At 39.7% G+C, this 564,253-nt stretch overlaps 13 protein-coding genes and 2 long non-coding RNA genes across 27 annotated transcripts; 7 read left to right on the forward strand and 8 right to left on the reverse strand.

Moving 5' to 3' along the window:
* Positions 1-3,024: 3,024 nt before the first annotated feature.
* Positions 3,025-45,720, forward strand: si:ch211-106h4.9 (rab effector MyRIP). 5 transcript variants are annotated; one of them, XM_037787921.1, is made up of 18 exons: positions 3,032-3,147; positions 3,408-3,703; positions 7,771-7,943; positions 19,429-19,650; positions 22,068-22,204; positions 28,434-28,514; positions 30,024-30,121; positions 32,277-32,357; positions 33,100-33,246; positions 33,732-33,852; positions 34,191-34,654; positions 35,529-37,439; positions 38,980-39,036; positions 39,722-39,907; positions 42,170-42,331; positions 43,587-43,688; positions 43,852-43,912; positions 44,433-45,720. In XM_037787921.1, exons 3-18 carry the CDS (start codon positions 7,834-7,836, stop codon positions 44,450-44,452), a joined length of 3,960 nt encoding a protein of 1,319 aa, XP_037643849.1. In that variant the 5' UTR covers positions 3,032-3,147; positions 3,408-3,703; positions 7,771-7,833; the 3' UTR covers positions 44,453-45,720. The 5 variants fall into 5 exon arrangements, with proteins under 5 accessions (XP_037643850.1, XP_037643849.1, XP_037643847.1 ...); XM_037787919.1 differs by having other exon boundaries at positions 3,036-3,147; positions 3,653-3,703; XM_037787920.1 differs by having other exon boundaries at positions 3,044-3,147; positions 3,405-3,703.
* Positions 45,721-47,111: 1,391 nt separating this feature from the next.
* On the reverse strand, positions 47,112-61,760 carry si:ch211-106h4.6 (plexin domain-containing protein 2). Of its 3 annotated transcripts, none has more exons than XM_037786380.1 (14): positions 61,371-61,760; positions 57,566-57,753; positions 56,053-56,196; positions 55,032-55,101; positions 53,975-54,097; positions 53,740-53,858; positions 53,566-53,665; positions 53,341-53,436; positions 52,707-52,788; positions 50,960-51,020; positions 50,626-50,848; positions 49,540-49,575; positions 49,050-49,204; positions 47,112-47,566 (listed from the first exon to the last, which is right to left on the reverse strand). In XM_037786380.1, exons 1-14 carry the CDS (start codon positions 61,465-61,467, stop codon positions 47,354-47,356), a joined length of 1,707 nt encoding a protein of 568 aa, XP_037642308.1. In that variant the 5' UTR covers positions 61,468-61,760; the 3' UTR covers positions 47,112-47,353. The 3 variants fall into 3 exon arrangements, with proteins under 3 accessions (XP_037642308.1, XP_037642307.1, XP_037642309.1); XM_037786379.1 differs by having other exon boundaries at positions 49,050-49,207; positions 61,371-61,759; XM_037786381.1 differs by lacking the exon at positions 61,371-61,760 and adding an exon at positions 59,635-60,161 and having other exon boundaries at positions 49,050-49,207.
* A 2,777-nt stretch (positions 61,761-64,537) lies between these two features.
* Positions 64,538-68,759, reverse strand: LOC119498942 (peptidyl-prolyl cis-trans isomerase Fkbp12-like). Its single transcript, XM_037788062.1, has 4 exons — positions 68,597-68,759; positions 68,469-68,516; positions 66,116-66,228; positions 64,538-65,495 (listed from the first exon to the last, which is right to left on the reverse strand). Exons 1-4 carry the CDS (start codon positions 68,631-68,633, stop codon positions 65,364-65,366), a joined length of 330 nt encoding a protein of 109 aa, XP_037643990.1. The 5' UTR covers positions 68,634-68,759; the 3' UTR covers positions 64,538-65,363.
* A 3,379-nt stretch (positions 68,760-72,138) lies between these two features.
* Positions 72,139-112,375, reverse strand: si:ch211-106h4.4 (MAM and LDL-receptor class A domain-containing protein 1). Its single transcript, XM_037788232.1, has 50 exons — positions 112,137-112,375; positions 111,110-111,238; positions 110,850-110,949; positions 110,561-110,726; positions 108,553-108,757; positions 108,144-108,275; positions 107,408-107,532; positions 106,811-107,048; positions 106,146-106,408; positions 104,168-104,258; positions 103,566-103,718; positions 102,625-102,750; positions 101,670-101,803; positions 101,402-101,573; positions 101,009-101,128; positions 99,929-100,083; positions 99,750-99,845; positions 99,093-99,183; positions 98,880-98,999; positions 98,024-98,126; positions 97,787-97,937; positions 97,427-97,646; positions 95,875-95,998; positions 94,623-94,752; positions 94,459-94,537; positions 93,450-93,605; positions 91,688-91,813; positions 91,370-91,585; positions 91,150-91,269; positions 90,141-90,302; positions 89,901-89,992; positions 88,465-88,632; positions 87,517-87,714; positions 87,288-87,396; positions 86,375-86,497; positions 86,111-86,210; positions 85,758-85,917; positions 84,492-84,606; positions 84,204-84,347; positions 82,440-82,627; positions 81,932-82,097; positions 79,875-80,093; positions 78,678-78,856; positions 77,816-78,053; positions 76,633-76,792; positions 76,435-76,549; positions 74,670-74,790; positions 72,923-73,019; positions 72,741-72,816; positions 72,139-72,651 (listed from the first exon to the last, which is right to left on the reverse strand). Exons 1-50 carry the CDS (start codon positions 112,342-112,344, stop codon positions 72,550-72,552), a joined length of 7,281 nt encoding a protein of 2,426 aa, XP_037644160.1. The 5' UTR covers positions 112,345-112,375; the 3' UTR covers positions 72,139-72,549.
* A 4,619-nt stretch (positions 112,376-116,994) lies between these two features.
* Positions 116,995-140,607, forward strand: mrc1b (mannose receptor, C type 1b). Of its 2 annotated transcripts, none has more exons than XM_037786928.1 (31): positions 116,995-117,172; positions 117,749-118,105; positions 118,376-118,546; positions 118,756-118,911; positions 120,347-120,457; positions 122,059-122,196; positions 122,297-122,473; positions 123,338-123,492; positions 124,025-124,138; positions 124,338-124,453; positions 124,555-124,703; positions 124,799-124,998; positions 126,763-126,878; positions 127,527-127,599; positions 127,694-127,847; positions 129,613-129,651; positions 130,403-130,566; positions 130,669-130,730; positions 131,326-131,426; positions 131,556-131,698; positions 132,205-132,310; positions 132,648-132,775; positions 132,870-132,914; positions 133,139-133,241; positions 133,485-133,717; positions 134,011-134,176; positions 135,695-135,859; positions 135,968-136,084; positions 137,610-137,765; positions 139,685-139,714; positions 139,916-140,607. In XM_037786928.1, exons 1-31 carry the CDS (start codon positions 117,076-117,078, stop codon positions 140,167-140,169), a joined length of 4,296 nt encoding a protein of 1,431 aa, XP_037642856.1. In that variant the 5' UTR covers positions 116,995-117,075; the 3' UTR covers positions 140,170-140,607. The 2 variants fall into 2 exon arrangements, with proteins under 2 accessions (XP_037642856.1, XP_037642855.1); XM_037786927.1 differs by having other exon boundaries at positions 116,996-117,172; positions 127,524-127,599.
* Positions 140,608-147,562: 6,955 nt separating this feature from the next.
* LOC119498246 (macrophage mannose receptor 1-like) lies at positions 147,563-180,982 on the forward strand. Its single transcript, XM_037786926.1, has 32 exons — positions 147,563-147,689; positions 148,068-148,424; positions 149,803-149,973; positions 151,687-151,842; positions 152,112-152,234; positions 154,066-154,203; positions 154,787-154,966; positions 155,735-155,889; positions 157,326-157,439; positions 158,445-158,560; positions 158,747-158,895; positions 158,986-159,185; positions 162,176-162,294; positions 162,742-162,814; positions 162,936-163,089; positions 165,320-165,358; positions 167,129-167,292; positions 167,414-167,475; positions 167,821-167,921; positions 169,342-169,484; positions 170,337-170,442; positions 171,076-171,203; positions 171,365-171,397; positions 172,082-172,123; positions 172,861-172,963; positions 174,516-174,745; positions 174,974-175,139; positions 176,702-176,869; positions 176,959-177,075; positions 178,018-178,176; positions 180,208-180,243; positions 180,346-180,982. The coding sequence occupies exons 1-32, from the start codon at positions 147,626-147,628 to the stop codon at positions 180,597-180,599; spliced, it is 4,320 nt and encodes a 1,439-aa protein (XP_037642854.1). The 5' UTR covers positions 147,563-147,625; the 3' UTR covers positions 180,600-180,982.
* A 7,981-nt stretch (positions 180,983-188,963) lies between these two features.
* On the reverse strand, positions 188,964-241,407 carry cacnb2b (calcium channel, voltage-dependent, beta 2b). 3 transcript variants are annotated; one of them, XM_037786929.1, is made up of 14 exons: positions 240,720-240,767; positions 210,774-210,839; positions 204,942-205,064; positions 204,716-204,855; positions 201,860-201,915; positions 201,733-201,758; positions 201,028-201,108; positions 200,785-200,843; positions 200,569-200,678; positions 198,728-198,736; positions 196,525-196,676; positions 196,282-196,377; positions 194,130-194,303; positions 188,964-191,865 (listed from the first exon to the last, which is right to left on the reverse strand). In XM_037786929.1, exons 1-14 carry the CDS (start codon positions 240,765-240,767, stop codon positions 191,107-191,109), a joined length of 1,899 nt encoding a protein of 632 aa, XP_037642857.1. In that variant the 3' UTR covers positions 188,964-191,106. The 3 variants fall into 3 exon arrangements, with proteins under 3 accessions (XP_037642857.1, XP_037642860.1, XP_037642859.1); XM_037786932.1 differs by lacking the exon at positions 240,720-240,767 and adding an exon at positions 228,327-229,311; XM_037786931.1 differs by lacking the exon at positions 198,728-198,736 and having other exon boundaries at positions 240,720-241,407.
* A 6,856-nt stretch (positions 241,408-248,263) lies between these two features.
* si:dkey-32m20.1 (transmembrane protein 236) lies at positions 248,264-253,331 on the reverse strand. Its single transcript, XM_037787958.1, has 4 exons — positions 252,960-253,331; positions 251,715-251,787; positions 250,812-250,935; positions 248,264-249,315 (listed from the first exon to the last, which is right to left on the reverse strand). The coding sequence occupies exons 1-4, from the start codon at positions 253,211-253,213 to the stop codon at positions 248,675-248,677; spliced, it is 1,092 nt and encodes a 363-aa protein (XP_037643886.1). The 5' UTR covers positions 253,214-253,331; the 3' UTR covers positions 248,264-248,674.
* A 267-nt stretch (positions 253,332-253,598) lies between these two features.
* Positions 253,599-257,672, reverse strand: LOC119499253. Its single transcript, XR_005209356.1, has 2 exons — positions 256,717-257,672; positions 253,599-253,765 (listed from the first exon to the last, which is right to left on the reverse strand). It is a non-coding gene; the product is annotated as an uncharacterized LOC119499253 (long non-coding RNA).
* Positions 257,673-257,737: 65 nt separating this feature from the next.
* Positions 257,738-317,825, reverse strand: LOC119499050 (collectin-12-like). The gene is given in 24 exon segments (XM_037788233.1): positions 257,738-258,975; positions 260,678-260,799; positions 261,884-262,037; positions 262,174-262,228; positions 262,387-262,474; positions 262,699-262,787; positions 264,902-264,996; positions 265,743-265,938; positions 266,222-266,248; positions 266,251-266,311; positions 267,435-267,581; positions 267,708-267,803; positions 268,571-268,646; positions 269,115-269,199; positions 272,315-272,419; positions 277,983-278,125; positions 279,123-279,232; positions 279,364-279,506; positions 279,615-280,247; positions 281,104-282,147; positions 282,293-282,379; positions 287,776-287,898; positions 313,095-313,145; positions 317,686-317,825. Coding segments are annotated over 24 exon segments (3,933 nt in total). The 5' UTR covers positions 317,693-317,825; the 3' UTR covers positions 257,738-258,779.
* On the forward strand, positions 289,553-294,972 carry LOC119499254. Its single transcript, XR_005209357.1, has 3 exons — positions 289,553-289,562; positions 289,849-289,852; positions 294,880-294,972. It is a non-coding gene; the product is annotated as an uncharacterized LOC119499254 (long non-coding RNA).
* Positions 317,826-317,893: 68 nt separating the features above from the next.
* On the reverse strand, positions 317,894-365,070 carry yes1 (YES proto-oncogene 1, Src family tyrosine kinase). Of its 3 annotated transcripts, XM_037788521.1 has the most exons (13): positions 364,709-365,070; positions 364,254-364,304; positions 350,780-351,070; positions 348,885-348,984; positions 347,211-347,309; positions 345,722-345,825; positions 344,383-344,532; positions 342,166-342,321; positions 339,111-339,290; positions 337,336-337,412; positions 335,524-335,677; positions 334,109-334,240; positions 329,844-331,738 (listed from the first exon to the last, which is right to left on the reverse strand). In XM_037788521.1, exons 3-13 carry the CDS (start codon positions 351,060-351,062, stop codon positions 331,530-331,532), a joined length of 1,644 nt encoding a protein of 547 aa, XP_037644449.1. In that variant the 5' UTR covers positions 351,063-351,070; positions 364,254-364,304; positions 364,709-365,070; the 3' UTR covers positions 329,844-331,529. The 3 variants fall into 3 exon arrangements, with proteins under 3 accessions (XP_037644450.1, XP_037644449.1, XP_037644448.1); XM_037788522.1 differs by lacking the exons at positions 329,844-331,738; positions 364,254-364,304 and adding an exon at positions 317,894-318,107 and having other exon boundaries at positions 334,162-334,240; XM_037788520.1 differs by lacking the exon at positions 364,254-364,304.
* clul1 (clusterin-like 1 (retinal)) lies at positions 322,984-329,713 on the forward strand. Its single transcript, XM_037788523.1, has 9 exons — positions 322,984-323,087; positions 325,122-325,266; positions 325,562-325,710; positions 325,793-325,963; positions 327,208-327,649; positions 328,417-328,539; positions 328,627-328,841; positions 329,055-329,233; positions 329,472-329,713. Exons 2-9 carry the CDS (start codon positions 325,164-325,166, stop codon positions 329,488-329,490), a joined length of 1,401 nt encoding a protein of 466 aa, XP_037644451.1. The 5' UTR covers positions 322,984-323,087; positions 325,122-325,163; the 3' UTR covers positions 329,491-329,713.
* Positions 365,071-371,855: 6,785 nt separating the features above from the next.
* On the forward strand, positions 371,856-377,795 carry adcyap1b (adenylate cyclase activating polypeptide 1b). Of its 2 annotated transcripts, XM_037788528.1 has the most exons (5): positions 371,856-372,203; positions 372,601-372,705; positions 373,653-373,790; positions 374,146-374,250; positions 374,756-377,795. In XM_037788528.1, the coding sequence occupies exons 2-5, from the start codon at positions 372,602-372,604 to the stop codon at positions 374,937-374,939; spliced, it is 531 nt and encodes a 176-aa protein (XP_037644456.1). In that variant the 5' UTR covers positions 371,856-372,203; position 372,601; the 3' UTR covers positions 374,940-377,795. The 2 variants fall into 2 exon arrangements, with proteins under 2 accessions (XP_037644456.1, XP_037644457.1); XM_037788529.1 differs by lacking the exon at positions 374,146-374,250 and having other exon boundaries at positions 371,857-372,203.
* A 160,341-nt stretch (positions 377,796-538,136) lies between these two features.
* emilin2a (elastin microfibril interfacer 2a) lies at positions 538,137-561,334 on the forward strand. Its single transcript, XM_037788080.1, has 9 exons — positions 538,137-538,443; positions 539,583-539,708; positions 542,629-542,819; positions 543,646-545,601; positions 555,752-556,096; positions 558,194-558,247; positions 559,472-559,531; positions 559,708-559,848; positions 560,639-561,334. The coding sequence occupies exons 1-9, from the start codon at positions 538,259-538,261 to the stop codon at positions 560,971-560,973; spliced, it is 3,393 nt and encodes a 1,130-aa protein (XP_037644008.1). The 5' UTR covers positions 538,137-538,258; the 3' UTR covers positions 560,974-561,334.
* Positions 561,335-564,253: the final 2,919 nt, after the last annotated feature.

The raw sequence follows: 564,253 nt of genomic DNA on the forward strand, positions 1-564,253 counted from the left end.
CAATTCAGAATTCCTAAAATGCAGCATTCAGACAGAGGGTAAGTACAGGCATATTTAGGCAGACAGTATGAGGAAAAAATAGTTTTTTTTTTAACATTACAACATTACAACATGAGTATGAAGTGTGAACCTGAAAATTAGTATAATATGGGACCTTTAAAAATAATTCCTTACAGTTTTTCATGCAGCCTGTTTCCTAGAAATTATGTTTAAACTAGGGCTGTCAATCAATTAAAATATTTAATTAATCATGGACAATCATGTGATTAATCACAAATTAATCACATTTTTTATCTGTTCAAAATGTACCTTAAAGGGAGATTTGTCAAGTATTTAATACTCTTATCAACATGGGAGTGGGCAAATATGCTGCTTTATGCAAATATATGTACATATTTATTATTGGAAATCAATTAACAACACAAAACAATGACAAATATTGTGCAGAAACCCTCACAGGTACTGCATTTAACATAAATATATGCTCAAATCATAACATGGCAAACAGCTGTCAGTGTGTCAGTGTGCTGACTTGACTATGACTTGCCCAAAACTGCATGTGATTAGTATAAATTGGGCATGTCTGTAAAGGGGAGACTCGTGGGTACCCATAGAACCCATTTTCATTCACATATCTTGAGGTCAGAGGTCAAGGGACCCCTTTGAAAATTGGCATGCCAATTGTTCTTGCCAAAATTTAGCATAACTTCGTAGCGTTATTTAGCCTCCTTCGCAACAAGCTAGTATGACATGGTTGGTGCCAATGGATTCCTTAAGTTTTTCTAGTTTTATATGATACCAGTATCTTCACTCTAGCTTTAAGCCTTAATCCACTACAACCTCCGAAAGATCGATTGCGTTAATGTGTTATTATTGCGTTAACGTTGACAGCCCTAGTTTAAACACAACATTTTTGCAACAATAAATAGTTTTGAAAGAAACCATAATGTCGGCCAGATGACGTTGTCTGATCTTGTAATATCTGCTCGTAGTGACTACAGGATTAGGTAAATAAGTGTAGTGCTCCATTTCCTCAAAAATCCATGCAGCGATTACATTTGTCAGTACGTTTGCATTTCATTGGATACACTGTATGTATAAGATATTTACATTGTAATTTGCAGGCTGTAATCTAAAAGCATTCTGTAGATTTCTCTCAGCAACATTTAAACCTAATTGTGAGAAGACACAATCAAGAACCTTGTGACAATACGAGAAGCTTTCTACAGTCAGTGGGTCTTCTTACCAGATCAGGAGGTTGAGGATCTGTCAGTGCCAGAGCGGCTGCATCAGTAGAAGTGAAGGCTGTGATGAGCAGGAAAACCTGCAGACACAACAGGACCAGCAGCACACTTTTGTCCATGATGAACTGAAGAGTTTGATACAGCTCTCGAACACTCTTTATATACTCACTGCCAACCAACTACTTTCATGTGGAGAAAGGGAAAGCAGTTAAGAGGGTGTGTGCAGAGGGAAAATAACCCATCCACACGCACACAATTTAAAATGATTTATTTAACCACAAGACTAATTAAACCAAATGACTAACTTCTGGTATGTTTAACTGATATATCTGTTTCCTTCCCCTGCAGTCCCTCCCTGGACATTTCCTGATCATATCAATGAAAATATGCCAGCATGCAGGTTTGTAGAGAAATTACGTTACATAATTACATAACGTGCTTGAAGTCACATAAACTTCATGGTATTCTACAACAATATTATATTACAAATATTTGACAATGTTTTGCACAGAAGTGTTTATGCAGTTTCTCCAAAGACCACTGAGACCTCCTTTGCTTTGTTTTCCTGATTAACAAAACTCATTTGGGGCTTAAAAAGGGGAAAGTAGTATGTAGTTAACTCCTGGATGGTAAATTCATTTCTCAAGTTCTTAGTTGCTGCTATCTAGTTTAAAACGAGTCATTCACTAAATCTGGTTGCACCATTAAAACTTAAAGGGACTGCTTGTAACTTCTTACATGTATAAATCTATCGGGTCGGTGTCCCATGCGCGCTCGCGTGTGGCTGCGCTGTTCAGACTCAGACTCCAACACAAACTACACGGAAGCACCAAAACCGCAAAGTTCTGAGACCGTAGACCGTAGCTTTGGTCTCCAGGGCCGGAGTCTCTGCTGCACTCTGCTCGCTGCTTGCCTTCACTCACACGCTGCGAGCGTTCTTGCTCCACCTTACGTTCATGCGCGCACACTACACACTGCAGAAGAGTTAGTTTAGCTCTGAGAATATCTAGTGAATGTACAGTGGACGTTTGTGCAGAAATAACTGCTGCAGCTCCTCCAGACCAACAGAGGTTTTCCGTGTCTTCTGAAGTGACGAGGCTCCGCAGCGAGAAACGTTATCGTCTCCGGCCGGGTCCTGTTGTCTCCCTCCGGCTGCGGTTGGAGACGATAACGTTTCTCACTGCGGAGCCCTGGAGACTGAAGCAGGAAAAGCCAACACTAGGATCAGCATTGATTCATGGAGAGACCTTCGTCTGGTCAGCTAACATTACTGCCAAGCAGGTGAAATATAGAGTGATATTGTGGTTTTTATTGTGTGTTTTGAGCGATGCTCGTTCATGTCTATGTAGAGGGAGCAAAGCGCGAGCCCGACGCTGACTTTGGTTGACTAACGACCACAAGTGTCGCTGTTAACAAGCATTTCTGAAAGTTACAAATAGTCCCTTTAATGTATTGTCAGTGATATAGGTCAGCAAGTAAATGTATGTACTTGATCCCATTTAAGGGTCAACCATAGACCTTTGCATGGCCCCCCCTGGCCTTGGGCCCATGGACACCTGTACCCTTTGCCCCCCCCTCCCTGACAGCGGGCCTGATGTACTGGTATGAAGGCCTATCTGATAATAAAAATAATTTTAGTTTTTTTTAATATACATTCCACCAAATTTACATTACTAACATCCTGTCATTTTCAGACTGTAATTCTCCACCTGTCCACTAGTCAGCCTCAGTATGTCACCTCGCCTCACCCACCTGCACCCCTGCTCCTCATTAAACAATCAGACTCCTCCATCAGTCCACCTCTATAGGCCACACTCACTCACTATCTATCTGTCGCTCTGCAGCAATTATCCTGTTCCATAAAACAAGACATGTTTTTTTTTCCCCCTCAACATCTCGACCTGTGAGTCTACTTGTGTTACTTTTACAGTTATTTATGGAAGTTATTGTGATACAGTGACAGCTAGAAATCAACATGTGGGTCTTAAATTGACCTAGTTATGACGCAGTGCGCACCTAAAACAAACCAAGAAATTCAGCAAAAGATAAATCCTCCTGCTTCAGAATCCGTGTTGAAGTGGTATATAGGCTAATCCTTTTCCTCTCACTTGTTTACACAAACTTTCATCACTTCCATGTCGCCTGATTCCTTGTTCCCAGCAGAGAAACACTGGAAGTAGGCTAGACCAGACCCCCGGATCAGGCTTTGTCCTGATTCTCTCTCTGGAACCGGATTAGACCTGAAACTTCTCCTGAAACCAAAGAACCAGGAACAGTTTTATTAAAAGAGCGTCTGGAAAACACCTTATACGACTTTGTATTTTAATATTTCTGGCGACAGCTCACACAAGAGGAGTTAACTAATAGTTTTGGGGTTTTTCTTCCTCCATGGTGTGGTGGTGCTGAAGGTGTACCGGTGGTCAGTTTCACTCAGACAGGACAACACACTCAGATAATAGGTGAGTTTTCTTGAATTTTGCAACTCTTTTAGAGCAAGATACGAAATAAAATGCGCAAAAACCTTCTTTTATAATGATATATACTGTTTATTGTCAGCAGCCTGCACCAAAATCATTATTATCACTAGAATATTTGCCCATAAGTTATGTGTGTGTGTGCCTTCAATTCTGGTATTTACTCCAGTTTGGATACTTTGATATTTGTTTAACATCCCAGTATATAGTCCATTAGTGATGGGAATTCAGGCTCTTTTTAGTGAGCCAGATCATTTGGCTCAGCTCACCAAGAAGAGCCGGCTCTTTCGGCTCCCAAACGGCTCTTCGTTTCACTACTTCTGCCTTTTATAATTAAGCCAAATTTAGCACTGTTTTGACCTATGATTAGTATGTGTGCACATATATCACTTAAATTATTCAATATAATTATACTAAACCTTATAATTTCCAGAATACCATAACTTTACATGCTGCTTCGTTTCCGATCGTCACTCATCTTTTCCGCTATTAGCGCACCGCCCTACTCTCTCTCTTTCTCTCCTCCTCTCCCTCCTGCTCTGTACCTGTAGACCCCGTGGAGAAGAGCGTTTTATCATTCTGCCTTGAATTTAGTAAAGAAAAATGAAAAAAAAAGGCTCTCGGATGGGAGCCCGCTCTTATTGCTCACTTAAAAGAGCCAGCTCTTTGAACCGGCTCGTTCGCGATGACACATCACTATAGTCCATAAATCCTAATGCATAAAAAATATTTATGGTCATGATATTAAGATAAACAGTATTGCTTGTGTTGGCAGTTTGATGCATCTTAGACAGCTGAGCTCCACATCCACAGGGATTCACTGCAGACTCCCTGATCTGCTGTCATGTTGGCTTCACTCATATAAATGTTTTCCTCAACTTTATGCCTGACAGAAAGAGATTTCCTCCTCAGGAATGCAGAAAAACCCTCAAATCCTGCTCGGTGTTAATACCCCTGATTTACTTGTGTAAGTGGCTTGTAGGCGTTTTAAAGTGCTTATGGACTCAGTTCTGTACTCTATAATATTAACCAGGAGGGTGTAGGATGTGTGTATGAGCTGCAAGGCTAAATGCATATAGGCCTATTACTACAGTTAAAGTGTTCATGTCACAGATGTGTTTAGTTTAATTCACTGTCATACAGTAGACAACCGTTTCGAGCTTTTCATATATAAAAAACATTATCATTTAATGTTTAATTATTCAACAAAATATCTCCATACAAAGGCAGTGAAATACTTTTTTTTTGAGAAGCTCTAAATTGACGCGTGGGGTTTAAATTTCCTGTTAAGAGAAAGTCAGTTGCCAGTTTATTAGGGTACACCTAGCTCAGGGGTCAGCAACCTGCGGCTCTGGAGCCACATGTGGCTCTTTAGCTCCTCTCCAGTGGCTCCCTGTGGATTTTTAAAAGAAATAGTGGAAATGAATAACTGTTCTTTTGTTTACATTTTCAATTTTATTTTTCATTGTTGTAGGTCTACGGTACGACGATTAAGGCCACATTGAGGAAAAATAAATAAATCTGAGATTTCGAGAATAAAGTCATAATATTACGAGAATAAAGTCATAGTATTATGAGAATAAAGTCATAATACTATAAAGTAGTAATTTTACGTGTCATTTTCTTTTTTTTCTCGTAAACTTCTGACTTTATTCTCGTAAACTTCTGACTTTGTTCTCGTAATATGAGTTTATTCTCGTAACATTACGACTTTATTCTCGTTTATTCTGTAAATCTCAGATGTTTTTTCCCCTCAATGTGGCCCTAATACTCCGTAATACATTTGCACTTTGGCCCTCACTGCATTAGACTTATATACTATATACTTGGACTATAAACTGTGTTACCTTCATCACAATGCTCAAATGTTTTGCGGCTCTAGACAGATTTTTTTTGTTGTTGTCTAAAATGGCTCTCTTGATAGTAAAGGTTGCTGACCCCTGCTCTAGCTCAAACAAATGCAGTCTAATACAACAATAAAATCTACCTTCATGTAGTTGATCATGTTCATTTTTTGTTGAAACTGTTTCAGAGAAGCATTGAATCCACTTTATGATCACTTTGGAGGTTGCAGTTTGATGCTGTTGAACTGTATTGCATAATATGGACAGGTGTTCCTATTCTATTTTTTGTCCACCCCTTGTTGGCTAAACAACAGAAACATCTCTCTTTATAATGCAAATTGTTTGTTTGTAATTTATTCATGTATTTATTAATTTGTGAGTTATTGCATGACTGTTGTATTCGACTGCATTAGTTTTAGTTCGATGTACCTAATAAACTGACTAGTGTATACAGTAAATGCAATTAGAGTTTTAGAGTAAAGCTTTAATGTTCCAGAGGGACAATTTGATTTACAGACAACAGTCAATAATAATAAATACAGAAAAACACAGCAGTAAATAGAGAAAACAGCAAACAGAAGAAGAAACCAGTTACATAAAAATAGACCTAGTCTTTGTCTTAAATATAACTTTAAGCCAGACTTGCTAACCTGTTACATAAAGCTTCCCTATGAATGACTAATGTAAGACTGACTTAGATAGCCTGTCGCGCAATGCATTATGGGTGAAATAGGACACTTCACAAGAGAAAAAATAACAGAAAAGATAAACAGCATAAATGTAATGGGTAAACAGTTGAAATAGTTAGCTAAGAGTGATGGATCAATAGTTGAAATAGTAAAAGAAATGGATCAACAGTCGAAATATTTAGCTAATAGTTGCCACAGCAACAAAACTGTCACCTCAGGCTCAGCCTGTGGGAGAGGTGGCTAACTTTCCTACCTCAAATTTACAGACTAGTCTAACTTGACGGTCTAAGGCCAAGACTAGTCTTTAAGTTAAGTTTATGCATCTGGCCCCTTGACATTCACAGGAAACTGTTAACCTTTCCTTGACATTCACAGCTGGTAACAGGTCAAGTCACATTTTGTTTAAACAGCCAATAACTGATGGGATCAAATATACTAATATGCGTGTTGGTTCCACTTCTAAGCAGATGTAAATCTCCATCCTGGTGGAAGAAATTTAAATTAATGAGTTTATTTATGTAACATTTTATCCATCTGATGTCTCCTCAGGTCACTGCATCGGGTACCAGTTTCTCACAGAATCAAAATGATATTGCTTGTCCATAAATCACTGAGCGGTTTAGGTCCAAGATACTTATCAGATCTCCGGACCCTGTATGAACCTTGCAGACCTCTCTGGTCGTCTGGTTCTGGATTACTGGCTGTTCCTGTTCCCAGAGTCAAAAACTAAACATTGTGAAGCTGCTCAAATGTGGAACAAATTGCCAGAAGAGCTAACACTTGAGAAAATGCTGATTACTTTCAAATCCAAGTTAAAAACCTACTTGTTCACCATTACTTTTAATTAATTTTCTTTTAAATCAAACTTAGTTATTGTTTTTTACTCTGTGTGTTTTGCATGCTTGCTTTTTTTTTTTTATCATTTGTTTCTTGTGTAATCTGTAAATCATTTTGAGTATGAAATGTGCTATATAAATACATTTTCCTTCCCTTAAAGTGCTTTACAAACCTCATAAAACATATGAGTACATACATCATGTACTTATACTGCTCAGCATGTTATAACATGAACAGTGGTGGAAGAAATACTCAGATCTTTTACTTACTTTTTTTGCTTACTGCATTCATAATTTTGATTTATGCATATGTACATAACTTTAATATTGATCAATAGTCTTATATTCATCCATAATAATAATCTTAATTTATTTGTTGATCGTATTTTGTATTATTAATCTTTCAATCTATAAATCCGCAAAGTAGCTAAAGGTATTAAATGCATGTAGTGGAGTAAAAAGTACTGTATTTCCCTGTGACTTGTGTTGGAGTAGAAGTAGAAAATAGCAGAAATGTACCTCAACATTTAACTTCACTACAGATCTCGAGTAAATGTACTTTTCACCACTGATTATTAACATCATTCTGTGCACTTGTCTACTTATAACCCATTTCACTGTAATTTTCTGCTCTGATTAGTTTTTTGTTTTTTTCCCTTGATGTATATTTTTATCTTCTTTAGATGATATCAACGAGCTGATTGATTGGTCAGAGGGGTTGAGTGACAGCTAGAGGTGCGTCAGCGATGGGCAGGAAGTTAGATCTGTCGGGGCTGTCGGAGAACGAGGCGGAGCATGTGCTGCAGGTGGTGCAGAGGGACATGAGGCTACGCAAGACGGAGGAGCACCGCCTCAGGTTAGTTCTGACCTCCATGGTGACTTTTAACACATAAAACGGCAAGTGTATATTTACAACTTAGGATAAGTGGCGGAGGATCTTTTACTTAAGTAGCAATACCCCAGTGTAGAAATACTCTGTTACAAGTAAAAGTCCTGCATTCAAACTTTTACTTAAAGGACCAGTGTGTAACAATTAGGGGGATCTATTGGCAGAAATGGAATATAATATTAATGTTTTCTTAGGTGTATAATCATTTGAAAATAAGAAGCATTGTGTTTTTGTTAACTTAGAATGAGCTGTTTATATCTACATAGGGAGAGGGTCCTCTTCACGGAGTCCGCCATGTTGCACCGCCATGTTTCAATAGTGTCCCAGAATGGACAAACCAAACACTGTTAACTTTTCCTGCTTAGACCAGAGTCGATAATGTTACTCTCTCCCGTTACCAACGCTCTCTTTCTCCATTGCTTCACCACTCACTTCCCACGTACACACACACACTCTACACACTCTACTCTTACAACAACTGACTCTGGAGGGGGCCATTTGCGTTTTCACATCGGCCGTCGTAGCAATCCTACACGCCTGCCACACGGGAGAAGTTGTAATCTGGAACCTCACTGCTAGACACCGCCAGATCCTACACACTGTTCCTTTAATTAAGAGTACAAAAGTAGTTGTAGTATTAGCATCAAAATATACTTTAAGTACCAAAAGTAAAAATACTCATTATGCAGAAGGGCTCATTTCAGAATAATATATATTATTGGATTAAAAATCATACTTAAGTACAATACTTGAGTAAATGTACATTACATAGTCCCATTTCACCGCTCCTTATAGATACTACATAAGAGCTTTACATATAATCAAGACAGTCTAACAAAGACATTGTTAATAGTTGATTTTGTTTGATGTGGCTCTAATCAAGATTTCAAATGAACGATGGATTAAATGACTATTTATAATGTGAGAGGAGTTGCTTGTAGTTAAAAAAATAGAGAATTTAGCGTCTCTCAGCTCATTGTTTTGGTTTTACGTCCCACAACTTTAATGTCTCGGTGTTGTATTCAGCCACAGCAGCAGAGAAAAAGCTCTAAAAACCTACAGTACATTACCTGCTCAGCACCAAACTACAGACAGATAAAGTTAAAAACTCGCTGGTGAACAAAGTGAAGCATTTAGCAACTAAAGAGCTGGATGTTCACTCTCTTGTAGCCCTGCTATTGGTCAAATCCTGAGGGAAATATCTGCTTCTTTAGCTGCTAAATGCTCCACTAAGTTCACCAGCTTGTCTCTGTGTGTGTCTGTTCTGCTGTTTGGTGCTAAGCAGGTAGTGTAGGTTTTTAGAGCTTTTTTGATGAAAGCAGCTGCCTGCTGCGGCTGAAAACGTCACTATGAGAGTGGTGAGATGAGCCAAAACGGTAAACTTTGGAGATGACAGCTAAACAGTGAGCTGAAACTCGCTGTAAAGCTGAGAGGAGCTACAGATTCAGGTGATAATTCTCTTTAAGTTAATCACTAAGAGCGATCCCTTTCACATTGTCATTTGACACATTGTTATAAAAATATTGATTACAGACACAGTTTATCTATTATCACAGGACGTTTTAAACTAACTTTGTTTTTGTGAGTCAAGAGATAAATGAAAGCCAAATAATAACAGAGTAAAATGGAAGCATTGCAGTATAATATATTGTAAAAGCAGTATACATTCACATTGTGTGGGTCTCAGTGTGCATTTGAGGGATTTTCAGACCTCTGTGGGTGTTTCCCATCCTGCCTGTCTGCACCGGACAGGAAGTGATCGCCCTTTCCTGTTGTGCTCAGACTGGTTTCTTCAAAACCTTCAGAGCACATGACAGATAGATGATGGAACACAAAGTCAGAATAATATGCTAATTGGGTGGGTTTGAACTGAGCCTCTGGTTTATATCGACCTGAGAGAGAGAGAGAGGTACATAATAATGGGTAATGATTTGTCTGCTTGTCAGAGGTAAAGAATAACATGGTTATGTAATTTCCTGTTGACTCTGTTACTTGCTCCTCGTGCTTTATTCCCTCACATTACATTGTTCCTCTGCGTACCGAAAAGGCTTTCAGACTTCAGGGAACCCAATCAAACGATAACAAATTGGACCACTCATGCAAGATAAACTTAATGGCTGTAATTTCCTTAAGATTTCCAACAGAGGAATGTGGAATTTGTACTGAATTCTGGCCTACGTGACGATCGCTTGGAGTGCAAGTTCATGTAAGGTGACATTTGTTATAGTTACAGATGCTCTCAGCAGTGCTAATAAACTCTAGTTTAGTAGTTCTGTGGAGTTTCAGACCTGTAGTAGTCCCATAGAGCTGTTTTTCTATGAGTGGGTCGTCGTTTTGTTTAAAATCTGCTTTGTGAATGTTTCATGAGGAAGGAAATGCAATGAAATGAAGCGACTTTGTTTGACCTCGAGCATTTTACTGTTGCAGCTGGTCCAGGTCGAGCTAAATCCACTTCAGGTACTGTTAGGTAGATTTGTCCAGTGGTGCTTCCTAAAGGTCACAAGATAAATTTGGATATTTTGGATAATTTTACCTCTTTGGGCCTTGAATAATTATTTCAAAAGCAGAAAGGAAAAATGTCTCTCTGGTGGAACGGCTAACAACTCATAGACATCTGAATTGTCTCAAACAGGAATTGCTTATTTTTAAGGACCAGAAGCCGAAATAAGGTTGGGAACCACTGATTGATTAGTGTTTGCATTTTATGAGCTCTGTTAAAGGGACTATTTGTAACTTTCAGAAATGCTTGTTAACAGCGGCACCTTAAGTTAAGTTAAGTCAACCGAAAGTCAGCGTCGGGCGACACACGTCAGCTAAAATCACAATATCACTCTACATTTCAGCTGCTTAGCAGTAATTTTAGCTGACCAGACGAAGGTCTCTCCATGAATCACTGCTGATCCTAGTGTTGGCTTTTCCTGCTTTAGCAAAAGCGGGTCGGTGCCGGAGCTGAAGCAGGAAGAGAAACGTTATCGCCTCCCGACTGCACCCGGAGGGAGACACCGGCACCCGGTCGTAGATGATAACGTTTCTCGCTGCGGAGCCCCGTCACTTCACAAGACACGGAAAACCTCTGTTGGTCTGGAGGAGCGGCAGCATTTATTTCTGCACAAATGTCCACCGTACATTCACTAGATATTCTCAGAGCTAAACTAACTCTTCTGCAGTGTGTAGTGTGCGCGCGTTCACGTCTAGAGGTGGAGCGAGACAGCGAGAACGCGCGCGCTGTGTTAGTGAAGACAAGCAGGCAGCGGAGCAGAGACAGCAGCCACACGCGAGCGCGCATGTGTCCCGACCCAATACATTTATACGCTTAAAAAGTTAGTAAAAGTTCGTTTAAGGTCTGTTTTTTTTATTTTTTTAATGTGAAATCTTGAACTACACTTGTAAAATATAGTGGAGTAAAAAGTACAATATTTGCTTCTGAAATGTAGTGTAGTAAAGGTACCTCATTGTACTTAAAGGGATGACGGCATTAAAAAAAATGTTTGAACCATGTCCGGCTTCAATATTTACTTGCTGATGCATTTCTTAAAGGGACTGTTTGTAAGAATCAGAAATGCTTCTTAACAGCGACACCTGTGGCCGTGAAATCAACGAAAGTCAGCGTCGGGCTCGTGCCTGCTCGCTCTAAATATACCTGAACGAGCATCGCTCAAAACAGTGAGGCGACACACATCAGCTAAAACCACAATATCACTCTATATTTCAGCTGCTTGGCAGTAATGTTAGCTGACCAGACGAAAGTCTCTCCATGAACATGATTTAGATCTGATCTTAGTGTTGGCTTTTACTGCCTCAGCGCAGGCTGATGCAGCGGGGCTCTGCAGCGTGTCTCCCTGCTCTCTCCGCCCGCAGCCGGAGAGAGCAGGGAGACACCGACACCCGGTCGGTAACGAGACGATAACGTTACTAGCTGAGGAGCTCCGTCACTTCACAAGACACGGGAAACCTCTGTTGGTCTGGAGGAGCTGCAGCAGTTATTTCTGCAAAAACGTCCAAATTCACTCGATATTCTCGGAGCTAAACTAACTCTTCTGCAGTGTGGAGTGAGCGCGCGTTCACGTCTAGAGGTGGAGCGAGCTGAGAACGCACGCGCTCTCTGAGTGAAGGCAGGCAGGCAGAGGAGGAAAGGCAGCGGCCACACACGAACGCGCATATGCGAGCGCGCATGTGTGGCGACCCGCTACATTTATACGCTTAAAAAGTTACAAATAGTCCCTTTAAGTACAATATTTTAGTTACTCTCCTCCGCTGTGTAAATTTAACTCTAGATGAGTTAGGGTAACTCTTGTAACTGGAAGGTTTGACGGTGTGACCCAAAGTGATTAAGTGGTGAGCTTTCTGCTTTCTCTCACTTCAAGTGTGGTGAACAATTAAGATGCTTACTTACAGCTAATCTTGTTGTTGTACCAGATATGACTAGACTTGTGCTGATATGTCAAACGCATTCACAATGGATCCCCTCTTCATCAAAAGTACATTGACAAAGTCACGTAGCATTTTCAGATCTCTAAGAAGTAAATCCCTCATGTCATGCTGGTTGTGCACTGCTTCCTCTAGTCGTTAAGTGGGCTCTGACTTCATGCATCCTGCTTTTCAATTTCTTTCTGACACCCTCTGAGATGAAATCCCGCAGTCTGTCTGAATGTCAAACAGAGACGAGTGATTGATGGGAGTTTAGGATTAGACGGGAATACAGATGAGTGATGAATGCAGTGTTCAGTTGTACTTTTCTTGTGGTTGCGGTTGCACAAGAGCGGGCCTTCCGTCTTCTTCTTCTCATGCAGAGAGAAACTGTCACTGTTGACTCAGCTCATCTGGCCTGATGTTGCATCACTGGACACAATCTTGTAAAGCTGTCCGTGGAAGATTACTGAAATATCACGCTCCCAGTTGTAACTGCACTGATATAATGCTAGATAAAGTTTGACCTGCGTTGTTCTCTAGGTTGTTGCAACAGTATAGCTACTGTAGATAATGGTACTCTCTTCAGAGAAAAGAAGAAATAGTTTAGGATGAGATTCATCTACCAGCCAACAGGGGGAGTGTTGAGCAGGGAAAAGGCTCAGCAGTGAACATGAAACAATGATTTTATGTGGGTTATTATTATAACCAACAACAATATTAATCACACCTTCTTAGTGTGTGTACTTATTTGTTATAATCTGTATTCACAGTGTCAAGTACAATTCAAATAATCCTTTGTAATCCTGTTTAAAATCGTGAAGAAAGAACAATGATTAGCTCTTATAATCTCTGAAATAAGGCAACGCTTGTAGTAACACTTATAGGAATGGATATGCATGTATTTTACATAGATTTCACTTGCACACACATGTTGTGTCCAGTTTCTGATAAACTAACTGTGAGATACTCACAGTTACCAGTTTATTAGGTACACTGAGTTAAAACTAATGCAGTCTATTGCAACGGCCCTGCAATAAATCCTACCTTCATTAAGGTTATGATGTTCAGTTTTTTTGTTGAAACTGTTTCCGAGAAGTGTTGATTCAACTTTATGGTCATTTTTCAAGGATGTAATTTGTGTTACTGCTGAACTGTATTGTGTTAGAGAGGTGTTTTTGTATTTTGTCCGCCCTGTTTATATCAGTCAGAGCAGACTGAATTTAAGAATACATGCATGTGTATAATGCAATACAAAATAGAATATGGTGCTGGTCTTTATCCTAATCAGAAAAACGTTATTTTGAAGCACGACTCACAAACATACAGCAAAAACATACTTTTAGCATTAAAACATTTCTATTCTTCCTCTTTACTTTATTTGACTATTTTTGTGTTTTTAATTGTTCGCTTTTATGTTCTGCCTCCTTGAGTGTCCTTATTTAATTTTTTTGTGTCTTACTAGTGCAATGCCCGTTCGTGGCGTGGCCGTTCAGAGCGTGTGCCCGTTAGCCTTTTCCGGTTTTGCTGCTCGCAGCGTTGTCGGGGGCTCGTGCCCGTTTGGAGTGCGTGGCTGTTCGGACCAGGCCGATTGCTGGGCCCCAAGGAAGTGCCTTTTGCAGCATTGTCGAGAAACGCTCATCGCTCGTTGATTCTAGGGAAGTGAAGAAGAGTTCGGTTGTAATGTTAGTATATCAGCAGCAAGCAAGTGAACTGCAGTCAATAAGCCGCGGTCTGCCCGCTGCAGACGACGTGCTGACCTGTCTGCAGAGCCGTGAAGCCTCACCCCCGCTGCTGCACAGAGCGCAGGTCACTTGTTTATTAATATTGAATGTGTCGCATGCCCATATTGCACCAAATTTGACAAGGCACTCCATGGGATCCCTAGCAATACACCCGCCAAGTGTGAAGTAGATCGGAACGGCAGTTCTCGAGATATGTGATGGACATACAGAAAGACAGACAGATTCCTCGCTTTATAGTTAGATGTGACAATATATATACTATACTCAGTATAACACAATGTAACAGCACCACAATATACAGAATCAATACATCTTTAAAACAGTTTCAACAAAAACTGAACATGATTTTAACCTTCATGAAGGTAGGATTTATTGTTGTATTAGACTGCATTAGTTTCAGCGAGGTGTACCTAATAAACTGGTAATTGATTGTATAAGCTTTATGGTAATCCTGAAAACAATTTGTTCGATTCAAGAAATATAGACTAGATTTAGCAGCATACTGGCTGTGTTGTGAGTATGAATTGGTTGTGATATTGATGCGGCACACACGTCAGACTGTGTTTATTATGTGAAATCTTTCAGCAGAATGACAAGTTCTCAGGAAAAAGCCACTAGAGTCAGTTTACTGCCACTACACTTGATGATTTGGGGATTGTTGGCATATGTTTCTCTGCAGCGCCACCCGCCCACACACAGCATACACAGCACAAACACACACACACACACACACACACACACGCAGAGCCTTAACGTGGATGTTAATCCTGGCTGACTGAGAGAGGAAGTGAAGTTGTGTTCAGTGTTACAGGAAGGTGAAAGCATCAGTGAAATACAGAAAATGAATGATGAGACACAAAGAGATGTGCTTTAATGTGTTTCCTGAATCCTTTGCAGGTATCTATCTAGATATTACACACAATTAATATACTGAGTACTCTATGGAAGTTCAAAATGACCAATGTTAAATACAGTAGGGCTGCAACTAACGATTATTTTCCTTGTCAATTACTCTGTCAATTGTTTTTTCGATTAATCGATTAGTTGTTGGGTCTATAAAATGGTAAAAAAACGGTGTTTCCCAAAACCCATGATGACGTCCTCAAATGTCTTGTTTTATCCACAACTCAAAGATATTCAGTTTATTGTCATAGAGGAGTAAAGAAACCAGATAATATTCACATTTAAGAAGCTGGAATCAGAGATATTTTTTTTAATTACTTAGTTAATCGATTATCAAAATATTTGGCGATTAATTTAATAGCTAATCGTTAAAAATGAATAATTTAATCGTTGCAGTTCTAAAATAAAGTAAATAAGCATACAAGTAAGCCTATACTTATTTGTATTCAAATAAGTATATGAATAAAAACAGCATCATAGACCAACCTCATTATTATCATTTTTATTTTCACAATGAGGTTTATTAGATTTTATTAAATCATTTTTAGCACTTTTTTTCAGCACTCCAATCCAACCAATAATGAAATAATAATTTTAATGAAAATTAAATTATATAAAAATGGATTGGTTCTGCATTTTATTCATATTTATTAAACATATTTATTTGAGATTTTACACATAATCCAATTGTTATCAAATGTAATACTTTTTAAAACTTATATTACATGTTAGTGAATCTGTGCGTCATATTTCTGATGCAATATTCAAATGAATCCTTCAAAGACCTGGAGAAAAAACTTTTACAAGGATTAACACCTAATTGTATTAAAGATGTATTTGTAATAGGATTCAACTGATCAACAAAACAAAATACAAAGGGTGGATGTCTGGCCAAAATAAATTTTAGCCACTAATCATTGAAATAAACAATCTAATTCCATCTTGCTTATCTTCTGCAAGTGATTTCTTTCATTAAAAGAAAGTTATTGTTTAGACTCAAATAACTATATTTACCATTAGCAATCAAGACGTGACGTGTGCACATTAAACCTCAAGCTTCCCTGTTTCTACTGCTCAAAAGCAGCACAGCAGGTATATTTTCTTACATTATGTATAATAAACAACATGACTAATCTTCTTCATTAGTAGACATCACGTCATCTTATCGCCAAGAAACAGACTTTTTGTGAGGATTATTGCAGCTGACGGAGCTCAAGTCTCTCCTTGTTTGTTCTCGTTTTATGTCTGAGGCTAGAAAGCTGCTTTAGATGAGGTTGTGTGAGGACAGAGCAGCACTACAGATACTGTACAGGTGAGAGCTGCTCTACATATACAGATACTGTGTAGGTGAGAGCTGCTCTACATATACAGATACTGTACAGAGCTGCTCTACATATACAGATACTGTGTAGGTGAGAGCTGCTCTACATATACAGATACTGTACAGAGCTGCTCTACATATAAAGAAACTGTACAGAGCTGCTCTACATATACAGATACTGTACAGAGAGCTGCTCTACATATACAGATACTGTGTAGGTGAGAGCTGCTCTACATATACAGATACTGTACAGAGAGAACTGCTCTACATATATAGATACTGTACAGAGAGAGCTGCTCTACATATACAGATACTGTGTAGGTGAGAGCTGCTCTACATATACAGATACTGTGTAGGTGAGAGCTGCTCTACATATACAGATACTGTACAGAGAGTTGCTCTACATATGCAGATACTGTGTAGGTGAGAGCTGCTCTACATATACAGATACTGTACAGAGAGAACTGCTCTACATATATAGATACTGTACAGAGAGAGCTGCTCTACATATACAGATACTGGACAGAGCGAGTTGCTCTACATATACAGATACTGGACAGAGAGGGCTGCTCTACATATACAGATACTGGACAGAGAGGACTGCTCTACATATACAGATACTGGACAGAGCGAGTTGCTCTACATATACTGTATGTTTCATGTCTCTGAAGTATTCAGATGATGAATGACTGTTGTTGTTTCTTTTTAGCTGCAGTTTGTCCTGCTGAGGTGTGTTTACACGTGTGAGGGATACTGTGTTCATGTATATTTGTGCACGTTACTCTACTATCTTACATCTTGCTGTGTGAGTCATTTGCTGTGACTTTGTGTGAGAGTTATTTATACCATCCAGTGAGCTTCAGTAATGGAGTGGGCTGCTGTAGTAAGAGGGGAGCCGTCTCTCTGTCAGACGGGCATTTCAGAGACACTGTTAAATATTTATAGTTAAAGAAAATGTGACCTAAAGGTCAGTGCCAATGTTCAAGAAATGTGGCTTTCAAAAAGGACTCCTAAGTCACATCTTATAAGGCCGTCCTCGATTAAAGAAAGTCTTAGAACCGAACATTGATCCGTTATGCCCTTGATGCGGAGGTCAGCCAACGGAATTAATGCACATATCCTGGCTGTGTCCAAAACTTTACACCTTCTGGATAAGTATTTTAAAAAGCTTATAGTGAGATGTTTGTAACCCAATTTGACCCTGACCCAGTCTGTGCACGCATTGGTTCAACATCAAAGGAATCTTGCGGTCTCTTACCAAATAAAGCCAACGTATTAATAGCTTTCACTACACTCCTTGCAAGATGTTTGATCCTTTTAAAAATGGAAGCAACACGCTCCTCAGTCCTTTTCTCACTGGGTCAAAGAGGTCAATATATTTCTTAAAGCTAGAAAAAATTAAATACACACTCAAATGGTCCTCTAAAACCTTTGTCAGGATATGGAAGCCCTTTTAGTCCGTGAGCCAGTAGGGTTGGTCGGTACCATCTGAGGGGAATAATTGATTTTTGGCAAGGTATACTGTACATCCCTAGAGTTAGAAAATATGTTATAGCATTGCATCAATGGTAACCTTAAGTGTGCTGTCATTCATTTTATAACACTACCCTAAGATAAACATTTCTGAGAAGTGGCCAATATGTAGTACAACATATATGCACTGAATGGTTAATTCGTCTGTACTTGGATTTTTACGACTCTCTACAAGAACCCCTCGATAAAGAGTCCCATTACAGTAATGAGCATTCTCCCCTCTCCTTCCTCCCTCTTCTTTTATTTTATTTATTCCCTTTTTGCTTGAGTGATTAATACAATTATTTGATTATCTTATGTTTTTCCCTCCTTCACCTGAATATATTCTGTAATCTGTAATCCTTAAAAATTAGGATTTCAATTTGTCAACATGTTTGATGAAGTGTTTCTTTGTAGTTAGGGGTTGAGTCGGTGACTTGATATTGAAGTCAAATATACATGTTTTGTATCTTTTCTCTCATAGGATAAAAACTTTGAAAATCAATAAAATATATTTACAAAAAACATTTCCAGATTCACCCTTTTGAGATTATCAGATGTGTATTACAGCCGCTTTTATGTATTTTCTTTTTTTTTTTATCGCTGGTTTCTTTTTTTCTCTCCATGTACAATTCTGTCTATTTATCAAGCTATTTTTTTTCCATAAACCACATATACACAGCAATTCACTTTAAAATAACCAGTGAATACAGTCTAAAAATGAAATTCCTCATTCCCCTTTACGAATGAGGAATTTAATTTTTGCTTTTCATTTTGAATTTGAATAATTTAAATCTGAAATGAAACAAACTATTAAACTCACGGTGGCTCTTGTTTCTCTGCCTCAGTCCTCGTGTTGTCAGACTCCATCAGTCTCCTGCAGTAATAATCATGCACCTATAAATGATTCAGTAATGGCTGGTGCTCCCGCAGTCCTGATATGAAAATAATGGATTTTTTTGTGACTCTTTCCATCTTGCGCTAATAACACCAGTTTCCATTTGTCTCTCGTCTGCCTCCATCCGTCTTGTTTTCCTGCTGTAATGTCTTATTCCGTCGTCTTTAGCCCGTCTGATATGTTTGCATCTGTTTGACATATTGTGTTCAGCATATCCTCCTTCTTTAACCTTTACATGAGCAAAGCAGACAACGTTTAAATGAATGTGAAATAAATAAATGCTCTGTTTAAATATTCAATCAAGAAATTTATGAATGAGAATTCAATTATAATGTACATTAAGGGAGATATTGCTGCATTTTTCAATCATTTACCTTTTTAAATGATGTTTAGAAAATGATTAATAACCGACTTTGTGAAAGCACTTTAATTTCTGCTTCATTTTCATTAAAGGGAGGCTGAGGATCATTGTGACTGGCTGTCCTCATTGGGATAATCAACTTATTTGACCCAGTAAACTCACAGAGTGGAACTATATCATATTGTTTTTTCCATAATTTTTTTATAACTCTTTTCTCTGTCACACATTCCTGGTGTCACTATATTCCTCTCTCTAACCATCCCCTCTCTCTCCCCTCCTCCTCCTCCTCCTCTTCCTTCCCACAGTGAACTGAAGCAGGAGCTGGATGAGGAGGGCAGTCGCTGCCTCCTGCTGTCACGGCAGAGTTGCTTCAACCAGCGCTGCTGCATCCGCTGCTGCTCGCCCTTCACCTTCCTGCTCAACCCCAAGCGCCAGTGCCACGACTGCCACTACAACGTCTGCAAGGCCTGCCGGGTCTACAACAAGCGGGACAAAACCTGGCTCTGCTCCGCCTGCCAGAAGAGCAGGTAAGGTCGGGCGGTGGTGGCGGTAGTAGTGATTCTGATGGTGTGTGTGTGTGTGTCAAGTTAAGGATGAGAGGCTGACAGTGACGTCAAAGGTTATTAAGGTCTTACTCTGCTGCTGGAGAGATGGATTTAGCACTTATTACTCCCAGCATAGTCACTAGGATACAGAACAGTATAAAGTGTTCCACTGGCTGAAATATTCAGTTTAACACAACATGACAGAGAGAAAGAGACTCACTAGACTATGGTGTTGGAAGATGTGAAGCAACTAAACGTGTATGTACCAAGGCAATTTTCTCCTTTTTTTTTTGTTATTAGAATGGTTTGTTTTTGTGTTGCATTTGTTAAATCCAGCTTCTCTGTTTCATATTACAGAGAGACTTTGATGCACCAGTCAGAGGTTGAGATTTAAAATGTTTCGCTGGGCGATAATTCACTATTATAATTTATCGTCTTTCAATGGAATCGTGTCGTGATTCAATTACATATCGAGATATACACACTTATGTCGTCTAAATTGATAACAAGCACATACTAACGTAAATTTCTCAAAATCTGATCAAACTCTGTTAAATCAAACCATTGTCTTAATCTGATAACTCTGTATTTGTGTGCATGCATGTAAACATAGTCAGTGTATAGCTGCGAGCATAGATAAAAGCACATAGACACAGACAGTTAGTGAAACAATGACATAACCACTACTCCAGATTATGACAGCATGTTTGATTGTCTAGTGACAGCTGTTTTTATAGATAAGGAGAAAGAGTGGAGAGATGTGATGTTCCCTAGTCCTGTGGGTCTATGGTATTTTACAATCCCCTCTGGTACTAGCTCTGGTTGATGAGTTTTGATTTTGGAAAATTTGATGAAATTCACTAAGCAAAAATTTTGTTTAATGAATTCATTGAATTGAGGGGGGGGCCAGACCATGAACAATTTTATACACAAGTAAAATATCTGCAAATCTGATCATGTTTTCCCTGTTTAAAGTATTCATATTTAGTTAAACTTTTGCAATGATAATATGGATTTGACTTTTTATCCAATGTTTTCAAAGCCTTTAGTGAGTATTTACAGCAGCAGGAATATGTATGGCAGACTGACTCAGAATAAACTAAAGTGCCCATGTTCGTGGTAACGAGGTCACATGTTGACCAGTGCAAAAGTGTGGCTCATTGATGTATTTTAATAGTTTTTGGACAACAATGGCGCTCTATAGCGCACAAATAAGCTAAATGAGGGTTTGGCTACTCAGACAATACTTGTTAGTAAGTTAAATTCATTGTCGCTTTCGTGGGATTTGTTTTACAATAAGAAACATTTATAATAACGCCATTGATCCTTTTAAAAACTACAATAAATGCACTATACAATACTGTGCATTATAAATATTGTATACTGTCAGTCCATTCAGTTGTAGATTATGGGTGGCTGCAGACATCCCAGCAGGAATGATAGTAAACCCTGAGAGTCATCACAATAACACCTACGGTATGGGCAATTAAAACTTTCAAATTCACCCGTGACCACTGAACCTCAAAACACTTAAAATTCATAGTTTAGTACTTAAAAAAAAAATCACTTCTTTGGAAATGTCTAGAGCTGAATAATAATTTCTTAGAGAAAATGCCATAATATTGTTTAATTCCAGTTCAGCTGTCCTCTTAATGATGGAGGCGTCGTCTTTTTTTTTTTTATAATTGGACAGATTTGACAGGAGAGCTGATAGTTAAACCTCACTGACGGTTTTCTCCACTCGTCCGTATGAGGAGACACGACCGCAGACTCCAGGAGTTACCTAAAGGTGGTTCACACTTGGAGACTTTCTGTCACCTCCTGTCCACACACTCACTCAGCTCCCTTCACACTGCAACTCAACCGCACAGTGAACAGATGGTAACTCATTAAACATGCTGACATGAATATCTCTGCAACACCCTACAGCTGTCATTCCTAAACATTCAATTACATCCCAGTTCATTTTAATCTTAAACATTGAAACTTGAAGGTGAGACATACATCAAACGCTTTTTACACAAAAGGCTCTTTTTGTAGGACCCCGGACTTAAGATTTGACCATGGTACATTGGACGGCTTTTTATACCCCCGTGACAACGTAGTCGGGGGTATATTGCGCTCCGCGTGTCCATCCTTCCGTCTGTTTGCGTGTCACACTTTCTTTCCGGAGCAGAACTCTGAAACTATTTAACTTAGGAACTTCAAATTTGGTGTGATGGTTGACAGTGTGGTCCAGTTGTGCCTTTTCACAACTAGAAAACTAACACCTGTTAAGTTAAATTCATTCAGTGTTCTGTATCGTCATGTAGATTTATCAAAAAATTCGCCGAAGGATCAGAATGAGGTACATGTTGATTATGTTTTAAACTGCAGGTCTGTTTGTATTTTTCTCTCAGGTTGTTGACGACACAGTCTCTGGAGTGGTTCTACACTAATCTGAAGACTCGCTTCAAGAGGTTCGGCAGCGCCAAAGTGCTGAAGACTCTTTACAGGAAGCACCTGGCGGAGCACAGCGTGCTTTCAGAGCTTACTGGTAAACCACTCTGTTTATTAGTGTTGTGGATAAAACCTGTTTCTGTTAACTCTGGTGATATGACTTAACGTGTCTTATGTGACACATTTTGGGAAGAAATGACATCTGAAAGGGTTTTGAAATCCTGAATATGACTGAATCTCTTTCTACAAGGTAAATCCCATATTGAAAGCTATAAAACAGATTACTGTAGAGAGAATCTTCGATCGGAGTATATTTCTGCTGACCGAATGTTTACTTTGTGGTCATTAGGTTGCCCTAGTTAGAGCACCTAACGTTATATATTTCACAATAGTTAGTTAATTTAAGTTCATGTATTCTGTGGGACCACCGCAGCCCCTAGAAAGTGTCTACTAATGTTGTTAACTTAACTGACGTTACTTGTTTCACCATGTCAGACTAACGTTTGGCAGCTGAGAGCTGCTCAGGTTCTAGAAAGTAGAAAATTGTACACTTCTTTGGACTTGCATTCAAACGTTGGCGTATTGTAGGGAGATGCCTTCGCCGTAATGGGGACTTGTTTACTTCTGATAATTCCCCGGATTCATGTATAGAAGTACAGACATTAAGAGAAATATGAAATGCACAGAAATATATAATTTTCACTTCTGACTGCTTTCTATATCTCTAAGAAGTATAGAACAGAAAGTTACGACGAGAGTGAAACAGGATTAAGCTATTGCTTGGCTTTCATCTCACATAACTTCAGCAGATTACTGTGGGGGTTTCTGGACAATATGTGTCACTGTTTTGTGTTGTTAATTGATTTCCAATAATTAATATATTCATATATTTGCATAAAGCAAGGATATTTGCCCACTCCCATGTTGATAAGAGTATTAAATACTTCTCCCTTTAAGGTATATTTTGAAGAGATAAAAAAAAGTTGCGATTAATCGTGATGAACTATGAACAATCGTGATTAAATATTTGTATTGATTGACTGCCCTATTTAACAATATAATTATTTCCTCAAGGATTGCTTACTAGGTTTCTTTGCCTGGAACTGTGTAGCACAAACACAGGCGGGTTAGGAGGAGCTTTGCTGGAGCCAGCGATGCTGAAAATATAAATATATGTATATATTTATATGTACTACACAGTGCTTTGAATAAGACCGTTCACCCAGCAGCATATGCTCCAGCATGTACGGGACAGAGCGGTACAGGCGGAGGAGTGCATCTCTGGGCCATTACTTCAGTCTCTGATCTGATTGAACAGACAAGGGATTTCAGAGAATTACGAGTGTTTTGTGGAGGAGAGGTCGCTGGCTGCGGATGATTCAGAGCTGTGACCCCTGTGGGAGGAGGACTGATGTGGGCTGGCATCAGGCCACCGCTCAGCGTCTCGTTCTGCTTTACTGTTTTCATTCTCCGCTCACAGGCACACACTGTAACATGCATTTTAATTTGTTTATGACTTGCCCGTACTGGAAATCCAGCCGTGTTTATTCAGCTGCCAAATCTGCATCTGCATAGTCTGACTCATGGAAAGCTCTGCTGATGTTACTTTGCATAAGAAACAATGTGAGCTGCATGAATGGCATCAGAATGAATAGAGCTGACATTTGGGAACTAATAGCTGTGGGTAGAGGCATCATCATGTGTGAGATTTGTGTCGCAGTGAAACATTTCCCCCTCAAGACACACTGCCACAGCCCGGCAACACTGCTCCGAGACATCCCCCCTCTAAAGAGTAAAGCTAAATAACAAAGTGACCCTGAGGAAGAACACACACACACACAGACATAATACACATTATGTAATGCTTATTTTACATACAGTGTAGAAGTACAGATCTTAAAAGGAATATAGAAAGCAGTCACAAGTGAAATGGATGCAAATCATAAGTACAAAACCATAAATACATTTTGTTAGATATTAATAAAAACTCTGTTAACTTGTTCTTTTACCATTTTCTTCTTTTTTTTTGTATTTAGACAAAATTAACTTACATCAACAGCACAGAGAGATGGAGAAAAAAACAAGAATAACGCCAAATTCACATCAATTAAAATTAATGTATGTACCATATTTCATGACAGTCCATCCAACAGAGGCTGAAATATTTTGCCTGAAACCACAAATGTGAACCTCGTGGTGTTGGCGGAGGAAAAGTCAGAGGATCACCAAAGTCAGTGGGTTTAATTGTCCTGGGAGCATTAATGTCTGTAACACACTGTGCCACAAACTCTACTCTACTCTGACTCACACTCTATATTTCTTTTATATTACAAAGATTGACTATTTGGAGTGTGTTTTAGGGTGGACATTACGTCCTTTAACATCACATGTTGTCATGCTCTTGATGATCTCTGTGAGGTTACATTTATATTTTTTATAACAGTGAAATAATAATTTTAGAGTTGCTTCTGCTACAGTAGGACTCACAATTTTCATTTTTCTTGAGGATCTTTGGTAAGAATTTAAATGTCATACTGTATCAAGAATGACTTATTGTGAATTTATGATACAGATCACATTAGTATTATGTTTCTATGTATAAACATAATACAGTGACATAAGTATGGAGCTGTCAGTTCACCTCCATGGGAGTCTCATGGTGCCTTTAGGGTTACTGTGACCTTAGCTGCTCATTGGTCATGAGTCTGTTTTATGTCCCTGTGCTGCAGCCAAATCTGTCCGGACTTATTAGATGTTATAAAACAGACGTCCGCACACACACGCAAACATATATACCAAGGGTCATAGAACCAAAGTCCATGCTGCAGCCCCTAAAATTCACCGTTATGTCTTAATTTACAGGATATCTCACATCAGTGAACTTGTGCTTGCCTGTAAGGTTTTTAGCAATGAAAGAGTAGAGTGCTCTCTGCATTTTTAAAATAATCTACAATTCACATCACTTGGTCTAAGTCCTCCCTTTGCCCCTTAAAATGATTGGAAGTGACCCTTTGTACTCTACTGTACCTTTGAACCAGCGCCACAGAGCAGGTCGCCTGGTAATACCCCGCGCGAGGCAGCTCTAATGCACTTATATAACCACAAATGGCTGCATTGTTGCATGAATATTTACACAGCGTGAAAAGAGCTCAGGGCTCAGAGTTGGAAGGAGAAACTATCTGAAGTGAGAATGAACTCTCTAAATCACTTTCTAAAATCAAGTCATGTAAATATCAAACCTTTATATTTTAAAGGCAGAGATCCTGTATATAGTCACAGCACAAGTATACCGATCAGCCATGACATTATGACCAACTGCCTAATATTGAGTAGGTCCCCCTTTTTGCCGCCAAAACAACCCTGACCCGTTGAGATATGGACTCCACCAGACATCTGAAGGTATGCTGTGGTATCTGGCACGAAGCCGTCAGTAGCAGATCCTTTAAGTCCTGTATAAGTTGCGAGGTGGGGCCTCCGTGTATCGGACTTGTTTGTCCAGCACATCCCACAGATGCTCGATTGGATTGAGATCTGGAGAATTTGGAGGCCGAGTCAACACCTCGACCTCTTTGCCATCCACATGATGAAAGAATGATGATGAAAGAAAACGTGATTCATCAGACCGGGCCACCTTCTTCCATTGCTCCGTGGTCCAGTTCCGATGCTCATGTGCCCATTGTAGACGCTTTTGGCGGTGGACACGGGTCAGCATGGGCACCCTGACTGGTCTGCGGCTACGCAGACCAATACACAACAAACTGTGATGCACTGTGTGTTCGGACACCTTTCCATCGGAACCAGCATTAACTTTTTCAGCAATTTGAGCTACAGTAGCTCTTCTGTTGGATCAGACAACACGGGCCAGCCTTCGCTCCCCATGTGCATCAATGAGCTTCGGGTCTGACCCTGTCGCCTTTGTCAAGAAAAGAAATTAAATCAAAAATGAAGTAAACAAAATTATTGAATGGCTGTCAGATCAGTAGATCCTCTAAAGCCGGGCTCAGACTAAAGGAGTTTTGGGCTGATTTAAACCCAATTCACCTCTCCCGACAATCGGAGGAGAAATCTGGTCTGGGACCTTTGTTGGTACCGATGTTCAGCCCAGATTATCTGGTAATATGAGCGGTTTATAGATCCAGAATTAAACCTCCCAAACTGTTTGGTCTCATCGGGGTCGCCCCAAATAATTTCAAGCATGTTTGATATTTAGGAGTCAAAATCTGGAGGATTACTTCAATACTTTCCGAGCGGGACCACAATAGCCAATGAGAGAGACGAGCCGGAGCAGCTGATGGTGTTACCAAGCAACGATAACATTCTAGCCATTGAGGCTAACACCTCTTCCTAACTGGACCATGGATGTATAAACAGAACTGGATACAGCGTTGTAGGCTAGCTCTCGTTCATTCCTATGGGCACATCCATTGGGCCCATAGAGCAGGCGCAGTAGCGTTTTCTTTAACTCCCTGTGCCAGCCCTCGGTCCAGCCTCGATCTGGGGCTGATTCACATGAAGTTTTACCACCGTTTGGCCACTGCAAACATTTGCTTCAAAGCCCGGCGCTCTTCCTGGGGGCTTGAACTGGACACGATGCAAACGAGTGAACATCAGATTGTTTCAGTTTTTCCCAGTGAAGATGTTCTCTGCTCTGTGCATCAGAGAACAGGCAAAATGATGTGTTGCTTGTTTGAAAATCTGCTCGCCCTGGCTCTATTTATGCAAAGTTTCATGCATCTCAAACCTATTTTCACAAAATCGACGCTGACAGTAACTGACTGTTAAACAATATCGTGCTCTCTATGTAATAGAGAGTGAAATCACTCGTAGTTTTTTTTTTCACGCTCCATTCGCTAGAGTCGCTCGATTGCTGTATGTTAAGAAGAGGTGTGACGTTAGCTATAGCATACTACTGTTGGCAGATATTAAAACTGAAAAAATTAATATCACCTCCAGTTCTCGCTGAAGAATAAACAACCCGTATTGACCGTGTCTTCCAAACCATTTTCTCATCCAGGCTCATTTAACCTTCTGCTTTAGTTTTTTCTCACGTCAAAGGCTGTAGTCTGAGCCCGGCTTAAGAGTGAATCTAACTTTATCTTAATTGCAAAATCTACGTTAGATCTCTTATCCAGTGTGTGTAGGTGGGTTGTGTTTCATCCTTCCTTAAGAAGGATCAGTTGTCTAGCAATCTGAGACGCAGAGGCAATAACATTTAATTTATATTTTGGAAGATTAGTTTCTTTATACTTTACTTTATATGCTCACATATAGTATCTGCTAACTTCTTTTTAGTACAGCGAAGGCGATGGAGAGTCACATCCCATGTATCTCCGTCCAGATCTATATAATAATAGATATCTTGCAGTGATTGAGGGAAAACTTGACAACAAATGAAACAATACTCTCATGAGGAAAAAAAATCTCATTAGGGATAATTCATTTCAGATGTCTGCATGAATAGCAAATGCAAAATAATTATCACCATTGCTATGACATTTTCTATTATTAGAGACAATATACTGTTAATAGTTGATGCACCATACACACTTTAAAAGTGAACGACCCTCTCAGGACCGCCTGGAGGGAATTTCTTCAAATTCAAACCTCCACTTGAACTCAAGGATGAACTGATTAGAATTTGATGGTCAAGGTCACTGTCACCTCACAAAACATGTTTTTGGAAATAACTCGAGAATTCATATACTAATTATGACAATTTCACAGAAATGTCTATTGAGATTAAATAAATCAAGTGATGACATTTTGGACAGACATGGATGGAAACTGCAACTTGACTGGTTGGTGGAGGCATACAACTGCGAGGCGGTAATTCTAGTTGCTTAATGCCCCAAATGATCAAATGAAAACTAGGGCTGTCAATCAATTAAAATATTTAATCGCGATTAATCACATGATTGTCCATAGTTAATCGCGATTAATCGCAAATTAATCACAAATTTTCTATCTGTTCAAAATGTACCTTAAAGTGAGATTTGTGAAGTGTTTAATACTCTTATCAGCATGGGGTTGGGCAAATATGCTTGCATTATGCAAATGTATGTGTATATTTATTATTGGAAATCAAATAATTATTTATAAATTTATAAATCGTTATTTATCCTCCTCCATGAAAAGCTAGCATGACATGGTTGGTACCAATGGATTGCTTATGGTTTCTAGTATAATATGATACCAGTGTCTTCACTCTAGCTTTAAAACAGGCCTGTTATTATTGTGTTACCTTTGATAGCCCTAAAAAGAGTTTCTGTCTTTCCATGTACATGTCAACGTGTGTGTGTCTGTGTGTCTGTCTGTGTGTGTCGCAGAGAGCAGCGCCTACGAGGAGAGTATCTGCAACGAGGGCAGCTTCTGTGGGAGTGACTCAACCTTCTACAGACAAACTCAAGGTGCAGATATGATTTCACTGATCCTTATTTACACCTATTTATGTGAAGCATTTTGTAAATTCTTTTTTGGATTAATACAATTTTACACAGTTTTTGATTCCTGTGTCAAGACATCTTCTGGTAATACAAATGCAAAACCAGAAGAAGAACTTCAGTTATAACACTATATAGGCCTGCACGCCTACATATTTTCAGTTAACATATGTTTATGTGCAGCATTTCTAATTAATTGTGCACTGAATAGCAGAAGAAAGAAAATAAATGATTATGTATGATTATGTAAACAAAGCACGGAGAAACTCTGATTACAACGAACACAGAAGGAGAGCGACTTCATTCTCTGCTCAGGTAGACATTACTTCTCTATAACTTTACATAGCAAATAGCTGTTTGCTGCTATATTAATACTCTGGATATCATATGGAGAACCTTTAAGAATCGGCATCATATAATCACAATATCAACAGATATATTAAAGCAAAACTTTGACGTTTTGGGGAAATATCAGCTGTCTTGCCGAGAGTTACATCAGGAGATTGATACCACTGTTATCTGTATGGTAAATATGAAGCTACAGCTTCAACTTCGAGGCCCTTTCCATTTTGTTTTTGTAGTGATTAAACAAGATGCGTGTTAATTACTGAGCATTAGAGGTGCTGGCAGGTGAATTTTGTTATGTTGAAAAGAGCCAGGCTGGCTGTTTCCCCCTGTTTGCAGTTTTTGTGCTAAGCTAACCAGCTGCTGGATCCATCTTCATATTGAATGGGCAGATTTGAGAGTGGCACTGAACTTCTTGCGTGACTCTCTGCAAGAAAAAAGTGAATAAGACTATTTGCCAAAAACGGGTCTGTTAAAATTAGAGGCCCCCTCTACATGACAGGGCCTCAAGATTGAGGTCAAAGAAAGGTAAAAATTCAGCAGTCGTCATAAGACTCTTTCCATGTCAGTTTATATAAAATCATTTCAGTGAAACTGTCATCTTTAGGCCCCCGGGGCAGCTGCCTCGTAACAGCGAGTGCTTAATTCAATCTCCATAAGAAAGTCGACGCAACTGCTCCTCTGTGGCCACATTATCCACTTCAAGGTCATTTTGGGGTCATTCATTGTAATCCTCTCATGAATCCATAAACTCATATTTGTTCCCAGCTGCCATGAATCTAATGCTTTACAGCAGATGAAACAGCGGAGAAATGTTTTCAGTCTGTTCTGCTCTCTTGTTTGTCGTCTCGCTATGTCCTCACTTCTCCTCACTCTCGCAGTTCGCTGCACTAACATGATAAGTGACCGCAAACATGATTGAAAAGCTGCACTGGCCTTGAAGTCACATCCCTGTTTGTAGTTCCTCTATAACACAAAGGAGGAAGTGAAAACAGATTAATAACAAACGATGTGAAAACAGAATTCAACTGAAAATGATGCACTTAACTCCCTCCTGTGTTTTTGCTTTGATTTCAATTGTATTTTAAGGATCATTCAGGTAACAAGTGATCATTGTTTGTTTGTGTTCAGAGCACAGCGTGGCAGAGACGATCACTGTGGCCTTGCGGGTGGCAGAGGAGGCCATAGACGAGGCCATCTCCAAGGCTGAGTTTGACACTGCCAGTCAGGTTATTTATGTTCACATCTTATAAATAGTCATGTATTGTTGGATTGCTTACATGCCTCTGTGCATACTAGTGTCTTGCACTTTCAGTTCCAAAAACTGCTGTTTAATTTGTTTTCTTTGACATTAATTCACAACCGTTCACTATAATGACCTTTTTCTGTAAATGATTTTCAGACAGTGATGTATTGTAGATGCTGCAGTTTGTTATTGTTTATTGGTCTGCAATCCACATACTTTGATAAGTGTCCTCTGCAGTCCTTTCATCACGTTCCTCCTTAATCTGACTTCTCTGCTTTTTCTCTTTTGAGCCAGAGTTTAAATCAGATTATGGAAAACCATCAGGATTATGCTGCAATCCAAATGACAGTTTAATACCTCAGTATAAGACAACGTCAGGGTCATTGTTAGGCCAACAAAAATGGAACTGGACATATTGAACATAAAGAAGTTACTTTTACTTCACAATTTAAGATCACTGTTAATAACAAACTCTACTGATAAGGAAAATAATTAATTTAATTCAATTTAAAGTGCCTTTTAGTTTATCAACCTGAAAAGAGACACTTGATATGACAAACTTTCTACAAATCATTGATTTTGTTGACGATCAGGCTTACCTCATCTCCTTAGATGTAGAAGGTTTGTGCACTAACATCCCACATGAGGGAGGCTTTGACACATGGATGGGTCACTGAACAGGCTTGATGGGCACAAGTGGTCAAGCGGCTCCTAGGCAACAGCATCTGTTTAAACAGACTTTCTTATTGGAAAGTCACAGAGCTCCGCTAAAAGTAGGGATGTCCTGATTGTGTTATATTTGTGTATTTCATTGAAATACAGTAAAATTATTATTCAAGCGATTTAAATCAGAAGAGCAGAATAACCTGCATCTAAAATATTTAGCATATTGTGCTCAAGTATTTAATATAATATAGGAGTGTATATGAATATAGGAGTGTCAGTGTGGATCTGCTCTGTCAGGAAGTTTTGGACCGAAGTATGACAGACTCGCTTCATCTCCAGTTTGAAGGAAATACTAATGTTTAGCTGCAGTTTTTCAACCAACAGAAGCATCTGAGACAACAAGAGACGGCCAATAGAGTGCTCCTGGGATGACGTTTTTTTGTAGGCCAACCAGGAAGTTAGCATCGCCCGGGTTCCCTAGACAAAAAGCCACTTGGATTTTTCCATTGGGTTTTGGATTATGGCAGAAAATAAGCTCCGTGGCAAACAAACGTTTATGATACCTACATGTGTTGTTCAGCAAGATAATCTCCAATGAACACCACTTTTATGATTTTTGAAGTATAAATGCAATCGCCAGAATTAAAAAGCTAACGTTAGGCTATAAACAAACTACAAACAAACTACACCATGGTCCGTGACTTCAACATCACCACCACTAAACTAAAGGTGGACTAGTGTTCGGTGTGATGACGCTTAGTAGTTTCATTTAGCCGTGCCATTTTTAAGACACTTAAAAGCTTCAAAATTCACGAGTTGGGTATTTACTGACGTATTTTATGTCGTAGAACAAAACTTTAAAATCTCTTAAGTTTGTGTTAACCACAGACCTTATTTCAGGCATCTAACCAAAAAAATACCCCCAAAACACACTGACTTCGAGACGAGGGAACCGGAAGTGCAAAAATGCTAACTCATTTCTGGGTTTTGGGACTCATTCCTGAAAGAGACACAAGCCGCCACAAAGAGACACTCGATTAATACAAAGAGGCAGTAAACAACTACAAAGGATGCGACCACTATCGCATTTAATCTCTGAGTATTTGTTCATATCACATAATGTTTTGCAATGGGGCTACAGAAGCGTAATGCATGTCTTCTACTGGGTGTCCACAACTTCAATAAATCCTTTAAATATTTATAACTCCAGAACTATCTGTAAGATAAATCCCAATGTACATTTCTGGCTCTGCAGCCATTTTCTAAAAAAGTACTAATACTACTATGCTAGAAAATATTTACTTCTCACTAATCTGTTAAAGTATCCCAAAGCTTTTGAACGGAATACAGCAAATATATATATATATATAGCATGTTAGAAGCATGTATGTTAGAAGAGTAATCAGCTTATAGTGTGTATTTGTGTGTGCGTGGGGCTAATGAGCTTTCTTATTTGTGCGTTTGTTCACCAGGAGAAGCAGAATGAGGCTCGTTATCTGCGGGAGCACAGAGGAGAGCTCATTGAGGAACTGTCCAAAACTATTGTGCAAAAAGTAAGAAAGAAAATATAGTTTTTTATTTCTGAGCTGCAAACACTCACTTTGTATAGTAACAGATAATAACGCTCCAAACATCAATCTAAATTCTGGTGATAATTACCATGCCTAAAAACTGGCATGGTAATTATCAAAGGGGTCCCTTGACCTCTGACCTTAAGATATCTGAATGAGTATGGGTTCTATGGGTACCCACGAGTCTCCCCTTTACGGACATGCCCACTTTATGATAATCACATGCAGTTTAGGGCAAGTCATAGTCAAGTCAGCACGCTGACACACTGACAGCTGTTGTTGCCTGTTGGACTTGAGTTTGCCATGTTATGATTTGAGCATATTGTTTTATGGTAAATGCAGTACCTGTGAGGGTTTCTGGACACTATTTGTCATTGTTTTGTGTTGCTAATTGATTTCCAATAATAAATATATACATATGTTGGTAAGAGTATTAAATATTTGACAAATCTTCCTTTAAGGTACATTTTGAACAGATAAAAATAATTTGTGATTAATCACGGACAATCATGTGATTAATCGCGATTTAATATTTGAATCGATTGACAGACCTAGTGAAAAGCCATTGTGTAATACTCAAATGTAAGTCAGCTGTTTTGCTACTACATTTGTACCTCCTGCACATAATAAAACAAAACCATTAGAACCAGCTGATTTTGTGTTTTATATTTGTACAGAGCCATCTGCAATACTAATCGTCTTCTTCATCGTCTCTGTATCTTAGATTATTAGTAGGAGGAAGACTTTGTATGAGATCAGGACAGATTATGACCAGGATTGGCCACTTGAACACAACACTGACCTTCATCGTCATCATCAGTCCGACTATGATCAAGCCTCCAGCTCCCTGAAGCACCAACCAGATTTTTGGGTAAAAAAAAGCCACACTCACTGTTTTACCGTACATTAAATGTACAGGGTCCATGTAAAAAAACAGTGGGGAAAAGTTAATTTACTCAAGTACTGTACTTGTATGTATTATTAAAGATTAAACCAGGGGGTTGCCAACCTTTTTGGCTTGAGACCTTTTACAAAAAAACTGTCTGAGTTCAGATTGTCTGAGTTGTTAGCAAAAAAAAGAAATCCCCTCTAAATTTCTCTAAGATAGTTTGATTTTAAATGAAGGATCTTTACTTGTAGTTTACTTTGCTTAGTACTTTTACATCATGGGGTTGTGAGAAAAAAGGATGATATGTTGTGTTTATCTACATGTGTTTTTTGCACCATAAATCTTCTCATCATGTGCTGACCTCTGCTGGTTAAACTGGTCATAATGCTCTTTACCTTACTGCAGATATCCAGTGTGACTGTGAGATGACAATCAATCATTTTTATTTGCCATCTGTCTCCTCTCAGATGTCACACACTGGCTTGTCATTGTTGGACAATGACCTTCCAGGTCTGATACAGGACTCCTCTCTAAAGAAAGACGGAGGCGGGTCAGCCTGGAAGAGTGTAGACCGGCTGGACAACGCTGGTAAGATCTTGTTGCTCTTTAACTTTTTAAACCCGCCGGTCATCGTTCTTTTAGTTGGTTACATTTGCTCATTCACAGTGTTCAATTTACTATCAACAAAGACAAGTTAACTTGATCGATCATCAAAGTAATCAGATAAATTTGAAAAATTTCTAGTCAATGTCAGCTAATATCTACTTTCTCCACTGTGTTTGTTTTTGTTTGTTTATGTTGCTGCATGTGTGGTTTTACTTTGTGTGGTTTGCTTGTTTGGCGTATGGCCTCTGCTTGTCTGCATGATATCTGTGTGTGTGTGTGTGTGTGTGTGTGTGTGCTCACATGCGGGGGGGTGTCCTCAGTGCTGAAGAGCCCAGATGGGAACTGGATCGCCCTGCAGAGTGCCCAGCTGTCTCGTCCTAGCCTGCTGACCAGGAGGAAGAGCCTGGTCTTCAGTGTCTTGGAGAAGGAGTCTGAAGTGGTGTCCGCCTATGAAGGCATGAACTCTGACAACGAAACCAAACCCAAGCCCGACGCCCACGATGGGATCCCGTCCCCGCTGACGAGCAGCACAGACAATCTGTTTTCAGACTCTGAGGGGAACTGGAAGTCAAATAAATCCCTGCTGGCTGTTTTTAAGAGGAAGGTGCCTGCGGAGATCGGGCTACCTTCACCATCCTGCAGGACCAGCATCATCGATGTGAACTTTAATGTGGGAGGAGCCGGAGAGGAAGAGGAGAGCAAGGTGGCTGCCAAGCCAGATGTGAGAAAAGTCAGGAGATCACGGAAGAAAAGGAGGAGTAAAAAAGAGTTGTCATCTTCTGTGGTAAGAAATAAAAACTACAGTACAAACTTATGACATGAAATGAGATGGGAAGATCTTTGATTCATAGCAGAAAATAATTAAATTAAAATAATGATGTAGCCAAGTAAGCTTTACATAAACATATGAAACTGCCAATTCTGGTACTTTAACTCGTTAAATTTCTTTAAATGTCATGAATTTAAACTCTGGATTACAGCAGCAGTAGAGCTGTTTAAATATGAATGCAGAACAGCACTTGTATATCAAAATATGAAAAAAAATAATATCAAAATACGAAAAAGATCAACATTTGATAATCAAATGATTGTTACAGTTGATTACTCAAGCAAAAAAGGCAAATACAGTATTCTCTGGTTTGAGCTTCTCAAATGTGAAGATGTGCTTTTTATGTGATTTTAAATTTAATATTTGGGGGTTTTAGGAGGTTGATTGGACCAAACCTAAATCTAATAATTAAAAAAAGTGTAATAAATGAGATTAGAAGATTAATCGGAAATGAAAATAATCATTAGATAGTAACCTATATTCCATATATACTAATTATAAAAATATCTGCTGTCTTGTCTCTCCTAATTGTTATTAATGGGGTTGGACAAAATATTAGAAACACCTCTCAGTATATCATAATACAGTTCAAAGGCACCACAAACTACAGCCTCAAAAATGACCATAAAGTTTAATCAACACCTCATTCAACAAACTACATTCAAGCTGGAACAAATTGCTACATTTCCTCACATAAATGTAAAATGTAAGATGCTCAAATGCAAAGTTTATAAACATTAGGGAGAAAATACTGCTTTATTCACCACAAAAAGTTTATTCTCAAATATATTTATCTCTATCTATAATGTATTATTTCTTAAATTTACAGGATTACAGCGAGAAAGACAACCATTCCCAAAATCCGTCTGATGCTACGACCCCTGACACTTTGACCTCCGGAGGCACGACCCCTGAACCTTTTCAACTTGAGAGTGACATCACAGGTCATGTAGCCAATCAGATGGAACAGGAGGTCACATTAAATCTACAACAGCTAGAAGAAGTTGATGGAGAAGCGAGAGATGCCGGTGATAATGGACGGAGGGAGGAAAAGAGACGAGGGACCGAGGGCAGAGATGAAGAAGTTGAGAGTCGGTGGAGGATGGAGATCGACTTGGATGAAGGAAGAACGGATGAAGATGAGGAAGTGGATGAAGAGATGAAATACAGATTATACAGGCTCATCGCACAGTCAAGGCTCACGTACCTTTCGACTGATGATGACTTGGACAAAGATGGCCAGAGTGAAGAAGAATGGGAGGGAGACAGGGATGAAGATACGGAGGAGGAAAAGACAGACGGACTCACTTCTAAACTCTGTCGGCTGGAAAAACAGGTCAGGGCTAACATGTTCTCCTCCACAGAGGATGAGCTGGACAGAGTTGGTCTGACCGATGAAGAGAAGACAGGAGAGGATGAGGAGGAGGAGCTGGCGGTGAAAGTGTGCAGATTAGCTAATCAAGCCAACGCCACCCAATATTCATCCACGGAGGATGAGTTGGACCGAGCAGGCAGAGGTGAAGAGGGGGAGGAAGCGATAGACGAAGGGAAGTTGTGGAAACGGCAGGAGGATAAAGAAACCCGGGCATCTCAACTGTGCGATTTGGCCAGTTTAGTTCGTGGTTCTCAGTTTTCTTCCACTGAGGATGAGCTGGATAGAGTTGGAGTGAATGAGGTGGAGGTGGAACAGGAAATAAATGAAGGAGGAATTGAGAGGGAGGAAGCAATGGGAAAGAATCCGGAGAGGAGAGAATCATTTGGAGATTTGGACGTGGAAATGTTTGATTTAAGGGATGAAATTGAGGAAAGAAAGACAAAAGTTGTCCAGGATAAAACAGAGGTAAAGGAAAAGAAAGAATCCACGGAGGAGATAGTAACAGACGAGGATAAAAGGATGGTAAAGGGGCACATGTGTGAAGAAAAAGTAGAACTTTTGAAAGAGGCTAAAAAAGAAAAAGAGACAGAGGCAAGACAAGAGATAATATCCTTACATGAGCCAAAAGTCCAACGAGGATATCAGCCAGAGGCGAAGTGGCCTAACAAAGAGGAAGGAGAAGAGAGACAGGAAGAGGGAAAGATTAGAGAAAGCGAAGAGAGTCAGGATATTGCAGCAGACAGCGATGAGGAAAATGCAGAGTTTGACAGAGTAATCAGCGGCATGTTGATGATGACTTTGGAGGACATGCAGGTAGAGACATTGAGGGATGAAGCTGCGAAAAATGGGAGCAAAAATAGAGAGGCAGAGGAAGTAGAGACCGATGTAACAACTGGAGGATTCAAGGACAACGCGGTCGATGCTCAAAGCAAAAATGCATCAAAGGACACAGGAAGTGCAAAAGAGTTTCAAAGTCGAGGCGATAACGTGATGCCAGAGTCGGCTGTGAGAGAAAGACCAGGAGAAAATGCAAGAGACATTTCCAGAAAAGAGGAGAGTGGAGATGCTACAGGCGGAGATGAAAAAGAGCGGCAGGAAAAAGATACAGATGCACAAGTAAAAAAATTTGACATCGAAGAGACCAAACTGACGTGTAAAAGAATAGAAAAGGATGACGACGAACAAGAAGAAAGAAAAGTGACGACTGAGTGGAAAATGATGGAGACACAGGGAGGTGCTGCAGAGGGAGATTGTGAAAGAAATGAAAGACTTGAAGAAACCAAAGAAGAAAATACAGCTGACACGGAGCAGAACAGCACGTCTTCTCTTCAGGAAGGTTTACTGTCACCTGAAGACATTCAAAATGTAAGAACTATGTTTTTTTATCTCACTCTGTATAGTGATACATAATACATGCAACATTACTGTCGGTGGCCAACACTCCCTGCCGGAGTAACAAAAATCAGATGTAGTTTCAAAAGCCTGTATTCTCCACTAACAGCATATTGGGATTTTAACATTAAAGTGAGGCTGTGTCATTTTTGAAAGCAAAATAACAGATTGTTCCTTTTAACAAATGAAAAGTTGAATTCATCAGCAATAAAACACACCGTTGAGGTTGATGCTACAGCCTTACTTCCGCTGGCCTCTCTGAAAGCAGAGCAGTGCCTATTCTCATTGAAATGTTAAACTATTTTTTTTCCATTCCAATTCATTCAACTCTAAATTTATCAATTGGCATCTGCTAAATGATTTTGGTTTTAGTGCATCATTCTCTACCGTGCTACACTCTTTCACTTTTTTCAACAACAACACAAATATAATAATTAGGGCTGTCAAGGTTAATGCGATAAAAACGCCTTACTACAAATTAATTTTAACGCCACTAATTTCTTTAACGCAACTTGCGACTTTTAGGTTGTAGCGGGTTCAGTTTTAAAGCTAGAGTGAAGGAACTGGCATCATATGAAACTAGAAATCCATTGGTACCATGTCATACTAGCTTGTCGCGAAGGAGGTTAAATAACGCTCCTAACTTGCGCTAAATTTTTGTGGGGAAAAACTGGCATGGCGATTTTCAAAGGGGTCCCTTGACCTCTGACCTCCAGATATGTGAATGAAAATGGGTTCTATGGGTACCCACAAGTCTCCCCTTTACAGACATGCCCACTTTATGATAATCACATGCAGTTTGGGGCAAGTCATAGTCAAGTCATAGTCAAGTCAGCACACTGACATGCTGACAGCTGTTGTTGCCTGTTGGGCTGCAGTTTGCCCTGTTATGATTTGAGCATATTTTTTATGCTAAATGCAGTACCTGTGAGGGTTTCTGGATAATATTTGTCATAGCTTTCTGTTTGTAATTGATTTCCAATAATAAGTATAGACATACATTTTCATAAAGCAGCATATTTGCCCACTCCCATGTTGATAAGAGTATTAAATACTTGACAAATCTCCCTTTAAGATACATTTTGAGCAGATACTAAATGTGCAGTTAATCTTGATTATTCATGGACAATCATGCGATTAATCACGATTCAATATTTTCATAGATTGACAGCCCTAATAATATTTAAAAAAAATAACTCATACTCCATACCTTTAGGTTATAAATGTGGCATGAATACCATAAATACCTCCAACATGCAAATGTTTGCATCTGACGACCAGTTGAGAGAACTGAGAATAGATTATGTTCTGCTTTTCAGAGGGGCTGAGCAAATCTATAGGTCTGAAATGAACTATTAAAGATAGGCTCACTTTAAAGAAAACCTCACATCTGAGTAACACTCCGTCTAAGCTTCTTCTATGCAATGTAACAAACTACTAATCAACTCTGCTTGATGCTGTTTTTTGTCTGTCCTGTGTTTTCTTCTTCTGTGCTCCTCTCTGTGTGCTGTAGGGTAGTGACATGGAGCTTTACAAAACAATACAGTTTATATCAACTCTGCTGGAGCAGGTGAGACCTTGTTTTGCTTTAGGAAGACAGCATGTGGTGATCATTGTAGATTAAGAAGCAGGTGTACTTCATTTGCACTTTTTCACTCACATTTTCTTCTCTCAGTCTCATTTCTTCATGCGTGCATCTAATTTCATAACTTTACCTTCCAATGCTGGTCACATCAGGCCCATGTTGGCCACCTATGTATTATCCAATCATGTCATTCACTGTGGATATGATAGAAGTCCCTCCCCCACAGAAGTGTGAAAATGATTTCTTTTGTTTGGACATCATTTAAAGCAAAGTATCTGAGTTTACCCCTTTTTTGACACTTAGTTTATTAGAAGATATTAAAAAAAAATAATAATAATTACACATTACAGCAACATCATTGTCATGCAGCAAGACATCCACAACATCCACATCACAATCATTATATATTATGGATTATGGACAGCAGCTTTATGCAGCTCTACAAAATTTGCATATAATTATCCATAATTCGCAAAGCAGACAGCAGAAGTAAGGTAAACAACCAGCCACACTCCTTATTCCAACACATTTTGAGGGTACAAAGTTTAAGCCTAATTGTTCTGGTTTTTTTTTTGGTTTTTTTTAACATAAAACAGTTCAGGTTAAATGTATTTCTTATTGTACTGCAAAATATTACAGAGATATCCGTCCGCCTGTCTGTGTGTTGTAGAGGTACTCGGCGGTGTCTCTGCGCAGCATCACCACTGAGGTCCTGAAGGTGCTGAACGCCACTGAAGAGCTGCTGCTGCTGCAGGGGGCAGAGGGAGGAGACGGCCCCCGACTCTCCAACACTTCGCTGCCCCCAAACACAGACCCCAAGAAACTAGATCAACAGTTCTGTAGACTGGAGGAGAACGTAAGTTCAGCTTTTTATTATTTATATTTATTTATGTATAAATGCTGATTAGATTTTAGCTGATGATGTTTTCAGTGTGCAGTAACATTATACTACAGACCAGTTTTTACATTTTAACAGTAGTGGAATGTAACCAAGTGCGTTTGTTCAAGAATGTTGTCTTGACTTTTTTTGTTTTTCCTACTTACTATACTATGACTTTTTTTCGACATATTATGCTATGACTTATTTTTCCAAATACAATACTATGTTTTTGTTTTTGTTTTTATAACATACTATACTATGAGTTTAAAAAAAAATTTGACTTACTATATTATGATTTTTTTTCGACATGCTATGACTGGGTTTTTTTCGGACCTATGACTTTTTTTTAAACATAATATACAATGACTTTTTTTCAACATACTATACTAGGACTTTTTTTTCATATTTCGACATATTATACTATGACTTTTTTAATTTTCCCACGTACTATACTATGACTTTTTTTCATATTTCGACATATTATACTATGACTTTTTTAATTTTCCCACGTACTATACTATGACTTTTTTTTATTTTTCAACATACTATACTTTGACTTTTTTATTTTTTAGACATCCTGTGTTATCTTTTTTTCGACATACTGTTACTGTACTATGACTTTTTTTATTATACGAAATACTATACTATGATTTTTTTTCCAACATACTATAATATGACTTTTTTATTTTTTGAACATACATACATACATAGTATATAGACTATATAGTATGTGGAAGAAATAAAAAATGTCATAGTATAGTATGTCGAAAAAATAAGTCATAACATAGTATGTTGAAAAAATGTCATAGCATAGAATGTCGAAAAAAGTTATGGGATAGTATTTTGAAAAAATTGAAAAAGTCATAGTATAGTGTGTCGAAAAAATACAAAGTCATATTGTAGTATGTCAAAAAAAGTCATATGTCGAAAAAGTCATAGTATAGGACCTCAAATCAATGTATAGTATGTCAAATGCAGAAAACAATTAGAAAGTCATAGTATAGTATGTTGAAAGAATGTGAAGAGTCGTAGTATAGCATGTCAAAATATGAAAAAAGTCATACTCTAGTGTATCGAAACATGATGAAAAAGTCATAGTATAGTATGTCCAAAAAAAATAAAAAAGTAATAGTATAGTATGTCCAAAAGAACAAAAGTCATCTTAGAGTATGTTGAAAAAGTCATAGTTTATATAGTATGTTGGAAAAATAAAAAATCATAGTATAGTATGTCGAAAAAATAAAAAATCATAGTATAGTATGTTTAAAAAAAGTCATAGTATAGTATGTAGACATTTTTTTTTTAAATCATAGTATATTACGTTGAAAAAAAGTCACAGTATAGTATGTCAAAAAAATAAAAAAAGTCACAGTATAGTTTGTTGAAAAAAAAATCATAGTATAGTACGTCGAAAAAAAAATCATAGTATAGTACGTCGAAAAAAAGTCGTAGTATAGTATGCAGAAAAGATTTTAAAAGTCATAGTATAGTATGTCGAAAAATGTGAAGAGTCGTAGTATAGCATGTCAAAATATGAAAAAAGTCATAGTATAGTATTGAAAAAAAGTTGTGAAGAAAGTCATAGTATAGTATTGAAAAAATATGTGGAAAACGCCATAGCTATTTCATAAGAAAGTCGTACAGTATGCCCAAAACTATTTATATCATTAAAACATGTCACAAAAAAAATGTCATAAGCTGTGACTCACTGGTGGCATGGCAAATAGTGGTGCCTCGAGACTGTCGTGGGAATTACGCTCTGTCATCAATGCTAGTGCTGTTAGCTAAAGTTAGACATTTCGGTGGACAACTCAGCAGTTCAATGTGGAAGTGAGATGGCAAAGATATTTCTTTATTTGTGTGCTTTTCCTGTGTGGCCCTAAATTATATGCTGGCTCCTGAAATTGGCGGTCATCAAAACTTTGAGAACCATTATGGTAATTTACGGATTCCATAATAAACTACACAGAATCCCACTATGCACCTACAATGTGATTTAAATTCCTGCAAACGTTAGCAAACAACCTCTTTGGACAAATATACATATTGAAAACAAGCTACAAAACCTGATACCTCGGAAAATGAAGTTTAACAATTTTGAATATTTTTTAAGGGCCTTAATTGTTGCTAAATTGATTGATCAACTTTAGATGAGTTAGATAATTGCAATTAGTCCTGTTTTCAATTTAAATGACCATGTTTTGAAGTTAATGTTGTGTTGAACTGGACATGCTGCAGGTTTACATGACAGCTGGAGAGGTGTACGGTCTGGAGGCAGAGCTGAGTGACCTGGAGACGTGCGCTAGGGGCATTTGCAGCAATACGTCCGACATGGAGCTGTCCTTCCTGGAGGAGCAGGTAGCATCAGCAGCTGCTAAGGTTCAACAGTCTGAGCTACAGGTGGGTTGAAGAACAATGCCCATTTTCAAATTTCATACATGTTATTCCTACAGTCTAAGACGGTCCAAAAAGTAACTTGAACTTGAACAACTCTGTCCCAAAAACTAGAGTGCTAAAACTCAAACTTGTGATATCATAGTGTATAAAGTGTGGCGCTGCTCCAAAGACAATGAATGGGGAGAGATGTTCTAGATGACACTGAGAGCACCCAGGGGAGTTCTAAGTATATTGAAACATTTTCTGTTTCACAAATGACAACACTATAATAGAATAAAGCTCATTTAGGTATAAAAAAGACAACAAACAATCTGTGGGTCCATAAAATCAGTCTCCTATTCATTGTCTATGGAGCAGCTCCAGACTTTATACCCTATGACATCACAAGTTTGAGACATACTTTCTCTGGTTTCTGGCTTTGAGAGAGAGTAGCTCATGATCACAAATATTGATTGAACTTTCCTAGGCCATGGAAATAACATATTCGAATTAGGGCTGTCAAAGTTAATGCATTAACGCAAATTTGTTTTAACGCCTCTAATTTCTTTAATGCATTAACGCAACTTGCGATTTTTAGGTTGTAGCGGGCAAAGTCTTAAAGCTAGAGTGAAGATACTGGCATCATATGGAACTAGAAAACCTAGAGAATCCATTGGTACCAGCCATGTCATACAAGCTTGTTGCAAAGGAGGCTAAATAACGTATTTACACTAAATTTTGGCGAGGATAAACTGTCATGGCCATTTTTAAAGGGGTCCCTTGACCTCTGACCTCAAGATATGTGAATGAAAATGGGTTCTATGGGTACCCAAGAGTCTCCCCTTTACAGACATGCCCACTTTATGATAATCACATGCAGTTTGGGGAAAGTCATAGACAAGTCAGCACACTGACACACTGACAGCTGTTTTGGGCTTGAGTCTGCCATATTATGATTTGAGCATATTTTTTATGCTATAAGCAGTACCTGTGAGGGTTTCTGGCAATATTTCTCATACATTTTGAACAGATAAACAATGTGCGATTAATCGCTGTTAAATATTTTAATTGATTGACAGCCCTAGTTTGAATTCTTAATTTAGGTGGTGTTCCCCTTTAAGAAAGTGTCTCCTGTTTTTTATTAGTAATTAGAATACTTTGTGATGAGTTTATAAAAACACAGATTGGCCTGCAAGTACAGTGACAACTACAGTATAACATCAGTCTGATCTTAATCAAACATGTACTGTGTTACTTGTTTGTGTCGTTTCTGTTCCAGGTTTGTGACATCTCGGCCAGAATTGCTGCTTTGAAGAGTGCCGGCCTCAATGTGGAGACACAACAGTCACGCTTCACTAAGACCAAGACCATTCCCTTTATGGTACCTGTTTGCATTAATATACATTAGATAGATGGATGGATGGATGGATAGATAGATAGATCTAGATAGATAGATAGATAGATAAATCATCAGTGTAACTACCACAACATTATGTGAAACACCTTGTGCAAGAATAATAAAAAAACTTCACGTCTTCTTGCAGCCCTTCACTGTGGACTCATCAAGACAGCGGAGGAGGCGATTACCTGCACCACCAGTGAAAGGTAAGAAACAGTGTGATAATTGTCTTAGTATACTATTACTAGTTACTACAAGATAGTATAAACAAAAATCAACAAACATGAAATGATGCAATTCCAGCATAAAACAAACTTAACTGTTAAAGTGTAATATGTTATACTGTTTAATACTAACAGGAAATCAAACTGGGAGTCTACAATTAAACTTCACTAAATGTTCTTTCAAAAGGATGCAACAGCTATTTATTTTAGTTTGCATACTGTTTTTGAATGTACTTCATACTCATAACCTGCATAGATTTAATATGTAGCATTATTTCGATTTGACTGGGTAATCTTTGAACAAATACTATGAGTTGTTTGTCAAGTAAACGGCAGTTACCGCCACAAATTGCTGATATTTATGAAATATCCACCTATTCAATAGGAAGTTTGACTTTTATTTTTTATTATAGTACCTATAATATAGTAAATCACTATGTATATGGATTACAAATAAATGTGTAATTTTCTTTTCTCCATTTTGTTTGATTCTCTCTCTCAGAAGACAAGGAGGAAATCTAAATTATCGAGCCAGGACCTTTGCCTCCAACACAGCAGTGCCTTGACCTAGTCACCCTGCAGCCGACAGACCAGTCCCATTCAGATACCATTTGCCTTAATTTTATTTTTAGACTAAACATGCCTCAAATAATACGGGACACTAATACTGTGTGTCACTGCAGGAAACTGTTGATTCTCGTGTCATCTTATCAAAATCTACAGTAGATAACTTTATGAACTACTTTATTAACAGTTTTAAAAATGTATCAGCATTGATCAATCTGGTGAAGAGAAGGAGCAGGTTAAACCCTCAGTTAACTAGAAAATAACCAACGTTTGAGTTTTTTAGATTTCCAAAGAGTGAAATGATTACATTATTGTATTACAGCATGTGAAAAAAAATCCTATTTTTTAAATTATAATACTTTTTATAGACTTCATTTGAACATCATTAGTTGTCCATTTAACTTGCAGACGAATAAAGCTATACAAATACTGTACAGTGACTAAAAGACACTAAAACCTGCAATTTACAGTTTTACCGTTACCATATTATAAATATACAGATTACACATACGTGGGAAAAATTATAGCATGTCAGAAAAATATGAGACTACTGTATCATGTCTAAATAAATATAGACCTGTATTTTTCAGTTTTTGTAAAGTTGCAGTGTACATTTTGTACAACAAACCAATCAGCAAATATATTGTTTTCTGTCTTTATTAAGTAAAAATATGTTATGCACCGAGGTAAAACTGTGCACCCTGTTTGCTCCTCAGATGAAGGTGGAATTTAGTCTGTATTTTTGAGATGAGGATATGACACCTAAATATGACATTCCTCTTTGTGAAGGTGGTGTGGGAACACCACATAACAGCCGTCTTTGAGAGGAATGGTCTCAAAACAAACATTCAGCAGTGACACCTCCAGGGTTGGAAATTAACTTTTTTTCCGCCTGCCACTGTGGTGGATTCCTAAATCCACTGGCTACCGATTGCCATGGTTTTTTTTTTGCTGGTGAGTGAAGAAAATCGAGCAGCCACTTGCATATTTTACCAGCATTTAGCTGGTGGCTGGTGATAATTTCCAACCCTGGACCCCTCTCGCTCTTTGTGATGCTGCATTAACAAACGAGTGACCTGAGCAAAGTAAATAGCAGTTTTTAGCTTTTTTACATTAGGTATGCTTCATCAAGCTAAACTGTAAATATAATATTCTGTAGTTACATTTTCCTCACAGAGGTTTGGCGTTTTCCTCTCTGAACACTCAAATTCTGTCCTTAAAATGAACTTGAGCAGCAGCTGAATGGAAAATAAAAAGTCCTTCACATAGAGAGGTGATGTCCCGCCCCTTCCTGTTGACCCCATGGGACCTTATTTTGGAAGAAAAATGTACGGTAGTCAACGGCGAGAGACAAATATTTTTTTGATCCCGTTTGAATTGCACCATGAATCACACATGTGTTTGTCAATTTAAAACAGAATTTTGCAAGTCAAGACAGTCACAGTATCATTTAGTTTTGTGTGAAACCGCTCAGTGAACCACATCTCTCGTCTCGCACAACATACGTCACCAACACTAGCTAGCTAACTTAGCTATGTTCCACGCACAAATGTAACGTTATCTTAGCTGATGTGTTTTATCCAGCGACTCCTGAGGCCTGTACTACGAAGCGAGTTCAACACACCCGTGGTATCTTCCCGTTAACTGGCTTCACTAACCCTAACAACCGCGATCTCGCTAAGCGGTCCTATGACGGTGGTTATCAGCGGTAAGTCAACCCAGGGTTTCCCCATCTGCCTATGAGCGTGTTCGCATAAAAGCTGCGCTGTTTGCAGCATGTGACCAATCACAAATATGGACAAGTCTGCTGTCAGCAGAGCGGCATATTTTACAAAGGATGAGCAAACTATATTAGACAAATACTAAGAAGTTGAACACATAAGCCAGACTAAAAGTGGTAAGTAACACAGGTGAAGCTGACAAATGCAGGAAGGACAGCTGGCAAAAGAAAAAACTGTGGACATGTGAATTAACACTGACTTCTAATCATCCAGAGCATGGGTAGATCGGACTATAATTACTTTGTATGTTTGGTTAAATTAATATAATGTTTATAGAGTAGAATAGAAGAATTTAACTTTATACAGCTGCATCCCCGATGTGTGAAACAGACTTGTTAGCAAATAAGAAATAAATATAATTATATATCATAAAGCGGTAAGCAGGCTTACTTTCATATGCCTGCATTTGTCAGTTTAAACTGTGTTGCTTTTAGTCTGGATTATGACTAATTTGTTTGTCTTTGTGTAATATTATCATACGATCTGCGCACCGAGCTCTGATTGGTCAGTAGGTGGTGCTTTTATACGAGTTGATTACAAACAGAACCTGCTCCGGGATAAGTTACCATGGCGATCAACCCCGGTAAGAAGTGAACCACAGTCGTAGGACTGAAAACACAGGGTTAACCCTGAAGTTAGCTCGCTAACCCCAAATCCTGCTTCATAGTACAGGCCTCTGGTCTTTTTATCAGCCGGGAAGCGAAAGAACAAGCGAGACCCGTTGCTGGTGTGAGTACATCCCAATACGAAATACACAGGCATCGTAGCTCCAGAGAGAGAGAGAGACATCACTTACATGACTTTTGGGTGTGTAGTCTTTCTAATTACATATTTTCAGTCTTATATTTCAACAGTTTTACAACTACCTGTGACTGTCTTGACTTGCAAAATTCAAACGTGTGTGATTCATGGCGCAATTCAAACGGGATCAAAAAATATTTGTCTCTCGCCATTGACTACCGTTCACCTTTTCTACGAAATGTGGTCCCATGGTGGTCCACCAGAAAGGGTGGGACTTCGCCTCTCTATAGAGATCCAGCTCTGTCCCAACGCCTTCTGGGAAACGTAGTTCTGGTCAGCTCTCTGAGACTAGGAAGCGCTCCCTCTGATCAGGAACTATGAATCCTTCTTTCTGGTCACTCTCTCTGCTGTCTGACATGACAAAAGACTGTTTGGGGTCGATGACCACCGTGTTGTCCTTGTCCTGACCAGGAGCCTCCACCTCAGCATAAGAAGGGTGACCGGAGCCCCGCCTGAACTTCATGATTGGCCAGCGGGTCGGCCGCCGCTGAGGGGGGAAAAAAAGGACAGAAAATTAAAACACAAGTGGGATTGTTCAAAGAAAATTTGAGAGATCAGGATTTCAGCTTCTATTTAGAGAGCTGTTTATGGGAGAAAAGCAAGCAATTTTGAAGCTGAGAGAAGATGGAAAATCAATCAGAGCCATTGCACAAACATCGGTAATAGCCAGTACAACCATTTGGAATGTCCTGAAGAAGAAAGAAACCACTGGTGTACTGAGCAACAGACGTCAAACCGGTAGACCAAGGAAAACATCAGCAGTTGATGACAGAAACATTGTGAGAGCTTAAAGAAAAACCCTAAAACAACTGTCAGTGACATCACCAACAACCTCCAGAGGGCAGGAGTGAAGGTATCACAGAACACTTCGGGAACAAAAGTACAGAGGCTACACCAGAAGATGCAAACCACTCATTAGCAATAAGAATAGGAAGGCCAGATTGGAATTTGCTGAAAAGTACAGAGATGAGGCTCAAAAGTTGTGGGACAAACTTTTATGGACTGATGAGGCAAAGATTAACCTTTACCAAAGTGATGGAAAGGTAATGTGTGGAGAAAGAAAGGATCTGCTTATGATCCCAAACACACAAGCTCATCTGTGAGACACGGTGGAGGTAATGTCATGGCTTGGGCTTGCATGGCTGGAAAAAAGCATCAGACAAGAAGAATGCAAAAGTTTGGGGATGTCAATGGGTCGCAGGCTTGATGCAGTTATTGCAAGTAAAGGAATTGCAACTAAATGTTAAGTATTATTCACTTTAATCTATTTTAAGTCTATCTGTTCCTATACTTTGGCTCACCTAAAAATTTGGTGTTCCATTACAAACAATGCTATCTTCTAAGTTGTGTAACAGATCTAGATGTAAATACCTGGAAATAAAAGCTGAAATCCTGATCTCTTGTCTCCTATTCATCTTTTGATGTCAAACCCAAATATTTTCAGTGTACAGCAAACATTAAGGAATTGGCCTCGCTGTTCCAATGGTTTTGGAGGGGACTGTATACATAAAAGTACACAGCACATATTACTTTTACGCATTTTAAGATGTATGTTTCCGCTCTGCTAAATAATTTAATTCCACTGTTGGGGATGAATCTATATTAAATTGATGTCCCTAACCTCTCCAACTTCTCTAATAAAATGAATGGGATAGTTTTGAAGTGGGTATGAGGTATCTATCTACAGTAGATGGCGGTCAGCACACCCCCAGTTTGGAGAAAGAGACAGGAGTACCTGCACGGAAGCAACGCAATGTACTGCTGTGAAAGGGGGCAGCAGCAGCAAAATGTATTTTAGCCACCGTCATCTACTGTAGGTAATACACTGACTATGGATAAGTACCTCATACAACCCCACTTCAAAACAACTGAACTATCCCTTTAAATTGCATAGGGAAATCCAAATTAAAAACACAAGGAGTGCTTTGGGAAGTCGTTCTATCAGGAGAGTGGATTATAGTGTCACTGACCTCCATGAAGAAGAGGCTGGCACTGGATGTGGGGTGGTTGTACATGTAAACAGACATAAGGACGGCTGCTCCCATGATGACCATCACCATGACGATGCCCGCCAGCAGACCAGTCTGCGGCCGCTCATCAATCTCTCCTGTGGTCTCCTGGTCTCCTGCTGTAAAGAGGTGGTGTTGAGACTCTCAGTGATGCTATTCATATTTATAGACTTAAAGCCACTATGTGTAGAATTTACATTCCCTCCTCAGATACAACTAGGGGACCCTCGAGATAATTAGGCTAAAAAACACACATTCATGCAGATATTTCCATTTGTTTGACTTCTGCCATCAGAATAATTAACACTGTAATCACAAACATTTTACACATAGTGGCTTTAACTATCAGATCAAATGCAATTAGGCAAGTTTTGACAAAAATTGACTGCTGAAATATCATGTACCAATAATAAAAATCAGACACACAGTAGGTTAACATGAATTGACTTACGTGCTTCATTGATGTGCAAAGAGATGTTTGTGTCATCTAGAGAAAGAAAGAAAAACATGATATACTATTTTAAATGTGTTTTGCTTTTTTAAATCAATGTTTAAGAATTGTTGGAAAAAAACACTATTTCAAGTGATTGACCATGTCCAATTTTACTTTAATAGAGAAGCTTTTTGAGTTACTATCGGAGTAGTTTTTAAAGCAGATCCTGTAACTAACGTACATTTTTACTGATCTACTGTTGTGTACTTGACTACAAGTGAAATCTCATAAAGTGCTAATCTTGTTGGTTCCCCATGGGCATCACAAATTGGAGCAGTGTGGGGCCATTTGCAGTGAACAGTCAGTCACCTAAAAAATGTGCAATTTATAATGTAATTCCCTTTTTTTCCTCTTCAAGTTATCCAATTCAAACTTTCTCCTCTTTGCCTTTTGAAGTTAATAATATTAAAAACATCCGAAAACGTTCAAAAAGACATTTCAAGATTAACTTTGGGACTTTAGCGGTCCCTTATATTTTTTATAAAAATCAAGTACTTTCCGTCTACCTAAGCAGAATACCAGTAAAGTAACAGTGCTTCTGTTTGAGTAGGATGTTGTATTATTTCAGCTTACAAACAATAGCCACCACAACCAAAAATAACAGCCCTCCTATATTCTGACTCAACCAGAGTGACACACATACATTGAGTCATCCTTCAGCAGCTGAGGACACTATGCAGTATTTAACATGGCGCTGTATACACTCAGCTAGGAGCTAACAGAGGGCTGGGAAATAGCTGACCACTTGACCCTCACACTGTCAGACTTTACACAAAACACTGGGCGTGGATACCGTGCAACAAACAAGTATTATTCATGAGATGGTAAAGACACCTGCCTTGCCCTGAGCTGTAATCTGTCCTAAATTACTTTTAACATTAACGACTAAAACTGAAATTCATTGACGTTAAGCTATCAAGCAAGATGATTCTATAAAAGGTAGTGGGACGACATTAAAAGTCTTATAATATATACTGCTGTTTTAGAATCAAACATACACGTCTTGTTTACTACAGATGATTTGAAAGCATCTTGCCAGCTTACCTTCTGCAGGTTTGCTGGTTGGAGGCTGTGGAGTGGATATTATTCTTGTGCTGCTGTGTGTTGAGGGGTTGGTGACGGTGGACGTCTTGCTGAGGGGGGTGGAGGTCGTGCTGGAGGTCCTCTGCTGCATTGTGGTCGCTGTAACAGGAGTGGTCGTACGTGTGAGATGGCGAGATGTGGTGTTTGTGACGTCTGTCATGCGGAGACACCGGGGATCTCTCCTCTGGAAAAACAAACATCAGTAAACTCTTGTGCAGACAGACGCAAGAGGTGCTATGTTGTGACTGAGTTCTAACTTTCTCAAGTTTACTGAAATGCAAAAAATAAAGAGAACCTCATCCGGGCAGCCGAGGTCGACCCAGTCCTGCCGGTTACGATCGAAGCCACTGGAGCATCTGAGAAAGACAGTAAATACTGTTAATGTGTACTTGTGAACTGTGTTGACAAAGCGTTTTAGGGACAAGTCTCAATTTTACATAACCAAATGTTATTTAACACTTTTGCATCCAGCAGATGATTTTTTTTATACTTATTGTTAATTTGTAAATTGGTTTCGTCTTAAAAAGGGATATTTCAGAGTTTTATCAAGTGTATCTTGATACAATACTCATCTTCCCCACATTGAAAAGCTGTAATTGTTTCTCCTCTGTCCACACTGGCTGCAAAGAGATCCTTTCCCAAAACGATTTCAGTGTAGGTGACAGAACCCAGAGTCCTCATTCTGAGCAAAAATGCATTCAGCAAAGCTAAAATGAGGCTTCTGAGTTAATCCCCCCCCCCCCCTACACAGGGAAATCAATTTAGGAAGGGATCTCTTTGCAGCCAGTACTGACAGGAGGAACAGTTACAACGACCAGTAACTCTCAAATCTTCAAAAAAATGTGAGCCCATTCTTTAATGTGTAAACCATTTTCTGTAAAAATCCAGTAAAATCCATTATATAGTATGTTACTTTTAGGGCGCTTTCACAAGTCAACATTTAAACCCTTTTTAATCAAACTCTGATGCGGTTCGTTTGGGCAGTTGTGAACGCAGCAATCGAACTCTGGTGCGGACCAAAACATCCGGTCCGAAACCGCTTGCAAGAGGTGGTCTTGGACCGTTTCCAAGTAAACCAAAACACAGACGGTCTGTGCGGGCATTTGTTGAGAAGGACACAGGTACACGACAGGTTAACATGAGTGGGAGAGGACAGAAGCCTGATGTTTGCTTGACATCTGGGCCAAAGAAAACATACAGAATATGATGAAGTCCACAAAAATAGTGACGTTTATGTCATTGAAGATAAACTGGAGGAGAAGGGATTTGTGCTAGTAGATTAGTGCAGAGTCGAAGTGAAAACACTTTGACAGCAATATTTCAAAGTCCGAGATTCCCTGCATAGGAGTGGCAGCTCTCGAGATGAAAGAGATAAATACGCTCCATCTTACACGCCCCTCAGCAAATTATTTTTTTTATTTGATCCGCTTTGATTTGAACACTGTGAAACCGAACCAGACTAAATAGAAAACAAACCAAAAGTATCAATTTAACTCTGATTCGGACTAGCCAAACGGACTATGGCTTGTGAAAGCGCCCTAAGATACAGTATGTTTTGATTAAATCATGTGATCTAAACAGATAGTACAACTGAAATCATCTTACACAGCACAATAATCTGTACTGTTCCCCCAAAAGTCTATTCATGTAATTTTGTATGCCATTGGTTACCAAATTTTTGTGTCTTATTTAAAAAAAAAAAACCACTACGATTCTTGAAAACTGTGTAATTGCAACCAAACTTAGATATGAGCACACATTAACACTGTGTATTTCTGAAAACAACAAGTCACTTTAAGGAGGCACTACAACAAAATCATAAATTTTAAAATCCAGTGGTTGAGTCTGACTCATCTGGAATTTTGCAAAAAGATTTAGTATTTTTCATATAATGTCTGCCATCAGCTAAGGTTGTTTCTCTCTTTGTATTTTAATGCAGCTCTGAATTCAGATGAAGGCTAAACATTCCTGACGTTTCATTTCATTAAAATAAATTTAGTGGGAATGTGCAGTCTTGAGATTCTGTGTGCTTTCCAGTTTACCTTTGTAGCCGACTGCACCAGCTGCAGTTAAAGCCAATCTGAGAAGTGACACATGGACCGCAGCTGGAGAACTGGAGACAGGCTGAGAATAAAGAAAACAGTGAAGAGTGAGGAGGAAGAGATGGCTTTCACTTCTGTGATTTGAACTTTAATGCAATTTTTACAGTTCATCCTGCAGCGTAGAGCTAACATGCAACTGCTGCTGATCACAAGCTATTCTTTTTTTAAGATACAAAAGAGTAAAAACTGAACAATTCAAGTGTAAAATACATTAGTGTAAAATAAATGTGATTGGTAATATTAATTCAAAAACATATATACACTGACAGAGAGCATTATACTGAATAATAAGTACTTTTACTTTTGATACTTTAAGTATATTTTGCGGATAATACTTATATATTTTTACTTAAGTAAGGTTTTGAATGCAGAACGTTTACTTGTAGTGGAGTATTTTCACAGTGTGGTATTAGTACTTTCACTTAAGTAAAGGATCTGAATAATTCTTCCACCACTGCAGATTAGGTTACTGATGATCCAAATATACAGAACATAGATGAGAATCTGTGTGTAAACTGTGTTTTGCCATTTTAGCAACACATATCTTTGTGTACTTTAATCAGGATTAACTTACTCGGGAGAGGCAGCATCTCCACAGCTGTAGAATTGGAGATTTTGGACTTGAGGATGTCGACTTTGTGATACTCATAAATGGTTCTCCTCCAGACATCTGGAGCATGTCAGAAAGGATATGATGTTGTTAATTACAAATGAGATCCAGTGTTTTGTTTCATAAGTTGGCTGGTAAAAAAAATATGGTAAGGAAATGTATTATTTCAACACCAAATGTGTCACTCACTGGGGATCTGCTCTATCTCATGAAGAACCACAAAAGCATCCGACAAGCCCACTTTGACAGGATGATTCTCGGTGCTGATGTCGTTGATGTCTAAAGGAATCTATGGAAGAAAAGCTTAATAATTAAACAAATTTCACATTAACGGAAGAACATGAAGAAGGGAAGAAATGTCACCTCTTTGTATGCAAAGACGATCCGTCCGTCACTGTGAAGAACGGCCTGGAAGGTGAAAGTTCCTATACTGATGTTGTCCTGGAGGTGGATCCGGTTCCACTGAACCACCAGTGCCGTGCCTGCACGGTAGACATACATAAACATTCACATACATTTAGTATAAATAGTCTAGAGCACACCCACAAACAAAAAGCCACAATTGATGACAGCTGAGTGAAAGGATGGTCTCTCTTACCGTTATCAAAGTAAAACACAGTAGAGTTTTTGGACAGACTTGGGTCAAGATTCGCCATTAGAGGGGCGATGTACTGAGTGGCTGTGAGCATTCGGTGGATTATATCTCCAGTGTAAATGAAACCTGTGAGAGGAACAAACGCAGAGGTTACCATCAATCATGTGTTTGCAATGTAGGGAGACATTCACAATATTCATTTCAATCATTTATGAGATATGAGACAAAAGGCACCTCCCTCCGACCTACTAGAACTCACACACACAAACTGCGTTACTCACAGTAACGTCATGTTTTCTGTTGTATTTTTGCAGGTTGATCTAGTTCTTAAATTTCTGTTGTTTGAAAAGAGATTCTTAAAGGTGCTAAATGTGAGATTGTGAGCATTTCTATTGCCTCTGCACGTCTCTCAATATGGCGACAGCTGAGCCGGCGGCTCGTAGTTAACGTTGCTAACAGTGAAAACAAAGGCAACACTGCTGGCAGAACTAACATTGTTAACCTGGGGGGGAACAGGAGGGTGGGTACAACACTTCTGCAACGGCGCCGTCGGTCAGGACGGCGTTATGAGCTGTAACTTCCGTATGAGAGCAGTGCAGCATTCATTCTCTGCTCAGGTAGACATTACTCCTCTATAGCTTTACATAGCAAATAGTTTTTTGCTGATATATTAATGCTCTGGATATTGTATACAGCACCTTCAACTTAAGCATTTTGTTAGGGATGGAGATTTTTGCTGGAGATGGAGAAGTTTTATAGAAATAGATCCACACCATAGAAAATACTAAAGTTATAGTCTCTTAAAGCAGCGCTATTCTGCTGTCAAATATATTTAAATAGTGTTATGCACTTAGATTTTGGCCTACTGTTACCCAGGTATGCACTGTGCAGTTGTACTATGAAGGGAAAAAGTGAACAAAAGTATAATAAATTCATATAATGTAGCTCTAGTTGTAGCTCAAATTAAGATGATATCATAAACTACTTTGAATACAGATTGGGCCTCATAACTCTGAGCTCTCAACTTCTAAAGAAAAGACTTTTGAAGTTAAAGACTTACCTCCAGTTGCCACTGTGATTTCTTTTAGTATATGTCCGTAGAAAGGGAAGTCAAAGGAAAGATTCACTCTCTGGAAATGAAGAAAGGAAAAGTGTAATGTCAACTGTAAGTTAAAGATGGTCAGCAACCACTTTCATATACACCGACAACTAGATATGCATCAAATGCAATTCTTTTGGCCGATTCCGATTTTCACGTTCTTTCTTTCTTTCTAAGACCTATTATTTACAGCATACACAAACATTTTTGTAACTTTACTTTTATGGAAAACTGAAATTCAATTGTATGTTCATAATGAAACATTGGCTATTAACTAATTTACATTTTCTCCAAAACTGCACCAAGTTACAGTAACTTCTCTCACTCAAACAAATCTCAAAATTAAAAGGTACAGTGTGTAGGATTTGGTGAAATCTAGTGGTGTGGTTGTAGACTGCAACCAACTGAGTACCCCTCCGCTCACTCCTCTCTTTCTAAGACTGTGATAACGTGAACCGTCGAGGGGCAAAACTGTGGCAACGCCGTTCGCCTCACTGAGAGGCCATCCTTACCATAATAACACTACTTTAGGAGCAACGGAAGTCAGACGGTGGCTGGCGGTACCATGGTTTTGCACACGTTACACGTTGAAATGTTACACACTGTTCCTTTAAAGTGCTCCAGGTTAATAGACAAATAAAATACAACTTAAAATGAATCACAGTATATCTCACATTTGCAACCTTTATGTCTTTTTCACTCACACTGAAGAACTTCCACACCGACGACATGATGTGTGTGTTCTAATCTGGTGCTTGTGTTCTCAATTCAATACATTCATAAAGTGAACTGTTATAAGCTGATCAACACTTCGTTAATATAATGTCTAAATAACTTGAATATCAAAATTTTGAATATTTTTAATGTATTTTTTTCATTCAGGAAAGTCAAAGTAAATATGCAAACAAAAAATAGATTGCCCACTGAACTTCTTCTACATGAGATATTTCATTTGGATAAAACACGCAGACTGATGTCATACCTCGGCTTGTCTGTGGGTGCTGGACAGGAAGCCGCAGACCTTCCACTCATCCCCTTCCATCTCGTCGATGTTCACCCACAGCTCTTTACTGGCAGCGTCTCCAGAACCGTAGATTTTAGATATATAGTAGGCGTGATCAAAGTCCTGTCCAAAAAATGCAGGGATTGAAATGCGTTAAAACACACAATAAATCAGTATTAGGGACAGAATATGTGAAGTGGAACTAAATTTGAATTAATGGGGTTCATGTGGGAATAATAAAAAGTGTACTTTCATGCTGGTGAGGCTATCATGTTTTAGCTTAGCACAATTTTTTTAAATTTTTTCGGACAGATTACTGACAGGTATGAAAAGTAAAACAGATAATGCTCATCAAGCAAACATGATGAGCACCAAAGTAAAAAATAACACTGAATTTGTCTAATTTCCATAATATTATTTCTGGTTCCAAAGAGGGGAAACGCTATACCAAAAATTTATTAAATTCAAATTCAAGTCATGTAATATTGTCCAAATCCCTTTTACTCCCAGGAAACTAAATTCTAGTTGTTAATTCATAACGTTCATCAATATCAGAACCGCTTTAAAGGGCGGGTCTATCTGCGTTCTGTTGCGTTTTTGAAAAATGGAAACACCCACTCAGCCGTTGCGAAAAGCAGTGGCGTAGGCTACTAAACTAAGCTAATCGCAGCTAATCAATAAAGTCATGAATAATGTGATTGCTAGCAACAGCTGAGTCAAAGTTAGCTGTGTTAAGTTTGGAAATAACTGAAGTGGTTTCTTCTGATTTTTTTAAGTGGGGTTGTATACTCCTGTATTATGGAAGGTAAAATTACTGCATTTGTGAATGTAGTCTGGTGGCTTTGAAGAAAGTGATATAACGGCGAGGTCATTTTATCTCGCAGAACACAGGAGTTGCTGGTCTATCGCTGCATCGATCGGTTTCTTTGTGTTATTGTGTGACCTTTGGATCCACACAGTAGTTTTTAGAAGGGCTGGGAAAATATCATTTTGACACTAAAACATAAATACTTTAACAAAAAGTTGAATGTTTGAATTTTAATACATAAGGAACACCACTGGGAAGAGACATAATATGTTAAAATAATAATAATAATAATAATAATAATAATAATAATAATAATGGACCCTCCCTTTAAACAATGTTCACCCATATTGTCATATAAGACCGAGACTTCTCACCTCAATAGTTTTTGAAGGTTTTGCCCTGTTTTATTTTCCAAAAGATAAATATGTTTTGCAAAATAAAGTTACATTAAAAAGTCTGGTCTTTGTGAAAGTTAAACATTATATGCAGAGAATTTTATAGCGGAAAGCTTCAGCGAGAATCTCGCCCACTTTCAAACAACTGTTACCTAAATGTCCCGAACTACCGTCCTATTAAAAGACTAAAGGGAGACGTCCCTGCAAAGTCATTTTCAGTTATGACTTTAGTTCCTAAGTTTTCCTTCATCTGCTGAACCTCTTTTCGGTGTAAATACAGTAACTTTACCACGATCTGTGTAGAATTGTCGTGTCCCTCCTCCATCAGCAGGTCTGGATCGGATTCCTCTGGTTGGTGCTGGTCTCTGTAGTGGCCCCTCTTATCTGGACTCCTCTCCCTGGGCTTGTTGTTCCCTGCGACGACGTACGACCTTCCCTCTGGAGGAAACAGCCCCTGTGTGTCAGTACGGTACACTCCTGAGGAATCAAACAGACGGACATAAGTTACTGTTTTGATAATTTCGTTTGCTTACTGTGTCTTTTCTTTGAGTACCATCATTATATTACTAACAATAATATCAAAATGTCTGAAATTTGAGCTGATGCCGACAAACATCCACATTTTAGAGCACTTTTAGGAGGCTACAAATGTATTTAAGAACAAAAGTAATTAAGATCAAAACAAGATTATTTTGTTCTGTCACAACTTTAACAGTTTATGCCTGTAAATAGCCAAATACTGTCATAAAAATAAAATAATAGTGCTAAAACAATTGGTTGATTAGTTGATCAACATAAAATTAATGTACAGCATTTAATATAAAAATAATTGATTGATTACTAACATTGTTTAAATATGCAAATGATGCATTCTCTTATTAAATATGTGCTAATTTGAAAACATTTCCAGAACAGAAATCTGAACATTGGATAAAGCCAGGTTCGAGATTCTTGTTTCATTTTGTTTTACACATTAAAGTCAAAGGTTTTTACAGAGGGAATATTGGTTCTCTCTTTGCATCACTCCATAAATCAGAAAATACTGTCAACAGCCATAAATAAATCAATTTTCACCATGTTTTTAGGAATAAAATGTTCAATAAATCAGGCTATGAATGATATATGAACAAACCTGTTTGTTAAAACCATCAGAATATAGATAGGAATGTACCTGGAAAGTTTGGTGTTTGTAAATGCTACTGAAGTGGAGCTTTCTGGCTCAGAGTTGGAGAGAAAACGGCCTTTAAAGATATTTACTCTAAAATTACATAATTTTGCAAGACACTACTGAATAGGGTAAAAAAACCAACTCGAAAATAGATATCACCATGAAATTTCCCTAGTTGATTACTTACATTAGGACATTGTTTTTTGTATTACAAGTTTTTTTTAATTTTATGTTTAAATATGCAAATGAGGCTAAATTTGGTGAATTTAGAGGAGAAATCTACAGACACAAAAAGACAATGTGTAGTAAAATAAAAGCCTGAAATGTGTATTTTGGATGTTTTCTTTCCACTAGTCTGAAAGAAGACATGTTATGGAAGCAAAATAAGCCAAAATCTCAAAATTGATCAGTGCATGAAAAACAATGTTTGTGCCTGGGGTGTGAAAATGTAATATCTTTAACAAAAGACCAAACAAGTTATTTGAAGACGTCACCTTGAAACGAAATCTTGATTTTTTTCCCATAGTTTTCTGGCATTTTATAAGCTCAAAAACCCCTTAACAAGCAAAACATCATTCAAACTAGAGCTGTAACTAAAGATTATTTTCATAATCAATTAATCTATAAATCTATATCTATCCACAAAACATCAGTCAAAAGTGAAAAATGGCGATCACAATAACACTTGAGCACAATGTGAGGTCTTCAAATGTCTTGTTTTTGTCCGACCAGCAGTTAAAAAACCAAACATTCACTTTACTATACTGTAAGACCAAGGAAAGCAGCACATTTTCACATTTGAGAACTTGAAACCATTAAATGTTTGGCATTTTTGCTTGAAAAAAGAACTCAAACGATAAATCGATCAAAATAGTTGCCAATTAATTTTCTTTTGCCTAATTTAATTTTTGCAGCTCTAATTCAAACACATGAACTTAAATTTTTCAGTTCCAGATTTGAGTTCACAAAGACACCAGATATATGTCAAGCTACATTTTTGGGGAAGTCTGTATAAAAGGCAAATGTCTTCACTTCGTATAAACATCTTGTAGCTTCAATGAAGATTTTGGAAAAAACACTGGCACACAACATATAATACTGTGTAGAATATTCAGACTATTGCAACAACCTTAGGGGGAAAATAAATAAGGGAAACTGTATGTTAAGGGCACGTTAGATGTGGAGAATACCTCAACATCTCAAACATCAGTAAACAAACTCCTGCATCTTCCTCCCACATGCAACAGGGACATAAACAATTCCCCAGCGTGGGCCATGTGGCAAACCATCAGTCCCGTCAGTCTGCCCCTTCTTCCAGTGACAACAGTGCGTCCTCATTTTTCTTTTCACAGCAGAGTGAAAGCATGCTTCACATTCTTCACACCAGCAGGTCCAGGACCAGGCATGTGAGGCCGGACAGCCGTGGGTGTTGTGTCTATATTTCTATCACATGGTGGCCCTGTGGCTGCAGAGGCCTCCTCCTATAACCCTCCACCAGTCTGATGTGGGCAGCGTACTGATGCTATCTGTAGTAGTACCAGGAGCAGTGTTATTGGTGATAAAAGTAGTAACTGTAGAAATAAGCTCAGCCAGTGATGTTGCAGCATAGTCCACGGTTTCCTTTTCACTCAAAATAAACAAAAGGTTCCACAGAAAACCCACAAATCCTGACACAAACAAGGTAAAAACCCTGACTGTTGCTGCTTCAGAAACACACCTGAGCCTGATTACACCTTAGTTAGACTAAAATCAAGATTCTCCACCTAGTGGTCGGAGGTGTTAACACAAATAAACACAGGTAAATCATATTTACACAGGTAAATAACACTGTAACGTTACATAAAACTGAAAAAGGCTCCTACAATTACAGGACTTTAAAATGAATGATTTATTTCCCCTGGTATTTGAGGTTAAAGAGAGTATTATGAGTCATTTAAATGATACCACTTAGCATCCCAATGTGGTCTAAATGTGTCCAAGATTTGTCATTCAGCCAAGCACAAAACACAAGGGGAGACTCTGAATAAGCCTACTATTATTTTTTTTATTTTAAGTGATTTATTATTAAAGGGGAAAAAAAAAAACATTTTGAGAGCTTGGAGTTCAATCATACTTTCAGACTTTCCCCTGTAGCTTTTACTTTTTTTTAAGGATCTGAATACTTCCTCCACCATTGATTTATTGATTGATAATATATTAAAACGCTTGTAAAATGTAATACTTTTCAACAGCAGTGGAATGTAACTAAGTATATTTACTTAAATCTTATACTTTTACTCTATACTCCATTTTAAAAGTAAATATTGCACTTTTTACTGTCCTACTTTTATTTGACAGCTTTAGTTACCTTGCATATTCAGATTATTAATAGAAAACCCCAAAAAATCAATACATTATGATGAATTAGCAGTACATAAAGTACTTCAAATTAGCTCTACTTTTACCAGCTACAACATTAAAGTGATGTATACATGCTAATTATAATTCAATAATATAATGTGTATTATTCTGAAATGGGCCATTCTGCAGATCAAAATATCTGCACACATTTCTGTAATTGATTTGCATATTCAATCCGAAGATATATTGGTATTGAAATAGAACAAATCATATGTTTCAAACCAATAATACATTAGACCTATGCATAAAATGTGATAATTATATATATAAAATTATAAATATATATATAATTATATATAAATATATAATTATATATATATATATATATATAATTATAAATACATATATATCTAAATATATATATATATATTTAAAAAAAATCAATAACATAGAATGGTGCAGTACCAAAATCAGAGGAAGTAACTTATATAAAAAATACAGAAATATTACCCAACCTGAAGTGATTAGCTTTTACTATTATTTGTTGTATTAGCAGGTTCAACAATAGACACATTTTATAACTTACCATAAGCAGATTTGAGCTTCATGAAGCTGATCTGTAACTGGAAAACAATAACCAGTCCTGTAATGAGATTAACTGTCTTGGTCAGTGTCGTCGCCATCCTTCCTCTCAGTGCGTAACGCGCATTGTAGAAGCGCAAAGAAGGATGATTTGGCGCAATATGAGTTTGCGCCTGTGACAAGGATGTGTAAGTTACTGGTGAAGTTAAAAAAGTAACGCACTCGTCTAATTAAAAAGACAAAGAAAAGGAGACGACGCAAGTTTTACTATTAATGTCGCCTGACGTGAAGTTTGTGGTCACGTTGATGTCCATGTTAAACTCTCAGGTTGTCCGCAGACCATCTTGTGCGTCACTTCTCTCAGGAATGAGACGCAGCTCCGTGATGAGCGCCTGGACCAAAACGGTGCCTTCAAGTGCTGTCGTAATTGTCACAATTAAGAGACCAAGGAACTATTTGTAGTACTAATAACCAGTGGCGGCGGGCCAATAGAGGGCGCTAGGGCGCCGCTCTCCCTGAGTCACACACAAAAAAAAACATTACTACTACTACTACTACTACTACTAATAACAATTATATAAATTGTCAATATTTGTGTTTTAAATATGGAATGCACCCAGTAATGTGTGTACTTTGATTATAATGTGTAATTTGATTGTAATGTGATTATATTTTGTATTAATAATCTGAATCTGTAAAGTAACTAAAGTTGTCAGATAAATGTTGTGGAGTAAAAAGTCTAATATTTCCCTCTGAGATGTAGTTGAGTAAAAGTAGAAAGTAGCAGAACATGGAAATACTCAAGTAAAGTAGAAGTACCTCAACATTGTATTTAAGTACTTAGTTACATTTCACCACTGAGTACATTTTATACTGTTGTCTTTTTTTAAAAGCATTATTAACTCTTCCTGTTGGAATAAAATAATTAATTATTTAACTGCAAAGTAGTAATGTGTTTTTGATACCTTCACTTTTTTTGCATTAAATCATACCGGGATGTTTGCTGAAATTGATTGGATGTGGCACAGCCCTACCTAGAAACATTTCCACCAGCCGCCGCTGCTAATAACACACTATATTACAAGTAAATGTGCTGCATTGAAATTGCCACTTAAGTAAACGTATGTAACTATGAAGAGGAAAATTTACTTGAAGTATCCATTATGCAGAAAAATGGCTTCTGTGATTATTATATTTTCATTAGATAATTATTACTAATGCATTAATATAAAAGCAGGATTTTACTGGTGTAATTGGTTGATGTTGAGCCATTTTTTAAAACTATTTTGCATAGGACTGCAACTCCACTCATGGATTAATCTGATGAATGTTTTCTCAATTAATCGAAAGATTGTGAAGATTACAAGGGGCAAGTGAAGGCAGCACAGGTTATGTCCCTCATGTAATTCTAGCATTTCCCCACTAGGTGGCCACAAATCACAACACACCTATAAAAACCGAATATTAAATATGATGATTTGAGTATATTGTGGCAAATAAGTACAGTGTCAGTACAGACAAACAAACTTAATACATAATAAAAAACATCATAAAAACTTAAACATGATAAAATATTTAGTAATCAGGAAGAAAAACCCTGTAAATGTTAACTCTGCTCAGTTAATATTTAGATATATAAACCCTCCACTTAATTGACAACTACTATGACAACAGTCATTCAAATATCTGTTTATCTATGATTATAATTTATGGATATTTATATAGTATATAAGTATACAGTATATAAAGTATTTAAAATTAGCTCCATTTTACCAGCTACAACATTAAGGTGATGTACACATGCTAATTATAATTCAATAATCTATATTATTCTGAAATGGGCCATTCTGCATGAGTACTTTTACTGTTGGTACTTTAAGTATATTTTAATGCTAATACTTTTGAACTTTTACTTAAGTCAGACTTTGAACGCAGGACTTTTACTTGTAACAAAGTATATTTGCACTTTAGTTTTGCTACTGAAGTAAAAAGTCTTAATACTTCTTCCACCACTGCTAGTCAACACCAGTATTGTACAGTACTTCTACTTCTGTAATATTCAAGTAAGAGCACTGTTTGGTTTCAATCTCAAGAGAAGCAGTGATAAAGACGGTATTGTACCCGCCAGTTATCATGTTTTATTATTAAATTGGTGCAGACGGCTGCGGTGTATTTAATAAAATCCACCTAAACCCAGAGCAGAATCCAATTTGCCAACAATATTGTTTACATGAACACATTACTAAAGCCTGACATGGCAATCCCTCCAAGGCAAATATTGAAAGGTGTCTGCTGATCATGGGACACTTGGCTACATTTCAAATTGCATACTTTTTCTTTTAGTAAATACTGCAGCTGCCCTTACAAAGAACATACTGCTGTACAGTTGGGACATACTACACCGTCATAACATTATGCCTGGAACTTTGACCCTCTTGCTCAAATCTGCTGCACAGAGGATTGAGGCTCAGAATAGCCAGAAAAGCATGCTGGCAGATGTAGGACATCCTGGTATTTTTGGCATACGGCATTTGACATATTGGAACATGACTAAATGGTTTGGTAGTATGGGTATTGGAATGCAGTTTGATACATCTGAACTTCCCAGTGAAACAGAAATTCAGAGCGTCTTTAGCGTCTGTACGGTGTCATATTCCCCACTGAAACGGAATAATTGAGCAGTGTACAGTTACAAGAGGGATTTAAATCATATCCTTTGCATTTGATTGGACCGCTAAAAAGCGTGCAGGCTTAAAATGTTGCGCAATACGGAGCGTCCATCCTTGTCGCTAAAAGTTGCAGACTGATTGAGGACATAAGCACACATTTTGTTGTACAGGAAGAAAAGATGATTGGATTTTAATATAAAAAATATAAAGATGTTTTTTTTTTGGTTTCATATATTAAGTAGGTGGACAATATGACCAGGTGATTAAAAAGGGTTAAAAAGGCATTTTTCATTTCATCTCAACTTGAAACTCAATGGCTTACTAATCTGTAGCACTGCCTGGAAAGAAAGATTTGGGTATTCTAAAGATAACTAAACTTCAAATCGAACAGGATTTGTGTCTGGAGAGAATTGTTCACAAGTTAAAAATATGCAAGTAGCTGTTTATCACAATTATTTGTTCAAAGTCTAAATCACATCAATGACAATGAATGACACATTAATATTGTGTAATTTGTTTTTAATGCAAGAATGCAATACGGGAAAGACCATTTCTAATGGATGACACAATCAAGAAGTAAAGCATTGTAGAGAAAACATGTTAAGCATGATGACATAACACAAAGACTCTTGAGGCCTTTAAGTTGTTATGATAAAAAGACCCAAGAGTATAGTATAAGGGTCAGGATTCAAAATCTAATAGGATAAAGGGCAACACAAGTAGGGATGGAAATTAAATCATACAGCGTTATTGTTTGTAAGCGTTTCTTTACATTGCGTTAAAAGTTTTAAGCTGTCAACTCAATGCATCGAATGAAGAGATACATTAATGCAAGAAAAAAACAAATAAGCTCTTCATTAAAAGGTGTTTCATGTGCATTTTGTGACATTAATAATAATATCTGCACTACTTTTGAGACACTTGAATAACCAGGTATGAACAAATAAGATGTTTTTGTGCAGATTTAGTGCCACTGGTTCAGATTAGGCACACAAAAAATAAAGGAAGAACAGCACACTAGTCTGTCCAATTACTTCATTATGTATCTAATGTGCCAATTCAAAGATTTATCAGACAAATGTAATAATGAAGGCCACATGAATTCTGGAAGAAATAAGAATATTTCCCAAAATGTTGTACTATTTCTTTGTTTTCTTTATCTGATCTTAGCACCAACAACTACCGCTGGCATTAGTCTAATTTGTCTCAATCATACCAAGATACCAGAATTCTTTCTACAATGATTTATTCATGTTTATAAATGCTAATGACAGCACCTTTAATTAAAAGTTATTTGTGTCAAATGTTGGTGGAATGAGGAGCAACTTTCATGTACAAATTTTCAGCAGCTCCACTTCGAAGATGAGAGTGGAATCTCCTGGGATGACAGGTGGGAATCCTCTAGAGCCGTACGCGTAGTCTGGCGAACAGGTCAACCTAGACTTCTCGCCAAGACTCATCTGTGGAGGATGTGAAGAGCAAGTTACATACAACATGTAATAATATGGTTTGATATTGAATTGCTGAGGCTTTTTTTTAGCATCTCTGTTAAAGAGCTACTCCAGTGATTTAGTAATGCACTTCCATAAAGTTGGGGGACTCACAAGGGTTGTATCAAACAATAACTGCTAATATCAATATGTTGGAGTCTGAGATATCCTAACTTTTAATCCCTAGTATGGGTCAAGCCCCAAAAACACAGGATCCTACAGTTTACATGACTGTCTTGACTCCATGTTTGTCTAACTCTTTCTCTTGGCGAACGGTCCCAAAGAAGACTCTGCACACTGATCTGCGTGCTCTGAATGTGTTTGTGAATGACGTATTATATCTGGTTACTAGAGGTGAAGCTAGTCAGCTGTCTGCAGATATCAGGCTGATGTCAAGAAAGCACAAACAGTAGGAGCAGAAAGGGGGGAATTATTAAAAGCCCTGATTTGTCCCAGCTTGTGAAAAAAAGATTTGAATTTTTCATGATACTGCCCAGCCCTATTTCACAGGTCCAATCGTAACCCCCAAGATTAGTCATCTTGATGTGTAAAACCGGTACAGAGCCCCTTGTTGAAACTCCTCTCCTTACCTTGGCTACACCCTCATCCCACGCTTTGATGACTTCACCTTTACCAAGACAGAACTTAAAGGGATCTCCTCGGTCCCTGGAGGAGTCAAACTGTTTTCCATTTGTCAGCGTGCCTGTTCAACAACAATGAAAAAAACTTGTTGGCACTCACACTAAGGTTACATAATTTCTCCAGAGATGTTAAGACTTGTCTAAGGTGTTTTTGTAGGACTTTAAAGACAGTGTGATTGAGTATTAAACACATCAGCCAGTGCACACAATGATTGATAATGTATTAAAAAAGATTGTAAAATTGAATACTTTAACAGCACTGGAATGTAACTAAGTACATTTACTCAAGTACTGTACTTAAGTACAATTATGAGGTACTTCTTTACATTTCATGTTACTTTATACTTTTACTCTACTCCATTTTGAAAACAAATATTGTACTTTTTATTGCACTACCTTTATTTGACAGCTTTAGTTACTAGTTACTTTGCATATTCAGATTATTAATAGAAAACCAAAAAAAAATAAATCACTAATACATTATGATGTCATAGCAGTATATAAAGTACTTCAAATTAGCTCCAATTTACCAGCTACAAGAAACTGGCTATCTTAACATAGCATAGCAATAAGACTAGGAATAAGGGGAGACAGACTAGCCAGGCGACATACTCTTCTGTTTCTGTATGGATTGAACTAAACCAGATATCTTGTCTTAACTTTTCCCTTGGAGGGCCAAAACTGGAACTCAATAGTGGACCACGGGCCAAAATTAAACACCTATTGTATTGTATTATTAAGATGCAAAATGGTACAAGGATCCCAAGTTCCCTTAACTGAATATGTTTTACATAGTTAGCCCCTTAACCCTCCTGTTGTCTTCCCGTCGACCATGCAACTTTTGTCTTTTGTCTGGTTTGACTGTTTTTAAAGCATACATTATAAATTATCACCCAATTCTGTATTACACCTTTTTGGCCAACTTCATTCCAACTCATTACCACAAGTTTTACACTTTTTTGAGAATTCATGGTCAATAAACCTAATTTATATGAAATTAAACCTCATTTTTTTTGGAAAAAATGCAGAAATTATGAATTATTTGGACTAGACTCAAAATTGGAGGAATAATGTTGATGGATTATCACAGACCGGTATATGTCAAAGTTTAGTCAGAATATTACAAAAAATGTTTAATGACAGTGTGACACATTGCACATGAACACCACAGGGGCTATAATTTTGGATAAAGTACCCATACTGCAACAAAAGTAGTGGTTATTATTATTATTATTTTTTCGCAAAGACCATATAAGGGAACCATCCATGTAATTTCGGGGCAATTAGGTAAAAGAAATCCATATTTATGATATAATGAAGTTTGAAAACGGGTTGACCCGAAGACAACAGGAGGGTTAAAACCCGCCTGCTGAATACAATTTGGCTCATTTATGCATTTCCAAGACAGTTTAGGGACCCCAGTATATAGAAATATTAAAATACACTCCATCCATCCATCCATCTTCAACCGCTTATCCGGGATCGGGTCGCGGGGGCAACAGCTCCAGCAGGGGACCCCAAACTTTCCTTTCCCGGGCCACATTAACCAGCTCTGACTGGGGGATCCCGAGGCGTTCCCAGGCCAGAGTAGAGATATAATCTCTCCACCTAGTCCTGGGTCTTCCCCGTGGTCTCCTCCCAGCTGGTCGTGCCTGGAACACCTCCCAAGGGAGGCGCCCAGGAGGCATCCGTGCTAGATGCCCGAACCACCTCAACTGGCTCCTTTCGACGCAAAGGAGCCAGGACTCTACTCCGAGTCCCTCACGGATGACTGAGCTTCTTACCCTATCTCTGAGGGAGACGCCAGCCACCCTCCTGAGGAAACCCATTTCGGCCGCTTGCACCCGCCCATTCAAAGAACTGCATGTGATTATCATAAAGTGTGCATGTGTGTAAAGGGGAGACTCGTGGGTACCCATAGAATACCCATTTACATTCACATATCTTGAGGTCAGAGGTCAAGGGACACCTTGACAAATGGCCATGCCAGTTTTTCCTCGCCAAAATGACATGATTGGTATAATGGAGTCCTGAGGTTTTCTAGTTTCATATGATGCCACTATCTAACCATAAAGCCGAGCCTGGTACGGCCTTCAAAAGACAGAACAGTCGATTGGGTCTTTTAATAAAAAAAAAGAATTCGCTAACATCTGGCGGGCCAATTTTGGCCCGCGCGCCACACTTTGGCCCGCCCTGAACTAGACTAACTAGACTAATTAGGCTAACTAGACTAGACATGTTGGCCCCTGTTCCCAGCCCTGATGCTAACATGCTAAGCTAACATAGTATAATGCCATCTTACCGACGTAGTGGACGTTAACGTACTGGCCCTTCTTCGGGTAAGTCGTCCCTGAAAGGTGAACAAACAGCAGGTTAACACGGCTATCTGTATTAAAACGCCTCGAGTGCCGGGATTAGAACAGTATTTACCGTCTCCTGGGTTAATGATCTCGACGTCTACTCCCATTGTTCTTGTTCTTCTCTCAGACTAGTCTTCTTCCCTCTCTCTTCACTTCCTGCTGCACGACCGCACCACAGCGCGCTTCCTCTTCTGCTCCTCTTCTTCTCTGGGTTTCGACACGGCGGATCACAAACAGCTTGAAGGTGCATTGCGCCACCTGCTGTACTGGAGTGTGGAGCAGTAGGTTGGCAGGAAAAAAAACAAAAAACAAAAAACAAAACAAAACAAAATAAAATAAAAATTAATAATTATTAATAATAATAACAATAATAATAATATTAATTAAATTCTCTCCATTATTCCTATTGCCCTTACCCTCCTATTATTTATTTATTTAAAAAGGATCCCCATTAGCTGATACCAATGGCACCAGCTAGTCTTCCTGGGGTCCGAAATCATGTACATTAATTTATCACATACATACTATATACAACATCACATTTGTGTTACACTAATAACACTCAAATTTTCAAACATATATAAATTTCAAATTTCAAATTCATACACAAATCTTCCACAATTTTTTTTTTTTTTTTTAGCCTCAAGGCCCATCATCAGGGAAAAAGGAACAAAGAAAACAAAGAAAACCATACATGACCAACACTGGACTATCGATCAGCTGTTTAAGTAATGTATTCGTAGATGGTATTTGAATGTGGATTTGTTAGAGGATTGACGGATGTGAAGAGGGCAGCTATTCCAGTGAGTGATGGCGCGGTAAATGACCGTCTTTTTTAAGGCACTAGATTTTGGGTGAGGTAACATGATTTGGCCATCACCTGCTGTTCTAGTGAAATGACTGTGAACGTCCCTGCATCTGGTAATTTGACTGTATAAAAACTTATCTTTGGGGTCAATTTGACCCCATTCAATGTTTAACGTCTCTAAATAAATGATTGACATCATTTTTTTTGCTTCATATTTAATGACTTTTCCTAATTTAATGGGGACAACTGGGTAAACATAAAATTAAAATGATGATATGTTTTCAATGTCCTGTACACATGCTGTTCGCATCGGTGTTCTTTGGGGTCAATTTGACCCCAGGCTGTTTTAGCTGTATAAAACATATAAGAAATATCAACATTTTACACACATTTGTTTTGGATGATATTGAGGTCACTATAACATGCAACTTTACAATCTTCAAAAAGCTTTAGGGCACTAACCTAACATAACCATAACTGTAGTAGTGCGAGAACCACTGATAGTTCACAGGACATGGGGGAGGGGAAACATCATTCTCGCGAGAACTTTGATATTTCCCCACGCTTTGGGGGCGGCAAAATATGGTTCCCGTGAAGATATTGATTTTATTTAAAGGGCTATTTAGGTAGTCAACAAACAAACATAAAGTACCTGACACATAAACTTGGGTAACAATTTTAATTATAATCATTTTCTGGAGGTTTAAATTGCTGGGGTTAAATTGACCCCAAGGATAAAAGATGTTAGTAAATTTGAAGGTAACAGGAGGGTTAAGTAATTAATTAGAAGATTGTGTACTTTCTTAGATGTCTTTCTTAGCAGATTCCCCATCGTAATATTTCCATAATTTACTCCTGATATCAATTCCCTTCTTTCTTCGTCACATTTGTTGCTCTATAAGAACATGTTTGACAGTTTCTGGTTTATTACAGTGCGTGCATAGTCCAGTTGGGTGCTTGCCTATTCTATGGAGTGTTTGGTTTAATCCTGTATGTCCTATTCTCAGACGGGTAATGACTATCTTTTCCCTTGGGCTCCCGCTCCGTATTCCACCAGCTCCTACATGTGTCTGAATACTGTACAGATGTCTCCCTGTGTCACTTAAGTCCCAGTATTCTTGGCAGGTTTTGTGCATGTAGTCCTTAATGATGGTTTTAACCTCTGCTTTACTTAACGGTATTTGTATGTCAATTAAGTGTCGTTTTAATGATTGTTTGGCCAATATATCTGCATTCTACCTCAGGGGTCAGCAACCTTTACTATCATTTTAGGCAAAAAAAATAGATAAATAAAATCTGTCTGGAGCCGCAAAACATTTGAGCATTATGATGAAGGTAACACAGTTTTAATTGTTTTTTATTTGTTTGTTTGTTTCATTGACACAACAAACATTAATCACTTCTTTACTGTTTTATTCTATTTCCATGCATGTTCTTTTTAAATATCTATATATTGTAATTTGCTTAATGAATTGTATATATGTATATATATGTTTTTGTTTTTTATTTTGTTCTTTTTTATTTTTATTTATTATTGAATTGACGCTTTGGCAATATTGTTCACCTCACAGTCAGGCCAATAAAGCAAATTGAATTGAATTGAATTGAATACAGTGTGATTGAGTATTAAACACAGTGTACACAGTGAGGCAGGATATTAATAAAGCTACACACAGAACACAGTTATCTTAACTTAGCATAGCAAAAGACTAGGAATAAGGGGAAACTGGCTAGCTTAAATTTACGAGAAAAAAAGTCGTAATATTACGAGAATAAAGTCATAACTTTACAAGAAAAAAGTCGTAATATTACGAAAATAAAGTAATAATACTACGAGAAAAAACTTCGTAATATTACGAGAATAAAGTCATAACTTTTCGAGAAAAAAAGTCGTAATATTACGAAAATAAAGTAATAATATTACAAGAAAATATCGTAATATAACAAGAATAAAGTCACAACTACTAGAAAAAAAGTCGTAATATGAGAATAAAGTCATAACTTTATGAGAAGAAAAGAAAATAACACGTAAAATTACTACTTTATAATAATAGGACTTAATTCTCGTAATTTGACTTTATTCTCGAAATCTCAGATTAATTTTTTTTCCTCAATGTGGCCCTAATACTCCGTCGTACCGTCGTATATTATTTAAAATAAAGTCTATTGAAAAAATACTTTTTCCCATTACATTGGGAAAGAGACGTCTGTAACTAAGCAGAAAATCTTCACCACTATCAGCGCATAAAAGAGTTTTAACTTGACCGTAACTGTGTACGTATAGTAAAGAGAAGAGAAAGAGCCCCATTACATCTGCACATCTTTACATATTTGTATTTCTGTGATAACCCGTTGTGCAGAGTCACCATTGGTCATTTACTGTGAACAAGTACTGTACATTTTGATTGTTGCAATTTAGATAAAGCTGTAAATATGCAACTCACGAACAAACATGTATCAATAAACTGTTACAAAACGAAGATGTGTAACTAGTTTCAGCAGAAAAGAACAACTTTACAATGTACAGTTTCTTAAAACAACAACACTAAAAGCAAAATAGTTTACTCAAAATTTGTCAACTGTTCATTAAACACGTAATGGATAATGTACAGCGAGCCAGTCATTGTTGTGAAATAAACCCCAGACAGGGTCTCTCATCGCCCTGAAGGGGTTTATTTCACAACAGTGACCCACTAGCTGTACATTATCCCGCTTGTTACACAGCTACTTAGTTAAGAAATCAATAATTTGACACAAAAATGGTCCTCCAGAGTCCGACATCAGAACGGTCTGTTATACATAGCAACAGTCTGCTATAAAGAAATAACAGACCGTAGAACGCCGGGATTGACCAATCAGAACTATTCAGAGTATTCAACAAAGCAGTGTAATAACACAAGTTACTACATGGTCTCAATTTAATTTAATTTTATAAAAATGACTTTACATTTTCAATGTCCACTAATCCTCAGTAAAGAGGTTTGTAGGTATAAGCAATAAGTATGTTCATGTAATTAATAATCCAGTTGTTATTATTATAACTAAAGGGTCACTGATACTTTCTCATTTAACTGCTGTTATATCCTTTGATACATTTTTCTCAGCAAAATGCCACACTAACATCAATATTTCATCTTCTAAATAACAGTTTTAATAGAGATCAAATATCTCCAAAGACACAGGCAGAAGAGCTATTAATTAATTATTAATCTGGACTAAGCATCAGATGAAGCCACTGTAGCTTCAGTTACATGTGGCGACGGATTATACAGATTGTTGAAGAAGGAAAAGTCAGATTCAGTTCCATGTTGTGTGCCCTGGGAGGAAACAATTATATATATTTGTTATTATCTTTGCTCTGTGAAGGCTGGACAAGATGTTTTGTTAATAAATCCTGCTTACTTACATCTATTTTGCAGTCAAAGAGGTCAAACGTAGCATTCTGGCTAACTGCGTCGTTATTCACAAGCACCGAGTGATTCCTGAGACACACAAGCAGAAATGTCAGCCGACAACAGAAATCAGCATTCTTCAGTGTTCTTATAAACATTATGTAAATTATTGATGTGTTTATAAACAGCTGTGTACATTGTACTACACTTCCTGTTCAGCATAAAGAGGAAGATGGAGATGATGACTCCAGCCAGCAGAGTCAGACCAACAGCTAGACCTGCGGACAACATGTCTGCAGACACAGAGAAACATGATGAGAACTCAACTCCTGTCTGACACTTTGTACACTATACACTTCCCACTGGCACTGAGGCTTAAAAAGCCCTTAATGTTGAGCCTTTGCATGAGAAATCAACTGATGAGGTTGTGCCAATATTAATGTTTCTTGAATAAGGCTAGTGATATTCTATAATTTTCTTATTGTCTACATGAGAAGACCAAAACGAACAATGAATATATCCCACTATCAAGTGTTGTCTGTGTAGTCAAAGCCCAATACAGCTTATTCTAATGTGCAATAGAGCTCCATTGTTGTCCAAAAACGATTAAAAACATATAAATGAGCTGCTGCATTGTTGCACTTGGTGTGTCGATCCGACATACACCGTCCTGCTGCTGTAAATAATTAGTGCGCGTATTAATCCGCAGCTCAAAATAGTCATATTGGTATTGTTATATATGCACTATTTACTCCTCTTTGCCTAATCAGGAAATTACTGAGCATTTTTTTTATAACATACGACTGTTCATTTGTGACTAATTTTACAGATCTAAAGGCAGAATGAGTGGGATTTGTCGGTTGCGGTTTGTAAACACAATATTCAAAGTTGGCCCATCCTCCCCGGCTCAACAACACCAGAAGCACACGGCCACTGACCGCAATTCATACCAGATCCATCAGTGCGGCGAAAACACAAGTTACGTTCTCTCATAGCTGGGATGTACAGCTCTGGATCTCCAGTTACGTGATTAGCCACCGCACGTTACTTTACGTCGGGTTGCGTTTCTCCAAAAGTTGATTCTGTTTTTCTACTTTTCTGCCACAAGCCTCTGTGTTTCTTTGGCCCTCCCTGCGGCAGCCGAAACCAAACGCGCTACCCTCATTCAAAAGGAATGGGAGGACTTATGTTTTCGCTACACCTTGCGTGAATACAGTCTTAGGCTTAGGTTGCTCGCCAACCGCAGATTCACTCTTGTTTTGGAAAGAGTTTTGTACGCTTTGCATTTCGCCTCGCTATATTTGCGTTTTTTCGGCACTGTGTCCACCATTTTTGTAGCTTCCTCTTAGATACATGATTACTTTTTTTTTTAATAAGAAAATATAGGCGGAGGGCAACGTCTCTGCAGAAACAGACAGCACCACACACTTCTAGTGGGTCATAAGTGATGATTGAAAGGGATTATTTTTGTATCAGTCTATACATTGCTTTTTAGGAAAATCCTACTCATTCTGCCTTTAATGTTTTCAGTGGGAATGAATGGGTGTGGAGCTGATGGCCAGAGACAGGGAGGGAAAGTCTGAAAGCACTGAAAGATGGACAAACACATTTTTGGATTTGGCCTCTTCATGGGATTTGTTGACAGTTAGAAAAAATTAAATAACACTAGGCTTATCCAATAATGCAGACAAAAATCTTTCTAGAAAATGCTGCTGGATGGGTAAACTTAGTGATAAAGTGAGGAGTTAAACCCACATCAGTGTCAAATAATTGTTACAACTAGTTGTTAAAACTAATATCTTGATGGGGTTAATGATTTCTTTATAATTCGTATTTTGTCAGATAAATTGTCAATCAGTTCATAAGTAAAACATGCAGCAGAACATGATTCTTTCTTTCTTTTGTCTGCTCAGCTGAAGTAGCTCAAGAGGGTTTCAAGTTACCATTATTATCATCAAGAGGGTCAATGGGAGGCTCTGAGTAGCAGCTGCCAGGGAGGATGGTGATATCATCCAGAGCAACGTCGCCACCTGGATTCATCCCCCGCTGATACTCAAACACAAACTGAGACAAAAAAAAGAGTTCAAATTCAGCACATCAGAAAAATTCAGAATACACAGGAGTAAACACTGCTGATATTGGTTAATGTGTTAATACAAGTTATTAATGTATAAAAGTGACAGACACTTGCTCTAAATTGACTACATGTAGCGGTCGTATTTTATCAGTAAGGTACAGAATGTTAAAGCTTATTTTTCTTTGAATAAGTTTCATTCTCCTTCACGCTATTTAAACACGGGTAACATTAGGCCGATAGATAGTCAGCTGCAGCTGGAATCAGTGCCTGTCTGAGGGCTCTTTCAGTGTCACCATACCGTAGCTAGCGCTGCTGCAGTAACGTTATTGATCTCCGAAAGAGGAAACAAAGCTTATTTTTTCTTTTAAATGCTGACATTTGTCAAGTTTGTTATATAGTAGTTCATTAGAGTGGAAATCCATTTAGTAAACCAGCTTAGCTTGGTTGACTGATTCACTTCCACTTTAAGTAAAAGTACACAAGTATTATCAGCAAAATGCGCTTAAAGTATCAAAGTAAAAGACCTTGTTTCGCCCCTGTGACTGATGCATGATTCTGTCTGACATAATTAGATTGTTAATACTGATGTGTCAATGTGTAAACAGTAGTAGCTAGCTTGTTCAGTTCAGTGGTTCCCAAGCTAGGGTTCGGGCCCCTCAAAAGGGTCCCAAGATAAGATGTTGAATAATTTGACCTCTTTCAGCCTTGAACCATTTTTTGAATAAAACTATGTGAGAGGATTAGAGAGAAAATGTCAATAACTCATAGAAATCTGAAATGTGACAAGAGGCCCCAACTAGATACTGTTATTTTGTAGGGATGTGCATTTCAAGCAAAATTACTATTTGATAATTATTGGGAACTAGTCGATCATTTTCCGCAGCAGCTGCTCCATGTTAAGAGAGACACAGTGGGGGAAAACGGTATGTAGGGTCGGAAAGACTAGCCAAGACGGTTTTGGTGAGTTTTTTTCGGTTTCTGTCTAGTTTGAATTAAGTTTGTTTTTTGATGTTCCGCTGCTTGAACAGCTGATCTACCAGCTGAAACTACGAGGGGCACGGCGACGGAAAAGAGCCGAACTGAATGTGCCACATACGTTTTACTGGTATTAACGCTACCAGCAGGCAGAGCCTGCAACGGTTAAACAAGGGAAATATATATTTTTGAAGACATGACAAAAGTTGCATAAATTATTTTATTTATAATTGAATAACTATTTCAACATTTTTTAAATCATGACCAATCCCTATTATTATTTGTAAAGGGCCACAAGCCCGCTGATTCAATCTTTAATACTGGGTTGTATTTTATAAACATGTGTGTTTTTTATGTAAAATCTTTATCTGGAAAGTAACTAGTAACTAAAGCTAAGTGCAGTGGAGTTAAAAGTACAATATTTCCCTCTGAAATGTAGTGGAGTAGAAGTATAATGTAGCATAAAATGCAAATACTGAGTATTATAATATAAAAGTATAGCAAAATTACAGTACAGTACTTGTGTAAATGTAATTAGTTACTTTCCACCACTGGCAAATACCACAAGGTCAAACTAAAAAAACAAAACCCCTGAGTTTTTCCTCCTAACACCATCTGCATTCATTCTGATGAAACAATCAGAAGCTCATTATTACCCAGAATGCTTCTTGATGTTTAACAGACACACTGGCTTCCTGCCACTTGTCTCCCTTGTTTCCTGTCTCAATCCACTTCAGAGCCCCTTCTTCTGTGCCACCAGTATGCATTTTTCTATGAGACAGCACAAGTTTAAATTGTTACAATCAGAGTTCATGCTTAATGTTGCTACTCTTCAGACATTAACGGCTAGTTACCTGTCATTTATGTAAACTTTCAGAGTCCCAACGTGGTTGCCATACATGTGGTACCAGAATGTCAGACAGTGACCTCTAGTGGACGGCTGGAACACGTCACTGATCAGGAAGGACATGTCTCCCCACTCGCCCACTGAGCTGTCCACATACAGATAGTAACCTGGTGGAAACATAAGATGATATAGTCAACATCACTTCAAACTAAACAAATATGTACAGCTATACTGTACTAAAGCTACAGTCTTGTCCATTTCTGATTTTCTTACTGACTATAAATCCAGTCAGACTTGGTGGTGGTGGTTTAAATGGTACCTATCATACAGTAAGACACAGATCTGGTGAGGGCGCTATTTGTTGCTTTGACACCTCTGTCACAATGTTGTCCACTTATAAAAGCAAACTGAAAACTACTTCTGCAGGCTTGTGATAATATACTTTAGTTATGTCTGTGTCTCTGGTCTGTGTCCGTAGTCTGCATGTGTGCTTTTTTTTTACTGTATGTACATGCATTTTAAGTGCTACATGAACAAATTGCTTTTCTGTAGATACCTTCTCATACAGGAAGTGAGGGGTTAAAGCTGCTACTATCAATAATCATACAATCTTTAATGCATCATTTTTTTAATATGCACATATCATCTGTCACTGTCAATATAAAACCTACATGCTGTACATAATCATCCAGTCCATGTATATCCCTTCAGTGTTTATTTCTTTGCTCCATTTGCATTGTCTACAACTTCCAGAACACTTCACTTGTATATAGACATTTTATTTTATTATTGAATTCTTATTTAATTGTTGATCATTGGTGCTTTATATTTATATTTATATAATATTTATATACACATACATTTATATTAAGGCTGTCAAAGTAAACGCTATACGTTAAAGCAAATTCCTTTCAACGCCACTAATTTCTTTAACGCAATAACACAACTTGCGATTTTTAGGTTGTAAAGTAGCTTTAAAAGCTACAGTGAAGATACTGGTATATAAAACTAGAAAATTTAGGGAATCCATTGGTACCAACCATGTCATACTATCTTGTTGTGAAAGGGGTAAAATAACACTCTAAACTTATGATGTACAATTTAATCAGTGGCATGAAGTTTCTGTAAGTTTCCATGAATTGGATTTGATCACACTCACATCCATCCTGTTCAAATGTACGTATCCTTACCGTGTGTGGAGTTGGTGGTGTGGTCAACACTGGGTCCGGTGTTGGGGTTTGGGGAGGCTCCTCTGCCGCGGAGCCAGTCCCCCTGGTCGACTCCTCCTCCCAGGTTGCTCCAGCTACATATGCTGCTCTCAAAGTCACAATGTCCAGGAGGAGGACACTGAGCGTCTGTCAGCTGTACATCATCAAAGGCCATGTCTCCCTCCTGGCTGGGGCCAGCCTTCACACCTTCCACCATGATCTGAAACATAGAGTGTAACCATGAAAACTGCCTACATACTACTTACAGTTGAATAAAAATGTCTCTAAGCAAATTCATAGAAAAAACTTTTTTACAGTTGGTAACTGAGTGCCAATGTATAGGGACAAACCTTTCCACAGTTCTCAACCTAAACATCTCTTATCTTCGACATGTACGGGGTTACAAAGGACGCTCGTCAAATCACATTACGCTGATAATGATGTTTTCCCGCCGGAACAGCTCCCTGATGAGGGCTTGACGGAGAATATGAGTTCCCTTCCCCCTCCCAACGTCTCCCTTTGCACGTAAATATCAATATATAGTTTAAAATCAATATTGTAGAGGTCAGATCACATCAAAAATTTAAATACCATAGTGTGAAAATATTCCATTACAAGTAAAAGTCCTGTATTCAAAATATTACTTTATTATCGGATAAAGTTTTAATTATTATGAGGAAAAAGTATCAAGTAAAAGTAATATATATAGTATATATATAGTATATATATATACTATATATATACTTAAGTAAAGTACACATGGCTCAAAATTGAGTGAATGCCCCCAAAATGACTCTTAACTGTATTATTACCAGACTGTTGTGGGCAGATCTTTGTGACTCACCCTGTAAGGCTGCACCCGGGGCAGAAGTGACGCCTGAGCGAACCTCCACAGCCGGCCCTGGTCTCCAGTCTGAGAGAAAACCAGAGCTTGCTCCCCTTCTTCACTCTGCTGGTAAACGTTCAGGGTCCCCATTCCTTTGCCATACATGTGGTACCACAGCTGCACACAAGCTCCTTTACCTGAAGGGCCAGAGGAAGGAAAACCAGATCAGATGACACACACACCTTTTACCCCTGTAAACGTTTGACAGCTTAGATGTGCACATATTTGTGTTTTATTGTAGAGAAAAGCAGTGGTGGAATGTAACTTTAGTACATTTACTCGAGTAGAAATTTGAAGTACTTGTACTTTACTTGAGTATTTCCATTTTATGCTACTTTATACTTCTACTCAACTACATCTCAGAATATTGTACTTTTTCCACTGTGTTTATTGGACAGATGGAGTTACTTTACAAATTTTACATAGAAAACATATGAAAGCTTCTAAACATGATGCTTTGTTTAAGATTTAACAAACAGTATATACAATTGAAGCTGAAATGATTAGTTGATTAAACCTGCAGTAGGCAGAACGTTTTGGCATCGTTGGGCAAAAACTTCTTAATAACCTTTCAGCATATTGTAATTAAAGTGGTCTGAGAGAAAACTAGACTTCTGCACCTCCTCATGGCTCTGTTTTCCGGCTTTAAAAAATCTATCCCATGACGGGAGACTTTGGCCAATCACAGGTCAATTCAGAGAGAGAGCGTTCCTATTGGCTGTGCTCCAGCTGCTGGGCGGTGCTTGGTATTTCCTCAACTGATCTCAACATGGCTGCCGGGTCACAAACTCTGACCACTGAAGAAAAACATCGGCAAAAACTTTAATGAAATTAATGAATACACTGTAAATGAAATAAACCAAAAGGTCAGTTTGTTGTTGGCAGTGAGAGGAGATCATATACATCCTAGGGTTCAACCCTACAATCACAACGCATTCAAATGTCGGATGTCTTCATTATGAAGACATTCAACTGAATGTTTTGGTCCTGTCTCGATGTGACTCAGAATGTAGAGGCGTAGATTAAACAGATATACCCAAAAAAAGTGGCCGCTGAGAGCTTATTCTCAATTTAATTGTACTATCTTGTGGGAAAACAAGAGAAGAACCAAATCATAATGTTGATTTTAGCTTGTATGTCTTGTCACTGTCTCACCTGCAGGGTACAGTGGTGAAGACATTTTAGCCTTCTGGTCGGCGCGGTCGGCAGCAGAGGAGGGCAGGTAATAGTAATGTCCTGTGGGTGTGTTGGTGGTGTGGTCGCTGTCTGGCCCAGTGTTGGGGTTGTGGGTGGAGCCCGACTGTCGGACCCAGTCAAAGTCATCGGTGGTCTGCTGCTGCCAGTTACAGCTTCCCTCCTCGAAGTCACACACATCTACAGGGTAATGTTTGGGAAGCATTATAAAATCATTCATATCATTGTCATTCATTATATGCATACATTGTGCAAAGAATAAAAACGGCAACTCAAAGTTTAGCACTCAGTATTGCTCAAACACTGTGTATGGGACTCAGTCTAAGTGGGATGCTAAACAAGGACTAAACAAGAGGTTACTGGCAGTGCTTAAAAAAATCTCTCTTTCATTTGTGACTTTGTTTTCCTGTTTTCTTTGCGGACCCTGAAAGCCCTCGATGCATAAATATTTGTGATTTAAAAGGTCTTTGACTTATGATTCCTAATCCATGTTTAGATGTATACTTTGTATGTTAATATTTGGGTTGTCATTCGGTTGAATACATTCTGCGACCTCACCACTAGGTGGTGCCAGATCCTACACACTGCACCTTTAATAGTTTTTGGACAACAATGGAGCTCAGTGGCACAGAGAAATAAAGCATATCAGGTTTTCAATACACAGACAATACTTGTTAAGAGGATCAATGAATTGTTTGTTTTGGACTTTTTATGGGATTGTTGACAAAAGGAAGAATCTAGAATATATCCAGACTTATCCGTTAAATGTAGGACAAACTGTATCAAGACATCCCTATCGCCCAAGATTAGATCACATATATGTGCCGACAAAAACAAAATGAACGAGAGGTAAGGAAGAAAAGTGGGCAACATTATTAACACCTATTTCTCCCCACATTATGAAGCCTATTAAAGCAACTAAAGGAGGAAGATATGGTTGAGTGAATGTGAGTCACTGGGGAGAGACAATGTTTTTTTACAACGTGTCTTGACTGCCTCTTTTCTAGTTATTCTACTCAGTCTTTTACTTGCAAAATGGTTACATACTAAATCACTTTAAAATAAACAACTCAGTAGAAAATTAGCCTAGTCAACTGAACTAACATATTAAAGGTGCAGTGTGTAGGATCTGTGCAAAGCTTGTAGGCAACCCAATCTCATGGGAAGGCGTATAAATAGAGCGACATTACAAGGACATTCCGCAAGTCCTGAGGACGCATTTTAAGCTTTTTGCATGCCACGCAACAAAAACTACGGTAACGTCTGCAGTTAGGTTTAGGCAACAAAACCACTTAGTTAGGTTTGGGTAAAATGTCATTGTTGGGTTTAAAATAAGTATGTAAGCTAAGTAAAATACGTACGAAAACACGTCACAAACGTCACTAAAAATCACGTGACAAACGTCACTAATGTAACTTACAAAACAAAACACCAGTCTCGAACACAGGTGTCCTGGTTGAGAGTCCTGTGTTTTGTTGAATCCATCCACCTCCCCACTCGCTCGCCATTAGCGATCTTTCTCGCTTCTTATTCTACGTCACTAGCTCTGAGCAATGCATATTCACGCAGATGCATTTACATCGCAGTCAGTACAGACTTCATGGCGTACAAATGACACGCCAAACGCAAGAAAGGCGTTCTTATTGCACGCTAAATTGCCTTGCGCATTAGCGTGTCATTCCTACGCCTTTTCATGCAAACGGGCTGGTGTAGGAGAACTACGATGGCCGACACGAAAACATGAAAATTCTAATGGCACTATCTAGAGCGAGTGTTTGGTTTGATTGTCCATTCTGGGCTACTGTAGAAACATGGCGGCCGGCTCTGTGAAGAGGACCCGCTCTGTATGTAGATATAAACGGCTCATTCTAAGGTAACGAAAACACAATGATTCTTATTTTCAGGGGATAATACACTAAAGAAAACATAATTATTAATATGATAGATCCCCCTAAATGTTACACATTGTTCCTTTAAATGTTTTTTTCTGTGATTTTCTTCAGCTTCAGTCTTATTACCAGTGGCAGGACATGGTCCACTGATGAGGGAGATGTCATCGATGGCTATGTCTCCGGCCTCTCCCCCCACTGAAGCCTCCAGAATCACTTGGTGGACTTTCTGCGAGGTCACATGGCTCTGCACCAGCAGCCACTCGTCCCCTTGATTTCCTGATTTTTGCCACACCTACAGGAAAGACAGGAGGCTGATTCACTCGTCACAATGAGGATGTGAGGAGGTTTTTGCAACACCGTGGTATGCACTGAAACTGTGCAGCTTGCACTCTATATACAATGCATTAATGTTATTGTGCAATCAGCATTTCACAACTGTGTGAAAAGTATAATAACAGAGAGAATACCCAGTGGGAGCAATCACAAATATTTCTCAATCAACCACACAGCTGTTTTTCTTAAATTGTAGTAAAGGGAAGTAAAAAAAAGTGTCCTTCACTGACCTCTGTTATCTCTATGCTCGTTAAAACATACAGCAAACCAAGAAAACTACTAATTTCATGCATGTTTTTACCAATGTTTTCTTCAAGGGACCTGCAGTTTGTAGAAGCACCCTCAAGGAGCCAGCGGTAGCTCCGAACATGTGGTACCAAAATGTGAAACAGTATCCTTTTTCACCAGCAGGCGGCACCAACAAAGACTTCAGTTGGGCCGTATTTCCCTTCACACTTGGTCTGGAACTCTTGATGTAAAGGTATTTCCCTGTGGAACAACATAAACAGGAGTTCTAAACCTTTCTGGCTTTTGACAACTTAACACAAAGAAATGCATACTTGCAAAGAATGATTTTCATTTGAACACAAAAGAAAAGATTAGAGAAAAGGCTTAAAAAAAGTAGAATTTGGGTGGTAGAATTATATTTTTTTCCTGTTTCTAACCCTGGTAATCATCTTATGACCCCTTAGATTCATCTTGTGACCATTTGGGGAGCCCCTGCCCTCAGGTTGGGAACCACCTTATCATTAATAATTTAAAGGGAGACATTTAATTAACTCCCACTCACAAATAAAAAGTTGAATTCATAAGAAATAGGGCTGTCAAAGTTAATGTGATAATAACGCATTAACGCAAATTCGTTTTAACCACTAATTTCATTAACGCAACTTGCAGTTTTTAGGTTGTAGTGGGCTCAGTTTTAGTGAAGATACTGGCATCATATGAAATTAGAAATCCAAAGAAATCCATTGGTACCAACTATGGCATACTAGCTTTGTCGCAAAGGAGGCTAAATAACGCTCCAAACTTGCACTAAATTTTGGCGAGGAAAAACTGTCATGGACATTTTCAAAAGGGTGCTTTGACCTCTGACCTCAAGATATGTGAATGAAAACGGCAGGCTCAGTTTTAAATCGTTAGAGTGAAGATACTGGCATCATATGAAACTAAAAAAATCGAAGGGATACATTCGTACCAACCATTTCATACTAGATTGTTGCGAAGGAGGTTAAATAACGCTCCAAACCTACGCTCGATTTTGGTGAGGAAAAACTGGCATGGCCATATTCAAAGGGGTCCCTTGACCTCAAGATAGCCTATCTGAATGAAAACGGGTTCTATGGGTACCCACGAGTCTCCCCTTTACAGACATGCCCACTTTATGATAATCACACGCAGTTTGGGGAAAGTCACAGTCAAGTCAGCACACTGACACACTGACAGCTGTTGTTGCCTGTTGGGCTTGAGTTTGCCATGTAATGATTTGAGCATATTTTTTATGCTAAATGCAGTACCTGTGAGGGTTTCTGGACAATATTTGTCATTGTTTTGTGTTGTTAATTGATTTCCAGTAATAAATATATACATACATTTGCAAAAAGCAGCATATTTGCCCACTCCCATGTTGATAAGAGTGTTAAAATTTTGATAAATCTCCTTTAATGTTCATTTTGAACATATAAAAAAATGTGTGATTCATTTGCGATTAATCATGATTAAATATTGTAATCGATTTACAGCCTTAATAAGAAATAAAATGTTCCACTGTTAAATACGCTCAGGGGGTTTTACTGCCAACTCCTTACTTGGTCTGCGACGACCAGTACGTTTGTGTAACTAACGTTATTGAGTCAGTTTTCTGCCTTTTTGACTCCACTCTTCTTGTGTCATTTTCCAGTAATGGTCGCTTGAGGCCACAGTGAAAGTTACAAAAGTTTGCTTTAAAGAAAAAAACAATTCTCAACACAGGCAATAATGTGCTTTCTGTGCTAAATGTAATTCATAAGAGCACAACACTATTTAGTTAACTGCTTGTCTAAAGATGGTCTGGAATAAAAGTGACCTTTGCCGGTAGTGTGGTCTCCTGCAGGTCCGGTGTTGGGGGTCTCAGTGGGACCAGACCTGCTGAGCCAGTCCAACTCATCTTCAGCACCCTGAACCCAAACACACAGACCATATTCAAACGAACAGCCGCAGGCAGACAGAGCTGAGGAGGGAAACATCATTTAAAAATTAGCCAACTTTCTTCCCCAATGCTCTCTCATGTAGACTTTTAAAAAAGTTATGAAGCACACCACTACTCCTCATGTCCAATAAATTCACATGTAATGTTGATGGAAACCGCATTCACCTGGTGGTTTGTAGGACTTTTCACAATTTATAAAAGAGATGTCATCCACAGCAACAATGTGATCTCCAGCAATAGTGTCCGTCTGAGTCACTTTATTCATGCTGCTGAACCAAACCTGAGAATAGAAATGATTACATTCATGCTTTTGATGAATTAGTTTCCCCAACGACAAAGGAAACATTGCATTGCACTTCAAACGCCCTGCACATGGACATATTTTAGAAAATGCAACGCAGTTTCCAACATTTACACACCATCCTCACCCACATGCACACCCTAAACCATTGACACTACTGATATTCACATTCCATACTCCTTTTCTGTTTTGTTATGTACTTTATTTACCTATTTTTTCTTAATAAAATGCTTTGTTTAACCTTTGAAAATTAAGCATCTCGCTCATTACCATGGCCTTATGAGCCAGGCTGTGACAGTAATATATTAAAAATACTGTACATTTGGATGTACATTCAATGGCAAGTTTATTAGGTACACCTAGCTAAAACTAATGCTGTCTAATATAACAATCCTGCAATAAATACTTTTTTACAGAAGTGTTGGATCAACTTTATGGTCACTGCGGAGGCTGCAGTTTGCTCTTGAATTGCATTGCGTTACACTGAGTGGTGTTTCTAATATTCAGTCTATCCTTACTGATATAAATGAGGTTGGCAAAATAAGACGAACACTTCTCAGTATGACACGGTATAATTCAACAGAACTATCACTGTAGCGGCCAAAATGATCATAAAGCTGAATCAACACCTCTCTAACGTGACGGTCCCTCCCCTTCCGGTGGACCCCCGTGAAACCTTATTTTGGAAAAAATAATTTGTTCACTGAGCGGTTTCATACAAAACTAAATGATACTACGACACTCTGCGACTTTCTTGACTTGCAAAATTCTGTTTTAAATTGACAAACATTATATGTGTGAATCAAGGTGCAATTCAAACGGGATGAAAAAAATATTTGTCTCTCGTCGTTGACTTCCGTACATATTTTTTCCGAAATAAGGTCCCATGGGGTCCACCGCCACCGGACCCTTTGCCTCACTATTGAATTGGATTGAGATGTGGTGATAGTGAAGGTCATATCCTAATTAAATGATTCACATCATTTTCGTAGTCATCAAACCATGCATTGACCCCTCATGCCCTGTATGGAAGCCTCTTCATTCATTTAATAGTTTTTCTTTAATATCTCACTCGTCATTAGGATTCAAACTTAACGGCTCAACTGTTCAGTGGATACACAAGCACGTACCTTATACGGCTGCTGGTGCAGGCCTAGAGGAAGATGCTCTGCCGTCCAATGGGAGACAGTGTTGTGACTGCGTGACCACAGGATTGCTTCACTCCCCTCAGCTTGCTGCATAAGCACTCTGAGTGACCCAGCACTCTCTGCACTGATGTGGAAGTGAAACCTGCGTTTAGGAAACAAGGAAGGAAGAAGGGGAGAGTGTTGGATTGGGAAGAGAGTTGCGTGGTAGAAAGACGCGGGCAGTTTGGAGTATTGAGCAATTCATACTTTAAAATATTCAACTCTGTATCAAAACAAATGTTTAACAGACATTAGGGATGATAATGAGAGAGATTAATGTTGTGTTTATCATTTACAGTATCTGGCAGTAGAGGGATGAAGGGGCGAGTGGGGGACTCTGGAGTCGGGCTTCACTCTGTGTGGACCCCTGACTGAAATTCACCCTCATGTAGTAGCCTGAGAACGAGGGAAAACATCCTGAGTTGACTCTTAAACATGCTGACTCTAGTTATGATGACTTCCAGGCCATGTCATCTGACATGTTATCCCGTGTATTCTGGCCCAGTGGGTCCATTAAAACAAATAAACGATTCAATCAGTCAGTAAACCACTAAAATCACCTGTGTCTGTAGTGTGATCAATAGGCGGCTCGGTGTTGTTACTGGCTTTCTGTCTCTGCCACCGACTCTGTCCATCACTGGTGTCAGTCCATCGGCACTGGTCACTCTCAAATGTGCACCGACCTGAAAGTTTAAGGCAATGCGTGAGTAATACAGCTGGAAAAAAGGGAGGTGAATATTAGTTCATGAATCATGTTTATACAATTTTTTTTTTTTTTTAAATGTACTTTTTGTGCCATTTTGTGCAACAGAGAAAAAGAAAAGTCTTTTGCTAATATGAAGTAAGTATTACATTTAAATAAATTGGTCTTGTGGTAGAGTAGGTAGACCTTACTGTGAGTAAACCAGGACAATTATTTTTCTTTAAATGGGTCGTGTCTAGAAGGGAACCAGCAAATAGGGGGAAACTCTTGCGAGATAGTTAAGGTTAGGCATTTAGATAATTTATTGTAGAAGTATTAAATATTTATTTTTTCCTTTACCTCAGTGTAATATAATATATCGTGATGGATTTACTGATATATGAGATGATGAATTCGCCAAAAAATAACATGTTTGATATTTAGAAGCATGTTATTAGAAGTCTGGTTTTCGATTATAGTTTTTATGTACTTAATCAAATTGAATGAATTGTTTGTGGATGTTTTTATCAAGCTGGTGTTTTGGATGAACTACACCTACGCCATCAAAGACCTTGTTTGCCTATTGGTGTGCTTTATGTATAAATATGGGTGTGGTTTCAACTTTTTCAAACATTTTGACTTGACGAAGATCCAAGCAGGATCAAAACGTGGAGTAGTGTGCAGGTGCTAATGAATCTACCTGAGGAAAAATGTAATTGTTATTGTAAGTCATTGTGTGCTGCTGACAAAATGGAAGAAGCATTTTTCAGTCAATGCAACAAGCAGCTCACCGCAGCCATCTTCGTCCTCCCCCTGGGGGCAGTCCGGATGATAATCACACTGTAAAGCTGCCAGAATACACACTTCTCCAGCTGACCGCCAACAGAAAAACTCGTGATCCTGCAACACCAAAGAAAGAGAACAGCAGCTCTGGATTATTTTCACATGTTTTATGGGTTACTTTATTGTTTCACAGAATTTATTTTGGCAGGCATGAGCTTATTATGTCTAGTAGTTTACCTGACAGGGGAGGGTTGGTGCAGTTGAGGCTGAGGGTGTGGCTGGAGAAGTGGGTGTGTTAGAGGATGTGGGTGGGGCAGAGGTCGGATCAGGCAGTTTGCTGTTGTCAGGGTCAAATAGACACTCCCCTGAGAAAGAGATGTCGTCCAGAGCAACCAGCCCTCTGCGACCATCACCTCGCTCATATCTGAAGACAAACTGAGAAGGAGACAATCATAAAAAAATACATTCATACAAAAGCTAAAACTGTTTTGTATAACTATCAAAGCCATTGATAATGATTAGGAATCTCCTCAACCAAAGAAATTCTTAGTCGACTAACACTCATACATTTGTCGACAAAATCGTAATAATTAGTTGATTTAATCAACACAGATCTGTAAAACTGAGTTTCTCCACAAAGAATCACACAAAAGCACCACTTTAAATCTTGTCTTTAACAGAGATGTGCTCAGACATTTCTTGGAAATAAGTCATTCAGCATGAAAAAAGCATAAAAAATAACTTATCGACTAATGAAATCTTAGTGGACTAAGACCAAAACGACAGATTATTCGACTTTTCGGGGCAGCCCTCATATGGATGTATTTAAACATGCATTAATTGCTTATTTTGGCCAATTGGGGACATTTGTTAGCAAACAGTTGATTATTTACTAGGGCTGTCAATCGATTAAAATATTTTATCGCAATTAATGATGATGATGATGATTGTCAATGATTAATCACAGTTCATCGCAAATTAACTACACATTTTGTATCAGTTCAAAATGTACCTTAAAGGGAGATTTGTCAAGTATTTAATACTCTTACCAACATGGGAGTGGACAAATATGCTGCTTTATGCAAATACATGTATATATTTATTATTGGAGATCAATTAACAACACAAAACACAGAACTGAAGCTCTCATCTGTCATGTAATGAACTGTCTGTGTCCTCACTGACCTTGCTATTGACTGAGGAGGAGAACGTGACCTCTGCTCTCTGCCAGCTGTAGCTCTGTGAGTTTTCCCTGACCCATAACACGCCGTCGTCACTACCAGACCATAGCGTCCTGGACTGGGCCGTCAGTGTGGCTGAAGCATCATCCAGGCTGAAGTAGAAGAATCTCACCTACATGGATACAATAAGAGTCATCACAGTGAAGGGTTGTACAGAAAAGAAGGTCATGATGTGCTTTAAAAACAAGAATGAATTGATTGCTTTTATCTTTATAAGCTGAACAGTCTTATGAACTGTGATCAACCTGCACGGGTGGTTAATGATGTACTGTAGATCAGAGATTAGCAAGAGATAGATAATAAAAGCAGCTACACACACACACACACACAGCAAGGTCCTAATGTTATCTACCCAGAAGCATTTAGAAGTTTTTATTTGTGCTGTGTCAGATAAGTAAAGAAAAAAAAAAAAAAAAATACAGAGATTGAGACATTGTTTTAATAACTTTGGTGATCCTTTAACTTTTCATTTAGCACCATTATCAGGCTTAAAAGTTGAAATCCAATTCTTCGGTTTATGACCAAAAACCTGTAAAACCTATGACAATCCCCTCAGCCTCAGCTGTACTTTGTGTTTAGTGTAGTGAGTAATCTCTGGGCCTGAAAAGTGAAGCAAATGCGGAAGTGCCTTAAACCTGCATTCTTTCTAATAGCCAGCAGGGGGCGACTCCTCTGGTTGCAAAAAGAAGTCTGATTGTATAGAAGTCTATGAGAAAATGAGCCTACTACTCACTTGATTTATTACCTCAGTAAACATTGTAAACATGAGTTTATGGTCTCAATCGCTAGTTTCAAGTCTTCTTCAATACAGCATGATGTTCATTTAGTAAATTATGGTCCCATTTAGAGACCATAGACCATAAAGCAGGGGATGCTTTAGGGCGTGGCTACCTTTTGATTGACAGGTCGCTACCACAACGTTGTCCGGTCTGGGAGTTGTCCGTGCTTTCATATTACAACTTTAACCCTTTCACATTGTGTTTTCAGTTAATGAAAGTTAATTCTAACCTTTTCGGTCACTTAAAAATGTCTTATTCAGCGTTCGGTTGTACTTAGCTCAACCCTCTCGAATCACTCCTGGTTGCGAAAAACCAAGATGGCGACGGCTAAAATGCAAAACTCGAGGCTTCAAAATGGCAGTCCACAAACCAATGGGGGACGTCACGGTGACTACGTCCACTTCTTATACAGTATATGGTTTAGTGGTAATTAGCAAATGTTAGCATTCTTAGTTAGACTTGCTACTAAATTGCTTCTATGAAGTTTATTACTACATCTATATACATTTTTGTCATTCTGTCAGGATGTCACCCACATTCAGTCATCTCTTTCGTAAGAGGACTTGAATGTTATATGCTACATGCACCTGTGTATACTCACAATGCAGTTGGAGCTGGGTAGTAAAGTTTTGGAGAGAATCTCTGACGTCTGGCCCTTCTCAGCCAGGTGAGTGCCAGGGATGACATAGTGACCTGTACAATGAAATTAAACAATACAATGAAAAGCTCAAGTATAGCTGATTACAGAGGAAACTGAATTAAAGGACATTAATCATCTAGCGAGTTATTCAGAGAATCATGAGGATTATCTCAATGCCAAGCAGCTCAGGGAGTCTAATACCTGCAGCGGAGTTCTGGGTGTGATCTCTGGGAGGCCCGTGATTGGGCCAGACTTCCTGTCCTTTGTGATGCGTCCACTCAGCTCCAGCTGTGTCCACATCACTTCCCGCCCAGAAACACAGGCCTTGTTCAAAGCTGCAGCGCTCCACAACACCTTGTTGCTCTGCATTGTTATTGTCATCAGGTAAAAAGGGAGCGAGAGGTAGACTAGTTATAAATTGCTACTCAAGAACATCAACCTGTGAATGTATAGGGCTGCAAGTAATGGATTAATTGATTACTTGGTCGCTCTGTAAAACATCAGAAAACAGTGGAAAATGCCAATCGCAATTTCCCAGAGCCCAAGATACCGTCTTTAATTGTCTTGTTATGTCCGACCTACAGTCCAAAACCTAAAGATGTTCAATTTACTCTAATGTAACACAAGTAAAAGCAGCTAATTATCACACTTGAGAAGCTGGAACCAATAGATGTTTGTCATTTTTTGCTTGACAAATTACTAAAATGATTATACAAACTTCCAAGCTTCCAATTGATTTTCTGTCCATCGACTAATTGACTAATTGTTGCAGCTCTATGAATGTGTAATACATTTCAAAAAAGTCACACAAACTTGCACAACATAAATTCAGATCACATACTATTCGATTTTTACTGACTGAAATCATACAAATGATACTAAAAATTAAAAAAGTTTTTCTCATAAATTTATGACCTTAATCTCAGAGAATTTGCAACTTTAATCTCGTAAATTTTCGAGTTTTTTCTCCTAATATTAGGACCTCCCCTCCTTTTTTTGTCCTACAATGGTCGTATTAATGCTTATTAGTCTAAATATTAATTTATCTTACTCAATATCAAAATGTACTTCACCTTTTAAATCTTTTAATGGAATGTTCAGGACAATGGGAAGTACACAGGGAGTGCCTGTATGACTGTTTGTGTATGAATTTACCAGTGCATTCAGTATTTCGAACATATTTATCCCTTCAACATGTGTGATATCTCACCACAGTTATTCTCATCGGACCTGTCCCCACAGTCATCGCTGAAGTCACACACTCGGTTGTGCTCCACACACACACTGTTGTTGCACATGAACATATTCTCTGGACACGAGGGTTGAGGCTCTGAGAAGAAAACAAAAATGTTTCATGAGCTTGAAAAAAGATGAATGAAAAGATGGCCAGCAGAAATTAATTGAGTGTTCAGGTAGAGCAGGTAGCCTACCAGGAAGGGTGCAGTTGGTGAAATCTATGTCATCAATGGCGATGTGTCCAGGCCACATGAAGGTCCTAGAGGCTTCAAACAGGATGGTGAAGTCCTGAGGGATTCGACCAACTGTTACCTCACCGTGATGCCACAAATCGTCATGGTTACCAGAGAGCCACCACAGTGCGGTGGTCCTGGAGTCCTCCTTTAGCAGCACATTCAGCTCTTCTGCGTCTGTAACAATGTACAGAGTTAAAGACTGCATGAAGACTCACATATGAAGAGAGCAAGAACATGTGATTTTAATGTCGGCGCACATACACTTGCACAACCTACCCCCTCCATACATGTTGTAGTAGAAGTGTAGTGTGCAGGTGGCGCTGGCTTGTTTCATGATGGGACTTTGCACGGCAGCAGGGCTCATTTGATCTCCGCGGTCAGGCTCCACAGCCATGTACCAGCCTGGAATAAACAGATAAGAACCCAAAGCATTACCCTTTATTCTGTCTATACACAGTCAGCAGTGTAAAGCTATGGCAGTAGAAATAGTGAAGCAATTTGACAGAGTGGAAAAGCGGTGGCAGGAGGTTGTAGTACGATGGTGGAGAATTGATTATGTGACCCGCCAGATGGTTTGTTACACAGAACCATCTGAGAAGCCGTTTGGAAACTGTTTTGAAAAAGGCAAGGTGCTATACTTGATAAAAACACTCGGCAGGTGATTGGATGAACCATCCGTCAATCAAACTCTTGCAGAAGCCAGTCAGGACAAGAGCGAAAACATCTTTTCCATCGAGAAAAGCCTCCAGTGCCGTTCTTGGCTCTTCTTTTAATGAAAAAATACTCTCCAGTTCTGATATAAATGATGCTACTGCAGCTACGCTAACCTCTCCAGGTGCCGCCATTGTTGTTTAGAAGTCGCCTCTCCGTGTTGCCGCGTCTCACACACACACCTAAGCCACGCCCTTAGCTGCCAGTAGCTCCTCACAGGACGCTGATTGGTCCGTGATCTGGCTTGCCGGACACAAACTCATTACTTGAAGCGTGACAAGATGGATTTTCTGATCTTGTGACATCACGAAAATTCAGCTGCTGTGCAAGGTAAGAATTGGGGAGTGACTGGAGGATTGTCTTTCACAGTTTTTCAGCTTAACATAATAACTAAGGGATCATTGTTGTGAAATAAACCCTGACAGGGTGATGCGGCATCCTGACGCAAAGCGGAGGGGTCTTGCATCGCCCTGTACATTATCCCGCTTATTACACGGCTACTTACTTAAGAAATCAATAATTTGACACAAAAACAGTCCACTAGAATCCGAAATCAGTACTGCATCCATAGCAACGGTCTGTTATACATAGCAACGGTCTGCTATGAAGAAATAACAGACCGTAAAATGCCAAATCGGGTATTCAACAAAGTCGTGTAATAAACCTCCTTAATTTTCAGTGCTTAGTATGCAATGCAGGCAGTGACAAGATGTTTTTGATGCTGTTTTTCTTGTTCTGTGGGACTGATTATGTATTTTTGCCAGGGAGGCATTGATTTCCCCTTTTTGATACCAGTTTCAGAGGTTGACCAAACAGCACATTTCAGTAATAAATCTCAAAAGTATAGATTGCATGTTCAAGGAATCCAAGCCTGAACAAAACAAGGATGTGGATGTAGAAACTGTGGTTAAAACTACAACCAACACTGCTACCATACATAGAAAAAAGGGGAAACATATTCAGCTTATTCAGCATATATTCAGCTTCCTTTACCCATGGAACAAACTTGTAACTATTATACCCAGAACATCTTTTTATGATCAAAAATGTATGGTCAAAAACGGCTAAAAGATGTTGCTGCTTCCGTCTTTGGAGTTTGTAACTACAGGGTATGAAGGGTAAGGGTTCATAATTCTATGAATGGAAGGCCAGACTTGTGCACAGATTATGTTTGCTTGTGAATTGATTTGATTCCAGTGGAGCATCAACAATTATTTTGGTAACCTCTTTGCCTTTCATTGCCGTTACTGGTCTCAAGACTTGATCCAGATGCGGATAACCTAAAGGCAGTATAAGAGGGGTTAGTGTAGTGGGTGTGTGGCCTTACCCAGTTCAGTGCCCTCTGTATTGTCCACAGAGGGTCCAGTGCTCCCAGTACCATTCCTTCCTCTCATCCACTGACATGGGCCAACACTGATGTCCTCCCAGCCACATGTGCCATTTTCAAATGAGCAACCCACAAATTCCAAACTTGTTTCATTTACTATAAAAAAAAGAAAACAGTTTCATTTATTGTTTTCATTTATTTGGCATCAAACTAGGGCTGTCAAAGTTAATACAATAATAACGTGTTAGCACAAATTTGTTTTAACGGCAGTCATTTCTTTAACACATTAACGAAACTTTTAGGTACGTTTTAAAGCTAGAGTGAAGATACTGACACCATATGACACTAGTAAACCTAAGAAATCCTTTGGTACCAACCACGTCATACGCTTGTCAACAAGGAGGTTAAATAAAGCTCCAAACTTACGCTAAATTTTTGCGAGGAAAAACTGGCATGGTCATTTTCAAAGGGGTCCCTTGACCTCTAACCTCGAGATATGTGATTGAAAATGGGTTCTATGGGTACCCACGAGTCTCCCCTTTACAGACATGCCCACTTTATGATAATCACATGCAGCTTTGGGGCAAGTCATAGTCAAGTCAGCACACTGACACACTGACAGCTGTTGTTGCCTGTTGGGCTGCAGTTTACCATGATATGATTTGAGCATATTTTTTATGCTAAATGCAGTACCTGTGAGGGTTTCTGGACAATATTTGTCATTGTTCTGTGTTGGTAATTGATTTTGTATTAAATATGTACATGCATTTGCATAAAGAAGCATATTTGCCCACTACCATGTTGATAAGAGTATCAAATACATGACAACTCTCCCTTCAAGGTACATTTTGAACAGATAAAAAATGTGTGATTAATTTGCGATCAATCACAATTAACTATGAACAATCATGCGATTAATCACGCTTAAATACTTAAATCGATTGACAGCCCTACATCAAACATATTTCAGTAATAAATAAACTATAAAAATAAAAAACAATATCAGTACCTTGACAATGGCCTGGTGTGACACTGATGTCATCGATGGCAATAAATCCTCTGCTGTTAGACTCTGCTTCAATCAGCAGCTGAGCATGTTGAGGGAATCAGTGAATATCATCCATTCTTTCTCTTATTATTATTATTTCTACCACTGAGCCTCTTTTGGATTACCTGGAAAGGTTTGCTCGTCTCTACAGACTGAGAGAAGCTGGTCCAGCGGCGTCTGCTGCTGTTACTGCTGAACATCAGATCCTCCTCCGATAGCCCTGAACGCATGAAGACCTTCAACGTCCCAGAGTCACTGAAACAACAGACAAATGTCATGTTTTTATGTGATATGAGAACAGCTTCAGTCAACTTAGTTTAACCAAAAGGTGTTTATTTAGTGCCTTTGCAAAATACTTTGTAGTTCTATCAGTACTAAAAAAGAGAAATCCTGGAAATTATTGTAAACATAGACGCTAATTTATAACAGTTTTTCTCTTAACATTCTCTTAACTGTAAATGCAATAGTCACAACTGTTTGATGGGACATCACATCTCTATTGCATGTCTGCAAAAGGTAGTAACTCACCCAAACCACTTCATTCATGCTTCAAAATCTAGTTATTGTGTCAGTAAATGGCCCCAAAATGAAAAGATGTTTTGTCATCATGTGAATCTTCCGTTTGGTGAACGACCCGCTTTACCTCTCAGCCACAGCCGCCCCATATGTATAAACAAGTAGCAATGAGGAGGAAATATTAAAAAGCCTCTATCATAGTGGCAAAATCATTAACAAGCCAACATGTTTCTACGACTGTAGTTCTCCAAGAATAAATGCCCTTGCGAAGACCTACAGTGGTCGAAACCTGTTGGCTTTTTTAATGATTTATCCACTCTAATAAAGGCTTTTTAATATTTCCTTCCTCGTTGCTACTTGTTCTAATATTTTGGAGAGCCTGGATTGCCTTCATGTGGACAATTGTACTCACTCTTTTGCACACGTGCCAAAACGCAACATTTCTTTGAATATAATTGAAATCTGTCGTGAACAACAAACTAACTGTTCAGAGATTTGAACTTATTGTTTTGAAAAGAATAATTCTCATTCAAGAATTGAGCCAATGCCAATGAAAAAACTGAACTTTTCCTTGTTTCATTTGAGCTACTTTGCCTTAATATATTCTACATGGATCGTATTTTCAGGTTGTTGAAGAGTTGACAACTCACACACAGATCTGTGTAAAGAGTAAACTCTGCCACAGAGTATTCTTAGTCTTGCACAAAGTGGAGGAGGCAGGTGATTCATGTCTAAATGACATTTGTGCACACTTTATGAGGAAGTCAAAGAGGAAACTAAACAGGATACAGTGCATCCTACGCATTGTTGCATACTGTATGGTGTGAAAAGGCTGGTGGTTTGTCATTTTCTTTTGCTGACCTGCTGTCCATATGGTACCATAAGGTGAGACAGGAGGTGGTGTCTCTCAGTTGGATCCATTCTGACAACACCTGTGCTACGCTGCTGTGGTTCTGGTGCAGTGATGAGCTCAACAAGAACCAACCTGAATGCAAAAATATGAATAAAAGTAACATAAGAATAGAGCAAAAACTGATTTTTTTTTTCAATCATTACTTGATTATTGCATCGTCATTGATCAATCTTTTAAATGTGTAAACTCGATGCACACGTCTTATTTTCAGTGCAAACTATCAGCCGTGAATGCTTCTCAGTGCTGCTAATTTTGGCTGTTTCAACTATTCAAACTGTGAGTGCAGCAGGATCATTGTTAGTTAGAGAAAGATGATAATTTCTAATGATTTCGAAGCCTTCTCAGTTTCAAGTTTCTTTTGTAGAACCGACATTAGGAAATTGCTTGTAGGGCAGGGAGGAGGTAATGTCAGCAACAGGACATAAGTCAGGGGTAAAAAGAGAAGTCAATAAGTAACAGAAAACAGCAGCTGCAGTGGCTCATATTAATCATAGATTGCAACAGTTATTGCCAGATATTGAGCGAATTAGTCAGCTAACTTTATGTTTAATCATTTCCTGAGGCTTGTGACATTTTCAAATGCTGCTACATTTACTCCTGAGATATTGTTAATTTGATATAAAGACTTTTGCGTTAGTTAGCTTGTCTTGAAAGTAGGGCTGTCGAGGTTAATGCAATAATAACGTTTTAAAGCAAATTTGTTTTAACACCGGCCACAAATTTCCACAAACCGCATTTACGCAACCGATCTTCTGAAGGTTGTAGCGGGCTATTTTAAAGCTAGAGTGGAGATACTGGTATTATGTGAAACTACAAAACCTAAGGAATCCATTGGTACCATGTCATACTAGCTTGTCAAAAAGGAGGTTAAATAATGCTCCAAACTTGCACTAAATTTTGGTGAGGAAAAACTGGCATGGCCATTTTCAAAGGAGTACCTTGACCTCTGACCTCGAAATATGTGAATGGGTTCTATGGGTACCCACGAGTCTCCCCTTTACAGACATGCCCACTTTATGATAATCACATGCAGTTTTGGGGAAAGTCATAGTCAAGTCAGCACACTGACACACTGACAGCTGTTGTTGCCTGTTGGGCTGCAGTTTGCCATGTTATGATTTCAGCATATATATTTTTATGCTAAATGCAGTACCTGTGAGGGTTTCTGGACAATATTTGTCATTGTTTTGTGTTGTTAATTTATTTACGATAATAAATATATACATATATTCGCATAAAGCAGCATATTTACCCACTCCCATGTTCATAAGACAAATCTCCGTTTAAGGTACATTTAGAACTGATAAAAAAAGTGTGATTAATCGCAATGATTAAATATTTTAATTGATTGACAGTCCTACTTGAAAGATCATTTTACTGGGGCTCAGTAATATATACTGGGAATATTCTCCTTTATTAGTGGGATCTCTGGGTGGAGATGCGATTTCTACTTCAGTTGCATGTTTATTTTATTATATTGAGGTACATTAAAGGTCGTACCATCTGGGGTCTGAGTGGTGTGGTCTGTCGGTGGACCCTGGAAGCCTCCACTAGCCAGCACCCAGTCATGTCCATGCTCTTTGGGGATGTTGACCCAGGTGCACTCTCCGGAGTCAAAGTCACAGCTGCCTGGAGGACTGCAAGCCCCGTCCCTCACAGAAATATCATCTAACTTCACTGTAGAGTTGGTGCCTGGCAGATGGGCTGCCTTAAACACCACCTGGTGAGAGGCATGAACTGTTTTAGGAGGCAGACTTACAGGAATGAGTAAACAAATTAAATACAGTTTAATGTCTCACTGTGAAAGAGTTTGATTGGCAGATAGTCAGAGGAAAGGGATCACTGTAAAAACCAGCTTACGTGGAAGTTTGCTGGGGAGGACACAGTGACCTCTGCCACCTCCCAGCCTGAAGAGGGCACTCCAGATCGCTGCCAAAGTGTATCACCCGGCTCCCCGCTCCGCAGCACATGCACGCCAAGGATGTTAGAAGGCCCTGCGGGTATCCAGTACCTTAACAAATACAGTAGATATAAAAACATTAACATCTGCATTAGACAACAGAGTATAAATGCGTGTGATGGCAGCACTGGACTCACCAGAAGCGTACACATATCTCTTTAGATGAGGTGAACTCAGGTGTGAGCAGCTGAGCTTCTTCAGTCTGTGTAGAGTTTGAGGTCATCACAGTCATGTAGAAACCTACAACAAAGAGAGAGTTAGAGCTGTTTCAAACCAAACATCCAGTTACAGCATGACGGATGTTTTAGATAGTTAAGCTTACTGTAGATTCTGCTTTAACTGAGATATTTGCATTCATTGCGCTTCACCAGAGTCTTCCACAAACTGCTAATTTTACAGCTGTGAGTACTAATAGCCACGTTCATTGTTGACGTTCATAATGATCATTTTGGGGGAGTGGCTTTGCAGGGAGACCTGAACGGACGGACTGTCAGTATTGCCGACTAGCCGACTTTCTCTCTAGATTTAGGGACTTTTGGAGCTAGTGCTGCTAGCTACTTCTATTGGAAAAGAGTTGGCAACACTGGACTGAGTTTTCCGATTGGATTATTTTTAAAATCTAGCGTTGAGCGTTTCTCAAGATTACCGACCCTAGTTTTTAGGTTTTAGCATACACTGCATACTCTAAAACAGTGGTTTTCGAAAAAAAGCAGATCATCCAAAGAGTAATATTCCCTTTCCAGATTGTTTCACTAAAATCATTTTTAGAGACCTGAGGAGGTAAAACTGTCAGGCATTACACAATACAAAAAGTTATAAAACCCCTCATATTTTTTACTGTAACCAAACTTGTGGGGTTATTGTGGGTTGGGAACTACTGCTCAAACACATAACTTCTGACTTACTATTGATTCACTTCACTTTATAACCTTCATCTAGTTGTGGTGCGACCACGACCGCTCTTTTAATCACATCATCTCACATTCTACTCACCATTTTCCGTTCCATAGGTGTGATCCACCTGATGTTTTGTGCCTCTTATGCGAACCCAGTGACCTTTATGATCGACGGCGTTCTGAAAGCCGCACCAGCTGGAATCAAACCCACACGCATCTAAAATGATGTAAAAAAGGGCAAAGTTGTAATAATCTCTGTATGTTTTCACTTCCTGTGAACATCAAGCGATGGTGACCTGTGTTTACGTACTCTGATAACTGCAGGCCCCCTCCCTCACAGTAATGTCATCAATGGCAATGAATCCTTGACTGTTGGTGTTTCTACGGCCAGCGAACATCACCTGTGGACGGACAGCATTTTAATACAAAAAAGACAATGTGTGGGTTTTTATATTAAATGTAAAAGTGTTGGTGTGTCCATATTTGTGTTTCTGTAAAACTGCTTCTTGTTTCTGTATTCTGTCTTGGTGAAACTAATGGGGATCATAATAAATAAGATGAAATAAATGATCTGCATGTGCAGATTTGAGCCCTACCGATAAATCGGCCGATTTATTGCATATATATTGGTATCATCATACATCAATTCATAAGTAACAAGAAATTGCAGTGCAGAAATGCCAAAGTTATGTTTGAGATAGTTTAAAAACAGTGCTGCCATTACACTGTTTGTCGGGAGAGAACTAACCAGTGTATTATTCAACCGTAGAAGGTCCTGCTTAGTATACATAGTCTAACAATTCATTGAAAAACAAATCTAAAGTTTCCTTATGTTTGTTTATGTTATGTGTTCATGTCGATATATCGTTATCTGATTTTTTAAACTCTCAAATATTGACATCAGCCCTTAAAACATCCAGCATTGGTTGGTCTTTAGTGCGAACATGAATATGTGGTTGAGTTATACCCGTGTTGTATTGTTGATGCTGACGGTTACTTGTGCGTTAATCCACCCTGGATTCTGGGTCCCTTGGCGAGTCCAGACTAACAGTTCTGAGGATTTCTAGAACAAAACAGGTCATTATAGCTCAGAAGGAATGACGTCTGTAACAGAAGGTTTGAAGTAGTACTAACTAGGATACATACGGTCTGAACCAGCAGGTCCAGGCTGGACACTGAAGGCCCGAGCATGGAGTACCAGAATCCAACACAGATATGTGATGTAAGATCTGTGACGGGAACAGAGACGACTGCTTTCTCACCGTCCTTAGATCCAGATCCATTCAACAGTAAGAAGACACCTTGGAGGACAAAGAAAACACAGAGAGGGCTGTGAGGCAAGACACTGAATACAGCACAGCACTAGGTCAGAGTTGTTTTAATAATTAACAAGGCAGTGCTGCCATTCGACCCATGACTTATTTAATAAACACACACTGAGATCTATAGTATGTGCCAAATCAGAGAGAACAGCCTTGCAGTTGCAGTTTACATCCATGTCTGTCCAAAATGTCATCACTTCATCCTCTTAGACCTTTGTGTGAAATTGTCATAATTAGCACATGAATTTCTTGAGTTATGGCAAAGATGCTCCTTAACAAAGGTGACGCATTATAAGCTGCGAAATGATATACATTTCCTGTCTCCTAAGTGGGCGCGGTCATGGCGTGTTCGCCCTCCTCCCCATCTCCCCACCTCGTTTGGAAGTGTTGTGAAAATAAAAAGTGATAATGTATCAGGCTGCAAATAACTTGAATATTGTTTTGATTTCAATATGAATCATTTTCGTCTATAAAATGTTAGAAAATTGTGAACCAAAGGATGGGTCTGAGAAATGATGTCTTCATATCACTTGTATTGTCTACAAACTGTCAAAAACACCAAGATATTCAATTTGCAATGATATAAAACAGAGAAAAACAAAAAATGATATCCTGACATTTGAGGAGATGGAATCAGCATGTTTTTTTCCCCCTATTTTTCCTTGAAAAATGACTGAAACAGTTAATCAGTTAATTAATGTTGATTAATGTTCTGGTGATGTTTTCTGTATCTACAGTAACAATGTATTTACCTTTGACAAAAACACTGCGTACATACAGTACAATGGTCACACAGACTTCTTTTCAGGTCAGGTTCCTTACTAGGCCTCTATTCTAAGTTTATTTCCAGTGTTAATTAAATACTCTGAGTGTTGGTGCTTATGTTATTGTCAATAGTCAATACCTTGATTATTTCCATCAGTATGATCATACTGAGGTCCATCCCAGGGCTGGTCCACTTGAAGTCCACTACTGAGAGTCCAGTTCAAGTCATCACTGACCTCCTGGACCCAACTACAGAGACCTGTTTTACAAGATAGTGTGTTAATTGTTAAAAATACTAAGTAATGGGAAAAATAGAATATTTATTTCAAAGTATGCAAACACAAAAAAATTGAGAAATAAAGCTCACATTAACAGATACAGTGTTAAGTTATTTATGGAGTCTGAATTAGGCAACTGTAACTAAAACTGCTCACAACTTCCATTTGTTTATTCAGTTATTGAGTGACTTAAATGTTGACCGTGATACTTTATGATACAACGATATGAGACGATTCACGCCCTCCAGAGTCACCTTGTTCAAAAGTGCAGTCCATGGCGGAGACAGGAGCGGTGGTGGTAGTGGTGGCGGGGTTTGGAGTGGTGGTTGGGATGATGTCATCACAAAACCTGCCTCTGATGATGTGGACGTCGTCAAGAGCAAAGCTTCCGCAAGTTGAGCCGGAACAATTGGCTTGTAAAATCATCTGTGAAGAAGGACGATTCAGAAATGTGCAGTGGTTTATTCTTTTTCTCAATAAACTTTATCAGGATCTATTATGAAATGATTCATTTCGCCTTGCCTGGTGAGGCCCTGATGCATTGTAATCCACCCTGTCTTGGATCCACGTTTTATTCGTAAATCCATTTGTAGTCCACACAGGACGCAGTCCAGCAGTCTCATTTACAAACACCGTCAGTGTTATGGACGAGGGGCCTGGAAGCACCAATGTTCATCATCAAAATACCAAAATATATGTTTATTGAGAATATTTCTTCCTCTCGATTATTCAATAAGACACAAAGCTGAGGATTAATAATCTATGTTGGACAATTAGATCTGTAATGAGGCCTTCACATCAGAGCACCATTACAAAACCAGAAGCCCTCTCAGTGATAAGACCTCTTACTGGTATTTACAACATTTTGTTTGTAGGCCCTGTTTGCATGTGTATATGTACTGTGCTGTGTGTAATATATAGTATGTGCTGTAGTAAAGTTAATAGCAATAGAGCTCTGCTGGTTCTCACACCCCAGTAAGCATTAAACCCTTAACATACAACTCCCTCCTTTTTGTCTCTTTTAGTAGCTTTGAGGTTGGGAAAATAATTTCATTCCACACTGTCTGAAAGTACTATACGTATGATGTTTACACCGAGTTAAATATGCAAACTTAAGATTGTAACTATTTAATTATTGGAATATTAGGATATACTGTATTTTGAGCAGTTTTCTCTTTTAGGGTTTTAAAATACATTTCCTGTATGTATTTTTAATCAACTCCATATGTCATATTTATTGCTTATCTAGACACTCCTGTAAAATAGTTTCATTTGGAGATTTGCAAGTTGAAACGTCAAGACATCTAAGTTAAACCAAAATGTGGTTGAAAAAGAGAACATTGTTGTGTCTAGGTTATAGTTTTAAAGGCATTTACAGTAAATTACCAAATATAACTTTAGTTATAGTTATTAACAATGGTGACCTTAAAATTACCAAATCAATGCTTACTGAAACAGCAGAAAAGGCTGTACTCACCAGTCGGTGACCACCCTTGGGCGTAGTGCCAGATCTCCAGGCATGCTCGGTCTACTGCCGCCATCGTCTCACTCTCCAGTCGTGCTATTTCTTTTCTGTTAGAGGGCTCAAAGAATGCAAAGTGGCCTGTAGAGAGAAAAAATAACATAAAATATCCAGGATAATAATGTGAGAAAAAAAATATGGTGCACCTCTGTAAACGTAGTTCTCAAGCTGTGGGTGGAGATACTCAGATGGGGGGCTGTATATTATAATGAGACAGCCAGTTCTCCTTCCTAGAGCGTGAAATAACGATGCTTTGTCACGGCTGTTGGTGTTTGATACGGTCGCAGAGGGCACCCTTTGCGCCGGTATGTGACGCACCGAGCTTTCTATCAACTACAATGGAAACCCATCCGCGCCAACAGGAAACGCACATGGAAAGTGCTGTGGTGAAGTAGTTTAAAGAGCGAAAGAGACACACAGGGCGGGCAGGAGGGAGGGAAGGTGGAACAAACACAGGGCTTTCATCCAGGAGACCGTTGTTTGTGTTATGTGCGTTATGCTTCACTTTCACTTTACAATCAGCTGTTGGTTTGTGTCCCGTGTTCACAACTCAAGTCACATTTTCACTGTAAAAACGTAGTCATTTTAAGCCAACCATGATGTTTTTTCCTAAACCTAACTAAGTGGTTTTGTTGCCTGATCCTAAACAAGTGTTTTTGTTTAATTCATAAATTCAGCCCACAATAAACTGACTGGATTGTCTTATTTATGTTTGTGGGTTGGTAGGCACTCCAAATGTATGAGCACAAACACTGAAGAAGTGAGTTTTTCAAGATATGTTCCCTGTTCCCTCTGTCTCGAGCACAGGATCCCTGTTGCGCTCCCTGTTTGAATGCAAACTGCCACACTCGTTATGATGCAGGTAGTTAAAGTGTGTAATGTGTGTGGTGACTTACCCAGAGCAGAATTTGTGGAGTGATCACTTGTTGGAATAAGACTACCTGGGGACTGGGGCTGGCTCTCACCTGAGAGCCAGTCCCAGTCCAATCCGAACTCTGCTGGAGGATTGTTCACCCAACCACAGAGGTCCATTTCAAAGTCACAAAATCCTGCAAGGAATAACGCAGATAGACATAAAGTATGCAACCACAAATACAATTAGAACAGGGGTTTTCAAAGTCTTTGATTGCGGGATTCCCTCAGACAAAGCTTGGATAAAGGTGCACCCTCACCCCTCCATAGTTTACTTACTTAGTTTCACTCATTTCCTGGATGCCTGCTGTATTTGATCATGTTTATGTTATTTGATCCCATAGACACTGAGCCAATATAGCCTAATTGCTGTTTGATTTAACTTCACACTACACCAGATACATCAAAAAAGTCTGTCCGAAGGCATTCATTTGTTTTAGACTCTGGGAAAGTGGGAAAAAAGTAAAATGCCCACATACTACTGCGTCTCTTTTGAACAACCCCCACCAAACACATACAGTATACACAAATTTTCATCCATTTTATTTTTCAACTTTAAATTTCAAAGTTTACAGCAGTCACTAACCTGGCGGGGGACAGGCGTCATTCAGGACAGTGAGGTCGTCAATGGCGATATCTCTCCTCGGTCCATCCCCAACCACCGCCTCAAAAATCACCTGTCACTCAGAATGACAAATTGATTTGAACTTATAAGACAACCTGTGTTATTTCCATATAACTTTGTCTTTTACATACATACTGTATGACTGGTGACATGCAGACTTATCTCAAACTACTGAGTGAAAAAGCTGAGCTGAAGGTCATAATCCAAACATAGTATATATACTTAAAGAATCAATACAAGAAACAATACTCACATACTATTATAAACGTTAAAAGAGTTATTAAGCGTCAGTCCTCCTGTCCATACTGGCAACAAATAGAGATCCCTTTCTAAAGCGATTTCAATGTTGTTATTTTTCCAGCGTTATTGTCTTTTTAGTACCAAATGTCCTCTTAGTGTTTCCTTGCTGGGCAGAGGAATAGATACAAAGAGACTGTAATTTTGAAAGATTTGATTTAGTCTAACTCAGACTGCTGAATGCTGAAGCCTCATATTAAATTCAGCTGAACTTCACCACGTATTTTTACACAGAATGATGACTGGATTTTGTCCCCCATCACTTACATTGAAGCTGCTTTAAGAAAGGAGCTCTTTGCGGTCAGTATGGACAGGAGGAACAATTAAAGCGACCAACAGTACTGTCAATGTGCATATGGGCATATGTGTGTTGTTTTAAGACTTGAAAGAATGCAAACTTATGCTTTAATGTCATTGTAATTACACGTTATTGATTTGATGGAGCTACATCTAACAGTGTTGTGCAGTATATCACTGCATGAAATTAACTGGAAAAATATTATGTTCAAGTAAAAACTCCATATTCATGTGTGTGTGTTTACTTGTAAAATTAGAAGAAAGAATCAGAAATTGGTTGAAACAGCGACACTTGTGGCCGTTAAGTCAACGAAAGTCAGTGTCCTGTTGCTCGCTCCGCCCGTGTGCACGCGCTAACTGTATGTGAGCGAGCATCCGTCAAAACAGTGAGGCGACACACGTCAGCTAACACTACAATATCACTCTATATTTCAGCTGCTTGGCAGTAATGTTAGCTGACCAGACGAAGGTCTCTCCATGAATCACTGCTGATCTTAGTGTTGGCTTTTCCTGCCCTCCCGACCGCGGCTGGAGGGAACAGGGGAGACACCGGCACCCAGTCGGAGACGATAACGTAACTCGTTGCCGAGACCCGTCACTTTACAAGACACGGGAAACCTCTGTTGGTCTGGAGGAGCTGCAGCAGTTATTTCTGCACAAACGTCCACTGTACATTCACTAGATAAACTAACTCTTCTGCAGTGTATAGTGTGCGCGCATGCACGTGAGGTGGAGCGAGCTGAGTGAAAGCAAAGCAGGCAGGCAGAGGAGCAGAGTTCAGTAGAGACTTCGTCCCTGGAGACCAAAGCTACGGTCTCCCCCGATCCTCCGACCGCGGCCAACACGGTTTAACAGACGCTCTTCACTAGATATAACTTTGCGGTTTTGTTGCTTCCGTGTAGTTTGTGTTGGAGTCTGAGTCTGAACAGCGGAGCCACATGCGAGCGCGCATGGATCACTGACCCGGATTGATTTATACGTGTAAGAAGTTACAAACAGTCCCTTTAAGTATGCAAACTTTATTACCTTCGCCAAGGCCAAAGGCCTTGTCTGTCTGTCTGTCTGTTAGCAGGATTACTCCAAAGGTTCCTGATATTACAGAGACATGGCCATAGATTCTAACTAGCACAAACTTCAGATAAAGGCTCAATGACTCAGGCAGACTAGACTAACATATTCAACTGAACAACCCGTCTGCCCCTGCACTCTCTCTGCTACTAAGAGGAGAGGGGGATGCCACGTTAACAAGGGGCATGGATTTTGGTGATTTTGCTTACAAGGGGGATGGCATCCCCACTCATCCCCCCCTCAAATCGCCCACTGCTAATAACTAACTAGCTGGTACCTGATACGGGGTGTTGGGACTGAGAAGTGTCACCCTTCCGTGCCTCCAGTGCTTCCCCTGATCTCCGATTCTGGTCCAGAGCTGGATTCTCTTGTTGTCAGGCGTTTGACGGTAAACACCGAGTTCCCCCGCTCCACTTCCCTCCATGTAGTACCAGAATGTCAGGCATTCCCCGTCAGCAGCGGTGGGCTCCATCTCTGCAGTCATCACTGCACCTCTAGACGCCACAGGGTGCCTCCACAACTGGGCACTCAGGTAATAACCTACACAATGAGGCAGAGTTGTGCAAATGCTGATCTGTATTTGAGAGTGCGTGTGTAAGTTTGTGTATATGTTGCTTTATATAGTAGCATGGGATCACACAAAGTTGTCTGCAATGACTGAATTGATCATTTATTGCAAACAAACAAACAAGATGCATCATCTGTCTTGAAAATTGGCCTTTCAAATTGTTTACACATTACCTGAAGGCCACCGTAGTTCTCCAACATGCTTGGAAAGTGAGGGGTGAGCGGAGGGGTACTCAGTTGGTTGCAATCTGCGACCACACCACTAGATCCTACATACTGGTGCTTTAATTGTATCCCCTTTCCAGGTTTAAAATGAACTTGTGTATTATAGTGCCTCATTAGCCAGCTGAGTCTGTATCTCAAGGAGTTGCAAACCTTGCTCCGTCCCCAGAGTGTGATCTGCAGTGGGGCCTGAAGAGTTGGCTGGTTGGGACGTCCCCGTGATCCGGCTCCAGCTGAAGTTTGCAGACGGTTGCGGCAGCAGACCACAGAGGGAACCTTGGAAGGTGCACTCTCTCTCAGGCGGACAAGAGCCAGTCTCACTGCTGGACACCATTATGTTATCAATGGCTATGCTGCCCTGCTTACCACCCACCACAGCTTCTATAATGAACTGGAGAACAACACAAATTAATTGAAGAGTGGGTTTCAAGATAACAAAGAGTTTAACTTTGTCATGAAACATATATATTTAGGATTTTAAAATGACTATGGAGGTCAATGAGAAACAAAACCAAATTTATGGAAAGTGCATTAAAGCTAACCCGTTATTAGACATCAATAAGAATAGACAGAAAATGGTAACATTAGACGTAAGAAACGGTAAGAAAGAGGCTTGTGTTTGATAATAGGAACATTAAGTCACAAATGCTCTTTATGATACAGCTCTTCACAGGAAATAAAATGTCTAATCATTCCAAATAATCCTCTAAAGACCAGAGGAATACACACAAAAACGAGCAATAAAAATACCTGTATTGGTTTGTCACTGTCGAAGGTAAGATCTGCAAATCTCCATTTGTTTCCCTGGGTGCCACTCCTCATCCATACAACCGTCTCCGCTTCACCAGAATGCTTTGTAATAAACCTCAATGAACCTGATAATAATAAAATATCACTTGTGTATTATAGAGCAAAAGCTAAAGGTGGTTAGAATTAAAGCTTCAGTAGGCAACACATTTTTGGCATCATTGGGCAAAAATTCCATAATTACTTTTCAGCATATTGTAATTCAAGTGTTCTGAGAGATAACTAGACTTCTGCACCTCCTCATAGCTCGGTATTTCGGTACAGCTTGGTATTTCCTCAAAAGATCTCAACATGGCTGTCGGGTCACAAACTTTCTCATTTTACAGCTAAACCATGCAATACTAGATGATTGTAATTACAGTAACAGAATATTGATTCATATTTGATCAGCGCTCCCTAGTTTGACCATTTGGCCGGAGTTCGCAAGTGATTGACTTGTGGCTCTCATAGACGGAAGCTGGACGGCAGACTCCAGCTCGGCTCTGGCTGGTTGTTTTCCTCCAGTCTGTTTTTATAACAATAACTTTTATTACTTATATTCGCTCCAATCTCGCCTACTTCAGCTTTAATCTGAATTGTATGGATCTGAGAAGTAGTTTTTTCTGTGTATGCCTCTGGATTTAATTTGATTTAATTTGTCATCTAATTAATTAATAAGCTTGGAAGTATCGCTACATACCAATGCTGTTGCCAAATATGTGGTAGGAGAAGCTCACACATATGACGTGACCTGCAGGTCGAGGGAAGCTGATGAGTCGGGCTGCTGATGAGATATTCAGGTTCTGTGAAGCAGTTATGAGCATGTAGTAGCCTGTGGAGGAAGAAAAATAAGAGAGCAAAAATCTTGTATTTTTTCTAAATCATCAAGTACTCAGTTTGCTCACAATTTCAATCATCTATATGAAATAAAAAATATTTTTTAGAACATGCAGATGTACGAAAAGCAGACGTTTTCTATCCGATGTCATAGTTTCATTCATTTTATGGAATGTTGTGTACTTAAATGTAATGTTGTAATTATTAGCTGTCATTTATTTGGCACACTCTTTGTCTTTATTTTGTTTATATTATATGGGGTATGGACTCACCCTCCCCAGTTAGGCCTTTATTACTCCTTTTCCACAAATGGCTGGCAGTGTGGTCGTGGTACCATGAACAGGTGTCCTTTTCAAAATCACATGAGAGTTGGTCTGATCCTGCGGGGACATCTCCCTCTCCACAGTTCTCAAAGATGATATCATCCAACATGACGTCCATAGCTTCCATATATGGAGGGCTGAATGAAAACAGCAGCTGAAGAAAGAGATGTGTTTTATTCTACATTTATACTGAAACTCAATATTCAAAATGATTTAGGAAGAAGCAGATTACTGTAACAAGATGAAATTTGTTTTCCCCCAGGGCCCTTACTGACCACCCAATGCCCTCCACTCCCTGTGTATTGTGTTATGTGCCCTGTTGCCTTTAACACACATTAAGTACAAAGAACCCAACAGATTTTACGTACATGGCAGCTTCATTTTGCCTCAAAACCCTGGAAGTCAACAAGTACATCTGACTTCTGAGTATAACCTGGCCCGGGTTCGCTGTGTGTCTGTTTGGCAACTAGGGGTGCTAATTTAAAAAAAAAAAATGTAACCGATAAGCGACCCTCATTACCCGATTATTAACCATTAACCGACAAGATTAGTGCGTCGCATGCAGTGATGCGCCAGCTGAAGTGTATGAGCACAACAGACAACAAGTCCCCAGTTCACCTGTCCGGGAGCGTTACTGTAGCAGCCACGATGCTGCGTGTAGTGTCGAGGACACATGCAGCCACTTTCCCAGTAAAAGTCTCCACTGCATCATTTAGTTAGTTTCGCAGGTTGTCAGCTGTGTGTCTGCCCGGCATAGCGATAGCGAGTGTCTGACAAACCGTGTGTGTGTTTGTGCTACGTTAATCGGTTAAAATTCTTAATGTCGATTAACGGTTAATTATTAACATACCTAATGGCAACACAAATCTATTGAGGAATCTGTACCAGGTAAACATAATGCCAAGTAAAATAATTAAACCTAAAGGTGCTTTTTTGATTGAAGTTAGTTCTTATAAAAGAACAGGAGACAGAGCAGATAAAAATGCAATAAAAAGTAGAGGTACAACAAAGAATAAGAAATTAAAAATAAGGAGAGCTACACCGTGAATCTAAATTAAATTGAAGCAACATACAGATTAGGGCTAATGAAAATCACGATTATTTTGATCAATATTGAAAATACAATTATTTATCACAATTATTCATAGATTCTAGGGACAAAATATTTTTATTGCAATTTCATATTTAAATAAACAGAGCGCTGCTTTCACATCAATGTTGTGCTACATTCCAACACTCAAAAACTCTAAATGTTATTCTTTTACTTTGTTATGGTCATCTACTAGTGGTTATTTGCGTAATAACACAAAATTCAAATGATTAAGAAATAAATGATTGTATTTCTATTCAAATATTTGCTTTGATTAAAAAAATCTTGAAATTAGTATTTTTTTCATAATATATTATAACCTGCTTAGAGGTAGTGTTAAGAAGTTAAACAGGTCATAATTCCCTCTCTATTGTCTATTTTATATTGCTGTGAAAACATCTCCTTCAAACAACTGGGTTTATTCAAGTTTCTCACCAAAAACTACATTTTACACGATTACATTTGAACGCATCTTGATAACGTTATAATTTAACCATCGCCAAATATTATATTATTATAATCACATTCTGAGTAGAGCTTGAACACACCATAATGTATCTCAATGGAACCGTTAACGGAGCTGTGTAGCTCCGTGCTGACGAGCAGACGAGCTGCTCACTGTGAACTCTCTGAGCAGCATCGTGGGAATGAATTACAATATAATAAGTGTCTGATTAAGTTAGTTGTTCCAAATGTTTTAAGATTTAAGAACCTAACTTCTTCTAAGTCAGGGGTTTTCAAAGTCTTTGGGCGCAGCGTGATGTCATGTGCGCTGAACCCAGCGGAGAGCACAGTGCAAACCATGTCCTGTGTGAAAGGCCTGTATGTCTGTGAACAGCCTAAAAGCCAACAGGACATTTCACTAACCTTGTATCCTCCTGGCTGATTACCGATGAAAGCTGTGTCATTCTCCCAACCGTCTGTCTTACTTTCAATCTCTAGCAACTCTTCCTCAGCGGTACCTCTGAACATTATTAGCTTAAGGGAGACTGATGATGATGATGTTGAATTATCGTAAATATGGTACCAGAAGCTGAAACAAATTGACAGTCAAATCACAAAAACAGGCCACAGCTAGCACAGGATAAATGGAAAATTCAAGAAAAATTGAAATAATTGATATGCATTGTCAGTCTAATTGTCTAATTTTTAGTACCTGATCTGGCATCCCAGAGCTGCCAGATTCTCAACAGAATACTCCAACTTAGCCTTGTAGAAACCCCCGCCTCGTTTGACATCTAGATGCATGACATGTCCTGTATCCAGCAGACAAACATCCAACAACAAGATTACCATAAATTTCGCAATCTAATCAAACATTTTTATTACAGATTTAAAATGCCACCATATCTGTTTAAAATTAATTATCAACAAAGTAATGACACAAATGAAGCATGGCAGAAGGTTAATATTTACCAAACGGACTTCCTGAGGTATGGTCCAGTCCAGGTATTGAGGTAATGTTTGCCATCTGCCGTTTCCAGTGGTAGGAGGTATCACTGGCGTCGTTCCAACCACAGGAGTGATGCTCAAAGTCACATGACCCTTAACAAGCAGGTGGGCAACAAAGTAAAACAAAATTAGATTTTGTGAAAATAACCTGAAAACGTTCGTTTCTGTTTTATTATACTATTTGCTATTGTATTTTCATTTTGTTTTTCTATATCTAAAGGGGACCTATTATGCTTTTGTGCTTTTTCCCTTTCCTTTAGTGGGTTATATAGTTTTTTTGTGCATATAAAAGGTCTGCAAAGCTACAAAGCCCAAAGTCCACGCCAAAGAAAGTTACTCTCCCCACAGAAACACTGCTCCTGAACTGACTGAAACGCCTTGCTTGAAGACTTGCCTTTTCTTCCGTAACATGGTGATGTCACAAAGTTCAATTCAGTTCAATTCAATTTATTTGTACATAGCGTCAAATCCTAACAGAAGTTATCTCAAGACGCTTTTCATATACAGCCGGTCTAGACTGTAATCTACAAGTAAAAGTAACACACTTTGCATAATACCTGCCTAGCGGCTAGTTTGGCATGCCCTCAAGCAAAGTTAGTCAGAGCGGAGCTGGAGCTGGAGCAGAGTCCGAAGAGTTTGGTTCGGTTGACCAATCACAACAGAGTGGGCCAACTGACCAATCAGAGGAGCAACTGGCAGACTGGGTTTTTTTTTTTGTGGGGGGGGGGGGGGGTCTCAGACAGAAATGAGTTTCAGACAGAGGGTGAAAAATAAAGTGTGTTTTGAACATTACATGTTTTCGTAAAAACCCAAAATACAAGTATGCACCTGAAAATGAGAATAATAAGTCCTCTTTAAAAGCCAAATACCTTCACAAATACTGCATTCTAAATAAAAATTTGTTAAAGGTCTGATATCCTTTGGAGACATTTAGTCAGAAAAAGTTCAATTAGGCTTGATTTTAAAAACTTTTGTCGAACTGTCAACATACCACAAAGCTCCTCGTCTGAGCCATCTTTACAGTCCTTCTTAAAATCACAGACGAGTCCAGCAGGAAGACATCCTCCAGATGTACAGTTGAACCCCCCGTCAGGACAAGAGGACACGATGACCAACAATACTGTAAAGAGATTTTTATTACAAAGAGATAACAAGAAAAGAATCGGAGGGGGAAATGCAAAGTCAAACACCACAGACATTGAACAAGTTGTCACTCTGTAGTTAATACGAGTGACAACCTCTGCTGACTTCTCCCTCGTCTTTACACCCCTTATTTAACCAGCATGCACATGAAATAATGTACACTCCATTAAAAATAATATTTAGCTATGAAGACCCTTACCTGACAGCAGAACAAATACTTGCTTCATGTCTGGAGAAACATGACACATGGCAAGAAAATCCAAAGAAAAGGAAAGATCCTTAAAGCCTGATCACTATCCTAGCTAACCCTCTGATTAACAGTTAGTGTCTGTATTACTGGAGTACAACTTTTATTACAACAATTGAGCTTCAGGCTGTGAGTCCTTATCGGTAAACCCTTAAAGCTTAAAGTCCAGAGTGTTCTCAGTAATCTACATTACGTTTCCGTCGGTTGTCTTTACAACCCTCATTGCACGTCTCACGTTTGTTACTTTAGCAAAGCAGAACGATATTTTACGAGAACTACCTAATGTTATACGCTGAAGATGTTCCAGATGACAGTACAGATCCAGAAGGTGTTGTGTTATTTATGTGGGTGAACTTTGACCTTCAGTCAGGAATAGCCTCCGTTTTGGATTTTCGTGTCATAAAGAGAATAACAAAATGTATTTTATGAATTTGCCACACGTATTTATATCAACATCAAAGTGGGTAAGCTCTCATTTTGTTCACCCTGCGAAGTATGTGATAATGCCAAGCTTTACTGGATCTTATCTGACTTTCCAACTGGGAGATAAAAACACCAGGAGAATTAGATACTCATGTTCTACTTTCAGTGTATGAGGTCAACAGGTTTTCTGCAGAACAGAGAGGGAAAGAGCGATTCATTTTAAATTTCTTAATCAACCGTCAAACAGCTCTGGGTAGTAGAGTACTACATTAAGGACTTTTGATCGGCTCAAAACCTCATAGAATAGCCTTGACCCAAAAGCTCTACAAACCAGCATGTATGCACCTTAACTGTTCAGGTCAAAGAGACTGGAAATAGTATAATATTTGTAATATTTGGTTAAATGTGCTTATGAAGCTTCTGGAACACACAACTAACATCAAAGGTTGCTACTTTCCTTCCCATCCAATATCTATCTTCTACCTCTGTCCTCTACAGGAGCTGTAAACTGACTTCTCTCAAAGGTGTCAGGTCACACCTGTTAGTCGTGCAGGCATCTGGGCAATAAAACTGACAATGACATCACCTCACAAACAGCACACTATCAAAATGCCTGAGCCAAGGTTTGTGGTCATGGACCGAAAGGGGAACAGAGCCAGTGGTCAGTGATAACTAAGTTAAAGGTAGGGTTGGTAATACTGAGAAAGTAGCAAGCGTACGTTAGATTTTCAAAATTATCCAACCGAATAACCAAGCTCAGTGTTGCCAACTCTTTTCCAATGAGAGTAGCTAGCAGCACTAGCTTCAAAAGTTGGCCTCCCTCCAAAGCCAATCCCCCCACAATTACCATTATGGACGTAAACAACAAACATGGCTATTGTTAGTACTCACAGCTGTCAAGCTAGCAGCTTGTGGAAGACTCAGGTGACATGCAATGAGTGAAGACATGCAGCCCGAGTGCGCGCAGGTAGACAGGCAGGAAGGTAGACAGCCAGGTAGGCCGTCCAACCATTTCATTCGAGCTGAATGAAATGATTGGACGGGCTTATTGCAGTCCTGCGACAGCCACAGATACTGGATTTCGCACTTGGTGCATGAGGTACAGTATATTGTTTACTTGCCACACAGAGCCATCATTAATTACAAATTTGGGGAATGGCATACAAGTTTTTTTTTTCCTTATGGGGGGACTAGAGCCTTATTCTAGTCTTTGTTCCTTTGTATTGATCAGTTTCTGGTTTGGGGTGAAATTTGGTTACCTGTGGATCTATTGATGTGACCATCTGATGGCAGGCTCCAATAGACCATTTCACAGATGTAAACGTAAAAATTCCCAATGTGTACCAGCTTATTTCCTGTTGCAGTGTATAAAATCAGCAGACAGGAAGTACACATGGACCCAAGCTCTTGCCTAGCAACAGGGCCGGCTTAAGGCATAGGCCATATAGACGATCACCTAGGGTGCCACCTTCTAAGGGGGGCGCAGGTCGTCCTCTAAAAAAAATATATACATTTTTTTTTTAAATGGCGGATGGGCGCCCTTTCTCAATTTTCTGCATTGAATTAACAAAGAAATAAAAAAAGAAAGAAATACACCTTTCACCCCTGTAACTGTTTCTCACACTTTTTCATCTGCCAAGCCACACTTATTTGTTAATAAAACTGTAAATTGTAGTGAAATCTGTAGCGTGCTGAAGGTGCTGAAGGTGAACGTGACAATTTTTTTTTTCTTCACCTTTATTATCACTATACCAAATTGAAAATGAGCCGTAACATGTTTGCAGATCGACATTCACACTAATAATGTGGGACAAAGCTTCTCAGACACTACACTAGTAAAAAAACTACACTAGTCCTACGTACAGGCCTCATAAATCGGTGCAGTCACGAAGGTCGATATTTCAGCACAGCCCTCCGCCCCAAAAAGGAGAATAACCAAAGAGGAAGTGAAAATACAAAATGCTATGATACATGTTAAGGCAGAGTTGGAGAACAAACCTCAGCATCTGAATGCCTCTGTCCCAAAACAGGATATTGTGTTGCTACACTCAGGATGCACTAAATTTTCTCTTCATCAGCAACAGTGCAACCTCACTTTGCTCTAATAACCTCACAAGTAATCTTGTGCCTCCTTACAGCAATCAATGCACTTGTAGTTTATAAACTATCAGTGAATGTGTGAATTTTAACCCCTTTTTTCATGCAAGCATGAACTGCTGAAACGCAAAACTCACCAGACAATTTCTTACATTTTTCAAAGTGGTTTCACAATGCTTGCTAATGTGTTTGGGATGGTTGCCAGTATATTTAAGAAGTTGCAGGGATGTAATTGGGTGTTGCAAAGTAGAATTGGGTGGTTGCTTGAGTGTTTCTAAGAGGTTGCGGGCATGTTTAGGCAAACTAAGATGATAGTAGCAAAAAGGAGTGGGTCTGAGTATTCCTACAAACGCCTCAATCACATTTATGGATTCAAAATGGCAAGTCTGAAGCTTGGGTGTTTGCGTGGAGCAAGACATTTACATACTCCGCTCTGATTGGGCAGTTATTTTCTCATATTTTCTCACGTCTCCCCCTATTATTCTGTATGGGAAAACAATAATACTTTGATAGCACAAATACATTGGCTCATAATATCATGCAGTAACAGACAGACTAATGTATTGATCCACACTTAGTGCCACGAATCAAAATGCAAGGGGTTTAGTTGATAAGATGGCGTGTTTGTTGTTCATCTACTGGGCGTATTAAGGGGAGACACCCCAGGGGGATAGGGTAAAACATTTAGCTAATAGACATCATCATGAAACTTCTTATCTTATCAAATATGTGCTAATTTGCATACATTTCCAGAACAGAAATCCGAACAATGGATAAAGCCAGGTTCAAAATTCTTGTTTCGTCTCTTTGTGTGACTCCATAAATCAGCCATGTTTTTAAGAATAAAATGTTCTATAAATCCGGATATGAATGATATATGAACAAACCCCTCTGTAAAAACATTCAGATTATAGATAGTAAAGTTACACAAAGTTTGGTGGATGTACTGCATCTGCAATGCTACTGAAGTGGAGATTTCTGGCTCAGAGTCTGAGAAAAGAACACATTTTAAAGATATATAGGCCTATTGTAAAATCCCCGACATTTTGCAAGACACTACAGGTGAATAAAGTAAAAAATAAATAATTAACTGATAGATATCACCATGAATCTTCCCCAGCTGATGATATATATTAAAACAATTATTTTTCGTATGACAAGTTTTTTTAAATGTTATGTTTAAATATGCAAATGAGGCATTATCTAATGCTAACTTTCGGTGAATTTAGGAGAAATCTATGGATGCAAATAGAAATTATAGTAAAATAAACACCTACATGTGTATTTTGGATGTTTTCTTTCCACTAGTCTGAAAGAAGACATGTTATGGAAGAAAAATAGCCCAAAATCTCAAAATTGACCAGTGCATTAAAAACAATGTTTTTGCCATAGGTGTCTCGCCTTAATAGACAGCACACAATAGTGATCTACACAGATGAAAATAAATCCACCTACTCATGCCATCACTGAACAGAGAACTAGACACAGTACTTCCTGCTATAAACCTGCAAACTTCTCTTTCTTTATTGTTTCAAAAATATCCATTTCATGTTTTTACATTAAAATGCAATGAAAAGTCGTCTCTTGCCAGAGTCAGAGTGGACAGGTAGCCCTTGCAAACACCAGTGGCAGATATCAAGAATGTGCATCAAAGTCTATGAAGGTGGATGCTGCACTGGACCATTGACTCTGATGAGTCATGTTTAGCATAAATCACTTACACATCAGTTTGTTCCAGGACAGGAAGTGGATGGGGCCACTTTTTTGCCATTTCTGTAGTGTGACATCCGTGCAAGCAAGACAGTGTGTGTGTGTGTGTGGGTGTGTGTTTTGTGTATGTTGCCCCTACTTCCCTCCCAGCCCCCCCTCTTTACCAGTAGCAAAATGTTGAAATGTGCCAATCTGAAACATGACACTTTCTCAATGAGAAGAAGAAAAAAAGCTGACAGTGTCAGTGGTATTAAGATTCCCTCCTTTTCATGTTCATGCTCATAAGTCTTCTGCTTGCAATGCGTTGACCATGTCTGCTGCTCTGAGACTTATCAGAAGAATGCTGAGCCAGAGGATAGCTCTTGCAGCCTTTGTGCTCTTCATCCCAACGTGTGCAGTAAGAAACGGTACAGTATTAAGCTTTCTTATGTGACATATTCTGTATGTAAGGGCTTTGTTCCATGTATGTATTGTGGACGTTTGGGAGCTGTCATTATGTCTTGTTACTGATGTAAAAATCAGCATTCTTCATACATTTGTTTTCCTGAATATTTGTTGTATTGGAGTGATTTTACCTCACTATAGGATGCTAGTCAAAAACTTCTAAAACTAAGAGTATTTTGTAAATGATGAATATGAGTTGATGTGTCTTACAAAAAAATGCTTTAAAACTTTAAATTTGGGCCAAACAAAGAACTGTCACAACTACAGCAACAGGTTGTTTGAAGGATGCTCCGAGTGCATCTCTAGTCTGTCACAGTTAAACAGGAAACAATGTTTTCAAGAGAGAGAGAGGAGCTCCAGTTGAACATGGATTCATAAAATCTTCTGAAATTAGATGTCTCCAATAAAAGAAAAATATTTTTACGAGGTTCATGCTGTCAGTGAATAAAATTGGGAAATAAATAACTAAATGCAAGTGCACGAATATCATTTTTTGCAACATAATTTAAACTTTTTTTTTTTTTTACATCTCTCTGCAGATTCCCCATTCTCACTCACTAACCAGGCCACTGGTTTCTGTTTGGTGAGAAGAACAACCCGCTGCCTTGAAGTACGCTGGACGACCGGTGATCGTCTTTTTGTTACCACAACCAAGAAGTGCCTGGGTGCTCAGGGCAAGAGCGTGGGGAGTGAAGTGAGCCTCTATGATTGTGATGCCACCAGTGAGCTGCAAAAGTGGGAATGCAAGAATGAAACGCTGCTCGCCATCAAAGGCGAGCAGCTCTACATTGAAGTCAAACCTGATCAAACAATTGCTCTCTCAAGAACTGTCGGCCCGAACAACGAAATCACAATCACAGGGACGTCCAGCGGTGCTTGTTCGAGAACGTACAGAGGTAGAGTATGAAATCTGAATAGACAAACCTTAAACAGCATAATACAATACATGAGCAAATATGCAGGATTTTTACTCAGATTCATCAAACACCTGATCACAAAAGCTACTGATTGAAATGTAAGGTGACGTATGATCGTGTCGAATGATGCTTGAAGTTCCTCCTCACTCGGGTTTGATTGTGCACGCCTGGAGTATATCAGTAGTGAAGAGAAGATATAACAAATGATTTAGGTCTGCCCTAAAACAATTTCTCTTTTCTCCCTTTTAGAACTTTACACCCTTGAAGGAAATGCGTTTGGTAAGATCTGCACATTTCCCTTCATGTACAAAAACCGGTGGTATGGAGACTGCACTACGTACGACTCTTCAATAAAGCGACTTTGGTGTGCGATTGAAACAAAATATGAACATGAACAGTGGGGATACTGCCCTACTTCTTGTGAGTACTGCATTTAAGATTTGAATCTCACTACAATAAGTAAGAAGCGTTCTTAGTGCACATGCCAGCACTACATGCACCTTCAGGCAGATTAGTCATCATCTTTGATGCTTAACACAAAACATGCAAAATGAGAGCACAATTTTAGGTTACAGTAATAAATTTGTTGTTTGAATTTGTTTTTTTCATTGTTCTGTATTGATGCACAGCCACAGAGCACTGGGCCAAGAACATCGCAACCGGAGCGTATTACCAGACCAACACACAGTCGGTTCTGACCTGGGCCCAGGCTGAATTCAGCTGCAAACAGCAGAGTGCCTCCCTGCTCAGTATCAACGATCCTCACGATCAGGCTTTTGTCTCAGGTAAGAGGCCACCTGGTGGATGTTTGCTGGTACTGAAACTGACCCAACATAGATGGGTTACAGATATTCTTAAAAACGGTTTATATCACACGGGTTCAAAAGACCCTTGAATTATCATCACATTATGTTATACTTTTCATTATATATGCACCATTCTTTGATAAATTGCTATTCGAACTGCTGTTTAATGCATCCATTCTAGAAAAAAATATGTCAAAGATGCAGTCTATTTGTTTCATTACGATACTTTAAAAATCTCTAAAAATCTTTAAAAATGTTAAGATTTGTTAGATATTTAACTTGTTCTCAGTGCAGTTTTCCAAGTTTCAGGAATTTCCTATATGACATTTTGAATTTAGCCTATTTGCATTTGAAACAACTGAAATTATACTATTCAATTGGATAATAGACGAGGGTTGTAGTTCTGTTTTAGTAAAAAACAGGAATGATAAATGACCAGTTAGTAACTGCTAGTAACAGTTACTACTGATGGATAATCAAACAGTTGTCTACTAACAGGTTGATTATTTACAGATAACACTTAGCCTAATGTGATTCAATTAAATATGTGTAGAAGTCTGGATAAGCAATATCTGGCCACTGTGGTGGGTCATTGAACCACTTGGACGAGGGAAGACTGAAGGGGCATTACAGCAGACCGGTCAACCTTAATTTATTAAGATATCGCGAACGCTCAGGTTCAGGCGAAGAAACGTTTGTTGAACAAGAGATACACGCATAGAAACTAATCCAAACATGTCAAATTGCATTGAAGTCTGTGGGATCTTTGGTTTTCTATCCCCCCTAAAAGGGGCGCGGCCTTGGCGTTTTGCAAATTAACCGTATTTTCGGTCTGGTCTATTCCTCTAAACTTGATGTTTGATCAGGCTACAATTTAAGAGCTTTGAGATTGGGTGTTTCCTTAAATTACTGTTTTACATTTAAGATACCAGTTATTTCAGGAACCTTACGATCCACCTATACTGCTTTGTTAAACAGTGAGTCCAAGGACCATCGTGTCACTGTGAGCGCAGAGGACAGGTTGTGCAAATATTTTGTTCAGGAGGTATATGAAGCCTCTGCACTTTGGTTGCAAATCTGAAGGTCTCATTGAAACTAGAGTGTCCTCCCAATCACCCTCAATGTATTCAGTATAACTTTATCACACATTATCAAATGCACCAACACATGCACCGTTTGTTTTAGCCTGATACTCATGAGGAACATGATGCATCTTGTAAGATTTCCCTTGTGTGTTTTGACGCATTTGGTTAATTTCTTTTTGCTTGTTTGTCTGTGAATTCTGTCTTTTTGCTGACTTGCTATTAAGCAAAGAAAAAGAGGAACAATGTGGGAAAAGAGGAACAATTTCTTTACTCTGTCTTTTTCCTTTTTTTTGTCCCTCTCAACCACACAAACACTCATAAACACACAGCACTATTGGCAGCAGGGAAACACAAACTTTGGATCGGGCTGGTCCTGGACCCAGAACATGGCTGGCAGTGGTCTGATGGGAAGCCCTTCCGTTATCTGAGATGGAGTGCAGGTAAGACGTCACTCCAGAAAAAAGGTTTAAAATGCTCTGCTGGAGTTCCCTTAAGCAATGACCCTATAACACTAGAGCTATACAGAAGGTTACTGACAAGTAAAAGAAAAAACGTTAAGCAAATCCCAGGTGTGAGTTTGCTTAACTTCACACTGTCTGAAAGGGTGGTTATTCACCTTAAAATCTTAAAGCAGCTATACCTAATATTTTCATATTTGTGTGTCAGGGGTCACTCATAGTGATGAACCCACAGAAAAGTATCACCTTACTGGCTCTGCAGGCCCCCACAAGCTCTTTGGAGCTTTTCAGTGTCTGCTTTCAGCTCATTGCTTTGGTTTTACAGCCTGAAACCTCCATGTTATGGTTCACTCTCATGGCACTCACCAGCTTTGTTTCCAGACAGAAGGAGTTTTTAGATATAAAGTTCGTAAAAACAACCCTATGCTACCTGCCCAGCACCAAACAGACACAGTTAGTGACTAGCTGGTGAACATAGTGGAACATTTAGCAGCTAAAGAGACCGATATTTCCCTCAAGAGTTGGTGGAGACCAAAAACAGAGCTTGAAAAAAAGCAAATATTTGACTTAAATTCATCAGGTTTACACAAACACGGCTCCAAAGGAATGATAATGTTGCTTCAATATATCTGCTGGATGTGTAAATAAGCAACTGTTTGCTAAGTCATTTGCCATATCCACTATAGACCCTGTTATAGCTGATGTCATGATTACATCATGGTGTTAGCTGGAGGCAAAACAAAGGAAAGACTGGAGGCAAACACAAATCACCTCAGACTAGTAGGCTAAATTGCATACATTTGAAATGACAAACTGTGATTCAAGGTTCTAGCGAGCTACAATATCGGCAAAGCGTTTCAGAGAAGGTGCGGAAAGCCTTGCAAATAGTTTAGCTTATCCTGCTGCACGACAGCCGTGACCTCACCGCTCATGCATTTTCTCTCCATCTCTGAAATGCTTCATCGATATTGTAAGACTCTCTTTTTGGTCCATCTAACACTCGGGGTCCCTGAGAGCGAATGACTGTACATATTCAGAAAAACTCGAATTTTCTTTAGCCATTGTTAAAAAACAAGCCTACAAAACACGTTGGCCAGCATTAGCTAACATGTTCAGAGAATTATTCTGCTTCCACCTACGCCCCGCCTACAGAAATACCTCATCTTGTTTCCTAATAGAAAAGGGGTCTATAAGGTGATGATATGTCAGTGTTGTGTTTACAGCGTGCTGCTGCTGCCCCCAAGTGGCCAAACATCAGCTAATGCAGGTTTACATTTTTTAAACGAGGCAAACCCATAAAAAAAAAAAAATGTTCTTTTCATCCTGTCAATCATAATTAGTATTTCCTTCTGTGTAATTCTGCCTTTTATGCCTTGATTAGATCCCATCAATTCTCGATTTTAGATACAAGAAAACCAGACTGTCTTAGTCAGTTTATCTAGTTGGGTAGAAGTGTAAAATGCAGTATTCTTTTCATATTTGAAACTTCAAATCCTTCAAGTGATTTTACATCATCGAAACATGCAAATGGATCTCCACTAGCAAAGAAGAAATCTCAGATTAAATAATCATTATGTTTTCAGGAAATCCAGCTCCTAATCCGGGACACAACTGTGCATTTCTTGACTCTGCTGGGCTGCACACTTGGCAAAGTTCATCCTGCGGCAAGAAACTAGGCTACGTCTGCTACAAAGACGGGGCCCCGCCAGCTCCCACACAAAGTACAGAAACATATTCTACTACTTTATTGATTCTCTTGGTGACACATTCACTGATATCAGTCATTCAATCCCGTTTATCTTTTGTTCTTTTCATCATCAGTTGAGCAAGGATTTTGTTCAACGCCTTGGATTCCCTACAATGGCCACTGCTTCCACCTTCAGCGTTCTATTCAAACATGGTCTGTTGCTCAGAGAGAGTGCCGCAAAGAAGGAGGGGACTTAGTGAGCATTCGCAATCTGGAGGACCAAAGCTTTGTCATCTCGCAACTTGGATTCGGTATTTATATATATACATAATAATAATTTTTGTATTTAATATGACAATCTAAACAAATCAACAAGTCTGGATAGGAGGAGAGGACACATGCGCACACTTAAAACACGTGTGAACATCATAAATTGTGTTCTACATGACTGCAAGTTTAAGAAATACATTAAGATGTATTAGGAGCCCGGCAGCCACGTTGAGATCAGTCGAGCCAAAACCAAGCACCGCCACAGGCTGGAGCAAACTTGCTCATTTTACCGCTAAACAGTACACTACAAGATGTTTCTGAAAACATTTCAGGAGAGAAATAGGCGTTACAGAAACACAATATTGATTCATATTTGATTAGTGATTGAAAGCTGCCCAGAGACTCCTCGGCTCTGATTGGTTGTTTTGCTTCAACGCTGTGAAATCTTACTAATGCCTTGCAAATGATCATCTGTCTCATGCACTACTGTCAGGATATGGTGAAATAACTTTTTTATCACATTTGCTCAAACTTACCGACTTCACCTTTAATGAGGTTACTTACTTTTACAAGTTGACCGTATGTAAAAAAACAAGACTTTTTACAGTATATATTTATGTTCAAATCATAATAAATATCAACAATCTAAAAAATGAGATATTAATTAATGAATGTCAGTGTTTGCTGATTGTTTAGGGGTCAGCAGAAGACAAAGAAGTTTTTTTTAAAGAATTTTATAGGGAAGATGGTAAAATAAAATATATCACAGAAACAAATACATAAGCTAGTCCATTATACTAATACAATACAATACGTCTCCATAATTGTCCATCTCATCTCATTAATTTAAGTGTTTATTAGTCAATGGTTGACATGACATACATTCTTCTCTGTCCATGTCGCAGCATCCACTGATGAGCTTTGGATTGGACTGAATGACATAAGGACAGAGGGGCTGTTTGACTGGAGCGAGCACTCGACTGTCAGCTTCACCAGCTGGGAGTTTGGGAAACCTGGTGTTTCCGCTAATGTAGATGACTGTGTTCTCATCAGGGGACAGGTAAGGAGCACCATGTGGATTTGCTGGTGCACATACAGCTTAACCTTCTTATATCTGGACACATCATATAGAGGGAGAATGTCCGCTAGCATCCTGGTTGTATTCATTCTTTAGGAGAGCCCCTTTGATTTGTGCAACAAATATTCAACTGCATTAAGTTTGCACGCACAGATTTGATCTTAACTTGAGCGTACAAAGATATTAAGAGCTTTTGTCAGATTCCTCAATTTTTTTCTTATTTCCAAATTGTTTGTAGGTAGAAACTAAATTTGCAAGTTGTCGCGACTTTATTATGGTTTGTGACAAGTTCTGGGACATTAAATACCAAATAATACACCTTGGATAGCAGGAAAATACTTTAGGTATAAGTTTTCTTTTTTTTCTCTAATTTTTCTATTATTCTTAGTTTTTTTTAACCAAAATATTTACAAGAAGAGACAGCATCATGAATACAAGTATATGTATGTGTCTATCCATCCAGTACATTCAAGTTACAAGTGTGCAAATGTTTAACAGTGTTTTCTTCTTGCAGAATGGAAACTGGGCGGATCGCTCATGTGATGAGAAACATGGCTTTATCTGTATGAAGCAGAGTGCCACTGAAGAGACCGGAGATGAAGTAGATGTGGATATAGGCTGCAAAGCTGTGAGTACATGTTCATGTAATCTATGAAATAAGTATATATAAAATAACTGGTTCAATATCACGTTCAGTTCAAGGTCTGCTAAGCATCTGTCACATGTAGATCCAGACACTGCAGATAAATGACTTGTGAACGAAAATGGCCATGTAGCATTTTACAATCACAACTCCTCAGTTCTAATCCGTGCTCGGTTTCCTACAGGGGTGGAAAAGACATGGCTCCTACTGCTACTTTGTAGGAACGGGGACAAAGACATTTGATGAAGCTAAAGAGGATTGCAAGACCTCAGGCTCCTACTTAGTTGATGTTTCAAATGGGTGAGAACACTTCATGTTTTCATTAGCCTTCATATAGCAGGGTGTGCAAGTACTATACAGTATATTTCACATAATTCAATGTACTGTGTAAATATTTCCAGGGTGGATAACTCCTTCCTTGTCAGCATGGTGGGGCTGAGACCAGAGACATACTTCTGGATAGGCCTCTCAAATCAGAAAAACCTTGATCAATTTGTGTGGACCAACACAGACTCGGTGGGGTTTACTCACTGGAACTCTCAAATGCCAGGTATGGACAAAGATACAGTTCCATCTTTAAAAAAGAGGGAATAAACAGCAGCTCCACAATTTACATTTGACTATTTGTCCCCTCAACAACTCAAGGTTACGAACAGGGCTGCGTTGCCATGAGAACTGGGACTTTGGCCGGACTCTGGGATCTGCTGCCCTGCACCAACCAGGAGAAATACATCTGCAAACACCTGGCAGAGGGGGCAGTTGTAACCATTCCACCGCCAACTCAAGCTGCTCTTAAGTGTGTGGAAGGTTGGACTCAAGTCGGAACAAGAAACCTCTGCTCTAAGGTACAACCAGAGGTCAAACTCAGCTAAATACAATTAAAACCTGTTACCTGCTAATACCAACAAAACAAGACCAGTGTTCTGCCACAATCACCATAACATATCAAACATGACCAGTTCGGCTCATGCACGCAATTCAGATGTAGTAAACACAACAACTACAGTATATCAGGGCTCAACAATAAGGCTTGCCCACTTGCCCGGGGCAAGTAAAATGCCACGTGGGGCAAGTAAATCTAGCAACTCACTTGCCCAAAAAGAATTTGCAAAGGAGTGAGCCATCTCGTGAGCCAACTCTTGAGTGTTGTACATGCAAAGTACCGTTGTGGCACTCATGAGAAAATGGTAGTGGGTACAGACAAAGTTTATGAGCTGAAGCGCAAGCGAGTATTTCAATTATCTGGAAACAGGAGTTTGTTGGGTGGCGTTAGAGAGGATGTGGGCAAAACTCCAACTATGTATTTTGGAGTTTCCTACAAGTTTGAGAGCAATGCGGATAAAACATGACAACTGACTTTAGTCTTTGTTGTTATTTGATAACCACTAATAAATAAAACAATTTGTATAGGGGCAAGTAAAAATTGACTTCCGGCAAGAAGATTTCTGACCCACTTGCCAGACTGCATTTATGTTGAACCCTGCGTATATGCTCTTATTTCTATATATTTTGTCTTGTACATATATTCTGTGCTGTGATGAAAAAATGTGTTTGCACCCCTCTTAACATAATTTCTTGTGCAACGTCAAGCAGCAAACAGCAGATAGACACAGTTAGCGACCAGCTGGTGAACATAGTGGAGCATTTAGCAGCTAAAAAAACAGATATTTTCGTCAGGAGTTGGTGGAGACCAAAAACAGAGCTAAAAGAGAGTAAATATCAGACTTAAATTCACCAGGTAGGCAGGAAACCGACTCCAAATGAATGATAACATTGATCCGTAACTGCTAGATATGTACATAATCAACAGTTTGCTAAAAAGTTTGCCATATCAACTTAAAAAGTGCTAATATATCAGTGTTGGGTTTACACCGTGTTTCTGCTGCTCCCAAGTGGCCAGAAAAAAACAGATATTGTAGGTTTAGAAATAGGTCACAAATATTTTTTCTTCAAAGTAATAAATCCATTTTTCGCTCAATGATATACAAATATGGACAAAATAAATAAATGAACAAAAGTCTATTAAAATAATCTACTCCAGTCGTACTCAAAGACTGGATCAGGAGATTTTTATTAGGGTTGCTAAAAAAAGTTGCATAATTTCTTTCATGGTCTTTTATTTAAAATTGATATCTGCAGTACACCTTTGAGCCACATGAGGGAGCCTGAATGTTCGTATTGTTCTGATAATTGTAGCCTACTTAGAACATTGAATCTAATATGAAAGGCTAACATACGTTCTGTTTGTTTTACTGACGAGAGGAAAAAAACGAGAACCTTTCAACCTCACCTAAATGTATTTATTTGGGCTCATTTATAAAGTTTATTTTTCAATAACACGTGCATAAAACAAAGTTGTAATTTATCAAATGTATATCAAAATGGCTGGTTTAGCTATTCAAGATAATGAGGTGATGCAGAAAAGGCAGTACAAATGGTCAGGAACGTTCATTTACGCTCTTCTCACAATTTGTACACTATTGTGAATTGGGTCACGATGGTTTCTCATTTTTAAAATTCCCGCCAAAAAAAGTTTGGGAAACAGTGATCTACTCTACTGCTGTACATATCTGGTCTACTTTAATCAGGCTTTCACTCTTGTGTTCCAGTTTTTCACAGGTCCTCGTTCAGGTGAGAAGACCTGGTTCGAGGCCAGGGATTACTGCAGGGCCATTGGAGGAGACCTGCTCAGCATCCACAGCAGTCCTGAGCTTTTTATAGGACGGTATGAGCTGGTTAGATACAGTTTTAACTTAAAGTTGCAGAACCAGACACCTTAAAAAAACAAACTCATAATTCTTACAGCATTAAAGATGGCACCAATTAAAATATAGTTTTGGTAGGGCTGTCAAAGTTAACATGCTAATAACATGTTAACACAAATTAATTTTTAATTTTTAAACGCAATCGATCTTTCGGGGGTTGTAGCGGGCTTGAGTTTGCCATGTTATGATGTGTGCATATATATTTTTTTATGCTAAATGCAGTACCTATGAGGGTTTCTGCACAATATTTGTCATTGTTTTGTGTTGTAAATTGATTTCCAATAATAAATATATACATATATTTTCATAAAGCAAGCATATTTGCCCACTCTCATGTTGATAAGAGTATTAAATACTTGACACATAGAGGCATACAAGTCTACAGTAAAGCAAGTCTATATTTAAAGTTTCATACTTAAAGAGAATAAATAAAGAAAGTAAAATGAAATGGAATAAAATATTTACTCTGCTATTGAGATGTGTTAATTAACTTGAGAACTTCTTTGTTGTAGTTCTCGCTTAAGTTACTTCCTGCCTCTAGAGGGCGACAACGTGCTTAAATAAGGTTGAACAGATGAATTATTTATATGATTTTTTTTGTACAGCAGACACGGAAGAGCCTGGATTGGACTTCGTTCTCCTGACCCGACCACTGGTTATGTATGGAGCGATGGATCCCCAGTGAGTCAACTGTGTTGTACTTGTTACAACTAATCTGAAAACCCAAATCATTCAATCCTGTTATACACATTTTGTTCTTTCTTTTTGTTCACAGGTAAACTTCCTGCACTGGCAGGAAGGAGAGCCAAACAATCATAATAATGACGAATCTTGTGCTGAATTCAGAATGTATAATGCGGATGAAGCCGGGTCTTGGAACGATGCGAACTGTGAGGGTTACAATGACTGGCTCTGTCAGATCCGCGGAGGTACAGTTGAAAAAAATGTGTACATATTATCTTTTGTCTCTTCTGAGGAGAAATTATTTTTCATCCGGAAAAAAGCTGACTTGTGCATGCATGCTATGTCATGCCTTTGTTTGCCTTCCTCCATGATGCAAAGCTTCCCGCAAGACATATCTTTATCACAAACTAGGGCTGTCAAAGTTAATGCGATAATAACGTGTTAATGCACTTGCTTGAACGCATTTCTTTGAACGCCACTAATTTCTTTGATGCATTAACGCAATTTGGGATTTCATAATAAACAATAAACAAGAGGAAAAATTGGCATGGCCATTTTCAAAGGGGTCCCTTGACCTCTGACCTCAAGATATGTGAATGAAAATGGGTTCTATGGGTACCCACGAGTCTCCCCTTTACAGACATGCCCACTTTATGATAATCAAATGCAGTTTGGGGCAAGTCATAGTCAAGTCAGCACACTGACACACTGACAGCTGTTGTTGCCTGTTGGGCTGCAGTTTGGCATGTTATGATTTGAGCATCTTTTTTATGCTAAATGCAGTACCTGTGAGGGTTTATGGACAATATTTGTCATTGTTTTGTGTTTGAAATTGATTTCCAATAATAAATATATACATACATTTGCATAAAGCAGCATATTTGCCCACTCCCATGTTGATAAGAGGATTATTTACTTGACAAATCTCTGTTTAAGGTACTTTTTGAACAGATAAAAAAAATCTGCAATTCATTTGTGATTAATCACGATTAACTATGGACACTCACATGATTAATCGTGATTAAATATTTTAATCAATTATAAATATTTAAACCCTATCACAAACAAGAGTTCATGTGAGCTGAATAATTACAAAAATGATTTATCTTGGCCGGTAACCATATCAGATATTTGAGATGGGAGAAATAAACTGCATTTCTCTTAATAAGATAAAAAGAAACCTGCCGTCAGTAAAGGCAAGACATTAACACATTAAATTTACATGACAAGTAAACATTAAATGTAAATGAAGTCATCATGTTCAAGGTTTGGTTGTCAGGTGATTGAATTCCCCAATCAAGTCAGTTTTCCAGTCTATATTGACAATCTATGTATATATTTAAGACCATTGTCCTGCTGCATTGTCTTCAATTTTAGGGACTATGTTTAAAAAGAACTACAAATCCCACTCTGTCCATATACAGTAATACAGATATGAAGCTACACAAACATCCTTAACGATGAAAGTCAAGGAGGGTGTGCGGGGGGGGGGTCTTATAATAGCTTTAACCATATTTTTTAATATAAATTTCATCACATACATTAGTCCCAAACTGTCTCATCATCTCAACATTGCCCTTACAAGATTAGGGTTGATTTAAAACAGTAGATTGTAGCGGGTTGAACCATTTTCAACCCATGAAATGCCGATTTTTATAAATTTGGTAAGAAATCTCAATATTAACAATAGCATTGATGTGTTTTGGCACAGTACAGTCATACCATTTAGTTTACAGCTTGAAAAACCTGTTTAAGTGTGCAGTTATTCTTTCTCTTTTGGTATTTTTTCTATAATGTACACCTGTATCAACTTAAAAAGCAAATACTTTTTACATGAATAATGTTTAATTTATGGTAAAGTAATTTGCTAGGTACTGTTATCCACAGTAACTCACAGCCTGAGCAGTCAAACATATGCCTATGCTACTGTCATGCTCCCCCTTCTATTTACATTATCCCACAGTACGAGATTAGACTACATGAAATTGACACTTGTTTGTGGCCTTACAGGAATGATTCCAAAACCACCACCAAATGATACTGCAGTAGGTAAGTTGACATACACACACCCAGGGTGATTGAAAACATAAAATGCAACATATTGGGAATCTAGAGATGGCTGGTTAGACCGAGTACAACATCAGTCACATGTGACATTTAAACCTTTTTTCTTCACTCAGAGCAGCTGTCAATTATGACGTCTCACCCCCCCCTTTTTAAAGCATCAAATAACTAATTAAAATCAAACTTAACAGAAAAATTAACAGTTGAACATAAAGCAGCGTGATAAGAACTACATAAAATGACAGAAACCATCTTTGGGAAAAATGTATTTAACATGCACTTTGATATTTTAGTTTGGCCCATGTCCCATCCACTAACATGGAGGGGGAGGTATTTATGACACATACTGCAGCCAGCCACCAGGGGGCGATCAAGATGTTTTGGCCTCAGTTATGGAGAGTTATCATGCCGTCCATCTTTGTGCACAGTCTAGGGTTACAAACAGTGAAACTGTGAGCATTCAAATTTCACTTTTCCATTAGTCAGGTACTTTAGATGGGTGATTTTATTGGTCCACTTGGCCAAACCAATATATCTTAAAACAGAATAACAAAAATAAGACAGGACACTAGACAGCGTTTCTAGCTAGTACCATTCAAATTATTCGTTTGATGTCGTTTAACCTTTCATTAGACAGCCGATTACAAGTGTAAGCTGTAAAAGATTTATTATGACAGACAGAAGCTTAAAAAATGAAAAGCATAAATTTTCAGTATGTTACTAAAAACCTTTGCAGACTTTAACACCACTTCCGATGGTTGGCTTGTGTGGAGAGGGAATCACTATTATATTAACCATCACTCAATGTCCATGGAGGATGCTCGTCAATACTGTCAGCAGAGGCATGGGGACTTGGTATCTATCAACAGTAAAGATGAAAGTGTGTTCTTATGGAAACAGGTAGGTGTGTTTTGTTTTTCTTTTGGTTTGCTAAACAACACATTAACATTTTTAGAAAAGTAGGTCTTAAAGCTTGTGTATTTCTGTATAATGTGCTCACAGGTTTCCAGAAGTTATGGTAACTATTATATAGGTCTGTCAGTGGATCTTGATGGGACATTTTGGTGAGTATCAATGAATGTCATGCAATCCATTACAGTGAATCACTGGTTCTAAGGAGGTTAGCGAAAAGTCTTTGGCCTATGGATTATAGTATAATGTGCATTTAATTTTGCGCTACTTGCACTATATCCCCCTCACACATACAGTATATATGTGTAGAGTAGCAATTCTCCCACTTTTTATTTAAGTTATTGTTTGTATTCTATATATTGTTGATAAGTATTGTATAGTTTTCTTTGCTCAATATTTGATAAGTAGTGTATTTAAGTATTAAGTATTTTTGTTGCTTTTTTGTCTGTCTTTAATACTTAAATGTGCTGCAACAGTAACAATTCCTGCCACGATTAATAGAGTATTCTATATTATATTTTTATGTATTAATGGAACCTACAGTAGGTAAGCTGGCAGCCTGAATAGCATAATTGATTTAGTTTTTTTTTTACTTATTATGCTACATTTATTGTCTCCTTTATATTGTATATGTCCTCAGTTTATTTAACATGCAAAACGGCAACAAGTTGGATAAAAATGTCTTAAGTGAAGTGATTGTTTGCATGATTACACATTATAATTCATCTTAACTGTGTGTGCCTTAAGGTGGATGGATGGTTCTCCAGTGGGGTTACAAAAATGGGATGAAAATCAACCAAATTCGGAAGTCTTTGATCAGAACTGTGTTAGTATGACTTATTATATGGGTGAGTAATCGCAACCTGAATATTTACAAATTAAACAAAGTATTAACCCAAGATAAGATTAATATGCTTCTCTATAAAAAAGTTTTTGCTGGTGAAATGTTAATAATTGTATCTCTGCTGTACTTCCAGGCTTCTGGCAAACTTGTAATTGTGGCCAAGAGCGCCAGTCCATTTGTAAACGAGGAAACTCAGCACCTGTCAACACCACTGTAGCCCCCATAGAGCCCCCTAAAGGCGGCTGTCCACTCAAGTGGACCAAATTTGACTCAAAGGTAAGAAATCACTGTTAACTGTTAGTTTAGATCTTCAGTAAACTTTTCATTGCAACTTTTTGAATGTCAGTTCCTGTTTACATTAGTTCTCTGTTCGGACTGATGGATTTTTATAAATATATACATACATTTGCATGAAGCAAGTATGTTTGCCCACTCCTATGTTGATTAGAGTATTATTTACTTGACAAATCTCCCTTCAAGGTACATTTTTAACAGATAAAAAATGTGGGATTAATTTGCGATTAATCGCGATTAATATTTTAATCGATTGACAGCCCTAGTTTTCAGAATTTCACATATACAGTATAAGTAAAACGTATTTTTTCACATGTGATTTTTTTTGTAAAAATACATAACACAAATGAACTCAAAAGGGGAGAGAAGAAAACACTCAAATTCTAAGACGTTTTTTAAGATCAGATCAGATGGCATCAAAGCTTATTGAAAGAAGACAATTGTTTGGTTGTAGAGAGACAAATCACAATTTCATTTCTCATCTGTAGTGTTACAATATCATTACTAACCGTGTGGCCACCTGGGAAACCGCAAGGGCACAGTGCATTACCATTGGTGGCAATTTAGTCTCCATTCCCACAAGGCGTGAGCAAGGTTTGTTCTACTGTTTTTTCAAATATTTTTTGACAAATGATCATAATCGTTTCTACAATGTAAATAAAGAAAGGGTGAAATTGTATTCTTGACCTTGGAAACAACAGCAAAAATATCTTTGGAAAAAAAGATTTGTGAAAAATCCCAGCGAAAAGCTGGAAAGAGGACTTTGAGTTAAGATCTTTTATCAAACTGATTTAAATCTAATTTAATTATAATCTTGTAAAATTATCAATGTACTGTTAGTAAGACCTAAACCTGAAACCTTGGAAATATTGCCAAAATTAGGGGAGAAAAAAAGATAAATATTACTAATTTCTACATTTGAAATTTTCAGCATTTTTGACCACCAAAATGGCTGAAACAGCAACTACAGACCTGTGGATTGGTTTAAATTGTTTAAAACAAGATGGCTTTTACTGGACTGATGGCAAAGCAAGACGATACACCAACTGGGGCTATTCTGTAAGTACACACAATCTACTTGCTTAGTGTTGAGTTACTGTTTAATAGAAATACAAAATGTTTGAATTATTATTTATCTTGTTCCGCTCTTTAGAAACATCGACGTCGTCAGGGGACCTTTTATCAAAGATGGAATGAGGTAACATTTCCAAGACTGATTTCAAAGTCTAGTTTAGTTTTTGTCATCACAGAGCAGAAAACAGTCATTTGCTAACAAACAACAAAGAGTTAATGAAGGCATCAGACCAATCAGTCAATCAATCAAGACTACCGCAAGTTTCAACCAGTCAGCATTAGTTTTAAACTCCGATGTCACGGTTCAAAGATTTTGAAATCCTAACCATTCCCAATGTCCTTCACCAGGAAGAGTGTGTTGTGATGAACGGCAATCCTTCCCTTGGCACCGGTAAATGGTTAATTAAGCCCTGCAATGACACCAATGGATTTGTCTGTCTTCGAAATCTTGGTGAGTTCATCCTTTCTCTCTTTTAGGAATTGTCTGAGGCAAAAAAAAAATCATCAAAAATCATCAATATCTTGTTTAAGTACAGTATGTATATCTAACATTAAGCAATTGGTGTACAGCGCCATACGGTAAATGATTAGGAAAACTGTTAGCAGTAAAATTAACCTACAGTTCCTGTGACAATAACTATGTCTGTAATAATAAATAAATAAATAAAAACAGATTTATTTCTCCCATCAATAGACCAAAATATCCAGCCTCAACCAGAGCCAGCAGTTACTACCATCTATCTAAGTCTGGGAAATGACAGCATCAAGGTTGTGACTCAAAATCTGACCTGGGACGGTGCCAAGAAACACTGCGAAGGTGATAAAGCCAACTTGGCTAGCCTGCGAAATGAGTGGACGCAGGCCTATGTCGAGCTGCTGGCTATGAATCTCAAAACTCCTCTGTGGATTGGACTGAACAAACAGCAGGTATAAGACTATTACTGTACAGTAGCACAAAAACGGGCTAGTTTCAGCAAAAATTTTAACTTAAAAAAATCCTTTCGTCAGATATTATTCAGCAATTACGAATGATTTATTTACTAAAAGATGATTAGCTTTTATCCATGACATATAACTTATAACCCTCACATGACAACTGTCCATGGTGTCATATAAAAGCGTATATTTGTTTATTCTATTTGGCAAAGAAATACATTTAAAAAAGCTATGTACAATGTATGCTGAACACAAATGTTGATTTGAACCATTCTTGCTTTCAGACAAACAATTATTTTAGGTATATTGATGGCTGGCACCTGAACTCTGCCAACTGGGCTGAAGGTGAACCAAGCAGAGACAAACCCTGTGTGTACCTGGATGTCGATGGAAAATGGAAGACTGCTTTCTGCAATCGGACCATGAACAGTGTTTGCATGCAGTCTACAGGTACTTTGTAGGTTTTAGTGATTATACTGTAAATGGTGTAATATACTTTATTACTACTATTTTGCTTATGTCTTTGGCATACGGTGTGTCAGATGTTAGCTTATTAACCTAGCCGTGATCCATAACTTACATAATAGGTAATGAATCCCTTCGATTTGTTTTTTTAAAGAATTGTGACCAAGATACATACAATGCAGGACATTTTACGTCAAATTCAATTTGTCAGTGCTCTCTGGTGGACAGACTAAGTAATGGTAACACTGTTTCTAAATAACTTCAAACAAACAATGCTAAACACAGTTTAGCATTTCTGTGCTGAAATGTCTTGATATTTATTGGCCGACATACACAAAGATACCAATATATCGGCCAATATATTGGCTTTTCAAAACACTATCAAGAGGAAATTTGTCAATGTTTTAAAGGTGCAGTGTGTAGGATTTGGTTCCATCTAGTGGTGAGGTTGCAGACTGCAACCAACTGAAACTTCTCCCGTGTGCCTAGCGTGAAGGAGAACTATGGTGGCCGATGCAAAAACGTGAATGGCCCTATCTAGAGTCAGTGTTTGATTTGTTCGTTCTGGGCTAGTGTAGAAACATGGTGGGCGGCTCCGTGAAGAGAGGTAGTGTCTAGAAGGGAACCCGCAAGTTGGGGAAACACTCGCGAGATGGTCAAAGTTAAAGCATTGATCTCGAATAATTAAGGTTAGGATAGGGCAGAGAGTCTCGCGAGAGTTTTTGCAGATCTCAGATCAGATTTCACAATTTTGCGGGTTACCTTCTAGACACGACTGTGAAGAGTGGATCTGCTCCGTATGTAGATATAAACGGCTCATTCTAATGTAACAAAAACAGGTGAATATACACTAAAGAAAACATACTTATTAATATTATATTCCATTTCTGTTAATAGATCCCCCTAATTGTTACACACTGTTCCTTTAAGTAGTAAAAACAAGACGTATTTCGATGGGGTGTGGGTGAGTTAATACAATTTATCTAAATTTAAAGATGGCGCATAATTTCTTGAGTCTTCTGAGTACTGTTAAGCAGCATTGCACTCAATGCTAACACTGATGGCTGGAAGCCACATTGTTGTCCTGTAAAAAGCATGTATTTCCAAAAATTGTCAAATTTCAATGAGCATAGAAAACAAGCCCCGTTTTCAGCTTTGTGACGATGCAGTTTTCAGATACTCCAATTAATTGGTTTATTTATCTTAAGTAGGAGATTATTATCAAGCCATGAATGAATAATTAATCCTTCAGTTTATCTAAAAATGTCACCAAATTTGCAGATTCTGTAGATGCTTTATGCTTTATACCCACCTTGATGTGAGTTTGTGATTTCAACACTCATCCATTAAAGACATTCACGAGCACTGACTAGCCTTTATACTATAGCCTTAATCCAGGATCTGAATCAGAGCTAGTTATTACAGTATATAAAGGTTTTATGTTCACTGAATTGAATACTAGTAATAAGCGGTTTTCCTCATCACTGTCTTTGTCACTCACAGACGTGCCACCAACAGAGTCAACCAACTTCCCAGGGATTTGCCCTGAAGAGACGAATGAGGAGTACCACCAGAGTTACACCTGGCTGCCATTTAAGGGTCATTGTTACTTGTTTATAACAGAGGAAATTGAATGGGCAGATGCAGCTAGCAGCTGTATCAGGCATGGTAAGAGACACATTTTAGATCTAGTGTTGCTCAAGTGTATGGTGTAATAAACAGCAACTTTAAGTGTTTAGTAATTGTGTGACAACCAGACTGTTTTTTGTTGTGAAGGTGGAAGCCTGGCGAGCATCGAAGATCCTGCTGAGCAACAATTTATTAAAAGCTACGTGGTGATATTTCAAGATAGCCACAGCGGTTTCTGGATTGGCCTGTATAAAACTCATAAAGGTATGATTACACTTTGCTGTAGTCATAGAAATAGATTTGGAGCAGAACGGACATTCCCATTCAAATCAACATAGCAGGGTGGTCAGAGCGGCAGCCATTTTCATGTGTATTGTTGCCCCTGCAACTGTTGCAGCAGGCAAACTTAAATTGACTTACAGCAAGTCGTGGACTCACTCATGCCGACGTAACATGTAAAACAAAAGCATCGGCATCTAGTGTGTGTTATATGTAAGTAAGTAAGAAAGAAAGAAAGAAAGAAAGCATGAATTGGCCTCAACAGATGTCCATTCTGCTCTCTAACTATCACCGCTGCCAGCTTAGCGGCGGAGCAACACACTTTACGGCCCCACTGACATGCGTTGTCACCATAACAACTAACAATCGCCATTTTCTTTTGTGCTAGTCAAATGACCATGGCAAACAGTTCAATGTCCGTTCTACTCCTGTTCTATTTCTATGGCTGTACTGCACTTAAAAGGTGCCCTGTGGAGTTTTGTTTACAGTCATTGTTCCTCACCAAAATGCATGCTGTGTATCCTTCAGATCTAACAAACCTGTTGAATACACTTCCTTCCTCATTAAACATTTACAAAGCCGATATTCTGAACACATTGAAACCTGCTTTGTTTACATCTGGAGATGAAACGGGCTAACCCTCTTCACTTTAATCCTTTAATCAGCAGGTGGCAAGCAAGACACAGGAACTTGGCTTGGGTCTTGATGAGTTGTAGCATTTATTCACCGACAAATAAACTGTACACACACTTAACTGCTACGTTCACTGCTGACGATACAGATAACGTCATATTCACCGTCACGTGCACTCTCTCGACCGCACACTTGCTAACGTTACGTACACAACCTACACACTGATTTATTATGAAGTGTCGGACTATTCGGTAAAGCCCTAATTACTTATGCATATAGTGCACACAATGGACAACATTTATAGTTGGACAAGAAGTGTGAATATTTTCGCTTTCATTTCTGATATTTTACACATATGATAGGATAAATACAGTGGGCCTACTTACATTAGTGTGATTATAAGTCATTATAAGTGCATGTGAGTGAATACTGGCAAGCAAATTAGTTTCTATGTCCCATTCATTGTCTCAATGCGCTTATACGGCCATTATGGAAAGGCGTCAATTCGGCTACCGAAGAACAGTCGGAATAGGCATTTAGGAAAAGTCAGGGCAGGAGGGAAACATATCAGACGGAATAGTTAAAATTTTGGAAACACAACTTTAAATGGCGTTGGCTATGGTGGTGCTAGTCTTAAAGGAGTTGTTTGCTACTGGGCTTGCAAATCACAATCAATTTTCCTGCTGATGAAAGTAAAAAAAACTGTTTACCAGATGTTGCCCTTTAATTTTTGGTTCTTTAGTTTATTTTTCATACGCAACTTAACAGGGCCTCCACAGCACATGGGGGGCAAATTACAGATACATATAAGACAGTTATATGACAAACTATCAAAGTGAAAATATTGTAATACAACAAGTTTCTGTTTGGCCTATAGGGTCATGGCTGTGGTTGGATAAAACAGTCATGGACTACACTAACTGGGCTGAGGATGAGCCTGATAATGACTTTGGAGGGATCGGAACCTCAGATGGGGCTTGGAGGACAGGTCGCAGATGGCACGACAGAGCATACATCTGTAAAACACCCAAAGGTAAGATACTCATGTAGTTAAAATATATGGCGTTTTCATAAGCATTTCTCACACATCTCACTTGTTCAAACATCTTCTAGAGAGTAAGAGGGAGCCATACTCAAGCCTCTCTTAAAGGTCCATTTCCCTAAAAAGTAGAGGTAGACCAATTAATCGGTTTGGCCGATTAATCAGCGCCGACAGAACGTTTTACAAACTATCATTATCGGCAGAACTGGGCTCTGATAGTGGCCGATGGCTGTACAGCCGCCACTAGTCACGCAGGGATGTGCATCACTGTTTTGCATGGAGGCTCCATACACAAAGTCATGGTAGAGGGGGAGAAAAGAGGTTATCTCTCCAATGTATAACGCAACACTATCAGCTCTTTGTCTAAGATACAAGACAGGCAGACAGGGAGGACAAGAAATAATTCCCTGTTACTTTAAAGTGGCAGTAGGCAGTATATTTTTGGCATCATTGGGCAAAAATTCCATAATAACCTTTCAGCATATTGTAATTCAAGTGTTCTGAGAGATAACTAGACTTCTGCACGTCCTCATGGCTCTGTTTTCAGGCTTTAGAAAATCTAGGCCGTGACGGGAGACTTTGACCGATCACAGGTCAGTTCATTTAGAGAGCGTTCCTATTGGCTGTGCTCCAGTCATGTGACCGTAACTTCGCATTCCTTCACCAGATTTCACAATGAGGCGGCGTCACAAACTCTCTAATTTTACAGCTAAACAGTACACTATAAGATGATTCTGAAAACATTTGAGGTGAGAAATAGGCATTAACGTAACATAATATTGATTCATATTTGATCAGTGCGGCCTTGTTTGACCTTTTGGTCGGAGTTCGTGAGTGATTGACAGCCGGCACTCATAGACAGCAGATGGACAGCAGACCTCAGATCAGCTTTTACTGCTTGTTTTCCTCCGGCCTATAAAATCTTGCAGATGCCGTTAAAAGCACCGGAGGACACCGGAGCACATGATTTGTTTCAGGCTACCTGTTTCATGTACTACTGTCACGATATAGCGTTTTATAAAAATAACTTTTTTTAATCATATCTGCTCCAATCTCGCCTACTTCGGCTTTAACTGGCTTACTGTACCAATTTGGCATTGTCTCTTCCACATAATCCAGCCGTGTATCCATTCATGAAATGAAATGGCACACTTAAGGATCCTCCTTACCCCGGGAATATGCACTAACGTTAATGATTTGTAAGAGTGGCATTTAACAATGAAAGAGACGTGCAACAGAAGTTATCCTGGCCAGTCATACTTTAAATCACAGAACAGAGCATCACCCATTGCAAATAAATGGAAAATAATCTAGTAATGTAATCCACCAAATCATACTTCAGGATATTCTTCTACGAATTATCAAATTTGGAGTGACAAAAAACTGATGTATTAAAAACGGCGTATGCAAAAGTAGCTGACTAGGCTGATGCAAAAGTAAAGAAGATATCGGCCGATAAATCGGCTAACAGCTTTTCCCTGCTCCAAACTATCATTATTATATCGGCCTTTAACAATCCACCATCTGTCAACCTCTACTAAAAAGTTAATAAAATAAAGTAATAAAAACTTACCATTCTCCAAAAATGTTATGATTTGTATTGTTTTTGTTATTATGGTGCTTGTTTCCAAACAACAATAAGGGTCATCCTCCATCAACTGCCATAAACTCAACATCCAGCCTCAGATCATCTTTTGTAACTCGGACATTTTACACGTTATTTAATGTGTGTACTGCTGAAAAGTTAATACTAGAATTGCATAGGTAGACTGAGGTGTGACAAGGGTCAGTCTTCCCTCCAGGGGAACTTGATGCACAGGTGGCGGTGGAGCTGATAAAATTACACATTTACAGTATATTCCTTAAAAGAGATAAGTTATCTGAGTATTTTTCCCTTCTTTTCCCAACAGTGATGCCCTTAGATCCAGGATCAAAACCTGGTAAGTAACACCTTTGTATCTCTTTAAGTTGTGTACTATTTTAATTATTTAATAATAATATTTGAAAAAATGTTACATGTAATGCAACATTGACAGTTATTATCAAAAACTATAGTGTAATTAAATTAAAAGGAAAATAAATTATATTTAAGGTTAAATTTTGTTTTGACTGATCAACTCCACTTGTTGAATTTTGTGCAGAACCTCATGGAGGTAAGGATCCTCGCAGTCGTGTCCACACGACTTTGATAGTTGTGCTGATCATTGCTGTCATTTCTACGATGATGGCCTTTGCATTCTTCTTCTACAAGAAGTCTCCTCGTCCTTCACCCGTTCCCTTTGACAATCCACTCTACTTCGACAGTGAACGATCCCAGCCTGATGTGGTTGATACCAATAAACTGATAGAGAATGCAGAAGAAGTAGTAAACCCTGAGCCTATTATAACTCTGTGAATTATAAAGTAGCAGAATCTAGTGGGACATACACTATACTGTACTGTATCCCAGACTGATGTATTACACTTTGATGCTTCATTAGTGTTGTTGCTTTTTTACTATATTTCGTATGTATTCAGTTATTTAACAATATGTCACTAAGTGTGAGTTTCAATGGAGTTGGCAATGTCTGACCTCATTGAACAAAACAATTTAGGCTCTAGGATGTCTCAATGGGAATGACTGGCATTTGATTTTGTCATTTTATCTATGATTGAATGTATATAATTGTGACATGTTATGCTTATGCTCACTAGATGCTGTTCATTGCTTGAACTCTTGAAATGTATAAACAAAAATCTCACTGCCTGTCACTGTTAAATGAACATTAAAATTGGCACTAAAGAATAAATAGAATGAGTTATATCTGATGAATTAAAGGTCTTATTGATTACATTAAAGGTCTTATTGATAACATTTGTATGGTTTTAGAAAGGCGCCAAATAAAAGTATTGATTTTCCTGAAAAATGTATGATTGTGAATTAATCATTTAAAAAATGGTGGTGAGTCCAAAATGAGTGTTTTGTTTATTTCTGTGGAAGATATCTGACGTTTGGTTCCCACTTCTAACAAAGCTTGTGAGCCAATAGTAAAACTATGTTGGTATCACATGGTATCTCTGGGTTATCAGTTAGTGTGGATAAAACTGATAAATGGCTGAGATTAACGGGAAGTTTCTGGCAACGACTTGTTGTGAAGTAAAAGCAATGGATCGGGGGAGGGAGAATGCGACATCTAGTGGCTGAATGTTATCAATAGCACCTTTAAAACTAGAATTACCAGCTCGTGGTAGTATGCCTCAGCCAACCAGTCAAGTTGCAGTTTACATCCATGTCATTACTTCATAATTTTACCTTAATACATTTGTGTGAAATTGTCAGAATTATTAGCACATGCATTCTTGAGTTATGGCTCAAAATGTGTTTTATGAGGTCACAGTGACCTTTGACCACTAAAATCTAATCAGTTCATCTTTGAGTCCAATTTCTACCATAGTGTTTTTGTTAGCATTATAGTCATACTTTTATCATCTTGCATATCAATGACTCAATATGCACATATGATTTATTATTGAGATCTGTTTAGTTCTGGATAATTATGGTTAACTGAGACACAAAAAGGTCTATGTTTTTAAGTCTAGACCAACTGAAATGAACCTTCATATACAGTATGGACCTGGCTCATCTTCAAACCACCTGTATCCATTGACAATCCCTTTATTTTGGTAAACACATGCTTAGATGCTTTATTCACTTGATGCAGAAGCAAACAGCAACTTTCCTCAAACTTATCTCAAACTGTACTTATAACACCTGGTGGCTGAGGAAGGATGACGCAGGTATCACAAAGAGGTCAGAAACTTTCAAAAAATGGTTTGAAGAGATAAAAATGAGAAATAAATAAAAGCCATCCAAACAAATAACCAGTTGACCCTTTAGAGGAGATCAGTACATGTACCAACTTCAGTTCAATCAGGAGAGACTCCATATAGAATGAACAATACATTTATTACAAGATACATAATAGCATAATATTGCAAAGTCTTTGGCGATTAGACTCCAGCGTGACGTAGTATATCAAAAGGGGGAAATGATTCCGAGATTAAATTAGGATATATCCCCACAAAAGAAAGTAGTGTAGAAATTTGTGTTTTCTACACTACAAATGCATTACCTTACTGAGGTTGTGGATTCTTAATTTAAAAAAGAGAATTAGATATGGAAGAAAATTTTGAAAGTAAACAGTTCAAGTTATGTTTGCATAACCCCGCGATGTAAGAACAAGGAATCATTAAACCAGTGCAATGAGTGGGGTCACGATAGATCAGTGAAAAGAGTGGGTTTATGATAGACCAGTACAATGAGTGGGTCAAGATATAGCAGCGAGTGAATGGGTAACATAGACCCATCTGAGTGATTGAGGTCATATCAGACAGGTATAATGCAATGGGAAATTCAGGCCCCTTTAGATGATTGAGGTCACATAGACCAGAGTAATACGAGGGTCCATCTGACCAATGATATGTCGTATGTCATTACGACCTCCTTACTGCGAGGCTCCATCTGACCAATGATATGACTTAGGTCATTACAACCTGATTACTGCGAGGGTCCATCTGACCAATGATATGTCGTAGGTCATTACGACCTGATTACTGCGAGGGTCCATCTGACCAATGATGATGAAGTCATTACTAATTGTGTAATGCGAGGGTCCATCTGACCAGGTTTTTTTTTTTTAAATTTAAATATAACAACCAGTGCAATAGGTGATTTATGTGAGAAGTTTTTTGCCACGTAAGTTGATGTTGGAGATGTTAGAACCCCGACCCGAAAACCTTGAGACAGACCCGTGATGTGGTGGTCTACGATATATATATATATATATTATATATATATATATATATATATATATAATATATGGCCTACCTAGTGGCGCAGCTGGGACGGTATATATTGTTTTTTTTAATCACGCTGGTATCCGGTACGCCGGATCGGTACTCGGTATCGGCCGATAACGGAAGTTCAGGTATCTGAATCGGTATCGGGAATGAAAAACTGGTATCGGAACATCTCTATCAGTGACAATGAATAAAGCTGTCATCCAGTGTTACAGAGTCCAGTGGCAACTGCATTGCAAACTGACCAAATGTTCCCAAATGGATTGTTCCTCTTGCGACAGTCAGTGAGGCATGTACACAATTCACTTTGGACGAAGTTCATTGGAAAATGCTTTAGTCAAATTGTGCTGGCAGAAGCAACTTGTTCAACTGTCATTAGCCAACTGCCTTTCCTAGGACAAGTACCAGACTCTAGACGTTTTAATCATCACCGGTGTACTCACACGAGCCACTTCCTCTTTCTGTATCGTAAACATCACATTCATCATCAGGCCAATTCATACCATTTACTGTCAACTCCAATGACAAACCCAAAATCGTACAGTGTTTCCTGTGAAACAAGCTGTGGAGGCAATGTTTCTGTATTGAATACAGTTTAAAAAGTCATTCCTTTTAAAGGTATATAGTACTGAAGTACTGATTCCCATCCAGACTTCCTGCGTTTGGAAGTTTTTCTCCTCTGCCCTCTCTTCTCCTGCTCCCCTCGCCTGTACACCTTGCCTTGCCTCCTGTCTACTTTCTCCTCATCTGTCCCTCCCTGAGGTCTCCTGTCCTCTTCCATCCTGTTCGATCCATGTCCCTTCTCTGTCAATCAAGGTTAACAAACACTTAACCAGAGACCATCTTGCAATGGGATCACACCAGCCGCGACGCCAAATTGGACCACACCCATCTTTGAACTCGGCCTTTATTTGGATGTTGACTACACATCTGTAAAGTTTCGTGTCTGCATCTGGCACGGGTGTGACGCTACTGTGGTGAAAAAATCTGTCCACAGCCAGAAATATAAAAACCTGACTCACACAAACGCACCAGGTGAAAACAATACCAACATTGCTGTCTCGGCTGGTAATAATTATATACATTAATATAGATATTTTTCAGTGACAGCTGAGCAATAACTATGTTTTTTGTAACAAGCAAGGTTAGCTCATCCACAGCCTAACTGCACCTATGCAATCATGTTAATTTAGGTTATATCAGTTTATCTGTCTAGATATTATGCACATACTGTAGGCATACAGTCTAGCTAACGGTCCTGCTGACCTACCTCATCTGCTTCTCTTTTCCTTATATATCTGAATAAGCCCATTTTAAAAATTGTGCCGGGCTGTGGTGGCAAAGACGTTACCAACACAAACCCTGATACAGTCAATCACTCACAGTATCAGTAGGCCTAACACTCATCAGTAAAAGGGAGGGCAAGTCAGTATGTCAACATCATATCATCACTACAACATCAAAGTGTTTTCTCCCTTAACTGAGATGGATTCAGTAATCTTAATCACGTGTCTTCCTGTGTTCTTTTCTTCCTTGCCGTTACCCTGATTCACCACAGAGTTGCTCAGCTGACCCATGATTAAAGGTAGGGTCGGTAATGCTGAAAAAGAGAGATTTCAAAAATGATCCAAACGAAAACCCAGCCCAGTGTTGCCAACTTTTTTCCAATGACAGTAGAGCAGCACTAGCTCCAAACGTCCCTAAATCCAGCGAGAAAGTCAGGAAGACTCCACAGGCTGGCAGGTAGCCGGTCCAATCATTACATGCAGGTCGAATTAAATGATTAGATGGGTTTATTACAGTCCTACGACTGCCACTGGTACCAGACGTTTTTTTTAAGAATTTAAAAAAATACAACAAAAAATGTATTTGAACGCATTAAACAGTTATTCATGTCCAAGTATTATATTCCCTCAAAGTATTTACGCAAGTTCGGGACTCAATGTCAATCATTTCCTGAGAAGTTCATGTTTCCTTAACTGAAAAAACTGTCAGCATTACGTTGGCTCCCTTGTGGTAAATATTGCACAAGACTTTCTTCCCTTGAATTCTAGAGAACAGTTTCATGAGACTCACACTGGTTATTCACTTCCTTGAAATTTGTTGTTGTTGAAAATCACTTATTTGGCATTGCCCTTCTACTATTTTCTTATTTCCATTATTATTTCATATTCTATGGATCTTTAGATACATTGCTGGTCTTATTTGAGGGATTTTTTTCATTGAGGATATCACTTTAAGTAGCACTTTACTGTTTTTAAACTTACTTAAAGCCCTTACCCTCAAACTGCTTTACTTGCGCCACAATTGTACAGTCAACTGCATTCAAGTCTACATTTTGTTTAGACCCAAAAATGGTCTCAACTCATTTTCTACAGCTGAATACTGACAAAACAGAAGTTCTTATTTCTGCTCCCGCTGGCGTTGTCGTGAAGGTGATAGAAAGTCATGGCTCTCTATCCTCTTCTGTTAAACCTACCCTCTGTAGTCTAGGCGTTTCGATGGACCAGTCTTTGAGTCTTGACCAGCATGTTAAATTCCCTAAATCACCTTCAAGTGGTCCAACGTGCTGCCGCCAAGCTTTTGATCAAATCCTCTAAAAGGTCTCATGTTATTGCCATTTTAATTTCTTTACACTGGCTTCCCATCAAGTTTAGAATCCAGTACAAGATCATGTTTAGAGCCTTGCATGTTCAGGCGCCTGTTTACATTAAAGAGCGACTGCAGCCCTACATGAGCAGCAGGTCTCTGAGGTCCTCTGATCAGGAGACAAAAGGACACAGTGCTCGAGACCCATTTGTTTAGACTTTGATTTAGTTTTTTTATGTCTTGTATTTTTAGCTTGATGTCTGCATTTTTTGTCTGTTGTTTTTTTCTTTTACTTGCTACTTTGTCATTTGTTGTGAAGCACTTTGTGACGTCTGCTCTTGAAAGGTACTATATAAATAAACGTATTATTATCATTGTAGAGAATTTAGACCACATTGTTTGTACAGCGTTAGTGTACAGCTGGCAATTGGCTGCCAAGAAATGTATTTTGAGACCAGTGTTAATTTTGGCAGCTATTTTAGATTTAGTCTCAGTCTTAAAACGAAAATGCTTATTAGTTTTGGTTACATTTTAGTCATTTTTATTCTTCATAGTTTTAGTCCAGTTTTAGTCACCAAAAAGTCATTCGATTTTAGTCAAAATGTTTTTTCTCTCAATATTGTCAGCTATTTTTTTGTATTCAATCTTAGTCCTGTTTAGTCATCAGATTATATTGAACATTTCTGTCATTTCAGTCAAGCTTATTTCACATCTTGTGTGTGTGTGTGTGTGTTTGAGACAGAGAAATGGGAAGAGAAGGTGGAAGGTGAAAAAGAGAGATTTTGGCAAAAGGTTTTATTTTTAAACCACATTTTCATCTTGTCTTTTTTTTTTCAACGAAATTGCATGTTTGACGTCGTCACTGTTAGTGTTTAATGCCGGCGGTGCCATCTCGTCATCGTCTTGTCTTAAACACAAAAACACACACACACACACTTTCAGTGTCCCTCTATCCATCCCGCACGCCCGCACGCACGCACGCACGAACAGGTGTTTGGGTAGCTTGTATGCTTCTATGTACCAGGATTGCATTGCAAAATGTATTTATTGTGTACTTTTCTCTATGCATTGTGTTTTATTTGGTCATTTATTAATCACATGACTTGTGTGGTCACCACATTTTTATATGAGGTGTTCTTGTAGGTTTTGCATAATGATCTTGTAAAGCACTTTGTGATGTATGTCTGTGAAAAGCGCTATATAAATACATTGTACTTACTTATTTACTAGTTTTAACGTTACCTAACGTTAGCGTTAACGTTACCTAACGTTAGCTAACGTTAGACTGTCTTAGTCATGGAAAAAAGGTTGTTGACGAAAATATTTCGTCATAGTTTTCGTTAACGAAATGAACACTGTTTGAGACCTGGCAAAGAGACCTGATGGGAGTTTTACATGTAAAGAGACTAAGATAGGAACTGTCTGGTAATCCTCAGAAATTTTCAGAACATGCAGGACCGACAGAACGCTCCCTACTTTGTAAAATGCTCCCTTGTAACCTTTTCTATTTAAGCAGTGTAACTTGGAAAACATCATTGTGATTATTGTTACGCCCCACCCTTGGGCAGCCCTATTGGGGCGAACAACACTTAAACACTGACCCAAACCAACCACAAAAGACACCTTTAAAACTCTCAAAATCCATAGGATTTATTAACAAAGACATATAAAAAGTCATAAACTGGGAGGCAGCAGAACCAGCAGTCCCCACACCAGAAGCCTCTCTCTTCTGCTGCTGGCACTGGAGCTTTTAAACACCTCCTTCCCTGAGCAAATACAGCACACCTGGGCACCTCGTTGAGCAGTGCAGTACACCTGGGCAGAGCTGCTAGAGAGGGAAAAGAGACAGCAGCACAGAAAACACACACAGCCGTAACAATTATTGCCATAGCTGTTTTATTTGTTTTTTGTCTTACTGTTACGTGTTGTTGTTATTATTATTTTTTTATCCCTTTCTCTCTCTTTGGGGTTGACGGGTGGGTACAGTCTACAGTATGTCCCTTTTTTTGTATTGTGTCTACGTGGTTTTAGTATGTCATATTTACATTGTTTGATTGTGTTAGCAAAAACCCTTACAAATTTTTTTTTTTAAAGAACTGAAAAATAATGGGGGTTTTGATAAACAATCAAAAGATGAAGTAAAACTGTGGTGACCTTTGTTTGCTGCCACATCCTGGATTCTAAGGAACACAGCTCAGCAACTGTCACTCCCTGTTCATCTGAAATAACTGACAAATATGTCTTGAGACATGATGCTGATTCATTAAAAGGAAAATGAAATGATGATATGATGACTTAATGTGACCGGTAGGTGCTTTAAAAAACCCCCTCTTCCCACAATCATTCACACAACTCTGAAATCCTCTGCGAGAAATGCATGGATAAAGTCTCCAGCTGTGGGACATCTCAGAAGAATACCAACAATGAAGATAACTTGTACAGCCTTTGTGCTCCTCATCCAAACATTACAATGCTTGGCTTCAGACGGTACAGTAATCCAACTTTTTAATTCTGAGTTTTTTGTGGGGGTTTTACAGAGCAGGTATGTCATGAACATTGCTTGATATACCTAAAATGCCTGTTACCCTATGTTTGTAGATTTGGCAAAGTTCAATATTGAAGTAATTGTGATTCTAATTATAAGAATTTTGTTTGCTTATTACATTCCTGTTTATTCTGTGAATAATTGTAATTAATAGATAATAAGTAATAGTAATTTTGACAGTAATATTGTCCCAGTAATATAAAATCCAATTAGACACAACTCCAATGATAGACTGTACAAACAGTTGTTCAGAGGATTTCTTCTGCATTGAAACACAAACACAACCGTGTATTGATTCTTTGAACAACCTTTCTCTACAGATTCACCATTTCAACTAACTAACAAGGCCACTGGTTTTTGTTTGGTTAAAAAATATGACATATGCATTGATGTACGCTGGACAACTGGTGACCGACTTTTGTATATGTGGCAAAACAAGTGTCTGGGAGTCCAGGGGAAAAATGTGGGAAGTGAAGTAAGCCTCTACGACTGTGATGAATCCAGCGATCTCCAAAAGTGGGAATGCAAGAATGGAACGGTGCTCGCCCTCAAAGGCCAAGATCTTCACATTGATCTCACTGCAGATCAGACAGCAGTTCTCTCTGGAACAATAGGACCCAATAGCCACCTCACAATTACAGGGACATCCCAAGGTCCTTGTACAAGAACATACAGAGGTATAGTATTAAACACTACAACACAACACTTGGCGACTTATAAAACATTATTGTCATTCCTAATTCCTAACCAAGAATTGGTGTGTAAATTCTTTGTAAATCTTTACATAATTTAGAATATTTAGAATATTTTTTTCTCAACTGAGTTAAGATAAAAACAGACACACTGAATTGACCCCATCCCATGTTTTAATTATTTTACATCATAAGTGATGAAGTAATGTGTCATATTTTCATAAAATGTAGTACTACAGGTACAGATGTTCTCAAAATACTCAAGCTACAAACACACAAAGTACGTTTTATAAATATCTGCAAATAAGGACTTATCTTTCAAAATTTCTAAAAAGCCAAACTAGTGAAGAAATACACCCTTTAATTAACTTTCTGATTAAAAATCGTAATAATGTAATCCAAAATATATAAAACTCTTAGGAACAGGGACACCAATGCTAATATTCAACAAAAATGGAAATAGGAGATCATCTGAACGAAGACAAATGGAGGCAAGTTTGCAGAGAAATTCATAAAACGACAAATTCTAAATACTGGAGGGAATATGTGTGGAAATTATACACAAGATTGTTTATTACTCCAAATATCCTTTCCAAAACTAACAGATGAATGAAATCAGAGAAAAATGTGGAGAGGCCAAAGTAGACCATTCACACATTTGATTTTTCTGTCCTGTTCTAAAATCATTTTTGACATTCAGCCACAGCAGGCATCAGGGACAATTTTAATATTACAGAAGCATTGAACCCTATATATATTATTCTTGGAAAATCACCACCAGAGTTAAAACAGGAAACAGACCGTTATTTATATAGAATACTTAGAGCCGCAGCCATGAAGCAAATAACTAGGAACTGGTTAAAACCCTTAAGTCCATCAGTTCAATGATGGAAGGAAACAATACAGGAAATCTCAGAAATGGAGAGAATAACTTATAGTCAGAAATGAAGAGACAGAATATAAGAGGCGTTGGAAAAAGCGGATGAGATATAAGACAATGATTTGATAAAGGAAATTACACAGATTAAATAGAGTCAGAAATGAAGAGTCAAAGTTTAAGTGGATGAAATATGAGGCCTGAAATTAATTTATGAAATTGCTTACACATACACAACATAACAGACATATACAATATACACATCTTGGAGGAGGAGAAGACACCCACATACGTCCCGACACCTTTTGTTCTTTTTCCTCAAATTTTTTGGCATGTATGTAATTGTATGTATGTGTGTGAGTGTTGATGTGTGAAAATTGCAAATATATATTGGACATTTTGTGGATGTATAATTCATGAGTAGTTTGCAATAAAAGTATAAAAAAAAATACTCAAGCTACTTGTTTTGTTCTATTGTTCTTTCAGAACTGTACACCATTGGAGGAAATGCAAATGGTAGGCCCTGCATGTTTCCCTTCATGTACAAAAACGAGTGGTTCTCAGACTGCACTGCGGTTGATTACGCAGAAGGACGACTTTGGTGTGCCACTCAAACTAAATATGACCATGAACTCTGGGGCGACTGCCCAACTAACAGTGAGTACTGACTGTTATATTTTACTGCACTGCGCGCACACACGCACACGCACGCACGCACGCACGCACGCACGCACGCACGCACGCACGCACGCACACACGCACACACACACACACACACACACACGGGGAATACAACCCAAGTCATTGATGTAAACTTTCAATGGATTCAGCTGTTTAAACAGGCGTTTGGGAAGCTTTTATGTACAAGGCTTACATTTATGTATTTATTGTGTACTTTTCTCTATGCATTGTGTTTTATTTAGTCATTTATTAATCACGTGGCTTGTGTGGTCACCATAACTTTATATGAGGTATTCTTGTATGTTTTGCACAATGATCTTGTAAAGCACTTTGTGATGTATGTCTGTGAAAAGCGCTACATAAATACATTTGATTTACTTACTAGTATTAACAATTAGCTAACATTAGACTGTTTGATGTTAACTACTTATTTACTTACTTAATCCTCTTCATGCCCTGTGGGTAATAAGGCTACAATGAAATCTCTCCGTCTCGTTGGCATCTTGCTGCTCCTCTCCCCATGACAGGAGCATCTTGTCCAGCAGCTCCTCCAACTTTAAAACGCACCAGCTAGCAGGGCCGGTTCTAGCTGTTTGGGAGCCCATATGCAAAATCTTGTTTTTTGACCAAATGCTACATTTTAAAAAGAAAAAAAATATTTGTATTGTGTAAAAGAAAAAAAGAAAAAAAGAAAATTAACTTAGTAAAAAAAATATTTTTATTGTGTAAAAGAAAAAAGAAAATCAAAAATGAACTTAGCCGAAGTGTTAAAATCATAAATAAATCAATAAAATTACTTTAGAACAGAAAAAAACAATGTTTTGGATAAAGTTAAAATTTACGAACAAAATAAAGAAATCAAGTTTGATGTTTTATTTATGTTAAAGGTCACTTTGAATGATTAACTGTTGATAATGTAGAAAAACAAAGATTTTAAATTCGGAAAGGTCCACATTAATTTGGCTTAAGTTGTATTTCGGGTTGGTTCCTGGAGGATGGTGAAACAACTTAGTTGAGAGCCCTGAATATGAGAATATTCTGAAGTTGATACGTGTTATGTAAACAGCATATTCCATTTGGATATTCCAAATTTGGCATTATTCCAAATGTGACATTTTCCGATTAAGATATGTGGGATATGCCGATATTATTTGAGTTTTAAGAGCATTCTTTGGACACTTTGGTTTGCGACACACGGCCTCTTGCCCGTTTACAGCCAGCTCTGTGCGTTGTACACAAACCAACCAGCCGACAGTTTGCAGAGATGCAGGCCTAAAAGAAAAGCCCACATTTCTGGTCGGAAGGAGAAGCACACCTACTTTTAAACATTATGAAAGACTTGGATATCAACAGGTTTTTGAATATGGACAAGTACTGCAACACCACCATGGAGGTTACGTTAATAAAGAGCATGTACGGCTGCATGTAGGGAATATTAGTGGAATTTATTTTTCATTAGCCATGTAAACAGCTTAGTAGGAATATTGTCACATTCGGAATGGGCAAAAAACGTAAAGGCTTTCAGGATGATAATGCATTATTTGATTTATCACCTACCACTAGTTTACATATGAGTCTGCCTCTATCATTCAGTCAATGTAAACATGGAGGCATAAATGTGCAACTTGAGGTTACATGAAAAAGATATTCCACTTTGAAATGCATCTCCATATTTTTTGTATTTCACAGTAAAAACAGACTGGAAAGAAGACATCACAAGCGGAGAGTATTACCAGCTCAACACATACTCAGCTCTGACTTGGCACCAGGCTGAAGTCAGCTGCAAACAGCAGGTGTCCTCTCTACTCAGTATCACCGATCCTCACCAGCAGGCTTACGTCACAGGTAAGGAGCAATTTACTCCAATCTTAATCAATATCAATTTAATAAACAAAAAAAAAACTTTATTTTGAATTAGTTATTATTATATTATATGTTATTATATATGTTATTGTCATTAAGAAGAGGCTTGTTATATATTCTTCAATACATTACTTTTATTTATATATTTAGATGGGTACATGGATCACTTCTGTTATGTTTGAGCCTCACTCATTATCATTTTATCATCTTTGTTTCCTGTGCCTTTAAAACAAACATAAACACGCTCACAGCATTACTAGGAGCAGTTGGCAGGGGACAGGGGGACAAGCTTTGGATTGGGATGAGCCAGAACCCAGAACATGGCTGGCAGTGGTCTAATGGGAGGCCTTACCGTTACCTGAATTGGGACTCAGGTAAGTTTTCTTTCCACTTTAATACTTTGTAATGCTATTCTTATAATGTCTGTCCTTTATCACTTTATAAACACCATGTTGTCAGTTGTAAAACTGATATAATTTTTGCTTAAAGGAACAGTGTGTAGCATTTAGAGGGATGTATTGGCAGAAATGGAATATAATTAGGAGTGTCAATTGATTAAAATATTTAATCGTGATTAATCGCATGGTTGTCAATTAATTAATCGTGATTCATTGCAAATTAATCACATTTTTATCTGTACAAAATGTACCTTAAAGGGAGATTTGTCAAGTATTTAATATTCATATCAACATGGGAGTGGGCAAATATTCTTGCTTTATGCAAATAACTGTATGTATTTATTATTGGAAATCAATTAACAGCAATGACAAATATTGTCCAGAAACCCTCACAGGTACTGCATTTAGCATTAAAAAATACGCTCAAATCATAACATGGCAAACTGAAGCCCAACAGGCAACAACAGCTGTCTGTGTGTCAGTGTGCTGACTTAACTATGATTTGCCCCAAAATTATATGTGATTATCATAAAGTGGGCCCAAAACTCATTTTCATTCACATATCTTGAGGTCAGAGGTCAAGGTACACCTTTGAAAATGACCATGGCAGTTTTTCTTCGCCAAAATTTAGCGTATGTCTGGAACGTTATTTAACCTCCTTTGCCTGTATGACATGGTTGGTGCCAATGATTCCTTAGGTTTTGTAGTTTCATGATGCCAGTATCTTCACTCTAGCTTTAAAACTGAACTTATTACAACCTCTGACGGTGGCCCATCAGATTATTAGGAATTTGATTTAAAATCGCTGGTTGCATTAATGCATTAAAGAAATTAGTGGCGTTAAAACAAATTTGCATTAAGACGTTATTGCTTTAACTTTGACAGCCGTAAATATGATATTAATAAGTGTAAAATGTATTTTTAAGTCTATAATCACCAGAAAATAAAAAAAATTATGTTTTCGCTACCTTAGAATGAGCCGTTTTATATCTACATAGGGAGCGGGTCCTCTTTATGGAGCCCGCCATGTTTCTGCAGTAACCCAGAACGGACAAACCAAACACTGTTAACATTTCCTGCTTGGGCCAGAGTATATAATATTACTCGCTTCTGTCGCCGCGGCTCTCTTTCTCTTGCTTCACCGCTCACTTCCTTCGTACACACACACACACTCTAAGCACTGTACTCTCACTGCAAGGCCCAAAGCTACACGGCAGATATTTATGGAAACTGAGGACTTATGACTGACAAGATTTACAATTACAATAACTGAATTTATCAAAGGGACATCGTCGTTGCTGCTTGCATTCAAATCTGGTCATCGTAGCGTGCAAAACAATACATTTCAAATCAAACGTAATTACACCATCTCTATTTCCAGTGAAACTTACTGTATTTTAGATCTTAGCTTAGCACACTGCACGGTGAAAACGTCTACTGTATCCCTGATGTATCCATGCCAACTTGTTTTCAACATCATGAAGAATCTTCACTGCTCTGCAAAATGATCAGGCAAATCCCCACCCCAGCCCAGCTGTTAACCAGCATATCGTTCTAATTTCTTCATTCTTTCTACTTTTTCTATTTCTATTTAATCTTCATTTCATTGTTGTTTCTACTGCTGTTCTATACCACTTAGTTTGTATTACAATTCTTATTTAGGCCTGCAATAGTGCTGAATGTATAATGATGTAATTTGATAGCATTATAAAATTTGTTTAGGTGTTATAAATAAAATGTGTGTGAATTTGAAGACTCATCAGACACATCAGAATTGACATGTCAACTTTAACCATTCTCGTTTTAGGACATCCACTTCCTACTCCGGGACAAACCTGTGCAATTATTGATGGTGATGTGCAGTACTCCTGGCAAAGTTCACCTTGCACCAAGAAACTGGGGTACATCTGCTACAGTGAAGGAGCTGGGGCTACTCCTACTGAAGGTAATAATGCGCTAACACAAATTTGTTTTAACGTCATTCATTTCTTTAACGCATTAATGAAACTTGTGATTCTTCGGCTCAGTTTTAAAGCTAGAGTAAAGATACTGGCATTATATGACGGAAAAAACCTAAGGAATCCAGTCATATTAGCTTGTCAGGAAGGAGGCTAAATAACGCTCCAAACTTGCGCTAAATTTTGGCAAGGAAAAACTGGCATGGCCATTTTCAAAGGGGTCCCTTGACCTCTGACCTCAAGATATATTTTTGTATATTTTAATGTTAAATGCAGTACCTGTGATGGTTTCTGGACAATATTTGTCATTGTTTTATGTTGTTGATTGATGATACATTTGTATAAAGCAACCATATTTGCCCACTCCCATGTCGATAAGAGTATTAAATACTTGACAAATCTCCCTTTAAGGTACATTTTGAAAATATAAAAAAATGTGTGATTAATCGCGATTAAATTATGTTATTCTAGTCTGTTTCCACCGTTTACTGTGTTACTATTTTGTCTTTGGTTAATTGTATGATATCATTGACTCAGTACATTATATTTCTTTGTGCTTTTCATGATCAGCTGCTGAGACAGGATTTTGTAAAAGCCCTTGGATTCCCTACAATAACCACTGCTTCCACCTCCAACGTCTTCAGAAAACGTGGTCTGATGCCCAGAAAGAGTGTCGTAAAGAAGGAGGGGACCTAGTGAGCATCCGCAATGTTGAGGACCAAAGTTTTGTCATCTCTCAACTTGGCTTTGGTATGTGAGGAAGTATAGCTTGAAAGAGGAAGTCTTTACAACAAACAACACACCTGTGAGATCACAGGCTTTTCCTCTGGCGCCACCCTTTGGCCAAAACTTACATAAACCTGCCCCTCTAATGGTATGGATCTAGGAATACGAATTGTCATCAATCCAATAGTTTTGTTTCTGGTATGTAATGAGCATCACAGTCTCAGACACTATAGCCACCGCTGGCTGTTTATGTTAAGTCCTGTCTTTTTAATATGTGAGATTAGGTAGGTAAAAGGTTTTCCCCTGGAAATTTGAGATATGAGCCCAGCTGTTGAATATCATATTCTTAACTAACTTGAACTTGATATACGCAATATATGCGTCCAAGTTGGTGATTATCAAACTTTAAACTTTTGTTTCCACTTTTCCAAACTGGTAAAAACAGACCTTTTTTTTAACAAACAATGTGATTGACCGTTATCTACTGAGCTGAGAGACAGATCCTGACACATTCTTGTCAACTTTTTGAGTTCCTTGAATATTTTAGGGTTAGGGTGGGGGCGCTGGGTTCCTTCTTTTGTCGCGCCTCAATAACACCAGTAAGAATTACAACTCATCGATGTTACACACAGATCTCTGGCCCAGTAAGCCTCCACCTCCCCTAGCAACAATGACTAATGATAGCCTACAACAGACACAAAAAGCAAGTGGCACGCAGAGCAAACTGAGCTCCACAATAAAGATATATCACAGGCAGTTAAGGGAAAGGTTGTTTTCTGTCCATGTCTGCAGCATCCACTGATGAGCTTTGGATTGGACTGAACGACAGGAAGACAGAAAGGCTGTTTGACTGGAGTGACCACTCTACTGTCAGCTTCACCAGCTGGGAGTCTGGGAAACCAGCTGTCTTCACTGACAGAGAAGACTGCGTTCTCATCAGGGGGGAGGTAAGGAGCACCATGTTGCTACTGTACATATGCTAGCATCTTGTAAAAGTATCATTATTTGTCCAAAGATGACAAATCATTGAACTAACCTGCTCCAAAGCAAACCGGCAAATCATGCTGCTACGAATCAAACTTTATTTCACTGAGTATATGGAAACTCCTGTCCACACACTTTGGTATACTTTTTCTCTTCGGCTGCTAGGCCCTTTAGCTCAAATCAAGTGAAATCTCGATGCAACAGCATACAATGATATTTTAGACAACAGTGTTCCTAAAACTATGTGGCAACAGTTTAGGGAAGGCCCTTTCCTGTTTCAACACGATAATGCCCTTAAAAAAAAGACAAGTTTTCCATAGTTTGGTGTGGAAGAACTTTCCTGCACAAAGCCCAGACCTCAGCCCCATTGAATTAAAGCACCAAATGCAAACCAGGCCTTATTCCCAAACATCATTGGCTGACATCACTAAAGCTCTTGTAGCTAAATGGGAGAAAATCCCTGCAGCCAGGTTGCAAAATCATGTAGAAAGCCAAAAACAGTTATAGTACCATTTTAAAGGGGACCTATTACGCTTTTTGTGTGTTATATTTGTGTGTAAAAGGTCTGCAAAGTTACAGAGCCCTTGTCCATGCCAAAGGGAGTTACTCTCTACCGATACCGGATCGGCTATCGGGCCGATACTGACTTAAATAGCTGGATCAGATATCGGTGACAATGGGGCCAATCTATTAAATTCAATTCTATGTTTATACATGTGTACTATATACATTATATACTGGAATTTTAATTCTTGTTCAAGTTTTGACCAATTTGTTGCTGCGTTAAAACGGTTTACACCTGAATTTTAATTCCTGTTAATTTAGAAGATTGTTTTGCCAAGTTGTTGGTGTACGATTTATTATTTTGATAAATAATTCACTAAATTTATATTTATGTATTTATTTGTTACATTTAGTTTTATAAAGTTTAGATGTTTAAGTCAAGCCTGATGTTGCCTTACACATAAAAGAATGATCCCAGTCACTTCCACACAGCGAGGCATACAGCTTATTAATTAAACACTGGTATCGGATCGGTACTCGGTATCGGCTGAAACCCACAGCCCAGGTATCGCTTTTGGTATCGGGACTGGAAAAGTCGGATCGGTGCATCCCTAACAGAAACACTGCTCCTGAACTGCCTGAAATGCCTTGCTTGAAGTCCTGCCTTTTCTTCCGTAACATTTTTGAACATTAAAGCATGTAAACATGTTCTAGCAGAAACCCAAAATACAAGCATGAACCTGAAACAAATCTGTGTGTTTAAAATCTGTGATTTTGGAATGAGATGTTCAATGAAATGGGCTTTTTGTTTGACGATACACATTGTAGTTCGCCTATCTATCGGTACATCCAGTCTCCACATAGATAAACATTTGAATATTCTTCTTTCTTTCAGAATGGGAACTGGGCTGACCGTGTGTGTGACGAGAAACATGGCTTCATTTGTATGAAGCTGAGTGACCGTGAACCCTCTGGAGATGAAGTGGAGCTGAATGTCGGCTGCAAAACTGTGCGTGAACTTTACTTCCTTCTAATATATGAAAAAAATGTCTCTGGTTTATTGTAATGGTTTATTCCCAAAGTGTTATCATACAGGGCTGGGTATTGTACCTCAAAGCTCTCTGATGGTCAGTTTGATCGATTAAAATATTTAATTGTGAGTAATCACATGATTGTCCACGATTAATCGCAATAATTATCTGTTCTAAATGTACCTTAAAAGGGAGATTAGTCAAGTATTTAATACTCTTATCAACATGGGAGTGGACAAATATGCTTGCTTTATGCGAATATATATTTATTATTGGAAATCAATTAACAACACAAAACAATGACAACTATTGTCTAGAGACCCTCACAGGTACTGCATTTAGCATGACAAATATGCTCAAATCATTACATGGCAAACTCAAGACCAACAGGCAACAACAGCTGTCAGTGTGTCAGTGTGCTGACTTGACTATAACTTGTTCAAAACTGCATGTGATTATCATAAAGTGGGCATGTCTGTAAAGGGGAGACTCGTGGGTACCCATAGAACCCATTTTCATTCACATATCTTGAGGTCAGAGGTCAAGGGACCCCCAAAATGGCCAAGCCAGTTTTTCCTCGCTAAACTTTAGCGTAACTTTGGATCGTTATTTAACCTCCTTCAAGACAAGAGAGTATGACATGGTTGGTACCAATGGATACCTTAGGTTTCCTAGTTTCATACGATGCCAGTATCTTCACTCTAGCTCTGAGCCCACTATAACCTCCGAAAGATCGATTACGTTAATGCGTTAAGGAAATTAGTGTTGTTAAATTGAATTTGCGTTATCGCGTTACTATGGCAATACATGCTGAAAAGTGAAAGCCAGATATCTTTACATGTTGTGGAATACTCAATGAAATAATAAGCAACCCTGTATTATCAACATTTTGTTTTGTTTAGCTTATTATGCTTTTTCTTAATCACACTAAATAAGGAAAACAACTTAATGATATTTTCCCACTTCTGTTTCCTACAATCCAGGGGTGGAAAAGACATGGCTCGTACTGCTACTTTGTAGGAACACAGACAAAGACATTTGATGAAGCCAAAGATGACTGCAAGAGCTCAGATTCCAAATTAGTTGATGTTTCAAATGGGTAAGAACATTTATTTTGATTCCAAATATTTTGAGCTACCAAAAAGAGCAAGCTAGATTTCAATAGTTCAGATGTTATGGGATTTATTAGGACTTGCAAACAAAACTCAAATTAAAAATGTCTGCAACTATACATCATTCATAATTATGAGAAATCCAGTGATCCTAATTGTGTAAATATTTCCAGGGTGGATAACGCCTTCCTTGTCAGCTTGGTGGGGTTGAGACCAGAGAAATACTTCTGGCTAGGCCTCTCAAATCAGAAAAACATTGATCATTTTGAGTGGACCAACACAAACTTAGTGAGGTTTACTCACTGGAACGCTCAAATGCCAGGTATGGAGAAATTTTGAACTCCATTTGTAAGATGTGTCCGAAAGTGGCTTCACAATTGACAGTTTACAATTTCTCCCTCAACAATGCAAGGTCATCAACAGGGCTGTGTTGCCATGACAACTGGGGTTTTTGCTGGCCTCTGGGATGTGCTGCCCTGCACCAATAAGGAGAAATACATCTGCAAACACCTGGTAGAGGGGGCAGGTCCAACCACTGCACCACCAACTCTTGCCCCTCCCGAGTGTGCGGAGGGCTGGACTCGAATAGGAACAAGACTTTCTTGCTATAAGGTAAAATCCAACGCAGTTTAATATGAGTGAAACCAAACGCCTGCAAATCTGATATATTTTCTAACTGACTTCTGTGATTAAGCTAACGATCAGTAACAAAATAGTTTTGACTAAAGTTTTTCCTCACTGATACACAAAACTTATGCGTTTTATGCCCCGTCAAAGGGTGGCTAAGGCACAACATGAGACAAACTCATCTTCATCAAATCTCAGGTTTAAAGGGCTGATGTGTAGGATTTAGTGGGATTTATTGAAGAAATATAATATAATATTATATTCATAATTATGATTTAATTTACAATAATTTGTGTATAATCTCGGTTAGTAGGCAGCAACGACTCCTCTTTAAAGCAGCACGATTCATTTCTCACATAATCAGAAGACTCCCCCCACATATGCTTTTTCGAACAAAAATGTGTCACGATGAGTCCACGAGTGCTGTTTTTATGCCTCGTGTAGACCGTGCACACACGCCTCTGTCCACGCTAAGCGTTTTGCGGGCCCTCTCCCACTATACGCCGCTGTTTTCAGGCTGCTGTGTCCGCGCTAAAAGCCGTTTCTCACCAGTGCGATGCGAAAATGCGGTGCGGGAATGATGAAGGACCAACGCCATGTTGGATCCTTATAATGTCCACTCTCAGCCAATAATCTGCCAATGCCTTCAGCCACTGGATCAATCCCTACCTCACTCTAACAGACCTGTGTTTGAAAACACACACACAGCTGTCTATAGCTCAAACGATTAGATGGTTAATTGATTATTCGATCAACAACTGCAACAAGTTTGACAATTGAATAGTTTTTTAAGCCATTTTTAAAAGGTATAATATCCAATAATTAACTAAAAAACATAATAATCCCTCTAAATCATCATCATCAATTATGCCCCACTAGATGTATGGCTGTGTCTGTTTCTGCAGAGACCCTGCAGCCCTCTGCTTGTATTTTCTCTTTTCTTCTTATTTTGATTTACTCTGGTCTCTTCTGGGCGTCTGCAAACAGCCTTTGGGCCCCACATGGGGGTGTAACCCCCAGCCAATAACAGCACGCAGGGTGTTCAGCCCGTTCAGGTGGTCAAATATCGCCGCTGTGTCACACCCCGCGGCTTCTGATACCGACTCACAAGTCCCCTCTTTACTCCCGTAGATACAAAGCGGCCGTATTTCATGGATGAGAACAGGTTGTGTTATTTACATGTGCCCAGTGACAACCTGCTTCTTTCTGTGCTGTGAGTGGAGCTATCATTGGTGTGTGTCTGTAGTTTGATGAGAGCAGCGCAGAGCCAAAGCTAGCAGACAGGAAGTCTGCATTCATTCAAAATCCGGCAACTCTGCACCATCCTGCAGGATTATGCGGAATTTTGCAGAGCTAGTTGTGTGTTTATTTGTGTTACGAATGTAACCGCCATGAAATAATTAGAAAATAACGTTTTATTTCTCGGATTCACTACTTTGTTCGAACTAACGCCACCCTCTCTCTTCAGTCACTCTTTAACCCGCTTGACTTACATATTATACCTTTAAGTCAAAAATGCCAAATTTACCGGTTTCTGCTGTCTTTGCTAGTAAACCGAATACCTTTGGCGCTTTGTTATTGTTTGGTTGGGCAACAGTTGGTCAGACAAAACAAGTGGTTTAAAAATGGCAGCACTGACTTTAGGAAATCGTGATGGGCATTTTTCTCCAGAAATGAATTGATTAAATGAGAAAATAATCATACATTAATAAATAATGAAAATAATTGTTAAGTTACAGCAGGACTTGAGCTTAAGGACGTCATGTCGTCCAGGGGCTGAAAAAAATATGATCGCAGAGGATGAAAATTAATTTCGGGCCGAATTTGGGACGAGAGTTGAAAGAAATATACCCGTGATGAATGAATGCATGTTTTGTGTAGCGCACCGTTATTATTAAACCTCCTTGACAACATAAAAATACACATGCACACACACTGTCAGTGCCCGATCCGTCCCGCACATACACACACACACACACAGCACATAACGCCGGCCTCTGGCCTCACGATAGCAGGGGAATTATTCTCCAGTCAATGAGGTAAGCTTTCTAGTATTAATGTTACTAGTTAGCTAACGTTAGACTGTTTGATGTTAAAGGTAACGTTACAGTTAAAACGCTCTTTACCCAGTCAGCAGCCGACTTTTGCATTTACAGTGAGTGAGCTGACGTTGACGTTACGTTAACTATGAGGAGTCAAAACTCCGCCAAAGCTCAAATTCTGTTACTAATGTTAACCACTTATTTACTTACTTACTTCTCTTCATCCCCTATTTGTCATAAGGCTGCAATGAAATCTCCTCCAACACATTCTGGCCGTGGCAACTTGCTGCTCCTCTCCCCATGACAAGTGCATATTGTCAAGCAGCTCCTCTTAACTTTGAGACGCAGCTAGCAGGGCCGGTTCAGGCTTTTTGGGTGCCCATATGCAAAATCTTGTTTTTTGACCAAAGGCTACTTTTTACACAGCTTTAGCTGCATTGCTAACATCAAAATCAAAACAAACATGCAAACTATGAATAAAAAAAAAAAAAAAAAAATTACTTTTTAAAATAAAAAAGAAAAGGTTTTGGATAAAATATAAATTTATGAACAAAAATAAACCACTTTTGATGTTCGATTTATGTTAAAGGTCACTTTGAATGATTAACTAATGATAATGTAGAATAAAGATTTCAAATTTGGGACGGTCCGCATTCATTTCAGGACAGCTTAGGTTGTATTTCGGGACGGTTCACGGAAGTGAAAAAAAGTTAGTTTAGAGCCCTGAGTTACAGCCTTACACTTGAACGATGTCAAGCTCTGTCATTCACACACTGAGAGAAAAGACCTGACATAAAATTAGACACAACCACAGTCGCAACATAACATGTAGTTATGTCTTTGGAGGCATTAATTTACTTCTTGCTTTAAATGAGGGTGAAGTGAAACTACCAAACCTTTAATTAAATTGTACCTTCTTGCCTTGTGTTTAAGTTGTTTTTAGGCTACTCTATAAAGAAGAGGACCTGGTATGAGGCCAGAGATTACTGTAGGGCCATCGGAGGAGACCTGCTCAGCATCCACAGTGATAAAGAGCTACAACTTACACAAAAGTACAGTATGACCTACTCTAATACAATTAGGGCTGCATTTGACAAAATCTGAAAAATGAGTTGCATCAAAGAAGACCATTGTCATTCTTTCGAGATGCAGTAAATTTGTCACGTTTGTCATAATTTATATCAGGTGTTAAGCATGATCACTGGCAGAAAATCTTGTTAGTTTATATTAAAATTAGGGCTGTCAAGGTTAACGTGATAATAACACATTAATGCTAATTTGTTTTAATGGCACTAATTTCTTTAATGCATTAACACAACATGTTATTTTAAGGTTGTAGCGGGCTCAGGTTTAAAGCTAGTGTGAATATACTGGCATCATATGAAACTATAAAAAAACTATAAAAATAACTATGAAATTAAGCAAAAGTTTGTTCCTAAAGCATTTTATACAGGTTGCATATTTAAATCATTAATATAAGTCGATCCATTATATTGTAGCTATGGTGTCGTCTGGATTGGACTCAGTGCCCCTGACCCAGTCACCGGTTACGTATGGAGCGATGGATCCCCAGTAAGTTAACAGTTTTCTCTTTCTACAGTGGTTGAGAAAATCTATTTTAGTTTATGCAACTCATTTAAATGAAAATAAATCCATTTGCATTGCATGTTTTATTGTTTGCTTTTGTTTCCAGGTAAACTTCCAACACTGGGAGGACGGAGAGCCAAACAATTTAAACAACGTGGAATCTTGTGTCGAATTTGACGCATATAAGAGGCACTGGGGCATGTCTTGGAACGATGTGCAGTGTGAGAAGAACAATGGATGGCTCTGTCAGATCCTTGCAGGTAAAGCGTGGTCATTTCTTCACATGGGTTTCAAAGAAAAGCGTGAAATTCTTTTATAACATTTGTTGAGAGTTGAATGAGCGAGGTTGTTTTTTTCAGCAATCAGTCTTCTTCATGTGTGTTCAGGCAGTGCTGGAAGTGGAAAAAAATAAGTGCCAGTAGTCTCTTATTCACATGTTGGCATGTGTGTTGGCCGGTATCAGCAATCTCTTGCGACCTATTCCTATTTATTCATTATGTCTTTAAGCATGTTATACTGTGTCAGTCATAATTAGCTGTGGTTTTATAGCTATTATTATACTTGGGCTATGTATCTTCTATAGCAGGCCTATAATACTCCAATAATATTCCAACTGGAACATTATAGGGTTAGGGTGGTGTGTTTGTATATTTACCCATAGTGTTAACAGTTAAGTGCTTTGCTGTGTTATTTGTAGCCTATAGTAGGGTATCATTCAGGTTTTAGGAGCAGTGTCCCTGTCAGGATGCTCCTACATATTGTGCAGCAGGATAAAGAGACACATTCTGAATTTTGACAGTGAATAAAAGGTACTAGCAGATGTTGGGTTTGGGGGTTCTCCCCCTAGAAAATTAGTTTTTGACTTAAAACTATGCAATTTTACATCATTTTGGACCATTATTATTAGGGCTGGGACGATACACCCATCTCCCGATTTGATACTATCACGATACTTGGGTGCCGATTTGGTATGTGTTGCGATTTTTAAGTACAAAAAATCTACTTCTACAAGTATTGTGAGTTGATATTATGATATAATCCAATTTTTGTTAACTTTTTTAACAATAGACCATGGGAAAAAGTTGAATTATACACTTCTAGAGACTTTTACTTTGGGACATATCTAAATTGATATAGAAATGTTTTTTTTATTTTCTGCATGTATGTAGTCAGAGATGTACTGAAGTCAAATATATCAGTCATTGTCAGGCATGAATACATTTCCCTGACAAATTAGCGGTATTTTCTTTTGTAAGAATATGTAATGTTTTATACTTCTGGTGAATATAATCCATCAATCTTATTTCCATATATATTATTTTGTATATACAGTTCACTTGGTCTTTAGACATCCATGGTCAGCTCCATCGTGGGCTGGTTGAATGCATTTAACATAAATGTCAGTATATGGGTACGCCACAGTTGTAGTGTCGGACGATTTGACCATGGAGATGAGAGTGACGGCTGTACATTACCGCAATACGATAACGTTTCCTTTCCATGACAGAGCTAGCATGCAGCTTTAGCTCTGCTTTTCCTGTCAATGTGTTAAACCTAAAGTGTTTCCATACTGTACTGTATGTGTAGTGTTTACCAATTTGGTTTTAAAATGTAAGAGTTCAAGTCATATCCATGGGGACCCTCTGCCGTTTTCTGCTTTGTCGTTTTGGCTCACTGGGGCTGGCTATGATTTGTTTTGGTTGACGGATATGGAATGGATATGACGTCAAGTTACTCAGACTACAACAATAAAAGCGGTAACTTCCTTCTACCTCTGGATAGACTCAAATGAAGAAAATTGCCGTTGATTCTGGCATTAAAAAATCTATTTCAAAAATCGCGATACATAGGTGAATCAATTTTATTTCCCCACCTCTAATTATTATTACTAGTTAAATGATTATTTTATTATTTACACATACCAAAAGCCTTCGTCTGAAAATTGGAAATGTTTGCCCTAAAAGAGCAGTTTCAGAAAACTATTAAATAATGTTTCTTTAATTATATTTGTTGACAAATTAAAAAAAGTTATGACGAACGGTTCAATAATTACTTTACAAAAAGGATATGAACATTGTATTGATAAATTAAAGCACCATCATTCTCACCTCGCCTCCCCTCTGCTGTGCATCGGCTCGTCCAGATGTTCCCCACATAGTTTTTATGTTCATACGGCTTATGAGACGCAGTGCAAATACGGTGGCGCTGCGCCGTTATGGATCGCCATTATGAATCTCCCAGAGAACCTGATATGGAGAGGGCAGAAAAGAGTACCGGCAGCTTTTGAAAAGTGCCAATGCTCAAGAAAAAGTCACGGTACGCCAAGAAGTAAAATGAAGAAGTGCCGGTACTGGTTTCCGGTGAGTACCGGCCCACTTCGAGCACTGTGTTCAGGTGTATGCAATGCAATGCAATTTCAACCAGGAGGCGCCAACTATCATCTTAATTCTCTTCTCTAAATACATTTATCTTCACTTTATGTCCTTTCAGGAGCAACTCCAAAGCCACCTCCAGACCCTGTCGCTCCTGGTAAGTAGGCGATTATGTATGTGACCACATAGAAATAAACTATTTTTAAATTTTTTATCGTTTAAGTACAACTGAAATGAAATTCCGTGTTTGTTTTTTTTGCTACATCATACAGGTTCAATCAGTGAATTACGTGTCCTGTGCCCTCTTTTGAAAAAAATTATATTTTATAACTTGGTTTCATTACAGCGCCCCGTCTGTGTTTTTTTTTTTCCAGTTTGAGTGTCGGTGATAATTCTTTTGTGTTTTTCTTAGGGCTGTCAATCGATCATTTTTCGCACATTGTCAAGTATTTAAAGACCCCTCCAGCCAGTTTTACTTCCTGTTTTTTGGTTAACATTCTTTCTCAAACAGAGAATGCGGGTGTGGTTAATAGTCATACGTAATTCATTACCATGGCAACCGTCACATTTTTTGAATTTTGGTCCCGTGTTGGTACCGAAGTATCGGTTCTTGTGACATCCCTAGTCTTCTCCTCCTGGCGAGGCGGCCGTCTGGCTGCTGCTCCACCGAGGAGCCGCACTGCTGCACGCTGGCCACAGTGCACCAGAGGGCGGATAGACATGTTGCCGTGGTTCACAGTTTGAAATGCAGTTTCGTGATGTTTTAGAGGTGCACAGTCCACCAGCACCGGCAGCTCTCGCCTCAGCTCCCAGCACCGATGCCACACTGGGCTGCACTGCGATTCGTTTATTTCTTCAACGGGGCTTTTCTCTGGTTTTCTGTTGCTGAAAGTCGTGCGCTCCCTTTTTTCAGACCTCTTAGAGGCCCGTAAACCTCCGGTAATGGCTGCTTTCTGTTAATTTATCTCCAGCAGAAGGAGATAGTAAAGAAGAGAGCGAGTGAGAGAGACAGTCTGTGTGTTGTGTTAATTCTGTCGGTGGGATTTTGTATCGACTAATCCACTGCGTTGATTGCACCCGTTCACTGCACACACAAATGCCATAGTGAAAATAAACACACTAAAGTAAGGGGTAGGAAAATAAAAATAAAATGAAAACCCTCAGTTAGCTAATGCAGCAAGGTTGGCTAGCTAATTACATAACTAGCTAACTAACTAGAAAGACAAACTGACAGACAGATGAACAGATTAATCAGTTTGCCGCTGCTCAGACGCAAACGAGCATGAATGTGCCTGCGTAAGCTTTGAGGATGACGTATGACTTGCGGTTTCTACTATAGTCATACGTCTTATTCCCGTTTTACCAACAACCTAATTTTTTTTAAACTTTGAGCACAAAATTAGGTTATTTGTCAAAACATATCAACTAAGTCAGGAAATCACTCAAGTAAATATGAAATATCATAGAATACACTGGACGGGGCCTTTAATACTCTTAAATATATTACATATATGATATTGTCTCATATAGATCAAAGGCCCCAGAACTGAATTACACCCTCAATGCCCACTGGCTTTGACAGCGTTTCAATTGTGTTTTTGTGTTTTCATCTGGACGGAGATTGTTTTTAAACCGTGCTTGTGTGGACGGGATTTTTTTTTTAGAACAAAGGAGGAAAAATACCGGTGTACCTGTTGACTAGGTCTTAGTTGCCTAAACCTAACCATATCTTAACAATTAAGGTGGCATATCACAAAACACTCACATAAATTGTTCATTATGTAAAGCCACGACTGATAATTTAAGTATAAGGGCTTGGTGACATTACCATGCAGCAGCTGTGACTTCTCTGTGGGGTGGACCTCAACTGCTACATGCCTTTGAATTTAAACTGCTGATATATTACATATTTCTAACATGTTTTCAGACTACAATATAACGTCGGACGGGTGGATAGAACGGAATGGGACTCAGTATTATATTAACAGAAAACAAATGGCCATGGATGAAGCTCGTAATTTCTGCCAACAGAAGCATAGTGACTTGGTATCTATCAACAGTGAAGCTGAAAGTGTCTTTTTGTGGAAACAGGTAAGCAGCGATTTTTATAATACATAAAACAATTAAAGCAATAACCATGGCATTTAGCTTCAGTACATACTGCAGTGTAACGACTGCTGGTTTTACCGTGTGCCTCTATCTGTGTGTGTAGGTGTCCACAAGTGTAAGCCCTTACTGGATAGGCCTGACAGTAGACCTTGATCGAACATATGAGTGAGTATGAATTAAATACAAATGAGAAAAAAAGTCTCAAAAATATAAAAAAAATAAATAAATCAGACAGAGAAGAAGTCCTAAGAAAAATGACATGACCAGTCACCAGTTAAAAATACGTCGGTAACATTGTTTATTGTTGAATTTAGCTTTCATTCTAGACAGTACAGAATTATTGTGTGCATCATTATGTTACTTGTTTTTTGAGATTTGAACCTGGAAGAATAACAACCATAACACAGTTCCAGCCCTTAGATTTGAATCACTATGTCATTATGAAAGTAATATTTCACAATGAGTTGTTCTTGACAAAATTTCGACTGATTTGCTTGTGTGGACATTAAGGTGGATGGATGGTTCTCCAGTGTTCTTTCAAAAGTGGAATGAAGGTCAGCCTGATTTCAAGAATTATGATGAGAACTGTGCGGTCATGTTTCCTTCTAATGGTGAGTGAACTGAAATATGATTTACCTTCACTGACACACACGCCAATGACAAAAGTTGTAATCCTTAAGACTTCAGTCCTGGTTGATCTGGCGACACCCGTGGCTACCGGAAATACAACTAGTGCATCCGTTTACAGCGCAGCCAAACAAATTCCCCTTGTTTTAATGAAGAAGACCTTTTTGTTCCATTACCATTTACATTGATATGCTGACAATAACGCTGAAAATGGCCGTTGTTTTGTACTGCAGGCGCACTTTTGGTGAAGGATAAGTGCTAATCACATTGACAAATACATTACATTTCCTGTGGCTGCTTCACAATACACCCCGTGTTTTGCCAGTTGAAGCTTTTAATGTGAAGCAGCAGTAGTAGGATGTGCCATTTAAAGGACCTGTGTGTAACAGTTAGGGGGATCTATTGGCAGAAATGGTATATAATATTAAGACATTTTTTTTCTTTAGTGTTTAATCACCTGATGATAAGAATCGTTTTGTTTTCGTTAACTTAGAATGAGCCTTTCATACCTACATAGGGAGTGGGTCCTCTCCACGGAGTCCGCCATGTTGCACTACTATGTTTCTACAGTAGCTCAGAACGGACAAATCAAACTCTGTTAATTTTTCTTGCTTGGCTTGGAGTCCATAACTTTACTCGCTCCCATTGCCGCCGCTCTCTTTTCTTGCTTCACCTCTCACTTCCCACTTCCACACACACTCCACGCACTGGCTCTGCTCCAAATGACATATGCTACTCTTACAACAAATGGCTCTAGAGAGGACCATTCATGTTTTTGCGTTGGCCACCATAGCTCTCCAATACGCTTGGCACATGGGAGAGGCTTCAGTTGGTTGCAATCTCCTCACCTCACTGCTAGATACCACCAGATCCTACACACTGGACTTTTAAGACAGTGTAAAGACTGCGGACAGTGAGGCTATCAATTAGATAAAATTGCGCTAGATGAATCCCTCAGTTTTTTAATTTTTTTTTTTTAAAGATATTTTTTTTGGCATTGCCAACCTTTATTGATACGATAGTGGACAGTTTAGAAAGGGGGAGACAGGGGGCGACATGCGGATATGGCCGCAGGTCGTATTTGAACCCTGGCCGCCACGGTTAGGACTTAGCCTTGTTATATGGGCGCCCGAATTCCTCGTTCTTAAGTTGATTTGAATGTAGCGCTGGAACGGAAGACTCCGCCACTAATAATAAAAACACAGTAGATAGGTAATTACTGGAAGTGAATACATTGAATGGCTATTGCATATAAAATGCTCACCAATAATAGCATCAAAAAGGGGGTTTGCTTTCGTGAAAATCTTAAGGATTATAACTTTAACCCCTTATTTGATGTTGAATTTCAAAAAGCACATTGTATTTGCTTATGTATTGATTTCCATGTCTTGGATTGGTTCACAGGGTTCTGGCATGATTATAATTGTGGGCATGAGTTTAGGTCCATTTGTAAACGCGGTGGCTCACCACCTGCCAACACCACTGTGCAACCCACAGATGCCCCTACAGGTGGCTGCCTACTCCCCTGGAAAAAATTCAAGTCTAAGGTCAGAGGTCACTTTAAGCTTTTAAACGAGTTGTGTTGAAAGGATGGGTATAAAACTAATGTAGGACAGAATTAAATTATTGTTGCTTGAAATGACATTGGCCTGTGATTGAACAACACTGTCTTTTAAACATAGATCTTTTTTGTTACACATTTTTATCTAATGCTCTTTTGAGATGTCACATTGAGCTGCTTTGTAATGTGAAATTGTGATCGATGTAATAGAGTGCTCCAGGGATGACACATTTTTTTAGGCATACCAGGAAGTAAGAATTGTCGAATTGTCGAATCCCTCGACAAAAACCCAATGGGATTTTCCATTGGGTTTTGGATTATTGCAGAAAATAAGCTCTGTGGCAAACAAACGTTTATGATACTTACACGTTTTGTTCAGCAAGAGAATTTTCACAAATGAACATCAAGCTAACGTTACGCTATAAACAAACTACACCAGGGTAGCATGAGCGCGAGTATACACAACGAGGCGGTAAAGGCGGACAAGTCGGCGTGATGACGTTTAGTAGTCTCATTTAGCCGCTTGTTAGCAAATGTCTTTTTTAAGACAAATAAAGGCTTCAAAATGTACGAGTGGGGTATGTATTGATCTATTTTATTTAGTAGATCGAAACTTTAAAATCTCTTGGGCTTGTGTTAACCACAGATCTTATTTCAAGCATCTAACTAAAGCCCCATTCAAAAAAACCATTGACTTCCAGATGAGGGAACCAGTAGAGCTAAAATACTAACTAATTTCCGGGTTTTAAGACTCATTCCTGTAGCACTCTACAACTAGGACAATATTTGAGTGGTTGTATTTTCAGTTGTAAATCAATTTATCATTCCTCACCTCTAGTGTTACAACATCATTAGAGACCGGAATTTAACATGGGATGGAGGGAGGAAACATTGCCAAGATATGGGTGGAAACTTGGTCTCTATTCCCTCAAGACATGTGGAAGGTTTGTTTCACAGTTTTTTTTGTTTGTTTTTTTCCTGGTAAAATATCCACTGATCTTCTGAACTTCTTCTGTTCATTGATCCATTTATTTGATACATTTGATACTTTTATTTCTTTCATACTTGACGACTGATTCAAATGGAGGGATTGTGAAGGTTGTGAGGCTGGAGGCTCAATAATCACTTAGTACAAAACTGTTTTATTAAAGATAAAGTTTTAAAATGCTTAAGTTACTAATGTTTATACAATGTAAAACAAATCTAAAGCTCTGCTAGCGGCCTCTAGAGGTGCTGTTCACCAAAACTAAACTGGTTTGAAAAAAAACAAATCCTTTGCCAGAGCTCTGTGCTCTTTCTAATGAGGTTAACTGTGAATGCCACTGATTTCTGTTGTTGCCCAGTTTACAGTAGACCTACATGTCAGAAACAGGCGTACTACAGTGCACCTCCAAAAGTACAGAAAAAAACAAAGAGCCAAACAGCACAGGTCGGACTCTGCAGGGGTCTAGTATAGTCAACAAGGATGTACAAACAATGAGAAATCTATGCACGTCTATATTTAGGGTTAAACTGGAGGGGAAAAAAACGTCCATGCAAATATCTGATCGTTAAATCATTATCTGTTAAATTTTCAGTGTTTTTAATGAATCAAATGGCTGACACACCTACTACAGACCTTTGGATTGGTTTTCACAATACATATTCATCTGGATTTTTTTGGACTGATGGGCGGCCGAGGCAATATAACAACTTGAATTTAGAAGTAAGTGGACCGAATCCGAATTGTGCTTTATAATGTGATGCAAGTGGGTTGTGTGTAGCACTTCGGATAATTTGTGTGTGTGTTTGTGTGTGTGTGTGTGTGGTTGTGTGTGTATAAAAATGTGACACTTTGTTTCTCCATTGTCTTTTTCTCCATTTTAGAGACTCCTGAGAATACATTATGATTCATATCGGGTAACATTAAAATTTTACTTGAGGCCTAACAATGTAGCCTAGTATACATCAAGTAGGCACAATCTATTTTCACTAATGTGAAGACTAGGGCTGCAACGGTTCGTGTATTTATGCCAACCATCACGGTTAGGGGAGTCACGGTCCAGTGCACGCAGCCGTACGCAGAAGACACGGTGTGTAGATTGACGCATGTAATGTGGAACCAAAGTTCTCAAGCGCAAGTTCCGCCCGGAAACTTAAAGCTGTACGCCGTCAGCAACATTTACTGAGGTTAGCGCAACAAACTGATTGGCCTATTTTGACCTTTTTGCCTTTTGAGAAAGTGTTTGTACAGTGCAATACAGAAGTGTTTGAAATGTCCCTTATTTTTATGATGAAAAAAGTTAACCAAATTTGCCATTGGGCAAAATGCTACCTCAGTCCCCAGCAAGAGGATTTTGTCTGTCTTTGACACTTGCACTACTGTCTGGTCAAAATAAATGAACAGAAAGGTATCTGAACAGAAAAATAACGTGTTTTTTTCTCGCTGAATGAACACACACCGGACCGTGACTCCTAAACCAGGTTATGAAATGAACCATCACTTCTGTGTACCGTTACACCCCTGGTCAAGAAAAAAAAAAAAAATTCTATTATTTATTTTAGTATTTATGCAAGTTTCAAATATCTGGTTTTACATTGCAGATGTTTCTTAGATATTTTCAACAAATGCGCGAACAGGAACAGGTAAGAAGTTTTTCAAACTTGACTGTAGAGTGAGATACCACTTATTTTGTCATGACTTGGAGAAAAATTACAGTAACAATTGTTTTGTAACAATCAGACGATCACATTTTACATTACACTGTAACAACTCAAGATCTTAACAGCTAACAACTTAACGGCGGGGACCCTCCAGGCGTCAGAAGCTCACGTGCAATGCACCCTGGTACATGTAGGCACTGCCAGCACAGCTCTGTGAGCAGGAGAACTCAGCTTTTTCGGTCAATATAGCATGCATTGAGGAATTTATTTCTTCAATTGACTACATTTACCATCAACACTGATTGGACAGGAATTAAAATACAATGACACTATACTTATTTAAAGAAATTAAAATTGTTCTGCAACAGACCCTCACACTGAACATTGGGATTACTGTACTACTGTCTTCAGATGACACTGTAATCAATTTATATTTGTACATTTTTGTTTATATCTGTTGATGCAAGATTGACCTATGTCTATAGTATATGAATGAGACGTCCTCAATGACATAATTTCTATTAAGAGGGGGCAGCAAACGTTTTCTGCCGTTTCTTTTTTTCCATGGGATAGTAGGCCTTCATTAAACATGAACATACTATGATTGCTATTAGAGATATGCTGTATTTCTAAAAAGAAAATGTATTATCATGCCACTGTACATTAGTTCCTGACCGAGTTCTCTTTCCTCACTATTCTCTCTCTCTGTACATCCCCAGAAACAGTGTGCTGTGATCAATACTAATCCTTCCCTTGGTATTGGGAAATGGGTACCAAAGGTCTGCAGTGACACCAATGGATTTATTTGTCTTCGAAATGTTGGTGAGCCTCTGACCTTTATCTTGGACATATGTGGTCTAAAAAAATGGCTTTACGTTAGTATTAGGGATGTCACGATTCTCCAAATGCATGATTCAATTTTTTTAAGGTCAATGGTAAATGGACTTGCATTTACATAGCGCTTTTCTAGTCGTCCGACCACTCAAAGCGCTTTACACTACATGTCAGCATTCACCCATTCATACACTGATGGCAGAGGCTGCTTAGGTGCCAACTTTGCCCATCAGGATCTAATCTAAATACTCATTCACACACCGATTCACAAACCCAAATTTTGGGGTTAAGTGTCTTGCTCACGGACACATCGACATGTGACCCGGAGCAGCCGGGTATTGACCTGCCCTACCCTCTGAGCCATAGCCGACCAAAGGTCACAATTCGATTCGATTTAAACATGCCATTGTTAGACTATGGAGTAATGATTTGTAAAAATCATTGTTTTTATATCCTGACAACTGTCATTTACACTTTCAACAAATAGAAGATCCACTGAATGGCAGGAGTGGATGGATGTACTTTACAACAATAACGAGAGTTTCTCAGTGTTTACGAGGCACATCTGAATGCACCATGACGTCCCTGTCGGCGCCTACATACTGAACAGCAGGTTCACATTGGGAACGGAAGCGCCGAAGGCGCCACGCTATGTTAATCGTTGCACATTTCTTCGCGCCGCTCAACAAGCAATTCTGCTCCTATGCTGTTAACTATACTATACTTGTCTGTCTCGCGCTGTGTTTAGACACAACTGACAAACATGTGGAATAATTACGTAATTTAAAACCCATGATCATAAACAGCAGTGACACTTGGCTGTTTCTAATAAATATAGTGGATGGATTTTGAAATGTGACTGGGTGGAGGGACTTGGAGGGAATCGTAGGAATTAAAACTCCGGGAGAACAGCAGGGAGAAAGGGGAGGGAAGTCAAAGGTGTTCGCAACAATGCGGCACGGCAAAACACCACCGGTTGTTTCGCGTCGCCACATCCCGGTGGATGTTCACTACATGTACTGCTGCGCTGCAGTGACACAAGTCAGTAGAAAATAGGTAATGTTTTGCTTGAATGAATTAGACCACGGCCACATTGTTTTGGAAATGAAAACGCCGTTTTTTGACCACTGATATCCCAAAAAATCTCTTCCTTTCTCTCTCCATATTGATCTGTTAGCTACTTCGATCAAAGAACGTACAGTATATTGATTTAATCCACAAACGATTGGCTAGCTCATCGCCCAAAGTCTCTTTTGGTTGGATGAATTTTTGTAAACGCCACCGAGTGCAGTATGAGTCAGGATGAACATTTGAAACCATTTAGAGGAAGAGAAAAGACAGGGATTTTGATGTAAAAATACTCTGATACTGGGTTTTTTACATCTATATGGCATATAACAAGAGGTAAATGAACAATTAAAAGTGGGAAATGTTTCTTTCATTTCATGGGGTCGCTAATCGTCTATACAACAGAGCTCTTGACCTTAAGATGAATTGAAAAACGAAATTTGTTTCCAATCTAATTTCTCATCCTAAACAGATAAATATCTCCCAGACTCCCCTGAACCAACAATTTCTAGTGATATCAAAATATTGAATGACTCTATCAAGCTTGTTACTCAACAAATGAACTGGGATGCAGCCAAAGAGCACTGTGAAGGTGATGGTGCCAACCTGGCTAGCCTGCGTAACGAGTGGTCACAGGCCTATGTTGAGCTGCTGGCTATGAATCTCAAAACTCCTCTGTGGATTGGACTGAACAAAATGCAGGTACAGTGCTGAAGACCTCTAAAATAGCACATAGCAAAGTAACACATCTAACCTCTCGCTTTTAACTACTGACTACTGTAAAAAAAAAAAAAAATTGACATCCATGCTGAATGATGTGAAAAAAGTTCATCATGCATTGGTAGAAAAATCTGAGATTGCAGATTATTTAAAAAAAAAAAAATGTTGAATAATAAAGTTGAATGCAGTCTGATCAATCTTTGCTTTCAGACCAAAGGGTATTTCAGATATATTGATGGCTGGCACATGAGCTTTTCTCACTGGGGTAGTGGTGAACCAAGCAGGAACAAATCTTGTGTCTACGTGGATGTGGATGGAAAATGGAAGGCCGCTGACTGCAAGCAGACCATGAAGAGTGTTTGTATGAAGTCTACAGGTACGTCAAATACCAGACTAATATTCATTTTAATTAGGGCTGTCAATCAATTAAAATATTTAATCGTGATTAATCACATGATTGTCCATGATTAATCGCAAACTAATCACACATTTTTTATCTGTTCAAAATGTACCTTAAAGGGAGATTTGTCAAGTATTTAATACTCTTATCAACATGGGAGTGAGCAAATATGCTTTCTTTATGCAAATGTGTGGCTATACACCGATCAGCCATAACATTAGGTCAGCATCCTGACCGGTCTGCGGCTACGCAGCCCCATACGCAACAAACTACGATGCACTGTGTGTTCTGACACCTTTCTATCGGATTTGAGCTACAGTAGCTCTTCTATTTGATCGGACAACACGGGCCAGCCTTCGCTCCCCACGTGCATCAATGAGCTTTGGGTCTGACCCTATCGCCGGTTCACCAGTTTTCCTTCCTTGGACCACTTTTGGTAGGTCCTGACCACTGCAAACCGGGAACATCCCACAAGAGCTGCAGTTTTGGAGATGCTCTGACCCATTCATCTAACCATCACAATTTGACCCTCGTCAAAGTCGCTCACATCCTTACGCTTGTCCATTTTTTCTGCTTCCAACACAAAGTTCAAAGTTCAAAATGTTCACTTGCTGGCTAATATATCCCACCAACTGCCAGCTGCCATTGTAACGAGATAATTAATGTTATTCACTTCACCTGTCAGTGGTCTTAATGTTATGGCTGATCGGTGTATTTATTATTGGAAATAAATTAACAACACAAAACAATGACAAATATTGTCCAGAAACCCTCACAGGTACTGCATTTATCATAAAAAATATGTTCAAATGATAACATGGCAAACTGAAGCCCAACAGTCAACAACAGCTGTCAGTGTGTCAGTGTGCTGACTTGACTATGACTTGCCCTAAACTGCATGTGATTATCATAAAGTGGGCATGTTTGTAAAGGGGAGACTCGTTGTTACCCATAGAACCCATTTTCACCCCTTTGAAAATGGCCATGACAGTTTTTCGTCATGGCTAGTATGACATGGTTGGTACCAGTGGTTTTCTCAGGTTTTTCTAGTTTCTTATGATGCCGGTATCTTCACTCTAGCTTTAAAATTGAGCTAACTGCAACCTCAAAAATATTGATTGCGTTAATGCGTTAAAGTAATTAGTGGCGTTAAAATAAATTTGCGTTAACACGTTATCCCGTTAACTTTGACAGCCCTAATTTTAATAAATGTATGTACACCTCATCCTAAATGCCAACATGTCTGAACATTAAGTTATTATTCCTTAAATGTCAAAATACCTCCTGTGCTTATCTGTTTGGAACATTATTTCAATATCATACGGTTTTCACTTTAATCACTGTTCAGAAAATGTTAATTATATGGATTGTAGACTTTTACCTTTGTACAGTATGCTTTTAGATGTGACAGTGTGTTGTTGTTTTTTCTATAAAATATCGTTCAATACTCTAAGTACCAATTTCAATGCACTGGATTGAAAGTATAAAAAGATCTAATTAGTTGATCCCTGTGTCATCAATGTCTCTCTCATTCACAGATGTACCACCAACAGAGCCAAGTGGTTTTCCAGGAGCTTGCCCTGAAAACCCAGATACATTACACACAGCCAAGAATTACTTCTGGCTACCATTTAAAGGTTACTGTTACGCATTTTTCACAGAAGTAAGATCGTGGGCAGATGCATCTGTTGAATGTGGAAAACATGGTAAGTCCTTTTTGTTGATGGTCTAAAATAATTTTAGGCACTAAAATGCATGTAGCTTTCACTAAGGACTTTGATTTTGTTTTGTGAAGGTGGATCACTAGCCAGTATTGAAGATCCCTTTGAGCAAGAATTCATTCAAAGCAATGCAAAAACATTCGAAGACAGCCACGACAGTTTCTGGATCGGCTTGTTTCAAACTCACAAAGGTACGGTCACATTATTTGTTCTTTCATGAAAAGTCATATTCAGCTACACAGAGAGTAAAGACTATATAAAGAGAAAAACTATGCCTGGTGAACAGCTGATGAAGAAAATTATATATTAGGGCTGTCAATCGATTAAATATTTAATCACGATTAATCGCATGACTGTCCATAGGTAATCACAAATAATCACAATTAATCGCACATTTTTAATCTGTTCAAAAAATGTTCAAGTATTTATTACTCTTATCAACATGAAGGTGGGAAAATATACTTGCTTTATGCAAATGTATGTATATATATATATAAATATATTATTGGAAATCAATTAACAACACAAAACAATGAAAAATATTGTCCAGAAACCCTCACAGGTATATACTGCATTTAGCATAAAAAAATATGGCAAACTCAAGCCAAACAGGCAACAACAGCTGTTAGTGTGTCAGTGTGCTGACTTGACTATGACTTGCCCCAAACCTGCATTTGATTATCATAAAGTGGGCATGTCTGTAAAGGGGATACACGTGGGTACCCACAGAACCCATTTTCATTCACATATCTTAAGGTCAGAGGTCAAGGGACCCCTTTGAAAATTGCCATGCCAGTTTTTCCTCGCCAAAATTCAGCATAACTTTGGAGCGTTATTTGCCTCCTTTCCGGCAACCTAGTATGACATGTGTGCCAATAGATTCCTGAGGTTTTCTAGTTTCATATGAAGGCAGTATCTTCACTCATTTTGACAGCCTTATTATATATACATCTAAGGTTATTTTGAAAAGAAAAAATGAAATTGTTTTAAAATATATATAAAAGATATTTATTAAGTATTCCTTCTCACAATTAATTTATATTGTTTACAACGTGTGGCTATTGTTTTCTGCAGAGTAACAAAAAGAGATTAAATGAGAAACAACACACTGAAAAAAATATTTTCATCTCCAGGGGAGTGGTTGTGGTTGGACAAAACAGTCATGGACTTCACTAACTGGGCTGAAGATCTACCTGATCATCGCAGCTACGGAGGGATTAGTGCTTCAGACGGGACATGGAATACGGGCAGTAAGTGGTATCCTAGACCATACATCTGCAAAACACCCAAAGGTAAAATAATTATTCCTATATGGACTGAGTTTGAATCATAATGATGTTTTTTATAATGCCAAGATCGGACTACGCAATATTTTTGACTTGGCCGAGAGACATGACATACTGTACTACATGTTAGGGCTTGATTAATCATAGCTTTCTGTCTTTAAGACTTGAGTGAAGCATGTAAGTGCTTGACAATGTGCCAGGGATTGACCACTATTCCAACCATAGACTATATATAAAGATGGATGACATGATAGCTCCCCAAAAGCGAAGCCAACATGATCTTGATCGCCCCCTGCTGGTTGCAGTATAGGCCATAAATCCCGCCCCCTCCATGTTAGCGGATGGGACATGTCAAATAAATTTTTCCCAAAGATGGATTCGGTCATTTTAGGTAGTTCACATCATGCTGATGTATGTTCAAGTGTTCATTTTTCTGATACGTTTGGTTTATTTAGTTATTTGATGCTATAAAAAGGGGGGTGAGACGTCATGAATCACATCTGTGATTGACAGCTGCTGATTGAAGTAGTCGCGGAGCTGGAGGCTCGGGAATTGTAAGAGAGAGGAGATGTAACTTTAACTTTCCATCAGGGTCTGAAATGAACTTTTTTCACTGCCTGCCACTGTGGCAGGCAAGTATTTTGTTTTGTGTCTGCCACTCAGAAATTGTATCTGCCACTTTTTACATCTATGCGCTAAATGAAAGAATAACATTTTAGATCTGATGTCATTTAATGTTCAATATATTTGACATAAAAACATTGTAAGCATGGTAAATTACAGAGTTCAAATTACAGTACACAGTACTGTACTCTACTTTGCTATTGTCATCTATAATGGTTATTTGCATAAAAACACACAATTCAAATGATTATTTAAATATTTGCTATTATTATTATAAAATTATTTTTATATTTGCTATTTGCTAATATATATCTTGGCATTAGTAGTTTTAATAATGTTTTAAGTGTTAAGAAGTTAAACAGGTCATAATTTTCTCTCTATTATCTATTTTATATTGCTTTGAAAACATCTCCTTCAAACAACTGGATTTATTCAAGTTTCTCACCAAATTTTATGAAATTACATTTCAACACATTATGATAACATTGTAAGTTACCTTAACCCAATACACATTTTTACTGAACAGAGCTTGAACGCCTCATAACTCAATGACACCTCCGTTAACGTTAGTAGCTCCATTATTTAACCAAGCAGGACTGTGCTGCCCACCGGCTGCTAACAGGTAACGTTACTAACTCTCCTCCTGTTGATTTCAACACAGATTTGTTGTTTACAGTGTAGCATTATCAGGGAAACAACAGGGTGAGCCCCTCAGGTTTAGTAGTCGTAGCGTCATACTTTTGTGCACTTTTTTTCCTCTACGCCATGACTCCGGTCCCAAACTTAATCATGATACAGCGTGTGTATGCTGTTGTGTCATTGTGCATGTGTAACTTTCGGAAAGCATCAATGAGAGGAATCGATAGTAACGGAGGCATGAGATGCCAAGGAACAGGACAACTAGTTCTCAACAAGAACCAATTCTCTAATACCATCCCCAGCATTTTCCCTGCCTGCCAAAGTGGCGGATGGCCTGACAATTTCACCCGCCACTGACAACAATTCACCCACATTTGTCGGGTGCTAATTTCAGACCCTGCCTTCCATAACCGTCATCAGTCTGTGTAATAGAACGTGTCATATGATCATAAATATAGTTATAGAGATACTATGGTTAGCTGTTGTGTCTGTCTGGCCAAACAGCTACCGTGGTGTTAATGTAGCAGCTAGGTGTTTTACATTAGCAAGCTGCGGCCTTACTTGGCTCGTGATTGGCTCAGGCGGGTACGTGGGCGGGACCTCAATACCGCGTTGGTTGTCTTCCACAATGACGCACTACATGTGAAAAAGAAGCAGTTGTAACGGCCAATGCTCATGTTTGTTTCTGTCTGTCAGGTTGGGCCATTATTAGACTAATATCGTGTAGTCTGATTTTGGTGTACAATTGTCACATTTCCCTTCTTTTTTTTCTAGTATTACCACCAGCGCCATCACCATCACCAACTACTAGTAAGTAACACCTTTTAACCTTCTTTATTGTTTGTAATTGTATTGCAAAATTGTGACTAAATTCTTTTGGCTGATCATCATCTACTTTTTCTATCTGTGCAGTATTTGACCATCCCCGTAGCCACATAGTTTTGGCAGTTGTGGTGGTCATTTCTGGGATTGCCATAGGAGCATTCATTGCCTACTTTCTCCTCTACAAGAAGTCTGCTCATCGTTTACCCATCCCTGACAAGTTAACCACCTTTGACAACCCACTCTTCTTCAGCAATGAGCAGTCACAGCCTTATGTGGTTGAAACCAATAATCTGGTAGAGAATGCAGAGGAAGAGAGCCCTGAGCCTATTATAACTGTATGATTCAAAAAGACAGAAAACATCAGAAACTAATGGGACACATGCTCTATTGAGGGCTCATGGTTGGTGGCTTTCTCTTTTGCATGGCCAATGATTTCAGTCTGTTCTGAAATGGGAGGAGCTTCAATAGAGTTGGCAAATGGGCAAAGCAATTTAGACTGTAGCTTGTTTTATTTGGAGTGATTGTTTGAAATTATATTAAATCATATATTTTGTAATGACTAAGAAGAGACTGATTGAACAATTCTACACACATTTTTTTTTACCTTCTTATAAGTGTTAGGATAATGCTGTATATTTTGCTATTTGCTACAGATCTGCTGTGGTGTAAAGTCATGTGGTGTAATGTCTAAATAACATTAAAACAAAGTAATAAATATATCAGACATGATTATTGTTACTGTATTTCATCCTGCTTACAGTTACATGATACACATACAAATGAGCAAAAGTGTCAGACAGAGTCAGAGTCCAGAGGCAGAATTATGCTGAAACACAGAATAATTTCGATGTTTCCTAATTGCTTTGTCTACTAAGCAATTATTACAAGCACATCTCACCTGTTTACTTTTTGACCTCTTACTCAACACCAGTGTTCCCACAGCTCACTTCTCACGTTCACAGAAGTAATTTCCTCTTTGAACACAACAATCTTTTCAACTAGAATTAGCGCCTCGTGGTTGTATGCCTCCGCCAACCAGTCAAGTTGCAGTCTACATCCATGTCTGTCCAAAACAGTCTTCACTTAATCCTATTAGACTTTTGTGTGAAATTGTCATAATTAGCATATGAATTCTTGAGCTATGGCCAATAGAGATGTTACGATACCTGAACTTGCAGTATCGGCCAATACCGAGTACCAATCTGATACCAGCGTGATAAAAAAATTTATATAATTATTATTTAACAGCCATTTACTACTGACCATGTCTGGATGTGATATGATTACTATCTTTGTTGTATGTCCTGGCTCAGATTAAACCCTTTGTTAAACATGAACAAATACATACAGAGAATGAATGCATTATAACTTTCTTTTATTATTTAGTTTGTCAGTTACAAAGCATAAATAAATGAAGCTAGAAATAAATAACAATTCCCTATTCTCTTAGCTATCTGCTCAGTGGACAGCATGTGTGCTAAGGACAGCATGTGTGCTAATTTCGTCTTTTGCAATATTCACACACCCTACTAGGGTATAAAGCCAGCATTTGTACCCTTTTACGTACATACTTGTACCTTGTTTGAGTTTAGCAGCTTGCAATTTAGAAACCCCCTCAAACAAGCTTGAAGGATACCAGAGAGAAAGACATTGTGTGTTCAGCTCTCAGTACTTGTGTAGCCTCTAACAGAATCTCCTACTTCCCGGTTTGTACTTTCAAACATCTGCTTTATTTTACTGTTTCGCTCTCAGCTCCATAGGAGTCTGAGTGTGTATGAGGTTGTCAGCGGCGCTGTAGCTGTGAACGTAGCACACACACAAACACACACGGTCTGTCGGGCACTCGCTAACGTTATGCAAAGCTGAACACCTCGCAACTAGCCGTGGAGACTTTTAATGGGAAAGTGGCTGCATGTCTCCATGACAATACACGCAGCGTCGTGGCTGCTAACTCTCCCAGATGGGTGAACTGGGGAATCAGTTGTCTGTTTTGCGCCTGTTTGTGCATCGGCTTATCGTTGTAGCTGGGGAGCTTGTTAGGCACTACAAACACAGCACCGCTGCATGCAACACACCATGATTTCAGGCCGTTTCAGGCCCGCCCATAAAATCCTGAACCCAAAAATGGAGAAAAACTATTTACGGTCTAACTCCAGCCTTTAAAAGGTCAGTTACAGGAGCATAATACTAGCACTTCTTGTTTCCAACATCGTCTGTTATTTATTATGCAACAGGAAACACATCTACGTGCTTTTGTGTTCTGAGGATGACAATGAAGCAGCCAAATATGCAAATATCAGCATTTGGGTCCCAGTAAAAAAAACAAAAACAGATACAAGTCGGAAGTAAAGCATTTTAGAAAAAAAGTCTGACTAGACAAAAAAAAAAAGGCATGACCACATGATGAGACAGGATGTGTCAGTACTATAAAGATTGACTTTCGACAATCATTCACACAACTCTGAAATCCTTTGTGGGCAATGCATGGATAAAGTCTTCAGCTGTTGGACACCTGAGAAGAATACTAACAATGAAGATAACTTGTACAGCCTTTGTGCTTCTCATCCAAACATTACAATGCTTGGCTTCAGACGGTACAGTATTCTAATTTTTAATTTTGTCGTTTTTTGTGAAATTTTGTAGATGTGCACTCTACTTTTTATGTGAGACTGTTGTGTCGTTTACCATGTGTCAGTGTGTGTCTCCCGTGTTAATTATTGTATCTGCTACTGTTTAATGTCAAGGTGACTGCGGTTTTACTTTTTGTATTTCATATTTTGCAGACATGGGATGTCCCAATACTAGAGATTAGGGGTGTCACGATTCTCCAAATCCATGATTCGATTTGATTTTCAATTTAAACTTGCCATTGTTAGACTATGGAGTCTTGAATCTTAAAGATCAATTGATCATTGTTTTTATGCCCCGACAACTGTCATTAAAACTTTCAAATTCTTCTTTAAAAAGACAGGCTTAACTTGTGATATGTTTTTGGAATGTGCCACACTGAGGCCGTAATAACAATAACTCATTTCAACAGTTGATACTATTGGTCAACTTGCAGGCAGCTAAAGCTGGAGTTTACAAGGCACACCTGAATGCAACAGGAAATCCCGGTCGGCGCCTATATGCTTTACACTACAGCAAGCATAAACCCCACTTTACTGTACAAAGCAATATAGACACACAATCGATTAGAGATAGTGCCACCACAGTTCGATGAGCACCGTTCTCTTTGGTTGCTGTAGTTTCTAAAACTTTTGCAGCCTAGAAAACTGTAGTTTTTCTGTCAATAACACGTTTGTTGTTTACATTAGAAGGCAAATTAGACGGGAAAGCAAAATGTCACCACACCAGTGACTTTAGGGAAGCAGGAAGATTTTCCAGTTCTGTTGTTTCTCCGTCATCTTCGACTTCGGTAGTGGCCATTGTGTCTGAAAGTACAGCTGCAGGCTACCAGTAAGATCCACTGTGTCGTGGTTGAAGTGTTTTTGTTTTTTTTCCTTCGGACGCATGCAAGTAGGCGGGGGCGGATAGAAAATAATATTACTTGGTGAATCACCGATCCTGCTTTTGATTTCGATGGTCGAAATTGGAAGCTAGTTTCGATGGATTTTCCAATTTAGAAAAGAAATTGTGACACCCCTACTAGAGATGCAACGATTGCAATTTCTTTGGCCAATACCGATTTCCGTTTTTCTTTTTATTAAAGTCTGACCTGCCAATTTCTGCCAAGACACCAGACTAACTTTTTTCACCACTGCCCAGGAACCATCCCAAAAAATAATTTTCAACCTTCCCAATGTCAGTGTAAACCGTAACAAATTCTAAATGTTATCCTTTTACTTTGTTATTGTTATCTCTTGTTGTTATTTGCATAAAAATACACAGTTCAAATGATTATGAAATGAATTATTGTATTTTTATTTAAATATTAATAATAATAATAATAATATATTCAAATCTTAATAATTTTAATGATATATTATAAGCTGCTTAGAGGTAATGTTAGAAAGTTAAACAGGTCATAATTCCCTCTCTATTATCTATTTGATAGTGCTGTGAAAACATCTCCTTCAAACAACTGGAGGATTTTCTGATTTCTTCTGCAATAAACATTCAAAAGTAATTCTTTCTCAACAGATTCCCCATTTCGACTAACTAACTAGGACACTGGTTTTTGTTTGGTTAAAAAATATGACATATGCATTGACGTACGCTGAACAACTGGTGACCGAATACAGATCCCCGCAAAAATCACACCATAATCATGTTAATATGTTTTTCAATGAAAAAATAATAAAGTAAAAATAATCATACCCTCTAATATTATAAATCTATTGCCATTGCAATATCAAAATAATCGCAATTGGATATTTTTGAAAATCGTTTAATTGGATATTTTATGACTACTAAGAATGTATTGATTGATTGATTGATTGATTGATTGTATGTACAGGGGGAATTTGTGGATGGATGGATGGATGGATATAATTCATTGGTACATACCATATTTTACTTTAATCTACTACGCTTGCCAGGATTGTGAAATATCTAATAGACTTTAAACAAAGCAAAATTATAACATGTTCCTTCTGGACCACAGTATGAGTGAAGACAGTGTATCACCACTGCATTTCATCATCAATGAAGCTACTGTACATGACTGTGTAGAAACCCAGGTAACTCCTAAGATTTGAATTAAAACGATTAAAAGACCAACCCATGGGCATCGACATTGAATGTTTGACTTTTTGTCAACAGGTGGCTGAACCAACCAATAAATGCAAAACATTGAGAAATTCCCAAACTATTCAAAACACCACAGGCTGACATAGTCCAGTCTGCACAGCACATAATATAACCCCAATGACATCACCAAAAATACAGCTAACAGCTAGGGGTTTAATACACACAGACATCCACGGAGAGACATTTTAAGAAAGAAACAGCGCATTCAGATTAACAGTGAGAGACAGACAGATACAAGTTGTGACTGACTCACGTTATTTGACGACGAAAGTCCATTCTCCTTTCTGTCATGGAGATGAAGTATCCATGCCATATTTTGTTCAACTGTCGCCGTTGTTGCTCCTTTCTCCATCGCTGCTAGCTAGCCAACTTGTTAAGTTTAACATTAAATTACTTAACAATTTTTTGTTGCTAGGCCAAAGACTGTCTTCACAGCGGTGTGACTCCACGTTAATGTTACTAAACTCACCTGTGGTCACTTCAGTAGGAGACTTCGCTCAGAGTGCAATACCATCTTTGTCCACACATTCACCAGCCGTTACATCAGGGGGGGCGCTGTTTCACACATAAAGAAGTCCAGTGAAAGGCGGGGTTGCCAGATTCGGGTTAGTTTCCCCCCAATTGAGCTACTTTTGATTAAATTGGACCTGGAAAAAAATAACGTTGGACTGGCTGGTGGATGAAATTTGGGTTGCTTATCAACATTTGGCGGGGGGCTTGAAAATACTGTGAAAACAAAATACGAAACAAGCTGTAATTTTATGGTCATAAATACGAAAATTCAGTATAGGCTACTTTGTTTTGTTCACTCACTCATATCATGGACTCATTTAATTTTAACAATTTTAGCTTAGCACATGGACTGTAAACAGGGGAAACAGCTAGTATGTTTAAAGGGACTGTTTGTAACCTCTTACACGTATAAATCACCGGGTCGGTGTCCAGTGTGCGCTCGCGTGTGTCTACGCTGTTCAGACGAGACTCCAACACAAACTACACGGAAGCACCAAAACCGCAAAGTTATATCTAGTGAAGCCCGTCTGTTAAACAGTGTTGGCCGCGGGCGGAGGACGCGGAGAGACCGTAGCTTTGATCTCCAGGGCCGGAGTCTGTGCTGTACTCTGCTCCTCTGCTCCTCTGCCTGCCTGCCTTCACTCAGCTCGCTCCACCTCACCTGCATGCGCGCACACTATACACTGCAGAAGAGTTAGTTTAGCTCTGAGAATATCTAGTGAATGTAAAGTGGACGTTTTTGCAGAAATAACTGCTGCAGCTCCTCCAGACCAACAGAGGTTTTCCGTGTCTTGTGAAGTGACGGGGCTCCGCAGCGAGCAACGTTATCGTCTCCGACCAGGTGCCGGTGTCTCCCTCCGGCCGCGGTCGTGAGGCTGAAGCAGGAAAAGCCAACACTAAGATGAGCAGTGATTCATGGAGAGACCTTCGTCTGGTCAGCTAACATTACTGCCAAGCAGGTGAAATATAGAGTGATATTCTGATTTTAGCTGACGTGTGTCGCCTCAATGTTTTGAGCGATGCTCGTTCATGTCTATTTAGAGCGAGCAAGTGCGAGCCCGACGCTGACTTTCGTTGACTTAACGGCCACAGATGTCGCTGTTAAAAAGCATTTCTGATTCTTACAAACAGTCCCTTTAACATCTACACCAGCGGTGGAAAGTAAGTTACGGTGCCATAGACTGTACATAATGAGGGACAACATGACAGCTTCCCAAAAGTGAAGCGAAAACATCTCAGTTGCACCCTGGTTGCAGGCTGCAGTACAGGCCATAAAGCCCGCGTAGTGGATGGGATATGGGCCAAAATAAAAAGTCAAAGTACGCGTCAAATACATTTTTCCCAAAGATGGTTTCTGTCATTTTAAGTAGTTCTTATCATGCTGATGTGTGTTTTCAAGTGTTCATTTTTCTGATAAGTTTGGTTTTAATTAGTTATTCGATGCTATGAAAAGGGGGTGAGACGTCATGATTGGCAGCTGTGATTCTCTCTCACTGACAAGCTGCAGCCGTGTTCGGATTGCCATTGGTTCGGGCAGGTGACCTCGATACCGCGGCTGCAGTATCCCGATCACTACTGCACAAACTCTGGCTCCAAATGACGTCAAATTCTCAAGATGGCAGCTCCCGTATCCGGGATATTTTGGCTTCACTTCTGTATGGTGGGAGGAAGAAGAGACGCGTCGTCCATCTTTATATACAGTCACAATGATCGATACATTCACTCAAGTGCTGTAAGCCTACTCAAGTACAATTTTGAGGTACTTGTACTTTACTTGAGTATTTCAATTTTCTGCTACTTATACTTCAACTCCCCTACATTTCAGAGACAAATATTGTACTGCTTCTTACTCCATCACAATTATTTGATATCGGCCTAACTTTAGTTACTAATTACTTTGCGGATTCAGATTAATAATACAAAATATAATCAAAAAATGATGATGTATATTATAGAATAAGATAAGACTTTATTGATCCCCAGGGGAAAATTCACAAGCTAATCAGCAGTAGCTTATATGAAGTCATTAAAATTAGCCACACTTTTACCAGCTGCAACACTAAAATGATGTAGGGTAGCCTACAAATTAATGCATCAAGCAACTTTCATGTCAAGGACAAATTCAGGGATCTGGAGAGTAATAAGTGAGGGATGTGCGACATCTTCAAATAAAATGTCAATTAACACATTCTTCATTTTACATTTTAATGATTTTCAACAATGTCAAAATGAACTTCTGAATGCTGTACAAAACAAAAATAACCAAAACAAATCATTTCGAAAGGACCAGAGTGAATTCAGTCTCGTCAACTCAAAGCAATCACACACAGTAGGTCAGTGCAACAGACTCTCTGGTTCTCCTTACATTTACCTAACAAGGCAGTTATGAAGTATGTACAAATGCATAGAGATTGTATTCAAGCAATATATTTTATCACAAGAAGATGCATAGAGTATCCAGCATATAGCACAGGTCAGTGTCACCAAAAGATTTTTCATGCTTCCAGACAGAGCAAATGCAAGTCAATAAATATGCTTGAACACCATTTAGAAAAGTAGGAAGCAAAGTATGACTTCCCTTTATAATCATGTAGAAAAATAGTTTGACTTTCCTTACTAATGTTTAAAATAAATTGTTGGCTTTTGAAGATTTTAACACATGGGGGCAGATTCTGATGTGACGCTGAAACACACATGTTGGTTGTTCCCTACAGTTTTTTGACCGTCTGATTAGACAAAACATCCCCTTGCGTAACTTTGTAGAAACAAAAATCATAAAATGCATTCATTGTACGGAAGCTGAGAACTGCCACTGTTCCAATTATCTTATTTTATCCCGTTATCTCGAGATCACAAGTTAATTATTTCATTATGTCGGGAGATGTTTTCTCGTGATAACCTGTTTGTGCTACTAATGATTATTTTCATTATCGATTAATCTGCCATTTACTTTCTTGATTAATGATTTAACCATTTAGTGTAAAAAATAGTGAAAAAAAATACCCATCACAATTTCTTCTTTTCAAATCTTTCATTTAAGAGGCTGAAACCAGATACTGTACTACTAGATTCAACTGATCAATAAATCAACTAATTGTTTCTCTATACAGGACAATTATTTTGCTCTCTTGAGAAATAAATAGTTTTTTGGAGATATCTTGGGAAAAGGACCTTCCTCAGGATGCACCCAGTTCCCAGTTTAGGTACACCTGTTGTTTTTGTTATGAATACTTTCACACAGAATCTGAATATTATGCAGTGAAAAAGTACCGTAATTTTTTCAGAAACAAGGTTGATTCTTTTTTTTATTTCGCACCGCTAATAAAGGCATCAACCAATCAAGTTGTGCAGAACCGGTTGAGTTGCGCCTATATTTATGAAACAACAACATGGCGGCTCCGTAGTCCAAACCATGACGGCAAACTTTATTACTCCTTTCAACCTTGACAAAAGCAGCGCAGACCAGATCTACCCCTTCTTTTCTTACCTTTCACAATAAAAGCCCTAGACATATTATATTCGCAGGCAAGTATTTAGCATTTTCACGTTGTTTATTCATCACACACCCGGTGGGTGTGCATAAGGCCTTAATACAACAATCCCGCAAAAAATCCTACCGTTATGAAGGTTATAATGTTCAGTTTTTATTGAAAGTGTTTTAGAGACGTGCTGATTCATCTGTATGGTCATTCTGGAGGATGTCGTTTTTGATGCTGTTGAACTGAATTTTGTCCATCCCATTTATATCAATGAGGGTCGACTAAATAAGAGAAAAACCTGTCAGCATAATAAATACAATTCAATAGCTTCACAAACTACATCCTCCAAAATGATCATAAAAGTTGAATCAACACGTCTCTTTAAATAGTTTCAATAAACATTATAACCTTCAGGAATGTAGAATTTATAGCAGGACTGTTAGGCTGCTTTAGTTTTAGCTCGTAGTACCCAATAAACTGTGTAATTATTCTGTTATCACAATAAAACAAATCTGAGATAACAAGACAAGTAACTTCAGATAAAGGATAAAATAAAATGATTGCAACCTCGACTGTTCTTGACTTCCGTACATTTTACGTGACCACTGCAATATCAAAAACTGTAGAACACATGCTGCATGAGCACACCGTTGCATTTACCTTGACTAATGTTTGTGCAAAAATACACAAAGATGGAGCCATATGAAGTAGGTGAAAATAAGACAATAAGACAAAAACCAAGTGATAATGTTCATTTTGGTAAAGAACAAGAAAGAAGGTCAAAGTGTGTGTGAGTGGCAGGGGGTAAAAATAAAAAATGTCACAATATGAGGAGAAATACTGGGCCTCATGCAGCAACATTCTCTAAAATGTATCTTATATTTTGTCTTAATTTTCTGGTAAGAGAAAAAATAAGATAAGTCAACTCCAGATGCACCAAACTTACTTAACCATCCAAATCTGCTCTTACCCAGGTGTGCTGAATGATGAATCCCACTTGATCATAAATTAGAGGCGTGTTGCCGATTTTATTAGCATAGGTAATGCCTCCTAAACACTATAGAAGGGCAGCTGTTGTGCCGTGTGCAAATACTTTGGCACATGCCCAAGAATGGGAGGGATGCCTCTAAAACAATGCTGTAAGAAGAAGAAGTTCAGCAGTAGTGAAACTGAGGTACTGTTCAATAAACTTACACAAAGAGCAGTATGTAAGCCACTCAATATCATCCGAGGGTTTTTATAGTCTTAATTGGGATCAATGGAGCAATAGTATTTATTTAGCCCACACATTTAATAATCCAATCATTATAATCACTCTAACATATAATAATCTAAATTTGATAATATGATATTCATGCGTTTTTACCTCAAGTATAAAACGTGTTTCCTTGTGTTGGACAAACAATTTGTGGACTGTGAGAACAATATGTTTTTTCTTATCTTGGTAAGAGTGCTCTCGACTTTTCGTTAAATATTCTCATACCTAAAGGCCCAGACGCACCAAGCCGTCGGTTGGCCGTCGGACAGTTTTGGGCCGTCGGTGAGTATCTGTCGGACTAGAGAAATCCCTATGATTGGCTGTTCAGTTTAGGCGAATCAGTGCACGAGGAGAAAAACGGAAGTGAGGAAAGCAAGCCAACGAGTAAAGAGGACACACGCAGAAGGCTCTTCTCATTTTTCCTCTTCATCTCATCTGATCATTCCAATACACGGATATTTTCACAACTACATGGCCATCTGAAATGAGGCTAAGTGGTGAGTGAGAATGGTGTGAAAATGGTCTGCAAACACTGCTTTGTTTCATGTACGTATCAGAACAACGGCTTGTATATCCCAATTTCCCTTCTTTGATGTCGGCTTGGTTTGTCTGGGCCTTAAGAGAAGAGCAAAAGTAAGAATACATTGGTGCATCCCGGAAATCAATGGGTACGAACAAAATAAGAACAAACTGGGCAAAAACAAAATTAAAAGGACATTTCTTCTTACATCGCTTCCTGCATGGGGCCCATTGTCTACAAAAATGACACATCCTGCCCGTCCATTAGTGCATTATAACTTGAGCAGCATATAACCATGCACCAACCCACAGAAGAGACAACAGTCACTAGTGTATATAGGAATCCCTGTGCCACTGGCGTGCATCTCTTCCTCTACCTCGATCCCTATCTCTGTCTCTATCTCTGTCTCTTTCCCTGTCCTTGTGTCTTTCTCTATCTCTATCCCTATCTCTGTCCCTGTCTCTGTCCTTGTCCCTGTCCCTGTCTCTGTCCCTGTCTCTGCCATGGTAGTTGTGATGATTGTGTGCAGGATAGTGATCCGTGTGGTGTGTCCGTGGTGGAATATGCTGGTGATGCCTGTGCTGGCGGTTGCGTTCATTGTGCTCCTGCTCATAGTCTTCCCCGACATGTGGCTGGCTGTTCCCACGGTGATGTTGTTGTTGGTGGTGGTGATGATGGTGGTTGCTGTTATGATGGTGGTGGTTATGGCCTCGGTGGTTATAGCGCGCCTCCTCCTCATCCTCCTCCACCACATCCTCCACCTCCTCCTCCCTCTCCTCAGGCAGGTGCCTGCGGGGAAGCCTGTGGCTATAATCCCTGCTCGACCGTACCTCCATGCCACCGGATGATTGGTTGTGCTGGGCGTGGCTGTGATGCTCCGTCCGGCGGTGGTGGTGGTGGTGATGGTGGTGGTGGCTGTGCTGGGGTCTCTTTGGTTCAGTCCTCAGGAGCCGCTCTTCCTCCTCCCTATGGCCCTCCTCGGCCCTCTGCTCCTGCGCTGGGGCTGAAGGTTGCTCCTGGTCTAGATGGTTCTCCCGGGAACCCTTTCTCTTGGGGGCAGCTGACTTCTTGTTTTTCTGCCCATCCTGGAACAAGAAAATGCAACATAAAATCACATAAATGCACATGAAGGACACGCATACAGTATGTAGAAGCTTGCTCTAACACAAAAACATACTGTGCTCAACTTATGGCTGTGCTCCAAATCGTACTGCACACTACGTACTCAAATCTGTTAGTCAAAACCTTTTTGTTGCAGCAACAAATTGGTCTAAACGTAAACAGGAATTCAAATTATAGTATATAATGTATACAGTATATAAACATAAAATTTAATTGAATAGATCGGACCCATTGTCATCGATACCCGATCCAGCTATTTGAGTCTGTATCGGCCCGATATCCGATCCGGTATTGGTGCATCCCTACTTATGATTCAGGTGATAATACACTAAAGAAAATATACTTATTAATATTATATTCCATCCTCTGTTCCTTTAATGTCAGTGGCCATCATTCGTAATTATTTTATCCAACCGGTTAATCATTTTAACTGTCTGCCTCACAGTCCGCCATTGGACAGTCTGAGGGCCTCAATGCATGTTGGGGTGGATGAGTTTGTCCAGTAAACTCACATTGCGTACTAAAAAATTCTTGCTAAACTAATAAACATCCCAGCATTTCTCGTGTGCACAAAATCCACATAATATGCAGTTGGAACGCACTACATACTCAATTTTACGTCATACTTAGTATGAATAATATGATAGTATGTGATTTCAAACACAGCCAATATGTCTTACACACTTGTATTTGTTAGTCCATATACACAAATTCAAACGTGCACACAGCTGCTGGTAGGGAGGCAGCTGGCTCTCAAGTGCCTAAACTGGCAATCACACCAGAGGCAATTTGAATATTTTTGGATGATGATACTCAGTTTTATCACGGGACCTTGGGACACTCTGTGCAGCTTTGTGCAATTACTCACATGGAAACAGACACACTCGCTGCCTCCGGCTTCTCTGCATCTGCTCTACAGCTGCTGCTGCTGCTACTACTGTTGAGTCACCATTAAATTAATTATCAAAAGTATTGATAACTGAAAGTTAGTTACCCCGAAGTTAACCTCAAGTTGTGTAGTAAGATCATTTACTTATACTGATGATCATTTTAAAGCTGTAGCACTGTGACTCAACAAACTAGTCACTAACTAATGATCAGTTGTTCCTATTCAATACAATTTTTAGTAATTGACTATAATTTCAAGGTTTCCAAGAAATATTGTGAGATGTGCGTACAAGCCGGAGGCAGAAAACAAACGTATGGCTGAGAGCTTATGTAGAGATAAATGTGAGTTATTTTTATGCCGTAAACTAGAAATTACAAACTAATTGACTCATTACCTTATTTCTAAATACAAAAAATAAATCCATATATAAGCTACCATGACATTGCAGCAATGGATTTTCTGCCTCTTGGATTGTTTGTAAACAGAAAAATCATTTATATTCATGTTTTTTAGATAATATATACTAGTAATGTTACGTGCTGTGCCGAGGCTTGGGAGCGTGACGAGTGATCCAGGGAGTTTTCTGTGAAGCCCGTATCAAGGCTTGTATCGTTTTAGACCGATGACGTCATTGAAGACACCCAAAGCCGAAATACAGTTGAGAACTAAAAATGAAAATGAAAAATGTCTCCCATCTATCATTTCCCTATAGTTACACAAGCACATTCACTGCCCTCTGCCCGTTTAAACCACTGCCACATATCTGGAATATATCTGCCTGTTTTATACTATTTAACCAATAGGTGGTTTCATGTGCACATGAAGCCCAAATTAAGTCTCGTGAAATGAACCCATTTGAAAACCAATTTGCTGGAGACCTTCAGTGCTTCATGAAGCTTCATCTCGCCATCACTAATATATACACATCATTTCTAGCTAACTTCTAAAGAAGACGCTACTGTAACTCATCTCTATCACTGCGGTGAAAACTCAGCTACAGCAGAATTTGAAGGTATCTCACTCACCAGAGGCTATCTCATTTCTTCAACTTTCCCGTGGAGTAGGATGAGGAGAAATGAGATGAAAATGTTAGACGAATAAATGGAAACAATTACAGATGCAGCGCACTGTGGAGTTCCTCTGTCTAGACAAATGAACATTCCTGCTGAGCTCATAATGTAGTTTTTGCCACATTCAGAAGACTGTCTGTACAGATGAGATGAGTGGGATGAGATGAGATGTATGAAATCTTTGCAAATGATATTGCATTAATGCAATAAAGTCACATCATATAACTTTATTGTTTATTTCCCATAAATGTGTCTGGGTTTCATGTACCGGTATTGCTGAAGGATTGGTGGGCAGTGTATTCCCGGCCAGCTGGGCCACCAGTGCGTTGGCAGGCTCCATCTCTGGTGGATGAGTGGCTCTCCAGTAAGACTCCAGATAATCAGCAAGGTGCTCACAGGCGTCAGTTAGCTGGTTCTCATCTAAGATGACGTCAAACCATTCCTGCAGGAAAATGAGAATAAGGACAAGAAGAAGTAAAAGACCAACAGAAGGAAACAAACATCGGACTATACCCTTTCACTGAGACAGTAGTTTAAAGTATAATCTGTGACGCCATTTATAATGTGGCAGAAGTGATTACTCTTGTGGTAATCAGCAGTCTGTGATTGGGTCTGCAGAAAAAGAGATGTAAGGAAATAGGGTCATCTAAAGAAGGGATAACCATGTGAACAGTGACTCGAGCATTCAATGAAGACTTTGAATTTGACATCAGGAAAAATATGCTGAATTTGACTATGTAGTCTGACAAAGTATTCTCATGCAACGGTTCGTATGATACATTACGAAAAGTTATTCCTCCTTTTTCGTTTGTTTTCCTGCAAATGTCCGCTCATTACATGCATACAGTCTTTTCAAAATAAACTTCCATCTTCACAGGAAACAACTTGGTTATGTTTAGGCAACAAAACTACTTAGTCAGGTTTAAGAAAAATAAATTTAGTTAGGATTAGGCAACAAAACTACTAAATTAGGATTAGGTAACAAAACTACTTAGTTAGGTTTAGGATAAGATTGGGGTTTGGCTTAAAATAACTCCGGAAGTGGTGTAATTTCAGTTACGTGACAAATAAATCAATGTTGACTTGTTTCACATGGGACACGGCCGCCGGCTTTCTGAGCAAAAGTCCGGTATATTTAGACCCACCCATCCTCCCCTCCCTCCCTTTTTACATTTCCTGGTTCACGATTATGTGAATTACACATTAATGTATTTGTGGGATATACACAAATTACAGTGCATTAGTGTCTGTAGGTATAGCTACGAATGGTGTATGAGACCAGCCTGAGCCTGACAACAATACTTCTGATGTATAGTATGCGTAAAAGCAGGGCCTTAGCCAGGATTTTAAATATACTAAGGTCATGCGTGGGTCACCAGGGTTATTATTGTAAACTAAAACTGAAACTAAAACCAAAATAAGCAGTGAAAAATATTTTTAGTTAACTGAAACTAAATAAAAACTATATCCTTTAAGAAAAACTAAACTAAAACAATATTACCTGGTGTAATGTTAATTAATTTCAGTTTGAGTTTTTTAACTATAATATATCAGTGCTGAAAATTTTAATTCCTGTCAACTCTCGTAAAGATTAAACATTAAACATTATGCCCATTCCTACACAGCTCTCCAACCATGTATTTTGTATGTATATGTGGCTACTTCTGAGACATTATACCTGTCCCTAACGAAAACAAACTAAAACTACTGTAAAACTCAAATTAAATACTGTATATTAAAACTAAAACTTAATCTGTCTGGAAAACTGAAACTAAATTAAAACAAGCAAACACACTCTGAAAACTAACAAACTACACTAAAATCTAATTGAAAAGTCAAAACTACAATAAAATAAAAACCAATTGAAAATTCAAAACTATTTTAAACTTGATGGGCACTATAAACAAATCTCTACAATTTTTCACTTTGATTTTTCATATTTTATTTTGCTGTAAGCTGTTTAATTCTTTTTTTTCCCAGAGAGCTTTATTTCCCAACATGAAGGTCTAAATGTTGCTTCAACACTTGTTGGCCTAATGATAGTAAAAGTCAAACACACAGAGTCTAACAATATTGGATTCAGCCAATTCCCAGAAAAAATACTGAAGAGATGACCTCACTGTAGTCAATGGTAACCACGGCCCTGCTTAAAAGTCAAGGGGACACCAATGTATTTCCCGTTTGCACCAAACTCAGTACTGTTTTTCTCCCGTTATTATTACCAGTGTAACAACTTCAACTACAGAGACAAAGCCAAATGTATAAATCTGTCCTACAAGTGAAATATCTAAAATTATAACATGATGTGATAAGAATCCATATTTTCATTCATCTATTCAAGATAAACTATTTTAATAAGTATACTGAACATTAACTACCACAGCACCAATGTCACGCACTGGCCACTAGATGGCACTCACCGGCGGGCACTGGGCGAGCTTGTCTGCTGCCACCAGCTGAACGTTGAGATGCTTCGTCTGTGACTTCCCTCTAGTTTTGATCAGCCTTGTCAACACCTACAGTGAAGAGGAGAGAGAAGCAGAGGAACAGATACAAAAAGTTACGGTGGCTGTTGTTATTTTACAGGATCGTGTTTAGTATATATTGAGAGAACTGAGGAAGAGTCAGTCCAAAAGAAGGGTCAGGTCTCTGGTGAAGCTCACCTTTGGTGAGGAGATCTTGACATAGACAAGGATCGGTGCCAGGGAGGTCTTGGACACCTGGAGCGGGTGGTTGATTGTGTCTGCATCGAGAACCACCAGCTGCAGGCTGCGGGCGAGCTCAAAGATGCGCTCCACCTCACCCTGGATCTGGGCTGTAAAGGCAGAGATGACAAGCACGACTTTGACAACTGAGATCCAGGAAACTCATCAATTGCACATATTTAATTTCCTTGTGAATATGTAACTCATGAATTTACAGTACATATTTTCCTCACTGACCCATAGCTTTGAATTTGAATTTTACACATTTACAATCATTTATTTGAAACATCTACATGAAGCCACCAGAGCTGGGAAGATTTTTTTTGTTTTTCTCTATTTTATTTAATCAAGATGCAGAATTGAAGATACAATCTGAAATTTGACCAAACCAGAGGTAAGGTCAATCAAGTTATATGTTGAGATTAAAAGTTTATTGTTGAAACAGCAGCTGACAAAACAAAATCTCACCACAAGGTCCATTTACTGTAGTAGCTGTTGTGGAGTGAATCACACAATCTACCTAAGCAGAGGAAGCCAACACAGATGAGGAGAGACACCCCAGGTGAATATGGTAAACATTTTAACCATGAAACTTCCCCAGTTCATCACTTACATTAAGACAATATTTTTTTGTATTACAAGATTTCCAAAAATGTATGTTTAAATATGCAAATGCAGCATTATCTTATTAAATATGCGCTCATTTGCATACATTTCCAGAACAGAAATCTGAACATTGGAAAAAGCCAGGTTTGTTGACATATTAGAGTCAAAGGATTTTACAGAGGGAATCTCTTTTTATCACTCCATAAATCACCCATACTCAGCCATAAAAAAAAAATCACCATGTTTTTAAGAATAAAATGTCCTATAAATCAGGCTGTGGATGATATATGAACAAACCCGTCTGTAAAAACCTTCAGAATATAGATAGGAATAAAATGGAGAGTTTGGTGGATGTTAGAGCTGCTGAAGTGGAGATTTCTGGCTCAAAGTGTGAAAGAAAACTCATTTTGAGAAAACAGCCTTTAAATATATGTATTGTAAAATTGCAGACATTTTGAAGACACTACAGTTGAATAAGGTACAAAATTGTAACTAATAGATATCCCCATGAAACCTCCCCAGTTGATTATTTACATTAAGGCAATACTTTTTTGTATTACACGTTTTCCGAAATGTTATGCTTAAATATGCAAATGAGGCATTATCTAACGCTAACTTTTGGTGAATTTAGGAGAAATCTACAGACACAAACCAACAAAGTAGTAAAATAAACACCTAAATGTGTATTTTGGTTGTTTTCTTTCCACTAGTCTGGAAAAAGACAGGTTATGGAAGCAAAATAGCCCAGAATCTCAAAATTGACCAGTGCATGAAAAATTATGATTTACCCTGGGGGTGTCTCCCCTTAAAATGCTCAGAAAAATAGAAATTTGATCTACAATCTACAATTCCATGATAACTGGGTAACTCCGTCTACTGAGGAAGATCATGTGATATAATAATTATAAAATCTGATTTTGATAATCGCAGGCTCTACTGTAGATAGAAAACCAGTAAATGGACCTTGTGGAGAGCTTGTTCTGCCAACAAAGCTGTATGCTTATATGGTTTTGTAACTATTCTGAATCTCAATTCAACACAAAAACAAACAAACAAACAACAAAACATTCTAATTTCTAATGTAGAAAACAAGACAAGTAAAAAAATACAGACTTAAAAACTATAAATGTGACCTCTGACTAAACACTGCCTACTCAATGAGACTACGTTAATACAGTAAATTATGTATTTGTATTTTCCTGGATCTATTAAGAGAACCAGGATATGTTACACTACTGGGGGGAGTAATTTAAAGGACTGGCCACTAGAGGGAGAGCAGGAAAGCAAGGCATGGAGAAGGCAGTGTCTGCTTTCAGTCCTTTAAGAAGTTCAAGTACTCACAGATACTCTAACATAAAAGTGAATTACATCTTACACATCTGTTGGGCCACTAAAATAAATGAATAGCAGATAAAACACCTGCTTGTGTATATTTCCACAGTGGACAACTGTGTGAGAACATGTGTCTGATGGTGCTGATGAGGTAATGAAAGGAAGGTGGAGCATTCAGACAGACAGATAGACATGGACTACCAGTGCTTTCAGTCATACATACCGGCAGCATCTGGGATGAGAGAGCAATGAGAAAGACAAGAGTAGAGAAAACCAAGTAAATCTCATCCCCCTTCTGTATGATAGATACCCATCCCTTCTTTTTTGCAACCAACGTAAAGCCTACAGCACAGTGTCACTGGGGCAAAGAGACAGCAAATCCCCAGTAAATATCCAGTTAACAATCTTTACTGACACAATCCAATGACACAGTCCAGATGTCAACCTGTTTTCTATCGTATGCTTAAAGCTGCAGTGGGTAGAATTGGAGCAAATATGATTAGAAAAAAGTATTTTTTTATAAAACGGTCACTATATCCTGACAGGAGTGCATGAGACAGGTAATCTGAAAAAAATAATGTGCCTCTGTGTCCTCCGGTGCTCCTAATGGCATTTGCAAGATTTCACAGACCGGAGGAAAACAACCAATCAGAGCCGAGCTGGAGTCTGCCGTCTCTGAGCAGCTGTCAATCACTTGCAAACTCAGAACGCTCAAACTAGGCAGCGCTGATCAAATATGAATCAATATTCTGTTACTGTAATGCCTATTTCTCGCTTCAAATGTTTTCAGAAACATCTTGTAATGTACTGTTTAGTTGTAAAATGAGAAAGTTTGTGACCCGGCAGCCATGTTGAGATCAGTTGAGGAAATACCAAGCTCAGCCCAACAGCCAGAGCAAACTTTCTCATTTCACAGCTAAACAGTACACTACAAGATGTTTCTGAAAACATTTGAGGAGAGAAATAGACATTACAGTCACAGAATATTAATTCATATTTGATCAGCGCTGCCTAGTTTGACCGTTTGATCAGAGTTTGCGAGTGATTGACAGCTGCCTCCATTGAATGAACAGCCAATACATCTCTCTGAAATGATCTCTGATTGGTCAAAATCTCCCGTCACAGGCTAGATTTTTTAAAGCCTGAAAACAGAGCCATGAGGAGGTGCAGAAGTCTAGTTTTCTCTCAGAACACTTGAATTACAATATGCTGAAAGGTTGTTATGGAGTTTTTACCAAATGATGCCAAAAACATTTTAGAATGGAATAATTTGGAATATTTAGAGTTAGATAAAAAAAGGTCGATGCCTCTAGGACTGCCACCAATGATTATTTTCATTGTCGATTAATCTGTTGATTATTTTCTTGATTAATCGATTAGTTGTTAGCTTAGCATAAAGACTGGGAACGGGGGGGAACACTTAGCCTGGATTAAACAAATGTATAACCTTTTTATTAGTGAGCTTTAGAGGTGCTGATATGCTGATTTCTTTTTTTCCCCTTTTTACAGAGCCAGGCTAATTGTTTCCTGTTCCTGTTTCCAGTCTTTGTGCTAAGCTAAGCTAACCGGCTGCAGCTTCATATTCTGTATGCAAACATGATTGGTATTGGTCTGCTCATCTAACTCTCAACAGGAACGCAAATATTTAACAAAATTATTCCTTTTATCATCTTCATTGTGGTGCATACAGTGAGCGTATATACAAAAAAATCTTGTGAACACAAACTGCACAATGTCTCAATGTGGTAAAGAAAAAAGTGAAAGTCTGACATTAATTTCAGACTTGGGTGAGACAGTATCAGATGCTTGTTTTAACCTAATTAGGGTTGCAAGTGGGTAAAGTTCTCCACCAGGGACGATACAAACGGGTGCCAGAAAGTTAAGACAATTACAAGAAGTTATTTTAGCGAAAGTCAATTCAGTGTACTTTTCTGTTACTGATGCTATCTGAATTGTCCTGATGAGGTAAACCCCAACCGTCTCGCTCTCCAAACAGATAAAAGTGGTGCCAAAGATAATTTTCCACGACTACTGGCTCCAGGTTGGGATGATAAAGCCGCGTACCTAAATTGGAGCGGGTGTTCGACCGGTCCATTAAGGCCTTCTTGCCGGGGTTGTTGAGGATGGAGCGTTTAGCCAGAGAGATGTCTGCTGTGACCCGTGTAATAGTAATTCTGGAGAGGAGACAGAGAAACCGAGGATCGTTACACAGTTGTGATTTTCATTGTGTTTAATTTCCACATGAAAGGTGTGACACTGAAGAATTCAATCAGAACTTACCTGCCTTCAAATCGATGTTTTAAAAAGTCAAATAGTGCTTTTTGCATCATATCTGTAACCTGGAATTACACAGGAAACATGGATTTTAAATTGAATTCCCCTCTATTCAAGTTCAACACAAAATACCAATATTTATTTGCAAATCTTAATTAACTCTAGAATAGGTGTCTCAGCTTTACAGCATCTTAGGCACTTCACAAGTCAAAGGCAACTTCGATTAAAGAGTGTGTGAGGCAGACTCACCTCTAAGCCCTTCAGTGATGGTCCCATTAGAACCACAGGACGCATTGTAGGCACTACATCATACATAGCCACCTGCTCCCCCTATAGCCACAAAAAAACACAAGTTTTATCAGTATATGAGATGCTGCGGATGCAACATGTTGCTTGAGGTGCAAACATTGTGTGCACATGGATGAGTTTTTTCTTGCCCTATTGTTCTATAAAGCTCTTTATAATAGAAAAAAAGTCTATTAAAGAGGACCTATTATACTTTTTTCCCTATTTCTTTAGTGTTATATCATTTTTTTGTGCATGTAAAAGATCTGCAAAGTTACAAAGCCCAACACTTCTAAATGAGATGGGGGGATCGGGGGGAGTGGTGATTACAACGCCCACTTAGGAGACAGGAAGTGATACCATTTCAAACTATTGGCGGAGCTTAAAATGCATCATCTTTGTTATAGAGCATCTTTGGTTTGGCCTCAAACAAAGTTAAGTTAAGTTAATGCAAACAAAACCTTTTTGCATTAAAGCATGTCAACAAGTTCTAGTAGAAACCCAAAATACAAGTATGCATCGGAAAATAAGCATAATAGGTCTTCTTTAAAAGTTTTCCATAGACTGATGTGAAAAATACTTCTGTGTTTGCGAGGAGGACGGTCTATATAATGAGAAACAACAGGTTGAAGACGATGTCAACAGAACAACAAACGTTGGGTCACTTACCGGTTTCTTTTTCACCTGCTGATTGGCTGTTCATGCAGAAGGATAAGAGAGGCATCAAAACTCACCAATCATCAAAAATAGACAACAAAATAATATTTTTTTTACACAATTTAAAACACACACTGACCTTGTGATGGAGGAGTATATTTCTTTGAATTCATATCTTGAGCTACTTGAGCTTTGCTGAAATGAGAGAAAAGTCCTGAGTTAGCTCAGATCTTTCTCCCTAAAGACAGCAACAAACATGGCCCTCTTCTCTAGAGTCATGGTCAAAATAGAGGACTATGTAATCTATCTAATCTATGCAATAAAATAATGTGTGCTCACAGACTGTATATCTACTTATATAAGACAGCTATATAAAGCTTAGAGGGTAAATCCCTTGAAGTGATTCAGCACACACAGTCGCCACCGAAGCCAAATTTCCATGATCCTCTAGATGAGTTTCTTTCAGCCTAACTGGGTCAAGTCAAAATCTTTCAGTCTGTAGTGGATCTTCCTGCCTGCCAGGCTGATTAGAGTAAAAACAACCAACTGACTGGACAAAAGGAAAACATTCCTACTTCTCAAACTAGTTTCAAATCTTTGATAGTTGATTTCATAGCATGCTGAAATGAATAGAAACAAATGGCAGTCTGAAAGCTATGGAGAATTATTGTTTAAAAATAATAGCTGTGGAAACATCACCAGTAACTTACTGTATATAAGTATATGTAATTGATAGTAAATCACTGGTATGATATCATTATATTTCACATCCAATGGATTCTTTGTTCATTTGCTTATGTGGGAGGATTTTCTGTCTTTGACCTCCCTTTTAAAGTTCTTCTCTTATATTTTCCTTTTCATGTTTTTATCTTTCAACACTGGATTACCAGCTGGGTCCCAGTCCCCCCCAAAAAATCGCAGGATCACCGTGTAACCTATCTTCATACAGCGGTTCGTATGCTATCTTATGAAAAGTTATTTTGTTATTTTTTGTGCATTTTCCAACGAATGGCCGGCAACATGAGCGATAAGTGCCCCTGCGGTGTTTAGACAACAAAACTACTTGGTTAGGTTGAGGAAAAGATCGTAGTTTGGGTTAAAAAAAAATACAGAAGTGGCGTAACTTAAAGGTGCAATATGTAGCGCTGACGGCTAGTGTTTAAAATGGGTACTGGAGTCCAAATTCAAATCATTGGAGCCGTGGCCCGTCTGCTCTTCCAGTGTGACTGATAGCAGTTAGTTTGTTAGCATCACCGCGTTAGCCTCTGGCCAGCTGTAGGCAGAATCACTTCACCGGCTGTGTATCGCAAATAGTCGCTGCCTTGATAACCCAGCCACACACGGACCACAGAGAGATGTGCTGAGGCTTTTCAGGTCGGGTAAAATCTAATGTTAACGTTTTCTCTGTTGATCCAGTTTTTCTGCTCGCTTCTATGGCTGCAGAAGGCTGTGTTTGTATGCCAATTTGTTTCATATGTGGCAGCGGGTTGTTGAAATAGGCAGTGGACGGGATCACCCAGATCCAAAACAAAAATAGACGTTCAGGCGTTCGATTGCTCTATGTTGGAAAAATGTTGGTTGCCCCTCTCTTAGATAGTGTTTGAAAAACTTAACATCAAATTTGGCTCTAGAGAAACTCACGTATGTAGTTCGGAAGAAAGCTTCAGAGTTTTATAACATCTGAGAAATGTTTTGGGAATTTGTTAAAAATGGTGACATTAAAGAGGCACCAGAAGTGTGGAATTAGAGTAAAATGACTAATCTATTGTGAGGAATGTGTGCTGTACTTTGTTTTATGTTTGTGACCGTGTTCTTAATTTAATTTATTTACTTATTTTATTTTTTTATATATATTTAGTTTTTTTATTAATCAATTTATTTATTCACTTCATTATACTGTATTTTCTAGCTATTTAATTTCAAATAATTTTCATCATTATTATTATTTTATACACTGCCATATGATCAGTTTGGGGGAAGGTTCTGTATTGTATGTACAATCTGTTAAATGCATAAAATTAATAAATATATGTGAAAAAAAGACGAAATTTCAAAGGAGAACATTCTAGCATTGTAGTATTTCAATTCAGCATGTTTCCTTGATCTCTGATGACATATCACGGTCATTTTATGATTTATTACAGTAAATATATTACATATTGGTCCTTTAAGTAAGGCAGTTATGTGACAAATAAGTCAAAGTTGACTTCTGGTTTCACACGGGACATGAACAGCGGTCTCCTGGGTGAAAGTCCAGTGTTTTTAGACCCACCTGTCCACCCCGTCCTCCTCCCTATGCCGACTTTGTCGCTCTTTATACTGCATCACCTGTCCTGCTCACAATTACGCAAGATATATACAAATTATAGTGTACATGGGTATAGCTACGAACAATGTATGAGAACAGCTCTCACTGTGTGTCAGTTGGTTTGTGGTATTTGATTAATTACAAATTTTTAATATGTTAAAAAAAATGAAGGTCTAAGGATAGGAGGTGTTGTATAGCCTACTGTACTAATTGTAAAGTCCCTTGAGGCAAGTCTGACTTGACTTGACTTGGACCTCAACTCATCACCAACTGTGTGCATTTATATTTGTTAATACTGTGCACACTAATGCATAGAGAGTGGGAGAGAGTTCAGCTCCTGTTTGCCACAGTGCAGCCTCACGGTTTGATCCAGACATGCTTGCTTTGCTTCTGTCTACAAAACAATTCCTGGTGTGACCCTTTCCCACTGATTACACCTCTGTGGTCAAAGCATAGTTGGACTAATCTGTGGGTGTTTCCAAAGAGCATCAGCTGAATGCTTAAAATGTCATATAATCCTCTCTATATCACTTTGTAGTGATGTTTTTGTTTGTATGTGTGCTGGACCAATAAAGATTATTATGAGGATTACAAGATAAGTCAGCACAAAGCAACACAGGCTTGTGTGTTAGTTTGTGACCCTGTTATATTGAAGCTGGAGGAAAAGAGAAACATGCAGTGACATACTTGGCTAAGGCCTTGGCAGCTTTCCTCGCCTGGACTTCTCTTCTGATGAGAATGGTTTCCAGGTTGACTGGACTGGGGACGAAGCCCACCACGCCATCCTCCTTCACCGGCCGACCGATCCACCACTCATTGTTAAACTTCTGCTCATTAAAGAGAAAAAAAAGTGTACATTTAAGGCCTGGCTCACCTTTATTTTTACTCTGATGATGTTAATAACTGTTCAAACCTCTTTGACATGGAGGAAGTCTCTGGCCTCAAAGGTGACGGCCTGGCCTGGTACGGGAACGTTGTCGTCGTCTGCTGGCGTGTAAGAGAAGTTGCAACGTACTGCGAATGCCACAGGCTTGTACTGGGGACACAGGACAGGTGTTCATAACAAAATGTTATTACTAATGGATGTCACAGTCATCTTTAAGCCCTACATTTCACCCACATACACATTTTCACATGTATTTCACTCAATTTCAATTGATTACACACATTATAATAAATCCACACACTGAAAACAATCTTTCTCACAACCAAGAACAATTAATGTTGTATTGGAGAACTGGAACTGATGTTGAATGAGGTCATTTCCACACAGAGACAACAATGTAATCTGCCCAAATGTGCTTTTGAAGCATAGGTGGGATTGTTAGCCAGAGAATAAATGGTTTTTGTACTTGTGTTCAGTATGTACAAAGCGGTGAATATTATTTTATCATGATACCGAGATAATTACACATTTAGGATATAATTATGTGTCTGTTTTATCTTCTTTTTTTAATTTTAAACAAATATGCAGGTTAACTGCTTGTAATGTGTAGCATTTGACCTTACAGTACTTATTCAAGGGCGATTAATAAATAATGCAAAACTGTTAAAGTAGGATATATTTGGAAAGTATAGCAAAAGATGTTGCAGATATACAGAACTCAGCTGGTATCATGGAAAAAACACATTTTTTGCAGGGAATTGTGTTCTGCAATTAATTTGTGCCCCCAAAATTTTAAATTTGTTCACACAAAATAACAAAATTTATTACACGACTTTGTTGAATACTCGATTCTTATTGGTCAATCACTGCGTTCTACGCTCTGCTATTTCTTTATAGCAGACCATTGCTATGGACGCAGTTCTGATGTTGGACGTTTTTGTTTTTCTTAAAGGGACTGTTTGTAACTTTGTAAGCGTATAAATGTACCGGGTCGGGACACATGCGCGCTCGCTTATGCGTGCACGCTTATGCGCGCTCGCGTGTGGCTGTACTCTCTCCTCCTCTGCCTGCTTACCTTCACTCAGAGCAGGCGCGCGTTCTCGCGTACTCGCTCCACCTCTACACGTGCATGCGCGCTCACTCCACACTGCAGAAGAGTTAGTTTAGCTCTGAGAATATCTAGTGAATGTACAGTGGACGTTTGTGCAGAAATAAATGCTGCAGCTCCTCCAGACTAACAGAGGTTTCCCGTGTCTTGTGAAGTGACGGGGCTCCGCAGCGAGTTACTTTATCGTCTCGTTACCGAAGGGTGCCGGTGTCTCCCTGCTCACTCCGGCTGCGGGCGGAGAGAGCAGGAAGACACGCTGCAGAGCCCCGCTGCCTGAGCCTGCGCTGAGGCAAGAAAAGACAACACTAGGATCAGCAGTGATTCATGGAGAGACCTTCGTCTGGTCAAATATATGGTCTGAAATATAGAGTTATATTGTGGTTTTAGCTGACGTGTGTTGCCTCACTGTTTTGAGCAATGCTCGTTCATGTCTATTTAGAGCGAGCAGGCGCGAGCTCAACGCTGACTTTAATTGATTTCACGGCCACAGGTGTCGCTGTTAACAAGCATTTCTGAAAGTTACAAATAGTCCCTTTAAGTAATAAGCAGGATAATGTACAGCTAGCGGGTTATTGCTGTGAAACAAAAACCCCTTCCGGCGGATGCAAGATGCTTCACGTTGGGGTGCAGCATCGCCCTGTCAGGGTTTATTTCACAACAATGACCGGCTTGCTGTACATTATCCCTTACATAGCATAAACAATATCATTAACATGCGTCACAACATTGTTAAACAAGCAAATTCAAGTATTGCTACATATCTAAACTTCTAAAATCAATATAAAACTGCATTAAATCCCAGCAGCTCATTGACATTACACTGTTACATTGGCCTGACAATTTGATCAATTTGCTGCTGAAAGTCAAAATTAAGTTACAGAAACAGTAGAAACAGTATGAACTGAAGTTACAGGTTGTTGTGGTTACTCCAGTCAGATATGTAGGAGTGTTAGCGACAGGCTAACTGCTGTGTTTTGGTATTGAAGTGCCTACAAATACTTAGGACTGGGCGATATGGCCAAAATCGCCTATCACGATATGGGTCATCTCATATCTCGATAACGATATATATCACGATATAGCATGTTTTCTGGTAATTCAATAAATAAATAGTATCTATGAAATAACCTATTATTGTATGCTCCTGTGTGAATGAAATACTTGACAAATCAAAAGTACTGACTATTTTCTCATTTAATTAAGAACTTTAGTGCAAAATGAACATAAACAGCTTCAAGTGACATTACAGAGAAAGATTAAATAAATATGTCCAGCTATTACATTATGTTTATATGCCTGCACACAAATAGAGAGTAATCAAATTAAGACAATAGTTTGATTTAAGAGAGTTTGATCAGATTTTCGGAGATATTTGAGTTAGTTTGTGTTTGTTATTATAAATTTAGACGACGTGACTGCGTATCGTAATATCTTGATATGATATGATTTCATCACGATACGATTCCATTGAAAGACGATAAATTATCATACTGAATTATCACTCGGGCCTTCAAATACTGGATTCATTCCTCCATATTAATATCATTAGGTTATCACATTCATTACGTTTGCTTGTCTCTTCAAGTTGTAACTAAATTAGACATTGTGTCATCAACACTGATCAGCTTTGGCTGTCATCATGTACAACTGTGCAGCCTAATGCAGTGCAAAATGAACACTGTCAGAGCATAACAAATCTATTCTCAATGAGCCTGACATACATGGATAAACTGTGGATTTAGCCTGTTGAACAATTTAGCATCAACTTCCCTTAAACGTATGTGAAATATTTTTGCTCTATTTTCTTGAATTACTTCATTCAAATGGATTTTAATTATTTCAATGTTTTTTGCTGGCTCACTGTCACACTGTCATGGCTTAGTGGGACACTCGAACAGGAAGGTGTCACTAATGTTATTAGTGACACCTGCTCTTTTCCCACCTATGACAAATCCAAACGTCTGCTGTGAAGAAGACCGACTGCATCTTCCTCTTTGCTTCTCAGTATCAGCTTCCTCCTGGTTGAATGCCTGTCGGTGGTGTAATCCTATCAGAGTCAAATGTCAGTGGCACGCAGATCAAGCTGCTAATTACTCCACTTTGGGAAGATGAGGCTGTGGGAGAGGTTGTGGGGTCAGCAGGGGACGGGCCCAGCGTGTTTGCCGCCTTTATTACGGAGCACCAGTGGGAGCGTATTAAATCTGTGGGAGAGGATTTAATTCAATATTCAATGTGTATCAGCAGGCGCTGCTTTAACGGCAAAGAGAAGGGAAGAGTCTGCTCATCAGCTGTGATAATTTTATATATTTGTGTAATGACCTTCATGGTGATTCTGTCCACAAAGAGAAACAGTGGATACCCACCTTCTGTAAGTATGTAAGCCACACTAAACAGTGATAGACCGTGGCGGGGGGGGCGTTCTGGCATTCTGGTTTCATTTCAGAGGTTGCAATACTTCTCTAAAATGACTCCACAGATAGTTTCTCAGATAGTATGTGTTTTGTATTGCACATGACATTACATACGGTGGCTCAGACAGCACAACGTATTTGCTACTTAAAAACACAAGCAAAGACGCCGACCATTTCCTGTAACTTTACGAAATCGACGATCAGACATTCACATGGCCTGAGTTTGAGCTTCTCTCTCTGGATCTCTTTTTTTCATTCATTCGTATTAATGTGTGTGTGAATGGGTGAATGCTGACATGTAGTGTAAAGCTCTTTGGGTGGTCAAAAGACCTTCCGATTGGTGGGCGACCTGCTCTACCTCTGAGCCACAGACGCCTTTACAGTGATGTTGCCTGGTATGGTACTCTCGTGCCTCTACAGAGAACTCTACTGCAACCGGTGCCGTTTCTGGAGATGCACAGAAGTCCAGGCTGGATGGCTAAACTGTAAACTGCAACTTTTCAAGAGAACAACCAAGTAAAACGCCATGAATGTCTTCCAGGAGAGACTGAAAGTGTACTCCGTTATCCCCATATTTAAATGATACTGTGTTTTCTGTATCTGCAGCACGTTTTGTTTCCTTTGATGGTCAAAATCGCAAATGAATTTCAATTCCTTAATTGGATCGTGTTTTAATTCATGCGCAGTCTTTCTTTATTCCTAAATGCTGCCTGCGTGTTGTCAAAGAGGTGAAGATCTTTTCTTTGTCGTCATCAAACCATATACTCCAGGATTTAACACAAGTTACACTACACACCATTGCTTGACTGGAAAACGTCTGCACCTTTAGCAGGCAAATTCTGAATGCACTTGGTGTTAAAGGATAAATAAATTAAAATGAAGTCACATCCCAAGTGGTTTTATTCCAATTCAGGTTGTTTATTTATGTAAATTAATTTGTGTGCTCCAAATATTAATAAGAGCATTTGCTGTTAGTTTCTTTAGGCATAAAACTTGCATCATTATTTTAATGGGGAATCCTTTTCACCAACTAAGAGAGCTCAACAAGGCATGCACTGTAGGTGTATGAGGCATTGGCATAATGGATCAGAAACAAAGAAAGAAATGTCTGAAGCATCAATCTCTTCTTTTGTTTCTGTCATTTCATACTGTACTGGTTCCCAACCTGCGGGCCAGGATCCCACAAGGGGTAGCAAACATAAATCTGAAGGGTTTCAAGATGATTAATGGGATAGGAAGGAAGAGGAGAAAGTAATTCTTCATTCATGTTAATTATTTATGATATTTCTAGAATCTTAGCATTTTTCTTATGAAATACATTTTCAGTACAGGTTAGTTCGTGCTACTGTGTGACTTTGGTTAGTTCGGATTCACAAAAGTCACACAATAACACAAACAAACTAACCGATCAAGGCCGCAGTGGACCAGCAACCCCTGTGCTCTACGAGGTCAAATTACAGTTTTTTTCAATGGAGTCTGGTGGCTTTGGTGAGAGCACAGATGGATACAACGGCTTCAGTTCCCCGTCAGAAAGGGCTGTCTGACGGCAAGATAAAACGGTGAATACATTCTAAATATAGTGTATACTTAAACTGATATTGATATTTTTAGGTGGGCCTTTCTTTTAGGTGTCTAAAATATGTTTTGCTGCTGGCCCTGTCGACAGCAGTACATTGCTTTGGTTCCGTACCAGTAATCCTGTCTGTTTCTCCAAACTGGGGGCGTACCGACCGTGATCTACTCTAATATATTGACTATGGATAAGTACCTCATACAACCCTACTTCAAAACACCAAAACTATCCCTTTAAGAAGTATTTTATAACCTTGAATTGTATGTGAACAAATGTGTGAGATGATGTGAATAAAAAGTGCTTTCCGTCACCTCAAATGCACACTGGACTATAACTTATTATCCTTGTGTATCATTATAGTTGTTAAAGTAAAAACATTTATCACATTTTCATTTTCATAAATTGGCCTGTTGAGTTGTTGTTGCATTAGACTTGAGTTTCTTTCAGTGGAAACATATTACATTGCTACAAAGCAGTCGGCGGAAGAAAGTTCAGAAGAAAGAAAGGGGACATTTATTTGAACTAAATTAGCAATAATCAATAATATCCTTCATCATTATCCTTCTCCAGACATCTAGCACATAAAGGGACGACAAGGATGAAGACTACAATAACTCATTTTAATAGCAGAATATTGCTCCGCTAATCCGACGTCCTGATGCCTGTGTTTCCTGTCTGTGATGTAATCGTGTCCTTGAAAAAATGAGTCTGTGGGGGCCGTCGCGGGTGGGTCGTTGTGTTACCATGATGCAACAGTTAGAAAGTACCTTGGCCTTCTCCAGCTGCACCTGGGCGTTTCTCTCCTCGACGACATCCGTGTCCTGACGTTCTCCCTGCAGGAGAGACAGAGAGAGAGTGATTACAATTAGTTTAATCAATTCTCTGCGTCGATTTGATTAGTGTGCATTGCACTGAATTATAGACTTTTTGAATATGTGGAAAATGTATTTTTAACTAAAAAAAAGTAAGAACAGAGCAAGAGACAGAAAGATGGAGTACACAAAGAAGTACAACATAAATGCTTTGAAAAGGATGCTTTAAAAGTGTCCAGTGATAACACTGAGTTACAGACTAATAACACACACACAATATGTCACAAGGCCAGATTTAAACAACATATCTGATGTAAAAGATCACATCTTACAAAGAAAACAAAGTCTGCCTCTTGGTAAATGGAGTTTCATTTATATAGCGCCTTTCTAGTCTTCCGACCACTCAAAGCGCTTTACACCAGCAGCATTCACCCATTCACACATACATTCACACACTGATAGCAGAGGCTGCCATGCAAGGTGCCAACCTGCCCATCAGGATCTAATCTAAATACTCATTTACACACCGGTGGCACAGCCTTCAGGAGCAATTTGGGTTCAGTATCTTGTCCAAAGACACTTCAACATGTGGACTGGAGGAGCCGAGGTTCGACACAATGGCTCTACCACTGAGCCCACCCTTCTTCAAGACAAATGCAAATCAAAATAGCAATATGAAGACTAATCTTTCTTATCTATAAAAACACTAAATCAATGAGACATTTAATGATTCATATTCACAAATCATTAGAAGCCAGACAAGAGAGCATAAAGTCTCTGCAGCAATGATTTAAAAGAGAACTCCAGCAATTTCGTATTGTACTTCCACAAAATTGGAGGACTTGCAAGAGGCAAAAAATATTTGAAATTGATGCAGCAGAGACACTTTCAGTCACCACTATGGTTCACGCTCCTAAAACACTAGAGCCTACACCTCTGATAATGCACTAAAAAGCATCCTATATTTAGTGTGACTCACTGGACGTAGACTGTGGTGTATAAGTCTGCCATTGGTCACTACATCCTGGGCTTAGTGCAGTCCAAGACGACTGCGATTAGTTTAAAGAAATACAAACAAGCCAGAGTGTTTTTTTCTCCCCTATACCAGAATGATAATGTGTAGAGCCAGAACTTTGTTTTGCGCTGAGGAGTTGGGTCACGTGAGTAAATTTTCCCAGACCAAAGACTAAAACACATAAAAGTGCCCCTTTAAATTCACAAAAAGCGTGATTGTGATTGTGACATGTGAGCAGCTAGCTTCAATGGTGCAGTGATGCACTTCACATATTTGGGCGACACAGCTTTGTCACTCCCCTCATATTAAAGGTTTTCACCGGTGTATGTTATAAAATGAAAAAGAAATGGTTAGAAAATTGTTTTTTTTTAATTGCCCAGTTGGCTACGGATCAATTATTTCTATAAATTCATCTTGAAGCATATTACATATATTATATATTATTTTTGAAATGACATTTTATGATTCTACATTCGGTCTTAGGGCATTATCATTATTATATCTATTATTGTTGTTATTATTATTATTATTATTATTATTATTATTATTATATTGTTGCTCTTTTTGAACACGGCTGCTTAAAGATTGATAGAGCGTCATGCTGCTGCAGACACTAGTGTCCTCTCTCTATTATGCTCTTTTTATATTGCATCTAATTATCTTCAGTTCTATAGTTTTTTTTTTATTAATTTATGCACGTTTGGTAAGTTTTCCAGAGTTCAGTTTTGGATTGATTCCAGCATTTTGGACCCGTGAAGACCTCTACTGTAACTCTTATGCAAATGAAACTGTAGGATACAAACATTGATCGAATGCTTCACTGTTCAGCTTTTGACCTAATAACATTTCCGAGACATGCCTTCTCATTTACTCCTACTTTCCCCACTGCCTTTAATTGTCAGGAAGTGTCGCAGCAGATCCCTCTTGGGATGCTCAGGTTTATGTGCCATGTGTCCCAGCGATTAGATTGTCCCCTCAAAGACATGATAATTAATGCCCTCTGTGCCATAGCCAGCAGGTGGCACGGCCCTCTGCGTCAGTCTGGCACTCAAGATACACACTTGCATCCCAAAGTCACATATCAGCTCTGTGGTTGTAGACAGTCGGCTCAGTCTGGTGCATTTTGACAACACAGTGAGTCCTCTGTGACGTCCAGTGTGTCGAAGTCAATAATAGAGCTATGCTGTGTATATTAATGACATGAAACTTTGGTAAAAGCCAACATATTTTACACTATATGTCATTTATTTCATGTTCACTGCTATGTGTACCCTGCTTAACCTGCCTAATGCTTGTTACATTACATTCATTTGGCAGATACTTTGGTCAATAGATTTGTATTGTTATTATTTATACATATGGAGCGGCTGTGGCTCAGAGGTAGGGCGGGTCACCAGCCCATCGGAAGGTTGGCGGTTCGATCCCAGCTCCTCCAGTCCACATGTTGCAGTGTCTTTGAGCAATATACTGAACCCCAAATTGCTCCTGAAAGCTGTGTCATTGATGAGTATTTAGATTAGATCCTGATGGGCAGGTTGGCACCTTGCAAGGCAGCCTCTGCCATCAGTGTATGAATGTGTGTGTGAATGGGTGAATGCTGACATGTAGTGTAAAGCTCGTTGGGTGGTCGGAAGACCTTCAGATTGGTGGGCGACCCGGCTGGATGGGTAAACTGTAAACACCTTGATTGAAGTCCTGCCTTTTCTTCTGTAATGTGGTGATGTCAGCAAGTAACACATTTGCATAATACCTGCCTAGCAGCTAGTTTGGCAAAGCTAGTTAGAGTGGAGCTGGATCAGAGTCCGAAGAGTTTGGTTTGGTTGACCAATCACATCAGTGGGCCAGCTGACCAATCAGAGCAGATTGGGCTTTTCGGGGGGACGGGACAAGAGCTCAAACAGAGCGTTTCAGACAGAGGATGAAAAGACGTGCTGCAGCACAGCCAGTATGAGGACAATAAAGCGTTTCTTAGTATGTAAACTTGTTCTAGCAGAAACCCCAGAAACCACAAAATGAGTATAATATGTCCTGTTTAAACAAACGAGATATAACATGTTAATTATTGAGCTTAAGACGAGCTGGTATGTGTGTTTTTGACCTTGGACAGAGCCAGGCTTGTGTCCAATCTTTATGCTAAGCTAAGCTAACCATGTCCCAACTGCAGCTCTGTACAGAGAGTGGTATCAATCTTCTCATCAAACACAAGACAGTGAATCGGTGTATTTCTAAAATGTTGAACTATTCCTTTAACCAAGTGTTTTAGTAGCCTTAACCTAACATGTGGGACCCTGAACACCAACCTTCTCCCTATGACTTCTGCGTAATCAGGATATTACACTTCCTGGACTGAAACAAAAGCTGCCAGCTAACGTCATCCAGGCAGCGATTCTGTTTCTTACAAAACTTCTCTGGCAAAGCAGATTATTAGAATGTATTTTGTAGGAGACGGGGTTTCCCTATTTTATGTTCATTACAGAGAGTCATAAGAATACATGAGTGAGTGTGAATGTCAGTCCAGACTGTGTTCACTGTTCAAACCTCATGCTCACGCAGCAGAGAACATCTTCCCTCTGGCTCTCCTCTTACCCGTCACCCACTCCTCCTCTCTACGTTATTCCAAGTGAGTGCACACTGAGCTGCCTGACACTAGTGAGACGCTCTGACTTTGACAATGACAGATTATACAGCATCATTACTACAGGCCACTAGTTATGATGGACCTATCCTCAACTCCAAAACGCTCAGCTTTAATAGCTTTTATTATGAAATTACTGTAGACAAAGGGAGGGCTGGAGGAGGCGCGGGAGAGAGGGAGGTGAGAGAGAAAAACAGACTGTACTCAGGGCCGACTCTAGCCCTTTTGGTGCCCTAGTGGAGTGAGGATACATGAGAATTAGGAATTAGGAATTATCATCTGGGGAACATGAAAGTCTGTAATTGTACATTTCATGGCAATCCATCATATAAAAGGACAGACGGCTGCTTGTGTGGTAAAAAGATTTAAGTGCCAACACTATGTGCCGTGTTCATGGACTCAAACTAAAAGGAAAGAACCCATCCAGTATCAAAATTCATCTCAACTGCTGATAAAGAAGAGTTCAGATCTGTCCAAAATAGAGAACAATATCAAGCATAACATAAGCAAAGAAAAAGGACTATACAGCTGAAAAAACAGAAACGCTGTATACTGGTGACACAAATCATATTCAAAAAGTACTAGTGCTACATTGGACACAACGTTTAAAAATATTTATGGCTCAATTACAAATTGAACTAAAAGCATCACTATAAATGTTCAATTGTGTCAGGAAAGAAAGCCAAATAGATATGGCCAATAGCTCAGAAAGCTCATCTGAAAATAAATGATGCCTTTAAAATAGGAGGGAAAAAACTGTAATAACCTTGGAGAAAAATAAGTCCTCAAATGTGAGACAAGAAGGACTCGATGTAAGTATTAATAAGGTGGTGGGATAGTGTTGGTAATTACTGGAGAGAATTAGTTGTACATAAGCAGAAGGAAGCAGTAGAGAAAATGTCAAGCCAGAGAATTGAACATGACGACGAGGGAATAAGAGAGGAGGAGGAAGGAAATCTCCCCGGGGCAGAATTATGCTCAGGCATGGCTTCTTGTTTACCCATGGCTGGTGTAGACATCTGTTCGCACAGCACCCGCCTCTCCTGCAAGCCAATGTCACCCAGCCAACAGTACAAAACGCCCCCGCTGAATTATTAAACAATGTTGAGCTCTACTGCAGGTGACTTAGGAAATGTCTTATGCAAAAAACGCCTTTTTTGTTCTGCTTTAGTGTTAATTTGAACCTTTACCCAAAGAAAATGTCACAAATTATAAAGTATCCACATCATTCAGATACGATTCATTATCGCTTACATGTGAGAGGCATCGCGATGGCTCAGCTGTCTAAGGCACCGAAGGTTTCAGTATAGAGAAATGTGACTGTAGATTGTATTTTACAAAGTTTTAAAAGTAAAAGTAATTCTAATACTATAAAATAGAGCTGTCAGTCGATTCAAATATTTAATTGCGATAAATCACATAATTGTCCATGATTAATTGTGATTAATCGCAAAGTAATTTATCTGTTCAAATGTACCTTAAAGGGAGAATTATCAAGTATTTAATACTCTTATCACTATGGGAGTGGGCAAATATGATTGCTTTATGCAAATGTATGTATATATTTTATTATTGGAAATCAATTAACAACACAAAACAATGACAGATATTGATCCAGAAACCCTCACAGGTACTGCATTTAGCATAAAACAATATGCTCAAATCATAACATGGCAAACTGCAGCCCAACAGGCAACAACAGCTGTCAGTGTGTCAGTGTGCTGACTTGACTATGACTTGCCCCAAACTGCATGTGATTATCATAAAGTGGGCATATCTCTACAGGGGAGACTCGTGGGTACCCATAGAACCCATTTTCATTCACATATCTTGAGGTCAGAGGTCAAGGGACCCCTTGGAAAATGGCCATGACAGTTTTTCCTCACCAAAATTTAGCGCAAGTTTGGAGCGTTATTTAACCTATTTAATCTTTTGCGATTAATCTTTCATATGATTCCAGTATCTTCCATTCAGCTTTAAAACTGAGCCCGCTACACCCTCCGAAAATCGATTGCGTTAAAGAAGTTAGTGGCGTTAAAACAAATTTGTGTTAACGTGTTATTATTGCGTTTACTTTGACAGCCCTACTTTAAAATAAATCATTTGTTGTATCAATGTTTTTGTGACTGTTTTATCATTTTACCCGCAAGCATCTGACTGGAGCCATGTATAACTTTAAATAGAGCTGAATCGATTCATCGATTAGTGTAGCATTTCTCAGAGGGGATGGTGGAAGCAATTTTTTTGAAAGGGGGGCGTTTGTGTGTGTGTTTGTTTTTTAATGCCAGTTTAGCGACTGACTGGATCGAGCAACCGACCAAAAACAGTTCATACCGCCAGTATTTGGCATTCAATTACATGCTTTTTTAACAATAATATAACACAGAATAATGATCAACATTAATATTCAGGGGGGACAATTAGCCTACATTTTAATTGATGGAGGGGCGGTCAGGGGCCTGGATAATAGACAGGCCGGCACTGGCCCAAAAAGGGTTGAGAACCACTGGATCAGTCAATCAACAAAAAATAATCTGTATCTATTTAGATGATTGTTTTAATCATTTTTCAAGATAAAATGCCAAAACACTCTCTGATTGCAGCTTCTCAAACTCTTTTCTTTGTGATATATAAAAACATTTTTTGCGTTTTGGACAGATTGTTGGAAAAACACAAGCACTTTGAATACATCACCAGTTAGCGTGGGTATTTTTCACTATTTTCCGACATTTTATAGGCAAAATGATCAATCAACAAAATGGCATATTATTTGATTCTGAAAATAATAATTAGTTGCAATAGTATTATCATTTTGTATGGAGCAGCTTTTGTGGTAAAAAAAACAAGGCTTCAGTTAAGTTGAGTTAGAAGAAACTCCCCGTTATTGACCAACAATAGCTATAATACTATTATCACCTACTGTGCAGTATCTTTTTATTTTCAGATTTCATGCCCTGTCCTTTAAAACATGTGCAAATATGGCTCGACTAATAATTAAATTTTTTATTCAAACTCTCTACCCCACTTCTTCCCTCCATCCTTCCCTTCATCCCTCCATCTTCATCTCTTCACCAACGTCCCTTTCTTCCTTCCTCCTCCCTTCTCTCCCCCAATCCCTCCCGGTTGGAGAGCCATCCCAGCCCATTAACGTGATTACGTGGCTAAGAGGCAAAGGAAGGTGGAGGACAAGGATGATGGGAGGGTGGGTGAACAAGCGAAGCCACATTCTGTCGTGTGCTACCTGAAGGTGACTCAAAAGCGTTTACACAGCTCTTTCTGCACGCGCCAGCGGAGTACATTAGGAGAGGAGCGTCTGATTGGGGAGATGGACTCCGTCCCTAAACCGAAACAATCAGAGACATGGAGTCACCCGGAGCCAGCTGGCTGGCCCGGAGCACTGCGATCCCCCAGAGGACAAACTCAACTCTGGATTGGGTCTTAAAGAAATGCTGAGATACAGCTTATGTTCATATTAGAGATATTTCATCCAAATTTATCCTATTTACCTTTTAATTGTTTGATTTGTTGAGCAGTTGAGAAAATGTGTCTTTTCCTGCTGAGACAGACTGATCTTACTGAATTTATTAAATCTTTAACTTGGCAAGATGACATGTCACTTAATCTAATAAAATAAACTACATACAGAAATTGTTTCAAAGCCATGTGTTACTTGTATCGGGCAAAACGGGCATCAACAAACAAGAACATTGATGAGTGCAAAAATACAACAAAGTAAGCGTTCCCATATAATCTTCAGACCAAAGAAAACAGACTAATACCTAAAACATTCTGCACCACAAAATACTGACGGCGAGGAAAAAGCAGAGGCTCATGTTCAAGTCCATTTGGAGCTCTTGATGTAAAATACCTCACGCTACACTCACATTTCTTGTACACTCATTCAGTTCCGTCTTAGTTAGACATTTGGAACTGTCTTGGAACTAACTGGATGTTTACCAGTGAGAAGCTCAGGCAAGCAGCTGTGCACTGCTCTTCATTAAAAGTGCATAATGATCGGACAGCCTGCCGTCTTGTTAGCTTGTCATGAAGGAGGCTAAATAACGCTCCAGAGTTAGGCAACATTTTGGTGAGGGAAAACTGTCATGGACATTTTCAAAGGGGTCCCTTGACCTCTGACCTCAAGATATGTGAATGAAAATGGGTTCTATGGGTACCCACGAGTCTCCCCTTTACAGACATGCCCACTTTATGATAATCACATGCAGTTTTTTTTCATGCAGTATAAATGTGTTATTTTCGCCTTTTCTAAAAATAGTGTATTTTAATATTTCTTCATACTTTCTTGCAGAAATCTCTAATTGTCAAAAGGTTTTGATACCAAATCACAGCATGGCTTTTTATATGGTGTTCCTCAAGGTCTTGGTGTCTTAATGTGGTATTTTGGAGGGATTATCGATCATTTTTATCAATTATTGAATGGTAAAAAATGGTTAAAGTTGGCACCAAATCTGTGTAACAAATGCTATCAACCCACAAATTGGTGAAACAGCTTATGAGGCATAAGTGAGCATGGAAATGGTCATCACATACTTTGATCATAATGTTCTAAACCCTTAAACACTTTTACAATATATTTTAATGAATTAATTGATTAATTAATGTTTATTTCTGATTTATGACTAAGAACAACTTGACACACAGTGCCGAGCTGCATCTCAAATTAATCTTCAGGTTCTTCTTTCAGATGATGTACACCACTTCTATGTGAAATCTACTGCTGACCTGCTATCTCCCCTAAGGACCCCCTCTACTCGCCTAAAAAAGACAAAAACGGGTCTATTGTGGGTCTCAGAGGGTTAAAGGCATTTAATATAAACTGGAAAGCTTTGACAATGATGAAAACGCTCTCTCACCAGGATAGGAGTGTTATACAGTAGAAGAAATATCTGCACCGGAGTAGCCTAAAAACCACCTGACCAATAAACCAGGCTTTTTTTTAGTTTCTTAATTTAAGACTCTATCTTCTCCGCTTGGCACAATATCCCGATCTTAGCACGAGCAGCCGTCATCCATTGCAGCAGATACTATACACTTGTGTCACTGAAGATACGTTCCTTCTGCACATTCCCTCAACAAATGGGGTGGGGAGGAGGGGCGTTTCCATGGCAACCATTGAGAGAAATATGCCATCTAAGCAAAAAATGACTCCCACTGAGGAAAATACTTCTCCCGTTGTAACTTGTACAGTATGCTGTAATGCCTCCAGACACCTCCAACTCATTTAGTGAAATCCACGACGTCCTCATAGACTGATTAACAGTAATTGAGCAGCACATTAAAATCAATGAGAGATCCATAGAGGAGCTATTGAAGTGACAGTTACATCTCCCGTAAAAGAGTGTCAGCATAATTAAGTCAACTTGGCAATGTTCAACGTCACAGTCGAAGACGTCAAACATCTAACGGTAAAGTGTCATTCAAGTTGGCTGCATGGCAGATTACAAAATGTAAGCATCAGAGAGTCCACACGGAAGCAGCAGCAGCAGCAGCATCAGCGGTGAGGTGAACCATGGGACTTCATGTCTAGATGAAGGGTGGGTGACAGTCTACAGGGGGTGGATGTGTGTGTGAGTCTGAATGGTTGGGTGGACACTGTTATTCTGAGTGCTTGTATTTAGAGATGAAGTGTGTGTGTGTGTGTGTGTACTCTTGCCACTCGTTCTGCCACATCCCTGCAGTTTCCTGCTCCTTGCTGGCTGCTCCCGAGGTGCTGCTGTTATCTGTGTCACATTTGTAGCTGCGAAAAGACAACTAGGGTTAAGAGTTTCCACCCCGCTACACAGTGTGACCAGATCTGTGGTGCCTTCAGCCTCTTTGGCAGCTGAGTATCTTGTTGTAACCTAAGGTGAAGTGACAACTTAAGTCCCTTTCCCACTGGACAAAACAACCACTAACACCCACTATAACATCTGGCTTTTGTCTTTCCCTGGGAAAGAGTACAATCGGCATTAATTCGGGACAGATGACTCTGCTGTTGTCACGCGTGTTTATCGGCTCCAGCTCCGATGGACACCCTAATATTCACCCCTTTTCCAGTGCAATGCTATGTGACATGTGTTGGAGTGAATTTATAATAAATTAAATCAACAGGGATTTGGACAATTATTATAATTTACAATACAATGGATATGCTCTCCTCAAAGCTACCAGACTCCAGTCAGACTACAGTACATTTATATCGCTGATCGTCATAAAACACACTTCAAATCAAACTCGACAGAAAACAAAATAAAACTCATTTAAACCGTCTTTTGTCTTTCTACTTTCTACCAACAATCACCAATTCTGATTTGAGAGATTGAAAGAGAGACTAAATAAGTAACACAAGTAAAAACCGTAATATTTTCACTGTTTACTCTCCCTGCTTGCGGTGACGTTGAACTTAACACAGCAGGAAAAAAAACAGAAAGGCCAGTCCAACGGCACGGCATACTCACAATAGGAAAAGAGTCCATCGCTTATTTTTAACAAGTTTTCCCGTGTTTAAAAAACCTGCATATATGTGCTAATTTTGGTGGGAAAAGGGTGTTAGTGAAGGACAGTGAGCTCCAGAGCTTGGTAGTTATAGCACCATCCACTGCCCTGCCAAATAGGTTCAACGTTCAGGAATTTATGGTTCACTCAGGCCCTGTTCAGACCTGGTATTAACATGCATCCTGGGTGATCGGATCACAAGTGGACAGCTCTAAGTACAGGTGTGAACACACTCAAGACACATAGAGGATGCATTGAGATTCAATTGCTCAGACTACATTCAGAGGTGTTCTGGGCCACATATGGCCACATTCTTTTAGCAGTGTGTGCATGAATGTGTCCTGGGCCACATTAAGGACCGCCTACTCAACTGACATCCCGCTGGGATCCGTGGGTCTCTGCGCTCCTCAGATGAATAGACAGGCAGACACGAGCCTAGCAGCATGGAAACGGCTTCTGTGCTCTACTGTATTCTGTCGGTACAACTGTATTTGATTAAAATATGTCTTATCTATAGGCTACATAATCTACAGACTATCAGACTAGACACACAAAGTGCATTATTGTCATACTGTTGAAGATGTGTCAGTGTTTTTGTTCTGGTGCTTTGCACGGAGCTGACACCCGCCGGCCTGCTCGCCCTCTCTCATCCCGGCTGTCTGAGGCTCTGTACCCCGCTGTTGCCTGGCAAAGGCAGCGGTGCCGGCGGCACGGAGGTCTCCAGGAACCACCGGTACAATAACCTTATATTTGTATGTTAATAAAATGTACCCGAATTCACGAATATGTAGGATATCACTACTGACATTCCTGTAGTATTACGTCACAGCGTCTCCTGTATTGGCCGTGTGTTTACTACGTGTTTATTAGCATATAAAGCGGGGAAGTGACATCAGATCACAAGTGGCCACTCAAGACGCATGTGGAGATGCATTCTGATGCCAGGTGTGAACCGACGTATTTAAAGCTGTCCACTCGTGATGCGATCACTCAGGACGCATGTTGGGTTTGAACAGGTCTGAACAGGGCCTTTTACTTACTTTATTCAACATGTTATTATTGACATGCCATGTTTCAAATACCGTAACATGCCCGTCCTGTCTGTCTCATCTGTCTGTGCAGAGTTTGTACAAGTCACTAGTGGGTCAGTTAGCTGCCCACAAGAGTAAATTCAGCATAAATGCCCCTCAGGGATGTACAGATAACAGATTCAGCCTCAAACTGACAGTCCTCTAAAACTGCCTTTGCAGCAAGTGAACAGAACTTCTAAAACTTCTAAAACTTCTAAAACCAAGGATGCCAAAATGACTCCTCCCATTCACGACTCTATTGGAGAGCAGTCTGTGCTTCTGTGTGAACAAATAAAATATTTTTTATTTCTGGTGCGATTCAGTAGATAGAGCTGTGCATCAAAAATGGACAAAAGCGCCGCCGGCTTCCCAAACATCGTTTACTAGCGGGAGCAGGTCACTAATCTAATTGTGACTAATTTCCTGTCGTCCCTCCAATGAGCTCACTGGCACTGAGCCCAGGTGTTCACAAATTCCGAATTTTCGCCTTATAAATATTTTCTAGTATTTCTGCTGCAGAAGAACAATGGAATTTTATCTGATCCTCTTGAAATGTAGCTGCTGCTCACGTGTTACTCCGTATACTGTGATGATTTATACTCTCTCTCTCTCTCCTTCATTAACATGCAGTGTGTGTTCGGTTTTCTTCAAGCCCCGTCTAATCAGCTGCTCTGCATCATCTGTCTGAAGGAGACTGGCTCCATGCCCTCTGCCTGATGCTACCATACAGCAGATATGGCCGGGCTGGCACTGCCACCTTTACTTTGGCACGAGTCTCCGTCTGTGGAGTTAAAGGCTGCATCACGGCCCTTTAGGTCTCCAATTATAGATCAAGAGTGGCAGCGGATCTGAGCTGCACTAAAACTAATCTATGTCTATACAGTATGTTAATATGGGTTTGATCATTATTACTGAGGTCGCCAGTTTTGTTTAAAAGTAGAAAACTACTGTGCATCAATGAATTAACAGTCTGCTAAGCCCTGCCCCCCTTAGTTACTGTTGCTACACCTGTCAAGCTTTCCTTTCTCCCATATACGCACATATGCAGCTTCCCATGACCACTCAAATCATCAGTCATTTTTTAAACAAATGGCTCCTTGAATTCAGTCAGCGGTTGACAAAAAGACAAAAGCAGGCTCATTTCTTGCCGACGACTGTGGATTTTATGGTCACCAACTGCTGCAGATTTTATCAGTAGCTGACAAGTTAATTAAGCTAACGTCAGCTCCATGAGTTGGTTGAAAACGTTGTCTCTGGCTGACTTTTTAGCGTTTCAAAATGACTCATTTTAAAATGAGAAGCCTATACACGGGGTCTTAAATATGCATTTGGTTACATGGTATCATGCTAAAAGACTGAGGCTAAAGCTGCATGTCTCGGGAAAAAGTAATTGTGTACGTTAAAGGAAATAAAGGAACATTATTCTTGAGTATGACAAAGAAAAATGTGAGATCAGATATAAATATATCCGGTTTAGCTGCTTAGCTGACATAGCTACTTGGACAAAAAACACAGAGGTTATGTTTATGGTTTGTTGTTCGTACTTTCAAACTGTATATTTCACTTAATTTAACAAGAGAAAAGTTTGAAGTTGAGGACTAACCAATGGGTTCGGTGAACCTAACACTATCTCGAGTAACGTTCTCTGGGTTTGTTGGAGTATTCCCATCGACTCGTTATAAGAAGTGGATGGAGTCACCGTAATGTGACGTCACTCATTGGTTTGTGGACTGCCCTTTTGAAGCCTCAAGTTTGGCATTTTGGCCATCGCCATCTTGTTGTTTTGCAACCAGAAGTGACACGAAAGGGGGGAGCTCAGTACAACCAAACACTGAATAATACATTATTAGGCAACCAAAAGGTTATAATTGACTTTTATGAACTGAAAACACACTGTGAAAGGGTTAAAGTTGTAAGACCAAAACACGGACAACTCTCAGACCGGCCGTGGTAGCAACCTAAAGCATACCCTGCTTTATGGTCTATTTGACTCTAAATGGGACCGTAATTTACTAAATGAACATCATGCTGTATTGAAAAAGACTTGAAACTAGTGATTGAGATCATAAACTCATGTTTACAATGTTTATTGAGGTAATAAATCAAGCGAGAAGTAGGGTTATTTTCCTCATAAACTTCTATACAATAACACTCCTTTTTACAACCAGAAGAGTCGCCCCCTGCTGGCCATTAGAAAGAATGCAGGTTAAGGCACTTCTGCATTGGCTTCACTTTTTAGAACCGGAGGTCGTAGCCAAAGTTTCCCCAAATCCAACCGAGCAGGACAGAGGCAGTAAAGTTAGCCTACACTATGATATAGCATCCAGAACCAGCTCTTTTTAATGTAACCTGCATTAATAATGTATGAAATGGCCACTGGCCTTGGAAGTAACGCTAGGTTACCACTGTAACTTGTTAGCTAGTTAGCTGGGCATCAACGTTTTCAGCTTACATTGTGGTAAATCGTTTAATTCACTCCTGACACTTTTTCTTTTATGCTTTCGGTTTGGGGGCAGGTATGAAGAAAAGAAACAACTACATAGTCTCTTATAGACAGAGTATTGCTTTGACTACATGTTTTTAGGGTTTAACCCTAATGGTCAATTCCTTTTTTATTAATTTCTGTCAGTGTAGGATCAGGCCTTACCCTGAATGTAAACGTATTGATATGAGAGTAACATCAATAATTTAACATCACATACGACTTTCATATCATTTTGCTAATGACTACTCACGCATAGCATTTACTACTACAGAGAGAATCTGCACATTTGAAGGAACACCAAAAAGGGAAAAAAAATGAATTGCCTCCAAAAAAAAATGCCCCGGGACGAAAGACTAAATTGGAAAAATCACTACAGAGGAAAAACCAATGTGTATTTGGGCTCCTCTCTCTCTCTCTCTCTCTCTCTCTCTGGGTCATGATTGTCTCCGAGTAAGGAGATTAAGATAGCATGCGTCAATCCAGGATTTAGAGCGAGAGAGACAAATGCAACCTCCTCACAGACAGCCAACACTGCTGCTTGGAGCGCATGTGCTCAGGCTCCCTGATGGAGATACAATAGCTGCATTAATATCATCCATACAACTTAATTCCAGGCTTGCCCGGCTCCTGTAATAGATACATTTCATCTATAGTTAATAGAAGGCAAGTCTCTGTACTGCACATCGCTATGATGCAACATGATTACTGGTGGTATAAGGAGGGATGTGCGTGTGTGGGGATTATTAAAAAAACATATTGCCAACCATTCCTGTTATAATCAAGGCAATTATTGAACCACCGTTAACACAGGACCATTTCTGTCACTCTTATGCAGTATGAAAAATATTGACAACATTTTTGTCAGGTTAAACACAAAAAAGGATATAAAATATAATAAAATAATATAATAATATAATAATAATAATAATATAAAATGAAAACAATACTATTGTTTTAACTTGGAAACCGTCCTAATCCCAAAAGAAACAGGTCTACTCGGTACCCTTCACCTTATTGCTCCACTTCCTGTCTGGAAGGAGAGCAGGTATCTGGATGTAATGCTACTAAGAGGCTTTTCCTATTCTAGGTAACAAGCAGTGGGCCAGCAGCACTAACCAGCACACTGTAATGTAAGACAGTAGGCCATCCAGAGACTGTGAGCTTTCCTCAAGCTCCACTTTGTTCCACCTTCATGTGTTATCTTCACATTCGAGTCACAGAGCTGAGGATCGGTTTTAATAAAAACCCAGAGATCTTTGAAAAACCCAGAATTTTGTGTAACGTGCACTGTTTAAATGATGTTTAATGATTCTCATGCCACTTGGGGGCAGCACAAACAAGACATAAACCAACCATTGACACATCATCACCTTTTAAGTTACTATGGCAAACATGTTGGCAAGCATTGCTTAGTTACACATCCAGCAGATATGGAGCAACATTAGCATTCACGTTGAGTCATGTTTGTGTCCACCAGATGAATGTTAGTCCAATATTCACTCTTTTTTTAGCTAGAGTTGTTCTGATATTGATACCAGTATCGGAAATGCCTCCGATACTGCCTAAAATGCTGGATCGGGTATCGGTGAGTATGTGAGTCATGTGCACCGATCTGATATCACGTTATCATATAATATAATAATATCAGCTCATTTACGCTACACAGTGACAAAAACATGTGTCACTCACTAACCGATCCTTACATCCTGTCTGATCGGTACTACACATATGTAACTCTCAACAGAGATAAGAAATAAGCGAGATAGCTCATTTGTTAGCTACTTTCATCATCGGTTTCGGATGCAGCTGATGATGAAAGTAGCTAATGAGTGAGCCATCTCACTTCCTTCTCATCTCTGTTGAGAGTTGGACATGCGCAGTACCTATTGGTGCATGTGCTAGCAGAGAATGTAACCTGAGTTTAACCTGAGCCAGGCCATACAACAATGATAGCAATCATATTACAACCATACAGGGTTAGTAGTATGCAGCTGTTAAAAAATAATAATATGTTTTTTAGTTTTTAACGCACTGGTATCAGATTGGTTCTCTGTATTGACCGTTACGCAAGTTCAAGTATCAGAATCAGTATCAGAAAGTGGTTTGGTGCTGAGCAGGTAACGTACAGTGGACTTTTAGAGTCTTTTAACTGGAAACTGCTGTTTGTTGCAGCCAAAAACGAGAGCGGTGAGAGTGAACCAAAATAGTAAAGTTGCAGGGCTGGACAAAAAAACAAAATAATGAGCTGAAAGACACCAATATAAAATATTGTTTATAGCCGCTTTAAAAACTCTACACTCCATCTGGATGAAAAGAATACTTCCAGCTGCAAAATAAAAACTATTTTAAATTGTTTCTGTAGTTGATTTCCTCTACAGGTAGCCAGAAAGACATGGGAAAAATATTATATGATAATATTATAATTTAATATCAAAATATAAAATAACAGCAAGGTCGCCCCCCAGGGTTGCTCCAGTCCAAACTGTTTCAGCGGAGTTGGCAGTGATTGGAATTGAAAAATATTACATTAAAAAAAAGATCACATAGAATAGCCTAAATGTGTGTGATTTGGTTAAAGAGATAATTTTGGGGAATTTTACTGTTTGTCCCACTTTTCCAGAGGCAGAAACTAATGAATACCTCAGGACAGACCGTTTTTATGTATGTGGTGTAGTCCGAAGTTATCAAACAGCAATATTAAGCTATATTGGCTCAATTGTTGAGTGTCTGAGATCAAATAACATAATCATGATCCCAGAAGCATCCAGGAATTGAGCGAAACTAAACAAGTAAACTAAGGAGCGAGTGACGGGGAGGCCCACAGTCTCAGGCTTTGAAAACCCCTCATATAGAGAAATAAACTGATGATAAAAAGTTTTAATTTTGCTTCACGTTGACCAAATTAAGCAAGGACATACAATATGTTTAATTATGTGTAATTCCGGCTATACCATCTTTGTTTGGGTTAAGAAATAAGAATTGCATCTTCCTAATCAAAAATCTAATAAAATCGTGCAGCAGACAGAATATTTCTTCATCCAGATGGTTGTAAGAGTCTTTAAGTATTCTGGATATACTGTCAGAACAGCAGTAAGTGTTGTTAAATAACCCTCTTGGCTTTTTTTAAAGATTGACAGGTGGATGCAATGCATGAGAAGCACAAAGGTCTAGAGGTCATTCTCTCTGTTCACTTCGCTTTAATAATGTGGTTTAATTTGGTATTTCAATTGTAAGTAAAAAAAACTTTTTTCAGTCAAATGATGAGAATAATGTAGGTTACTAAAACACTACTTCTACTCAGGTCAGAAAGATGCATCTCAGGAAAAATCATTCACTATGTGTGTATTGATGGCTTGTATACAGCCCGAGGAGGAGGAGGAACTTGACTACACCTGCTGCACAAAATAAAACTTCTATTACATGTGGAGTGAAAACATGAGCACAGTTTCAGCTCCAAAACTACACCAGCAAGTCCAAGAAGTGAAGGAAGATGGCAAGAAAGAAAAGACACTTGAATTATCCATCTGATCTTCACAGACCATCAGTTATGCAACTCTCTCTGAACTACACACATGGCATGATACATGCAGCCTGTGGATAGATATGCATCTCTCTCTCTCTCTCTACCCTGCAGCATTGTGACTGTGCTTCAGTTAGTGCAATGATGTGGAAAGGCCTCACACAAGGATTAACGCCCAGTGCAACAGATGGTGCATTCTCCTGCCCTTCCTGTGTACACACACACACACACACACACACACACAGAGAGAGAGAGAGAGAAAAACACCAGAATATTTGCATATTTTACCTTTTTCTTGGGTGGCATGGTGGTTTAAGCGGTCCACTAGTGTTATTATCCCACGTTTGTAGCGACCAGATCAGCTTATCGTTCAACTAGATCCAGTAAATGAGACATGGACAGGTATATTCCACGGGACTGAGTTCACCTCTGAAACAAACAGGTGTATGTGTCCGAGGATGCCGTTAAACGCAGCAAAAACACCCTTCTTTACGCGCCGTCTTGTGCGTAAAAGGTGAAATAATATTTCCCAAAAGAAACTCCGACGCGCAGGAGGACACCTCCGGAGACAACACGGGTGAGTTGCGTGAGGTGGGGTTTCACTTAAGTCAGCATTGTGAGTTGAGTGTATAGTTACCCTCTCCTGAGTCCTCCTGAGGGTATTAAAGGATTATTTCTCGGTGCGGCATCTGTTGCGCCGCGCGCCGCTCAGCTCGCTCTGACCTCGAGCACCGAACACAATCAAGAACCCGTCAGCTCCGTCCACGCGAGGTAAATTACGCAAAAGTGACTCAGTGTGTCTCATTTATGTTGTTGACCACAGTTTGGCTCCCTCCGCTGTGTGATGCGGTGATGATTAGTGAGTGTGTGTGTGTGTGTGTGTGAGTGTGTGCATCCAAACAACTTCCTGGGTTTGTTCTGGGAGTATTATAATAATGGCCTGGCTCCAAAATAGAAAAATGAAATTAAAAAGCAAGCAGGACATAATTCCTTTGTGCAGGCGTTGTACAGACAGACCTACTCATCACCCTGAGAGTGGAATAGTGTTATTCTCTTACCACATTGGTACAGTGTCATTATGGCACTACTTAAAAAACTCCCTACTTGCCAAGTATCAGCCACACACACACACACACACACACACTCACACAGAGGCGGTCCTCCGCACATCACTGATCTTCTTCTTGTATCCTCAAGTCACCCTCATAATGTGTGGAGCTGCATTTAGAGAAAAAGCAAAAGTAATTCTAATAATTAAAAATACAGCTGTCAGTCGATTCAAATATTTAATTGCGATAAATCAAATAATTGTCCATGATTAATCGCTATTAATTGCAAATTAATTTATCTGTTCAAAATATGGCCATGCTAGTTTTTCCTCGCCAACATTTAGCGTGTGTTTGGAGCGTTTTTTAGCCTCCTTCGCGACAAGCTGGCATGACACGTTATTATCGCGTTAACTTTGACAGCTCTATAGTAGATATGTCATAAATAGCGTCTTAAAGTATTGTTTCACAACCTGAGGGTCGGGACACCCCCAAGAGACCCCAAGATAAATCTGGGACCCTGTCAAAAGATGATTAAATGGTCCAAAAGATCTCTTTCTCTCAACAATACTTTCATCTCTTAAAGCCAGTACAAACCCTTTAAATAAAACAATTTGAGGAGGACAAATGACCCTCTGGGGTAAGTTTTCTCAATTCATGTCCACACTAAGACCATAACCTGTGATGAGGGATCACATGTAGACATTGCTCCCTTTTAAGGGGTCACAAGGCAAAACTACAAACCACTACTAAAGAAATAAGAACATTTATTGAATTACTTACTAATTGTAAGTACTGTCTTTAGAAATGAAATATTGTACATTTTACTCTACAGTTTGTTGGATTTGGGGGCATCTAGTGGTATGGTTGCAGATTGCAACCAACTGAGTATCCCTCTGCTCACTCCTCCCTTTCTAAGACTGCGGTAACGTGAGGCGCAGAGTGCAAAACGGTGGTAACGCCGTTTGCCTCGCTCAGAGGTCATCCTTACCAGAATACTAGTTTACGAGTAACGGAAGTCAGACGGCGGCTGGCGGTACCACGGTTTTGCACTCTGCGGCTCACGTTACCACAGTTTCACAAGCATTTCGGAGAACTACGGTGGCCTTCAGGTAACATAAAAATGTGAAAGGCTCTCTATAGAACCAGTGTTTGGTTTGTCCGTTCTCGGCTACTGTACAAACATGGCAGAGCAACATGGTGGACTCTGTGAAGAGGACCTGCTCCATATGTAGCTATGAAGGGCTCATTGTAAGCTAACGCAAACACAACAATTCTTAGTTTCGGGTGATTATACACTAATGAAAACATATACATGAATATTATATTCCATTTCTGCTAATACATCCCTCAAAATGTTCCACACTGTTCCTTTAAGATCTACTTATTATGTTGAGGAGTACGTCTTTATATGATATGATAATGTAACTTAGATAATATGACGCATTACTAAAAGTACAAAGCATTGCTAATATACATACAGTAGTATAGTGTGACTTAGCACCATCTGGACCAGCTACAGAATTAAAGGGCCAGTTCATTCAAATACAACTAAAAAATAAATAAATAATTTTCTGGTATCTAACCATGCAGGTAGCTTTCAAGGCTCTCTGTCTTCTGCCTCCTCTCAATGGTTCAATGGAGGTGAATGGACACTTTGTTTGTGTTGAAAATCAACATTTAAAAATCAGCAGCAACATCTCTTTCAGGCTCCCTCTTAATAACCCACAGAACAGACTGTCAGAGACTATTTCTTCTGTAGAAAGTCATTCCAATTAAAATGGTCATCTTGTATCTCTAAATACCTGAGTGCCTTGATACCATACTTTCATACTTTTACTTAGGGAATCTTTGAATGACGGACTTTTACTGTATTTCTACACTTTGGTATTGCTAAGAATCGTGATACTTCCTCCAGCATGTTTTAGCCTAAAGGTAAGTAACGCTGCTGTCAGATGTACGATAATTATCGTATTTGTACAATCATTTTTTCCCTCTGTACGATCTATAATACCAAAAGTGCCATATTGTACGATAATTGGACCATTTTGTTGAACTGGACTCGCGAGCACGGCTGATCAACGCTCATTTGAAGAGAGTTTGCACGAAAGGTAGCTTTGAATGCACCAGTAAGCCCAGTTATTTATTTAATTAGCTCAGTTTAACTGTTTTCATGCAGAATATGAATAGGCTTCCAGTCTTGCTGTCTTGTAATTTACAAAAATTGTCAGACTGAATTGACTTATGGACACACACAACCTTCCATGCATCATAGCTGCTTGCTTTAAAAAAAGAGATGTGATTAGATTTGTAAAATTACACATTTACGGCTATTTGTTCTTGTGGTTATGACTAGCGTATGATCATTTTCCTAAAAATACAACAATTTTAAGCCTCTGGTACGACAGTTTAACATTTCACATCTGTGCGTGGTCCATTTGTCACTGTGGCCTGTAACCTGGGCAGACAGGCAGGCAGGCAGGCGATACGGTGAGGTACCAAAACCTCCAGGGAGAGCTCTGGGAGACAAGGGACACAGATGAGAGAGTTACATAACGGAGAATGGAAAGGAAACATGCAGCGCTGGCGTCAGCTGGGCCAGGCTGTGACAGCGTGGAGCAAGAAGCTGTGACACTGACCTCTGGGTCACACACACATCTGGACCTACAATACACACAGCTGCACACACACACACACACACACGCACATGTCCTTATCAATATCTCTACTGCTGGAGAAGACATCACCATCAGAGGTCAGACCACTGAGATCACAGCAGCAGTGACAGAGAGAGAAAACTGTAAATGGAAGGTCCCAACATTTAGCCCATGACCTGGGAGTGAACCAGACGTGGGGCTTTACTAAATCTGCTCCATGACACCTCAAATCTCCTCCAGCGAGAGCCAGCTCTCCTCCGGTGCCAACAAAACACTCAAACAGAGTCCCTGCTTACTTTGACTCCCTCTAAGCACAACTGTGAAGTTGTTACATAAGGCGATGATCATGAAACGAGCTATCATGGAACACATAGAGAAGCTAAAACATTCTCCACCGCTGCTGAACCATTTATACACTCTGTACATTGGTGTCCTCATGCACCCTCCAAGTATGTGAGCACTACAAGTGTACTCTTGTAAGAAAATTGTATACTGAAAAAGTATTCTTAATTTTCTTTTTCCAATGCAAACACACAGCTGACAGTAAATGCCTTGAGCATCAATCAATGGAGGATGCCATATTCATATTAATGCAGAAAAAACTGCTTTAGCATGCGCCTCCTCCATTATTGTGCACATGGTGTTGCAACAGTCCTGCAGTAATGTATGCGGTGCATGTGGAGCAGAGCGGTTCAAACTTGTTGCACTTTAACCAATGGCTGAACGCTACTGCTTGTGCTTCAATAGAGAGGCGAAGTCCCGCCCCTTCCGGTGGATGACCATGGGACTGAAAACATTTGAGGTGAGAAATAGGCATTAATGTAACATATTATTGATTCATATTTGATCAGCGCGGCCTAGTTTAACTGTTTGGTCGGAGTTCGCGAGTGATTGACAACCGGCTCTCATAGACAGCAGCTGGAAAGCAGATCTCAGATCAGCTCTTACTGCTTGTTTTCCTCCGGTCTGTGAAATCTTACAGATGCCGCTAGGAGCGCCGGAGGACACCGGAAGACACAGAGGCATATGATTTTATAGAAATAACTTTTTTTAATCAGATTTGCTCCAATCTCGCCTACTTCAGCTTTATTTGTTCACATTGTCGTTGAAAAAGTTATTTTGCCTGATAATCAGGTAAAAGCTTATGAGAGATTATAAAACTTGCAAGTAGTTGGAAACTAACATCCTGACCTGGAGGAAAAGCGGCACAAGCAGCAGAAGTGCTTTAGTTTTCTTCCATAATAATGAATACGCCCTCAGAATGAACATAATGTATTTTACTTTAATTATCAAGACCTGAAGAAACATCACATTCACCTGATCCAGAGACAAACACTTCAGTTTGAGCCACTCTAACTCGACGCCTTCTTAACGAACCCGTCAGTCATCTCACTCCCCTACACAGCACAAGTTTTCATGTGCACATGTGCTCTCACACATACATAAACAAACATCTGTCCCTAAGCTCCTTACAACCAGAATGTGTGTTTGTGTGTTTGTGCGTGCTGTCAATATGGGGACAGTAATGCATTGCTGAGACAGAGATGGATGGCACGCACAATCTCAGGCAAAGCTCCAGACCTCGGCGGTCCACTCTGCCCTCCGCCATGTCCACACAGCTAGAAACCACACATCTGCCCTCAACTAACACAAATATTATATCATTATTGCTTGCAACTGGACGCAATCAAAAAGTATTTTCATTAAACTAAACTGCGGTCATGCAATGTCAGCACACGTTAGCCCCCCCCCCCACCAAATCATCACTTTTTTGTCTTTTTTGTCAGTGCTCTTTTATTCCTCAGCTGGCTGGGCAGGACGATGTGAAGCAGGCTGGAGGAGAGCACAGACGGCTTCGGGATAGTTTTGACCGCACAGCTGTTCGACACATCAAGGCAGATGTGCACATGAGCATCAAAGACAATGTTTTCATCTGCTCTGTTTCCTATCTGGAATCCTAAATTAAGCCTATGCTCCTTCTTTGGTACCAAAACTGTGCTTTGGATAACGCTAAACTGCTGTATACGGAAATTCCTAAAGTATAGTATATGTAGCATTCGTTATGAGAAATTACAGCCAAAGATAGCATATTCCAAAGCAAATAAGGCTGACAGAAATAAAAAAGCACCTCAAACTGCTATAACCCATACAGCCCTCCCCCTCCATCCCCTCCCCCCTCCTACCAGCCAGAGAGGCAGTACTCACCCACGAGACATTTTTGTTCTTGGGCACTTTTGACATGGCTCGCAGACGGAGAGGTCAAGGGCCCGACTCCCGAAACGCTCAGCGTCCTCACACACACACAGTCCGCCTTCAGCAGCCCGCTCGGAGACGGGCTTTTCATTTGACGTCCTCCACCGTTTTCCCCCCCACCCCCTGTATGCCAACCACCCTCACCAGATTTACATCTGCCTGGAGCGTCGCCCTCCAATCACACCCGGCTAAACATGATCCAAAACTGACTCAAGAAGGAGGAGGAGTGGGAGTGAGAGGAAGAAACAAATATAGGATAACTCCAAAAGTGCCTGTCAGAGGCAGAAATAGAACATGCAGAGAAGTTCCTTCAGTCTTCCACCTGAATCCTCCTCTTCCTTCTCCTTGTCAGTGGATGTCTGCTCTCCTCACAGTCATAAACGCTGTATGAATATGCAGCCAAACATCTGGCTGATGCCCCTCCTCCGCGATGCCGGAGGCTGGGGCCAGCAAACGGCCAATCCTGCCCTCCTAACATCTGGGAGAGGAGAGATTGCAAAGAGGTGGAAGGGAGGGAGGAACGTGGTGATATATGGTGATGGGATGGAGAGTGAGGGAGGTGGAGGACAGACGACTGGAGAGGGCCGATCAGGAGAGGGCAAAGCAGGACGACACAGATTGGAGGGCAGGTTACTGATCCCTAACATGAGATTATAGGGAAAAAAAACATGTTACATTGAATTGGTTGTTGTTAAATACATAATATTTTCTCCATAATTGTCCCACAAAGACATGAGAAAAGCACATACTCTTCATGATTGTATCTCTGTACATGTCATCACGCATTTTTATATTGTAATCGCGCTGCTGAGCTCCACGACAGCGATTGGCCCAAGAGAGGAAGAGATGGATTGACAGAATAAGAGATTGATGGTATTACAGATGAATGTCTCTCTCTGCCGATCCCAAATCCCCAAACTCAGTCTTCACATGAGCTCCTTCTGGAGTCACAATGTCCTGAATATACTGCTGCACTTTCCGCAACTGCAAATGACACCACAGGTGTTGTTAAAGGAGTTGTTAAACATTTTGGGAAGTGTGCTTATTACCTTTCTTAATGAGAGTGACATGAGAAGATCGATACTGTACCACTCTCATGACTGTGCTTAGAGTACAGCAGACAAGAGATGATCAGCTTAGTGTAGCATAATTGCAAGCAGGTGGAAACAGCTAAATGGAGGGAGTCTCTGTCTGAATGTCTGTCCTATTTTCTTGACAACCGTTCATCTGACTTTGACTTCACACTAGGCGGGTGTATTGCCGAGGACCCAAGGAAGTGCAGTGATGAGTGCGAGCTCTTGAGATCTACGAGACACATTTATTAGTAGTGCATTATATGTGTAGTATTGAGATGGGACCCCTATTAACTATTACATCGCTCTCTCCGTCGCTCGCTACAATATTAACCGTTAAGCTGCCCACACATGATTGGCGAAAATGCTACCCTTACCGTGGTGCACCGAACGCTGCGCTCAAAGTTCAAATTATTCAAACTTTGACCTTGGTTGCAACTGACCTTTCAAAGCGCAACCAACGAGATAACAGCTGCAACTGTTGCCTAGAAACACTGAATGGCATTCCTTGTACACTTTTTGACGCCATATAATGGCTGCGCTGCACATTGCCTCTGAGCCCCACCTCGCGGTGAGTGAAGAGCAAATTTCGTATCATGTGAAAGGCAGCTTTACACCGCCAAATGGCATGCTGCGTACAGCTAGCTCTCCATTTATGTTTGTTTAACCGTTGGCACCCAAATTATGCGTTTACTTTAGCATTGCTAGGGGATGCAACCAAGTCATGGCAGGTGTATTGCTCAGTGTGAAGTTGTTTGGATGAGCGGCTCTTGAGAAAGCTGCAAGCAGCAACACTGGAGGCCAAGTGATCGGCCCGTTACGAACAGGCACCTTTTGAACGGGCACTGCTCTACTACACACAAACAGAAACCTGAAATCAACAGGACTTGGTTTCTCAGCGATTTACAAGCTGTAACTGTTTCTTGGTGAGCAAATCCAATATGTTCACTATGATTCACCTTCACATGAGAAAAAGATTAGAGAATGAGGGGAAACAGTGCCACTGACATTGCGCTAAACTCTGATTTAATTCTCTATGTCTCTCTGATATTAGTGGCGGTGTTACACTGCCCTCAAAGGTATTTAAACGTGCAGTATCTCTCTCACTACAACCCCACGGACATTGCTTCAACATGTGGAGAAATTCAAAGCTCAACAGGCTTGCCGTACCTCGTTACTGTGTGGTTGCTAAGCTGTGGTTTAGTGAATGATCAGTTTTGGTTTTTACATCTCAGTCTATCGATTATTTAATGTGTTAATTAGTCAATTTTGAGGTGTTGGTAGGCGTATTTCTGAACTTCATAGAGAGCGAGGCTAGCTGTTCCCCCTGCTTCTAGTCTTTATGCTAAGCTAGGCTAATTGCCTCCTGGTTCCAGATCCGTATAACACACAGACATGAGAGTGGTATCAATGACCTCTTGGAAAGAAAGAAAATAAGTGTATTTCGCAAAACGTTTAACTTTTCCTTTAAAAAGTATTCTGATTAACAAATTGCAGTTTGACGTTTTTCTAAACGATGACAGGAAATATATCACAACACAAAAGCCTCTTCTAGTTCATCACATATTTATACAAATTCATATTATTTTATTTTATAGTGTTTATGTTTTAAATTGAACTATTTGATGTCTTTGCTTGTCATTTTGTTTTTTCACATGCGTGATTTCCTTTGATACATGTTTAACCTGAGATCCAAGATATTCATTACCAACAACTGCTTCTTTGTAATTGTTGCATTAAACAACTTGAAACTAGTCAGACACGGTATATTTAATTCAAGAGTTGGAACAGCTAACATGTAACCCCCCCTTTACTCCTCTACACTGCATTTCTAAGAATATATAAATAAATAAATAAATAAAAAACTGAGGCTGAGCAGCCCTGAAGAGCTTTTTTTGGTCCTACACAGAAACTCGTCTGTGATCTACAATTCCATCGCCTCCGGTGAAGTAGAAAATAGCAGTGTGAGTGTTGAGTGTGGAAACAAGTCAATACCAACCACAGCTCGCAGCGTGTTTACCAAATCCACAGGATTTTGATTCAGCGTTTTAATCAATGCCTACCTTAGCTCCGTATGGATCTGCAGCCCTTATAGATTCACCTCGACAGAAGTGGGCTTCAGGAGGACAGGAATCTCAGCTACCTCTGCAGCATAAAACACCCAGGAGACGCTGCATCCGGTACATGAAATGAAACTGGAGGCAGAAATCTGATGCCAAAACCAAAAATGTCCAAAAAACACTGGAGGTAAGATGAGAGCTAAGTGTATTTCCTGTAAATGAATCAAAACTCAACAGGCTATATGCTACTGGTCATGCTTTGAGATCATTTTTCACTGCTGCAGTGTCTCCACATGCATCTTCTCCTCTTCAGATTTAAGACTTGATACATCTGAGAACAGTTGGAAAGACACTTCAGTAATCAGATTTTAAAATCTTGTCTACAGTGAACGTGTAAGAAAACAGGTAACAAGAGAAACTCACTCTACTGAAAATCAGACAAGTCAAATACTTCCATTGGTGACGTTATCTGCTCGTTTGAATTTTGAAGCCTCTCCCAACAGTCACATTCAATTATTATCAACAAACTTTACAATCCTGCTCAAACTGATGTTCAGGTACACAGCAGGTGAATCCATAGAGCTGTGACTCTGTCTGTGCTATGTACAGTAAAGCAATGCTTTTCTAACAATGGCTTGTTTCAAATTCTTTCTAAATCGCGTACTACTGTACGTGAACCAACACCATTCCCCTCTCTCTCCCCACATTTCCTGTCTGCCTCTTCACTATATCATGCAGTCAATTTAAGCCAAAGCCGCCAAAAATAAAAAGTGAAATTCCCTCTTTGCTGCAACACACAGTCCACATTGCAGTACATTTAATGTGCAACATTTGTTAATGTCTTTTGGCAAAAGTACAACTGCCTCACCTGGCTTCCATTCATTAAAGGTGCTAAATGTATTGCCTCCACATAGCTCTCAATATGGCAACTGCTTAGTGGGTGCTAACAGAGGGGACGACAGCAAAACTGCTGACAGAGCTAACAGTGTTGACCTGAGGGGGAACGAGAGGGTGGGTGCTACGCTTCTGCAGCAGCGCCGTCTGTCGGGACGGCGTTATCAGCTGTAACGGCCGTATGAGAACAGTGCAGAGCAGTGCAGAGCGGCGGCCGTAAGCTATAGCCAGTGAGGCACGCTCACATGAATGAACATGCACTAAAAAGCACATGCGGCCGGCCCGGCTACTGTATGTCAACAAAGCATGGAGAAGCTTGGATTACAAAACACACACACACACACAGAGGGAGAGAGACTTCAATCTCTGCTCAGGTAGACATTACTCCTCTATATCTTTACATACAGATGCTATATTTATGCTCTAGATATCGTATAGAGCACCTTTAAAAATAAGACATACATTACACCAAACAAACAATGACAAGCTTAACAACCAAATCTTAAATTATAAAGATATTACAAGTGCACATAATTAGAGACTAAGCATTTCCATCCAACAATTTTAAAACAAGTGGAGAGGAAACTGAGGTCCAGAAAGTTTGTTTTTCCTGAAACGTCTTTGCTTAGTCTGGCGATCTGTCCAGGGTGTACCCAGCCTTCGCCCAATGTCAGCTGGGATCGGCTCCAGTCTAGTCCCCAGTCCTTCACCTGTTGGCCGAGCCGTCCTGACATTGACATTATGAGAACAGCAACAACTAAAGCAGAAAACAGGAAGATGTCTTAAACTCCTTCTACAAGCAAGGCAAGCACTAATCCAGCTCTGTTCTCTGCCAGCAAAGGCCACACCTGGAGGACCATTTCTAAAAAATATACATGAATTTGAAATTGATCCAACTGAAAAACCCAGCCCAGTGTTACCAACTCCTTTCTAATGAAAGTAGCTTGCAGCACTAGCTCCAAAAGTCCCTAAATCTAGGGAGAAAGTTGCCAGGTCAGCAACACTGACAGTCCATCGCTCCAGACTTCCCTCCAAAGCCACTCCTTCAAAATTATCATTGTGAACATAAACAACGAACAACTGTCAAGCTAGCAGCTTGTGGAAGACTCCGGTGACGTGCTATGAGTGCACGGGCAGAGTGCACGCAGACAGCCTACGTAAGTTCATTACAGTCCTGCGACAGCCACAGCAACCAGATTTTGTCAGAGCAATTGATTTATTGATTGCTGTCGGGATGTAAAGAGAATTTCAACTAATGTAACAAAAAATATTTTTCAAGAAAGTTGTGAACTCTAGCTTTAATATCTAAAATGTGTTGATTTGGATGTGTATCATGTGCCAATTCCATTGGCTCCCAACCTTTTTGGAGTGATGTTCCACTTGAATAGTTTTTAACTATCCAATATTTCATAATAAAGAAGCAAAGATTAGACGAAAAAAAAAGAAAAAAGAAACTGTGGTAGAACATATTTATTTTCTTATTTTCCAATCTAGTAGGTCATTTTTGACCCACTGTCTTAAATCAAGTTGGGACATCTTTTTGAATGTCATTGAAGACCGCGTAGGTCAACAAATGGAGTGAAAGTAACGGATGAGTAATGTACTTGCACCACATTAGGCAGAAGCACATTAACCATTCATCAAAAATCGTTTCAAGAATGAGTGCATCCAAACAACGCATGTTGTAGATTTTATTTCCTTCATATTTACATGCATTTGCTCGGTTCAGGGTTGTGCTAAACTGTCGTATAAGCAACGCAAAATCGACGACTGTTTGTGTCACCACATCCCACTTCTTGATGTGTCACTGCTTTTAGCCGTTGCGTGGCTTTTTGATTCTGTTAAGTTTCTTTCCTGGCTTGTTGCTGAGGTGGGCACACATCGCATGCAGCAGAACAGTATGTGGTAATCTGCGGGGCTTTGCGCTGACAGCCCATTGAGTGTTGAAGGCTGACAGTAAGCCTATTTCATGTTAGGAATGTGGCTGCGATAGAGTCCTCTGCAGTCAGCGCCATCACACAATGCACTCTATAGTATCAGCTGCAACAGGACTTAACAGAGGTTGTGTAGGCACATGATGAGAAAGCAACAATGACTGAAGCAGGAAACAGAGAGGAGGAAGGAGAGGAAGAGGGAGTTGCTGGAAAGAAGAAATGAAGAGAAACAGGTGGAGGAGAGGAGTGATCATCTCTGTCATTGAGGGGAGAGTAAAACCTGGCCTGTAATGAGACAACTGCACCTGTCTGTCCACCCGCACTCCTTCAGACAGCTCAGTCAGGACACATGATGTGAGGAGAACAGCTCTTCTAAGCAGCTGTCATGTATTTATAATGATTCAAATCAAACTGTTGCCTCACGGTGGATAACCAACCAGAGGTGAAAGCATCCCATACAGGTTTATAGGTAACATGTTCATGAAGTCTCATACTGGGATCAATACAGAGAGCTGGTTGACAATGACACAGTCTGTCCTGATAAACTCGCATAGACCGTCACTGAGAAGTAAGCAAATAACAGGTTGTAAGAGTCACAGCTGCTAACAGACTGCAGATGCCTGGCGATAAAATGCATTGTTTGTAAAAGTATACATTGACTCTAGTGACTAAACATTCAATAATCTGCCCGTTGTACAGATGTATCAGCCCTGTTGCTATGGGATCAAAAACATGCTGCATGTGATGCTGCGATGGTCACTTACATAGGTGGACTGCACTCTCCGCCAGTGTCCCAGCCCACAGCAATACATCAATACATACAGTGGCGGGGAAGGAGGAGGGGGACAGGCCGATGGAGCCTCCGGAGGCGGGTCGTCTCAGGCCAGGATCCTCATGGCACAGGTGATCCACCTGATCGCTACCTCTTCAGGGAGTTCTTGAAACAACAGCAAAAAAAAAAAGAGAAAGAATCTCTCAGAGGAGGATCACCTGGCTGGTCCCTCTCATAAGTCCTCAGATGAGTTCAGGTCTCACAGCATCTTCAAAGTCCTGTGCTCTGTCTGTCCCGTGGACCAGTCTGATGTGCAGAGAAGTGTGTGAGGTTCGTATGTCTTCTTGGGTGTGTGTGTGTGTGTGTGTGCTCACCTCATCTCAGAAGGACAGGTGGTTCATCTGCCATTCTGTGTTTATTTACCGTCCCACTACCTCACCTCACCCCACTCTCTGTCCCGACTCACCCCAGCTTAAACCCCCCGAATACTCTTCCTCCAAAAACTAAATGTCTTCTCTGTTGATGTCTCTCAGTGCTCTGTAGTCTGTCAGATCTATCCAATCAGAGCCCTCGCATCACTTCACATCCGTGTTGCCTGTATCCCTCCCGTGTGAGCCCACCCTGGGAGTCCAGATTTTCAGTTTCTGTGCAATTCCTCTTTTCTTCCTCCTCCCAAAAAAAAAAAATCGCAGCTCTATAGCTCCACCTCCTCCAGTATCTGTCACTCCAGCATGCTGCCTCCCTCTCTCAGGGGTCCTCTCTCATCAGGAGCAGTCCTGCTTACCTGAGTCACTCTTTGCACTCCTGTTGTGACAGTGCATGCACGTGTGAGTGTGAGTGTGTGTGTGTGTGGAGGCTGCAGCTGGCTGGCGCTCACCGCTCTCCCTCTCTCTCTCTGTTGCCATGCTAGAGCAGGTAACATTCGGCTAGCGCAGGAGACACACAGCCTGAATTCAAATGCGCCTCCAGCCTCTCAGATTTACAAAGCCTCCACCCCTCCTTAACAGCAAACCCCCCCACCTCCTCTCCTCTCCTCCTCCATCATCTCTCTCTCTGCACCCCTCTTCTTCCCCCGCCCCCCCCTCTATCTCATTCTCCTCATCTCTGTCCACAATGTTGTGCTCCCTGCACTGTTGCTTCATTTCATGTCATTTCTTTCTCCCCTCTGCTGCCATGCACGCTCCGTCTTGTTTTTCATGTTACCTTGAGAGCGGGATGAGGAGGCACTGGGGATAATTCTGCTTCGGCTCAATACTACAAAAATCCCTCTTTTCAAAGTCATTTCTGGCCATAATTGAGTCCAAAAACTTCTTGCCACAAGTGAAGGGAATCTGTGAGAATATTTCAACCTGTTTCCAAAAGAAATCAACTAGTTTCTCAAAGTGTCTGGCATCTTTTTTTTAGACTAAATGTAATCTTTTTAAGAAAAAGAAGAGTCAACTCTATCAGCTCTTTGAGGCTGTAACTGTGCACAGTGATGCATTGACAAATATGAACATGCTCACAATGACAATGTTAAAAGTAAGGTCAGTAATGCTGAGAAACAAGCAAGAGTACACTAGTTTTAAAAAAATTATCCAACTAAAAAACCCAGCCCAGTGTTTCCAACTCATTTCCAATGAAAGTAGCTAGCAGCACGAGCTTAAAAAGTCCCTACATCTAGCGAGAAAGTCGCCAAGTCAGCAACACTGGCAGTTCGACCCTTCAAGCCTCCCTCCAAAGTCACTCCCCCCAAATAATCATTATGAACGTAAAAAATGAACATGGGTATTGCTAGTACTCGGTAGATAGCAGGAGGGCTGGCAAGTATGATAATAAACCTGTCCAATCATTTCAATGAAATGAATGCAATGATTGGACGGGCTTATTATCATACTTGCCAACCCTCCTGATTTTCCTGGGAGACTGACGTTTTTCATTGCCCTCTCCCGGTTTCCTTCCGTGGCCTTATTCCTCCCAATTTATGACATGTTCACACCTTTTTTTTCCTTTTCATTATCTCAACCTGTTTCTGGCACTGTACAGCGTGTATAAGCACTTACTGTTTCCACCAGGACGACAATACAGCTACACCAAATGTCTTTTCCACACATCACAGTAAAGCTGGCGTGGCGTGGCACAAACCATTGGAAATAACGGGTTTCAGAGCGCAGGGGTGCTGTTGTCGCATTGTGTCTGCAAGGACCTTCAGTGAGTGAGAGAAGGAGAGAGAAATGGAGAGAGCTAACTGAAAGAAATACTCAAGCAGGGGCAAAAAAATAATGAATGAATAAAAACTAATGAGAATGAGTTTACGCCCGAGATTCACTCAAGTTCACGCCAGAGGGGCGAATTAATCAGTTTTCTTTCCTGAGAATTAAAAGTTAAACTAAAAGTATGCCTATTTAACAAAAATTGCTGTTGCAGTGTACTTATTATGTTGTTATTTTCATTCTTTAAAAGTCACCAGAATGCTGGAAAGAAACCCCAGACCCCCACTTTGGTTTTGAGATCCTCCCTATTTTTGAGGTCTCAAGGTTGGCAAATATGTTTTTTACAGTCCTGCAACAGCCACAGGTACCAGATTTTTTTTTTTTTTTTGTCAGAGCATTTGATTTATTGATTGCTGCCGGGATGTAACGGGAACTTCAACTAATATGACAAAAAAGGTATTTGAAGAACATTACCAACCCTAGCTTTAATATGTTATGTTTAGCAGGTAATGTTTACACCGTCTTAGTTAATTAGCAATAAACACAAAGTACAGCTGAGGCTGATGGGAATGTCATTTGTTTTGCAGGTATTTGGTCATAAACCAAAGTATTGGAAATGGACAATTAAAAATTGATGGATGAGAAGTTAAAAGATCAACACGGTTATTACAGATCATCCTGAGGGGACAATGGGAATCTTTACCAAATTTCGCAGCAATACATCCACTAATTTGTGAGACATTTCACCTGCTGGTGGTTCTAGAGAAAGAGTCAGAGGAAAAATAAAGTCATTGGGATTCAACCTTTGTCATTCAAATTAATCATGTATGTGGAAATTGGATTGAAGAGTAAGAGTAGGTCTGTCTGTTGGTGCCAATCCATTTTGTAGATGAAGATATATTTCATAGAATGAGGGCAAACTTTGAGCTGCTAGAGGGGCTATATTAAAGTCAGGGGATCTCCAAAGTTATTATGATAATCCTCTAGGAATCGTGGATATCTGCACAAAGTGTAAATCTATCCAATAGCTGTTGAGATGTTTCATCAAAAAGCAAACCAGCCTCATGGTGGCAGTAGAGGAAAAGCCGGGGGATCATCAGCTCTGCGTTCCAATACCTGTACTACCATACTATTTAGTATGCCAGAAAAAAATGTAGTATATCCCAATACACAGTATGTCAAATGCATTATGCAAAAAATACCAGGATGTCTGACCTACTACATCTGGTCGCATTTTGCAGTATGCAAGCCAGCATGCTTTTCTGGCAGTACTGACCCACAGTCCTCTGCACAGCGGATATATGAGAAAGAGGGTCAAAGTTCAGGGCACAATGTTCTGACGAAGTAGTATGTCCTAATTGTATGCATACTGCATGCAATCAGTATGTACTTTGTAAGTATGTACTAGAAGTAAAAAGAAAAAGTATGCGACTCGGAACGTAGCCCAAATTCAGAAGGATTCATCCTGTTTTCACCATGAATGTCTGCACAACATTTCAATCCGTCTAAAAGTTGTTGAGATATTTCAATCTGGACCAAAGTGGTAATGTGACCCGCCAGATGGTTTGTCATTGGAAACTGTTTGGAAAAGGACAGCCCTTCCAAAGAATACTTGGCAAGTGATTGGATGAACCATCTGTCAATCAAACTCTTGCCGAAGCCAGTCGGGAGAAGAGCGAAAACATCTTTTCCATCAAGAAAAGCCTTCAGTGCCGTTCTTGGCTCTTCTTTCAGTGAAGAAATACTCTCTGTGTCTGATATAACTGATGCTATTGCAGCATCTATGCTAACCTCTTCAGGAGCCGCGATTGTTGTTTTGAACAGTCACCTCTCCGTGTGACTTCACACACACCTAAGCCACGCCCGTAACTGCCAGTAGCTCCTCACAGGACGCAGATTGGTCTGTGATCTGGCTTGCCGGACACAAACTTGAAGCCTGACAAGAAGGATTCTTGCGTGATCTTGTGATCTTGTGACACTGTGCGAATCCAGCTGCCGTGCAAGGTAACCAAAGTGGTGGACCAGACTTAAACAACCGGAAACAACCGACAGACCATCATTGCTATTCCACACAGCAAGCGCGGCAAAAATAATTAAAATTGAACTTAACAGGATTTAGCATTCTCCACCAGACCACTATGTACAGAAATAAAATATGCGAAGATATAATTGAAAAGTTTTTAAATACTCAGAGAATTCTATTTGAAAAGTTTGTTGGTGGTTAGTCAAAAATTTCTCACATGGGTAAGTTGAGCTTGGACAGTTTTGTAGTCATGACCTATCACTATGGCCCTGGCATCTGTATGTCCAAAGAAAAAGGGCAGGTTGTTGCACATGTACTTCAAATAAGTTGATTTGTTGGAAATGTGTCGAAGTAATCCTACTGCACTGGCAGATTATTTTTGACCTGACTTATTCAAATTAGACTTTAAGGACTAAATTTCAGGTTTTTGCATACTGAATATGAAGTTAAAATTGGATGAATTCATGCAAATCTTCTCTAAGCATGCATGAAAAGTTAATTTTATGGCAAAAAAAAGCCCAAGAAAATGAAAGCCTGTGCCTCAGAGAACTCTTTATAGTTGAACGTGGATCTTACATACTCGGATAAAGAGGAATACATGCAGGCTGTTGCTTTTTCCTTTGATCATTCGGAGCATTCATTCTGTGTCACGGGAATAAAAGAAAGACCATCTCCAGACTGTAAAATAGCCACAATAAGTCAAGATGCACTAATGCTTTCTTGCAGATTATAGAATGAATCATTAAGGAGGCTGTGGGGAAATTAAGGGAAGTTAATTTTAGTTTTCATACCAGTAAATGAAAGCAGGCCAGCTCTGGTCCCTCCCTGTGAATTACAGCTGCCTGTCTAGTGTCCTGTCACTGTCGCTGTGTATATCATTAATAACACATTTTAACAAATCTTCCCACTCAATGATGATTCACCAGATTTATCACCACGGCTGCAGAAGGACATTTGCTCCTATTTTTCAAATTCCTTCATGTTTTCCCTTTTTTTTTTTGGAGAGACATCAGCCAATTCCCTTAAACAGTTTGTCCCGCAGCCCTGGCTCATCCATCAGACGGACAAAGACCAAGTGCTCCATGGGGTGTAATTCAGTCAGATGTGTCCTGGTGGAGGATTATACACCAGCCAGCGTCTCTCTGTGGTGTCACTGTGGCGTTCTGTATTGATACAGCCACACACAGAGCCCAAGGTCACAATTCAGTGAGTTATACTGCCATGAAAACACATAAACCACCATGGTGCCGGCACCAGAGGCAAAAGACGAGGGCGAGATGCTAATTTGCAAACAGCCAAGGACGAAGCAAGTGAGTTAGAAGCGGCAAGACACAAAGGAAATATATATCTGGTTCTGTGATAGAGGCGAACATATGCTGAAGAAGAAAACTGCAACTGAAATCATGAGAGAAAGACAGATAATACTCGCAGCGTCTTCAGTAAAGTCTATAAAGATTGATGGCAGCTGAGAGGAGTAACTGGTATGATCTCTTAACATTTACACGTGGGTGACACATTAAAGGAAAAACTTCTGAACTATAACAATTGCAGATGCTTCTACAAGTGTCATTTTCATGGCATGGTTTGGGGATGGTTTACTGTAAATCAATACAAAGTTATTTTGATGAGTGATCATCTTTATCCTATGGAGAAATATATCTATCCTTGAGAGTTTTTTGTCTCAGATCAAAGATATTTGTCTGAGACAGGCAGACTGTGGCAAAATCTTGTAGTCTGCTGATATATAACGTTACCCAGATTGTTCATTCAGTGGCAGCTGATACAAAAAACAGTCATTTATGAGCTCTTATTTCAAATAGAGTGTCAGGAACATTTGTTTAAAACTGGATGGAGCATTTTGGTAAGTTGCCATAAACATTTTCAGTTGCTCACTTTCCGTATCCTAATGAGCATTTTGGTGGCGTTTTTGATTATGTTGATTTTTCTTATTGAACTTATTGTTCCATAAGGTAGCCTACTGGGCGACACTTTTATGGAAGCCCTGAGAGGCAAGGGAGAAAAAAAAAACAACTTTCGATCCACTTTCTAAGTTTGATCTAAATCGTTTTCTCTCCTGTGTTTATGACTTAAGAAAAGGTGAAAGTTCAAAAACAGTTTTGCCAGAATCATTTTTACCATTTTTGTGTTCATCTGTGAAAAAAAAAAGTTTTGCAAGGTGATATTTTTTTTTTCTTCATAAGGATTGGATGAGTTTTAATTTCTCCATGGACTCTAAACACAAGGTAAATATATTGTGTGTTAGCAAGTTATGCGTATTAAAACTCACCCGGAATAAAACGTGGCTGCTTTTAGTCCTATTTAGAACATGGGGTTGAGGTGCACCTCAGCCTCTTGTGGCCAAAATTAGTATTACCACAAAACATGATCTTGACAACAACGAAAACAATTGCCTGCCAAAACTTTTTTTTTCACCTGCTTTCACAGATGAAAAAAACAGAGAAATTTAGAAGAATAATCCTGGCACAACCTATTTTTCACCTGTTGTGCCACCGTTAAGGAATCCCTGAAAGGCGAGTGAGAAAAAAATATTCTGGGAATCCATTTTCTAAGTCTGATCTAAATGGTTTTCTCTCCTGTGTTTGTGACTGAAGAACAGGTGAACATTTTGTTTTCATCTGTGAAAACAGGTGAAATGAATATTACAACAAACATGATCTTGAGTTTCTTTTTTTTAAACAGCCTGTCAAATGTTTTTTTTTCACCTGTTTTCACAGCTGAAACAACTTAAAAACTTAGAAAAATAAACCTGGCAAAACTTTCTTCTTTTCACATGACAATTTCTTTTTCCACATTTCACAGATGGAAAAAAAATAAGCAACTAACAAAGATGATCCTGTCAAAACCTTTTTTTTCCACCGGTTCTTAATTCATAAACACAGGAGAGAAAACAATTTAGATCAGACTTAGAAAATGGATCACCAGATTTTTTTTTTCTCACTTGCCGCTCAGGGCTTCCATACACCTTAAATCAATGAAGTGAAATAAATTGGCAATTCAGTCAGATTACAGGCAAGGATGAGTTTCTTGTACAATAACATATAGATATGTTTTCATTTGTTTCATTTGTGTTAAAGGAAGAAAAAGCTGTTTTTGAAAGTTTAGTTTAGTTTGAAGTAATAACAATTATTAATAATAAATAATTAATTTTCAGAGCACTTATTTATATTGCAATATTTATCGATCAAAGGGTGACCCCAGATTAATTCAAAGAATAACTCCACTCACCGTAGAACTGATTTCACCCATTGTTGATTTGAAAATATTGTCAAAATATTTATTGTACAGAGGTATTAAAACAAAGGATATTTATTTAACATAGTTACAGTTGTTTGAAATGGTTTAAAAGCTTTTGTTTACAATAAATGTTTTCACTTTTTGTTAACAAATGTGGAACAGATAAAAAAAAAAATGTAGCAGGTAAACATAAAATTAAGTATCAATAAATACATTTGGTTTCTAATATGTCACAGAAAAATGAAAACAGCTGTCTTACCGTACAATCCAACCTACAGAATCATTTTTACACTTTGATTTGGATGAATGGCCCCAGAACACATTTAGAGCCATTACAATTCAAAGCACGTTGTTCTTGATCATCAGTACCAGCTCCATGTTTCTCTGGTGCTGCTCCCTACACATAAATATACCAACTGTTCAACCATCCGTAATCAAAGCGGATCCTTCATTAACAACAGAATGTGCCACTCCTCCTCAAAACATGCTCTGCCTTCTGAAAATCCTCAGCCTAGTCAGGAATGTAAAGTAGATAAAAGTCAGGCTCACCAGCACATTTTTCAGTGGGTACAACACAGGAGTTACATAACCAAACACAACAATCAGAGCGACTCGGAGGATAAAGAAAGGAAGGTCCTGCAGAGCAGCTCCAGCAGAAGACAACAAAGGGTTGTGAGGAGTGATGACCATGCGGAGAGTGGAAATAAAGGCGAGGATGTAAACGGGGAACACCCAGGCCGAATAGAAGACTGACGGCTCTCCTGCCACTCTCACCATCTCCACAGTGTCTAGCCAGAACAGGAAACTATCCACAAACACCTCTGACCTCCCGTCGCTCCTCCACAGGAAGCCCAGAGGACCAGAGTAGGACCGTGGACGTGACGATGAGGAGTACAGGTAGGCGACGCTGGGTGCTCGTGAGCTGGGTGTTGAGTGGCTGGGTGAGCCGGCGCGGTCCTGCCATCTGCCTGAGGTGCCGCCATTCCTGGCCTCTGGGTGGCCTTGGGTCAAACCGTTCTGGCCTTCATCGGTGTGCAGCTGGCCTGTTACGGTGGTCACCTGTTCCAGGTGGGTGAGGACGGGGCCTGGCATGGTAAAGTCAGAATCCAGGCTGTTGGCTGAAAATGACAAGAGCACACACAACATCAGCTGTTACACTACATGCAGCCAATGTCAAGATCATTGGTTACTGTCATTTTTCTCCAATATCAATTGATTCTGACATCATGTGTTTCTGTTATTTTTCCTTGATATACATAGGATATATAAAATAATAGAAACACCGATCAGTATAGCACAATACAGTTGTACACTGTAACCTTCATGAAGGCAGGATTCATTGCAGGACTGTTGTATTAGATTGCATTAGTTTTAGTTAGGTGTAACTTATAAACTGGCAACCAAATGTACAGCTGTGTACTTCATGACTGTATGGAGCTACTGTAGTCTTGCTCTTCGACATATAGAGCCAAAGAACATGCAAATGATCAATTTCATTATGCCTTTCTTATTAAGTTTTGATATTGTCATTCGTTAAGCACTTTCTTTTTAACTCTTTGCTGGCTCACTGTGGCTACCAGACAAAAAAAACTGAAATAGTCACAGTTGCAGGTCATGGATAAAATGAAAATCAACCATTAAAAAATACGTGTTTTAGGGGCTTGTGTATACTGTATATGCCATCAGGGCTGGATTAGCCTGCTAGTGGTCCCCAGGGGAAAAGTGAGCGGTGGGCTCTCCGACACCATACGTTCACTAAAGTCAATTTGCCCAGGGTCCCACAGACCAACCAGTATGTCTACACTGGAATAGTACCATGCTCCAGGTTCGCTGTCTGTTAATTAAATTGTGACAATTTAATTAAACATACATTTGTTTAAGGATATGCACCCTGCAAGCATAATATTAACTTTATATACTTATTATATAAAGTTTATATTATAAACTTATTAATATTATATTCCATTTCCGCCAATAGATCCCCCGAAATGTTACACACTGTTCCTTTAAAGGTGTTAAAGGTAAACTAGATTTTGGGACAGGGACCTTCTATAAGGCAGGGCCTCAAAATACCATACCATAAAGTAATGGCCACACAGACACCCTGGGGACCTCTGAGGGTCTGAGGAGGTCTGTTGCAGTTGACATAAGAAACTGACCAAATGTTGATACGATGGACAATAATAAGAATATCAGCTCAGCGCATGTGTATGTGACGTGTACACCTGTAATGATTCACACCTTTTTCACAGCAGACATTTTGACTTGTCATAGCAGGAAAAGCTAAGGTGTTATTAATAGCCATTTAATAGCAGCTACTAATACCATAAATGTCTGTGTTCTAGCCAAGTGCCCCAGTACGTCATGATAAAGTGACAGTGAGACAGCATGCACAATACCAGGACCCTGAAACTGAAGTAGCTAAATGGAACCATAATCAATTTTACTGCTTTTCCTACTGTGACATGATAAAATATCTACGGAAGAAAAAGCCTTTGATCCAGCTGATCCCACAGAGCAAACAAAATAAAACTTAAACACTTTAAATGCAGGACATCTACTCTTGAACATCATTTAGATTTTAAATAATACCAACAACTTAGCCAAGACTTACATTTTCCGATGAGCTTGCAGGGGCGAATCCTTTCTATGATATCCACACAGATGAGGGAGACAAGGACCAAGGAAACGGGCAACTCTGTGAAATGGTCCAACTTGTGTCCTCTGTCCACCTGCACCTACAGTACAACCGATAACAGCAAACATTAATGTGAACTCAATAGTAGAAAGAACCGATCTGCCACTTAGAAACCATGAGGGATGAAGCAGGAAGAAACCGAATCGAAACTCTTCATTATGGCATTTGGCTGGACTGAGAGTGAGGAGCCAAGTTTTATGAAGCCATCTGATTTTATCACCTCATCATTATGGACATTTAGATGCTGCTGAATGCCCTTAAAACAAGATTAAGAAATATTTGATGCATGAATATGTCTGACAAGCCTTTGTGTGGCCAGATGCTCTTATTGATGTCCTTGCTTGTATATGAATAAAAGACACGGTGTCACATATCTGCATTTTTTTAGGGTGGTGGACGATATTAAAGTTTGAGTTAATGGCCAACTTGTTATGTTCCCTGTGGGTTACTGAATACCCCAGAGAGAGAGCACAGTCATGTGACGCTGTACACGCTTCCACTGTCTTTTTCTTTTCCCTTGTTTGATGCCAAAGTCCCTCTCATTGCACGGTGAGATCATATTTGCAACTTCAAGAAGGAAAATCTCAAGAGAGTGAGGTGACAAGTCATCTTCTTCTTTGTCTGTGGTGCAATGCTCCGTGTCAACCATCACTCAGTGAATAATCATAAACACATTCTCTTACACAAGGGGGCCATAAAACGAGCTTGTGCCACAAATGGGACCATTTACAAGAAAAAGGCCTGTTCAAGGACCCCGTCGGAGCATGACAGAACAAAACATCAACAGGTGACAAGAACGATCAGTCCTGATGACGTTACCTTGGAGCTGGCTATTAAAATAGCAAAGCAGGGTAGTGTACACAGGATGAGATACGCCAAAGCTGTCGGTCTCCTGAAAAACAAAACAAGTTGTTCTTACTTCACATTTGAATAATGATCATTTCAATATAATGAATACTTGTTCCGTCTTTATAGGAAGTGCTGATCTTATTCTCAATATACTGTATTGTATCGTGTTATTGTCAATATAACGTTGTTACAGTGGACAAAAGTTGCCGAATACATTTATTCAATTATAATTGTTAGATACTTGAGTATTTCCATTTTATGCTACTTAAAGCTGCAATCGGTAACTTTGAGCAAATATGATTAAAAGTTATTTTTTATAAAACTGTCACTATATCCTGACAGTAGTGCATGAGACAGATAATCTGTGAAAAAAAATCATCATGTTCCTCTGCTTCCTCGTAGCGCTTCTAATGACATCAGCAAGATTTCACCACGCCAGAATGAAAACAAACCAATCAGGAGCCGAGCAGTCTCAATTACTGCTTGCGAAACTCGTGAACTCCGATCAAACGGTCAAACTAGGCAGCGCTGATCAAATATGAGAAATTCATATTTGATCAGCGCTGCCTAGTTTGACCGTTTGATCTGAGTTTGCAAGTTCGTGAGCAGTGATTGACAGCTGCTGTAGAGACAGCTCGGCTCCGATTGGTTGTTTTTGTTTCGGTGCGGTGAAATCTTGCTGATGTCATTAGAAGCGCTACGAGGACACAGAGGACACACGATTTTTTCTTTTTCACAGATTATCTGTCTCATGCACTTCTGTCAGGATATAGTGACAGTTTTATACACATTTCTTATCATATTTGCTCAAAGTTACTGACTGCAGCTTTAATACTTAGCAAATATTGACATTTATCAAGTTACTTTGTAGATTAAAGCGAGACCATGTAACTTTTTGCTAAACAAAGACCACTGTGGCCACAAGTTACAATTATGGGATGATATAAAAAACTAGTGCAACAGTAGCTCAAGCACAGAAACTGACAAACTCACTCAGTGACGTCAGTTACGAAGCAACATCTAGCTAGTTTTTCCTCTCACTACTTCATTGTTATCAAGTGTTTTTCTCCTTCGTCAAATCAATTTTAAAATCCCAAATGTGCATTTAAAGAGTTTGTGTTCAAACCATTTTGACTTTGAATTGTGTCATTTGTTTTAGGTAAGATGCTTTATCTGGTACTTAATCAATGTGTCATTGATTAAAGCTGTACTCACCACTGTGTGATCTCTGAGATAAAACTCCGCCGCTTCAGGATCAGATATTTCAGAGGAACCCACACCAGCAGGGTCACAGAGGTCACATAGGCGATGGAGGCCGCCACCACTAGCCAGTAGGCTGTTAGATCCCGTCCTCTCACATCACGTATGAGGCTGGCGAATCTCTCCATTATGACAAAGATGGGTACGATAAGGGCTGCAAACTGCAGCACCTCATACAGGATGAGCTTGACCGTCTTCCCCGAGGGCATGGTCCCTGAACACCAGTCTCTGGTGTGAACTTGGAGCGAAAGACTTTGACAATCATCTCCCACGAAACGAGCCAGTCGAGCCGTTGGACTCTGCACACTGACATTGCTTACACTGCACTGGAGGCTGTATTCTTTTTATTGCTGAGGTAATGAGGTGGTCACGCTCGCATTTTTATGGGCTCACAAAGAAGAGCACTCCCATCCCATAATTTCAAGGAGAAAATGACTCGCCAACCACTGAACTGTACAAAAGTTCTGGAGAAAGTGCTTGATTATACTCAGACCCATGTCTGGTTTAACAGAAGTTATATTAAATAAATAAATAATAAAGACAGTATTGAATATTCAAACGTTCTGTAGAACTGCAACAAAATTACAAATGTAATATGAATCAAGCAATTTTTAATAATCCCACTTTGAAAATCACAGTGATATGGTCTTTGGCTGCAAAGCAAAAACCGTCCTGCCTTCTTCTGTTGGGGACTCTTTACACATTTCTTCCATCCACCCTTGTTAGGGCTCATATACACACACACACACACACACACACATCTCCATCTAGTGGCAACACAGGGGACACTTTTTAAAGTTTTAGTTCTTGAAAACTTTCAACTTAAAACCTTCATTAAGGTAGAATTTATTGCAGGACTGTTGTGTTAGACTGCATTCGTTTTAGATAAATGTACCTAATAAAGCAACTGAGTGTATATTTAAAGGGATAGTTTTGGTGTTTTGAAGTGGGGTTGTATGAGGTACTTCTCCATAGTCAGTGTATTACCTACAGTAGATGACTGTTGGCGCGCCCCTAGTTTGGAGAAGCAGATAGAAATACCGACACCGGAGCAAAGCAATGTACCGCTGTGGACGGGGGCAGCAGCAAAACATATTTTAGCCACCTAAAAGAAAGGTCCACCTAAATAAATAAATAAATAACGATATCCGTTTAAGTGTACGCTATAAGTACAATATTTTTCACCGCTTTATCTTGCCGTCAGACCACCCTTTCCGACGGGGAACTGAACTGAAAGTGAAACTTATCCATACTGTTTTTGTCAACTGAGTCTGGTGGCTTTGAAGAGAAAGGAAGCCATAAACGGGCATGATTAAAACATTTTTTTAATAACGCTATCTCGAGATCACATATTAATTATGTCGTTATCTTGGGAAAACAAGCTTTATCTCAAGAAAAGGATTATTAAACGTTATTAATAATAGTATTAAAAAATAAAACTTTTAATCATGTCCGTTTAGGGCTTCCGTAGAAGAGAGCATTGATAAATTTCATTATATTTTCACTTGAAAAATATTCTAAATACAGGATACGCTTCAACCGATATTGATTTTTTAGGTGGGTCTTTCTTTTAGGTGGCTAAAATGCGTTTTGCTGCTGCCCCAGTCCACAGCAGTACAATGCTTTGCTCCCATACTGGTACTCCTGTCTGTTTCTCCAAACTTGCAGCGTGCTGACCGTCATCTACTGTAGGTAATACACTGACTATGGATAAATACTTCATACAACCCCACTTCAAAACACCCGAACTATCCCTTTAATGCCTAAAAAACATTAATCTGCTTCATCGGGCTGGCAACATAAGCAAACAAAACCACAACTGTCATGTTTTGATCCAAAGGTTGCAAGACTCTGACTGGCACCTTGTTCCAACTGAGCCTCTGTGAGAAAAGTGCACAAACACAAACAGAAATCTCTCATGTGAAAAAATCACAGCTGCTCTAACTTCAAAAGAAAACAGTGTTGATGTAGGACCCCATCACTCCTGGTGAAAGCTGGTTAAGAAAATATGTTTTTAGGGTCTTTAAAATCTCCTGAAATTGCCTGTCATCAGTGAAACCCTTTGCAAAGTTAAATAAAACCACTTAATGTGTTTCATGTATCCACAAAGTGCTCAAGAAAACAAGGCCATTCATAGGATTCTGTACATTTGGCCTGGTTTTTATTGTGAATACCAATTAATAAGTATGGTTAAAAGAATACATACAAACAGCAGGATACAAGTTTAGACAGAACCTTTACAATAATGATGTTCGAAACTTAAAAACAGGCAGCATCTCAATCCTGTGCAATAAAGTAACATCGGGGCTGCGGTCCAACGCCGTGATGGACCGCATGACGGATGATGTTTGACGATTAACTGGTCCAGTGGTCCCAGAATAGCTGCTACTCTTTATTCATTTGATATTTTCAGCCCTCTTTGATACAACAGATTAACACTATTTCAGTCTTGCATTTAGTTGAAGGCAGCAAAAAAAAGATTTATTGTCTTTCAAAATCAACCAATGCGAAAATCAAGTTCTGGGGGAATAAAATGGCCTCTTGTTTGCAAAGTCCCAGCAGGTTGTTTTTATATTCGTACGGTGGCACAGGGGTGGCAAAAGGAGGAGCACAATAGAAACATAGTATCTCAAGAAAAATTTAAACAACACAAATATCAGATCAATACACCAATTTGTCCTGCAACTGGAAAATCTTGTTAATCATATTTAAAACGGCTTCATAATTCCTTCATGTAGTATCATTCAATATTAAACAGATAAATAATTTTCCTGTTTTCATCAGCTTTTTTTCAGTCCAGTCAGAGTTTATAAACATCAACTCTTTCCAAAGACTTTGAAGCCAAAGAGAATAGAAAGTATGGTATGAGAAGTAGACTATGTACAATATTTGATCTTAAAGTGTCGCTGTAACTGATAGCTTACCGGGAGAGAGAGGAGTTTACAAATCCCGACTGTGCTTTCCAGAATCATAAAAACCTCATTTCAGTTCTGCTTCAGGTAGAATTTGTTTTAGTGTTAGACAGCTCAGAGAAATGGATCAGGATTGAAATGCATGGGGAGGTTAGATCAGTTTTTCACATTATACCATTTGACCCTACAGTACAATAAGCATGTATCAAACACTGAGAGAAAAGTCCACGTTCTCGTGTGAGCGATTTAAATATACAACTAAGTTAGGCAGAATATCACATACTCCGCTTTTCTCTGAATACGTACATCCTGCACTGCTTTAAAATATCATAACAATAATCAAAACATAAATTAAAATGCACTACAAAAAAAAAAAACGTAGTATTCATTTTTTCAACACTGACTAAAGAGATGCTTTTTAAGACACTGGGGCGGTCCAGAGAGAGTTCGCCCCGTAGTGGCCAAGTCTGTAGTGTGTTAGGACAGCCCTGTATGGAGACTGAGCAAACCCCACATCCACCAATGAGGATCTAGAGATTGCTCGTTTTGTAAAAAGGAGAACTCTGCAGTGTGATGTGAAGAATCAATCAAGAAAAGAATAAAAAGAAAAATATGACGTTATCTGGCGTTTTTTTGTTCTCTTTGGCTTTTACACCTTTAGTTTCAGCGGGGACATCGTGACTGCAGAGTTCCCCTTTAAAAGGCTGAGACAAACAGCCAGAGCTGTGCTAACATCCAGCCCAGCCATGAGGTCATCATGTGGCTGCACTACTAGTTCAGTACAGTAAATATATATATACACAAGAGTCATGTGCATGCTTGAATTCCTCTGGTTTCTTTTTCCCTCCAAAAAAAAACAAAGTGGCTTCAGTTTTCAGTACTTCTAAAAGTTGACGACATATACAGAGTGTAGTAACGTTTTCAGCATCGCTTTACGTCCCTTTTCTAATAAAAAAAAGAAAAGGTTAATGTGAGTTGACGCCCCCCTTTTTTGTGACACGATTAGCACTGCTGTTTGCTTTAAGTGGGTGAGAAGGCTGTGGCATATTAGTGTGTGAGTGAAGGTCAATTATCAAAGGATGTGTGTGTGTGTCTGCTGTACACCTGCCTGTAGTGTGTGTGTGTTTGTGTGTAGCTCCAGTGTGCATGTTGAAGGAATGCCTGTGTGTGTGTTTCACACTTGATCAAATAGTGATTGCATATATGTATATATTGTGGTTAGGTTGAAGCGGCTACAGCTACACTCGTTTTCTCAAAGCAATTTTGTTAAAGCTGCAGTCGGTAACTTTGAGCAAATATGACAAAAGTTATTTTATAAAACTGTCACTATATCCTGACAGTAGTGCGTGACTGATAATCTGTGCTCGTAATGACATTTGCAAGATTTCAACGTGCCCGAATGAAAATCAGAGTCAAGGGCCCAATCCCAATGTCCCCCCTAAAGCCTTAAACCCTGAACCCTCAGGGACTTGGCTGGTAAACCTCACCTGGTAAATGGTCGAGTGTGAGAAGCTGAAAGGGCTTGAAATGGTATAAATATGAATAGGACAGCACTTTGCGGCGACATATCACGTTTTTATTTTAGTTTTTTTTACTGCCTATTTGAACGTCGTCCAGGCTCTTACCTTACGAGATGAGAGGTATCAAACAAATTAATTTACTTGTTTTTGTCAAACTTCATTATGTAAAATTAAAAAAACTGGTTGATGAATAAACCAGGTCTGTAATATAGTCTAATGCTTGTACTACTCTGATTTCATCTGTTTTTTTAATGTACCATCTTAAATCTTGCTAATGCCATTAGGAGCACTAGAAGGACACACAAGGAACATGATTTTTGTCACAGATTACCTGTCTCGTGCGCTAATGTCAGGATATAGTGACAGTTTTGTAAAAATAACTTTTCATCATATTTGCTCAAAGTTATCTAACGCAGCTTTAACGCTGTATTATTTACAGGTCTGTAATTTCCTAATAGTTTCCAGGAAAGAACTGTGGGATTTGATACTAATTATAGGTAATGTGGTACTATAGATAAACAGTTCAATTCATTTCCAATTAATTCATTTAAATTGCTAGTGTAATCTAAAAAGTTTTAAGTGAGTACACAGTAGGTCAGCTGAACATCCAAAAATATATATAGTATGAAGAATAAAGTTTCCAATGATAAATGACTAATGAATGAATATTTACTTGGGTTTCGATAGAGCCATTCGTTTAAGGAAACTCCTCATCAACTGCTTATAAATTCACCTAAAGCCGATCTATAAGAACTTATTTCTCCTATAATTGGTACCAAATTATGTGGTTCGGACCCATAAAATAAAAAAATGACCACATTTCTCAATAGTCCTATCATAAACAGAAAGCAGTTAATGTCAGGTCTCTTACATAAATATATGGACAATGCATATATTGCTATCAGATCTAGATTTGGAAGTGATCAGACTCGACCGAAACTTAAATAAGTGCAACCGAAGATAAAAGTGCAGCTGAAAGCTCCTCTGTGTCTTCACGTCCGAGTCGTGTAAAGACACAAAGAAGAATGAAAATGCAGAAACGTCATTAATGAAAAGACCACAGAGTGTCTCAGTTTTCAGACCGTGTGCGTCTCGGAGTGAGCTCTTCAAATCAAACCCTAATAATGATCACTTCGAAACCTGGAGTGAGAAGTGTAACTGTATATTTATCTGCCAGATAAAACAACACAAAGTGTGTCACGTTTAGTCGACTCTATTTGAATGTTTTCATCCATCTGGTGCCCCATGATAAAACACCGTAATAAAAGAGATGATCTACGACCACTATTTGATCAGGTCTGGTGCACGTGTATGCGTGAGGGCAGCGGTGAGCTCAGGGGTTCCTATAGCAAGGCTTTCTCTGAGTAGGGGACCTGCGAGGCGTCTGAAGGTGCTATGCTCGGCCCGGAGGGGGCGCTGTAGTTTGGCGGCTGCGTCATGCATTGGGCTGGGTTCTGGTAGGACTGTAAGTCTGCTGGGGCCATGCTGCCTGGAGCGGCAGTGTAGACTGGCGGCTGGCCCATGTACATATGAACGTCACTGCAAAAAAGAGGGAAGCAGCATTAGTGATGACACTACGGCAAGCTGGAATCATTAAATGCCGGCAGTAGGTTAATAATACTGTAAACTCTCTAATAAAATCCAGTATTCAAATACTGTCTAAGTCTTATTAGCCGTGACCAGCACGAATAATTACATGCTAGTTGCTAATAAAGGCTGGGTGACACTAAGGAGCATGGAATTATCCTGTAATTTAAATTTAACTTGCATGGTAATTTCATCCTAATTTAGATTTCAACAGCACTAATTCCATCTATACAAGAACAGAGTGAAGTCACACTCAACATCTGCTGCTCTGAATTTCTCTTTTTAACACACAAATACTGTTTTCATTTGCAAAGTCACACATTTATTTTTTTGTTTTGAGTGCTTTTAAGTTGTTGTTAATAAAACAACACTTACAATTTAAAAAGCCAACCAGGAAATGGGAGGGATCAGGGATGCTCAACTTGCTTTTGCAAAATGACAGGGGGCCAGTTAATTATTTAATTTATCATTATTATTTGATGGATATTTAGGGCTTAGCCCGGACGTCTGTCGGTGGTCCCCTTTTTTTTTTTATAAACAACTTCTATTAGTCGATTTTGATGTTTTTGTATGCACTCTGGCACATTATTTACATTAAAAACACGAAAAAATAAAACTACCGCCTCGTGGTTGTATGCCCCCGCCAACCAGTGAAATTGCAGTTTACATCCATGTCTGTCCAAAAGGTCATCACTTCATCATTTTATCCAGTTAGACATTTGTGTGTGATATTGTCGTTTTATGAGGTCACAGTGACCTTTGACCACTAATCAGTTCATCCTCAAGTCCAAGTGGACGTTTGTGCCAAAAGATATTCCCCCCAGGTGTTCTTGAGATATCACAACAATGGTATGTACGGACAGAAATTCTTTATTTTCAGATTAATTTGATGGAATATTCTTGGCTTAGCCCGGACCTCTAACGGGTGGTCTTTTATTTGATAAACAAGCTCCATTAGTCTATGTTTATGCTTTTTATGGATTCTGGCACCTTGTTTACATTAAAACTACAAAAACAATTCCCATTTTGAGTCAATTCATTTTCATTAGAATTAGAAAATTGTCAGCGGGCCATCTGGCACTCTATCACGAGCCAAAGCCGTAAATCGAGTCATTCATTTGAGCTGCTTGGAGCCTTTTAATGTTAGACATTTGTAGGAAGTGTCATTGATGGTAACTCAAGAAGTGAAACGTAGAGCAGCAGAGTGTTGAGTATGACATGACTCTGTTGGGGGTAGTGAGAAATTAGTAATGTGTATTTAGATTAAATTGAATTTATCGAGACAACAGGTAAACATGGAAGAAGCTTTGAGTTTGCATTAACAGCAAAAAACAGGAGCAGATCAGAAAACATGGAGGCTTCATATTAAAATATGCTTCAACTACAGGGACAATTATTAAAGAAAGGTTGTCTATCATATATGCCTGTAACAAATAAAGACCTGGTTCTGTCTATACATGAGTGAAAAAGGAAACAAGGAGGTGTTTTGGTATTATGTTGCTGTTTTAAATAGGCTAGACTTTCATTTCTTCCTTGTTAAATAGTACATAGAGGAGAGTGAGAGTGAATACTGGCACTCTGGAGAAGAGAGTTGTAACTTGCAATGTGCTTTAGTCAACCAGAATAAGAAGCCACTGGGGTATGTGAGACTTACCTGGGAGCTGGCTGACCAGGTATGGGGGTCCCAGCAGGAAGCTGCTCCATGGGAACAGTGTAACCCTGCACTGCGGTACCGCTCATGGCATACGAACCTGATGCAGGCTGACCAGGGTAGACCTGTGGTCAGAAACATGAACAGTGAGTGTTAATGAGGGAGTAGGTCTAAGATCAACAGCAATTAGGGATGGGAATCATAAAACCGGTTCCGGTTGAGAACCGGTTCCAAATTGTCCGATGTTATCAATTTCTTTCATCGATGCCGTCGTGTTTTTCTGACAGTTGCGCGTTGCAAAAACGCATGCGTCATGACGTCAAACTGTGCGTCTACGCTGCTGGAAACTAGTCGCTCTACAACAACAAGCCCCACTCATCTGGAGTACCATCCAGATAGTTTTGGTATGATGTATGAGGTTTGGGGATACCAACTGTGTATCAACCTGATGCAGTGATACGCAACGGCAATCTTGGTCCCAGAACATAAATTTGAAAAGTTTCAAAAACAACATCCTTTCTTGATGAAGACATGGTTACTACTGGATCATTTAAAGACTTCATTATGAAGTTTCTAACTTTTTGTGCTAAGAAAAGTGGCATGATAAACAAAAGGAAAAATGCGCACCTGCCCTTTTAAAAGGCCTTTATACACGTCAATATATTTGTTCTAACTGTTGTTTTTGTCATGAATACTTTCACACAGAACGTGAATATTACGTGGCAAAAAAGCGACACACTTTTCTTTCAGAGTGAGGCCGATTTTCTGAGCTTTTGCACTGCGAATAAAGGCATCAACCAATTATGCTGTGAAGAACCGGTTGAGTTGCGCCTATATTATGACACAACAAGGAGGTTTCATAGGCCGAACCAAGACGGTAAAGATTATTACTCCTTTCAACCTTGTCAAAGGCAGCACAGACCAGATCAACGCCTTCCGTTCTTGCCTTTCACAATAAAAGCCATACACATACTGTATAATAATCGCAGGCCAGTATTTTGCATTTTGTGTCATTTATTCATTACGCCCCCGGTGTGTAAAGGCCTTAAGACTGAGGAAATTGTGTACATCCAGAATTGTGCTAGCACACTAAGTTCACTTAAAACATTCACTCCTTTGGTATTCCCATTTGTAAGGTAGACAGTTTTGACTTTTATGCTTGTAAAAATATATTTTTTGGGCTGACTGACTGTGTAAGTGTGTAAGTACCTGTTGTGCTACGTTGGCAGGTTGCTGCATGTAGTACTGTTGGCTCTGCAGCTTGGCATACATGGCGTAAACTGGATCCTCATTCATTAGCTTGGCATACAAAGACAGAGCTTCCATCACCTTCACATTCAGATCTGACAGCTCCGAGTGCTTCCTGAGAATACAAACACACGCACACACACACAAAAATAAGTCTGATTTTCTTTACTAAATATTTACAGAACGTTTGAATTATGTAGGCCAGTGTTACATGTTTTCTGCCCACCATCTGAATCGTTAAATTAATGTACCTGTCTACATCCTCCAACTTCTGGTCAATGAGGGGTCCCATTTGATTGCAGGCACCTGATGAAAAATACAACAAACACAATTTCATCTGTAGTCAATAATAATCCACCTTTACAAAACAAAATACCAGATTAACTTTTGCATACTGACAATTACTTTCGTCTCACTTACAGTCACTTTATACAGTATCAAGTTCAACCATAAATTCAGTTTACCTTCTAACTGTAGCAACTCGACGCTGTCTGACTGGTTGTCTGTGGGATCTGCACTCTGGATCATTTGCAGTAGCTGGTCCATTTTGTCCTGAAAGATTTCAATAAAGTTCATGTGATGACACTTTGATGAGTGAATCTTTCAAAACAGTTTGGAAAGAAACAAGTTCGCCAATTTATTTTTTTTCTAAAATAGAAAACCTAGTCTATGTTAGTCTGTGGTTTTTGTCAGATCCTGCTTGGGAACAAAACTCTTAATTCATTGATGCAACAGTGAGATCTCAATGAGGCAGAGAAAGGTGTAAGGGAACTTACTTCGTCTATATATACAGGCTCTTGCTCTGGCTCTATGGTCTCCACCTGGATGTCCTCACTGAACTGTACCGTCTTCTTCTCGGTCTTCACTGTAGATGTCCAAGTAAATGCGGCAGCGGCAAAACAATGTAAGAGTAGCAATCAGTCACACACACATACGAGGTCAGGATGCTCTGACTGAACACTCAGTTACGGTCTGATACTAGCGCAAAAGACTGGTCCAGATATCAGATGAAAATAAAAGATTTGTCATAATCGTCTTGAAATGTAATGTAATGTTCATATTTGTTAGTTTTTGTGCAACATGCTGTAAAAAGAGGTAGCAACACACAACACAATAATGGTCAATAGCATTATTTTGATTGAAACCAATAGCATAATGCACACGTGCGGTATGAGTGTTTTTTTAAGAGATGACACACTTGCAGAAGCATCATGCCAAAGAATATGATGAACAAGCAACAAGCGATGATCAGAAAAGTGTGGCAAAGGAACAAATATTTGGATGTGGTTATTAAGAAGCGTGACAAACTCCCACTAGATGACAACAAAGCAAAGCTGATGACCGATCATGATCGATTAAGCTAGATGACTGACCCCTTTCTGTGGGATTTTAACAATTTATTAACATGTTAAAACAGGTGTAGGTAATCTGCTTCAAAAACACTTTTGTTATATTTGCTGAAATTCTCTTTAAATCCCGACAGCTATCAATAAATCAAATGCTCTGACAAAAAAAACACGGCATCTGTGCAGTGTTGTTCTGTCAAGAGATGCAGTGACTTAAACCAAGTAATATTAGAAGAGCTATGAGTAAGGAAAAGTCTGCAAGCCGCTAGGCTAATTCAGGAAGTGTAAAATGCCATTGGCATTGAGGAAGTGTCCCGTCTTAGAGTTGCTATGTGAACACCTTATCAACATGGGAGTGGGCAAATATGCTTCTTTATGCAAATGTATGTATATATTTATGATTAGAAATCAATTAACAACACAAAATAATGACAAATATTTTCCAGAAACCCTCACAGGTACTGCATTTATAATAAAAAATATGCTCATATCATAACATGGCAAACTCAAGCCTAACAGGCAACAACAGCTGTCAGTGTGTCAGTGTGCTGACTTGACTATGACTTGCCCCAAACTGCATGTGATTATCATAAAGTGGGCAGGTCTGTAAAGGGGAGACTCGTGGGTACCCATAAAACCCATTTTCATTTACATATCTTGAGGTCAGAGGTCAAGGGAGCCCTTTGAAAATGACCTTGCCAGTTTTTCCTCGCCAAAATTTAGCGCAAGTTTGGAACGTTATTTAGCCTCCATCTCGACAAGCTAGTATGACATGGTTGGTACCAATGGATTCTTTAGGTTTCTTAGTGTCATACGATGCCAGTATCTTAACTGTAGCTTTAAACAGAGCCCACTACACCTTAGAAATCACAAGTTGCGTTAATGCGTTAAAAGCATAGGGTTGTTCAAACAAATTCGCGTTAACGCGATAATACCGCGTTAACTTTGACAGCCCTAAATTATATATGTGCCAAACCTACATTAAACTGTTCACACTTGTGTGAACCAGCAAGTACACAAATTCCTTTCAAAACATTTAGAAACAGCAATGAGCTTTACGACTGAAATATGGAGCTCAAATATCCTGTGGCATAAACTACATCTGACAGGACGCTACATAAAGGTTTTGCTTTGCAGAAAGGGACGCCAGACGATAAACAGTTTTGTGGCTACACACACAATAGAATCCATTTTTGCAGCAGTGAAGGGGATGTTAATGCATGGTGATTTAAAAAGGGCATGAGCCGTACTACAAGTCAGTGCCAAGAACATAAAAGCAGCGTAATGAATGTTAACAGTTCAGCAATTACTGAAAAAAAAAAGATTCTGTATCAATACGGCAGACAGTGAAAGCTGTTGTGTCAGTATCAGAAATAGAAAGAGTCGAATAAAGCTCTCTCTAAGAAGAGGAAATGTACAGGCAGTGTTGCTGTGAAAACTCACTGATCACTTTCTGTCCAGAGTCTTGATTGTACTGTGTTTCTTTGTGTTGTTTGACCAGCCGAGTGCCAGTGATAAAGTATTTCCCACTCTAGGATCAATAAAGTAATATTGCTAATGGACTAAATGGCCTATCAAAGAACTAGAGATGACATAAGTGGATAAAGGGTGTGTTTTGTGCGTGTGTACTCACTCATCTCAGGCTCTGCAGTGAGGTCAGCTGTGACAAAGTTAGAGGGGAACAACCCCACTCCCTGGTATGTTTCCCCCTTCCACCAGTTAGGGTCACTGCAATAAAAAATGAAAACCCTCAGACATGATCAAACAACAGATTTAAATGACCGCTGTGCACGGGGTATGCTTAGTCTTTTAGCAGATTTAAACTGTTGTCTTCTCTGGGCTGCATTAAGATCTCATATTAGAGAACAAAAAAACAGATTTGATTAGCAGATTATTTCACGATTTAGTAAACGATGCACGGTTTCAAGCTTCTTTAACCCTTTAAAGATGGACCTCCTGGGACAAGATCCTGTTTAAATCGATGTAAAATAAAAACCATGATAGCTAGAGCATTCACTGTTTTTGCAGCAGAAAGATGAGGCTTCTGTCTTTCATGTCAGACAATGAAGCGTTAAGAAGATATTTTGTTCATGCTTCTACATTTAGAAATCTTTCAGATCAATATGTTTTTTGTGTGTATTTAGTTACATTTTATGAAAAACTTGTCAGATTTTTGTATTATTTTAAAAATGTATGACACAATTTCAATACCTTTTATCAATTATTATGGTTTATTGACTTACATAACCTTTTAGTTTAGGTTGCACAGATTTTAGGGATTTGAAGCATTTGAAGATACTCCAACAAATGACATCACAATAAGCAACAATACCAATGTAGTTAAAAGGGTTAAAACATCAGGCTATCTTTACCAAACTAAGAAAATACCACCAAGCCGTCAATCCTCTCAGTCATGTGACAAATCCTTGCATACGGCTTTCACCTGCTTAATTTGTGTCTGTGTGAAAACTCACCTATCGTCCAGGATAGTGATGATTTCTCCCGACTTGAAGGTGAGCTCGTTGTCCTCGGCGGCCTCAAAGTCGTAGATGGCGCGGACTTTCCTGCCGTCGGACTTGTGTGAGGAGAGCAGGCCGGAGGTGTTTGGGTAAAGGCCCGACAGGGAGGTCTGCGGCTGCTGACGTTGCTCCTTCAGTGACAGCTCAATAGCTGCACACAAAAAAGACAGATATGTAAAATCATGTTTGCCCTTGAAAAGTCCTTAAATATTGCTGAACATCTGCAAAGCATTAATCCGATGTAAATGGATTAATGCAAATGTGATTTATGGAATGCAAATAAAAAATTAAAGGTGATAGTGTGCATGTTTTAAGGACAACGCCTCTTTCAAATACATTTCTACATTGACGACTGAGTATTGAAAAACTTAAATAAGCATTTCAGTGTGCAAAGACATTCTAATTGTCTGATTATCAGCTGGAAGCCTCCTTACCTTTGGCCAAGTCTTCTTCTTCTTTTTGTTTGATGAGGTGGAGGGATCCTTTGCCACTAAAGCAGGGCTTGCTTTTGCTTGCTCTGCAGCCTGTGAAAAAAATTGATAATCGCATGCTCATGTGAATCAACAACTAGATGATTAAAAAGGATGAGTCTCAATGTTTAAGCAAAACAATCACAAATTCTCCAATCAAATAAATCACTTTTTGTTTAATAATTTTTTGGCCATTTTGCATTTATTAGGTAATGAAATATTGGAAGCAAGGGAGGGGTACTGCACATGGCTGAGCAATTAATCCAATTTTATTTTCAATTATGATTTTGTCTTCCAACAATTATGAAAAAACAAGATAGTCAAGAGAAAACGATTATTGTGCCGCATTCCATTTCGCGATAATGCTCTTGTTTTGTCTTGTATTATAGTTCCAGCGCACCCCTTTCCTTTACAGCGGTGCGCTTTCGCCCTGCCCGGTGGGTCAAGGACGGCCACATTTTCTCTGTGGTGGTGCGCCTCGACCGACTCTAGGTCGGTTTGTAAAGGCCCGGGGTGAAGGTGGCTCACGCCTCCGGCCCTGAGCTTTACAGCACCCCTCGCCCAGACCTCGCCGCTTCCTAGGGCCGTGGACTTTGTGCTTGCTGTGCCCTTCCTCCCTGCAGGGAGGGGCGGGGCCTCCTTCTCCCGACGTGACTGTCAATCAGGGCGGACTGTCCTCAGTACGTCAAAGGTCTGCGGCGATGTTGGCAACCCACCGTCTTGAAACACGAAACCCCCTCTCGTTTACCATGCTTTGTGGGTGTGACTTTTTTGTGTCATCACCATTCATATCCATACAACCAATGTGTTTATGATTAAATTGTTTACTGGAGAACAAAGTTCTTCATAGATCTATCCTCTTAATTGTGCACCTTGATGCATTTAACATTAAAATGTACCGAATTTTCTTTCTAAATGCGTTTCCAAGTTTACTCAAGTCGATGAGTAATCGTATTTTACTGACCAAAATAATCATGATTATGAATTTTGCCATAATCGAGCAGCCCTAGTGCGACATGCAACAAAAGTTCTGGGCAGGAATTGAAATGGGGACATTACAGTTGTATGGTATGGGTCTGACTCACCACTAGTCCACAAGGACATCCCTAAATACAGCAATTTAAAAATGAACCTTTCACACAGAGTATGCTAATGCAATTCCACACTACACACCTACCTGGGAGCCAACAGCTGGGAAAGTAACACCCTGCTCGCGTAGATTCTTGATCATAGCTGAGATCAGACTGAGTTGGGGATCGTTGCGAAAGTCCTCTGCCCACTCCACCATCAGGGCTTTCAGCTTCTCACACACTTTGGGGTGGCCCTAGGGACACATCATAAAAAAGGCACATCATTAGAACAAGGAACTGGATGTAGCATGACCTCATTATAAGTAATCAAATATAATTTATGTGGACAACCCACTGAAAGTAAAAATGACATCACACACCTTGTTTAAGACGTTACTGACTTCACTGGCAAACTCTCTGGAGCACACCTCCAAGTGGAATATCTTCCCACAGTTTGACACACAAGCACCAAGGAGCTGTGAGGACATTGGTACAAACAGTTCATCAGACTATTAACTATTAAATGACTCACTATATTAACTCACTATTAAATCCATAGCAACATGTGACAAACATGTAGCACATATTAGGATAACACATAGAATAAAGTCGGTTACTCAACTAGCTCCCATCTCAGTGAAAGGTTAATTAAGGGTATGACAAGAAGACTATGGCTGTGTCCGAAATCATTCACTCATTCACTACTACCTACTCACTATGCAGGGAGTTGTATATAGTGAGCTCATCTGCAAAATGAAAAAAACACTTTCGGACACTACTCAGATCATTTTCTCTGCACTGTTAATTACGTCACTGCTGTCGCACAATTAAAACTTGCCTAATGCCATAATAAATACTGACATGTATTTTTGTGTGTGAGGAATACATATGTAAGCTATTTTGTTGAGTTGTCTCCTGGCAAAATGCTCTGAGTTAATTTAAGTTATCCTTGGTAGGCAGTGATGCAGCGTGTATGTCTAGGGCTTTTATTGTGAAAGGTAAGTAGTGAGTGATTTTCGGATACAGCCTATGTTGTGCCTCCATGGATCGAACAATTACACTTACAGACCTTTTCAATGGCATTCTGTTGCTAGGGCAACAACGTTGGTACAAGTTTACCTCCTGTCAGCTACTGCATTAACAAATATTGCAACAGGAAATACAAAGGGGCCCATTTAGAAGGTTTATGTTGTCAGGTTTGAAAAGGTCTACATCAAACAAGGTTTGTTTACAATCTGCTTACTGTCAGTGCCTGCATGGCCACATGAGGATCCTTATGGTTCACTCTTCTCATTATAGAGCGGAGACATTCTTTAGGCCTGCAAAAGAACGGTAGAAATCAGATGAACTGCTTGGCAAGGACCAAAGAACAATCCAGCTATGTTAAAGTTACTACGAGGAACTTTCAGTGTTGATTTTGGCGGTCCCTGTGGACAAAAGCGGTAGTGTTTCTGAGCGCCAGAGTCCCTTTAGAAAACCCGATGACGGGCATGAAGAATAACTAGAAATAGCTAATCTTCTGGCTGATGGTCTTGTTTACTTACAGTATCTAGGTCATATTGATGCATCAGTATTAAATTAAGACTGTTTCATAATCAGTTAAAAGTTCCTCACAGTAACTTCAAGTAAATAAGTCACTATATAAGTATTTATTTTAAATTGGTGTCCCTGGGTTCTATCTCCAACCCTGGGAACCGTGTGTTTTACGATTGAAAAACCATTGAAGGAAATTTCATGCAATGCCTGATAAATGTGTGTCAGGTTTAGTATGAAGACAGTTAACCTACCCGGTGCGTGACTGCCCTATCTTATCACATATGTCCAGAATGAGGCCCCAGTCCTCGGCTGTGTTCATCTCACTGGTTGCTTTCTCTGCAGGGAAGAAGCACAACAACCGACGTAAGCACAAAAGTTAAAGATTGCAAAGGCACCTTTCATGACTTATTCTATTTAGAGGCAGAGAGGAGAGGTGAGAATCCTCCTATGTTCAGAACATAATAAGGCTTCTTGAAACACAAATTGTAGTTGCAAGCTGTGTGTGTGTGTGTGTGTGTGTGTGTGAGATCGTCTCCTTTTTTGTTAACCCTACAAGGAGCATAAACATTAGAGGGATACAGACAAAATAACAGAAGCCCCTAACAATACAACAGCTCTGCAGTAAATGCCAATCTGAAGATCATCATGTTTGGTTTGTGTTGAGACTGTTGGCATTCAGTGGTGGAGAGAGTTCCATTTTGCCATTGCACTTTTCCGTTTTTTTAAATGTCCTCATCATCCTTGTGCCAAATTTCATAATTATGTACTTGACTTGTAAGTTCCCTAATTTTTCCATAAAAATTCACTAATAAAAGTGGTGAAAGCAAGACCTCTTATAAAGCTGACACATACTGCTGTCTCCAGCCATATGACCCATGTGTTTAGCTGCTTTTGTAATCGTGACATTTATGCTTTGTAGCTTTCCTTTTTAAGAAAATATACCGATTAATGTATTTAATTCAGTGGTGGTGGAAGTTTCTCTTTGCCATTGCACTTTTCCGTTTTTTTAAATATGTCATCATCATCCTCGTGCCAAATCACATAATTGTGTACTTAACGTGTCTTGTAGGTTACCTCATGTTTCCATTAAAAGATCACTAATAAAAGTGGTGAAAGTAAGACTTCTTATAAAGAGGACACATACTGTTGTATCCAGCCATGTGGCTCATGTGTTTAGCTGCTTTTGTAATTGCTCTAGCAGGTGGGCGGTGCTTGGTATTTCTTCAACTGATCTCCACATGGCTGCCGGGTCACAAACTTTCTCATTTTACAGCTAAACAGTACACTACAAGATGATTCTGAAAACATTTGAAGTGAGAAATAGGCATTACAGTAACAGAATACTGATTCATATTTGATCAGCGCTGCCTAGTTTGACTGTTTGATTGGAGTTTGCGAGTGATTGACAGCTGCCTCCGTTGAATAACCAATAGGACCGCTCTCGCTCTGAAATGACCTGTGATTGGCCAAAGTCTCCAGTCATGGGCTAGATTTTCTAAAGCCTGAAAACAGAGCCATGAGGAGGTGCAGAAGTCTAGTTTTCTCTCAGAACACTTGAATTACAATATGCTGAAAGGTTATTGTGGAATTTTTCCTCAATGATGCCAAAAACATTCTGGCTACTGCAGGTTTAACTTACTTTTATAGCACATTTGAGGTTGGCCCCTGATCATATCACTGACTTATGATCCCGAATGCAGCCTGAGATCCTCTGACAGAGGTCTGTTGGTAATTCCTAGCTCAAAGCTATAAACCAGATGAGACTGAACCTTTGGACCCACGACTCTGGAACGACCTGCCAGAGGAGATCAGGCAGTCCAGCTCCGTTTCTTCTTTCAAATCTCTCTTAAAAACGCACTTTTTCCGAATTGTTTTCTCTTGAATCGGTTATTCTTCCGTTTTACTTCAATTGTTTTTACGGCGTTTTAGTTATTCATACCTTGCTTGTTATTGTTACTATATCAATCTATTTTTATTTATTATTTATCTGTTGATTTCTCTTGTTTGTTTTTTTATGTCTTAAGCACTTTGTAATTTGTTATTACTGCTCCTAAGGATGGGTTAAATGAAGAGGTCAAATTTCATGCATGTACCTGTATGTGTATGACAAATATAATAAAGTTTAGGTTGTTTTTTTATTGAAAAGCTATATAAATATTATTATTATTATTATTATTATACAGACATTGTAATTGATTACAAATACCATAATAAAGTATTTTATTTACATCCCTAATCCCTAATTACAAGTAGATATTCACCAACACAGAGATATTAAAAGCACATTTATACACAAACAGCCTGAAAACAACCACTCAAGCTGAAATAACACCTGACAGTCCAAAACACCCATTATAAGCTTTACCAAATTAGCATTTACTGCTGGATTTGAGGGCTATAGTTTTGCACATGGACTGTTTTATATGGTATCCTGTATAATTAGTTTCCCCCCTCTCTTGCAGCAGCACACTGACTGTATACCGTTACATGCTAATGAAGTGGTTAACCACTCCACACAGAACAAAGAGAGAAAAGGAAACGCATTGTGACTTTATGGTTTCACACACACCACCACAGCTTCCTCTTTCACTGACATCATCAACAGTGAGATTTCAGGCTCATCTATATTGGTGAGCCAACAACACACGATGGGACACATTGGAAGTGATGATGAGGCAGATGGCTAGCTATATTTTAGTTATTCATACCTTGCTTGTTATTGTTACTAAATCAATTATATTTTATGTTATGTCTTAAGCACTTTGTAACTTGTTATCACTGCTCCTAAGGATGGGTTAAATGTAGAGGTCAAATTGCATGTATGTATATGACAATATAATAAAGTTTAGGGGTTTTTTTAATTGAAAAGTGCTTTATAAATATTATTATTATTATTACACAGACAATTTAATTGATTACAAATAGCAGGTTTCACACACACCACCACAGCTTCCTCTTTCACTTGCATCAACAGAGAGATTTCAGGCTCATCTATATTGGTGGGATGGGACACATTGAAGTGATGATGAGGCATGATGGCTAGCTAACTTAAATCATCTCATGAAAACATCTCTGTCCGACGTCTATCAACAGTTAACCTGACTAAAAACAAAATCTACTTTACAAATAATACGACTTAAAAGAATATATTTTACAAGTAACTAAATGTCAGTTGCTGCTAGCTGAGAGCTAGCTAAATCTCTTCATAATAAGGGTGCAAGCTAGTTAGCTAACAGAGCGAATCACAACAAACAAAACACATCTAATAACATAAACTGTTGCTTGTCAATTTATACAGCCCACATTATACACTAAGAGGCAGTCATTTGGCTCCAGTACTGCAGGTCTCCAGGGTGATACTGAAGCTACAGGCAGCTGAGGAACACAAACAACAAAGCTGTATAATCACAGCTAAAGTTAGCTCCTAGCCTGCTAGCTGCTGAGTACTCACCAACATCTTGGTCAAAAGGGTTGGTCGTGAAGAGAGGCATTGCTGGTGTCTTGACAACAGATTCCCCCCCGGTATTTTCTTTTCTTCCCCCTCTTTCTATCTTATTTCATACAATAAACACGCATAGTATCGACAAACTTCATGAATGTGTCAGCTTCAGCTGGTTGATGTGATTCTACACAGTCACTGCTTCAGCAGACGGCAACAAGCGAGGCATTCTGGGTAAATCAAGCAGACAACTAGTGATGGGAGTTACGGCTCTTTTTAGTGAGTCAGATCATTTGGCTCAGCTCACCAAAGAAGAGCCGGCTCTTTCGGCTCCCAAACGGCTTTTTGTTTTACCACTTCTGCCTTTTATAGTTCAGCCAAATTTAGTGATTTTTTTGATGATGATTAGTATGTGTGCACATATATCACTTAAAGGGACTATTTGTAACTTTTTAAGCGTATAAATGTAGCAGGTCGCCACACATGCGCGTTCGCAAATGCGCGCTCGCAAATGCGTGCTCGCGTGTGGCTGGAGCCTCGTCTCCGCTGCCTGCTCTCCTTCACTCAGAATGCGCGCGCGTCCTTGCTGTCTCGCTCCACCTCTAGACGTGAACGCGCGCTCACTACACACTGCAGAAGAGTTAGTTTAGCTAATGAATGCACAGGGGACGTTTGTGCAGAAATAAATGCTGCAGCTCCTCCAGACCAACAGAGGTTTCCCGTGTCTTGTGAAGTGACGGAGCTCTTCAGAGAGTTACGTTACCCTCTCGTTACCGACCGGGTGTCGGTGTCTCCTCTGCTCTCTCCGGCTGCGGGCGGAGAGAGCAGGGAGACACGCTGCAGAGCCCCGCTGCTTCAGCCTGCACTTAGGCAGGAAAAGCCAACACAGAGACCTTCGTCTGGTCAGCTAACATTACTGCCAAGCCGCTGAAATATAGAGTGATATGGTGGTTTTAGCTGACGTGTGTCGCCTCACTGTTTTGAGCGATGCTCGTTCAGGTATATTTAGAGTGAGCAAGCGTGAGCCCGACGCTGACTTTCGTTGATTTCACGGCCACAGGTGTCGCTGTTAAGAAGCATTTCTGAAAGTTACAAATAGTCCCTTTAAATTATTCAATATAATCATACTAAACCGTATAGCATTCGTCCAATCAGTGCATGGATGGCCGTGGCGCGGAGAGGATCATCCTATCATTCCGCCTTGAATTAATTGAAAAAAAGAAGAAAAAAAACGTCTCTCGGACGGGAGCCGGCTCTTATCGTTCACTTAAAAGAGCCGGCTCAATGAACCGGCTCGTTCTGACCGACACATCACTAGCAGACAGTCGCGTGTTGAATCAACTGCTGTCATCAACTATGATAATAAGATAATAAAAACACGCTCACAGAGCTGTTAACGCGTCTGTACACCAGAGAAAATCAACCATAAGCTACAAATTGCCCCTAAAAAATAGCATGTCATCGTCAGGTGATGGTGATCATGTGACGTTATCTCATCGCGTTGACTCTGCGTTTGTTCTTTTTAACTTAAATGTACTCTTCATGTCAGTTTATTATTTTATTTTTCACATTTAATTTATGTGTGAGCAAATCTGTTCCACCTGGTATGATGTAGATAAAACTACAGATAAAATAGACTAGATAGAATAATTTGTTACCAATCAGTAAATAATTTAATAGTCACAGCATTTTATTTATAACCAGGGTTAATAAGTCACTGATTTATAAAAAAAATAATTAAATTAAAAATATTCTATATCTTTCCTTCATGCACCTAAATGTATTCTGTAACCTGTGATCCTATGGGTGGGTGGGTTGGTAGGGAGGGGGATAAGGGAAGGAAATTTGGACTTAACTTTGTAAACAGATCTGATGAATGATATCGATTTTGTTTGACTTATACATGTTTTGTATCTGTTATTTTTGTGGGATAAAATCTTTGAAAATCAATAAAACATATTTAGAAAAAAAGAAAATATTCCAGAGCGGTTCACCTTTGAAATGCTCACACAGAAGGAATTGTACTGTACATTTATTTTTGGTTTGTTCTAACATAAATCCTGCGCACTGTACATACTGTATATAAACACACTTCATGTGTACATCCATTGCATATTTATTTCTTTGCATTATTTGTATGTTGTTGGTCATTGTTGCACACCTAGTTATTCACCTACTTGTGTAATAGTTCTGTTTATTTTTTTACCTATCTTTGTTCAGCTTGTCGTTGTTTTCAGCTGTCTGTTTCTATCTCCCTATAAATTGTTCTTTGAACAGTGTGAAAGTATACAGCATTATAAAACCAGAGTCAGATTCCTTTGCCAAAAAAGACAATTCAGATTTACAAAATGTTGGCAGAAATGCTGCTAGATTTACTATTGATTATATTACTGTACTGTATTTACCATAATGTACTGCTATTCCATAACATTCACAAGTCTAAAGATTTAATATTGTAAATTTAATTATATTAGCCAAATACCATTTACATTCGCACATTGCACATATACATTTTTCATTTATCTGCGATTACATTATTGACTCTTCTTACAAAATGGCTACACTAAATAGTTTTCACACTAAATTTGTCTAAAGTCTTCACAAAATACATCCCCTATAAGAATATAATTGGCTTATTTACTGACCTTGGTCATGGCTGTGCCTTTTATACAAATAAAGATTAATACACTTCATATTCTTGATTTTTCACTGACATTTTGAAGAGATTAACAGACATAATTAGGTGATTTAGATCACAGCATACAGTAGCTAAAGCACAAAAGATTCAAATTAATTTCTTTGGACAAATCCACACACTAAGCTGAGTATTTAAAGTTTTTTTTTTTTTATTATATGGAAATTGTACAGCCATTTTTAATCTTGTTGTGACATGTAATTCCCCTACCACTTTAGTAATGTATCAATTAGGAATTTCCTTTCTTCTTTAGTTTTTTAGTTTATCAAACAAATCATCTAAATACATTTGTTATAATATTTCATAGGACGAAAAGCACTGACTCCACACACAGTTTCTTTCCCATTTTATTGTGATCGATAGGAACTTGGTCATTTCATTGAGGCATAATGAGCCTTGAGCCAGATTACAAACTGCTACTCAGTCCTGAAGCATTATATGAATTGGAAAATGTCAATCATACAACAATAACAACTGATTATGCAAATTATAAACATGTAACATATTTCACATATTGTATTTGGCATAATGAATAAATCATCATATGATGGCTACATTACAATTTTTTTTTACATATTGTTAATGTGTGCCTCGTTCTGTATAAAACTAAAGTCTAAGAAATACTGCCCTTCATGAAACAGCAGCAGTGCTCACACTGAGCATCTATTCTCAAAAAAAATATTGATATTTCAATTTGTAGAAAGGTGACATTTACAAAACTTTATTTCTATTTATTATCTGTAGTCCTCTGATGCTGAGTGGGAGCTTATTTCTAATCCCAGTTCTGAATCTGTGAAGTATTTGACAGTATAAAAATAGTTCCACTTTATTAACAACATAATGCTCTGATATAGATTTTTTGTTTTGAGAAGGAAGCCAAAAAATAAAACAATATGAAACTCAATCCCAACCAACAATGTATCTTTTGTGAACTATTATTTACAGATACACCTGTACAACAGCGGCTGACTTCGTATAGCCTGAACAAATCCCTACATTCTCACGTTTCCTTCAGTACAAACACTAAATCAATACGATAGTGGGCCGGGTCTGTGCATGCTCTGTCTTCTGCACCACGCTGTGTTGTAAAGTGCCTTTAAGACAAAGACCAGTCCAAGTCTCAGTGATAATTGACTGAGCTGGCATCATCAGAGTCCTCTAGTCATCTAGAGCTCCTCCTCAAGTCCTTCATCATCCTCAACGTCAGCCTCTTCACCTTCCTCGCAGAGACAGCTCACACTGTCTTAGATGGATGCTATAAAACCGGAACTTCCACTGTGAAGAGAACAACAAATATAAAACACATAAGGTACATTTAACAGTGTTATGATTTGTGTTCAGCAACAGCAATAACACTTATAATGATGAAAAAATGGCACACAGATAGAAATGTTGCACCATAGAATGATGCAGACACACACTGGGCCGAGAGGTGCTCCGAATCATGGAAAGCTTCAACATCTACTTTTCCAGGGCAACTGAGTAAACTCTCCTGATGAGGACCATGCGATATGGTCAAAAGCTCCAGACCTTTAGCTGACATTGTTTTGTCAGTGGGCTCTGTTGTTTATTTAGAGTCAATCCCGTTTACACCATCCTGGTGATCGTATATACCAGCACTTACTAGAACAGTGTTTCTCAACCTTTTTTTTAAGGGACATTTTCTATCATTGAGTAAACTGACGACCCCTGACTAAGTGACATGTTTTATGGATATTTAATATTATATTCAATGCATAACAATACCAGTACAGAACAACGGATAAACTGTTAATTAACCCAGAAAGTGAACGCAATAGAGTAGGAAGTTTGTGTAAAACAATAAATTAGGATGAAGTTTGAGCAGACAATTTCCTGTGAATATTGCATCTGCGATGAGTTTCTCTGTCTGTTTTATGTTTCTTTTTAATAATTTTTAACAATCATACATACTTCACAGTCTTCTTTTTTGACACATTCAGTGTTTACCTTTCCCTGACGCTTGGCCATTGTTCTATTAGCTCTTTGGTTGTATTAACTGTGTACTATTCTAATGCAGGACAAAGCAGAGAGGGAAGACTCTGTGACTATAGCTTGTGTTCAGGTCTTCATCGTGCCCTTATCCTGTTTATATCTTAAATAATACTCCAAACTTTAAAAATATCAATTTCATTTAGTTTTGTTCACAGAAATGAATAAAATGCTGAGATATAGGCCAACTGCTTATTTTTAAAATCATGAAGGCCTCGCAACCCCACGTGAAGCTTTGGTGACCCCTTGTGGGGGTCAGGACCCCCAGGTTGGGAACCACTGCACTAGAGCAGTGTTTCTCAAATGGAGGTTCTAGTACCCCTAGGTGTGTACTTTGGAGTACTGCAGGGGGTACGTGAGATTTAAAAAAAAAAAAAGTTAATTTCAAATTTAAAGAATATCAGTCATGCATAATTCCTAAAATAATTTCACTGTAATATGTTCAATAAAAATGTGACTGTAAGTTTGATAAACCATATTTTATGTTAAATATTCCTATTTTCAATGCAATCATTACTGCCGTAAACTGTCAACTGCATTTTGGGGTTTTTTTCTGCCAAAAATGTTTTGTGCTGGTTAGGGGGTACTTGGCTGAAATTTTTTTTTTTTAAAAGGGGGTACATTATTGAAAAAAGTTTGAGAACCACTGCACCCGTCTACTACACTACTCCTGTTTCAGTAACATTCGCTTAAAGTGCTCAGCTGGTTTCAGGGTATTATATATCAGTGACTTGTTTTTAAAGATTTACATCTTGAGTAGGAATGAGTAGACTTGGGACTGAGTACCACAGAGTACTGAGTAGGAAATTCTAACTAACACACTGTTGGTTGTGGTCTTGACATGGGATTTTTTTGCCAGTATGAAAAAAATTTAATATTGCCAGCTGTATGCTTTAAAACACATATCCACGTACACGCACACACAAATAGGAGATTTTAAAATTCAGAAAGGTGTGATGTAGAGAGGGTACTAACAGTCAGAGGCACGTTCACAGATGAAGCCGATGCGGTCAGAGCAGTAGAAATCGTTCCAGTTGGCATTATGGATGAGGCCGGCACAGTCCTCGCCGTCCTCGTGGCCGTGGGTCCAGTTATCAGGCTGGCCAGGCTTCCACTTCCTGATAGCAATAACATGAACAATATGCATTAAAGGGGTACAACGGTCATTTTTAAAAAACTGACATTATTCTGGAGGCTATATAACATAATGGAAAAAAATACTGCAACTTGCTCATGTATGCGCATATTGTGAGGGCGTGCCGGGAAACCACAAGGTGGCAGCGTCGTCACGGTAAACAGTAACTACCTGTCAACGGTGATTTAAATGGAGTATAGAATTTCAACAACATTTGCAATATAAATAAAACATGCTGACACTTTCTGAATCTAGTTTATGTTTACAATAAACACTAATAAGACAGGGACATTTTGTCATACCTTTCTGACTTCTTTCGCCTTCCAGTAGTTATAGTTCATGCAAGTGCTGTCCATTGGAACGGAGACATGCATGACAGGATTATAGCGCAGGTTGTGACGGTCATCCCGTGACTAGTGACCATGCTTACAAGCTAGCTACTGCCCAAATCCTGTCATTGATCTCCCCGTTCAAGTGGCACTTGCACTTGCATAAACTATAACTACTGGAAGACGAAGGAAGTCAGAAAGGCATGACCCAGTTTCTCTGTCTTATAAGTGTTTATTGTTAACGTAAAATAGATTCAGAAAGTGACAGCATGTTTATTTATATTGCAAAAGTTGTCCCCACTGACAGGTAGTTACTGTTTACCATGATGACGCTGCCACCTTGTGGTTTCCAGACGTGTCCTCGCAATATGCGCGTACATGAGAAAGTTGCAGTCAAAAATCTCTGTTGTTCCCCTTTAAAGTTGAAGCATCATACATATATATATATATATATGTATATATATATATATATATATATATTTATATATATATATATATATATACATATATATATATATATCATCAGGCCTGTTGTTTTGGAACAGAATGAAGCCAGGAGTCAAGTCAGAAAATCTTGAAAACATGTGAATTCTATTTGCTTAATAACATATACACATTTTTTGGTAAAAACAATTTTGCAGGTTTACTCACTTGAATGCAGGTAAGGTTCCATCCACCCATCTCCAGACATTTTCCTCCGCCTTGTCAGTAAGGCCCAGCCAGAAATAGCCTTTTCCTGCAATTGCATTTCTCACAAAAGTCTATGGATAGAAGAGCAAAAGATATTTTAATTCAGAAAAAAAAACTGTTTGTGATTTTAAGATAAAGTTTATTTCATTCTTTAAAGTCGGTGAATGTATTAAAGTAACTATGGGGTGTAATTTTCATTTACCTGTTCCTCATTGTCGTTAATAATGAGCATTAGAGATGACACGTTAGCGCAAAACTGTTTGGACTCGTCAAAGTTGAGCCGCTGAGAACCGGAGGAGAAGTAATAGCAGCTGTCTCCAAACCTCCTGAACTCAGGTGGGCAACCTGCAATCAATCATTTACAGAATATTACAATATACTGTACAAGTGAAATCCCATGTCAGATGTTGTATCAGAATAATGGGCCATATATCTATTTTCTACCCAACTCACCAGGTGCTGGAGCAGTGGTGGCAGGGGGCTGGATCTGCTGGGACACGGAGCCTTGTGGTTCCTCTGCTGGTTTGGAAGGTTGAGGTGCTTTGGGGGATGGAGGTACTTTCGGGGGCGGAGGTGCATTGGGGGGTGGAGGTGGTTTGGGGGTTTCAGGGACCTTAGCGGGCTGAGCAGGCCGAGTGGGCTGAGGAGGTTTTGAAAGTGGAGGTGCATGCGCAGGTATCCCTGGTAGCCCTGGAGGACCGGGAGGGCCGATGGGTCCAACGGGCCCACGTGGACCCTCGATTCCTGCAGGTCCTGCTGCTCCTCTGGGCCCCTGTGGCCCTTGTGGTCCTGGCAACCCCGACATTCCATCCCTACCAGAAATCCCCTGAGCTCCAGGGTCACCTTTTTCACCAGAGCTTCCAGGTCGACCTCCAGACCCTCTGGACCCTTTAGCCCCCGGAAGACCCCGAGCCCCAGCTGAACCCTTTAGACCTGTCAACCCTGGTAGTCCAGCAGCACCTTTCTCTCCTTTAAGTCCCCCCACCCCTGGCATCCCTTTGTCTCCTTTTTCACCCTTTTGTCCTGCTTGGCCCACTGGCCCCTGAGGACCCTTATCACCCCTGGGGCCCTTTGGACCTGGTGGACCTGAAACATAATAAGAGCAGGTGAGTGTGTCAGAATGTACTGAGGTCTTCACATGTTTCACAAAGAAAACATTTATTTATTGTACTTTGGTATTTTTAGGTAACTATTATTTTGCTGATAATATAGTGTACTAAGATAAGATAAGATGAACCTTTATTAATCCCCGGAGGGAAATTCAGGTGTCAAAGCAGCAACATCAGCAAACAGAGTGAAACACAGGCGAGGTAAAGGTATACACAAATTATAAAAACAATAATAGAGATATAAAACATACAGAGTGAATGGGTGAACATAGTGTGGGCAGTCCGTCAATAAATAAATGTAGAATGTGCAATAAGTAAATGTAATCTGTACATATGTGCAGTCAGCAATAAAGTGGTAAATAGTATGTATAGTGTACTAGAGCGGACAGAGGTGTAATCCTGGTCCTAGTCAAAATGAATATATGTGGTTCTTATAGATCTATACAGGGCGGCGGCAATGGTGGCATTGTACGTTTTTGCAAACCACGGGATACATTGAATGTTGACGTTTATGAACCAAAAATATGTTTCATAAATACGTTTCATATCAGCCTCGTATCATGCTTGCAGAAAGGCACAATGCCACGTGGTTAACATTGTGAAACGATGGATGAGCAACAAAACTACTTATAGGTTAAGGTGGAAAAAATTTTGGAGCAGTGCAGGTGTAAAATATTATTATTAAAGGAAATGGAAGGATGAAATACTTGTAAATGTAGAAGAAGTGTGTTATGTGCATGTTGTTTATGACAGAATTAAATCAAACCAATAAAATCATCTTGTGAACCGAAACATTTTTCACCATTTCCAATAAGTACGTCTTCTATTCTTACCCTGCAGGATGGTGAAGTTGGTGATGAGCTGCGTGTGCTTGCTGTCCACCAGCTTCATCTCCTCCATCACAACCGAGAGGTCAGCGACCTCACTGTCCAGCCTGGCCGCCATCTCTTCTTGCTGTGCGCGCAGCTCTTTGCTGTCTGCTGCGGCCTCCGTCACACTACCGTTCAGCCCCGCTATCATGTCTGTGTGTCGCATCACCGTCTCAGCGCAGGACCTCAGGCCGTTCAGGTCGGTGCTGATGGCACCCAGGAGCTGCGTTGCGAAGCTCACGTTTCCAGTCACGCGGTCCATGTCGTTCTCGTGTCTGTCTAACCGTGATTCCATCTCGTCAAACTTAGTTGAGGTGGCGTTGTCGTAGTCTCTCTGGTGGTCCATCAGCTCATGCAGGCTCTGACCTTGGTCCTCACTGAGAGCTGAGGTGTTCTGGATCTGGCTGGCTAGCGTGCTGAGCTGAGCCCCCAAGTCATCCAGAGCTTCTCCGTTGGAACGGGCCAGGGCTGAGTTGTTGGCCGCCAAAACCTGGAGATTCTGGACTTTTTCCTTCAGCCACTCTGTGTCACTCTGGGTTTGTCTGGATGTCTGCTGCAGACCTTGATAGTCATTCTTCAGTTTCTGCACCGCCTGGCCTGCGTCTTCCACCGTCTTCTGCAGCGTGCTGAGCAGATTGCGCTGCTGGGACTGGGTGATGTTTAGTGAACTGATACTAACCTGGGTCTGGCTCTGCACTTTGACCTGGCCCTGTATCTTTGACTGAAGCCATGCAGTGTCTGTCTGGAGGTTGTCAATCATGCCGCCGTAGGAGGCCAAGGTCCGGTTGACCCCGCGCAGCGAGGCCTCATTGCCCTGCATAAAACTCTGCAGGGAGACGTGGCCGTTCTGCATGTCATCTCCTGTGATCTGAAGCTCATCCAGCACGTCCCTGTTTCTAGTGGCCCTGAGGGCAATATCGTTCAGCTGGTTCTGTAACGCCTCCAGATCGGACTTGAAAGTCTTGATGTCACTCGTGGCATTACCTGACTTCTCTCCTGCCTGATCATCTGGAAATGTAACACACAGAAACGAAAATATGGTAAAATGTCAGTCAAAAAGCCTCTTTGTACACAATATTTAAAATTTTGTTCACAGCTACAGTAGATTAAACAATCCATATTTGATATCTAATCTTATGTTAATGAGACTTACCTAGTTTCTTTAAATCTGTCTCCACAGCATTGATCTTGCCTCCATAATTCTGCATGCCCTCTGTGACATTGTCCATCCTCTGGACCACTAACAAAAGAGGAGAGAGAAGATGTAAATAGATACGTACATTACATACACTTACAGGGAAAAAGCGAAGTTAAATACAAAATATAATGATGCTGGTGCACTTTTTTCCCTCACTATTTGGTAAAAGGAACCCTTATACAACCATCACAGATACTAAGGAATGGTATAGAGCTGCAAAGATTAATCAATTAATCAATTAGTTGTTAACTATTAATTAACCGCTGATTAATTGGTTTGAGTCGATTCCAGCTTCTTACAGTTTTTCTCATTCGCTTTGGCTCAATTCTTGAATGACAATTATTTTTTTCAAAACAATAAATTCAAATCTCTGAACAATAAGTTTGTTGTTCATAGCAGATTAGAATTTCTCATTCATTCAAGCAAATTGCGCTAGTTTTTGCACATGTGTGCAAAAAGTAAGTACAATTGTCTTCAATTTGCACAACAACCACTTGCACATGTCTTGCTGATCAAAACTGATGAGTTGATTCTCAGTGAAATTGTCATCCTCTTCACAACTTCTAAACACTCTTTCATCGTTGGAGCCAACCAATGCAAAATTATCCATTCAATTATCAAAATCTGTCAGACATACATGTATTTTCCATAAATATCTATGACAGGGTGTTATGTACTGTGAGGAGGTACAATCAGTTGTTTTTTTACTGAACTACCACAGGTTTTTTTCATTTTTACAGGGTTTATAAATTTATTATTTGTTTTTCTTTATTGTTTTATATTTTGAGGCAAATTGTCTGTTCACTGTATGACTTTACATGAAAGATCAAAGGGGAGTTTTCTTTTTACAGCACATGTAACACATTTCTACACAAATACAGTTACTGTAAAAACACATGGACATATCCTGTTTCTTTGTATACAGTATTGTAGCCTACAGTATTGACTTTTTTAACTATCTAATCTAAAAAGCTCAGTGCGATACATAACAGCCTTCAGCTAGACAAAACTGACATTCCTGTATAGTACAGTAAGCAGTCAGTGTCAACACAAAGTAGAACAAAACAGAGATTTATATGTAAGAAACATTTCCAGGGATGAGTGCCGTGATGAGAAAACATCTAAACATTTTGACCAGTCCGGCTCACACGATGACAAACAGCTTTTCATTTTTGGTGGCATTGGCCAATTTACTGACAAAATAACTAGCTTTTGAAGCATGAATGTGTTTTGGGTGAGTTACTGCCTTTTGCAGACATGCAATAGAGATGTGATGTCCCATAAAACAGTTGTGACTATTGCACTTATAGTTTAGGGAATGTTAAGGCTGCTTAAAAAAATGCAAAAAAAAAGCAATTGAGAAAAACTGAAATGTGAATATTTTCTGGTTTCTTTACTCCTCTATGACAGTAAACTGAATATCTTTGAGTTGTGGACAAAACAAGACATTTGAGGACGTCTTCCTGGGCTTTGGGAAACACTGATCGACATTTTTAACCATTTTCTGACATTTTATAGATCAAACAACTAATCGATTAACTGAGAAAATAATCAACAGATTATTCAATAATGAAAACAATCATTAGTTGCAGCCCTAGAATATTAACTTCTATAGATAGATCGACAGACAGACAAACAGACAGACAGATAGATTACATAATTAGTATGGTACTTTTACTTCAGTAAATAATCTGAATACTTCTTCCACCATTTACAGATAAATCTGAAACATTAACCTGTAAGCAGAGAATTTACTGAGCAATGCTGATTGTGACCAGCAGAGGGTACTGCTGTATTCATTGCTCTCCAGTAAATAACTGGAAACTCAAACAGTAATTCAGAACTCCGGATGCTGAGTGAAGAGTTTCCTAAGTTCTTTTTTTTTTGTAACCGGGCAACTGCGTATCTGTTGATCAATACAAATCTCAATTTTCAGAGCACATTCACAAATTCCACTTCAAGAGTATAAACAATGTCAAACACATGATGAACAGCACACGAGTACACTCTTGACTCTGGTTCCACTTTCTCTCTCCTCCTCACATCTGCAACAAAGAGTCCATCTCCTCTCCTCCACCGTTTGTTTTTCTGTCGGTATGTGGTCTCCCAAAAAACTTCACTGGAGAACATCCTTATCGTTTCGCTGTTATCATTCCAGAAGTGAGAAAAACACGGAACAATAACATGCACTTGGGACAAACAAAAACACAAGGGCCCAGTTTCAAAGAGCTGTTGGGAAACTGCTGAGAGTACGCAGCTTGAGCCGCCTCTCGTTCCCTCTAAAATGATAATTTCTTTCTCTTTTCGAGTAGTAAAAAATACTGTATTTGTTTCCCATAACGTTCATTCAAGATTGTATTGCTACGGCACTGAGACCTGCCATTTATAATAGTGACATATATCTCCCCTACAGTCCTGTATTGGAAAAGCATTACGGGTTATATAAGGTTGCTAATTTGAGGCTTATTGGCTGCCTATTGTGAAGTTATGAGCCGTACTTAGGCAGTTACTTAACGTGAGGCCCAGCAGATTAATGCTGATCAATGCTGCAGGAGCAGACACTCAGTGACACAGCAGGAAACATAAACAACGTTTTTAACTTTGGACAAAATGGGTCATTTGGAGGGACAAGACTAATGCTGTGACTACATTTTTGTACTTCCGTACTTACACTTGCTATTTTGACAGCATAAACGCCTTCACACTGACAAGTATGACAAAACTGAGTCCCGGATGTTGTACTGAAAACAGTCAAAATGTTGAGTGTGGAACGCTGGACACTTTTCATCCTCAACGGTCACCATCTTTGCTATGTAGCAGAAGGGGAGGGGCCACCAACCTATTTCAAACTTGTGGAAATGGCGGGCCCGTGATGGGAGACTGTGGCCAATCACAGGTCATTTCAGAGAGAGAGCGTTCCTATTGAGCGTTCCTATTGGCTGGCAGTGCTTGGTATTTCCTCAACTGTTCTCAACATGGCTGCTGGGTCACAAACTTTGTCATTTTACAGCTAAACAGTACACTACTAGATGTTTCTGAAAACATTTGAGGCGAGAAATAGGCATTATAGTAACAGAATATTGATTCATATTTGATCAGCACTGCCTAGTTTGACCATTTGGTCGGAGTTCGTGAGTGATTGACAGCCCGCTCATAGACCGCAGCTGGACGGCAGACTCCAGCTCGGCTCTGATTGGTTGTTTTCCTCCGGTCTGTGAAATCATGCCGATGCCATTAGGCGCACCGGAGGACACCAGAGGAACACAGAGGCACATGATTTTTTCCAGATTACCTGTCTCATGCACTACTGTCAGGATATAGTGACCGGTTTATAAAAATAACTTTTTTTTAATAATATTTGCTCCAATTCTACCCACAGCAGCTTTAAGGAGTGAAGAATGAAAACAAAAACACAACAACACAGAAACCAGCCTTCACTGGTTTTCTTGCAAAGTATTTTGGACACTTGCAGCCATTTGTGAGTCAACCTGTGGTTCACAAGACAACAAATTGCTACCAAGCCATAAAATCTCCTCTGGGTTGTTAAGCCAGGGTATACGCTGCATGGTCATCTGGTAGACATTAGAGCCAAACCACCAAAATAACATGGACTCCACGCAAACACACAGACCCAAAGTTGGAGACCCAAAACAATCTTGACAGCACTTAACAGGCCACGATTCAGATTGAGATCTTAACTTGTACTTGACCGTATTTTGGATAAAATCAATCCCCAGTGGATGAACGCAGTTTTTGGTCTGTTGGTTGAGCTGCATGCTTCACCAGGTTAGGGCGCCTGTGGAGCAGGTAGGACTTCAGTATTTTTGCTCAAGGATGTTTTGACAGGTTTTTTTATGATTGATTGGGGCCAAAGATGTGCAAGACTGAACAATACACACAAAGTGCATACCATATTTATGGTGCCTGAGATATCTGGAATTCCTTTCTGTTTCTATGTAACATCATTGGCCAGAATGGGTTACAGTCGGGACAATGTTGCACAACAACTGTGTTTCCAATCTCGAGTTCTGGCCAATCTCCGAAAGATATCAATTCAGTGGAAAGTAAACAATGTGTTCTGTCAAAGGAGTCTCTACAAGCGGTAAATCTCAACACTGACATGGTTGGATTTAGTTTCCCATTCCTTTGCAGCGATACAATCCTTTGACTTCCATCAATCCTCAGAGAGAAAGACAAAGACAGAGAGAGATGGCACATGGGGGGCAGGGGCCGGGAAAGTAAAGGGAAAATCTGCTAAAACTAGTATATAATTCCATTGTGATATTTCATTTATACTGTATATTCATTTGGAAATGATCTACAAATATCTATCTCTCTATACTGAAAATAAGAACAGCAAGACTTGGATTGATCACTTCCAGATGGCCCTTTTAAAGTCGGTCTATTGATGCTAAATTACTTTTTTTTAATTAAAAGAGACGAGCTAACATGTCTAATAGTCTACAGCCGTGCTTTGCGCTAAATGCTAACGTCAACATACTAAAAATGCTCACAATGACAATCTTAACTAGTTGATGTTTAACAGGTAATGTTTACTATGATCACAATCTTAGTTTAGCATGTTAGCATGCCAATATTAGCTATACTTTCTACTGCAGATTTTTTTGTCTGAAATCATCGGAAAATTAAAGATTTTGACTTGATTATGGTGCTATAGATGAAAAGTCAGTAAGATACATCCTCTGGGGACTTTGAATGTATGTACAAAATTTCAGGGCATCTGCCCAATATTTGGCTAAAAAGAACAGAAGATTGGCATAAAATAAGACATATAATACCTCATTGATGCCTTGGACATCCTCAATTTAAGACTTTGTCTTTTTAAGAACCTTTGAATACTGTAAGTTTTAAAGATCTTGTGAAGGTCAATCTAGAGACTGTGGGTATAAAACCCACTGATATTATTGTCTAATTTGAGTAATTATGAGTTGAATGTCAGACTGAATATACTCGGATTTGTGTGACCACAGCTTTAAAATCAGTATTGAGAAACTTGAAAAACGACAATATAGTACAAGATAGGATGTACCAAGTCCATGCCAAAATTCTGAAAATGTGAGTGTACTTGTTTTTCTACAGTATCGCAGGTACCGTAGGTACCGTCAGGACTTGAGACTAATGGTGTCCCGTCATCCCGGGAATGACGTTTTCACAGCAATATAAAATAGATAATAGGGAGGGAATTATGACCTGTTTAACTTCCTAATAAAAAAACAGTATGCAAACGGTAATAAAGGAGTGTATGTTGAAATATATGGGATTTATTACATTTTATTTTATTAGTTTTGTTTTTTCCCATGGTACTGAATTGGTATCAAGAATCGTGGAATTTCACTGGAATTGGTATCAACTAATTAATTCTGGTATCGTGACATCTCTAGTACAAGTAGCAATGTATGTCTTCAGTTTTGACTTACCTTTGTACCCGAGGATGGCCACTGCTATGGTGAGCAGGGCACAGAGCACATAGAGCAGTGCAATAGCCGCCCTCAGTGCCCAGTCATTTTTACACTTGGTGCACTCCGTTCCCTCCTGAATTCCTGCAACACACAACAGAATTTGTGTCACAAACCAGTGTACAGTGTGGAATAAGTCTGCTTCATCCTAGTAACAGAGGACAATGTTGAGAAGCAGTAGTAACACAAATATTGTGCAACTGGTGCAGGAAGTTAATAAAAATAGACCTGAGGTTTTCATTCAAAAATGAATTCACTTGGGATAGTTTTTTCATTTCATAACTAAGTTTAGTACTGCGTGTCTAAACTGGGACAGGCTGTGCCTTTCCTCAGCCAAGTATCAATTGAAAACATTTGCCCCTCGTGAATAACACGACTCAGTAAGAAACTTTAAAAACACTGCACATGTGTTCGCCATACGACATAGAAACCGAAACACAACAGCACCATTCCACTGTATGTGTCATTCCTCGTTGCCATCCAACCTAAAACCACGGTACAGTGAAATCTTTGGTCATTCCTGTCACAGATGTTCACTGGTATTAACCCTATGTCTTGGAAACCACCAACACCATGTGATACAATGCTAAACATTATGCTATAGGCAGGATGTTTACTTGACTTCATCAGAACACCCTATAGCCTCTGGCAGGAGAGAGAGGGCAGCTGGTGTTTATTCACAACAGACAATAAAGATCTTTCTGTAGATGGAACAAAACTTTAAATCATAATATAGAGGATGGGAGAATTTCTGGGAACCTGTAACACTTTATGAGACAGGAAGGCTACAATCTGGGAACCCATCGGCAATCGGTCTGGTGACGGTTAAGCGGACATCCGGGCCAAGACTTCCTATTCTGTGCGCTGCTCATTCTTTACAGTCCGATTAGCGACTTGAGATGAAAAACTGGAGTTGGAATTGAGAAACGACGTGTACCACTGGATTGTTTCCCAAGTAGCCAGTTTACAAGCTAATTTTGAACCAATAAAAAGCTAAATTATCTTCAGACGATAGCCGGTGGGTTCCCAGGTTGCATTTCAGCCGATGCGTTCCACCTCTTTTGCTCACCACGCTAACGGTTTACCTGCATTCAACCAGAACGCTTCCGATATCAAAATCTTGTCATGTTGCCTACAGATTCTACATGTGAATGCAGAATCTTTTTATATAAGGACTGTCAAAGTTAGCGCGATAATAATGTGTTAACGCGGAATTGTTTTAACGCCATTAATTTCTTTAACACTTCACAGGTGTCCCTTGACCACTGACCTTAAGATATGTGAATGTAAATGGGTTCTATGGGTACCCACGAGTCTCCCCTTTACAGACATGACCACTTTATGATGATCACATGTAGTTTGGGTCAAGTCATAGTCAAGTCAGCACACTGACACACTGACAGCTGTTGTTGACTGTTAGGCTTGAGTTTGCCATGTTATGATTTGAGCATAATTTTTATGCTAAATGCAGTACCTGTGAGGGTTTGTCATTGTTTTATGTTGTTAACCGATTTCCAATAATAAATATATACAAGGGCTGTTAATCGATTAAAATATTTAATCACGATTAATCGCAAAATAATCACAAATCTTTTTTTATCAGTTCAACATGTACATTAAAGGGAGATTTGTCAAGTATTTAATACTCTTATCAACATGGGAGTGGGCAAATATGCTTGCGTTATGTAAATGTATGTATATATATTTTTTGGGAAATCAATTAACACCTGATTGCCTGCTTGTGTTTCGTTTTGCGTTTTTTAAAAGGTTGGTGTTCAAGTTCTGATTATAGCCATTTACATCATTTTCCATTGCTTTCAAATTCAAATCATGGCCCATGGCATTTTTGGTAGGTCTATTGTTTTCACTGGGGAATGCTAAAACAGTTCCCCAGCTGGACTGATATCTTCATATTACTTCAGAGTATCAGAGTCCCATCTCTGTCCCTTTAAGTCATGTCACCCGTGATGGGACTTAATGTGTAGCCACAAGAGGCTTCATCCTTCCCAGTCAGGGGTGGGCCAGGACCACCAGAGGGGTACTGGGGGCTTGGCCTCTCAGCTTTGGACCCACACATCTGTGCAAACATCACGTCTGACCACCTCAAAGGGGCCCAGCCTTGGACCCAGACATGGATATGCAGGCCACTGTTGTCCTTATGTGTGCTGTGAGCCTCATGTTGGGAGCTCCATCAGAGAACCCCCCCTACTGGTCCTGACCACATGCTGCTTAAAGGACAACATCACGCCATGTAAACAAGCAGCCGACCGTCTGCAGGTTCTGGGTCAAGAGCAAAGTGGGGGTGGTATTTCTGTGTTCATTAGAGGTTGAACATGGTGGCAGTATCATATGTGTGTCCCTCATGCTTTCAGGGTCACTGGATTTCAAATACTTTCTCACAGTCAAAACCCTGAAGTGAAAACTCAGGCTTTTGCCATTCTACATGCTTCAATAATTAACTTTTCTATGAACTCCCCCATTACTAACATAACAACAACAACAGATTCCTCTAGGTACAATGCCCCCACATACCTTTATTTACTAGACTGTATGTCAGATTGTGTGATAAAACATAGATAAAAGCAGCCTTGTCGTGACCTTAACACGACCATTTCTGTCATCAGTCTACAGTCTAAGACTGTGGTGATGACTGGACTGGATTTTGAGGATCAGATTTTTAAAGAAAAATGCCTAGAATAAAAAAAGCCAAATTTCTGGTTCTGCTGCATCAATTCAAATCAACTGTCCATTGTTAAAGGACTGCAATACTAAATCCCTGGAGTACTCTTTTAGGACAGGATTTAAAAGTTGCAACAGATGGGAAAGGCCCATAGAATGTATATAAGAAGTGGGCCGTGACATCACCCGTTATTTTGTGGACTACAGTTTTGAAGCCTCGAGTTCAGAATTTTGGCTGTCGCCATCTTGTTTTTTTGCAACCAGAAGTGAGACGAGAGAGTGGACAAAGAGTATAGAAGCAAAGAGACGAAACTCCAGTGTTTATTTGACAACAGCCGCTGCCACCATTTTGGACTGAAATCACTTATTATATTTATAATATTTTATTGTTCAACACAGGCCATTTCTGTAGAATATGACAATAGAATAGAAATAATTTTGTTTTACTTTTGTACGGCACTTTGTAGACGGACGTTTTACTGGCGTCCGGTAGTCGCTTTCAGTCCAAAATGGCGAAAGGAAGCGTAGTGCTGCTGCTGATGTTGCAATGAAACGAACAACTGACTTTTGATTCTTGGCAATATATACGTTCTTTGGGGTGGAGCTAAGTGCAATCGAACACTGAACAAGACATTTTTAGGCGACCAAAATTTTACAATTAACTTTCATCAACTGAAAACACACTGTGAAAGGGTTAAAGTTCTAAGACAAAAACGCGGACAACGCCGTGGTAGCAACCTGTTAATCACAAGGTAGCCACACCCTAAAGCATCCCCTGCTTTATGGTCTATTTCACTTCACCATCATTTACTAAATGAACATCATGCTGAAGAAGACATTAAACTACCGATCGAAACCATAAACTCATGTGTACAATTTTTACTGAGGTAACAAATCAAGTGATAAGTAGGGCCATTTTCTCGTATTTCGTATTTCTTCTATACAATCAGACTTCTTTTTGCAACCAGAGGAGTCGCCCCCTGCTGGCTGTTAGAGAGAATGCACGTTTAAGGCATTTCCGTATTGGCTTTGCTTTATAGAGCCGGAGGTTTCCCACTTGGAAGACCTAACAATCAGTGTATTTACAAAACTGTTACATAGTGAGGGGGCAGCAATGGAAAATGCTCCATCACCTTTGGATTCTGACTTGGAACACGGAGGTTCAAGCTATTTTCATGGGGAAAGTTTGTGCAAGAAAGTAAAATCATTACCAAAGATGAAGGTGTTTTAACTGTCAGGACATAAAGTTCCTAGACTTAACACCATCACATACTGTACTGTAGAGCCTGTCAGGAACAGGTTACAAACCCAGACTGTCATGTTCTCACAGCAATGATGCTTCCACTGAACTAACAGAGAAATTCATTCTGGGCAGAGCAGTCGGTAGCTCCTTCCAAGGTCGCAACATTTTCCCACTGCTCGTCACTGAAGTGTTTTCTGTTCCTCTCTAAGGGGTTTTACTTAAGCAATGTGGCACACAGTAATGATGAAAAACAAATGCTTCCAAGTTAGCTGCAGTATTCTGTTACACAGAATCCAGAAAGAAAACAAAACTACTGAGTTTCTGTATTCATACTAGACGTGGGCCAAGTAGTACATTTTGATGGCTTGCTTTGTCATAATTACATTCACAGAGGATGTTAAGGTATGTTAATGTAATCATGGTAAAGCATAGTAAACATTTCAGAGATTGAACTCATACTGAATGAATGAACTCATATTATCCTGATGATGATAATCCAAGAACGTCACAGAAAAGTCAATCAAAACAATCAAAAGCATCATGTACAATCTTTACAAAGCGAATTCTAGGGAGTCATGAAACTTTTAATGAAAAGAAAACCAATTAGACTCTAGTTGGTTTTCTTTTATCAACATTTTCATGACTCCCTAGATTTTAAGACTCTAGTTAATAGAGTCTTAAAATCCAAAAGTCACCATCATTTCTCCTTTGCGTGTACTCAGTTTTGTGTTACAAGCCCCCATGATGTGCCGTGCTAGTGTGTCATGTTTCATATCCAAAGGGCCATTGAGACTTCTTGCTGTCTATGCATAAACTACCACAGTACATAAACATGCTGACACATACATGTCATGAGCTGACTGAAAACACATTGCTAAACTTAACGGCCCGGTGCAGAACACGGGGGGACTGCGCCTGTTGAGAGTTAAGAAGCTGGATGGCAGCCAGGACGTCCCAATCAACAAGCTGGAATCCAGCCACATTATCCCCAAGAGGTACATAAATACTAGAAAAGCCTAGAAAGAACAGAGGTAATATGGAGAATACTGTATCTTACATATTATTGCTGTCAAGTGAGAACCATGTAGCTCCAGTTTTGGCCTGTTTTTTTTTTTTCGTATTTACAGTACGTAATCATTTATGGGCTGCGTTTATGGACCAAGACAAAATAAATATCCATGAGCATTTAGCTCAAGACTACTTTTTAGCCAACGTGGCTTTAGGAAGGATTGTCGGTCGGTGCACCACTTTGGCACACTGACATTTCAACCGTTGGAGAGATTACTATTTAATTTGCTAAAGACATTCATAGAGGATGAACCTTAATGACTGTGGTGTTCCCGACTTTTACTCTAGCGGATTGTCATGAATTGTAACAGCTTTGGTGATCCCTTAACATTTAGCACCATCATCCAGTCAAGAGTTTAATTTGTCCAATACTTTGCTTTAAGACCAAATACCTGCAAAACTAATGACATTCCCATAAGTCTCAGCTGTACTTTGTATTAAGTGCTAGCAAATACTTGCATGCTAATAGGTAAACTAAGATGTGTACTTGGTAAACATAATACCTAAATATCAGAAAGTTATGTGCTATGTGCAAGCAGCAGCAGTACCAACATATACATCTCTGGAGTATCTATTGTAATGTATCTGACCAGTGTAAATGCTCAGAAGATGTAGTTAGTTGTGGTTCAGCTTTGTCATTGTGATTTAGCTCACTGTTGGGAAACTGAAGGACGAAGGCAGAGAAACAGCTACGACGAGAAAAGAGGCAGAGAGAGAAAGATGGGGGCAGTCCAGTGTGGTGTCTGTAAAACAGCTGTATTTCATTTGGACTCTGAGTCAGTCAAAAAAAAAAATCTCAACACTTATTCCCTTATTCCGTGTACCTGCCATTAGACTCGCCTGCATGGCCCGTCTCACTCCTGGCTGGCAGTGGAAACTTCCATGGCAACACAAAGACTGTACAGACTAGAGCCTTTTTGTGTGAAGCCCCTTTGTGCAGAGTGTTAATACTATGTTATATACAGTAACTGGGTGGCTACCACAGCCGAATGTGGTCTAAAGCCAAAAACCAATCGCACAGACAGCAGACAGCCTCTCTGCTCCACCTGGATGGAATCTGGCGGATTACAGTACAATGCTACCAAATACTGCATTTCAGTCACACATTTCCAGAGGGACACATATATTTTCTTTCAAGTGGCTATGCTACTATGTGGTATCTGTCTACAAATGTACAAACTGTAAAAACCACAATTACATCTAATTGTGGCTCATGTCACAGTTTGTAATTTCCATAACAAGTCTTACTGAAACAATGTGGTTTAAAAAGAGACACAAGTAGACACATAAATATAAATAAAACAAACCACAATGACCACTGAGGATGAAATGCAATTTTCAGAGACAAAACAATAGTAATGGGTTTTTCTTTTATTCCTGGGACAAATTAAATGGTGTTAATTAGCCCCATTACTCCAACCCACTTGAATGAAGATTTTAAATAAATGTGTAATTCACTGGGTAAGAAATATAATACTGCTGTCATGGTTAGGCGTACAATTTATCATTGAGGAGCCCATTCAAAAATATCGCATGTTAAAGAGTCTACAGCCACGGTAGCGGCTCCGTCAGGCTGTACTTAGGCACAGCAGTGCCTTGAGCTAAATGCTAACATCAGCATACATCAGACCGGCAATATGTTCTCCAGAGTAGGCTGTCATGACCACGACCCCTTTTGGGGGAAAACAATCCCGTGTCCCTCATAGAATGCAACAGCTTTAACAGAAGAAGTTGAAACTTGTCTCCAACCTTCAACTTTAATCTAACCGGTAATAGTAATAACGCTATGCCGAAGAGTTGCTGTGTACTTGTTTGCACCAACAATAAATCCACAAACAATTTGTTCCCACTGCGGTGTCTTTAAAACGTTATAATTGAGGGGCTTTATGGCTCCAAGTTATAGACCAGACCAGCATCGTGTCATCACCGAGGCTGCGCCCCCTTTCGGGGTAAACAAACTCGCTGTCACATAAGGAGAGAAAATTAGGAAAAGCTGTTGAGTAGCTGGTTAACTGACGCTTTAACACTGAGATTTGAGGCACATACGATTCGTGAATATTCACGGTCAGAAGAAGAGGAAGACTGAAGGGACATGGCGGCAATCAACCTTAATTTATTTAGGTATCGTGAACGCTCATGTTCAAGCAAGATCGCAAAATAATTAATTATAAGACGTGTATTTCAATTACAATCCAAACACATGTAAAAATTGCATTGACATCAATGGGATCTTCGGTTTTCTATCCCCCAAAAGGGGGCACGGCTTTGACTTTTTGTAGACGTATGCTAACATTCTCCCAATTATAATGCTAACATGCTGATTTTCAACAGGTGCAATGTTTACTTCAACTGAGGCTGATGCGAATGTCATTGGTAAAAGGGAACCGAAGCGGTCGATGAAAAGCCAGGGGACCTGACTGACCTGATTCATCCTTTGGTGACCATGAATAATTGTGCAATATTTCATGGCAATCCAACTAACAGTTGTTGATATATTTCAAAATCAAAGTGATGGACCGTTGTTTAGCAGACAATTTATATTTGACTCCAGAGTTTAGTTTTGTTACTTCCTGCCAGCAGTTGTTCATGTTTTACACTTGAATTGAGGTAAATAAATTGACTTAATTGATTGATGGTCTTCTCTTTTGCAATACACTGCAATTTAGACAGACAAGACTGATGCAATTGTACTTATTTATCTTCCCTACAGCAGCGTGGGCTTGAAGAACTGAGAATTTCATTCTTGAGATAATGCTGAACCTTTAACTGAGCTAACAAGGTGCGCCGGGGTCGTGCTGTCCCCCTCTGGCCCTTATAGCTACCCCAGTATTAACAGTCGCCAACTGGAATGTTAACAAGTAAACACTCTCTAACAGGGGAAGTTACCATTGAGACAAATTACTAAGACATTAGGGTCCTTGAATTGCTGAGCTAGCCTGGCACATGTTTTTTTTCACTCGCTGCTAACAGGTTTATGACACTTTAAATTGGGTCCCAGTCCTCTAGAACATCTGGACCTTGTTACAGAGGAGCCAAATCAAAGGAGGCATGCAAACATTTGATACATAATCCCTTCATGCCAAGCATCATACGAATAAGGGGCTACGTCTTTTAACTTTGCCTTCTGTGGGCTGTTTCTGATGTTTTTGTAAGAAACCTTCTCTGTAGCACTCATGATGAATAAGGAGATCCGTGGTTTACAGCCGCCAGAGATCTGTATGTTGGGTTGTTTAAAGAAAAATAACATATGAATGGCTGAATGTCTGAACAGGATGAGATGCCCTCATTACACATACTCACACATGCACACAAAACACACATCGCCTAAAGCTGTCAAAGCTGAACCGTGTCCTTTGAAGGCCTTGGCCACAGACTATAACATAAACACCATACTGGGATATACAGTCTCTGGAAAACATCCTCTTCAGCCTGCTATCATCCCTCAAGTCTTTTCCTGTATAAGCCTGCAAAAAACCTACTTTGGGACTTTACAAAAATGATTAGGGGGAAGAAGGCTGGTCCTTTGCTGAAGGAAGGTAGCTGATTTTATGGGAGAGCAGGAGCGGATCTTTGAACTTTTTCTCAGACTCATTCTTCCTTTGTGAGATTTAATGAGAAAGGTTTAAATTTAAAAAAAAAAAGTAGAATTACCGCCTCATGGTTGTATGCCTCAGCTAACCAGTCAAGTTGCAGTTTACATCCATGTCTGTCCAAAAATTTCATCACTTCATCATTTTATCTTGTTAGACATTTGTGTAAAATTGTCACAATTAGCATATGACTTCTTGAGTTATGGCCAAAAACGTGTTTTGTGAGGTCACAGAGACATTGACCTTTGACCACCAGAGTTCAGAGTCCAAGTGGATGTTTGTGCCAGATGTAATACAATTCCCTCCTCTCAGAGATATCGCTTTCACGAGAATGGGACGGTCACAGTGACCTTTAACCTTGACCTGTGACCACCAAAATCTAATCAGTTCATCCTTGAGTCGAAGTGGAAGTTTGTGCCAAATTTTAAGAAATTCTGTCCATGCATTCCTGAGATATTGCATTCACAAGAATGGTTCTGACATACCGATGGACAACCCAAAAACGTAATGCCTCTGGGTCTGGCTGACGCCGGCACGGAGGCATAAAAAGCAATAGTTTTACCACAAAGATTGCTTTCATTCCCATATTTAACACTGTGTTATTTTTGACAAAGCTATATACATATATATATATATTTTTTTTTTGCTGAAAATTCATCCAATTAGACTGGTATCAGGTCATTAAATGGAGCATTAACAGTGGTTATAAGCCCCATAGATGTGGGTCAGTAGGGCCCTACTACACCCAATAGTAGGTTTCATCTATTCACATGGTAGATCACCAAAAGATGGAATAAAAGAAGACGACCGCGACCTCTAGCGACTATAGTCATCATGACAGGAGCAAAAGCGGAAGTAAGGCGCTGTGTAGACAGCGTGCAACTCCATATGAGGTGGAGGTCGGGGGCGTGTAGTTGTTTTTGTGTTCACAAGCCTTAAGTTTCACTTTCACTTTTGAAAGTTATTTTAAGCCCAAATATGATCTTTTTGTTGCCTAAACCTAAAGAAGCTGTTTTGTTTGTGTTCAAAACATAACGTTTCATGCTGTTTTACAACTTTTAGAACATGTTGCTTTTATGTTTCGCTTTCACTTTTACAATGTAGTCGCCGCAGTGAGGCCCCTACAGACCCACATCGAGTGATAATGCACATTTAATGGCCTAATAACAGTCGAATCGGGTGCAGTTTTTAAATCTGTAACAATTTCATGCCAGTTGTTACAAAATGTGATATTTTTACTTGATAAAAAATTTCATGCAAAATGTCTTTAAAGGGACTGTTTGTAAGAATCCGAAATTGGTTGTAACAGCTACACCTGTGGCCGTTAAGTCAACGAAAGTCAGCGTCCTGTTGCTCGCGCTCGCCCGTGTGCACACGCTACCTGAATGTGAGCGAGCATCCGTCAAAACAGTGAGGCAACACACGTCAGCTAAAACCACAATATCACTCTATATTTCACCTGCTTGGCAGTAATGTTAGCTGACCAGACCAAGGTCTCTCCATGAATCAGTGCTGAACCTAGTGTTGGCTTTTCCTGCCTCAGCCTCCCGACCGCGGCCGGAGGAAACAGGGGAGACACCGGAGTTTCGGTCAGAGACGATAACGTAAATCGCTGCGGAGCCCCGTCACTTCACAAGACACGGGAAACCTCTGTTAGTCTGGAGGAGCTGCAGCATTTATTTCTGCACAAAAGTCCACTGTACATTCACTAGATATTCTCAGAGCTAAACTAACTCTTCTGCAGTGTGTAGTGTGCGCGCATGCACGTGTAGAGGTGGAGCAAGAGAGCGAGAACGAGCGCGTCAAGCAGGCAGAGGAGCAGAGTACAGCACAGATTCCGGCCCTGGAGACCAAAGCTACGGTCTCCCCCGCGTCCTCTGAATGCGGCCAACACTGTTTTGCAAGACGGGCTTCACTAAATATAACTTTGCGGTTTTGGTGCTTCCGTGTAGTTTGTGTTGGAGTCTGAGTCTGAACAGCGTAGCCACACGCGAGCGCGCATGGGACATTGACCCGGATTGATTTATACTAAGAAGTTACAAACAGTCCCTTTAACCTGTTTATATACCCCTCAAGAGCCACTGCAATCTTGCCTATCACCACCTGCTCTTTATGTCGTCTATAAACTTTCAAAGATTAAGTTTTCTCTGCAAAGTTTATATAATTTCAAGTCCCTGAAATACCCTGGCATGCTTATGGATAGTTGGAAGTTCCATGGAAGTTGTGCAACAACAAGAGAGAAACATTTAGAAATAATGAACAGCGGTATATCCATTGACAGAGCCGTGCAATATGATAGAAATGGCATCCTTCAGTGGAACAGAGCTCACTGCTGAGGGAAAACTTTATGGCAGCATTTCTTGTTAGCTAAGCAGCCTGTGTTTTTTTTTTTCTCAAAGTGCTAAAAGGCACAGACAGAGTCTAATTGGTAGGGAAAACAGTTAGATGGCCTATTAAAACAAGGATTCAGATCCAATGAAGCAGTGAACATGGAGTTGATTAGATCAGGTTTTGTCCTCCCATCTGTGCTTGGTTAGAAGAAGACAGACTATGACAAATGGGTCCTACAGCGTATTCTCAAGAGAAAGACTTTTAAGCACGCAAGTGTGCCTCATAAACAGAGCTGGGCCACTGTATTAGGAATACTTTGTGGGCCAGGATTGGATATCAAACAAATCTTTTTGTTCCAGTCAGCAGTTTCCATCGAAGACTAAAATCCAGGTTCACTGTGTGTCTCCTGGTCTCACGGTTAGGTCTCACCAATAGTTGGCGTCACATCTTCTACCACATGTTTCAGGGATGTGATGTAGGTCCACCGTGAGCTGGCAGGCAAAGATGTTGTTGGCAGGCAGGATTTTCTTGTTTTATGTAATTGAGAATTAATATTCCCAGGGAAAGCTGTAAAATCCAACTCAAACAGCACCTGCATCTGCACTATTAATAAGGAATGTTTTTAAAGCAGGCACATGCAAGTTTGTACACACTAAGGACTTATTAATTTATGGTAAGCTATATTTCAACTCCAAAATTACACTTCTCTCATCACCTGTCAATCTAAATAATGATTATGCACCTCAATGGTTATAAAGATTAATAACTTTATATTTTATATGTCTGTGCTGTAAAACTGGGCCTGAACCAACAATGACTTGGAGAACCATTTAATCAGTCTTGTGCTGAGAGGAGACCGCTCAACATAAACATGCTGTGGTTCTACTAAACATGGTCCAGCCTGAAAAATCCATTATTACACGAGTGAATACAAACCAAGTTCAACACTGTTGTAAAATCATCAAGTCTCTTTCTCTGAAGGGCCGACTTGAGAATGGTGAGTCAAGGTTTGAAAGCAGTTCTTACTCTTATACATTAGATGCTAATTTAGGCCTATGTGCAGCACTTTGCATTGCAAAGTTTTCACAACCATCTGGAACATTATATTCTGCATTAAAATGCAGGACATTTACAGTAAGAAAATGCACTCCTTTAAAACAGACATTTCAAGAATTACCGTCATTCACGCCCATGAATTTAGAAAAACATGGAAGCCATAAACTAACTTTATTGGCCTGAGAGGAGAACAAGAGACCCCCTGGCTCCTCCTGCTCATGTTCCAGTGTTGGCATGTTGAAATGAGGTAATTTCAAGTAAAACAGGACCATGTGAACCTCAGAGAGAGGGACACGAGGGGGTTGATCCTCACCTTCAACATGTCAGTCACACCACATGAGCATTTATTCTCTAGTCTTTGACTGGTGACTGGTTAGAATGAGCAATACATGTTTTTCTGCCCTCACTATGCATTTAGGTTGCTGTGCAGCGAGCTAAACTTGCTTCCGATAAAGGATGAAGACAACAGTTGACTACCATGAACAAGAGTTTGACTAACTGTACTACTCACTAAGTAGCTACATTAATAAGCAAACTGGATTCACAAAAGTATGAACTAAAGCTATGTTACACCTCGAGCGAGAAAAGCAACAAAACGGCCAGTGAGGCCAGCTACATTGTCGCAGAGTTGCTGCTGAAGTGTTGCTCGTTGACGTAGTTATGTTGTTAAATAGTACTGGAAACTGACTAATGGCATTTTTTAGATGGAGCGGAACAGGGTGAAACAAAAACATATTATTGGTTGACACTTCGCCGCTACATTGGAGCAAGGAAACCAGACCAGTTCAACTTTATTTGTACCGCATCATGCCCTTCACACGGCAACAAGTGTCAGTTTGTTGCTTCATGTCACCAACTTCCATTGGAACTGGTTCGTAGCCTGTTGCTGTGTTGCTCGTAGTGTGAACGTAGCATAACCATTTAGCTTCTGCATGTTTCCCTCATGCTAGTAAGAAACAACGTACAGTATCACCAGTGAAATATCAACATTAACTCCTGAAGTACAACAAACATACAAATACTGTAGAGTTCAGGAGTAAAAGTAAAAAGAGTGCACACATACAGCAACAGTTAGCCCAACACCAATCAACAGTTGGCTACTTGTTGTAATGTTGTATAGCATAACATTATGGCTAGTTAGCTTGGCTAGCAGTAAATAGTACCTCCAGATAATGCTCCAACAAAGACATTTTGGCCCGTCAGTATTTGCTTGGTCAAAGATCCGACAATAGGCTCCTTGTAAAAATGTCAGTTAGCAACAACTGCTATGGAACTGGACCATGGATGTACAAAGAAAACTGGATACAGCGTCGTAGGCTGGCTCTCGTTCATTCCTATGAGAGTTTCTCAGTGGCGCATGAAGCCAAAATGGCTCAACTGCCGAGTGATAAAGTACCCGGACCATCCGGCAATCTTCCCCATGTGACAGACACGGAAGTTGTCCGTCACGTGATGCCATTGGTGATGCACCGTTTGGCCACTCTGAAAATTTGCTTCAAAGCCCGGCGCTCTTCCTGGGGGCTTGAAGTGTGCCGGTAGGGGTTGCTATAGCTATAACTAACTGCCGGTGGCAGAATACATGTGCATTTTTTGGTTTAGAAAACAAGCTTATCAATGTCAAAATGTCCCCAAATGACTAATTATCTTGGATCCCGCCTGTCATGTCCATCAGTGGCTGATCAGGTCTGGCTCAAGAACCCAATCTCAATCCTAAAAGCAACTCTCCAATGTGAGCTTCATAGCTAATACTGGGTTCCAAAGGCTCAGTGAGTGATGTAGTCTGCCAACACATGAAACATGATTATTATAGAAGAACCCACATGGGACAAGCACTGGCCGCTTCAATGACAAAACCCACATTAGACATAAAACGGTTTCCATCACTAGTTTAAGTAATTTACAGGGTTAGGCAAGAGGGTCTAGTAAAGCAAGAGCTTACGGGATGGTGTATTTTTGGACTGAAACTTCCATGCAATGTGCTGTGCTTCTGATCTCATTATTTCTCAAGAACCCATTTTTGTCCAACTATTTTTCCTACTACCAGGAAAAACATGTGGCACTCTGTTTATGAACTGTGGATTATGTAAGTGTGATCTATATCAAACAAATCTATAATTGTAACCATGAGTCTGGAGAAAGATTGTATTTATAATGGCTCCTCACAGAGACAATCTGTGCCTTGGAAGACATCTAAAAATCAGACACAGTGAGATCAGTCAAAAAGCCTGGCTCTCCCTAATCTCTACCTCACCACAACAACATGAACACAAATAAACTGAGGCATATTATGTCATGCGGGTTAAGAATATATCATTACACATTCAAGTGAACCCACAACTGCTGCTGGGGTGCCAAGTTGAACACTGGAGTTAACTCCATGCACCATCTGTGCGGTTGGGTTTTTGTGTGGTCACGCCTGCTGGGTGGCCCGCAGTGGAAGCACTCAAGATACTGAATCAGCAACAATCATCACCCAGCCTGACCATCAGCCTGAGTCTGTGCTCCATCCCATCAACGCTCACCACTTTCAAGCTTCATCGCCCCGTAGAGCCAATAAAACCACACAGTGTGGACCCAGCTAGCCATCCAGCCAAGTCTGGCTTTAGTTTTGGGGAAAAATGCTGACCACAGAGAGGGTGGTCTAACTGCCAGTGGAGGCAAGTGTAGCTGCACTGTGGTCCACGTCTAAAGTTATGTAATGTATTATTAAAGTAACATTTTACCAATAGATGCCATGTTCCAAGTGTCCACATTTGTTCTCACTTATTGCTGGTTCTATCCAGTAGGCTACCTCCAGCTCTGAGAGGTGAAGCCAATGTTGAAGTGCCTTAAACCTGCATTCTTTCTAACAGCCAGCAGGGGTTGACTCCTCTGGTTGCAAAAAGAAGTCAGATTGTATAGAAGTCTATGAGAAAATGAGCCTACTTCTCACTTGATTTATTACCTCAGTAAACATTGTAAACAAAAAGGTACTCTATCACAATTTTCTGTTTATGTTCTTACGCTCATATCTTTAGGACATGTTCTCATATCCTGCTTAAATTTTCCTGGCATGGCTTTATTTAGATCCTCTCATTGTGGCTTCTCTGGGAGCGGTTCAATTCCCACACCCTTAGGAGATGTTTTTACGAAACCAGATCAAAACATTCAAAACGGCAGATTGTATGAGGTCACGTACGCTTATTCTTCAACATATGATGTTCATTTAATAAATGATGGTCCCATTTAGAGTCAAATAGACCATAAAGCAGGGTACGATTTAGGGCACGGCTACCTTGTGATTGATAGGTCGCTACCACAGTGTGTCCGGTCTAGGAGTTGTCCAAGTTTTCATCTTTGAATTTGAACCCTTTCACAGTATGTTTTCAGTTCATGAAAGTAAATTGTAACATTTTGGTCGCCTAAAAATCTGTTGAACTTAGCTCCACCCTCTCGTGTCACTTCTGGTTGCAAAAAAAGCAAATAGCGACAGCTAAAAACCAAGGTGGCGACGGCCAAAATGCTGAACTTGAGGCTTCAAAACGGACTACGTCCAATTGTTATATGCTGTTTTAATTTCATCTGCTGATAATTATACTGGTTCAAGGCTTCTGAATTGCTGCCCACATTCCCAATCGTTAAGTCATTCAAATAGGTCTGTTGCTGTGCTAATTGACAGCTGTTGTTTCCACAATCACAAAACCAACTAGTGAAATAATATCTCTTAAATCTGCATATCTTCATTTACATGACGAATGTTAAGCTAACTGCTCCTAGCTATCGCTAACCATTTCTGTGTCAACTTAAAATGACATAAAATACGACTAAGATGACACAATTTCAGACTGAATAATAAGGTGGGTCAAAAGGCAATTCAGTCAGATTATTAGGCCAACACCTTCTCATCCCAACTCGTCACATACTGACGCTTTGTCAGGACCCCTTGGCGTCACTTTCTAACGCACTGGGTAGCCCAGCATGTTCAACTATGACGCTTAGGTTTAGGCAACAAAACCCTTTAGTTAGGTCTGGGAAAAAACATCATGGTTTGGCTTAAAATTAGGCTACTACCTTTGTAAAGTGAAAATGAAACAGCATTGTGAATGCAAAGACAAACAACGCCTTGTTGGTTTCACACGGGACACCAACAGCGGTCTCCCGGATGAAAGTTTGTTGGATGGGTTTACATTGTAGTTACTTGAAAGCCCGGTGCATCTCATACAGATGCTAATGGGTGCCTTGTGCATCAGTATCACATGTTAAGGAGCGTGACAGAGCGTCTGTATTTGATGCCTTGGGAATGAGAACGGGCTGAATAGGCTGATTTTTATACAATTAAGATTCGACAACAACATCCCTTTCCAGAAACAATATCCCCATTAATCTGGTTAATCCACAGACCTTTCTGTCAACAATTTTCGGATGTATAGAGTCATAAGTATTGTTTAAAACAACCAGCAGACATATGTACACTTCATCAGGTAGAATCCAAGTGACTGATGGATTGTTATGTCTTTTTCCACACAGAAGTAATTCCAATGTAAAAAAAATAAATAAATGACCAGGACACTGTTTCTGGAAAGAAATGATGCTGTTGTATTTTTAAAAAAGATAATTGTTTAATGCTTTAAGGTCAACAAATGAAATTTCATTCACCTCCATTGGATTAGAATAGTGTCAGAAATCTCAAAATTTGGCCAAATGGCACTAAAACTACGCACATGACTGTACCTCAGGAAGTGAGCAAATCTGTTTTGGCGTAACGTGGGTGAACCAACACTGAACTATTGTACTAAACTACTAAACACTGTGAAGTTAATCCTGCAAACATAAAAAGCTGCTGTAAGTATGCTCAGACAGGCAGAGCGAGTGGTTCTGATATTTTCCTTTGCAGCAGATGTACAGATGTGAATACGCAAACACATGCCTGACTGGAAACGGTCATCTGAAACACTTGAGAGCAGAGTCAACGGAAAAATAAAAAACTCTACATGGCTGGCTTCTTTGCACAACACGCAGACATTTTTCAGCATCTCCAAAAGTACAAGTACTAAAGCATAAACAAGAAAAACAGTGAGTGGTGTGCTGGTGTCGGGCCAACGTAATCACAGCCAGAGCAACAAACGCAGCAGCGTCAGGTCTGAGAGTCGGATAGTGAGCAGCACACTGACTCACAGCACAAAGAAAAATACACATTTTTCATCCTGCTGTTTTTTCAAAGAGAGGAAGCAGAGAGGTTGATGTTGGCCCTCTCCGGAGCCAAAAGACCTCCATTAAGTGTAACCCTGAAGCTGAGCCATATGCAGAACTTCTTCAGCCTATCTGAGACTTGTTGACAGAAAATGGAGTCAGCCACTTGCAATACTTGTGTGTGTTATTATTGAGACTGAGCCAAAACCTGCTGGGAAAAGAGAGCTTAACAAACAGCCATTATGTGAAAGAAGACACCCTATCAGATGACAGTTGGTTGCAGACGCGTCGTTATAAGATGGCCACCATATCCCTCAGGGACACGTAACATTTAGCGGTGTGAAGAAGTTTGATGAGGTGGTTAGGCCAACTTCGGTCACAACAACTACGGCTTTATATAAAACCGCTTACCGACAGAAGCTCCACTGCAACTCCAGAACTGTCATGTTTGATATCTGAAATCCTTTTTCGTTGACATATTGAGTTAATAAGAGCTCCTTCTCTAGTGTCTGCATAGCAGTGTCTAATAAGTCTCTGCTATAAAGAGAAGATGGAAGTCAAGGCAGCTGGAGCTCATTTTGAACTCCTAGCTTGTTAAAAAATGGAGCCATGCGGTAGTTCATGCTGTTCCATACAGTGTACCATCCATGTATGAAAACATTATATGCTGTCCATATTAACTAATGGCAGTCTTACTATCTGCATCATAGACTGTATATAAAGATGGACGACATGACAGCTCCTCAAAAGTGAAGCCAAAACATCTTGATCGCCCCCTGGTGTCTGGCTGCAGTATAGGTCAGTATAGGATGAGCGAAACTAAAAAGCCAAAGTACACGTCAAATATATTTTTCCCAAAGATGGTTTCTGTCATTTTAGGTTTAGTTCTTATCACACTGATATTTGTTCAACTGTTAATTTTTCTGATAAGTTTGGTTTTAATTAGTTATCTGATGCTATAAAAAGGGGGTCAGATGTCATGTTTGACAGCCGTGATTGACAGCTGCTCTGAGTGAGGTAGTCACAGAGCCGGAGGCTTGGGAATTGTACGAGAGAGATGTAACTTTAACCTTTCCTTAACCGCCACTGGTCTTTGTAATAGAACGTGTGTCAATTTAATCATAAATGTATTTCTAGAGATATTATGGTTAGGTGTTGGGTCTTTCTAGCCAAACAGCTACCGTGGTGCTAACGTAGCAGTTAGGTGGCTCACGCTAGCAAGCTGCGGCCGTGCTTGGCTCGTGATTGGCTCAGGTGTGTTGGCGGGACCTCGATACAGCGGCTCTAGGCCCCCGATCACTACTGCGCAGACTCTGGCTCCAAATGACATCAAAATCTCAAGATGGCAACTCCCGTATCCGGGTTATTTCTTCTTTATATACAGCCTATAATCTGCATACGCTAATGCAATGCTGAGCACTGCATCCTTGCTGATTCCTGCAAATGTAACTCCCTGTACCTTCCTCTTGCATGTGATTTTCTAATGTTTTTCTCAACAAGTGTTCATGTTAATTCAAATGCCAGAGGGGGTTCGCTCAGGGACAGAAACTACTGTGTGGATAATATATGGTTACTTAGAGTTAGTGTGGTTGAGGTTAGGTAACCAAATTATGGCAACTGTTGGTCTGCAGCAGAGCTCTAATTCTGGTTTCACGTATGAAAGTTAGATGCATCCAGCACCCTGATATTCACACGTGTACACCCTGTTCACACATACAGACTCAAACACTGGAGAAGCAACAGGATGCAATTTATTGCAAATTGAGGCAATTTACTACTCAAAGACTTCTCGTGGCACTCATGGGGAAGTCAAGAAAGGATCAACTTTATGCAGATGTCCTCTGACTCGTGGAACCAACAACTAGGCGACAATCAATCACGTTTAATTCCCCTGTGACCCTGACGCACATAATTGTTATCTACTCCACTCAACTAAAACAAAAAGTAGAAAAGCTGATTGTCGAAGTCAACAACATCCCAAATCTCTGCGATATAACTTTAACGGCACATACTGTATACTTCATTGTATGCCGGTATAGCGGCAATGTGAGAAACTAACTAACTAAGAGAAAGTAAATTATGTACATGCCCGTGAGAGACAGGAGTGTGTGTGAATGCACCATTACTGTCCATCTCTGTACACAAAGGGCACAACCGGAGGTTGCCCACAGGTACCCAACGTTGGCAGCAGACATAAATTATTCCTGACAGAATTTTCCAGGATGAATGTAATTTGTAGGGATATTGAGATGAAAAAAAAAAACTGTTATCCTACTCTTTAAAGGGAAACTTCAGTATTGTGAAATCGGTCCAGTATTGAGGGAGTACACAGCAGACGGAAGCCACTGAACGGGCTGCAATGTAATTGCTCAGGGCAATTCCTCGCCGTCAATTTCTGACAGACTGGATCAAGTGAAAGTTAAAGAAAAAAGTTGAATTTCTCTGTAGGGTCCTTTCCATAATGTAGTCAGACACTTATAATAACAACCTGAGCCTGTCAGTGGCAAAAACAAGCACTTTTAGTTGATATAAACTGACGGTTAGGAGTTGCCCCGAGCGATTACATTGCAGCTCATTTAGCAGCTGGCGGCTGCTGCGTTCACCCTCAATACTGGTCCAATTTCAGAAATTGTTGTCCCCATTAATCACTTAGACATAAAAACATTGGTTGAAAGCTTGAAAAGATACCCTCTAACAACTAAGGAGGTAATAAAAGACTGAAAAACAAAACTCTGAAGTACAAAAAAAAGCCATTTTCTCTCTGAAATACTTTTTTCCAGTCGTATTTCATGATCAGTCAGTCTCATGTTTGGCTGCATGTACAGTTATATTCCAGCTGAAGCCTCAACTGTGTTAACACATTCCTCTACTGACTGGTGAGATGTGTTGCAGGAGACTTCTTCTTATCACCGTCTGCATTTGGGTCATTATCAGCTGTATTGTTAAACAAAGGGCAGCTCTTGAGTGCAGGGGTTTGTTCGGCTGACCTGCAGCTGACCTACGCCTGTCCCCCCGCTAACGCTCTCAGCAGAAATCCTCATGGCATGCTTTACGCCGGCCCCTGCCAGGACGCAGTGATTTGTGTCGTGTCTGGGATGCATTCCCGCCTGCCTGTCATTGGCCAATCCAGGATTGACCCACCATCCTTCTGACCAGTCACAGACCGCTCCTGCAGATCTGCAGGTCTGGGATAAGATCAACAACAAGTAAAGCCAGCAGTGCTCTGTGTTGTTTTATCTGTCTCTCTTTTTCCTACCCTGTTGTTAACGTCTACCTCTTTGTAATCCTTTAATGTTGTCTCCTCCGACTCACTCGGCTCTTTATTGAAAACACGAGCGAGTAATCTTTCATTAGGACGACAGAACACGAACTGCATGCATGTGTGCGTGCCCTGGAGGGGGCTGTAAGTAACAGGCAGGCCTTCCCAAAGCATTCTTTTCTGGTCATAAAGCCCCTGTAAATTAAAACCACTTGCTGTTGTGCTCCCAAAAATAAGTCGAGCAAGGAATGTGACTCCTCAGCTGAAAATAAAACTGTTGACAAATGTTTCCCCCATGAATCGGAAAAAATAAAGCATATTAATAAAAGCAGAAACAACCACTGAGCACTGAGGATAAATACATTTTTGTGAAATCATCTCTACTTGAGGTTGTATTTTTCTCTTTCCATCCCCCTCTTCCCTCTCTCTCCTCCACACATTGCTGACACAGCACAGCCCAGCCATAGACCCTGAAGGCCCACAATGCCTACTCCCTCTCCACCTCTCTCTCCCAGTATATAGGTTTGGACTGAATAAACTTCCAGTATGGATACAGGAAGTGGCTCAGCAACTTCTCAGGTTTGGACATACTCTCGGCGGGATAATAGACCTCTTGTGGAAAGCAGATGTCAAAATGAGTCAAGGAGCTCATTCCTCTCCGTGCCGAGGACACACGAGAAGCACAGAACATATTTCTCTGCCAGCACGCAAGTATGTGTGGAAGCCACAGACAGATGACACTTGAAAGCAATAGTTCAACATTTTAGAAAATACAATTTAGTCTATTGCTTGCTGAAAGTGAGATGAGAAGATTGACACCACTCTTGTATCTGTGCATTAAATTTGCAGCTGGGGCAAGGAGGTGACTAGTTTAGCTTAGCATTAAGACTGGAAGCATGGGGTAACAGCTAGCATGGCTCTATCCAAAGTTCAAGAATAGTTTACCAGCACCTCTAAAGCTCACTAATTGACACGTTTTATCTAATTTCTTTAATCTGTACACAAACAGAAATGTAAAAAAAAAATAATTTGTAGTTTTAGGCGACCCTGTCTCCTTTAAAATTAAATTCCAATACACTAAACTGAATTCTCAATTACGTTTCAAGGGAAACTTATTTTCTCCCGAGTTATGGTCGCAGTTTCAAACAGTTTTAAACACGTGGTTAATGTTGTAAATTGAAACAAAACAAAACAAAACCGCAACATTTATTGTTAGGTTTAGGCAACAAAACTACTTGGTTAGGTTTAATAAAAAAACATCACGGTTTGGCTTAAGATGAATGTAAGTGAAAGTTGACTTTCAGTTTCACACGGGACACGAACGGCAGTGTCCTGGGGTAAAGTCTGGTATTTGTTTGACCCTTCAACCATCCCTCCCGTCCATCCGTAGTGGACTTTCTCGCTTGTTAAACTCGTTATTATAGCTTATTACAAGGCTTTATTGAATACTCAATTCTGATTGGTCAATAATGGCATTCTACAGTCTGTTATTTCTTTATAGCAGACCGTTGCTATGTGTACTTATATGTACCATTCATTAACGGTCGCTTACATCACCTACTCTGCGTGCCGCTTGTTGTACTACGTCACTTGCTGCGACCTTCCGCGGATTTACATCAAAGACAAACATAATCCGTGACAAAATACGTTTCCCTTCAAACGTATTGAGAAGGCAGCTTAGGTGTATGGGAATGTAATTTTCAGGAGACAGGGCTGTTTTATGGGCAAATAACAACTAGATGTAGTGATTTCCGAGAGTCTTGTTGTCACTGTGGTGGAGAAGTTGCATAAAAGTGCTGGATGAATGGGTAGACTGTTGTTTGTCAAGAAATATATACAGCAGGCTAGCTGTTTCTCTCTGCTTCCAGTGTTTATGCTAAGCTAGGGTAATTGTCTCCTGGCTCTGGCACCATACTTAACACACAGACATGAGAGTGGTATCGATCTTCTCATCTAACTGTCAGTACGAAAGCGAAGAAGCAAAATTCCTAAAATGTAAAACTATTCCTTTAAAAAGGAACGCTGAATAAATGAGCGGAGATACAACAAATGCAGATGCTTCAAGACACAAAGGAGTCACTGAATGGTTCACCAGTTACATTATGTTGTGTTCTTTGAGAAGTCTTTATGATTGTTTTGACATGTTTCAAGCCTACAGGCATAGAGTATACGATACTCAACAGATAAATTTTTTGGCAGAGTGCTCCTTTAACCTTTGCTCCTGTACAGCTGCTTAGTAGCCAGAGGTCAAGCAGCGAGAGTAACAGATGTTATGAATAAATATGTGTTCAGTAAATCTTGTCTGAATCACACATATTCTTAAAAAAAAAAAAGTCTGGTTTGGAAGCCAGTAAATCCAAACTCTCCTCTTCTCGTAAAGAAAGTTGAATAAACACACACACACATTCGGGGTTAGGCAGTAAGACGTTTGCACATGTATAAATTTATCGTGATGACACACAATATGGACTCCCACTGCAGCCACACTTCCTGACCGACGACTGCTGAGTGTCTGGATGACACACATACTCTAAAACACCTCTTAAACCAGAGGGATCACTGTGACCATTTCACCTCAAAGTGTTGAGACTTGATCTCTGTTCTGGGACAGAAGCAGGAGACACGAATACATCACACTGAGGTTATGGTTCTTCACAGCTATGCTATCAAAGAGAGAAAAAACTACAGCTGCAAGCAGCAAATAATAGTGTACAAGAATAGTGGGGCACAAATGGTCAGTGTAGATTGGGTGGTGTATAATACAGAAAAACAAAGAGCATTTATATTGTACAATATTGTAATGATTAATAACACTTGGTGCTACATGTAAATGACATAGATCAAGATACTGATACAGAGCTTATAACAAAAGCTCAAGAAAACTACAAAAAGTTTTTTTCTGGTGCCATCTTTTCAGAAGTTACAGAACGTCTTATTCTACCTTGGATGTATCAAGTATAATGAAACCAAATGTAAATGTGCTGCTGTAGCTTTCATCTGTATTTAGGCAGTATTATCACTTATGAAGGGACCAAGTTCCAGGAAATGTGGGCACACACAAGAGCATTTTAGGGCTGCAGAAATGTGATTATTGGCTAATGGTGGCCATGATTTTAAACAACAAACCTGATATAAATTCTAGGTTCAGAGCAGAGCACCAATATAAATATGATTGGTCATGTAGTTACCTACCAGAACATCTTCTGCAGAACAACATTTGAGTAATTTTAGTGACATATTTAGTGTCACTATTTCATAATGTATGTCAACTTCCAAAAGCGGCCTTTAGTCATATTCTTAATCATGTTTACTTGTTCTTTGATCAGATATTGCCTGATTTCAATTATAATTCAATCATGCAGATATAACTTATTTTGTTAAATGTTTCTATACAAAAAGTAGCCGATTTGAAGCCTCGAATTCGGCATATTGGCCATCGCCATCTTGGTTTTTGTCCGTCACCATGTTGGTCTTTCGGCAACGAGAAGTGACACGAGAGGGTTGAGCTAAGTACAACTGAATGCCGAATAAGACATTTTTGGTGACCAAAAAGGTTATGATTATCTTTCATGAACTGAAAACACACTGTGAAAGGGTTAAAGTTGTAAGACGAAAACACAGACAACGCCGTGGTAGTGACCTGTCAATCATAAGGTATCCCCGCCCTAAAGCATACTATACCTTGCTTTATGGACTATTTGACTCTAAATGGGACCATAATTTACTAAATGAACATCATGCTCTATTGAAGAAGACTTGAAACTAGCGATTGAGACCATAAACTCATGTTTACAATGTTTACTGAGGTAATAAATCAAGTGAGAAGTAGGCTCATTCTCTCATAGACTTCTATACAATCAGACTTCTTTTTGCAACCGGAGGAGTCGCCCCCTGCTGGCTATTAGGAAGAATGCAGGTTTAAAGCAGTTCTGCGTCTCTCGTGTGCCAAGCATGTAGGAGGTCTACGGTGGTCGACGCGTAAACGCGAAAGGCCCTATCTAGAATCAGTGTTTGGTTTGTTCTGGGCTACTGTAGAAACACGGCGGCGGGCTCCATGAAGAGGACCGCTCTGTATGTAGATATAAACGGCTCATTCTAAGGTAACGAAAACACAACAGAGTAAACATACTTATTAATATTATATTCCATTTCTGCCAATGGATCCCCCTAAATATTACACACTGTTCCTTTAAGACCCAGTTTTATGTCTCAGGCAAAAACCTTGGACCAGTTTTCAAAAGTTTTTGCATATTTTGCTAAAATCTCTTGTGTTGGAAATGACTGTGTCAGGAGATCCGCTTGAACTCAAGGAATGTGTTAATGTCAAATATTTTGAACGCGCTACACACGGCTGGAGGAGCTACCAACATCTGGCCATTGGGTATAATTTTTATTGCCTGATGAGTGAGTGAGATTAGGAACCTGTCTGGAAAATGTTGGATCTGAGAACCAGATACATTAGAAGAAAAGGAAATCAGCAGACCCATTTGGAGACTGATTTTCTTGGATTTAGACCAAGTTATTATGTGCAGTTTTGTGCCGAGTGAAACAAAAGTGCACTGAGATGCTGATAAGGTTACAAAGTCAGCTGACTGGTCAGGAACACCCAGGATGCTGTGGTTTCACTTCCCATCTACCCCACTGCTGTTATAACATAACTAAAAATGAAGGCAGCAGCCAAAAATACGCTTGTTTCTGGGAAATGAGGTGCGGCCTTCTTTTAACCTCGTGGATTATTACAGCCAAGAAAAATACTGTATTTAAAGAAAATATTCTTTATGCAATAATTGGGAGAATATACATCACTGATGTGCCATAAGGGATATGAACCAGTGAAGGTGGTCCTTTACAGTAAGTTCACAGCTGGAAGTCACTTGATACTCACCGAACCTCTTGTAACCAAAGGACTGCACCTCCTCCTCATCAGCAAAGTCGTCTGAAGGGAGAACACAGAAACAAAAGAACTGATTACTAATTAAAGAATGAAGCTAGTCATAATGCATTGAGACTGGGACAATACTTATAGGATACGTGCAACATGTTCTCATCCCAACTCATCACAAACTGACGCTTTGTCAGACTGCTTGGCATCACTTTTCGGTCGCAGTAAATTCCCAACGTTAACGTGGTTAACGCTGTGAATTAAACATAAACACTTGCTTAGGTTTAGGCAACAAAACCACTTAGTTAGGTTTAGGAAAAAACATCATGGTTGGGCTTAAAATTACTACGTTTGTAAAGTGAAAGCAAAACTTAACGATGTGAGCACGGGACGCAAACAGCTGTTTGTAAAGTGAAAGTGAAACTTAACACACGGGACATGAACAGCGGTCTCCTGGATGAAAGTCAGTTTGTTTGTTGGACTCATCCACCACCCCTTCCACACGCCCTATGTGTGTTTTTTCGCTCTTTAAACTATGTCACCACACTCCCTGACCACTTTTCTCTGAGCGTTTAACATTGAAGTAGATGGGTTTACATTGTAGTTACTTGAAACCCTGGCGCGTCTCATACCGTCTGTATTTGACGCCCTGAGAATGAGAACGGGGTGATATGTGACACAGAATCACATATAATCACGTCACCTTGGAGGAGGCAAAATAACCTTGGGTAACCCTTGGTCCAGACTCTTTACCTTGGGAGTCGGGAACATCTACAAGGTCCTCATCTTATCTTAACCTCCAGATAGCCTGAGCAAATCCTCTCAACATAAAGCATGCCTAGGGTGAAGGATATTAAAAAGGCCTCTTACGTCAACTACCATGAAAGCATAATTTTTCTACAACACTTAAGACACAAAAGATCTGAAGTCAAGCTCCACTTGCAAGCTTTGTTCCAGAGCTTTCGCTGTCGCCATCAGCAGATAGAGTTTAGTCAATTTTCTGCAAACTCAGCAAATTGCTTCGGCTGATGAAGACTGTGAAATGCAGTTGAAAGCTCCAGTAAAAGCTGCTAAGTGGAATGTGAGCAATGTTTTCTCCAAGGTCAAGGATGAACTTTCACAATCAATTTCAATCCATTTTTCAGAGCTTACATATGGCCTCAATGATACAACACTGTCTTCATCCCTGTGTTACAGTCCACTGAAGCAGTTCTTTGTGCAGTGCTTATTATTAAACAGAAAAATACACCCTGTCTCGCTCAGATTAGCTCAGCTCTTTTAAGTAAACTCTCCTTTTCTTTCACTTTGTGGGATTACTCGCATCTCCCATGACCTGACAGGCCCTGAGCGTCGCCTCCTTTCAAGCAGCTCTTTCGCCTGTGTGGGAAAGTACTCTGCCAGCTTCAAAGCTTTTTTTTTCTGTGTGTCATCATCCATGGCCAGTGAAAATAAAGAAACACCACATGGCCCAAACATCTTCGGAAAAAATAATCTCTTCATCTAAAATGCCAAAAGCAGTGAGGTGTTGTGATATGAGCCGAATGCTGATGGGACATCGTTTTGTTTGTGATGTATTGAAGTCTCTTCCTGAGTTTAATATGTAGGAATGTTCAGAAATGATTGTTAAACGCAAGAAATCACAGTGAATTTTGAGCAGACGTCTCATGATGGAGAGCAGAGCGAGTTAAGAGGTGACGAGAACAATCCAAACAGTTGTAAATAATCTGAAACCACATCTTACTTGAGGAATTTGACTTTCCCAATACCCCCAATAATCTGTTTCCTGTTTGGGTTCCTCAGCAACATGATTGTGTCCCATTACAACGGTAATGTTACCGTAAGTATGTTTGGCTCCTCAAGAGCCATTCGGGGAAATGGAGTTCAGCGCATATTGCCCATGGGGTTTCAAACTGAGCGGATTTGAAAATAGATATGTGAGTCAAATTCTGTGTAATTTATATTTTGGGATGAATATTGCTGCATGGGGCCATGATTCTTGAGAAGGATTGCTCAACTTCACAGGAACAGATCCCAGCAGTGAGCACTGATTTGGTGTTTTTGCAGGTCAAAAGGTGTCTCGGCATCGTGGTTAAATCTGGGCTCCATCTGGTAGAAAAGTGAACAGCATTTATACGTCTAAATTGGACGTAACTCTTGGTTAAACAACATTTTAATGACTATACTTCAAGATATAGTTAGCACCTGCTTCATATTGGAATATAGTCATTTGAAATGCTTTTGAAACAATCGTTATAATATGTAGAACTCTCATTGACCAAACTGAGCTCAGCTTTAACCTCGACATCTGTTGGCCTGCAAATACGCGCTCACTGGGATTGATGACATACTACAATATGTCAATATTTTAGGGCTTACAAAGTTAATGCGATAATGCATTAACACAAAAACATTTTTAAAGCTAGAGTGAAGATACTGGCATCATATGAAACTCATGGTCACGGTTGCTAACAAGTGGCTAAATGAGGCTACTAAACATCATCACGCTGACTCATCCGCCTTTACGGCCTCGTTGAGGCTCGTATGCTCGCGCTCATGCGACCGTGATGTAGTTCGTTTATAGCTTAACGTCAGCTTTTTACTTCTGGTCATTGCATTTACACTTCAAAAATCATAAAAGCGGTGTTCATTTGTGAAGAATTATCTTGCTGAACAAAATGTGTAAGTATCATTAACTTGTGTTTGCCACAGAGCTTATTTTCTGCAACAATCCAAAACCCAATGGAAAAATCCCATTGGCTTTTTGTTGAGGGAACCCAGAGTGATGCTAACTTCCTGGTTGGCCTACAAAAAGACATCATCCCTGGAGCTCTCTATAAAGATGTCTACAGTGCTGTCCAATTCGTATAAAACAAAACAAAGAACTAGAAAAACACTTTCCAAAAAATGGAGAATAAATCAAATACACAAAACAAATCAAAGCTCCCACTACCGTCCTCCAAAACAAAGACATAATGGTGTTTACTGCCGCCTACTACAACTACAGGAAGTGGCCAACATGGTAGTCACATCACAGATTTACTGTCAAGAGCTGAGAGTCGTTCATATTCATGCCCACAATGCAGAGCTTTGTGTTAGGATGGACCACGAGGTAGCAGGAGTCATGTAGTGTTTATACACTGTAATAAAGGACCAGAGCTGTCTGACCTACTAAGAGCCTTTGTGAGTGGGTGAGAATAACATGATGCAGCATATTCATTTAGATGAATATAAATAATAGTTCAATATATATCAATAATCTAAATCTTTAAAGTAAATAGCAACTAATGTTGTCAAATAAATGCAATATTGATTTCCACAATGTAGTGCTGTAAAAGTAAATATAGAAGTAGCATAAAATAGAAATACTCAGGTAAAGTATCTCAAAATTGTACTTGAAGCAGCAGTGGGTAGAAATGGAGCAAATATGATTAAAAAAAAGTTATTTTTGTAAAACGGTCACTATATCCGGACAGTAGTGCATGAGACAGTTAATCTGCAAAAAAAACATGCGTGTCTGTGTCCTCCGGTGCTCCTAATGGCATCTGCAAGATTTCACAGACCGGAGGAAAACAACCAATCAGAGCCGAGCTGGAACCTGCCGTCTCTGAGCAGCTGTCAATCACTTGCAAACTCCGATCAAACGGTCAAACTAGGCAGTGCTGATCAAATATGAATCAGTATTCTGTTACTGTAATGCTTATTTCTCTCTTCAAATGTTTTCTGAAACAACCTGTAGTGTACTGTTTAGCTGTAAAATTAGAAGGTTTGTGACACGGCAGCCATGTTGACATCTGTTGAGGAAACACCAAGAACCGCCCACGAGCCGGAGCACAGCCAATAGAGCCATGACAAAGTGCCAAATACATTCCAGCCTACTGCAGGTTTAAGTACAGTAGCCTTCTTTAGTAAATATACTTAGTTACATTCCACCACTGCCAAAACATCAGGTCAACATCTGGGCAAACTTAAAAATAAACCTTTATTTAGATTCATGAGTTGTTACCCACTGACCACCATGACTCATACTCAACTTTGGGTAGGTTATATGTGTTGTAATGTGTTAATTGGATTAAGGGTGCGGGGTGAGAGGAGTTATAGCCTAACCACAATAAAGCCCTTCATTCACAGGAATTAAGCCTGATTCCTTCAGTGTGTTTTATTTCATTAAAACAAACTTTTGATCAAAGCCTTCAAGCGCAACATTAAAAAATGAAAAGAAAGCACTTTAACATCGCAAATAATGTTCTATTTTATTACTAACCCAAAGTGACTTGCTCTCTTGGGTGGAGCTATATAATCCTGTGATTTTGGCTCTCTGTTGTGAATAGTTGAGTTAGTGTAGGTTAGTGTTTGATGTGCAGCAGCAGCAGCAGCCAGATGCAAAACAATCCCAAGCAGAGTCCCCTAATTGAATCCAGATGTTAGACGCGAGTAGGAGCCCACGCATTCCTCCTCGTCTCAGACTGAGAGAAAAAGAGGCAGAAAAGTGACAAAAGAGAGTGAAAGAGAGGAATGCTGCACGAATAGATCATCAACGAAACTGGTGCGCTTCAGCTTATTTTCTGTTTTTCCTGCAGCCTCTGAGTGAGCCTACCTTTCATTGTGCTTTACAGGACTCTGAAGCTGAAGTGAAGCTGTTGTCTGAAGTCACATCCACAGCATCGCAATGGCATTTGCCCAAAAAGCTCCCTTTGAGCGCACAGCACCGTGGGATCAGCGTGTATCCAAAATATCCACTTGTGTGTTGGAGTACAGCAAGAAATGAGAAATCACAGCTCCATCCGTGACTCTTCACACCGGGATGATCTCCTGCAGAGCTCCTGCAGGTAACTTCAGGCTCAGCACCTCAGCAGCTGCTGCAAAACTTTATTGCAAGTCGGAGTTACAAGAGCAAGAGAGATCTTCTTATCTAGCTGGTAGTTTTTGGAGAGATGCTGAGGTGAGGCTGTTTGTATCCAGGTCCAGCTCAGCTCTCTGGTGGTACCTTCAGCAGCAGCAGCAGCGACCGGAGAGGAACTCAACAAGTGAAGGAATCCAAACGTGAGAGGAAGTGGTGCGCCTGCAGGGCTGCTGCTCGGAGAAACCACGTGTTCCCACATCTGTACGCACCGTCTGCACCCCTGATTGCCCTGTGTGTGTGTGTGTGTGTGTGTGTGTGTGTGTGTGTGTGTGTCGCCTTTTTTTTTTATTGATGCATTAATGTGTTCATCACTTTAATGCTGCAGCTGGTAAAAGGTGGAGCAAATTTCAACTACTTTACATACTGCTGGGTAGCTTAACCTATAATAATACACCATAAATATTAGTTGACTATATATTAATAATCTAAATCTGTAAAGTAAATAGCAACTAATGTTGTCAAATATATGCAATATTGGGTTCCAAAATGTAATGCAGTAGAAATAGAAGTAGCAAAAAAATGGAAATACTCAAGTAAAGTAAAAGTATCTCAAAATTGTACTTTAAGCTGCAGTGGGTAGAAAATGGAGCAAATATGATTAAAAAATGTTATTTTTCTAAAACGGTCACTATATCCTGACCGTAGTGCATGAGACAGGTAATCTGCAAAAAAATCATGCGTGTCTGTGTCCTCTGGTGCTCCTAATGGCATCTGCAAGATTTCACAAACTGGAGGAAAACAACCAATCAGAGCCCAGCTGGAGCCTGATGTCTCTGAGCAGCTGTCAATCACTTGTAAACTCCGATCAAACGGTCAAATTATATAAGTATATTGCGCACAATTACGCTGGTTAGCAGTAACAGTGTAGGATAACACTGTTTGGATTTGTAGCATATCAACGAGGTATAACTAAGAAACATGTGCAACAGTTGGGGTTTTGGATGTCAAAATAAAAGCCCATTGTTTTGATGTATATATCATCCAATCCATCCAACAGTTATGCAACAACACACAAATGCCAAAGTACATACACATAAGGCAAATAGCAACGCTAGTGTGCTCACAGTGTCAACAATATTAAAGTATGCAGCTGATCCATATACCAATAAGACACCAAACAGGTCTGCATAATAACTCCAATAACCTGGTTCCATATTCTTTACAGTATTCATGACAGCATCATGTATAACTTTAGATATGGTGCCTTCATATGGCTTCAACATGGGAAGTCATGTACACAATGTGCATGGCGTTCAAGTGGTTCAAGCGGTTATATTAATGTTACTATTCCCCGGAGGTGGGAGTAAGTCACACATGTGCAAGTCACGTGTAAGTCTCAAGTCTTATCCTTCAAGTCTCATGCAAGTCCCAAGTCACTGTGGTGAGAATCAAGCAAGTCAAGTCGAGTCACTGCTGTAAGTCAAGCAAGTCAAGTCAAGTCACTGCTCAGGTCAAGCAAGTCACAAGTCAAGTCATACGAAATTCTGATGATCTACCCCAGTTTCCACATTTAAATCAGTTAAAAGACAGTGGTCATGAAAAGTTGAGTTTTATTTTCAACATTAACGGAAACCGTTGCAGCCTGCTTACACCTTATAAATCTTACTGATATTTGACATTTTGTGGCAATCAATAACAAGCCTCCTAAATTAACAACAATGGAAAGTGGGGCTCTGAAATTATAATAAGCCCTATAGCTCTAAAGGGCTCTAAAGTGAAAACAGAAGTACGACACAAAAACTTTACATCACAATGTTAACGCTCCTGCACTGCCTCCCCTTCAGGAGGGTCACACCATTCCTCTATGGCCTATTAAAGGGACTGTTTGTAAGAATAAGAAATACGAGTGTGGAGAAATATTGTGCCACGAAATATCGCGATATAAAAACGTGACAATATGCATCGTCGAGACAAAAAACTTAAAAATTATTCATCTCTTTAGCTGCTAAATACACCATTTGCTGCTGGGCAGGTAGTGTACAGTAAGTTTATCAGAGCTGTTTCCACAGGAAACAGTTGCCCGCTTCAGCTGAAAACACTGATAAGAGCCGTGGGATTGAAACCAAATGAGCAAAATCAATTAAACCAAAACAAGGTCATACAATACAATATGAACATATTAATTATAGCAGCTTTAAATTATACGAATGGACTGGCACAGAGATCACTGTGTCCACCGAAGACAATAACACAAAATCCCAAGCTTATTCTTAACATCTGCTGTTTGTTAACCATGAAGTTTGCTGAAAGGCAAGATATCCCTCATGCAATAACGGTTACACTTTAATTTGAGTTTCCATTTCTCACACTCTTGTTGCACGCACAATATTGTATTTTAGACTGAGGAAGTATGGGCTCCACATTCCCCTTTGAGCTGTCGAACGAGCTACAATAAGACGTAATTTACACCAAATCCTGTTCCTTCATACAAAACTCAACACAGCTCTCAGACGTTGACTGTTTCATCCATTATACTTCAGGTCCCTGTCAAGCAGTTTATCCTCTGCACCTGTTTATCTGTTCAGCCCAGGTCTCCATGCTTTGATCAGTAACACAAAACTTAACACAAGACCACATCGTGAGCCGGTTATATGGACCTGCTGCTACACCTTGAAGTTTATAAATCTCTCTAAAAACTCAAATGTGCACTAATAAAGATGAGCGAACACCGGATCAACAAAAACTTTCTCCTGGATCAATATAAAGTTCAACTTGTGTAGACATTTTTTTGTGATTTACATTTATTCCTCCGCGTGTTTGTAGCCTCAGACCTTTTTATTGTCAACTGTTTTACGTTTGAGTCAACCGCGGGAGAACATGGGAGGAGCGTTTCTCCCTGCAGTGTTATAGGAACCAGGTGTCGAAGGTGTCAGCGAGGCTGCAGACGAAGCTGAAGTGCTGGCTGGTTTTGATTATCATCCAGTGAGGACCCTATTTTCTGGGTCACAGCATGCAAAGAGGGCACATTTTTTTAGGTAGATGGGGCACCAGTGAAGAGATGATGGGGACAGAGGAACCCTTTCACCCCGAGACCCTCACATTCCTGGAGTGGAGATGCTAAACAGCTTCCTGCTGAGAGGAATGTTTCTTTTTACTAAAAATACTCTGGATTCACATCTGGGTATGGCTCTAAGAATAGCTGGTGGTAATTTAAACTCAACAGGCGGAAGTTACGCCTACAAATCACCTCAAAATAAGGGCTACGGTAACATGAGATGATCGCATATCTACGGTAGCCTATGTGTTAAAAGGATTCAGCTGAAATCAGCACGTGATCTCTTCTTATTGGAGAATTACTACGAGGTTCACCATAATAATCCCAGTAATTCCCTCATCAATCAAATACCAGAAACACTATGATTTAAAGTGCAGCTCACTGTGATGACACCACTTCTGTGGATGGTAGTATTAAGCCTGTGTGTGTGTGTTGCATTAAGGATTTCCCACTGACAGATCATTTAAAGGGGACATATCATGCTCATTTTCAGGTTCATACTTGTAGTTTGGGTTTCCACTATAACATATTTATATTCTTTAATGTTCAAAAAACATATTATTTTTCTCATCCTGTCTGTCTGAATATACCTGTATTCACCGTCTGTCTGAAACACTCTGTTTTAGTGCCTGTCTCTTTAAGACCCCCTCCTGAAAAAGCCCAGTCTGCTCTGATTGGCTTGTGAGAAAAATATGTGGCATCTTTGTAAAGACAGTTCTCAAGCTGTGGGCAGTATATTCTAATGAGCCTGCATGCGACATAGGAAGGGGAGCCAAATCTGAACGGCTTGTTGAATCACATGTTTTCTGATCTAGGCAGCCCACAAACACTGACTGGATTGTCTTATTTCACAATTTGTGGGTTGGTAGGAACTCCAGATACCCAAATGTATGAGCACAAACACAGAAACAAGTGTTTTCATCACATGTCCCCTTTAAGAGCCGATGTAAACGCACCGAAAGAGCCCGACCATAGACTTTATATAAAGATGGACGATGCGTCTCCACTTCTTCCCACTGTACAGAAGTGAAGCCAAAATATCCCGGATACAGGAGCTGCCATCTTAATTTTGACGTTGTTTGGAGCCAGAGTCTGCGCAGTAGTGATCAGGCGGTGGAGCCGCAGTATCGAGGTCCCGACCACACACCCACCCGAGCCAATCACGAGCCGAGCACGGCCGCAGCTCGTCAGTGAGAGAAACTCACAGCTGTCAATCATGACGTCTCACCTCCTTTTTATAGCATCAAATAACTAATTAAAACCAAACTTATCAGACAAATGAACACTTGAACACACATCAGTGTGATAAGAACTACCTAAAATGACAGAAACCATCTTTGGGAAAAATGTATTTGACGTGTACTTTAGTTTGGTCCATGTCCCATCCGCTAACATGGAGGAGGTGGGATTTATGACCTATACTGCAGCCAGCCACCAGGGGGCGATCGAGATGTTTTGGCTTCACTTTTTGAGGAGCTGTCATGTCGTCCATCTTTATGTCTATGGGCCCATCCCCCACAGTTTATATACATATAAAATTTGTATGTATTATGAACATTTCCAAAACATTTTTGCACTAAGTAAACAGCTGGTTTATTTTCAGGATTAATCCATTTTTGTACAATGTGTCTTCTTAAAACATATATTGAGTCTTTCATTAATGTTTAACTGAAATATTTTTGGTAGAAATAGTAACTGTTTTATGAAAGAAAGATATTTCTCTGCACCTCATATGAAAGATAGTATGACATCCATTTAATTTCTATCCCTCCTCTGGTGTACAGTTGATCCTTTCTGTATTTTAATCATATGATAGCCTAATATGTGTACAGAAAGGTAATTGGCTTCTGAACTATAATCTTGTGTGATATATGTATATATACTGTATCAAATGAATACATGTTTGTAAACAGTACCCTCCTCTAAGTCTGACATGACTAAGCAGCCTCTTATGCAAAGCACGTTGGTTGCTGGATTAGCAGACATCAAGTAAAGACGGTAATAGGATGAAGCTCGAGAGGAAAGAGCACAAATAGACGTTGTCAGGTCAACGTACTGTCGAGACAGAGCTGAGTGGAGAAACACCTTCAGTAACCTGCTGGTAAGTTCCTATGTTGTGATGGTCACTTTGGGCCTTTTTCTGCTCCTTTTGTTGATGAGTTATAACCTTGTATTTAGCATTTAACTTGAGTTGAATTGAATATTTTATTAGTATCATGCTATATTTTTTAGGATGTAGGATGTTATTATAGTGAATATCAGTTTGATAAATTTGTGCCATTGTTCTCCTGTTACTTTAAAGAGATATTTTGGATTTATATTATGATGGTTACTGCAACATCAGTTTCATCAATTTGTACCTCTCTTCATTTATTTATGTATAATTCACAATTATACATTCATGTTTAGATTATATGTGCCAGTTAGAAACAACAGCTGGGTGCCCGGACTTTTGGGATTTATCACACATATATGTAGATTTTGGTGATTTTATAATGTCTTGATGGTTAGTCGGGTTTATTTATTTATATATATATATATATATAATTATTTTTTGTAATTCTATTATTATTATTATTATTATTATTATTATTATTATTATTATTATTATTACTATTATTATTAGTAGTAGTAGTAGTATAAATAACAATATATTTAATCACTTTTTAAAATTAATTTATTTTAAGGTATTTATTTAGTATTTCTATTTACTTATTTTACTTATTACTTATTTTTTGTATTTTTTTTTTAAATTCCTGACTTTCTTGGTTATTGTTATTATTATTTCCCTTGACAGGCATGGGTGGAGTGTTGTTATCTTAAAATTATTCTTAACATCTCTTGGTGTTGTGTACTTGATTGATGTGCCCTTTTTGCATTACACACACAAAATAAAAATGTTGACACTAAAAAACAACAGCTTGATGTGTTGTTAGTAGGATATAATGGAGCTAATTGTACCAGCAGCTTAAACCCATAATGAAATAAGTCAACAGAGTACATCCCCATTTAAATCCCTGCTGGATGCCAACTTGTGTAACTCCCCGTGTGGCTGAACTGGGGGTAGGTGACTTTAGCTTGTTTACTGGTTACCAAATTAACATGTAAACACAATATGATATCAGCTTTTACTGACTTGGTGGAGCCTGACCTCCTGACACAGCAGATGGTCCAGACAGAAACACAGCTGGCCAATTTTTCAAGCTGAGGCGAGTCCTGTGATGTCTCTTATTAGGTGTCTCACCCCCTACTGTTGACCTCTTAATGACATAAAGTAAAAAAACAAAACAGAACACAACGGCTGTTATCAGTCAGGCTAATAAATAACAGTGTCCACTGAAGAAGGAAAGAGAGATATCCTTTACAGTATTTGTGGAGTTCAAATTATGCAGCAAAACAAAAACAATAAGAAGTATTGTAGTATACATTGTTCACATATGATCCATAGCCTGATTTAAAACATTTTATTCCTAAAAACATGGAGAAAATTGATTTTTTTTATGGCTGTTTTTCTGACTTATGGAGTGATAAAAACAGATATCCAAAATTCCCCCTGTAAAAACCTTTGACTCTAATATGTCAACAAAATGAAACAAGAATGTTGAACCTGGCTTTATACAATGTTCAGATTTCCGTTCTGGAAATGTATGCAAATTAGCACAAATTTGAAGATAATGCCTCATTTGCATAAATTTCCAGAAAACTTGTTATATAAAAAATAATTGCCTTAATGTAAGTAATCAACTAGGGAGCTTTCATGGTGATACCTATTAGTTAAATGTCTCACCATATTCACCTGGGGTGTCTCCCCTTTGATGATATGATCATTTTTAGGTATCATTGATATCACTGCACATAGACTATTAAGGGTTTTGTTGAGATATATCTAAAATCAACTGTCCATGGTTATTATCAACATCCAGGTATTAGGGACTGTAGTATGACTAGTTTTTAGGTCCAGACAGATGTGTAGCACCATCTAGAGGCAGACCTACTTATGACCATGTACAGCATTGATGATGCTCAAGCTCAAATCCTATTAGCTTTCTGGGGCAGACTAGATAGCACCTGTTGTTTTTGTTTTCTTATTTAAATGGAAGATAAATAGGTCATCTTACTTGTCATATCATTCCAGATTGAGTTTTTTTTTTAACCTTCGAAGACACCGAGCTCAAGAATGAAGCTCCTGCTTGGTTTGGCTGTTCTGTTGGGGACCCTGGGGGTCCTTTATTCAGCCCTAGAGGACCAACCCACAGGCATCTCAGAGGACACCTTAAAACGTAAGTCAGCACAGAGGAATCTAAATCTATCTTTATTCTACTTTACTTATTTTAAAGGGAACATGTGTGATGTTTTGTACCAGAGTTTTAAAATATTTTTCATCAGCAGACCGACAGCAAATGTCTCTAATTTAGTAGACTTTCTACAGCTGTTTTATTTTTGATGTTTTTTGATTTTGTTCAGTGCCACATCAATCACATTGCAGTCATTTTTGAACAGTCTGTGAAAAATGTCTTAATGTAAGTGTTTATAAAAACATCTCACCCATGTTTTTTTTTACCTTCTGTCTCTCAGAGTTGTCCCTGGATGGGGAGAAACTGGTGGATGAGGAGGTGAGGAGAGCTCTGTACGGGGTGAAGCAGATGAAGGAGGTGATGTGGAGCAACGAGCAGAAGCACGAACACCTCATGAAGTCCCTCCGACACAGCAGCGACAAGAAGAAGGCACGACCAACTTTCCTAAGATAGAGAGATGGACAGAAATCAAAGCAAGTTAATGAAAGATGTTTCCCTTTCTGACCAACAGGGAGCAGACCAGCTGGCGAAGGAGGTGACGGAGAAGCTGGAGGAAGCTGAGGAGCAGTGTAAAAACTCCCTGCAGTCAGAGTGGGAGGCGTGCAGACCCTGTCTGGAGGACGCATGTAAAACCTTCTACACCTCCACCTGCCGCAGGGGGTTTGGCACCTTCCACGCCAAGGTATGAAAAACAACAGCTCTGACTTTCTTACTCTAACCTCCAAACTCTTGTTGCAACATTGATTAAAACAACAAACTTGCATGGATGTGAGTTGAAACTTGACCTTTTTTGGAATCAGTTGCCTTAGTTGGTGCCATCATCTCGTTGTTTATTCCAGTTAAACACTACATCAACATATCAGATAGAGAAACATGCGTTAATGTCTAAAATGACCTGTATGCATTTGTAATGAATGACAGTAGCACAATTCATGATTCATCATGGCTTCACTTATCTAAATGTAAATGTGCCACAAAAACATTTCCCTCTGTAATCATGTATTTTCTTTTTAGACCATTGGTTCCAAAGGTTTCTTTTCTTGTGGCCCATTAAAATGTTATCTGACCCCAATTGTTACGTCTATGAGTTGTGAACACTTTAAACACAGACTGTTTCCTTTACCTCAAAGTGTATTTCATTTGAATCGTTTTCAGAGGTCTGAAGAAGTACAACTGTACATTATTTAACAAGAAAAGATTAACAAAAATTAGAAAGAGTTAACAACATTTTGTGTTTTCTTATTCTTAACCCCAGTAATCATCATATGACCCCCAGGGGCCAGTTGCATAAACTTTGTTTAAGACTAGTCTTGGCCTTAGACTGGTCTTAAATTGTCAAGTAGGACTAGTCTAATTAAGCCTGTCTGTTGCATAAATATTAAGACTGACTTCATTTGAGGTAGGAAAGTTAGCCACCTCTCCCCTGAGGTGAGAGCTTTGTTTCTATGGCAACAATCTGTTAGAACTGTTTATCCATTACTTTTAATCAACGTATAACTTTTAGCAAATATTTTATACAGCTATTTCAACTGTTTATCCATGACTTTTTTGGATTCTTGTACCATATTCTTGAATTGTTTCTGAACATCTTTAACAGTTCTAATGATGGTTGGATTTATTCTTTTTACCTTTTCTGTTATTTTCTCTCATACTTGGTGTGGCGTCGCTGTTGCATCCAACATTTTTTCTCTTCTATTAAGTGTTTTATTTCACCCATAATGCATTGCGCGACAGGCTATCTAAGTCAGTCTTACATTAGTCACTCATAGGGAAGCTTTATGCAACAAGTCAATTTAAGTATCTATAGCAAGTCTGACTCAAAGTTATAAGAAGTCTATTTTTATGCTACTGGCCCCTGGTTAGTAACCACAGCCTTACACGACAGTAAGATAAACTCACCTCTTTGAATTACTTTTCACACTGTAGGTGGGGAACTTCTTCCGCAGAGTGTCCAGGCGCTTTGGCCCCCGGGAGCCTAGCATGGATGCAGGGGACATCCTGGTGAATCAGGGCCCTGAAAACACCGACACTGATGTCGACCGCATCGAGGATTCCTTCAACCGCCTGACCGGCAGGGTGGGCATGCTGGTGAGCCGCAGCGTCGCCCTGGTCTCCAGGATGAGCAGCAGGCTGGACAAAGTCCTCCAGAGGGCTTTCCTGAACGACTCCGACATCCTGACGGAGGAGACCCCCTCCGCTGACCCCTACGACCCCAGCCAGGACTCAGGCTTCCTGCAGGGCGTGGGACTGGACGAGGTGCTGGACTCCTTCTTTGACTTCGGCAAGAGTGTGGTGGAGGAGTTCGGAGCTGTGGTGACCCAGGTGTTTGATGACGTCCACGAGGCAGTGGAGGAAGAGAAGAAGAAAGGTAGTGGAGGGGCAGCAGCTAGTTGGTGCCAAATATGAGACCCAAACATGTCTAAATATATCCTACAACTACTGATATCTCCGGTTGTATGTGTGGATTTATAATATCAGCTGCTGCCGTGATTGGGAGGAATGCAAACCTGTAAAGTATTTGGCTTCAGTGGCACATGGTGGAGAACTACAGGGTTAGAGCAACTGTAATCTTGGAGCTCTATACGATATCCAGAACATTAATACAGCAGTAAACAACTATTTGCGAGCGTACCTTTTAGTGCATTTCAGCGTGCCCCAACTGCTAATCTATTACTTTTAGCTATTTCAATTGTTTATCCATTATTTATCCATTATTACACTGAGCCACCTGCTCAGGGTCGTGTCTAGAAATTAACCCACAAATTCGCAAAACTTGCAAAACTTCTCTCAATACTCGCTGCCCGATGACCTATCTTAACCTTAACCATTCGAGGTCGATGCCTTACCTTAACCATCTGCGGGCGACACGGCTCAGCCGTCGCCATGTTGAGTTGTACGGAGGCAATAGAAATGCTCCCAATCTTGCATGTAGCACCTTTAAAAACAGTTTAAAATATTGCACCAAAACCAGTTTAGACGTGGTAACTTTTCATATTTTAAAAGTATTCTATTACAGAGATGTTACTTGTTGCTTTTCACTAATAATTACATGTAACAATAAATATTTTAACACAATGCCAATCAATAAAAAAAACACTAATCTAATTGTTAAATGTTTTTGTGTGTTTGGTGCAGCGAGGGTAAGTTTCCCCCGTTTCCTGCAGAACAAGAAGTTGTGCCGAGACCTTCGCAAACAGACCTCAGAGTGCTGGCAGCTGCAGAGCCAGTGTGAGGCCTGCCAGGGAGCTCTGCTCACAGGTGAAGCACCACCACCACCACACCCTCACACCTTGTGTTGACCTCAGTAGCTCATCTGACCGCTCCTCCTCCTCCTCCTGTCTCCAGAGTGCCCCAGTGTTCGGGAGCTGCATGTGGAGCTGGATGAGGTCTCCCAGCTGCTGGACGTGTCCAAAGAGCAGTACGACGAGATCTTGTCTATCGTCCAGCGCCACACTGATGAAACCGTCAACTGGCTCAGCAACATGGCGGCTGAGTTCAGCTGGGTGGCTCAGGCTGTGAGCAACAGCAGCACTGTTGGAAACATCTTCCGTATCAGCATGGTGAGAAGGAGTGAAGGAAATGAATGAAAAGGCAGATTAACAGTTTGTATGATTGGGACATTGAAAGGGAGTCATCATTTACATTTGTTAAATTAATAAAGGATAGGTTCAAGAGAAGAGAGAAATCTTTTAGAGAGGTGGGGAAGCATTTTAGTCAACATCCACTAATAGAGACGGTGGTTGGTATAAAAGATGACTTCTTCCACCCTCCAGGTGGCACCAAAGATCCACGACGAACAGAACGCATCTGTGACTGAGACCAGAGTGGAGGTGAGCATCCTGAACTCTCCCCCACTTCTCCTCTCTGTTCCTGGGGAGCTGGAGCTGAGGGATCCGGCCTTCATCCAGTATGTGGCCCAGGAGGCTCTGAACAAGTACAAGGAGATAGTGAGGTGAGAACTATAATGATCACAGTGTTGAATTTCACTAGAGACAGTCGTCATCCATCATCTCTTTCCAATATCTTGACCTACTGTCGAAAAAAAAAAGCATACGCTGTCATTAGATACTAAGGTCCATGCAAAAGTTTGTTTCATCTTTTCTGCGTTTTGGTTACAATGCTTTATTCTAACATTTACTGGTATACTGCTAAAAATGTGTGACATAAATGCATTCTATTTTCCTTTACAGGAATGAGGAGGATGAGTAAAACTACTGCGTCTCCTTTTCTAAACTTCTACCAGCACCTTCTCTGTGAACAGAACTAGCTTGTGTTCCTGTATAGTAGTAGGCATAATCTTGTTGAATTGTAAATACACTACGAATGAACCGTGTCTATCATCGCTATTTATTGAATGTAAGAAAAGAAGAAAATGTATGTCGTTACCTGTTGTCAAATGGTGTACATGAATAAAAAGAAATAAAATGCAAAAGTGAAATACTTCATAAGTGATTTATAAACATGTCACCGGGCTTCTCGGTGGTCGAGTTGTCCAGGACGTCTTCCAATGAAACGTCAGAATCTGAATGAGGATCATTGTCAAGAACAAGAGAGCTAAAGGAAACTTTTGAGTAAATCTTTTATTTTTTCTGTACAAAATCAATATTAGTTACCATTCTCAGTAATTTCATTATCATCTCCCCACTAGTTCAAGTCCCGTCTTTAGGAACAATCACATATTAGGTTCTCGTGAGTGACGCACAGAAAGAAATACAAAAAAACAAATGTTCACATCTTTGTCCAGCTTACTTATTGAATGACATTAAGTAGACGCCTTAACATCTTGCTCAGGTCACAAACTGCTGGACAGACAGTGGAAGTACCTCTAAGAACTTTGTTATTGAACTTTTATATTCTATAAAAGCACTACAGCCCTGACCTGACCACAGCGTGTGCGAGGTGTTTATTTTGTCTGGTCCTACTTACTTCCCTCCAGAAGTGATCCATCATCTCTACAACTGGGGATTGAAGTAAGAAAACCATAAAGGGTGAGCTTGACGCAGGCAGGCGAATACCATTTGAGACTTTTCGTTTCCATAAAACATCACTAGTTGACTTTGCATAGTTGCATTTACTAATTAAAAGATGGGTTTTGTGTTGTTGGCTTTGGATTAAGCTTCCCCTCCAGCAGACACAGAACTAAGGACATTGAAGGCATGTTAAGTCATAATTTGGTGGGAAGAACAGAAAGAAATACTAAAGCTGCATGTATGATGTGAATTTAAAAGATCTAACAGATTCTTGGATCACTTAATACGGGGATAACTCACCCACTGTGATGTTAAACTGCGAAGATGTGTTCGACATAAGGAGAAATATGTTAAGAGTCTTTTACAGCAATCAGAAACGTGCACCAGACAGAAGATGCTAATTTCAGACAGAACTCAAACTTACTTAAATTTCACAGCTGAAATGTCCATTTCAAAACATTTATAAAATGTTAAACAGGAAGTGTACGTTATCACAATACCTCTTTATGATTTCAAGTCCCCGTTTAAATAAGAAAAAAAGAAGAAAAAAAAAGCGTAATAAAAATCAACGTGATTTTCCATTCAAGTGACCGCGTTAAATATAATTTGTAGGATCTTTTAACGCGGTCTTCTCATGTTCTCATTCATCCAACCTGATCACACGTGCTAAAATCTTTTTGCACATACTGTTATGTACACCTCTCAGTTCATTCTCTCCTCCGTAAAAGTACGACCTGTCCATTTACTTCACCTCACATATCTTCTCCGTCAAAAGCTTTACAGACGCCGCGGCACATACTTCGAAAACAACCTGTCGACATACATATTCAAACCAAACTCATGTACATACAAAAAGACTCCAAAATCAAACAACTGTGTTGTAAAATGAAATAAAAAGGGGGGGGGGGGGGGGAATTGGAGGAGAGAGGGGAAAGGTATCATTTAAAAAAAAGTATAAAATGGTGCATCTGCAAGTAGCCATTGATTTGATCACAGTGTTGTGGCCAGTCCATGTAGATTATACTGATTAGCAGGGTTCCCAGAGCTTAACGTACCAGCACCAATCTGCAAAGTTGGACACTTCCCCAAACATTTGGTCCCCGGGTACACGGGGGACAACCCTCTACTTCAGACAACATGTTCTTCTTGCTCTTGCAGATATACCAGTGTGGTTGTGGACTAGTTTGTAGCATTAAAATCTCTTTCTCTGCAGCCTCATCCAGGCTTTTCCCCCCATGTTGAAGTTCTGTGTACCTCTGTATGAGTTTGCCTCCATGACTAGAGGTTGTCCCCTGGCTGGTACTGTGGCTCTGTGGCTGTGAAGTAGTCTTCCAAAAAGGACTGGCTGTACTCGAAGGTCGGCCTTTCGTCTGGATCCTTCTTCCAGCAATGCTTCATCATCTCGTGGAGGGACTCGGGGCACCCTTGGGGGCAGGGCATCCGGTAACCTCGCTCTACCTGCTCAAGTACCTCTCGGTTCACCATACCTGGTAAAAACACAAAGAGATAGGGTGTGAATGGACTGAACGGACCGCATTCAGGGCTGCAACTAACAATTATTTTCATTATCGTTTAATCAATTAATCGTTTGGTCTATAAAATGACCGAAAATAGTGAAAAAATGTCCATCCCAGTTTCTCAAAGTCCAAGGTGATGTCTTTAAATGTCTTGTTTTGTCAGTCCAAAACCCAAAGATATTCAGTTTATTTTGATATAAAGCAGAGAAGGCAGGATATCTCCATATTTGAGAGGCTGAAAACAATATTTTCTGCCATTTTTGCATGAAAAATTAATTGATTATCATAACAGTTGGCAATTGTTTTTCTGTCGATCAACTAATCGAGCAGTCGACTAATCGTTGCAGCTGCTAACTGCATTTGTGTAGCGTTTTATTACAAAATGATTTACAATTTGCCTCATTCATCCATTCAACCATGCAACTTAAATGAAAAACTTTCTCCCAAAAGGGTCAATATACAGATGTTGATTTTGTTTGTTAAGCTCTTCGATAATCACGTCAATGTGACTTGTCCAAAGTTTTTCTGGTCAGGAAAAATGGTGCCAAGTTTTGATTAGGAAGCAGCCCAGCCTGAAGCCGGAGCAAATGTTGGCATCATGCAGCTGACAGTAGGAGAAAATGCCCACGCAACACCACTGTGTTAAAGGAAAAAGATGAAGAAATAAAAACTTGGTGGAGAATGGGGTCATTATTTCCTGTAAGACTTGTAGTCGATTTCAAAGTTAAAAACACATAACAGTGCAGAAACATTGTTAGTATTTTGTGGAAAATAAAGCGTAAATATAAATGTAAGTTGTCCCACTGATCTCTAACTGAAATACTACAGAGATGAGAGAAGATTTAGCAAAAAACAAAACAGTGTTGCTTCATCTTCTGGCCTCTTCCTGCTTTTACTGGAGCACCAGAGTGGTGGATTCCTTCCCAAGAAGGGAAGACAGTGATCGTGAACCCTGTGACACGGCGCTGCTGGAACTGCTCCATGGGGAGCTCAACCGCAGCTAAAAGAGGTTATGACACAGAGTCAGCCCGCTCCACTCCACCACCCCCTTCTCCATCTCTCTGTGGGAGAGTGGGGATCAGATTATCTCACACACTCGGGGAGAGGAAAGACCCAGAGTGACTGCTGAGACCAGGATCCGGTGGCGGTGGTGGTGTGTCGGATGCTGAGGTGTTGGCGTGATTTATAACTTAGATCTGAAACCCACAGCCTGTCATATAACTGAGTGAGTGTATGAATCTATATATACAGTATATATACACACGTAGACTAAAATAGGAAAGAAGATGATGTGTTCCCATGCTTGGTAGGTCTTGGTATACCTGCCTCATACTGCTTAAATAGAACAAGAGAATAGAAATAGAGCTCCCCAAAAGGACTGCAGCACAGCAGGACAAGAGCCACTTGAGTCATAGTATAATTTTAAGAAGGGAAAAGAGCGTCTGGGGTGAATAATTAGACCGAACGGTTTGCACTGAAACCAAGAGGGCCACGCGAGCCAGATGGTCCTCTACAAGAGACGGTGGTTAAGTCTGCCATATGGCACGCTCTGTAATCAGTGCCAGTCGATCACTGTCAACACCAGACGCCCTGCAGTACCGCTCTCAACCAGCAGGGGGAAGACATGAGGTCGCAGAGGACATCATGAGTGAGAGAGAGGAAGTGGACTGATGGTCATTAGACATCTTTGTTGACTCATATCAGCTATATGTAGTTATGTATCCTGTATTCTGATCTACATGTGTGAGAAACTACTATTAAAAGCTTCAGATGATGAGGATGATGAGTAGCACGATGGAATTATCCTGTAGGCTAAAAAGGAATTCCTGTTTTTTCCATGAAGGAAAATATGAGCAACATATTCAAGATAACTTTAAAAACCAGAAATTCAGAAAACGGCAGCTTCTTGTGTAAGGAACAAAAGAAGACATAAAAACACAGTTCTGACAAGTAGGGCTTCAACTAACGATTATTTTCATTGTCGATTATTTTCTCGATCAATCGATTCGTTGTTTGGTTTATAAAATGTCAGAAATTTAGAAAAATGTTGATCATAAATATTTCCGAAAGCCCAAGATGACGTCCTCAAATGTCTTGTTTTGTCCACAACTCAAAGATATTCAGTTTACTGTCACAGAGTTTAAATTATGGAAAAAAAATTATAAACCAGAAAATATTCACATTTAAGAAGCTGGAATCAGAGAATTTAATTTGTTTTTTAATTACTCAAACAGATTAATCTATTATCAAAATAGATGTCGATTAACTGAATAGTTGACACCTAATGGATTAATGGGTTAGTCTTTGCAGCTCTACTGACTGTGTAGCTCCTATCGTTACCTGGGTATGGCACTCTGCCCTTGGTCACCAGCTCAGTCAGTAGTATACCAAACGACCACACGTCTGATTTGATGGTGAAGCGGCCGTACAGAGCAGCTTCAGGGGCCGTCCACTTGATGGGGAACTTGGCACCTGGGAAAAGGAAATAAAAAGAGTCAAGCAGGAGGAATAGGCTTCAAAATGATCAGTATGACTAGGGTTATAACCAGAGTTATTATATTAAACTAAAACTGAAACTAAAACAAAACAATATCCTCTGAGAAAAACTAAACTGAAACGATATTGCCTGAGTAAAAAACTAATACAAATAAAATAAAAATGACTGTAAATTAATTTTAGTTTTAGTTTTTTAGCTCTAATATATCACTACTGAAAAAAAGGAGGCAGCATGAATTTCCTTGAACAGATTTGACCATCCAGGAGATGGTGCTGTGCCGAAATTGCTACGAACACTAATAAAGATTAAACATTATGTCCATTCCTACACGGTATTTTGTATGTATATGTAGCAACGTACATTATAGCTGGTCCTATCAAAAACAAACTAAAACTCAATTTATTAAAACAAAAAAAAACTTTCTGAAAATGTGAAACTGAACTAAAACCAGCAAACACACTCTGAAAACTAAAATGAAACAGAAAAGTCAAAACTACAAAAAAAATAAAAACAAATTGAAAATTCTAAACTATTATAACTTTGATTGCAACTAACCATATTTTCATAATTGATTGATCTGCTGGGAATTTTCTCAATCAATAGATTAATAATTTAGTCCTTGAAATTGTGAAAAAGCAGCAAATTCTCACATTTGATTTCTGAAACCACAGAACATTTGGTATTTTTGGCTTGAAAAAAGACCAAAATAATGAACCGATTATCAGAATTATTGAAGATTAATCTGTTGCTTCTGTTGCTTGACTAACTGATTGATCAATGAATGAGTAAAACATTGGTCTAAATATTCAGAATGTATGAGGAAATAAATGCGTGTCAGCTTGTGCTCTTATACTTCAGTTCAAGTATGGGCCAAATGTAAGTTCCTGGGCTGCAAATAATCAATTTCATTGATTGATTGATTCATCTGCTGATACTCTTTGTCATTATAAAATGTCAGTAAATAGTATAAGCAAGTTCTCACAACATGACATGTTCAAATGGATATTTCTATCCAACAACTCAAGGATATTTAGTTTACTATTACATATATAGATAAAGAAAAATAAGTGAGAAGAAACAAACAATGTTTTAGCTGTAAAACCGATGTTGTCGTCATGGGAAGAGATTAACTGAAGGTCAAGAGTAGGCGTTAAAGGTTCAAGGTTCAAAATAAATGTCTAGTCTTTTTAAAGCCAATGCAAGTCCTCACAAGAGCAGACACACAAACCCACGTCTGTCCAGTTCTTAACACACACACCTTGTCTGGCGGTGTACTCGTTGTCCTCGATGAGCCGAGCCAGGCCAAAGTCGGCGATCTTACACACCAAGTTATCAGCCACCAGGATGTTGGCAGCTCTCAGGTCCCTGTGGATGTAGTTCATCCTCTCGATGAAGGCCATGCCGTCTGCGATCTGGGATAGGATTGGACAGGACAGACAGACAGACAGACAGACAGACGGGGAGGGAGGAGGGGACAACAAAGAGAAAATGGCATCAGGATGCAACCAAAGCAAACAGTCAAGTAAAGATCATTTGAGAATTTTGCAAATGAAAAGATTAAAGTCAAACATTACTTTTGAATAATACTAATTAAAGGGAGAGTTCGGGTGTTTTGAAGTGGGGTTGTGTGAGGTACTTCTCCATAGTCAGTGTATTATTTACAGTAGATGACAGCAGCCCCCAGTTTGGAGAAGCAGACAGGAGTTACTGCATGGGGGCAAAAACAATGTACTGCTGTGGACGAGGCCGGCAGCAAAACGGATTTTAGCCGCCTAAAAGAAAGGCACACCTATAAAAATCAATATCAGTTTAAGTGTACGCCATATTTAGAATATTTTCACTGGTTTACCTTGCCGTCAGATAGCCCTTTCTGACGGGGGAACTGAAGCCGTTGTATTCATCTATGCTCTCGCCAAAGCCACCAGACTCCATTGAAAAAAAACTGTAATTTTACTTCACATACCACAGGAGATGCTGGTCTACCGCTGCCTTAATAGGTTGGTTTGTTTGTGCTATTGTGTGTCTTTGGTGAATCCGAAGTAACCAAAGTTACACAATAACACAAAAAAAACTAATCAATAGAGGCAGCAGTAGACCAGCAACTCCCGTGTTCTGCAAGGTAAAATTATAGATTTTTTCAATGGAGTCTGGTTGCTTTGGCGAGAGCATAGACGGATACAACGGCTTCAGTTCCCCGTCGGAAACATAGACTGTATAGCTGTCTCACGGCATGGTAAACTGGTGAAAACATTCTAAATATAGCGTACACTTAAACGGATATTTCTTTTAGGTGGCTAAAATGTGTTTCACTGCTGCCCCCGTCCACAGCAGTACGTTGCTTTGATTCTGTGCGGTAACTCCTGTCGGTTACTCCAAACTGGGATGCGTCCCGACTGCAGTCTACTGTAGGTAATACACTGACTATGGATAAGTACCTCATACAACCCCACTTCAGTGTTTACAGGGAGTCATTTTAAGAAATGTACACTTCATTGATCTAGTATTTGACCCAGATATTAATGCAAGCAGAAATAAAAAAAAGAGATTATATGCAGCTGCGACAGCAACAGCAAGTGGACAAAATATTTAACACAACTATCTCCTCACGCTGGCTGTCAACTCCCTCAGAGGCGTCTCAAGATTTCAACCCGCCTCGGTCTCATTCTCAAACATTTCTCCACTCTGCTGAGTGAGGAGAGGAGAAGAGGGAGCCTGGGAGTGTCGAGAGGCAAATTAAGAGCAGATCACGGTAGGTGACTGAACCAGCGAGCTTAAGTGGCCTTTAAGTGGCAGTTAAGTGATGGAGGACGCGAGGAGGCACATAGAGCGAAGGGAGGAGGAGGTGATGGGTAGAGATATTAAATAAATATGACTGCCAGATGGAGAACAAACTGAAACCATTATTCACAGAGTCTGAATATTTGACTCATGCACACCTACACACACCTGCCCACGTGGAGCTCTGTCTGTTTTATTGCTGATGCATGAAAAATCCTTCTCTCACACAGAGTTAAAACAGCAGCCGGGCAGGTAGGAGCGTTAGTATTCAGACGCTGTGTTTTGATCCTACCTGTGCAGCCATGTCCACCAGCTGGGGCAGCTTCAGATATTTGCCATCTCCCTCCTTCAGGAAGTCCAGTAAACTACCTGTCAGAGTTCAGAAGAGTCAAACACAATCAATATGTCTGTCTGTACAAACACAACACAAGAAATAAATGCAGCACTGCTTTGAGAAAAGAGTTCAGAGTCAGAAAACTTTCAAATAACCAAAACCACTCGAAGGCAACATGACTGCCAAGATCATGAGAGGCTTTCTTCATTAAGCTCAGCTTCAGTTTTATGTTGGTCTTTAATGGTCACACAGACCAATAAAGCTTTATTCTACTTATAATAAGAGTCATAATCAGAGTTCCAATGCAGTTCAAGAGTCATACTCGACTAGACTTTTCCTTTGTTATTATTACATATATTTTACCACAGATGATTTGAGAGGACAGTTGATTATATTTGAGTGGTTATAGCATTTTTAACAATTCAATCTTTTTTCCAGGGCAATTCAGATTTATTACTGCACAGTGAAGCTCATAAAAGTGAGGAAACAATAAGCAAAAAAACACATTTATGAGTAGAGGGGGACTTGAAGATAATGAAGAAAATTGGATGCACAACAAAGTATTAAAACCCTTATATTAGGGGCGGTTGGCTTGGTTTTGGTGGGTTTATTATCCCAGTGGGCAACCTCCGGGTCTGAGAAGAGAAGCCAATGCTGAAGTGCCTTAAACTTGCATTCTTTCTAACATCCAGCAGGGGGCGACTCCTCTGGTTGCTAAAAGAAGTCTGATTGTATAAAAGTCTATGAGAAAATGACCCTAATTCTCACTTGATTTATTACCTCAGTACACATTATAAACATGAGTTTATGGTCTCAATCGCTAGTTTCAAGTCTTCTTCAATACAACATGATGTTCATTTAGTAAATTATGGTCCCATTTAGAGTCAAATAGACCATAAAGCAGGGGATGCTTTAGGGCGTGGCTACCTTGTGATTGACAGGTCGCTACCACGGCCTTGTCCGGTCTGGGAGTTGTCCGTGTTTTCGTCTTACAACTTTAACCCTTTCACAGTTTGTTTTCAGTTCATGAAAGTTAATTGTAACATTTTGGTCGCCTAAAAAATGTCAGCGTTCGGTTGTATTTAGCTCCACCCTCTTGTGTAACTTCTGGTTGCAAAAAACCAAGATGGTGATGACCAAAATACAAAACTCGAGGCTTCAAAGCTGCGGTCCACAAACCAAGTGGTGATGTCACGGTGACTACGTCCTCTTCTTATATACAGTCTAAGGTTTATCCATGAATGAATAATGATTGATATTTGCTTGAGGCATCCTCGAGGGTTGCGAGTGTTCGCACGGCCAAAGTGACGTCTCACCCTGAGGGTTTTTTACCTGCCCATGCACATCCAACATTTTCTGTTTATGCAGATGGGCAGAAACCATGCTGAAACTATGCTGTAGGTGTGAGTTTTGGATACACGGCCTCTTACAGTTTGGGAGAATATCTGTTTTACCGCAATGAGAAACCCGTACGGAGCATAGACCTTTTCAAACTTCACAACATAAACATTCTAAATGGGTCCCTTTGTATTTCCTGTTGCAATGTTTGTTAATGCAGTAGCTGACAGGAAGCAAACTTGGACCAAAGCTGTTGTCCTCACAACAGAACACTTGTAATGTGATTCAGTTCATATCATTGTTTCACAACTTTTTGCATACCTCTTTTCAAGTCTGTCTACATATGACTCTGCTTATTCTTGACTTTGTGGTTTGTGAGTTTGACCCGTCCTTACCTTTCCCCATGAATTCAGTTACAATGTAGATGGGCTCCTCGGACACCACGGCATAGAGAGGCACCAGTTTGTCGTGTCGGAGTTTCTTCATGATCTGAGCCTCCTGCAGGAAGGCCTCTGGGGACATGGTGCCCGGCTTCAGGGTCTTAATAGCCACCTTAGTTGTGCCATTCCATGTGCCTGAATAGAAACATATAATGAAAACAAAAATGATCCCTCATGTTTGAAATAAACCAATGTTACATTTGTGCAGGTTGAAAGGTATTATTGAGGAAATAATGAATGAGTAGGGCTGTGAAGTTAACGCGGTAATAACGCATTAACGCAAAGTTGTTTTAACGCCACTAATTTCTTCAACATATTAACGCGCCTTGAGATTTTTGGGTTGTAGCGGACTCAGTTTTAAAGCTAGAGTGAAGATAAGGAGGTTAACACTCAAAATTGACGCTCAATTTTGGCGAGGAGAAACTGTCATGGCATGTTCAAAGGGGTCCCTTGACCTCTGACCTCAAGATATGTGAATGAAAATGGGTTCTATGGGTACCCACGCAGTTTTAGGGCAAGTCATAGACAAGTCAGCATACTGACACACTGACAGCTGTTGTTGCCTGTTGGGTTTGAGTTTGCCATGTTATGATTTGAGCATATTTTGTATGCTAAATCCAGTACCTGTGAGGGTTTCTGGACAATATTTGTCATTGTTTTGTGTTGTTAATTGATTTCCAATAATAAATATAAACATACATTTGCATAAAGCAGCATATTTGCCCACTCCCATGCTGATAAGAGTATTAAATACTTGACAAATCTCCCTTTAAGGTACATTTTGATCAGATAAAAAAAATGTGTGATAAACTTGATTAATCGCGATTAAATATTCTAATGGATTGACAGCCCTAATCTAAGGCATTTCCAATGTATTAATGTGACACACACTGTAATATTAAAAAAACACTTTTTGACCCCTTTTTAAGTGATTGAAAAGTCAATCCTAAAAATCAGCCGTCATGCCAGTGATCTCTGGCAGCGTTCCCGTGTGTGTAGAGCCGCTCAGGAGAGAAAGAACACGACAGCTAAAATAATCAGCCACTTCCTGGTCGAGAGCCTCTTACTCACGCCCTGCTTGCTCACAATGAGCTGAGGCAGGAGATCTGACGGCTTCCGTCACAAGGCTGACCTTCATGAATGAATCATACTGAACAAACTACACACACACACACACACACAAGCTCGAGGACAATAGTAGGGCGATGATAATATCTAATAATAATATGAGGTGGCGAGAACATGGTGGAACAATGGAGGTCAACTAGCGCAACGTAAGACATTTAAAATAGAGTAAATGTTGAACAAACACATAAGCGAGGAGGGATTTTCTGTCAGAAGTTGTAGCTGAGAACAAATAGTGTAGGGAGCGACAAAGAGAGAGAGAGAGAGAGAGAGAGAGAGAGAGGGATTCCTGGGATTGCACAGTGGAGGCTGGCAGGTCGAGGCTTGCTGCAGGCCAGGCTTAATGAAAGAGCGAGTGATGAAAGAGAAGCGTCGTGTTCACTGAAAGGCCCCCGTCTCACATGCAGGCCGGAGAACTGAAGCGTAGGAGGTGACCTGTGATTACTGAGCTCTGTCTGTGTGTGTGTGTGTGTGTGTGTGTGTGTGTGCGTGTGTGTAAACCAACAGCAATCATCATTTACATCATTATGTGGGCCATAGAGGCAGCAAGACGAGCTCCTCACTGAGGTCAGTCCCCCTCGACTTAAAGATAAAATGAATCATTCTATAAACTAACTCAGTTTATTTGCATTTACTGCTTCTGAGTTGTTTTACATTAAATTTACATCAGTTATAAATAATGCACAGCGGATGCTTTGCCTCTTCATGTAAGCCCTAATGGCCGTGTGAGTATATATCCACGCAGTTGTTTGTATTCTTTACTAATTCATGATCAGTGTCAGCATCAAACATCAATACCACAGAGTGTATTCATGCATGTGTGTGTGTGTGTTGCTGATAAACAAGAAGGCAACATCAGGCTTTCCGTATATACGTACTATAAGTTTTGCTGAGAGATTTCTCACAAAAATCATTCAACCTGTATCCTCTTCATGCAGCTTTTTACTCTGAGTAAGGAGTGAATTTCACAGCAGAAACTCTTCAATATTCTGTTTTTGTGGAAGCGACTGAGGAACTCAGACAGAAACGCTAAGACATTCAAGGGCTTGGTCACATTAGTGTGAATATCACCACAATTCGGGACTGAAATCAGCTAATTTAAATGAAATAATGCCAGAGATTAATTGGATCCAGCTTCTATTTTATGACTTTAAACTGAATACCTTTGGGTTTTGGGATTGTTGTTCGGATGAAACAAGCAATACCAATATGTCAGCTTTGGCTTTTTGGATATTCTATCAGGTATTTGTCAATATTTTGTTGCATTATATGGACCAAATAAATTATTAATAATCAAGACAATATTTCATCTAGAATCGCTGATGAAAATAATGGTCTTCTCCTGCTCGGCTGGATTATAAAAGGCTCTGCAACAAAGATGCAGCATTGTTTGCAGTCAGCCGTTAGACAGGAGTACATATACATCACTTATTTCCAGAGGTGGAGCAAATTCATTTCACAGTACTGCTTTCTGATGTGACTACCAAGACAAAAAACAACAACACAAATGATTAATAATTACCATGGAATGTTTTATAAAGTTTGGTCTAAGTTTCTGACATATATAAATGAAGGAACCCAAGAGGAAGTAAATCTTTTTTTATTATTATTTATTTATTTTTGTCAAGGAAAATATGTTACCCCATGTACTGATACATGGTGTCAACTTATTATTTTTTGCCTCCACAGTTTACAATTTGTTGTTTTTTCACTGTACTTGTAACTAAGTGTGTGTGCCCAGATGTATTTAGTTTTGTTAATTATTTTTCATTGATCTACTGCAGCAGCTGGGGTGGTGGGTGGTTCGTAAACCACTTCACAAGACAATATGCATAATGTGTGCGTTTTTGAAACATATACTGTCGTAGCCGTAACGGTCTCTTACCCATCCAGACTTCTCCGAAGCAGCCCTGGCCGAGTTTGACCTCCAGTCGGAGAGACTCACGTGGGATTTCCCAGGCGTCCTTAGCAAGTCCCTGAGTCTGAGGCTTCACCGTGGGGCACACGGTCGTCAGCCTGTAGCACAGACCATCCGAATGTTCTGGACAGGAACAGACATGTAAAGACACACAGGGGGGAAAAAAAAAACAGAAAAAGAATGAGCTCTGAGTTGCAGCTTGTTAGTGGTCAGCCTGCTCATTCACCACCAGTCTGTTAAACTAAAACGTGTTAAAAGGGAACTTTGTTATTTTTCAACCTGGACCCTATTTTCCCATGTGTTTGTGTCCAAATGACTGATTAAGGGACAACAACTTTTGAAACTGGTCCAGTATTGAGGGATAACACTGTAACCGGCTTCCGTGAAACAAGCTGCGACGTCAAGTGAACAGGGTCAGTGTAACGTTACGTCCACTAAAAGGGCTTGTTTTTGCCACTGACTGGCTTAGATTGTTATTATACGTATCTGACAACATTATGGAAAGGACCCTACAGAGAAATAAAACCTTTTTCTTACCTTTAGCTTGATCCAGTCTGTTTGTTATTGTGTCCAAGTCCCACTCAAGGAGAAGTCTCGTTGTGAAATCTGAATATCCATATACTCTGGCTCAAATAAATACGGACGACCATCGAATTCAAAGACCTCATCCACATTGTGGAAGTCTTCTAAATACTCAGCCATGACATTGAAAATCTTTTAGATAACACTAAGCTACGCTTTTTGTACTCCAACACAACAAACTCTGCCTGGCTGGCACTCGCGTTTCCACCATGGATGTATTCCACTATATACACTATAACTAGACTTCTCCTTGAGCGAGACTCTTTTCCATAATGTCAGACACTTATAATAACAATCAAGAGTCTGTCACGGCAAAGACAAGCACTTTTAGTGGACGTAAATGACCGTGCCAGCTTGCCCCAATAGCACCATATTGCAGCCTGTGAGCACCTGCCATCTACACCGCTCTCCTTCAATACTGGACCAGTTTCAGAAATTGTTGTGACTATTAGTCAGTTAAACACAAAAACATGAGAAAATAGGGTCCAGGTTAAAAATACATAAGTTACCCTTTAACACACAATTGTAGCAGTAAGCAGAGCCATGCTACAGTAAATGGACTGAAAACGTGATGAATAAAATATCACATTGCCACATAAGAACACCAACAAACTACAATCAAACCACAAAACAGAACACTTGACCCTTCATTCCTCACAGAATAACACATTTCCGTTCCAGAAATAATCAAATCTTATGTTTGTTCCACCATAATGACATGAAACGTGTTGAACTCAATTTCATTTCAATTTCAGTAAGAAAGCAAATGGATCAAAGGGTTGTTGTTGTTGGAGCGTAATGCAGCTGACAGCAGCAGCATTAAACCATCTTGTGAAATGTAGCATTGGTATTCTGCACACAGAAAAGGGAGACACGGTGGGAAACCAGCCTGTTATATTGAAGCCACTGAACAGGTAAGTCTGTGTTAGAAACCGTTTCTGCATGACTTCTCAGTTACTGTTGACTTCTGTCTGCAGTTTTTTAAAGGCTACACTTAGAGGAATACAAAGGAGTCAATTATAAAGAGCACTGCAGTAACATGAATCATGTGGAAGCGAGCAGGACAGGGTCAACAACACAAGACCTCAAGAGTCACATAACAAACATCCTCTTGTTTATGGATCCTGCCTCTGGGAGTTAAACTGTATTCTTGTAAAGTTTTTCAATAAACAGTTTGTCCTGCATGTGTTCACATCATCCGGACGCTTTTTCTTGTTACAGCAGCTGCCTGCCTGTCAATACTGTGCAGATTAAAGCGGGCTTAAGACTGTTTTATATTCGTGCCTCTTTTGGCTTAAGTCTCACATGGTTTCGCTTTTTTTGGGACTTTGTCGTGACTGCTGAGCTGCGACCGTGTCAGTGAAAGCACCACAGAGAACAACCCTCTCTATAAAACATATTCAAAATGCATCCCAGCAGCAGATCTGCAGCTGAATAATGCATTTTCTATTTCAAGCACTGAATTCATTGGCTAAAAATACAAAAAAAAACACACAATGTATAAATGACTATAATAAAACATCAACATGAAAAACACTTGCTCTAAGGAGGGGCAGCTGTCCAGTTGTCTAAATGCTTCCAACATGAGAATAAGCTGCGTACCTGTGTAGTGTTTCACCAGCTTCTGTAGCGCCTCGAACTGGGCCCGAGTGGTGATGTAATAACCTCCGTTGTCCAGCTTTCGGATCTTGTAGTGTTTGACGTTGTCTCCCTTCACCTCGTCCCAGTCCCGGATAGACAGAGAGTAGGCACCTTTAACATCCACACAGAGTGAGTTAGATTGTGCTTCATCGTAATAGAAATGCTCAAATCTGCATCTCAGGCTTTTTTTTATTCTATATGACATGATTCCAAATGGAAACGCCCACTCAGCCGTTGCAAAAAAGCAGTGACGTAGGTTACCAAAGTAAGCTGATCGAAGCTAATCAATAAGGGGAAGAATAATGTGAATGTTAGCACCAGTTGAGTCAAAGTTAGCTCTGCTAAGTTTGGAAATAACTGAAAGGGTTAGTTTGGATTTTTTTGAAGTGGGGTTGTATGTATTCTGCGAGATAAAATGACTGCTTTTGTGAATGTAGTCTGGTGGTTTTGAAGACAGCGATATAGTGGCTTCTGTTCCCTGACAGAAAGGGCTGTCTGATGGTGAGGTAAAGCAGCTGTTGACAGGAGCAGCAGAAAAACATATTTTAGCCACCTAAAAAAATTCTAAATTCTATATCAAATATAAGTGTACTCTATATTTAGAATATTTTACTTTAATTCGCCATCAGACGGCCCTTTCCAACAGGGAACTGGAGGCGGTATATCACCGTCTTCAAAAGCCACCAGACCAGACTTCATTCACAAAAACAGGCATTTTACGTCAAGGAACACGGGAGTTGCTGGTCTATCGCTGCATCGATCAATTAGTAAGTTTGTGTTATTGTGTGACTTTCGGATCTAAACAAAGCAGTACATTACTTAGCTTCTGTGCCGGTACTCCTGTCTGCTTCTCCGAACAGTGAGCATGCCGACCGACATCTAAGTTACTGTATCTAACATTGCTACACTTACTATAAGGATGTATATACAGTATACTGTACAGGGAGAACGTCATCATGCAGAAACCTACATCAGGTCACGTGGGAAAACGTTTTTAGAAGGGCTTGGAAAAATAGCATTTTGATGCTAAAATATACATACTTTGACCAACATTTGAATGTGAGGATTTGAATACATAAGGAACACCACTGGGAAGCTACAGAATGATTTAAAAACCCCAACCCTTTAACTTCTAATCTACATTAAAAAAAAAATCCACATAAATTAACATCAGCTGCAATAAAACCAAGTCCACAGCTCTCAGAAGCACAACAAAGGAAACGCTTTCATCATTTGCCTTACATATCAGAACTGCAGCCTCATCATTGCAGTTTTGCTTTCAAGAAATAAATCCTCTTACCTTTGGTCGTCTCACTCTCTCGTGCCAAGAAAGTTCCCCGCTGGTTCCCTGGAAGCAATAAGAGACGCTCAGCGTCTTTGCGGCCCATTTTACCAAAGTACCATCTGCATGAAAAGAGAGAGAGAGTCAGAGAGTCAGACACGGGAGGAGCTCTCAATATGGTTTACTACACAACAACAGATAGGATTTTCTCATTCATGTAATAAGAGCACGGGTGGTGTGATATTTACATGTTGATTTGGAAATCCTCTGGCTATATATGAATATAGTATCGTATAAACCCTGTAGGGCTGCAACTAACGGTTATTTTCATTGTTGATTCATCTCTTGATTGTTTTCTCGATTAGTTATTTGGTCTATATAATGTCAGAAAATGGTGAAAAATATCAATCAGCATTTCCCAAAGCCCAAGATGAAGTCCTCAAATGTCTTGTTTGTCTACAACTCAAAAATATTAAATTTACTGTCAAAGAGGCATAAAGAAACCAGAAAATATTCACATTTAAGACGCTGGAATCAGAGAATTGACTTTTTTTTTTCTTAAAAAATCACTCAAACCAATTACTCATTTATCAAAATAGTTGGCAATTAATTTAATAGTTGATAACTAATCGATTAATCGTTGCAGCTCTAAAGTCCTGTGTGTAAAATCGTCAAGTTAAAAACCAAAAACAGATGAAGAGGAAAATAAAATATGTTTGATGTTAAAGTAAACATGAAACATCAGGAATGTTTATGTGGTTCACGTGGTTACCTTCAAACCAAATAGCTTAAAAAGTCAAAAATAATTTAGACCATGCTACTATAATTATAGCTTATTATTAACTTTGAAGTCTTTTTGCTGGTTCCATTACATATAAGGGCTGTTACTGTTATGATTAATAAGTAAAGCATTCGCTCACAGTTGTAAACGATCTGAAAACCAGTTTTTCTTCTTCTTTTAAAGAGTAGTAAAAGTCTATTTCAAGACATCATTACAAGTTCAGTCATGTTGAATTGTCTCACCTCACAGGCACATTTTTCCCCAGACTAAATTGAGAAGGAAACGAAAATCCTTAACACTCTTGCTTTGGTCTAAAAGAGAGAGTACAAGTGGCACTCTCTCTTTTAGACCAAAGCAAAGTTAGCTGGCTGGTTTCCACTGGGTGTTTTATGAGTAGCTTAAACATTAGCATTAGTAAAATGGCTGTCAGCCAATGACAAACCAGGCCAGAACTGCCAAAAAGCAGCTCAGTCCCTGTCACACCGGATGAACAGCAATGGGAATGCCATCGATTCTCGGCGACAATACAGAGCTCCATTGTTTAGACTCTCTGCCATGTTGCTACATGACGGGTTAGTCACAATGTGTGACTGCCAACCCGCATCATGTCTTCTAATCAGAGGAGAACTAACTCAGCAGGGTGAGAAACAGGAAAGGAATGAGACAAAACAAAAGTGAAAAACAAAAAACGTTGGAGGATGACGGAGATGCACTGACTGCTCTTACTCTTCAGCCTGTATGGAGTCGGCTGGAGCCACGTAGTTACTGGGGATGTAACCTTTCTGTCCGGTGTTAATGGAGCGAGCCTCCCACCAGTCGCCTTCCCTGAAGAGAGAAGTTAGAAGTTAGAAATCAGAAACTCGCAGAAGCATGATTGAATAATACACCTACTCTAAAAAAGAAGACTGCCGGTATGAAAGTTTACAAAGACAGAAAAAGGAGCAAGGTCGTATTACTCGTCATTCAACCACCTCTGGAATCTCAGTCGTCACATATTGAGAGGTGTTTAAAAGCCACGTCGAGCAGTGGAGGAAGAAATATTCAGACTCTTTCAAGTAAAAAAAATATCACAATGTTAAAACATTATCACGAGTAAACGTCCTGCATTCAAAATCATAAGTACTTGAAAATGACCCTTGATTGACATATTATTATCTATCAAATGAATAGATTGTTGGATTTTTTTTTCCATCTCTTTCGGTTATATGCAGGGGTGAAAGTAGGTCGGTACGGTCCGTAACTCCGTACCACTAAAAGATTCAGTGCTGGCTACGCAGTAGCGGGAAGAGAAACCCGTCACTCACGATCACATTTACAACAAGAAAACACTTCTTAGGTCAACATACAGTTAGTTACCTCAGCCAAGGAGGTTCTGTTTTCAGTTTGGTTTGTTTGTTCAAGCATTAAGGTCTTTTAACATTGTGAGATAGGGCATTTGTGCTGCATTCCTGGGATGTCGTAATAATCGGAAATATGAGTTCCCGACTGATAAAATTCCTGTGAATGCCCCCCGGTCGGAACAACTCAAAACTTGAGTGCTCTAATTCAAACTTTTAGAAACACTAGGCCAACAGAAGAATCTAAACCATATAGAAGACTATAGAAAAAAGAAAATATTGCATTTATAGGAACCACACGTGGCCACAGTTCTTGGTATGTTTAACGGCAGAAGCTTAAATTCAGAGAGGAGGAACTGCGGTGTAGGAAAAATCGGTCCTCCTCCCACCTCTTCTCTGAAAGCAGATGGCATTTTCATCACTGCAAACGCAACGTGTTCGTGGACGGCGATTGAAGACGTGTGTGATGAATGAGGAGAACGAAATTTGTGGAGCTCTTCCTATTTTCACACCTGTTCACACCTGGGAGAAAGATGCTGCTGCTGCTGCAGTAGGTCGTAAGGAATGAGTAGAGACCAAGTTCCCTTTTCATTATAATCTATATTTATTTCCTTTATAATTGTTCCAGAAATAAAGGACATACTATACTTATTGTATTGTATATTAAAGATAAAGTTTTCCCAAATAACGATTAGAAAATGAGCAATGGTGTAGAAAAATCAACTGATTCCATAATAATGTAATTAATTTAACCTTCGGGCATATTTTCAGTGCACTGTTGGTGTCCTTGAATTCAAATTCTATAAATGTTGGTAAAAGATTCATCTATTTTGTTATGTGCATTGCTTGTATTTTACTGACTGTAAAACCCTAAACTAGAGGAATGATCTATGGTGGGAGAAAAGCGATGGGGACTAAACAGATGGCCCATTAGTGGAACCCATTAACCCAGACAGATTTCTGCCTTAATATCAGACCTGAATACAATGAGGGATTAAACACACACACAAACACACACACACACGCAGCAGGGTTTGTAAGCGTAAAAAGCAAATGTACTCACGTGTTGTTGATAATCTGGAAGCGATCCCCTTTTTTGAATGACAGATCATCCGTCGTCCTCGCTTCGTAGTCGTACAGCGCCACGAAAAATGTGACACCACCTGAAAGCGAGAGAAACGGAGCGTTAAGAGATGTGCACATATACGATAGTTAGTTAATCCCACAGAGCCTCAAAAAGCTGCCTGATTCCTTTGATCAAGCCTCTTCTTTGATCTCCAAATGAAAACAGCACCAACCACATTTGACTTTCAGAAAAAGAAAACATTTTCAAAACGTACCTTAAAAGGGAGATTTGTCAAGTATTCAATACTCTTATCAACATGAGAGTGGGCAAATATGCTGCTTTATGCAAATGTATGTATATATTTACTATCGGAAATCAATTAACAACACAAAACAATGACAAAACCCTCACAGTTGCTGCATTTAGCAAAAAGAAGTATGCTCAAATCATAACATGGCAAACTCCAGCGGTCAGTGTGTCAGTGTGCTGACTTGACTATGACTTGCCCCAAACTGCATGTGATTATCATAAAGTGGGCATGTCTGTAAAGGGGAGACTCGTGGGTACCCATAGAACCCATTTTCATTCACATATCTTGAGGTCAGAGGTCAAGGGACCCCTTTTAAAATGGCCATGACAGTTTTTCCTCGCCAAAATTTAGTGCAAGTTTGGAGCGTTATTTAACCTCCTCTGCGACAAGCTAGTATGACATGGTTGGTACCAATGGATCCCTTAGGTTTTCTAGTCTCATATGGCACCAGTATCTTTACTCTAGCTTTAAAACTGATCCCAGTACAACTTCCGAAAGATTGATTGCGTTAAAGAAATTAGTGCCGTTAAAACAATTTTGCGTTATTATTGCGTCAACGTTGACAGCTGTAATAAGAATACACCCAGTTCCCTTAACTTTGATTCAATTTAAGAACCCACGAGAGAAAAACAGGATATTCCTTTCACAAACTCTGCAGCATCACTTCCAAGTCAGTGAATCAAACTGATGTCACTTTATCTCTTTTATGTAATGAAAAGAGTTGATTTGTTTGTGGTCTGAAGAGACAGAGAGCAGAGAGACAACAGGACTCTGATATGTTTATCTTGAGGAGGAAATTGAACGGGCAGGATTAGATCTGCAGCAGCCCATCAAGCCAGATTATCCTCCTGGAGAGAGCGAGACAGGGACTGAGGGACTGAGGGATGAGTGTGTGTGTGTGTGTGTGTGTGTGTGTGTGTTTTGGGAGGAAGCATCATTCTTTGTTGTGTACGTTTTCTGCATAATTTACCCATCCGATCTGTGATGTGTTAACCACCTGAGACATTTCATTACCAACAAATAATCAAAGAGTCCTTCGAAGCAAACTATAATTGCAAATAAGAACTTGTGCACGACTAAATCCATTGCATTCAGTGCATGTAATTGTTTTCTTTGGCGCCGGAGACGCCATGCCCACTGCGTTGCTTCCCATATTACAGACCTATTTTGGGGTTTCTCTTTGGCCTTGATGTTTCGGCTGACTCATTTCAAATGTCTACTTTGCATAACATCTGCTGCTCATAACGCCCTGCGCATAACAAATGTTCAGCAGAGTTTATTCTCGAGTTGTACACTGATTTACACGTAATGACAACAGAATGAAAAGTTAGGAAATGGCAGAGGAAAAATGTTTTTAGGATTGCAAATTAGTTGAGCACATTTTTACCCTTCATTTTGTGTTCAATTAAAAACAGCTGTTTCTTCTCTCAAGGGGCTCGGGATGTGAAAGTTAGATGAATTTTTTGTGAATAATTAAGGACGTTTCATTCATGTTGAGAAACCTTCAAAGCATTTTTTTTCTCAGTTATGCAGATTCCCTTGTGTCTCCCTCTGAAGCCTTGAATCCTCTCCACAAACTGACCTGTGATGATGCCGGGGAAGGGACTGCTCACAGCCACTGAGGTGAAGGAGGTGGAGGCCCCGCCAAATGGCGTCATGATAGATGACGCCCCACCGAAGGGCGTGAGGGAGGCGGCGTGACTGTTGTAGCTGTTGTTGTGCGTCTTCATAGCTGGCGAGTGACCCATCAGGGTGGGGTCGGGCCCGTAGTGGCCCAGGTGGTTGTTGAGCGGCGTGGCGTTGGAGTTGTCGGGTCGGTACTTCAGCGCCGGGCCCTTGTCCTCTTTACTCCTGACGCAACCCATCGTCAAGCCTGCAGGGAGGAGAAGGAAGATCTGAATAACTGGAGTTTGATCTTCCAATTACAGTTTGAGTTTGGCTGCTTTTACATTGATTATACCATTTGAAGTGTCTACTGTCGCACGTCTCAGATTGAACTTGAACACAAGTTCTGGCTTACAGATTGTGATGAACTAGTACAAAACCCAACTGTAAATAAATCCTCAGATACAAAACCTCACTGGAAGTGATTAGATACACACATAAGATATGAACTATAACCTAGGAATGCAGTATTGCTCCAATAGGAGCTTTGTAAAATTTGAATTAATTCAATAAAGAAAGGCGTGCAAATCAAGCAAGACACAAATTCAGACAGTAAAAACTGCCAGAAATACACAATAAATATGTGTGAATTTAGGTATAATCTGAATATAAAATGCAAAAGACGCCAGTTGTAAAAGTGGCTAAAGCTAGCGACAGAGATTATTGAAACCTGTATCTAGACATCCCCAACTATGTCCACCAACATACTCAGATTTCTTTAGTCCTGATCAATGACTATAGCACACTGAACAACAGGTAGCAGAGGAGGGACCAAGTCAATATTTTGCAAGTCACAAGTAAATCTTAAGTCTTTGCACTCAAGTCCCGAGTCCTAAACTTTGAGTTCTCAGTTGTAAAGAAGTCATAATGCGCTCTTGCACCAAATGCAATGCCATTTTAGTAGTAGTAACTGGTGCTCAGTAACGTAACGTTAGTTATTCATGGTTCTCTCCTGCAACTCCAGCTGTCGGATTGGTTCAAACAAAGTGGATCTGGGGAATTAAGGGTAAGATAATCAAATTCAAGTCCCAATAATATTCATCAAAAACAAAGAGTCCATTGTACTGATCAGCAAACAAACACACCACCTTTTCAGCAAAAAAACACCAAAAGATAGAAATTCAGTTTGTTCAGTCCAGTTTTCCCCCTACGAGTAAATCCTCTTTCCAAACAAATCAATGAAGGATCTTTCAAAAAGTAAATAAACCCAAAAACTCCGACGCTGTCGGAGTTACCTCCGGTACCGGGCAGCTGATCGTCTTCACGCACATACTTTATAAATAACATACTTTTTAATCTTTGGGCTTGGGGTAAGGTTTCAACTATCTTCAAGTCAAAAGTTTCAAGTCCAAGTGAAGTCAAAAGTCATTGGCTCTAAAGTCCAAATTTGTGACTCGAGTCTGACTCAAGTCCAAGTCATGTGACTCGAGTCCACACCTCTGACAAGCAGACTGTTATTAGAGTTGCATCACTAGGTAGCCTACAAAATCCTGTAAGAATACAAATTATATCTTGTTTCTTTGTGTTCCTGAACCAGCACAGAGATAGATATCCAATAAAAAAAAAGGATTGCTTTGCTAATTTATGCAGCAATTTGGTATAAAAAGGGCAAAAAAAATAGACTAAGTTAACCGGAGATGGTGGATACGAGCTATAAGGACCCTTAAAGAGCAGGAGGTGAATGAACGTAATCATAACATACACATACACCACATAAACTATTTCACTGTTTGTTTGCTGTTTTGTTAAAATCATTATTTAAAGTGCTATGTTATGTTGACAGTGCTGATTGCATTTGTAAATATTTAACATGTTTCAAATGTGTCAACTCATGTTTAACAACCGTCAGAAATCAACCAATCGACACCATATATGTATAATTTTTAATCTCCAGACGGTCGACACCAACTGGCCCTGACTGGAACAGACCCAGTCCAGCTTCACTATACTGTAATTGTCCCAAAAAAATCATCAACCATCAACGTTTGAAAATTACCAGATATCCAGAACTCAAGACGGTGTTTTGGTGTATAAGTTAGGCGTGAGCTCATGCGTCGTCATTGAGCTTCTGTCATAAATGGAGAGAAATAATTATGATATTGTACACGCTAGAGCCTGGGGCTTTTTTGGGTGGTCTTGGCTTATATTAACTCTCCCATCCAGAAAATAAAGAGTGCATGCCAACAAATGACCTCACATGACTTCACAAGTCCCAACAAAAGCCAGTGAAGCTAGAAACCAGATCCTTTTACAGCCTACAGCCATTTCAACTCCCCCCTGTCATCACACTATCACTGACACACATTTGTGAGGGCAAAAAGCCCTTCGGTGTTAAGAGTCACTGCTCTCTCCTCCTGAGCTTACTGATATACGAGACCCTGTATGTGTGAGTGTTTGCTGTACATCGAGGAGTAAATGACTTCACATTAACAGAAAAATAAGAAAAAATACTTCTCTTTAAATTGTAAAGATTAAGTTCATGACATGTATTGATTATGAGAAGGAGTAAGTTATTGGGATGTGTATAAGTGTGTCTGCCTGTTGTCATGAGTTGACAGCATCATCTACAGAGCCTGCTCTTTTTATTCATGTTTCCGTCACCTTTGGCCTCTTTGTCAAGTGGTTCTGTGCAGGTGTGTGTGTGTGTCTTTCCAACAACACAATAAAACAAGCTGCCGCTGCATGACAGATGGGCACTCCAGTCCAAAACTGATCCACTGTCAATGACTCACATCCTGGCATTTGTAAAATAATACGACATAGTTTCAAATGCCCGTCAGTAACAGGTCACATAGCGGTATCTGTAACAGTAGCAAAGGTGTGTGCTGCTGTGTCATTCATAGATGGGAGGGCAACAAAGCCAAGACAGGAAACAAAAGGCAGGACAAGCAGAATACAGAGGACAGCTTTGGCCCAGAGTGGCGATGCTTAAAAAGGCTTCAAACCATCTACTAATGCAGGTAAATGTGTAAAAAACTGTCCATATTTCTGTGAATTCTCAACACATATGCATATTTCTATTGCGTTTTGCGATTTTGTCATCTGGATTCTGTCTGAGAAGCTAACGTTAGCTCAAGCAGTTAATGTCAGGAACAAGTCAGATGGGACAGGTTAAATCCAAAGACTTAATATAAGAAGTGGACGTCATTCTTGTGACATCACCCATTGGTTCGTGGACTGCCGTTTTGAAGCCTCGAGTTCGGCATTTTGGCCGTCGCCATCTTGTTTTTTTTGCAACCAGAAGTGACACGAGAGGCTGGAGCTAAGTACGACCGAACGCTGAATAAGACATTTTTAGGTGACCAAAATGTTACAATTAACTTTCATGAACTGAAAACACACTGAGAAAGGGTTAAAGTTGTTGGCGTGGTAGCGACCTGTCAATCAAAAGGCAGCCACGCCCTAAAGCATACAATGCTTTATGGTCTATTTGACTCTAAATGGGACCATAATTTACTAAATGAACATCATGCTGTATTGAAGAAGACTTGAAACTAGCAATTAAGACCATAAACTCATGTTTACAATGTTTACTGAGGGTAATAAATCAAGTGAGAAGTAGGGTCATTGTCATATATACTTCTATACAATCAGACTTCTTTTTTGCAACCAGAGGAGTCGCCCCCTGCTGGCTACTAGAAAGAATGACAGTTTAAGTCACTTCTGCATTAGCTTCACTTTTCAGACCCGGAGGTTGCCCACTGGTTTTTGAGAGCTTTTTTAGTGTACTTTATGCTCAATGCGGAGCTATTTTGTCATAACTCTCCAGAGTGTTTTTCTGCGATTTTGTCATCTGGACTCCGATTTCTTCCTGATATTAGCGGCTTGAGCTAATGTTAGCTTCTCAGACTGGCAAAAAAGGTGAGATGTGCGATACAGGCCACTCACTCCCTCTCTGAATAGTAAAGGTTGTATTGATTTGGCAGTTCTTTGTTCTATCAAACTGGAACTAAGACCAAATCCCCTGGTGAAGAAAACAATTCATTGAATCTCTACTGAGACCTTGGCTTGTAAAGGGCAGCGCTACAACTAAACCTAATGAGGGTCAACAATCAATGTATGGATATACTTATTTGAGATGGATGGTGTATTGACTTCCTCCCATGAACAAACGTTATTGATCGAAAGCCAATGCTGAGGCAGCGGAAATAGACAGCAGTATGAACGACAGGGTGAGAAGGATGGATGGAGATGAATTATCATAAAGGAAACTGGGAAATTTAAAGAGCAGAACTCGAGCAAGACTGATATGCACAGAACATTCAACGTTAAAAAAGCAAATGAACAATCGACTCAGTTCAATAGCTGACGTGTTTAGTCTTTGTGTAGTTGTTCACTGGTAGTATTTTTGTAATTTACTCTACAGACAGCAACATATTGCATGTTAAGCTGCCACACTGTGTCTACATCTCAGATTCAAAATATAAGAGAAGTGGATGAAGATGAATTTATATTATTTCGAACAAATACAAGTACGATCAGTTATTCAGTCCAGCTCATGTACATTGGCCAGCGAATTAATTCACTTAGACAAATTATGGCCTTTTCAGAAACCAGACACTTCACAGGATTGTTACCACAGACAGAATAACAGCTGGTGAGGACAGCATGTGAGCCGTGTGAGCATGGCAGCACTACTTGTCCTGGCAATTTGTTAAAAGTTGGTTAATATGCAATGGAGCTTCAAACATGTCTGCTCTTTTCAGCAGTCAAAGTGTTTTTCCGCCTTACAAAATTGCATTATAGTTGGTGCAAAATGACGACAATATAGTTCGAACTCAGTTGTCTGGCTTCTCTATTGCTTCGCTGCCGAAATATGTGAGGTTTAGCTGAGATTTTGTAGGTGTTCATTCTTGTTTTAGTACAAGAAATTTATTTAAAAAAAAAGGCAAGAAAGCATGCCAGGAAAGAACCTGAATGGGAAGCAGACAACAGTGAAGACACTTTTTTTCTTCAATGACAAGGTAGTTTAACAACTTTTCTAAATTTTGGACAACAAAATGCACAATCTCAATGCAATACTCTCTCAAGTAGAACTGTGAAGATAAGTCGACATCAATTAGTCGACTGCTAGAAAATCAATCAGCAGCAAATGCCAAACATTCCTTAGTTCAAGCTGCTCAGTTGTGGGGATTTGATGCTGTCCTATGTGATAATAAACTCAATATTTTGAAGGTTCTGATATGTAGAAAAATATGTCACTTACAGCTTAAGGAAATTGTAATGGGCCTTTTTCACTAGTACTGACATTCCACATTAGAGCTGCAATGATTAATTGATTAGTTGTCAACTATTAAATTAATCACCTACTATTTTGATAATCGGTTTGAGTATTTTTTTAATACAAAAAAAGTCAAAATTCTCTGATTCCAGCTTCTTAAATGTGAATATTTTCTGTTTTCTTTACTTTTCTATGACGGTCTTTGAGTTGTGGACAAAACAAGACATTTGAGGATGTCGTCTTGGGTTTTGGGAAACACTGATCGACATTTTTCACCATTTTGTGACATTTTATAGACGAAACAACTGATCGATTAATCGACAAAAATAATCAACAATGAAAAAAATCATTAGTTGCAGCCTTATGACATTTTACAGACCCAACGATTAGTCGAGAAGATACTTGTCTGATAAATCGATAATGAAAATAATTGTTAGTTGCAGCCTAGGTCAAGTGCTTTGAACCTCCTGGTGCTAAAGGTATTGTGCAATATCTCTAAGTAGGCCAAACTAAACCAACGCCAGAGTAGAAGCCACTGACATCAGAGAGGGAGACAACATAAACACGACCGCCACCTTTGACCTCATCCGGTCGCACATGTCAACCGCTACATGTTTCCAAATGTCCGAATCCCTTTGTGCCTGACCCTGAAGTTAATGCTACAGCAAACGGATGTCTGATCTGAAAGAAAACAAGGTGTAAGAGTGTCAGTGTAGTTTAAAGAGGGTATCGATGCTTCAAATCCTCTGCTGTGTCCTGGGAACAAATACTCCAGGCCGGGGCTAATCCTGATGAAACCAGACTGCTGGGGATCGTGATGACGTTAAGTACACTGATTCTGTCTAGCAGCAGAGTGAGCGTCACGTTAATACTATCTGCTTTCAAAATGAAGCCAACTATCCGGATCAACAACTAGAATGATGAGGATCAAAGCACTTCCTGTGTGGACGAGCAGAAGCTTTTAAAACCTTTCATCAGCTATCAGTAGTTTCACTATCTGTTTAGGGGACTATTTTGATTAATGTTCCCAAATGCTGTCATCTAATTATAGGCTGATAAATATATTAAAAACTCCCCTTTCCTAAATGATTGGCAACCTTTCCTATTTACAGCATTATGCACCCGGAGGACTCGCTCCTTAAAATGGCCATTAATAGATCGCAAGCCTGAGCGAGTCCACAGCGTTGGTGCATGATCTGGCTTGTCAAACTAGTTCAACGCCCATACTAAAGACATACCAGACATGGCCTACAGCGAAATCCAGAATTGATCTAGGGATATCATTTATGAGTCATTAAAAACTCAAAAAGGACGCCACTAACAGAAAGCAATGAGAAGATATTGTTTTTAATGATGAGTCACTTTTCTTGCTGCTACAAAGACTAAACAGCTCATTCTTTAAGGGCAACTAGGGAGCAAAATAAGGAATTTAATAATGACTAACATTTTGATGCTGCCCCAATCCCAAAATATGTGTCCATACCCGATTCCAAAATCATTAAATTAGCGAGGTCATCTTTTTAAAGGAACAGTGTGTCACATTTCGGGGGATCTGTTAGCAGAAATGGAATATAATATTCAGAACTATGTTTTCCTTAGTGAATAATCACCTGAAACTAAGAATTGTTGTGTTTGTTTGAGTTGGTTGCAATCTGCAACCACACCACTAGACGCCACCAAATCCTACACACTGTACCCTTAAACTAAGTTCCTTCTAAAGTGTTTCCCCTAGGTTGACTGCTTTGACCTGGCAGAGGGGCAAGGGGTGTGCGCTAACTTTGGCTTTGATTTGTCTCTCTTCGTTGACTACCATACATATTCTTTCCCAAATAAGGTCCCATGGGGTCCACCGGAAGGGGAGGGACTTTACCTCTCTTCAGGGGAAACACTGATAGTAGTCCTTGAAAAAAAACAACACATAATATATAACAAATGCAGCCGACTACCCAGCCTTTGAACCACCCATGGAGAATGGCGCCCTGAGAAGAATAGAAAAGGCCACCTCTCCAGAGAAAGGCTTTCCATTTATTCTTTTGTCATCTCATCTACCTTTTGTTATGGGCAAAGAGAAAGTACCTTGTGGTGCTCCCCCCACGGAGCTCAGCACACTCACAATCCCCTGAACTATACAATCCCATACACATGCTAACACTGAGCAGCACACATGCTAATCAGGGCACAGACACACCGTCCTTACTGCGGTGGAACCAAAAGGTCCAACAATCAATCAAAGGGCTTCAATTAAATATTCAAAACAACCAGAAGCCTCTACAGACAGGAACAGATGTAGAAACACAGCTCTTACGAATGTATTGAATTGTATTGTTGGCGCAAATTTAATAAAATGTAACTTTATGCAAAACCACTTTACAGAACGTCCCCCAGTCCTGGTCTATCCTTTATTGAGCATTTAATTCAGATTTAAATGTCCTCAAATGACATGTTTGACTCCTGGGAAAGAAAAAAAACGTCCATGAAAAAGTGAGAAATAAGAGTGAGAATATTTGCAGTGAAGAGAAAGATCATTCTTGTGTGACAAATTTACCAAAACTAATCGACCTCACAGCAGATCAATTTACAGGCAGATTATTGTATCCTCACTCAGATGGTTTTCCTGAATGAGTCTGTTTTACACACAATGCAATTAGCTGGTAGAAATGTGTCATTCTTTTGGTGGCTACAAGGGAAGAGTGAATACCGCCTCGAGCTCATACAGACAATTGTAAATTGCTTTTATAGGAAATAGTTTAAATTTGCATATTTACAAAAACAAAATTGTATGAGCTCGGATGCATTGGATGACTTCAAGTGCACATTTACTTTACCACATGAGACACACTATATTTGGACATTTTAAACAGGCTGCATTGACACGAAATGGAAGGAACGTCATGCACATACTCCCACATATTAGTGAATAACTTTACTTCCAGGCATACTGTACCAGAGCACACAAAAGACAGTGGTATGTGTTCAAACAAATGCTGGAGCCAGAACCCATCCAAGGACGTTAGACATGTGAGGCTGTGTGCCAGACTGCCAGTGATGCCGTGTCAGATTAAGAAGACACAGGCTGATGCTTCCCACAGGGCCCAATACAACAATGGTGGAGACCTGCAGGGGGGGAAGCTGTAGCTGTAGCTGTAGCTGGCATGCAGGCCACATTCAGGGGGAAAAAATCCCAGCAATACACATAACCAGGGCCAAGTATACTCCGTCAGAACTGCTTGTTGGATGGTCCAGTATCTTCAGACACCCACATCTGAGTACGACCATTTCTGTAACTTTCCAAACCGACATTCACATCCACTTCACGCAGTAATTGGCTGAGAGGTGAGACAGGAGCCAGGGTTTGAACTTCCCTCTCAAGCACTCTTATGTTTTACACAACTCATTGCTCAACAATAAAGATGTCTGCTTGCCAGGGGCAAATAAAATACCACATCGGGCTAGTAAATCTGGTAATACACTTGCCCGGTAAAAAATAATTAAGCACATCGTTTTTTCCAGAGCTGATGATGGAAGTAGCTAAGGAGTGAGCCATCTTGCTTCCTTCTCATGTCTGTTGAGAGTTGCACATTCACAGTAGTGATCTGGCGCTCGTGAGAAAATGGCGGTGGGTACAGACAAAGTTTAATGAGCTGAAGCACAAGCAAGCATTTCAATTATCCTGGAAATATGAATTTAGTTGGGTGGCTAGTTAAGCTCTAGACACACCAGCCCGACATCAGAGAACTAGCGGCGATGAAGGCCGCCTGTTGCATCGCCTCATGTTGCCTTTGTTTTGGCCGACAAGTTGCACTCGAACACACCGCAAAGACTACAGCCGACGGCCAGTTACCACGTACGTTCTGCGCTGAACAGCCAATCAGAGTGACTTCTCTCACCGACGGGCGCCACCGCTGATTCAACATGCTGAATCAGCCGAAAAACCTCCAACACGGGCAGACTAGAGCCGACAGTGCGGGACACACCGGAAAAACTAAGGTCGACGGACGCTTAGCGACGCCCCCAAACTGCCCGATGGACGACCGTCGCCTTGGAGTGTCAGGACCTTAAGGGCCAACTCACATGTGTACTCGAGTCAAGTTTATTTGTATAACCCAGTTGTCAGTTACATTCTCAAAGAGATTTACAGGCCTGCATTGCACGAAGAAGTTACACACCTCTTCAAAGAAAAATGCAGCAAATAATTGATTAAACCCTGGCGTTCCAAGAGGAACAATGGGTGCAAAACAGAAAAAGGTGACACAGTCAGTGAAAAGATTGGAAAATGTTTTAGAAAAGCGTGGTAGTGGCGTCAAATATGTGTAAATGAAAAGAATATCCCACATTATACACTGTCTGGTGAGCCAATTTTTTACTCCATTAGAGTCCCTCTATATTTAGCTTTATTCCAGCGCATCTGCTCTGAAAAAAACGCTTGAGTGTAGTTCTGGTAACAAGGTGTGTATTATGGGATATCTTTGACTACCATGTAGTTTGTGTGTAATGCATTCATGAAGCATATCGAGATTACTCAGCTCTCTGTAACCATTCGGACTAATCAGATAAGATGCAACTCTGGATTGTTCTGGGAGAGGCCTTACGACCTTTGAGCCACTGCCTTGTGTAACCTTTGCAGTCACTTGGGAAAAAAAACTGACTGACTCGTAAAAGGTGTATATTCAGTAACTACAGTTCACGACTGAGGTTTTCTTTTATGTCCAGTTAGACTTTAGCACATAGAGATGGGTAAGGAAACTGAGCTGAACATGGAGGGAAGGTTTTCATTACTTAATCTCTGATCAGACAGTTCTTGTTTTAAATAAAAATGTTTCCAGTTTCTGTTTTTTATGTAGGCAAAGTTCTTCTATGGTTGCATAGCTGCACTGACCTCTTTGGGCTGAAAGGTTTTAACGTGAATTCAGACCGAAACCATTGTTGGGGACGTGTTGTTGAGGCATGAAATATGATCCAGAAAGTCCAGTTGGAATAATAGATTAATGCGTTTAAAGACTGGTCAGACTCCAAAACACTGCACAGTGCAGCCGTTTGTAATACTCACAGGACTTTACAACTCTGGAAAGATGCCATAGTAGCAACTATGTTATCTTACGTTGCGTTGCCAGGTTCAACTTTTCCTGATGACCCTGAAGAGAGGGAGTGCCAATGCAATGCCGTCCGGCTCTACCTCAGCTGAAGCGCAATGAGACGTCATCTAGCAAGGAGCTCGACACCTGTTCACCTCACAATCTTTCTGATACAATAAGTAACATCATGATATCTTTCCAGAATTGTAAATCTCACTGTGCCTTTGTTTTGAATGCAATCTGTTACTCCAACTGGACTACTTGCAATTGTATTCATCGTCTCAATGGTACCTGAAGCAAAACGCCGCTAACCTGACCCGCCAGATGGTTTGTTACACGGAACCATCTGTGAAGCCGTCATTGGAAACTGTTTGGAAAAGGGCAGGCACTTTCAAAAAATACTTGACAGGTGATTGGATGAACCATCTGTCTGTCAAACTCTAGCCAGTCGGCAGAAGAGCGAAAACATCTTTTCCATCGAGAAAAGCCTTCAGTGCCGTTCTTTGCTCTTCTTTCAATGAAGAAACACTATTCAGTTCTGACATAACTGAAGCTATTGCAGCTACGCTAACCTCTTCATGAGAATAAACAGTCGCCTCTCCGTGTCACGTCACAGCTCCTCAAAGGACGCTGATTGGTCCATGCCCTGGCTTGGGGTTAGGACACAAACACATTACTTGAAGCCTGACAAGATGGGTGTTCGCGTGATCTTGTGACATCGCGAGAATCCAGCTGTCGTGCAAGGTAAACACGCCCCCACTAAAGTCTTGCATTTTTTAAAAAGCAGGGCTATTTTCAGTCTCAACACCCGCCAAGGCTGTTGAACCTCTGACCACATTCAACATCACAGCTGGGGTTCGGTCAGGTGTGGTCTGATGTACTGTGACCACACCCAGCTGTGATGTAGCGTGGTACTACTAGTGCCATGCTACATCACAGCTGCACAGGGCAAGGAGAAGGCATGCTGTCCTGACTAGTTGGCAGGAAGGGACATAGTTTCAGACATTCAGAGTAAGGTATTTAAGTACCATTTTGTTATCAGTATTGAAACTCTGTATCAGCAGTTGTATCAAAGCTTTTCAAATCATAGTATTTGACCCTATTGTTATTTTCATGCAAAATATTTTACTGATTAATCCTTTAGGCTGTAAAATGTAAGAAATTGGTGAACAATGTATCATAACCTCCCAGTGCAATAGGTAACATCTTCAAAGGTTTTTGTTTTGTCCGACAAACAAAACCAAAAGTCTTCAAATTACAACAATATGAGCCGCAGAAAAGCAGCAAATCCTCACATTCGAGAGGCTGAAACCAGTGAATGTCAGCATTATTTTGTTGTATTGTTTGTTTGTTGTAGTTGGGGAGTTTGGCGTGGAGGATTTATATCCTGTACCAGAACATTTTTAATAAAGTTTGGTTTGACAAATTACTTAAATGATTCATCCATCACTACAATGTTGTTTTCCATTGATCATGTCAGCTCTACAAAAAAAGGCCATCATTGTACAATTAAGCATAGAGTTGTTCCGATACCAGTATCGGAAATGTGTCCGATGCTGCCCAAAATTTGGGATAGAGTATCGGCGAGTACGCCAGTCTGTGCACCGATCCGATACCATAGTTTATTAACCCCCCAAAAAATCAACTTGTTTAACCGGATTATTTTACATTTTACAATTTTTTATATTATTAATTTATGTTCTTTGTAACTGACTAACTGAAAAATAAAAGAAAATTCTATTGCATTCATTCTCTGTATGTATTTGTTCATGTTTTACAAAGACTTTAGCCTGAGCCAGGACATACAACATAGATAGTAATCACATCACATCCATACATGGTCAGTAGTAAACAGCTGTTAAATAATAACAAATATATATATATTTTTTATTATGCTGGTATCGGATCATTACCCGATATCATCCGATACCGCAAGTTCAGGTATTGGGAAGCAAAAAATGGTATCAGAACATCTCTAATTAAGCATCCATGTTAGTGTTTTTTTACATGCCTTTGGGCAAGCAGCAGCGTGTGAGGTCCACAAGCTAAACTCATGCTATGAAAGATAAATCCAGTGCACAAAGCCTGAAAGCTACATTGACAGACTTGCTCCGTAAACACTGGCCACAATCAGAGAGATGAGGAGGTACCAGGGGCAGCGAACCGCTACTGAAGCGTAACTCAGTAATTGCCCTGGCACACTCTCAGAGGCTCAGCTCGGTCTTATCTCCAGGGCAGCCTGCCATCTCTGCCAATCACAGTGAGTGGAGGGGGCCGGTGGGGGGGCGGGGGGGGGGAGGAGAGAGGAGAGAGGAACTTCCTTCCGAATCCATTCATGCCATTGAGGCCACCTGCTGTGCCTGTCAATGGCTAGAGTGACGGTGGGAGAGAGAGAAAGGGCCATCTTCAAGCTATAAAACAGAAGAGCTCTTCTTGTTCTCTGCTGGCCGCATCGAAAATCTGAGGATTCTCTCTTTTTGTCGTCACAAAAACAAACATTTGTTCAGTTTGCAGAACATCAGAGTGTGTGTGTGTGTGTGGCGTTTTGACCTTTGCGCTGTGGCACAAAAGATTGGAAGCTTTTTAATCGGCACACTGTATAATGATACTGTAGAGTCTCATTGGTGCCATGAGGACACTCCAGGAGTATGTGAGGATCCTTAATGTCTCCAGTTAAACTCAAGTCCCTGAAGCCCCGGCCAGCACCACCTGTTAGCGCTCCTCACTCCTCTGCCAACAGACCCTCTCCTTTTCCAGCTGTGAGTGTGTGTGTGTGTGTGTGTGTGTGTGTGTGTGTGTGTGAGAGAGAGGGAGACACGACTGTCCAGCCAACTGGGTCTGTACTAACAGAGGGATTACCATGGAGGAGGATTACTGTGGCACCACAGTATATAAGCACCCACAACATGGACAGCACATGCACAATCAGGGTTAGTAACTATATGAACACACACACACACACATTGCAACAGCATTCCTGCACTTTATATCTGGTTAAACACATTTTTTTTTTTGGGTGGAGTGTGATAATCTGGGAAGTACAATTTAAGCACCCCACCACAATAAAAGCATGCAAGAACAAGACTTGGAAACTATACTGTGGCAATGTGTTGTTGGCCTGTAACAGCTGAGGAGGCCTGCAGCAGCAGCTGATTGTGTGGAGAGAGATAGAGATTGGGTGAGGCAGAAAGAAAGAAAGAAAGAAAGAAAGAAAGGAGCAACTTTATGTGAAAGAAACTCAATACACATATTTCAACTATACAAGTTACAGAAAGGTGATTTGTTTATTGTGTTTATTTAATGGCTAAAAAGGTGCAAATACAGCATTGTTCCAGGAGCCTTTTCCTCATTGTTTGCTTCTCTAGCAACTAATCCTGAAACTCCAAGGCCTGGCTCAGGTTTCACAATGAAACAGACTTTATAACAATGTAACACACTTGGAGAAACTCTCCTGATCTCTTTTTCCCAACTTTCTCCAGAGTGTCACAGCTCCACCAGGCCTCTGCTCACTTCCAACACCAACATGAGACTTTTTTTAACGAGCATTTCTTACCTTATAAAAAGCGACCTTAGCAGTGTTTTGCTTCGGCTACATGCGTCCCGTGAGCTTTTCTTTTTCCTCGTCGACAATCCCAAAGAAGTGGAAGCAGCCGACAGGAGCAGCGCGTCTAACGTGGACTCTCTCTTCAGTCTTCCGTCTGTCCCATACCGATTAACTACTAAGTCCTCCGCTGGGATCCTTTATATTCCTTTAAAACCATGAACCACCGCCGGCTGACAAAGCCTGCTTAATATGGCGGAGTGAGAGCCGAGCAAAACAGTTAAAACATCCACAAATCACCGCCTGCTGATGGGTCAGAGCTGCCCTGAAAGACGCACAACAATAGACCGACTAGAGCCGAGGAGCCGACGAGGCCAGAGGAGGAATAATGCTGCGTTCAGGGACTGAGATTAGACTCGGACATCCGGGGTTCACAGTTTCAATTGACCCTAAAACACTGATAATCATGCATATAGATACTTAACATACATCCTGTTTACAGTCAGCTTATCCATTTGAAATACTGCCATCCACACATTTATATTTACATTACTTATTTTATATTTATGTATGTAACTTGCACTATTTGCAATATATCCTTGTTGCAATATACACCTCAAGTATAACTACCTTTGTTTACATTTTATTTATTACATCTACCCTACCTATTTTACAAGTGCAATTACCTCTGTTTACATTACATCTATTTTTATATTTTATACCTCTAGTGTAACACTTCTGTTTATATTTTTTTGTTACATCTACTTTACCGGTTTTATTTGCTTTATAACTGTGTGTGTTTTTACCTGTTATATGTTTTATCTGCCTCGTTTAGTCTTGTCAAGTATTTGTTTTAAAGCACTGACCAGAAGTGGCAACTGTGAATCTTGTTGTATTTAATACGATGACAATAAAGCTTTCTATTCTATTCCATTTTATATTAGGGTATATTATTATGTTAAGGCAAATTCTTTTATAACGCCACTAATTTCTTTAACGCAATCGATCTTGTGGAGACTATATGCAGTTTGCGGTAAATCATAGTCAAGTCAACACACTGACACACTTACAGCTGTTGTTGCCTGTTGGGCTGCAGTTTGCCATGTTATGATTTGAGCATATTGTTTTATGCTATAAGCAGTACCTGTGAGGGTTTCTGGACAATATTTGTCATTGTTTTGGGTTGTTAGTTGATTTCCAATAATACATATATGCATACATTTGCATAAAGGAAGCACATTTGCCCACTCCCATGTTGATAAGACAGTATTAAATACTTGACAAATCTCCCTTTAAGGTACAATTTGAACAGATAAAAAATGTGATTAATTTGTGATTAATCGCAATGAAATATTTTAATTGATTGACAGCCCTTCGATTCTCATTTTACTTTTACTTATGTGATTTTCCTTTTTAATACATACATTTTTAATGAGCATTGTTGAACAGAGCCTGAGACCCAAGATTTTCATTCCCAATGACTGCGTGCTGTAGTTGTTGTGCATATGATGAATAAAGACACTTGAAACTTGAACGTGAAACTTGTCTACTTGTGAACCCATTTAGCAATAGACTTTTTGGAACCTTTTTTTGTTAGAATATTTTTTGAAATGTTCTTGAGATTCACAAAAAAAGCTAATATTACAATAAAGTCTTGGGAAAAAAAATATTTTTGTGTCCTGGGGTTTATCTTATCTTGTTAATAAACTACTAAATAACACACAGGCTTATCACCATAAATAATAACATGTCTTTTGGGGTTTGTGCTGTCCTGCATAAATTTGGGCTGCAGTTTATGATTATTATCAGTTAATGTGCCAATCATTTTCTCGATTAATTGTGCCCACCTGAATTTTACACTTCACAAATAACTTTTTTTTTTGCCCGTGCTCTATCATCTGGGTTCATGCCGGTATGTTCTATTATTTCCGATAACACGTGAACGTCTCATCATCTCCTATTGAATGGTTTTCCCTTGTGCCCAATATGGCCGACATCCCTGGCTCAGATTTAGGACTCAATCCACCATCTGGCTCAGTACCAAACAAATAAAACCATTCTCATTTTTGTCACTCAATCAAATCATGTAAAAATATTTTTTAAATTGTAGAATTTAGACATGTTGTATTGTGCTCTTTAACCTTTGAACCTTATTTGCAATGTGCAGGCATCTGGCGCCCTCTAGGTTGTATGAAAGGATGAATGGGTCTACATATTTATATTAAAATTAAATATTGCAGTCAACACATGACGTATGATTGCCTATTTAACTTCCTGTCTGACCTATAACATTTCCAAAGGTAAATAGAGTGGGCCTGGGTATATTTTATTATATGAATCAAATATAAAGCTAGGATAAAGCTGTTTTTGAGAGGGGAGGGCCATGTTGAGATTGCATGTTAAACATCTTGTATGAGCAAAAACAAGGACTTCAGTACTACAACACTACAGGTTCAATAAGTAGGAGATGTTTTAAAGATTCAGTCTGAAGTGATTTGCTGACCCCTACTGACTCTGACTGCACTGTGCCAGGCGACTCGGCTAGTGTCCCCCGGGATTGACGTCTCCAAAGAGGCCCCCGTGGGAAACCAGATGTTGGCTACTAAACACACACATACTAAACACACAGACAACACAGGCCTACAACACAGTTCTGACTGTATTTCACGGTCTTCTTCGGTAAATGGAACTCGCTCAGGTGTCATGTTAGATTATTTTATCATATATAAATTTGTATCACAGATATGTATTGTCTATAAAAATGTATTTCTATAAAATCAACAATAAAGATTCATGCTCAAATATTATGTTTGTCCGAAGTTTACAGGCTAATAAAGCATCTATAACTGATAATTTTATTATTTGATATATCCTTTGAGGGGTATTGTGGCAGGAAGTGTGAGCTAGTGGAGTCAGTGGTTCCCAATCTGAGGGTAGAGACCTCTCCAAGGTGCCACGAGATAAATCTGAGGGGTAACAAGATTATGGAAGATTCAAAATGCCACAATAAAAACAAATCAGATGGAGCTACAATACGAGTTGTCATGTATGTATTTTCTTGCTATAGGCCTATATGCATTTAGTCATTCATTCATTCAGTCATATCACTGAATGAAAAACCCATGTATATAAGCATATGGTATAGCTCAAATCAAGCAATCTGATTGGTTCATAGCCGTGATACAATATCCACATACCACTGCTATGACGTCTAATTCCTTTGTACTTTCAGTATCACTCTGCGTCTGAGAAAAAAAACATTAAACCAATGGGTTGTCATGGTTGCTTAGCAGCACGGCAGCACGGCGCAGGTTACAGATATAAATGCTGCCTTCAAATGAAACTCGGGCGCACATGTGAAGTCATTTACACAATATGCTTGGCATTCAAGTGGTTAAGTTGTAAAGAACACTGTTGCTAAGCAACGACAATATTAACATTTCTGTCAGCGTCTAGAAGCCACAGAGGCTGACAATTTAGCAAGCTAGCAAGTGGGAAACATAATGCAGGAAATGTAAAGGCATAATGAAATATTATATGACTAAAATTACAATATATTCACTTATCATGCACCGAGAAATGCACTTCCAAGGCCTCCGCCATTTCTGCAAACGTCAACATAAACGTCACAACTTGAGAACTCTGAGCTTTCAGAAACGTTCTACTTACAAGGTCGTTAATACCACAAGACGGGGGACGTTCACGTGGACTCTTTTCGAGAGGGTAAACACAACCCATTTGAAGGCACCAATCGTAACAAGGTTAGCTGTTAAAACCTGCTACAAAATGGACACATTTAAGGATAACTTCTATGGAGGAGTGGATTTCCCCCCCAAAAAATCCACTTGTTAACGGCATGCAGCGCTACGTAAAGACGAGGTTCCACAATGTTGCCCAGAATATGCAAGCAAGCAGGAACGCAGTAGAAATACAATAACCACCCTATCAAGCACCACGACTCAGAAACTTAACTTTCATAAACTTGATAACTGTTTTATGAAAGCAATAGCTGTTTAAACACATTACTGTATTTCACTTTGTTTCTTTGGTTGATTTGCTTTCATTTGGGCATTTTGAATCTTCAATACAAGATGATAAATGAGACAGGAAAGAAAAAAGTGTCTGGTCCTACTACACAATTTTATAGCCTATTCATTTTTTCTGACTTTTCTCCAATAATTGCTTTTTTCTTGTGAAATACTGATAGCGTCACCTCTTCAGGTCTCTTTAATGAAACATAACTGAGATGTATAGAAGAGGAAAATGTCTCTGGTGGAGTTGCTCACAACTCAGACAGCCAACCTGCAACAAGGGGTCGCAGCACTGCTTCATTTTAATGGTCAACAACCAAAAAGGGTGGGAACCACCGTCCTTTATGAACCCATAATAAATCCTCATTATGCAATGAAATAAACAGGACTGTCTTTCACCAAAGAAATTCTAAATCGACTAACACTTGATGTTGTCAATTTAAGCGACAGATCTGTGAAAGTGAGTTTCTCCACAAACAATCACACAAAAGCACCACTTTAAATCTTGTGTTTACCAGAAATGTGCTCATAAGTTTCTTGGAAATAAGTCATTCAGCATGAAAAAAAAAGTGTAAAAGAGGGGCGGCAGTAGCTCAGTCAATGAGTGACAATAAAAAAGTTGATTTACGTTGACTTACATAATGGATGGATGGACATAGATAGATGGATGGATGATAGATAGATAGACAGATGGATGGATGGATAGATAGATAGATAGATAGATAGATAGATAGATAGATCAATCTACTTTATTGATCCCAATTTGGGAAATTATTGGAATTTGTATGGATGGACATAGATAGATGGATAGATGATGAGAGAGATATATAGATAGATAGATACAGTAGATAGATAGAGAGAGAGACAGAGAGAGAGAGAGAGAGAGATAGATAGATAGATCAATCTACTTTATTGATCCCAATTTGCAAAATTATTGAAATTTGTATTTGTTTTTATTTATTTAATAAACAATTCATCATTTAATTAATTTAATTATTTTTTTGTTTCAATTCAATTCAATTCATTTAATCAATTAATCTTTATTTGTAAATAAATTCCAATGAAAACATCTTGTTGGGTGAGTGAGGATGAGGAGAAAGCATTAAGCAGTTCTGCTGCAACAGTTTCTGGTTGTGGTTGTTGAATGTGAGAGCATACTGACTGACTGACTCATCTTCTTCTTCCTCTGTGATGATGATGATGATTGAACCTCGTGTGTTTCTCTTCTCGTCCTCATGATGGCGCCGTTTGCTCAGCTTACTCGATCTGCATCTCCACCTGCTGCTATAACAGGCCTAATGTTGGGAGTCTGCTCCATTTCCAACATATGGGCTTTAAGTTGGAAGAAGAAGAGTTGTGGAGAGAGAGGCCCCCTCCGGCAGACACCGGCTCTCTGTTCGTCATATTGCGTCAGAGTAAACAAAACGCTGACGTGAATCTCTCTCTCTCTCTCTCGCTCCTCTTCTCTTTGGCAAACTCTTCAACTGGTTGGTGGGCTATATAGGTGTGATTCAGTGTTGTGCAGAGAGATAAATGAAAAGGTGCAGTGACCTCGAGTCGGTGATTAAAACAAGGACTACCAGATTAGACTCTTCCACCCTCCAAATTAAAAGTCTCATAACTTCTTGCATCCTACACACTCTGCTGCAAGCCATCAATTTATATATATATATATGCCATGTAATATTAATGTCACAGTTATTTTATTTGACTGTGTAATTAGCAAATAATAAGTTAAAGAGCATAAAGAGCTTATTGCCAAAAATGTGCCAAATGAGGCTTTTATCATGATGGAGAGAATTAGGCCCTATTGCTTGCTGTTTAATGCCACATTCATATAGCTATACAAGCTTTTGATCCACTTTTTTGTCGTTTTAACGTATCATTATGACGATGCAGACAATTTGAGAACAATGTTGGGTGAAATGAGTGGCTCGTTTTTTTAAAGCCACGTAGGCTGATAGCTCTCTGAACCGGCATCCTGCGTCACCGGCTTCAAATCAGATTACTGTGCGTCGTTTATTCTAACAATCTAACAGATATACCGAGGCCTCAGCCTCACTGTCACTGCGACGCCATTAGAGCCTCCTTCTTCCGCCATATCCACAGGACAATTATTGGAAATGATTAGAAAGAAAGACTGTAAATACAGAAAGCTGCAATTTGAGAGGATTGGTTTCAGCACTGGACAGCTCCGGACTCCCCAGAGGCCTTGAACTTGATCCTCCTCATCCATCCATCTATCCATCCATCCCAGGTTCAGTCATCATCACAGAGGAAGAAGAAGATGAGTCAGACAGTATACTCTCACATCCAACAACCACAACCAGAAACTGTTGCAGCAGAACTATAATTAATGCTTTCTCCTCATCCTCACTCACCCAATAAGATATATATATTTTATTTACAAATATATATTAATTGATGAAATTAATTAAATTAAAACAAAAAAAGAATGAAATTAATTCAATGATTAATTGTTTATTAAATAAATAAAAACAAATACAAATTTAAATAATTTCCCAAATAGGGATCAATCTATCTATCTATCTATCCATCCATCTATCCATCCATCCGTCTGTCTATCTATCCATCCATCATCTATCCATCTATCTGTCCATCCATACAAATTTCAATAATTTCCCAAATTGGGATCAATAAAGTACATCTATCTATCTATCTATCTATCTATCCATCCATCCATCCACACCCAATCCATCCAGTCACACGAAACCACCACCAGCAGCATCGATGATCATTTCCCAGCTCTGTCATAATCATAAAAGCCTAATTGGACTTATTGATGACGCTGGGAAATAACCCTCTTCGCGGTCTCTTGGTGTGGGACAAATTGATTCATGCGTAAAAGTTCATGTGTGCATTCATTCATGCGCATTTCTGTTTTTTTCTGTTTTTGTTTTAAAAGGAAAAGAAAAGTTTGGAAGTAAACTTCCATCTTAGGAGGAGGGAGGTGGTGGTGGAGGGTGACGGATGCATCGATGAGGAAGGAACTGTACTTTTTTATTCCGGGAGGCAAACTTGATGACGTCTATAGCATCCTTAATGTGACATATCGGAGGGAGGGAGGGGAGGAGGGGAGGATGGGAGGGTTGAGATACAAATGGATAAAAATCCAAGGCAATCACAGCACAGGACTAAAGTTTAGAGCAGCGATATGCAGACAGGGACAGAACACACAGCGCACTTTCCCTAAGACTTTCCATCCGCTGCTCTGCCTGTGCGACTGGTCCAGAAGTGTGTCTGAAAGTGAGATAGAGGCTGCACGGAGGGGAACATAAAGGAGGCGACGGACGGAGGCGCTTCAGCCAGGAAAAAAGAAGTGCTGTGAGAAAGAAAACCGTCTCTCTCTCTTTCCTTCTCTCTCTCTCTTTCTCACACACACACACACACACACACACACAGTCAGCCGCGCCCGGATCACATCCTACATCCTCCCTGCTGCTCCTCTGCTATAGGTATGTGCTTTATCTGTGCGGATTGTCTTTAAAACTGGAGAAAAAAAATTCCATTCATGGAGATAAAGTAATGGAATTCTTTTTTTTTTCCTGCACTGCATGGATCTGCTGTTTTTTTGTTTTTTTTAATTACTTTGGCTGCATGCAAAAGGATTCAGTATCAGTTAAACTTTTAAACCAAAATGGGATGATATAAAACAGACTTTTTCTTTCTGGTTTGGATGCTGTGTTTGTATATTATATATATATATATATATATTCGATCCAGCTGTGTAGTTTGTGATGAAGTGAGAAGTATAGCGCAGCATGTGACAGAACAAAGAGCGAGCATGTTTGTTTCTATATAGGAGTGACTAACCTGTTTGTTTTTTTTTCTTTCATTTTCTATTTCTAACAGCATGGCCAGTTCGAGTAAAGCGACTTTAATCTTGCTCGTCTACGGAATCCTAATGCACTACAGCGTCTTCTGCACGCCTATCGGACTAAGTTACCCTAAGATTAGGTAGGTGTATACGAGCTTTATATGAGTCTTTATAACATTGTTTTATCTGTGTTGATGCTAAACACCTTTTATTTTTTGTTTAATTATGATATTGCATTGTGATTCATGATAAGTCTTATTTGTTTTTGATTTGGGCACTTTTTATTTCGAATAAGTGTGCGTAATTACGCACAAAACTATATGCGCGCAATTTTAAAATCAAGAGAGGAAATTTCAACGTACGCAAATGCAAAGTCCTGTGTGGGAAAACGACAATGGAAAATTGCGTCGAGGTATCTGTCCGCTGGGACGGTTCACAGAAGTCCTCTTATTAAAAATGAGAGTGCAGTCAATGCATTGATAGCCCTTGGGATGACGGTGGACTGGCGTCACCAAGGAGAGGCGAGGCAACACGAATAGCAGAGCTCCATCACTTTAACATTTATTCTTTTCTTTTTTTTCCCCCCTCTCTGTGAAAAGCATATCCATAACTTGGGCGTGGTTTTCATTCATTCTAATATTTTTCTGCTAATTGCGACATTCTTTTATTTTAATAATAATAATAAAAAAAAAAAAAATTGGCTCCACGCCTCCACTATAATGTGATCATCTTCACACCCCATTGTTTCGATTCTTAAATAATTTATGAGGCTGGCTTTGAGAGCACCAAGAATTAAAAACAGATTGAAAAAATAATCTATTTAAAGAAAGAAAAAAAATACATTAATTTTTTTTTTTTTGGTGGGTGAAATTTAAATAATTCGTTTTCTGGTTTTATTTCAAAAAACACCTTCAGATATATGTTTTCCTCCCTCGTCTTGTGATGCATTTAACCTCCCAGTGAGTGCATGCTTTTTTAGAAACGGATGCAGACATTTTGGCATTCTTTCACTGCTGCATCCCACTTGTGCACACAGATCCCATTTGGTGATGAATACTCTCCCTTTTTTTTCTTTTTTTTCTTGCAGACTTGAAAACGACGCCTTCGATGAGGATGGGAATTCATTATCCGACCTGGGTTTCGATAGCGATCAGATTGCTATACGAAGCCCTCCATCCCTAAACGACGACGCGTACACTCTCTACTACCCGCCAGAGATAAAGAGGTAAACGTCTCGACAGCTCCATCACAGCTCCATCTTTAATGACTTCTTCTTCTTCTTTGCGATAATGTTTGCTTGCTTTGTTTTTTTCCCAGAGTTTCTCATGTTATTTGTTCAATGTTATTTTCATACCGAGTAGCCTAAAATGTTGGTTCCAAAATACTGTTAATAATAATAATAATAATCCAGATAAGGCGGAAGGATATAGCCTCCTATTTGCCAGCACCTGATGTGATATTGGACCTTTGGGTGTGGGTGGGTTGGGGACATTTTAGGCTACTTCTGATCATTTTGTCTGCGCTTTTTTTTTTAGTCACTGACGATCTATGTGTTTTGGCGTTTTTATCTATCATCTCAGACCAGAAAGGCATGCTGAGGAAGAATTAGATAGAGCCTTGAGGGAGATCCTGGGTCAGTTAACTGCGAGACATTATCTGCATTCTCTGATGACAATTCGTGCAGGGTAAGGGCATTTCTTATAAGCGTTATGACCTGCAGTCATCATCATTTTATCATTTTTTTTTAATGTTTAATAAGTCCAGGCTGCTGCATCACTTGTCTCTCATTTTATTTTATGTTTTCATTCCTTTTTTAAATATTTCTTTATAAAAGACATTTTGTGTTTTTGTTGTGTGCGTTGCACTGCGTTCATTTAAGAATGAGGGTCAGTCGATTTCTATATGTGATTAATCCATAAATTGATTTCATGAATAAAAAAAAAAATGCGTCAGAATATGCAATGAGCTGCAAATTAATAATTTATAACTCTTACAAAACGCTTAAAATCAATGCTTTTTTTACACTGTCTTGCTTTTTTTTTTATAAAAGAAGAAAAAATAGGATTAAAGGCCCAAAAATGAATTATTAATGATTATAGGCAACAAGAATATGAATTTAAAAAAAAAAAGAGTAGAAACGTGTAGAAAGGCTTTAACTAACGTTATTTTTTGTTTTTTGTTTTTTTTCAGTGAAGACAACAGCATGGAGGAAGAGTCAGAGCCCCTATCCAAAAGACACTCAGATGGGATCTTCACCGACAGCTACAGCCGCTATAGAAAGCAGATGGCCGTGCAGAAATACCTGGCAGCGGTGCTGGGGAGAAGGTACAGACAGAGAGTTAGGAACAAAGGACGCCGGCTTGCCTATTTGTAGCGTCTTTAACGCGCCCAAACTGCCCTCCCTCCTGTGTATATACACCCAGTCGTTAAATCAAAGTCATTCAGATATATCTGACCAACCAGTGGATTGCGCCTGTGTTCTTTCAACATGTATTTATGTATGAAGTAAAGCCATTAAAATGAATATTTTAATAATAATATCGTTTTTTTTTCTTTTTGTACAAAAGCACTTGATACCCGCACAGTTGTGGACCAATATTTTATTTTCATGTTTAAGATGTTGAAAAAAAAACAAAACAAAAAAATGACAAAAAAAAAGAAGAAGAAGAAATTAGAAAAAAATAAAAAATAATAATTGTGCACCTTCAAACATTATGCGCTTGAAATCTTTAAAGGTCATCTACATATGCAGAAAAATAAAATAGATTCTAAAAAGACAATCAAAGTATTGAATGTTATACTTATTTTTGTAACTATTTTTTTAGTGGTGTTTTGTTTTCCGAAACAGGCCCAAAGAAGCAGTGAGCATGCTATGTGAGAGGCATAACTATGGCTAAAATGATAGATGTTGCCCTTGTCCTTTACCCTCCTCTTCCTCCTCCTCCTCCTCCTTCTCCTCCTCCTCCTTAATGGGAGCTCTGTATACAGCTTGCTGCCCCTCCAGGGGAATCCACATGGCTTTTGTTGAACAGCCTCACATTTGATGGAAAAACTGATTGACTTACACGGCCATTCATGTAACTGGTGGTAAAATCTGACCCTCTTTTTAACCAGAAATTTAATTGCAGGCTTTTGCAAAGGGCGTTATTGCCTTTACTAGAGATAAAGGAGGCACTCAAGTTAACAGTATGCGGCAAACACTGCCTGCTCACTCGCCTCAAAGTCATTCACTGTAGGGAGATCAAACCGTGCTCGATAGGACTGTGTTTAAAGAATGTTCCATATGTGTGTGTATTATGTACAGTATAGGAATTAACACAGTGCACATATTCATCTCAATGTTGTCAGTCAACAGATTATATTTGGAAGAATGTGCTTCAACTGTTGATTGTATATTTGGGCAGCAAAACTACAAAATATCCAGAATTGGACCCAGAACATGTAAAAGATGCAAGGAAATGACGCATTTGTTTTGTGAGCAGAGGAAAGGTAGCATCTGAGTTAGGAATATTTAACTCTTGTTTCTTATTTATTGGTGCATGTGGAAACTGATACCTTGCTGATTTTGCTTAGAAACTGCATGCCATCGTGTGCTTTTTGTTGGATTGTGCTATTTGGGAGGTGGGCAGCACCCCTCAGATGTGTTGGAAATGTGAACAAGGAGGGCTAGAGGTGGTAGAAACTGGTACTGCACTGACTTGTTGAATCTTTACCTCCCCTGCTGCTGTCATTGTGGATATCATAAGTCAAGAAGACACTGGACCACCCCCCACCCCCTCCAATCCCCTCTATTTGCTGATTGTCCTGGTAGCGTTTTTTTGAAAAAAAAAAGATTATTTTGCTTCTAGCTCGCCGTGCTAAATAGTTGATTTGACAGTGCTGTGATTCATTGTTGAGACGAAGCTGATCCGTGTTAGATGTCTGCCGAGGTTTGTGCAGTGAGGATGTGATAAAGAGATGGTGAGAGAGAGAGAGAGAGGTGTGCATGGAGAGGAAGACAAAGAGACAATGTGTGTGAGAAGTTACATAAGAAGCCTGAGCGAGGTTGTCACACCTGGATACAGGAAGAGGCGAAAGCGCCGCCACCACCTCTTCTTCACCTGCCAAAGTGACATCAGGGTCAATGAGTCTGATGGAAAAACATCAGATGTTGAATTCCCTTCACTTTGGCATCAGCAGTGAGTGAAGCTGGAGGCCACTCTTGAATGGAGGTGAATGAAATCCAGCCCTCCAAGCAGAGGGATCTTCTTCCCACTGACTTTTTATTAGGGAGACATCTTATGTATTTATTCAAGATTATGCAAAATGCAGCTTTATGCACCTCTGCATCCCAATCAGTTAGCCTGTGTTCCCCCCATGGAAACTATCAATACACTTCAATTCGGCTTATACAGGCTTTGTGTGAATGTGTGCGGATGTGTAGATGTTTGCATTATTGGTTGTGTTTGAGTGCATTTAATGTGTGTGAATGAGCGACTGAACGTGAAGGTGGAAACAGCTTTTGGCTTTGGTGCCTTGCTTCGACGTGAGACTATATATAAAAAAAAAAAAAGAACTACAAAAAAAAAAGAAATTCGCCACAAGTGAGAGATGGCAAATTTTAGTGGCCCTACAATGCTGCAGTCCATTAGCTTACATTGAAACTTCCTTTGACTCTGTTTAATCGCTGAGCTTAGTCTGCCCCGAGAGTAGTAGTAGTAGAATTAGGCTTTCTTTTAAAGCATGGCCAATGATTTATGGAGTATAAAAATATATATATATAAAAGAAAAGAATGTATATGTTGATGGAGCAGGCGATGTGTGTGTGTGTGTGTGTGTGTGGGCATGAGTGTGGGGTGTTCAGTGTCTGTGAGAGTTGTGGACAATGACCAGTGGTTGTTACTGTTGATTATGGGGTGTTGTTGATTATTTTGATATCAGTCAGTAATTTATTAATCAGATAAACAAGCCCCGCCATATTATTTACGACTCTGTGCATCACTATTTAGAATAAAAGGGTTTCAGAAACATGATATTGAGATGGTAGGAAATGCCTGTTGTTGATATTTCTGAAAGCGCCAAACGCCTTACTTCAATGTTTAATCTCTTATCTATCTGATGTGTTTTAAAAGTGAACCTTAGTACCAAGTGGCATCGTTATACACACAGGAGTCCTTATATGGGGTTTTACGTTTCTCAATGTTATGGAAGTGTTGTAAGATTTGTATGAATAAATTTTTGTAAACAACAACATTTTCTAATGAATGTCTAATCTTTGAAATACATAATTATTTTAAGAAGATACATCATGTGCTGTGACACAAAGAAACGGTAGAGAGAGAGAGGCAGTCGAAGCCTCGTTCACACATCAATCTTGTGTTTGCAACTTACATCCGAATAAATTCACCTCTAAAAGTTGAGTTGACATGATCCCCGAGGGCCACAGAGCAGAGATCTCTATCCTGAAACAAACACAAAAGTCACATTGACAGAAAATAAAGTGAAACATCCTCCAGCAACCATAGCAACAACTCTGCTCTTCTCTAGTGGGTTGTGTCGACCTGAAGTCCTATCAGGTTAAATTTATCTCTCCGAAGCCAAGATCAACAGGAATGAAACAGAAAATGAGACACTTGAAGCACCGGTGCATTGTGCAGAGTTGGTCTAAACGTATCTGCAAGAGGAATTAACACACAGTGAAGCAGAGTGAGGTATATTTGGGTGTTTTTCAATGATGAATCCTCACCACATCATGACATTTTCAAGGTGGTTTTTACAATTTCAAGTTACAGTTTCTAAAAAAGGTTGAATGCATCCAAGTAAAAGCACCTGTAATTCAAACCGAAGACCCGTCCTACATCTCCAAGGAGCTCGTGAAGACAATCTACGGCCTCAGCGCTGAGCTAAAGAGAGCTCCCCTCCTCCGGGAGCATGCACCAGCGTCTTTCCCTCCTCACTCCATCCTTGGCCTTGGAAGTGCAGCTGTGTCCCGTGGGAGAGGAGGATGGGTGTGGCGAAGCAGCGTGTGTGTGTGTGTGTGTGTGATCCCATCCTCATCAGCCGGCAGGAGTGTGTGTGTGTGTGTGTGCATGCACCAGAGCTCAACTAACCCAATCAGAGAAATGTTGCATGGCAACGGTCCACAAAGGGACACGGTTATGTATACGCATGTGTCAAGTGTGTTTGTATGTGTGGAAAAGGGAGTGAGGTAGAGAGATTCTGTGTGTGTGTGTGTGTTTTATGTGTGCTGAACAAAGGCAAACCTTGAGCCGGCTCTGCACTTCGGATGGGGTTCTACATTACACACACATCCTGCAGAACAGAGACAACACTGTAGTTTCTCTCTCTCAGATACTGTAATAACACCAACAGTCGAGCACAGGTGGCAAACATGATTAATGAAATCCAACAAAAATGAATTAGCCACGAGAAAACCGCCACACATCTTCGTCTCTTCCCCCGAGGGCGTCGATTCACGGGAGTTGGCTGACAGATTGTCGATTGTCAGTGTTTGAGCTACCTGTGCGATATATAGGACGTCTCCATTCTTTATTTATCCACATCCCCAACCCCCCTTTCAGCTGTCAACAAGAAAAGCAGCCTTCAGTCCTCTTGACAATTCCTAGATTCCTCCTGTGACATTTTTTGTGGCTTTACAAAAAGATGCGTAATGAACATAAAAACGTATTCATAAATAAATTGGATTTGCATGCACTGATACGCCCCTTACAAGTGGATATCGAGACAAATGCTCCAATTTGTTTCACACGAGGGGCCGGCCACCCTGAGCCAATTTGTACATTATGTACGTTAATGCCTGAATCAATAAAAAGATGGCTCCTCCTCCAACTCCTCCTCGCATCATCGCTCCTATATTATGGCACGCATCGCTCCACTTCTAATCTCTCCATTAGAGGCTTTGAGCTGTTTTTAAAATTTATCTTTATTTTTTCAAGAGAGTTGTTTCCCCCTGGCTTGTTTTTCTGGCGGGGAAAAAAAAAAGGGGAAGATCTAAATCCTAAAATTAGAGCTGCAAAAACAGCCTGGTCACACTATGCATGCAGAGTTTAGAAACACAGCTTTCTCTGCTGCCCTACAATGCCTCCAGACACGTCTTAATCATGTATAAGGTATTAGAGGGGGAAGGGGAGGTCGTGTTCAGGGCTTTTCCAGTGGGGATACCCATACTGCCCCCCCCCACCTCCCCCAAAGCCCCACAGCCACACCCAGCTTTCTTTGTCGCCATGATGAGCGTGTGAAGCCTGGAGTGTGCATGCATGTGTAATACTGATTTATTGCTTGTATGATTAACGTCTGTGTTTATTGTGTTTATCCACCTGCAACACAAACACCGGCCCCTCCTTCTCCCAACCTCTCCTGACTTCTCTCTTGCGTGTCAGGGTTAAGAATACAGCTCTCACAAGAGAGGCCCAGCCACAGCAGTGATGCAATCACACACACCTCACCCTTCTCACCTCATGAATCATTCAGTGGTCAGGTTTGGAAGATGGGGTGGTGGGCGGTCTGGTCATGGCTGCAATGAAAGCCGCGACCGTGGCACCCCAGTCCCCTTTTCCCTTAAATCGCATCTTGTGGCGGGCTTCTGTCACATCAACCATTAAGCAGGAGGCACTCTGCGGTGAACAGCAGCCCCTCTGGGAGCAGCGTGAGGGAGGAGAGAGACAGAGGAGACGATGGAGGGAGAAACTAGGAGGTGTGGGCGAGGGTTTTGCAGACATGGACCACTGATCAACAGTAGCTGCTGGCTTAGAGGAAAACACCTTACCTGTGCTGCTTGAGTAGTCATGGGTAACCAGAACTATCCATCATTTATCATGAGGCTGTATGGCAAAGGAAGGAAAATTACCATCTCAAATGTCATTTTCTCAGCTACTGTATGTGTCTCCAAGCTAAGTTTGAATATGATGTGTGCCCTTAAAATAAATATAACATCCTGAGACTTTCGACGGTTGCCAAAGTTAAATGATTATTTTTTCAAATACTGCAGAACAAAGACAAGACTTTGTTCAAACCGAAGGAGATGTGCCAAAGATGCTCGGTACACTTAGTAAAATAAATATATTAGGGCTGTCAAAGTTAACGTGATAATAACGCGTTAACACAAAATTGCTTCTACGCCACTAATTTCTTTAACGCATTAACAAAATCGATCTTTCTGAGGTTGTAACAGGCTCAGTTTTAAAGCTAGAGGGGTTGATTGACTGGCTTGAAGTGATGCTGCAGAGTTTGTGAAAGGAATATCCTGTTTTTCGCTCATGTGTTCTTTGAATCAAAGTTAAGGGAACTGGGTGTATTTTTATTACGACTGTCAACGTTAACGCAATAATAACGCATTAACGCAAAATCGTTTTAACGGCACAAATTTCTTTAATGTAATCAATCTTTCGGAGGTTGTACTGGGATCAGTTTTAAAGCTAGAGTGAAGATACTGGCATCATATGAAACTAGAAAACCTAAAGAATCCATTGAATAACGCTCCGAACCTGCGCTAAATTTTGGTGAGGAAAAACTGTCATGGCCATTTTCAAAGGGATCCCTTGAACTCTGACCTCAGAGATATGTGAATGAAAATGGGTTCTATGGGTACCCACGAGTGTCCCCTTTACAGACATGCCCACTTTATGATAATCACATGAAGTTTGGGGCAAGTCATAGTCAAGTAAGCACACTGACACACTGACAGCTGTTGCCAACACACAAGTGCCAAAAACTGCAGTTCCTCACATGGCCACTTGAGGCTGGCTCCAAAAGCGAGTCAATCCCCATAGACCTCCATGTTAAAATACCCAACTTTACAGCAGAAATAAAACATGTTTAAAGCCTGGAACAAAAACGGTTTTGCTCTCTATAGCAAATATCTCCTTTCATGATAACTGTACGGGGGGTGAATTTTAACAAAACTCAACCGTTTAAATTATATGAAGGCTTAAAGTTCGGCATAATGAGCGTGGCTGCTTTGAGTGACAGGTGGGTGCCGTACCAGGCTGCTAGCTGTCTGCTCTGCTGCGTCATCCAGGCCTCAGCTCCACCGGCGATCCATCTCTTAGCCCATTTTTGGATTAGCCGGGAGTTATGCTGTGTTGGCCGGAGCCACCCACTTTGAGCTTCACAACAGCTCTTCAGAGGCTACATCCATATTTTATACAGTCTGATTTTGTTACAAATCTTTCGAACGCCAAGCAATGATTTAGAGAGTGTGATCGCTGCCTATTTACACATCAAGTAGACACAGTGCAACATTAGCATTTATTTGAAGTCTGCAATGTTTGTGGCCACACGATGAATTCAAATCCCAAATACCCTCTCTGTTCAGCTCTGTTTAAATGCTCCACTATGTTCACCAGCTAGTCACTTTAACTGTGTCTGTGTCTGGTAGTGTATGGTGGGTTTATCAGAGCTTTCTTGATGAAAACAGCTGCCTGTCAATCACACAACCAACAACCCAGAGCTGTACAACCCAGCCATGAGGGAACAATAGACGTTAATCGTTGTGCAGTCAATGGCCCATTCTCCCACACCGTCGCACAACCCTGCGGCGAATCACCGCATCGCCGGATCTGGAGTGAGTGTAGCCTTAGGGGGCTGTACACACGCTGCGTCTTTTGCACGCTGAAATCCATTGTTGTCCATGTAGACGTGCGGCCGGTGCGCTCAACCCAAGCGCCTATTTTTCGGGCTGTGACGGCTGCACCCCGAGATAAAAATAGTTAAACTTTTGGAACGCTGCAATGAGCACTGCATGTCGTGTGACAAGGAACAACCAATCACAGCCGGCAGACATCTCCCGCAAATATCAGTCTACGGTAAATATATGGAGGAGAAGTCATTTTAGTTCAGGACTACCCAGAGTTTTACGATTTGTCCCACAAACTATTTTACTTGCTTCACTCTTTCTATCCGAAGACGTCACAACATCCAGTCGAAAGGTCAGCCAAGACACAGAGAAATTGAGTGTAAAGCTACTATGAGGGATTTACATTTATCTTTGTTTTGACTGAGTTTAGTTTAGTCTGTGAGGCTTACAGCTAAATTACCGCAACTTAATCATCATCGTCATCGCAGCCTGCAGGTTTTGGTTGCTTAGTAACGGCAGGCGTGACAGGAGCGCAACCTCCCAAGCACATTGGAAAGAAAAAAAAAAGCAGCACAAAGTGTTTTCCACGCGTTTTTAGACGTGGCACGTGTACGGCCTCTTAGTGTTGTTAGCATCATTAGGTGCAAGTCGCAGGCTCAGCCGTCACCATGTCGAGAGCCGTGTGGAGGCAACACAAATGCTCTGAATTTTGAATTCAGCACCTTTAAGAATAGTTTGCAAATAAGACCCTCGGTTAAATAGTATTTGCAGGATTTCCCTCCCATGTAAGTCCATTATGAACTGAGGATGCCTGTGCAAACCTTAATTTGTCAGCACACATTTTTAACAGGCTTATCCTCAGAACTCCTATTCCCTGTAGTCAGTGGTGCTTAACAGGAAAAACCCAGAGAGCTGGTGGCTCTATGTTGTATAACATCAAACAAATTTCTTTAAAGCGGTCTTCTCCCAGTGTGGTTCTCCAACAGATACGAACAGAGAACTGTTGTGTCCCGTGCGCTTCTCAAAATATCTTAGAATAGAACAATTGTGTTGCGGGTGTGCCACGGCAGGTGGGCCCCGCTGACTCGAGTGCGGCGACTTGACTTGAATAGTAAGTTATGTTATTAAAAATCAGGTCACGCACTATGGCATCCAAGGTTCACACATGCTGACCTTCAGAGTTCAGTTTGAGGTGAACAGACGGACACCTCACAGCTCCACCATCTTTTTATTTTGCCTGCAGCTCTTACACTCGCTCAGCTCTGGATTGGGCGAGGCTGTTCAAACACTGAATAATGGATCATGGTGGAGCAGTTAGGTGTGAAAACTCAGTGTGAGATTAGTGAGAAGAAACATGTTCATGCTCTTTTTATTCTCCTCCCTGAAAAGAAGACACCCTATTACTGCTTCCCCCCGCAGACATCCACTGTAGCACCCCTTTCCACATCATTCACCCTCACTACTTCTCTAAAGCTGTGACACATTTCCTGAATGAGATGATTGTTAATGAATGGAAAACATTCGAGAGTAGAGAGAGACGCTTGTCAGGTTCAGGCTTCATGGGTTACGTGCTCATGAGAGTCAAATTTACACGCTGACACACAGCTTGTGGTTATGTTATCTTACTACTTTCCTTTTAATGAACGCAATATGAGAAGGGGATGAGTGCATGGTGGGGAATGTTTTAATATGTCAATAAAATAGGTGAGAAAATGGTATAATACGGGGGGATGTAACAGTACTGTTTCTAAGCCGTAACATGTTCTGCGGAAAACGAAACACAAGTGTTTGAAGAAAAAGTTGCTGGAGAATAGAGAAGCTGAAAAAAGTCCTTTTTCTTTGTTACAAATCCTGAAAGAAACATTTGCTGTCATCTTAACATCTTACATTCATAATGGGAACAGTTTCTTGTTTTAACATTCTCGTAACACCTTTCTAAAAATGCATCTTCTCCGTTCTTACAAACTTCTCACACTTGTAAGCATTCCCATACAGAGATCCTCACATGCACACCAAAAGGGTAAGCGTTCGCTTTGAGAGGCGGAGGCACAAAGCAGGCACAAGCTTTTCCCGTCTTTTCACACATATTGAAAACAAAAGGTACTGCCTGTCACCGAGCAACACGTAAGTCTTTGGGAATCATCTGCGGCGGCTCCAAAAGAAGTGAGGCTGTGTGATAAAGACAGAGGTGTGAGTGGGAAACACAGGGAGGAGAGGAAACCAGCCAGGCTCTTCATTCACACCTGTGAGTGACATCCTGTGTTCCCCGGGTTACAGCATCCACATCTTTTTTCTTCCTCTATTCCCTTCTGATGGAGGGCTCCCCCTCCTACACGGCTCTCCCCATCAGGGATCTTTTATTGCAACATTGATTGACACATTGCTGAAACAGCCACAGAATGTGAAAGTTCTTTAACTTCCCACAAGAAAGTCTTAGTTTTTAGACTTGCTGATTGATCAATCAATCCATGATCAGACTAGCATAGCAATCACACAAAATACATAATTCAAGAAAATCTGAAATGTATGAAATTATAGAAATAGAATTTTCTTCTTTGCTGCCATGAAAGATGGAGCAGATTTTTGTGGATTCTGCATTGCATTTTTTGCAAGAGTTAGAAAAAAAATATCAAAACTAGCCTAGATTTGGTTGAAAAGTTAAGTTTTATGACATCTAGCTTACTTGTAACAGTTGTTTCAACTAGTACTCCAAAGTAAACAACACAATACTATTGCCTCTCCACAGCTCTCAACATGGCGACAGCTTAGCCGGCGGCTAACAGCGCTAACAGTGAAAACAAACATTGTTTACCTGGACTGGAGGGTTGGCAATATGCTTCCGCGATGGCGCTGTCGGTCGGGCCGGTGTTATCAGCTGTAACCGCCGTATGAGAGCAGTGCAGAGAGGCGGCCATGAGCTACAGTAGCCAGCAGGGCACGTTCACAGCAAGCCCCCAGGAAGAGCGCTGGTCGTTGATCCCAATTTGTGTAGTGGCCAAACGGCGGTACTACAACTTCCAGCCCACTTTGGGCCCAAAAATACTTTTTCCCATAGCCTTACATTGGGAAAGAGACGTCTGTAACTCAGCGGATAATTTGTTTTGAGGTAAATCAACCTCCCAGTACAAACACTCTAATAGCCCTCATTGAAATCAATAGATCCTAAAAGTTGTAAAACACACTAAATAGCCAAATCCAGAGTTATTTCCCTTCCTCCGTTCATGTGAATGAGAACAAGCACTTAAAGCATGCACGGCCAGCCCGGCTACATCAACAAAGCTTCGAGAAGCTCTGATTACAACACACACAGAGGGAGAGCGACTTCATTCTCTGCTTAGGTAGACATTACTCCTCTATATCTTTACATGGCAAATAGTTGTTTGCTGCTATATTAATGCTCTGGATATCGTATAGAGAACCTTTAAAGTTATAGAACAATCGTGGTCATGCTTTAAAAATGGAAATGGGAAACTAAGTCTAATGTTTTGTTGACCCATCCATTCAGCCCGACTTCCTCCCTACATAGATGTTGCTCCTTTGCTCCCATCAGTATTCCTACTGCCGCTAGAAAGATTTGTCACTTGAATGCAAACATGTAATTTTGGGGCACACTAGCCACTTATTTACCGTGAACCAACAATCTCCATCAATTCAAAAGTCAGACATCAGCTGTACCATCACAGCGCTAGAGAGAAGCAGACATGATTTGGCATTCCTCCATTGTCTTGGTGTGGTGCATATGTGGATTTTTGCTTGTGTGCTGAACGTAAACATGCAGTGCAATCAGTGAGACCACGATGCTCTTTCTGTGATACACATATTGGAAAGAGTGGCAAACGTGTTTTGTTGTTTCTATGTTTTTTTTGTATGAACAGTAGAGCTTGATAAATTGAATTTTGCATTGCATTTTCAAATTAAACCAATGATGAGAAGGACAGATTATTACATGTACATCTGGCTGTTTATCCTATGGACTAGTCTAAACTGAGTACAGTTATTGAGTTGCATCAGCAACTACAATGTATTACATCTATACTGTATATAGATATAATGAAAAATAATCATGCAGACATAGTTTTATAATGCTAAAGATACTGTAAGTAGTCGATATAGAAGCTCAGTTCTTGGCCTATTTGCCTGCTATGAACGCTCATGGATAAGTAAATGATGTATCAACATCTATATCCCATCATATCATAAAACACACTTGGGTAGATATTATTTTTGTCTCTTCAGACTCGGTCACTGTGTTAATTTCTGCTGTTCTGTTATTTGTAGTCTCAGAGCAGCTCGGGCCTGTTTGTTTGGGGTTTTGGCAGCTGCTGTCACTTCAATGACATCACACAGTATACTGGCACAGTGATTACTGAGAAATGCAATGAAAACAATACAGCAATGACTGCTTAGCACCAAAGATGTCTCCAAATAAAAACAAACACTGCAGATAATCACGTTAAGCTAATTTCATTGATGATGTTATGCTCAGCGGAGACACAAATGCTGAAGATTAAACATTAATACAATAGATGAAACATAGAGGAAACTTGGGTCAGGATGGCGTTAATTACCCAAGTCAACCTTACAAAAGCACTGTGTGGATTAATCACATATTTCTAAGCAATAATCACAGAAGGGTTTAAGATAAGTCTCATATCAAAACAGGTCTTCCTCAAATGTTATCAATGCATTTGTAACTGACAGAATATATTTTCATTGTAGTGTTTATTTGACACATGTGAACTGTTGCACTTAGTGAAGCCATTTAAAAAATTACAGAAGCTTTCCAGATACCTTTACGATTCCCTGTCAGGTTAATGTTATTGTTTTGTGTTGTTAATTGATTTAAAATAATAAATCTATACATACATTTGCATAAAGCAGTATATTTGTCCACTCCCATGTTGATAAGTGTATTAAGCACTTGACAAAACTCCCTTTAACGTACATTTTGAACAAAGAAAAAATGTGCAATTAAATATTTTAATGAATTGACCACCCTAGTTTAAACTGATTCCTTCATTACCAACATTTCTTTTATTCTCTCTGTAACTGTCACACACCTTTAAGTAGTGTATGTTGTATTCATGTCTTCTGAGAACAGAAAACAAATAGAGGAAATAGGGTAATAATCCTAAAAATGTGATGATAAAGATGATGAAAGTCAATTTAGTGACCCATTTTAGCTCATTTGGTGTTAGGGCTGTGTATTGTAAAGAATCTGGAGATACGATACATATCATGATACAGGGGTTAGGATTCAATATATTGTGATATATTGCAATACTGTAAGCGATTTTGTCAGTATAAAGAACACACCACATATGCATAAAATCTGCATAAAAAATCAGAACAGAGGGATCTGCATTTGCATTTATCACAGTCCCTGTAACATCCAACATCACAGCACTATCTTGAGAGAGCACATACACTGAGAGGGCACGTCTCTTTGAATATAAAATACAGTATCGGCCAAGTTAATCTTTGCATGTAACCTATTAATGAAAAATCAATAGCGTGTTTTTGAAAATTGATACAGTATCACAAAACATAATATCACAATACTCAATATTTTCAGTATTTTCTTACACCCCTATTTGGTTTACAGTAAGGTTTTCCCACAGTGTGTGGTTGAGTGTAAATCACACAGCGCAGATCATCTGTTCAGATGCTTTATATCCTTATGCTGATTGTAATTCATGCAGGTGAAATGCGTGCAGCCATCTTTCATTATAAACAAGTCTCACCTTTAACAGTTTGACAACTAACATCTGTATAATGATAATTATGTTGACAGAGGTCCATCTGTAGTTGGAAAACAAATCAGGTGCATTGCTTTTGTAGCTATGACTATAATCTGTAATTAGACTGCTTTGTACAGTACATATCTATTTTAAGGAACAATTATAAAGTCAGTGTTTCATTCAGCTGCATAAAAACAGCAGAATTTATTGAGGCTATTTTTAGTGATTGCACTTTGAATATTAAAGGTTATTTTTCATTCATTCATTCATTATCCATAACTGCTTATCCTATTCAGGGATGCGGGGGGCTGGAGCCAATCAAAGCTGACATTGGGCAAAGGCAGGGTACACATACTGTTTAAATAAATACATCTACAGAGCTTTTAGAAAGGTGGCAAATAAAAGGATGGCTTTTCCTGAAAAGATTATTATGATTGTGAATAATCCGGGTCCAAACTTTTTTGTTTATCTCTGTGGAAGATATCCAACATTTGGTTCTCACTTCTAACAAGGCTTGTGAGTCAATAGTAAAACGAGGCTAGAATCACGTGGTATGTCTGGGTTGTCAGTTAGTGGAAACAACAAATAAATGACTGAGATTGATGGTAAATTCCTGGCAATAACTCGTTGTGAAGTAAATGCAATGGAAGGGGGGAGGGAGAATGAGACATCTAGTGGCTGAATATCATCAATGTTATCAGTTGTACCTTTAATTCATTCATTTTTAAAAATGAATCCCTTTCATATCCATACTGTTTACTATCCAGTCCTGTGCTGACTCTGACCATGTCATTACTTATGTTCATTATGTTCATTATGTTAATGATGCGCCTAAGGGTGCATGTTGATGACATCACATCTGTGATTAAGCTGTTCTTGCCTCCCTCCAGGTAATTTCCCCCCCCAATATGCAGCTGATTGCACAGTAACTGGACGCGTGCTGAGAAACAGCTGTCACTCAGTCGAGTCTCAGAGGTGTCCATCACAACGGCTCGTGGATCCAGAATATTCACCATCTGCTGCTGTTTTGCTGGACGTGTAGCGTAGGCCCATATCACTTCCACTGTTGGGTGTAGGAGGTATCTAGTCACTGGCTGACAGCAGCTTGTGAGCATGTTCGGAGCCATATGGGGAAAGATTGACTGCCGCATGTTGGCGGCGAGTGGCAAAATCATCAGTGTTCAACTCTGAGAGTGTAAAACTCAGCACTATGCCAGACAGATGCCATCTATCTGTTCATTTGAGACCTTAATTTATAGTTTGAAACAGATACTGCAACAGAGGCAAATCACCTTTGAGTGCATAACGTCTTAAAATCAACAATCGTCCAGTGATGAAATGAACTAATCACATATGGAAGGTGAGATTGACTCATTGTCACTATTAACTTAAAGTTGCCACAATCCTATCACCAGACAGACAACACCGTCCAGATTGAACTAGTCTGAAAAACCCTGGATTTTGTCAAGGATTGGTGGACCATTACAATAAGCCAAAACAAGTTTTCAAGCCTCCTGCATTATGGCCCACTGCACATGCTCATTAATGTTTCTCTCCCTGGCCTCACACACATAACAATAGCTTTTCTAGGCTCTACGACTGTTTGGAAAATAAAAAACCTTCATGGTTTAAAAATTCATAATTAGTAGCAGTAATTAATAGAAATAATTGACCTTGTTTGGTCTCTTGTCTGAGACCTAAGTGTCATGTTCGACAGCCAGCTCTCATATCAATAACATTACCAAAACCTTGTTCTTCAATCTTCGCAATATTGCAAAAATAAGACCTTTCTTGTCGCCACCTGATGCCTAAAGAATGGTTCATGCCTTCGCTACCTCCATATTAGATTACTGTAATGCTTTGTTCTTCAGTCTCCTATCATACATCACTAGTAAACTTCAGTAAGCTCAAAACTGTGCTGCCCGTATTCTCACACGCATCTCCCCATACCAACATATAACTCTTCTTACACAAATCTTACTTACACTGGCTTCCTGTTCACTCCCGCATTGAGTACAATATCCTCCTCACGCTGACATACAACACTGTTCACGTCTCTATGCCCCATTATCCCTGTGACCTCATTCGTTCTTACAACCCCCCCCCCGCCGCCCACTTTGCTCTTGCAGCCTACCCATTCTCCATCAATGCTGCTGCAATCTGAAAACTATATGGGTGACAGAGCCTTCTGCTGCAGTTGATTGCTCTGCCTGAAGAGATCAAGAATGCAACCAGTCTCCTTGGTTTATAAAACACCCCGTTTTAAACATGTTCTGAATAACATCTGCTCTTATGCGTTTTGCCTGTATCCCTGTCTGTACTTGCAATGTTATGTCAATCACAATACTTAAGTCACGATACGATCTTATTGCGATTTTAAATATTTTGCGATATGCGGAATATTGCGATAATATATATTCTGATTTCTTACCCTCTTTCGACTGCAAATTATGCAGTTTGTCAACATCTGTTTTATCTAATCGCTCTCTTCATCTCAGTGTTTTCATTCACATATCTTGAGGTCAGAGGTCAAAGGAACCCTTTGAAAATAGCCCTGCAAGTTTTTCCAACTTTGTTTTGTAACTTTGGAGCGTTATTTAGTGTTCTTCCCGACAAGCTAACATGACATGGTTGTTACCGATCAATTCCTTAGTTTTTCTAGTTTGATATGATTCCAGTATCTCTAGCTTTGAGACTGAGCCCGCTATCGATTTTTTTGACTTTGGGTCTCGAAAAGTGCTTTTCAAATAAAATGTATTATTACTATTATTATTAAGGTGGCCTGTCAACATTTTTACATACAACTTGATTATAATGGTGAGAAACATGCTTTTTGGCCCTGAGAGCTTAACGTGCTGCAAATACAGAAAACAAAAACAAATACAGAAACACGCTGCAAGTAGAGCAGACGACAACGGAATCTGTTTCCAGGGGGCACTAAAAAGTGATGCACACGGCTGAAATTAACTTGGCGTTAGTCTTTTGCTCATTATTAGCCTGACAATTTGAATAATCTGACAAAATACACCTAATTAATTGTGAAATAGGCTAACGTTATGTTATCCTACTATAACGTTAATAGCTACTTTCAGAACCCGTAATATAGGACGAGCAAGTTAAATTACCGGTAGGTTTTGCTGACATGATGACTAACAAAATTAATTAGTGTGTGGAACTTTTGTCTCCCCCCGCTGGCAGTGACAATAATTCAAAATAGTATTATTTCTATTTGAATTACACAAACACTGTCGAGTTGCTTATGATGTACGCCAGCAGGTGAGTTTGCCACATCTCCCCCGGCCCCAGGAGCGCTCTTTCGCCGTTGATCGCTTTCTTTTTTGGACTTAAGGCCTTTCTCTGAACACAGAGTTTCCTTTTTACCTGGAGCATGGGGTTTTCTGCCATAGCTTTCTACATACTCGTAGCTGCTTCCTCTACGGTCTCTCTCCTCTTTCTGCCTGTCAAGGTATTGGGTAATACAGGTAGACCGACATACTGTGTAACCAATCAGAGAGCGAGAGTAAGCAGTTACGCTCTGAAGAACTGTAAGGGGAGTGAGCATGGTTGTTGACGGCACTTTGTGTACTGCTCATGTAACTATGTTGTTGTGGAGTTGATGAACTACTCGTTCTTAGAACCAAGAAGATGTATCGGCATTTTTCTGGTGTACAGAATACAGAGGGCTTTCCCTGGTGGTGATAGGTTTAATCAGCATTGTGTGAACTCGTTTGGCAAGGGCTTGAATATAATGAACGTTCATATATATGTAAAAGTGTCGCACTCTAGCTTTAATTTGTTTATGAGTTAACACTTAAGTAACTGTTCTTTCATTACAGAAAGGGCCAGGATACATCTTAAAATATTATTCATGTTGCCAAACTGCAGCTTATTTTGACTTGTTTTAAACCGTTAATTAAACAATTGGTCATTTGTTTTTTGCCTTGAACGTTACCAGGTGACAAGAAAGTAACTTTAGCTCATATAACTCATTGTTCACTGTAGCAAATTGTCATTAAGGCAGAATGCCGGTGTTGCATGAACTCTCATTCTCCACAATACATCCATGGTCCAAAACCTGAAATAATTAATCTAATAAAATCAATAAGGAAAATTAGGGCTGCAACTAACCATTATTTTCATTGTTGATTAATCTGTTTATTATTTTCTCGATTAATCGATTAGTTGTTAGGTCTATAAAATGTCAGAAAATGGTAGAAACTGTTTATTAATATTTCTCAATGTCTTGTTTTATCCACAACTCAAAGATATTCAGTTTACTGTCATAGAGGAGTAAAGAAACCAGGAAATATTCACATTTAAGAAGCTGAAAACAGAGTTTTTCTTTCTTTAAAAAATGACTTAAAATGATTAATCAATATCAAAATAGTTGGCAATTAATTTAATAGTTGACAACTAATTGATTAATTGTTGCAGCTCAAATGAAAATAATCATTTCTTGCACCACTAATTGTAAATGTTAATGTTTCTAAGGCAAAGTCCTGACTGCCTGTAGCCTCAGTCTGCATCATTCTGAAGTAAGCTGACTCTGCGGGCTCTACAGTCTTTCAGGAGTAAACTTTGTTGTGAGTTAAAACCACCGTCTCTTAAGTCAGGGCACGGCCAGACAGGAACAGGGAAAACAAAATGCAACGCTCAGAAAAATGCCTTAGGCGTAAAGCGGGCGGGGGGACGAGTGAGTGTATCGATCTTTGGTCGCAACAACTTCCTCTGTCAGCAAAATTCTATTTCTGGATCCAGCGTATCTCAGGAAGCCAACGAGACCTGATTTGCGGTGAATGACATTACATTACCTTGTCTCTCCTCCAGCCCCAGTGATCTATTTCCATCCAAACACTCTAAACCAAATTGTCATTTAAGTTAAATTTAGTTTAGACGAAGAGACTGAGGGAGACAAAACCCGCTTGTCACTTTGTTGTGCTCTACATGCCTATTAATTGCCTCGCCCCTTGGGTAAAGTCCCACTCCAAGCAGTCTCATCAACCTGTGTGACACATTACCCACCGAGCGTGAATGAAACCTGAAGGTAATGAGCAATACTTTTCCTCATGTCAGCAGACATCCATGAGCAGTCTGATAAAGCGGAAACCGGAACTGCACACCGAGACAATTTGGACTGCTTTCACAAACAAAACTACTGCGAGGAAGTGTCAAAACCTTCCTGCCAGAGCTGGTGGTGCAGTGGTTTCTCCTATCAAGCTGCATCGGGGGACTCCTCGGGGCTTGTGGCGGTGACAGGTAAGTCTCATGAGAGGAAGGGTCTCATGTTCATGCACTTGGATCCCTTGTGTGTGTGTGTGTGTGTGTGTGCGTGTGCGTGTGCGTGTGCGTGTGCGTGTGCGTGTGCGTGTGCGTGTGTGTGTGTGCCGCACTTGGTGACAAGATAATTTGAACAGGGAAACAAACAACTCCTGTTTTATGGCTTTAACCCTCACAGTAGACCAGTTTTTGTGTTTTTTAGATGGGTACAGGGGGTCTTCAGGGAGAGATAGCAGGTCAACAGTAGATGTCACATAGAAGTGGTGTACATCATCTGAAAGCTGGAAACCTGAAGATTAATTTTAGATGCAGCTCAGCACTGTGTGTCAAGAAATAAACATGAATGAATGGTGCCCCTAATCAAAATAAATTGTGAAAGTGTATAAGGGTTTAGAACCTTATGATTTTTTTTAACTATCGAGAATTGATCAAAATGATCAATAATCCCTTCAAAATACCACAATAAGACACCAAGACCTTGAGGAACACCATAGAAAAAGCCACGCTGTGATTTGGTATCAAACATTTTTCAAATTTGGAGATTTCTACAAGATATGCATTTTACGGCGATTGGATGGCGAGCACTGGAAACTGCTCAGAATACCCTTATTGTTAATCTACCTAGGAAAGCCACCCATCCTCTGAATGCCCTAGGTCTCTAATTTGTGGTTGTAAAGTTTCATGAGGCTGTGATTATACATTTTGGAGTGTTATTTAGCATTCTTCAAGAGCTAGTATGACATTGTTAGTAATAATGGATTCCTTAGGTTTTCTAGTTCCATATGATATCTGTACCTTCACTCTAGCTCTAAACCTGATCGCAGGTGTCTCACAGGTTAACAAAGATGCTTCTATCTACCTACAACAAACGCAGAGGGGTATGTTTCTACTCAACAAAAATCCCTCTCTGGAAAAAAAAAAGCTCTGGACAATCAATGAATTCTGATTACACTGACGACAAGCAACGTTGACGCCGCTTGCAAATGAGACGCTCATGGTCTGTCGGGTGATGCGGCGTGATTCATGACAATCTTGAGAGTCATTCATCCCCCATCAGGCAGTCATCGTTCCCAAACCTCTGGGTCAGCCCCATAATAAATATAGATGTTGACACGCAGATTCTACCAGTCACAGGCGCAGACGATTCATGTTGTGGGTGGACTGGATTTGGCCCCGTGTCCGCACCTGACACCCTCCAATTATACGTGACAGATGCTTGGCGCGTGCACACGCACATTAATACTCTGCGGCGGGGAATGAAAATCTCCATATCTGACACTGGGCTTTTCCTCCCCTCCCTCTGCCTCTCCTCTTTGTTCTCTGGGTGTATGTGACCAGATGTGGCCCTACTACAAATTTAATAAAGATGCAACTGCATGTGTGTGTGTTTGCCTGTGTGTATGTGTGTGTGTGTGTGTGTGTGTGTGTGTGTGTGTGTGTGTGTGTGAGAGACACACTGCTAATGTAGTATGCTTATGTGAAACTATGCAAATTTGTTCAAGTGTGTGCATGGTGTGTGTTACACATGCATGTACTGATCCTATAGATTGGGTTCTCCAAACCGCCTTATTAGCAGGCTCCATGTGTCAGTGGTTAATCCCTCTGTCTCTCAAGGGACGCCCCCCTCTCCTCCCCATGTGCCCCTGTCACCCCCTCATCACCACCTCCACAGATGGGTCCTTTTTTATTTCCCCACAGAATACTAATAATGGCCATTGAAGGATTCCAAAGGGGCTGGTTCACCCACTTTACACCAGCACCGGGGCTGAATGGTGCAATGATGCAAGTGGTGGCCGAGGGAGGGAAGAGGGAGGATCCTACGTGTTAAAAACACAATGGCTAATGCAAACAAAGATTTTCTCCGTGGATGTTTAAGTGCTTCCTTTTGAATTCATGAAGTGTTTGTTGTATGTTGACTGTGCCAGCATCCATGACTCTAACTCTAAAAGCCTGTTCGCAGGAAAAGGGAGTATGAATGACAAGATAATGCGCAAGGCATTTACTGTAGTGTGCAATAAGAATGCCTTTCTTGATTTTGGCGTGTCATTTGTACGCCATGTAGTCTGAACTGACTGCAGTGTAAACACATCCACCTAAATATGCTTCGCTCAGAGCTAATGACGTAGAAAGTGAGAAGACTGCTTATTGTAGGCGGGAGGGGAGGTGGATGGGTCCAACAAACAAGGAGGCCAGTGTTCGAGACACGTGTTTATTTTGTGAGTTACGTGACATTTGTCACATGCTTTTTAGTGATGCTTGTGACTTATTTTCCGTACTCATGTTATGTTGTTTTCGTACGAATTACACTTAGTTTACATACTTATTTTAAGACTAACCATGACGTTTTTCCCTAAACCTTACTAAATGGTTTTGTTGCCTAAACCTAACTGCGGACATTACCATAGGTTTGTTGCATGGCGTAAAAATGACCCGCAAAAAGCCTAAAGCTGGGGACGCACCGACCCAACATCAGAGAACTAGCGGCGACGAAGGCCACCTTTGTTATGGCCGTCAAGTTGCAACTGAACACACCGCAAAGACTACAGCCGACGGCCAGTTAGCAAAAATGTTCTGCGCCTGCTTGAGATGAAATAACTCTCCACACCAGCAGGCGGCAGTCGTCTGTACTCGTCATTCTAAAAGAGAAACCGGAAGACCAAGGATATACAAGCTGTTGCTATGATACGGACATGAAACAAAGCGACATTTGCCGACCATTTTCACACCACTCTCACTCACCACCTAGATTCATTCCAGATGACCATGTCGTTGTGAAAACATTGTGTATTGGGACGATCAGATGAGATGAAGATGAAAAATGAGAAGAGCCTTCTGGGGTTTTCCTCTTGACTTTACTCATTTGTTTGTTTTCCTCACTTCCGTTTCTCTTCTCGTGCTCTGTTTCGTTTAAGCTGAACGGCCAATCAGAGTGATTTATCTCACCGACGAGTGCCGCCGCCGATTCAACATGCTGAATCGGCCAAAAAACTTCTAACACGGGCAGATTAGAGCCAACCAGGCGGAACACACCGAAAAAACTAGGCCGACCGTCGGCTTGGTGTGTCAGGGCCTTAAACTTAGTCTTCATGACACGCAGAATGTCCTTATAATGCGTGCTATTTATACGCCTTCCCATGAGACCGGGTTGCAAACAAAGTTATCAAGAGGAGTTGAGCAACTCACAATTCATTGCTGAAAAACACCCTTCTCACAGCATCATGAGGGAAATGAATGTGCTGCAATAAAACGGTGGATATTATAGAGTGTACTTATATGTCAGGTGGCCATATGGTGGGAAAATATAGCTCATATCATCAAACCAGGGACACCAGCCAACAGCAACCAGAAAGTAATAAAGAGGGGAAATGAGTGCACTACTAGCTTCTAATTATAGAAAAGCATTATTGAACGTCTCAGTGATGCTGCAGTGTATAGCAAACACAGCCTGGAGTCAAGTCACTTTGTCTGTGAGGCAGAGAGAGAGGAAGATGAGGAGAAGACAGAGAGAGCTTTTAAACAGCTTAGGTGTCCCACTGCCAAATCGACTGCTACTAACTCTCAGTTGGACAAAGCTATTTTCATGATTCCTGTAACAACTCACAACACAGGCCAACATTAAAGACACATAAACTGTCTCAGAAACAAAACTGAAAGCTGCACAAGGTAACTTTGCATGCTGGCTGCTCCAGGAGGCAGCAATGACGTTCAATACGAAGAAGCTGCCGACAGCTGCATGGAATTTTGCCAAAATGAGGACAAACTGTGTTGTAGAAGCCGATATTCCTCCAACACAAATTTAAAAATCAACAGTTTAGTTGTCGCTTTCTTCTCGTACCTGTCTAAACTAAAGATATTATTGGTATTAAAGGTACAGTGTGCAGGATTTGGCGACATCTAGTGGTGTACTTGCAGATTGCAGCTGAGTACCAAACTGCTCACTCGTCCTTTTCCAAAACTGTGGTAACGCTGTTCGCTTCGCTCAGAGGCCATCCTTACCATTATAACAATACTTAAGGAGCAACGCAGCTCACGTTACCGCAGTTTCACAAGCGTGTCTGAGAACTGCGGTAGCCTTCAGGTAACGTTAAAACACTAAACCAGCGTGGGATAAAATAAGTATGTTAGTTTTGGTTTCACACGGGACACGAACACTTGTCTCCAGGGTGAAAGTCCTGTGTTTGACCCAACCATTCTCCCCATCCTCCTTCCTAAGCCGACTTTGATTAGAAACGGATTTGTGATACGTCAAAAACAATCCGGGAGAAAATTTGCTCCCTCGAAACGTTATATGGGAATGTCATTTTTAGGAGGTTGCTTAAAGAGTTTAAGAAACAGACAAAGAAATGTCAGATTTGTGTGTTTTTCAACTGTTTATAACGGAAAGGACTAACGGACGTGTTGTGCTGGTTCAGAACTGGTTCATGCTGTCCGACCACGTCCAAAATCAAAAGTGTTTATAGTTGTTCCACATGGCCACGCTCAAAGGCAGCGTGAAAAGCCAGCCTTCATATAAAGTGGTAAATGTGATATTGTTGACATAAGGCTGACGTAAACTGGACTTAAGCCAGATTTCATTGTTTGTCATGTGATTTGCTCATTAGATAATCAGCACATTTGTTTATATTGTAAAAACCAACAAAGATATGAATGATAAAATAAATGAAGCCAGATCTATTCTTGTGCGTCACAGTGTACGACGGTCCAAACATAGAAACCTCCCTGAGCCAAGTGGTTGTTGGATGCTTAAATATCACTGAGATCCTGTCATCTCCTCTTTCAGATCTACTATTGTGCAACCCAACACTTTCCCATCGCCAACATCATCTTCAGACTGTTCCCGTAGATTCAGCTGAGAGGTTTCCTTTTACAACCTACTCGCTACAAAACCACCAGTGTCTAGACAGTGAGGAGATCCTGTCATATCACCTATCTCTATCTCTATAGGGCTATATTGGGCCTCTCTCTGTTGGTATGTCCATAAATAACCTTATTAAAGTATAAATATATTATGGATTAAAAGATCTGTCATTCAATCAGGTCAATAGTTCCCAACCTTTTTCCTTTATGGACCCGTTTTCTATCATTGAGTAAACTGACGACCCTTAACTAAGTGACATACTTTATGGATATTTCATATTATATTCAATGCATAACAATAACAGTACAGAACAACTGATAATCTGTACAATTAACCAAAATAGTGAACGCAAACTGCAGAAAGTCAGAGTGAAACTGATGACACGTTGATGACGCTTGACCACGCCTTCTTCCAGCAGAGAGATACGTGTGTGGATGTGTGTGCGGCAGCTGCTGTCCGTCCGTTGTGAGAAAGAAAAAAGCGGTAGACGACGGGATGAGAGACAACGTAGTGTAACGTTATAAAGACATAACAAGGCTGCTGAATGAGAGAGGCATCCACCGATACATTACACGGAAACACACCGTGTTAATAACAAGCCGACCACCTCACGGTACCGCCAGCTGTGAGCTGTGATCTGTTTTTAAAGTCAAGCACCTTGGCGGAGGTTTGCGTTCTCCGAGTGCCATTCCAGTTAAGTTTATATCTTAAATAATAATCTAAATTTTTTAAATAATTTAATTTAGATTTCTTCACAGAAATAAATGAAATGTGGAGACAAAGACCAACGGTGTACATTTTTAAAAAAAGTTGTCTAAACACCCGTTAAATTCAAGAAGGCCTCGAAGCTTTGGCGACCCTCAGGTTGGGAACCAGTGAATTACGTAGCGGGGTCCATTGTATTCTTAAATTAGTGTGACCTTTGTGGACAACAGATTGTGCCTTTAGAAGAGAGTTTAAGATTGTTTTGGATTAAATTTAAGGTTAAAGGACATATTAGGTAAATATGAAATACTTTTGTGTAGAGGGTAGCTAACCCCAGTGAGCTAAACACAGGTTACAGAGTACTTCATAAAATAACAGGAATACATATTCATATATATACATATACATAACAGGAAAAAAAACTTAGGGTAGCTGTGAAAATTAAAGATGAGAAATAAGGAGAAATGCACGGTGGTCAGTAGAATCAAAAGGCATGAATTCATCATCATCATCACATCTTTAGCTTCTTTGTGCTTGTTGCCAAATCCTTTTTGAATCAATTTAAAAATCTTACTCATTACATACAAGGCTTTGCATGGCCATGTGCCAGAGTGCAGCAGTGAACATGTTACTCCCTACTGTCCTAAAAGGCCTCTTAGATCTGAATATTTTGCTCGGCCAGCTGTTCAAGTCCAAGGGGTGATGGAGCTTTTGCTGTACAGGCGCCTCAGCTTTGGAAAAGTCTCCCAGCTTAATATTCGGTCTTCTGGAACTGCTTATAAATCACGTCTTAACGGGGCACTCCACAGATGTTACTAATAAGGTTCAGTTTACTCGTCAGCCTGTGAAAACAATTGTGTAATGTCTAACCCTGATTATGCCATAGTGATGTCACTAGGGATATCTTAGCTTGGGCTTAGAGGTATAATACAGATCTGTCATGCAACCACCAGATTGTATGCTTCTTTTTATTCTCGTTGATCTTCTATGTGTCTGATTCGTTTTTTTCCCCCTTGTCAATGGTTTTGTAAGGGGTGGGCGATATATATTGAATAAACTTGGCTTGTTCTACGAGGAATGTAGTAAATGACTAAATCGCCAACATGGAGTACAAATATATATTTTCACGCCATGGGACTCGCTTTGGCGTTTCGCTTCTCCCGTGGCTCTCTCCCTCTCACAGACAAACTCTCCTGGGCATATGTGGCTTATGAGCATGGATGTGCATATGGGGCATTTGTTTTTGTATCTGGAGGGAAGCAGCAAACCGGGGAAAGAGCCTGAGGGAGTTTATACGTGTTGAGGTTTGAAAAGGTGATGGAAGATGCCAGCCTCCACTTCAAAAAAGACGGTCAAATTAGACCCCAGGTTGTTCTGCGGTATGTGTATATACTAGGCATTACGGTAAGAGTGTGTAAGAACTGGCTTCAGAATAAAAGCGACCAAGTACTGACCTCAAAATAAAAGAGATCTTCTGATGAATGTGATTGGCAATTTCACATAAAAATTCAATAATCCATTTCAATAAAACATTTCCGAAGATCAATCGGACTTAAAAATGACCTCAAAGTGTTCAGATTAGTTTGCTAGAATGATCATGCTGGTATGATCATCATACGCATCAAAGGGTTAAATCAAACAGTTATGTTATTTTAGAAAAAAAATGGAAAATATCAATATATATATCATGATATAGCCTATATAGTCATATCGCCCAGCCCCTAAATCTTGCTATATACTGGGCTATTGTCTTTTTACGCTGTTTCTATCACCCTGCACTGGACAGCACTTTGCAAATAAAACTATTGATTGTATTATTGTTTAACGACATTCAGTACATTTAAAATGCATCATATAAGCATGCTATATTTCCCAAGAGGACAATCATTAGCATCTTTGCAATACAGTTGGCCACTGAAGGTCAATGTCTTGAGGATAATAAAAACAGCAGTACAATCTAAACAACATAGGGAATTGCCACAATAACCTCAACATCACATGCCCTGTGAGGTCGTCTCCTTTAGTTCTTTTCTTTGGAGTGTGATATAAAAAGGATATATTCACTATTATTACATGTGCTGCTCCAAACATGCTTGGTGTGAGTTTACCTTGTGCTCCTGGCAGATGTTGCCACGAGCTGAACTCCAACTGATACCCGGTCTTAGTGTACTCTTGTGTCTCATAGTCAGAGGAAGTATGTGGCATCCTCTCGGTCCTCCAAGGGCCTGAATGGAATAGAGTGGGACATTTGTCTGTATGAATATTACATTTTTTCCTTCAGTCCAATGCTAAATTATTGAACACAATGCACTCTCTGAAAAACAGTCCTTGTGAGGTGCTTCGTAGATATTGCAAATTCTATCCTTGTGGGTCTTGTTTTTTCTTCTTTCAGTGTAAAAAAGACCTCTGCATGAGCCTGAGAGATGGAAAGCGTGGTGGAATTCCTCCCTGCTGGCTATAGCGCAGGCCGACTCGTCTGTCTGCAGAAGCAACAGATGGCCATGGTCTTGGGTTGCTAGGAAACTGGTAATCAAATACTTTAATTCAGATTGATTTGGGAATCTGAGGTTTATTAAAAGCAGGGTGAAGTCTTTTGTTATTCAGATGGCAAGATGTCTGATGTCTCCTCCTTATTTTGGTTGGTAAATATTTGATTGCCCTCAGAGTTGGATATAGACTTGGCATTGAGCTCTGGACAGGCTGTGGTTGTGTGTGTGCAAGCTTGTGGATACAAATGATTGACAATGCCTCACTAACAGCCACACTGGCATGAAAGGAATGAAAATAAATATCCAATGTGTGTGTTGGTAAATTCACACCTAAGGTGATGTTGTTTCATGGGCTACTGGCACCCTTTTCTTTTTCATCTGCATGCTGTTCCTTGTGCCTATGTACTGTATATGTTGTGGTCTTTGGGATTACATGCATTGCCTTTAGGTCTAATAAAACAATGCAAAACATAAAAAAATCAAAGTTAAGGTGAGATAAAAGCAACAAAGTCAGTTTCTTAAAAAGGGGAAATTTGCAACTTTCCACACCTTGTTGATCCCTACAGTGGTGAAAGATCTTCAGCAAAAATGGGAGAGTTGTTGTCGCAAGCATAGTATCACGATATTTTGCGTAGCAATATTGTATCGTTACACTGACGTCAAGTTTGGATCTTTTATTATTAGGGCTTTCAAACTTAACGCAATAATAACGCGTTAACGCAAATTTGTTTTAACGCCACCAATTTCTTTAACACATTAACGATTTTTAGGTTGTAGCAGGCCCAGTTTTAAAGTAAAGAGTGAAGAAACTGGCATCATATGAAACCAGAAAACCTAATGAATCCATTGGTACTAACCATGTCATACTAGCTTGTCGAGAAGGAGGCTAAATAACGCTCAAAACTTGCGCTAAATTTTGTCAAGGAAAAACTGTCATGGCCATTTTCAAAGGGGTCCCTTGACCTATGACCTCAAGATATGTGAATGAAAATGGATTCTATGGGTACCCACGAGTCTCCCCTTTACAGACCTGCCCACTTTATGATAATCACATGCAGTTTTAGGGCAAGTCATAGTCAAGTCAGCACACTGACACACTGACAGCTGTTGTTGCCTGTTGGGCTGCAGTTTGCCATGTTATGATTTGAGCATATTTTGTATACTAAATGCAGTACCTGTGAGGGTTTCTGGACAATATTTGTCATAGTTTTGTGTTAATTGATTTTGAATAATAAATATATACATACATTTGCATAAAGCAGCATATTTACCCACTCCCATGTTGATAAGAATATTAAATACTTGATGAATCTCCCTTTAAGGTACATTTTGAAGAGATAAAAAATGTGTGATTAATTTGCAATTAATCATGATTAACTATGGACAATCATACAATTAATTGTGATTAAATATCTGAATAGTTTGACAGCCCTATTTATTCATTATATAAACTATTAACTTCTTAACAATCCGACCCACTGGCCATTATTCTGTCTTTCAGATGTTGTAGAAACCTCAGTCCTAAAGTTAGAGTGATCAACTAGAAAACCTAAGGAATCAATTGGTAACCCTCATGTTAGCTTGTCGGGAAGAACACTTAATAACGCTTCAAAGTTACACTAAATTTTGGCCAAAAAGAAGAACTGGCATGGCCATTTTCAAAGGGGTCCCTTGACCTCTGACCTCAAGATATGTGAATGAAAACTCTGAGATGAACAGAGTGAAGACTGTATCTTATTAGATATAACAGATGTTGACAAACTGCATAATTTGCAGTTGAAATTAGATAATAAATCACAATATATCATATCGCAAAATGTTTAAAATTACAATAAGATCTTATCGTGACTTAAATATCGTGATAATATCATATCGTAGTATATCCAGCCTTGTAAATATGGAAATGGTTTTGTGACTTTCAGTACTCCACGATACACAAATTATTGATTTAACAATAAAATATACAAGCTTTAATACCAGGATTGTACACTCAGTTGTAATTGATCTGACTTATCTGTGTTAACTGGTCACTTATCAGTAGCCCAATTCTGGCTCAGTATTCCTGCCTTGAGAGTTGTAATGATATAAAGCAGAGAGCTAGAGTCTGTGTTGGCAAGCGCAGCGGTCTCCAGATGTGGCCTGTTTTGCACTAGAGTTTCTATCAGAGAGCAGATTTGTTGATTTTGCCAGCGCTGGTGCAGGAACAGTTAAGCCTCCTGTGATGCTGCAGTGCTGCAGCCGGTTCCCTCAGTTAGTGGGACAGATCAGAGCTGATATAACATTTCCCTGGTGAGTTCATAAATAGATCCAAACAGACAAACCTAGAGGAAAAATAAAATATACCCGCTGATTGTTGGTGTTGATGCTGATTGTTCAAAAAGCCACATTTGATGTGTTATTTTCTCTTTCATCTAAAAATAAACATGAGATGGTATTCCTCAACCCTCTGTTCCCTTTTTATTTCCTCTAAGAACAGCAGACAGATGAATCATTTGCGAGGAAGGAGCAGAGGAGGTACACGTGAACACATGAGTAGTTGAATATGCAAATGCATATCTGTATACACACACGCTCAAGGCGTTTCCACATAGATACACACACGGACACGATCTGTATCATAACCACATGCAGAGAAGGCACGCAACTGAAGATAGTCACATTTGCATTCAGTCCAACAAAATTGCCCCATCATAGACTATCTTCAGTGTAGGGCTGTTACGATTCTGTCGACTAATCGATTAGTTTAATTCAATCGACAGATCTGTAAAACTGAGTTTTTCCACAAAGAATCACACAAAAGCACCGCTTTAAAATCATGTGTTTGATGTGAGATGTGCTCATATTCTTAGAAATAAGTCATTCAGCATGAAAAAAGCAGAAAAAAATGACTAATCGACAAAAGAAAGCTCAGTCGACTAAGAATATAACGACCAATTAGTCGACTAATCGTCTAAAAGGGGGCAGCCCTACTTCACTGCAAGTCTTCCAAAGCCAGCTGAAGCTCGAAGTGAAACAAGAAATGTCTTCAATGAAAGTGAATGAGAAACCGAGTGGAAGTCCGAGTGTGACTTGAGTTAAGAAAACAAAGCGTTGAGCAGCACTGAACACAGATATATAACCAGAGATCTATTATCTGCATTATAAAACAAGAGGTTAAGCTCCTCATTAGCCAGAAAGCACAGAAGTCTCTATCACTTACTCGGTGCTCAATCTTTCCCAATCTGCAACATGATCTGGCAGATACAACTTACATGATAATATCCAAATGCACTGTACATACTGTCAGTGCAAGCGGTATTGACCTTTAGTCATGTTTAGTCTGACATACATAGTCCATTCCACACTGACATGCAGTACTGTTACAGATGAGACAGTTAACGGTGTACTCTTGTCTTTGTACGGAGGGAAAAAATAGTTGGGTCTCCGAGGAGCCGGGCCAGCTCAGGCATCACACATCTACCTGCCAGAGTTTTGGACAGCAAGGTCGGCTTAATAGGCTTAGTCACTAAACTGTGCGATGTATCTTTTAGATATCTGGAATTTAAAAAAACAAAACAAAGGAAGAGAATAGGTTGAGAACAGTGGAGTAGCAGATAATTCAGGGTGCAGCACACTCGTAGTGAGAAAGGTGCTGCCCCGTTAGATTCGGTGCATCCCTAACCCTTGTTTCTGATTGAGTAGTGGCTTTTCAGAACCAAAGTACAACGAATAGGGAGTTTAAAGTAGCCGGCAGAGGAAACTTTGTTGCAGACCTGCAATGATACAGCCCACTACATTTACTGTTACCATAGTTTCCAGTGGTAACTGCTACATAGACTGTATATAAAGATGGACAACATGACAGCTCCCCAAAAGTGAAGCCAAAACACCTCAATCACCCCCTGGTGGCTGGCTCTGGTATAGGTCATAAATCCCTCCCCCTCCATGTTAGTGGATGGGACATGGGCCAAACTAAAAAGTCAAAGTACAGGTCAAATATATTTTTCCCCCAAAGATGGTTTCTGTCAGTTTAGGTAGTTCTTGTCACGCTGATGTATGTTCAAGTGTTCATTTTTGTGATACGTTTGGTTTTAATTAGTCACTTGATGCTATAAAAAGGGGGTGAGACGTCATGATTGACAGCTGCTCAGAGAGAAGTAGTTGTGCAGCCGGAGGCTCGGGAATTGTACGAGGGAGGAGGCGTAACTTTAACTTTCCGTAACCGTCACGAGTCTGTGTAATAGAACTTGTCAATTTGATCATAAATGTAGTTATAGAGATATTATGGATAGTTGTTGCGTCTTTCTAGCCAAACAGCTACCGTGCTGTTAATGTAGCAGATAGGTGGCTCCCTCTAGCAAGCTGCGGCCGTACTCCTGATCACTACTGCGCAGTCTCTGGCTCAAAATGACGTCAACATTTTCAGATGGCAGCTCCATCTATATATATACAGTCTATACGTTCTACCCAGAATCAAACTGGGGACGTTAAGTTTATGTTATGTTTATGTTTGTCTGTATGTGCAGCAGCAACCTGGAGGATCAGATTAGTAGTGAATGTAGTAACATTTAGTACTCAGGAATGAAAAATATTTTTTGATTTGATTTGATTTTATTATTATTGTGTCATGCATAATTAATATACCCAGAACAAACGAGCTTAAGAGACACCATTATTTAGAAAATAAAAAAAAGACAAAGGCAGAAACCAGAGTAGCAATATAAATTACAAATAATACTAAACAAATAAACCATCCTGACGTTTTTTTCCCAAGCTTGAGATACAAAAGTAGCCAACTTATAAGCATTAAAATTAAATAGCCTTTCCATTTTGTTTTAAGTTCTTAACACATCATAGTATCGACAATACAAAAGAAAATGTAATTCATTTTCAAATTCTCCTAACACACTTCACACAACCTGTTGTCCTCCTGGATTGTGTAAGGTACGGTCAAAGTAGTAGCATTTCAATTGAGGTCTGAAGGTGTAATTTTTCAAATGATAAAAAACAATTATATCCAGTATGCACACATTGCCCAGTGATTGGTAGAAATGCCTAACAGATTATAAATCAAAGTGACTAAAGCCGATTTGAGATTCGCTTTTTTCTGATAAAATGAAATCATACATGAATCATTTCTAACATCCTTGTTTTAGAATCTCCTCTGCACAGCTGGAGCTTAAGAAATTAGGCTTGTTTTTTATATCCTCTCTCCTAAGAATAGATGTGGAAAGTTTTGTCTCAGGATGATTTCATTCTCATCAGAAACCATTAGACAGTATCAAACCCACATGTCAGATGTGTGTGCCTTCAGGGATGTTTCCCAGTGGCAACACGTCATCAACCTGGTGACACATCCGGTCCCCATCCACCCTATTCATGGACCAGTAGTCCATGAGGCAGACTTTCAAACCGCACTGAAACTTTGGAATAAAACATGTCCTACAGATAAAACAGCAGAGCCTCTTTGTACATAGAGGACAAACTCTCTTTTCAAGCCCAGGATATTGCTCATAAATCTCACATTTAAAAAGCCACGGAGTAAACTTCAAAAAAAAGGGATGTTCAAATATGATGCACTTTTCGTGAAACTCGCAGGGCGTCTCACAGTGTCTGCAGCCCCGTAATAAAGAGCAATGTCATAAAGAAATATGAGCAAGATGCAGAGGCAGGAAGGTCACACTGCTGCGGGCGTCTCATGGCGACTGGTACAAAGCAGTCGGAGATGATACTGACTGACAGAGGAGTATAGTATGTCTCACAAAGGGGAATAGCAGCACGGTGGGTCATATATACTGTATGAGTGTGGGTGGCCACAATCCTAGAGAAAAATCCATAGAAAATATTTCATTTTTAATTTACCTATGAATAAGTTAGTTGTAAAAAAAAAATCATATCAAAGTAATGTTTACACTCAGGCTGGTCTCATACACTGTTCGTAGCTATACTTACAAAAAGTAATGCACTGTAATTTGTATACAGTATATCCCACAAAATCAGTTTGTATGTAATCCACGTAATCGTGAACTAGGAAGTATAAAGAGCGACAAACGCCACATAGGGAGAAGGTTGGGGTGGACAGGTGGGTCAAAAATCACCGTTCGTCCCCCGTGTGAAACCAGAAATCAACGTTGATTAATTTGTCACGTAACTTCCGTACATAAGTTACGCCACTTCCAGAGTTATGTAACCCAAACCATGATCTTTTCCTAAACCGAATTGAGTAGTTTTGTTGCATAAACCTAATGAAGTAGTATTGATGCCTAAACCTAACCAAGTCAATCTTTTCCTAAACCTAACTAAATAGTTTTGCTTCCTAAATCTAACAAAGTAGTTTTGTTGCCTAAACCTAACCAAGTTGTTTCCTATGAAGACGGAAGTTTATTTTGAAAAGGCTGTATGCATGTGATGAGCAGAAATTGACATGTGCGTCACGTTTTGCTAGACATTCTTAGGCAAAATTAGGGATAATTACGAACCTTTGTATGAGGATACGTTGTTACAGTTGCTTACATGTGATGGTTTTAGTACAAAAATGCATATCTGCATAGCTGCTCATAAAGCACAAGTACTCATCATTATGTGCAAGGTTTGTACTTGTGTTGTATAGGTGCTGGGTAAAGTCTGGAGTCAGGATGTAGTCTGCACCATCTAACCTTGCTGTCCCTCTCTTTCTGAGCTGTAACAGTGTCTCAGGAGTTTCTTTTTCACTAACAGTCTCCCAAGCGAAAATATTATTTTACATTCTTTCCTAAAATATTGTTTTGTTTGCTGGAGAATGCTGCCTTTTTTTTTTTTTTTGCACTGCTCATTTTGGCAAAGATAAGTTTTTTAATTTGTCTTTTTGTTTTACCAGACAGATTTTGTAATATTGTAGAATATTAAGGGATTTCAGCCTTATTATCTTCTTCCTCTTTGTCTTCAATCTTTATGTATATATGTATTGTATAAAATCAGCATAAGTAAAATGCAAAAACAAGAAAGACTACCTCACTAATGGCAGATATAGACTAATTAAAAGTGTCCATAAATCTTTGGTTAGAGTGGGGAGCCAAGACAGCCAAATGGAAAGCACACTCAGACTCAGCAACCAGGATCCTGAACACTCAGGATATAATATCTGTAGTGACGTCAACAGGTGAGGCAAAAGATAAGGCGGATAGGTCAAAGTAAACTACCACTGAGTTCATTTGGTGAATGATGGTAATTTCCCACAACAGCTCCACAATCAGCACTCTGGACAGCGTTTGTTTGTTTGACACATGAATCAACAGTTTGGTCCCATAGGTTAATATTAGCGACCATTATGGATGGCTAAACTTTAAAGCTGCACTAATCAATATTTTCATATGAAGAATATAAAATGACTGGGTGTGATGTGAAAGCTGTCATTCGTAGTGACAAATCCACAAAGAATTACCACTCAACTCAACTCCTCACTATTTTGGTTTTACGATCCACAACGTTACTATTTTTGGTCACTCTAACCACTCTCACAAGCTTCATCTCCAGACACAGCCGGCAGCTGTCTTCAGTGAAAAAGCTCTGATAAACCTACCTGCACCATAGACTGCATATAAGAAGTGGACACAGTCACTGTGATGTCACCCATTGGTTTATGGACTGCTGTTTTGAAGCCTCGAGTTCGGCATTTGGGCTGTCGCCATCTTGTTTTTTAACCAGAAGTGACACGAGAGGATGGAGATAAGTACAAACGACCACTGAATAAGACATTTTTAGATGACCAAAATATTACAATTAACGTTCATGAACTGAAAGTTCAAAGACGAAAACACAGACAACTCCCAGACCGGACAACGTCGTGGTAGCGACCTATCTATCACAAGGTAGCCACGCCCTAAAGCATACCCTGCTTTATCGTCTATTTCAAAATTTCGAAATGGGTCCATAATTTACTAAATGAACATCATGTTGTATTGAAGAAGACTTGAAACTAGCGATTGAGACCATAAACTCATGCTTACAATGTTTACTGAGGTAATAAATCAAGTGAGAAGTAGGCTCATTTTCTCATAGACTTCTATACAATCAGACTTCTTTTTGCAACCAGAGGAGTCGCCCCCTGCTGGCTAATAGAAAGAATGCAGGTTTAAGACACTTACGCATTAGCTCCACTTTTCAGAACTGGAGGTCGCCGCTTGCTCACAACCAAACAGCAGACAGACACAGTTAGCGACTATCTGGTGAACATAGTGGAGCATTTAGAGCCATACATTTCCCTCAGGAGTTGGTGAAGACCAAAACAGAGCTAAATGGAGAGTGAATGTTGGATTTGTGTTTGTCTGGTAGCCAGCAACTCGACTCCTAATGAATGCTAATGATGCTCTGTGTCTGTTGTTTTCGTAACTTCCTCGTGATTAGTGTTGTGTTATGTACAATCCTAACCCCAGTTTGATTACAATCTTGATGTCTGGTCTTCCTAACCATCACTCTCTGACACAGAGGCACACAAATCGTGCCTAATTTGAAACTCAGACATTTACAGGCTGAACTGAAACACCACCCTGGGCGTCCCTTACACAGTCAGTGTAGGGAAAAGACAAAAAATGACTGTAATATCACACTCTAAATGACTATTCCCTCTACATGTGTTTCACTAATTCAAAAAGACATCATTCACCTTTTTTCAAAAGTGTTGGTAATCTATCTGATTACAGTTTGAGTCAGTAACTAACACCATGTCCACTGAGACGGGCTGTCAGCTTGATGCTGCACACCCTATTAATTTAGACACACAGCTGTTTCATCTGCCCATCTGTTTCGGCTGGCACTGCGCTGCCGACTGTGCTTTATTGTGCTTTGTGTTTGAATCTGATTCATTGTTCTCTCTATGAATCTTGGGACTTGCCATTAGTTCTCGTCAGCCGAGTCGTGCTTGCCTCAATGCATCCAGCGCTGGCAAGTAAACTTCTGGGATCTTTATATGTCGTCCGTCATCTCTTGAAGTGTGCTTCAGCCATTGAGGATCACATCTAACAGGTCATTGAAGAGACACATGATTGAACACGGAGACAAGTTTCATGACAGCGTATGGCGCATGCCGCATGGGGCTCTGCGGCAGTGGATTGTCATTTTCATCACACAAAGGGTTGAGTTTTTTTTTTTGTTCTTTTGCAGACTCACCGTGAGCGTGAAGTGTGCTGTAGTGGGAGGAGGGGCTCAATAAGGGGGGGCGTGTCACTTGTGATCAAGACGACACAGTGCAATTTAGGCGTGAAGGGCCACTGGGAATTGAACTCAGGTGGGGTCAAAGGCCCATGTTTTATTACTTTATCTTGTGTTTTACATGACATAAACCCCTCCCTACATCCAGCCGTGCGTTTTATTGGCCACTGACATCACTTGTCAAACTCTAGGCGTCTTTGATTTTTGTATATTCCCTTCTTGTCCTGAGGTCCCGACCGATGCCAGATTTTTGAGGCCGAATTGTGATCTTCTACTGAGTTGCTCTCTGGTGGATAAACTATGTAAATCATTTTTCAACATTTATTCAAAGATATCCATACAGGGTTTTCCCTTCCATTATACAGGTTAAATGCAGCGCCTAACCACATGAAAGTAAAAACAATGTGGAGAGCATCGGAACAAGCCAACGCACAGGACAGCACCGGAATCTGCTCTTTTGTTTTCTAGAAAATCATTTGACAGGGCAAACCTTGCCAGAAGAATTAAATGTTCAGATGAAGGCTGATATGTGTAAATAATTAAAATTATCAACTAGGCTATAGAAAGTTTTGTCTTTAAGCATGGAAAAGGAAAACCCCTGTCTTTGGCATTTTTATACTGCAATTTTTTTTTTTTAATGATCAGCCAAGATACCTCCCAATATACATGTGATGAGCTACAGTATTATTGGCTGAGATCAGTCGGGTAGTACACTGAGGATCAGGGTCCGAAATCAGCACCCGCCAAGTGCCAAATGCAGGTAGACTTTCCATTTTGCGAGTAAATCTCGGACAGCTATCCACCATATTGGCGAGTAAATGTTTGTACCAAAATAGTCATGTAATAAAAAGCTATGCTGAAAGTTAAGATCTGTTTGATCCTTAAGTAAGGGATAATGTACAGCGAGCCAATCATTGTTGTGAAATAAACCCTTACAAGGCGATGCTGCACCCCGCTATAGCTGTACATTATCCAGCTTATTACACGGCTACTTACTTAAAGGTCCCATATTATAATAAAGTGAGATTTTCATGTTTTTTTATTATAAAGCAGGCTTAAGTACTATATAAATACTGTGAAAGTATCGAAACACTCAATCCACAGGGAAATACACACAGCCCGTAATCAGAAACACTGCATTTGAAACAAGCTGTCAGGATTTCTGCCCATTCGTGATGTCATGGATATACAATATTTAGACCCTTGACACAATTTTAAACGTAAACATTCTAAATATGTCCCAGTTTATTCCTGGTTGCAGTGTATGTGAATGTCATCAGCTGACAGGAAGTACACATGGACCCAAGCTGTTGCAATTCCGTCAAAATGCGCTAAAACGGAGCGTTTCAGACAGAGGGTATATACAGGCATATTCAGGCTGACAGTATGAGGAAAATAAAGGTTTTTTTTTAACATTACAGCATGTAAACATGTTCTAGTAGAAACACAAAATACAAGTATGAACCTGAAAATGAGCACAATATGGGACCTTTAAGAAATCAATAATTTGACACAAAAACGGTCCGCCAGAGTCCGACATCAGAACTGCGCCCATAGCAACAGTCTGTTCAAAATATGCTTGACCGGAATTATTGCGAGTCAAAAAGTTAATTTCGGACACTGTTGGGGATTCAAACAAACAATCTCTTTTCTAGTTTGCTTTGATTCTTTTTATCTTTCGATGGGGGTGGGGCTGATTAAAATCTGACAACCTGTCAATAGTTATGAATCAACGTATCATTGTATGGTGCCAGCGGGCGTCCAAATAACAACAGATGGCAGACATGCATACCTCCTCAAAGCCGGATGACCAGTGGGAACAGCATGAGCCCGAATGGGTTCTGCATAACACTGATTCACTATTAGTCATATCGGCGGACTGAAAGAATAGCAAGAAGGCTCAAAATATTGTTTTTTCTTGCATGAAATAAACAAATAACTGGAGCAGTTTACAGCGTTGTGAATCCTGTCAGAGACAGAGCTCACAGTTTGACACAATACCAGAATACCACAAGAAGTTAATGTCGGGGGTTAAGGTAAGAAATAACTTTTTTCGGTAGAAGAATTTCCGTTTTGCCAGAAAGTAACTTAATTGCATTGTTATCAGTAAGTCAGACCATGAAGAAAGCGAGTGGACATGATAACAAGGTCTGCGCTACTGAGAACATGGTGATGATGATGATGTAGGGGAAGAAAGCGGTGAGAAAAGTCATTATCAGCAACAACATTTTGCTATAGTCAATTTCCAAACAGTTTTTCCTCACATGCAGCAGGAAACACATTTGCGGTGTTATTGAGCTCATGTCTCTTTTTGATTTTGTGCATGTGTGAAATATTTATAGCATTTATACGCCTCGTTTGTTCTTATGTCCTCTGCCATCTCGGTGTGTGTGCTTTTGTCCATACATTTCCGTCTGCACATTGTCCACATGTGTAGGCGTGTTAAGTCCCTGTATATTATTAACAGGAATCCAAGAGAGAAGGTCGATAAAGTCCCTGCCCACCAGTGTTCCCCTGAAGTCCTACACACCATCTCCCAGCGTTGCCCTCCTATAGTCATCTATGGTAATCACTGGGATCACATCACAACACATCCTTAATCATGCTGGAGGCGGTTCTGGGAAGCCAAGTACGCAGTCAGTGAACCGCTGACCTCTGTGGACTACCAACTTCTTTCATCTTGGAGCAACAGTTTGTACTTTTTCTCCCCTAGAAGTCTAATTTACAAGACGTCGTTCACGTCACAGAATTTCAAAGAAGTGAATGCTGATATGAATGTGGATCCTACAGGGGGGGGAACTTCTTGAAAGCAGACATAGATCCTATTCTTTTTATGCCGTTTTATGTTAGTTAAAGGTTTTAGTTCTACAATGTGTTTTTTGGTGGAAAGGAACTAAGTACATACTGTACACGGAAGTACTGTACTTAAAAGGGCTGTCCTCGACCAAAGAAATCCCTAGTCGACGAACACTTGTATGATTTTGTCCACTAATTGATTAGTTGATTTAATCGACAGATCTGTAAAACTGAGTTTCTCCACAAAGAATCACACAAAAGCACCACAAAAAACTACAACTAAGTCTATGACTAAGACAAATCTCCCTTTAAAGGGACTATTTGTAACTTTCAGAAATGCTTGTTAACAGCGACACATGTTGTCGTTAAGTCAACGAAAGTCACCGTCGGGCTTGCGCTTGCTCGCTCTACATAGACATGAACCAGTATCGCTCAAAACAGTGAGGCGACACACGTCAGCTAAAACCACAATATCACTCTATATTTCAGCTGCTTGGCAGTAATGTTAGCTGACCAGACGAAGGTCTCTCCATGAATCAATGCTGATCCTACTGCTGGCTTTTCCTGCTTCAGCCCCACTGCCTCAGCCTCCAGGGCTGAAGCAGGAAGAGAAACATTGTCATCTCCCGACCGCAGCCGGAGAGAACAGGAAGACACCGGCACCCGCTCGGAGACGATTAGTTTCTCGCTGCAGAGCCCCGTCACTTCACAAGACACGGGAAACCTCTGTTGGTGTTGAGGAGCTGCAGCATTTATTTGGCAGCCCTAGACAGAACGTGATATAAAGTTGTCAGTAAAAATCATTCAACTTTTGGTTTCACACGGGACACCAACAAAGTCCTGTATTTATTTTTTTTAGAACTGAGAATTTAGACTGTTTCATAACCAGTTCAAAACTCATTGTAGTAACTTTAAGTATATTTAGGTCTTAATACTTCTGTTGGGATTTTGTAGGATCTGAGTACTTCTACCACTACTGCCTGTTTGTTCATGTTTGTTGGTGTATCTGCAGCCGTATTGATAAGTGGAAGTGAGACAAACATCTGTACTGATGTAGAGATCCCGTTAAGCCTCAGTGAGCCTGCTGATGTGTGTGGTCACCCAAACTCCACTCCCACTTAAGCCTTTGAGCTAGAAATCCAGAGAACTCACTCTCTGACTCTTTCATCACACAATCTTGTATTTTGATTTCCAACGCAGACAGAAAAAAGTGACGACAACATAAAAGAACCTCAAACGTAGGGATGACTCATTAATCTGCCGCATGTAGGCACTACAATCGACGCAAAACTGCGAGCATCCTCACACAGGGAAATGTGAAACGGAGGTGATTGTAACCAATAACAGCTCCAAGCTCCTGATGTATGCAAAATAGAGAGATAGAAGATAATGAAAGATTAATGAGTAAATCTCTGCCCATGAATATTTGACGAGGGGAAGTCTGTTTAATACATGATCACCCTGTGAAAGGCTTCCTGTACATGCCACCGCCTCATTCGCTGATTCAGGGAGGATGCTTATTAGATTTTCAGGCAGATGGCATTTTCATTGCCCTACTCTCCAATGAGCCGCTTTCATAAATCATTTTATATCACTTTATATTTGGGTTTTATTCCGAGACGCGATATATGCAGGGGGGGAAATAACTGTCTTTAGACTTTAGAAAAACAGGATGATAAATGGTGTTTCAAATTCCTGGTGACTTTCGGGCTCAGACTTTCGTCACAGATAAACATATCGTTAATTAAAACGTTCTCGTCGTTCGCAAAGTGATGAAAACGCTTCAATCATAATTATAAAAGCATCTATGTCTTCCACACATCCTCTTACTCTGCGTGCCACACACACACACAGAGCCATCATCTGACCATTTGCATCCCAAATTACTTTCACACTATCGATTCCCGAGCTTTGAGGGCCACACTTGACATAGCATAGCTCTGTAGCCCTGTAGCTCTAACTGCTTTTGTGACTGACACACGGAGAGGGATCAATGGATTAGTTTCCATGAGATGGGGGTTCTTGTGGGCCGTAGACGTGCCTGTACATGCTAAGAATGGGATTACAGAGAGGCAGACAGGAGCTCTCCGGGTCCGCCGGGCGCCGTGCCGTCCCATCTCGCGGCTCAAGATGGTGACAAATGGAGAACGCTGCCAGCGGAGGGCACTCACATCTCCAACTCAATCACACTGAGTCAACACGGGAGCTCACGCTGTCAATCAGGCTCGCACATTTATGCAAACACGCGCAAATCGGCAAACACCGGCATACACAGTCACACCGTTACCTGCAGGGTTTCATACACCTTTGGTGTGTGTGTGTGTGTGTGTGTGTGTAAAACTGGGATTTCATTCGTCTTTGCCGTATTGCTATCATGACGTTAGACTGACAATCTCTATGACGGAGGTTCAGCCGTATTCCTTACAGCAACAATCTCTATCAAACCTAAGCACTGACTTTGAGTAACACGATGCTTGAGGGACACACGTTTTTCATTTCTCCATCACACCCGTTGCCTTGTCAGAATGCTCAGATTATGTAATTACCCAATAACGTACGTAGACATACTTTATCCAAGCTGGTGGTTCGATTCGTCTCTGACAAAGCCTTAGGAGGGTGTTTCACCATGAAAGATATTTATAGTACAGAAGGGAGCTGTGCTTTTTTTCCTTTTTTGTTGGCTGTACAAGGGAAACCCACAGCTATGAAGATGATGAGTGGCTTTAATGAACGCAATGCATAAATGCAACACCAGAGGGAAAACCGGGGTGAAAATATCATTAAGCTAAATTTGATCTTTTCTCGCACACATGAACATACACACATACATACATACATGCGTGATTTTATGCACAGAAAACACATGTAAGCACCCATTTACCCGCACAAGTCTCACCACCGCCCACGCACGTACCGGCCCACGCCCGCATACACACCACACAGTCTCATTTATGATTCCTGTGTTCGGCTTGAAGATCACAGCAGCTGGGAAAGCACAGGTGACAGCAGATGTAAGCGGCGCAGAGAGACTTTCCCCCCTTCTTTGCATGTCATCAAAGTGGTGGTCGGGACTTCCGATTCTCCTGTCTCAATAGCAGCGTATGAATAATGCAGCAGTGCGGGGTTGCCTGCCTGACAGAGTGACTTGATAAAAACAGCTGGGGGAGACCGTGGGAGACGTCACCGCACAGAAAAAAGGGACTGCAGCAGCTAAATATAAGAGCTGCCAAAGTCCCAGTAGCTTCTTCCATTCAGAGACGAGAAGACATAGACATATAGAGAGAAAGTGTGTGTGTGTGTGTGTGTTTATGTGGGGGTTGCAGTCGCATGTGTGTTGGCATAGTGTTCTCCACCTCTGTGCCAATGCACACACCCGGAGTGATCTGCAGGATGTGTGTAGCAGCGCCAGAGGCAGGCGCGGTGCACCCCGCTCAGGAACAAAGACTTTGAGAGTGGTTCTCCTCATAATGGAGACAAAGACGTTGTTACAGCAGCCGAAAGGGTGAAAAGAAAACCATAACAAGCACGTTTAGCATGTAGATAAAGTTATTAAACAGATGCATTTATTAATTAGCAGAAACATAGTGGATGTAATACCAAAAATTGATTCATAGGATGTCAATTTTAAGCACTTTCCTTAATTGATCATTGGTAACACGATTAATAAATCGATTAATTGGAGTTAAAAAAAAACATACATATGGTGCGTATAAGAAACAAAACCTAATGTGTTTTTTTCCCCTTCAGTCAAAGCCTTATTTCCACAGCAACATATTGCACATTCTCTGACAGCAATGCAGAGCCTATGAAACCTATGAAGAAATAGGCCTGGATATATTAAACACATTGAATATATTTGAATATAAGATTCAATGCCGAGCGCGCTCGTAAAAATAACCTCCGCTGTACATCTCCGCCTAGTTTTATAAGCGAGATGCTCAAAAGCAACTAAATGTCACAAGAGAATAGAACCTAACAAATATCTCAGACTCACAGTGTCCCAACTTCTGCCTGTTTTTGTTGTTCTTGGTGCTTTTAGATTGTTGCTAGACCGCCCCGTTAATAGGCAATCAGGTACCTGCGAGAGTGCAAACTGTTTTTGACCGCAGTGAATGTTGTTTTTGAAAGATTAAACACCAACAAATATAGCTTGAAGCAGAATATTTCATTAATAGGGCTGTCAAAGTTAATGCGATAATAACGCGTTAACGCAAATTTGTTTTAAAGGCACTAATTTCTTTAACGCATTCAAGCAACTTGTGATTTCTAGGTTATAGCGGGCTCAGTTTTAAAGCTAGAATGAAGATACTGGCATCATATAAAACTAGAAAACCTAAGAAATCCATTGATACCCACCACGTCATACTAGCTCGTTAGTATAACTAAGTAAGTTACTTAGTTAGTTAATTTTAGTGAGGAAAAACTGGTATGGCCATTTTCAAAGGGGTCCCTTGACCTCTGACCTCAAGATATGTGAATGAAAACGGGTTCTATGGGTACCCACGAGTCTCCCCTTTACAGACATGCCCACTTTATGATAATCACATATAGTTTGGGGCAAGTCGTAGTCAAGTCAGCACACTGACACACTGACAGCTGTTGTTACCTGTTGGGCTGCAGTTTGCCATGTGATGATTTCAGCATATTTTTATGCTAAATGCAGTACCTGTGAGAGTTTCTGGACAATATTTGTAATTTTTTTGTGTTAATTGATTTCCAATAATAAATATATACGTACATTTGCCCACTCCCATGTTGATAAGAGTAATAAATACTTGACTCTCCCTTTAAGGTACATTTTGAACAGATAAAAATGTGCGATGAATTTGCGATTAATCATGATTAACTATGGACAATCATGCAATTAATTGTGAATTTGAATGTCAACTTTATGAATGAAGTTTTGAACTGTACAGCCCTGGAAAACACCTTCTCGGATGGTAGGCTATGAGATGTTGCGGGTATGCAGACGTACTGGCGTGCCAGCTCTGCCGGTACAGGGAATCTCCCCGTGCTGACTTTCCATCAGTTTGTCTGTTTAGTATCGCGTAAAAAGTTCTCAACCTCCGTGTCCACGCTGCCAGCTACAGCCATGGCGGAGGCCTGATGCACGACTGCAGCTCCCGACACTGCTGACTGAGCGTCTCGGTCGTGCGCATCAGCATGTGGGTTCGTCGTGGCCGCCTCCACTGCCTCTTGCAGCGCCCTCTGGTTGCGAATGCGAGTCATTGAAATATGCTTTAAAAATACTCCATTCTACTGATATTTAGAATGTAACTACATGTTGTTTATATTTCAGATCTTTATTTGATAGTAGATTGATTAAATTTCACGTGCTCGATCAAATTCTTAACGACCAATTAATCGATCGTCGATTAATCGTGAACATCCCTAAATCATAGTAGTCATTGCTGACATTGACATTATCGTCTGATGGATTTGGCAATAATTGAGGCAACCCGTGGTAACATCAAGTGCATTTTCAGACTATTGATCCCATTCAAAGCAATATGTAGCAATTATGGGGTGCATCAGTATTCCTTTTGGCATCTAATCTTTGAGAAATCCATTCAACCAACTGGAGAAACTCCTCTGCCTCCTCCTCTGAACTAAAAAACAACACGATTGAAATGGGAGTTTCAACTTTTAACAGCTTTAGCAACTTGTTGCTCTCTCTCTCTAAAACATAAAATAAAAATATGATGCACTTATGTGTTTCTTCATGCACCTGCAACCTTGTAACCAAGGCTTCTCGTTGATCCGCTGTGGGTTGGATTGTACGTCATTCGGTACTTCGCTTTGGACAAAAGCGTCTGCCAGATGAATTCATGTAAATGTAATTCCCTCTCAGCTCTTCTGCGTCACAGTTGACATCCATCATGCTCCATGGCTGCATTAAAGATGCACATTTTCATGAATGGCAAAGTAATAACACTAACACAAGTTCAATTCATGTCAGAATAATTTAATGTATTATCAAGTTTTAATCTTTTCATAATCAAACACATTTTTCCGGATGGAGGACTCTTTAACTCTTCAGTATTAAATTTCAGCTTCAATATTTAGGTGTGTGACATTGAATCATACTGATGTTTTCCTTCAATTACACTCTATGCACGTCACAACTAATGTCCATCACAAGTATTTAAAAGGCTGCAGCGGGCTCAGTCTTAAAGCGAGAGTGAAGATGGCATCATATGAAGCTAAAGAAACCTAAGGAACCCATTGGTACCAACCATGTCATACTTACTTGTCGGGAAGAACGCTCAGAAGTTACACTAAAGTTTTGCGAGGAAAAACTGGCATGGCCATATTCAAAGGGGTCCCTTGACCTCTGACCTCAAGATATGTGAATGAAAATGGGTTCTATGGGTACCCACGAGTCTCCCCTTTACAGACATGCCCACTTTATGATAATCACATGCAGTTTGGGGCAAAACCATGCAGTTTTTTGCATGCAGTATAAATGTGTTAATTTTAAAATTCTCAAATGGTGTATTTGAATATTTCTGCATACTGGGGTCCATAAACAGTCTTGGAATTACATAAATTGGATATCACTGTAAACCTGAGACTCTTGTGGATCCATTGAGCCCAACTGTATTCATGTGTGATGAAGTTAGTCCCCATAGTAGCCATTTCATTGTAGTGAGACTATTTTTTTAAACTTGACCTCACTGTATATAATGACCTGTGGTGACCTCTAGGATAATCACAGCCTCATGAAACTTTACAACCACAAACTAGAGACCTAGGGCATTCAGAGGATGGATGGCTTTCCTAGATAAATTGACAATAAGGGAGGGGAGGGTTTGATACCAAATCTCAGCATGGCTTTTTCTATGGTGTTCCTCAAGGTCTTGGTGTCCTAATGTGGTATGTTGGAGGGATTATTGATGATTTTTTATCAATTCTTGAGTGGTAAAAAAAGGTTACATTAAGCAACAAATGGTATCAGCCCCAAAATTGCTCCATTACACATAATCGAGCATTGGAATGGCCATCATATACTTCTATCATAGTGTTCTAAGCCCTTATACACTTTCCTAACTTATTTTAATTCATTTAATTTGAGCTGCATCTCAAATTGATCTTCAGGTTCCCAGCTCTCAGATGATGTAAACCACTTCTATGTGACATATAGAGTTGACTTTTTATCGACTCCTGAACATCCCCTGTCCCCTTCCCTACCCCTCTAAAGAAAGGGGAAGGAATGCTAAGAGGTTAACTTAAGACCTAAAGCTTTACCTCAAGCATTAAAAAGAATCCATCCAAGCTCTAATTAAAGTGTTTCATCATTCCTCAGGTATAATGACGTTATTCTTGCCAAACAGGGGTGGCATTTCCCCTGACGGACGCCCTTGTCAGGCTCAGGGCTTCAGGACGTGATGGCACAACTAATCACACTTTCAAAGAGGCAAGCCGGTGAAATAGGTAAGAGACACTCTTCAAACGCCAGGAGCAAATTGTACTCACTTAAGCGTGACTTCTTCTCAATGGCATCATTGAGACAGTCTATTAGTCACTCTGGTATCAGCGATAGAGAGTGCGAGGAGCTTTAGTCCAGTACAGCTGATAACACATGACTTGCAGCTCTGTCAGGACAGACAATGGTAAAGAACTGACTAGAGCGCAGTCATGCATGTGTGCAGTTTGTATTATGTATTATGCTCTCATGGGAATCAGTGGTGTGGAGCACTATGTTGTATTTCAAGTGGAGGAGCTGATAAGGTAATTGGCACGTGTCGAAAATCCACAGAGCAGTTTAGTGAAACCAAACCATCTGCAATGATCAAAATAATGTATTCATGCTGCATGTATTTGTCAGTTTTAATTAGGCAGCTTCATAATCATATCATCACAACACATGATTTTAGATTATTACTTTTAAGAACATTTTTACAATACACTCATTAAAACTGATCACATTAAACTTGCATTTAGTTATATTTTCTAAATCAATATTGACACATCTATTAGCAACTATTAGCCCGCTGTTTTGGTTTTACAGCCCACACACTGACTGTATGGTTCATCGCTCTCACCAGTGTCCGGTGTACGTGCCCTGCTTAAACCAACGGAGAGACGAGGTAAACCAGTGGCTAGTGAAAACATCCAAGCATGTAGGGAGGGTTTGGGGCCGTCGGTGAGCATCCGTCGTTTTAGTTTTTTCGGTGTGTCCCGCACCATTGGCTCTAGTCTGCCCGTGTTGGAGGTTTTTCGGCCAATTCAGAATGTTGAATCAGCAGCGGAGCCCGTCGGTGAGAGAAATCACTTGATTGGCTGTTCAGCTTAAACGAATCAGTGCAGGCCAATACACGATATTTTCACAACGACATGGCCATCTGGAATGAATTTCAGTGGTGAGTGAGAGTGATGTGAAAACGGTCGGTGAATGCCGCTTTGTTTCATGTACGTATCATAACAACGGCTTGTAAATCCGCAGTCCTCGGTCTTCCGGTTTCCCTTTTTGAATGACGAATACAGACTACTGCAACCTGCTGGTGTGGAGAGTTATTTCCTCTCACGCAGGCACAGAACGTACTTGCTAACAGCCATCAGCTGGAGTCTTTGCGGTGTGTTCGGGTGCAACTTGTCGGTCAAAACAAAGGCGACGTGAGGCGATGCAAAAGGCGGCCTCATCGCCACTAGTTCTCTTATGTTGGGTTGGCGTGTCCCAAGCTTTAGTGAGCAAACAACCCCGATTTTTTTCTCAGGGTTTGGCTTACTAAACCAAAACCAAAACTTCAGTAAATATTGGATTCAGGCAGTTTTACACCTTACCTTAGCTATAATTTGATAAACTGAAGATTAAGAGAGCAAAAGTCCTTTCCCCTTTCCTTGCTAGCCTCTCTTTCACTAGCACATTCTTAACTAAGTGTGTTTTCTCAAGGCTTCTGGAAAGGGGATTTTTTTTTTTGGTAGGACATTTGGTAAAATAAAACTGTCAGAATGTTTATATCGTCAACAGAAATGACCTTTCAAATTCCCAGGTGTGCTTTGCTCAGGCCAATAATGAACTGTACCCTCAGTCTGTTCCGTCTTTTTGTAAGAAACCACCTCTCACCTCTGCCTCTCTCAAACATTCTCGCAGAAGTGTTTGGTGGCTTGCTAACGATCAGATGGAGCGGAGAGCACATGAAAAACCAGTCACCCTTTTGAATAACACAAGACATTTGTAATGCAAGAGACCAACATGCTGTGAGAGGCATTAACTCAAAAGGTCAGCCAAAGTGTCACAAATCCACATTTCACTGAGCTACCTTGACTGAAATATCTTCAGCAGAATTTAATTGGAATCTTGAGGAACTTGATGAACTGAGTACAAATGTAGCCTGCAGTGAAAATGTCCCTCCCGACCGAGCTACCGTAGTTCTAGACCATAGACTGTATATAAAGGTAGAGGACGTGACCTCGGTACCAAGGCTCCACTGCCCGATCATTATTGCGCAGACTCTGGCTCCAAATGATTTCAAAACTTCAAGAAGGCAGCTCCTGTATCCGGGATATTTTGACTTCACTTCTGTACAGTGGAAGTGGGAGTAGGAAGTGGAGACGTGTCGTCCATCTTTATGCAGTCTATGTTCTAGACGGGTCTGCCAAATGTCTCATTATTGAATCTGGGATTTCAGTGGTTTCTGGTTCTTGAATGTGAAGTTAAAGTTACTGCGAGGAATTTTATTTTATTTTGAGTTGATTTTGGCGGTCCCTGTGGACAAAAGCGGTAGTGTTTCCAAGCACCATAGTCCCTTTAGAAAACCTCTCATTTTAATGGTGGCAACGGTTCACTGCCAGAGTCACTGCTGGAGTCTGAGCTGAAGGAGTTTCTGGTGAACCTCGATGATTTCGACGGATTTCGCCGGACTCGGTGGCACCGATGACGAGCATTAAGAGCTAGCCAATCTTCTCGCTGACGATCTCGTTTGTAGGTCATATAGAGGCATCGGAAGTAAATTGAGACAGTTTCATAACCAGTTAAAAGTTCCTCACAGTAACTTTAAAGGGGTCATTGCAACTCAAAACTCCTCTAAATTAGGCCTTACCATGGCCCGGTCACACGAAGGTGACCTATTACTGCAGTCCTATTCTGGTCCTATTACTTATTCAGAGATACGGCTGCTTATAAATAGCAACGCATCACAACCTGGCACTCTATTGTCATGGCAGCTACCATCAAAGAAAGAGAGCAAGTTAAGTTATAATAAAAAAGTATCTTATATTTCCATCGTTATTCTAGCTTTACAGCTGCTTAACTATATAATGATGTATAACCTCATAGTTATTTCTGTTCGACAGGGTAGGGACTTAGTACTTATTTCTATTAATGACAATCCAGAGTTTTTATATAGTAAACATGACATATTTGCTGTAATACTTGTGTGCTTTCTCTTTATAAAGATGGTTGTTTATCTATTTGTATAAATAAGATGTAGAGGTGCTTAGTCTTGGAGCATTCGCCTTGTATTTCCCTCTCAGCTGAAACGACTCAATGGGGAAATAATTAGTAAAACTCAACCTCCAAATTACTTTGGGGCCCCTTCTAGTCTCACACGGCTCTCCAGCAGGTTATATTCATTCATCTCTGTGTATACAATCTTGGTTATGAAGCAGGTTACTGCAGAGTACCAGAGGTACAATAACCATAACAGTTATGACATACAGTGTGATGTTCCTGTACCATTGAGTATCACTCTGAGGCTGAGAGAAAAATAAAGTTGGCCAATATATATATATATATAAATTCTTTATTTAACCAGGTAAAAGTCGAGATTACAACAATAAACACAAACAATACAAATACAAACGAAGAGTGAGCACAACATCCATCCATAAAAGCTTTTTTGCCTAGTTCTGTTCTAACCTTGGGGACCAACGTCTGTAGACTACTCTGAGAGCGTAGGCCTTATTGATTTGGGTTTTTACATATGTATATTCACAGATGAGAAGGAATCAATAAACTGCTACACACGGGCTACAAGTAATCCCTGACCAACAACAGCATGTTAATATTTAGGCCATGTGTAGACAGAAAACAACACTATGTTTGAAAAGGGGCTGAATTGGTCTCTGGAGGTGTTGCCGTAAGTACCGGCTAGAAACAGCAGCGTAACATAATTGTGATCTGCCCCGGTGCAAATTCTTTTCTTGGGCTCTCGCCCCAAACACACGCACGTACACACACGATCACTTGAGACAATTGCAAAGCAGACAATTGCTATGCCACCAGGGAGAGGCTCACCATGCAACTCCAATACTGCAAACCAGCCTTAGATCGACACCACGGACAGCAGCCTGGAGGGTCAAATTTATCAATGTTAATTCATCAGCCTGCCCTGGACTCAGCAGACAATTGTTATCACCGACACAGATTTCAGTGGGCACACGTTTTCCAACAGAACTGTGTCCTTTTTTATTGGAATGTCGTGGCCGCGAGCGGACGCAGTGTGACGTGTGACCGTTTTGAGCTGAACTTTTGTCAGACGCCCAGATGTTTCTATTTATTCCTGTCGCTCGCAGGAAGATAAGTGGTTACCAGTCTGATCTTGAGCGCACAGCTGATAGATAGCCTATGTGGTTTGTTTATATGACATAACAGAAGTGCATATAACGGATTCAGTGTGGACAGGGTGTAGGAAAGTGGAAGGTGATTTTTGGGCCGCTGACAGCTTCTGGGCCGCACTGGTTGCCATGTCAATATTTACGCCACTGGCTAGAAGAGGAAATACAATCCAAGAAGTCCAATTTGGGTGATACATTCAGGAGTTAAGACCTATCAGACTCCAAAATCACTTCACAGCGGTTTATACTGTAAAACAGCGGTCAGCAACTACATTTGTCAAAGGGCCAGAATTTTTCTAAGCAGACACTTTCAAATAAACAAATAATAATTTATTTAACCCTAATTAGCCTATCATTGTTTAATCATTTCTAATTATCAAACAATAATGAAAAAAAAAACGTTATTACAAAACTAATGTTATTTCTTATAGCCTATCAGTGTGAACAGATTACTAAAACCATGGGAAATCCATAATGATAACTAGATACTTAATTAGAAAATGCCCTCAGACCTCCACCAAGGAGACAGCTCACTGAGGAGTGATGGTTAAAATCTCTAATTACAGAAATTGCTGAACGCAGTCCTATAATTCCTGAACCGCAGCTTGTGCTGGTTTATACAGGGCAGGCACAACAGACTGACTAAAATGCACATGTGAATGCACATTGTAGCAGGGCTCACGCACTTTGACCGTATGCTTTGATTCTATATAGTCTACGATCGAGAGTGAACTTGCAAAAACTTTCATGAGACTCGCACTTGAATGGTCAAAGTTATGATAAGTTGTCAGAAAGTTCAAACCCTAACCTTCTGCAGCTCTTCATCTAAAGCCTTTTGCACGGCTCCATCTTTTTCTACTTTTTCCACACAGACCAAAACCGACGTGCTCCTAGTTCCTACATTTGTTAATAGTAAGATGAAACAACCTTTCAATTCAAAATCCACACTTTTATAGTTTAACTTCTATGAACAAAGTCTTCTGAAAGACACGCTTTCAACTCCCGATGACGCAAGAGTTGATATCATCTGAGTCACCTTCAATTACCACCATGTGCTCAGAGCAAGCAGCAAGTGCTGACTTTTTGCCAACATGTCAATGAATCCAGTCCATTTTTGCTACCGCAAAAAGCATTGCTGTCATCACTTACAGTTTTACAATAAAGGCCTTCCACTGTGCTCATATTATGAAGCAAATGCAGGGAGGGATGAGTAACAGCAGCTTAACAGCAGCTTATCACCGGGGTTTTACCAGCAAAATGCTAGTGAAATATGCAAGTGGCTGCTAGATTTGTTTCACTCACCACCAGCCAAAAAAAACAATGGTAATCTACTGAGTGGCTGGTAGATTTTGGAATCCACCAGCCACAGTGGCAGGTGGACAAAAAAGTTAATTTCCAACCTTGCTTATGACTGGATTGGATTGTTGCATCACTAGTCTCATTGTGGCAGATGTTTTCGTTACTTTGCCAGCATCCTCAACTCTGCGACCTCATTTGTGCCAATGCAGATTTCCACGTGGTCTTATTGAAATGCATGACATGGCCACTTTTTGATGCAAAGCTATCATCAGTCAGAACCATTGACTGTATAAAATATGGATGTCGTCTCTGCGACGTCATCTGCGCTGTGATAATGATTGGCTCAATGACATATGTGGTATTATTGCCATTTCTTTCTTTTGCAAATTACTTAATTTATCCTGATTTTAGTGCTATATAAATAAGCTTTATTGTTAGGCTATTATTAGGTATGTTGTTACTTTTTAAATGACAAAGCTGAGTTGCTTTGGTTGCGTCTGGTTGCTATGATACGGAATATCCCCTCCTCCGCTGTGATTGGACGGCTGGGTAAAAAAGTGACAGTGACGAGCGCAGCGTTTTTACCCAAAGTTTAACATTTTTCAACTCTCAGCAAACACCAAAAGTGCAGTGCTCAGCTCAGAATAGACGCATCAAGCATAAATACGAGGCGCTCCCATTGCAAAGAATTCAAAGATTTGAAACATTTTTCAAAACCGGAGGTTGCTGCTAGGTCTGAACACGGCATTACGGTTAACTTCAACCTCCGTATTGACCAAACTATGGTGGAGAGGACTGAGCAAAAAACAAGTTGACTTCTTCTTGCATTAAGTCAGTTTTTTAGGATACAAAATCTGGTGACATGGTGTGTGGCAAAAACTGGAGTCCTACAAGTCTTTTGTGGGTGTGCAATGAAAAACTACCACCCACAGCCTGTCATGAGTTATTGGTTAAATATACAGTATACACTGCTAGTAGAGCCAACAAGCAGTGGTTAATGTAGTGTGATACAGTACACATGTGGAATCTATTGACCTGTTTGTTTTCAGGGACCTGCTCCACGGTAAACATCGTTTGGTCCCATTTTCTCGGTTGCATAATCCTGTCTACTACCCACCACGACATATTGTGCAAATCAGCAGACTAAATTCCCTGAGTCATTTTTCGGTTACATATTAATTCAATATTTGTATATTCATATTTTATATCATCGTAAGCCCGGATGCAGTGAAAAGGCCCTCAAGTTAAATTTGTTCCAGTTGACTTGTTCGCTGTGCACTGAACTCTGCTGAGTGCGTGTGAACGCTTGAAAGACCAACAGGAAAGAGAGGAGAAAGCGAGAGAAAAAAAGACAATAATGAATCCAGCTGTCACACGAGACCAGTAATGTGTGGCTTTCTCCTCCTTACATCCATGATGATTCACACGTTATATCTCACCTGCAGGCAATCCCTGAGCTTCCTCTGCGTTCCCACAACCATCTCTCACTCTAATGTGCGCCATTCGTTTTATTGCAACCTCTCAATTATTCAGTACCATCAGCTGAATCCATATGTGCATGTGTGTATGTGTGTACATCTGTGCTTGCATGTGTATTTTTTGTGTGAGCAGATGCAATATGTGTGTGTGTGCGTGTGTGGTAGACATGGGACGAAAGAGAAAGCGAGAAACTGAAAGGTGAGGGTACACAGGGGTTGCATTTTCACTCTTGGCCTTGCATTTTGCAGTAAAAAAAATAATTATAAACTTATTTTTCCCCATGTGTGAGAAACAGACCTCATCTGGCCTCTGTGTGCTGAACCACAACACTATAAAATCCTACCTTCTACAACAGCATGCTCCTTTTCACTGTGAACACGCATCTTCCTCAGGATTTCAAAAAACCGACAGAGATCAAAATGGCAACAGCACACAGAGCTGGCAGCAGCTTGGAGGTCAGAGAAGAGAGTATCTGACCAGAGGGTTGCCAATTTGAATTCCTGAACCAGTTAGGAAAGTCTGGGAAGAAAAAGTGAAAGAGTAATGCTGTTTTTCCTTGTTTAGCACTGAGAGTAGCTGCCTTTGCATGACGCTGCCTGGTGGTCCAGCACGGTCGCACGAAAAGGCGTATGAATGACACGATAATGCGCAAGGCAAAAGTGTGCAATGAGAACGCTGTTCTTGCTTTTGGCGTGTCAATTGTACACTTTGTAGTCTGTAGCAACTCTAATGTAAATTAAACCTGCATTCTTTCTAATAGCCAGCAGGGGGCGACTCCTCTGGTTGCAAAAAGAAGTCTGATTGTATAGAAGTCTATGAGAAAATGAGCCTACTTCTCACTTGATTTATTACCTCAGTGAACATTGTAAACATGAGTTTATGGTCTCAATCACTAGTTTCAAGTCTTCTTCAATACAGCATGATGTTCATTTAGTAAATTATGTTCCCATTTAGAGTCAAATAGACCATAAAGCAGGGGATGCTTTAGGGCGTGGCTATCTTGTGATTGACAGGTCGCTACTATGGCGTTGCCTGTGTTTTCGTCTTACAACTTTAACCCTTTCACAGTGTATTTTCAGTTCATGAAAGTAAATTGTAACATTTTGGTTGCCTAAAAATATTTGATTCAGTGTACAGTTGTAGCTCCACCCTCTGGTGTCACTTCTGGCAGCAAAAAACTAAGATTGCGACAACCAAAACCAAGATGGTGACGGCCAAAATGCCGAACTTAAGGCTTCAAAACGGCAGTCCACAAACCAATGGATGACATCACAGTGACTACGTCCACTTCTTATATACAGTCTATAGTCACATATCTAACAAATGAGACCATTATTTAAACCATCATCTAGTTACTTAATTAATAAAGAGACGCAGAATTGCCCACCACCTCTGCTAACACTGGTTAGTAGTCGGGCCACAGTGTTAATGGTCAGCTCACTTGAATAAATGTCACTCTTAACGAAAAGAATGAATCATGTTGTTAATAAGATCTCACTTTTGTGTTAATATCTTAGCTGGTGGAAGACGTTTACTTTCAGCTGATGATTAAAACATTCAATAGACAATGTTCAATTGTATTTATTTCCCACACAACAACAACAACTTTATTAAACATAAAGAAATTATTGTGAATGCATATTTGAATGGGAGCCAATACAGACAAAATAACATTTGTATAGCAGCAGAGATTCTACTCTTGGTAGTAGTTTCTACCAAGACAGCCATCACTTTATCTCTGTTTTTATTGCAGGCAATATTGCAAATCAATGTTTGGAGCTTCTTTATGGCAGTATTGTCAATATTAATAATGTGATGACGTACCTAGTAGCAGATTAGCCTCAACAGACATTAAGATAATAATAATAATAATTTATTCATATATTATAGTATATATTTATCATTTATTATATAATGTCCTCCTCTGCAAATATTCATTAATTCTCTTTTATTGGATGTTTTAATTGTCCGAACAAATAAAGACTAAAAACACAAAAGATATCTAACTACATTTATCCATATCTCCTGCCTCTAGGAGCATCAAATCATTGCAAAGAAGTTAGACTACCGGTAAGCACATTGTTTGCCTCAGTCTAATCTCAGACATGCTGTGTTAATGAAACCTGTGTGAGGTCATTTTAGACGATGACGTGGACACAAACGTCTGCATACGTGCTTATACTTCACTTTCAAATACAGCACACGCAGTAGATCCCACACAGGAGACATCTGGCCACTAGTATGCTGAATGCACAGCCCTATTCATATATTTTCAGCAAACGCTTCAATTATTTAGCCCCAGTGCTATTTATGGGGCCAAATGCTGTTTTCAAATATGCATGATGTGTCTATAAAGGATTTGATGTCTCCTTGCCTCTGTTTGAGTGAAAGAATTGTGTGACGGCAGTTCACAATGGGCAAGAAAACACAAATAGAACAAGACAAGAGTGAGGTCTGTGTGTCAGGGTCCTGGTTTATTTCTGGAGGAAGTGTCTCGGCTTGCGTGACCTAGGAGCACCGCGTGCTGATGGCTGCAGACGTGGTCCATAACGTACGGAACCTGGACTGAGCCAGCTGGGTGACACAGATGCATTATATCTGGAGGCTCAGTACAGAGTGGGAAGATTATCTGTGGAGATTACAGTATATTCAGAAATGCGGGAACTAAATCATATCGAGGGATATCAGAGTCCAATGGCTGTCTTAGCACCTTGTGAAACATTACCATATTTTCTATTTTCCTCCAAAGACAAGGAGATAAGAAGAAAAAGGAGATAAACCTTTACAAATTGACTTCTGAGTGATTTCATTGTTTCGTCCTCACTTTAGTCTGTCATCCGTGAAGTCATTTTATAAACAGATTTTCATTTTGTTACTCTCTATTCCAGGTTAGTAAAACACACAATTGATTCATCCCATACCTAGTTTAAGAGAACTTTCATGTTTTCTGTAGCTGCTGGTTTCTCCCTGGGAATGTGTTATTGCCTCAATTTCACTCTAGGCAAGAAAATAACAATATTTCAGTTAGTTTGGATTACAAACTTTCCCATTGTGGCTTTTTTAAGGGGCTATATCACAATCATGATGTTGTAAAGAACAGATGTAGGACATAAAAGCAGACTATAAAGTTGGTTCGTGTGAAGAACAGCTTGTCTGTGGTCTTAATATCTCTAAGAGAGAAGCTGTCAAATTCTATTCATGAGTTACTGCGTTTTATGAGGAACATTTCCTCAGTGACTATTTCCTTAGCCAATATTTTTATACAACATGGAGAAATATCTGCCTCAAAGGGGGTTATGCAGATCACACTTCAAGCAGCAGCAGCGGCAGCAAATGAGTGGTATGAAGATGCAAGCCGATATCGCGCCAAAGCGTGTAAGAGACCCGCCTTTCCACCAGAGGATAGTCTGTCAGTGTCACATTTTGCCCTGGCTGAGGCGTGAACATTACATGCCTGTATGAAGGTGCAGTACCAGCAGGGGTAAAAAAACAAAACAACACTTAGTTAGGTTTAGGAAAAATTGTAATGGTTGGGCTTAAAATAAGCACGTAAGCTAAAAACAGGAAAACAGGTCACAAACGTCAATACAAAACATTTGACAAACGTTACTAACGTAACTTGAAAAACAAAACATCGGTCTCGAACACTGGTCTCCTGGTTGAAAGTTGTGTGTTTAGTTGGACACATCCCGTCCGCCATAAGTGTTCTTTTTCCCTTTTTATCCTACCTCACTAGCTCTGAATGTAGCATATTCACCCAGATGCATTTACATTTCAGTCAGTACAGACTACATGGCGTGAAAATGACACGCCTAAAGCAAGAAGGGCGTTCTTATTACACGCATATGCGCGAACCCAATATCAAAAATGGCTAAAGAGACAAAGAAAATGGAGAAATGCGTGCCTTCTCTGGCCTACCCTGACTTGATCATAACAAGTTCTCTCAGAACAGGTCACAATGATATGGAAAGTGATATGTTGCGAGTGTGGTGCAAAAAACACCACAGAAATGTCCACTTATCACCACTTGCGATGCTAAAAAATCAATTTACCATCTCCCGGATTTCCACTTTACTGTAAAGCTTTTCTCACTTCCTCAGCAATAATAACTCTTTGCTGTGTGCAGTAATCTCACACCCACCTACAATATGTATTAATATTCCCAGTGATTTTATCACATACGGGGCACTCACTCCACCTAATTCAGAGGAAGATTATGAGTTATCTAACCTGTTTATTGTACATTTTTTTAATTTGGATAAACCTGGAGGATGTAATTTTCTGATTTCTGATGCAACATGAATAAAGTTTCATCAGAAAAGCGTTGTGTCATGTGAACAGTCAGGCTTAGTTACCACACTATTAACCTAGATAATAGAACAGTCATGTCAATGTGATTATGTAAAAATGTTCCAGGGAGAAAGTCAAAGGAAGTAATGAGTTCCGCTTCCTGTTTTCCTGCATCAGTATCCAAGACCTGCAAGCTGTAGCACAAGGACAGTAGCGGCCTGCCTCATGACTCTGAGTAGGTGTATGGGATGCTGAGGGCTTGTGAGTCATCCACAAGTCCATCTGAAACGCCTGACCAGGCTCCTCCACTCCCCATCCAGAGGCTCCATCTGTGGGCCCCATGGGCCAGCTGCTGGCCTCTCTCACGCTCCTTCAGCCCAAGCTGCTCAGGCACGATGCTCCAGTCATAATCCTTCCCCTGCCGGCTCAGCCAGCCAGATCTCTTCTGAGCTTCTACCTCTCTGTTTGTTTGCCTGACTTCCTGCATGCCTGGATCCCGAGTCTGGAAACCCAGCTATGGACAGACATCAGTTAACTCCGTAGCAAGCCCACGCGAACCCAGCCCCTGCAGCGCAAACATTTGGAGTACAACACGCACCTGTCTAACTCTGTGCACCTCAGAGCATGTGAATGACAGTGTGAAATGGGAAACGAAGGAAAAGGCACAGTGTGTGGTGTGCTGAAAATATGGGCTTCTGCTACAAGCTGGTAAATGGGAAACGGAGAAAGCTTTTTTGAGCTGTGCAGCCATCACGCTATAATGTGAACATGCTGTGGCATTGCATAAGGTTGTGTGCTCATTAAGGGCTAAAAATAAGCCTGGACCAGCAACTTTAGAAACTATGCTGCAATTGTATTTGACCATTTGTTAAAGAACAAAACAACACTTTCCGTTACTATGTTTTCCTTAAAATTTTATGTTCAAATTTCCAATTTGAGTTTACCACAAAAAAAACTCCAATGATATTTTTGAGTTAATTTAGAACAATGTTTGCAGAATTTCATAATCTGTCCACCAGAAAGCGCTGACAAGTTTCTAATTTAATTGTTAAATGTCCAGCTTGGTACATATTAGGCTTTCCCACAGTCGTTTTGCTTTTTATTATAGAAATAAAACCCATTTAGTTCATTTTGGCACATCAGCGCCATGTCTTCAATACATAGTCGGACATCGGACGCTACAAACTGAAAGTGAAAGTGTCTGCTCCGTACGGAGTCTCAGCACAGAGCAGCTGGAGTCAGATTTCACACACGGGACGAGAGAGAGTTGATAGACAAGATGATGGCGGAGGATTTGCTGTCAAAGCGAAAAGCAAAAGCGCCTATTTGGCAAAACTTCGGATTTAAACCCAACGCTAATAGAGAACCATAACATTAATGAGGCAATCGCCAGTGCGGAGGACCGAGCGGTCGCAGCCAGTGTGTGCGGCACAGCGACTCCAGGTGGAAACCTGCGACCTCGCAGCGAAAGCTTCACCAGAGAGACCAGACACACATCCATCCAACGGTAACGATCAAAGTAAGCGCTCTATAGATATTGAGCATCATCTTTTCTTGTAAAATGTCCAATGTAAACGCCAACACCGGTGATGTCTCAAGTTTATTAACCGGTGGAAAAATGTCCTCACTATGACATGCCTTGTACATATAAGGGCTGTGTATTGGCAAGGGCCCACGGATTTTTAAGAGGTTAATTATAAATTGATACAGTGTTCTGTTGAATCGATACAGTTTCGCACAACATAATATCATGATACTTGTGTATCAATATTTTCTTACACCCCTAGTACATGTATTGGTCACAGTTTTTAAAGCTGCATTTATTGATCTGTTTTGGCCACTTGTGGACAGCAGAACAAGCTGTAAACACAACATTTACATATTTTCACCCTATTAAGTTGTTCTGGTTGCTAATCTACAAATCCAGCAGCCACTGAGCAACATTAGCATTCATTCTGAGTCGTGTTTCTGGCCAGCTGTACACTTAAGTTCAATATTTATTCTCTTTTAGGTCTGTTTTGGTCTCCACCAACTCCTGAGGGAAACATCTGGCTCATTGGCTGCTCAATGCTCCACTATGCTCACCAGTTAATCGCTAACTTTGTCTAACATTTGGCGGTGGGCGGCTAGTGTGCAGTGAGTCTGTTAGATCTTTTTCCCTGATAACAGCTGTTGCTCGAAATGAGGTTGATGAGGGCGGGGAGACTGAGCCAAAACACTCCAATTGTGAAACTGCGAAACCAAAACAATGACTCGAAAGACTCTTGAACTCACAGATCTCAACTCTGCAGTTGTGTATAATACTTCAACTGATCCCTTTCACATTACATGTAATCATTTGATCCATTGTTAAGTATAAATATATTGATTAGTGCAACTTTAATTATCAAATATAGGGGATCCTTATCAAAATTGTTTGTTTATATTATGTGCCTATGTAAAAAAAAAATAGTATTGGCCAATGTGTTGTTATTGAGATTTGGGTATGCCCGATATGCATTTTTTTCAGCCGATACTGATAACCGATAATTACCTGCTTCTCATGATAATCGATAATTTAAAATTTTTGTATTTCCAAAAAGATTCATGTATGAACACTTGAGGGTAAGAAAGGCTCAAATGTAGTGAGCAAAGATGGATGATTTAATATTCCAGAGGTCTGACGTAACCAAATCTAACTAACATCACTATTGTTAACGCAACAAAAACAAAGTTCTTCTGACTCTTCACATGTTCATTCATTTTTAAAGTAAAGTACATAGAAACTTCACAAACAAACTATGGTTTTCAGAGAGCATTTTGCCTACGAATTCAAATGAAATGCTTTGACGTATAATCTGTCAAATCAGACATGTCAAAGTATACTCAATATGTGTTTATTGGTGGCTCGCAAACCAAATTGTGTAGATGCTGCGCTTGTTAAGTCAATGAAAGCAATTCATTGTATTATCGGCCAATAATTTATCGAGTATACATTCATTATCGGGATAATACATTATAATGTAAATTTCCCATTATCAGCCGATAATTCATCGGCCTGAGATATATCATAATCAGACTGTTCAATATCTTAAATATCGTTATCAAAAATCATAAAACTGCTTTAATGTTGAACCTGTTACACTACTTTTATAAATGAAATTTATTATCATCTATTCAAGAACGGTCTCTTCCAGCAGAAGAATACAAAAAACATGGTCCATGTTTCTACAGTAGCCCAGAACGGACAAACCAAACACTGGCTCTAGAGAGAGCCATTCGCATTTTTTCGGCCATTGTAGTTCTCCTATGCTTGGCCCACGGGAGGAGTTTCAGTTGGTTGCAATCTGCAACCTCACTGCTAGATGCCGCCAGATCCTACACACTGCTCCTTTAAGTTACCAGTATATTTTAGTGTTTGTTTTAAATGATTAGTTAAACTTGGACAAACCATTCAGTAGGCTTTACTGGAGACAAAGAGCCAAATAAGGCAGATTACAGAGCAACTAAGAATCTTGAAACCTGACAGTGACACTGCATTTCATCTGCATAATATTGCCTCTTTCGCTTGGGACCTCCCGCCTGTTGACTGTCACGATTTATCACTCATCCCATATTTACATTTTATCAAACTTTGTAATTCAGTCTCAGGTTGCCATCCCCCGAATTAGTTTTCAAAGATGCAAAAGTTGATTGCTTGCTTACTTTGAATTAAGCAGCAACATTTGATTCCTTCCTGACCAAAGTATCTTTGCAGTCGCACAATTAAAAGGTCCTGCTTTACCCTTGTGTGTTTGCTCAGCGCATTGATTTTGAATGCATATTGATCGACCAGAGCAGAGGTTCACTCCGGCAAAGTCAGCAGGGCCTAAATCAATACGAAAATGATATCAAAGGCCCTGCCTGGTGATTTGTAGGCTGGTTCCTGGCTGTGTCCATATCCTACAGGTGGGAATTTAAATCTAATTTCATGTGCTCATTGTTTAATGGGTTAACTCCTCAATGATTTTTTTTTTTGGGGTGGGCGGGTGTGGGTGGTTGGGTGGGGGGGACTGGTTCTCCCTGTTTTAGATGTTTTAATAATTCATCAGTGACATGTCCCCAGGAAATGAGTCTTTTTTAATATATTCCTAATGGCCCACTTAAAGGTTATGTCTGTCAGATGGCTCTAGCTGGAGACACTCTGGCATTTTAATCAGCAGAAGAGATGGTAGACTATTTTTTTTATTTATTTTTTTAATAAATGAATTCCCATGTTCCATTGATTATATTGAAAATGTGCTTCTATCTCGAGTGTGACTATGCAGAGCTGTTTCAAGTGAAGATGAATCACACCAACAATCAGTTCTATCGCAGTCTTAGTGATGAATGTGGATCACCATGAGCTCATGCACATACTTGTACATATCCCAACCCTGCCTTCTATAAAACACGTTTATGTAATTTAAAACATAATTCCATCTGAATTGCGTTTATGATTATGAGTAGGAAACATTTTTAATGAACAGATCTCTCAATTTGCAAAATCTTAAAACAGTATATATCTTCAAAATACATCCACAAAAACACTCAAAGCACTTTGTTAAGGTCAGTGAAAGATTGTCATCTTGGCTAGAAAATCAAAAGTGACTTAAAGCAACTACAAGGAACTCTTATTTCAATCAGTTAACAACACAAAACAATGACAAATATTGTCCAGAAACCCTCACAGGTACTGCATTTAGCATAAAAAATATGCTCAAATCATAACATGTGAAACTGCAGCCCAACAGGCAACAACAGCTGTCAGTGTGTCAGTGTGCTGACTTGACTATGACTTGCCCTAAACTGCATGTGATTATCATAAAGTGGGCATGTCTGTAAAGGGGAGACTCGTGGGTACCCACAGAACCCATTTTCATTCACATACTTGAGGTCAGAGGTCAAGGGACCCCTTTGAAAATGAACATGACAGTTTTTCCTCGCCAAAATTTGCGCAAGTTTAGAGTGTTATTTAGCCTCCTTCACGACAAGCAAGTATGGCATAGTACCAATGAATTCCTTAGGTTTTGTAGTTTAATATGATACCAGTATCTTCACTCTAGCTTTAAAACTGAGCCCGCTACAACCTTCGAAAATCAATTGTATTAATACGTTAAAGAAATAAGTGGCGTATGCATTTTACTTATTTTAAGCCCAACCATGATGTTTTTCCTAAAGTGCTTTTGTTACCTAAACCTAACTGCGGCTGTTAACGTAGTTTTGTTGCCTAATCATAACCGCAAGTGTTTACTGATGTTAAGGACGTGACGTTACATGATACGCAAAAAGCCGTTTCACAACGTTAAGCCTGTGGAGTGAAATGACATGCGAAAAAAGCCTAAAATGCGTCATCATGACACGTAGAATGTCCTTAAAATGTCGTGCTATTTATATGCCTTCCCGTGAGATCGGATTGGTAGTCAGTACATGACCTAACCTGTCACCACAACCAGGTTGTATATTCAGAATTATGTTTGTGAACCCACAGATACACACACATATCCTGTCCAGAATGATAACATTTTACTCGCTTTTCCCTAAGGGGTACAGTGCAGTGCTAAGGTCACGGATAAGGCGACTGGTGTTTCCTGCAAAACTTCACTGGCAAAACAAATTAGTAGTTTATACATGTATTTTCTAGCAGAAAAGGTTGCCACATGAGCTCAAGCATTCAGTCCAACACACATTTTCCCAAACACCCACTTGTAATTATCGACAAACTCACACATATGCATCTCTTGGCATTTGTGGGTGTTCGCCATCACTGCTCAAAAAAGGAAGTCCCCATATTTTATGCTGGTAATGAAGGTGCTTATTATTTCCCATGACTTTCGACATCACCACCATTATCGTTATCATCATCCACATAAAGTTCCAAAATTCTAAACTTCTCACACTATCTCATTATTGCGGTTGAGTTTGTGACCATGTCTGTGAACTGCTCTGTGGCTGCAGGTGGTTGTTCTGATATAGCGACCAAAGTCAATAGGGCACATGAATTTGTAATGTCCCCAGCACCCTCAGGACCGTGATAATGTCAGTCGTTTGATGCCAGGGTTATAGCGAAATGAATCAAGGAGTGGTGGTGGTGATGAAAAATACATAAGAACCTTGTAACGGATGACCTCTCTGAGAAAGGGCAAAAGAAAGCCCTCGTTTCGGACGGTTTCTGCATCTCGGGGAAACAGTACGTGACAGCTTGGGGATGCCGGGGTCTCGACAGCAAACACTTCATTTGCATCTTGTTTTGTAAAGATAGCACAGGTGTAAATTATACTGAAGTGTTGGTGTCTCATAATCTGGTTATTCTGGGGCCACTTTCTACACGCTGTAAGAAGAGAGAAAATTAATGCACTTCATATTAAGAGGAGAATCCCTTTGTAGGGTGGAGTACAAAGTGGAGAGGAATCCCAGCTACAAAGCAGAGTACGACCAAGGGACAGATGAGGACTCGAGTGTTATTCAGCTGTTTTACCATCTGGTTCTTCCAGACGGGTTAAGGCAGAGCCATATGGAGCAAGATGTGAGGATGACGCTGTATTTGAATTGTTAATCCTCGCACACTCTGCCAACTTGTGTATTAATGACACCACTGCGATGTTTGAGTGCACTCCTTTTGCGGCATATTGACAAGGTAACCTATGGAACGCAACATTTTCATCAGGCGCGAGTGACACATCAGCAGAGGACGTAACAAAAAAATAGCCAAAGTGAGATTTAATCTAAAAGGAGTAACGGCGATGGCATGTTGAAAGGTCATGTGCGCTACTTCCTTTCCCCATGAGCCACGCTGACATGGACAAAGCACCTCATCTGAGTAGCCCATCCCTTCACGTGGTGACTAATCAATGGATGTCAGCTGTTTTCCACCAGTGAGATGCTTCCACCTCTCTGCCCGTCACATATTCAAATATGAATACACACATCACACCTTCAACATGTGCAACCGAAGGTGACATAATGTACGGTATAGAGAAAACATAAGAGTCTGCATCAGAGAAAGCGTTCTATTTTTTCCCGAGGTGTTTCTCAAAGGCTACCATATAGGTAAATACCGGGAGTCTGAGAAACAAAAAGACAATTATTTAGTTGGCATGATGATGGTTATTTTTTTGTTTATGTCTATAATTACTCATAGAGTAACCTGCATTGTTAGATTTTAATGACCTTGTTATGTTTAGTGCAGGTATCCTCTTCAATGCAAAGTTAGTTTCAAGAATTTCTGTCCTAATTAGTCTGGTGTCAACCTCTGAGTCACTGTCTACATTTCAGCAATTCAAACAGGTCTGGTTCTCATTGATGACTGTTTCACCAGTTAGAAAAACAATGTATGAAAAAAAGAGCTTTCTAGGTAGGATTAAGAGTGGAGATGCCATCTTACTACTGTATACCGAAAAATAGCTACAGAAAATGGCCACATAATTGGCACACCTATAAGGGCTGTTGTAAGTCGAATCACAGAAATAAAAAGTCTTAAAGCCGACAACATCTGTTTACAGGTCTTGGTGAGTGCTACAGCGTATGTTAAAAAAAACCAGAAAAAGTTGTATAAAGCCTTTTTTGGCTCCAGAGGGAGCTGCATGATATCTGATAAATTGCCTCAGGGGATGTCACTTGAGTCAGCGTTGGTTTGTGCTGAAGACTACAAGCTTAAAAATGATAATCTGTGGGTGTAGAGTTAGAAGCATAAAGAATGATCCCAGTCACTTCCACACAGTGAGGCATACAGCTTATTAATTAAACACTGGTATCGGATCGGCACTCGGTGATACCCAAAGCCCAGGTATCGTTATCGGTATTGGAACTGAAAAAGTCGGATCGGTGGATCCCTATTGCAAAGGCGATTCAAATTTTGATGTGTTAAAGACACAATCTGTGTTTTATAGCTGTAGTGTCTAAGCAGATGGATTGTGTTCATATTGTTGACATTATTTGACATGCATGGAGGTGTATTACATTGGTTCTTTAGCTCTTATTATGTTATTGGTCCTGTTTGTTATATTTGTAGTGTCTTGTAAACCCATGTGGGCTGGGCAGCTTTTAATGCATGACGCTTTGAAAATAAATGACTTACTTACTACTTAACCTACTACTACTTATTCTATTTTAGCTTGTTCTTATTTTCCATTCTGTTGGATTTTTAATGACTGTTTTTAATTTTATTTAAATGTTCTTTCATAATGTGTTTCTTTTGTTTTATGTAGAGCACTTTGAATTGCCATGTAGCTGAAATGTGCTAGATAAATAAACTTGACTTGTCTTACTTACTTATTCAATATTTATAATAGTCCATTGTTTACATCCATGTTTACCCGCTAGCAGTTTTCTTCTTCCTTGCCTTTGTTGGTGCATTACTGCCGGCAACAATCGATCAGTGAAATAACATGAAGCCAACAGCAGAATGTGAATCGCGAAAACAAAATGACAATTCAGTCTGACTATGTCCTAATGGTTTATCTATCAATACATCCAGGAAAACAACAAGAAAACAACAGTAAAAAGTAGTGAATAAAGGCAGAAATACTCATTACAACCAGTGAACACTTGTTGAGTCACTGACATTGATCACAACCCCGAGAAAACGTTGCAGTCATTTTGTTGAATACAGCCATAAAACACCTTACACATGGCACCATCAAAATGGAAATGAATCTCATGCTTGTAAACTGATTCATTATTTTTAACACCCTGACTCATAAAATGGTAATAAAATGTTAAACTATTAATGCTGTGATCAGTTCCTATGTCACAACATATGACATTTTCAAATGCCTGGAAATTGTTAATGCAAAGCTGCATAGTAAGAACGGATTATATCAGCATATGAAAGTCACTTCCAGCTATTGTTATTCAGATATGAACAGGGGGTCAAATTGAGGGGAGACATCCACCTGCTTTGCAATATTGATGAAGGGCACTCTTAAACGAACAATAGCACACAGCACTCTCTCACCGCTATATTTCTCCTGGTAAACTTCAACCAATTTGCCCGTACGCAATGCAGGCGTATACTCTTTGACACCGAGCTAACCCGTTTTTGGCAATATTGAAACAAAGGGGGGAGGAAAGGGTAGACCAACAGACAAACACAAGAGACAGTTTTCTGAGTGTACAGTGAGACAGCGAGGCCGATCTGTCTTCATTTAAAAGTTGTCTCAAGCTGTGATTGTGTCTGGGAGGGCAGACCCGGACACGTGCTGGATAAAGGTTATGGTGGCTGCTTCCCTCCTGGGAGGAGCTGATAAAAGGGAAGTCTTGTTGGAGGTCGCAGTAGAATCGTGACTGCAGGCTGTGGGTTCCCTCCTCGTGACATGATGGAGGGCTTTTCCCATTTCCCATCCGCCTACAGCCTCTGTTTTTATTGCCAGAGAGTGCTAGATTTGAGCAATCTATACACAACAATTGGATGTGTGGCTCTTTGAAATGTATTCTAAATATGCTAAAATGATGTACTGTATAGAGTAGGGGTGGGAATCACCAGAGGACCCATGATGTGATATTATCACAATACTTAAGTCACGATATGACCTTATTGCGATTTTAAACATTTTGCGATATGCTGTATTTCGATAAGATACAACTGCAAATTATACAGTTTGTTTTATCTAATAAGATAGAGTTTTCACTCTGTTCATCTCAGAGTTTTCATTCACATATCTTGAGGTCAGAGGTCAAAGGACCCCTTTGAAAATGTACATGCCTGTTTTTTCTCGCCAAAATTTTGCGTATCTTTGGAGCATTATTTAGCGTTCTTCGCGACAAGCTAACATTACATGGTTGGCACCAATCGATTGGGTTGGTCGGTAGGTAGTTTCATATGATACCAATTAAGCAAGAGGTATTTTTAATATTCAATATAATTTCACACATCGCTGCTATTGTGGAATGTATTGTGTCCAACATGCCTTTGTGTGTTGAGCTCCTTACAGTCCTGAATCCTTAGTAGTTTTCTTTAGCTCATCTTGGAACGTACAGTCAATTACTTACTGTATATAAGCTATTGAAATGTATGTACGTTTTTGATTTTTTCCTGGCTCTTTAGACTGTTTCTCCGGCTTCTGTAACACACCAATTTCAAAAAAGCGTGAATCAATAAAGTATTTCCAGATCTTTTAATTCATTGGAAACTATTTTGATCACCGATTAATCATTACTTCTCAAAATATAACAATTTATTAAAATTAAAATAACAAGCTATTTGAGGATTTTTCAGTGTTTTAACGGATTGGTTATTTTTTTTACATTTTATAGACAAAATGATTGATTGATTGAGATAATGTATACATGTATAGGGACTTCAGATGTGCACAGAACAGCAATAATTATGATTGACGGGAATGTAGTCCATATCCTTCTTTACATTATCGCTCATCTTTCTTGGCTGAATGAAGCAGAAAAATAAAACCTGTTGATGAAGGCGGCTCATTTTGTCCTTGGAGAGTTCTTTTGTTTTGTGGGAGCTGTGCTGAATTCTCTGCATGTCAGTTTTGAGCTGCATGTTGAAGTTATTATATCGACTTTATCGTTCTTGAGTAGGCAATTGTCATGGGAGAACATTATATATGTGTTTAGTCTGTACCCATTGCCTACGGGTGTGTGTGTGTCAGACCTCCCTGGAGATTAAAAACGAAATGAAGTCTTGGTTTGAAAGACAGTGGTGGAAAATGTGAGTTATATAACAATATACTGTATGTGCTTGTTGCTGTACTTTGCTCTTAAGATCAATCTGACACTTTCCTGACATTTCCAACAAAATAAAAATCTCACAGTCTTTTGTGAGAAGTGAGAAAATGAAAGATTTTCATGAACTAAAAGCGTCAACATCCCTAAAGTCACTCGTCATCTTCTCCTCCTTCTTCCCACTAACATTTTTACACCACTGGCTAATGTGACAGCGGTCTGCTACATGCTGAAGTCACAGTGAGTCCTGCTTGCTGCAAAGGTGTGTGTGAATGTGCACTGCAGCAGTGGGAGTGTGACTCATAGCTATACCCGCAGCCAACTAGTCAGCCATGTTGGCACGCTGGTCGGACTGAGTCCCCAGGACAGGAGAGGATGTGCATCTGTCCATCTTGGATTCTATTCTCCGTCTTGAGATTTTGCACGTGCAGATTCAACCCAATCCGCCCAGCTCATCAGCTACACTAATCAAATGATAATTCATCAGCACTAATGCCAGAGTAAACATGACAAAGGGCATGTTTCCATTAGCTAATTAATGGGCTTCCTCATTACTTTACTCATTTGCTAAATGAAAAAGAGGAAAAGAGGTAATACATGTTTGGTTTCATATCAACACCAAGCTGGAATTCATGTATTTGAAGAAAAATCTGTTGTGCAAAAACATGTATTAATATTCCTGCTGGTCTACAGCAAACTGCAGCTCTGAATTGTTGAATAGAAGACACAAAAAGCACCATTATTCTCCATTAAAACTGCTTGTCAGCTGTTTGAACAGCTTTGGAAACCCCCTCCCCCCAAACCTGGGGTCAAACCTGGGGTCAAACCTGGGGTCTCTTACGCCAACTATGATTTGAAACGTATTTGTGGTACGTCAAAAACAAACGTAATATGTTACGGTGAAAATATATTTCCCTCTGAACGTAATTGACAATGCAGATTCGCTGTTTGGTAACATCATTTTTAGCAACATCATTTCTGTTACTTTTTATGTTTACAACCGAATGCAAAACTATGAATACCTATCTCCATATTAAAACGATTATCATATGTCCTCCCTCCCTATGACGGGCGATTTTTCAGCCTGCCTTCGAGTGCGGCCGATTTCCAAAGTGACCGCACAAAACGTGGGACAAACTAGTTCTTTTCACAGTAACCAAAAGTGAGCCACATCTAAGATCAGGCGGCAACCTCCGGTTCTGAAAAGTGAAGCCAATGCGGAGGTGACTTTCATTCTTTCTAATAGCCAGCAGGGGGCGACTCCTCTGGTTGCAAAAAGGAGTCTGATTGTATAGAAGTCTATGAGAAAATGACCCTACTTCTCACTTGATTTATTACCTCAGTAAACATTGTAAATGTGAGTTTATGGTCTCAATCGCTAGTTTCAAGTCTTCTTCAATACAGCATGATGTTCATTTAGTAAATTATGGGCCCATTTAGAATAGAACAGACCAGTGTTTCCCAAACTTTTAAAAATGACAAACAATCGCAACCTAAATCACAATAGACATTATATCTATAAATTGTGAGCAAAGCGAATTTGTGTGTAACGTGTCTGACCATTTTTACTGCCATTTCCAAATCACCTTCATCACCAAAAACCAAGATGCCGACAGCCAAAATGCCGAACTCAAGGCTTCAAAATGGCCGTCCACAAACCAATGGGTGACGTCATGGTGACTACGCCCACTTCTTATATACAGTCTACGGCTAAGATGCAGGAAAGCAAAAACATCACATATATAAAAGGTAAGGTTTTGGACACTTTGGTCCAATGATGGTCCAGTTATATGTAATACTAAAGCCAAGCTTTCAGTCACTTGACTTTCAATTTGGACTGAAATACTTCACATTAGACCAAAGTACGCTGAGCTTTACCCCCATATTCCCATAAAAGTAAAATGTGTGGTTTTCTCATTTTAAAAAATAAGTTATATTGTTAAGTCCAACAGTACGTACAACAACCTTGCAACCAGAAGAGATATTGCCATCAGATGTAGCAATATAAAGAATCTCTATCTAATGTAGAAGGGTTAGTGTAGTGTCTGCAGTCTTCAATGAACCAGCTGAAGGTCATCAGCTCCAAACTCAGCATATTTGCTGGAAGCCTCAACATCAAACAGGTCAGTGAGCTACAGTATGGCTGACAAGAATCACCAAGATGAGAACTTCAGGGGAGAAATCTTTGGCAGTGAAAGGGATAACCACCAATACTGTATGGCACCATCAATTTCATGGCTGAATTGAAGTTAGTGTGTGTGTGTGTGTGTATACTTAATGCTGAACCACACGCAGGTTTTCTTCCAAGATCAGTCGCAGTGTGTGTCACACAGGACGACCCAATGTGCCTGGGAGACAGCAGTTAGATGATATCAATATGTATCTGGGCTCTGTTACTGGGATCAGACATGAAAAGGTCAAAGGAGTGTGCTCCATACTGATTTAGTCAGTGATGGATCGAAGAGACCACACATCACCAGGATTTTTTATATATATCCTGGAGCACATTCATCCCACTCAATGGAAAGAAGCTGGGGAAGATAAGCGAACGTAACAAGCAATGTAACATAACATAGAAATAGATTCATACTACATAATGATTAGGGGTGGGGGAAAAAAAATAGATTCATCTATGTATCGCGATTTTGAAATCAATTTTTTAATGCCAGAATCAATATATTTGCTTCATTTGAGTCTATGCAGGGGTTGAAGGAAGTTACCGCTTTTATTTTTGCAGTCAGAATAACATGACGTCATATCCGCTCTGTATCCGTCACCAAAACAAGCGAGCTTTGTGCTCGCTGCGGAAACGATGCTTTGTCGAAACGACAAAGCGGAAAATGGCAGAGGGTCCGCAGGGATACGCCCTGCACCCTCACATATTATATTAGATATTTTCCAAAGTAAAAGTCCCTGGAAGTGTATGATTCAACTTTTTCTCATTGTCTATTGTTAAAAAAGTTAACAAAAATAGCAATAAATCACAATGTCAAATCGTAATACTTGTAGAATCGCAATACATAACGAACCAACACCCAAGTATCGTGATAGCATCGAATCCGGGAAATAGGTGTATCATCCCAGCCCCATTAATGATCAAGTATCTGACAGATAAGATACATATATGCATACATATTGTACAAACAGATCATCCCACAGGTTTGAGTTCGTACACAAGACATTTGTAGCCACAAAGATACTGTTCATGGAAGACACTGTTGTACAAGGAGTCTTCCATCTATATGCTGAATAAAACATAAGGGGTGTTTAATGCAGCTATAAAATCTCCTTTTCATCCCCAACACAATGGGGAATTGTTTACACTCTCGTATCTTGTGGGTTTTTTGAAAAATCCTGCACCCAATTTCAGCTAACCTTGCTCACAATTTTGTTTGGTCCTGAGTGTCTACACCAAATTTATGATTATTATTAGCCTATTCTTTTTATTAGTCTATATTTTGCAGTGGATCCAGGAGCTGGAAAGCAATTGGACAGGCTCTGTTTCCTTTAGACTCACTTGTGGTTTTATGGTGCTGTTTTTCATCCCTTTTGAAGGATATTTTTTTGTCCATTTTGCCCATTTCAGGGTCTAAGAACACGTTACTGATGTTGGCCTCCCTGATATATATGTCTGTGACTGGACGAGTGTCTGTTTAAAACAGAAGAAAGAGAAAAGTCGGGGGTCCGGTAGAGAAAGCACGAATGTGAAAGATGTTATTATGCAGTGTTGGTATCGGTTTACCAACTGTCTGTCAGTCTGAGTTCCTCAAGTGTTTCAGAGTGAACAAAGATCTGAATCATACCTAAAAGCGTCACCGTCACTATGTTGCTAATGTATTCATCCAATTCAGATATTCATATTAAAGCATTTGTCACTTTCAAATTCTTATTAGATATGTTCTGCAGAGTATTCTGTTCCAAATCTCCAAATCTAATTATGCTTTCCAATTAATCACAGAGCGTTAGATTCAGGGCTTCTGATTACTTTTACACCATATAACCCCAAGCTCATATGATTGCAGTGAATATATTTTTTTAATTATGCTTCATTAAGCTTGTAGACTCAGTTTTGGGCTGAATTTGGCAATGGTTACATTCTGGCTGACCTTGCCCCAGTCACTGGCACTGCGACCAAGCCAGTCCCACCTGGCACGAGATGATCAATTGTGTTCCAGAAAACAGCAGCGGCCGCACAAACGATGCAGGAGCCAAAAGGAGTAAGGCATTACGTCACCAATTAGGATTAGTTTATTTATTTTAAAGTGCTTGTGTAGTAGGGCTGTCAACAAATGTTCTAGATTCGAATATACTGTATATTCGAAATGTAAAAAAACAACAAAAAAAAAGATTTTTGAATTTAAAAAGTAGTATTTGATTGTGGAAAAAAAGCAGCACTACCGCAGCTGTCTGCCGACTGAATGCACCGCATGACGGGAGTCACACAATGTCACTTTCATTAACTGAATATGAAATGTAACGTTCAAGCTGAACGAGGAATTATCAACAACAACCGTAATGATGGAGAGAACTCGGCTGCAGAGAGAGCGACACCGTGTTTTAACAGCAAGCGTTACGTTACGTAACAGATCTGACTGGAGACGTAATCACCTCAAAGATGGGTGAGTAGTACTTGCTATCTTCTGACGTTCGTACTTTTTTAAACAGAAAACACACGTTTTATATTGTGATATTTACTGGACATGACTATGAAATGAAATGGCTACAATATAGCTTACAGCGAGTAGGAAACTTTCAGCTGATCTCCTGTTGATCTCCCTCCAGCCAGCTGCCACCTTATTTAGGTTTTTGTGGTGAAATAAGGAGGAACTTCACAAATCAACCGCTCCTCGTTTAATGCAGCGCTTTCAAAGCGAACGACAGGAATAAATAGACCCAAGTTCAGCTAAAAACCGCGTGCTGTGCAGTGTTGTATCGCTCGCAGCCAGTGAGGACACGGTGTCATGGACATAATGCGCAAAAATAGATATTTGAATAGTTTGAATCTGTGTGTTTTTTAAGAGCAAATATTTGAACGTCATTTTTGACCAATTAGGTTTTATGATTCTAGGATTTTATGAGTGAGGTGGGGAAGGAAAGAGGAAACAAAGTAACTGAGTGTGGCGGATGAACAATAAGAGTATAGCGATTTATTGAGACATGTCTATCAGTGGTGTAATGTAACAATGTAAGTACATTTACTCAAGTGCTGTAGTTAAGTGCAAATTTGAGGTCCTTGTACTTTATTTGCGTCTATTCTTTTCATGGCAAGGAAAGGCGAGGCAAATTCATTTATAAAGCACATTTCAGACACAAAGGCAATTCAAAGTGCTTTAAAGAAGCATTCATGCCACTTTCTACTTCTATTCCACTACTCTATTGACAGAAAATTAATTGGAAACTATTCTGATGATAATTTTTGAGCAGAAATGGTAATTTTTTAAGCTTAAATGTGATAATTTGCTGCTTTTCCTCATAATTATTTCAATTTAATTATTTTATTATTATTATTTTGAGGTTTGTACTATTTGTTGGACAAAAAGCAGTGTGAAAGTGTCCCTTTGGGCTCTGGGTAATTGTGACTGCATTTCTCACCATTTTTAAAATGTTTACTAACCAAACAATCGATGATCAATTAACTGAGAAAACCATCACCAGATTATTCCATGATGAAAATAATCATTAGTTGTAGTCCTACAAAAAATTGTTAAAATTACCCCCACCTCAAAGAACTACATCAAAATACTGCTTTTATATTAATACATGAGTAATAATAATCTAATGACTAGGGTGGTCAAAGTTAACGCTATAATTACGCATTAATGTAAATTCATTTTAACGCCACTAATTTCTTTAACACATTAACGCATTCGATCTTCCGGAGGTTGTAACAGGCTCAGTCTTAAAGCTAATGTGAAGTTACTGGTATTGCATAAAACTAAGAAACTAAGGAATCAACTTGTACCAATCATGTCATACTAGCTTGCTGGGAAGGAGGCTAAATAATGCTCCAAACTTACGCTAAATTTTGCGAGGAAAAACTGGTATGGCCATTTTCAAAGGGGTCCCTTGACCTCTGACCTCAAGATATGTGAATGAAAATGAGTTCTATGGGTACCCACGAGTCTCCCCTTTACAGACATGCCCACTTTATGATAATCACATGCAGTTTGGGGCAAGTCATAGTCAAGTCAGCACACTGACACACAGACAGCTGTTGTTGTCTGTTGGGATTGAGTTTGCCATGTTATGATTTTAGCAATATTTCTTATGCTACATGCAGTACCTGTGAGGGTTTCTGGACAATATTTGTCATTGCTTTGTGCTGTTAATTGATTTCCAGTAAAAAATATATACATACATTTGCATAAAGCATATTTGTCCACTCATGTTCATAAGAGTATTAACTATTTGACAGATCTCCCTTCAAGGTACATTTTGAAAAGTTAAAAAATGTTTTGACTAATTTGCAATTAATTGCAATTAAATATTTGAATCGATAGACAGCCCTACTAATGGCAAATAACAGTACAATATAACACTAACAGTGGCCATTTTTCTGTATGAGTACTTTTTACTTTTAGTAGTAAAGTCAACTGTACATAGTAAGAGGGTGGAAGTGATGAAAGCATGAATAGAAGACAGACAAGAGAACTTTTTCACAGCAGGTGTACGCCATGTTAGTATTGATCTCAAGAACAGCTGAAGATGAAGGGAGTTTAGTCATTCATTTTAGAGCTATCCTGTCTGTCTTGAACTGACATGGTGGATAAGCGTACATTTTTGACCTGACGGTGGTGATACGAGAAAAGTTAGAATCACCAATTCATTCATTCACTCTCTAGAAAAAGAAAAGCTGCACACCTCACAATCTAAAGTCTTACGGTATAAATGGATTCAACATTTTGAAGCAGTCCTAGCAGCGGTTAGCACTTCATAGCGATAGAACTGTCTTCACATGTCAAGTGTGAAGAAATGAACTAAAATATTCATTACAGCAGCTAGACCGTCAGAATTACTGAACAGGCTGAGATCACACAGATCTCTTTGATGACAATGTGAAACTATTAAGGCACCTGTGTCTTCACTATCACAGACTTCAAGGGGGACTAAAAGACGTGGGACTGACTGCAGTCGTGTACTACCCTACCTGATCTCCAGTCTTATTGAAATTTAATGTTAAGCTGATCAAAGACCCTGAAGCTAGTGTGTGAATATCTATATATATACGCATGCACACATATCTCACACAAATGTCTGTGTTCCTACTGTTTTTATAGTTTGAGAATTGTTACCAGGAGAAGTGCTGCTGACAGATGCTATATTTGCGTCCCCCGCAACCTGAGGACATAGTAAGAATAGAGGGATTTCACACATGAGAGTGGCTTAGAGGGGCACGATGCACGCTGAGCGGATTCCAGACCCGAGTGAACCGCGTCCTCGCTAACAGGCTTCAGCTTCCTGCTGGTCGCTGTCTGTGGTGTGGTGTGTGTGTGTGTGTGTGGATGTCAAAGAGCATCTCCGCTCCCTTTCATATGTTGTGTAATTAGCAAGCATCAGTAGGCATGCGTGGCTGGTGACTTGGAAGCTGATATACATCTGAATAAAAGATCAGTGGGACTTTGAAATCCTGACAGTGTTGGTAAACATCTGAGCAAATTAGCGAGACGTTAAATCTGTAATGTGTCTGCTGTTATTTGTATTTATGTCAGTGCAAATGCATGCTAGTTTATGTATACACTCGCTTTCTTCATAAATTGCGGTTTGCAAATGCTTTTTATTTTGTTTACACGCCAACTGAATGGTTAAGAAATAATCAGAAATTGCTGCAAAAATATCCATTTCTCCCCCTAGTATCTTTGTCCAGGAGGTTCAGACTAGTTATTTAAGTAGCGGCAGCAGCAATGACACATTGGCAAAGACAGCTGGCATATTTCAATCTCCTTGCACGCACGCCAGCGCACACACACACACACACACACACACACACACACACAGATACCCTTCACTCTCTGGACACATTCACACACAGTCCCCAATAAAACTCCACTGCTCAATTATGCTCACAAATACCCACATACCTCACAGCCCAGCGTGGGCCTATAAATCATGGTCATCCCTAACAACTGGTCTTGAGGATGAGCAGAACAAGCCTATGGGGCAATTGAGGGTTTTGGAGGGGAAGGGGGGACGGGGGAGGTGATGAGAAAGGAAGATGGAGAGGTGGAGGCAACACGTTAAGCCGAGCTGCGGTCACATGTGCTTTCTTGCTAACAGACATTTTTCTCAATCTGGCCTGTCACACGGTGGGATGTTCTAAGCAAGATTAATCTCTGGTTTGGGATGCAGGTGACTACCGTGGCATTTGTCATGTAATAGAAGGAGAAGAAGCTGTACTGAGCAAACACACAAAAGACACATAGAGAAGGTAGAGATAGAAAAAGATGTCTTATCTTTCTACTTGAAGAGCTTAAAAGATCAACAGGTAGGGTTAAGTGTTCTCTATTGAATTGGCAACTTCTGCTGATCCTCGATCAATTGACTTTTGCTGGACGAAAACATCCCGTCTTTGACACAGAAATCTCCTTTCACATAAAAAAAAAAAAAAAAGCTTCATTTGATGTACAGTATAGCTTGGAAACAAGTGCAGGTACTGAAAGCGTAATATCGCCTAATGAGAGTTTCTTTTGTGCGTGATATTGCTGAGAAGCCTGACAGGCAAACACTCCATTAAAGGATAATGGTAACCTGGGTTTGCATGGTGGGCAAGTCCCCAGCTAGGTGCTAACAATTAGGCGCATCTCAACATGAGACAAGTTAACGCCGAAGAATAATGAGCAGGTCAGCTAACAAGTAGCCAGCAGCCCACATCCTGATTAGCAGAGGAGCCCGTTGAAAGGAGCACTCGCACACTAAGAGAGCCATTTAGCATAATTAGATGTCCAGGGGAGAAAAGCGCCTGGACGAAGGGTTTATCGCTTTAGATCGCATCATCTTGCGAGTGTGTCATCGTATTGTGGAGGAGGGAATAAGGGCTGTGAGCATTAGCGAGAGGTATTTTTAATTTTTAATGTAATTTCACACATCCTTGCTTTGTGGAATGTATTGTGTTTAACAAGCCTTCATGTGTTAAGTTCCTTACAGTCCTGAATCCTTAGTAGTTTTCTTTAGCTCATCTTGGAACGTACAGTCAATTACTTACTATATATTAAGGCTACAGCTAGTGATTATTTTTGTCATTTCTGATTAATTGATTAATCATTTGTCATGTATTTATTAGGGATGTCACAGTGAGGACATTTTCCCACCGGTTAATAAACTCGTGGCAACACCGGTGTTACCGATTACACAGGACATTTTACAAGAAAAGACAGCGCTCAATATATGTAGAGCGCTTACCTTAATCTTTAGTGTCGGCTGGTTGTGTGTCTGGCCTCTCCGATCGAGCTTTTGCTGGGAGGCCGCAAGTTTCCATCCGGCGCCGTGCACACCAGTTGTGACCGCTCCGTCCTCCGCATGGCGATTCCGTTATAACATTGGGTTTAAATCTGAAATATTGCCAGATAAGCGCGTTTGCTTTTCGCTTTGACACCAAAGTTTCAGCCATTGTCTTGTCTGTCAACTCTCTCTCTTCCCACGTGTGAAATCTGACTCCTGCTAGTCTGTGCTGAGATTCCGTACACAGCAGACACTTTCATTTTCAGTTTGTAGCGTCCGTCGTCCGACTATGTATTGATAACACGCCGCTGATACGTGAAAATTAACTAAATGGGTTTTATATCTATAAAAAAGTGAAACAATGGTGGGGGCGATGGGCAAGTGATGAAATTGGTGTATGACTGAACACCGTGCAACACCGGTAACACCAACTACCGCAGCAAGCATACCGGATATCAGATATTTGTTATCTTGATATCAGCTGGCTACGCCGGAATAGAAATATTAGCCGTTGCCCCCAGAGGCTAAATCCTCATCAGACTGATGACTGCCAAAGGGTTCTGAGATTGGGAGAGAATCATTTTAGGACTACTTCCCTGTTTACTGACACTGAATTACACATTGGATTGCTGTTAAAATGCATATTTCTCCATCTACAAGTAATGTTTTTGCCATCACACCTGATAGAATATTGGCATGTGTATACATTACGTTTGTGGCCTGTCTAGATGTAGAACATTTCACAGTTGTTGTGAATTCACCATGTGACCCAAAAGTGTAGTAAATGTTTTCAGTAGTTTTTCTATCAACAGACAGTCACAGAAAATTGGAAACAAATTGTTCTCACTTCTTGTGATGCGTCATGTTCCCCGGGCATTTTTATCTTACTGTAGCGTTTGAAAATAGCACATGGATTACTACTTAGAGATTATGATTGGCTATTGCCTTAAATATATATATGTGAAAATGGTATCAAAAGTGTGTTTTGAATAGTGAAATGTTTACGTTTTTATATATAAAGACAACTGATGGTTGAGGTTAGTATCTGTTGAAGCCGATTTAGGCAATGTGTTGACTTTGTTCAGCTTTAAATGAGAGCAGTTTCTGGACATCGCCAAGGCTAATGCTGTTATGTTGCAACAGGAAAGATAAGTTATCCTCAATTGAGTTAAGACCCATTAAATGTCTTACAAAACCAATATCACTTCTGTGTGGTTTTGTGGCAATAAATGGACCATAATTTCTTCTGAGCATTTTTTTTTTCACTGATAGTTATATGAGCTGGCTGGTGTTTGTGTGCTGTACTGAATGTTTAAAATTGTATGAAGATGTCAAACTAACTCTGATTAGATGGACTGCAGGAATAATGCTGATTTTAACACTCTCAGAATCAACAATCAAACAAAAAAAAATTGATTCACCTATGTATTGAGGTTTTCTTTTACGATTTTCAAATCGTACAGAAAACTAAATTTGCTTCATTTGAGTCTATGCGGAGGTAGAAGGAAGTTACCACTTTTATTATTGTAGTCTGAGTAACGTGATCCGTTCCGTATCCGTCAACCAAAACAAACTGCCGCTGTGGTGGGAGGGTCCGCACGCATTCGACTTGAACCCACACATATTATATCCAAATTTGTAAACACTACACAGACAGTAAAGTATGGAAACACTTTGGGGTTTCACACATTACCAGGAAAAGCAGTGCTAGACATCATGGCTAAAGCTGCATACTAACTCTGTCATGGACAGGAAACGTTATCTTATTGCGGTAATGTGCAGTTAAGCCAGCCGCTACTCGCATCTCCGTGGTCAAATCGTCCGACGCCACAACTGTAGCACCCATATACTGACATTTATGTTAAATGCATTAAAATGGCACCGATGGAGCTGACTATGGATGTATAAAGAGAACGGAGCTGACGGGAGAGCTAGCGACGGACTTGGCGAAGTCGAATTATACATGTGAGGCTACATTCGGTTTTCAAAATAAGGTGTACTGTGTATACAACATACTGTACATATATGGAAATATAATAATAATAATATGTTCCTTATAAAATAAAAAGAAAATACATGCTGAAAATCAAACATTTTAATGTATTAATTCAAATATTTTTCAAATTAAAAGTCCCTATAAGTGTATGAATCGCAATACTTGAAAAATCGCAATACATATCAAATCGGCACCCAAGTATCATGATAGTATCGAATCGGGGGATAGGTGTATCCATGCAGCCGTTCAGTAAGTGAGAAAAAAAGAAAATGATGAAATGGAAAAGAGGGAAACGGTACTGAGGAAAAGAGGAAGAATTAAAGGAAGCACTACCAGTTTGAAGAGACAGCTACGTAGGGGGGCTTCTAATTTGCTATGAGTTTGCTGCTTGTTACTTTGCACTCATTCAATTTTTGGTGACATCTGCACTTTTTTTTTCTCCCCTTCTCCGAGTTATGAGTCATCCCCAGCAAAATCCCTGCATTACAAAACAATTAGATCAGAAGCCTCCGGTAATGCAGCAGGGATCCAACACTCCCTACCTACTGCCGCGGTGAGAAATGGAGGGGGAGCGGGTGTCTGGACGGGAGGGGCGACGGATCTGAGAGGGCGGTAGAGGAGGGAGGACTGCAAGAACAGGAGTATGACTCACAGATCAACACCGCCACTTTCCAGATAGAAAAAGTTTTTTTTTTCCCTGCCGAAACATTTGCATTTTATCTTCTGTCTCTTGTCGCTTGATGTTCATCAGCTTTGACGTACAGGTTTGTGTTGTGAGGCGTTGATGATGATTGGTCCATTAATGGTTCAGGGGAAAAAAACATTAACCACATGGACACTTAGTGTGCTATCCTCGATCATCGCACTCTCTCCCTCTTCCCGTTTTTGTATTTCTTCTGATACTCAATAATCTGATGCATCAAAGGGTATTTGATATGAATCACTGGTGTTGTCTAATCTAAATTTTGCTAATTCATTTCCCTCGTGGATCTCTTAACAAAGCCTCCTAAAATCATTGACTGATAATGAAGCTCATTAGTGCGGCTTCGTATTCTGTCCATTTTCCCCTCCGCAGCTTACTTAGTCTTGACAAGCAACACTAACAAGCAACTGCGGGTCTCATCGAAGATGTTTTTTTTCTTTGTATGGAAAACATCAAACTGGAGCTTATTATCTTTAAAGCACCGGAGCAAAGGGATTAGAACTGGTTGTTGATCATTCCATGGAGTTTATTAGTGGTATTACTATTCAGAGGAATATGATTTTCAGATTTAAACCACTGCTTAAGTGTTTTTAAATGCAAGTAAATTGTTTTATTAGCCTATAACATCCTATATTTAGTCATCCTGTGGTAAGACATTCATCAGTATTGAGGCATAAGATGACAGCTTTCAACTACACAGACTGACGCATTTATGATGCTGATCAGCATCCATATGGATTTACTTTTGTTACACAGAGAGAAAAAAGCATGATCTGACTCACCATGCATACATTTATTTAGAAAGTCATGATGGCTGCTTCTTCCAATCTGTTATTTCTCTGGTGATCATAAAGTGGTGAAAAGTGCCAGGATAGATCAAGATCATCAGAAGGCAGATTCGTAACTTAACGCCTTTACACACCGCGGGTGTGACGAATAAACAACCCGAAAATGCTTAAACTTAAACTTTATTAGAGTCATCATCTACATACAGGTACATACATGAAATTTGACCTCTGCATTTAACCCATCCTCAGCATTTGGAGCAGTGGGCTGCTGTGAAGCGCCCGGGGACTAATGTGGGGGTCAGTGTCTCGCTCAAGGACACTTTGACATGTAGACCGTAGGAGCCGGGGATCAAACCGCCAACCTTGTGGTTAAAGGATGACCCGCTCTACCCACTGAGATACGGCCGCCCCTGAATGAGAAAAAACTCGCCCACGAACATTATATGTCTAGTGCTTTTATTGTGAAAGGTAAGAACGAAAGGAGTGGATCTGGGCTGCGCTGCCTTTGTCAAGGTTGAGAGGATTAATAAAGTCTCCCACCTTGGTTTGGACTATACTGAGCCTCCGTGTTGTTTCATAAATATAGATGCAACTCAACTCGTTCTGCACAACTTGATAGGTTGATGCCTTTATTTGCAGTGCAAAAGCTCAGACAAATCGGCTTCATTCTGACAAAGAAATCTCCATTTTCAAAGGGGTCCCTTGACCTCTGACCTCAAGATATGTGAATGAAAATGGGTTCTATGGGTACCCACGAGTCTCCCCTTTACAGACATGCCCACTTTATGATAATCACATGCAGTTTGGGGCAAGTCATAGTCAAGTCAGCACACTGACACACTGACAGCTGTTGTTGCCTGTTGGGCTACAGTTTGCCATGTTATGATTTGAGCATATTTTTTATGCTAAATGCAGTACCTGTGAGGGTTACTGGACAATATTTGTCATTGCTTTGTGTTGTTAATTGATTTTCAGTAATACATGTATACATACATTTGCATAAAGCAAGCATATTTGCCCACTCCCATGTTGATAAGAGTATTAAATACTTGACAAATCTCCCTTCAAGGTACATTTTGCACAGATGAAAAATGTGTCATTAATTTGCGATTAATTACGATTAACTATGAACAATCGTCATCAAAATCTCGTTTTATCTAAACATACTGAATGAGGCAAAAGGTAACAGTAAATTGATCTGGAGAGATATTGATAATCTCACTCAGAGGGACCCAAAATTCTTAGGGGATCCCCAACTTAAAGTACAAGGAGAGTTAATTGAAGATCATCTTGCTGTTGCTTCTGTTTTTAATATTTTTTTTCTTGACTCTGTATGTGAGCTAGGAAAAAAATGTACATATAAACATAAAATAAAATAAAATAAAATAATCTTGACAACCCTAAAAAGATGTATTGACATACAATTGCATGAAAAAATGTTGCCAGTGTATAAAGGCCTTTAGGCGGCAGCTACAGTGCATCATGTGTTGAAACTGTGAAAGTAGTTTTGAATGAATCCAACATGTACTCCACAAGTGCAGTTTATGTCTTGTCAGCTGGGAGCTAATGAATTCCTGCAGCATTCTGTACTAATGAATGTCAACATGTCAAGAGTTCCAGTGGTGAGCAGGTGTGAAAGCTAATGAAATCTCAAAGATACCCTGATATTACATAGTAAAAATGTTGTTGTTGTTGTTTTTTTATCTCTGAGCTGTGCTATGTCTTTGTTCCTGTAGCAAACTTTCCTGTGATTTTGTTAAACAGAACTGCCAATTACATGTGCTTTATGTCTCCAATATCACATTTTCATTACGCAGATGCAAGATGTAATATGGATCTCCTGTCATATCCACGCATTAAGCCTTCCAGATTTGCCATACCTAGAGTAGCATTATTTTGAATGGTCAATCACTCCACCAACCATAATTAGATTTCCCCTCAGATTTGGCCGACATTCTCCCCCAGCTTGATGCTGGCCATTTGTCTGTGGTAATAATATAAAAACAATTCTATGGCAGCTGAAATTGAGTTTATGCCTTTCTCATTTTTAGTGAAAGAGAAAGGCGGTAACTGAATCAATGCTATCATTTAATGCCATTTCTTCTCAGAGTTTAGATTATGTAATATCATATAATAGTGGACATGACCAATATCTTCAGACAAGGGAGCACTGAGGTGCTCCACAGGCTAATAGCTGCTCATTACTCTGGGTTTTTCGTCTCCCATGTTTTCCTTCCTTGTGTGAAACTTGCTTTCATAAATGTTTTCTTTGAGTTAACTTTCCCTTTGTGTCTGCCTTTCCACACACACACACACACACACACACACACACACACACACACACACACTCACACCAGTGTATTTTCTTGACAGTGAAACTGTCATTTAATTGCCTTTTTCTAAAACTAATCCTGTGGTGTAAAAGGTGTATAGGAGGGAGAAGACATGCAGTAGAAAGCCTATTTATAGCCTTTCTGCAGGATGTGGGGGACAAGCTACAAGCATGCGCAAAGCGACTTGCTTTTAATGGTATATGAGCCATGTGAGAGTATTATTGGTGTTAGGGTTTGGTATATCAGATTGAGGTAACATGCTAATCATTTGGTAAGGGTCAAGCAATGGGCGGTGTGTTTATATAGTTAAATAGCGATGCGCTCGAAACTTAAAATGTTTTTGTGACTAAACGACACAGAGCTAATGACTAGTGCGGTCTATATCTAAACACAACATGACCTTTGGGCTCTAAGAGATAAATATGGAGTGTCGAGTTTGTGTCCAACTTCAAGGAAGTATTTTGTGCATGAAAATTATAAATATGAGCCATGGTGTTTCTCACAGCCAGACGCCTAAGCCGAGTTGTTAATCAGATCTGTTGCCTGAGGTGATTGGTTCATGTTGCCTAATTAGAAACAAAGTTAGTTTTCCTGCCGAACTGTTAGTCAGTGGTTTATGTGTTAACATTTCTTTGACAGATATAAGCAGGGTCTAAATGAACTTTCTTCACTGTTTGTCAATCAGAAATTTTATCTGCCACTTTTGAAATCCATGCGCTAACATTTTAGATCTGATGTCGTTCAATGTTTAGTATATTTTACATAAACATTATACGCACAGTAAATTCCATTACACCGTAGCTTCTGGGGGAGGGAGGGTTATTTGCATAAAAACACACAATTCAAATGATTATTTAAATGTTTGCTTTGATTAAAGAAAATCTTGGCATTAGTAGTTTTAATGATGTATTGTAAGCTGCTTAGAGCTAGTGTTAGGGAGTTAAACAGGCCATAATTCTCTCTCTATTTAATATTTTATATTGCTGTGAAAACATCTCCTTCAAACAACTGGATTTATTCAAGTTTCTTGCCAAAAACTTAATTTTACGAGATTACATTTGAACACATCATCATAACTTTGTTATTTACCTTCGTCCAATAGTCATTTGTACTGAGCAGAGCTTGCATGCCTCATAATGTAACTCAATGGCACCTTCATTAACGTTAGTAGCTCCGTTATTTAACAAAGCAGGACTGTGGTCGCGAACAGGTAACGTTACTAACTCTCCTCCTGTTGATTTCAACACAGATTGTTGTTCACAGTGTAGCATTATCAGGGAAAAATAGGGTGCGGCCCCTCAGGTTTAGTAGTAGTAGTGCCATGCTTTTGAGCGCTTTCTTGTCTCTCCGCCATGGCTTCGGTCCCAAACAAACTGAAACATGATACACCGTGTGTACGCGTTATTGTGCATGAGTAACTGTTGGAAAGCATCGAAGAGGAATCAATAGTCACGGAGGCATGACGTGCCAAGGAATCGGACAACTAGAAACCAGTTCTCTATTCCCATCCCCATTGTTTTCCCTGCCTACCAAAGTGGCGGATGGCCTGACAATTTTATCTGCCACTGCTAATTTTATCTGCCACTGCTAATTTCAGACCCTGCATATAAGTATGTGTTGCTACAACCTGCCATGCTGCTGGGATAATTCTTAGGGTTCCCTATACCTTTTATAAGTCCTCCACTAAACTACTGGACATTTATATAATTTGAATATCATCTACAACAGCAATCAGGAGAGCATATGACAACATTATGACAGCTGGTTAGGGGAATATGTTTATGAGTCATTTAACCACCATTTACAGTACAGAAACGCAAAGTGTTTATGCAAGCGAGAAGGGATGAAACACACCAGGAAAGGAAGATAGAAACAGACCAATCTTAAAAATTGTACCAGAAAAGCCTGATATGTATGCAAATCCATACAACTCAAGCGAGGCATTGCAATTTTCTCCCATGGGGGGGGAGGATGGAGGACACTGCAAAATGCAAAAGATTTCCTCAAAAGATTTGCCAGAAGCCCCATCTTTATCTGCAAGTCATCTCTTGTGGAAATCAAAGAATTTCACTTGGATTTGTCTCAAGCGATGCAAGCGTCTTCATGTGAAATGCAGATATTTTTTTTTCGCGCACCGGAGCTTTGCCAACAATAAACGACTTCTGGGGTAACCAAGAACGTCTGGATCCCCTGAGCTACAGATGTGTATGTATTGGGTAATGAGGATTCGGAGGGAGTGGAGGAGAGCGTCAGTGCTAGTGGATCTATTCTTGGCTGCAATAATTCCTGTTTTTAGACAGACACAGTCATTGAGGAACTTTGATGAAAGCATCACGCTTCCATTCTATTCATGAATCTAAAAAAAAAAAAGGACACAAGGAAGCGTCATCTCAGAGAGATGTAAAGCCCTATCTAGGTGGTGTTGATGCAAATTGGAGCCTGCCGTAGAATTAATGAAGTTTTTAATGAATTACTGCCTTTAATTTATTCTGCAACAAAATCTTCATGAGCAGAAAGATGCAGTCTTTCTCCATGTTATTTCCTGTCCTGCTTTGATTCAAGTGTTGTATTGATGACAGTTTTCTCACACAGGTCAAGGCCGCGGCCTCTGCTGGACATTCTCTGCGATGGCGAGCGACCCGCTGTGATGACTTGTGGCAGCATCATCTGCTGCAGCTCATTTACTATTCCGCATCAAAGAGAAAACACCACGACAGCTGCGAGTCCATCCACGACAAACGCCCCCACACGCGCTCTCGCACACATCCACACACACACAAACACGTGTCTATTAAAGTAATCTTTGAGCAGAGAACGGGATTCATTAGTGAGACCAATGGCGTGCTCCTCACTAATGCTGATTTTCACGTCTCTTTGATACATCTCCGCTGTTATTCCTCCTGACACTTCAATCCCGTAATTGTGATCCCTGAAGGTAACGAGAATGATATTAGAGTGACAAACACTATATTTCCCTCTGTCCATCAGCCAGGTGAGATAATGGAGAGTAATGGGCGACTAGCTTTGTAACTTATTGACTTGTGAATTAATGCTAATGAATTAGATTAAAAGTTGAAGTGAGCTCCATATGAACTCAGCGATCATCCTTGGAGGCGCCAGACCTGAGCCACACAAGAGGCCGCTTTAAATCAGTAACAACACGTTCGATGGAGAATAATTTAGACATGCCTATAGAAATTATTTGTACAAGGCCGCGCTCACTGAAGGATCAATAGCAATTAGAGGCACTGTCTCCTCTCTCACCTGGTCAGTATTGACATAAATATTAGAGAACTTAAAGAGATCTCAGCAGAGTTTGCATTTACAGAGTGCGTCTCCCTCCCTGTTAATCTGGAGGAGTTCTTGTTGTCTCCATCGGGAGTTTGAGAAAATCTAGAGTTGTTATTAGTCACTCAAAGCCAACAGATCAGGCAAGAAACTAAAATACTTTGCAACGGTTTTTCTCAGTGAGCCCACAGCCTCATCAGCTGCTCCGTGCTCTGGTACTGTCGCTGAGCTACTGGAGCTACTGTTTTTTCCAGAAGTGGATTTGATCTCCTTTCGTCATCCTGCTGGGATTTCCTGACAGAGAGCTGGAGAATCGTTTTACACCTGCCTTGAAGTAACACTAGAAGCACCACAGGAGCAGAGTGACAGTGTAAACACACTCCAGTATGGCCTTAAAGGGAGACACACTTCCCTCACCAGATCAGGATTCTCCAAACATTTTTTGCGTTGGGAACCGCGACCAGAGTTCATATTTTGCTGTCAACATTAAACCAACCATATTAATACTGTAATTAAAAATAGCAATTGACTGCCTACAGAATTCAATAAAACGTCCTCAATTGTGAGATCGTTACGCTCCCTCGAGGTGGTTTTTGTCTTTGTCTAAAAAGAGCTGACGTGCTAAATAGATTCTGGAAACGCCTTTGCTAAAAGGCGTAGCGAAAATTGAACTCACACGACTGATCAGCTGTTTCCGCAGTCTTCCCAGATATTCCCATAAAATGCAAATGTTTGTCTTCGTCTTCAACAGCATGAAACATGACCTATACTAGCTGACATGAAAGAGCAATTAAAACTTGCCCAATTGGAACAAATTCCTGAAAAAGGTTACAAGGTGCCTTAAACATGCATTCTTTCTAAAAGCTAGCCGGGGGCGACTCCTCTGGTTGCAAAAAAAGGGTCTGATTGTATAGAAGTCTATGATAAAATGACCCTACTTCTCACTTGATTTATTACCTCAGTAAACATTGTAAATATGAGTTTATGGTCTCAATCGCTAGTTTCAAGTCTTCTTTAATACAGCTTGATGTTCATTTAGTAAATTATGGTCCCGTTTAGAGTCAAATAGACCATAAAGCAGGGTATGCTTTAGGGCGTGGCTACCTTGTGATTGACAGGTCGCTACCATGACATTGTCTGGTCTGGGAGTTGTCCGTGTTTTTTGTCTTTAACCCTTTCACAGTGTGTTCAGTTCATGAAAGTTAATTATAACCTTTTTGGTCGCCTGAAAATGTCTCATTCAGCGTTCAGTTGTACTTAGCTCCACCCTCTCGTGTCACTTCCCGTTGCAAAAAACTGTCATGGCGTCGACCAAAATGCCGAACTGGAGGCTTCAAAACGGCAGTCCCGAAACTGACAGTCATACGATTTTGTCGACTAGTCGAGTAGTTGATTTAATCAACAGATCTGTAAAACTGAGTTTCTCCACAAAGAATCACACAAAAGCACCACTTTAAATATTGTGTTTACCAGAGATGTGCTCATAAGTTCTTTAGAAATAAGTCATTCAGCATGCCTCAAGCATGCCTCAAGCTAGCCAGTCCTAGTCAGTGACTTTGAGAATGCTGGTTAATGTATGTAGACTGAAATATAACTTAACATGCAGAAATGTCAGTGTCAAGATGCTTGTATAGAGATTTATTGTTTTTTGTATGCAAGTGATTACTCCCCGAGCATTTTGGTGACACCCAATCTTCCCCTAGCAGAAATTCAACTTCTTAGTTATTAGTTATTCACAACTCATTACAATGCGTCTAATGCATGGAACAGTCTCACTGACGCCTTATTTCTTATCTCCTAAATTAAAGAATCTATTCAACACGCAATGCTCAAAATCAAGGCCGCCTCAAGGAAATAAATTGCACCAGTGGTCTTTTGGGCATCTTCCTCTCTCTCAGCATGGGCAGCTCTTTGAAAATCGTGACTTAGGAAAAATGTGTTTTTCTATTAATATTCAGTGGATGCCAGTACCAATGTGACTTGCTTACTCTTTGAGAATATCACTCATGTTGGTGTGAGAATATGTGTATGTACAGGTGAATTTACTATATGAGGGTGTGGCTGCTGAAGAATAGTGTTGATGTCCTTCATGGTCCCATATTGTCACACTCTATTCTTCCTTTTTGGCAGTTAACTAGTGTTGCTTTTAAATAATGTAATGTTTTAATTCTTGCTTTTGTATAATATTATGTTCCCCTTAATCAGCATTATTGTAAAGACACACTGGGAGGGAACAAAACACAAAACCGTACCCCACCACCACCTTTTATATATTTTGTCTAAAAAAAAAAAAAGAGAATAGAAGAATAGCAAGCTTTGTGTAAAGTTCATGTAAATTTTCTTGACTGTGCCTCTAGCAGAAGTTCATTTTTCTCCATCTTGGTAATCTGGCATCATATAAAAGCAATAGCTGGGAGAAACAAACTTCCTGACCCACGGTTATAACACTTCTCATTGTTCCTCTTGGCTCAAACAATAAGGTTTGTCAGTGCACCAATCATGACCCATGGCTGAGTAAGTTGTATTTGTTGAACGCCAACAACATGATTCAATGTTTTCCATTGTTCTCACCAACTGTTAGAGTTGTCAATTTCACCTTATTACAAAATAATGTGAAGCCATTTGAGACTGCAATTAATGACTTCAAAACTCTGACTTAATATAAATTGAATATAGACACTGACCATTCTCTCACCTTTATTAAATGGGTTCACCCCATTACTGTATTCATCATTGGGCAACTTCCAGTTCTGAGAAGTGAAGCCAATGTGGAAGTACCTTAAACTTGTATTCTTTCTAATGGCCAGCAGGGGGCGACTCCTCTGGCTGCAAAAAGAAGTCTGATTGTATAGAAGTCTAGGAGAAAATGACCCTACTTCTCACTAGGGCTGGGCGATATGGCCAAAATCTTCTATCACGATATAGATCATTTCACATCACGATAATGATATATATCACGATATCGAATGTTTTCTGGTAATTCAATAAATAAATAGCCTATATGAAATAGTCATATGGTAAAGTCTATTTTTGTATTCTCCTGTGTGTCCGTGTTTTCATCTTACAACTTTAACCCTTTCACAGTGTGTTTTCAGATCATGGAAGTTAATTTTGACATTTTGGTCACCTGGAAATCCCTTATTCAGCGTTCGGTTGTACTTAGCTCCTCCCTCTCGTGTCACTTCTGGTTGCAAAAATCTAAGACGGCGACGACCAAAAACCAAGATGGCAACAGCCAAAATGCCAAACTCGAGGCTTCAAAACGTCAGTCCACAAAACAATGGGTGATGTCACGGTGACTATGTCCACTTCTTATATACAGTATGGTACCCACGCTCACAGCTCACTCAGCTTTGCGTTAGCTGTGGCTGTAATATTTGTTAACTTAAAAGTTTACATATTAGCCATGACGACAAAGTTGAAACCCAAGCTGAACACCAAAGTTCTCAAAGCCATTTATAATAATAATTGTAGTAGAAATAATAATAATAATAAAAGTATAGATTTTCTTTGAAGAGAATAGTCATGACACTCATTGAATGTGCAGATATCATTGAGCAAGGTTTTTTTTAATGCCAAACCTCCCAAAAGCTCTTTGTGCACTTCCTACATTCAGTATAATTAAACATCTAGAGATTATATTAGAGGGTCCAGTGGGATTGAAAACTGTAACACTGGTAATATTTCATCAAAGCATCAACAAATTTGCCCACACAAGGAAACAACAAATTTGCCCACACAGAGACATAAATAGACACCATGAGCATCATCACCGAATGTGGGAATCCTCCTTTGCTGTTCTCCCTCCAGTTTCACACTGGCAGCAAAACAATATACAAAAAAAAAAGAAAAGGGAAAAACAGCTTTTTCATGGCACCTTGAATGAGGGTTTTTGTTTACACTGGACCATGTAAACAAGTGGGATTCACTCTGCTGGGTTTTCCAGAACAGAATGTTCTTATGAATCATATTTTCCTCATATTTTATTTTGTGAATCATATTTTGAGCAGGAATAAGGTCGTTATACTCCTGTAGCCATTTTGCATTCTGTGCATGAATGTTGACTTTATTTCTTATTATACATTGTACAGTATGTGCATCAAATACTACGCATCAGTTTGCAGTGTGTGCTACGGTATGCATGTTTTACATACTGTATGTTTTCCCTAAATGTAGGGCTGGGCAATATGATGATATATATCGTCAAAACGATATAAAAAAAGTCTGTCATATATATTTTACTTACAGTAGGGCTGTCATTCTATTCAAATATTTAATCGTGATTAATCGCATGATGGTCCATCGCAAATTAATCGCACATTTTTTATCTGTTCAAAATGTACCTTAAAGGGAGATTTGTCAAGTATTTAATACTCTTGTCAACATAGGAGTGGGCAAATATTTTTGCTTTTTTCAAACGTCTCTATATATTTACACAAATCAATAACAAATATTGTCCAGAAACCCTCACAGGTACTGCATTTAGCATAAAAAATATGCTCAAATCATAACATGGCAAACTCAAACCCAACAGGCAACAACAGCTGTCAGTGTGTCAGTGTGCTGACTTGCCTATGACTTGCCCCAAACAGCATGTGATTATCATAAAGTGGGCATGTCTGTAAAGGGGAGACTCGTGGGTACCCATAGAACCCACTGAAAATGGCCATACAAGTTTTCACATTTGGAGTTTGGAGCATTATTTAACCTCCTTTGCAACAAGCTAGTATGACATGGTTGGTACCAATGGATTCCTTAGGTTTTTTAGTTTCATATGATATCATATGTTGTCTTAACTCTAGCTTTAAAACTGAGCCTGCTACAACCGAAAAATCTAAATTGCGTTAATGCAGGAAATAAATTAGGGGCGTTAAAATGAATTTGCGTTAACACGGTATTATCGCGTTAACTTTGCCCTAATTTTTCAATATCATTTGTATCATGATAAAGGCTAGGCCTATAGTTATTTATTTAGCACTTAAGTTCTTAAAATGAGAAAAAATACTCCTACAAAAATAAGCTTTACCATGTAGTTATTTCATATAGACTATTTATTTAATTATTACCAGAAAACATGCTATATCGTGAAATATATTGTTATCGAGATATGAAATTTCCTATATTGTTATAGAAGATTTTGGCCATATGGCCCTGCCCTACCTAAATGCAATTCTTTATGGTTTTTATTTTATTGACATAAAATGTTGCCATGGATGCAGCACATCTGTCTTTTTTCATAGCTAAAAGTGAGAAACAAGTTCTGTAGCTATGGTATATTTACACTAAACAGTCTTGAAATTTGCATAAAACTGTAAAGAGAGGGATGCTTCATTCTCATGCCTCCTGGCTACAGCATTTAAGATGGATGCTTTTCTTTTCTGGGCCAAGTAGAGGGTGTGAAGCTATTAGAAACTAGAGTTCAGATGGTTATTAATGGAAACAACCAGGAAGGGATCAGCCTCGGAAGATGAGTCACACAGGCAACGGCCCATCCCCGGAGGCCTCCGCTGGGCAGTTCTCTATTACCCAAGCCTTCCAGTGGTTGGGTGGGATCTAAAGAGCTACCACAAACTGTGCTTTTTAAGGCTTTGCTGCGCCTGATGTCTCCTGCTTCTCAACTACTCAGTGTTCAACACGCCAATAGCTTGCTTGCACAAGAGGCGTTGTTATAAATAAACATGTCTGGTGGAGGTGGCTGGAGCAGAAGATGAAGAGGATACAGTGGGAAAAAGAACAAGAAGGAAAGGGTCATCTGTTTCGTATATTTTGTCCAAGAAAATGTAAAACAGGAGGAAGTGTGAAATGCAGGGAAAATATGTCTTCAGTATGGGAAGATTCATAAGAGATTTGTTTTTGAGTCACAGTCCCTCTAAAGCTATTAATATGTATTGTTTTTTAAATGAATCCATTCATTCCAATGGGGAAAACAGTGCTGGCTTCAAGGACAAAAACGTCTATCATGTCTTCTGAGATTATATAACAAATACTTTAAAAAGAGATTGTTACCAGGCTCAAGAAAAATTCAAGGCTAAAGCAGAGTCTATCTGGGACACGTCAGAATACAAGAAAAAACGAAATAGGTTTTAAGTTAAGATCAACCGCACATCTAAAAATAAGTATACTTTTGTCTGAATTGACCCAGAAGATCAGATATGCTGTTATGATCTGGTTTATAAAGGAGATATTTGGTGTAAACACGAAATACGACAAACTTAGCAAGACTTTAAAAGTGCTTTCTACAGTGTGATTCATAATAAAAAGAATTTAGGGGTCAAAGGTTACAGTGAAGGTTGGAGAAGCAGGCTTTTAAAGCTGTCTGTGTCTGTTCAAATCCTCTGACTGTCTGTCTCTTGAAAAGTCAGAGCTGTCCTTGAGCCAGGCTTACCTTCCAGCTGCTGCTCAACGGCAAACAGCAGACGACGGGCATGTATGTCAGAATAGTTCCTATTCAGTACAGAACACACAGCAGAGTGAGCAGACTAGGCTATACGTGGCAACTTCATCAAATACACAAATAACCTCATTATACTCCTTTGCTTCAATTACTGGCCTCAGGTCTTATGTGCAAGAGTTTGTGGTAATTTGTGAAGGTGGTAACCATTAAATTGAAATTATATTATAAATGATGAAGGTGTTAAATAGATTTTGCGAGAGTGGCCCTCTATAAGCCAGGGCAACATGTTTTGGTAATAATGCTGGACCTGCCTCATTTCATACTGTACTTTAGTGGTGTAATCATAGACTGTATCAGAGAAGTGGACGTATTCACCGTGACGTCACCCATTGGTTTGTGGACTGCCGTTTCAAAGCCTCGAGTTTGGCTTTTTTGGCTGTCGACATTTTGTTTGTCTGCAGACTCCAGAAGTGACACGAGAGGGTGGAGCTAAATACAACCGAACGCTGAATAAGATATTTTTAAGCGACCAATACAACAGACTTTCATGAACTAAACTGTGAAGAGGTCATAGTTGTAAGACGAAAACACGGACAACTCCCAGACCGGACAACGCCGTGGTAGCGACCTGTCGATAACAAGGTAGTCCCACCCTAAAGCATACCCTGCTTTATGGTCTATTTGACTCTAAACGGGACCATAATTTACTAAATGAACATCATGCTGTATTGAAGAAGACTTGAAACTAGCGATTGAGACCATAAACTCATGTTTACAATGTTTACTGAGGTAATAAATCAAGTGAGAAGTAGGCTCATTTTCTCAGACTTCTATACAATCAGACTTCTTTTTGCAACCAGAGGAGTCGCCCCCTGCTGGCTATTAGAAAGAATGCAGGTTTAAGGCACTTCAGCATTGGCTTCACTTTTCAGACTCGGAGGATGCCCACTGGGTGCAATTTGCAATTAATCAAATTACCAAAAAGATATTGACACACAGTGAACCTAGGGCTTTCGGGGCCGCTGGGGGTCTGTTGCTCCAGGATAGTTGCACACTTTGACTTGTTGGTAATCCAGCCTTATAGATAACTCAACCAACCCTGCTGTGCTTTTCAATTTAGAACTACCATATATACTTTCTTATATACTTTTCTGTGTGCACTCTGTCAAGAAATGTCAATGCATACTGACATTTCCCTATTCCGTATTGTGGATTGTTTTTGTTTTTTACTGAGGTTAAGCATATATATTGTGTCTATCCCTCAGCCCCAGTGTGCAGACACAGATGCATCCAGAATGTGAAGCAGGACTTTTTCTGAAAAGAGCAAAGATTTCAAAAACAGAAAAGTTGTGAACTCAAGACCTCTGAGGTGCATTTTACACCTCTATATGCCATCATAATTCCCTAACCCTCGACTGCCCTGCTATCTGGCCTAATATGTCCGTCTGGAGCTCATGAGACAATCTCAACCACAACAGCTCCGCAGATTTATTCAGCCTCACTGAACTGCATTTGACTTGCGGAATGGCGGTTCCCATTATCGGTCCAGCAGTGCAGGTGTAAGAGGCTGGCAGAAGCTGCTACCTATTCGCCACTTCTCGGCTGAGCCTAGCACTGCGCTGACACATCAGTTGGACCAATTAGCTTTTTCCGTCACTCTGCTGTCACACCCTCGCTCAGAGAGCCTGGATGTTACAGTTACACACCAGAATAGACCCAGTGGGAGGTTGAATCCAAACCCACAACATGTGGTTTCAGTGGAATTAGATTTCAATAGTCTGCTTAAATTGTGAATTGACATGTTTTGTATTCAAGTAATCGTCGACCAAAGGGATGACTTTACTACGGACAAACACATTTATTTGAATAAAAAGGTATCATCCAGACCTCATTATTTGTGAGTGTATGCATATATAGTTGTTTGTGCATGCATATATTATTTATTTTATATATATTTTTGTTTTGTTGTGGTGTTGCTTTATCTGTATAACTTTTTTTAATGCAACTTTTTGAGGTACACATAATTTTCTTAAAATATTTTGTTTCTAAAGTGAGAGCAGCAAATCTTCACATTTAAGAAGGTAAAACTGCTAAATGTTTTGCCTTTTTGCAAATGATGAATTAATTGATCGCCAAACATTTATTAATAACAATTAATTGTATTCTTATATTGACACTATATCAATCATGTGATGTTAAGTTTGAACATCTCAAACTTAATGGCTGCAAATTGATGATACATGAATAATCACAGTAATACCCAATATAATAATATGATACACTTTGTAGTAGGGCTGTCAATCGATCAAAATACTTAATCATGAGTAATCGCATGATCGTCCATGATAATCGTGATTAATCGCAAATTAATCACACATTGTTTATCTGTTCAAAATCTACGTTAAAGGGAGAATTGTCAAGTATTTCATACTCTTATCAACATGGGAGTGGGCAAATATGCTTGCTCTATGCAAATGTATGTATATATTTATTAATTGAAATACATAAACAACACAAAACAATGACAACTAGAAGTGCTCTGGGAGCGCAAACTCCGCCAAGGCAGGTTTCATGTACGTTGCTGCCCCCAAAATGTAGCGCAAGTTCGGATCGAGATTTAACCTCCTTCGTGACAAGCTAGTATTTAGTTTATTAGTAATTGTAGTATCTTGCCTGCGACAGTGCTGTTGAAGTGATGAGAAAGGATGCTCCGCGGACACTGTTCTTGCTGGTATAATAGAGTTTATTACAAACAAGCAACAAATGTCATAACGAACGTCTAGAGCGTCCGGAGGTCTCAAGTCAAATCTGAAAGTCCTGCACTTCGGGGCTCTCGCACCTCCTTATAACGGGGTCATGTCATGCAGCATCTGCTCTGAGGATATGACCCTGTATGGCTCCTTTGTCCTAAATGCTTATCTTTCAGCCCCTGGCCATATCCTCTGACCCTAGGTCTCCATGTATGCTTCTCACACATCTGTTTACAATTAGGGGCCCCACTATCCGGTGCAAGACCTGAAAATATACCACATAATTTATTTAGTATAAGTTTTTTAGTTTCATATGATACCAGTATCTTCACTCTAGCTTTAAAACTCACCCTGCTACAACCTCAGAAAGATCGATTGCGTTAATGCGTTAAAGAAATAAGTGACGTTAAAACAATTTTAACGTCACTTATTTCTTAACCTTGATAGTTCTTCTTTGTGATTTAATGAAACTTTTCTGCTTACAGTTTAATCCAAGTTCTAAACAGTCATATATAATCTTTTTGAAGGACATGCACCGACTATGTGTACTAGGGGCAAAGACATTAACACCATCTTATTTAACATGACGTTAAAAAACAAGTGATGTTCTTTTATTGTCTATTTCTAGAGCATGCTTTAGCGAGGAGAGTGACATGTACAGGAACATTTCAAAATGTCATAACTGAAAGCTGTAACTTTTCACACACTGTCAAGTTCTCCAACAGTGAGATGTACCAGAAATACAATTACAACTTTGACAAAGGTGGTAAAGTTGTGAAGAAAACTGTGGGGAAGCCGTCTGTTTGCTCTGAATCAACTCCAGGAAAACCTGAAAGGAATCACCAGCTAGTGTGTTGCTAATGAAGCTCAGGGTGGAGGATGCATTCTTTCACATTTCCTCTTCAGTCGCTCTGCAGGTGAGTTCTTCAACCTCCAATCTTTCTCCAACTCTTTCCTTTATTCAATTTTCTGACAGTTTTCTACTGAATTCAATTTTTAAGGCATTTCCCGTTTTCACCCACTCAAAAAGCTTCTCTCATTCACAAAAACATCTGTTGTTGGATGCTGATCCGTAAATCCCACAGATGATATCTGTCAGTCTACCTTTCAGACTGAATATTGTGAAACTCTTCACCTCCTTAATCACCATCATGATCTTCAGATTGTCTCAGGAGGTCTTCGTATCTCCCGTCTTCATGGATCTGCATTTTTATGAAGATGATATGCTTCAGTGAATTCCTGAAAAGCTTCTCTGTAGCTTTAAAATATATAGTTTGTATGTATATTATCTCTCCTTTGTGAACTAATCTCAGATTCTGATAAGGCTTGCCACGGTAGTATGTGTTACCGGTGTTCGGACATACAGCGATTACATTACTTGCCCAGAAATCAAATCCATTTAGTTAATTTTAGTGTATCAGCGGTGTGTTATCAATACATAGTGGGACGACGGATGCTACGATCTGAAAGTGAAAGTGTCTGCTACGTACAGAGTCTCAGCTCAGAGCAGCAGGAGTCAGATTTCACACGGGACGAGAGAGAGTTGACCCACAAGACGATGGCGGAGGATTTGGTGCCAAAGCGAAAAGCAAAAGCTCCTATTTGGCAATATTTCGGCTTTAAACCCTATGCTATAAGGGAACCATAACTTTAATGAGGCAATCGCTGTCAAGGAGGATGGAGCGGTCACAACCGGTGTGCTGCGCCGGTTGGAAACCTGCAGCTCCGCAGCGAAAGCTCGACCAGAGAGGCCAGACACACAGCCATCCAACGTTATCGATCAAGTTAAGCGCTCTACAGATATTGAGCATCATCTTTTCTTGTAAAATTTCTTCTGGTGTAATCGGTAACACCGGTGTTACCGGCCAATGGGCTTGCAATACACTGGCAGAAACCCTGGTATCGGATCAGTGCATAGACTGACGTACACGTCGATACCCGATCCAAAATTTTGTGCAGTATGTGACGCATTTCCGATACTGGTATCGGTATCGGTATCTGAACAACTCTACTATTAGACATTTGTGTGAAATTGTCATAATTAGCATATGAATTCTTAGTTATGGCCAAAAACATGTTTTGTGAGGTCACAGTGACCTTTGACCACCAAATCAGTTCATCCTTGAGTCCAAGTGGACGTTTGTGCCAAATTTGAAGAAATTCCCTCCAGGGGTTCCTGAGGTATCGCGTTCACAAGAATGGGACGGACGGACAACCCGAAAATATAATGCCTCTGGTCACGCCAGCAAAGAAATATAGTGTCAATATCATCACTTCCAGTGGCTTTGACTCAACCAGGATGAGTGAAACTTAAGAAGTCACACACTTAAAATAAATCACAATAACTGTGCAATATATTACTGCAATTAACAACATGAATGATACCAGCTTTATCACTCCAATGTGCCCTCATCTGTCCTATGAATGCAAGCAGTTGTCTTGTTTGAGGTTTGTTGTGCAGGGGGTGCGTTGTGTTCGTCACTGACGCAGGGGGGAACCAGCAAGGAAAACAACAAATAACAACAACGCATTAATAAAACATGAGAGTGAACTAACCTGGGACCAAAGGCGGAGGTTTTTCAGCAGCCAAAAGAGCTTCAGAGTAATTGGGATTCAGGGTTATGTAATGTAAAAATACCAAAAACACAACCACACCACAAAGACAGAGACAAACACATCCTTGCACACTTTCCGCATGTGGACACAGAGGCTTGCACATGGTGACATGGAGTACAACTTTCACTACTTGATGTCATAAAGTTATACAAGATATTACAATTTTATGTGTTTGCCTTACAGCCCCACCAAAGGAAGCTGGAGATAAAAAAACGCATCCTCAAGGTCCAATTTGAATTACAAATCTGCCTGGAAGTCTTTTTGTATTATCTTTAAATATTTAACAACAAAGGATGCTTCACCTGACATTAAGATGTTTTATAATAGCAATGTTGCAGAGTGACAAATGACATCCTAGATGCACAAACCGGTATTAAAAATCTTCATAACCCATCTGACAAAAAATAAATTGAAATGTGCGCAACACATGCATATTAAAGAATTTGGGTGATGATGTAAATTGTTGATTGAATAGAACAAACTAAGTTTTGTTTAATCTACAATGACAGAGAAAACAGAGAAAAGCTATAAATTCTCACATTTGAAAAGCTGGAAACAGAATGTTTGGCAATTTTGCTTGAGGATTAAATAGACCCGGAAAAAACGTTTTCATTTTGATCAACTTCAGCTAATCTTTGCCGCACTTTATTATATGATGAAATGAAAAAAAATAAGGTGAGATGAAAACTAATATGTAACATTATTCCTTTAGTTTATTATTCTTTAAACCTGCATGAACTGACTTTTGGGGCACTCTGAGCAGTGGAAACAAGCTGCTATATATATATACTATAACATTTTAGGGAAACTTGTTAGCTTACAGTTGCTTATTCACACTTGACAAAAGGTAAGTGCAGTATTGATTCCCCCTTTAACTCTGTTTATGGCTCTTTAGCTACTAAATGCTCCACTATGTTCACCGGCTGGTCATACATTCTGTCTGGTTGCTGTTTGGTGCTGAGCAGAAAGTGTACAGTGTTTTTGTTTTTTTGTTTTTTGCCTGTTTCTAGTCAAAGGCACATTTTTAAACTTTAAAATGAAATGTCTTTGTGTACTAATATCTCTTATTCTTTTTATTCTGTCTACTCATTTTATTTTATTTAGCTGTGGTCACAATAAACTTTTCATTAAATGTCTGTTTTGAAACACCTGATGGAGCAGACAGTGGTATTTATATGTAAACATTCAGTTAAATCTATTCTTTACCTACTATGTCTGTCAAAAAGTCTTCAGTTATATAATATTGTTCTGCTTAAAGCGCAGTGTATTTTGGCATTTCAATGATATTTCATATTTATTTGAGTCATTTCCTGACTAAGTTGATTAACCACACTGTTTGCCTTTTCTTTTTTTTTCTTTTTATGCAAAAAAGAAGGTTGTTGCTAAAATGGGAATATGACAAATGACCATGGTAGAAGCTGCAAGTCATACGCCTCACCAGGAGGAGACGGTAAAGAAGAGAACGAGTGAGAGAGTCTCATTTGTGGTCTGATAAACGGTAAATTCATCTACGCTTGTTTCAACAAAACTGGGTTGAAAAACGATGCAACCTGGTTGCCATGGTAATGAATTACATATGACTATCAACCACACCCCCATTCTCTGTTTGAAGAAAGAACGTTAACTAAAGAACAGGAAGTAACACTGGCTGGAGGGGGGCTTTAAGTTTAAAACAAACTGTAAAATAGGATTTCATGATAAATTGCCTTCTCTAATATCTTTTTAACAACATTCTATGTAAATACAATAAACCTACAAGTCCGAGTGTAGTTTAGCCCACCTGCCAACTAAACTGTCACATATCATCCACTACTGCAACCACGAGTCATGCTCCAGTTCTTAGGGAATCAATGTGATACGACTAAACACAGTGGAGACGAGTTAAAATACACTGGTGGAGATCCACGGGGGCAGACTCTCATGGGGAAATCAAAAACCATGGAAACATATCCACATGGGGCGATCGAACGCCATGGAAACAAATCCATGCGACGCCACAGATTCCAGCCGGGGTTTAGAAGTTTGCAAGGAGACAAGGTGAGATTCCTCCTGGGAGCCACTTGCTGAGTGGTGAGCTGGAGAGGAATACAATATGTTTTATCACCAACTGCACACCCTCTTCTCTGGTTCATTCAAAGACAGAATGCATTGACGCCACACTCTGCAACGCCTACGATAAATTCAGTTTAAACAGTTTCGATGTCAATGCCAGGATAAAGAATGATATTTGCAAGTCTTTTCAAAGGTGTCATCATCACTGCTGATTGCTGTGTGTTTGCCAAATAATCCCACATCCCCGCAGACAGAGAGAAGTCAGAAGGACAGAAGATCAGGAGGAAGTCCCAAACAACTACTGGTGCCCATGTTTATGCACACTTGTATGTATTAATCTTTCAGATGCTACCTGTGTACAACATGAAATAATAAAATACTGCAATGCTGCACAACATAAAGACTTAAATGTATGTGAGGGAAGAATTATTAGTAGGATTATAAATGTGATCCATGTGTGTTTAAGGTGTCTTAACGCTTAATTTTAAATCCAATTCTGCTGGTTAATTTGTGGCACTGTCACTCTGAGAATATTCTGGCCTTTCCAGCTCGTGTGCATCTCTGAGTGATGCAGCAGCGTGTTGGTGTCACAGCAGACTGGATAGCGATGCGATATGTGATATCTCAGAGCCTCTGTTTCAGTGCATTGCCAAGACAGTGAGTGGGCTCAAACTGAAAATAGAAAGGCGTTTATAGGGGGAGGTCAGATTGCTGATAATAGCAGCACTCTACAGTATATGAAGCCTTTCATCATGACATTTACTACTTAAGTTATCTCTCAAATATCTCAACAACACTAGCTTCTTGGGTTTGGTTGAGTAGTTGTGAACACATTGAGTTGTGTTTATGAAAAGCTGGCTTGGGAATGTGGAGCAGTTCAATGTCAGGCAAAGTGACATTTAAAAAACATAATGTGTCACTGATGATAGACTTGTTATTATTAATACATTTGTGAATTGACAGAAAGGGTTGCAATGACATACAGTGATTAAATTAATCTACATGTCACAGCAATCCTTTTGAATTTGAGGTACAGTATTTTTCTGACAAATAGGGTCTATTATCTTGTAATGACTGAATAAAATATTGAAACATTAATCAGTCAATTTTTTATTATATTTATTTGGGGTAAATCAATTGTTATATTAAATCGGGCAATAAAAAAAGAACCTTTAGAATAATGGCTAATTCAAGTCATTCTAATTTTTTCCACTAAAAGAATAAATAATTGTTAGATTAATTGAATAAAAAATAATCGTTAGGTGCAGCCCTACATTAGTGATACTTTTATTCTACATTTTGCTAAATTGATTTCATATTTTGGAACATATAATTAAAAAATTTTAAACTGTTCCCTTTAATATGCTCTTAAAAACTGAAAGTAGTATATTAAACTAAATTATGTATGTGAGATTGAAATGACTGTATCATTATGAAACAGACAAAAATGTATGCTGTGAGATTTTTGCAGTCACACCTGCATGTCTCGAGGCCTTTAGCTGAGTGAGCCATGAAAGCTGTGAGCCTCACCACTGAAAAGAATAGCAATTCAATTAGTACAAAACAGCTCTGGTTGTCAGGCAACACCAAGGACACGCCATTCTTTTGCACTGTGGCATTCAGCTGCTTCGTAAACTCTAATGACATTAAAGTGAAAATCACAGCCAAGGATGATTACAAACCTTTTGAATAGCTTGGATGAATTGCGATCCTCGCCCACGTCCTCTTTTGTTTGATTCAGTCAACTGACGCGGTAAACTGTGACTTTTGGTTTGACAGCATCACCTCGATGACAACACTAAGAACTAAATCGTGAGGCGTTCAAGCTGTGAAGACAGAAAAAATATTCTGCATTCACACATACATTTGTAAAAAAGGTACAGATCACAGACACCCTCCTATTTCACTGAAGGGAACACTGAGAAGATATTGTTACGCTAAAGGAGAACGGGTTCCTGGCAAGGTCAAAAAACAAGACTTTAATTAAAGTTAAAATTAAAAACTAGAGGTGACATTTTACAGAAAGTCCCAGTACATCCCAGTGTTGGTCATTTTATTTCAAACCCAGAGCAGAAACAAAATTTTGTTGGTCTATGTGAGACACAATTTGGACCTATTTTGCATTCAGGTGAAATATGCACGAAATATGCACCTTCTTTTGCAAGGCACGATTGCAATCGAAAAGCATTTTTAAAAGGGCATGTGGTTCAATCCCTCCATTTATTCTCTGTTCCCACTTAAACAGGGTCACGGGGGGGTTGGGGCCAGTCCCAGCATGCACTGGGCTTGAGGAAGGGTTCATCTCAGGGAGGTTGCCAGTCCATCAGCCTATCACGTTTCAGGACATTCTTCTAGTAAGCCATAAATCTCCCTTTTAATGTGGTATGTACCTGAAGTTAGGGTTTAATCAAATCCTGACTATCTAGCATTGGAACACATCCGATATACAGTATACATATACCTTGTACAAAGTATTTCCTTTTATAATTGTAATATAACTTGTTATTTCTAATGGAGCTTCCCAGCAAAAAGCATTTCACACGATTGTACTTGTATAACCAGCGTGACAATAAACATCTTGAATCTTGAATCTTGAATATAAAATATTGACTTTTCTGTACTTAGAGCTACTTAGTAGTTGTTTCTCCTGCTGCTTGTTCTGTCTACACTGATGCCAAGAGGTGAGTTGTCATTCTTTGGCCACAAAAGTGTAACCACAAACAGCTTGCTTTATTTGTGATCTCATAAAGAAGCTTGGTCTTTTAATAAAGCAACAAAAGAACATGTAATGTTTAAATTTGCACAAATAAAACTCAGAGTTCTGTGAAATAAAGAAGGAAAATGATGGTACTGTAAACCAGTGAACAATCAAAATGGTGTATTTTGTGCTTTAAGCCCATTAACCAGAAGGGGTGTCACGATTCTCCAAAACCAGGATTTGATTTGACTTCAAGGTCACGTTTCAATTAAATTTAAACTGTTTTTGTTTTTTTTCAGCACTGATGGCTATGCCATTGTTAGACTATTGAGTCTTGATTCGTAACGATCAAGAGATCATTGGTTTTATGCCCTGACAACTGTCATTTTACATTTTAAAGTTTTTCTTTAAACAGTTCAGCTACATCATGGTATCAACGTAGATATAACCTCCATATTTTTGTAATGCACCACAAAGGCCATATGGTCAAATTTAAAGGAACAGTGTGGAACATTTCGGGGGATCTATTGGCAGAAATGGAATATCAAATTATTAAGTATGTTTTCTTTAATGTATAATCACCTGAAAATAATTATCATTGTGTTTTCGTTACCTTAGAATGAGCCGTTTATATCTACATAGGGAGAGGGTCCTCTTCACAGAGCCGGTCGCCATGTTTCTACAGTAGCCCAGAATGGACAAACCACTGTGTTAACTTTTCCTGCTTGGGCTGGATACAAATACTTGTGTACCACACATATAGTCTGTACTGTATCCCAATATCGTATCTCAGCAAGAAAGTGCAAACACTACTAGCCTATAGTTTAAACACTAAGTTTAAACGTTTTATCAATTGCTGGTTTTTATAATACCTGGTTTTAGAAGGTGCTGCAGCCCCCTCAGCACCCTTACTGCCCGCATCCATGCTATGTGCATAAATAATAATAACCTACAGGGTTTTTCCTGGCTCAAAATGAGGCGGAGGTTGTACAATCATCTTGGGGTCATGCTCCCCCAGTACTTTTTACTTCAATTATTTATTTAGGAAAAAACCCTGACCTATATATTAAACAATGTCTGCATTTTTTCAATACAATATTCCTTCATTTTAAAAAAAATGAAATAAATGAAAAAAAAAAAATTACGTTTTAAACTGTATTTTTGTATGCTCCACAACTTACTTGATCTTTTATACTCAATTTTGTGGACTGTTCTACAAAACTTTCAATATCTGTAGCACCAGTGTCATGTGAAAAAAAGTAAACCCTAACCCTATTGGGCAGAAATACCACCTTGCCTCCAGCGAAATTTCCCTGCAGGGTTATTCTGCCCATGTCAGCACTCAGTAGAGTTTTTTGCAGCTGCTATGAAGCTATTGTACCATATGACAAGAATAATTCCAACATCATTCAAACCCTTTTTCATCAATGATTTTAAAACACACAAAAGAAAACAAGACCTTTGTCTCCACTGCACCGGTGAAATAACTCCAAAAAGGTCCAGATAAACCTAATTGCCAACACCTGCTATAGTTGTTGTGTTCTTCATTTCAATCCCAAATACTGTAGACTACTCTAACAAGGGTAAACAAAAACAAAATAACAAATGTGGTTTAGCTTGGCCAGCCACTTTACGATTTCATTAAATCAGCAGGGTTTCCACACTCCTTTGATCAGCCATGCCATCCCTTCAGTAGATCAGCCTGTTCTCTTTTATTAGCTCAGCCACTCGTGGATAAACACGGAGCAATGCATACCGTAGGTGGTCGTGCTATCACAGAGACCAATAACACAACAAGGTGTTGTGAGTAATGATGCATTCTCAACTTTTCACTTGTCCTTTTCACTCCATTTTTCTCCTGACAACAGCATGAACACGAGTCAAGACGAAACAGACTCCCACACACACATATGCCGTCTGATTCAACGGACACTTGGGTGTACTAGTAACATTTACAAAAACATCAACAGACACAAGAAAAACTCTCATTCCACTCACTTTTCAGGTGAAAGCTCAGGTCACATTTTTACAAAGACACACTCGGCTTCCTGCCCTCCTTTCATACAGTGGATCAAAGACGTCATGAAGGGACTTCAAATTGAGAAATTGAGATTCACTTTAAATGGATCACTTCAAAAATATAATACAATCTGGTTTTCCCTTCATTGACTATGTGGAGCATCTATCCTTTCCAGCATCTTTGTTGCTAATGTCATTTCTACGTAGACATTCTAATATTTTGTTTTTGAGTGCTAAACACATGTATACTTTTATCCCTTTTATTATATTGTTGTTGGATTATTTAAATTGTATTTATTTCTGGTAGGGCTGGGACGATACGCTTATCTCCCGATTCGATACTATCACGATGCTTGGGTAACGATTCAATGTGATTTTTAAGTTTTTTGCAATTCTACAAGTATTGCAATTTGATATTGCAATTTGATATTATGATTTATTGCAATTTTTGTTAACTTTTTTAAGACTAGGCCATGAGAAAAAGCTGACTCATAGACTTCTAGGGACTTTTAGTTTGGAAAATATCTAAATTGATAAAGTAAAAATGTTTGATTTTCAGCATGTATGTAGTCAGAGATGTCCTGAAGTCAACAATCAGTCATTGTCAGGCATTATTTATTACATTTTTTCCAAGACATTTCCCTCACAAATTAGCGTTATTTTCTTTTTAATTCATAAGGGACGTGTAATGTTTTATACTTCTGGTGAATATAATCCAATTAATTTTATTTACATATATGTAATTTGTATATAGAGTTCCCTTTGTTAACACGTGAAAACCAGACAGTCACACGTGTATACTTCCGCTAACTTCGCCAAGTGCATCGCTAGCTCTTCCTGTCAGCTCCGTTCTCTTTATACATCCACGGTCAGCTCCATCGGGGCCGTTTGAATGCATTGAACATAAATGTCAGTATATGGGTGCTCTACAGTTGTAGCGTCGGCTGAATTGACCACGGAGATGAGAGCGACGGTTGGCTTGACTGCACGTTACCACAATACGATAACGTTTCCTGTCCATGACAGAATTAGCATGCAGCTCTAGCCATGATGTCTAGCTCTGCTTTTCCTGGTAATGTGTGAAACCCAAAGTGTTTCCATACTTTACTGAATGTGTATTGTTTACCACTTTGAATTTAAGATGTGAGGGTGCAGGTCGTATCCATGTGGAGCCTCCGCTGTTTTCAGCTTTCTTGCTACGACAGCTTTGTTTTCATTGAAACAAATATGATGTCACATTACTACAGACTACAACAATAAAAGCTGTAACTTCCTTCTACCTCTGCATAGACTGAAATAAAGCAATTAAATTGATACGGGTATTAAAAAAATCAATTACAAAATCGTAAAAGAAAAAATCTTATTACATAGGTAAATCGTTTTTTTTTTCACCAATCCCTAATATAAACTTGTGCTCATTCACACACTCACACACCGAAGGCCTTCAGGAGCAATTCGAGGTTCAGTATCTTGCCCAAGGTCACTTCAACATGCCAATCTTCCAATTAGCGGCCGACCCACTCTACCTCCTGAGACACAGCTGCTCCCTTTTATCACATTATATTGTTGTTGTTGGTTTCATTTTCATATTATTAATATTTCTGCCTTGATCCCTGTAGTTTTGCGGTACCCGCATATTTATGACAGGCTTGTTCTGTCATTAAAATATAGAAATCAACTTTAGGTTACCCTCAATATGTATGAATATGCGGCAACTGTCTAATATTATATTTTTCTGTCATTGATATTGTTTGTACCGTTGACACTGCTTTGTTGAAATGGAGAAATGAATAAATAAGGTGTTCAATAAGAAACGTAAGGTGGACTCTGTTGATTTATTACAGTGTCTTATTATATACTTTTAAACCATCTTATTATCTTTTGCTTTTCAATACATTTTTGGTGCCACTTAAAAAACTAAAATAGTGAAGAGTAATGTACAATACTTATGGTAACAAAGTTTTCTTGTTACTACATAGTATTAAGCTGTTGGACTAATATAGTCACAGTAGTCTCTAATTGCTTCAGAGACAATCACAACAATATGCAACAAGAGGCAGCTCAGCAGATTGTATCCTTTAATGGGCAAAAATACCTTTTTATATACAGCTGCAATTGAATGGAATAAACTTCCACTATCCTTTTATGTTATTTCTAGGGTTGTCAAATTTAACGTGATAATAACGTATTAACGCAAATTAGTTTTAACGCCACTAATTTCTTTAACGCATTAACACAATTGATATATTATGTGTATTTTATCTTTCTGTCCGTATGTCAGCTTTGTTGTTTTGTCTATGTAAAAATATGGCATAAATCGGTCAAACCTGTCTTTTGTGTGTGTTTGTGAGTGCAGGTATGCACTGTATATACTGTAACAAACAATATAATAATGGCATCCACAAAAAAAAACTATCCCCATGCCAGCTGCTTGCCACACTTCCCATTTCCATTATTTTCCTGCAGTGGCATTTAAAAATGCTGATTGTAGCGGTGCAGCCTGCTAATGAGGACGGCTCATGTTTACTGATTTCACAACACATTTGCTTGACCAATCATATCCAACGACACTACCAGCTCTGCTGAAGGCTCCAGGTATTCAGCCTAAGCATCACCTTCTGAGCAGGCTGAGATTGACAACGATATACGTACAAATCATGTGAGGTAAATTAAATATATCCACAATTAGTGTTGCTGAATGCTTGAGAGATCAAACTGTTGTTTAGTTTGATGGTGTGATCACTTTACAAGAAACGTTCCAGATGAGGATAATGAAGGAACAGGTGCGTGCGTGTGGACAAAGATGTTCTGTTAGAGTTGTACAAAGTAAAGCACTCATGTGAGGCGAGAGTGACATAATAACAGGTTGTGGGTGAAAGTGTTGCTTTAATTAAAACCGTGCTTTAATTAAAGCCTGTTGTGTGACCTAAGCTCTTATTAATATGACAGAAATCCAACATCATCACAGCGACATCACACTATGTAAAGTTAAACCTTGCAGTTACATTAAGGAACACTGTAATTATGTGTTATTGTAAGACGGAGGGTTAGGTCACCTCACAAAAAAAACTAAGTAGCAATGGAATAAGAGATACTACTTTAATTTCTCATCATAAGTATTAATTGGTTAGAATATTGCTTTCTCTTTACAGTTATGACTTTAATCATCACATTATAATTAGAAACATTTACTGTAAGCAGCCGTCTAACCTCAAGCTGACTGTCAGGGGCAGATAGGAAGAAACAACATGGGAGGTTTTTTTATTCTTTTCATGTTGTTACTCTCAACACTCATTTGAAAACATAAACAACGACTACCATCAAAAATAATACAACACAAAATATATTCATAATTTCTGCTCTTTTTTTCAGTTTCAGTGAGGTATGAGTATTCGGCAGGGTCTGAAATTAGCAAATTTCTGGCAGTGGCGGATAAAATCCTCAGGCCATCCACCACTTTGGCCTGAGGCACAATGTGCACGCTGTATCATGTTTCAGTTTGTTTGGGTCCCGGAGCCTGATAATGTGTGAAAATGCTACACTGTTAACAACAAATATGTGTTGAAATCAACAGGAGGAGAGTTAGTAACTTTACCTGTTGGCAACCGGTGGGCAGCACAGTCCTGCTTGGTTAAATAATGGAGCAACTAACGTTAACGGAGGTGCCATTGGGTTACATTATGAGGCATTCAAGCTCTGCTCAGTAAAAATTACGATTGGGTGTAGGTAAATTCTAACTTTATCATGAAGTGTTCAAATGTAATCTCGTAAAATTAAGTTTTTGACAACAAACTTGAATAAATCCTGTTGTTTGAAGGAGATGTTTTCACAGCAATATAAAATAGATAATAGAGAAGGAAAAAAAAACATCCTAATACTAGCTGTAAGCAGCTTATAATACATCATTAAAACTACAGATGCCAAGATTTTTTTTAATCAAAGCAAATGTTTAAATAATCATAATCATTTGAATTGTGTGTTTTTATGCAAATAACCACTTTAGAAGACAATAGCAAACTAAAGTACAGTACTGTGTACAGTACCCTCCTTCCCCCAGAAGCTATGGTGTAATTCGAACTATGGAATTTACCATGCATATTTTCTTTTTTTAAATCACTTAAGATCTAAAATGAGTGGCAGACAAAAAAAAATACTTGCCACAGTGGCAGGCAGTAAAAAAAAAGATCATTTCAGATCCTGGTATTCGGGCTGGATTATTCGGCTATTTGGTTATTCCTTCATTTGGTAGGTATTTGGTTTTTAATTTTGGGATTGTCATATTAATTTTTTTTTTTTTAATCCTCTAGGGATTACAAACATGCATAAAATACACTAAGCCTTTAGGAAAATATTTCTTATTCAATAACAAATAACACTACAAACAACAATACTGTAGAATAACAGAATCCCTAAAAACAAATGCCTTTAATTAAACCTAAAGACACATGTTTTTTCATTTATTTCACCTTTTTTCTGAAATTTTTTTTAGTAATGAGTATATGTTTTTCTTAGGATGGCTTTGGAAAGATCATTTAATAATTTACTATATATAAATGTAGTCATAATAGAAATGACATTTCATTTTTAAAAATCTTATCCAGGCTGCATCATGCGTTGTGAGAATGTTAATTGTAACATATATTACCCAGAATGCTGACTGTGACAGCACCACTGTGGCCTAGAAAATTAGGCCATTTTTCACTTCCATTTCCCAGGAAAAAAAAAACAGTTATTACTTACTGCTTTACAAAAATAGTGTGTTATCCCCCAACTGTGACTCTTTGAAACAAATCTGAAACCACATTTTTAAACACAGGGACTGATCCTGCCAGCAGGGCTCATCACGATCTGGCCTGCTGAACAGATTTCAAGGTCATACTAAGCCATGGCGGAAGTTCAGTCAAGGCTTTTCATCTTTAATTAAAGGTGACTTGATGTAATAGTCAGAACTGTGAGTGGGAGGTGGGGGGAGGGTAGTTGCATGTTTGAACCTGACACCAACCCCCTCATCGAGCAAGGTTTTTTTCTGGCTCCCCGTGGCACTACATTACCCAGAAGTCACCAGACCACAACAGCAAGGGGGCTTGTGTAGGCTGCTAATTTAAAAAGCGGCGCCACCCCTGAGTAAAGGTGTCAAATCACCGGGGTAAACCATGTGGTTTGTCAACAAGAGCAACAGGTAGAGAGTAAGTTCATCTTTAGAAATTCCTGTATTTGCTGCTTCTACTGATGTATTTCTGCTTTTCCCTTTAAAAATAGAGTCAGGATGAACACACTGATCTCTGCAAGAATATTTTTGTCTTGTGATTGACAGCCTCTAAGCCCTTACTGCCAGTGGTTACCATGATATGTCACCATGTACGCAAGCAGCTCATAGCGGAAAAAAAACGTGTGCCGTTAAAGCCTACGTCCAACACAGAGCTTTACTCACTCGGGAGTGATAGAGGATGGTGACGGTGGTGGTAGTCAACGTGAATGATGAGATGAAAAACACTCAGGTGTAGTGATGGAAAGGCAGAAGGGAGGGAAATCCATGCACCGGCTCATGTCCCTGCGTTTCGAATGTGCGGTGGGATTCATTAACCCGGTCTAATAAGAACTAATAAAGTCGCTTCGCCATTGTTTGGTATTGATTTCTTCTTTTGCCCCTCTTGATGACTGTAACGCCAGCCCTTAGAGAGGTGGGTGGATCCATATGTTGGTTCATATGTCTGTCACAGCCTTAGCGGCTCTCATTGTTTTTTTCATGGTGAGTTATTGAATGTGATGTGCGAAGCTTTTATTAAGGCACCTGTGTGTTTGGGGAGAACTCGTCTCCATTGACCTGTGGTAAGTTGAAGTTATTAAAACAGTTGCTCCTCGCCTTTTTTCTCACCAGCCTTGTCCCTTCATTCCCATACCTCCCTCGGAGCCGCACACCTACTTGATCACTTTCTTTCTGCTTTGACAGCTCCCTCCCACCTGCTCTCATTCTTCATTATTACTCCTCTCTAAGTCTATCTCTCACCCTCTTCCTCTCCTGCTACCCGCTACCCACACTCTCCCCTGGGGTGTTCTCCAACTCTCTGTAAACCGCTTTCAACTCATTCTCCATCCACTGTCCTGTCAATTTACCTGTCTTTTGTTGCCTGAACTTGCCGCCGCCTTGTAACAAGGGATTGCTTCCCAGGGTCTTGTGACAGCTAAAGTGAACACTTGTCAGCGTCTCTTTCTGGCTCAGAAGTGTCGAGGCTTGCTTGTCTTTGTTCCGTTTCCCGTGGTGTCCTGCTGTCCAACTCCAAAGACTGCAGCTGAATTCACAAACACACACACCTGTATACACAAGCGTGTCCTGGAGATCGGTATAGCTTTATAATACTTTTAATATATTCATTGTCTTGGATCAGCATGACTGTATTGAGAAAGCAAAGATTTTCTATGCTTCAAGTGCAACTCAAAGAATTAAACTTGAGAGGCTTAGTAAGTCATTTGCGGGGACGTGACTCAGGCGTATTGGACTAGCTTTGGGAAGACGATAGAGAAAACAAAAACAACTTTGGGGGGTTTCAACTTTTCATGAAAGGTTACAGAAATAATCTGAAGGTTTCTGCTTGGGGAGGGAAAACACTGCAGTCAAACACAGTGTAAAGGGTTACAAAGCACTGAACCTAATAGATACATTAAGTAGCGGGAGGGCTATTAAATGGATCCAAATATAGTCGGGAGGCATTATGTTCCCACAATTATAAATGCTTCTCTGTGTGTAAGCAAATATGTAAAGCAAACGGGGTGTAGTACTGTTTTACAGACTGGAAAGATAAAGATTACACTCACCAAGTGTATTGTTCTGCTTAAGAGTGAGCTCTAGTGGCAACATGCTGAACCACAAAAGAAGAGCCATGCTGTACAGTATATTCCCAGCTATGGACGGTAAAATGCATAATACAACCATGGCAAGAATGGCTTGCTTTTGCTCAAAAATTTAATAAATCCCCTTGTAATAAAGCATGGATCTCTTTGTCTTGGTAAAATGGTGTTGTTGTTTTTTTACCTTCCTTTCGTAAAGAAAACACATGTTGCAGATACTGGCACATTGGTCAATTTGAGTGTTAAGTAATAAGAGCACAAACAGTTCATCCCCCCTGCAGCCTCAACACCCACTTATTCCGTCACTGTGGGAACAGGGAAATTGTAGTGCCCACGAGCCAGAGCAAAAGACATCAACATTCCATTATTCCTCATGCTCTTAAATTATTTTAGATTGTTTTGATTTGTCTTAAATTACCTAATATTTAGGGTTTTGCCTAAGATGTCGATTACTGTTAGGGATGTCACGAGAACCGATACTTTGGTACCAAGTCAATGCCTAATTCTGAAAACATGACGTTACTTGTTTTTCTACAGTACCGCAGGTACCGTAAGTACCGTCAGGGTTCGAGACTAACGTCATCCCGTCATCCCGGGGACGATAGAAAATGTGTTTGGGGAAGCAGGAAACACACAATTGATGCGTCAACGTGATAATACTACTTTGTGAATATCAAATCCTTGTGGAAATCGTCAGGACGAGAGCTAGTTAACGTTAGCAGTTAGCTCCGTGCAGGTCTGTGCTGTTTATCGACTGCTAACAGCTAACGTTAACTAGCTCTCCTCCAGCCGATTTACACCATGGATGTATTAAGAGAACTGGATACAGCTTTGGAGGCGGGCTCCCGTTCATTCCTATGAGAGTTGCTCAGTGGCGTATGAAGCCAAAATGGAAGGGAAATAACTCTGGATTCGGCTATTAGTGCATTTTACAACTTTTAGGACCTAATGATTTAAATAAGGGCTAATCAAGTGTTCGTACTGGGAAGTTGATTTACTCAAAAAAAAATTACAGAGTTACAGTTTAATTCAGTTTAGCAGATGAAATGTGCGGTGAATACTTTTACTAGGAACGTGGCTGCATGTCCGCGACACTACACACAGCACCGTGGGTGCTAGTAGCTCTCCTGATGGTGAACTGGGGACTCAGTTGTCTGTTGTGCTCCATACACTGCAGCTGGCGAACCGCTGCATGCGAGGCACAAATCTGGTCGGTTAACAGTTAATAATCGGTTAACAAGGGTCGGTTATCGGTTAAGCATTTTTTTTTTAAATTGGCATCCGTAGTGCCCTGCCTTGTTAAACTTTAATAAATGAAACTGAAACCCGCAATAATCATTTGTTTCTCCAGTAGACTCTTAGATCCACCTTTCTTAAACTAGATTTATGCCTTTAATAATTGCGGTTGTTTGTGTTGAGAAAAACCGCTACCATTTCCCACAAGAAAAGGAAAATTCACTACCTTCCTCAACACCAAAACAAAGCACTTCATTCTCTGACAACTACCATAAAAACATCCCAACTCATTCAAAATGACTCAAAGAGGGATTCTGGTAAAGGAAATGGTACTTTAATGGCTCTCGTAAAGTGTTCAGGAGATCACAATCTTCCACAACAAAACAATAATCAGCAGTGTGGTAGTCTGGAGATTTCACTAATGAGGAGAGATAGGGAGATAAACTGTTGACTTATATTACAGTCACAACTGAAAGCCCTTTAACTGCATTCACTTGGCGGAGATGGTGCATTCAATAACTAAGAGTGAAATAAGTTATTATGTGAATTCTGCACCGTTGCCTGTTTGTTTCAAGACAGACTCAGGAGCAATACTTGATGATGATCAACAACAATGTAATTAGAACTGCAATGTTCATTAGTTTGATGAGTTACATTTAGGTGTTTAGATGCTAGCTCTGACTTAATAGCAAACTTTTTTGTGTTTAGTAATGAAACCAGAATTACGACCAGAGCTCTGGCTCTCTGTTGCCCCTTTATGGCAACGCCGTTTAAACATTTAATAGCTAAGCTTGACTATCCGGCATTAACATAAGAGATATCTACAAATGCATTTTGACTATAGCCGTAATTACATTGTGACTAGTCAGACTTTGTATACAAGATATCTTTAACGCCATTCCGACTAGTCAAAACGACAGTTAGAGATATCTATAATTCAGTTTTGACTATCCAAAAATAACAGTTACAGATATCTCAAACGTCATTATGACTAGTCAGAATTGTTGTGCATTACGTTGCTCATGCAAGGCTTCCAATTGGATATTGGCCCAACAAAGCATCTGAACAGGTTAGCAGAAGCTTTTTCTAACTTGGATAGTTCAGTAAACTACTTAGTTTGGAAAAGATATTCACACTTTCAAACTTCCCGGATCAATAACTCATAAGCTAAACATTGTTAAAACAAAAAACGACAGCAATTTCTAACCATAGTAAGGTAGACAACGAGCTACAACCTTATTTTAATCAAAACGATCCGTCCTCTAAGCCGGACACATAACATTGGTCTCTATGTGGTGCCGGCTGTGAGACGAGTGGTCAGGGACCGTTGTGGATCAGATAATTAGAAAATGCCATGAAATAAAAAGAGGTTATCATCAAGGAATTTGTGGCGAACGAGAGCTTTGTTTGCCAGAGAGTTATGGTAGAAACTTACCGTGTGTTGTAGATTTATTGTCTCCAGACACACTTTATAAACCCATACGGCTGCAGTACAGCGCCATAGTGTGTTTGAATAGCTTCCACCTCCCACTTGCCGTTTCTGCTGACGTAATTTCAGATATCTGCAACGTCATTTCGCCTAGTCAAAACTCTAATAATTAATTACATCTAACAAGTAATTACATTTTGACTATCCTTAACTTCAGTTAGAGATATCTACAACATCATTTTGACTAGTCATAAATCCAGTTCAAGTTATTTAGACTTGTCAAAATGTAATTTTAGATCTAAAAAAGGACAATGTAGGTATCTTGAATTCAGGGGAATTAAAAGATATCTTGAACTGGAATTCTGACCAGTCAGAATTAAATTGTAGAAATCTGAAACTGGAATTACGAGTAGTTATAATTCAGTTATCGGATATCCGTAATTCACATTGCGAACATCTGCAACTGAATTGTAGATATGTGTAATGAGAAACCCCATGCACATGAATGGCAACAGTAGTTTGAATCTTACTCATCAAAATGTAATTACCGATATCTAAAATTAGAGTTTTGCCAAGTCAAAATAGAATTAAGGATATCTTGAATTTGAGTTTTGACTAGGCAAAAATGACGTTGCAGATATCTCTAATGAATATCCTTGTCTAGCTATTAAATGTTAAATTGGCTTGCCATACCCCTTAGCTATGAGAATATGGAGCCTTCCTTCAGGTAACTCTGATTGAAAGCAATAGATCTCCTGCCGATACGACGCTGTACGCATCCTGATTGAACCTTCAGACGATGGTCCTTCACCACATACAAATCACTGTGGAAGCTCGAGCTCTCTCGCTCCCCGCGTCTCTCTCAACACTGCCTCTGCAAAAAACCCTGTTTATTATTCATGTTTATCATCACACCATGTCTACTGTTTGCTACCAGTTTCATGGATGGACTGGCAGCAATTTAGAGTTGCTACATGAAACCCAGCTTTACCGTCAACACTGAAACGGATCCCACTTAGTTCAACACAGCCAACCACATCGATGTGTGCTCACAGAAAGGGGGCTTGCGCGCACACACATTTATTCCATCTGCCACTGCAAACCGCCCACACACACCGAAACATTCACACACATCAGTTATGGGAAATGCCTGTCAGATCACCAGTTCATGTGTTTTCTCGACACCATGGGCTCTGGCTTCTCAGACGCAGCGATCATTCAGCGCAGTGGAGGGAAGAGAAATGAGAGTAACACTGCAGCAAATCTACTGAGATGGTGGATAATTACCGCACAATGACTTCCTTGCTAATTAAAAACCTATTGAGGGTTTAATACCCTTTTCTGGGTGCTGATATTATACACGAGGACATGAAACACACAGGCAGGTGTGCACCATTATCCTGTAGATTCCCACCTTGACTCAAAGTTTCTGAACATCCTCTGAGCATGTTTTATGGTTATAGTCAGCCATTTGTCGGCTCTACAAACTTTTATATTTTCTTCATTTTCTACAGACTCCTGTGATTTAAAATATCCTAATTCTGAGACAGGGCTCTAACTTTTCAATGAGATGCAACAGCTTGAGAAAGTCAAGGTCCAGTTCAGAAACATAATCAAAAGTAGCCCCGATGCAGAACAGGAGACATATTTCATTCTGACATTTCCTACAACAAGATTAAGTCCGTACACAATGACGAACAGCATATGACAAATGCATGAGATCATTAGATCTGATATTTCCAAATATAGACAAAGAAACAGCAACAGCGACTTTGACTAATGAAGGTTTTGATAAATGTTCTTATCATCCATCTTAAGTCAAACCTTTTCAAGGAGAATCGTGATTACACTAAAAGCTTTTCTCATCCTTTCCCAACTTTGGGGTCAGGAGTTTAACCCTATATGACACCCACAATAGACCCGTTTTTGTCTTTTTTTAAGGGGGGCAGGGGGACTTTAGGGGGAGGTAGCAGGTCAACAGTAGATGTCACATAGAAGTTGTGTACATCATCTGAAAGATGGGAATCTGAAGATTAATTGGAGAGGCAGCTCAGCACTGTGTGTCAAGTTGCTCTAGTCATAAATCAGAAATAAAAATGAATTAATTATTTATTAATCAATCAATTATTTAAAATAAATTGTAAAATTGTATAAGGGTTTAGAACATGATGATAAAAGTATATGTTGTCCATCCCCATGCTCTATTATGTCTCATAAATTGTTGCAGCAATTTTTGGGATTGATAGCATTTGTTACACAGATTTGGTGCTGAATTTAACCATTTTTTACCACACAAGAATTCATAAAAATGATCCATAATCCCTCCAAAATACCGCAATAAGACACCGAGACCCTGAGGAACACCATAGAAAAAGCCATGCTGTGATTTGGTATCAAACACTTTTGACTTTTGAATGTTTCTGCAAGAATTAAAAAAATGTGGCAATTAGATGGTGAGCACTTCTGTTCTGGAAACTGCTTAGAAAGACCCTTATTGTCAATCTACCTAGGAAAATCCATCCTCTGAATGCTCTAGGTCTCTAGTTTGTGGTTGCAAAGTTTCATGATGCTGTGATTATCCTAGAGGTCACAGCAGGTCATTTTATACAGTGAGGTCAAGTTTTAAAAATGAAAATGAAATGGCTACTATGGGAACTAACTTCATCACACATGAATACAATTGGGCTCATTGGATCCACAAGAGTCTCAGCTTTGCAGTGATACCCAATTTATGTAATTCCAAGACTGTTTATGGGACCCAGTATACAGAAATATTCAAATAACCATTTTATAATAGGCAAAAATAACACATTTATACTGCATGCAAAAAAACGTCATGGTTTTTACCCCAAACTGCATGTGATTATCATAAAGTGGGCATGTCTGTAAAGGGGAGACTCGTGGGTACCCATAGAACCCATTTTCATTCACATATCTTGAGGTCAGAGGTCAATCTAGCGTGACATGGTTGGTACCAATGGATTCCTTAGGTTTTCTAGTTTCATATGATATATTCATATGGTACCTTCACTCTAGCTCTAAAAATGAACCTGTTACAACCTCTGAAAGACAGTTAAGTCGGTCGAGATCACCCGCGATCTCAGAGGGATAAAAATCATAGTTCCCTTTGCCAGCACTTACTTGTGTGAAGGTAGATTTAGTGCTCTTGTTGGTAAGAAATCAGTACTGGTTAAAGCTGTACATGAGACAGATGAAATGAAATTGGCACTCTTGACAACACCCTATCATATGAAACTAGATAACCTGGGGGCATCCATTGGCACCAAGCATGTCATGCTAGCTTTTCGGCAAGGAAGCTAAATAATGCTCCAAAGGTATGCTAAATTTTGAAGAAAGAAAGAACTGGCATGGCCATTTTCAAAGGTGTCCCTTTACCTCTGACCTCAAGATGTGAATGGAAATGGTTTCTATGGATACCCACGAGTCTCCCCTTTACAAACATACCCACTTTATGATAATCATATGCAGTTTTGGGCAAAAGCATGCCGTTTTGCATGCAGTATAAATGTGTTATTTTTGCCTATTCTAAAATGGTGTATTTGAATATATCTGCATACTGGGGTCCCTAAACAGTCTTGGAATTGCATAAATTGGGTGTGACTGGAAAGCTGAGACTCTTGTGTTTCAAATGAGCTCAACTGTATTCATGTGTGATGATGTTAATCCCCATAGTAGCCATTTCATTGTATTGATACAATTTTTTTAAACGTGACCTCATTGTATAAAATGACCTGCTGTGACCTCCAGGATAATCACAATCTCATGAAACTGTACAACCAAAAACTAGAGACCTAGAGCATTCAGAAAATGGATGGCTTTCCTAGATTGACATTATGGGAGTTTTCTGAGCAGTTTCCAGAACAGAAGTGCTCGCCATCCAATCGCCGAAAAATGCAATTCTTGCAGAAATCTCTAAATGTTAAAAGTTTTTGAAACCAAATCACAGCCTGGCTTTTTCTGTGGTGTACCTCAAGGTCTTGGTGTCTTAATGTGGTAGTTTGGAGGGATTAGTGGTAATTTTATTTTTTATTTTTTATTTTTATCAATTCTCAAGTGGTAAAAAAGGGTTAAATTTAGTACCAAATCTGTGTAACAAATGGTATCAACCCAAAAATTGCTGCAACTTATGAGACATAATAGAGCATGAGAATGACCATCATATACAGTACTTCTATATGATACTATACTTCTATCCTCTATGTTCTAATCCCTCATACACTCTAAACTTTCAACAGTTAAATGGGCATCTAACCACAACACAATGTTGATTACAGATTTATGACTAGAAAAAACCCTTCAGGTTCCCAGCTTTCAGATGATGTACAGCACTTCAATGTGGCATATAGCTTTGACCAGCTATCTCCCCCTAAAGACCCTCTGTCGTCCGTCAGATTTAACTCATTTTGTTTTCAATAAAAGACTAAAAAATGTGCTCTCTGACTCCCTGGTTATTTTTAACAATATCAAAACATCTACAGTTCTTTATTGGAAAGGGGATTAACAGTATTATACTGGGTGAAATACAGTTAGTAACTTTAGAAATAACAGAAATGTCCAGCAGTGAAGGTTGCGCCGTGGTGAAAATGGTGTCAGATTGCACAAAATATGCTGCTTACACAGCTTGAAACTGTGACATTTAAAATCTGATTTGGTGGAGAGCAATTGTTCCATATTTACTGAAGTGGACAGAGATAGCATTACGATTTCAAACTATTGAATTCACATGAATGCTTGTGGGCTCACTGGGGACCAACCCCTGCCAGGATTCATCGAAACAAAACATATTCCAGTTCGACTGTCCTCCGCATCAACGTCATCATCGTGAGAGAAGATATGGCCGTGATAACAGCATTACGCCTTCCAAAACAAAATAGGGCTGTCAAAGATATGGCTACAGCTATGGCTGTAACCCACGCTTGACCAATCGCGCCGCAGCCTGGGAGCTCAAAATAACCAGAGTAAATGAGTTGACCCTGTATGCACCATGGTTTAATAACAATGCCACCTCTCGCTATTCCTACTTAACAATAGGAAGCAAAATTTCCCACTCACACTGTCTCTGTCCAGCCAACAGTCATTTCCTATTGGAAGGTATAAGGTAAATCTATTCAGTGAAAAGCCAAATTAACCATGTTGAGCCAGGTCACTCAATGAAAGGCTGTTTTACAATGTGAATAAATCCTGTTCTTGTCGGAGCACATCCATACTCTATCTAACCTTTTTCCTGGAACCGGGCAGCGGCATCAGACTTTTAAAACGATCCTCTGAGTGGGGAGTGATTTCATTTTCTATCACACATATTTATTTCATGATGCTGAGTTCATGCTTCACCCAGCTGATGCCAATATCTCCAGACCCACAGCTCACATTTCTACCTGCAATTACCATTCACGGCACAACCAGCCCGCCCAGAACAGAATGAGAGGCTGTAATTACTGACAAGCACCGTGTCTTACCAGCCCTCCCCTGAATCTGAGGACTTATCCTCCCATCATTCCTTCATCTGTCTGTTTCTAGTCCTCTCTGTCTGGTTATCAAACAGCATTACGGCTGCATCTCTGAGGCCTGCCGCCGAATGCTCTCACTCAACGGAGGAGTGTTTGATCCGACCACTTTCCACTACTCCACTGGCAGGAAATGAGATGGTGTCATGATGAATGTGGTCGATGCCTATTTTACACTGATGAGCTCAAGGGTGACTGTTGCTTTACCGCTTCTCAGATGTTGAGTATGATGATGTCTGAAAATTGAGCTTGTAGCAAATAAAGTGGCAATGAAGGAAAGAGAAGGGGGTATTTAATAGCACTACAGGCAATAAACATCACTGTCAAGGTTCTGCTTTTTTAGTTTTTCACAATCTGGAACTGTATCATTTGTAGAGCAACACCTAAACGCACACCCAAAACTCTCCAAAAAAGGTTGTCTGTTTTTTATAAAATCTTTGTCATTGGGGAACTACAAGTACATTAACTTACCCTTCCTTGCAAATCTTTGTTCCCAGACAATTTGAACCTTCAAAAGTACACGTACAGTATGTATGTACTAGGTTGGGCGATATGTTCAAATTTTCATTTGATCGACAATCAATTCAATCACTCCACTAATTGCTTCCGCTCTAACAAGTAGTGTTGTTAGGTCTGCACAATTAATCGAATATTAATCGCGATCATGATATTGGCTTCCCACAATTAAATGAACATGATTGCCTATGATATTGATGATTAAAATGTGTGCTAACAGCCAGCCACCAGGTAGTGATCGAGATGTTTTGGCTTCACTTTTGGGGAGCTGTCATGTAGCTGCGCTCAGCAGCCTGTGAAAAACCTAACTGAATGTTGCCGCTGCAGCCCAGAGTGGAAGAGTATAAACTATATATTACTCGTTTTGCCCGTCTCCTCTCTGTTGTATTACAGAGACCAGACGGGTAAAATGAAAATGCACTGAATTCAGGTGAAGAAGAACCTTATTTTAAGTCTTATTTTGCTGCAAAGATGTGTACATTAGCAGGAATGTAGCACAACATGGAAGTGAAAGCATTGTTGTTTATTTAATTTAAAATATGTTGTCCCTAAAATCAATGAGTAATTGTGATAAATAACTGTGATGTCAATATTGATCAAAAAATTATCATTCTGGCCATAATCGTGCAGCCCTAACTGTTGCTGCCTTAAACTATCTTGACCAACCTGATGAAGGCAACAATGTTTGGGAAAGAAAGCATGGTTTACTAAAGACAAGTAAGACAAGTAAGATGAAACCTGCGCTGGTCTGCGTGCGCCCTGTGTGCATTCCCAAAGAAATGTTTCTATACCTCTTTTAACCTCAACTCTTCGTACCTCAAGGGCCATATAAATCATTTTTGGAAGTCTGTGTGATGGTGGGTGAATGGATCCCACATGTACTTTGTAGGTGCACTAATCAGTGTGCTACCTTACCTGATATTAGTGACCGTACGTTTTGTTCAGGCTGAACATTTTAAATTTGAACCTTATATTGTCAGGAAACTACTTTGCACTTTTAAGGTGAGTGAAAAGATATGTAGCAAGGTAGATCTGTAGGAAAATGTACTTCTTAGTACAAAACGTACTCCACCTGTGCTTCTACTTTTGATTTCTCACACATTCAGCTCCGCACCCATGAGGTGGTGTGGATTATTACTGTATCTATATGCACCCTCCTAATCAGCGTAAGAGAGAGTAAGATAGTTTCACAACACTGTTGTCTATGAGAAGATTTCTAATCAAAAAAGAGCCTTGTCTGCTCAGAAGTACATGTATTTCCTCTGCAGAGACGTGGGTGCATGGCTTATAATATAAAACACAAACACACACACACCAGCACATTGTGACTGTAGATTAGACGGTCACACATTTGCATTGATGTGCTAAAGCACACCCACATCTACACGTTTACAGGCACAGAGATATAGACGCTCACAGAGGCCGTTTGAAACCTGCCTTCAGTAAATCATTTTATGATTAGAATTCTATTTAGTGAGTCAATATCTGTGAACTTGCTCCCCATAATGAATTCATAATGGACAAACATGTGCAAACACATTAGTGCGAGCGTCCTCTTTTCTTTCCCTTGCCAACGACTCGATTCCCCAACTCAATTGGGCGGTCATGGCATCAAAAATGCATTGCTAAGCACACCCTGCAGACCCATCCACCATGACACTACTGCTCGACATCGTTCCCAGCAAATTGGCTGCAATCACATCAGGAGGTACAGCAGCTTTCATTCAACCCATTATCCTTTTATCTCCTTTGTAATGATATATACTAATCCTCACCGAAACGTGGTGGCAGTCTGGACAGGTTTTCAATGACCTGACAAAGTGAAGCAGAAACTTTTTAAGCGCAGATCCTCTTAATGCCATTGTTCACTGTGGAGGAACATCTCTGCCATGTTCTTTGACTCCAACCACTGACTCAATTAACAAGAGAAGGAAGCCACCCTTTTCCTAATGTCAGCCTAAAAACCTTTCCCCAGAAACCAATTACTGGCGAGTGAGTTCGCCTAATTCGTCGTGACATGTCTGGCTGCGCAAAAACACGAGAAGACCGAGACAGAGTTGTGATGAGGGATCAGAGGTTCGGGCCACGGTGAGATGAATTGTCTTTTTTTTTTTCGCTTCCCATTCTCATTTCTGTCACTGCATGGTGACCTTAAGCTATAAGCCAACTGGGGCCGGTGCCTGACACCGGCAGCTTTAGTATTCTGCATTCAACCCACTCATCCATCACATTTTTAAGGTCAGCTTCTATTTCCAGTCACTCTATCAAATGATACACAGGCACAATTATACATGCACAAAGCCAGCCAGAACATGCAAGCAGGGCAGGTATAAACATCCACAGGCAAAATAAAGCATGGAAGCCAGACATTCAACAATATTTTAAATAAAATATTTTGATAAAGAAAAATGCATGATTCAGTTATATCTAATAAACTTATTGTTGTATTGTTGTAGAATTGAAGACATTACAAGATATTATACTTAGAATTCCATCCTCATCTCAGGGGATTTCACACCAATTCACATCTCAGTTCATGTGATATCAACGACTCTCAGGACTCCCATGTGACCTTAACAGTTCACATGTGATCTCAAGGACTCTCATGTGACATCATGGTGTTTAAATTAGTGGACAACCTCCGGTTCTGAGAAGTGAAGCCAATGCTGAAGTACCTTAAACTTGCATTATTTCTGATAGCCAGCAGGGGGCGACTCCTCTGGTTGCAAAAAGAAGATGATTGTACAAAGTCTATGAAAAAATGACCCTACTTCTCGCTTGATTTATTACCTCAGTGAACATTGTAAACATGAGTTTATGGTCTCAATCGCTAGTTTCAAGTCTTCTTCAATACAGCATGATGTTCATTTAGTAAATTATGGTCCCATTTAGAGTCAAATAGACCATAAAGCAGGGTATACTTTAGGGCGCGGCTACCTTGTGATCGACAGGTTGCTACCACAGTGTTGTCCGGTCTGGGAGGCACTTTAAGCCTTAAGTTTGCACACAGCCCACATTGTCGGCTCGAATTTTAAAAGTACCTTTCCTCATTAATAAACTTGCTGCATGGGACATTTCGTTTTGTATGTATTTGACAAATGAATGGATTTATTTTGCAAATTAATGGATTATGTCTGCTTATGATATGGTAAAAGGTTTGTTTCTATCTGAAAAGTACACAGTAAATACAGCCTTAGCAAACAACCCCTCCATTTTCTATTTTTGTATTTCAAATTGATTCAGAATTGTGGAAGATAAGGATCACGATTCTTACGCGAATCATCATTTTTTTTTCATCAACCCCTAATTAGCACAACAAACGTTTCTGCAGCAGGCAGCTCAGTAAGTACAGTCAAATAACAAGTTAGTAAAAAACTAATAAATTTAGATGCAGACATGAAAACTGCTGACATCAAATCTTGAGACACTAATTGGTGTAGTTTTTGACTGTGCACTACTCTGCAAACCAATTTCAGGCTTCTCCTTGATATTTACTTGGAGGTGTCAGGGGAAGCTTCATCCTACTTTGTCTCAATCTAACCCCAGAGACACCCCCAGGATATGCAAATAAAATAAGATGCCTGGATTCTTAGATCAGTCTGTGTGTCCCTGCTGCTGGGGCTCAAAGCCAGCATAGATTCAACGAGGTTTACTGCAGCTCAAAGGTAGTGAAGGAGACACTAAATAAACGTCTACATGTCTGCAGAAAGGGTTTCTCAAATGTATGTAATGGATGATTTGTTGTTTTGTTCGTATCATTTGCTTCAACAACATTTTAGAAATTCAGTACTATACTGCAATCTAGTAGGGCTGGGACGATACACCTATCCCCCGATTCCATTCTATCACGATACTTTGGTGCCGATTCGGTATGTATTGCGATTTGATATTACGATTTATTGTGATTTTTGTAAACCTTTTTTAAACTAGACCATGGGAAAGAGTTAAATCATACACTTCTAGGGACTTTTAATTTGGAAAATATCTAAATTGATACATTAAAATGTTTGAATTTCAGCATGTATGTAGTCAGATGTCTTTAAGTCAAATATATCAGTCATTAGCTCCATTCTCTTTATTCATCCACGGTCAGCTTCATCGGGGCCGTTTCAATGTATTTAACGTAAATGTCAGTATATGGGTGCTCTACAGTTGTAGCGTCGGCCGATTTGACCACGGCTGGCTTGACCGCACGCCACCGCAATACGATAACGTTTCCTGTCCATGACAGAGTAAGCATGCAGCTTTAGCCGTGATGTCTAGCTCGGCTTTTCCTGTCAATGTGTGAAACCCAAAGTGCTTCCATACTTTACTGTATGTGTAGTGTTTACCACTTTTGATTTAAGATGTGAGGGTGCAGGTCGTATCCACGTGGAACCTCTGCCATTTTCTACTTTTCTTTTCGACTCGCTGCGGTATGTTTTTGTTGACGGGTATGACGTCACGGTACTCAGACTACAACAATAAAAGCGGTAACTTCCTTTGTATTGAATCAAATTAAGCAAATATATCGATTCTGGCATTAGAAAATGTATTTCAAAATCTTTTTTTTTTTTAAATCGCGATACATAGGTGAATCAATTTTTTTTTTCCATCCCTACAATCTAGGTTACATCTGTAACAGAGAGAGGAGGATAAAGTGTATTAATATCCTCCCGCTGAGATGTTTCCTTGTTTAAAACAAAGCAGCATAGGCTTGTCTCATTAGCAACAAATCAACATGATTGGAGGATATGTCCAGATTAGTGGGATTAGTGGGAATATGCAGAAGGAAGGAGAGAGTGTAACACAGCGTTAGCATGCTCCATTAGAGAGCATTGTCATCCTGGTTATGTCCGTGTAATAAAGCTAGCTATTTAAACTGCTAGCCAAATGTGTGTGTGTGTGTGTGTGTGTGTGTGACATAACAGGCGGTACACACAACTGCCATCTATCACCCACACACTGTCAGCAGGGGAGCAAAAGAGTACACACATATGCACACATATACACACACACACACACACATACACACAGCCTGTGTGCTACAGCTTGGAACGGACCGGAGACAAACACACACACACACACAGTTAGGAGTAAAAAGTTCTTATCATTTCTCAAGAAATGTTCCTCCTCACAGTCTCAGACCTGATATTTTTGTGATACATTAATACCAGCAATTGACTCCCAACTCTCAAGCCCTGAAGTTTTAATAATCAATTAAACAATTAATACAGCACTTGTCCAATAGGGTGCACTGAATTAGAAATAAAGTGGCATTTAGCTCTGACATCAGGAAATGAGGCAAAAGATACTGAGCATTATTATTTTTGTCTTACTGAGCTGGCACACCCAAAGATGATACCTGTATTTATTATAAGCAGCGGTGACTGTTTACTTGCTATTCAGGCATATCATGATCATTTCCCTACTTTTAATTGGATAGACTTTGTAACCTTCTGCTAGCGCTGGCTGGTAATTTACCGGAAGGGATATCTCTTTATTTCTGAGGTTTGTGGTAAACCTTTGCAATGTTGTCCTCAGAAAAGAAAAATAGATGGATAAATAAATAAATAGGTGAATAAATTAATATAAATATCATGCCATGGCTGCCGAAGCGTCTCTTGGTATTTCCCAGAGCAGCCATTGTGGCTCTAATTAGACTCATGAGTTGATTCTTTGTGGTTGTTGTTTTCTAGGAAGCAGACAGGCATTAAAACATTGAGAAGGTAAAAGGTAAAAAAAAAAAAAAAAGACATGCCTGTTTGGACTTCCCTAATGGCTTGTTGCCAATGTAAAGCAAACAGATGAAAAAATACTGCTTATTAATATTGACAGTGTATGTCAGGAAGGGGCGATGTGGAAGTGAAACATGCTAAATTACACAAGAATAGCAGTGAAATGTCAGGCTCCTGTGCAGGTTTATCTGAAATGTTGGGATGTTAAAAGTGCTAGTTAGGTCTTTGAGATGATGCGACTTACCAGTATTTGTTTGTGGTGCTTAACATTGAATACCCAAAGGTAAAAAGGTAGCACACACACAGATCTTCAGGACAAATCTCAATTTCACCAATTTATTCTGGCCATATCACACAAACATGACGTTTCGTTCCGGTGGACTTCATCAGAGTATGCTAATAGTGATAGTCAGGCAATCAGCGGCATCTAAAAACGTGAGATAAAGATCATCTTATTAGGCATTGTGGGACTGTAGGAACTTTTTCATATTTCTAAGAACTTATTTCTAAGAACCCCCCTTTTTATTGTGTCCGCACCGCAAGAACTAGGAACCATCGTAGCTCTTAGAACGCCGTTTTGAGGGACTTTTTCCGCTCCTATTTCAGAGTAGGTACTCTCCCAGCACAAGAGGAACCGTGAGTGACGTTAGTGTACGGTACTTGGTCGAACACATGAGCCAATGCAGCAACGGCAACCACCATTTTTAAAAACCTGTTTGCTGTATAAACAACGGACAACACAAAACACAGACAACAGCTCGTAAATGGACTGACAGTGAAGTCCAGAAATCAACTCGTTCAGGGTAAGTTCAGTAACACAACGGTTAACCCAGTAACGTTAGCACAAAGGCTCATCCAGTATGACGAAGCACACCCACTGAGCTGAAGAACGACAGCCAATTCAAACTGAAATCACAAAAGGTACTTTCTTGACGGCTATTTCGCTTGAGTTCATATGATTGTGGCATGTAACAGAGTTGTTTATTTATTCTTATATTACTAAAAAAGCTCAGAGAGATTGTGTAACGTAGCAAACTCGCCACTAGCCGATCTCCCAGCTGGAGATGTGTGCTGTGTGCGAGCGGCGTTGGCCATCTTCCTCTAAGAATCTTTATTCTATAGCAGGTCTTCAAGCAATAAGACATCATGCAAGAAACTGAGGAGCATCACACTTGAACTGAGAGTGCTCCCAAACTCACTTATAGGTCTCATTACCTTTCATGATCATGATATGCAGTGCATCTCTTCAGATAAAGGACAACTTATATCACAGTGGCACAGTGGAATTTGACCTATACACTTTTTAGTGAAGAGTACAATGCATGGGAGGTGTCATGGAGAAAAAAATACAAATTTGTGCTCTCGAATGAATATGATAGTATATGTTTTGCCTCCTCCCCTCTTGTAGAGGGCAGCAAATGCCTCTGGCACGGCGCATTCGGTCTACTGGAGGTTTAAAGAAGCGACGAAGAAGAATAAGCCACATATTTATGGGGTTCTTCAGAACCCTGAAGCTGAGTTTTTATGAACTGGATGACATCTGCAGTATCATTAAAGGTTTTACAGCGAAACAGTTACCCTGTAAAATAAATTATATTTAATGGATCTCACCAAGTACATTCACATATCTCATTCCAACATCAAAATAAAACCGTATTAAATCAAAGAGATCCATAGTGAGAGTGTGAAGGATGCATGCAAAACAAGAATGGTATGAAAATGATAGATTATGTTAAATCAAGAGCATGAATTACTCATTCCAAAGTATAAATTCTGTGCACAAGTTCGGCATAGGACTTGTTTTCTCCATGACATCTCACGACTGTAAAATAGCCATCTGTTAGGACAACTAAAGTTATTTTAATAAGGGAATTGTTTGTGGGGCTCATGGGACATGGTTTTCAAATCCACCAGCCTGAAATCGCTTTCACAGTGGTTTCGCAGTGATACTGCACAATCCATTGTCTTCAGTATGCACAGCATAAACAAAGCCCTCTATTGTTATGTTTCATTTTTATCTGGCTCCCATTATCGTTCATTTAGTTTGCGATGTCGGCCATTGAACATGGTTGTTTTGGGAATTTCTCTACATAAAAGATCTTTCTGTAAAGGACAAGACATGCATCACAAAGTGGAAATGAAGAGATCCATCTGTTCTACAATAAATATTCCTTTCAATTGTGAAATATGATCTTTGATCCATTATATTTTAAGAGTAGTACCAATATTTCACTAATAAAATAACTCTCGCAAGCGTGCCAAGCGTGTAGAACTACGGTGGTGAAAAAATGAATGGCCCCATCTAGAGCCAGTTATTGTAGGAGTGGTGTAGGTCATTTGGAGAAAAGCAGTGCCTGTGTGTAGAGTATGTGTGTGTACGTGTGAAGTGAGTGGTGAAGCAAGAGAGAGAGCGGCGGCGGCAAATGTGTGAGCTAGTGCAGCAGAAGACAGAGTTAGTTTAGATCTGAGAATATCAAGTGAAGACACAGATGAAGTTGCAGTTTTATGCAGAAATAAATGCTGCACCTCCTCAAGACCAACAGAGGTTTCCTGTTTCCTGGCGTCTGAGTGGAGTGACGAGGGTTAACTCTGGAGCGAGAAACGTTATTGACTCCGGCCCAAGCAGAAAAAGTTAACAAAGCGGTTTGTCTGTTCTGGGCTACTGTAGAAACATGGCGTACAAGAGAACGTATATTGAAGAAGTGAAAGTCAATTGTTCGTTCCACTGCAACGTCAGCCCAGCGGAGCTACGCCTACGCCATTTTGGACTGAAAGAGACTACCGGACGCTGTTAAAACGTCTGCCTACAAAGTACTACAAAAGTAAAGCTAAATTATTTCTATTCTATTGTCAGATATTTAATGTGTCTACCGAAATTGCCTGTGTTGAACAATAAAAATATTATAAATATGCATACTATTATAACTAGTTACTTTACATACTTATTTATTTATTCAACTTTTTTGCCCGGCCGCTTCCCAGAGGAGCATAAAGTGAGCGATGGACATAAACGGAAGTTACAAAAACACAGATTTTGAGAGCAATCTCAAACCTTTTCATGTCAAGGACCTTCAAAATTGATGTACAATAGACCACTGACCAGGGATGTATAAGAGGTTGTGCCCTGTGCTTTTGCCCTGCGTGTTAGTAAATAGCCTACAACTACATTAAATGATGTTTATGTCATGCTACTAGCACTACTAGCTACTGGCTGATAGCCGGTTGTTTGGGAACAGAGATGTTAATACATCCACCACGGTACAGGTTTATAGCATACAGCCCATGGGTGTATTATAAGATAATAAAAGTGATGAATTACAGCCAATATATCCCTTATTACAACCGCATACTGCTAGCAGGAAGCTGGCAGAACCAATATGTCATATGAGCGTGCAGGGCGGTGCAATCCCGTTGGTCTGATGCATGTTTATTATGCTGAGGGAAATAACTCTGGATTCGGCTACCAGTTCATTTTACTACTTTTAGGACATCATGATTTAAATGAGGGCTAAAAATGATCCTCTGATTTACAGATGTCTCTTTATACATCCATGGCAATGGACTCATTGGAGTTTTTGGTCCTAAATGGCAAACATCTAGCAGCCATTGTCAAAAAAGCACCAGAGTTTTGCCTCTTTGCCCACTCCCTATGTAGATATAAACGGCTCATTCTAAGGTAACAAAAATACAATGATTCTTATTTTCAGGTGATTATACACTAAAGAAAACATACTTATTAATATTCTATTCAATTTCTGCCAATAGATCCCCCTAATTGCTACACACTGGTCCTTTTAAAAGGAAATGTGAAAAAGTGCCTTATTGCACTGGAAGGTGAAAGGAGTGCTGTACGGTGCCCTCGCTCAGGATGCAACTGGGCACTCTGACACCTGTCAGAGTTGGCTGTCTGACTTTTAGCCTTGCTGCAGCAACAGTCCCGCTTTAAATGAGCTCATTTGTGGCTACCGATCTACACGGGGGTGGACTGTCAAGAGGCCATGGCAGGGCATCAGAACGCGGTGGTTTCTCCTTAGCCAAACCAAACCACAATCACACTCTTATCCTGTTCTCAGGTCCACTTATATGTTTTAAATCCTCTTGTTTAAATTCTGCCAGTGCTCAATACATTTGCATTTGCTGTGGGCACTGCTGCTGCAAAGGAAGAATTTGCTGAATATTTTTGTGAGGAAAAAAAGAAAGTTTAATTTAATCTTTTTTCGTCATCTGACCACTGATCAGTTATTCTTCATGCAATAGTAATCAGTAGTCATGACAACACTGTGGTAGCCTGGATTCCAGCAGTGCATTCTGGGTGGAGTTATGATTGATGACAGCCTCTCGTGCTTCTCTTTTCATCAGTGTTTCTTCAGTGGTTGATGTCTCAGCCCTGCCCCAGGCCCTTCCCCAAGCTCTCGCCTCAAGCAAATCATCTCATCGCCTGAGCTGGCTGAAATAAGAACCACCAGATACAATCCAAGCCACCGGCCACAGATATTGTCTTCTGGTGTTTCTTCAGAAATATCTAGAATATGTGATTAAAGCAGCTGTGAGCAGAGAGGTGAGATGCTTAAGGCATCCGAGCATAGGGATGTGCTACTTGGAAAACACAGCATATTGAAGATAAATGTTGTGATTATTTCACTGTTAAAGAGAGTGTGCTCTTTAATCTTTCTAGCCTTTTCTTGAATGCTCATCTGCTGCCCTCTTGTTGCTCAGTACAAATCTCTGCATGAGCAATAGTAGCTAGGGGTGGGAAAAAAATCGATTCACCTATGCATCTCAATTTTTTTTTTTTTATTTTGAACTACTTTTAATGCCAGAATCAATATATTTGCTTCATTTCTCTCTATTTGGCTGTGGAAGGAAGTTACAGCTTTTATTGTTGTGGTCAGAATAATGTGACATCATATCTGTTCCGTATCCGTCAACCAAAACAAACCGCAGAAAGTAGAAAACAGCAGAGGGGCTGCATGGATCCGACCTTCGCCCTCATATTTTAAATCCAAAGTGGTAAACACTACACATCCAGTAAAGTATGGAAACACTTTGGGTTTCACACATTACCAGGAAAAGCAGAGCTAGACATCACGGCTAAAGCTGCATGCTAACTCTGTCATGGACAGGAAACGTTGTGGTATTGCGGTAACGTGCGGTCAAGTCAGCTGCCACTCTAATTTCCGTGGTCAAATCGGCCGACGCTACAACTGTAGAGAACCCATATACTGAAATGTATGTTAAATGCATTGAAATGGCCCCGATGGAGCTGCTCATGGATGTATAAAGAGAACGTAGCTGACGGGAGAGCTAGAGACGGACTTGGCGAAGTTAGTGGAAGTATACACGTGTGACTACGTCCGGTATTCAAAATAAGCTGTTAACAAAGAGAACTGTATATACAAAATACATATATGGAAATAAGATTGATTGGACTATATTTACCCGAAGTATAAAACATTACATGTCCCTTATAAATTAAAAAGAAGATGCTGCTTATTTGTGAGGGAAATGTCTTTATTCTTTGATTTTTGGGTTATTGGAAAAAATTGGATTCCTGACAGTGACTGATATATTTGACTTCAGGACATGTCTGACTACATACATGCTGAAAATCAAACATTTGAATGTATCAATTTAGATATTTTCCAAAGCAAAAGTCCCTAGAAGTGTATGATTCAACTTTTTCCCATGGTTTAGTGTTAAAAAAAAGTTAAAAATCGCAATAAATAAATAAATAAAATAATAAATCATAATATCGAATTGCAATACTTGTAGAATCTCAATACATATCAAATTGGCACCCACGTATCGTGATAGTAACGAATAGGGAGTTAGGTGTATCATCCCAGCCCTAATAGTAGCTAATAAAAATAATTATAACCCTGTACTTATATATAATGCAGTAGCTGCTGAGTAAGATTGTAAAATGTGTGCATCAAGTGTCAGTAGAAATATCTAAGTGAAATGTGAATCACCAGAAAAATACTTTTGGCTATCTTGACTTGTTTCTACAGCCAAGACCTTGGTTATTTCTAAAAACATGTTTTCCTGTGCTTTCAGGCCGACAGACATGAGAGCAGACAGGCAGACGGAGCTCTTTACAGCACGCTGAAAGAGTTGTGATTTGTTGAAGGTCAAGCTTTCTTGCCTTACAGGGAAGTCTTTGTCCGCGATTTCAATAGCAAAGTATTGACATGACAACATGTGGTCCGCTATTCAGATGGAGACATGGATCATTTCTTTCCCAGGAGCTCTAAGTGGCCCTGGCCAAATGACAAGCAACAGCTTGGCATATGAATAAACCCCAGTATGGTGCATATGAGAATCTTTGATCACTTTATTTCTAACACAAAACACGTACAAATCAACTCACTTGGTTAATTCCCCAAACTTTCCCCACATTTTCTTCTACTATTGCATTTGTCAGTATCAATATTTCCACCACACATATATATATATATTCATTTACAGACTTCCACAAAACAATGACGTACCTGACACTCAAAATATTAGCTTGCCACTCTCGCCATTTAGTTAATATAGGTCTATACTCTGGAGGGCCCTGAAATGGCAATGAAAGGCGAGTTGTCATCATGGGTGGAAATGTTCTTGTATGGCAATTGATCTGATTACTGTGATTTGTCATAATGCCAGTACTGACATTTCATCATCCATTAGGGACCATAAAATTGTAGGGAAGCAGCCTCGTGGAATTTAATTAAGAAACAACAAATACCGCAATCCTTTATGTTTGGCTGAAGCTCAGAGTATTTGGAGGAGACACAGTGTCAACACAAAGGGCGTTGTTTTATTATTGAGAAGCCATATGAAACCAAAAACAAAACTAAACAGAAATAATTTTGTCTGGGTACATGGAAGATGTCATTATTTATATAGAATATATATATTTTTGATTGTGAATTGATGAAAACGTAATTTATTTATGCAGCTGACACGATTAGTTGATTCATCAATGGAGAGAAAAATGAATCAACTAATCGTTTAAAGGTGCTAAATGCGAGATTAGAAACTTGCCTTTGTTGTATTTGCTGTCCAGGCATAAGTCCTTTGCTGTTGTCCTTGTACAATGTTTAGGCTATCAGTATGCAGTGTGAAACTCTTCAAGTTGTCAATATGTCTGTACACCAATGTCACCAAGACAAATCTGTCACTTATTTCCTCTCGGTGATTAAAGCACATCAATAAAGGCTAAGAAATGAGAAGACACTCTCTACTCCCTAAAGTGTGTGTTGTACAGTATGTGTGTGTTTGACACCTCCACAGCAGACTTCTCCTTTTAGATGAGCACCCACAACTTGTTAGTGTTTCATCACTTTGTGTTTGGTGTGGGAACTTTACTCTTCACAGTGACAGCGCAGCCGCCATCCGTGTGTAATTCGCACATTTGACACCTCTGACACATTCACAACAAAGAACAATTAGCATTGTTCTGATCTGAAGCGAGAGCAGATTACACTGCAGTCAACCTTTCTTGCTTGCCAGGTTACACCTCAGCACGACTGATATGATTGTTGACCTTTGGCTCTCTTGACCCCGCCACAACAAGCACTTGAAATCGGAGAGCGGAAGAAAAGTTTCACAGGAAGATTAAATAAAACTGAAAGATAGAAACCTTTTTTTTCTCGCTGTTTTGTTTGGCTCCAGTCGAGAGAGTGGACTCACCTCTGTGTGCGTGCGTTACTAAACTAGCAGAGATATTGGCGTTTTGAGCCTGACCGTTCAATGAATCTCAGCATCAACCGATGAGTGTTCAAAAACAAACAAAACCAAGCTGCAAACCTTCGAGCCCTCTTGTCCCTTTGGCTCACACCGACCTCTGCTCAGACCGGAGTGCAGAGAGGTAGCCTGCTAATCAAGCTGACCATAATGCTTTCAATCAGCCCTCACACTCAGCCTTTCTACTCATTTTCCTCCCTTCCCTCCCCCTCGTGGCTTCCACCTCTCCGTTTCTTTACTTGGCTCATTCTCTCCTGCCATCACTCCCACTTAAACCCAGTACGCAGGAGGCCTGACCGAGCGGATTGATTTCCAGTAAGGCGGTGTCTGGAGCGCATTCTGGAGCTTTCCGGATGCGTTCATCCTCCTTTATTGCACTCTAATCTCAGGGGGCGACCGTGTCTGCTCCTTAGGCTTTGCTGTAGACACACACACACACACACACAAAATACATAAAAGCTTGCTTACACACACACACACACACACATACATCCACGTGGAGCCCACAGTACAGTAATTTCAGTATTTGGCTCTTCCTTCCAAAGGGTCCTGCTTAATAACTAAGCATTGTTATTGCCTTCTTTGTCTTAATGAATTTTATTGGCCTTTCACAGTCCAGCCAGTCTTATTGAAGAATAAATAGGCATTTCATTTATAACAATAAATTATACCTATGTCAGTATTAATGCTCCAATACAGGAGGCTCATACTCCGATAAGAGTGAGAGAAAGGATGCAATCTCCTTTGACCCATGGCTGCATCCATGAACCATCACCCCTCAGCCCACCAGCTGTCGAGGGCAAGAGGATCCTCGCAGTGAGAATCCCTCACCCACCAAGTCATGCCCAATTAAGGCCGGGGTCAAAGTTTTAATACACTAGCCAAACATAGTTGCTATTCAGTCCAGTACCCCGAGATCAGGACCCAGGATAATGAGATTTCTTTGCACCTGGTGATTACACCGAGCAGCCAACCAGAAACAAAACAGAGCAGAACGGCAGGATATACCCACTGATAGTTCTATTGCTTGAATCGACCCTCACAGCCTCGGTTTATTCTTAGCCAACTGCCATTTCCTCCAGGGTCAGGGTTTTGGGGGAGTATCACAGAAGTCATGAGGTTTTTTATCTGCACTCTGAACAACAATTAGCAAGAAGGCTAAAAAAAAAAAAAAAAGGAGGGCTTCAAATAACCCTCATTTTCATTATTGAATAAACTGTTGATTGCTTTTCCAGGGTTTCCGCCAGTGTATTTCAAGCCCGGCGCCCCCCCGAGCCGAGGATGACTCTAAGCCAGGCGTAAGCATCGGGGAATTATGTATTTTAAAAATGTTTTTTAAACTAAAATGTGTTATACAAACAGCGAACTCCTTTAAGGAATAACTCAGTGCGCAGGTTGATGGATTAACGTAAGCGAGTGTCGGTATGCAGTCAAGAGAGAGAGACAGACAGACAGAGAGAGCGAAGGAGCTTGTGTGTGATGGACTGACAGCGAGTACGGCAATAACGTTATAGCTGTGGACCTAGCAGGGCAGTGTGTGTACAGTTTAGGCTGTCGTCGAATAAATGCTACAACTCCTCAAGACTAGTTCCCATGTCTTGCTTGTCACAGTTTGTTTACTGAAGTGGTTCGCCCAGACGTTAGCCACAACTTCGACTCAGGCTCCTCGCTTTGGGTGGACTGACCGTTTAAGGTGGACGGAGCTTGTGTGTGATGGACTGACGGCGAGTACGGCAGTAACGTTATATCTGTGGACCTAGCAGGGCAGTGTGTGTACAGTTAGGCTGTCGGTGAATAAATGCTACAACTCCTCAAGACTAGTTCCCATGTCTTGCTTGCCAAGGTCTGTTTACTAAAGGGGTTAGCCCAGAAGTTAGCAACAACTTCGACTCAGGCTCCTCGCTTTAGGTGGACTGACCGTTTAAGGTGGACCAGCGCTATTGGCTGAAGTTGCTGCTAACTTTGAGGCTAACCCTCTTCACGTTAATCTGCACCCTAACCGAATGGTGGAGATTTACTGGGAAAGTGGCTGCATGTGTCCACGACAATGCACGCATCATCATGGCTGCTAACTCTCCCGGACGGGTGAACTGGGGGCCGTTGCCTGTTTTACGCATACACTGCAACTGGCGGTAAATGTTGGATTCAACCTGTTTGTGCATCAGGTTATATTTGCAGAAGGGCGGCTTGTTAGGCACTAAAACTACAGCACCTTTGCATACAAGGCATTAACCTTGCAGATTAATGGTTCATGATCCATTAACAAAGGTCGGCTATCGCTCAGGAAAGAAATTCAAAATTAGCATCCCTATTGATACTGTTATGCAAGAGGGCTTGTGATTTATCTAATAAGTGGCAAAAATGGTTTTAAAATGGCCTTCAATAATTAAACAAGGCCTCCTCTCACTACCCCAAGGCAATGTGATTTTTTACTAACAAAATCTACAAGTGTAAAATAATGTAGTGCTGCTGACTAAAGTCCAAATCTTGGGATTCTAGACACATAGCGAAGAGGCTCCCCTCTATTGTCGTGTCTGATCCTGCGTACCACAGTTGAGTGAAAGTGCTGGCAGTGTGACATGGGCTGATGGGGTGCCGGTCCCCAGCAGCTCAATAATGATGAGATAGATGTATGACAGCCACTCACAGGAGAGTGTCAGCCTATTTGTCTTTCTGTCTCCACAGAAAGATGGATGACCCTTCAACCCCACGCCGGTGGAAATATTCACAGCGCTGCCATGTCACGGGAAGCCTATCATCATCCCTCACCCTCATGCCGGGCACCCTTCAAGACTTGTTCAGAGGTTTTGACGTTTGCTGTGGTTTCAACGGTTGCTGTGGATTTAGTGAAGACTTATGAAGCAATTTTTTTAATGAAATCATTAAATTGAACAGTGTATATTTCTAATCATTTTTTTTTTATACATTTTATATTGATTTGTACTAACTTTTTATTTGTTTTAACGGCACTAATTTCTGTAATGCATTAACGCAACTTGCGATTTTTAGATTGTGGCGGGCTCAGTTTTAACTGGCATCAAATGAAACTAGAAACCCTAAGGAATCCGTTGGTACCAACCATGTCATACTAGCTTGTCGCCAACGTCTTGTCAGTCAACTCTCTCTCGTCCCATGTGTGAAATCTGACTGCTGCTACTCTGTGCAGACACTTTAAGTTTCCGTCGTCCGACTGTGTATTGATAACACGCCGCTGATACGTGAAAATTAACTAAATGGGTTTTATTTCAGTAAAAAAAAGCAAAACGACGGTGGGGATGGTGTGCAAGTAATGCAATTGGCGCGTGCCTGAACACCGTGTAACACTGGTAAAACCGACTACCGTGGCAAGCCTAATCCACACTGCACTAATGAAGACCTCACCGGCCAACTGGAGGCCTGTGATTTCTCGCTCATGAATGGATTAAAAAAAACATGAAGATCGAATGAAATAATAAAAAGTTCAATTTACAATTTAAATTAAATTTTAAAATGTAATTTTACTAATGAGTTTATATATTTGGTGCTGTAACTTTTCCATAAGTAATAATACACAAGCAAATTGGAATTTAATTAACTGACATTTAATTATTTTTAGTAACGGTATCATCACAAAATCTGCATGTGAATTTAATTCACCACTCTCTATTTCGCTTTATACATCTTGTTAATCAGTAACGATTAATTATCGAGCAAGAATATTTAGACGTGTCCACACACACACACACACACACACACACACACACACACACACACACACCGAGTCTCTGGGGAGCACAGGTCAGTCACAGATGGGACGCAGAGGACCAGGGCAGGGGGCAGGCCGGAAGATTGGAGGAAATAATTATCTCCATACATTTCAGTCCCTCATTTCCCTCGGGGAATGCATCACTCATGTTCCCAGCCTCCATTACCCGACATCACATCAGCTGTATAGCCTTTCTACGAAGGCAAATCTTTGTTCAAGTGAAATCCACCTTCATTTAAAAAGGACAATTCACTTCTCCTTAACTTTCCACACATTGCAGCTTTTGTCACTACAAGCCTAAAACTCGGAGACAGTCATGTGATCGACTTCAAGGACGTGCAGCGCATCGTTTGGTTCAGACTCCGTTCGGTGGTGCATTACATTCTGATGACTCCCACGGTTACCGTGGTAACAGCAGGTTGTGCTGGGGAGTTCAGAGAAGGTGCGAATTGAGTTTGTTGATGCAACAGTTGTTAATGAGAAAATAAGTATGGACGGATAGGTTCCTTTGTCAGATCTCTGGAGCCTTAACATGCCAGCATTGCATCCAGTACATCATACTCCATATGGTTATTTTATGATTACTTTCATTCATTCATTCAAAGTCCTTAAATAGAATTCAGCATAAACAGTATGCAGTATTTTCATTGCTAGGTTTACTGAGGAAATACTCTTTCCTTCCAATTACCTTAAAAAAAAGGTGTCCATCCAATTTGCATCTCAAAAGGATGAACCGTGGCACTCTTAACCAAGATTTTCAGCACCAGTGCCCCTTAAAATTCAAAATGCAATTCATCATGCACACCTTAAGCCCTTGACTTGAACCCTCGCAAAGGGCTATGCAATTATTTTTACTTTAAATTCTTCCTCGCATCAATAGAACCTCTAATCATTCATTTTTATATTAAATGTGGATGATGTCCAATTTATCCCAAAGATATGTTTATGGTCAAACTAACTACTATGTTTTATAATTCAATGAAACTGAATCTTGTTATTGGTTACTGTGTGATGAAAATCCATTGTGTTTCATCTAACTGACAGTATAATGATGCCCCATTCTTCAGTTGAAGCCACTTCTAACTGTTGCTTTAGTTATCTGTCTTTTGGGCTGCGGACTGAAGTTTTAAGGCCTAAAGCCCCCCTCCAGCCAGTGTTGCCATTTTTTTGGTTAACGCTCTTTCTCAAACAGAGAATGGGGGTGAGGTTAATTACCACAGCAACCAGATTGTATCATTTTGTCAACCCAGTTTAGATGAATTTTTTGTTCATTAGACCACAAATGAGACAAGAATTAACACAACACATAACACAGTCTCCTCCTGGCGAGGCGGCCGTCTGGCTGCTGCTGCACCGAGCAGTCGCACCGCCGCACGCCGGCCACAGCGCACTGGAGAACGGATGGACATGTTGCTGAGGTTCGCTGGCCGCCTCAGCTCCCAGCACCGACACCGCACCGGGCTGCACTGATTCATTTAATTTTCTAAGGGGACTTGTCTCTTGTTTTCTCTTGGGCTGAAAGTTGTGCGCTCCCCCTCGTCCGGACCTGTTAGAGGCCGGCAAACGTCCAAAATGGCATCAGCGCTTTCTGTTAATTTATCTCCAGGAGACAGAGAACAGAGCAAGTGAGAGAGACAGTCAGTGTGTTGGGATTTAGTGTAATCCACTGGGTTGATTGCACTCCTTCTCGGCACAAACAAATGCCATTGTGAAAATAGCACACTAAACTAAAGTGAAGGAAACTAAAAAATAAAATGAGAACCCTCGGTTAGCTAATGCAACAAGTTGGGCTAGCAAACACCTGACTAGCTAACTAACTAGAAAGACAAACTGACAGACAGATAAACAGATTAATCAGTTTGCCACTGCTCAGACTCAACATGAGTGTGCCTGTGCAAGCTTTGAGGATGACGTATGACTTGCAGCTTCTACTATAGTCATACGTCGTCCTTTAACATTTCAGTTTACAGCCAAAACATGTAAAAGTCCATTCTGTACTGCCAGGTAACAACAACCTCGGTGCTGTGTTTTGAATGTTGCTGTATTTTTATTGTGGTGGTTTAAATGTTTTGTGGATCCACTGGAGCTACTCTCCACCATCCCCACAGTGACAGCTTGATGGATGTTGATTTACGAATGAATGGGATTGGCTTTACACTTTATGTGCAGTGTCAGTGCGTGTGGAACAAGACGTAAAGTTGTGGGTCAAACACAGAACACTGTGGGACACCGTCAACCACATCCTGCTGCTTAGAACAAGAACCACAATAAAAGGATAGATAACTTATTTTTTTACATTTCATTGTTGGTGTTGTGTTTGTATGACTTTACAGCCATTGAACAAGTTTTGAGGCAGAAAATCAAAGTCAAACTCAGAGGAACAAGTCTTTACACAAACAGACATTTTTCAAGCTCTTAAGCCCAACTTGCTCCTGAAAAACGCTTGCATCAGATGACAAACTAGACGTATTGGCAGTGAGCTGATGTAGCTATCCGTGACCATATTTTAAAGGACCAGTGAAACAAGTAATTTTTGAAAAGTTTGTTTTCTGCAGCAGTTTCATGTCAGTTTTCTACTGTAAGCTGTCTAATAAAATGTAAAACATTAAAGTCACAATAACAAGCCTTAAATTACAAATCAGTGTACAATAGTTGGACAACTTGTTGCTAAAAAACAAAAAAAATATAAAAACATACTCACAGTCAGAGCGCCACTACTTGCAGACATACTGTAAATGCTGTGTATAATTAATGCTAATGAAAAGTAAGGACGTTATATATCACTTCTAAACATCAAAATCACACATGATTTTTGCATAAGTTTATGTCTTCTAGTGAATTTTAAATCATTAAAAGTGGTTGTCCCTACTGTAAACCATATCTTTATTTAACATATTTGTCATGTAACTGTAAAGGTCTTTGCACAGCAAGTTGCGTTAACGTGTTATTATCGCGTTAACTTTGACTTTATTACTCTATTTGTTGCAAAAATTTGCAATAAGAGACAAAACTGAATCAATTACTTGGGTGCAATGGATAGCACTGGTCCAAAACGGGGCAAATTAACAAATGACATTAGCAAAAAGCTATTGTTTAGCTGCCTAGAACACAATCACTAATGTCTAATCTTTCCTACATCCTTTGTCTTGCAACCATCCCCGATTCCAAAGTTTTCTGCAATCACCTGCCACAATCTGTCTTTAATTTCCACATCTCTGTATTATTTCTTTATTGTAAAGTGCTTTGTGCTGGGAGATGAAGTGAATGTTTATCATGCCATTTTGGATGATGACGTTTGCCCGGACGGTGGCTCTGAGTGGTCAAACAACCCTCTTTTGCCTTTTGATGGATGTGGAAAAAAAGAAACCAAACCCATTTCGAGAAACTTTAATGAGTTTCGGAGTCGGTGTGAACGTAATTGACACAACGCGAGGTTGCATTTATTTTCAAATGCCGACAATTTCAGACAAGAAATACGGACTTTGTGTGCAAAGTCCTTAAGGGGTCGTTACTAAATCACCTTATTTACATAAAAACTCAAATTCTGCAATCATTTAAGAGTCTTTGCAGTTTAGCAGAATATTATTTGTGAATCCTATCGCCAGAAAACAATCAATACTGGACGATTCTGCAAAACCAACGTTTTATATGTCTAAAGTTCTTAAAATTCTCACTTTTTACTAAATCTATGCTTGGCAGCTCTGGGATATTGTTAAGGTTAAAGATCATGATTATGGCAAATCAAGTATGGTTAAGGTATGTCACTGCTTGAGACTCTTGTTTATCCTTTCCTACCAAAGCCAAGCAGAGGATCGGTATTTAACAGAGATCAGGAGCCCGGTCATCACAGCATGACAGCCCATTTACACCATCATTAAAGTGGGTTTACCCTGGCTCTTTGCTTTGGTCTGACAGGGCCGCTGTTGCTTATAGTGAGCATCTTTAATGAACTTAACCATTTTCAAAGGGTAGTTTTAGTGCCTCTACACAGAGCCTCTCGCATGGATTAGAGCTCACGAGGATAGACTGCCCATTGAAATGCATAAAAAGCTCCTTCCATCCCACTGCTACTTGTCATACGGACACTCACTCTTATGAGCCTTTGTACGAGTGTGAATCATGACAGTCTATTGCCAAGTAAAAAGGAAAGCTACCTTTTGCATGAGAAATGACTGCTTTGACATATTGCTTCACAGGGTTCAGCTGCAATACTGCTCTGAACTCCAGAGACGTTAAATTATCATATGTCCATCGTCCACTTGATCCCTCACAGTAGGAGTTCAAAAGAAACTGATGACACATGCACAGTGATAGATCTGCTCTGTAATATGCACCAAGATACCTGAAAATAACAATAACTTCTTCATGCTCTGAGTGATAATGAATTTTGTAGCAGAGATTTAAAAGAATAAAAGGAAGTGATGAAAGACTTGAATGATCGAAGCAACACCAATAAACAAAATTTCTGGTATGACAGAGTAGGTAGCAGCAGCTTCTCACACATAAATCGTAGCAGCTTGTCATTTTCTGATGGGCGATTAGATGTCCACAGTCTTTCTATTAGAAAGAATTGGCAACAGGTTGAAACCGGCCGGTTTCATGGCCGATCAGTCTTACATATCCAATTTTTACCGTACATATCCAATTTAGCCGCCCAGCTGCAACGAAAAGCTGATGCACAAACAGGTTAAATCCATAATTTTATCGCCAGCTGCAGTGTATGAGCAAAACAGACAACTGAGTCCCCAGTTCACCCGTCTGGGAGAGTTACTGTAGCAGCTACGATGTTGCGTGTATTGTCGTGGACACATGCAGCCACTTTCCCAGTAAAACTCTCCACCGCATCAATTAGTTTAGCTGCGACGTTGTTAACTGTGTGTCTGCCTGGCTACTCTGTCTGCCCGGTGTACCGTTAGCGAGTGTCCGACAGACCGTGTGTGTGTTTGTGCTGCCTTTGCATCGGTAGGGCTGCTGGTGGCTTCGTGCTCGCCGTTGTCACACACATACGGTCCGTCAGCACGGCGTAACGTGAGCGAGTGTCCGACAGACTGGGTGTGTGTGGCGGCGTTGAGTGTGGGGGTCGTCGGTGGGGTTATAGCTGTGAACGTAGCTGTAGCAGTGTGTGTAGTTTATTTGTCGGTGAATAAATGCTACAACTCCTCAAGACCCGAGCCAATTTCCTGTGTCTACAACACCGGCTCAGACTCCCTTAAGGTGGGCTGTTAAGGTGGACCAGATTTTCTCTTTTAAGTGACAATCCCCTGTCTGAGTTTTGCTCAACTTTTTAGTTATTTTTTAATATTTCTTTTAACCGTTTAACCGATAGCATTAATTGGTTAAAATTATTAATGTTGGTTAACAGTTAAACAGTTAATTATTAACAACCCTAGTTAGAACGAAAGAAAATTGGAATCGGCAGGTCAGATTGCAATCGGCACATCTCTACTTCCTATCACCTGTATCTCCACTCTGAAGTATTGTGAAGCAGCTAATCGTCTTGTGAGGCATCTCTTCAGGTTGAATGTTGAACTTCTTGGTAACAGCGAGTGACAAGACATCTATCAGCCTGCAGTCAACGTTGTCTCATTTCTAAAGCCTGATTGATTTTTCATTCTACTATTTTTCTCTGAAAAGATAAATAGATAAATGTCAGCCGAGGGACGCAATCTCCCTCTAGAGTGTTTGATCACAGGCTAACTGGGCAATTCAATAAAAGATTTTGCCCTAGCTGGAGTCTTGCCAGACTTTTTGTATTAAAATGCAATCCCTCTGAGTCAGAGGTGTTGCTGTCGCTGTTGCTCCAATACCTTTCACATCTCTACAGCCCATTCAGCTAAACCAACCCTGCTGGAAGGTATGAACCTATTGTTGGCAGCACTGTTGGCCAAAGGGACATCAGTGATCAGAAAATGAATTTTACATTAACATTTACCAGCCTTATTGAATGGATCGTCACTCGTCAGAAGAAAGGCAAACACAGAAATAATTGGTTAGGTTGGTTTAATAAAGTTTCTAAAAGTACAGCTTGGATCTGCTTTCACACTCTGGGGAAATATTCTCTCATTACGCCGGGTGTGGGGGAGGAGGGAAACAGCAATAAGGTAGATTTCATCCGAGGCTCAGGAGAAAATGAAACCTTCCGATGAGAGTAGAGCATGTAATGTTTTCATCCGGTTCCACTCATGGAGGAAAATTAAACGAAAATTACTGTGGCATGTTTGTTTTTTTACTCACTCTACTCTGTAAGTGATTGTTTCCTTCATAACAGATAAAATTACAGCAATATTCCGTCTTGATCTTGTCTTGTATTAAACTTGTGCAACCACCTGTTGTGCTTTAAACTATCCAGACCTCTGTCTTTGTGCATGTGCGAATAGTCTTACAATTTAAACAAACCTCACTGAGTCGCTAATGTAGGTAACAGTGATTTCTCCAGATTACTTTGACCTTTCGGAAAAATTAAATGCCAGTGAAACACTTAAAGGGGCTGTTTGTAACTTTCAGAAATGCTTGTTAACAGCGACACCTGTGGCCGTTAAGTCAACGAAAGTCAGCGTCAGGTTCGCGCTTGCTCGCTCTATATAGACATGAACGAGCATCGCTCAAAACAGTGAGGCGACACACGTCAGCTAAAACCACAATATCACTCTATATTTCACCTGCTTGGCAGTAATGTTAGCTGACCAGACGGAGGTCTCTCCATGAATCAATGCTGATCCTAGTGTTGGCTTTTCCTGCTTCAGCGTCGGTGCCGGGGCTCTGAAGCAGTCCCGTCACTTCACAAGACACGGGAAACCTCTGTTGGTCTGGAGGAGCTGCAGCATTTATTTCTGCACAAACGTCCACTGTACATTCACTAGATATTCTCAGAGCTAAACTAACTCTTCTGCAGTGTGGAGTGTGCGCGCGTTCACGTCTAGAGGTGGAGCGAGACAGCGAGAACGCGCGCGCTGTCTGAGTGAAGGCAAGCAAGCAGAGGAGGAGAGACAGCGGCCACATGCGAGCGCGCATACGCGAGCGCGCATGTGTCCCGACCCGGTACATTTATACGCTTAAAAAGTTACAAATAGTCCCTTTAATTGTAAAAGGAAGGTTGCAAAACTAACATTCAGACCAAAAAAGGCGCAGACTCACAAATGCTGACAGTTAAAGTTAATTTAAAGACTGTAAACTGATTATTTATGATCCAGTATGCTTTTTAGGGCTGCAACCAATAATATTTTTCATTATCCTCTATTTTTTTATTAATCAATTACTTGTTAAGGTCTATAAAATGTCTGCAAGTAGGCACCAATGACCATCGCAAGTTCCCAAAGTCATAGGTGCCGTCTTTGTCTGAAAAGCAGCGTGACAGTTTCAGAGATAAGAGCAACACATAGTTCTTCTTAGATCAGTTTTTCAGGATACAATGAAACGGTGCATTACTGAGTCACTCTGACGGAAGAGGGGAAGGTCATTATACTCCTGGTGAGCCACGAAGACAAGATCAGGTGAAATAATGACAAGATATCAGAGCAATAGAAGGAGAGTTAAGCAATGGTATTTCTATAAAATATTGTCTGAAGAGCTAAAACATCATGGTCACATCAAATGTTTGAGATTTAACCAAATGTACTTAGGACATACTGAGAGCTTTGAATTCAGCTAGAATCTGCAATGATTAGCTGATTAATCGATTGCAAAAATCAAGCAAAAATGACAATCATTTGCTGGATTCAGCTTTTTTTTAATAGTTTTCTTTGTTATAGGAAGCTGAATATCTTTGGGGTTTGGACATTTTAAGACATCACCCTAGGACGAGGGTAATAAAAACAGGCATTTTTTTCACATATATTAATTACATAAATCAAGAATCAATCTCGAAGACCTTCGTTTTGTTTCCTTTGGCGGCACCTGTGGCGATAAGCGGTAAACACAGGTGTGTTTTTGGATCTCACTTCCCAGAGATCGCTGCTTGTGCTAGTTGATGGGAGGTGCCATTGAGTTACATTATGACACGCTCAGGCAAAATTAGTATTTGGGGAATGTACAGTAAATTATAATGTTGTGAGATCAAATGTATTTTTGTAAAATGTAGTTTTTGTTGTTTGAAAGAGATGTTTTCACAGCAATATATAATAGATAATAGAGAGGGAATTATGAATTATGAATTATGACCTGTAGATAATGACTTAGTTAACAGTAGGGATGCACCGATACTGATACCGGATTGGATATCAGGCCAATATTGACTCAAATAGCTGGATGGCATATCGATGATAATGGGGCCGATCTATTAAATTCAATTCTATTTTTATATACTATATACATTATATACTGGAATTTTAATTCCTGTTTAAGTTTTGACCAATTTGTTGCTGCATTAAAAAGGCTAACACCTGAATTGTAATTCCTGTTAATTTTGAAGATTTTTTGCCATGTTGTTGGTCTACGATTTATTATTTTAATAATAAATAACAATTCAATAAATGTATACATTTATAATATATCTATGTATTTATTTGTTACATTATGTTTTATAAAGTTAGGAAAGCGATGTTTAAGTTAAGCCTCATGTCATCTTACACATAAAAGAATGATCCCTCCACACAGTGAGGCATACAGCTTATTAATTAAATACTGGTATCAGATCGGTACTCGGGACTGAAAAAGTCGGATCGGTGCATTCCTAGTTAACAGATATTTATTTAAATGAAAATCTTCGAAATTATTACTTTAAAAGTCAAACATTTCCAATTCAAAGAGACCAACAAGCCAGTAGATACAACTTCTGATATTTGTTGTAGTGAAAACTGGCAGTTATAGATTAGAAAAGCAGCGTTATTCAGACCACAGTGGTTGAGTAGCACTTATCTCAAGTAATACCTACTTTTTGCAAAACAGAGTTATGGACTGCACACTTCACTGTGGTTTCTTGTGGACCAATTATAGGGAAATATATAACTGATTTAGATTAGAAAAAACCCCTGGAGGAGAAATCAATTTCATTCACATCTTCAATAAAATTGAATGGCAGATTAATATTTTTCCTCCTTTTCAAAATGTCCTTTCTCAGTCCATATCCATTAGCATAATTCTATTCTGGCATACACACATCAAACTAATCCGAGGCGTCATCGCATGGCTTCCACTGGCTCCCAATGAATCCAGCTGATCTAACTCGGAGGCTTTTTTTTTTACTTACTTTGCATATCAATATAGGCATCCTCAAATTGAAATCCCTTTCTATTTTAGGAGATGGCTTTTTGATGGCGTCTCATTACAGGGATGTTGGCTACGGTGTCAAATGAAAATGTCATCACAGGCTGTTCAGGGGGAGTCCTCTCCGACACAGACAAACGTCCCTTTACAGTTTGACCTCCTTCGCCTAGGAGATGATGAATCATAGAGCCCGGCGGAGAGCGTGCGCGGTGATGGGAGGGTGAATGAGCGTTTGACGAGGTGCCAGTCAGCCCGTTTATGACAACCTCACACGCTTCCTACGGTGTTACTCACAAGCCATAATCACTTTAAGTCAGAGAGTTATGCTCGGGCACACTTGTCACACTTGCTTCTGTACAAGTTGCCTCTAATAAATTAAGGAAAACTGAAATGACACATTGTGTAATGGGTAATAAGTTGTGGGTTTTTTGTAAAGCGTAAAATGATTAGTTGATTGATCATTTGGCGGATTGAATCAATTAATCATTCAAAGTACCTATTTGAGAATATGACCGGACCAAGCATTACCGCCAACATTTGACCATGATTGTCGTCCGCCAAACTTAACAGCACTTAACAATTATATTAAGACTGAATAAAAATCAATATGCCTTTGTTTTTACTTGCTTGTGTGTGCCGCCTGTTTCACACGAGGTGGAAAATACGCCGCCATCTCCGCCATTTTCACAAGTTGACCATTGAGAGTGAGAAGTGTTCAGCGTTTAACATGCAGCTTTTTGACAGTTATGAGTGACACCATCCGGGTACTCGTAGTGCACTGCATTTTGCCATACTTATACACTTATGCACTCAAAATAGCATGTGTAAGTAGGGAAGAATGCGTATTGAGAGACTCGATTTAAATGTTTTTTTAAGAAGTTTTTCTTAAATTTTGTGTATTGTATTTTATTACATTTAGTATTTGTACCAACAGTGTTGTTGTTCTGTGTTGTAGGGTTATGTTATAAAGTTTTAATGAACTGCCAGGTGGGCCAAAGACAATTACCCCTCCTTGATAGACGATAAAGTTTCATTACATTTTGTTCTGAAATTAAACTCGTCAGTGCTCTCTGGTGGACAAACTATGTAATGGAGACATTTTAGCTTAAACTTCCTCAAACATATCTTTGGCATTTCTGTACTACGTTCGGAGATGTAACATTAGCGTTGCTGGTGGCTTCGTGCTCCCCGTTGTCACACACATACGTCCGTGTCCGAAAGACTGTGTGTGTGTGTGGCGGCGGTGAGTGCGGGGTTATCGGTGGCGTTATAGCTGTGAACGTAGCTGTAGCAGTGTGTGTACAGTTTATTTGTCGGTGAATAAATGCAACAACTCATCAGCTCAAGACCCGAGCCAACTTCCTGTATCCAGCAACTCCGGCTCAGACTCTCTTAACGTGGGCTGTTAAGATGGAACAGCCTTTCTCCTTTACGTGACAAGCTGCCCCTCTGAGTTTTGCTCAGCTTTTTCATTTGTAATATTTCTTTTAACCATTTAACCAATACCATTAATCGGTTAAAAAAAATCTTAATTGAATTCTTCATCCCTATTTATCTCCAATCATAAACTCATGTTGTGAAACCAAACATACTGAAATTCTAGTGGACATCCAAAAGTTCCCAAAGATACTGAATACGTCAGGCTGAATTTGGGGGAAATGTTTAAAAAGTGATGTACAAGACATCTGCAATATTTCCATTTCAACTATTTTGATAATGGATCATAGGAATTTAGTGTTGAACAAAAGAAGCAATTTGAAGACGTCACCTTGGTTCTGATCGGTATTGATGGACAGTTTTAGCTCATTTCTGTCTCAGACTAAAGGATAAATTAATTGAAAAGATCATCAACAGATGAATCGAAAATGAAAATAGTCATTATTTGCAGCTATATAATTCACTGTAAATATATAATAGCTTCAGTAAACAGCTGGAACAAGATAATACAGAATACACTGTATATGTGACACTTGTCATATGAGTGTGGAATAGGAAGACTTTTTCCAAACTGAAGGTTAAGGGGTTAAAACACTTACCAGTATCAAGTCAAAGTGCCATGACATTTACTGGTTACAACTTCTAAAGTGAAAAGATTTGGTCTTTTTCTGTGTTCTATCTTTAAAAATTGAATATCTTCTGGTTTTGGACTGTTGGTCGAACAAAACAAGCGTTTTGAAGACGTCACCCTGGGCTTTAGGAAATTGTGATGGACATTTCTCACTATTTTCTGACATTTTATAGACAATTAATGAAAATAATTGTTAGTGACAGCCTCCATATTAAACAGCTTGAATGTGATTTTGTATGTGCTTTTATAAACTCCCTTCACACTTCATTGAGTGTTTTGAATGGGCTGAACTCATTGAGTAAAGGCACAGTAAAGCCCCTTTCTCAATAGACCATGAACACAAAAATCTGCTTGTCGTGTCTCTCGAGTTTCGCATTTAGAGGCGCCTGAGTCGAGGTTAAGAGTCAAAACATTTGAGTGATTTTACCTGCGTCTCCGTGGTAACGCTTTTGCTATTATCTCCACATACACTGCTCCCAACTCCCATTTTTGCTCAATGCCAACGTCTGTCTGTATCCTCCCTGATACAACAGCTAAATGCCATGTTCAGACACACTTTACCACACAAAAAAATACAAAGTTTGTATATTTGCTTGATGAATCATTGCCGTGCCGTGTTTTTCCGTCATGATGAGCAGGAGGTCACAGTCAGCGACGTAGAATGGGAGAGCTAACAGAGCCTGGTCTGGCATGCTGTAGCGGTTTAAGATGCGAAGAGACAAAGTCGAGCAGTAACGAGCAACCTGTGGCGTCGTGGTGTTGCGGGAGTCTGCTTCTGGAGAGTCAATTCAGTAATGAGCTTTTATTCAGACAGAAGCTGTCATCAGCCCCTTCGTGCGGACAAATATCTTTCTGTCTGAATCTGTAAACTATGTTTTTGTGTTTGTAATGATGAGTAGTCCTGAGAACGAGACGGAGAGGTGGGGATGTAATGAAGAGGGAGCAAGGTGGGGGGCAGGAGTATGCGGTGTGTGTGCGTGGGAGGGTGGCATTCAAAAGAGGAAGCGTGCAGTTGTTCCAATCACTGATTAATTAGATCATCACTTCTTCTCGTGTGTGTGTGCGTGTGTGTGTGTGTGCGGGTTCATCTAGTATTTCTGTAGCTGAGGTCAGCGCTGGCTGACGTGGTGCTAGTGTGCTAATGCAGAAGAGGCATTAACCCCAATCTCTGGATGAGAGACCGCTTGGCGAGCAACCGTCCCCTGAGACTGGTGGCATGCTTCTGTCTGCCTGCCAATCTTATTTCCCGGATAGCTTGCACACTTATTTCATTTTGGCCTGTTTCACAGCCCCGTATTGATTTTTGAAACATCATGTCGGTGCGAGGATGAAGGGCTCTCTTTTGAACACAGGGTTCTGTAATAAGCTTGTTGTGTGTTTGCTTTTCTTCCTATCTAGTCAATCGAATAAATTGCTTTGTGATCATGTTTTTTTTTTTCCATCAACACACAAAGGATCATGATTTGGAGATTTAAGGAAATTATTAATGAAATTTAATTTGAGTCTCTTCGCTCTTCAGTGCCTCTGTACTCATGTAGTACCTGTATGTTCTTTTTCTGTGCTTTCAAACTCTTTTATCTCTATTTGTCTAACCTTTCTCTTCCCCAGCTTTTATTTCCCCTGTTGCTTTTCATACCTCGTGTGCTTGCTCTGTCTGGCTTTGTGTGTCGAAACCAGCGGATATGAGACGGCGGGCTGTGGGTATCAGAGACGTCGCTGTCTGTCTGTCAGTCCCTGTGGTACATTAGCCGTCCCTTACCATGTATTATTGATTCCCTCTCTCTAATCACTGTCTCCAGTGTTACAGATGAGCCTTTACTGCCAGCAGCGCCTCAACTCAGAGGAGTTTCTGGCAGCCTGGCTTAGGCACAACTCTGAAAGATACTGCGGTTTTCGAGTAGCGATAGCAACTACAACAACAACAACAGGTGAGGAATCCTGAACTCACGTCTAACACTTAAAGCTGAAGAAGGCGAGATTGGAGCAAATATGATTTAAAAAAAGATATTTTTATAAAATGCTATATCGTGACAGTAGTATATGAAACAAGTAACCTGAAAAAATTCATGTGCCTCTGTGTCCTCCGGTGTTCACCGGTGCTCCTAACAGCATCTGCAAGATTTCACAGACCGAAGGAAAACAAGCAGTAAGAGCTGATCTGAGGTCTGCTGTCCAGCTGCCGTCTATGAGAGCCGGCTGTCAATCACTCGCAAACTCCGACCAAACAGTCAAACTAGGCCTCACTGGTCAAATATGACTCAATATTCTGTTACTGTAATGCCTATTTCTCGCCTCAAATGTTTTCAGAATCATCTCGTAGTGTAATGTTTAGCTGTAAAATGAGAAAGTTTGTGACGCGGCCGCCATTTTAAAATCTGTTGAAGGAACGCCAAGTTCCGGTCACATGACCGGAGCACAGCCAATAGGAACGCTCTCTAAATGAAATGACCTGTGATTGGTCAAAGTCTCCCGTCACGGGCTAGATTTTTTAAAGCCTGAAAACAGAGCTATGAGGAGGTGCTGGAGGCTAGTTATCTCTCAGAACACTTGAACTACAATATGCTGAAAGGTTATTATGGAAGATGAAGATTTTTGCCCAATGATGCCAAAAATATACTGCCTACTGCCACTTTAACATTAAGGGGAAATTCCACTATTTTTAAACCTGGGTCATACATGGAGCGCGTACCATAAAAGGTCGGGTATCGGTGATAATGGGGCCGATCTATTTAATTCCATTCTATGTTTATATACTATGTACATTATATATACATTTTGACCAATTTCTTGTTGCATTAAAAATGTTTATACCTGAACTGTAATTCCTGTTAATTTTAAAGATTTTTAAACAAGTTGGTGTATGATTATTATTTCAATAATAAATAAAAATTAAATTTATATAAATAAAAAAAATAAAAATAAAAATATTTATTTGTTACATTTTGTTTTACAAAGTTAAGAAAACAATGTTTAAGTCAAGCCTGATGTTGACTTAAACATTGTTTTCCAGTGACTTCCACACAGTGAGGCATACAGCTCATTATTAAACATTGGTATCGGATCGATACTCTGATCTTTACTCTGTCTCTCTCACTATTGAATAAGGTAGAAATGCCAAAAAACACAACTCAAGCAAAACAATGTATATCAAAGCCACCAGTACAACTTTACTCTCCCAATACTGATTCTTCATTGCAGAGCCACGATCAGCTTTACAAGAAACGTATTGGTGCCAATATACTGTTCCACTGGATCGGACCATCCAAAAGTAGATTTATCCACAACTGCTTAAATAACTAACTTATCCTAATACAACGGTTCGTATGATATCTTACGAAAAATTATGATGTTTTCCTACAAATGTCCAGCAACACATGACGCATGTGTTAATTTCCGCTCGTTACATGCATACAGTCTTTTCAAAATAAACTTCTGTCTTCACAGGAAACAACTTAGGTTAGATTTAGACAACAAAATGACTTAGTTGGGTTTAGGAAAAGATTGTGTTTTGGGTTAAAATAATTCAGAAAGTGGCGTAACTTAAATACGGAACTTACATGACAAAAAATCAACGTTGGGTTCTGGTTTCACACGAGGTACAAATACCGGTCTCCTCAACAAAAGTCCAGTGTTTTCTGACCCACCCATCCACCGCAACATCCCCCTTATGCAGTGTTAGCTGCTCTTTATACTTCTTGTTTCACGATTACATGAATTACATAATAATGTATTTTGTGGGATATATTCGAAAATTACAGTCCATTACTTTTCGTAGGTATAGCTATGAACGGTGTATGAGAACAGCCTGAAATACCTAGACTCAGAGTTCTCAGTGACATGGGGTTTACTGGCTCAGTACTTTCGGATAGACAACTTTCTGTTCAAGAGATCAATATGTAGAACTCCTAACCTGCAGAACTCAAAATTAATCAGGATATGGACCCTTTCAAGTCAAGTTAAAAATGTTAGTAAAGAGTAATTTAGATCAGGTACTTCTTTAGGCTATAAATGCTGGCGTATGTGTAATTGGTCCATGCTACGTACTTGCCCCTTTAAACATTAAATATTTACATAAAGTTTAACCAAAGAGATAGCTGTAATGAAGCCATGATAGCCATAAGAAGGCCATGTGTGCTATACTTTGTCTGTGCATTTGACAGGGATAAAACGGATGTAGACAGAGCTGTGAGATAAAGCCCGGATTTTCTCTGCCCTTTCAACTACTCAGTCAGCGTTTGTTCTGTGACTCTGAGAGACAGATTCCTCACAGCGGGAAATCAATTACATTCACACCAATATGGATCAGAGACCATTGGTGATCTGCATTTTTTTCCCCTCTCTTCTTCTCTTCACTCTGTGTCTTGCTGAAGAACAGAGTTTTTTGAAAGAGATGGCTACTTTGGTCCGAATCCCTGCTGCGTTCTTTTGGCACAGAGTGAAACACAGCACACAACGGGGGGGGGGGGGGTGCTGCATGTGGGAGGAAGAGTGGGGATACTGAGGGAATATGTACAGTAAAAAAAGGGAGTGGTGATTTACAAAGTGGGTCAATTAACTCATAGCATTACTGGTCCCTTCTGATGTCATGCTGACATCATCGCCCCCAACCCCACCCGCCCTACACTCAACACAAAAAAAACATGTACATCACTCTGAGTCATACTGCAGCATAAAGTTGTAGATCAATACTGAATACTGATGTCACTCAGAATGGCAAACTTGTATATCTGCAAATCACATTTAGCATTATTTAGCTTTATATCTAAACGGCAATGTACTAGAGTTGCAAGAATATATCAATACGTATGCCTATCGTGATATTATGTTGTGTGATAGAATTTTTTTAAGCTCTTGAAAATCCCAACTGCTATTCTGTCTTTCTGAGGTTGTAGTGGGTTCACTTTTAAAGCTACGGTGAAGTCACTGGCATCATATGAAACTAAAAAACTTAAGTAACCTAAGAAAACTATTGGTACCAACCATGGTATACCAGCTTGTCGCAAAGGAGGATAAATATCACTCCAATCTTACGCTAAATTTTGGCAAGGAAAAACTGTCATGGTGACTTTTGACCTCTGACCTCAAGATGTGAATGAAAATGGGTTCTATGGATACTCACGAGTCTCCACTTTACAGACTTTACACTTTATGCTAATCCCATTCAGTCCCAAAAACATGTAGTTTTTTGCATGCAGTATACATTTTTTGTTTTTGCCTATTTTAAAATATAGATTTCTGGTGTGTTCTTTAGTTTTCCAAAAATTGTATTAAAAAAAAAAAAAAAATCGCGACATATCGCCTTACTTATAGTATCGCAATATATTGCAATATTTTGCAATATATTGCAATATTTTGCAATATATTGAATCGCTACCCCAGTATCATGATACGTATTGTATTAGCAGATTCTTGCCAATACACAGCCCTACAATGTACCCACTAAAATATTTCACACTCTGCTAAAGTTTGAGATGAAATGAAACTTGAGAAAGTGCGTCAGATTTTTGTAAACCTGTATCCTTATCCAACAAACGCTGAGGCATTCAAGCCAAAGCTCAGGGTTACTTCTTTTCTTCACACTTTTCACACAAAAAAAAGCACAGACGGAGAAGTGTTTGTTCCCTCTGAACAACAAAAGGACAAAATCTGAAAGAGGGTTACATCACTTGCATCTGATTCAGAGTAGTCCTTGACTAAATTACGTTAGAACGGAGGCAGGAGACTGGTTGACAAAGGAGTGAATAGAAAGAAAAATAAATTTAAAAATGGAATGAAAGGAGAAAATCTAAAAAGGATGACACACGGAGGGTAGAGGTTAACTAATGAAGTGCTTCTTGGATTGATGAAAACTCCCTGAGATGTTGAAGAAGTGTCTAAGAGGCAAAACAGATTTCATGTGAGAGGAGGAGGGCGTCACCTCTCCTCTGTGTATATATAAACTAGACTTGAGCAAACATCAATAGCTGTTTGTCCGTTTACAATCTATAGTAAGGTTGTACTTTTTATAAGGATTATGAGAGGTGGGTTTTTTTCTATCTTACTAGGGCTGGAACGATTCATCTACTACATCGATGTATCCATTTATATTTCTACGATCCAACTACATCGATAGGTACTCGGCAAGTTGTCCTAAACGGGGGACGTATATTGATCTAACATCAATTTGCAAGGTAAATAATCTATTGTATCGATAGTAAGAATTTGCACCTTGTATTTAAGCACGACAAACTTTATATGGATGTATTTTTTGGCACTTTTAATACTAAAGAAATGTTAAACGTTACTCCAGTTCACTCTCCCTGTGTATGACGAGCAAGAGATTTTCAAGCCGTGTTTGAGGTCCAGCGTGCGGAAACATTTTGGCTTTTGCCAAAAATAAATTGTTTTTTCGACCTGAAGAGAAGTTGGTTGATTTTATTTTTTGTTAAATATTGCACTGCCTTGTATCTTGAGTGCTGAAGCAGCGGGTCCTGAAGTTGCACTTTTTTATTATTTTCAAATAAAAGGTGTATTTATTTGCCATGAATCTTTGTGTGGAATCCTGACCTGCACTGTCCAGTATACTGCTATTTATTTCAAAGTCACACTGATTGAATTTTTTGCAAAAAAAAGTTACTATATCGATTTCAAGTCATTGAATCGTATCGTATCGTATCGTATCGTATCGTATCGTATCGTATCGTATCGCTCTAGATGAGCCAAATATCGTCCTTGAATCGTATCAGAACCATGGAACGTGATACATATTGTATCGTATCGTTACATCCCTATATTTTACGCACATAAATGTCGGTATGTATATTGAAAGAGCTCGTTGTTCTCATTCCCCCTGTGCATACTACCATACATACAGCCAGTAAAGCATGATGATCTTTTGTCTGACTTTGGCCTTCAGCAGCCGTCATGTGGCCATTCCCCAACAAAGCACCTTCAAATTTAACTACCGTGGAGAAAATGCTATCTGGTGAACCGAGTTGGATAAATCGAAACACAGCAATCCACCTGATACTCAGCAGCAGGCAAGGACACACGTCAGCTATGCAGCAGATAATTCACTCTCACACACACACACACACACACACACACACACACACACACATCACACAATCAAAAAATCCATGGCTCGAAGCGTTCAATCTCTTGTTATGAAATGTTATGTACAGTTGATATGCACTATGTTGACCATCAGTACATGATAAAAGCTTAATGCTGCCACTGAGTGAGGCTGAGTGAGCTCAGCAGTTTAGACGTAACTGTGATGCGAAGCAGCAAGGAGTCACATTATCACATCGCTTTGAGTGGAAATATTGCTGTAGCTGAATGTGAAGTGGGTGAAGAAATGTGATTGTGACTTAAGAGTTACAAAATTACCAAACTGAGTTTTCAATAAAGCCAATATTACAGTGTATAGAAAGCCTTATGTGAATGGGCAGTCATGTTAAGCCAATAAACACTCAAATTTGCAGTGAGCCAAAAGAAAAGCATGGTTTTCTTTTGGCTCACAGAAACAATGCCAACAGCAGGATTTAAGGGCTAAACTTACACCTAATTAAAACATGAGCATTTATAATACAATATAACAGTACATATAACAGTACTGTAATAACAGTATGATGTAAATACACCAGTCCTGGCATCATTGCACTGGCTTCCCCTACAGTTTAGAATACATTTTAAAATGTTATTACTGCACTTTTAAAGCACAACTTGGTCTGACCCCAGAATACATAATGGATCTCTTAACACCCTATACGCCTGTACGTGGTCTGAGATCATCTGATCAGCTACTTCTTGCTGTTCCCAGGTCCAATTTTGTGACGAGAGGCGATCAGGCTTTTGCTGTCAGGGCTCCTAAACTCTGGACTCATGCACTTCCTATAGAGATACCATCATCTTACTCTGTATCCACTTTTAAAAAACTTTTGAAAACACATCTTTTTAGGATAGCATTCCTATAAGTAGAAGGGTATAATTATATGTATGTATACATCCGTTTCTGGACGCATGTGTACATTTATACACATTTATGTATATATACTATTTAGGTTGTTTTATAATTTTATTCTTAGGTATTGTCTTATTTATTGTAGTATTTATCAACTGTACTATTTATAGTTTTTAAGGGCTGAGAGAGAGCCAGGGTTAAATGCATTTCATTGCATTTCACTGTACACTGTACTTTTAAATGCATATGACAAATAAACTTGAAACTTGATACTGTATATTTGTTTTATCAACTTGTCCTACCATTTTACCACTTGTATTATTATTATTGAGATGTTCTGTGATGTTCTGTTTTAGCAGTCACCATATCTTTTACTTTATTTATCTGCTTTTATTGCCTTGTGAAGCACTTTGTAACATCTGTTTTGAGAAGTGCCTATATAAATAAATGTATTATTATTATTATTATTATAAATAAACATTATGAAAGCATAAAAAATCAAATAAATATGTTCAGCCAGTCCAAAGCAGGGATTCACAATTCACTAACACCTGCTGCACATAGCTATGTGCAGCAGGTGTTAGCTAATTGTGAATCCCTGCTATAGCAGATAAATGACACAACAGAAACTAGCAGCTAACTAACAAACAGCACAACAGAAACCACAAGCTAAACACAGCAGCTGTCCCGCCTCTCTGTCCGAAATTGAGAAGCCGTCAAACACTGACAAAACACAACCAAGATATCAATCACAATATGTATGTTAGCATAAAGAGCAAACACTTACCTTAGCCAGGCAAAGTGAAGCAACGTGACAAAGTTACAGCAGAGTTAGCTAGAGTTAGGGTGCGTTAGATATACGGTCTGTTACAGCCCGGTGGTAGCGTGCGTCTCTGTCTCAAGTTCCTTCTACATACTTATTCGGAGCAGTGGTGGAAAGTAACTAAGTACATTTACTCAAGTTACTGTACTTAAAGGTCCCATATCATGATCATTTTCAGATTCATAACTAGCGCATTTCGACGGAATTTCGACGAAATTGTAACAGAATTGCGTTGCTAGGCAACAGATTGGGTGCATGTGTACTTCCTGTCAGCTGATGACATTCACATACACTGCAACCAGGAAATAAACTCGGACACATTTAGAATGTTTACGTTTAAATCTGTGTTAAGGGTCTAAAAAATGTTATATTTGTGACATCACAAATGGACAGAAATCCTGACAGTTTGTTTAAAATAGAGAGTTTCTGAACACGGGCTGTGTGTATTTCATTGTGGATTGAGCGTTTCGATACTTTCACAGTAATTATATAGGACTTAAGCCTGCTTTATAATAAAAAAAACATGAAAATCTCACTTTTTTATAATATCGGACCTTTAAGTATAATTATTAGTTTCATTTTCTACTACTTTATAGACCTTTTGAACCTTGACAACATAAAGGTTGCGTCCAAAATTCCATACTAATATGCTATTGAGTACACTAAAACAGACATATTTTAGTATGTCCAAAACCAATAGTATGCGAATTGCATACTATTTACGGTGAAATACTGCAGCATAAATATCCCACAATGCAATGTGGTAGTGACGACAACGTTCATACCCAGCCCTAATAATAAGGTGTTATAATGAGCTACAAGTTGAACAGCTACAACATTAATTATTATCAATTAACTAGATCTCTCAGCAGGCACTTTGACTTTTCAAACACAGCTGTATATAATGAACATTGAATTGGCTCATGCACACCTATACATGGAAACCAGCCATCATTAGTGTTATTGAAGTTTTTCAGCTGTTTATGTTTTTATTATCATCAAAATCACTTAAATTAAAGTTCCATTATCATTAAAGTGGCAGTGGAAAGCTGATGCTTTGGTGTTCAAGCTGCAGTGCACGACCAACGATACTACTCACCCACCAAGGTGCACCACTGAACGCCACAGGAGATCCTTCACTTAACTAAAAAATTATTTAAGAATTATTATCATGCACTATTATCCTTAACTTTCTAAGTTATATCTTATCTTATCTTATCTTAGATATAAATATAAGAGTACTTTTCCACCACTGATGAGTCAGTTTGAATAAGACAGTACAGATATAGACTGGCTGAGGGTAAAAATGGATTATATTCATCACTCTCTTTCCCTATCAAAACGGTTAATTCACACACTCATTCATTAATTTAATTACTCTATGGCCGAATGGGCACGACCTAACTCAGGTGCCCTCAGCGTTTCTTATTATAACGCGTGGGGGGTCTGGAGGATCCAGCTCATCTGTTGTATCTGCTCAGTAGCTCACAGAGACCTCTCAGCCCCGACGCAATCTAACCTCATTAACATTTTAGGTGACGAGTCTGTCACCTTAATTAACAATTCATGAACAGGGCTTATGGCTATATTAACATTTTACAGGCAATAAATCAGCTTTTCTAATCTGCTGTGTGTGTCTGCATGTATAGGCACATGAGTTTGTGCATGTGTGAGAGACTTTGTGAGTGGGTGGGTGGGTTATTTGTGTACATCCACAACCGGCAACTGTATATCTCTCTCTTTGTCTCCAAGTCTGTCTCCCCGTCTGTCTCTGACCATGACATTTGTTTGAACTTTCTCTTAATCTTATGTTCTGATCATGCCAGTGTAGTGAATCATACCCGTTGTGCTTTTCTTTTCCTCAGCAAAGCAAGAAGAATCCAACCTACAATCTGATCCAGAGGAGGTCATTCGCAGTGTTATGCCAACTAAAAAGATGAATCCCACTAAGCAAGTGTCGCCAATAATGGAAAGGTCGACTAATTAGGGTGCTATTTTCGATCAGTCGACTATTACAAAGCCACAGCGGTACAAGTCAGAGGACTTTTTTTTTCTATGGGAAGCGAAATGAACGAGAAGGGAGAGGAGAGACGAGGAGACAAGAGGGATAAATCTGAAATAATGGTGGGAGACAATCTGGTGGAGTCTATTCTCTGAGGTATCATCATTTGTGCCTCTCTTACGCCTAACACATATTCAAAAAGCCTCTGAGAGTGGGTGTAACAGCATGAAATGAGACCAAGGAGTCTTTAGCTGCTTCATCGTGCTCTGAAATGTGTGTGTGTGTGTGTGTGTGTGTGTTTGTATAGTATGGGGAGGAATGCACAAGGATCCTAAATTTGTAGACTATAATTTAGGCCTCAGAAGATGAACATTTTTGAATTCAGCTCTTGCGATGAGTGAATAAAGTGGAATATGTGATCAAAACACCACGTCTCATGCTCTCTGTTTCAGTGTGTGGCGCTAAAGGAGGGAAAGTGAAGTAACAATCCCACCGCAGCACCCTTAGGCCGCCCCTTGACCCCACTTTGAAAACCCGTGAGTGCAGCATGTGCATGCCTTGGTTCCCCCCACTGAGTCACCCGGTGTAAGTGCTGCGTGGTGTATAATGCTGCATGGTGCATCGCTGTTGCTTGCCAAATGAAAGCGATCTCTGCAGCACTTCTCACTCTCCCAGGGTGACACAAAAAGCCAAGTTTACAAGGGCACGCTTACTGTAAGTAAGCCACAATGCCCACAACAGCCACAATGCACCTACATGAGCAGTTAGCTGAATTTAAATCGAGCCACATGATGTGAAGCACAATAACAGCACAAAACTGGTCCTTTCAATGAAAAGCCTGCTTTGTGCTGCCTCCGTAGCAGCCTTGAACACCCCCCCAAGGAGCACCTGCACGTTTATTATAAGTTAACGTAAAGATCAAGGTCACTTTTTCAGAGGGAGCCGGTTCAATTTAAAGAATTCAAAAGCAGTCTTATATTGAGGAGGTGTCTCAATGACAAATGCATTGTATGCTGCTAAGGACCCGCCCTGGTTCAATGCAGGCTATTCCAATTTCAATCAGTCCTTCAACTTCTGCAAAGTCGAAAAACAAGAAATCGATCCGAGAGAGATGGAATGAGGAAATGTCCCCCGGATTTATGGCTGAAATCATAAGGTGGTTTTATTTTTGTTAAACTGAAAGATATGAATAGGTATTTTTCTTGCGTCATCTTTACTTCCCATTCTGCATGAATGTCAGGGCATATATGAAGTTAATGACTATTTTTAACTTGAGTAGGAACACGTAGGTTTGAGGTGGGTGGCTTGATAATGTCATTATGGAGAGTAAGTACAGTAAGTAAAGAGCGAGGGCTTTAATCCAACTGCAATAAAGCACTGAAAACAGATTTTTGTTTGGGATTTTCCGAACTGGTGAAATACAATAATCACCCTGGTGATAATAATCTCTAAATATTAGTTGTTAATGTATCGGTGATAAACAATAGGTTGTGGTGGATGGTGATTTAGTCTGAGGGATAACATGATTCCAATAAAATATACAGTAATAATAAGAGATGGTGAATTCAGGGTGCATAACACAGGTAATTGACATGGAACTGGAGAGAATTTCAGGCGCTCATACTGCCTCAGTAATGAAATGTCCTTTTCTCACTCCCAACACTTTTGGAAAGGAATTGCCATGACTACAAGAGGGACTTTTTGCTTTCTTTACTGCTGCTGTGCTGCCCTCTTCTGGCGACTAAACAAACAGCCACACGGTGGGCAAATCTGACTCCACATGAACTTCCATTAACAACTGATTTTTACCGGTCTGAATAGCCAAATGTGTACCATCATGAGGGGTTAATGTGTAGGTTATGTGTACATATTATAAAGTGAGAGGAAATGAACAAAAGGAAATCAATGAACTTGTCAATAATCTCATTAAAGCACCCAGTGGGTGGGAGGAGGTATATGGATTGTATGAATGACGTGTCAAGTTCATCTGACACTCGTGTTGATATAAACACCTGAAAATCAAATCCTTGTGGACATTTTTCACTTACATAACAAATTCCAGCATTTATCACACTGCCTGTCTTATTTTGGGAAGGGTTATCTCTGGTCTGACAGAAAAAAAGATCTTGGTGAACGGTTCTCTTGGAGGATGTGTGTTATACATACTCTTCCTCCCATAATGCCTCACAGCATGTCTCTGAATCATTATACACCACATCTAGTACTCAAATTCTCCCAACCATGTCTTTATTTAAGTCTCAATCTCTCTTGGCTATGTCTCTCCTTCTCTGTGTCACTCCCCCCCTCCTCTATTAATTTTTATGTTAACTGACAGAATCTATCTGATTCATATGCTCCAACGACAGCAACCAGGGGAGCTGGGGGGAAAAGGCTTCAGGCCATCTCACAAAAATAATTTTCACAGCGCCACCAGCGTGTGCTTGGAAACTCTCCTCTTTCTCACACTTTCTTCACACTAAAGACACTGACAATGAATCCTTGCCTGGAGTGCTGTGAATTGAAGCTCTTGTGTAACTAATGTGCTACTTTCTGTCTCCCCTCCACAATAAGATGTTCCTCAGCAAATTGCTCAGTTTGGCTTGGGAAAAAAAAAGAAAATCATTTGCTCAGTGCAGAAAAGAACAGACTGCACTCACTAACTATATATCCCCCCGCCCCCTCCATATCCCCATTCAGCAACAGAGCAGGCATAATGTAAATCACTACTGTTATCCCTGGCCATGAATATATCATCAACACTACTTTCAACTCTTTGGAGGATGCATTCAAAAAGACATTATCCTGTTATGTTCATCAGTGAGGTGTGAATTATTGGCTGCTGGCAGACAAAGAAGTAATCAAATCCCTTTCTGATGGCAGCATCCTCTTGCACATTAATTAACAACTTAAAAAGCTTAATGATAGGACAAACAAAAGCACACTGTTAAGAATTTCCCAGTAAAATAACAGTAAAGAACTGGCAGAAGGGTTGCCTTTATGTTATTGTAAAATTAACATTATTATACTTTTGCTGAAATTTACAGCTTTGTACTGTTAATGAAAAATACTGTTTTTTTTGTATTAATTTCACAGTATTTTACAGTTAATTTACTGTTTAAAGATACATTATATAGCTGCTTTTCACCTTTCTTTTACATTATCTTACTGATTTGTTTTAATGCACTATTTAGGTTGTATTTTTTACATACATTTTAATAAACATTATTTTGTTGCCTAGATGAATAGACTTAGCAGGTTACAGACATAGGAATAGTCACACTAAATACAATTAAAGGCACTTGTTAGGAAAAAGGCTATAATAGACTTGTTGACACTTTTCCCCAAAATGTGTGTCTCTAGCTGGCTACAAGCACAGAATGCAAACCATAACAACATGTGAGTGAAGAACAGAGCTAATGCACTGATTTTTACAATCATGTACAATGTACAAGCCTCACATGTGCAGATCAGGTCTCAGAATTAAAAAAATACTGCATGAAACTGTTACTGATGATACTTCAGACAGTTGATCAGCAGTAAAGTGCTGTTTTTTAAGAATGCATTATAGTTCAGTTAAAGCAAAACAGGTTTTCTTTTGTATTAACAGTAAAGCACTGTTTTTTTTTTTTTTTTTTAGCAATAACAGGTTAATACTGTTGAAATCCTGCTGTAAATTAACAGCAATTGTTTACAGTGCACCTTTTGAGCTATAAAACTTTTTTTTTTTAAAAGTCTTTTTTTTCTTGGTGATGTTTTTTAGGAGGAGGGTGTTGGCCCCAAACGTCATTCCAAGGGAGTTGCAGTGAATGTGGACTTCCCCAAACTTGGAGTTTGATCAGTCACTGGGGCAATGTGACTGTGGTGTTTGGGACCGTCGTGCATGATAATAACAGAGTAGAACTTCTTCTTTTTTTCTTTTTCTATGTTAGGGATATTTATTTTGAAGCGTTTGTTGAGTATGAGTTCCAGGAGTGGAGAGATGGACTGGCGGTGGACAGTTTTCACACTGTTTCTGAACTTTCAGTTCACTTACGGGTCTCCCTCCTCCTCTTATGACTTGTTCCAAGGGTCTGCATACACTGGAGTGGTACACCGACACAGGAACAGGTACGTAACGGGTCTTTATACACTTTATGTGGCCGAGCATTTGAACTTTTCTGCTTTTCTGAAAGTCACTAAATCATCTTTAATCCTACCTCTCCTGATGTGGGAGAAGAAGCTGCGCGCTTTTGTTGCGCAGCTGCAGATAAAAATAAATGCGATGAAGTCCAAAACCTGTTATTGATCGGAGTGACCTCAGACCGGTGAAGTTTTGGCCTCTTATGGGCATCTGTTAACATTCACTGTGCTTTTATCAGCCCTGTGGCTACATTTGGTTCCAGTGTTGCCAAAAAGGTGATAACATCCAGATAAAGGCTGGAATGTGAGTGATTACTCTCCAATCTCTCATCCACAAGAGACCAGTACTTTGTTACTTGGCAACTCTTTCCAGATAAACTAAAATAGGCTGAAAATGAAATTATGCAACCTTTTTAGGGAAAGCTCAGCAAAGCATAAGGACTTTGATGTTTTATCATTAAAAAAATCAGTAAAAAGGATATATCTAATTCTATGATATTTCAGCCGATTACACTGTCAGGATATTAAATAGGCGTTATCAGTCACTATAAGGTCCATAGATGTGGGTCAATAGAGGCCCAGTACACCCACTAGTAGGTTTTAATATCTATTCACATGGTAGATCACCGAAAGAAGGTCTAAAAGAACACAACAGCGTCCTCTAGCGACCGTCGTAATTATGACAGGAGCAGAAGCGGAAGTTGGGCGCTGTAGTATAGACAGTGTGAAACTCCATAAGGGGTGGAGGTTGGGCACAAGGGATGGAGTTCGCATCCTGTCGGAAACCAACAACGTGTAGTCGTCTTTGTGTTCGTAGTTATTTCAACCCAAAACAAGATGTTTTTCCCTAATTTTAACTATGTGGGTTTTTGTTGCCTAAAACTAAAGATGCCTTTTTGTTTGTGTTCAAAATGTGACGTTTCATTCAGTTTTACAACATGTTAGGTGTTGCTTTTAAGTTTCACTTTTACAACGTAGTAGGCGTAATAACCCACATGCTTATAGCGACTGACGATGCCTATATTTAATGGCCTGATAACAGTCGAATCGGGTGGATATTTGCACAGTATTCCTTTTAAAATGTTTCTTGGTATATACATGTTGTTTATTCCTGCCTCTCTCCTCAGGAACTGGTGTGCCTATGTGGTGCGCAGGAACGTGAGCTGCGCCGTGCAGGGGAGTGTGGAGAGCTTCCAGGAGCCCGTAGTGGCCCCCTGCCCAGCCTACCAGCCCGACTGCCAGCAACAAGTGACGTGAGCATCCGGGGAGCGAGAGGAAGGGGTCGAGGGTGCATGTTTCTATGTATGAGATACAAAATGTTTCTCTGAGAGAGACCTGGAGGCAGAAATATTCTCAGTGGCTGAAGAAACTCCGCTGGCACCAAAAGCACAGCATTTTCTAGCAAGTTAGAAAGCCCACTAAAAAGGCCAACGCTTGAACAGGAAATGTAGCCTGAAGCTGATGAGGACTAGAACTCTCTAAATAGCTGAAAGGCAATGGCAACTTACCTGAAATAACCTTCCAAGTTTTAATCTATAGTGGTAATATTCGATAGCAACAAGTGATCACCTGTGGAAACACTCCACTTTGGGACAACATACCTGCACTACTTCCAACGACTACACTAGTATATGGCATGTCATTAACATTAAAGGGATAGTTTGGGTGTTTTTAAGTGGGGTTATATGAGGTACTTATCCATTGTAGATGTATTACCTACAGTAGATGACCGCACGGAAACAAAGCAATATACTGCTGTGGACGGGGCAACGTATTTTAGCCACCTAAAAGAAAGGCCCACCTAAAAAAAAAATCAATATACCTGTAAGTGTACGCCACATTTAGAATATTTTCCGACAGGGAACTGAACTGAAAATGACACTTATCTATACTGTTTTTGTCAAAGTAGTTTGGTGGCTTTGGAGAAAGCATAGATAATTCACTTTCAATTCAGTTCCCCATCAGACAGGGCTGTCTGACGGCAAGATAAAGCAGATGAAATATTCAAAATATAGCGTACACTTTCGGATATGTTTTTTTTTAGGTGAGATAAGTGTCGCTAACCCTTTAAAACACCAAAATCACACAATAACACAAACAAGCTAAACGATCGAGGCAGCGGTAGACCAGCAACTTCCGTGTTCTGCGAGGTAAAATTACTGTTTTTGTCAAAAGGAATCTGGTGGCTTTGAAGAGAGCATAGATAACGGCTTCAGTTCCCCATCAGAAACGGTACAAGACATCGCTTTTTTTAGATGGGTCTTTCTTTTAGGTGACTAAAATATGTTTAGTCCACAGCAGTATATTGCTTTGCTTCCATGCTGGTACTCTTGTCTGTTTCTCCAAACTAGGAGCGTGCTCAAACACCCAAACTATCCCTTTAATATTAAAGGTTATTCAGGTTTCTAAAAGTACATGTTTTTTGGAGTTGGTGTTGACCAAAGCCAGATGCATTGGATTTAATCAGCTCCTCTGATATGTGTGATGAAACCTGCCTATATCATCCTATCCAGACCTGGATTAACACAGTGTGTTGCGCAAGGGTGCAACCCTCCTCCCACTTTACATGTAAAAAAAAAGTCAAATTTACTATGGGTATAAAGAGCATAGAATATAGGAATCCTATCCTGCAAAAAGAAAAAAAAAATACATTAATAAACTGCAAACAATGTCTCAAATTAATCACGTAGTATTAACATGCTTGTGGTGTTCAGGATAACAGGGGCCTCAAGCCTATTACAGCATGCATTGGATGAAAATCAGCATACACCTGGGAAAAATAGCCTTTATATTAGAGGATTGGGTCACGACTTGCACACATAGATATCGCAGTAAACTATAGGAGACTACGGACCTTCCAAGATCATGAGAAAAAAGTAAGACACTGGCTTTTATTCTGAAAATGTATTTATATTCAGGCCAGAGAGTCTTATTTTTCTAACGCGTAATCCAGAAAATGTGCTTCTTTGGCTCCATGAATTAATTTTTGTCAAATGATTTACACCTCCAGAACAGGTCTGGCTCTGATGCATGTTTTTATAAATTTGCACATTAGTGTTCAAATATGTGTTATAATACACTTACAGATGCTTCACAGCTGCTGATTCATTATGAGCAAGTGGTCCTCAAAATAACCGAATGTAGCCTTTATCGACATAATGCAAAAATAATAGACCTTGCTATCAATTCATTTGGAAATAACATCAAGGGAATCTCATCCAGGTTATATTCAGCAACTGCTTTCACTTGGCCTGAATTAACGTCCTGCAGATAAACAGTTGTGCGCAGTGCATGAGATTTAACTAGCAGTAACTTAAATAAGCAAAGCAATCTGTTCCTCTAATGGAGTAACTGATTGTTGTAAATGGGAGTATCACCAGTAAGTGATGAGTAACACAGTTGTCATTAATTCCGTAATGGAACATGTTGTGTTGCAATTTAATATATTTAGCTTTGTGAATCATTATTAGTTGTGAAACAACACATGCTCTCTGTGGTTGAGATTTATGCTCCAAAACAAGAGCCACTGTGATGTGCGAAAGATCCTGGAAACAGATCATTCTTAGGTCACAGGAGCACATTTCCAAGTTTCTGAGTAAACTGGCAGTGAGAGGAGACACCTCGGGTTTTTCCATTTCTAAGTTATTACATACTGGCTTCACATTATCTCGTGTGAGGATGAGAGTTGAAGCACACATTGAGGATTATAGCCATAATCTTATAGGCTTTCAGTTTCCTTTCTTCTATTTGTCAAGCTAGAACAGTGTTATCACTATCAGTGAGGGTGTCAGTTAGGAAATGTGCAAAGATGATTGTTTCAGTCATCAACTTTCCAGATGTTCTCCATGACACGACCCCTGCCTTCAGGGAAGTGATGTCATCTATTGTTTCTTTGGGAACTGTTTGCCTTGGCTAGAGAGTTGAAATGTTCATGTGATGGGTTACAGAAGGGAAACTCAAAAAATGGCCAAAAAAAGCAGACGTTTTGGTGATTGCAGGAGTCAACAGTTACCAATAAAAATACATATTATCGGAACAGTTTCTTCTTTTTGGATCGGCAGACACAAACAGTCTGGATTTGATCTTGGAAATAAAGCTCAATGTTCCCAATTTTATGCTCTTGTTTGTTTGAGATTTTGAAAAACTTGTTGATTACTCTGCCCTGTTTTACAGATTCCAAAATCGGTTTCGACCCACGTACAAGATTGCCTTCAAGACAATAACAGAGTTGGAGTGGAGATGCTGTCCTGGTTACCAAGGTCTGGACTGTAAAGATTTAAAGCCACCCCCAGACCGACAAACAGTTCAGGGAATACAGCCTTACCTCCCACCAAATCATGGATATACAACCAGACACACACAGAGTAAGACACCATTTTCTCTTCTATCTTAAAGGGACAGTTCGGTGTTTTGAAGTGGGGCTGTATGATGTGCTAAATCATAGTCAGTGTATTACCTACAGTAGATGACGGTCAGCACGCCCCCAGTTTGGAGAAGCAGACAGGAGTTACCACACGGAACCAAAGAAATGTACTGCTGTGAACGGAGCCGGCAACAGCAACATATTTTAGCCACCTAAAAGAAAGGCTCACCTTAAAAAATCTATATCAGTGTATGCTATATTTAGAATATTTTCACCTCTTTACTTTGCCATGAGACAGCCATCTCCAACAGGGAACTGAAGCCGTTGTATCCATCTAAGCTCTTGCCAAAGCAACCAGACTCCATTGAAAAAAACTGTAATTTCACCTTGCAGAACACAGGCTTTGCTGGCCTACCGCTGCCTTGATCAGTTAGTTTGTTTGTGAATATTAGTCTGGTTGCTTTGGCGAGAGCATAGATAATGGTGTCAGTTCCCTGTCAGAAACATAGACTGTATAGCTGTCTGACAGCAAGGTAAACTGGGGAAAATATTCTAAATATAGTGTAAATTTAAACTGACATTGATTTTTTTAGTTGTGCTTTTCTTTTATGTGGCTAAAATACATTTTGCTGCTGGCCCCGTCCACAGCAGTACATTGCTTCGGTTCTGTGTGGTAACTCCTGTCTGTTTCTCCAAACTGGGGGTGTGCTGACCTTCACTTACTGTAGGTAATACAGGTATCACTGAACCGCTAAATTAAGCTTCCTTAGTGCCACTGTGCTTAAAGAGGAGAGACTAATTTGTACAAACTTATTCTCCGATCATAGGGCCAGAGCGGAGAGAGACAGGGCACCATGAGACGAGGCATGGTGGGACAGATAAGGTGCATCTTCTGGAAGGTGAAGTTCAGCGCCTGTCTCAGACAGTCCTGGATCTCCAGTCCGCTTTGACAGGGTTAACCGCCAACCTCCGCACAGACCTGCAGGAAGACACAAAGACGATACTGGTGACACTTCTCAACAACATGCGTCCGCCAGACAGCGCTACGGCTGTGGGCACAGAGGAGAGCCCGGCAGTGCTGGATGGTCATCAGGCCACTAGAGGTGGGATTGCTGGAGACAAGGCTCTAGAAAAAATAGTGACCCGGTTGGATGATATCAACATTGAACTGAAAAGCAAGGATGAAGCTTTAGAAGACCTAAGAGGAACCATGACAAGTCACGAGGGGCAGATCCGTGTCCTGATGGATGCCTCTCAAGCTCAGACTCCAGCCATAGCGGAGTTTGATGTCATACAGACCTACGTTGATGGAAAATTTGAGAAGCTGAAGAGGGAGCTAGACCAGAATGTGGAGGAACAGATGGCCAAGCTACAAAGCTCATGCAATGACAAGATAAAGACCTGTGAAGACAGCCGTGATCAAGGTTTGGTCAGCCTGACAGAGCTGGTGGAAACCAAGGAGGCTGATCTGAGAAAGGAGATCCGGGCACTACGTCTGGACATGGCTGCAGCAGACGGACCTGTACGAACTCAAAGGCAGACTGATCCAACCAAAGCGGAAGAGGATCGTAGTGCCCACAACGACCTGTGGCGTGAGATTGACCGTGTTGCAGAGGCTCACCGCATCCTGAATGTCCGCATTGACAACGAACTGGCGCACATATCTGCACCCCAGGAAGACAATGATTACAGCCTAATGATGGAAGAGCTGGAGGCTCGCCTTAATGTCACGGAGCAAAATGCAGAGACTCATTGCTTCTACATTGAACAAAAGTTTTCGGACGAGGTGGCGGCACTCCGGCAGCTTCTGGAGGATCGTCTTAACGGCATGGAGGACCAGTTTACAAATATGCTGGTGGAAATGAACAACAACTCCTTCCCCGGGATGTTTGGTGAGTCCACGGAAGCCATCCAGACTCAAGTCAACAACAATAAGTTCCTCCTCCAGGGTTTAGATGATAAGGTCAATGCTGTTGGAGAGTTGTGCTCTGCAGGATGTTCAGGCTCAGGAATTAGTGTAGGTGCAGTGAGTTCATCGCCCACACCTAAAGGTCTAGAAAACATCTTAAAGGACATGAGTCGGTATAGGAATGACTTGGATGTTCTTCACACAGATGTCAGGGCCAACACGGACAAGTTCAGGCAACTGGAAGATCTTGTAGGAAGGCATGCAGTCGCAACTGAGAGACGTGCGAAGACAATGGACGACTTCCAGAAGGGATTGATTAATCTCCAAAATAATGTGCTTGGTCTGGCCGGTGCTGTTACCGGGTTAGGTGACTCCTTAAGCAAATACAACCAGGATATGCACAGCATAAACTCGACATGCTGCCACGCAGAGCAGCGTGGCACTGGGAGTCCAGCACGGGACAACTGGGCATCAGTCATCGCAGGACCCAGCCAGGCATATGACACCAGACGTCGGGTGGACGACCTGAAGTACAGGCTTGATACGCTCAGTAGGCAGGTGTCATCTGAACTGAGTCAGTGTAAACAGAACACACAGGGTGTCTCTGATGGCATTTCTGCTGTGGACGGACGTGTGACCAGACTTGAAAAGGTGTGTGGAAGGTTAGACGGCGTTTCCGCCAACATCAAAGAGCTGAAAGATGGACTGGAGAGACACGTTGGTGGTCTGCAGGACTGTATGAATAGGATGAACGCCACCTGTGGAAATCACGGCGCAGACATCATCGCGCTGCAGAATGCCTTGCAGATGTTCCAGGCACAGCTGTCTGCGATGGCCAAACATGTCCTGAAAGACGTCACCGCCAAAGAGCCAGGTGAGTAATGGTAATGTCTTGAGAAGGAGATGACAGAAATGATCAAAGGGCATCTTTGGCTTTCACTGTCATAAACTCTATAGCTCTATATGACATCCAGAGCATTAATATAGCAACAAACAACTAGTTGCTATGTAAAAATATAGAGGAGTAATGTCTACCTGAGCAGAGAATGAAGTTGCTCTCCCGCTGTGTGTGTTGTAATCCAAGGTTCTCCATGCTTTGTTGACATAGCCAGCATGTTCATGCATGTGAGCGTGCCCCACTGGCAAGCTCATGACCGCAGCTCTGAAAACCAGACAACCGAGGACTACGGATATACGAGCCGTTGTTATGATACGTACACGAAACAAAGCAGCGTTTGCCGACCATTTTCACACCACTCTCACTCACCACTTAGCTTCATTCCTGATGGTCATGTCGAGTGGAAAACATCCGTGTATTGGAATGATCAGATGAAATTAAGATGAAAAATGAGAAGAGCCTTTTGTGTTTTTCCTCTTGACTTTACTCGTTGGATTGATTTCCTCACTTCCGTTTCTCTTCTCGTGCACTGATTTGTTTAAGCTGAACCACCAATCAGAGTGATTTCTCTCACCAACGGGCGCCGCTGCTGATTCAACATACTGAATCAGCCGAAAAACCTCCAACACGGGCAGATCGGAGTTGACGGTGCGAGACACAGAAAAAACTAGGACGCTCACCGACTGCCCCAAACTGTCTGACGGCCGACCGTCGCCTTGGTGTGTCAGGGCCTTTAACCAGACCCACCAGATGATTTGTTACACAGAACCATCTGAGAAGGCAGGCACTTTCAAAAAATGCTTGGTACGTGACTTGATGAACTATCTGTCAATCAAACTCTTGCTGAAGTCAGTCGGGAGAATACATCTTTTCGATCGAGAAAAGCATTCAGTGCCGTTCTTTACTCTTCTTTCAATAAAGAAATACTCTCCAGTTCTGGAGCTACGCTGCAACGGCATCAGTTGTTTAGAATGAGCAGTCGCCTCTCCGTGTGTCTCACACACCTAAGCCACGCCCGTAGCTCACAATTTAGAGTCAACAATTAACCTAACCTGAATATCTTTGGACCGTGGGAGGAAATCAGAGAACCCAGAGAAAAACGGCGCAGATGGCCCCAAGCCAGGTTTGAACCTGCGACCCTCTTGCTGTGAGGCAGCAATGCAAACCACTGCACCACTGTGACATTAGTGTAGCTTATTAAAAAGAGTGGTCCAAAGGTTACAAAATCTGCCTCCCAGCACGTCACTAATTAAGACATTATATCTTCATCTGTGCATTTTTGTTTAATCCGTCCAAGAGAAGTGTAAAAGCATCAAGTTGTGGTTTCACAGAGGGTTATGTGCTCAACTTTAATTCATTTTGGAGAGAGACACTCTCGTTTCCAGTCTTTATTCTAAGCTAAATCAACCGGGTGCTGGCTATAGCTTCAAATTGAATTTCATCTAACTACCAGCAAGAAAGCAAATAAGCATATTTATTGCTTTTACCTATTACTTGTCAGTATGACCGAAAATATGACAGTAATTAGATATAGAATATGGCAAGAAAAAACACTCAAAGGTATATGGATTCCCACATTAGTGCAGGCAGGCACTGAAATGACTGCACACACTCCTCTGCAGCTTCCTCTCTAACTTCCACCACACAAGTTTATGGAGTGATTAACATCTGTGTAAACACAAACTTTTCCTGAAGATAATCCTCCATATAATGCATTCTGCTTGCTCTGCTTACATGGAGGCTTGGAGGGAAGGATCAGATCCCATGAATGGCCACAGGGTATTTCCCGGAGAGAGGGAGGACACGGGTTCACTGGGCCTCCCGTGCTTGCCTTGAATATGTCATTTAATATGTCCCAGCTCCAAGAGGCAGAGGCCCACATTGGAAACTTCCTGTGACTTACATCCATGTTGTCCTAAGAATTCCCCGGATTTTATATAAGAAATTACATTTTGACATGTCGAGGTCAGCCCCTCCTAACTACCGATGATTTACTCGCGCTGTTTTGTGCCTCATTGCTCCCATAATGTCAGAACAGTCTAGCAGACTGGTCCATCCACTCCCTTTATGAACATGTTGAGCTGTGAGGGCTTCTTTCTTGCACCATGACATAGCTTTTTTACCACAGAACTGCAGACCTCAATCTCAGTTCCCGATCTCTCAGTACACAATTACACACAGGCTCATACACAATACACCTCCCTCCCTCTCTTTCTCCTCACACATGTACACATACCAACCTCCAGAGATTCCCGTAGGGTGACCTCAGCCTGATGTGTGGAGTCTGGTCCTCATTAAGGGCCCTGACTCACTGCTGGAGTCAGTCTTGATGGAGAGGGGAGAAGCAGGGCTCCACACCCAGGACCAGATGCTTTGACTACCCTCAGCTGTGATGTCATGACTAGGGCCCCATCACCGGTCCCTCCCTTTCTTAAACCGTCGGCCAAAACAATGGTATGATAGGGACCTGAGAGAAAGAAGGAAAGACCGGAGAAAAAGGAGGTCGGATGGATTAATGGTCGTGGTGTAGAGAGACAGAGAGCGTGAAGGCATTTTGTATTTCATTTCACTCTCTGCCAAATATGGGCAGTTATTTCCAAACTGTGCTATTTGATTTCATTACCGCACACATGACATTACTCTGTACTGTACCTCTGCCCAGCATTCAATCAGACAGAACTGTGCGTACTGCCGCAGGATTGTGAAACATGTTTGTCAGGGCTCTTACTCAATTAGTTGTTTATATCTCCAAAATCCCCAAATTAGTTTATAGCTTTTATTTGTATGAGTGAGCATGACATTTAGGGAAATATGCTTATTCGCTTTCTTGCTGAGAGTTAGATGAGAAGATTGATACCACTCACATTTCTGTATGCTAAGTATGAAGCTAACTTAGCTTAGCATAAAAGCTGGAAACAGAGGGAAACCACTAGCCTGGTTCTGTCAAAGGTTAAAGGTGCTCTATAGGATATTCAGAGCATTAATATAGCAGCAAACAACTATTTGCTTTGTAAATATAGAGAGGAGTATTGTCTACCTGAGCAGAGAATGAAGTCACTCTCCCTCAGTGTGTGTTGCATCAGAGCGTGTGTGTCTTTTAGTGCATGCGAGTGGCCCCACTGGCTCGCTCACGGCCGCCGCTCTGCACTGCTCTTATGCGGCAGTTACAGCTGCCAAAATACTGCACCAAAATGGCTCGACTGTCCAGTGATGAAGTAGGCTACCCGGTTCTTCCTGCGATCTTCCGCATCCATCGGGCCCATAGAGCAGGCGCAGTAGCGTTTCCTTTAACCCCGCATCCCAGCTCTCGGTCCTGGTCTCATTCACATGAACGGAGGAAGGACAATAACTCTGGATTCAGCTATTAGTGCATTTCACAACTTTTTGGACCTAATGATATAAATAAGGGCTGTTCAAGTGTTCATACTGGGAAGTTGTTTTACCAAAAACAATTATCCGCTGACAGACGTCTCTTTCCCAATTTAAGTCTATGGGAAAAAGTATTTTTGGGCCCAATGGCATCACGTGACGGACACGGAGGTTCCACGAAAATTTGCTTCAATGCCTGGTGCAGTATTCCTTGGGGCTTGGTTGACCGTCTTTGTGCTAAGCTAAGTTAGCGGGCTGCTGTTAGTAGCTTCATATTTATTGTACAGACATGAGAGCGATTTCTTATCTTCTTTTAAAACTCTTGGCAAGAAAGTGAATAAGCATTTTCCCCAAAATATCTTGGTCTTGATCTTTTCCTTTAAGGGCAAATATCATGATAGTCTCTCCGCCCATAGTCTGCATCCTAAATCCCTCGAGAGAGAGGGAGTTGGACTGAGGTAGCATGAGGATTTAATGTTTTCCTCAAGTTTGTGAAGGAGAGAAGTAGTCTAAATGGAGATAAAAATTTCCATGAAAAATCCCAGCTCTGGGTGTGGTGGTGGAAGAGAGCATACTGAAATGTTTCCTCTCTCTGCGTTTGAGCTCATATTCTCTCCTCAGTCACATGAAGACCCTGCGGAGGCTGCGAACAGATGAGGTGTTGTAATAACATAACTGAAAGATTAACTGGAATAGCTTTGCCCTTACTCAATGTGACTGTTAAATGGAACTGTGTGACTTCAGTTGCAAAATGTTGGCACTGCTTCGCCCACAGCAGCTGCTGCACAGAGGTCTGCTGCTACAGCTAGTGTGTTTGTTTCTGGCTGTTTTCTTTCCGATAGGGAGTTGTGGCTCTGTTGCATCGTTTAAAAGGAGGCCTATAACACAGATGTATCAAAGTGACTTTGAAATTTGATAAGTTTTACTGTCTAAAAGCAGCAGTGGGTAGAATTGGAGCAAATATTATTAAAAAAAAGTTGTTTTTATAAAACGGTCACTATCCTGATAGTAGTGCATGAGACAGGTAATCTGAAAAAAATCATGTGCCTCTGTGTCCTCCGGTGCTCCTAATGGCATCCGCAAGATTTCACAGACCGGAGGGAAACAACCAATCAGAGCCGAGCTGGAGTCCGTCTATGAGCAGCTGTCAATCACTCACAAACTCCGATCAAACGGTCAAACTAAGCAGCGCTGATCAAATATGAATCAATATTCTGTTACGTTAATGCCTATTTCTCGCCTCAGATGTTTTCAGAAACATCTTGTAGTGTACTGTTTAGCTGTAAAATGAGAAACCCCAGCAGCCATGTTGAGATCAGTTGAGGAAATACCAAGCACCGTCCACCAGCCGGAGCACAGCCAATAGGAACGCTCTCTCTCTCTCAAAATGACCTGTGATTGGTCAAAGTCTCCCGTCACTGGCTAGATTTTTTTAAAGCCTGAAAACAGAGCCATGAGGAGGTGCAGAAGTCTAGTTATCTCTCAGAACGCTTGAATTACAATATGCTGAAAGGTTATTATGGAATCTTTGCCCAGTGATGCCAAAAACCTTCTGCCTACTGCAGCTTTAAAGGGGTCAGACTGTTTAATATGGGTTATTAGGAAATGTAGAAATATGGGAAATGCTTTTGGTTTCATGCTGCTTCTCATTCAGATGGTGAATAATCAACTTTCTTCTACTGAATTTTCTCGTTTGATTCTCAAGATGTTTTTTCCTCCTTTTCTTGGAGGCGATCCCAGTCCAGCTCAAATCACGTCCTTGTTTCTCTCTCTCTCTCTCTCTTATCGCTGAACTTTTCTCCCTTTACTCCCTCGTCACTCTCTCCTTCTGTCCAGTTTTTTTTCTTCTGATTTGTCCTTGCCAGAGGACTTCTTCTTCTCCTCCTCCTCCTCTCCCTCCACCCTGTCCTGTAAGTGTGTCTATCGACAGGCGAGGCCTTCAGAAAAGAAAACAGTCGTATTAAAGCATCGATAAAATGAAGGCTTTGATTTCATGGATCAATGCTTTGCAATTGATCATTCTGGCTTTATATAGGAGAGACAGGCAGTAAGATTAACTGTCTACCGTGATGAGGGAATACAAGAAAAAACAAGATATCAAAGGCTTTTTGAAGTCAAAGGGTGTCTGCTGGGAAAGAATGGAAAATTGAACTTGCCACAAACACGCACACACACAGTATATATTTAGCCGGCACCAGCATTTTGAGGGGGCGCTTTGACTGCAACAGCTTCCCCAGAGAGATCTCTGAAGCGTCGACGCGAGGTGTTTCCATCTCTGACCCTGAGCCCATCTGGAAGTCTTCAGAGGAGAATGGACCCAGCTACACAATGGGAGTCCCTGAGGTCTGCCATGCAGTGCGCAATTTGAGCCTCCCGTCATTAATATCACATGAGGAAAATGGGGTGGAGGATGAAATTGTGTCCATGTGCAAGAACAAAAAAATGTATGGCTAGAGCAGTGAGTGATGCAATATTGTATGTACCACCACACCCTGCTCTCTGACACCATATTCCATCGCATGATCGGCCTGTCTGCCTTCAAATGAAACTCATGTTTACAACATGGGAAGTCGTGAACACAATATGCTTGGCGTTCAAGTGGTTAAGATGTGAAAACACTGCTGCTAAGCAACGGCAATATTAACGTCACTGCCGGCATCTAGAATCCACAGAGGCTAACAATTTAGCAAGATAACAAGTGGGTGACATAATGCAGTAAATGCAAAGGCATAATGTCAGAAGAAAAAGATGAGGCCGTTTGGAATATCTACATTTTCCTCAGACATATTATAACATTACAAAGAAAAACAATATACGACTAACATTACAATATACAGTGTGAAGTTATTATGCACCGAAAAATGAACTTCCATGACCTCCGTCATTTCTGACGTCAACAAAAACATCACAACTCGCAAACTCAGAGCTTTCAGAAATTTCCACTTATGAGGTCGTGAATACCACAAGACGGATTCGTTCATATGGACTCTTCTCGTGAACACGGTAAACACGACCCCATTTGAAGGCACCAATTCACTCACGCACTGTCACCCAAATCTGCGGTGACTCCAGCATCCCCCCCCCCCCGCTGTGTCTCAATCTGTTTATGAGCAATAACATCTGGTTATGGTGATGCCTCTCTTGGGCACACCAGCACTGGTCTTGTACTGTACTTGTGCGCCTAGTCTGTGTGTTTTTTCGACTTTGTGGTTGCCCCCTTTAGTGAGACACAGGCTGAGAGCTCATGGGAAATATGCACTCAGGCAACCGACGTCCTGAATGAGGCACAGGGAGGAAATGAGGAAGAGAGTTCTGATTATCTTAGTACAACATGGTTGCTGGGTTTAATTTGTTTTTGATTATACATGTGGTTTCTGAGTAGCTTGTGGTCTCACTTGCAGTAAGAAGGAAGATATTTGGTTGATGGTTGATGATGTTTTATTTGATAAGAATAGAGTGGCTTCATAATTCGGAGTAAGAGGCAGACTCTAATGTAATAGCGTTGCTCTCAAGGTGCTTGGGTTGATCACTTTGCCTCAGTACCAGTTGACTTTTGATTCATCGTTATGCTGGTGGCTGTGGCCCAACTTACAGCCATTATAAATAATTACTTTAGTTTCAAGATGCTAAAAAGTAATTTGATGGTACCCTGTGGGTTTGACCTTGGAAACAGTACTTTAACAAACTGATCTTAACTTAAGGTTCCCTGGTCAGCTTTTCATCAGAGCTTTCAACTGCATGTTATGGTCACCAACAGCAGATGGAGTTAGAGCAGAACTTCATCTGCTGATGACGGTGAGATACGGTGAAAGCTCAAGAAAAGGCTTGTAAGTGAACCTTAAAGGGTAACTTCGGTATGTTTCAACCTGGACCCTATTTCTCATGTTTTTGTGTCTAACTGACAAACAGGAACAACAATTTCTGAAATTGGTCCAGTGTTGAGGGAGAGCACTGTAGACGGCGGCGGTAGGGCTTTCCTTCGACCGTTGCCATAGTATTCGATCTCCAAATCACTATTCGAATGCTTTGGGTTTTTGTTTTTTTGTTTATATAACTATTTAATAATAAAGTATAAATCCCAGAATAGTCCATGAATTAAGGAATAATCCCATAACATTATTCATTATTCATATTCATCATTAATTATTATTAGTTATTCTCAGACTGATATCTCTGTTTGTTGTGTGTAGAGGTGGGTGTGTGTACAGCAGTGCGGCAGCGGCGCTGTCCCGGGCACTGAAACAGTGGAAATGGAGACAGACAGACAGAAAGAAGAACATGTCAGCCTGCTGCTCCACGCCGTGAAGCGATGTTTGAATAGCTTTGAATATTTCTCACCGAAGCTGCAAAACCCAAAAAATGGTATTCGGAACAGACCTAGACAGCAGCTACTCACAGGCTGCACTATGGTGCTATTGGGGCAAGCCGGCGCCGTCATTTACGTCCACTTAACATGCTTTTTTTTGCCATGACAAACTCTGATTGTTATTATAAGTGTCACATTATGTAAAGAGTCTCGCTCAAGGAGAAATCTCGTTCTGAAATCTGGCGAGGTGACGTGTTGCCGGAAGTTTGTTGTGTTGGAGCACAGGAAGCGTAGCTTAGTGTTATCTAAACGATTTTCAATGTCATGGCTGAATATTTAGATGATTTCCACAATGTGGATTTATTTGAGCCAGAGTATACAGATATTCAGATTTCACAACGATACTTCCCCTTGAGCAGGATTCGGACACAATAACAGAAAGACCGGATCAAGTGAAAGGTAAGAAAAAGGTTTTATTTCTCTGTGGGGTCCTTTCCATAATGTTGTCAGACACTTATAATAACAATCTGAGCACCTCAGTGGCAAAAACAAGCACTTTTAGTGGACATAACATTACGTTGACACTGCTCACTCGCCCTCGCGGCTCGTTCGCCCTCGCGGCTCATTTCACGGCTGACGTCTTCAGCGTACTCCCTCAATACTGGACCTGTTTCAGAGATTGTTTCCCTATTAGTCAGTTAGACGCAAAAACATTGGAAAATAAGGTCCAGGAACCATTTAAGGTTCACTGACCAGCTTTTCTCCAGAGCTTTCAACTGCATTTCGTGGTCATCATCAGCAGATGGAATTAGAGCAGAACTCTAATAAAGTGTTGTAATAATACACTATTATGTTTCCATACAGTATTTCTCACTAAAATGCCAACAAAGGCCAACAAAGGTATTAAATGCAATTCCCTCCTCATAAAATACTGCAAAGCCAATTTTTGAAGAGGCAGTTGCACCAGCTGGTCGTCTATCAGCTGTTTCGTTCATGCTTTAGCTATTGACCTATTGTTACTACAGCTGATCATGAGCAGACCTGTAACATCCAATCAGATTCATACAGATGTTAGGGCTGTCAAAGTTACCATGACAATAACGCATTAACACAAATTTGTTTTTTATTTCTTTAACGCATTAATGAAACTTGCAATTTTTAGGTTGTAGCGGACTCAGTTTTAAAGCTAGAGTTAAAATATTGGTATCTGTCGCCAAGGAGGTTAAATAAATTCTGTGAGGGTTTCTGGACAATATTTGTCATTGTTTTGTGTTGTTCATTGATCTCCAGTGATAAATATATACATAAATTTGCATAAAGCAGCATATTTGCCCACTCCCATGTTGATAAGAGTATTAAATACTTGACAAATCTCCCTTTAAGGTGCATTTTGAACAGATACATGAATTTGCAATAAATCATCAATTAATCATTAATCATTAAATATCTTAATCGATTGACAGCCCTAGTAGATGTACAAAGTGGTCTTTATAACGTGACACCTCTCACTTCTCATACCTTCATATCTGCACTGCTTGCTGCTGCATCACTTTTCACCACTCCAACCCTATATATTGAAGCTTTTGGTATTCAGGCTTTACTAAGATTTAACATTCATGTAAGTTTACATTTATCTCTAAATTCTGTATCCTAGTAGATGTTTGTTCTCCCTGCAGAATCTTTGTTGTTTGTATCCATTGAGTGCTTCCTCAAAGATCAGCCTTTTTACGCCAAATCTAACTGTATAATCGTTTGGAATAAGTGGTCATTTCTTTGACGTAAGTGTCTTTGGCTGAATGACATTACAGTAATCCTCTTGCATGTACTCCAACCTCGCCCACAAGGTTTAAACGGCACTACAGACGCAGATACATGAAGCATCAAACAAGCCATTTAACATAGAAACCCATTCACTGAGTCTTAATCACGGCTTGACACAATCCGTGTGACACCTGGTTGTGAAGTGAGGCCGACACAAAGCAGGTACTGTAATTATTTTTGTTATTTGTCCCCAGGACACTATCACAGTGTCTCTCCGCTCACCTCAGAGGCCCAGCTGATGTCTGTGCCCTCAGGGAGTCTGGCAAGCAGCCAACTGATTTCCGTTCAGATGGTTCTCGTTGCCTAAAACTCACAGCACCCGCCCGCTTTGCTTTTATGAAGGGTAATAATGGTACTGGGTTGAAAACCGGGTCTAATTTGGTCTATCATCAGATATCAGGTTTTTAAAGGAGAATTCACAGTAGAAGGCAGGGATGTGGTCTGAATGTGAGAGAGGAAGTGGGATTTATGAACAAAAAAAGCAAATCGGAGGCTTGTGCCTTCGCAGTTAAAGCCATAACGTTCAACTGTTGTGACCAGATGGCAACGCCTATCATATGGTCAGAAAGTGAACCGTAATTTGATATATTTACGGTCTTCCCCATCTGTCTTTTTCTTTTTCTTTCTAAGGAATGACCTTAAGACCAGAGAGGCCCGCTTCTTTGCCAGATTCGACCAGAAACAGAATCCAACAAATCTTCATCCCTCTCATCCCTCCGCCATCCAGGCCCAGGCAGCCGTACAATCCCAGCCAACCACTGCAGCCCAACACACACACGATTATGATCAGTCCGCCAAGCCAGCCGTCCAGACCCCGGCAACCAGGAGGCCACCCCAATCTTCCCCTGGTTCCAATAAGGCCGGTGGTGGAGACGGGCGAGGCGGGACCTCCAGGGTACAGCCGCAGGGTGACTGTGCGGAGAGGGTCTGAGGACTCGTCCAGAATTCCAGTCCAAGGATTCGCTGGAGCACCAGGTGAGTGGTACTAATGGTGGTTTCAGACCACCTTCGCTAATTCTGGATCTTTCATGAGTGAATAAATCTGTGTGAACACCAAGAATCTGTATTAAAAGGTACAGTGCGTAGGATTTAGCCGCATCTAGCGGTGTGGTTGCAGATTGCACCCCTGCGCTCACTCCTCCCTTTCCAAAACTGCGGTAACGTGAGCCGCCGAGTGTAAAACCGTGGTAATGCCGAGGCCGTCCTTACCATAATAATACTACTTTAGGAGCAACGGAAGTCAGACGGCGGCTGGCGGTACCACGGTTTTGCACTCTGCGGCTCACGTTACTGCAGTTTCACAAGCGTGTTGGAGAACTGCGGTGGTCTTCAGGTAACGTAAAAACCTGAAAGGCTCTCTCTAGGCGGACTCTGTGTAGAGGACCCGCTCCCTATATAGATATAAACGGCTCATTCTAAGATAACGAAAACACAATGATTCTTAGTTTCAGGTTATTATACACTAATGAAACCATAAAGTTATGGATATTTTATGCCATTTCTACTAATAGAGCACCTGAAATGTTACACACTGTTCCTTTAAGTCAAATTTTAATTTCACCAAGACCTCATGGATTTATGGCACAAAACCTGATTTGGTAATGCTTTAAATTACAGCCTGTGAATAACAGTGCCAATGAAATACATACTATAGATAACAAGTACAGGGAATAAGGGGGATAACAAAAAAATTACATGTCACATATTAATAATAATTATAGTCTATAGTATATGTCCTTTTACAATAGCAATGTCATAAAAGAAGCCACACTACTTGTGGCACTTTCACTAAAATCACTTAGTAAGTATAAAATACGATATATTGACTTGTGTACACACCAGAAAGGGGGAGAAGCTTGCCACACTAAGTGGGGACAATTATATAATGTTCAATAAACCTACAGTGGTTTATTGAAGTTTGTTTGTGAGTGAAAGTGTGTGTATTTTCCTCCTTAATCTGATCAAATTATAAAAAGCTGTTCCAGGTTATTCTCGACATCGGTTTTGATCGTCAGATGGATCCTACATTAGGTCTCAAAACTGCATTTCTGATCCCCAGCATACACCCTTCTTCCCACGCTCAACGTTTTGTTCCCCAGGCTGTGATCTAAAGGGTTAATCCAGTCTACTTGTATGAATGAATGAATGCAGAAACTGGAGTCTATCATTACTGCAATGACAAGACGGACATTTTATGACACTGTGTGGTAATTCTGGCACCACGGAGAGCTGACTAAGCCACCATTTTTACCGCATGTGTGGCATAATATATGTATGTTCCTCTTTTCAACAGAGCTGTCAGTTCCTAATCACATATACTCATCTAAACTGCAGCAGCAACAGCCTGGGTCTGTTTTTTCACACATTGAACCCATAACAAAGGTTTAATTATCTGTGTACTTTGATTTTTTTGTTTGTCATCCACACGTATAGGAATGCTATACTTAAGAGGCTTTTAACTGGGGCCAACTCAAATTGGACGGAAGAGACAACACAGAGCCAGTTCTGGATTGAATTAACTGGGCTGCATATAGGATGAGGAGGGAAAATATCCAACAACAAAACAAAGGCTTTGTTTTAGCCTCCGCATGGCATGATTTGTCAGTAAAGGAACAGACAACAGTTTTGAAATATGTCCTTTAATTCCACGTTAGTCACGCCTCTTAACCCGAGAACAGAGTCGTAAAAGTTTTTAATTACTTTTCACTAGTGAAGGGTAGGTTTTCACGTCATCTTTTCCCTACAGGGCTGTGAATCCTTGGGATTAGTTTGTTTATAACAGAACAAATATCCGCAGGTTTAAATCCATTTCAAGCCTCTGAGGAAACTGTAAACGCCTGAATCTGCTTATTGATCCCATTGTTCTGAAACAGCTAAATCAACATTAAACTGATTCAAAAAAGCCACTTGTAAAACCAAAATGATGCAGTCCAGATTACAACCTGTTTGGTTCTCTGCTTCTCTGGTGAAACTGTCCCACTGTGTTCAGATGGAAAACCAAACAAATGCCTCTGGCAAGAGCATTCACTAACTGATAAAACATGATGTGTTTGTCATGTGTTTCTCCCGCAGGCTATCCTCCTCTGCAGCCGGTGTCTTTCAAGCCTCAATCAACCAGCCGCCAAGGTACTGTAGCAGTTCATTATCAAGTTACAACGCATGCATCTGCAGGCTCTGCCATTCAACTGCATCAGTGTAAAAAAAAAAATAAAAAAAAATTGGAAAAGCTGTGAATAATTTGTAGCCTGAGAGAGTGAGGGAGTGGGAACTGGATGTGTTTAGTTTAAGGAGGTGTGGGCGGACTGTGGAAGGATTTTAGCTCGTCTGCAGGCACTTAACCAGAAAGTTTTACCCTGGGTTGCACGGTGATGTTACATTTGGTGAGGATGAAGAAAATTACTGTGGTAGATAATGGATATATTCACTGAAACTAAGATCTTTTTAGCTACTTACTAACCCAGAAAACAAACACTTAATAAACTAAACACTTGATTCTGTATATTAGTTTTAAACTAGGGCTGTCGCAAAATCATTTTAATGCCACTAATTTCTTTAACGCATTAATGCAATCGATATTTCGGAGGTTGCAGCGGGCTCAGCTTTAAAGCTAGTGAAAATACTGGCATCAACTAGAACTAGAAAACCTAAGAAATCCATTGGTACCAACCATGTCATACTAGCTTGGAGAAGGAGGCTAAATAATGCTCCAAACTTACGCTACATTTTGGTGAGGAAAAACTTGCATGGACATTTTCAAAGGGGTCCCTTGACCTCTGACCTCGAGATATGTGAATGAAAATGGGTTCTATGGGTACCCACGAGTCTCCCCTTTACTCTTACCACTTAATGTAAATGATAATCACATGCAGTTTGGGGCAAGTCATAGTCAAGTCAGCCCACTGACACACTGTCAGCTGTTGTTGTCTGTTGGGCTTGAGTTTCCCATGTTATGATTTGAGCATATTCTTTATGCTAAATGCAGCCCCTGTGAGGGTATCTGGACAATATTTGTCATTATTTTGTGTCGTTAATTGATTTCCAATAATACATATATACATACGTTTACATAAAGCAAGCCTATTTGTCCACTCCCATGTTGATAAGAGTATTAAATACTTGTCAAATCTCCCTTTAAGGTACATTTTGAACTAGTAAAAAATGTGTGATTAACTTAAGACTAATTGTGATTAACTATGGACAATTATGTGATTAATCAAATATTTCAAATATATCAAAATATTTTAATCGATTGACAGCCCTGCTATAAAACTAAATGTGTCAACCCTTCAGCTCAGCTGTGACTGCAGGAATTAACACACAGTTAACTCTTTCTTTGTTCGTACCTTGTAGTTCCCGTAGCAGCAAAGGTGCCCTGGAACCAGATGTATCAAAATCCAGCTGTATCACCAGGTAAAATCAATCTCTTAACTTGAGTAACTGCGTCCATAAATAAATTTGAAAAAAGTAGATAAATCATTAGCTCAAATATGAAGATTTATGATGAATGTCATGTTTTAAGTTGCTGTATGTAAAGTAAGAAATGTAATATATCTTTGAGCTGATCGACGTACGTGTTATCGTTCCAGTTTCGGCCGCTGACAGCCCCTTCCCGGATCCCTTCTCCTTCTCTGCTGGCCTCACACAGCAGCCGCTCTCTGGAGACTTTGGTTTCATCCGCTTCAACAGAGTTCTGGTCAACGACGGTGGACACTACAATCCCCACACAGGTACACAACAACAACAACAACATACAATTTAATATTTGTTGAAGTGTCATTATGATACTGTTGACTTGTTGGGTACATTTCAGTCAGTCATACAGACATTCAAGTTGCATATAACACCAGTTTTATTGTCAGGGCCCTGTTGTTCTTCAGATGTGTCGTGAGTTGAGTTGAATTTCTCTCTTTTGCTCGTGTAGTACCGCAAACTAAATATGGATCGGCTCTTTTGTGGAATGGATTTATTTACTATATAGTAGGGTTGCAACTAACGATTATTTTCATTATCGATTAATCTGCCGATTATTTTCTAGATTAATCGTTTGGTCTATAAATTACAGAAAGTAGTGAAAAATGTCCAAGACTTGAAACTAGCGATTGAGACCATAAACTCATGTTTACAATGTTTACTAAATAAAGTGAGAAGTAGGGTAATTTTCTCATAGACTTCTATACAATCAGACTTCTTTTAGCAACCAGAGGAGTCGCCCCCTGCTGGCTATTAGAAAGAATGCAAGTTTAAGGCACTTCCGCATTGGCTTCACTTTTCAGACCCAGAGGTTGACAAAAAACCAAACCATGACAGGAATGATGACTGTGGACATCTCTACCATTGGAGTAGCATTAGGATGTGGTGTCTTAATGTCCAGTATGAACAGGAGGAATGATTACACAAAGCAAAGCAACCTTATTCAGTTATTTGTGTAGGCTATGGAGAACAAGACCCGCAGTAGGAGTAAGATCAGTAAACATCTGACTTCATTCATTGATCTAACTCCCCTTCTCCTCTCCACAGGGATCCTCACTGTACCTCAGGATGGCCGATACCTGATTTCAGGACTGCTGACTGCCAAGCCGGGCGAGCATGTGGAGGCCGTCCTGTCCGTGTCCAACCGCAGCGTCCAGAGGCTGCAGAGCTCCTCGGGGCCTGTGGCCGGTCAACATGGGGGCTCAGCTGCTGGAAGCTGCGGCTGCGGAGGCTCGGTGTCCTTCAGTCTGATCCTGCCCCTGAGGAAAGGAGACCGCGTGGGCCTGGTGAGGACCGGAGGCCAGCTGGCCACCACCGGGGCCAGAGAGATCCTCTCCACCTACAGCGCCATCTTCCTGTACGCACCACAGGACAAAAGATAGCCGGAGCTCATCCAAGGACTGGTTTTGTTCCCAGATAGCTGGACTGGAGGAAATGTTTTCACTGATTTGCTGTGATGCCGCTTCTTCACCACGCAGTGCCGCCGTGAGAACCCTCACTTATAAATTCAGTTACATTGCAATTTGTAAGCCGTTTGCCAAATATACCTGAATACAAGAAGCAGGAATTGTTTCTAATATATTTGATTATCACGTTGCCTTTTTGTACCTATTGTGAATGTCTTGTGTAAATAAGTGTTTATAAATTAACATAAAAAATCATTAAATCTAATTATTATTTTAACAAAATCATATCAGCAGAATATGATATTGTTGGTTAGGCAATAAACTATGATAAATCAAAGTTTGAGCTCACTTCATTTTCCTGTTTAATCTGCATTGTGGAAGGAGAGAATGATGGTTAATAAACATTAGGGCTGTCAAAGTTAACGCAGAATCGTTTTAATGCCACTAATTTCTTTAACACATTAACGCTCGATCTTTTGGAGGTTGTAGCTGGCTCAGTTTTAAATCTAGAGTGAAGACACTGGTATCATATGAAACTATAAAATCTAAGGAATCCATTGGTACCAACCATGTCATACTAGCTTGTCGCGAAAGAGGTTCAATACCGCTCCAAACTTGCGCTAAATTTTGGAAAACTGGCATGGCCATTTTCAAAGGGGTCCCTTGACCTCTGACCTCAAGATATGTGAATGAAAATGGGTTCTATGGGTACCCACAAGTCTTCCCTTTACAGACATGCCCACTTTATGATAATCACATGCAGTTTGGGGCAAGTCATAGTCAAGTCAGCACACTGACAGCTGTTTGCTGTCTGTTGGGCTTCAGTTTGCCATGTTATGATTTGAGCATATTTTTTATGCTAAATGCAGTACCTGTGAGGGTTTCTGGACAAAATCTGTCATTGTTTTGTGTTGTTAATTGATTTCTAATAATAAATATATACATATATTTGTAAAAAGCAGCATATTTACCCACTCCAATGTTGATAAGTGGATTAAATACTTGTCAAATCTCCCTTTAAGGTACATTTTAAACAGATAAAAAAATGTGTGATTAATTTGCGATTAAATCTTTTAATCAATTGACAGCCCTAATAAAAATACATGAAAATACTTATGTGGAAAAACCCGAGGTTGAGCAACGCAACAAGCTTTTATTAATGTTACAAACTTGTCTGGCTTCAGAAGCTGCACTGAGAAAGAAGGTTAGAAGGCAAAACCCCCATTTGGGTCATTACGTAAAGTGGGTGTGGATGAAAAATAAATTTCCCCTCACCTCACTCCTGAGACTTAAAATATTCCAACAGCAAACTGTAAGAAGCAGCAGGAGTGTATTTAGCCTTCAGTTCAGCCTCTGTTAACCTTTAAAGAAGAGAAAAACACTGATTTACATTCACAGTTAAACAGTGGGCTGGTATTTGATGGTGTTATTCAATGAAACAAACAGAAATTTGGAATCACCTGAGGTATTTAAACCGCAATAACCTTATTCATGTATTGATACTTAAAAAATAAGCAACATGGTAAAAGTTACATCTCTAGCCTCCGGTTACTGTTGAACTTCTTAACTCAGATGGGAGACGAATAAAGTGCAGCACATATAAATGTGTTCAGTTAGAAACTTTATTTAATACAAATATGACCACAAGCCACTCTTTGTTAGCTTCATTAGGCCGTTTTTTTCTTTTCTTCTTACAATGTATTTTGTTCTTTACTTTAAACCACATTTCTATACAAATCAAAACACAGCATACACTTATTTCTGTTGGTCAGACAATCAAATAGCAAGCGTTACCTCCAAACAGAATGAAAACAAACATACACTTTAGAAGAAATAATAAAAGGCATCAAAGACAGAAGAATGTGATGATCAGCATACATACTGGATCATTTTCCATAGCAGTTGAGTGAGAACAAACAATATTATATATATGTATATATATATATGTATATATATATACCACGTATCCCAGGATCATAGAGGATTAAGTGTGATTCTTCCACACAAGATGCTTTACTTTCATAGAAAGAATGGAATTCATTTTGTTAATCATAAGATATATATCTATTTGACTTCACCAAACTTCGTAGAGAACAAGCAAATAAATCAAAACACTCATCACAAAAACATCTGAGCTACAGAGTGAACGCGGAAACACATAATAGTGACAATCTGGATGTAGCCATGATAGTAAATTGTGCTTTTTTTTTTCATTGAATGATTTTTGTCTGTTAAAGGAGCAGTGTGTAGGATCTGGCGACATCTAGCGGAGAGGTTGCAGACTGCAACCAACTGAGACTTCTCCCGTGTGCCAAGCCGGCCGGAGAACTCTGGTCAAAGAATGTATATTGCTAAGAAGTGAAAGTCAATTATACGTTCCATTGCATTGCGCTACGCCTCCGCTGTTTTGGACTGAAAGTGACTACCGGACGTCAGTACAAAAGTAAAACAAAATTATTTCTATTATGGAAGTTAGCTCCCTACATAGATACAAACGTCTCATTCTCAGGTAACGAAAACAAGATTCTTATTTTCAGGTGATTACACACTAAAGAAAACATACTTATTGATATTCTATTTCTGCCAATAGATCCCCCTAAACACTGTTCCTTTAAGTCTCAGTCCGACACTTTTCTGATTTTTGATCCTCAATAGCACATACTATCATGTTACTGTTACACTTGTGCTGGAGGTATGATCCATTTTCCTACAAACACAACACACATAATGCCAGTGACGCGCTTGAAAAAGCTTCCTCAAGTATTTCCTGTTTATCCCCAAACAAGACCCAATGGCTCTTCCTCTGGTCACCAGAGGCATGGGATCAGTCTTTTGTCTTTTCACACTCTCACTCACTCTGTGTACACACACACAAATCCCCTTACGATAATTGCTTATATTGACATATTTCAGAATATAGTGCTGCAGGAGTGAGTCCTAAAACCCGGAAACGAGTTAGCATTTTAACACTTCTAGTTCCTTCGTCTTGTTTTTAGTTGGATGCCTGAAATAAGGTCTGTGGTTAACACAAGCTTGAGAGATTTTAACGTTTTGTTCTACGACAGAAAATACGTCAATAAATATCCCACTCCTTAAAAAAGGCGGTTGCTAACAAGTGGCTAAATGAGATTATTACAAGGCTTTGTTGAATACTCCATTCTGATTGGTCAATAACGGCATTCTACGGTCTGTTATTTCTTTATAATAGACCGTTGCTATGGGCACAGTTCTGATGTCAGACTATTTTTGTGCCAAA

Source organism: Sebastes umbrosus, chromosome 12 (genome assembly GCF_015220745.1).
Source record: "Sebastes umbrosus isolate fSebUmb1 chromosome 12, fSebUmb1.pri, whole genome shotgun sequence".
Taxonomy (NCBI): domain Eukaryota; kingdom Metazoa; phylum Chordata; class Actinopteri; order Perciformes; family Sebastidae; genus Sebastes; species Sebastes umbrosus.

Bases quoted from the DNA above. Each gene is read 5' to 3' on its own strand.
- si:ch211-106h4.9 (XM_037787922.1), top strand. From the start codon at position 7,834: ATGGGCAGGAAGTTAGATCTGTCGGGGCTGTCGGAGAACGAGGCGGAG. The intron at 37,440-38,979 runs GTAAGAACTATG...TGTGTGCTGTAG, and splicing joins CACCTGAAGACATTCAAAAT to GGTAGTGACATGGAGCTTTA. The intron at 43,913-44,432 runs GTAAGAAACAGT...TCTCTCTCTCAG, and splicing joins ACCTGCACCACCAGTGAAAG to AAGACAAGGAGGAAATCTAA.
- si:ch211-106h4.6 (XM_037786379.1), bottom strand. From the start codon at position 61,467: ATGGCGACGACACTGACCAAGACAGTTAATCTCATTACAGGACTGGTT. The intron at 53,859-53,974 runs GTAAGAGAGACC...TCTACCGTGCAG, and splicing joins TGTGTTTTACTTTGATAACG to GCACGGCACTGGTGGTTCAG. The intron at 50,849-50,959 runs GTTCTCTTTATT...TTGTTTTTCCAG, and splicing joins ACCTCGGCTGCCCGGATGAG to AGGAGAGATCCCCGGTGTCT.
- LOC119498942 (XM_037788062.1), bottom strand. From the start codon at position 68,633: ATGGGAGTAGACGTCGAGATCATTAACCCAGGAGACG. The intron at 68,517-68,596 runs GTAAATACTGTT...TTCACCTTTCAG, and splicing joins GATCATTAACCCAGGAGACG to GGACGACTTACCCGAAGAAG. The intron at 66,229-68,468 runs GTAAGATGGCAT...GTTGTTGAACAG, and splicing joins CGTTAACGTCCACTACGTCG to GCACGCTGACAAATGGAAAA.
- si:ch211-106h4.4 (XM_037788232.1), bottom strand. From the start codon at position 112,344: ATGTCTGTGGTGTTTGACTTTGCATTTCCCCCTCCGATTCTTTTCTTG. The intron at 106,409-106,810 runs GTTTGCAACTCC...CTCATTGTGTAG, and splicing joins CACTCTGGGGACGGAGCAAG to GTTATTACCTGAGTGCCCAG. The intron at 76,550-76,632 runs GTAACTAGCCGT...GCTGTCTCATAG, and splicing joins AAAGTTTACATAAATGACAG to AAAAATGCATACTGGTGGCA.
- mrc1b (XM_037786927.1), top strand. From the start codon at position 117,076: ATGTCTGCTGCTCTGAGACTTATCAGAAGAATGCTGAGCCAGAGGATA. The intron at 118,106-118,375 runs GTAGAGTATGAA...TCTCCCTTTTAG, and splicing joins TTGTTCGAGAACGTACAGAG to AACTTTACACCCTTGAAGGA. The intron at 132,915-133,138 runs GTAACATTTCCA...GTCCTTCACCAG, and splicing joins TTTATCAAAGATGGAATGAG to GAAGAGTGTGTTGTGATGAA.
- LOC119498246 (XM_037786926.1), top strand. From the start codon at position 147,626: ATGAAGATAACTTGTACAGCCTTTGTGCTCCTCATCCAAACATTACAA. The intron at 169,485-170,336 runs GTCAGAGGTCAC...CCTCACCTCTAG, and splicing joins GGAAAAAATTCAAGTCTAAG to TGTTACAACATCATTAGAGA. The intron at 172,124-172,860 runs GTAAGAAGTTTT...GTACATCCCCAG, and splicing joins AAATGCGCGAACAGGAACAG to AAACAGTGTGCTGTGATCAA.
- cacnb2b (XM_037786929.1), bottom strand. From the start codon at position 240,767: ATGTATTGCTGTGGGCTGGGACACTGGCGGAGAGTGCAGTCCACCTAT. The intron at 200,844-201,027 runs GTGAGTCTGCCT...GTGTAATTCCAG, and splicing joins CATCACTGAAGGGCTTAGAG to GTTACAGATATGATGCAAAA. The intron at 200,679-200,784 runs GTAAGTTCTGAT...TCTCCTCTCCAG, and splicing joins AAACATCGATTTGAAGGCAG to AATTACTATTACACGGGTCA.
- si:dkey-32m20.1 (XM_037787958.1), bottom strand. From the start codon at position 253,213: ATGCCCTCGGGGAAGACGGTCAAGCTCATCCTGTATGAGGTGCTGCAG. The intron at 250,936-251,714 runs GTAACGTCATCA...GTTGTACTGTAG, and splicing joins TTTTAATAGCCAGCTCCAAG to GTGCAGGTGGACAGAGGACA. The intron at 249,316-250,811 runs GTAAGTCTTGGC...TGTCATTTTCAG, and splicing joins CTGCAAGCTCATCGGAAAAT to CCAACAGCCTGGATTCTGAC.
- clul1 (XM_037788523.1), top strand. From the start codon at position 325,164: ATGAAGCTCCTGCTTGGTTTGGCTGTTCTGTTGGGGACCCTGGGGGTC. The intron at 325,964-327,207 runs GTATGAAAAACA...TTCACACTGTAG, and splicing joins TTGGCACCTTCCACGCCAAG to GTGGGGAACTTCTTCCGCAG. The intron at 328,540-328,626 runs GTGAAGCACCAC...TCCTGTCTCCAG, and splicing joins CCAGGGAGCTCTGCTCACAG to AGTGCCCCAGTGTTCGGGAG.
- yes1 (XM_037788520.1), bottom strand. From the start codon at position 351,062: ATGGGTTGCGTCAGGAGTAAAGAGGACAAGGGCCCGGCGCTGAAGTAC. The intron at 342,322-344,382 runs GTACGCAGCTTA...GTTCCTGTCCAG, and splicing joins GCTGGTGAAACACTACACAG to AACATTCGGATGGTCTGTGC. The intron at 334,241-335,523 runs GTGTGTGTGTTA...TCCTTTTCCCAG, and splicing joins CGAGTACACCGCCAGACAAG to GTGCCAAGTTCCCCATCAAG.
- adcyap1b (XM_037788528.1), top strand. From the start codon at position 372,602: ATGGCCAGTTCGAGTAAAGCGACTTTAATCTTGCTCGTCTACGGAATC. The intron at 372,706-373,652 runs GTAGGTGTATAC...TTTTTCTTGCAG, and splicing joins CTAAGTTACCCTAAGATTAG to ACTTGAAAACGACGCCTTCG. The intron at 373,791-374,145 runs GTAAACGTCTCG...CTATCATCTCAG, and splicing joins TACCCGCCAGAGATAAAGAG to ACCAGAAAGGCATGCTGAGG.
- emilin2a (XM_037788080.1), top strand. From the start codon at position 538,259: ATGTTAGGGATATTTATTTTGAAGCGTTTGTTGAGTATGAGTTCCAGG. The intron at 538,444-539,582 runs GTACGTAACGGG...CTCTCTCCTCAG, and splicing joins GTACACCGACACAGGAACAG to GAACTGGTGTGCCTATGTGG. The intron at 558,248-559,471 runs GTACTGTAGCAG...CGTACCTTGTAG, and splicing joins TCAATCAACCAGCCGCCAAG to TTCCCGTAGCAGCAAAGGTG.